We start from the raw sequence: 576716 nt of genomic DNA, 5'->3' as shown, positions 1-576716 counted from the left end.
ATGGGATCACTCCATTCTCTTAATAAACTGAAGCACTTCCTACCAATCAAAACGAAAATTGCATTAATTAACTCTCTCATACTGCCCATTATTGATTATGGTGATGTGTGTTATCCGGATTTAAATGGGGAACTTCTCGATAAGTTGGATCGCCTGCTTAACAACTGCATCCGCTTCATATTTTGCCTCCGCAAATATGATCACGTTTCCTCTTTTCGTTCTCAGCTTGGCTGGCTTCCCATTCGACAACGACGCAATAGTCGCTTGCTTTCCACTCTTTATTCTGTGCTCAACGACCCACATTCTCCGGTCTACCTCAAATCCTTTTTCCAATATTATGGAGTTTCTCGCGACCGTCAACTTCGCTCTACTGGCAACATGTCTCTGTCCATCCCTCCTCACCGTACTGGGTTCATGTCACATTCGTTCACCGTGCAAGCGGCTCGTCTCTGGAACGTACTTCCTTATAAAATTAAAAGCGCCCCAACTAAGTTCGCTTTCAAAAAATCCTTACGAGCTCTCTTTGCTAGCAGAATGAAAAACTCTTAGTTTCACACGTTTCGTATATATATATATATATATATATATATATATATATATATATATATATATATATATATATATATATATATATTTATTTATTTGGTATGTATAGTTATATGTATGTATATGTATTTGTAAATTATATGTGTACTTATGTTTAGTTTATTTAGTATGCTTTCTTTTATTTCCTTTGTTTTGATTCTACTGTTGAAATTGTAGCACCGCTCACAGTCTCTCTGCTTAGCCTTGAGGTTGACTGGTAGAGAATGCCTTAAAGCATTAAGTCCGCCTTTTGTACTACAAGATTTTCTTTTGTGCAATAAAGATTAAATAAATAAATAAATAAATATCACCTTAGTACAGTGCTACGCTCTGACCAACTCGGCGAGCTCGATTAAGAAGGAAGCATTCTTGTTAGGTTTAAGATATCGGGTAGATGAGATCTCCCGGCCAGCCGGCTGTGCCCGGCAACTGTCATCGAGTCGAAATATACCGATACGTGAACTGGCCGTGTCTCATTTCTCGGCACCCCTTTTCCCTCCAAAATAACAGTGGCGACGATTTAACGAACTGCGCGTGTGTGTGGTTGTAAAACAATATTCTCAATCATGGCAAAGGTGTCAGTCGGATTTTTGAGCGTGTTCAATCATGAAGAACAGGAGTGGTTATTATATAAGGGCCGCCTTGAACAATGGTTTATAGCAAATGACATTAATGAAAACACGGACAAATCGGGTGCAAAACGTCGTGCTATTTTGTTAAGTAGTCTAGCGGAGCCGACGTATCGACTCGTAAAAAATCTCGCGCTTCCAACCGAATTGGGATCGGTCGAGTTTGTTACGTTAACGGGCTTGCTCGACGGCCATTTTAAAACCGGGCAGTGCGGGTTCGCGGAACGTTATAAATTTTATAGTGCTGTGCAATCGTCGGGCGAGTCGTTAGCGGACTGGGCGGCGCGAGTGCGGGGGTTATCATTGCATTGCAATTTCGTGGCTGCGAGTTTAGAAGATTCGCTGCGAGATCGGTTCGTGCTGGGCATGTCTGGAGGCCCGGAGCGGGACCGGCTGTTTAGAGAACCTTTGGAGGATCTCACGTTAGCGAAGGCGTTGCAGTTAGCGAAAGCATCCGCTGCGCTAGAGAAGGAGCGCAGCAGGCGTCGGCGCGCGTCACAGCGGACGTGCACAAGGTGTCGGCGCGGGCGGCCGGCCCGCCGCAGCACGCCGCCGCCGCCGCGCACCGACATAACGGGGTTCCGCAGGCGAGCACCTCGCGGGACCATAAGGGAGTACAGTGTTCAGTGTGTGGATACTTTAACCATGATGGAAAAAAGTGTAGATTTAAGAATGCGTCTTGCAAGTTGTGCGGTATTAAAGGCCATTTGATGCGCGTTTGCAACGCGAAAAATGGGCCATCTAACCATCATTTCCTACAATGTTGCACGGATGAGGCCGATGAGGGTGAGCAATTAATATATAATATTCGTACTAACCAAGGTGAGCCAATGTTGGTGTCGGTAGTCGTGGATAATGTCCCTTTAACATGCGAATTAGATACGGGTTCTGCAGTGACGGCAATTAATGAATCCGTGTATTTTAATTATTTTTCAAAACATCCTTTACGCAAAAGTAATAAAATACTCCGTAGTTATAATAACGGTATTATCGGGTTGGCTGGAGTAATGACACTACCATTTGTTTACTTAAATCAGACCGAGCTTATAGAAGTACATGTGGTTACAGATGGAGGACCTCCATTGGTAGGGAGGGACTTCATTTTAAAATTCCATTTAGAGGTCACTTCAAAGATAAATGCGTGTAACTGGGATGAGTGCGGTAAAATGTTATCAAACTACTCGCATTTATTTTCAGACAAATTAGGTTGTTGCAAAAATGTGGAAGTAAAATTACATTTAAAACCAGATGCGATTCCGATATTCACAAAGGCTAGATCCGTGCCGTTTGCAATTCGACCAAAGCTTGAATTAGAATTGAACCGGTTATTAGAGTTAGGTATAATTGAGCCCGCAACCTCTTCTGATTTCGCGAGCCCCATTGTACCCGTATTGAAGCCGGACGGTAGTATTCGGTTATGCGCGGACTATTCGGCAACTCTTAACAAACAGCTGATTATAGAAAAGTATCCCTTGCCACGGATTGACGAGTTATTTTCTAAACTTCACGGTGGTCAGCAATTCACAAAGCTGGATTTATCGGGGGCCTATAACCAAATTAAATTGCACCCCGACTCGCAACCCATGACCTGTATCAATACACACAAAGGGTTATACATGTATAAGCGGCTAATTTTTGGACTGGCGAGTGCTCCGTCTATTTTTCAGCGCACTCTAGAGAAAATACTTTCAGGAATAGATGGCGTTCTCCAATTCCTTGATGACATTTTGATAACGGGCAAAACGAAGGAGGAGCACGTTACAAGATTACGAGAAGTATTTAGGCGCCTTGAAAATGCAGGTCTAGTCCTAAAAAAAGAAAAATGTAGTTTTTTTCAGGATTCCGTATCTTACTTAGGTTATATAATTGATAGGCACGGATTACATAAGTCCCCAGAAAAAGTAAAAGCAATCTTGAGTGCAAAACAACCGAGTAATGTCACTGAATTAAAATCGTTTTTAGGGTTGGTGAACTACTACAGGGGATTCATAAAAAACGCATCTGCTATTTTGCATCCATTACATGAGCTTTTACAAAAAAATGCTAGATGGCAGTGGCTCCAGCAGCAAGAGGACGCATTTGTCGCTATTAAAAATGCGTTGGCGGCAGATAACACGCTCGCGCATTTTAACCCTGATGCACGAATCATTCTGACAGTAGATGCGTCACCCTTCGGTCTTGGGGCGATTTTATCACAGATAGGGGATAATGGAGTTGAGCAACCCGTGTCCTTTATGTCTAGAAGTTTAAACGTCGCGGAAAAAAGGTATAGTCAAATTGAAAAAGAGGCTACTGCAATCGTTTTCGGTATCACAAAATACCACCAATATTTGTATGGCCGAGCAACACCCTTTATTTTGAGAACAGATCATAAGCCCCTTTTATCAATTTTTAATCCCCAAAAAGGGATACCAGAAGTAACTGCTAATAGACTTCAGCGGTATGCCCTGTTCTTGGCCGCGTACAATTACACTATCGAATACGTTAGTAGTGCGCATAACACGGCCGATTTTCTTAGCCGCTCCATGGCAGTGACGTCATCATTGCAACCCGAGCGAAGTGGCCAGGCGGTCGCGCCACCGCCACCAGCAGATCGTGCCTCCTATATGCATTTCGTAGCGGAAACCGGTTCGCCGCCCGTTTCTGTTTGTGATGTGCGCCGTGCTATAGAAACAGACACTGTTTTGTCTCGCGTAGTAGGTTATGTTTTAAACGGATGGCCAAGTAAGATAACAGATAAAGAGATTAAACCTTATTTTGACTGTAGGGTGGAACTTTCGGTAGAAAACGGCTGTTTAATGAGGGGCGCTAAATTAGTAGTTCCACAGTCCCTTATAAGCCAAGTTATAACGGATTTGCATCGAGGCCATTTAGGGGTAGCTAAAATGAAAGCGGCAGCGCGCGATCGATTCTGGTGGCCCGGGCAAAGCGCGTGCGTGGAGCGCGGCCGCCGCGTGCGCAGTGTGCACGCAGCTGCGCCCCGCGCCCCGCCGCGCGCCGCTCACGCCTTGGGAATTCCCACCTGATTTTTTTTATCGAGTTCATCTTGATTTTGCAGGTCCTATTAATAATAGTATGTTTTTAATAGCCGTCGATGCTTATTCCAAATGGGTTGAGGCCTTTGACGTTAGCAACGGCTTCGGCTCGGGAGTTGTCATAGGTTGTTTATGCGAGTTGATGTCTAGGTTTGGATTAATAAACACTATTTGCACGGATAATGGCACATCCTTCACGTCAACAGAATTCGCAGCATTTTGTAAAACTAATGGTATTTCTCATGTCACGATTCCTCCATACAATCCGGCGAGCAACGGCCAGGCTGAAAGCTACGTGAAGATTTTCAAGAAAGCTTTCAAAGCTATTCTTCTTAGTGGTGTCCAAAAAAGGATTTAAAAATGAAAATACACGAATTTTTATTTCAGTATCGAAATTCTAAACATTCATCCACGAACCGATCACCGGCGGAGGTTTTATTTGGTAGGAACCTGCGATGTAGATTAGACTTAATGAATCCATTACCTCGGGATTCATCCGATGCAGCATTGTATGAAACCGTTCGTAAAAATCAGTGTTCGCAGATGCAGCACTACCGTGGCAGTAGGAACATTGATTTCAAGCCAAATGACGTAGTTATAGTGAAAGTGTACCAGGGACAGAAAGCGTTTTGGTCTAAAGCGTCAGTGAAAAAACAATTAGGAAGATCGACATTTTTAGTTCATTGTGAGCAATCGGACCGTTTAATAAAAAGACATAAAAATCAAATCTACAAGTATAAGGGGGAAGAAGATGCGATAGGGCAACCGCAACCGGAAAACCCTGATGTTGCCCAACAAGGGAAAAAACCCATGGCCTCCGACCACGTGCCAGCTATAGTCATGGAAACTACCCCAACAAGTATTCCACAAGCGTCAGCGGTACCAGCCGTAGCTCCGGTCTCTGTAATACCGCAAGCACCTCTTGCTTCTCCAGTGCCAGCTGGACCTATTGTACCTCCTCTATCAGCGGCCGCGTCGGAACTCGGTAATCAACCCGCTCAGGCAACGATACCAGAGACAACTACTACGACAGATGTAGAGGAATGGCCCGATTGCCAAGAACCACAGGCCCCGGGCACGAGCGAATCTGTCGAGGTCCGCACACCGCCATCATCGACATCGGAGACGGTAATACCCTGCGAACCCGCGGCACAAAGCGCGGCCCCGGGAAAGACCAAACGCACACGGAACCTGGTGGATTATAGACAATTTTTCTAGTTTAAGTTCTTCTAGTTTTGTTTGAAACTATTGGTGGAGGGATGTTAGGTTTAAGATATCGGGTAGATGAGATCTCCCGGCCAGCCGGCTGTGCCCGGCAACTGTCATCGAGTCGAAATATACCGATACGTGAACTGGCCGTGTCTCATTTCTCGGCACCCCTTTTCCCTCCAAAATAACAATTCTATAGACAGCTGGGCACAGAAATGCAAAACATTCCAAAAGGCGAAATTGTGATCTGCATGGGTGACTATAATGCTCAGATAGGAAATAGCAACCGCAGCATAGAACCCTGGATAGGGAAACATGCTCTGGGGACAAGAACCGAAAACGGTAACATGCTAGTGGACTTCTGCTGTGAACATGATCTTGTGCTTGGAGCTTCGATTTTCCCGCATAAAAATTATCACAAGGTGTCTTGGATCTCCCCAGACAGAAGAACGGAGAACCAAATAGATCACGTGATGATTAGTCGAAAATGGAGATACTCCCTATTGGATGTACGCAACAGAAGAAGAGCAGATATAAACAGTGACCACCATCTGATTGTAGCCAAAATACGCTTGAAGATAGCAAAGGTTCGAAGTACAGCAACCACATCATCTCGGCGGTTCGATGTCTCAAAGCTGCAGGATGAAGTCACTAGACAGAATTTTAGCACGGAAGTTCACAACCACTATAACTCCCAGAAAGATGAAGAAATGTCAGTCGAAGACCATTGGCAACTGCTAAAAAATACCTTTCGCAAATGTTGTGATACTTTCCTAGGACACCAAAGCCTCACAAAAAAGGAATGGATATCTAAGGAGATCTGGGATAAAATAACACATCGCAAATCCATTAAAGATAGGCTTAACGCTGAAAGCGATCTAGGCACGAAAGAATCTTTAGCCTATGAGTACTTCGTTTGTGAGAGCGACATAAAACGCAGTGCTAGGAGGGACAAGCGTAAGAGAGCAGCATCTATTGCCAGGAAAGCCGAGTTGGCAGCACATACGGGGAATACGAAAGAACTTTACCAGGCCGGCAGAGAGCTTTGCAATAGAAACGCTGCGGGACGCCCCATAGTAGACAACGCTGGAAAGATACTCGTCACACTTGAAGAACAAATGTGTAGGTGGCACGAGCATTTTACGGAAGTCTTCCGTAGTCTGGATGACGAGCTTGACGAAGGAGAAGCATTTGAAACAGCGGAGGTACTGGACATAAAAGTTGACCCTCCAGATTTCGATGAAATCTCCTGTGCTATAAAAAGTTTGAAGGTGAGGGGATAATTATCAAGCTACCCAAGAAAGGAGACCTGTCCCAGTGCTCCAACTGGCGCGGAATAAACTTGCTGCCTGTCTGCTCCAAGGTGCTGTGTAAGGTTTTGCTGAACAGAATGTCGGCGGCTGTCGATTGCAGACTCAGGGATGAACAGAGTGGATTCAGAACGGGAAGGTCGTGTACGGATCAGATTAGCGTTCTGCGCATGATCTTAGAACAGTGTCATGAGATGAAAGGCGAGCTCCATCTCCTGTTCGTAGACTTTGAAAAGGCTTTTGACAGGGTAAAGTGGAGAAGTATATGGAGAATACTGAAGCAAAGAGGAATACCAGTCAAGGTCATAGAAATAATCAAATGCCTTTATGAGGGATCCACTTGTCGAATAATGCACAGGGGCCAATTATCATCCGATACCCGTCACCGCTGGAGTCAAACAGGGCTGTTCGCTATCACCATTGCTGTTCCTAATTGTCTTGGACGATATGATGCGCAGAGTTACCAGTCAAGAGGAAAGGGGGCTGCCCTGGGTCAATGGCAAAACCCTTGAAGATATTGATTTCGCTGATGACCTGTGCCTACTCGCTACATCACAAGACAATCTGCAGTCGAAAACCGATGACCTGGCCGCTGTCGCAAGAAGAGAGGGATTGCGTATCAACTGTGCGAAAACGAAAGCTATGCGCCTGCACGCCCCGAATGTAACGCCACTGCTAGTAAACGGGGAGCCAGTGGAAGAAGTACAAAAATTTACATATTTGGGAAGTGTCATGAACCCCCTGGGAGGTGCAGAAGCGGATGTTAAAGCTCGCATCAACAAAGCCCGCGCCACATATGCGCAGTTGAAACCAGTCTGGACTTCCACAGTCATCACTCGCCGCACTAAGCTAAGGGTTTTCAACTCTAACGTAAAGTCGGTCCTCCTGTATGGATGCGAGACATGGCCCGTCAAGCAAGAGATAACCAGTAGACTCCAGGTGTTTGTAAACAAGTGTTTGCGGCGAATCGTAGGAGTCTACTGGCCACGGACCATCTCCAATATCAAACTATGGGAACTGACTGGTCAAAACCCTTTAGACAAAGAAATTCTGCTGCGGAAATGGCGCTGGATAGGTCATGTTTTACGAAGGCCAAACAACCACCTATCCAAGCAAGGGTTGACCTGGAAAATTCTCGGAAAAAGAGGGCAAGGTCGCCCACGTACCACCTGGAGAAGCACAGTGGAAAAAGAGGCGGCATCAGTTGGCCTCGGCTGGGCGGAGCTGGAGGAGGCCGCGCTGGACCGCGAACAATGGAAATCCCTTCTGAGAGCCCTATGTCCCTGATGAGGGATAACAGGATATCATCATCATCATCAAACAAAAACCATCACAAGACAGTAAAGTATTACAAGTTCACATTCATTACTCAGCTACTATTCGAACCTTACATGAGTGTATTACGTGCAACTTGCATGCAATATGTATTTTTTGACACATTGCAATGGTGTACAAAGAGGCTGAAATTATATTTGACAGAACGAAAGGCAGCAAAAATATCTGGCACTATCTTATTTGTACAGCCATCAGAGCGGACCACATATTTTACAGCTTTCGAAGAGCATACGGCCGTTTTACTGGTAGTCATCATCATCCTCCTTGCGTTATCCCGGCATTCGCCGCGGCTCATGGGAGCCTTTTTTTTACGGAGTGGGAATGCAGTTACGCACGATGTGTGGGACTCGTCGTTTTTTTCCCCTCCCCTAGTGAGGGGAAAGAAACGGCGATTATATACCCATTAAACCCACTCCGGCGTTTCATCCTCTTTGCCGTTCGTGAGGGCGCGCTGGGATCGATGTAAGTTCAACATGTCATTCACCAGGCTCATGGGAGCCTGGAGTCCGCTTTGACAACTAATCCCAAGATTTGGCATAGGCACTAGTTTTACGAAAGCGACTGTCATCTAAGCTTCCAACCTGAAGAGTAACTAGGCCTTATTAGAATTATTCCGATTTCCTCACGATGTTTTCCTCCGCCGAAAAGCGACTGGAACTATCAAATGACATTTCGCACATAAGTTCTGAAAAACTCATAGGTACGAGCCGGGGTTTTATTTGCAGTTTTAAGGTTTTTACCAAATAAATATAATTCCTTCGTGTCTTTGGACTATAAGGGATCAATTGTATACCTAAGCCATGGGCTAGCAATCTGCCACGGTCACGGACTAGCAATTACTAAAGTGACAGTGTCAACAGTTTCATGTGCTCTCCCTAGACCCTTTTTGGAAATACAGGCAACATTTATCTTTGTAATGTATGTGTAAAAAGGACTTTAAGAGCGCTATGACAAAAAAAGGCGATATATTGTAAAATGCACAATATTTATCGACAAAATTGTACACTTTACTCATACTAAAAGACAGTGAAAGTACTTGTTTCAGTTAGAACATCTTATTAACTGTCGGTTAAATAAAAAACATATGAAAAAAAAAGCTTTTTCAATTAGTAATGATTGTTTTTCTGATGCTCGTTTAGGAAAAACCGCGTGAAGCACAGAATTCGGAGCTCTTATTATGTACAATTTGATAAGATCACTCTCATAAATGAGGTAAATTTAAGTTCCAAATATCTTGTACTTAAGGCCCATTAAACAATATTTATCATTTAATCCTTTGAAATTGAGAAATTGAAAGTAAAACGAACTCAATTTTGTCTTGAAAATACATCGAAACAAGTGATCATTTCTCCGAAAATCTACATGTTATCGAAGTTATTTTAGTATATAAATAATCTGCACAATGTGCTTAAACTGCTGTTATCCATTTGTCGTTATAATATTTTATCATGATTTTTTGCCAATTTTTTGAAAACTAGCCTTCCTGTCGCTATTTTACCGGCGACGGACGCCTGCGATTTCAGTGCCGCGCCGGAGCTCGAGCAGGTAAGACGTATGTCGCTTTGGTCTCCGAGTTTTCATCGCAAACGTCGAGAATATTTATTGTTGTGTGGGTCGGACGCCTTGTTTCTACACGGGCTATCCTCGCATTGTGTGTGTGTAAACAGCGACCAACGAATTTGATCCTAGATCCGTAAATATTTGCTTTTGTAATACTTTGTTATGTTTGAATGTTAAAGTATTACAACGTTGTGATGATAAAAATGTGAAAATTACAATACGGTCAAGATGATAAGACACATCAAGATGGTACTCGGGATCTGATGATGGAGCCAGAAGGTGGTCACCAGTACCAGTGAACCATGTAAGTAAACGACTTCGTGTTTAGGCTCGTTGGGTTCGTCTCAACAAGACCTTTGACAAGAGGTGGTACTCAGGGTCTGATGATGGAGCCAGATGGTGGTCACCAGTACCAATGAACCATATAACTAAACCCAGAGATGGGGAAATCGTAATCGATTCCGGATTACACGATTACTTGATTTTACTTTGTAATCTGACACTACTGGGTGTCAGATTACTTGTAATGTAATCAAGTGAAACGGTAAATTACCATTACATGTAAAGGAATCACTAATCATCTATACAATCATTACTATTACCAATAATTCGGAATCATAGTCGATTCAAAATAACTGAAATTATTGACTTGATTACTTTCAGATTACGAATATGTAGTACCTCAGATTGCTGACTGTCACTTTGACACAAAAGTCATCATGGGTGTCGTAAAATAGGTTTTAGGGGGTGCTGATTCCAAAATTAATGACCAATGTGGAATCTGACATTGCTGACTGTCACTTTGACACAAAAGTCGTCATGGGTGTCGTAAAATAGGTTTTAGGGGTGCTGATTCCAAAATTAATGACCAATGTTCAATCTGACATTGCTGACTGTCACTCTGACACAAAAGTCATCATGGGTGTCGTAAAATAGGTTTTAGGGGTGCTGATTCCAAAATTAATGACCAATGTGGAATCTGACATTGCTGACTGTCACTTTGACACAAAAGTCGTCATGGGTGTCGTAAAATAGGTTTTAGGGGGTGCTGATTCCAAAATTAATGACCAATGTTCAATCTGACATTGCTGACTGTCACTCTGACACAAAAGTCGTCATGGGTGTCGTAAAATAGGTTTTAGGGGTGCTGATTACAAAATGAATGACCAATTTGGAATCTGACAGTGCTGACTGTCACTTTGACACAAAAGTCGTCATGGGTGTCGTAAAATAGGTTTTAGGGGGTGCTGATTCCAAAATTAATGACCAATGTGGAATCTGACATTGCTGACTGTCACTTTGACACAAAAGTCGTCATGGGTGTCGTAAAATAGGTTTTAGGAGGTGCTGATTCCAAAATTAATGACCAATGTTCAATCTGACATTGCTGACTGTCACTCTGACACAAAAGTCGTCATGGGTGTCGTAAAATAGGTTTTAGGGGGTGCTGATTCCAAAATTAATGACCAATTTGGAATCTGACATTGCTGACTGTCACTTTGACACAAAAGTCGTCATGGGTGTCGTAAAATAGGTTTTAGGGGTGCTGATTCCAAAATTAATGACCAATGTGGAATCTGACATTGCTGACTGTCACTTTGACACAAAAGTCGTCATGGGTGTCGTCAAATAGGTTTTAGGAGGTGCTGATTCCAAAATTAATGACCAATGTTCAATCTGACATTGCTGACTGTCACTCTGACACAAAAGTCGTCATGGGTGTCGTAAAATAGGTTTTAGGGGTGCTGATTCCAAAATTAATGACCAATTTGGAATCTGACATTGCTGACTGTCACTTTGACACAAAAGTCGTCATGGGTGTCGTAAAATAGGTTTTAGGGGGTGCTGATTCCAAAATTAATGACCAATGTGGAATCTGACATTGCTGACTGTCACTTTGACACAAAAGTCGTCATGGGTGTCGTAAAATAGGTTTTAGGGGGTGCTGATTCCAAAATTAATGACCAATGTTCAATCTGACTCATTGCTGACTGTCACTCTGACACGAAAGTCGTCATGGGTGTCGTAAAATAGGTTTTAGGGGGTGCTGATTCCAAAATTAATGACCAATGTTCAATCTGACATTTCTGACTGTCACTTTGACACAAAAGTCGTCATGGGTGTCGTAAAATAGGTTTTAGGGGGTGCTGATTCCAAAATTAGTGACCAATTTGGAATCTGACATTGCTGACTGTCACTTTGACACAAAAGTCGTCATGGGTGTCGTCAAATAGGTATCCGGAGGTGTTTGAAAACTAATGACCAATTTGGAATCGGACACTGTTGACTGTCACTTTGACACAAAAGTGATCATGGGTGTCTTCAAATAGGTTTTCATGGGTACTGATCTCAATATTAATGATCAATTTGGAATCTGACATTGCTGACTGTCACTTTGACATAAAAGTCGTTATGGGTGTCGTCAAATAGGTTTCCAGGGGTACTGTGCAATGTCAGGTTCCAAATCGGTCATTACTTTTTAAATCATTTCATTAATTTTGGAATCAGTACTCCCTAAAAACTATTTGACTACACCCATGATTCCTTTTGTGTCAAAATGACAATTAGCACTGTGAGATTCCAAAATAGTCGTTAATTTTGGAATCAGCACCCCCGGAAACCTTTTTGACGACACCCATGACGACTTTTGTGTCAAAGTGACAGTCAGCAATGTCAAGATTCCAAATCGGTCATTAATTTTCAAATCAGCACCTCCGGAAACCTATTTGACGACACCCATGATGACTTTTGTGTCAAAGTGACAGTCAGCAATGTTAGATTCCACATTAGTCATTATTTTTGGAATCAGCACCCCTAAAACCTATTTTACGACACCCATGATGACTTTTGTGTCAAAGTGGCAGTCAGCAATGTTAGATTCCACATTGGTCATTATTTTTGGAATCAGCACCCCCTAAAACCAATTTTACGACACCCATGACGACTTATGTGTCAAAGTGACAGTCAGCAATGTCAGATTCCACATTGTTCATTAATTTTGGAATCAGCACCCCCGCAAACCTATTTGACGACACCCATGACGACTTTTGTGTCAAAGTGACAGTCAGCAATGTCAGATTCCACATTGTTCATTAATTTTGGAATCAGCACCCCCGCAAACCTATTTGACGACACCCATGACGACTTTTGTGTCAAAGTGACAGTCAGCAATGTTAGATTCCACATTGGTCATTATTTTTGGAATCAGCACCCCCTAAAACCAATTTTACGACACCCATGACGACTTTTGTGTCAAAGTGACAGTCAGCAATGTCAGATTCCACATTGTTCATTAATTTTGGAATCAGCACCCCCGCAAACCTATTTGACGACACCCATGACGACTTTTGTGTCAAAGTGACAGTCAGCAATGTCAGATTCCACATTGGTCATTAATTTTGGAATTAGCACCCCCTAAAATCAATTTTACGACACCCATGACGACTTTTGTGTCAAAGTGACAGTCAGCAATGTCAGATTCCACATTGTTCATTAATTTTGGAATCAGCACCCCCGCAAACCTATTTGACGACACCCATGACGACTTTTGTGTCAAAGTGACAGTCAGCAATGTCAGATTCCACATTGGTCATTAATTTTGGAATCAGCACCCCTAAAACCTATTTTACGACACCCATGACGACTTTTGTGTCAAAGTGACAGTCAGCAATGTCAGATTCCACATTGTTCATTAATTTTGGAATCAGCACCCCCGCAAACCTATTTGACGACACCCATGACGACTTTTGTGTCAAAGTGACAGTCAGCAATGTCAGATTCCACATTGGTCATTAATTTTGGAATCAGCACCCCCTAAAACCTATTTTACGACACCCATGACGACTTTTGTGTCAAAGTGACAGTCAGCAATGTCAGATTCCACATTGTTCATTAATTTTGGAATCAGCACCCCCGCAAACCTATTTGACGACACCCATGACGACTTTTGTGTCAAAGTGACAGTCAGCAATGTCAGATTCCACATTGGTCATTAATTTTGGAATCAGCACCCCTAAAACCTATTTTACGACACCCATGATGACTTTTGTGTCAAAGTGACAGTCAGCAATGTCAGATTCCAAATCGGTCATTAATTTTTAAATCAGCACACCCGAAAACCTATACTCGTGGTATATGCACTTGAAATGTGAAAGTGAAAATGCTAGAATGACATGTAAACCACGAAGTTGTATAGTCATATTGTTCATTGGTATTGGTGACCACCATCTGGCTCCATCATCAGACCCTGAGCACCACCTTGAAGTAATTAGAATTGTATATGTCTTATTTTATCATCATATTAATATATACTTTACTCTAATACTTATCATATAACAAAAGCAAATATTTGGGATGGGATCTACTTTTATAATTATTACTTTAATTTTTAAATAAATTTTAACATAATTGATATTATTTCGTGCTATATTCTCGTATTTTCGTACAAAATAATGTTTATTAGAAACCAAAAGTTTATATCGAGATAGTAGATTGTGGTTGTTATCAAAATTCCATAGAAAGGATCAAGATTGTTTTGTCCATTATTGTAGTGCGAGCGAGTGATAAGACGTGCTAGAAAGGGTCGGCATATTGGGCTCGCGCGGCGGGTAAAATACCTAATTTCGCCCGACGCCGAAATGTTATAACGCTCTTAATGGAAAGCAAAAAGATGCACAGCAGTGCTGTTTAACGACAAACATATTTTACTTTGACGTTCATATCGTTGAGGTCGTAAACCGTTTTCGCCAATAAAACCGATTTCGTGCATTTTATCGTCCACATGCAAGGAAGAGCCGGTTGTTAAAAGTAACTTATATCTATGTTCCCATATTAAGTTTTCTAGAAACATTGCTCTCCTACAGAACAGTACCATAATTTTAATATTATTATAAATGGGCTTATACTCTTGGCCACGGTTGTCTATTGTTTGCCCGACAGTCATTTAACATAATATTCATTTGCCCGAATCTAACTTGCCTGAATTTCATTTGCCCGAATGATTTGTTTACCATAAAAATCATATGACATACTCGTTGTTTATCCGAATATTACCTTCCATAATTATACAATGCCATACTATTTGTTAGCCATATTATTAAGTGCAATAATATGGTTTCATAGAATATTCAAACGCCATAAGCAATTATTGCCATATTAATTGTTGCCCATATCATTACCTAACCTAACCTACTTTCTGATAGTAGTTTCATTTTCCAGGGGTCACAGTTCTAACCTAACCTAACCTACTTTTCCAGCAGTTTCATTCTCCAGGGGGTCACAGTTCTAACCTAACCTAACCTACTTTCTGATAGCAGTTTCATTTTCCAGGGGTCGCAGTTCTAACCTAACCTAACCTACTGTCTGATAGTATTTTCATTTTCCGGGGGGTCACAGTTCTAACCTAACCTAACCTACTTTTCAAGCAGTTTCCTTTTCCAGAGGTTCACAGTTCTAACCTAACCTAACCTACTTTCTTATAGCAGTTTCATTTTCCAGGGGATCACAGTTCTAACCTAACCTAACCTACTTTCTGATAGCAGTTTCATTCTCTAGTCCTTCTAGTACCTATTATAATAGTTTTAGATTCTGCCAAAGCACATTATGGAAATTGACTTTTCTGGACGCTAATTTGTATGACAAATGATGGTATGGAATGTGGTAATTACGGATTTCGATGATTCTGACAAATGACATCATGGAAACTGACTTTATGGGAAACAAAGTTTCTGGCACTAGATTAATATAGTAAACAATGATTATGGCATAAGATGTTATGAGAAACAATATTATGATTGTTGAATAGGATGGCAAATAAAATTATGGCAAATGAAATTCTGGCAAATGGGGGTATCCCCTTGGCCACAGACTAGCCATTTACTATTATTATAAATAAATAAAAAATATCTTTATTTTAGACCAAAGTCCATAAAATGAGCAAATACATTTTTTAAAAACATTCTAATTATAATTCTAATTAAAGTGCCTTAGTAAAAATTATAGAAGCATTCTCAGAATTTGGGTCTCCCCAATTAGCAAAAGTTGTTAACAAAAATTAACTCGCTATCCGTTTTGTGCGTTTTGTGTTTTGTGCTAATAGGTATTATGGGATGTAGAAATAAATCTCTATTGTTCATGATAGGTACATATCATTTATTTTGACATGTGCCGTCAGATACCTACTTGACAATAACTTTTATGTTATCCTTACTGTTCTCTTACACATAATAATATTAATTTATTATTATATTATTCATTTATTATGTATGAACGAAAAGGAAACTTTTTCTGAATTTAACAAAAAGCGTTATACTAGGTCCGATACCTAATGAACCTAACGACGTGTTGAATTTAAAGGAAAACAAATTACAGTACATATTACTGGCAATCACTTAACAAAATATATCTATCTAGCCATAAATTATTCCTAAACATTTCAAGCTAATATTCATAAAGCTTAAACTTAAGTCAGTAATTACGCCACAGATTATTATATCAAAGCCTAATTTTATTGGCGAAGCTGGCTTTTGACGGGGCCCGGAGCTCGGCAATGTCTAATTATCTTTATTAATGAGCATTTAATGAGATATTACGTTTCAAACGTTTTATCATTATTCATTTTCTTGATTCAGTTTATTGATAATCAATTACAGGCGTAAAGGGAATGTAAATTATTTTATGATGAGATAATATTTTAAAGTTACCCATTTAATTGGAGGTCTGCGCAACATAGAACAATTATTTTTTTAATCGTAGATCAGCAGCAGTTCTCAAAAAGTTTGTAGGTACATAGCCACGTCAGAAAATTTTAATTGATCCTATTTTGTCACCAACATTTAGGCCCACTTGCACCGACCACTTAACTCAGGGTTAGTGGGCTGTCAACTGTCAAATTCCATATAAAATGGTGGGTTAACCCTCCATTTTCGTTGGTGCAAGTGGCCCTTAGTAATATAAGTCGACTTTCGTAAGATATATACAGGATAATTGTTACAATTAAGAAAATATTAGAGAACCTTAATGACGAAATAAAACTTACTCAAATCTAAATTCATCAAAAATAATCTTAATTCTTAATTAAAATAGGAGTAAAAAAACAAATTTAACTTTTTCCTTAATTTTTGTACAAACTTTTTGAGAACAGCTAAGATTATTTTTTCAATACAAAAATATTGATTTATGACTTAAGTTTGAGTGGGGTAGAAATAAAATAGGTAACAAATTAAAGAAAAAAATATACTAGGTTTTTTATTACATATTGTCTATTTGCGCACGTCGGGTGAAGTATTAAAAATTTGAAAAAAAAGTGGCCATCATTGGACGTTTCCGATGATAGAACCCACAGGTGGTCCATTGATAGCAACAAAGTATGATATCACAAATAAAAATAGTAATAAATAGAGAAAACAAATGGCAGGGAACTGTTGTTTTAAATTTGCTCATTAATAAGGGTATAAGCATTATACGTTAACACACAAATTCAATTGCAAATGTAATTATACTTTCGTGATTTTATTCCTTCGCATAGTTTAACTTCAACAGCACTCGAAACACACTTGGACGCTCACTCTTTTTCGGGAAGCGAGACGCGACTGAGGTTACGGGGTGGCCCAAGGTGCGGCCCAAGGTGACCTTGTACCTTAGTCGATTCTGTCTAGCACGTTTAGATTTTGAAATATTTAAGTGGCCCAATCAAGGCGCCAATTCTAGTGTTATACCTTAGGTATCTCTCGTAGTACATCTAAGCATGAGTCTTCCTAACGTGTACCACCCTTTAAATTAACCCGTATTCCATGTAAATTATCGACCGCCTCTTGAATGTTACGATTTTGCGAGAAATTGCAAATTAATTCTATTTTGTCCCGCGTCACTTGAATGTAGAGTGACAAGGCTTGAAGGCTTTCATGTAAAACGAATTATAAAGAGTATAAAGGCCCACCCACTTGACAAATGGGGGCCTAAACGAGACGTCCTGTGCGTATGCACAGGACGTCTCGTTCGAAAACATACTTTATTTCAGGCCTCAAATTGTAAAAGCTAACATTATGTTAGTATTAACATAATGTTAGCTTTTACAATTTGAGGCCTGTTAGTATTAACATGATGTTAGCTTTTACAATTTGAGGCCTGAAATTTACTAATTAGAACTTATTGTAAATAATTCGAATTTAACAAAATGCGATAGGTATACCTGGTGGTTCCTCTAAAATCTCTAAATGAACTCTAACGCCGTGTTGAGTTTAACGGAAAACAAAAAAAAACACGGTGTATAATCGTTGACACTCTGTGTCGTACGATACGCAACTGGCTCTGTCACGCAAATACAGATGTAGTGCGAAAAGGGTTTCCTTCGTATTTTTTCGGAAACGTTCGTATTTGTCATGCTAGTTGAGTCAATGTCAGTACATCTTGTACTGAGACTGACTGAAATAGCATGACACGTTCGTACGTTTCCGTGACAATACGAAGGCATATTTTTTCGCACTACATCTGGCCCCGTAGCCGAATGGCATTTCTCCGACGCCAAACGAAAGCGATACGCCGCTGGCTCTGTCGCGCCAATACGCAAGCGCGATAGACATAGATATCTACTAGCGCTTCGTTTCGTGAGCGATTGTGCCATTCGGCTAGCCACCCTGTACAGAAGAGCGATAGAGAAGACCTGCAGATTTTTTTTTTTTATAAGAGTGATTGGAGTTTAGAGCGATGCTCTACCATATCCATGAGAGGACGCCGGGATGTCCCGAAGGGGCAACCCGGGGAAAACCCGGGCAAGGGCAACCCGGGGAAACAACCCGAGGAAAAAGAAGATACCTATAGATGCAGACTGAATGCACAGATTTATTTATTTTGTAACTCCTTATACAAGCAAATAAATTCTTTGAATCTTTGATGGCTACGATACGAAGTGACAACAATTGCATTCTTGGTAAGACATGTAACATAACTCGTTTACCCTGACGGTTTAATGCCTCCCAGTGTAAACATGATTGCTGAGCAAAGGACAGTCGTACTCGTAAAATTCCGTCGGGAACGTGTTTTTATTTGCCCAGTGATTGCTTCTAATCCCTGGGTATCTACCCAACCGCACAAAAGCTTACCCTTCGTAAGCGCATCGTAGTGGCACACCATGACGATCAAATATATTTATTCTTTATTTATTTATTCCTTAAATTAACATTAACAGCCTAGCTAAACATGTCAATCGTACAGGAGGGTATAAACATGAATAATCCTGGTACACTTATATAAAATAGTGTGGCGGAACATAAAGTACATAATATAGTAGGTACTCACACGTGGATCGAACTTGGAGTAGTTATAGACTCCAAGTGACGGGCGCTGATCGCAAGGAATTGCGGCTCCGTGCTGTGAAACATATCCAGTTTGCTGTCACTGGCCAGTATGTCATTGAGAAGGGTTAAAGCGTGGTGCAGTGGTGAGTGCGACAGAGCATGGGTGCGTGCCACCGGGATGGCGAATAGAGTCTGTCGGCGGGGACGGAGTTCTAAACCGGTGACCGGACGCACTTTGAGTGAAATGAGCGACAACAAGGAAGGGTTAGATATTTGGCCGCGTATTAACCTAAAGAAGAATCTTACAAGGGACAAACTCCTTCTGCACTCTAGTGAAGTATAGTTTACCATTCCTAGTACATAGAGGGTGGGGTAAAGATGTGGATAATATCCATAGGTTTTAAGGAAAAGGAAGCGTACAAATGACTTTTGCATATTATGAAAGAGGCGCGTTCCTACGCACACAGTCTAAGCCCGTGTAGGTGAACACGTACCATGCTTGTATGAATGAGATAAGACGTCGACTGGTCGCGTTTTTAACAGGCGGTAAATGTGAGGTAGCCGAGAGCGGGTGGGCAGCACTTTCAGCGGGGAGCGGAAGCCATACTGTACGATGGTACTCTTTATTTTTATTTTATTTTTCTTTATTATACTGTGGTAGTGGCGCGACAGACCAGACTGCGTTTCGGTCGCTAGAATTGTCACTTCGGCTAGGCTGTCAGCTTAAGTTGTAATGCCTTAGGGACCACAAAAATTTGAGCCGCGAACCAAACATTATTAAACTCTATTCCACTAGCCATAGAGTCTTCGTAGCTAACGTTTTTATGGGTTCACTATACGTGACCTGAAATTGTAAATGACAACGTCGTTTGGACTAATTACATTGAGCTGATTGCTTCTCTTGTTTGGCTTTCTTCTAATTTTATGATGTAGTAAAAACTTATTTACTAAAATTTAAAAAATTTAAAAGTACTGATTCTCATATATGTTGTTAAGTAACACTTTTATGGCTATCGTATCGACGTCATCAAAGTCCAAAAAGAAAAATGGTCCATTAGAAAAATTATCATAAACATCGATAAGATGTCTTATAAGAAAAAATTACGGACACCACCAGTGGCGAAAGCCGGATTTTATTTAGATTTTTAATTTATATTTAGTAATGACTGACTACTTGAAAACACAAATCAAAATCTTTGTTAAAAATAATTTCATTTGGTCCCAGAGTTACATAAAAATTATCGTACGCAACCCGTGTCACACTAAGAACTATGTTGCGATGTGGCTAAGACGTATCGTTTGCCAAATCTAGCGATTATTTACGAATTGGTTGAATCGATTAGGCTCTATGTACAAGGAGGTGCTAACAAATATACGATTTCTATCAACTTACTGAAATGTTATTTGAATCGAAATGACAGACACTGCCACAGCACTAGTATAAAAATAAAAATGAATGATATATGACATAATAAGTAAATTCGAAGCCCAAAAAAATAAAGGTCTCTAGTAAATTCCTGCGTGATAAATTAATATCGTAAAATACTCACTAACGAAGATCCGCAAAAATGTTACATGTGTTAGATTATGTTTAAAGTAAGCGAAATATTGTTTTTAAGTATACTTGATTTTTGTAAATGGATGCTGATAAGCAATAATGTGTCAACCCACACGCCAACCATTTTGAGAAAATGGCGTCTAAAGATTTTTTCTCATTTTTTGTGTTTCTCTTAAAAAAAATTGTTTTTATATAGATTGTTGTGTTTTTCAGCTATAATACGTTCAGTAGTAGTGATTATTGTAGCTTAATTTCAAAACAAACTTCAATTTGACGAAATAATGCCCTTTTCTTTTATTGCGAATTGTTCGACGACGTCAAACTTTTTCAAGACTGTGTTATGATACTTAACCCACTTTTGCTAATTGTTTAAAAATATCGATGAGTCTTAAATAAACATGTTAAAGCACATAAATTGTTGTTGTAAAATACTCTACCTATGCATATTTTTAACTTTATAAGTGTTAAGTAACATATCAGTCATGGTCACTTATGTTATTAGGTATGTAGGAATCAATAGGTACATTATTTATTAATCAAACCTTTTAATGATTTTTCTACTCCCGAACTGTTATTCGTCATTTACAGGATTGTGCGTATCGAAAAAACTGAAAACGCATTGTTTGGTTCTGTAATCATGGCAACGCATTGCATTAACGATACTGCGTGCGTGCGCGGGAAGGCTTTGGGCAGCTGAGCTGACAGTGCAAACCTTTGCAATACAGGAAACAGTGTGAATTTCGCGAGAATTATTTAAAAAAAACTATTGAAAACTAAGTGCATGGTCGTTGTAAAAGTATTGTATGCAATGGTGTTTAACTGACTCCAAAATACTCGTGGAAAGTACGCCACTCATATTTCTTGACCTCCTTTAAACGCCTGTTGAATAAAATACTATAAATTAACTATTAGAGTAATGATCATTTCTAGACACATATTTAAAATTATCTGTGCTTATTCAACAAAAAATCGTTTCAAAAACCAAATCTTTAAAAAAAATAAACTACTTATCTAAAATATACAACAAAATATTTTTTTTACGCTAAGAAATAGACTAAGTCATTTAAATTATGAATAACTCATGACTTGTACAAGAACAAAACATAAAATATCTTTAACAAAATAATAAACTACCGTTCAGTAAGTATTCAAAAATCAAACAATATTTTTATGCATACATTAACACGTCTTAATGTAATTAGTAATTATAAAAAAATAGTAGCTTATATTAGATTTTTATATAAACACGTACTTGTAAAAAAATGTTTGCAAATTATAATAACGAATATGTATATTCATGACTTAAAATGTTCAATTTCGTACTGAATTTACCATTCATGTGCAAAAATATACTAATGGACTAAGTCATAACTTATTCAAACATAAATTAATATGAACAGTTATATTTTACAATATAGTGTCATGGTACTTACACCAAAAACGAACAATTTATGACCCGAATATAATTTAACAATAATGACTTATGTTTTATAACACGGGTCGTAGCATAAAACAACGAATAAAATATCATTTTGCAATAATCATTCAAGTCTCATAGTGGGTAACTATGTCATTTTTTGCGTTTTGCAAGAATGAGTCAAGTGTAAAAAAATCGTTGAGTCAACCCTCATAACACATTATTGTAATTTAAATATGTCTTCTGCCAATTACTATAATAAGTTAAGGTTCTTGACACATTAATGCAAAACAGGCAACACACGATAAAGGATTTGTGTTAACCTATTTTTTTACTTTTGGGATAGTGAAAATTTTCAAAATGAAAAGGTCATTTTTGCAAATAGAAGTTTAAAAATCCAGCTATAACATGGCATTAAAATCTCATTTTTTTAGTTTTTGTGGGTTGACACATTATTGCTTATCACCATCCAAATATGATTACAGGATTTTATTTAAAATTTCATTAGGTCGCGCGAGTTTACGTTTTGTGGACGTACATGTGTCAAACGGACGACATGTGTCAAAAATGTGAACTTACAGCTCCGGGACAATAAGTGAGGTCAAAAAAATACTCGTGGAGATTTTATTAACACGTTTTGGCTATGCCTCAAATTGTTATCAACGCCACTCTCTTTTTTTGACCCCCCCCCCCCTACCTCCTTCCCTAAACATAGGTTGCATAAAATACTATGACGTTACAAGCAAAAGTTCTTTTTAACCTTTAAATATTCAAGTTTTCGGTTGTTATGGAACAATGAGAAAAAGAAGCATTAGCAAAATGCGACTCAATAATTGAAATACAATGATTACAAAGAAGCACAAAACTTCTGTAACGTGTCTATTTGGAAAAGGAAAGACAAACCAACACACACACGACTAAAAAGGTAGAAAACTTTTATCAGGGCCCAATATTGACACGCAGCAGGGACGGTGGGTAAACGCCACAAAGATAAACCTTATTACTAGTAGGAACCTAATACTTACCAATAAAATGCGATATATCTGTTGGTTTCTCTAAATGAGCCTAAGTGCGTTTTCACATTATCCGATCCGATATTGGATGTCGGACCGATATCCCATACATTACAGGCGCCATCTTGGATTTTTTCCATTGAAATCCTTCCGACATCCGATATCGGATCGGATAATGTGAAAACGGACTAACGCGGGCCATGTCGAATTTAAGACGCTACAGGAGCGAAAATGCTAAAATGGAAAGGAGGCCCCCTTTCAATATAGGGAATTTTAGTTAAATATACTAGTGTTATTAACTAGATTTATCAAAAAAAACTTAAAGAACAACACAGTTAAAAGATATTGCGAAAAAATACTTAAAATCGAGGTTCCGCTCTCGACTGTTTCCTCCTTCAAAACTTAATAAATCGTAACGAAATTTGAGAATCTGAATAACAATAAAATAATTTGTGTCGGGCCGTTTAGTTTTTTTGGCTGATTGTTACCAGTTTTGAATACCACACCTTTTTTGCGCCATAATCAATAAGGCCGTTTTTGGAAAATTCTGATGGGCTCGAGCGTCTTTAAAAATAAGAATATCAAAAAAATCAAAACGATCCAACACAGATAAAAATAATAATAACCTGTGTTGAAAAAATCATTGCTCTATCTTCAAAAAGCTGGGAGGAAATAGTTGAGAGCATTTGTATGGAGAATTAACCCCTCCTGTATCGTCATAACAGAAAATACATATATTACCTATATAATACATACCAATATCCTGCGTTTCTCGGTCCTGCAGTACGGAAAAAAATATTGACGGAGAACGCTAATGGAAACTTAGATATTGCATGAAAATTTGGTCATAGGTACACTTTTTTTGGTATAGGTAAGTACTACCTACTGTCTTCATTCTGGCACCCAATGAATGATTTCAGTATGACAAAAAGAAACCCTATAACCACTTTGAATAAAAAGAACCCATATAACCATGGACTCTTTTCATAAAATTTACTGAAATTTGTTAAGCAAAGATAAGTAGGTAGGTACAGTCAACCAATTGGAACCCTAGGCCACTCTACAACCATGTCAAACTGACAAGCAGTAAGAAATTTATTACAATCTGATTCATAACGTCACTATGACTTAGTTCTACAGTGGCCTAGGGTTCCAATTGGTTGACTGTACCTACAATGTACATGTATACTCGTATTTGAGTCAGGGAAAATATTTTCCAAAGCTAAAACGGAGACGTTTCGTTCGCCCTTCGTGCAGTCAATAAACATATTTATATTCAATTTCTGTTGCAAAGTTGACCTTTATTTATTCGTTATGCACGTAGACTGGTACTGCCCTCATTTCGTATAGGTAGCATTTCCCATATTAAATTGCATGTTGTCAAATTAGTTCCTACGGCCACCGCTAGCATACATAATGTTGGATATGCCCATAAGGTGATGTGTATCTGTAGGTGGGAAGAAATAAAAGAAAAGATAAAAAAGTCCATCATTTCCATCAATTTAGAATAGAATAGAATAGAATTATTTTATTCGTAAACACACAAAAGAGAAAAATATTACAAATAGGGACACATAAAAACGAGAAGGTGCCACGAAATGGTTTAACCTCAGAATATTGCTGGTGACTTCCAGCGCTGATCTTCCGGTTAAACCATCCGGTGAAAAACAATCACGACAGGTAACATGAACAAAATTATGGAAAACAACATTAAACACACAAAAAAACAAAGATATTACATGCTTTTTTTTTAAACTATAACTACTACTGAACGAATGATTTACAATGTTTGGTTGTCTTCATCAATTTAACTACCTGCAACCAAATTTAAGGTCCTTTATTCATATCACTTGTGGAAGTCGCAAATTATAATATTGAATGCATAAAGAACATTCATGACTCTGGTATTACCTGTACCGCGTATTCTGTGCTCATTACGCAAAATAAGTGTTTTTACCGGGCAGGATTCAAACCCCTAGAGTGCCAAAACCATAAATTCCCTGTAAATTGTTAATAACCAAACAGCATTGTAGTGTTTTTCAAATTCATTGTATTTTTTCGGAGCCTTTATAACGCGTGGATGCTCGTGATTGACATTAAATGGAACATAAAACGCTTTAAATTAGAATACCGGCCTAGCCGAAATGACAATTCTAGACACTGATCGTAACGCCGCAGTCTGGTTTTGTCGCGCCAATACGGAAGAGCTAAGAGATAGCGACCTACGATAACTGTATTAAAGGGGTTCCCTCTATTTGGCATACTTTTAATTGTCCAAAATGGCATGGAAGATCAGCGCTGACCCCCGGGTCAGCATTTATGCTGAGGCGGGACCATTTCGTGGTAAACCAGAGTTACATTTTTTTTTTAAATCTCATCACTTACTAGAATTTTATATAATACTTATGTATATTAACTGTGTTTACCATTTGAATAAATTATTGAATCTGAATCTGAATCAAAATGATTATCGCATAACAGACTTCGACAAATGTTAATTTGGCAGAAAACTTATTTGGCATAATCTAAAATAATACGAATATTGTAACGAGAACAACACCGAACGACCACGGGCGCGCCATCTGTTGTAGCTGCGGTGCTTTACTCAGGCCACACGCTCACGCACAGCGCGCACCCCGCACAACCGCATCGAGCGCATCGATCAGCCGTCTAATTCCTACATGCGCCAATAGATGTCGCCCACACACAGAGCATCAGGAAGATAGAACACGCCAACGTTTGGTCAACGTAGAATCATGACCCCCCCGGCGGCGACCGAGTATCGTTGTACTCTCACAGTAGGAACTAGATTACTGCACGCTCTATGCCTTAACCTTTGCTTAAGCATATGAGTGTCTTCTAGCTAAGTAAACCTACCTAGCCATGCTTGCATCCACCTTTGCTGGGTCATGCAGGTTCAGTGAGGTATCACTAACTTGTAACCTTGTCAATAAAGTCCAGATTCGTACTCTCGGTTTTCTCTTCGCTTCGCTAAACGCCATCCCGCCATTCCCGCCTTACAATATTACTTTGTCCGGAAATAAGTTCGCATACTTACTGTTTACGCCGATTATGTTTATGAATAAAATTGATTCGCATAATTGCATTTGTCTTATTTCTTAAAATCAGAATAACCATCCCATACTAAATGCTGTTAGAAGAGTCGGTTAGGTTAGGTTATAACTGCGCCCCCCGCAGGTTGCTCACCTTGTCGTGGTGGAGGGGCTTAGTAACCGTGGCTTGGTCACCCACGGTGAAGCGAAGAGGCAACCAGGGCCGGCTTGTTGCTGGGCGAGCTGGCCCGAGGTGGATGCTCCAAGTGGGCTTGTAACGCCCACTTGAGATGCTTCTGGGAGGACTGCCGTGGGAGAGAAGATCCGGCAGTATGGGATGCCGCTCTGTGCCCTCCCTCGGTAGCCGAGGTGGGATCGCAGGGGGAGAGGCGTGATGGTATAGCGGTGTGCCACTCTCCCTACCCCCTGCGACCTTAGCGGGGCCGCTCCGCTGTAGCGGCATTGGTGGGGCCGCAAGGGAAGAGGAGTGCCGGTATTACGGTGCGCCGTTCTCCCTATCCTTTGCGGCCGACTTGGTTAGCGGTGGAACCAAAGACCATTTCCACCGCCGGGCACCAGAACTCTTCTGGCGCCCATGGCCTCTTTGTGGCGGACTCGAGGGGTCCGTCACTGTACTTATAAGCGGCCGAGGAGGAAGGTGCGCCCTGTCATCTGGCGCACTCATTGTGGAGGGCCGTTGGGCATCCGCGGAGAAGACGTGCAGCTTCTCCGCGGATGCCCAATGCCCAAAGGCAGTTGCATGCATCATGATCACATGTTTTCCGTGATCATGATGCATGCAACTGCGTCGAAATATCGGGAGCTCGACACAAATCAAAAAGGTAATCACGGTCTATATCCCGGTCAATATAAGTCTAATGATTATAACCGTGAATCATTCAAAACTTTTAATACAAAATTTTGTCAAGAATGTCGGCTGGGTTAGGCTAGAACTGCAACATCAGTATAGTAGTATTACCTATAATAAAAATTCCGCTCCAACGATTTCGCTGAAATTTGTTGTGTGGGGGTTTTCGGGGGTGAAAAATCGATCTAGCTTCGCCTTAGATCCAGTAGGCCTAGCACATGATTGCCGCGAGACTATGTCGCCGCGAGATAGATGACATGTCTTCTTCTAACTGTATTAATGACGTAAGGACGGGTAGTCTATCTCGCGGCGACATACTCTCGCGACAATCATGTGCTAGGCCTACTGGAAGACGCGAATTCTCGAGTTTTCATGTTAGTAAACGCAGGATATGGTCGTTAATTTCGCCGACCGCGCATCAGCTGGGCGTAGCTCAGTCGTAAGAGATCAGTCTAAATGTTCGCAAGCACATCGCAGGTGTCAGGGTTTCGAATCCCGGCCAGAAATAAAGTTTTTGTTTTTTTTTTGATCTAAAGATGTGATATAATATAACCACAAAATTTAAATTTTGAAAAAACCCCCCGACCGCGAGATAGTGGACCGATTTTCATAAACATGGCTAAGAACACTCCCGACTAACTCAGCTTTCAAACAAAAAATAACTAAATTTTCATCCGTTCCGATCCGAAATCAGTTCATCCGTTCGGGAGCTACGATGCCACAGACAGACACACACACACACACACACAAACAGACAGACAGCCAAACAGACAGACAGACAAACAGACAGACAGACACGTCAAACTTATAACACCCCGTCGTTTTTGCGTCGGGGGTCAAAAATAGAACCGAGCAAAGCTCGGTCGCCCAGATATTACAAATAATATAGAAAATTCCACACAATTTGACTTTAGAACAATGTGAAATGTTACCTAATTTACGCTCTGACAAAACTGTTTAACAAATCAAAAAATTGTGGATTGTTATCCAACACGTAAATAGGTAGGTAGTTTAAAAATAAAAAACACACTCCGTTCGTATTGAAAGTTGAAATTCGGCATAACTTGTAGACTGCAAGGTCAATTTAAACGGGTTATAGTGTTCTGAGCAATAAAATCCGACTTGTGAATGCAGCTGAGCAAAGAGACGCAGTGACATCTCATTAAACCCAATGCTCGAAACATGCATTTCTATTGTTTTTGTAAATGCGAATCCTAGTGAGATTGGAGCTTACGTTACATACCTTTACTTTTGCACCGAAAATCTGATAATAATGACGTAAGCACCATAGGCACTAAGGTCTTATTCTAAAGGGGCATATTCAATTTGTCAATAGTTACCTATTACAAAGGGTTTCACAAAGAGGATACTAACTCGGTATTGGTAAACAGAGACGTTTCATTGCGTCGAGCACTAATTAATGGATATTTCTCGTTCAGAGCCTCTACTGTACGTTTTTAAACTTTTATAATACGATACTCGGAAGCATAAGCCTCACGGCGAATATATTTAATTATTGGTTCTAGTACCTAAGTGACGTTCACTTTTTAATATACTTTCTCCCAACTGTATGCTATTTTTCCTAACGGTAAGCCATTTTTTCCTAACGGTTGTGCTATCGAGTAATTTATTTATTTATTTATTTAATCAAAAAAGTAACACAGCATTACAGTTTACACTAAGGCACTGTGAAACTACAAAATACAAAACAAAACACAAACGATAAATAATACAAAAAATAACACAAATTAAACATTAGATTTGGGCGACGACGTAACAGCGTGTAATGTAGAGGTAACTCGTGGTAGAGGCTCCAAACTAAAATGTTTTAATCTAGAGTTCTAGTTTTAAAGTATTTTGTTAGTTTAAGCCTTGTTGGTAGACTAAAGATAATTCTCGGTACTTAACTACAATGAGCCTTTTAAAACAAGGCACTTATATACTGCGAACTACTACTTCAGCTTAACAAATGTTATTTTAAAACATGGACTGTTAGATTATTTGTTTATTAAAGCGTATGGCGTATACTTTATAGACAGTAATTGAGTCGACATTCAGGTTCAGGTCAAGTTGGTATGTAGTATCAGCTGCCAAATTGCATGGCGAATTTATCAATGAATTCATGCATAATTTCTCCATGCACTTTTGCAGCTGATAGTACATCCCCTGGCCTGCCTTGAAAACGTCTCTTTCGGCATCGTTCGACTATATGCTGGATAGTTTGATCCTCAAGGACGCAGTCACACAACGGACTCTCGTTCCATCGCCACAGATCCGTACAGACCCCGTAGCCAAATGGCATTTCTGCGACGCGAAATGGACATATTTCAAAGTACCGAGACCTATTTTATGATAGTTAGTAGCCGATACCTGGAATCCATTACGACGCCGAGCTCAATTACAATAGGTTAACATTTTATGTTGTAATTAAGTAACTAACTTTGTAAACTGTCACTCCTTTAACATGTGTAGCTAGACTGTAAGTGTTAATATAAGAAATAAATAAATGAAAATGAAAATGAATTAATCTGAGTTGAGTTAAATGTGAGGCACAACTAGGGTTTCTGATTTCTCGACCTATTAGAAGTCTCGAGTATCGAGAAATCTCGAGCCCAAAGTCTCGAGCCTTCTCGAGTCTCGAGTCTTTATTTATACATGGTAAAATTTTGATAAATAATAAACAACAATATGATTAGTAGTTTTTATTGCACCACACTATTATAAAAAATGCGTAACAGCAATAAAAATCTTCGTTGAAATAAACATAAATCAAATTTTATCAAGAAAACTACAATTATAGTCTTTCTCCTTTAACTTCCACGCCTGTGCACGGGTTAAGTAAATTAAAATGTCATCTATTAAATCATAATGTCATTGAAATTAAACGTTTAAAATTTCTTCTTCTTCTTCCTCGTTTCCTCATTGCCGAGGATCGCGACCACAAGTAGCGTGTCTCCATTGAACGCGGTCATAAGCCATGTGGACTGCACAGTATACGCTGTCGCCACACGATTTCTTCACACAGTCAGACCATCTCTTACGAGCCCCACCCCAAGAATGTTTACCATTAATTCGCCATATTATGCATTGGTGCTCTCATAATGTGTCCGAAAAATCTAAGGGTCGCTCTTGGCATATTTTGGAGAGCCGTGTGGTGATATTCAGTTCTTGCAAAATAGAGATGTTTGTTAGTTCTTCTAGATTTTCAAGTTATACTCGTAGCAGTCTTCGCCAGCACCACATCTCAATAACGTCAATCTTAGCCACATCAAAACTTTTCAGGGTCCAAGTTTCGGCACCATACATAAATATCGAGATTATCGAGAAGACAAGCTTTATTTTGACGTCGGAATCCTCTGTTCTTCCAAATCTTGTCGAAGTTAGCCATAGCACTCTTCGCAGGTTATCAATGACCCAAGATACATAAACGCGCTGACTTTTTCGTAATGAATGATTTAAAAATCGCTTTATCTCGTTATAATTTATGGCCGCCGTTCGACACCGTCCCCACCGCCTCGCGATGAGACCGGGCAGAAGGTAAAAAGTTGCATTTCACTTCAGGTCGTACTTTACATTCGGGACTCCTGTCATTTTTTTCTCGTCTCGAATGAAGCCGAAAGTCTCGAGAAGTCTCGAGTTCGAGACTCTCGAGCAGAAACCCTAGGCACAACGGGACAAATCTCGACTGGGGGGCAATTGTTACTAATCAATTTTTTCCATTATTACACTATGATGTTGAGTTCTACATGTATCCACTGAACACGCCTACCATATAAAACCGATGGACACTCTATTTAATTTAATAATGCAAACATTGTAAAACATGGAAAAAATGAACCAGTTACATTTGTCCCCCAGCCGAGATTTGCCCCGCTGTACCTAAAGCTGAGTTTTGACGTGCAAGTTATTGCTGCAAGTTTTGAGAGAGAAGTATATATGCAAGACAGAGATGCAGATATGTGCCACTCACTCTTACCTATAGTTGCGTCTCAAAACTTGCAGCAATAACTTGCTGGTCTAAACTCAGCTTTATAGTGAACATGAAATTGCACTTCAATAATTCAATAAACAAAAATCAAATCACGACGATTGGTTGGTAGGACGCAGACACCCACAAAATCACGTCACGCTGTTATGTCAACTATGTCAAGATTATGAAAATATTGCAAGTATTAATTTGGGCTCTGAGCACATCGTAAAATTTAATTCGTTCTATTTCTCGGCTCTCTCCCCACGCTTAATCCTAGTAATTTTACTAGATTTGAGCTTTCCACTCTAAACGAAAAATAGCCTTCGAAATCCTACTGGAAATAACGATATAAGTAATTGTAAACTAAGTACCTCGGAATAAGAAAATAGGCTAGTTTCCTATACTTAAAATAAAATATTTTATGCAGTGCACGAAATAAAGCACCACATAATTAGAAGAAAAATATGGACAGTAGTTATATTTAAACAAAATTTATATTTAATAAGTCAAAGAGAAAGATATAAAGTAAATGAATTGACCGTGACGTCACTCCTCAGTATTTCATAGGAATTCCATATTAGAAAACCGTTTTGACAGTTCTTAAAAAGAAGCTGGTTTGACTAGTAGGAAACTAGCCTATTAGACTATAATAGTTAGTCAATACAGGGTGTTTGGCACATGACCCAACCAAATTTTTTAGGAGTTTGTGGTATCATTTCCTTCCTTTTCGCCCTTGGAACCTTAGGAGTCACGGTTCGTTTCTATACGATTTTTTTTTCTTATGGGTAGTTAGAAAATCGGGTCAACAGATTCTTATTTTTCTAGTTATATCCTGTCCCGGAGATATTGACTAACATACTTGAATAAATACTCGTGTTGACATGGCAACTAACTACTAGGATGAAGTTTTCCCACACTTAGCGGGTTATGAAAATATGATGAGTTTTCCTCCTTTTCCATTCTGATACGAGTAGTAGGTTATTGTCCCATAAAGAACACAAAGTATTCTGTATTACACTTTTACGCTCGATATCAAAATGCCTTATCTATTCATCATTAGAATTTGACTTTTAAAATTAATAGTTATTTGTTTTACAAGGGGACAAAGTTGTTGTTTAACCACACGTGCCAATATTGATACCCGAGCAAGCGAAAGATTCCAATATTGAAACGCGAGCGAGCGTAGCGAGGGGTTCAAAAAGTGGAATCTTGAGCGTTGCGAGGGTTTCAAGGCACGAAGGTTAAACAAACTTTGCCACCGAGTGAAACAAAAAATTTTTCACCACACCAACACGAACAAAATACTAACTATAAAACATTAAATTAAATAAAGTCCATCAATTTATTCAATATATTATTTGATTCAAAATCATCATTTATAGGTAAATTCTTAAGCCAGCTTAAGACATCAAGTTAAAACTTGTATGAAATTACTTTGCACTCTTGTAGATAAAATGTAATTTTGCTATCTGTTTTCGAATAGCAAAGTAAGCCTTTACCAGATGATGGTGTGGTGAAAACATAATTACCTATGCACCGGCGAAGCTGTCAAATACAATCGTTGCCAACTTGCCTTGGGCTGACTCTATCGTTATACTCGTACCTACCGAATATTTTTTTAACATCTAATAATAGAAATTACTTTCGTGAAACTAAGGCTTACACCAAATCTTGGGATTAGTTGTCAAAGCGGACCCCAGGCTCCCATGAGCTGTGGCGAATGTCGGGTTAAACGCAAGGATGATGATCCAATGTAAATTGAATTCCTCACAGGCGTAATTCAAATTTATTTTAAAAGATATCAATTCGATCTAATATTGAATCCAGCACGGGAAGCATGGTCGCGCGATAGACGATAAAATAGCAGGCCGTCCCTATCGCACTATTAGTAAGTGCGATAGGGACGGCCTGATATTTTATCGTCTATCGCGCGACCATGCTTCCCGTGCAGGTTGAATTCACGTCCTTCAAATAAAATTAGAATACGCTCGCGTCAGCCATTTTGCATGTTCCAAATCCACGATTGCGTGACACGTGCGGGCCCTGTTCCAACACATCGTGCAAATACACCGCAAAGCGGACACGAATCTTGTTAGTCGCCATATCAATCCAGTGTACTGTGCTAGTCCAAAGTATAATAAAGAGTACTATCGTACAGTATACCCACTCCCGCTTCCCGCTGAAAGTGCCGCTCACCCCCGCTCGGCTACCTCACAGTTACCACCTGTCAAAAACGCGAACAGTTGACCTGTCATCTCATTCATACAAGCATGGTGCGTACCATTCCATTCGTTCACCTACACTAGCTTAGAATATGTGCTAGGAACCCGCCTCATATTGGCAAACCACCCACCCCCCTACATCTAGCGTCTCGCGAGCGTATCATCAGGCCAACTGTATGGCAAAGCCTGACGCTACGTTCGCGAGACGCTAGATGTGGGGGGGGGGGGTCTAAGTTGGCCCATTCGTTTATTATTCTGTTTCGTTTGTCGGATGAAGTGGCAGACACGCGGGCCTATGAGATATCGAATAACAAACATAAAAAAACCATGCAGACGAATTCATAACGTCCAACTTTTGAGTTTTAGAAAACTTTAACTGCATGGCTATTTGGATGCATTCCATTCCATACCATAGAAATTGGAGTATACCTTACCATACTCTTGTATCGAAATGTATCGGGGATTGTAGTCATATTTTCCGATGTACCTCCCCTATAACCAAATCTGGCCACTAAAAAAAGCGCGAAATTCAAATTTTCAATGGGACGATAAACCTCCGCCGCTACATTTTTTTTAATTGCCGTATTTTTTGTGTCATGATTTGGTTGACCGTCTATATTTCTGGCAGCGCCTGTTAATTTGATGTACGCATTTTGCTCAAAAGAAAATATTGCCTTGTTGGTTCATCAGGCGCTATCAAAATTTATTCCTCACATACGAAGTCGCGGGGAAAAGTTTCAGTTTAATGAAGGAAATATAGGGAAAGCAATTAATGAATATTTTGTTCCGACAACGACAAGAAAGTTAAATGAATTTAGTTTGTCACAGGGGATTGTGAAGCGGTTTGCGGTCGGCGCGAGGAACCTGATTGTCTGCTTGTTTTACAAATGTGCAGTTTGTTCTTGCATTTGAATTGTTGAGTTTAAAATATATTGGATTAAAATATGGAGGACATAACATAAATATAATACAAAATTATAAAAAAATAGTTCCATTTCTACTATTTTTTGCCTACAGTGATCTAGAAAAAAAGTTGATAATTCAAGATAGTGTATGAGAAACGTTATGAAGTGTATGAAACGAAAGGGTTTGTCAGGATCGTAGTAAATGGAAATCCGTGATCTCTGCCTACCCCTTTGGGAAACAGGCGTGATTGTATGTATGTATGTATGTAAAAAATATCTCACTTCCACCTCGAATGTGAAATATTAAAGCAGCGGCTATGAAATGGCGTAAGCAATTTGAATTGAACCATTAATTTTGACACAGGCGCTATCCAAATTTATAATCCCATGCAGACAAATTCACGGGCAAAAGCTAGTATTTACTAATTTGAACCCTTCAGTCCGCTATCGTTGTTAAAAGAAAAACTTACTCTCAATGAGCTCGGATACTTAATTCAAACACCAATTAGAGCGGGGACAATGATTCGTATCTGGATTAATGGCGATTTTCAGTTAAATTGAAAAAGTTTATCGGTATTATGTCAACCTCAGCTTTGTGATTGAAATAATAGACTAAGGCTTTGTGATATGTACGTAAAATGAGAAGGACGTAAAATCAAAACGTTATAGATACTGTGTCTGCCTTTGACTCTTGTATGCCTGAAACTGGAATATGAACAGGAAAATTAAGGCCAGATCCGGGCTTCCGTAAACGAGTGGGATTGTGGATTATATGCCAGGTCGAAACTTCGGAGGCTCATCTGTACTGAAAAACGTCGTACGATACACGTGCGAATAGGAAATTCGTAACTCGCGTAATTCGTAACGCGGGCAAATGATGTGTGTGTTCTTTTTTTCTTTACTGTGTGTGTTCTTATCTTTGTACAATAAAGTGTATTACTACTACTACTACAATAAAGTAGACCAATTTGATCGCTTTCATAATATATAATATCGTTTTTCCCTCACTAGCTCGGAAACACGTGTTTTGTCCTTTAATACCAGCGGGTAAAAACGCATTTTATCCACTAGTGGGTCAATGTGGAATAATGTCAAATTAACTGCTTTAAAATTAATAAAAGTAGGTGAATCTAGTAATAAAGATGATTTACCACCTGTGGAAATACTGGAAGCAGTGATAAACGCATTTTTTGCGTTGTAGTTTCCTCGCTATAATAGTGAGGGGAAAAGTTTTGTGTTACACTCGGGTGCAAATGTATTTTACTTCTCGTGTGTTAAAAAACTTGCAAACTCGTTTTTCAATTCCACACTCGGCGTTAAAATACAACTTTGCCCCCTTGTATAACAAATAACTATTGTAAACGTATGTTTGTGGTTGTTTTTTAATGAAAAGAACAATGCCTGGGACTGTATCAAATTTGGAATTATTTACTCATCAGTGCCTTATTGAAGTGAAACTCTAATGCGACTACCAACTGACAGCGCGTAACACTCAGTCATTGTTACTTTGCGTGAAATACCGCTCACTCAGCACGTAACATTCTGTCAGCTCGTAACATTCTGGCTCACTCGACTCACTCATTCCATTCATTCACTTATTCACTCAGTCAGTGACAGAACAGAATGCCCAGAATGGTTTTTAACCCCCGACGCAAAAACGACGGGATGTTATAAGTTTGACGTGTCTGTTGTCTATCTGTCTGTCCGTCTGTGTCTGTCTGTCTGTCTGTCTATTTTTCTGTCTGTGTGTGTGTCTGTCTGTGGCATCGTAGCTCCCGAACGGATGAACCGATTTAGATTTAGTTTTTTTTTGTCTGAAAGCTGAGTTAGTCGGGACTTCGGGAGTGTTCTTAGCCATGTTTCATGAAAATCGGTCTAGTATGTCGCAGTCGGGGGTTTTTTCAAAATTTTAATTTTGTGGTTAGGTTATGAATGGTGGAATGGTTGGTTGGAATGTGTAAGTTTTATATTTAGATCGAGTGCAAAATGAGTTTGTTTGTTTTTTCAATCAATTGAGCAAATAGTATACGAAACGCATAAACGTGCTGGTCACTTGACAAAATGTTTTTGAGGTTATGTTATACAATTAGGAAGTTTCACTTCTTCCGCGCGGAGGGACTCAACGCACTGATTTTTTTTAACCTACATCAGTTTGCCACCCCTGTACATTTTGCGTAGGTTGCATACGTTGTATGGGTAGACACATAATGGACCCTTTAGGAATGGATTATGCGACGTTCTTGCCAATGTCACTTCTTCCTATTCGCAATTCTGGACAATTTGAATTCTACGCAATGAGTATTTCACCTCATTCGCTATTGTGCACAGTCATTACTTGTGAACAGTGGCGATTCTTCCTGTTGGCAATTCTGCACCTTCTGAATTACACACAATAGTTTTTGACCTCATACGCCATTGTGTGCAGTCATTATTTGTGTACAGTAGCGTACATATGGATGAAGATAAATCAATATATTATACACCTACCTCCATACATGCGGAGATGACCCCGGAGTGGCGTCGTAGCTTGAGGGAGGGTATGGTAAAGCATGACGAGCTTTGGCTGGACCAACTCCAGCAAAAGCGTCTCCGTAGAGCTGCTGGACCACCCCAGGAGTCAAGGCACATTTGTGATCGATGCGGCAGAAAATGCCGACCCGCCATTGGCTTGCAAAGCCATCATAACCGATGTAGGTTGTAGACTGCCTACTCAGAATACCTACTTAGTCACTGCAAGTGCACTATCATCTGAAAAGATGCTGTGGCCAATGATGATGACCTCCATACAATTTTTAATAAATAATACACTCTTCTTTTTATATTCTTTGGCCCACTCGCCCCGAACATTCTACAGGCGGCATCAATCCGTTGTCAGATGGACCCAAATATATCTCGCAGATTGAAATCGATTTAGATTCATTCTGTTTTACACCTGCGCGATACATATCAACAGAGACGTGGTTATTGAAGACTATCTTTCACACTGATTTGATTTAAATTTTATGATTTTTATGCAATGTGGATACGTATTATTACGCAAACGCATAGCTACATACCTATGTATAAAAAAATGGTTTGTACAGTGTGTATGTTAACCTACCCTTTTACGGGCGATAAACTGAACATATACATATAGGTAGAGTTATCATTAATTAAGAGTCGTTTTTAAGTTATTCTTGATTCTTACCAAGAACCAAACTAAATTATTTTTTTGGAAATTTTAGTTAATAACATTACATACTACATACGCAATATGAGCTTTTAAAAGTAACTGTCAATGAACGTTAAACGCGAGTGTGTTTGCATTACATTGCGGGCCGAATTTTACTTGCTTAGTATGGAAAAGTTCCAATTTCAATTCTAAATAAAACTTATCTAAAATTACATTTTCACCACACCAACTGGTAACGGCTTACTTTGCTATTCGAAAACAGATAGCAAAATTGCATTTTATTCACAAGAGTGCAAAGTAATTTCATACAAAGTTTAACTTGATGTCTTAAGCTGGCTGGTAGAATGTATCTATAAATGATGATTTTGAATCATGATGATGATGATGATATCCTGTTATCCCTCATCAGGGACATAGGGCTCTTAGAAGGGATTTCCATTCTTTGCGATCCAGCACGGCCTCCTCCAGCTCCGCCCAGCCGAGGCCAACTGATGCCGCCTCTTTTTCCACTGTGCTTCTCCAGGTGGTACGTGGGCGACCTTGCCCTCTTTTCCCGGGAATTTTCCAGATCAACCCTTGCTTGGATAGGTGGTTGTTTGGCATTCGTAAAACATGACCTATCCAGCGCCATTTCCGCAGCAGAATTTTTTTCAGATTTCAGATTTTGAATCATAAATATTGAATAAAGTGATGGATTTGATTTAGTTTAATGTTTTATAGTCAAAATTTGTTCGTGATGGTGTGTTGAAAAAAACTGTGTTTCACTCGGTGGCAAAGTTTGTTTAACCTTCGTGCCGTAAAACCCTCGCAACGCTCAAGATTCCACTTTTTGTTCGCTTCCTCGGGTATCAATATTGGCACGTGCGGTTAAACAACTACTTTGCCCCCTTGTAAAACAAATAACTATTCTTTTGTTCAGTGCCCTTCGGCCGTCTACAGAACCGGAGTTTCGGAACTGGTTCCGTACGAGGCTTTTAAATTACTTGTATGGAACTGGTTCCCTACGAGGCTTTTTTTTTTACCTGTATGGAACTGGTTCCGATCAAGTAATTATTATATTTCATCAGCCGTGTACGGAACTCTTGAGTAAAGACACAGCGAGCGGACGCAAAAGCGAAAGGAACTGACATTGACTGTACTATACAAATTAGTAGGACCCCATACATAATTATGATTTTCTTGTTACAGTTCTACCGGTAGAACCACGGACAAAAAGAATTGCCCGTGGTATTACCAGTAAGACTACGCGGTAGGACCACGGGCAACAAATGGTCGAAGACTAGTGCAACGGTGAGCACTAGTCATTTTACCTTACTAAGTCTACACGGAGCGGAAAAAACCGCGGGCAAACTCGCTTAGAAATAAGTTAACAACTTTAAATTCAACAAAACTTTATTTCTGTTAACTTTGGATACCTACTAAGAGTATATATACTCTAACAATCCATTATTCAATATCCAGAAAATCTAAATGAAAATAACCTTCTAACTTTGCTTATTAGCTTAAATATCCGCTTTATTTCTACAATCTTAAAATTTAAAAGCATAAGGGCAAATTAACTCAACGCAGTGGCCTGCTGTAATTAATCCATTATTTAAATCGTTTATTGCACTATTAATTTCCTGGTCTATTTCAAGATAGATTTTTGCCTTCTTTGTGTTTTTTTTGAAAATATTAGTAATTTTCGTTTCCTTGATCAGTATGTCTAGTAAATTTGCAACTGTTGGGTTGGTTTTCGCAATAAAACGATTGATCCGGCTGTGCCATCCTTCTAAATTGTTTGTTGTCCGTAGTTGCTCCTCACTACAGCAACAGGTTTTGTTGAAGTTAGAGTTCTGTAGCCATTGGAATTTGAAGTACGTGTTAAATTTTTGTATAGCTTCACCAGGCGGGGTTTTACGCATTACATACTGGATACCACTCTTTGTAAATTCCGGTGGCAAGCGTGCAATTCCAGCACATCGTGACACGTGCCGTTGCATCACAGGTGTGGTAATTTTTAATTTTTTGGCTTTTCGAATTAGGCATCGATTGAAATGAAAGTAGCAGCCTTTGATTTTAATGCCAGTAAATACTTTGGCTACTGCATTCATTGCAGCCTGTTCATAGTCCATTGTAATTTTTAATGGCTTCCAGTCAGGAAAGACTGATTGGATTAGTCGAAACAGATCTCATATGTTTCTTGTCTTTTATCAGGTAGCAAACAAAAAATTATCGGAGTCACGGATCTATTTTCCTCGTTATAACCATGGATCGAATATAGCTGCTTGAAAGGCTTTGGGCTGGATTTGAAAGTGCCATCAGACAATATATGTCTGAAGCTTATAACCTCGGATCTCACATTTTTACGACAGAATATAAGAATTCTTTTTCCATCAGTTGCACTATTGTAATCAGCTAGCAGGAAATCTTCAAACTTTTTTGGAACTACTACATCACTACATGATGGAAAACGCATCCTGGGTGCACCCAATATTTTGTTTCGGTTATTAAATAAACCTGTTTTTTTATTTTCGAAAGCCGGTATTTCCGCCATCAAATGCACGCCCTCATTTTCTAGATTGTATACCATCTCATCGTATTGTTTATGGATAGAATCAAAATTGGAGCCAGTGTTGTCTTTGAGCTTGTCAAGTTCTTTTAATATTTTATTTTGGGCTTGGTTTGGTAAACAGTCCGCATTGTGTGTTTTGGTTTTATCATGGATCACTTCGTTCTTCTTGTTTAAATTAATACTCCCTTTTATAACACCCCGCTTCCCCTTAATTACATACACCCTAAATTACCTAACTTAAGTCCAAATTGTTAGCCCTAATTAAAACAATACACTATTAAAAATTGGCCATTAAAACAAATACTGTGATCGTCTAGTAAGTGGTAGGACCCCGTAGTTGTGCGTAGCAATCCAGATTCTTTTTACCTTTAGGAACTTGCTATTAGGGGTAAATTTAAGTTGATAAAACTAAGGCAGTAATATATTCACTTGAGGTATAATAAGCTGAGAGAACGTCATTTGTGAAAGAATTTAGTGCGTTGAGATAAAAGTGTGTGAGAATGGTAAAATTGTGTAAGGAATATAAATACAGGAAATATATTAAAAATAAATACAAGACATTATTTAAAATGGGGTTAATTGTTTCCGACCCACGAGTCCCTTATACGTAGGAATAATAGGTGTATAATATAATATAGCCTATTATAAGGACCTCGCTCGAGCATATGTACAAACTAGGTTGCTGGTTCAATTTATGCTTTATCAAACATTGAACAAATGGGATCCTTAGAACAAAAGTAAACTGATGTAAAGTGTCTTTGCTCTACTTAAAAATGTACTACCATAATAGTAGATATCAAATATTTAATCAAGGATCCTTTAATCCCGGTATAATTTTATATGTTTTGGGATGTTTCTGCAACCAAGTCCTCTAACGTCAGGATAGAAACTGCTCTGCCTACCCCTGGTCTATCAAGGAAACAGAATATCTATTTTGATACCCTTTATTGGGCCTATTCATTGACCTTCTTTTGATACTAAGACAAATACTTCATTGATCTAGCCTTTCGAACGACAAAACCCCAGACTCACACTATAACACCCCGCTACCCCTTAATTAATTCACCCTTTATTAACCTAACACTACCTAACTTAAGTCCAAATTGTTAGCCCTAATTAAAACAATACACTATTAAAAATTGGCCATTAAAACAAATACTGTGATCGTCTAGTAAGTGGAAGGACCCCGTAGTTGTGCGTAGCAATCCAGATTCTTTTTACCTTTAGGAACTTGCTATTAGGGTTAAATTTAAGTTGATAAAACTAAGGCAGTAATATATTCACTTGAGGTATAATAAGCAGAGTGAACGACATTTGTGAAAGAATTTAGTGCGTTGAAATAAGAGTGTGAGAGATAGGTAAAATTGAGTAAGGAATATAAATACAGGAAATATATTAAAAATATATACAAGACATTATTTAAAATGGGGTTAATTGTTTCCGACCCACGAGTCCCTTATACGTAGGAATAATAGGTGTATAATATAATATAGCCTATTATAAGGACCTCGCTCGAGCATATGGACAAACCAGGTTGCTGGTTCAATTTATGTTTTATCAAACATTGAACAAATGGGATCCTTAGAACAAAAGTAAGCTGATGTAAAGTGTCTTTGCACTACTTAAAAATGTACTACCATAGTAGTAGATATCAAATAATTAGTCAAGGACCATTTAATCCCGGTATAATTTTATATGTTTTGGGATGTTTCTGCAACCAAGTCCTCTACCGTCAGGATGGAAACTGCTCTGCCTACCCCTGGTCTATCAAGGAAACAGAATATCTATTTTGATACCCATTATTGGGCCTATTCATTGACCTTCTTTTGATACTAAGACAAATACTTCATTGAACTAGCCTTTCGAACGACAAATCCCTAGACTCACACGCCATCCCATATATATATATTTTGGTTCGGCCATAGCCATCGAAGGTTGTCCAAGATCACAAAATATAAATTCTATATGCGTGCAATTTCCCACGTTCCAGTATAGTGGTCCATTGCTTGACATCGTGTTTCACTAGTCAATGCTAGAATTGTTTGATCTCCCAGACAACGATATCGTTAACCATATTATGAAAATGGAATGATGATTCCAAAGTCTGCCAATCTCGAGGCCAGTGTCAATGATTCAACTTTTGTGAACAATCTTATTTTTATATCAATGATTCTCCTTGATAGCGACAGGATCCTAACATCCATAGATGTCCTATGCCTCCCTAGTATTTAGTATTAGTATTAATTCCCACAAGTTATCCTTTAACTCTAATAAAGTTTACATGTTATGAACAATAAATAAAGTTATTAATCCTACTTTCATTGATATAGCAAAATTATCTTACTTAAGGATGAGACAATAGTATGAAAATCCTTCTAATCACCCAAAGAGATTCTAGCTAATAGAATGTGTATGTACATAAAGTAAATATGTGTAATATTTTATGTATCTATTTGTTATATATAGTAGTCATATTAGAGATACTCAGATCCGAATTTTAATTAATAATATTCCAAATTAACCGTTAGTGTTAATTGTATGTAATAAATAAATTGAAATTTGAACGACTTTAAATAATTACCACATAAATATAACATTCATGAATATCTTGTTCATATGAAATGAATAAGTACCACTATTTAAAATTATCACCTTCAAAAAATAGCACTAATCTAAAATTACAACTATAAACACATTCAAAATAAACAATTTGGACACTTACTTGTAGTCTTCTAGTCTACTTTACCAAGATACCTTCTCGCCAGTCTCCAACCTCTCAATCTTGTATCTCAAGTCCGCTTCCTACTTAAACTCCTGATGTGTTCCTTCAACGATTCCTAGTAACGATACTTGCCTACCTATCCCTCAGATGTGAACACCTCAACGTTCCCTCGCCGAATGATCCCTCTGACGCTGCGCTCTGAGTTTTATTGTCCCGATTTTAACGCATGCGCTGTGTTGTTTTATGGCAAATAGTGCCTGATTGTGCCAGTTGTGCCTAAAACGCCTATTGTGCCGGTTTTGCCTATTGTGCCTAAAACGCCTATTGTGCCGATTTTGCCTATTGTGCCTAAAACGCCTATTGTGCCGGTTTTAATTCCGAGAATTTCTATTTTTAATTTGTTGGAATTCCATTTCGTATGTAAGTTGTTTTCGTTTTATTTATTTGCAATTTTTAAGTTTTTATCTCTGTATGCATTTGTTTCTAAGCATAATTATTATAGTTATATCTTATGATTTGAACCGAGGACTGTGTGGTCCGTTACATCTGCCCCTTTTATTTTCGTTTGATTCAAAATAACATTTTGTGTTAAACGAAAATAACCAATAAAATAATTCAGTTATTGAAATTTTCAATTTCCCATTTTCATAGTTGTGGTGAATAAAAATGACCAATACTCAAAAGAACCTCACTGATCCAGCACGAATTATGAACTTAATAGTTACCCAGACACATGAGTCAAATTGCCATCAGCCAGAATTTTCATTCCAGTAAAAGCATTTGGTTGTGAATCAAATGTACCCTAATGGTAAAATCCTTGCATCCTCATATGGGTAGTTAGTCACATTGTCCGACAGGTAACCCGCTATCTCCATTGTCCAGATATTATGAACTTACAAAGATCTCTTCACTAGAAAGAAAAAGCCTTTCTATTCTCAGGTAGCCACTGACAACTGTTCTCCCCATAGTTCAAGGAACCAGTCCACAACTCAATACTAATCAATAATTTTCCTCCTTTCTCGGCATAATGTCCTATGTATAATTATAAGAGTAATCAGACAATCAATGTTTTAATCAAATCAACAATTTTATAAATATGATTCCATGTTAAGTCACATTTTTTTTTTTATATATGTCAGACAAAATTATCTGATTTATCCCATAAAGACACAGGGTGTGTGTTTAGTTCGTTTGTTAGCGGCATGTAGAGTATGTTGTTACCAAAAGAATGTACCTGTAAAAGGTATAAATTATTTATCCTAACACCTAACTCTCGTGGTAACAAGTTTGTGTAACCCTTTCCCCATTCTAAAATTCCAATAACTGTCGTCACTATTCTCAAACTTGCAAACATGAGGAAACCCTTCATATCTTCAAACGACTCTCCATCCATTCATCTAGCTAAACCTCTCTTCTTTCTATTATGCGAATTTCATTTATACTACTCGTTCAGATTTCATCCTTCCTCATACGCTCAATTTTACTGTTTCTGTCATACCTGCAAGTTCACTTAGATAATGACAGTAAAAATAATGTATGATATCATAATTAAAAAGCTCTCTCTTTTTCCTGTTGCTATTGCAATTTTTCAAATTGATCAGAAATTAAAAATCATAAACATACTTATATCGTAAGTACAGGTACTATGTTATTTTTTTACTTTATGAATCATCCTATACGCAATCACGTCTTATATTTAACTTTCGCATTAGCCCTATACAAACGTACGCAAAATTGTACGCAAAACTGCAAAATATTGTATGTGATGCCAATTACCGTTAAGTATTAATTACATCTTTGCAACCTTTTTATGGAAGATAATACGAAATATTGCTAAGAATTCTCCTTTCGTAAGTAGGAAAAATAATACAAGTACCTAACTTGTTACGCCTAGCTGCTTTGATAACATCTTCTAACTCTATGACATAACTATCTTCTAGTATTATCGTTACAAACATACACACATACCTACAATATACTGAACTATCATTAGCTTAATAAACCTATAGAACAATACTTTGGAAAATGTGTACTTAACGAGCATGTGACACTGTTTGAGTTGCAGGCGTCCATAGGTTACGGTAACCGTTTACATCAGGCGGGCCTTATGCTTGTTTGCCACCGACGTATTACATAAAAAAGATGGAAAGACACATAAGTGAAAGTTCCCAAACATGACGAAATATGAGACTTGGTTGCACATAATATTGTACGTACTATTTTTCTATATAAATGATTGCAACGATTGTTGCATTGTTACACAACGATGGTAGTATGGCTACCGTACCGTACATCGAAATCTACAGATCCAACTGAAATCTTACTTTGTTTTGTAAACGATTGAACAAGAATTACGTTTCGAACGGTATGCGAGCGAAACCGCGGGCAAAAGTTAGTAAATCCTGTACTACTACGCATTACCTATTTATCTCATTTTATAACTAATATGATTCTACGATCCGTTATTTAGCAAAACATAGAAAGTTTGAAATTTGGTGTTCTTCAACTGACCTTTTAATTTGTCATAGTATACTAGCAGTCTAAACAAAGTTTTACTATAATAATATTTTTCTCCTCAATGAAACTCCACAGAATATATTTATATGAATCATGGATGTTTCCCTTGTATACAAGCATGTTTTTATCCATTCCAATAGGCATATCGTCGCTTAGCACCCATAGCACAAAATTTGATAGGTTTGGGGCTAAGTTGAACTGTGTAAGATGTCCCCAACATTTATTTATTTATTTCATATTTATATAAAAAAGCATTAAGATTGAATGTAAACGTCAAATCACTGTCTCTATTTTATTATTCTACAATTCGTTCCACATAGCCTGCAGAGCCCCATTCATACTGGATAAATTTTAGTCGCATCCGGTCCGTCAAATGTCTTATGATCTATAGAGCCCTTTTGATTTTTCTATGGCAACATTTGCTATGCTGACGTCATTGCCAGTGACGTGTCACTACTGTCAGTCAGACAGAAATAAAAGGAAAATGGATGCCGTTCAGACGTACACGCATTATTTGGAACTGAAAATTACGTAATTTATCGACCTGCTGGCTTGTATTTGTTATAAATCATAAAAAAGTGAGTAATACATTAACTAAGTAATGATATATGTTGTTAGTAATGTGGTAAATACAACACAAAATGTGTATAACGAATGTAATAAATAAATGCTTGTTTGGTTTTAGATTATGGAAAACATCATGAACAATAATGAAACAAACCGAACCTTTAGCTACAATAATAAAATGACCCCATGACGCCAGTGGAACTACGTGGTTTTCTTTCGTGATGATTTGATGATGTCTCAATGGAATTGAGCCAAGTTTTCGCCGTAAGTAATAACCTATTTAACTATTCGAAATTTAACTTGTCCATCACAAAGCAGTTTATAGTTTAGTTTAACCCTTGACTTGCTAAAATAGTAAAATGTTTTCCAATAGAGAGATTGTCTAATTCCTATAGCGCACTACAATAACATCCTAATTCTGGTCTTAGAGATGGAGAGTATTAGTAAGCCTCCAACTCCCTATTTCTTATGTCCGCCTATTTACATGTTTCAGGTATTGGGTGCTAGATGCCCCTTGGAGTTAAGCCCCAATGCCACTATACTACCTTACCAGTAAAGTTATGTGTGGGTGTTGTAGTCCTAAGACACCCCGGAGGTACAAAGGGCCTTCACAAACTCACGCCACGCCTTCCTATCTTCAGCAACCCTCGTGACCTCGCTCCACCAGCTCAAACCTGCCAGTCGCAGCTCATTTTTCGACGGACCGCTTCCATGAGTAGACAAGGCACCGACGATCACGGCTTGCATCACCTGTACTGCTTCGTAATATGTAAGTTACACTTTTAATGTCTAATGATTCTGTAATCTGTTAACTAATCTCACCTAGTGTTAATAAAATTATTTGTATGCCTTGAATTATAAGGTACGGGTCGAACCGCGACCCATTGACCTTGAGAACTGTCATCTGATATTTGCCAGTTGCTTTTGAGTGAAGAAAATCATCGTGAGGAAACCAGACTAATTTCAATAAGACCTATTGAAAATTAGTGCCTACGCCAAATCCTGGAATTAGCTGTCAAGCAGACTCCATGCTTCCATGAGCCTTGGCAAATGCTGGAATAATACGGAATAGTACTGGAATAACCAAGCAATGTTGGTTTTAAGCAAAAATTGTATAAATGAAGAATGTAAGCATTACCGAATGTCAATAATAAGAATCATGCTTAGTTTGTAATCAAGTAGGCCTGTACAAAAATGCCCCTTCAATTTTTATTTATTTATTTACCTTTTATGTTGTTGTTAAGTCAATTATTTCAATTTGGTTTGACTAAACTTTATTTCGATAATAGTTTAGTATGATAAAATTTGAAATTCATCCCGTAATTAAAGTAGACCCTAATTAATAAAATGATCAAATACCTATTTAGTTATAAAATCTCTACCAATCTTATTCTTATAACTTATGCTTATAACTAGGACTTATTTCCTACTTAATTAATAAATATTTTCTTAAATTTTCCAGAGCATGCTGAACAATACTGCCATTATACTAGGATCAACGTCCTGCCCCTTCCCCGGCTGTGTACAAATTGGAACTCCATTTGCATGCCCCTTTGACTGAGCAATGTGTGTATGTGCTCGAAACACATTCACTTGCAACAGAATGACTCCCAGGCTGACCTGGCTCAGCTCCTGTATGTCTGTTCTACATAGACAATGGTAAAATGCTTTATTTATTTATTTATTATTCTTTGATTTACTCTAGGGTAAATAATATTATTTGCTCTTATTCCTGATTCTAGAGGTAATAATAGCAAGTCTACTACAGACTGACTCCATTTGTTCATCCAAACTATTATACTGTGCACTATATTTGGCACAAACACTACTACTAAGTCTAAAATCTTAAGTCTAGCTTATTTATCTACATTCATAAGTACTTAATCTATGCTAACCTGCTCCATCCACTGATATCTGGTTCAAAAAAATCAAAACACAGACAGACGGATAATCTGACAAATTAAGTCATAAATATAGGAAACCTATGATCAACTTCCTCACTCTATTTTATAGTATACTAGAATTAGTATAATCACAATCTACTGATAAATATTTTAAAAAGCTTGCTCTTGGCAATTATGCTTTCCTATTGTAACCTTGGGTTATATTGTAGACTACTTCAGAGATAATATTATGTTTACAAGCTACATGCTACCTAAAGAGCTGAAATTTTATGAACTCATTAAGTGGGATGACAATACAATATTATAATATCATCAAGCTGATTTTCATGAAGATGACTGACAAACAATGCAATTCATTATACGACTTGTTGACCTGTATGTACAATACAATATAACAATATCATTGAGCTGATTTGATGAAGATGTCTGACAAACAATGCAATTCATTATATGACTTGTTGACCTATATGTATAAGTAAGGAATGTACATCCAATAGTGGAATTGCATTCTAAATGTTTTAACTGAAATGTATTTACCCTTCATTTTTGTTCCAGGTTTCAATGAAAGAGTGAAAATTCTTCTCCATGTACAATCACTTCCAACGCCTACACTGACTACACCAAATATGATCATCACTCAACGTGTCTCACATCAAGATACTTTTCAAAAGTCATCGAGAAGAGGAACATAATATCTTTTCCCATGGTTTCCTGAATAATCCTAACTAAAAGTTACTTCTCTATTCTATTTTTCCTGCATGGAGTGGCGCTTATCCGTCTAATGGAAACGAAATGAACATATATGCTCTGGGTTTTTTTTGTTTTTGTGCACCTTTTCAATATTACTAATAAAGCATTTTGTGGATGTTTCATTTACCACCTTCCTTCATAATTTTGCTAGCGTGTGATTCACCGTATCCCTAATTATTAAATGCAATAGCTACTGCAATCTGTTCACTGATGGGAATCATTTCATGTTAACACAGCTCTGAATACTATCTTATATAATGACTCAGACTGACTGTCAATAAAAATATTCCTAGCTATAAGCTTGCCTGAGATTAATGAATGGTGTGCCTAACTCCTTACTTGAGTACTTAAGAACTATGCTTAAATTCTAGATTGTATGTTCTTGACATTCTTGTCAATAAGCTACTTGAATGTTTGTCTCTTTCAAGTAATTATAATTTGTTCACACTTCAGTGGAAGACAACTAATCCTTAGTTGTTAGTAAGTATGAAACGTGCTAATTGCTACTCGTTTCCCTATGATTATGAATACCATTACTTATTCTATTGTTAATTTTATTTAAAAATAAATCAAAATCAAATCAATGAGTCGCCCTGTTGACAACATAAGATTATTGTCAGTATAATCACAGCTAAAATAAATATTTCACAGCTTAACGCTTGTCTAGATCAATCATCATTTTATTTCCTAGTTCTTCTCTAGCTGATAACAGCTTATCACTAATCAGTTGATAACACGGAAAAGGGGCGAGAAGATAGTGAGGTAAGAGTGAACATGATATTGTCTTGCTGTCAAAGTGACATCTACCATGATATGCGACACTGTTGACACATGAAGAATAGATTTTGACAAAATGTACTTAATCAAGTCTGTGTATCGCATACTGTCATTAATTTAACTTATTCTGTTTCTTAAAAGAACTTGCCAATACTAGCAACTTGTACATGACATATATACATACTACATGCCAAATCTAGTTAGAAATCAATTCCTACAGAGGCCCATAGAGCAAAGTACCTAAAATACTAGCAATATTTCCTTGCTTATTTCTACTTAATTTAGTGATACTGGCAGATATATTATAACCAACAGAACGGAAAATCTTGATTCACTAAACAGTAAAAGTTTCCCTTAACATAAAACATGTACAGCGTTTTAATATTAAATTATTTTGATGTATCTAAGTATTTATAATCTTCCATGATATCGTTTTAAAGGACCCTCGACACAAAATTACCACAAGACAGTCGATCTGTGCGTAATTGCTTTCAGTAACGACTAGTTTGTTTTAGTACAAAACTTTCCCAGTAGATAAATATAACCGATACCATTGAGGTTTTATTTTTGCTATAATCTCTTCATTATCGCAACAGAATAAATATTAGCTAGAAAACGAATAACTTTTCTAAATTTGCCATTCCAATTGAATTGTTTCATTGACAGCTGGTTTGACATTTTTACAATAGCCTCAAATACTTTCTTCTATCCCCGGTGTCCCTAGTCGATGACAGTTTTCTGCACGTGTTATCTCTTATCAGTCTGTACGCACGTTGTTGATCGATAATTATGTTATTGTTTACATACAATACCATGTGCACACGCGATTCCAATTATCGTATAAAGCCGCGTCCTAAGTTCGTAACGGGTAACGTTTATAAGTTTATGCTAGAAGTACAAACTGTCATTAGTTCTTTCGAAAGTGAAATAAAAATCTAATTAGATAAGTGATAAGCCTACAATGGTTTTAAAATTACACAGCTATGTCTAAAGTGAGTGAACTGTGTGCTAAGTGCAAAGTTTCTGTTTCAATATCGGATTGTGACTTTGTTTAAAAATCCAGGTTAGTGACCTTAAACTTACAAAACATACTTCAAAATGAAACGTATCTTAGAAAACTATCAATAGCTTGATTGCCCCTTAGACTATTACGCAGTGGTTAATAAAGATAGACGAATGATACAAAAATAAAATAAAGTTTCAGCATGAAGGATAGCAAGTTCCTAACAAGGATATCTCATTCACAGCAACACTTTGTGACAACATGTCACTTGAATATGCTAACAATTGGACATATTTAGGGTCTATTACATCCTGCGTCACGGACTAACACTTTATAACACCCCGCTACCCCTTAATTAATTCACCCTTTATTAACCTAACACTACCTAACTTAAGTCCAAATTGTTAGCCCTAATTAAAACAATACACTATTAAAAATTGGCCATTAAAACAAATACTGTGATCGTCTAGTAAGTGGAAGGACCCCGTAGTTGTGCGTAGCAATCCAGATTCTTTTTACCTTTAGGAACTTGCTATTAGGGTTAAATTTAAGTTGATAAAACTAAGGCAGTAATATATTCACTTGAGGTATAATAAGCAGAGTGAACGACATTTGTGAAAGAATTTAGTGCGTTGAAATAAGAGTGTGAGAGATAGGTAAAATTGAGTAAGGAATATAAATACAGGAAATATATTAAAAATATATACAAGACATTATTTAAAATGGGGTTAATTGTTTCCGACCCACGAGTCCCTTATACGTAGGAATAATAGGTGTATAATATAATATAGCCTATTATAAGGACCTCGCTCGAGCATATGGACAAACCAGGTTGCTGGTTCAATTTATGTTTTATCAAACATTGAACAAATGGGATCCTTAGAACAAAAGTAAGCTGATGTAAAGTGTCTTTGCACTACTTAAAAATGTACTACCATAGTAGTAGATATCAAATAATTAGTCAAGGACCATTTAATCCCGGTATAATTTTATATGTTTTGGGATGTTTCTGCAACCAAGTCCTCTACCGTCAGGATGGAAACTGCTCTGCCTACCCCTGGTCTATCAAGGAAACAGAATATCTATTTTGATACCCATTATTGGGCCTATTCATTGACCTTCTTTTGATACTAAGACAAATACTTCATTGAACTAGCCTTTCGAACGACAAATCCCTAGACTCACACGCCATCCCATATATATATATTTTGGTTCGGCCATAGCCATCGAAGGTTGTCCAAGATCACAAAATATAAATTCTATATGCGTGCAATTTCCCACGTTCCGAGTATAGTGGTCCATTGCTTGACATCGTGTTTCACTAGTCAATGCTAGAATTGTTTGATCTCCCAGACAACGATATCGTTAACCATATTATGAAAATGGAATGATGATTCCAAAGTCTGCCAATCTCGAGGCCAGTGTCAATGATTCAACTTTTGTGAACAATCTTATTTTTATATCAATGATTCTCCTTGATAGCGACAGGATCCTAACATCCATAGATGTCCTATGCCTCCCTAGTATTTAGTATTAGTATTAATTCCCACAAGTTATCCTTTAACTCTAATAAAGTTTACATGTTATGAACAATAAATAAAGTTATTAATCCTACTTTCATTGATATAGCAAAATTATCTTACTTAAGGATGAGACAATAGTATGAAAATCCTTCTAATCACCCAAAGAGATTCTAGCTAATAGAATGTGTATGTACATAAAGTAAATATGTGTAATATTTTATGTATCTATTTGTTATATATAGTAGTCATATTAGAGATACTCAGATCCGAATTTTAATTAATAATATTCCAAATTAACCGTTAGTGTTAATTGTATGTAATAAATAAATTGAAATTTGAACGACTTTAAATAATTACCACATAAATATAACATTCATGAATATCTTGTTCATATGAAATGAATAAGTACCACTATTTAAAATTATCACCTTCAAAAAATAGCACTAATCTAAAATTACAACTATAAACACATTCAAAATAAACAATTTGGACACTTACTTGTAGTCTTCTAGTCTACTTTACCAAGATACCTTCTCGCCAGTCTCCAACCTCTCAATCTTGTATCTCAAGTCCGCTTCCTACTTAAACTCCTGATGTGTTCCTTCAACGATTCCTAGTAACGATACTTGCCTACCTATCCCTCAGATGTGAACACCTCAACGTTCCCTCGCCGAATGATCCCTCTGACGCTGCGCTCTGAGTTTTATTGTCCCGATTTTAACGCATGCGCTGTGTTGTTTTATGGCAAATAGTGCCTGATTGTGCCAGTTGTGCCTAAAACGCCTATTGTGCCGGTTTTGCCTATTGTGCCTAAAACGCCTATTGTGCCGATTTTGCCTATTGTGCCTAAAACGCCTATTGTGCCGGTTTTAATTCCGAGAATTTCTATTTTTAATTTGTTGGAATTCCATTTCGTATGTAAGTTGTTTTCGTTTTATTTATTTGCAATTTTTAAGTTTTTATCTCTGTATGCATTTGTTTCTAAGCATAATTATTATAGTTATATCTTATGATTTGAACCGAGGACTGTGTGGTCCGTTACAACACGCCATCCCATATATATATTTTGGTTCGGCCATAGCCATCGAAGGTTGTCCAAGATCACAAAATATAAATTCTATATGCGTGCAATTTCCCACGTTCCGAGTATAGTGGTCCATTGCTTGACATCGTGTTTCACTAGTCAATGCTAGAATTGTTTGGTCTCCCAGACAACGTTATCGTTAACCATATTATGAAAATGGAATGATGATTCCAAAGTCTGCCAATCTCGAGGCCAGTGTCAATGATTCAACTTTTGTGAACAATCTTATTTTTATATCAATGATTCTCCTTGATAGCGACAGGATCCTAACATCCATAGATGTCCTATGCCTCCCTAGTATTTAGTATTAGTATTAATTCCCACAAGTTATCCTTTAACTCTAATAAAGTTTACATGTTATGAACAATAAATAAAGTTATTAATCCTACTTTCATTGATATAGCAAAATTATCTTACTTAAGGATGAGACAATAGTATGAAAATCCTTCTAATCACCCAAAGAGATTCTAGCTAATAGAATGTGTATGTACATAAAGTAAATATGTGTAATATTTTATGTATCTATTTTGTTACATATAGTAGTCATATTAGAGATACTCAGATCCGAATTTTAATTAATAATATTCCAAATTAACCGTTAGTGTTAATTGTATGTAATAAATAAATTGAAATTTGAACGACTTTAAATAATTACCACATAAATATAACATTCATGAATATCTTGTTCATATGAAATGAATAAGTACCACTATTTAAAATTTCACCTTCAGAAAATAGCACTAATCTAAAATTACAAATATAAACACATTCAAAATAAACAATTTGGACACTTACTTGTAGTCTTCAAGTCTACTTTACCAAGATACCTTCTCGCCAGTCTCCAACCTCTCAATCTTGTATCTCAAATCCGCTTCCTACTTAAACTCCTGATGTGTTCCTTCAACGATTCCTAGTCGAATGCCTACCTAACCCTCAGATGTGAACACCTCAACGTTCCCTCGCCGAATGAATCCCTCTGACGCTGCGCTCTGAGTTTTATTGTCCCGATTTTAACGCATGCGCTGTGTTGTTTTATGGCAAATAGTGCCTGATTGTGCCAGTTGTGCCTAAAACGCCTATTGTGCCGGTTTTGCCTATTGTGCCTAAAACGCCTATTGTGCCGATTTTGCCTATTGTGCCTAAAACGCCTATTGTGCCGGTTTTAATTCCGAGAATTTCTATTTTTAATTTGTTGGAATTCCATTTCGTATGTAAGTTGTTTTCGTTTTATTTATTTGCAATTTTTAAGTTTTTATCTCTGTATGCATTTGTTTCTAAGCATAATTATTATAGTTATATCTTATGATTTGAACCGAGGACTGTGTGGTCCGTTACATCTGCCCCTTTTATTTTCGTTTGATTCAAAATAACATTTTGTGTTAAACGAAAATAACCAATAAAATAATTCAGTTATTGAAATTTTCAATTTCCCATTTTCATAGTTGTGGTGAATAAAAATGACCAATACTCAAAAGAACCTCACTGATCCAGCACGAATTATGAACTTAATAGTTACCCAGACACATGAGTCAAATTGCCATCAGCCAGAATTTTCATTCCAGTAAAAGCATTTGGTTGTGAATCAAATGTACCCTAATGGTAAAATCCTTGCATCCTCATATGGGTAGTTAGTCACATTGTCCGACAGGTAACCCGCTATCTCCATTGTCCAGATATTATGAACTTACAAAGATCTCTTCACTAGAAAGAAAAAGCCTTTCTATTCTCAGGTAGCCACTGACAACTGTTCTCCCCATAGTTCAAGGAACCAGTCCACAACTCAATACTAATCAATAATTTTCCTCCTTTCTCGGCATAATGTCCTATGTATAATTATAAGAGTAATCAGACAATCAATGTTTTAATCAAATCAACAATTTTATAAATATGATTCCATGTTAAGTCACATTTTTTTTTTATATATGCCAGACAAAATTATCTGATTTATCCCATAAAGACACAGGGTGTGTGTTTAGTTCGTTTGTTAGCGGCATGTAGAGTATGTTGTTACCAAAAGAATGTATCTGTAAAAGGTATAAATTATTTATCCTAACACCTAACTCTCGTGGTAACAAGTTTGTGTAACCCTTTCCCCATTCTAAAATTCCAATAACTGCCGTCACTATTACCAGACTTGCAAACATGAGGAAACCCTTCATATCTTCAAACGACTCTTCATCCATTCATCTAGCTATACCTCTCTTCTTTCTATTATGCGAATCTCATTTATACTACTCGTTCAGATTTCATCCTTCCTCATACGCTCAATTTTACTGTTTCTGACATACCTGCAAGTCCACTTAGATAATGACAGTAAAAATAATATATAATATCATAATTAAAAAGCTCTCCCTTTTTCTTGTTGCTATTTAAATTTTTCAAATTGATCAGAAATTAAAAATAATAAACATAGGTACTTATATCGTAAGTACAGGGACTATGTTATTTTTTACTTTATGAATCACCTTATGCAATCACGTCTTACATTTAACTTTCGCATTAACCCTATACAAACGGCACGCAAAACTGCAAAATATTGTATGTGATGCCAATTACCGTTAAGTATTAATTACTTACATTTTGTTAACCTATAGTTCAAGACGCAAAGTTAAATTATGGAAGATGATACTGCTAAGAATTATCCTTTTGTAAGTAGGAAAAATAATACAAGTACCTAACTTGTTACGCCTAGCTGCTCTGATAACATCTTCTAACTCTATGACATAACTATCTTCTAGTATTATCGTTACAAACATACACACATACCTACATACTGAACTATCATTAGCTTAATAAACCTATCGAACGCGCATGTGACACTGTTTGAGTTGCAGGCGTCCATAGGTTACGGTACCCGCTTTACATCAGACGGGCCGCACGCCTGTTTGCCACCGACGCAGTATATAAAAAAGATGAAAGACACATGAGTGAAAGTTTTCAAACATGACGAAATATGAGACTTGGTTGCACATAATATTGTACATGTACTATTTTTCTGAATAAACGATTGCAACGATTGTTGCATTGTTACACAACGATGGTAGTATAGCTACCGTACCGTACATCGAAATCTACAGATCCAACTGAAATCTTACTTTGTAAACGATTGAACAAGAATTACGTTTCGAACAGTATGCAAGCGAAACCGCGGGCAAAAGCTAGTAAATCCTGTACTACTACGCATTACCTATTTATCTCATTTTATAACTAATATGGTTCTACGATCCGTTATTTAGCAAAACATAGAAAGTTTGAAATTCGTTGTTCTTCAACTGACCTTTTAATTTGTCATAGTATACTAGCAGTCTAAACAAAGTTTTACTATAATAATATTTTTCTCCTCAATGAAACTCCACAGAATATATTTATATGAATCATGGATGTTTCCCTTGTATACAAGCATGCTTTTATCCATTCAAATAGGCATACCGTCGCTTAGCATCCATAGCACAAAATTTGATAGGTTTGGGGCTAAGTTGAACTGTGTAAGATGTCCCCAATATTTATTTATTTATTTCATATTTATATAAGAAAAAGCATTAAGATTGAATGTAAACGTCAAATTACTGTCTCTATTTTATTATTCTACAATTCGTTCCACATAGTCTGCAGAGCCCCATTCATACTGGATAAATTTTAGTCGCATCCGGTCCGTCAAATGTCTTATGATCTATAGAGCCCTTTTGATTTTTCTATGGCAACATTTGCTATGCTGACGTCATTGCCACGTCATTACTGTCAGTCAGACGGAGATAAAAAATGGCTGCCGTTCAGACGTGCACGCATCATTTGGAACCGAAAATTACGTAAATTATTGACCTGCTGGCTTGTATTTGTTATAAATCATAAAAAAGTGAGTAATACATTAACTAAGTAATGATATATGTTGTTAGTAATGTGATAAATACAACACAAAATGTGTATAACGAATGTAATAAATAAATGATTGTTTGCTTTTAGCCTGTGACGCCAGTGGAACTACGTGGTTTTCTTTCGTGATGATTTGATGATACCTCAATGGAATTGAGCCAAGTTTTCGCCGTAAGTAATAATGTATTTAACTATTCGAAATTTAACTTGTCCATCACAAAGCAGATTATAGTTTAGTTAACCTTGACTTGCTAAAATAATAAAATGTTTTCCAATAGAGAGATTGTCTAATTCCTATAGCGCACTACAATAACATCCTAATTCTGGTCTTAGAGATGGGGAATTTTTAGTAAGCCTACAACTTCCTATTTCTTATGTCCGCCTATTTACATGTTTCAGGTATTGGGTGCTGGATGCCCCTTGGAGTTAAGCCCCAGTGCCACTATACTACCTTACCAGTTATGTGTGGGTGTTGTAGTCCTAAGACACCCCAGAGATGCAAAGGACCTTCACAAACTCACGCCACGCCTTCCTATCTTCAGCAACCCTCGTGACCTCGCTCCACCAGCTCAAACCTGCCACTCACAGCTCCTTTTCGACGGACCGCTTCCATGAGTAGACAAGGCACCGACGATCACGGCTTGCATCACCTGTACTGCTATGTAATATGTAAGTTACACTTTTAATGTCTAATGATCCTGTAATCTGTTAACTAATCTCACCTAGTGTTAATAAAATTATTTGTATGCCTTGAATTATAAGGTACGGGTTCGAACCACGACCCATTGTCCTTGAGAACTGTCATCTGATATTTGCCCGTTGCTTTTGAGTGAAGGAAATCATCGTGAGGAAACCAGACTAATTTCAATAAGACCTATTGAAAATTAGTGCCTACGCCAAATCCTGGAATTGGCTGTCAAGCAGACTCCATGCTTCCATGAGTCGTGGCAAACACAAGTTAAATGAATTTTAAAGTATGACCAAGCAGTGTTGGTTTTAAGCAAAAATTGTATAAATGAAGAATGTAAGCATTACTGAATGTCAATAATAAGAATCATGCTTAGTTTGTAATCAAGTAGGCCTGTACAAAAATGCCCCTTCAATTTTTATTTATTTATTTACCTTTTATGTTGTTGTTAAGTCAATTATTTCTCTTTGGTTTGACTAAACTTTATTTCGATAATAGTTTAGTATGATAAAATTTGAAATTCATCCCGTAATTAAAGTAGACCCTAATTAATAAAATGATCAAATACCTATTTAGTTATAAAATCTCTGTCAATCTTATTCTTATAACTTATGCTTATAACTAGGCTTATTTCCTACTTAATTAATAAATATTTTCTTAAATTTTCCAGAGTATGCTAAGCATCGCTGCCATTATACTAGGATCAACGTCCTGCCCCTTCCCCGGCTATGTACAAATTGGAACTCCATGCCCCTGCATGCCCCTTTGACTGAGCAACATGTGTGTGCTCGAAACACATTCAATTGCAACAAAATGACTCCCAGGCTGACCTGGCTCAGCTCTTGTATGTCTGATCTACATAGACAATGGTAAAATATTTTATTTATTTATTTTTTATTCTTTGGTTTACTCTAAGGTAAATTAAATTATTTGCTCTTATTCCTGATTCTAGAGGTAATAATAGCAAGTCTACTACAGACTGACTCCATTCGTTCATTCAAACTATTATACTGTGCACTATATTTGACACAAACACTACTACTAAGTCTAAAATCTTAAGTCTAGCTTATCTACCTAACCAGTCAAATTGATCTATGCTAACTTACTGCATCCACTGATAACTGGTTCAAAAAAATCAAAACACAGACAGACGGATAATCTGACAAATTAAGTCATAAATATAGGAAACCTATGATCAACTTCCTCACTCTATTTTATAGTATACTAGAATTAGTGTAATCACAATCTACTGATAAATATTTTAAATAGCTTGCTCTTGGCAATTATGCTTTCCTATTGTAACCTTGGGTTATATTGTAGACTACTTCAGAGGTAATAACAGGCTACAAGTTACCTATTGAACTGAAATTTTATAAACTCATTAAATGGGATGACAGTACAATATTACAATATCATTAACAACCGAATTCATGAAGATGTCTGACAAACAATGCAATTCATTATATGACTTGTTGACCTGTATGTATAAAAAAAGGAATGCACATCCAATAGTGGAATTGCATTCTAAATGTTTTAACTGAAATGTATTTACCCTTCATTTTTGTTCCAGGTTTCAATGAAAGAGTGAAAATTCTTCTCCATGTACAATCAGTTCCAACGCCTACACTGACTACACCAAATATGATCATCACTCAACGTGTCTCACATCAAGATACTTTTCAAAAGTCATCGAGAAGAGGAACATAATATCTTTTCCCATGGTTTCCTGAATAATCCTAACTAAAAGTTACTTCTCTATTCTATTTTTCCTGCATGGAGTGGCGCTTATCCGTCTAATGGAAACGAAATGAACATATATGCTCTGGGTTTTTTTGTTTTTGTGCACCTTTTCAATATTACTAATAAAGCATTTTGTGGATGTTTCATTTACCACCTTCCTTCATAATTTTGCTAGTGTGTGATTCACCATATCCCTAATTATTAAATGCAATAGCTACTGCAATCTGTTCACTGGTGGGAATCATTTCATGTTAACACAGCTCTGAATACTATCTTATATAATGACTCAGACTGACTGTCAATAAAATATTCCTAGCTATAAGCTTGCCTGAGATTAATGAATGGTGTGCCTAACTCCTTACTTGAGTACTTAAGAACTATGCTTAAATTCTAGATTGTATGTTCTTGACATTCTTGTCAATAAGCTACTTGAATGTTTGTCTCTTTCAAGTAATTATAATTTGTTCACACTTCAGTGGAAGACAACTAATCCTTAGTTGTTAGTAAGTATGAGACGTGCTAATTGCTACTCGTTTCCCTATGATTATGAATACCATTACTTATTCTATTGTTAATTTTATTTAAAAATAAATCAAAATCAAATCAATGAGTCGCCCTGTTGACAACATAAGATTATTGTCAGTATAATCACAGCTAAAATAAATATTTCACAGCTTAACGCTTGTCTAGATCAATCATCATTTTATTTCCTAGTTTTTCTCTAGCTGATAACAGCTTATTACTAATCAGTTGATAACACGGAAAAGGGGCGAGAAGATAGTGAGGTAAGAGTGAACATGATATTGTCTTGCTGTCAAAGTGACATCTACCATGATATGCGACACTGTTGACACATTTTGACAAAATGTACTTAATCAAGTCTGTGTATCGCATACTGTCATTAATTTAGCTTATTCTGTTTCTTAAAAGAACATGCCAATACTAGCAACTTGTACATGACATACATACATACTACATGCCAAATCTAGTTAGAAATCAATTCCTACAGAGGCCCACAGAGCAAAGTACCTAAAATACTAGCAGTATTTCCTTGTTTATTTCTACTTAATTTAGTGAGACTGGCAGATATATTATAACCAACAGAACGGAAAATCTTGATTCACTAAACAGTAAAAAAGTTTCCTTTAACATACAACATGTTAGAACCTTTTAATTTTAAATTATTTATATGTATCTAAGTATTTATAATCTTCCATGATATTGTTTTAAATAACCCTCGACACAAAATTACCCCGAGATAGTCGATATGCGCGTAATTTTGCTTTCAGTAACGACTAATTTGTTTTAGTACAAAACTTTCCCAGTAGATAAATATACCCGATACCATTGAGGTTTTATTTATTTTTGCTATAATCTCTTGATTATCACAACAGAATAAATATTAGCTAGAAAACGAATAACTTTTCTAAAATTGCCATTCCGATTGATTTGTTTCACTGACAGCTGGTTTGACATTTTTACAATAGCCTCAAATACTTTCTTCTATCCCCGGTGTCCCTAGTCAACGTCAAAGTTTTCCGCACGTGTTATCACTGTTATCAGTTTGTACGCACGTTGTTGATCGATAATTATGTTATTGTTTATATACAATACCATGTGCACACATTCCAATTATCGTATAAAGCCGCGTCCTAAGTTCGTAACGGGTAACGTTAATAAGTTTTGGCTATAAGTACTAACTGTCATTAGTTCTTTCGATAGTGAATTAAACGTGAAATAAAAATCTAATTAGATAAGTGATAAGCCTACAACAGTTTTAAAATTACACAGCTATGTCTAAAGTGAGTGAAATGTGTTGTGCAAAGTGCAATGTTTCTGTTTCGGATTGCAACTTTGTTTAAAAATCCAGGTTAGTGACCTTAAACTTACAAAACTTACTTCAAGATGAAACGTATCTTAGAAAACTATCAATAGCTTGATTGCCCCTTAGACTATTACGCAGTGGTTAATAAGAATAGACGAATGATACAAAGTTAACATAAAGTTTCAGCATGAAGGATAGCAAGTTCCTAAAAAGGATATCTCATTCACAGCAACACTTTGTGACAAAATGTCACTTGAATATGCTAACAATTGGACATATTTAGGGTCTATTACATCCTACGGTCACGGTCTCCACTTTATAACACCCCGCTTCCCCTTAATTACATACACCCTAAATTACCTAACTTAAGTCCAAATTGTTAGCCCTAATTAAAACAATACACTATTAAAAATTGGCCATTAAAACAAATACTGTGATCGTCTAGTAAGTGGTAGGACCCCGTAGTTGTGCGTAGCAATCCAGATTCTTTTTACCTTTAGGAACTTGCTATTAGGGGTAAATTTAAGTTGATAAAACTAAGGCAGTAATATATTCACTTGAGGTATAATAAGCTGAGAGAACGTCATTTGTGAAAGAATTTAGTGCGTTGAGATAAAAGTGTGTGAGAATGGTAAAATTGTGTAAGGAATATAAATACAGGAAATATATTAAAAATAAATACAAGACATTATTTAAAATGGGGTTAATTGTTTCCGACCCACGAGTCCCTTATACGTAGGAATAATAGGTGTATAATATAATATAGCCTATTATAAGGACCTCGCTCGAGCATATGTACAAACTAGGTTGCTGGTTCAATTTATGCTTTATCAAACATTGAACAAATGGGATCCTTAGAACAAAAGTAAACTGATGTAAAGTGTCTTTGCTCTACTTAAAAATGTACTACCATAATAGTAGATATCAAATATTTAATCAAGGATCCTTTAATCCCGGTATAATTTTATATGTTTTGGGATGTTTCTGCAACCAAGTCCTCTAACGTCAGGATAGAAACTGCTCTGCCTACCCCTGGTCTATCAAGGAAACAGAATATCTATTTTGATACCCTTTATTGGGCCTATTCATTGACCTTCTTTTGATACTAAGACAAATACTTCATTGATCTAGCCTTTCGAACGACAAAACCCCAGACTCACACGCCATCCCATATATATATTTTGGTTCGGCCATAGCCATCGAAGGTTGTCCAAGATCACAAAATATAAATTCTATATGCGTGCAATTTCCCACGTTCCGAGTATAGTGGTCCATTGCTTGACATCGTGTTTCACTAGTCAATGCTAGAATTGTTTGGTCTCCCAGACAACGTTATCGTTAACCATATTATGAAAATGGAATGATGATTCCAAAGTCTGCCAATCTCGAGGCCAGTGTCAATGATTCAACTTTTGTGAACAATCTTATTTTTATATCAATGATTCTCCTTGATAGCGACAGGATCCTAACATCCATAGATGTCCTATGCCTCCCTAGTATTTAGTATTAGTATTAATTCCCACAAGTTATCCTTTAACTCTAATAAAGTTTACATGTTATGAACAATAAATAAAGTTATTAATCCTACTTTCATTGATATAGCAAAATTATCTTACTTAAGGATGAGACAATAGTATGAAAATCCTTCTAATCACCCAAAGAGATTCTAGCTAATAGAATGTGTATGTACATAAAGTAAATATGTGTAATATTTTATGTATCTATTTTGTTACATATAGTAGTCATATTAGAGATACTCAGATCCGAATTTTAATTAATAATATTCCAAATTAACCGTTAGTGTTAATTGTATGTAATAAATAAATTGAAATTTGAACGACTTTAAATAATTACCACATAAATATAACATTCATGAATATCTTGTTCATATGAAATGAATAAGTACCACTATTTAAAATTTCACCTTCAGAAAATAGCACTAATCTAAAATTACAAATATAAACACATTCAAAATAAACAATTTGGACACTTACTTGTAGTCTTCAAGTCTACTTTACCAAGATACCTTCTCGCCAGTCTCCAACCTCTCAATCTTGTATCTCAAATCCGCTTCCTACTTAAACTCCTGATGTGTTCCTTCAACGATTCCTAGTCGAATGCCTACCTAACCCTCAGATGTGAACACCTCAACGTTCCCTCGCCGAATGAATCCCTCTGACGCTGCGCTCTGAGTTTTATTGTCCCGATTTTAACGCATGCGCTGTGTTGTTTTATGGCAAATAGTGCCTGATTGTGCCAGTTGTGCCTAAAACGCCTATTGTGCCGGTTTTGCCTATTGTGCCTAAAACGCCTATTGTGCCGATTTTGCCTATTGTGCCTAAAACGCCTATTGTGCCGGTTTTAATTCCGAGAATTTCTATTTTTAATTTGTTGGAATTCCATTTCGTATGTAAGTTGTTTTCGTTTTATTTATTTGCAATTTTTAAGTTTTTATCTCTGTATGCATTTGTTTCTAAGCATAATTATTATAGTTATATCTTATGATTTGAACCGAGGACTGTGTGGTCCGTTACACTTTGCAGCCATCATTGTAATTTGAACATAGAAATATAGTGTTACCGTCTGTGTATGTCTTCTTCCGATGATATTTCCGACCTTCAAATAATAGAGCAATACCTCCTCTTCGCGTTGAAATAAATTCAATGTCTCTTAAAGACATTTCAATGACGAGTATAAACAGAAAACACTCCTATTATTTATGTTATAATATAAGCAATATAAATAAATACTTTTTCAAATAAACATGAATTGACCTATTGCACTACATATCAATATTATAGCTGTCATAAAATCATTTCACGTACCTATGACGTCTTATTTATTCATCTAACTGGCCAGTTACTTATCATGAAAGCGTTTTACGGAGAAAATACTGCATACCCAGTGACACGGCCTTCATGCCAAACCTTTTTTAACCGTCGCCTCATATCTCTCAAGAAGGACTAGTCTAGAGCCAATTTGGCCACAAGTCGTCTCCTTCACGATTTTCGTCGACATCTCTTCTAAATACCTAAAACAGGTATGGATATGTTCCTCGTTCTCTCCAGATTACGAATTGACCTGTTTTAGTTCAAGGAGGGGGGGACGGGTCGAGAAAAAGGGGGGGAAAGATGGCGACCGACCATCATAGATATTTATTCACATCTCGAGTCTTATGGCACCAATCTGTTCGTGCGAGGTGTCATTTGAAAGCTTATTAAACCTACTTTAATTGTTTTCAAATAACTATGCTCATAAAAGTAACCGTTTAGGAAATATTTGAAAATATGTGTTTTTTTATCGCGCATGAATTGCACAAGTACTAGTAAAAAATGCGTCTAACTCAATAAACAATAACTTTACCGCAATTGATGTTATTATAAAATTTTTGCATCTATTCATGCTCTTTCTAAAAATATAAGTTTCATTGGTATATGATAATATATAACCATGTAATTAAGAATTTTGTTTGGCAGGGGTTATCCTCCAGGTCGCATAAACGGGCGCTGACCGTAGTAAAGTATTCAATATTTTTGAGGTCTTATTTTACGGATCCATATGTGAGAGGTATCGTTTGAAAGATAATTAAACTTACTATAATTGTTTACACATAACTATAGTATTAAAGGTAGCTGTTTACATAATATTTGAAAATATGTGTTTTTTATCGAGCATGAATCGAGCAATTACTGGTAAAAAATGCTTCTAAGTCAATAAACAATAACGTTACCGCAATTGATGTTATTATAAAATTTACACGACTATTCATGAGCTTTCTAAAAATATAATTTTTATTGGTAAGTGATAATATAACCATTAAATTACGAATTTTGTTTCGTAGTGGTCACTCCGCCGGTCGCATAAAAATGAGCGCTGACGGTAGTAAAGTATTCAATATTTTTAAGTTCTTATTTTACGGATCCATATGTAAGAGGTGTCATTTGAAAGCAAATTAAACCTACTATAATTATTTTTGAATAACTATAGTTATAAAGGTAGCTGTTTACAAAATATTTAAAAACATGAGTCTTTTTTTCGAGCACCAGTTGCACATATACGGATAAAAAATGCTTCTAACTTAATAAACCATAACTTTACCGCAATTAATGTTATAATAAAATTTACGCGAAATTTCATGCGATTTCTAAAAATATAAGTTTTATTGGTGTATGATAATATATGACCAAGTAATTACGAATTTGGTTTAGCAGGGGTCACTGCGCCCTGTCACGATATTGGGTGCTGACTGACCGTCGCCAAATTTTCTACGTTACTCAGATCCTATTTTACTGATAAATTTGTGAGAGGTATCATTTAAAAGCATATTATGCGTACTATCTTTATTTCTAATATCTCAAGTCGAAACTGTAGAAGTTTACAAAATATTTTATTAGTAATATGTGTATTTTACTGTGCATGAATAGCATTGGCATTGATAAGACACGCTTCTAGCTCAATAAATTATAGTTTTCCGCAATTGAAATAATAACAAAATAAACGGAAAATGACTTACACAAAAAATAAGTTTGGTTTGTATTGCATAAACAATTAATTTGAATTTGTTCAGCTCACCTACTGCGCACCATCATATAAATGGATGTTCACCGTCGTTGCCTTTTTTCATGATTTTTCAGATTTTATTTCACTAATCGTATATTCATAATAAATATAATCTATCACGTATCGAATTTACTTATATACTTAATTGATCAGTAAAATAAAATCTGTAAAATGATGAAAAAATTAAGGCAACGGCGGTGGACATTCGTTTATATGACGATTGACCGTGCGCAGTGGGTATGGTGGACAAATTAAGATTAATTGTTTAAGTAAAACTAACAAAACTCATTTTTTGTAAAGGCCATACATTTTGCGGTTCATTTCGTTATTATATCAATTGCGGAAAAATATAATTTATTGAGCTAGAAGCATGTTTCACTCGTATCAGTGCGAATGCTATTCAATTCATATACAGTAAAAATACACATATTGTCAAATATTTTGTAAACTTCTACAATTACGACTAAAATTATTAAAAAGTAACGATAATACGATAATATGCTTTCAAATGATACTTCTCACAAATTGATCGCTAAAATAGGATCTGAGAAATACATAAAATTAGGCGACGGTTAGTAGCACCTATTTACGTCACGGGGGTGCAGTGACACCTGCTAAACCAAATTCGTAATTACTTGGTTGTATAATATCATACATCAATAAAACTTATATTTTTAGAAAGCATATGAAATGTCCTGTAAATCTTATCATACCATTATTTGCGGTAAAGTTATTGTTTATTGGTCATGCACCAAGATACAATTATGAAAACGGCAACGAAAATGGCCATCCATGTATATGACGGTGCGCAGTGAGTATGATGGATAAATTAACATTAATTGTTTATGCAATACTGACAAAACTTATTATTTGAAAAGGTCATACATTTCGCCGTTTATTTTGTTATTATATCAATTGCGGAAAAAATATAATTCATTGAGCTAGAAGCATGTTTTACTCACATCGGTTCCAATGCATATTTTCAAATATTTTGTTAGCTACTACAGTTACAACTAAAATTATTGAGAACTAATGATAGTACGCATAATATGGTTTCAAAAGATTCCTGTTAAATAAAATAGGATCTGAAAAATATAGAAAATTTGGCGACGGTCAGCATCCATACGTGGCCGGGCGCTGTGGCCCCTACTTAACCATATTTGTAATTACTTGGTTATATAATATCACACACCAATAAAACTTATGTTATTAGAAAGCGCACGAAATTCCGCGTGAATCTTATACTAACATCAATTCCGGAAAAGTTGTTGTTTATTGATTAAGAAGCATTTTTTACCAGTAGGTACTTGTGCGACTCATGGTCTATAAAACACATATTTTCAAATATTTTCTAAACAGCTACCTTTATGATTATAGTTATTTATAAAAAAATATAGTAGGTTTAATTAGCTTTGAAACGATACCTCTCGCATATGGATCCGTAAAATAGGACCTCAAAAATATTGAATAATACTACGGTCAGCGCCCATTTCTGCGACCGGGCAGAGTGACTCCTGCTAAACCAAATTCGTAATTACATGGTTATATATTATCATATACCAATGAAACTTATATTTTTAGAAAGAGCATGAATAGACGCAAAAATTTTATAATAACATCAATTGCGGTAAAGTTATTTTTTATTGAGTTAGACGCATTTTTTCTAGTATTTGTGCAAATCATGCGCGATAAAAAAACACATATTTTCAAATATTTCGTAAACGGTTACTTTTATGAGTATAGTTATTTAAAAACAATTAAAGTAGGTTTAATAAGCTTTCAAACGACACCTTGCACGAACAGATTGGTGCCATAGGACTCGAGATGTAAATAAATATCTATGATGGTCGGCCGCCATCTTTCTCCCCCCTTTTTCTCAACCCGTCCCCCCTCCTTAAACTAAAACAGGTCAATTCGTAATCTGGAGAGAACGAGGAACACATCCATACCTGTTTTAGGTATTTAGAAGAGATGTCGACGACTTTTTGTAAAAGAGGTCGTTTGGTCCCTGACTAGACGGTTATCAAGTAGTTTGTATGTTTTTATTTTTTATTTTTTTTAATGTTTGTTCCTCGATATCTCCGTCGTTTCTGGACCGATTTTGAAAAATTTTTTTTTGATTGAATGTATATACATACAGATTGGTCCCATTTTTCTCAGAACCCAGTTCTGATGATGGGATCCTGGAGAAATCGAGGGAACTCCTCGAATCTGAAAAGCATACATATAGTGATTTTTGTGTTTTTAAAGGAACAGCATGCATTTAGGTACGGAACAGTGACATTTGGTGCAGTGGAACTGCTGATGATGGCCAGAACGGAACTCTTCAAATCTGAACGGCACGCTTATAGTGACTTTGGTATTTTTATACGAACAGCATGCACTTTCGTCCAGAACAGTGACATTTGGTGCAGTGGAATTGCTGATGATGGTCAGAACCGAACTCCTCAAATCTGAACGGCACGCTTATAGTGACTTTGGTATTTTTATACGAACAGCATGCACTTTCGTCCAGAACAGTGACATTTGGTGCAGTGGAATTGCTGATGATAGTCAGAACCGAACTCCTCAAATCTGAACGGCACACTCATAGTGAATTTGGTATTTTTGGAAGAAAATCATGCATTTAAGTTCAGAACAGTGACATTTATTTAGTTATGTTTGTTAAGCATATTGAGTTTTCAAGTCAAAGTTTGTCAAGCTTCGATTTCTTATAATATAATATATCGGATTCATGAGGAATTGAGGAAACTCCTGAAACCTTAACGTTATACGTATATTCATTTGTGTTGCCATCTAATAATTAAAGCATTAAAAGCGGTAAAAAAAAAACTTACACATTTCTACATAATCCAACATTCGCAAGTAGCTTTCACCAGAACCCGAAAGGCGACGGTATTTTTTTCTTAAAAATTATCGGTGAATAAGGTCTCACAGTTATATACAAGTAAATTAAAAGCCATGTACAGAACCAGTTCCATACAGGAAAAAAAAAGCCTCGTAGGGAACCAGTTCCATACAAGTAATTTAAAAGCCTCGTACGGAACCAGTTCCGAAACTCCGGTTCTGTAGACGGCCGAAGGGGTTCAGTTCAGTGATTCGCCCGTATTGGATTTACACACTTTATAAAATTTAACTCGTCTTCTTCTCTGGAAAATATTGTGAATACCTACATTCCTACTGACTCAACGCCTAGTTTTACCATCTGCCTCCATCTGTTCCTATTCACTTAATCGCTTCCTCTGATTGGACAGCGACTGCGGCTTTGTCAACCCTTGATGTTTACAACATTACAATACCGCCCCATTTTCAAGCCTACGGGATTAAATCAAGTTTTAATAATGACAAAGTTCTTGTCAAACAAGCGAAGCGAAGGTTTTACATTCAACTTCGCACGGCTGGGTGGCTAGCCGAATGGCACAATCGCTCACGAAACGCTCACGAAACGAAGCGCTAGTAGATATCTATCTCTATCGCGCTTGCGTATTGGCGCGACAGAGCCAGCGGCGTATCGCTTTCGTTTGGCGTCGGAGAAATGCCATTCGGCTACGGGGCTGGGTGCGTAGCCGAATGGCACAAACGCTCACGAAACGAAACGCTAGTAGATATCTATCCCTATCGCTCTTGCGTATTGGCGCGACAGAGCCGGACTACGTTTCGTTTTCGTTTGGCGTCGGAGAAATGCCATTCGGCTACGGGGCCAGGTTAGAAGCACGTCCCGGCATTTCGATGTTTAAACTTGAACTCTGAGAGAAATTCTTGTAACGCTTAAGTAAATGAGTTTTCTTCTTCTTCTTCATGTACCATCTCCGTCCAGGAGGTCGGCGACCATATGTCCATATGTCTCTCTATTTTCAGTCATGCGAATTAGTTTGTCTATGCTCTTCACTTTTAACCAGTCTTTTATATTCCCACTCCATGATATGCGCCTTCTACCACGGCCACGCTTCCCTTCAATTTTTCCTTCAATTATCAATTTCAGTAGGTTATATTTATTGTTTCTATATATATGTCCGAAATATGCTGCCTTTCTTTTCTTTATTGTTGATACGATTTCTAGGTCTGTTTCCATTATTTCCAGAACTCTTAAATTTGTTACTCTGTCAGTCCATTTTTTGAGTTTTAATTTGAGTAAATGAATTCGGGTTAACGTATTGTTCTAATCACCTTTTCCTTGAATTTAAGTAGCAGGCAGCTCATCTCATCTCACAAGACTCTTGAGTGAGATGGCCAGCGCGCATTTAAATAACAGATTAGTATTGTACGAAATCCTAGATATAAATAAAGATGAAAATATATACTTCATTTCTATTGGCATTTTAAAAGGCTATGTGAGCATAATAATTAAGTAACTTATTACAAACACACGAAACAAAAACTTCATTGTTTTAATTCTGATATTACTATGCAACTTAAACAATCTTTTTCTCAACTTTGGCAATAATCAAGCACTGAACAAAAGTTTCAACTGCAAAGTGAATAAATCTACTTAATTAAATCTTTCCCGCTTCAAACTAGTTAAATAAACGAATACCACTTCATTAAGTGGTAATAATATTACAAGTGAATTTGCACCACTACAAAAGGAGCATAAAAATTCTGTCGGAAAATCATTTTGGTGAAGTGGCATTAAAGTATTGCCACTTACTTATCTCAAACGGTTGGTAAATATTTATTCAGCCCTTTCCTTGTAAAAAGTCTAAAATTATTTTGCGAAAAATTTCTCAAAAGCGTAATGTATAGATACTTACATGTCATTGAACTTCCAAAGCGTATAAGTCACCTATATTTACAATACATGAGCTCTACAACTTTTACCAATTATATTATATCCTAACATTATAAATTACTATGTTGTTTCTCATATTCAGGTACCTAATTACTAAACGAAAACCATAAAGAAGTAAATTTACTTCCCCTAGGGTATCATGAAAATCATTACACCAATTAATATAATAGAATATATAGTTTTACTAGTAAGCACTTAACAACGATAACAAAATAATAAATTATACCTTCACAAAAATTAACGACACACAACAAGTCATCATACATCCGTACAAAAGACTAACAGAAAAAATTAATACTTAAAATCATCCATCAGTTATTCAAGGAAACAATCCTAGAGAAAAGTGCTATATTTTAGAAGTTGCAGTTTCACGAGTCATTTCACTTGTAACGTGCATTCCGCCTTTTAGTATTCAGGGCGCGTTTTACTGTTGGCAAACGCAAAGTTATTTTATGTATGAATAATAATTAATTTTGCTGTCATTCAACTGGAGACGAAGTTTTATTTATGCAGGGTGAGCAAATTGTATGGCCATGCTCTGAGAAGTTTATATTGGCCACACCTTAAAACTTTAGTAGTGGGACCAATGCCAAGAGAGCAGAAAAATGAGTGGCATTTTACCATAAATAACCACAAAATTAAGATTTTGAAAAAACCCCCGAAACATATATTTGACCGATTTTCGTGAAACATGGCTAAGAACACTCTCGAATAACACCACACAAAAAGTAATGATTATCATAACAGTAATGATCTAATGATTCAACTAATTCGCTCGTATGATTTACGTATCAAAGCTCAACCAAAGTTGATAAAGTATCCGAGTAGCACGCTTTGAATATTTTTGCCTCACCAACTTATGTATAAGGTTGTACGCAAAAGTTACAAACATGCGATACACGCAAACACAAGCACCTGTGCCTCATTTCTTGTTGAGCGGTACCAAGTAAAACACCCTCAAGTTAAACAGCAATGGGATCGTCAGTAGAAATAATAAGTTGTCCGTCCAATCTTTAGAATTTCGTCAAATTCTTGTTTTGATTTCGGATGTTTTTTTAAATTACATACATACATGCATACATACAATCACGCCTGTGTCTCATAAAGGGGTAGACAGAGCACATGGAACGAATCAAGTATCACAGGGTGCCTTACTGTTAAATAAACTTAAAGCTCCGGCTGTACAAAATTAAGGACACAAGTGATAATAATAGAAAAAAAATACTAAAACTGAAAATAATAAAAAACGGTGTCGAAATAAGCTTGCTAGGGGAAGTATCTGGTGGAGATAAATAATTTAAGATTTTGTATATTTTATAACATTTATTTATAAAGAAAATTCTTGCCAAAATGTGTTTGTTCAGTTGGTTCTTAATTTAGTTACTTACTGCGCTAACCGTGTGAAAACTGACCTATAATTCTCTTGTTCGACACCAATGAAATGTACAGAGCTCAGCGGGAAGCTAGGTCGCTTAAAAGGGTTCTAAGTAAATTTTCACACAAGTTATCTTAATTTTTTAACTAGAAATTATACTATTAAAATACCTAGGTACCAGTTCTCAAAAATATTTGCTTGCTCTAAATTACTGACTCTATGAATTTAATCTAACTAAATTTCAGCTGACGCAGTTGCCCTGACCATTAGAAGGATAAATTGGACCGACCTCTAAGATGGTGAACCTTCGGGAAAGCTGTGGAAGGTGGCACGGGACCTCCCGGGGAATGTTGGCTGCACTGCGGAGACTTTTCAACCCGGAACGCGTGCCACGTGGACACCGAGACAAATGCGGCAGAGGCAGGCCGTCTTCCAGCAAACAGGACTCAGAACTTGCGCCGGTCACAAGGATTTCCAGAGTTAATAATATATATATCTATAAATCTATTTAATATCCCGGCTCCTGAAAGCGACATAAAAATACATTAGTCTAATGCTCTCAAGACCAGCATGACAAAATAGAAGACAATCTGATAAATTAGCTCACCGCTAAAGGTCAAAGAAATTTCCTAGCGGAGCGCTCCCAATCCCACAGCAGAAGACAGATCATCCCTGTGAATAACCAAGCACATGGTTAGGAACAAACCCACAACGTTTCACGCCATTATGGAGTTGATCAGAACAATTCAGATACTTACTCAATCCGAGGATTATTGCAGGCCTTCTGCTTCCACCGTTTTGACCACCATGCGGTATGGTCTTGTGGAGAAAGTGCGTGTGCACCCAAAAGGGTCAAAAAGGAAATGGACCACCCAAGATCATTAACCTATTTGCATATGGAGCAATCAAGGACATAGGGTGACAAACCCAGGAAGACATAATATATCGAATTAATATATTATATTTATTTGAGACTCCATCAGAGTCATGAAAGATTTACTATGATGTACATAGCAAGATTGTCACTCCAGACAGGCCTCTTATTTAGAGTATTAATATAATAGTATTTTGTTATGTATTTAAGATAAATTTCTGCATTATTTCTATATAATTATATTAATTTAATTTATCAAAATGTACTGGAGTAACAATTAAAAAATCTCATACTACGCGTTATTTTTAGCTATCTGGCAACCCGTGCACAGATTATGCAGAAAAGTGCATACATGCGTGGATGCAAGTATTTTTGCACTAAGACAGGATTTGAAACAAAATAAAATTAAAGAAATTTCGATTTTAGATTTATAAAAAAATATTAATTACGACCAAGAAAATATACTACGTTACAATACCTCCCTCCCCGATTTAAAGGTTCAACGTAGGTGAACCGCCCGCTGTCCCCAGCGGCTTTCATCACATTGAACTGTGAGGAACCAAGGCAACAAACAACCCTAAGGCAAGAAAACTGAACTATAATACTAAAAGAAATAGTATCCCAGAAGGACAATGAAAAAGGGAAAACAAAACGAGGCTTCGAGATTTTATTTAAAAAAAAAATGTCTACACAAAACCATCAAAGCTTCCTAACTTTTAAACAATTCTACCATTTTCATCAACTTGCCTGAAAGGCCATATCCACAAAACTCAAAACTAAAAAAAATCTCGAACCCACGTAACCAATAACGGCAGGTAAAAAAAACTATGAGGCCAACCGCGCAACACATAGAAAAAACCTCCGTAATACCTAACAACCAGTGAACGAACCGTTGGCGTTCTCAGCACAACGCGATGTAGCACCTTGTGCTAAGGAAGCCAATATCCAACGCCAGGACCGCTGATTAGCATTCCTCAAAATATACTCTTCTTGTCCGGGCAAAATGAAAATGTCTAGTCCATAAACTATGGGCCGACTCCGAAATTCAAAGAACCTGAAGTTCAAAACAAAACAAAATCGTCAAAATCTAAGTTTTAGTCCCTCTTAGTTAAAACTCCTAAATATTCCAAAACCGTGTCCCCGACTAACTTGTCGGAGGAAACGAAACATCCAAAATCATGCTGCACAACACCCACAAAACATGGTATACCGTAAACAAAAACAAGGCGTGGCAACATGCGAAATAGTACCTAAACTAAAACGTTAGGTATTTAGCCTAACGACGCGTTACCTAAAGGATACGCTAACAAAATACAAAAAAACGTACTATTTCGATGTTTGTCCGGTATGGTAGTACCTGACAAAATTTTTGCAACAAATGTTGCTATTTGGTCATATTAAAGACGGCTCTGACCTTGAGGTTGAGAGGCACAGTAGCTGGTGAGTGGTTTGTCGTCCTTGGCGGCACGACGACAGGTACAAGACGAGGGATCGTGCGTCCAAGGATAACTCTTCCAAACTCTTAACCAAACTATAAGTACCTACAGCCCAATTCGATTTAAGACGCACAGTATCGATCGCGCCTAACATACTTCACGCATTCATAATACCTACTATACATCACACAATGCAAACATAGTAACGAAGCAGCTTTTCTGTTCGCCACGTTCCGAACAAAATTCGTGAATTAAATATTTACCGAATATTTAACACTACTAACGATTTCAACCGCATATGTTATGTTACGAGAGCTAGGTGATAGCAGTTGTCAACCCTGGCGGCAAAGCGACAAGCCCTACAGGCTCGAGGCTTTGCGTCCAGAGATGACTTCCACCACAAAACCTGACTCCCGTTAATACCTACTTAAAGTCTTTAATATGCCACGACCCGATTTGTTGACCGTCCAACCTTTCGAGCTCATAAACTAATGGGGACAAAACCTTCTTAACTCTGCACGGTTCATACTTAGGTGCGAGCTTCGACATAAAAAACTTAGAAGCGTCACTTTGCGTGTACGTACGCTTCTGAACAATATCCCCAACCGAAAATCTCGCCTCTCGGCGTCTCATATTATAATACTTGGCATTTGTTTCATGTGCTTGCAACATACGTACCCTAACCTGTTCAAAAATATCTTTCAAACAACCAAATTCGCCCGCATACTCCTCTCTAGGTATACCTACACAATATTGTTTATCGGTATCTTTATAAAAGGAGCCGTTAATGACCGGTTCCCTGGCGTGAACTAAAAAGAAAGGAGAATACCCGGTGGTTTCGCTGACTGCACTGTTTATGGCAAACCTAATCTGGTGCAGTTTTTCGTCCCATGTACGGTGATTTTCCTTTACGTAAGACGCTACGGCGGTCATTACAATTTTGTTATAACGTTCCACTAAATTCACGTGCGGAGAATAGCGCGGACTGTAAAAAATGTTAGGTACGTTGTAGCGTTTCAATAACTGCTTAAACTCTGATCCCGTGAATTGCGCTCCGTTGTCCGAAATCACGGTTTCAGGTACGCCATGTTCCAAAATGACATGGTTTTCAAAATGCTTCGCCACCAAAGCGCTAGTAGCGCGGCGAAGTGGAAACAGCAGTGTATGTTTCGAAAAGCAACATGTAACAACCAACAAAAATGTATAACCTGCCCGAGAGCGCGGAAGCGGACCGACAAGATCGATACTAACTACCAACCATGGTCGATGACATACCTTTGGTTGTCCCATGAGGCCTGCAGTCGGTTTCTGCGAGTGCTTGTACGCTGCACAGACATCGCAAGCCTTTACGAACTCGACTACATCCTTGTACATACCGGGCCAAAAGTATGTCAACGCCAACCGGCGATGAGTTTTAAAAACACCTAAATGAGCTGCAGTTGCTTCGCAATGGCTGCAAAAGCAAAAGCTGCAAAACTCTCTTTCGATCACTCTTCTTTACCACTTCTTTCCAATCAAACTCTCGCAACAAATTATACTTGGCCTTCGAAAGTCTAAAAAGTTTCCCGTCCTTTAAACAAAAATTCGGAAAATTCGCGGGAAATGACCTACAGCCATTTGCAATCTTGTCATACCATTCGTCTGGCTCAGCGTCATCATTCGTAATATTTATAGCGTCAACTTTCATAAGTCTCGAAAGTGCGTCAGGCACAACGTTAAGCGATCCCTTTCTGTGCTCAATCTCAAAATCGAATTGAGACAGTCTGCAACCCCAACGAGCTAACCTCCCTGACGGGTTTTCAAGGTTCATGAACCATTTGAGTGACGCGTGATCAGTGATCACTTTAAATTTACGCGAGCCTAAATATGCCTGAAATTTCTCCACTGAAAATAAAACCGCGAGAGCCTCCTTTCTGTGGCGCTGTAATTGCGCTCACATTTATTTAAGGCGCGGCTAACGTATGCAACAGGATGCTCAACACCGTCGATGGTCTGAGAAAGCATTCCGCCAATCCCGTAGGACGACGCATCACAATGTACTGTAAATTGTTTATTAAAATCCGGTACCGCCAAAATGGGTGCCGTAACTAAAGCGTTTTTCAAAGTTTTGAATGCTTCCTCTGCTTCTACAGACCATTCGAAAGGTGGCGCTTTCTTGCCCTGTGACGTAAGTTTATTCAGAGGAGCGGCTATCGATGCAAAATTTCGGATTAACCGTCGATACCATGAGCACGTTCCTAAGAATGCCCTTACGTCACGCGCGCTCGTTGGTGTGGGGAAGTTGAGAACGGCAGAGATCTTGTCAGGATCAGTACGCAACCCGAACTCGTCTACGACGTAACCGAGGTATTTTATAGACTGCCTGAAGAACTTAGACTTCTCAAAATTGATGGTTAAGTTCGCCTTTTCCAACTTCGCCAACACACGATTTAGCAACCGTATGTGCGTCTGAAAATCTGATGAACAAATAACGATGTCATCGATGTAACAAAAAACTAAACCGTTTTCGATGTCGCTCGTTATATTATGGTCAATAAGGCTGTCCATTAGCCTCTGCTGACGCGCAGGCGCTCCACAGAGGCCAAAGGGCATGACCTTGAACATAAACATACCACGACCGGGAACGCAAAAACTGGTTTTCTCCTGTGAGGCCTTAGCTAACGGGATTTGCCAGAATGAGGAACTTAAATCGATCGTGGTCAGGTATTTCGCTTCCTTCAAACTGTCCAAAATCTGGGGAATGTACGGAATGGAATACGAATCTCCCTTTGTGATCGAATTTAACTTCCTGCAATCTAAACAAAATCGCCAATCACCGTTAGATTTTTTAACTAAAAGAGCCGGATTATTCCACTCTCACAGGGCGTAACTACGTCCAACTTCAACATACGGTCTAACTCGGAGGATAAAGCAGCGCGTTTTTCCGGAGACAAAGGATATTGTTTTGTTTTGATGGGCATGGCGTCGCCAGTGTCAATGGTGTGCTCCATTAAGCTGGTTCTGCCAAGCCCCTTCTCCTCGAACGAAATGTTTTTAAATTTGCCTACAACGGTATCCGCGAGTTCCCTCTCGGCCGCAGTTAAGTGTTCGTAAGACCGGATCGTGTTTACTTGTTCCGCACTTAAACCGTTACACATAAAATAATTTTCAGGTGGAGTCATACGTTTCGCATTTTTTAAAACGTCAGGCAATAAATCGAATGCTTTCCAAAAATCTACCCCCAAAACAACATGATTAACAATAGAGGGTACAACTACAAATTTAATAACCTTGGTAGCATTCAAAAAAGTAACCGGAACAAAAATATGCCCGATTGTCTCACAATCGACTCCATTCGCAACACTACACGACTTGGAGTGTGCCTCTTGAAGTACAAAACCGAATTTCAAAAAGTCCAAATGTGCATTGTTACCTAAAACCGACAATGCTGAGCCGCTATCGGCTAAACCGCAAACCTCAAAATTATTTACACCTATTTTTAAATATGGCCTGATATCATTTTTATTTGGTGTAAACAGAATCGTAGCAATCGAACTTAAATTATTATTTTGTGTAATCGATTCTAAATTTAATCGATTCACTTGGCCATTAAACTTGCTGCGATTCTGCCTTAGGCGTTTTTTGATTGTTGTGGTATCGGTTTCTGAACGTTACCCTTTTGACAACAAATGTCACACTTTGACCGCACAGTGTCAGGCTTGCCGCAGCCGTAACATTTAAACGAACCATTTTTAGGCCTTTGTTTACAAAGCCTGAAATTGTGATTAGTTTTGTTGCATTTGTAACACACCGGCCGCTGTGGCCTTGAAATATTAAAGTCATTAGTTTTAAAATGTTGCTTTCTCTGTTGCAAAGTGTTACACTGTGGCACCGAACCGTCAGACTTTCTCGCGAAGTTTGAGCTTTGTTTTTCAGCAATAGCATTAACTTGTTGATGTTTGGAACTGGAGGCCTTATACACATGATCGCGACAAAGTGTATGTTCACTAACCTTTGGCGGTTCTACAAATAACTTCGCCCTTTGCTGTGAAAACTCAACCTTTCGACAATAAGTCTTCAGTTCGGCGACAGAATGGATGTCTACCAATGCTAACTGCTGTGTAAAATGTGGTCGAATGTTGTGCAACAAGATGTCAAGCTTCGCTTCCTCCGGTAAGTCTGACTTTAATCTAGCAAACATTCCTGACATTACTGCAAAATACAAATGAATGGGCTCGTTTTCGCCCTGTGTCCTAGCCTGAATTTCCTGTTTCAACCTAAAATCATAATCACCAGGGACAAACTCATCTAACAAGAGTGACTTTAACTCTTGCCAGCTTGAAACCGAACTCTTAATACCACGGAACCATAATAAAGCACCATCAATGAACAAGTGAGGCGCGGCCTTAAATAATTTGGAATCTGACACACCATTTGCCTCCTTTAATTCTTCCACACGCTCCAAAAATGAGCGCGGGTCTGTCAATCCATTAAACTTGACTTGCCATTTAGAAATGTTCAAGTCACTCGAGCATTGTACACGCATTTCTCTAAAACTATCTATTGGCATTTCAGAACTACCGGCCGAAGCTGAAGCACTTGGGTTCGAACCCTCAGCGACACCAACTGGTGCTGTAGTTCCCGCAAGTGGACCTTCAATTTCCGCCAGCAGACTCTCCAGCCTGGACTGCAAACTGCACTTCGTAACCAACAATGCCTGGTCATCCTCTTCGGGCTGGATCCTAGCAAGACGATGATAAATATGGTACCCTAATGCCTTCGCTCGGCTCAAGGCATACCTCTCCTTGGACTCACTATACTTCGCGACAAGGGACGACAAATCATCAATCTTCCTAGCCACAATATCCAATTCCGTGTCTGCCGCTAGCGAAGTTTCTAAAATGTCTTCGCTTGGAGCCTCGACAACAAGAACCCGAAGCTGTTTCCTCAGAGCATCTACTGTACTGGCGGGAGTCTCTGAACGAATTTTTACCTCATAAGTGAGCTCGTCTTTCAACAATGCGTGAAACTGAATATTTCTCTCCATTTTGCTAAATGTAAAACTAATTCTTGAGAATACTGGTATTACAATGCTCTATTATGTAAAAGTGTGTACTTTAAACTATAAATTTTCTTTTAAAAATTCAAACCTTGTTTTATTTGAGTTACCTTTTAAAACAGTCAGCTGACTGACAAAATCCAATATTCTTTCTAAACTTGCCAAAGTCCAAACACAAAACAAAAAAAATATGTGTCCTAAACAGTCTTAGAGTTACAAGCCACAAAAAAAACAAAAACCAAATGCTTGCTGGCTCTAAGCTAAATATAAAATCTAGTAACACAATGATAAAGCTCTGGCAAATTTGAAAGTCAGTGCAACTACTTTTAATCAAAACTATAGTAAACGATTGCTTACAAGTGCAGGCAACTTTTAGTTTTCCAAAAAAATATTGTAAAACGTTCAAAACTTGAAAGCTTCAAGGCGACACAAATTATAGAAAATGCACACACAATTATTCAAATTTCCAACTATGGAAGTCAATGCACACTAACACGTGTTCAACTTTCTTTGACACTTGAATAACCTCAAAATGATTACGTAATCACTAAACTTTCTCCTTTCTAAATATATAAAAAAATGTGCAGGAAATCAACAGAAATGCACTTCAATAATAACACAAAAGGAATATTTCATAGTCTAAGAGCAAGCAGCAAAAACAAAAGGTGAGTCATACAAAAAAATTCTAAATATTTCTCTGGTACCAAAATTCCACAAAATTCCTTCAGCAAGCTTTTAAATTCAAAACTTTGGGCGCCAATTATCACAGGGTGCCTTACTGTTAAATAAACTTAAAGCTCCGGCTGTACAAAATTAAGGACACAAGTGATAATAATAGAAAAAAAATACTAAAACTGAAAATAATAAAAAACGGTGTCGAAATAAGCTTGCTAGGGGAAGTATCTGGTGGAGATAAATAATTTAAGATTTTGTATATTTTATAACATTTATTTATAAAGAAAATTCTTGCCAAAATGTGTTTGTTCAGTTGGTTCTTAATTTAGTTACTTACTGCGCTAACCGTGTGAAAACTGACCTATAATTCTCTTGTTCGACACCAATGAAATGTACAGAGCTCAGCGGGAAGCTAGGTCGCTTAAAAGGGTTCTAAGTAAATTTTCACACAAGTTATCTTAATTTTTTAACTAGAAATTATACTATTAAAATACCTAGGTACCAGTTCTCAAAAATATTTGCTTGCTCTAAATTACTGACTCTATGAATTTAATCTAACTAAATTTCAGCTGACGCAGTTGCCCTGACCATTAGAAGGATAAATTGGACCGACCTCTAAGATGGTGAACCTTCGGGAAAGCTGTGGAAGGTGGCACGGGACCTCCCGGGGAATGTTGGCTGCACTGCGGAGACTTTTCAACCCGGAACGCGTGCCACGTGGACACCGAGACAAATGCGGCAGAGGCAGGCCGTCTTCCAGCAAACAGGACTCAGAACTTGCGCCGGTCACAAGGATTTCCAGAGTTAATAATATATATATCTATAAATCTATTTAATATCCCGGCTCCTGAAAGCGACATAAAAATACATTAGTCTAATGCTCTCAAGACCAGCATGACAAAATAGAAGACAATCTGATAAATTAGCTCACCGCTAAAGGTCAAAGAAATTTCCTAGCGGAGCGCTCCCAATCCCACAGCAGAAGACAGATCATCCCTGTGAATAACCAAGCACATGGTTAGGAACAAACCCACAACGTTTCACGCCATTATGGAGTTGATCAGAACAATTCAGATACTTACTCAATCCGAGGATTATTGCAGGCCTTCTGCTTCCACCGTTTTGACCACCATGCGGTATGGTCTTGTGGAGAAAGTGCGTGTGCACCCAAAAGGGTCAAAAAAGGAAATGGACCACCCAAGATCATTAACCTATTTGCATATGGAGCAATCAAGGACATAGGGTGACAAACCCAGGAAGACATAATATATCGAATTAATATATTATATTTATTTGAGACTCCATCAGAGTCATGAAAGATTTACTATGATGTACATAGCAAGATTGTCACTCCAGACAGGCCTCTTATTTAGAGTATTAATATAATAGTATTTTGTTATGTATTTAAGATAAATTTCTGCATTATTTCTATATAATTATATTAATTTAATTTATCAAAATGTACTGGAGTAACAATTAAAAAATCTCATACTACGCGTTATTTTTAGCTATCTGGCAACCCGTGCACAGATTATGCAGAAAAGTGCATACATGCGTGGATGCAAGTATTTTTGCACTAAGACAGGATTTGAAACAAAATAAAATTAAAGAAATTTCGATTTTAGATTTATAAAAAAATATTAATTACGACCAAGAAAATATACTACGTTACACAAGTTCTAATGCCACTCTTGGCAAATAAGGGGTTGAATGAAATGGTTTTTTTTATTACTTCCCAAAATGTCATAGAACGAGACTTGAAACAGGGGCAAACTATTGTGGCACCAACAATGCAAACCTTTGGCAGTTGTCAACCCTATTTCCACAAATAAACGTAGACTGACCTTGAAATAAAAAAAAATAATCGTTATTTTCACGTTTGTCAAATTTACCAAGGATAAGAGTTCTGAATGATTCACGGTTATTTTCATTAGACTTATATTGACCGGGATATAGACCGTGATTACCTTTTTGATTTTTGTCGAGCTCCCGATATTTCGACGCAGTTGCATGCATCATGATCATGATCAAGGAGGGTAGATCGCGCGCTGTCTATACAACTTTAACATCCACCCGCCTTCGTCAGTTTTCCGTGATCATGATGCATGCAACTGCGTCGAAATATCGGGAGCTCGACAAAAATCAAATAGGTAATCACGGTCTATATCCCGGTCAATATAAGTCTTACCAAGGATAATCCATGATCCAACAATTCTCAAAGTGTGTTCGCAAAAATAACAACTCACGTCATTATAACAACTCGCGAAGAACTTGTGTGAACATTTCCAGGCCTTGTCTTTCTAACTCTCAAATTGTTAGAAACTTTTGAACGAGCGGGATTTCAATTCAATCCCAAAACGACGATTTTCTGATGAAATACAGGGGGATAATTAAATGTTGGGGATATGGTAACATCACGCTTAAACCATCTGCGACCAAAAATCAAGTTCCACTTTTATTAACACGCTTGATTTTGTATTTATTGCTGAAAAGCACCACATTTATTTTAAGGAATAATATAAAGTTTTTCTTTCTCATTAAGCCCCCGTTTCTTTTTTCGAGGAGTTATATGAGGAGTTTTCTGGCAGGTGTTACCAGCAGATGATGTTTGGTTTGAAACACTGAACAAAATCGACGATGTCCTTTGGTTATGAATGTTATGATAAACGACATATATTTCACTTGAAAGTCTTTAATAACTTAGCCCCGATTTTGTCGTGTTCGTGCTTTATTTTACTTTACTAGAATACTTTTTCATTAAAACGAAAGTTTAGGAGTCATGTCTCCTGTAATAACGATGAAACACAGGGGCCAAGTTGATTTATGAGCCCTGCTAAACCACCCTGTATATCAAGTACTCGATATTATCATTAGCGGCGCTGTAGGAAGTAAAATGGGATTAAACTGAAATTGCCAACTGCGAGGATTCCCGACTTTTCCCGAATGGGGATAATCTCCGTATGATTACAGATATAATGGAGCTGTGCATTCCAGGAATTAATTTATATAAAAGAAATCCTCTTGCACTCAAAAGTACAATAGCTTCTCGTAAAATAGAACTTCAATACATTCTAAAGGTTAGAAAATAATGTAAGTACAACCGTTTACGTGCGATAATAACACAAGTGTGAATCAAAATATTATGCATTTTTCAGTAAGGTACAGCGGGACAAATCTCGACTGGGGGGCAATTGTAACTGATCCATTTTTTCCATTATTACACTATGATGTTGAGTTCTACATGTATCCACTGAACACGCCTACCATGTATAACCAGTGGACACTCTATTTAATAATGCAGACATTGTAAAACATGGAAAAAAAATGGACCAGCTTTACATTTGCCCCCAGTCGAGATTTGCCCCGCTGTACCTTACCTACACGAGCACGAGGAGCGAACTAGTGCGAATAACTTTAAAGGGGCATTTATGTTCTGAACACCTTCCTACAATACACGTGCGAAAAGAAAATTCGTAACTCCCTTTGGTAGTGTTTTAACTTATCACCATTCGTTACGAACTTCCTCTTTTAATTTAAATAAAATTTTATTGATATGGGTGTACAACTGTACGTGTTGCCTGAAATAAAACTTTATTTATATTTTATTTTATTTATTTTAATAAATCTAGAATAAATATACATTAAGCTAAGATATAAGCATGTACTGATTAATTTTTAAAGAAATAAACAGTACAATTTTTTGAATTTTTATTCCGCACTTGTATCATAAATCATAATGTACGTAATGTTTGTCTCGGTTAACGATAACGCCAATAATTAGTTTAGTCACGCCGCGAGCCACAACCTCGAAAACAACTCCAATCAGAACTTTAATTTTAACGAAGTTTTCTAAATCAAATTGGTCTCGCTTTGTGTTAACTGGTTTGGAACTTAAATAGCGAAATGTCGGTGGAAACGAGTAGGATTCTTCGTGGTGGGCAATTAAAATAGTTTTCCCCTCACTAGCTCGGAAACACGTGTTTTGTTCTTTAATACCAGTGAGTAAAAACGCATTTTATCCACTAGTGAGTATAGTAATTTGACCTTGAATAAAGTCAAATTAACTGCTTTAAAATTGATAAAAGTAGTTGAATCTAGTAACAAAGATGATTTACCACCTGTGAAACTACTGGAAGCAGTGATAAACGCAGTTTTTGCGTTGTAGTTTCCTCGCTATAGTGAGGGGAAAAGTTTTGTGTTACACTCGGGTGCAAATGTATTTTACTTCTCGTGTGTTAAAAAACTCGCAAGTTCAGGATTCTATTCTCGAACCACTCGCTTCGCTCGTGGTTCAACTATAGAATCCTTTCACATGCTCGTTTTTCAATTCCACACTCGGCTTTAAAATACAACTTTGCCCCTTTGTATAACAAATAACTATTATAAGTCATCATCATCCTACTTGCGTTACCCCGGCATTCGCCATGGCTCATGGGAGCCTGGGGTCCGCTTTGACAACTAATCCCAAGATTTGGCGTAGGCACTAGTTTTTACGAAAGCGACTGCCATCTGACCTTCCAACCCAAGGGTAAACTAGACCTTATTGGAATTAGTCCGGTTTCCTCACGATGTTTTCCTTCACCGAAAAGCGACTGACAAATATCAAATGACATTTCGCACATAAATTAAAATGGTTAATAAGTAAAGAAAACATAAGTTCGTAAACTAAAACTTTTTAGAACTATTCTTTGTGCTCCAAAACAGGTATCTCAGATGTTTGTGTGAAGGCAGCCAAGTTCAAGTGGGATTGGGCAGGACACGTCTGTAGGATACATCAGGAGAGAATAATGATGGGCCTACCCGAAGCCGAGGTAGGCCAAAAATGAGGAAGACTTTGCCCAGCAGTGGGATACATTATAGGCAACTATTCTTTATATCATAAAGCTTTAGCATAGCATTAATCAACAGATAATTCAGGGAAAGTAGTTACTTATGTAGTAGGTACCTGCAAAAGAAAAAGGATTATAACAAAATTGCTCCGGAAAGAAATGTAATATAAAGCGAGAAAATAGAGCGCAATTTATAAAGCTGAGCACATAAACTTTCTAGCGAGTTCGTGAGACAATTCGCCAGTTTGTAGGGGCACTTTGATAATATAACTAAGTGTTTCGTACCCTAGTAGCATTTTAAAGAAAGTAAGAAGTGCCACTGTCAATCAAATTCAGATTTCTTATTGATTAGTTAAGTGTAGGTACAATCAAGTGTAAAAATATACACATACATACACAATACAATACAATATACACATACATATAATCACGCCTGTATCCCATAAAGGGGTAGGCAGAGCACATGAACTACTAAGTTTCAGTGCCACTCTCGGCAAAAAGGGGTTGAAAGAAATCCAAATTGTGACATTGCAGTGACAGGTTGCCAGCCTCTCGCCTACGCCACAATTTAACCCATATCCCACAGTCGACTTCTACGACACCCACGGGAAGAAAGGGGGTGGTGAAATTCTTAACCCGTCACCACACGGGGCAAATACAAAATATGGGTGTATAGAAGTTGCTTAAAAATATGTTCCATTCCATACTTCTTAATTAATACGCCTAATTATATAAAAGCTATGATCCAACTTGTATAACTTTCCCCCGCAGAACCAAACCAAACCGCAAAGCTTAAACAATTTTTTTTTCAAAACATCCATGACTCAGGAACACATATCTGTGCTCATCATAAATGTCCTTACTGGGATTCGAACCCTGCGGCGTAGAAGGCAGGGTCACTACACGCTAAGCCAGAACGGTCATCAAAAATGTTCCTCTCCTTGGCGAGTGCAGTACCCATTACAAAGGTAACTTGTATTTTATCCGTACCGACGCATTCTCTAACTTGTTAAAGGTTTCTAAATCAGATTTGTACGGAATACATGAGAAACTCGGAAACTTTGTGAACATCCGAAATCACTTACACTCAATTTCGAAGGGATCTTGGTATGTCTTGAATGTACTTTGTTCTAAATTGTTAGAAGATTCAGTTAGATCTTAAAACAGATGAGTTTAGTTTTAAGAGCTAACGGTATCTTACGAACTTATGAATATCTATTAATGGTTGGCATTATCTATGCTACTCCTTATAAAACAAAGTCCAGTCACCGACATAAAAAAATTTAAACATTATCTTGGTGTCATATAATAACACCAAGGACCATCATATAATACACAGACAGACAAAGTCCATATAATACCCCTGAAATGTATGGGCCTTTCAGGCTTAAGTATATGAAACTGTTTCGCAGGGAAGTGGTCAAAATCATATTTTCCCCAAATACTTTTGCGTGTTTTTATTTTTTATAAGAATAAATGACTTGCTTCTTTATTTTAATATCATGATATCACGTCAATACACATTTTGAAAAAAAAAATGTAGACATCATCAGGGTACGTAGCCGAATGGCACAAACGCTAACGAAACGCTCACGAAACGAAACGCTCGTAGATATCTATCTCTATCGCTCGTGCGTATTGGCGCGACAGAGCCAGACTACCTTTCGCGGCGTTTCGTTTTCGTTTCGCGTCGGAGAAATGCCATTCGGCTACGCACGCAGTGTAGTTATGATAGTAAGTAAGTAAGTAAGTAAATATTCTTTATTGCACCACAAGGATAACAGATTACAAATAGCAGACATTAAACATAGGTAGCAACAGGCGGTCTTATCGCTGTAAGCGATCTCTACCAGACAACCTTAGGGTAGCAGGAAATAAAGAATAGACATTTTGAAAATGGTAGTGCAAGAAATAATTAAAGGAATAGGAAAATTACACATACACTAAGTTAAATAATTATATACACCAATATTAAAAATAAAATATGAAAATAAATAAATAAAAATAAAATATCATGTACACAAACATACACATATAAGTATTAATACATACACAAATGCATACACACATACATACATACATAACATAACATACACAGCAGCAAATTAAGGCAGAGATAGGTAATGATTCTTTAGTTAAAGTTTTGAAGCTTTCAAGTGATTTAGCACACCTAATCTCTAACGGCAGGCAGTTCCACAGCCGAACCGCTCAAAACGTGAAGGAGTCATTGTAAAACTTTGTAGAGGAAGGAGGAGGAGCAAGTTGATATTTCCGTGAAGGTATTTAATACGTGGCGCTAAAAAAATGAGGTACGATTCTTAGTATGGAGACTGTAAATCCTTGATAACTGCACGTTGAACATGTGATTAATTTACTCCCGACTCCCGAGTGAATCAGGGGCGAGTCACTAAAATTATCTATTATTTTTTTTTATATATATTAAAGGAAGAAATGGAAAAATTTACGCTTCCGGCGGGACTTGAACCCGCATCATTTGCAATCCGTGCAAGGCTCTTAACCAATTGAGCTACGGAAGCCACGCCGGACACCGCAAATCTTTCCATGTCTTTCCTTATGTACACACGTCTTGGGGTGACGTCTAGCGCCATCTACCGACAGACTATTACATCTTGTAACGGCACTGGAGTCTCAAGTTATATTGAGAATTCACCAGTAACAATGTGCTAACCCATACTAAATTTATTTTTAACAAGCAGAAACGTCTGCTAACGATTCTAAACATTTTTATATTAAAGGAAAAAATGGAAAAATTTACGCTTCCGGCGGGACTTGAACCCGCATCATTTGCAATCCGTGCAAGGCTCTTAACCAATTGAGCTACGGAAGCCACGCCGGACACCGCAAATCTTTCCATGTCTTTCCTTATGTACACACGTCTTGGGGTGACGTCTAGCGCCATCTACCGACAGACTATTACATCTTGTAACGGCACTGGAGTCTCAAGTTATATTGAGAATTCACCAGTAACAATGTGCTAACCCATACTAAATTTATTTTTAACAAGCAGAAACGTCTGCTAACGATTCTAAACATTTTTATATTAAAGGAAAAAATGGAAAAATTTACGCTTCCGGCGGGACTTGAACCCGCATCATTTGCAATCCGTGCAAGGCTCTTAACCAATTGAGCTACGGAAGCCACGCCGGACACCGCAAATCTTTCCATGCCTTTCCTTATGTACACACGTCTTGGGGTGACGTCTAGCGCCATCTACCGACAGACTATTACATCTTGTAACGGCACTGGAGTCTCAAGTTATATTGAGAATTCACCAGTAACAATGTGCTAACCCATACTAAATTTATTTTTAACAAGCAGAAACGTCTGCTAACGATTCTTAACATTTTTATATTAAAGGAAAAAATGGAAAAATTTACGCTTCCGGCGGGACTTGAACCCGCATCATTTGCAATCCGTGCAAGGCTCTTAACCAATTGAGCTACGGAAGCCACGCCGGACATCGCAAATCTTTCCATGCCTTTCCTTATGTACACACGTCTTGGGGTGACGTCTAGCGCCATCTACCGACAGACTATTACATCTTGTAACGGCACTGGAGTCTCAAGTTATATTGAGAATTCACCAGTAACAGTGTGCTAACCCATACTAAATTTATTTTTAACAAGCAGAAACGTCTGCTAACGATTCTAAACATTTTTATATTAAAGGAAAAAATGGAAAAATTTACGCTTCCGGCGGGACTTGAACCCGCATCATTTGCAATCCGTGCAAGGCTCTTAACCAATTGAGCTACGGAAGCCACGCCGGACACCGCAAATCTTTCCAAGCCTTTCCTTATGTACACACGTCTTGGGGTGACGTCTAGCGCCATCTACCGACAGACTATTACATCTTGTAACGGCACTGGAGTCTCAAGTTATATTGAGAATTCACCAGTAACAATGTGCTAACCCATACTAAATTTATTTTTAACAAGCAGAAACGTCTGCTAACGATTCTAAACATTTTTATATTAAAGGAAAAAATGGAAAAATTTACGCTTCCGGCGGGACTTGAACCCGCATCATTTGCAATCCGTGCAAGGCTCTTAACCAATTGAGCTACGGAAGCCACGCCGGACATCGCAAATCTTTCCATGCCTTTCCTTATGTACACAAGTCTTGGGGTGATGTCTAGCGCCATCTACCGACAGACTATTACATCTTGTAACGGCACTGGAGTCTCAAGTTATATTGAGAATTCACCAGTAACAGTGTGCTAACCCATACTAAATTTATTTTTAACAAGCAGATACGTCTGCTAACGATTCTAAACATTTTTATATTAAAGGAAAAAATGGAAAAATTTACGCTTCCGGCGGGACTTGAGCCCGCATCATTTGCAATCCGTGCAAGGCTCTTAACCAATTGAGCTACGGAAGCCACGCCGGACATCGCAAATCTTTCCATGCCTTTCCTTATGTACACACGTCTTGGGGTGACGTCTAGCGCCATCTACCGACAGACTATTACATCTTGTAACGGCACTGGAGTCTCAAGTTATATTGAGAATTCACCAGTAACAATGTGCTAACCCATACTAAATTTATTTTTAAATTTATTGTTTATTCTCAATATAACTTGAGACTCCAGTGCCATTACAAGATGTAATAGTCTGTCGGTAGATGGCGCTAGACGTCACCCCAAGACGTGTGTATGTATGTATGTATGTATAAGCTTTATTGTACATAAAGGAAACAAAAGAGACACAGTTACAGAGTCAGTAATATACAATGTAGGCGGACTTATCCCTTAATGGGATCTCTTCCAGTCAACCTTACATAAGGAAAGGCATGGAGAGATTTGCGGTGTCCGGCGTGGCTTCCGTAGCTCAATTGGTTAAGAGCCTTGCACGGATTGCAAATGATGCGGGTTCAAGTCCCGCCGGAAGCGTAAATTTTTCCATTTCTTCCTTTAATATAAAAATGTTTAGAATCGTTAGCAGACGTTTCTGCTTGTTAAAAATAAATTTATCTATTAAAAGTCGAATACTCGTACATGCTATATTACCCACATGTAATTACCGAACAAACCTGTATAATTGGAACACCCAAACTCTAACTGTGAAACTTTATCTAGCCGAGATCCTAGCGGAATGGGAACATGACTAGATGGAAACAATTTTAATACAACTTTCCCAGTCCAGTGGGATAAACGAAATGAAAGTAGGTACTAAAGAACTCTAATGAACGTCGGATTTCATGTTAAGTCCAGTGTTACCTTGTTTGGCGTTTGACGAGCGTAAATGGTACACCTCTGGATGAGACTAGCCCAGTGTGCGTACCGGAATAACAAACGCTCACGATAATAAATAATAATATATATCTTTTAGGACATAAGCATAGAAGCAACATCAGGGGAGTCACTTATGCGTTGCCGACTTTTGAGAACCCTAAATACCTGCTTCTTGAAGAACCCCATGTCATAGCGCAAGGGGAACACCTCAGAAGGTAGCTGATTCCACAACTTACATGTTCTGGGCAAAAACGAGCGAGAGGCCCGTTTGTTCTTGGTTTGTTATTTGTTTTACAAGGGGACAAAGCTGCTGTTAAACTATAAACTCCTCGTCGTATGCTGAATAGTCGCAAGCAAGTGAAATAGTTATTTGTTATACAAGGGGGCAAAGTTGTATTTTAACGCCGAGTGTGGAATTGAAAAACGAGCAAGTGAAAGGATTCTATAGTTGAACCACGAGCGAAGCGAGTGGTTCGAGAATAGAATCCTGAACTTGCGAGTTTTTTAACACACGAGAAGTAAAATACATTTGCACCCGAGTGTAACACAAAACTTTTCACCTCACTATGGCGAGGAAACTACAACGCAAAAAATGCGTTTAATCAATGCTTCCAATAGTTCCACAGGTGGTAAATCATCTTTATTACTAGATTCACCTACTTTTATCAATTTTAAAGCAGTTAATTTGACTTTATTAAAGGTCAAATTACTTTACCCACTAGTGGATAAAATACGTTTTTACCCGCTGGTATTAAACGACAAAACACGTGTTTCCGAGCTAGTGAGGGGAAAATTGCTTTAACTCAATCGTTAACATAGCGTGTATCTAATTGGAAGAGTGTAACCTTGAGCGTGGCGGGGATTAATTTGCTAACAAGTGAAACTAATTTAAAACACAACGGATTTAATGCAAATGAGAGTTCTAGATGATTCGAGGTTAGTATTACACATGTAAAATCACGTAAAATTGTCTCACGGTAGTTTTATTATTAAAATTCGAGGTTAGTTTCATTAGACCGTATTGGACTTATATTGACTGGGACATAGACCGTGATTACTTTCACTTTTATTGAAGTCTCGATATTTTGACACGAATACGTGCATTCTGATCACGGGAAAGGATCGGGGGTTCCCCGTGATCATGATTCATGCAACTGCATCAAAATATCAGGACGTTATTATAAATCAAAAAGGTAATCACACGGTCTTTATCCTGGCAGGCAATTATGGTCGCGCGATAAGTGATAAAATAGCAGGCCGTCCCTATCGCACTATTTTTAAGTGCGATAGGGACGGCCTGATATTTTATCGTCTATCGCGCGACCATGCTTCCCGTGCTGGTCAATCTAAGTCAAATGCAAATGAACACCAATAAAATGTTAGAAATCAATGACAAGCATCATCAGCCATCAGACGACATAATGGAATAATATTTGCTACTAATTGCTTTGCCACTCTTTAACGTAAATTGTAAATAATCTGCTCTTATCTCATCATTAAACTGTTACAGACTGTTAAAAACGTTTTATTGTTGTTAATCTCCATCTTTTATGGCTACTTCATTTCAGCAGCAAATTGAAACTGTCCGAGCAGCCTTTTGTAAAGTTATGGCTATAAAACACAGCGCTGTACGTGACGTTCGCCGGTTAAGGCTTTTTAGTTTTACTTGTTTTCAGAGCTGTCGTCCATAAAAATATAGTACCGTAATATAAAATTATCTTGTTCTTTATTAGTAACGATTACTGCTACGAATAATAACTGCTTCATCATTCACTTTCCCTTATCCCAATTACTTGGGGTCGGCGCAGCAAGTCTTTTTTAACCCCCGACGCAAAAACGACGGGGTGTTATAAGTTTGACGTGTCTGTCTGTGTGTATGTCTGTCTGACTGTCTGTCTGTTTGTCTGTCTGTCTGTGTGCGTGTGTCTGTCTGTGGAATCGTAGCTCTCGAACGGATGAACCGATTTTGATTTAGGTTTTTTTGTCTGAAAGCTGAGTTAGTCGGAAGTGTTTAGCCATGTTTCATGAAAATCGGTCCACTATGTCGCGGTCGGGGGTTTTTTCAAAATTTTAATTTTGTGGTTAGATTATCTTCCATACATCTCTATCGGACGTCATCTCATAATCTCATCAGCCACTTGCATTCGTTCCATATCAAATCTCACGCAGTCCTTCCACCTTTTCTTCGGCTTTCCTCTCCCACTTCCTCCGTCCACATCAGTAATAGGTACTTGTTTCGTAACATGACTTTCATCCCTCAAATAATAACTGCTCATAAGTTTATATTAAACAGATAACTTAAACCTAATAAAATGTCATACAGGGTATTTATGTAAGGTACAGCGGGGCAAATCTCGACTGGGGGCAAATGTAACTGGTCCATTATTTCCATGTTTTACAATGTTTGTATTATTAAATAGAGTGTCCACCGGTTTTAGTATGGTAGGCGTGTTCAGTGGATACATGTAGAACTCAACATCATAGTGTAATAATGAAAAAAAATAGGTACCTAACTAGCCAATAGATGACACCAGCGTCAGACGCTTGTTTTATCTCAAAGCGACCGCTAATCCGACATAATATAATGCTGCTCCCAGACACTGGTTGTTATAACATTTATAGCAGCACAATGTGGGAGCACCATAAAAAGAACACAGAAGGCAATATTTAGGTACTTTATAGATACAGTTAGTAAATGTCAAAAAAATATGGTTATTTCTGTGACAAAATAAAATTATGTTATAAAAATCTTTATATCCATCTTGCAAATGGGCAAGACAAATATCAACGCGTCAGAAATATTTCGACGTTACTGCGGCTTAAGAACAGGCCATGTATGGAGTGGACCGTTATTTTCAACTTCATTATATTTTCTTTAAAAAAAAATTTTCTTTTTTAAAAAATATAATAATTTTAGATTTAGTTTTTGTGTTATTAGTAGTATGTATTTGTTGGAGCTGGCTGCAATATACGTACCTAGACAATGTTTGGTACTCCGTAATGGTTGTACATATTGGGTTGGCACAAAAGTAATGAGACACTTGGTTTACGTTTTATATTTTTTATTATTATTACATCTATGACTTCTTGCCAACGATCCGGCAAAGTTTGGATGCCTTTCGCCCAGAACTCTGATGGCTGTGCCTCGAAAAAGTTGTTCAACTCCACCTGTACATCATGGAAATCATTGAATTGTTTACCCCGCAAATGTCGTTTCAGGGCTCTAAACAAATGAAAGTCTGATGGTGCGAGGTCTGGAGAATAAGGTGGGTGGGGTATCGTCTCCCAGCCCAAGTTCTGCAGCTGTTGGCGAACGGTAGATGCGACATGAGGTCGAGCGTTATCATGTAGTAAAATTACAGTGGCTCGTCTTCGTCGTTTTTTCTTGATAGCAGAAGATAGTTCGGTGAGCTGTGTTGAATATTTGTTAGCGTTTACAGTTTTATTGTGTAATAGTTCATGAAACAGCATGCCTTGCGAGTCCCAGAAACAACAAAGCAAAACTTTTAAGCGGTTCTTTTGACTCAACTTCGGTTGAGTTGGTGGCGTTTCTTCTCGAGGCAGCCAAAAAGCACGACGTGTATCGTTCTCATAATAAATCCATGATTCATCTCCCGTAACCAGATCAGTCAAAAACTCTTTACGTCGGGGTCGCAGCAAAAGTGATTGACAGATGGCGACACGGACTGCACGACTGGCGTCGGTAAGGATGGGTACCATCGAGCCAAAACTTTTCGATACCCAAGCTCATGCAGATGGAATTCCACAGCGTGGTCACTGCAGTTAAGTGCTTCCGCTAATTCACGAGTAGTAGCATCAGGATTCGACTGTAGTTCGCGGCGTAAATTGTCATCATTGAATGCAGGTGGTCGCCCTGAGCGTGACTGACTTTCAAGGCTCCTGTCTCCTGATTTAAAACGGTCAAACCATCTGGACACCGTGGCATGGCTTGTACTTCCAGCGCCCAATGCAGTGTTGATATTGTCAGCCGGAGCCCGCGCACTGTGGCCTAACAAGTACTCGTATAAGTAAAGTGTTTATATTTGTTTGTTTTTCCATTTTATTTCAATCTAACTAAACCAATCACGAGGGCGGCTTTATATACCCTCACATTAGAAGTACCTAGAATGTTCTACAACATACTAGAATATTATCGAAAACAATTAACTTAAGAAAGGAAATGTATAGAGTTTTGTAGAGTGTGTCATTACTTTTGTGTCAACCCAATATATTATATCGGTTCTTAATACCTGTTAAACGTTTTGTTAAGTCATTTATAATAAATATGATGCGTGTATGTACTGTGACAGAATAAAAAAAGTGTTAATTAGGTATAATTTTTAGATAGGAATCAGACGAAGGTTTTAGTATCTCATAGTCTTCAACTCAGACATTAGTACTCGTAATAAAATTATATCTAATTAAGCATAGGTATTATTTCTTATTGGCAGTTGAGTTGCTGTATTGTTGTTTTTTTTTTAGATTTTTCATATTGTGCTTCTCCGTGCCACCCTTGCTCTTCGGTTCCACCCACCGCGATTCCATTTCACGGATCTTTTAACAATATGCCTAACAGGTTTTATGACGTCAGCAACACACGCCCCGTCTAATCCGAGGGCCTATATCCAAGTGACAATCGTTTATAGAAAATATTGACAAGCAATTTTTATCATTAATTTCAACATTTACACCCATGTGCGTTTTCACATTATCCGATCCGATATCGGATAATGTGAAAACGCACATCGGAAGGGTTAAATGGAAAAAATCCAAGATGGCACCTGGAATGTATGAGATATCGGTCCTACATCCGATATCGGATCGGATAATGTGAAAACACACTTACCACCTCATTCAGAAACGTTCACTAAAGTTATCAAGCCGATAATATTTGTTTGTCTCTTTCTATCACACCAATACGAGTACGTCGGAAAGGGACAAACGAACTTTATCGGGCTTGATAACTTAAGTGACAGTTTGTGAATAAGGGGGTTATATTTTAATTCTGCACCGATAGCATGCAATTTTCCTTTTTTGTTACCGAAAATGTATAGAAATCTGGTAACAAAAAAGTAAGGTTTCATACTAACTACCTGGGACCCTAGTGGATCTTGCTCAGCATCATGAACTCCATCAGCCTACCAATTTTTATCAAAATCGAAGACGTGATCCAAATGTACAAACTTTTCGGGAATTGCTCGGATATTCTATTGAATAAAATTCACGAAATCGAATGGTCGACATTAAAAAACCGCGGAAGTTATAAATTTTAACCATGCTCCATTCATTATTTTGCTCGAAGGTGGATTGTAAATCGTTGTGATCCACAAAAGCACTAGGACTCTTCAAAAACTCGATTGTCTGAATTCACTGTACCTTAAATGTAGTAAATGCATTCTAAAGCCTGCACTTGGCAAAGTCCGAAGTCCGGATATCCGGCGACGACAGAGAAAATTGAACGAGATCGGTAGGGACGTATTGAAGAAACTTGGCTTGTTCCTGACTTTCTAGCTTATTCTAGTTGTGGGAAATATGAGCTTGGATGACAATAGAGAGTACTCTCTGGGGCCGAAGCCCGTAGAGAGATTACGCAGAAGTTCTATATTTGTGACTGACTTTCGGAACTCCGTTAGGCCCACTTCCACCAACCACTTAACCTCATGGTTAGCGGTTTGTCAACTGTCAAATTTCATATATAATGGTGGGTAAACCCTCGGGTTAACCCTCCATTTTCGTTGGTAGCCCTTAGTGTGTTGTACAATTTTCCGCACTTGCAGACGCAGACAGCAGCAGAGTAGAGAGCAGACGTTAAGCGCCATCTGTTAGATTACTCTGGCACGACTTTAGCATTGACAGAGGAGACGCCACAGAGTTTAATTTTGCTAATATTGATGTCTTAACCTGTAATAAAAACCCGGAAAAGGTACAAACAATCAAGGGCGTCCGGTACCTCTACTATCAAAGGGTAACAATTAAGCAGTTACATTGCTTTGTCGGTATGTTTTCTGTGTGTGTCTGCCTGTGGCATTGTAGCTCCCGAATGTATGAACCGATTTAGCCTTAGTTTCTTTTGTCTGAAAGCTGAGTTAGTCGGGAGTGTTCTTAGCCACGTTTCATGAAAATCGGTCCACTATGTCGGGGCTTTTTTCAAAATTTTAATTTTGTGGTTAGGTTATTACGAGTAATAATAAATAATAATAATAAATAAATATTATAGGACATTCTTACACAGATTGACTGAGGCTCACGGTAAGCTCAAGAAGGCTTGTGTTGTGGGTACTCAGACAACGATATATATAATATATAAATACTTGTATACATAGAAAACATCCATGACTCAGGAACAAATATCTGTGCTCATCACACAAATAAATGCCCTTACCGGGATTCGAACCCGGGACCGCGGCGCAGCAGGCAGGGTCACTACCGACTGCGCCAGACCGGTCGTCAAAGTAAGTATTTTAACAGTAGATTCATCAACAATGGCACCATTAGTGTTAATAATTAAATTAGGCATTCAATTGATATCCAAACCATACACACCAGAATGCATTGTCAACACACAGTTGCCTATTTGCTAATAATTGGCTTAACAATTGACCTAATACTAATAGTGTTTAAAATGTCACCAAAGCACGCTGATTATTACATTTGGGCCCACTTGCACCAACCACGTAACTCATGGTTAGTGCGCTGTCAACTGTCAAATTCCATATAAATTGGTGAGTTAACCCTCCCTCGGGTTAACCCGCCAGATTCGTTGGTGCAAGTGGTAGTTACCTAATTAAGGGCCACTTGCACCAACGAAAATGGAGGGTTAACCCGAGAGTTAACCCACCATTTTATATGGAACTAGCTTTTACCCGCGGCTTCGCCCGCGTAATAAAAGTATTCTTATTGAAACGTTTACAAAAAATAAGATTTTCATTTGGATCCGTAGGTTTCTTTGTAAGTAGGTACATCTGTCCGCGATTATTTCGATTAAGGTAAAGCGGGGCAATTCTCGACTGCCATTGTAACTGATCTATTTGCTGTACGGTCAGCCAAGAAAGTGGTTTACCACTTTTCGACTCTATTGATCGAAAAGTGGTAAACCACTTTTTTGGCCGACTGTACCTTACACATATTACTATTGTTTTAAAAGAAATTCTTGCAATGATTGTAGAATTGTTACACAGCGACCACAGCGTAGGTAGTAGGTACGAATATGTATGTATTTTACCCAGTATATGAATATTTATACTGGGGAAACTTCATACAACCCACATAGCCAGTATCTCGACGCTATGGTCGGTAGGGTAAAAAGTACTATCTTGCATTATCGCTTACAATTTTTTCCATTTTGCTTATACTTATTGCAAACGTAAACATATAAAAGGCAAGCAAACAACGATCTTCTTACAGCACATTGAATGTAATAGTTATTACAGTCTACAGATGCAGGATACTCGCCGATGCCTACTTACTATAATCCCTTCCCACTGAGCCACCTGCATTTTACACTGCCTAGATATCGATTGCCGACCGATTATTCCGACCCCAATCCCTATTCTTATCCCTGTCCCTATCTCTATCCTTGTCCCCGTCCCCGTCCCCGTCCCCGTCCCATCCCCGTCCCCGTCCCCGTCCCCGTCCCCGTCCCCGTCCCCGTCCCCGTCCCCGTCCCCGTCCCCGTCCCCGTCCCCGTCCCCGTCCCCGTCCCCGTCCCCGTCCCCGTCCCCGTCCCCGTCCCCTATCCCTATCCCTATCCCTATCCCTATCCCTATCCCTATCCCTATCCCTATCCCTATCCCTATCCCTATCCCTATCCCTATCCCTATCCCTATCCCTATCCCTATCCCTATCCCTATCCCTATCCCTATCCCTATCCCTATCCCTATCCCTATCCCTATCCCTATCCCTATCCCTATCCCTATCCCTATCCCTATCCCTATCCCTATCCCTATCCCTATCCCTATCCCTATCCCTATCCTATCCTATCCCTATCCCTATCCCTATCCCTATCCCTATCCCTATCCCTATCCCTATCCCTATCCCTATCCCTATCCCTATCCCTATCCCTATCCCTATCCCTATCCCTATCCCTATCCCTATCCCTATCCCTATCCCTATCCCTATCCCTATCCCTATCCCTATCCCTATCCTATCCCTATCCCTATCCCTATCCCTATCCTATCCCTATCCCTATCCCTATCCCTATCCCTATCCCTATCCTATCCTATCCTATCCCTATCCCTATCCCTATCCCTATCCTATCCCTATCCCTATCCCTATCCCTATCCTATCCCTATCCCTATCCCTATCCCTATCCCTATCCCTATCCCTATCCCTATCCCTATCCCTATCCCTATCCCTATCCCTATCCCTATCCCTATCCCTATCCCTATCCCTATCCCTATCCCTATCCCTATCCCTATCCCTATCCCTATCCCTATCCCTATCCCTATCCCTATCCCTATCCCCATCCCCATCCCCATCCCCATCCCCATCCCCATCCCTATCCCTATCCCTATCCCTATCCCTATCCCTATCCCTATCCCTATCCCTATCCCTATCCCTATCCCTATCCCTATCCCTATCCCTATCCCTATCCCTATCCCTATCCCTATCCCTATCCCTATCCCTTAGCCCTATCCCTATCCCTATCCCTATCCCTATCCCTATCCCTATCCCTATCCCTATCCCTATCCCTATCCCTATCCCTATCCCTATCCCTATCCCTATCCCTATCCCTATCCCTATCCCTATCCCTATCCCTATCCCTATCCCTATCCCTATCCCTATCCCTTCCCTAACCCTATCCCTAACCCTATCCCGTCCCGTCCCGTCCCGTCCCGTCCCGTCCCTGTCCCTGTCCCTGTCCCTGTCCTTGCCCCTGTCAAATTATCATGCCAATAGGAGGTGAACTTTGAAAAATCCTTTCTTAGTTCTCCTGGAACTTCCGTGTCAATTTGAAATCTCTTGAACCAGAAGTAAAGATAAAAACTAAACCTATACTTATGGCTATTTTGGATATTTTAACCCCATTGCACAACAACAGGGGAGAAAATTTCTTTTCCACCTCATTAGATTTTAAAATCGTTGTATTTATCGTGATCAGCGACCCGATAAACCATAAAAACGATACCCATATTGTGTTTTTGACTTTACCCCCTTTGCACCCCTTTAGGGGTAAAATTTTCAAAAAAACCTGAAACATGTATTTAGTCATATGTCTTTAGAAATCCTCCTGTGAAGTTTCGAATAAAATAGTCAAACTAATCTTGTTTCCCCATACAAACTTTGAACCCCCATTTCACCCTTTTAAGAGGAGAATTTTGAAACATCCTTTCTTAGTGCTCCTCTACACTATATAAGGAACATATGTGCCAAATTTAAAATCTCTGAGACCAGCGGTTTTGGCTGTGCGTTGATATGTCAGTCAGTCAGTCAGTCAGTTTCTTCTCTTATATATTTTTTTTTGATATTTTAACCCCATTGCACCACAACAGGGAAGAAGGTATTTCATTTCCGCCTCGTTAGATTTTAAAAACGTTGTATTTATCGTGATCAGCGACCCAATAAACCGTAAAAACGATACCCATATTAGTTTTTTGACTTTATCACCCCCTTTTCACCCTTTTAGAGGTTAAATTTTCAAAAAACCTGAAACACGTCTTTAGTCATATTTTTTTAGGATCCCTCCTGTGAAGTTTCGAATAAAACAGTGAAACTAACATTGTTACCCCATACAAACTTTGAACCCCCATTTGACCCCCTTAGGAGGCGAATTTTGAAAAATCCATTCTTAGTGCTCCTCTACACTATATGAGGAACCTATGTGCCAAATTTGACATCTCTAGGACCAGCGGTTTCGGCTGTGCATTGATATGTCAGTCAGTCAGTCAATATCTTCTTTTATATATTTTTTTGATATTTAAACCCCATTGCACCACAGCAGGGGAGAAGGTATTTCACTTCCGCCTCGTTAGATTTTAAAAACGTTGTATTTATCGTGATCAGCGACCCGATAAACCATAAAAACGATACCCATATTGATTTTTTTACTTTATCACCCCTTTTTACCCTTTTAGGGGTTAAATTTTCAAAAAACCTGAAACACGTATTCAGTCATATGTCTTAAGGAATCTTTCTGTGAAGTTTCGTATAAAATAGTCAAACTAATCTTGTTTCCCCATACAAACTTTGAACCCCCATTTGACCCCCTTAGGAGGTGAATTTTGGAAAATCCTTTCTTAGTGCTCCTCTACACTATATAAGGAACCTACGTGCCAAATTTGAAATCTCTAGGACCAGCGGTTTCGGCTGTGCGTTGATATGTCAGTCAGTCAGTCAGCTTCTTCTTTTATATATTTAGATTTGACGGTTGACAGCCCACTAACCCTGAGTTAAGTAGGTGGTGCAAGGTGCTCAGGGTTAGTGGCCTGTCATCTGTCAAATTCCAATATAAAATGGTGGGTTAATCCTCGGGTTAACCCTCACTTTTCATTAGTGCAAGTGACCTTTAGTATATTACTTTTCATCATACTGGCACAGAAAGGGTCTTCCTAAACCTATACATATAGTATAAACAAAGAGAATCGAGTATTATAGAGAGTTACTGTCGAGGTAAAATGTGTAATCGCAGTGCATAGACTGCCATCTCTTGACACAGGCTTAAAACTTTTGAACCTCAGTTTTGACAATTTGCTCCATATGAGCAAACCCCTGAGCGTACCCCAGGTGTAATGCCATCTAGGCCACCGTACCTTTTTCTGTATGGTACTGAGGTACGTATTATTCTTAGACTTTATCTGTCTATACGGAGTTATATAATTGTACTGTATCATAGCGTAGCTTACTCTTAGTTGCATGATAGAAATAAATACTTAAGTAATTGTACCTTAAAATTATTTGCGACAATAAATGACTTTTTTTTTATATATAATTATGTCTTTGGTATCAAGGATTTTGAAGGAGGATTTACAGTCTCCATGTTACTAAGAATCGTACCTAATTTTTTAGCGCCACCTAGTAAATACTATCATAAATACACTGATGATGCCTACTAATAGTACATTGTGCAAGAAGGGGAGGAATTTGAACATTACTAACGAGAGTAAGTTAAATCGCGACGGCTTGCCGAAGCGATTTAAAGACTCGAGTTAGTAATATTCATACTCCCCGAGTTACACACAATGTTTTTCATCACATTTGAGAGAAAAATACAGAGGAAATAGTCATAAGGCAAAACCTTCAACCGGCGTCGTTGCGACCAGGGTGGCTAGCCGAATGGCACAATCGCTCACGAAACGCTCACGAAACGAAGCGCTAGTAGATATCTATCTCTATCGCGCTTGCGTATTGGCGCGACAGAGCCAGCGGCGTATCGCTTTCGTTTGGCGTCGGAGAAATGCCATTCGGCTACGGGGCCAGTAGTGTATCTTGATCTACATCAGATTATTCATATTAAGTCCATTGTTTTTGACAACAAACACTTTTTGAACGAAAACAAACACGAAAATACTGCAGATAAATTAAATGCATCGTCCAAAAAAGCATATAAATCATATAATTGAACTAAAATTGTACTTATTTCTCATTTATTTAAATATTTCGATCTGTTGTACTCTCCGTTACTAGGCAACGGTGGGTGCCTCGCGTACGCACGCGGTCAAGCGCGAGTAGAGAGCATATTGTCAGATTGTAAATTATAACAATTTATCTGAGTTAAATTTTACGAAATAAATGCAAAACACACTGAAATAATTGTAAAACATAAATAAAATGCATTAATCATACCGTATAATATATTTTATAGCTTAATAGTAAAATTTTGGTTGTGCAATAAAAATCCTTGGCAGATTGAAACATCCTTTGCCTGAAGTATTGTACGGATTGTATTAATTTTTAAAACTAAATCCATTATTCCCTTGGGAATAAAATAGTACATTATGCTTCAGTACACGTAAACGCAATGATACCTTTAAACAGCAAATGTGATGAAAATTTATTTTTTTCAAAATGTGTGATTATTGACGTGATGTTATGATATTAAAATGAAGAACCTTGTCAATTGTTCTTAAAAAAAATAAAAACACGCAAAACTATTTCACAAAAATATGATTTTGGCCACTTCCAGGCTGCGGACAGCGCCATCTAGTTTTAAGTCTAGAAGACCCATACATTTCAGGAGTAGCTCTTTTGTATGGGCTTTATCTGTCCCGTATTATAATGATCCTTGGTTAGTATGAACATGTATACACTATACAGCATGACGTCTCAACTCTAGACGCGGCGAACTCGCTGCGACCTCGCGGCGAACTCGCTGCTTCGCTTTCAACTTGCCCGCAAATCGCAAGTGTGATAAGACCCTAAGCGTCTTCATACTAGGGGCATTCCACGAGAAAGTCGCTTTCGACATGATTTTGCCTCGAATGGCAGCTATATCAATCAAATGCGTAAAGCTCGAGAAAATACTGCCAATTGGTTAACCAAGTCATGAGAGGTTGTCAGACACAACTTCGCTTTCTTAGCGTCATCAGAAGTACTAGAAGAATTGCATGTCGTAAGCGACATTCTTGTGGACTGCCCCACTCACGAGCGAGATTTGGTCGAGTAGAACTAGAACCGATTCCGCGTCGATAGATTTGGGGAGAGCCAAAATGTGCAACTGCAGGTGAGTTATAGAAAAACCGTTCGCCCGAGGGAGTTATGAATTTCAAGTACCACCATAATTAACTTCTTTATTGTTTTTCATATATTTTATGTTGCAAGTGTATTGAAAAACTCCTTGATGATGATGACGGGGCTGGTCGCAAAGTTGAGTTCCCAGTATCAACATTTCATCATCATCATATCAGCCCTTTATCGCCCACTGCCGAGCATACGCCTCTCTGCTAGTACGCCACTTGTCCCGGTCCTGAGCTAAGTCAGTCTTTTCATCATCGCACCACTCGCCATCGACAGGGCGCTCATCCACACACCTTGCAACCTAAATGGTCGCGTACCGTGCGGTTTCAAAGGAATTTCCTCCCGCGGACACTCCGGCTGTGGAATGAGCCGAATGAGCTCCCGCCGCGGTATTTCCGATGAACTACAGTATGGGGTTCTTAAAAAAAGGAGTGTACAAGTTTCTAATGGGTCGGCAACGCGCATGTGACACCCTTTGAGATGCAGGCGTCCATAGGTTGCGGTGACCGCTTTCAATCAGGTGGACCGTATACCTGTTTGCCACCGACGTGGTATATAAAAAAAAAGTCTCATCCAGTTGTATCAACGTTTAGGTTTGAGTGTTTCTCGTACATACTGCATTCCCTGTATAGTATAAACATATACCAACTACTAGAACTAATGACATGTAATTAACTGTATAGGCTCATTAGCATCTAATATATTAAGGAGCAATCTCATTACTCCCGTGACCCACTTGGCCTTAATTTGGTTAAGGTTCTTCATAGCGCAGTAAATTGTATCATGTGGTCGAAGAAGCAAGGAATATTACGCGAAATACTGCGTAGGGGGAGCCACTATCTATATTTGGTATATGTCCAACGAACGAAGTGAAGTTCTTACATTCAACTTCATACGACTCGCTAGGGGCACGTCCCGGCATTTTAATATTTTTGACCTGAACTCTAAGACAAATTTTATTCTTTTAACGCGATAACTTAAGTAAACGAGTTCTAATTTAAATGAAATTGGATAAAGGTAATATTGTCTTCGGTTACCGCGATAGTTACTCATGAAATTACAATGGAAACGAATTAAATCGCGTATAATGAATTTATAATTCATCCCGACGTTTCGAACACTTTGGTGACTGAGGAAAAATTACAATGTGCAAAAGCTACCCACATACAAGAAATATTAACGAACCACGTAACGAACCTTGACCATAAATAATATAGATTTTTAAGGCAGGTTCACATACTATTATTATTTTTGTTGGTATGGTTTTGGGTTTGGTTATGACTTTGACTTTTATTTTATTGTTTTTTTTTAACCCTGAATAAATTATTAGATTAATAAAGCTAGTTATACAATATTCAAAAATTAACCATTACTATGTTAAAAAACAATTAATCAATTAATCTACACAAAATTGACAAAAACAAACTGCAAATGTGGATAAAGGTACTTGTACTGTTACGGTACTTTACCTGGCATTTACTAAATATTTACTTGAGTCTCATCTCATACATCTTATCATTACAAGTAAGTATCTGTACTGTTCATTTCAATCTGATGATCTCTTTTCAACTACAAAATTAACAGTGAAACTTCGACTTTTTAGCAAAGAGCAAAGTAGGTATTTGTGGAATGCTGAAAATCATATTTAAATTGAAATTAGAACTGATACAAATTTTAATATATCTCGTATTATCCATTTTACTTCGAAAAAGAATGCCGAGATAACACCAAACTGTATAGGCTCATTAGCATCTAATATATTAAGGAGCAATCTCATTACTCCCGTGACCCACTTGGCCTTAATTTGGTTAAGGTTCTTCATAGCGCAGTAAATTGTATCATGTGGTCGAAGAAGCAAGGAATATTACGCGAAATACTGCGTAGGGGGAGCCACTATCTATATTTGGTATATGTCCAACGAACGAAGTGAAGTTCTTACATTCAACTTCATACGACTCGCTAGGGGCACGTCCCGGCATTTTAATATTTTTGACCTGAACTCTAAGACAAATTTTATTCTTTTAACGCGATAACTTAAGTAAACGAGTTCTAATTTAAATGAAATTGGATAAAGGTAATATTGTCTTCGGTTACCGCGATAGTTACTCATGAAATTACAATGGAAACGAATTAAATCGCGTATAATGAATTTATAATTCATCCCGACGTTTCGAACACTTTGGTGACTGAGGAAAAATTACAATGTGCAAAAGCTACCCACATACAAGAAATATTAACGAACCACGTAACGAACCTTGACCATAAATAATATAGATTTTTAAGGCAGGTTCACATACTATTATTATTTTTGTTGGTATGGTTTTGGGTTTGGTTATGACTTTGACTTTTATTTTATTGTTTTTTTTTAACCCTGAATAAATTATTAGATTAATAAAGCTAGTTATACAATATTCAAAAATTAACCATTACTATGTTAAAAAACAATTAATCAATTAATCTACACAAAATTGACAAAAACAAACTGCAAATGTGGATAAAGGTACTTGTACTGTTACGGTACTTTACCTGGCATTTACTAAATATTTACTTGAGTCTCATCTCATACATCTTATCATTACAAGTAAGTATCTGTACTGTTCATTTCAATCTGATGATCTCTTTTCAACTACAAAATTAACAGTGAAACTTCGACTTTTTAGCAAAGAGCAAAGTAGGTATTTGTGGAATGCTGAAAATCATATTTAAATTGAAATTAGAACTGATACAAATTTTAATATATCTCGTATTATCCATTTTACTTCGAAAAAGAATGCCGAGATAACACCAAAGCGTCTGAAATTGGCTGCGAGCGTTTCCTAGCAGTTGCAATGGGCGTGAAATTGGTATACGGCACCCGTATGTACGCCTTGAGGATAAACCATGTAGGACACGTTAAACCGACGTAAACAACATTATTTATTTACGTAAGGTGAGCTTTTTTAGGGTTCCGTAGTCAACTAGGAACCCTTATAGTTTCGCCATGTCTGTCTGTCCGTCCGTCCGTCCGTCCGTCCGCCCGTCCGTCCGTCCGTCCGTCCGTCCGTCCGCGGATAATCTCAGTAACCGTTAGCACTAGAAAGCTGAAATTTGGTACCAATATGTATTTCAATCTCGCCGACAAAGTGCAAAAATAAAAAATGGAAAAAAATGTTTTATTAGGGTACCCCCCCTACATGTAAAGTGGGGGCTGATTTTTTTTTTCATTCCAACCCCAACGTGTGATATATTGTTGGATAGGTATTTAAAAATGAATAAGGGTTTACTAAGATGGTTTTTTGATAATAATAATATTTTCGGAAATAATCGCTCCTAAAGGAAAAAAAAGTGCGTCCCCCCCCCTCTAACTTTTGAACCGTAAGTTTAAAAAATATGAAAAAAATCACAAAAGTAGAACTTTATAAAGACTTTCTAGGAAAATTGTTTTGAACTTGATAGGTTCAGTAGTTTTTGAGAAAAATACGGAAAACTACGGAACCCTACACTGAGCGTGGCCCGACACGCTCTTGGCCGGTTTTTTATTTTTAGTCCTCCGTGGGCTCCGTGGCTCAGATGGTTAGAGTAATAGGCTAATAGGCACGCCACAGACAGTCTTAAAAATTCATAGTCTGAGCATTTCTTTTTTTTTTTGCCACTTTTATGAAGTGTGATATTTTTTGAAAAAAAAAATGCTATTTCTACTCAGAATTACTAGCCTTTTCAATCCTAGTAGTTAAAAATATTGTCCCATACGATTTTTTCTTATTTTGTTACCATTTTCCGTACATTTTGTATGGGGTAACAAAAGAGGAAAGTAACAAAAATGTATGGAAATTCTGGGACACTTTTTGTCTCCCAGTGAGATTGAAAGTACTCGTAATTCTGATTACAATTGACCTAAAATTCCCTAAAACAATGAAAAAAAAATTATTGGCAAAAAAAAAGAAATGGTCATCTGTTATTTGTTTAATCTTTATTTGGTGTTTAAATAAAACTACTTACTTGAAGTCTTTTCTTGGTTTTTCAATCGAGGAATAACATAATCCCACAGATTTGTATGCAATCTGTCAGTTCAATCTGAAAATTCTGTCAGTTTGATCTGACAGGTTGCATACAAAACAAATCTTTTTTAAGATTATGAATTTTTAAGACTGTCTGTGGCGTGCCATAGACTCATATCGAATTTGGCACAATAAATGATTCTGATGTCTTCTGTAGTAGGTATTTGACATAAAAAAAATTGTAGATTTTGGGTATTATTAAGTGTATGATGATGACTACTTATTTTCGATCGAAGCTACGAAAATCTCGTCCCAAGACCTCCTATCCGGCTCGAAGGACCAAATAATGAAGACTATGTAAAAGGCGCATGGTTTTTTAAGTAGTTTATTTTTTGTATTGATTTAGTTACCAAAATCAGAAGCAGAATGAATATAAAAGCAAATGTCAAAAGTGAAAAAGAACATAGGTATAAAAAACAATAAAATTCAAATATATAAAATGTAAATCCTTCTAAAAAGGTGCGTCGTCGACAACTACATTTACAACTCTTCTGGTCAGCTCTACTGTGAATACTGTGATCCGTGCTATCGGACTTTCAAAACCAAATTCGGATTTGCAAGTCACGCTCGTGCTCTTCATAAATAATAGTAAATAATTTAAAATTTAAAGCTTTCCAGGATGACGCCGTCGACGGATACGTCTGGGATCATCATCATTTTCGATTAAAAAGGTGTGTAATTTTTAGGGTTCCGTACCAAAAAGGTACAAAAGGAACCCTTATGGCACCTCTCTGTCCGTCTGTCTGTCTGTCTGTCTGTCTGTCACATTATTAAATATCTCGAGAACTACTTATGCCATCGCTTTGAAATTTGGAATACTTATGAACATCGTTAACCTCTACAGATTGAAAGTATTTTTTTTTTTATTAATGAACCGACCTCATTATATCAGGAAAAACGCGATGTAGGAAATGAGCGTTCAACGTACAGCGACATCTACGACATCTTGGCATGGCAAATTGAGTAAATTAATGCGCGCGAGCTAGTATGGAAGATGGTTTTATGGGATAATTGTTTATTGCGTGAACCGATTGATACCATTTTGCCTCTATTTGAAAGCAGGTAATTTAGTTGTTATTTTGTTAAAAAATACAGGTACAATAAACACCCGCAAGGGTGTTGAAATTGAAAATCGAAATCTGAAAGGTTTTTTATAAATTAAAATAGTACATTACGATACTAGTGCGAAAAAAAGGAAGTTCGAAACGAGTGGCGATAAATTAAAACACGGCCGAAGGGAGTGTTTTAAATCGACACGAGTTACGAATTTCCTTTTCGCACGTGTATCGTACGACGTTTTTCAGTACAGATGAGCCTCCGAAGTTTCGACCTGGCATATAATGAACCACTTCTCGAACTAGTGCGTAAAAAACGACCATCTGTACTGAAAAAAATATTTCAATAGCCTACAACAGTTACTTCCTATTTCATAATAGGTCACTAACCTATAGGCTCACTTCTTTATCCACTCAGTTCAAAGAAGTTAAGTCGTTAAAGCAGCTCCAAGAACCAAATTTAAAGTTGTCGTCAAAACTTGAGAAAGTTAATTTTCACTCTAATGGCTACCTCACTGTGATAATAAACAAACTCGTTATCGTTGTCCTTGTAACATTTAATGTAGGTAAAACTAGTCACCAGCCCCGGCTTCGCACGGGGAGTAAAACATAAAAATGAGTATAAGTGAGCAATTCCCGTTGTTTGTACATTTGGATCACGTTTCCGATTTGGATAAAAATTGGTAGGCTGATAGAGTTCATGATGCTGAGCAAGATCCACTAGGTTTCCCAAAATGTCCTAGGTTGATTGTATGAAACTTTCCTTTTTTGTTACCGAAAATGTATAGAAATCTGGTAACAAAAAAGGAAGGTTTCATACAAACTACATAGGACATTTTGGGAAACCTAGTGGATTTTGCTCAGCATCATGGACTCTATCAGCCTACCAATTTTTATAAAAATCGGAAAAACCCAAATGTACAAACTTAACGGGAATTGCACAAGTATTAAGTTTTCCTTAAAGCCTCCGCTAAACACAGAGCGTATTGATAGCGTAGCGTTAGCGGAGGGGTATGCTCGCTGAATCGCTCGCAATCCTTTGTTAGTTCCCGCATGCGTCCGCTGGGCGCAACGCCAGCGTCCGCTATCATGCGCTCCGCTAACGCTACGCTCTCTAAACGCGCATGTGTGGCCGAGCTTTAAGAATAATTAACAGGTCCTTACCGTACGACGCGCGGCGAACTCATACCCGCTTATTCATAAACGCTCACTAAAGTTATCAAGCCGATAAAGTTCGTTTGTCCCTTTCCATCACACCAATACGTCGGAAAGGGACAAACGAACTTTATCGGCTTGATAACTTTAGTGAACGTTTATGAATAAGGGGGTAAGTCTGTGGATCCCTCTCAAATAGCATCGGAAGGCGTTTATGGCCCCATTCGAACTAAGAAAAAATTACATTATTTGTTTGAAAAAACTTTATTTCCTGGTATGGCAGTGACATATCAGATCCATATCGTATCTAGAGCTAATTTATGATGTCTCTTAAAATTCGAACCGGGCCAATCGTCACGGATGTAATCAAAAGCTACATTCAATAGTGACGTAATCCGCACGTCAAAGAGCACTCACAGCGATTCCTTCCTGTAGGTTACTATTATCCTGAATTCGACTTGTTATAGGTATCGACTCCTGATATGGCTCACTGCAGGTAGTAGGTACCAGTGGCGGAGCTTCGATACAACTCGATTCCCAACGGGTTCCCTAAAATTATCTAGTATCTGTAGAAGTCCATACAAAACAGATTCCGAAAACCCCTCCGGCTTTACCAACGAAAATTTTCACGCCCCGCCACTGGTAGGTACCAAATTGTTTTCCTTGAAAAACATTTTTTTTTCATACTACTTCATACTACGTCAGTGGCAAACAAGCATACGGTCCGCCTGATGGAAAGCGGTCACCGTAACCTATGGACGCCTGCAACTCAAGAAGTGTCACATGCGCGTTGCCAACCCATTAGAAACTTGTACACTCCCTTTTTTTTGCCAACTCATTTTCTGCCAACAAACTGCTGTGCAGTTTGGCAGATAAGTACAAAACTTTGTTGTAATTTTTCTTTGTTTATAACGAAAATAAAAAGTACTCAGCAAAAAGGTGTGTACAGGTTCCAAGGAGGGTTCGGGTTGCCGACGACTCAAAGGACAATAGACGGAACACATTTAGTTCCGTAGGTCCTTCCGTCACCAGCACACCGCACCCTCGTTGAGCTTTGGCAGCCTTACTCACCGGCAGGAACACAACACTATGAGGAGCGTCTAGTGCTATTTGGTTGCGGTTTTTTTACAGGTTTTTTTCACAAGATTACCAAAGCCAAAACATCATAAAGAATTATAAATCTAGTAAATAACTTTAGTAAATAGCCTTCAAGTTTATTTGAAGTATTCAAAGTCTCACTGAGGATTTGTGGAACAAATAACAACTAAACCTTAAAAACAAAGTCCCTGTGGCATCTGTACAAACGTTGTACGATTGAGTTCAGTTACAACCACACGTAACACGAATTAGAACATCTGAGCAGGCTTTTATAAATATGGGCTAAAGAAAAAAAAATCAGTTAGTTTTGTCCATGTAAGTGCGTTTTCACATTACGAGGGTCATGCCAAAAGAAATTAGATACTCAAAATTTACATTCTTAAATATATAAGCAGATAACCTACCTTTACATTGGTGACGTATAACTGGCCAGTATCAATCAAATGACCATGGAGTATCTAACTTCTTTTGGCATGACCCTCGTATCCGATTCGATATCGTATGTAGGGCCGATATCCCATACATTACAGGCGCCATCTTGGATTTTTTCTATTCGGATTGGATAATGTGAAAACGGACTAAAAGTATCGCCACTCGTTTCGGATTGTTTCTTTTCCGAACATTTATTTACCTAGACGATTTGGTGACGGGTTAAGAATTTCACCACCCCCTTTCTTCCCGTGGGTGTCGTAGAAGGCGACTATGGGATATGGGTTAAATTGTGGCGTAGGCGAGAGGCTGGCAACCTGTCACTGCAATGTCACAGTTTCGTTTTCTTTCAACCCCTTATTTGCCAGGAGTGGCACTGAAGCTTTGGTGGTTTCGTGTGCTCTGCCTACCCCTTTATGGGATACAGGCGTGACTGTATGTTTGTATGTTATTTACCTAGAGTAAATAACAATTTATGACTGAAAAGTACGCGCGGCGGCTGTAGGCTGCCTTGCAGGTTATCGAAATTACAATATTACAAATTGTCAAACAGAATTTTGGAATCGCATCACTGTGAGCGGCCATTAATTCATGTCATTTGCGCCGCGGAGTGACGTCCCGACGACTCAATTAAGGGGGAAACAGCATTTTACAGTGACTATCTTAATAATGTGCTCATTTTATTCAGAAACTACTGTTGCACGAGCTGGGACCTGATGGATCGGTCTAAATGGTTCCTTTTTTTCTTTTTCTATCTCTTTAAAACATTTTTCCCCTCACTAGCTCGGAAACACGTGTTTTGTCCTTTAATACCAGCGGGTAAAAACGCATTTTATCCACTAGTGGGTAAAGTAATTTGACCTTGAATAAAGTCAAATTAACTGCTTTAAAATTGATAAAAGTAGGTGAATCTACTAATAAAGATGATTTACCACCTGTGAAACTACTGGAAGCAGTGATAAACGCATTTTTTTGCGTTGTAGTTTCCTCGCTATAGTGAGGGGAAAAGTTTTGTGTTACACTCGGGTGCAAATGTATTTTACTTCTCGTGTTAAAAAACTCGCAAGTTCAGGATTCTATTCTCGAACCACTCGCTTCGCTCGTGGTTCAACTATAGAATCCTTTCACTTGCTCGTTTTTCAATTCAACACTCGGCGTTAAAATACAACTTTGCCCCCTTGTATAACAAATAACTATTGTTTGAAACGAATATACATATATTGGACCTTAAAATGGTCTCATTTATAAAGTTTAATGTCATAATCATACACTAAAGTTATCAAGCCGATAAAGTTCGTTTTCCCCTCACTAGCTCGGAAACACGTGTTTTGTCCTTCAATACCAGCGGGTAAAAACGCATTTTATCCACTAGTGGATAAAGTAATTTGACCTTGAATATAGTATTTTTTCTGCTTTAAAATTGATAAAAGTGAGTGAATCTAGTGATGAAGATGATTTACCACCTGTGGAACTACTGGAAGTAGTGATAAACGCGCTTTTTGCGTTGTACTTTCCTCGCTATAGTGAGGGGAAAAGTTTTGTGTTACACTAGGGTGCAAATATATTTTACTTCTCGTGTGTTAAAAAACTCGCAAGTTCAACTATAGAATCCTTTCACTTGCTCGTTTTTCAACTCCACACTCTGCGTTAAAATACAACTTTGCACCCTTGTATAACAAATAACTATTGTCCCTTTCCGACGTATTGGTGTGATAGAAAGGGAAAACGAACTTTATCGGATTGATAACATTAGTGAACTTTTATGAATAAGGGGGATAGTACATATCTCATTTTGGAATAGAATATTATTTACTTTTAGGTACCTAATTACCTACAGCCAGATGCAGAGATAAAAAATGTATGGTCGACGTACCTACCTAACTTTTTAGCTTTTAATAGCGCTGAATTTATTGTCTTCTCACTAGGTAAGTATTATATAAGATGTTTTTTGAACAACATACATACATACAGGCCTACATGCGTGATTATGTATGTATACATATAAATACCTACATAATAACGCCTGTATCCCATAAAGGAGTAGGCAGAGCACATGAACTACTAAGTTTTCGTGCCTCTCTTGGCAAAAAGGGGTTGAAAAAAATCCAAATTGTGACATTGCAGTTTTGAACAACATGACAATATTTCTTCTTTTTGTGACAGGCTTTCAAAGGATCGACAACGCGCATGTAACAGTTCTGGAGTAGCTTGTTTCCATGGGCTATGGTTTCTAGTCACCACCTGTTTGATTCTACAATTCATTTGAGAATAATCTTGCTTTACATACATAAATATTTAATCGTATAACTTCCCCAAACATTTAATGTACCTATCCTAAACTAATAATTTGTCCCAATTCATTTGATTAGAACGCGTGCTTAGAACTATATAATGCCTTAGGTACTCACAAATCCTATTTAGACTGGTTTGAATACAATTTTACACGTGGCGCCGAATACAACTGCCATAGCCAAAAGCTTTCGTAAACAAGAACAAATAAATAGACGTTTAATTATTTAAATCCAGTTTATCCAGTCCGCGACTCTCAATATTTAGCACGTTTAGCAAATTTAATAAAACTTGTCAATCCGAGTGTTTATCACGACAGCAAAACAAATCGCCCCGAAGTTTACTTTACACGGTATCTAGCCAACATCATAATCGCTTACGTTTTTGAAGCCTATCGTAGCCTCTTCCTATCGCTCTTATATAGTGGTACGACAGAGCCAGACTACGTTTCGGTCGCCATGTAGCGTCATTGATCGTCATTTCGTCTAGGCCGGCAGAGTTTTATTATCATTAGAAAATATACTTCATTTTCAACAACCTAAAGTCATATTTTAAGTTGAGTAAAACGTTTTATAAGCCGTTTTCTAAATGTCTACTTCTCTTAATCTTTGTGAAGCCCTAATAGTTGTTGTGGCCCTCAAAGTCTTATCAACGCATATTGTGCGAAAATTTAAATCAGGAGATAGATTCTGATTTGAATAATTTGTCATGGGGTTGGGCTGGTTTTGACGATCGTTTTTTTTATGAATGCTGTGCATTCTTTTACTTTTGATACAAATGAATAAAAGATTTGTATATTTATGTCAACTCGGTAAAAACAATTTATTTTAGTTAGGTACTGAAATAAATGTCAGCTATATGAATGTTACAATATTATGTCCAGACATCGGATTCCGTGGGGCGAAACTTATTGACAGCTAGGGACTTCCTATATCGATAAACTCATTTATTAGTTCTAAATACTAGTGATCACACAAAGGTTTGCTTATAAAATATTTTTTTATTAAAAGAGTATGCGCATGTGACACTGTTTGAGTTGCAGGCGTCCATAGGTTACGGTAACCGCTTTCCACCGCACCGGACCGTATGCTTGGTTGCCACCGACGTAGTGAGTTTATCGATATAGGAAGTCCCTAGCTGTCAAGAAGTTTCGCCCCACGGAATCCGATGTCTGAATTTATGTCAATTACCTACTTGAAAGATTTTTTTTTATAATTTGGTTTATTTCGACATTAGAAAATATTTCAAAAAAATACTATAAGTATTCTGACTTTGCATATTATTGTAGGTATTACCGACTGTTTTACGTAATATACCTACAGCGTAGTCTTAAGTCTGACACAATTCTAAAGACTTTTTTTACCTTTGTCACCCTTGATTTGAAGGTTGTTGGGTTATATGAGCTGGGAATCCATAGTAATATTATAAATGGGAAAGTGTGTGTGTCTGTTTGTTTGTCCGTCTTTCACGGCAAAACGTAGCGACGAATCGACGTGATTCTTTAGGTGAAGATAGTTGAAGGGATGGAGAGTGACGTGACGTAGGATAGGTACTTTTTGTCTCTTTCTAACGCGAGCGAAGCCGCGGGCAAAAGCTAGTACAGATATAAATCTAAACTTATTTAATTCTAACACAATTGGATCAAAAGGAGCAGCTTTCAAGCATAAAGTAGATTTGTGTTTATACGTGCATAAAGAAGCTTTTACTCCCCTCTATTTGCTTTTTCCGTGTAGGTAAATTTACCTACGCATAATATTCGACTATTAGTTTTGTGTGTGTGGGTCTATTTAGATAACGCGCGCATGAGTGATTTAGGAAACAGGCCCCGTAGCCAAATGGCATTTCTACGAAACGAAACGCCATCGAAACGGCGCAGAAATGTAGTCGGGCTCTGTCGCGCCTATTCGCAAGAGCGATAGAGATAGATAGCTATGAAAGTGATGTTATCGTGAGCGTTTCGTGAGCGTTTGTGCATTCGGCTACGCACATAGGGTCTTAAATTCCAAAATTTAAAAGAGCCTCGTTTTATTTCGATTTAGGAATTTCATTAAGTATACCCGTCGTACTCATTAAAAATAATGCGATAAGGATAAGGACAACTAAGGTGATGGACATTGCGATAAAAACTTTAAACAAGGTTCTTTCGTTCTAGACTGTTTTTGACCAATTGTAACGAAATGCTGAATGAAATGATTTGTGTCGGACAATTTAGTTTTTTCCCTAATGTGATTTTTAATATCATGTCTTCTTTTATAGCATAACTAATTAGGCTGAGACATACGGTATACCTTTATTGCGTGATGGGAAAGGTGTAAAAGTTTACCGATATGTAGATTAGACAGGTAATGCTGTACACAATTTTATTACAAGTCAAGTCTTTATATAAAGACACGTTTAAGTACACGAGATAGTTAGTTGAAAGTTTGCACAGAACTTTCGGTGTGTAATTAAACCGTAGCTACTCGCACTTAATCGGTTTTTATTCTTTCTTGGTCATTTTAAAAGCCTTCAGCAAGATAGTAAACGTAATGTTTTCTGTCAGGCAATCATGGTCGCGCGAAAAATGATATAACATCAGGCCGTACCTCTTGCACTATTTTTAAGTGCGATAGGGACGGCCTGATGTTTCGTCATTTATCGCACGACCATGCTATCGGTGCAGATGAGTAGTGTTTTATATAAACAATTCATAACAACAAAAAAGTTAAATGAAATTACGTTCATGTTCAAAATAAGACAAATGTCCGGCTTCATCATATTCCAAGATTAAGTTTATTTAATAAACTAGCTTTTTCCCGCGGCTTCTCCGCGTACTAAAAGTAATCTTATTCAAACGTTGTATTTTGGACCCCCATTTCACCCCCTTAGTATGTGAATTTTTAAAAATCCTTTCTTAGTGCCCCTCTACACCGTATAAGGAACTTACGTGCCCAATTTGGAATCTCTAGGACCAGCGGTTTCGGCTATGCGTTGATATGTCAGTCAGTCAGTCAGTTTCTACTTTTATATACTTACTAGCTTTTACCCGCGGCTTCGCCCGCGTAATAAAAGTATTCATTAAGATTTTCATTTGGAACCGTAGGTTTCTCTGTAGGTATATTTATCTGCGATTATTTCGATTGCACATAATACTTTTACTTGCAATGATTGTAGAAATATTACACATCGACCACAGCGTAGGTAATTCTATATACGCTGGGGAAACCTTTATAAACATCCCACATAGCCCGTATTTCGACACTATGATCGGTGGGTAAAAAGTACTTTTTTCTATTATCCCTTACAATTTTTTACATTTCGCTTATACTTATCGCAAACGTAATCTTCAAGCAAGCAAACAACGATCGTCTTAGAGCACATTGATTGTAAGAGACCGCCGACCGATTATCCGTATCCCTCTAACGATACCCATATTATCCGTATCCGTATCCGTATCCGTATCCGTATCCGTATCCGTATCCGTATCCGTATCTCTATCCCTATCCCTATCGCTATCGCTATCGCTATCGCTATCGCTATCGCTATCGCTATCGCTATCGCTATCGCTATCGCTATCGCTATCCCTATCGCTATCCCTATCCCTATCGCTGTCCCTATCGCTATCCCTATCCCTATCCCTATCCCTATCCCTATCCCTATCCCTATCCCTTATCAAGATAACACTTTAAGTTCTCGCGCTTTGTACACATATTTAAAGTCACATACAGGTCGAACGCGATTAATTAACATTATTTTTACCTTTTTCCCCAACGTTTCGGCCAGGTTGCACTGGCCGTGGTCGCGGAAGACTGACGTCCCAGCAAAATGTCACCGGAGATGTAAACAACACAAAACTACCCGATATTAATTTTTATAAATGTTCGGGGTAGACAAATAAATATAATCTACCCGCTTTTGGTTAATGTTTATTTCCCACCGCACGACACACAAAAAAAAAGGTAAAAATAATGTTAATTAATCGCGTTCGACCTTATCAAGATGTTTAATGATTTCTTATCAAGTGCTAAAATATAAAGTTTCATGGTTTTATCTTTTAAAATTAAGAAATCCCATACAAACTTTCAACCTCTTTTTCAACCCCTTCATCCCTTTTTTTCGAAATAAAAAGTAGCCTATGTTCTGTCTCAGGGTCTAAAGATTGTCTGTTCCAAATTTCATCAAAATCGGTTGCATGGTTTAAGCGGGAAAGCGTAACAGACAGACAGACAGACAGACAGACAGACAGACAGAGTTACTTTCGCATTTATAATATTAGTATGGAGTATGGATTTTAGATTCAGAACAAAAAAAGTTAAATGAAATTACGTTCATGTTCAACCATAATAAGACAAATATTAAGCATAAGCCATAAAAGTAAGTCTACACGCAGTCTTAGTAGCATATCATGGCTTTGTAGCTTCAAAGTTGCGGTATGGGACCATCTTTTGGGGTAATTCCACAAACAAAGAACTAGTTTTTAAGGTGCAAAAGAGATGTATTAGAGCTATGTGCGGTCTCAAAACAATTGACAGTTGCATAACATGTTTCAGAGACCTAAGAATTTTGACGATGCCTTCGCTTTTAATTTTTTAAGTAATTATGTTTGTTAAAAGTAATCCAAGTTTGTTTACAAAACATGTTGACGTTTCTCACAGAAATCTAAGACAGAGGCATGTTCACAATATATGCCCTATTCCAGCAAAAACATCACTGTTGAGAAAGAGTGTGTATTGCTTAGCCAGCAAAATATATAATAAATTACCGTCTTAGTCAAGAGTGGTCCGGCTTCAACATATTTCGAGAAGGGAAGGTAGGCGAATTTTATACATAAAGTTAGACTTTACGTGGATGGAATATAATTTATATTGCAATGTGGAACCAGGGTAATGAAATACGATATGATATGACCGAGGTCGGTGCTTCGAAACTTTTTTCAAAGTTCATAATAATTTGATTAGACGCTCGTTCTAGAAATGCCTTCAATTCCCAAGAGCCCTAAATTTGTTAAGAGCTGCTAGTTATTATATTATTTCAACCATGAGATTAGAAAATGAAATAAACACAAATATTTAATTATAACTCTTTTACTAGTCAGTTTGTATATTGACGTAACAAAATACATAGAAAGCAACATTTTATAAATGCATCAGCCAAAACGTTTATAGACTTAAAACAAATAATTACTACAAAATTATTTAAATATCACATTTGGAGATGTAAAAGATTTCCAATTGGCAGATACAATACGAACTACTTAGTGCCTTTTTTTTCATTTCATTTCAATTATAAGTGTCTACTTAATGCCTTTTTGACGTGATAACGTCTAATAACTCGTTACTACGGGCAGCATGCACGAAAAAGATGACGTCATTGTCCCGTTTCGCAATATAGCTTTAGCGCCATCTATTGGCGCGCGTTGGAACTAAGCGGCTGATCGATGCGCTCGGTATGGTTATAGCGTGTGGCCTGAGTAAAGCACCACAGCTGGGACAGATTGCGCGCCCGTGTGTTGTTCTCGTTAAGCTGAGTTTAGACCAGCAAGTTATTGCTGCAAGTTTTGAGACGCAACTATAGGTAAGAGTGAGTGGCAAATATCTGCATCTCTTTCTAGCATATACTTCTGTCTCAAAACTTGCAGCAATATCTTGCATGTCTAAACTCAGCTTTACAAAATTAATTATTTTAATTTATACGACTTTTTACAGAACATATCCCGTCTGAACTCATCATAGATTTAGAATTATTAAACTAGATTGTGTAGTTAGGTCAAAAAGTGTGTCCACATGAGAGGTCATTGTTTGGGCTGGTGTCCCTCTCGCACTTACTGACAATGTCAACATTATTCAGTGAACGTCGTTTTTAATTATACAAATCTTTGATTTATTGGCATCAAAATAATTACATTGTAATTACATTGTAATTATTTTCCAATTCTTTGAAATATATCGAAACCCTAGTTTGAATATAACACTAAAATAATATAAGAAGTTATAAAGTCAGATAATATATATATATATATAAAAATACTACTATTATGGCTCATTAACACTGGCCACACGTGCGAGAGGGACACCAGCCCAAACAATGCCCTCTCATGTGGACCGTTTTCGATAGTTCAGAATAGCGAAAACGGTCACCTTTTTGTCTCAGTAATAAGGTTCAATTTAGTATGGCAAAAAATGTGATTCCGCTGTCCCCTGTCTTTGGAACTCACTGACAATGACATTTGGGCCGCTAAACATGGTACAATAGAGACTGAGCTCACACTTTTTTGCCATGCTAAATTGAACTTTATCACCGGTGCAGAAAGGCGTTCTTGTCAGACTAGTAAAAGTTTTTGGCTTAACAACTCAATCTAGCTTAATATATATAAATCTATGGCATAGAACATGTCGGGTCCCTATATATAGGTCTAAGGTTTTATTTGAAAATTGAAATGGTCATACAATGCCAAAAATTGGTAGCCTTACCATGACTTTTTTGAGTTAAAAAATACGTTACGTTTTCAGTGAGACGTTACGGAAAATGTATGGAAAAACTGAACAGCGCTCCAAGCGGAAACGCTCACGTACTAAAATTTTCATCGGTACCATAAGTTATTAACGTGTTTACTCCGAGTTTTCAATACGTTCCTAACTTTACAGCTAAGGCGCTCTCTTTCTAACTGTATGAAGTCAATAGAACCAGAACTATTTGACAGTCTCTAGTGAAAACTCAATACTTTACGTGAGTAATCATTGACAGTCACTAGCGTAAAAGTAAACCACCAATTCACTGTGATGTGTCATTACTGTCAAATTATATAACAATCCCACAACATTTTCACGATTATATTTGCAATTTTAAATACAATTATGACTAATATGTATTAATTTATAATATTACGTGAAATTCAAGAACAGCTTAAATGTAGCAGTTAGTCAGTAGTTCGATAAAAAGATAAACCAGTGATGAAACCAGTGTTTGATACTTTTACAAAGGTAATGAGTTATATTTATTCATCATTTTGTACTGTTTAGCTACAGTTGAGATGATTATATTGCTTGCTTTCAGAAAAAGAAGTTATTATTGAAAACAATATTTCCATGCAAGCCGTATGGTATTCAGCAAACCCAACGTAGAAGATTGTTCAAATTGATAAGGAATGAGGCAGTTACGAATCAACTGATTACCTACAGCAGCAGGCAGTACCAATTCATAGGCATTTTTGTTCCTCAATGCACAATACGTGTGCCCATCCATAGTCACCATAACACCATATCTCGTGGGTATATATTAGAAGTGAACCAAAGGAAAAAACTTTAAAAAAATTATCCTATTACTGAAATAAAGTATATCATTCTGTGACTTTGTTTATTTTGTGATATTCTTGAGTAACAGGCTAAGTATTTAATAAATTGACGTGAAACGAAAACTTAAAACCTAAAATTCAGCGTTTCCGTACATATCAAACATCAATTACAACGACATCGACATAACGACAAAGTCTAAGGTAAGGTATGGAACTTTTGAAGGCCATTATGTGATGTATATGAAGATTATAATTTGATACAAAAGTGAGAGCATAGTGAAAAAAAAGAATTTTGAAACAAGTCAAAATTATATCCCATTTTTTGGCGGGGCACGTAGCCAAATGCACAAACGATTATGATAACATCGTTATCGTAGCTTAGCTATCTCTATCACTTTTCCGTATTGACGTGACAGAGCTAGACTGAATTTCGATCGGCGTCTAGCGTCAACGATTGACATTTCAGCTAAGTCCTTGTGTCAAAATTGTCAAAGCTAATTTTTTTTTATTTATTGGGAGCATTGGCAACTTGGCCATCAGCTCAAACATACAATATTTAATACAACATACAAATAACAGGAATAACAATTACCATGTTAAACATAAAAGTAATAATTGCATATATTGAAATGCTAAACTTATGACTATTTAGTAACTACACAAAACAATGTTTTATGAATGAAAAGAAGTATTTTTGAACAATTACTAAATTATTTACAAAGCGCCAATAGTGTGCATAATAAATTCATAAATTACAGGGTATAATTTTGGATATTTTAAAAGAGCCTTCAAGTTGATTTCCCGGTTCTTTGCTTGGCTGAAAATCCCGGGAATTCCCGGTATTTTCGGTAGGTACCGGTATTTCCCGGGAGCAAACTCTAATAGGGATAGGGATAGGGATAGGGTTAGGGATAGGGATAGGGATAGGGTTAGGGATAGGGATAGGGGTAATCGGTCGGCAAGCGGTAATTGTAAGCGATAATGCGAGAAAGTACTTTTTACCCACCGACAATAGTGTCGAGATACGGGCTATGTGAGTTCTGTTGTATGTAGTTTCCCCAGTGCATATAGAATACATATCTACTCGTACCTACTACCTACGCTGTGGTCGCTGTGTAACATTTCTACAATCATTGCAAGCATTTCTTTAAAGTAATATGAGTAATCGAAAAAAACGCAGACAAACGTCTGCATAGAAATTAGAAACCTACGGATCCAAATGAAAATTTTATTTTTTGTACATGTTTGAATAAGGATTCTTTTATTACGCGGGCGAAGCCGCCGGCAAAAGCTAATTCTATATATGATGCTATGTACCCTTTTTCTGCAAATAAAATATTTCTATTTCTTTACTACTCGAGAACATCACAAATAAACAAAGTCAATTAATGAAATACTTTATTTTAGTAACAGGATTATTTTTTTGGAGTTGAGGTTCCTTCTTTTATTGGAGCACTTCTATACATATACCTGTGATGATCATGGCCAATAATACCATTAAGTGCATCGCGGAACAAAAACACCTATAAATTGGTACTGCTTCCGAAGGTAATGAGTAGCGTATCTGCCACAGTGCCACAGTATTCATATTAATTGAACTATCTTCCATGTTGACTGAATACCATACGGGTTTGTTCGGAAATGTTGATTTCAATAATAGCCTCCATCATCTTTCTGAAACCAAAAACTGCTTTGAGCAATATAATCATCTCAACTGTAAATAGTACAAAATTATGGCCAAAAATAACTCATTACCTTATTTGATTTGTTTACTGGTTTATGATGAATTTCACGTAATATTATAAATTAATACAATATGTTAGTCATAATTTTATTTAAAACTGCAAAAATAATCGTGAAAATTCCGTGTGATTTTTGTATACTTAAGTTGACAGAAATGTCACGTCAGAATGACTTGGCCTATGGTTTGAGGCCTACTACCGAATACCGAAGTTATCGAAATGTGGACATGCGTCTCTTTTACTCTTATCAGTATGAAGTGAAAGAGGAAGAGTCCCTCAATGCGTATGTTTCGGAATTCGCAGTAGACCCTATATTGACAGATATCGATAGGTAAATTTATGGAGATTAGAGGTAAGGAGCGAAAGCTTTAAGTATCAGAAGTGCACATATAAAAGAAAAGATAGGTGGCACTGAAATAGCAGGTACATAAGGGTTTGACAATCTCTTAGCCTACTCGGTAGTGACCCCGCCTACGGAGCAAGAGGTCCCGGGTGCAAATCCTGATAAGAGCTTTTTAATTTTTTTCTACTACATTATATCTTTTCCTGGATTATTTTATATTTTTACATACATACATACATACAATCACGCCAGTATCCCATGAAGGGGTAGGCAGAGCACATGAAACTACTCAAGTTCCAGTGCCACTTTTGGCAAATAAGGGGTTGAATGAAAACGAAATTGTGACATTGCAGTGACAGGTTGCCAGCCTCTCGCCTACGCCACAATTTAACCCATATCCCACTGTCGCCTTCTACGACACCCACGGGAAGAAAGGGGGTGATGAAATTCTTAACCCGTCACCACACGGCATATTTTATAATTTTAATATCAAAAAATATTTTGTTTTGTTACAACTTTTCGAAATTTCATTCGCAAGACTTACAACATTACCTAAGAATCCTAAGATGGGGCAAACAATGTAAAAGGGCTTAAGTTGACATTTTTATTAATAAAACAATAATTAAACACAATTAAAATACACAAAATGAAAATTTAAAAAAAATCAAAAATCAAAAAGAACGCTGTCAGGATCGAACCTGAGAACATCTGCATACGAAGTCAGCGCACTACCACGGGACTACATCTTGACTTGTTCGGTATAACGAAATCAGCCTAGAGAATAGAACGTCTAATGTCATGTCACGTCGCTGATCATTGAGCAAGACATGAGAGATTTGTAACCTCAATTACAAGGCATCAGCCGGTCATTTTTGCGACTGTTCTACTTCGACAGATTTTCCTCCTTACCTCTATTCTCCCTGGGTAAATTACATTTACTTATGATTTTAGTTCCATCGCGTAAACACCAGAGGCGTAGCATGCGTCTATAGTTCTTTCTCCGTTTATTCATAAACTTAGAAAGGGACAGAAGAAGCAGCTTCTTTGGAGTGAAGTTAGGTAAACAATATAATGTAAACAAACGTAAACTCACTCACTTTCTAAGTAAAGTAATACGGCTCTCACTTGGGCAGCCCATGGTAACGGTACTTTTTAATAAATAAATAAAAAAACGTGAAAAAAGTCCCAGAATCGGGCCCCTTTTGCTATACTCTGACCGCCCCTGTCTATACTACTGTAATGTTTGACGTTATCACGTTAAACTACCGTCCGTAAATCGACTTTACAGACAACCAATTTTTTTTTTTCATTTCATTTCAAGTAGTAACTACTTAGTGCCTTATTTTTTTCATTTCATTTCAAGTATAAGTGCGTTTTGGAAGTATAAGTGCGTGTTCACATTATCTGGTCCAATATCGGCACCACCTTTGACACCTTTCCTACATCCGATATCGGATCGGATAAATGTGAACTACTATTAAACAAGACTGTGCAAGTATCATAATGAAATGATGATCATTTTTCTCAACTTACATTGACAATAATGAAATAACTTTACAATATTATTAAAATTTTAACCCGTTAATTATGCCAGTTTATAGGAATAATTTGGCACAGCAAAACTACTGCCATGCTTGGCTAACTTTGATAATGTTCATAATGTAATAAATGAACTGATTGCCTCAATGACATATCGGTAGGGTAGCGAACTATCTATCAATTAACAACTTCACAGCCAAATGTGACGTGTTCTATCAAATGGTACCAGATTTAAGCAAGGTACTTTGACTATCAAAAGGTACCAGATTTAAGCAAGGTACTTTGACTATTTGTTAACCGTCGCCTCATATCTCAAGAAGGACGGTTATCAAGTCGTCTGTATGTTTTTTTTATTTTTTATGTTTGTTCCTCGATATCTCCGTCGTTCCTGGACCGATTTTGAAAATTTTTTTTTTTGATTGAATGTATATACATACAGATTGGTCCCATTTTTCTCAGAACCCAGTTCTGATGATGGGATCCTGGAGAAATCGAGGGAACTCCTCAAATCTGAAAGGCATACATATGGTGATTTTTGTGTTAATAAAGGAACAGCATGCATTTAGGTACGGAACAGTGACATTTGGTGCAGTGGAACTGCTGATGATGGCCAGAACGGAACTCTTCAAATCTGAACGGCACGCTTATAGTGACTTGGGTATTTTTATACGAACAGCATGCACTTTCGTACAGAACAGTGACATTTGGTGCAGTGGAATTTCTGATGATGGTCAGAACCGAACTCCTCAAATCTGAACGGCACGCTTATAGTGACTTTGGTATTTTTATAAGAACAGCATGCACTTTCGTCCAGAACAGTGACATTTGGTGCAGTGGAACTGCTGATGATGGCCAGAACCAAACTCCTCAAATCTGAACGGCACGCTTATAGTGACTTTGCCATTTTTATAAGAACAGCATGCACTTTCGTCCAGAACAGTGACATTTGGTGCAGTGGAAATTCTGATGATGGTCAGAACCGAACTCCTCAAATCTGAACGGCACGCTTATAGTGACTTTGGTATTTTTATAAGAACATCATGCACTTTCGTTCAGAACAGTGACATTTGGTGCAGTGGAACTGCTGATGATGGCCAGAACCAAACTCCTCAAATCTGAACGGCACGCTTATAGTGACTTAGCCATTTTTATAAGAACAGCATGCACTTTCATCCAGAACAGTGACATTTGGTGCAGTGGAATTTCTGATGATGGTCAGAACCGAACTCCTCAAATCTGAACGGCATACTTATAGTGACTTTGGTATTTTTATAAGAACAGCATGCACTTTCGTCCAGAACAGTGACATTTGGTGCAGTGGAACTGCTGATGATGGCCAGAACCAAACTCTTCAAACCTGAACGGCACACTCATAGTGACTTTGGTATTTTTGTAAGAAAAGCATGCATTTAAGTTCAGAACAGTGACATTTATTTAGTTATGTTTGTTAAGCATATGTTTTGAAGTCAAAGTTTGTCAAGCTTCGATTTCTTATAATATAATCGGATTCATGAGGAATTGAGGAAACTCCTCAAACCTTAACGTTATACGTATATTCATTTGTGTTTCCATCTAATAATTAAAGCATTAAAAGCAGTTTTAAAAAATACTTACACATTTCTACATAATCCAACATTCGCAAGTAGCTTTCACCAGAACCCGAAAGGCGACGGTTTTTTTTTTCTTAAAAATTATTTTATTTAAAGTCGATGAAGACGATATCATATTAAAATGATTATGAAAGAAGCGCCTTATGACAAGCGACAATAAGAACCCTTTTGATGGAAAATGACACAAAATGTCATTGTAACCAAACTTAAGCCATAAATATATTCACAAAAGATGCAAAGCATTAATAATGCGATTACTAAGTAAATAAAACGTTGAATAGATGATGAATCAAATTACTAGCTTCGGCGTTTCAAAGGGCCTAAAATATAAGCTTCAACATTGAAGGGCGCTTAGAGTGGAAAATGCCTTCGAAATACATGCAAATACATGATACTCTGAAAATCAGATTTCTTTTAGAATGTTTATCTAATCCTGTGTGTAAGTGTTTTTTTTTTACATTTTATTTACTTGTTAACAAATATTTGCCTACGGGACTTAATCGCGTATTATTATGTTTTAAACACTGACCTCCGACGTTGCACTTACCACCAGGTGTGATCGTGGTCAAACGTCTACCTATTCATACTAAAAAAAAAGCAGAGTAAAGGTTAGTGTTAAAACAGAATAATAAAAAATCGTGAAAGTTTAAATCAGGGGGCCGATTTTTGAATCTCACGGCGTTCGAATCGAAATTCAGAAAATTGTCACGGTGAATTGCCTACTATTTTCGGTGACAATTTTCTGAATTCGAACGACGTGAGATTCAAAAATCGGCCCCCAGTACTTAGTATTTAGTCCATCACTTCCATCCTACATATAGCCCGGTGCTATCTGTTTCCTACATATATATATCCTAGGAAAAGATAGTTAATGTCTTTGTCCTAAGCACCATTCGGCGTTATAGTAGCGCGGAAAGTAGTGAAAATTAATAAATACTGTCAATAAATAGTGATTGATAGCTAGCGGGGTTGTGGACTGTTATTATTGACGTGAAATGATGAAAACATGTAATAAATGCACTAATTTTAATTATTGGTAAACAAACACAAGCTTAGTTTCGTGACAGAAGGCAGACTGACTGCCGATTGATTCTATTTCATAACATGAGGACAGTTTTTGAAAGTGACATAATTTTAAACTATGAAGGAGGTCGCGCACCAGCCAGTCGCCAACAGTGATGATAATTATGTTACTATAATATTAGCTAATAAACATTCGGAAATCATGTTTTGCTGTCTAAAATTTTGCTTATCTTGAGCTGTTAATTTGTAATAATTTATAGGTAAACTACGTTTCCATACAACATATGTTTGATTTTAGCTAAATTGTTACTGTCCTCTCATACTAATTAAATAATTCATTTATTATGAAAACGAAAATATCTTTTTTAGAATTTAACTTAAAGCGAGATACAAATTCAAGTTAATAAAGCAACTTTAATATTATTAGCTGTCTGAGCCTGTCTCATCTTTCTGGGAAAATACCTTTACAAGCGCATTACAAAGAGAATCACTGTACAATGGGACAAGCATACAAATGTAAATAATTATTACTTTGTTTCTTTCCAGACAGATTCCTTATAAATGCCAGTATAGGTAACTTGGTTGTTTTAAAATGACAGAAGATTGAGAACAATAATATAAGATTTAAGACATTTTCCAATATGTATGTACTTAAAAACCTGCAATTATACAGGATTACAGTGAAAACGCGTTTCCATCTTACAAATGATATTTTTTTTTTGTATCTTATCTTTTTCCGATCACATTATTACAAGCCTATTTCATATTTCCCTTGGTCAGAGACCAAATTAGTGTACTTACCTATAAATGTAAGTATTTACCCATTATTTACCTATATGTAAACTAGTATCACATAATTATTACAAATCGTAAATATTTAAGTGTTTAAGTGTTTTTAACAGGCGGTAACTGTGAGGTAACAGAGCAGGCCCCATAGCCGAATGGCATTTCTCCGACGCGAAACGAAAACGAAACGCCGCGAAAGGTAGTCTGGCTCTGTCGCGCCAATACGTAAGAGCACGTAAGAGCGACTAGCGTTTCGTTTCGTGAGCGTTTCGTGAGCGTTTATGCCATTCGGCTACGCACCCTGGAGTGGCCATACTGCACGATAGTACTCTTTATTATACTGTGACATAGGTATATAAGTAGTTACAGTTAGTAGTAGTAGTTACAGTGTGTGCCAACTTTATCAGAGATTGAAATTAAACAAATAAAGTTGAAACAGCTAAGCTTTATAATGAAAATAGATATAAAATATGATTATATTTTTGATTCTGAACAATAATAAGCGAATCCCCTTAGCGTCATCTTGTCTGTTCTAAGCCACTTATCATAATTAAAAGGCCACTTGCCTCAAATCTCTCAAGGAAGGTGGTTTTCAAGTCGCCTGTATGTTTTTTTTTTAATGTTTGTTCCACGATATCTCCGTCGTTACTAGACCGATATTGAATTGTTTTTTTTGAAAAATACCTACACATTTCTACATAATCCAACATTCGCAAGTAGCTTTCACCAGAACCCCAAAGGCGGCGGTTTTTTTTTCCTTAAAAATTATTAATTTACTATAGGTACTCTGGCACAAATAAGTTATCAGTAGAAAAAGATGGCAGATAAAAAAAGTTTCACAGGTTCACAATTTGCGAACTTGGATTTTCGCACGAATGAAACTTTAAACCGGATTAAGTATATTGCCCAAAAAGTGTGTTCACATGAGAGGGTAATCTTTGAGCTGGTGTCTCGCTCGCACATATAGTCCACATAATATATAGTGGTTCCTGGCCCCGTGGCCGAATGGCATTTCTGCGAAACGAAACGCCGCAGAAATGTAGTCTGGCTCTGTTGCGCCAATACGCAAGAGCGATAGAGATAGGTAGCTACGAAAGAGATATTAATATTATCGTGAGCGTTCGTGCATTCGGCTACGCACACTGGTTGGCTTTGCAGCCCCGATATATTATAATCGGTAAAGACCGGTAAAGGACATCTCTATTCTGACATTTATTTCCATAATGTTGGCTGACTTGGGCTATCTATTCCTACGTTTATTTAGTGTGGATAACGTTCCGTTCCACTTCCACATCATTAGTCAACGTCTTTCAACAATAAAATTATGAAACTTTACTCGGTCTAATTAAAATAAAAATTAACTCATAATGTTTAAATAATCTACCCATATTAAATACAAATGTCGAATGTGAAGTAATGTAATACAAAGCAATACGTTACGTAAGTGAATGTCAAATGGCAAATGTCAGAAATAATATAACTGGATTGACAGATCAATTTGACAAAACGGAGCGTGAAAGTTATCTGTGTCACAAAACGTAAAATTATACCAAATTAGACGAGAGAATGAGATGATTATGAACAATTTTTGATTGTAAATTGATTTCATTGTTATAAAAATATACAAAGAATCGTAGTTAAAATGTCTGCAGAAAATTCACCAGTAGAGCCTTCAAGATCGCCTAGTGTAATAGAAACGTTAGATGACTACGAGTCACAGGTCTGTCTGTTGTTTTTGTTGAAACGCCTCCTCGATGGATGGGAATTCACCATAACATAGTTTCATTATTGTTTTTCGCAGGACACGTTGATAAAACACGTTGATATATCAATAGTGGAGTCTGAGAAGCGAGCCAATGGAACTTTACACGTGAGGGACCATTACACTGTGTATCTAATAGATTTGAAGTAAGTCTTCACTGTTATTACGCTTATTAACACCTACAATAATTGTTAAGTGGTTCAATTAGCAGTTAATTGTTTGAGTTTCCTGTACAATACAACACGGGTTTCCTACTTACTTACTATCCTATTGAAAGTCTGTTGATTGCTTCTAATGAAAAGTTGTTTGAATAACATTGACCTCAATAACTTATGTGTCAAGAATATAAGACAATTTCACTTAAGTTTATGCAATTTCTAGCTAAATTAAAAAATACCATAAGCCACAAATTTTAATTACTTTAGCATAATTTTGAAATGGAGAAAGGTGACTGTGCTGGTTTGCATCCACATAATTATGCTTGTTTAGGGATCATCCACATATTACGTCACACCAAATTTCAGGTTTTTGGACCCCTCCCCCCCTCCTATGTCACGCTTTTTTGTATCCCTTTAACAGGGATTGTCACATTTAGTATGACCCCCCCTCCCCCTTACACTGTGACGTAATATATGGATGACGCCTTACCTCTAAATACGAAATAAAAGTTAATTGGTATTACATACATTGGCAAGTTGCATTTTTTTAATATATTGGTAGGTATATTATTTACCCTGTGTGGTGACGGGTTAAGAATTTCACCACCCCCTTTCTTCCCGTGGGTGTTGTAGAGGTGACTATGGGATATGGGTTAAATTGTGGTGTAGGCGAGAGGCTGGCAACATGTCACTGCAATGTCACAGTTTCGTTTTCTTTTAACCCCTTATTTGCCAAGAGTGGCACTGAAGCTTTAAGCTAGTTTCATGTGTTCTGCCTACCCCTTTATGGGATACAGGCGTGATTGTATGTATGTATGTATGTATGTATGTATGTATATTATTTAGACAATATGGAAAAAGGAAAAGTTCTGTAAAGGTTTATTTAAAATCTCTTCAAATGGATGCATACTAGCATTATACAGAAACTAACACACTAACCTTATGTCTCATCCTCAAGAAGAAATTAGATATCTTTATAATACTGCTCAGATTATGCAATGTATTCTTATCACACAACTAATTTGTTTTATTTGTTTGTAGAGTAACAGATCCCGACTACAAACTAGTACAATCTAAGATCAGTACCATCTGGCGGAGGTACACGGAGTTTGAACAGATACATGACTACCTGCTAGTGACATATCCCCACTGTGTGGTGCCTCCACTGCCTGAGAAAAGGGTAACTAATCATGAAACCTCCATAAGCCATCTAGCCAGCCTAGTCTTACTCTTTGCCAGTATAATTTGAACCTATACATAATACAAGTATACTGGTGTATTTTGATAGCGGGTATAAATTTTGTTCACTAATGACATGAGTAAGTTAACAACATTGACCTGGGTATACAATTTACACTTCAAACTAAAAAACAATACTAGGTATTATACATATTAGCATTGAAACATCTATTTATACTAAATAATGAATTGCGATGAATGTTGCCAAATCTTTCATGATATGAATATACAACTAATTTTGTACACAAGCATATATTATATTTCTTTATTTTCACCCAAGACATGAAGAGCACATCAACTGTTGACTGCTGCAACTCAAATTTGCAGCTATGTGAACAAAATTGTCAATTTTTTTAAACATATTTTGAATGAACTGCAACATTGACAACAAAGTCTTCTATTTATAATTAAGTCTCCTAAGATATTGCTTCTCAAATTCTAGGTTTTATATGCCTGGCGAAAATCTGACACCACAGACCCAGAGTTTGTAGAGCGGCGGCGGGCCGGGTTAGAAAACTTCCTGCTTCGTGTGGCTTCACATCCTCGACTCAGCTTTGATGATCAGTTTATCAGCTTTCTGCAGCAGGAGCACTGGCGGGAAACAATCACTGATAGTGGTATGTACCTGAATTTATAATTATGAATCCCACAATTAAAAAAAAACATCAGTTTTAGGTCATTAGGTGACTGACTCTGCGCCGGACTGTAGAATCATATCTTCTACTAGGCTGCACACAGGCTCAGGCAGGCTTGACTTATGACCACAAAAAATAGAGACAAATTACGTGAGATTGTGATTCTCAGCAGGACACGAGAAACAACAGAGACAGTATACACCACAGTGCATAGTTTATGAGTACCTAGGCTAACAGCCTCGTTTCATTCTTCCTTCCCTTTCCTTTGTTTGCCTTTGTCAAAAATTTTGTATTCTATTAAGAATTAGAATCTTAATTTCACTGTTTAGAGACGTGAATGAAGTTTTTACTCGTTTTCAGGATACCTACTACAAGCGGAGAATAAGCTGAAATCACTGTCAGTGTCAATCAGACTAAAGAAACCGGACCCGGAAATAGAAAGTGTCAAAAACTATGGGAAGCAACTGGAAACTAACTTAGGAAATTTCCTTTATACTAGGTTTGTAATGTAAAAGTTATTTTTTCCAGTAAATAGATTTTAATCTGATAAAAAACTGTTATATTAGAGGAAGATTACGCGTTGAATGAGGCATGATATTTTATTTCTAAAAGTAAACACTCACCTGCATAGGAAACGGTTATTCATCCTTACGCATTGATAGTCGCCAAACGGTCTCTTGCCTTAAATAAATTCTGCATATCTCTTTGAACCAACCCCATCGCAAACCTTATCGAAAATTCGGAATAATGTTAATGTTACATTACTTGATGCCCATGTTCATAGTTTTAACTAAGACTTACTCGTAGCAAAGAGGATCGAGTATTATAGAGAGTTATTGTCAAAGTAAAATGTGTAATCACAGTGCTTAGATTGCCATCTTTCGACACAAGCTTAAAACTTTTGACCCTCAGTTTTGACAATTTGGCCCATATTCTTAGCTTGATAATATATGTGTTAAAATGTCAAATATTAATATTAGCGCCATCTAGCCGAGCATCCCCCAAAGGCCATCTAGGTGACCATACCTTTTTCTGTATGATTTTGAGGTACGTTTTTTTCTTAAACTGAGTTTAAACGTGCAAGTTATTGCTGCAAGTTTTGAGACAGAAGTATATGCAAGAAAGAGATGCAGATATTTGCCACTCACTCTTACCTATAGTTGCGTCTCAAAACTTGCAGCAATAACTTGCTGGTCTAAACTCAGCTTTAGACTTTATCTGTCTATACGGAGTTACATAATATGTCTTTGCTCGTAGTAACTGGTCCCAGCAAACGAAAGAGAGTGAGCGATTAATTCATCGTTCGGCGACGAACTATAACTCGCTCGCGCTATCATCGTGTCTCTTATATGTACACGGGAGCGACTATATTTTATCCGATACCGAGCTCATCGCATACTCGTTTTTGGCAGGCCTGCGTCACTCGCTCGCGGTCGCGCGTGAAGTACCTACACGCTAGCCATTCATTCGAATGAACAAGTGGCCGACGGGCGCCGTGCACCCGCCTGTGTAGTCGCGTGGCACGTACCTACTATTCTTCTGAGTTTTACGTAGTAACTTATTAGTATTAGGCAAATAAAGCGTAGGTATTTGTCGTTTAGCGGGCAAGTGAAGGATCTGTTACGTTAGTAACTTATTAATAATTATGTGCTTTTGATGGGACCACTAGGACACTGGTCCTGGCCTGGCACTGGCCTTTAATAATATTATGAATACTTTTCAGGTCTAAAATAATCGAGAAGAACTATGCAGTGTGTAAGCTGCACGCGGCGTACGGCAAGCTGTTCAGCGAATGGAGTGTCGTCGAGAAAGACATGGGCGATGGCTTGCAGAAAGCTGGACACTATTTCGGTACACTAAAACTGCTTTTTATGATTTCTTTCTGAAAATTTACGACGACCGTTCTGGCCTAGCGCGTAGTATAGCTATCCAGCAGGGAAATGCGGCCACCTTACCCACTGGCGACGATTTGAGCCAATTTTTTTATTTGTAGATAAGTAGTATAAGTTTTTATTTGTAAGATTCTTAGTGTAAGTGTTTTTTTGTAAATTTTTGCTATGTTGTAAGAAATAAAAGGGATGTTTTTTCAGATTCAATAGCAGAAGGTATCGACGCGGTGGCCGAGGATGAGGAACAACTAGCGGACCAGCTAAAAGAGTACCTGTTTTATGCGTGCGCCCTCCAACAACTCGCACATAACCACGAAGCTTTACAGCGAGCGACGGAACTTGCTCACGACACGCTTGCTAATCGGTAACTATAACCTATCTACTCCCAGCTATCAGCTGGAAAACGGAAACAAGGTGGGCAGCGTTACAAGGACATGCTTAAACGCCACCTAACCGCTCAGCCACGACATTGGTTTAAGCGTGACAGCGGTGAGCGGCGGCCATACATTGAAGCGAGACACAGCGATGAGACTTTTTTTTATTTATTTATTTTATTGGTATTCAGCTAACAACAGACGTAAATATAACTAAGACATACTACTGCTTACGTATAAGAAAGCCAATAACAGTCATCCATTAAATTACATTTTGTAAGAGAATTGATTTTGTTTTTCATTCGCACCTATGGCTGCCGCTCACCGCTGTCGCGCTTAGACCGATGTCGTGGCTGGGCCGTAATTGCCTGCAGAACACCACCTGAAAAATGGGAGGAGTACGCTTCTCAGCGGCCAAAATGGCGCTCTGGTATTAAAAGCGTCAAAGACTTTGAAGACGCTCGTCTCATTGAGCTTGACACGAAGCGTCAGATACGGAAATCTCGGCCGAAACCCTCCTATAATCACCCCCACAATGGTTCTGGACAACTTTACTGCCCCACCTGCGACAGTTTTCAAGACCAAGTTCGGCTTTGCAAGCCATATCCGAGCACACGCTCGTAACGTAACTATTTAGCTAGGATTGCCGTTGCCTCACTACCTTGACATTGACTCACTAACTCGAAAGTCACAGAACGCATACACATTACACATATTGTCCCGGATTTGTAAGTTCACATTTTTGACACATTTGTTTTGAAGTATGTTGCGATGTGGCTAAGACGTAATGTTTGCCAAATCTAACGATTAATTTCGAATTGGTTGATCGAGGCCCTATGTACAAGGAGGCGCTTAAACAAATATACGATTTCTCTCCACTTACTGAAATGTTATTTGAATCTAAATGACAGACTCTGCCACAGCATTAGTTTAAAAATAAAAATGAATGATAAATGACATAATAAGTAAATCCTGCGTGATAAATTAATATCGTAAAATACTCACTAACGAAGATCCGCAAAAATGTAACATGTGCTAGATTATGTTTAAAGTAAGCGAAATATTGTTTTTAAGTACTTGAAATTTTTAAATATTATTACAGGATTTTATTTAAAATTTCATAAGGTTGCGCGAGTTTACGTATTGTGGACGCTGTCATGTGTCAAAAAGAGGTTCTTACAAATCTGGGACAATAATGCTGACTGCTATTAATTTAGTTTGAATAAAGACTGACTGTCGAACGTGTATGGTCGGAGCTTGCTATACGTTGCCAAGGTGTTATGAGGGTCTTTATTATCTCGGTCTGAGTCTTTTATTTATATTCACTATTATTTACAAACCAACTGCAATGGTCTTGTCATATTTTGATTCTAGTTATAGCAATGTTATTATTAATTATTCCTTTGTTTATCAGGATAGCAGAACGCAACCGCGCGGCAGCGGGCAAGTCAGGACTCATGTCTCGTCTGTTCGGTGGCACTGACCCGGACATTGTACGCGACCACGCCACGAGAGCACTCGATGCAAAGATACAGCAGGACAAGGAGAATATTGAGAAAGCCAAGCGAGACCTGGAGTGAGTATTCTAGTTTAGTATTAGCAAAGAGGATCGAGTATTATAGAGAGTTACTGTCAAAGTAAAATGTGTAATCACAGTGCATAGATTGCCATCTCTCGACACAGGCTTAAAACTTTTGAACCTCATTTTTGACAATTTGGCCCATATTCTTAGCTTGATATGTGTTATAACATCAAATATTAATATTAACGCCATCTAGCCGAGCCTTCCCCAAAGGTGTAACGCCATCTAGGCCACCGTACGTTTTTCTCTATGGCTTTGAGGTACGTTTTTTTCTTAGACTTTATCCGTCTATACGGAGTTACATATGTCTTTGGTATTAGTTTAGATAGTGTAGAGTTACACAGCCTCTTGTTTCTTAATAACTTGGGATGATGAAAGATTTGCGTAGTGGAAATTTCGCCTCATATCTCATATTCGGTGGTACTAACCCGGATATAGTATAGACAAGGAAAGGAGAACATTGAGAAAGCCAAACGAGACCTTGAGCAAGTACTAATTTAGATAGTGTAGGCTAGCAACTGTCTTAGTAACTTAGGATGAGAAAATTTAAATGACCTAGCGAGACCGGTCCTCTAATTTATATCAATATCTGGGCGACCGAGCTTCGCTCAGTTCTATTTTAATATATCACGCCTTTAGATAAAAAAAAAACTCTTATAAATACATAATTTTTAAGAAAAAAAACCGCCTTCCTTTGGGCTTCTGGTGATAAATACTTTCAAATGTTGGATTATGTTATCAATTCGTCTGTATATTTTTTAATGTTTGTTATTCGATATCTGCGTCATTTCTGAACCAATTTTGAAATTTGGATGATTCTGAAGTACTTAGAAGTACTTAGTCTACGAAGAACGGAACTCTAACCAGGGGCGGCTCACTCTCCATCAGCAGATCCACTGCATCAAATGTCACTGTTCTGGACGTAAGTGCATGCTGTTCTTATAAAAATACCAAAGTCACTATAAGTGTGCCGTTCAGATTTGACGAGTTCCATTCTGACCATCATCAGCAGTTCCACTGCACCAAATGTCACTGTTCTGGACGTAAGTGCATGCTGTTCTTATAAAAATACCAAAGTCAATATAAGTGTGCCGTTCAGATTTGAGGAGTTCCATTCTGACCATCATCAGGAGTTCCACTGCACCAAATGTTACTGTTCCGTACGTAAACGCATGCTGTTCCTTTAAAAACACAAAAATCACCATATGTATGCCTTTCAGATTTGAGGAGTTCCCTCGATTTCTCTAGGATCCCATCATCAGAACTGGGTTCTGAGAAAAATGGGACCAATCTGTATGCATATACATTCAATCAAAAAAAAATTTACAAAATCGGTTCAGTAACGACGGAGATATCGAGGAACAAACATTAAAAATAATAAAAAAAAAAAACAAAGAAAAATACAGACGAATTGAGAACCCCTTCCCTTGAGATTTGGAAGGCGGTTAAAAAACAAAAAAAAGACAAAAAACAAAAACTTGTTTTCTGGCCGGGATTCGAAAACCTGACACCTACGATCTATCTGCGTACATTAGACCGACCTCGTACGACTGAGCTAAGCGGAATCGATGCGCGCGCGGCGAAATTAACGACCATATTTTACGTTTACTAACGCGAAAGAAAAACACATGAAAACTCGAAAATTCGCGTTTTCCGGGATCTAAGGCTACGCTAGATCGATTTTTCACCCCCGAAAACCCCCACATAACAAATTTCAGCGAAATCGTTAGAGCGGTTTCCGAGATCGTCGGTATAAATAAATAAATATACAAGAATTGCTCGTTTAAAAGTATAAGATACTTTTAAACGAGAAATTTATTTATTTATTTATGAAACTGTGGTTTCATTATCACTTCGGATGAAAATTGTGAACGTAGCCTCACAAATCCTAGAAAATAGGTTTTTTAAGTAAGACAGTGTTGCATGATGTAGTAAACAAAATAATTGTTGTTTCAGAGAGTTTTCAAAAAAAGCTGCTATAGAAATAGAACATTTCCAAAAGCAAAAAGACAAAGACCTCCACGAGTCACTGGTCGGCTTCATATCATTACAAGTTAAAGCCGCGAAAAAGGTAAGACAATCTAATTTGTTAATAAAACCACGTTTAACACTTCTAACAAAATTAGTTTATTTCTAGTCACACAAGCACTTTCTGTGCAATTCCCGTTAAGTTCTTACATTTGGATCACGTCTGCGATTTGGATAATAATTGGTAGGCTGATAGAGTCCATGATGCTCAGCAAGATCCACTAGGTTTCCCAAAATGTCCTAGGTTGATTGTATGAAACTTTCCTTTTTTAACCCCCGACGCAAAAACGACGGGGTGTTATTGACGTGTCTGTCTGTCTGTCTGTCTTTCTGTCTGTCTGTCTGAACGGATGAACCAATTTCGATTTAGTTTTTTTTTTGTTTGAAAGCTGAGTTAGTCGGGAGTGTTCTTAGAGATGTTTCATGAAAATCGGTCTACTAAGTCGCGGTCGGGGGTTTTTTCAAAATTTTAATTTTGTGGTTAGGTTATTGTTACCGAAAATGTATAGAAATCTGGTAACAAAAAAGGAAGGTTTCATACAAACTACTTGCACTTCGGGAATTGCACTTCTAGTCATACAATACAACTCATAATATGACGGCTACATAAAAAAATGGCATTCTGTTTAGTCCGTCAGTTAGATCGTCCAAAAATGCTGAACACATATTTTTCGCTTTTTCTAATTAATGAAAAAATACAAAGATATAGAGCATCAAAGTTCCGGAGTGGGGGCTTGTGACGTCACTTCTAAGTAAAAATTGTACCTAGGTGTGACGTCACGCGAAACTTCAACGCACTGTACCGTCGTCATTTTTCGTTTACGAGAAAAAAGAAAAAATACGTGTCTAAAATTCTTTGATAATCTAACTGACGCTAATTAGTTTTCTTTTAGTCGCCTCGCCTATTATAAGATACAAACTGTTACAAAGTTTTGCATATTTTCTTTGATTCCAATTTTCATAAAGTTTACTACGAAAGAAATGTAGAAAAGCGCACAACTTTAGAAAGAAAACAAATTGTTATGAGGCGTATCTAATGCCTTAGGCGCTACTCTCACCAAAAACGAGTAAGCTATGAGCTACCGGCTATAGAAACCAGGGTTCGAGGATATATATCAATGGATATATATCAAGATATATATCCGATGTATATCGGATATATATCCAGCCGTGTTCGACGATATATATCAATGGGTATAAATATCCGATATAATATCATTTGTTTTATAATTATTGCCATACAAAAATGGTAAAAAAAAATTACATTGTTAAAAATATAGTTTTTATGTGTTTGTTACTCTTTTTCTACTAAATGTTATGTTTTTTAGTAGATTTTTCCTTATCTAAAGTAGTATTCATAAATAATGCAACAAAATAATAATATGCCTTCCATACAAAATGGATATATATATCAAAGTTGATATATATCCGATATATATCATAAATATCCGATATTTTGATATTTATTATAAATATCGGATATTTTCGAACGCTGATAGAAACAAACAAAAGATATTCGCTCCGTGTAAATAAAAGAGAAGCGATGATAGCGCTAGCGAGTTACAGTTCGCCGCTGGGCGATGAGCTATAAATCGCTCGCTCTCTCATTTATCACGGGAGCAACTATTTTTTGTTCGGTTTCTATCGCTGATAGCTCACTCACTCGCATGGTGGAACAGTGCCTAACCTCGTAAGGCCCAATGTACATTACAATGTACATATTGTTGCAATCTAATTTGAATCTTTCATGAACCAAATAAAGTAGAATTTCCATTGATACATTGATTTTTGAAACAAACGAAATTCGCACCAATTTACTTATAGAACAAGGTTCAAATTCAAAATGGGAAAACTAACTATGGTGGCCCTTACGAAGCTAAGGCATTAATTGCATAAACAAAATATACTTACTGCAATATTAGTTCATTTAAATATCCTTCGTTCTTTCTAGAATCTCCAAGCGTGGACCCAAATAAAGGAATGCCTCCAGAACATGCCCTGAACGTGACACACCAACTGTACAGGTTACCCCAAAGCGTAGTTCATTTGAGTTAAGGTGAGGCGGTACCAAAGATTCGGAATGAATGGTCACATTGGTAAAGTCATTATTTTAAGGTGCTTACCAAATATTTGAAGCAGTTCTGTTAGATCCTAATGATAAAGTACCCGATGGTGGATTTTTCAATGAATACGTATTTCAGTTAGATTCTTTTTTGATTTAATAAAATAAATCTAAAACTGTGTTGTTTCTAAGTTAAAAGGCCCTCTTCGTCGCTTGTCATAAAGGGGCTTTAACAGATATATCAAGATACAAGCAAATCTCGTCTTTATGGTAAGAGACAAAAAATAGACCTTTAACTATAATTCAACACAATTACTAACACATCATGAATATTATATTATATTAAACAGTCAAGAATAAAAATATCAATCTAAGCAATTTATCAGACAGACACCTATTCACAACCTTAATAATATGGCAATAAAGTCCTGTCTTGTTATAATATTTTTTACCCACAACTCATACTGAATTTTGATTTTAAGCATGTTATAAAATATTTACATACATACATATTTTTTTTAATTTACCTGGATTAATTTTAATGAAATGACACACATTGTTTTTAGACACTTGTAAAAACATAATTGTATCATTCTCAGTATGATATAGTCTTATTACTTATCCAAAAAGCCAGTGTAAATATATTTATATATAAATACATATCGTCACTACTTTTAAAAAAACTTGTATCTTCGTCTGTCAATGAAAAGAAAATTGTAGTAAGTATGTATGGAATGCATATAGACTTACTGCGTTTTAACTTTGAGGAACAGCGTGAGATATTATATACCGATATTAGATACGAGATTTTTTTAAAGTAGTGACGATATATGAAATAACCTTTTCCGCAGTTAGGTGAGTACATATCTGCCTTCGCATGACAATTTGCCTTGTTGGATGCAATAACTGTAGCCTTGGTAGTATAAAGAATAGATTATTGATTCTCCCCTCATACATGTTTAATATAGGCCATTCACGGCCAAAGTCATCAAAGTGCAAATATCTAAAGGTATAAACCAACAAGTCGCTTGAGCTATATACTACAAAATGTACTCTGGTCTGGCAAACGGTTTGTCAGTGTAAACTGGGGTTACTTTGATTTTTTAAACTAGGCAATTTTTTTTTCGAAACGTCTATTTATGAAAAGTCAACTACATCATAAAATGTGTAAAGTTTTAGTGAAACGTCCCAATTTGTCGCTAACGATTTTTGCTTGTATCTTTAGTAACTGATCATAATAAGTCCTTACATAAATCGACAGTGGGACGTTTTGTTGGAAAATGACACAAATATTTAGTGTTGCATTAAATCCGCTTTTTGCACCATAAGATTACCTTTTTGCACAGTTGCGAAAAGTTTAAATAAATAAAACTTATCTTATTTTTCAAAAATCGGTCATCAATGTTACCCCACGAATCAAAGCAACCCCATTTTACCGGTAGTTTAAAAAAATATACCCATTTTTCTTTCTTAAGGTACGTTAGCTCGGAGAAAAAGTAGACAGATTTTAGATGTGAACCGAAATCCTGAATGTACAGTAAACCAATTGGACAAGCAGTAAGAGATTTCTTACAATCTGATTTATAACGTCATTATGACATGGTTCTACAGTGGCCTAGGGTTCCAATTGGTTGACTGTACAGTCAAGGTATTACATATAGACAAAAATATGTATTCACGACTTTAATGCTTGCACGTTAAGGTTGTTGATACATATTTTTATCAAAATAGTATTTTGAAGTTGCAAAGTTAACTAGTGCTTGCAAAGATTGAAAACGAAATGTCCTAATTTGGAAATTATCAAAGGGAACAATTGTTCTAAGAGCTTGCTATATGCTTGCTTTTGTTATAGTTTTTTTTTTTAATATTATATATTAATATCCCTGCCATGCCTGTAAAAACATAGTTGCTATATAGTTTAGGCATGAAAAAAACTTGAAGATATTTAATTATTTTAACTTTCAAAAACTGAAAAGATTAGTGCTAAGTTTTTGTATGATTATGAGAAATCTCAGAAGTGAACGTTTAGTGAAATATGATATTAAATGCCGTTTTCTTAACTCGAATGAAAAGTAGTTTTTATATCTCACTTTGTAAGAAAAATTAGATGTCAATGCTAGTTTTATTGTAAATTGTCTCATTTATTTTTAAATCTAGTTCAATTTTGTTGTAAGGGAGTTGTATAATGTTCGAATCATTAACGAAGCGGACTCGCCAAATTTCAGTCCATTTTGTAAGGTCAATACGGGTAAGTGAGTCTTAGGGAGAAGTGGGCCTGGCCTTCACATTTGGCATGTTTAAACAATGATCAGTGTTTATTGAAAGTTCATATGTTTACCACTAATAGCAAGTATAAAAAGAACCAGCCACAATAATCCCCGCATTGCACACCTGTAGGTATTGACCACATTTCAATAGATTTTTATTCATTTTCATAAAATCATTCAAATATAATTAGTATTGTTTGGTTGCTACACATTTGCGAAGCAAATGATCATATTCCAGTAATATACCTCTTTACATGCTCATTGTCATTTGTATTTGTTTAATTGAAAAAGACTAGATATTTCGGTAATTATTCTTATTTTAATTAAGGAGAATCTTAGTATAGTTTCCGTAGATTGTTATATTTATAGATAATTAATTGAGAAATGTATTGAATTCCCGTGTTTGGTTAAAAAAGGCAGACTTTGAAGAGTTTCGAATCAAAACTTATATCTTGGTTTATTATTATGGTAATTTAAATGATTCCAGAATTCAATACTCAACTATTCTGGTTTAGACACAAACTCCAAATCAGTAAGTTTTTATTTTGTGTTCTGTTTTAATAAACAATTAATGTACATTACAAGAACAAACACGATACCTACGTAATATATCATGTTTATCTATACCCTATTATATTTAAACAGAGATTTTTATAAAATTGGCGCTACGCAATAGCCGAGTCCACACTAACCAAACAGTCTCGCGCGCAAAAGTCCGTGCTTATGCGCGCACGCCGATTTGCTATGCAAGATGGCGGCCCTCAGTCAGCTGTTCAAAAAAGATCACGGACGTTTAGCGCGCGAGGCATTGGCTTGAGAGGCTGCTCGGTCGGTGTGGACCCGGCTAATGACAATTTATGTAACTTAGCATATACAATAAATGCGCTAATATATTTTTGTTGATTACATTCGTTTTCTTTATTGCGAAAGTATTTATTTCTTATTGTAAATCTTTATTGCTAACGTGAAGAAGGTATAAAATAAACAAATTTTACATATACTTAAACAAGTTTTACTTACCTATGCATTGTATTTTTTTTTTCATTCAAGATCTATAAAAAGACAAACGATTGGTTTTTATAAATCTAATAATATCTACCGTAAACTCCGTGTTGACCTTTAATAATAAATATTGCCATCAATCCCAATACACGTGCTAAGTATACTCGTATCTATACTTCTATACTAATATTATAAATGGGAAAGTGTGTGTGTCTGTTTGTTTGTCCGCCTTTCAAGGCAAAACGGAGCGACGAATTGACGTGATTTTTTAAGTGGAGATAGTTGAAGGGATGGAGAGTGACATAGGCTACTTTTTGTCTCTTTCTAATGCGAGCGAAGCCGCGGGCAAAAGCTAGTATTGTATATTATTTACCTATATTTAGACGTCCGACTGTTTGTTTTTGTTGAAAAGCCAGCCGGGCCAGGATTCGAGTTACGAATTTTCTCTTTGCTCGTGTATCGTACGACGTTTTCAGTAGAATATGGCCCTTGAAGTTTCGACATAGGCACGTAAAGTACGAATCTTCGCACTAGTGCAATGACTTCATAGCACCATATATTTACATTATTTACTAAAATATCATTATTACTGACTCCAGTAATCATACTAATGGAAGAGTATGGTATGTCATCTACGCAGGTAATATCGCGGGCAGAACTTAGTTGCGATATAATTGATTGCAATTTAATTTTAATTTTTAATATACGCAGCCTGCAAATAATTCCCAGTCGTGTGAATACTTCGCAATGGATAAGGAAGTGTGGACCGCTCTGATTCTAGGTTTCATGAAGATTATTCAGTTTTTCACTGTGATATATTTCTTTTTAACACGCTTTTATTAGGTCGTCGTGTATGTAACTAACTATGTAATGGAATCTAAGGAGGCTAATTTAACCATCTTCCAAGGATCGTAGCGTAATGAAAATTGGAAGCTGTATGTAGTTCTGATGACAATACAATAATATGGTACTGTTGAACTGATCTGATGATGGAGCCGGAAGATATGAACTGGAACTACATGATGGAACATCGTATCATAGCTGTTTTTGGGTTTCTTAGAAAATTCTTGTAATGAACTTTGACTACGATTAGGTTTCAAGGTCTGATGATGGAGCCGGAAGATATGAACTGGAACTACATGATGGAACATCGTATCATAGCAGTTTTTGGGTTTCTTAGAAAAGTCTTGTAATGAACTTCGACTACGATAAGGTTTCAAGGTCTGATGATGAAGCCGGAAGATATGAACTGGAACTACATGATGGAACATCGTATCATAGCTGTTTTTGGGTTTCTTAGAAAAGTCTTATAATGAACTTTGACTACGATAAGGTTTCAAGGTCTGATGATGAAGCCGGAAGATATGAACTGGAACTACATGATGGAACATCGTATCATAGCTGTTTTTGGGTTTCTCAGAAAAGTCTTGTAATGAACTTTGACTACGATTAGGTTTCAAGGTCTGATGATGGAGCTGGAAGATATGAACTGGAACTACATGATGGAACATCGTATCATAGCTGTTTTTGGGTTTCTTAGAAAAGTCTTGTAATGAACTTTGACTACGATTAGGTTTCAAGGTCTGATGATGGAGCTGGAAGATATGAACTGGAACTACATGATGGAACATCGTATCATAGCTGTTTTTAGGTTTCTTAGAAAAGTCTTGTAATGAACTTTGACTACGATTAGGTTTCAAGGTCTGATGATGGAGCTGGAAGATATGAACTGGAACTACATGATGGAACATCGTATCATAGCTGTTTTTGGGTTTCTTAGAAAAGTCTTGTAATGAACTTTGACTACGATTAGGTTTCAAGGTCTGATGATGGAGCCGGAAGATATGAACTGGAACTACATGATGGAACATCGTATCATAGCTGTTTTTGGGTTTCTTAGAAAAGTCTTGTAATGAACTTTGACTACGATTAGGTTTCAAGGTCTGATGATGGAGCCGGAAGATATGAACTGGAACTACATGATGGAACATCGTATCATAGCAGTTTTTGGGTTTCTTAGAAAAGTCTTGTAATGAACTTCGACTACGATAAGGTTTCAAGGTCTGATGATGAAGCCGGAAGATATGAACTGGAACTACATGATGGAACATCGTATCATAGCTGTTTTTGGGATTCTTAGAAAAGTCTTATAATGAACTTTGACTACGATAAGGTTTCAAGGTCTGATGATGAAGCCGGAAGATATGAACTGGAACTACATGATGGAACATCGTATCATAGCTGTTTTTGGGTTTCTTAGAAAAGTCTTGTAATGAACTTTGACTACGATTAGGTTTCAAGGTCTGATGATGGAGCTGGAAGATATGAACTGGAACTACATGATGGAACATCGTATCATAGCTGTTTTTAGGTTTCTTAGAAAAGTCTTGTAATGAACTTTGACTAGTTACGATTAGGTTTCAAGGTCTGATGATGGAGTCGGAAGATATGAACTGGAACTACTAAAAAGATCAACGTAGTATTTAAAATAAGTTGGATTAGGGTTTTCTTGTGACCCTTCAGAGCAAATAAAGGGGGGCTCGGGGGGCAAAGCACCCCGCAAAAAAGAAGGATCAACGTAGTATTTAAAATAAGTTGGGATAGGGTTTTCTTGTGACCCTTCAGAGCAAATAAAGGGGGGCTCGGGGGGCGAAGCCCCCGCATAAAAGAAAGATCAACGTAATATTTAAAATAAGTTGGGTTTTCTTGAGACCCTTCAGAGCAAATAAAGGGGAGAAAGATCAACGTAATATTTAAAATAAGTTGGGATATGGTTTTCTTGAGACCCTTCAGAGCAAATAATGGGGGGCTCGGGGGGCGAAGCCCCCCGCAAAAAAGAAGGACCAACGTAGTATTTAAAATAAGTTGGGATAGGGTTTTTTTGTGACCCTTAAGAGCAAATAAAGGGGGGCTCGGGGGGCGAGGCCCCCCGCATAAAAGAAAGATCAATGTAATATTTAAAATAAGTTGGGATAGGGTTTTCTTGAGACCCTTCAGAGCAAATAAAGGGGGGCTCGGGGGGCGAAGCCCCCCGCAAAAAAGAAGGATCAACGTAGTATTTAAAATAAGTTGGGATAGGGTTTGCTTGTGACCCTTAAGAGCAAATAAAGGGAGGCTCGGGGGGCGAAGCCCCCCGCATAAAAGAAAGAGCAACGTAATATTTACAATAAGTTGGGATAGGATTTTCTTGTGACCCTGAAGAGTAAGAATAAGGGGGGCTCGGGGGCGAAGCCCCCCGCATAAAAGAAAGATCAACGTAATATTTAAAATAAGTTGGGATATGGTTTTCTTGAGACCCTTAAGAGCAAATAAAGGGGGGCTCGGGGGGCGAAGCCCCCGCAAAAAAGAAGGATCAACGTAGTATTTAAAATAAGTTGGGATAGGGTTTGCTTGTGACCCTTAAGAGCAAATAAAGGGGGGCTCGGGGGACGAAGCCCCCCGCATAAAAGAAAGATCAACGTTGTATTTAAAATAAGTTGGGTTAAGGTTTTCTTGTGATCCTTAAGAGTAAAGAAAAGGGGGGCTCGGGGGGTGAAGCCCCCCGCATAAAAGAAAGATTAACGTAGTATTTAAAATAAGTTGGGTTAAGGTGTTCTTGTGATCCTTAAGAGTAAAGAAAAGGGGGGCTCGGGGGGCGAAGCCCCCGCATGAAAGAAAGATCAACGTTGTATTTAAAATAAGTTGGGTGAGCGTTTTCTTGTGACCATTCAGAGTAAACAAAGGGGGGCTCGGGGGGCGAAGCCCCCCGCATAAAAGAAAGATCAACGTTGTATTTAAAATAAGTTGGGTTAAGGTGTTCTTGTGATCCTTAAGAGTAAAGAAAAGGGGGCTCGGGGGCGAAGCCCCCGCATGAAAGAAAGATCAACGTAGTATTTAGAATAAGTTGGGTTAGCGTTTTCTTGTGACCTTTAAGAGCAAACAAAGGGGGGCTCGGGGGTCAAGCCCCCCGCATAAAAGAAAGATAAACGTTGTATTTAAAATAAGTTGGGTTAGGGTTTTCTTCTTACCCTTAAGAGTAACGAAAAGGGGGCTCGGGGGCGAAGCCCCCGCATAAAAGAAAGATTAACGTAGTATTTAAAATAAGTTGGGTTAGCGTTTTCTTGTGACCTTTAAGAGCAAACAAAGGGGGGCTCGGGGGGCGAAGCCCCCCGCATAAAAGAAAGATCAACGTTGTATTTAAAATAAGTTGGGTTAGGGTTTTCTTGTTACCCTTAAGAGTAACGAAAAGGGGGCTCGGGGGCGAAGCCCCCCGCATAAAAGAAAGATTAACGTAGTATTTAAAATAAGTTGGGTTAGCGTTTTCTTGTGACCTTTAAGAGCAAACAAAGGGGGGCTAAAGAAAGATCAACGTTGTATTTAAAATAACGGGTTAGCGTTTTCTTGTGACCTTTAAGAGCAAACAAAGGGGGGCTCGGGGGGCGAAGCCCCCCGCATGAAAGAAAGATCAACGTTGTATTTAAAATAAGTTGGGTTAAGGTTTTCTTGTGATCCTTAAGAGTAAAGAAAAGGGGAGCTCGGGGGGCGAAGCCCCCCGCATGAAAGAAAGATCAACGTAGTATTTAGAATAAGTTGGGTTAGCGTTTTCTTGTGACCTTTAAGAGCAAACAAAGGGGGGCTCGAGGGGCGAAGCCCCCCGCATGAAAGAAAGATCAACGTAGTATTTAAGATAAGTTGGGTTAGCGTTTTCTTGTGACCTTTAAGAGCAAACAAAGGGGGGCTCGGGGGGCGAAGCCCCCCGCATAAAAGAAAGATAAACGTTGTATTTAAAATAAGTTGGGTTAGGGTTTTCTTGTTACTCTTAAGAGTAACGAAAAGGGGGGCTCGGGGGGCGAAGCTCCCCGCATAAAAGAAAGATTAACGTAGTATTTAAAATAAGTTGGGTTAGCGTTTTCTTGTGACCTTTACGAGCAAACAAAGGGGGGCTCGGGGGGCGAAGCCCCCGCATGAAAGAAAGATCAACGTTGTATTTAAAATAAGTTGGTTTAGGGTTTTCTTGTGACCCTTAAGAGTAACGAAAAGGGGGCTCGGGGGCGAAGCCCCCGCATAAAAGAAAGATCAACGTAGTATTTTAAATAAGTTGGGTTTGCGTTTTCTTGTGACCTTTAAGAGCAAACAAAGGGGGGCTCGGGGGCGAAGCCCCCGCATAAAAGAAAGATAAACGTTGTATTTAAAATAAGTTGGGTTAGGGTTTTCTTGTTACCCTTAAGAGTAACGAAAAGGGGGCTCGGGGGCGAAGCCCCCGCATAAAAGAAAGATTAACGTAGTATTTAAAATAAGTTGGGTTAGCGTTTTCTTGTGACCTTTAAGAGCAAACAAAGGGGGCTCGGGGGCGAAGCCCCCCGCATAAAAGAAAGATCAACGTTGTTTTTAAAATAAGTTGGGTAATGGTTTTCCTGTGACCCTTAAGATCAAATAAAGGGGGGCTCGGCAAAAAAGAAATACTTAAATTTTGTTTAAATTAGTTGAAATGTGACAATATTTTCTAATCGAGTCAAACAAAATCCCACTAGCTGAGAGCTTCAAAACAATGTATGGCGAAAGTATGTCTCTCTAATGTCTTCAAAAAGTCCGCGATGGCACATGTCTATATTGTCTATCTTTTACGGATAACTTACTAGGTATAAACATTTTTATGATAATACCGTAATAAGAAGGTAGCCGCTAGTTATTATTAAGTAGCAATTAGCAATAAGTACACGTTAAGCCACAAATGGCATGTAAAATCCGCCTACTTGAAATAAATTTATGTATAAATGTTAAAAGTATTTCATTATTAATGACTAAAAAGTATAAAATAAATTAATAGTTTAAAAAACACTATAAAACACGCTTTTATAAATGCACGTAAAAGCCAAAAATAAATTATGGATCGTTCAAGTTGTCTCTATTTGTGAGCTGAAGTTTAAAAACTATGTGCTTTTAATTATAATATTTGATTGTAAAAGCGTGGGGCGCTGGAACAGGAAAGACTTTCTTGTAAACAAATACTAATCCGAACTTCCTGGCGAATGAAGTTGCATAAGAACATAACGTTTACATATGCCGCCTAAGGGTTACCAAAGAGAACCAAAGATATCTCGTCCACGAACAAGAACTCTGCATCCTGTCACTGTAGACACTTTCCCCTTTTGTACTTTGATTACCGGAAAAAAGCGGCGTTCTAAGTGTCGGTGACTGTCGACTCTCCTCGCTACTAGCGCATATTTTGTCTGAGTTCGACAAACTGGTACCTACTTTGAACACTGACTTTTAATTGATTTGACTGTTTAATGTAGAACCTACTAGTCATACTGCAACTCCAGTTAGCGCGTCAATCTGTGTAACCTCCTTCTCGTAACATAGCATAATTTGATTTATCAGCAAGTTATACAAAAAGTCTTTCCTGTTCCAGCGCCCCACGCTTTTACAATCAAATATTATAATTAAAAGCACATAGTTTTTAAACTTCAGCTCACAAATAGAGACAACTTGAACGATCCATAATTTATTTTTGGCTTTTACGTGCATTTATAAAAGCGTGTTTTATAGTGTTTTTTAAACTATTAATTTATTTGAACAGTAAGTACCAACCTACTGGTACAACTAAAGGGAATCTAAATTTGCCAACCTTTAGCGGCAATCACTTCAGCTCTTCATCCCGGCATTTTGGCCCGGCTCTTGATAGCTTGGGGTCCGCATTGGCAACTGAGCGTTTTTTTGTCCACTTTTTAATGTGGTATTTTTGATAAATCTCATGTAATTTCTACTGAGAATCACTAACTTTTTCAATCTTGATAGGTAAAACAGCAGTTCTCAAAAGGTTTGTACCACAGAATTAGATTTAGATAGAAGAAACGAGTTCATTTATTTGTATGGCGGCCGAGCGTGTCAGATTTTGTACTGAAGTTGTTACTTGCCTGTGATTTTAAATATGTCTCAGGCCCTTGAGTGTTGATAAGTTTTATGTTGTTGCAATTAAATATCATGTAACGAGGCATTTTTAATGTTTTTGTTGACTTCAACTTACAAAAATTGACGCCCGAAAGCTGCAAGCTGCGATTAAAGACGGACAACTCAGTGGATTTCACTGAGTTCATTTGACACGCTAAGTAGATACGTTTGCTTGATCTATGGTTTATATGACATCTGTGGTTTGTACAAAAATTAAGGAAAAAGTTAAAGGGTATAGCCGGATAACCATAGTGAAACTGCCCTAAACGAATCACAGTAAAAGGAAATCAGTTTTTTCGCTTAGGGTAGTTTCACTACGGTTATCCGGCTATACCCTTTGTTTTTTTATTCCTGTTTTGTTACCAAGATTTTTTGATGAATTCAGATTTTAGTAAGTTTTATTTCATCATAAAGATTCTCTAGTACCTATCTATATTTTCTTAATTATAACAATTATCCTGTAAAGACTGTATCGTTAAGTATGAAGACAACTTTGAGTAGCCGTATTTATTTGCTATTATATTTTTTTCTTATAACAAGCCATGGGCTAAGGCACATAATAAGGTACACATTTTGTCCTAGAAACTCGACGTAAAGCATATGGTTTAGACAGTATTGACTTAATCCTCCCGAGTACCAATTACGATTCCGGACAAATGCTACTAGAAAATTCACAAAGTGCGTAAAAGACGATACGATTGCGAAAAAAAATTGTATGGTGCGAACCTCAACGACACATGATCCACAAAGCAGAATATCTGGACATAGTCTAGATCTGTGTATGGCGGCCATTTAGAGAATGTGGCATGGTGCTTACTCTAACTCCGACTTTGATGTCGAATTTGACTATCATACATTGTTTATATCGATCTGGTTTAAGCACTGTTCAAACACCATGAATGTCAATTAGACTTTGGCCTATGGCTAATTTTTTTACCTGTTTCTCTCATCCTGCTAGCATCAAAAATTTACGGCAATCCGGAACGTTGCTCAAAATTGCGTTTTTTTAAATTATATAAATTCGCCGCATTTATTCTACAAGTTCCCAATTGGAAAAACCATGAAGAGGACTCTTATAGAATATATTTTGGCAGCATATTCACCTTTGTTTGTTGAAATCGTACAAAGAGTCATTGAAATATTCTCAAATTAAGCCAGATAGGGGTTGTCCGAAATTTATTTGCTAGACCTTAATGAAAGTACCATAAAGTCCCTAAAATAAAAAAAATATCAGACCTTCTTATATCAAATAGTACTTACCAATACCTTAAGATCATACTCTCGGAACATAATAATACAAAATTATGCACATGTCAACATTTAGACGAGGTTTGTTTTGTCCTTATACTTAACGATACAGTCCTTATATATCTTACGAAATGTATCTTATGACTTATATTACTAAATGTTGGTAACAAAATAGGATCAATTAACATTTGTTGCATGGCTTTGTACAAACGTTTTGAGAACTGCTGGAGAAAGTTTTAGTAAAATGTAAAAAATTATTTTTCTTTCGATGAAAAAACTAATTAGTGGCGTCAAAATTATATCTCGCTCGATTATATTGAATGCTCTGGCCAGCACCGGCACAAGGACGTCCTGCCTGGCAATGCCACGAACGATCCTCAGCATTGAAGGAACGTCTTAGGATATGTCGGAGGCTCCGAATCGAAAATCTTTTTTAAAGGAATGCAGTGCATTTGACTGCGATACTTTTCAATAAAATTCAAATTTGACTGACGGTTTCTCTCAGGATGCCAACTCACCACGACTGTAGGTAATCAATATCATCTTAACCAGCCAGGAACTAATCCATTTAACAGCTGTTCGGGTCATATAAGTAAATAACAGGCTCTGTATCGCAGTCAAAGACACTCAAATATAGATCATTTCCATACTTGACATTCCATCATCAACCTTCATGCTGCGACTCGTATAATACATTGTTAGACCGTTTTTACACTAAGGGCCAGTTGCATCAACCACATTTGACAGACACTTCATCGTCACGCAGCAGACGTCTATGGAACTTCCCATACAATAAAATTTAACGAACGCTTTAACGATGACAGACGGTTTGGTGCAACCAGTGCTAAGACCGTTTAAAGCCGTTTTCACATTATCCGATCCGATATCGGATATCAGAAGGATTTCAATAGAAAAAATCCAAGATGGCGTCTGTAAAGTATGGGATATCGGTCCGATATCGGATCGAATAATGTGAAAACGCACTTACGCTCTACGAATATTGTCCTTTCTATTATTGCTACGACGTAGCACTATGTGCGTAGTGGCTGTCAATATGGGAACATGTTCAACGCACATTAGATATGGACAAATCAGACAAATGTTAATATGAAAGCCTAGTACAGGCCTAGTAGTGATCCAATTCCAAACACGTCGACAATTCACAATAGTCATTTTCATCACTCTTGATACATCAAATCGAATGATAAAGTTGCATTTTACCCACAAGAGTGAGAAGTATTTTAACTTGACGTAAAGCTGACTGGTAGAATTGTCGTTTAAATCAAAAATTAAAAAAAAAAAACAATGTTTGTGTTTTACTCGGTGACAAAATTTGTTAAACCTACGTACTTTGAAACCCTCGCAACGCTCAAGATTCCACATTATGATTCACTCGCTACACTCGCGGTTCAATATTGGAATCTTTCACTTGCTAGGGTAGTTAAATTGTCACTTGCGGATAAATAACAATTTTAGCCCCTTGTACCTATAACAAATAACTATTTGAGCCCTGTGTGTTATTTTCGCCAACGTAGTAACGAGTAATATTGCATTGTCGTGTCAAAACGCGCATACCATAAAATAAATACATTACTATTGGTTAAGCGGTCAACTGGACGACACGGTTGTAATTACTCTATATTGATTCGTCGATTCCATGGGTCCATAACATTCGTCTGTAATATTCGTAATAAACATGTAATTCGTAATAAATCGTATCGTATGATATCTTACATATGAAAGGTCATTAGAATTCGTGCGCGACGAGGAATGAGCAAGCGAAACATTCCAATATTAAAGTATTAGCTAGTGGTTCGAGAATTGGAATCTTGAGCGTTGCGAGGGTTTCAAGGCTCGAAGGTTTGTCACCAGTCACCAAACGAACACTTAATAAAATACTAACTGTAAACGTCAAACTAAATCAGATCCGCCGTTGTTTGTTAAATATTTCTGATTCAAATTTTGATTTATGATTTCGTTTTCTTATAACCCTTTAATTCCTAAGAGTGGCTCTGAAACTTGAGCAGTTCTTTGTGCTCTTCCTACCCCTTTATGGGATACAGGCGTGATTGTATGTAGATATTTATGATTCAAAATTATCATTTATAAGGTAAATTATACAAGCCAGCTTAAGACATCAAGTCTAAATTTGTATGAAATTACTTTGCACTCTTGTGGATAAAATACAAATTTGCTACCTATCGGCTTTCGAAGAATCAAGAGAGCCTTTACCAGTTGGTGTAGTGAAAATAACTACTTATTATCTCCGTCGAAGACAACCGCCAACTGTTGGCCGCCCCTGCGTCATCAATAATTCGTGCCCATCGGCATTGCCATGGGAAGTAGGTCATCACACTCGCCCGTACCAGACGAGACAGCTGACGTGATGACGTGGCTCATACGTAACTCTTGAGAAACATTGTAAAAAGGTTCGCGACTCCTGTTTTTAGTGTTTGCAGTTGAAGGAGCGAATCGGGTAAGATTTTATGTGGCTAAATCTAGGCTGCGCGACTTTTTTTCGGTAGTATTCACCAACGGAATAAAACGTATGGAATGCTCAGTGTTAAACTGATGCTCCTGCTAAAGATTATCTTCACCTCCCACCTCTGACAAAAAAACCATGGGCTGGGCATCCTTTCAAAGGCAAGAAACTGCCTTAAGCTTGGAGACCACTTGTAGTAAGTGTCAACGTCTGGTACGGAAAATGGCGCTCAAATGGTTCCGAAAGATTTCCTTTAAAATTGAAACTTGGTCACAGCAGTGATTTTACAAAAAAAAGCGTCAACTCTTGGGATTTGGAAGGCTTGCGCTCCCTTTTGCTATACTTACCTAAGCCACTAAAGCCAAAGAACTACACATTTAAGCGTGTGCCGATACTTTCATCATCTAAAATCATACTTCATTGAGGACTACCTATATTATAATAAGTATATGATCTTTGTAGAAAAAAACCTCGAGACACCGACTACCTATACGAAGTCACCAGCATGAAGACGCAGCAAGTCGGCGTGGACTTCTGGGCGATGGCCAAGTCCATGTTCACATACGGCGTGCTCACAGCGCTAGTGTGGATCATGCTGCGACTGTTCAGCGCTGTGTTCACGCTGCCACGGCGCATGAGGCAGCAGCAGCAGACTATACAGCAGTCTTTGCAGGAGCTACAGGTACTTGACTAGACGGTGTTCACATACGGCGTGCTCACAGCGCTAGTCTGGTCATGCTGCGGCTGTTCAGCGCTGTGTTCATGCTGCCACGGCGCATGAGGCAGCAGCAGCAGACTATACAGCAGTCTTTGCAGGAGCTACAGGTACTTGACTAGACGGTGTTCACATACGGCGTGCTCACAGCGCTAGTCTGGTCATGCTGCGGCTGTTCAGCGCTGTGTTCACGCTGCCACGGCGCATGAGGCAGCAGCAGCAGACTATACAGCAGTCTTTGCAGGAGCTACAGGTACTTGACTAGACAGTGTTCACATACGGCGTGCTCACAGCGCTAGTCTGGTCATGCTGCGGCTGTTCAGCGCTGTGTTCACGCTGCCACGGCGCATGAGGCAGCAGCAGCAGACTATACAGCAGTCTTTGCAGGAGCTACAGGTACTCGACTAGACGATTTTCACATACGGCGTGCTCACAGCGCCAGTCTGGATCATGCTGCGACTGTTCAGCGCTGTGTTCACGTTGCCACGGCGCATGAGGCAGCAGCAGCAGACTATACAGCAGTCTTTGCAGGAACTACAGGTACTCGACTAGACGGTGTTCACATACGGCGTGCTCACAGCACTAGTCTGGATCATGCTGCGGCTGTTCAGCGCTGTGTTCACGCTGCCACGGCGCATGAGGCAGCAGCAGCAGACTATACAGCAGTCTTTGCAGGAGCTACAGGTACTTGACTAGACGGTGTTCACATACGGCGTGCTCACAGCGCTAGAGTGGATCATGCTGCGACTGTTCAGCGCTGTGTTCACGCTGCCACGGCGCATGAGGCAGCAGCAGCTGACTATACAGCAGTCTTTGCAGGAGCTACAGGTACTTGACTAGACGATGTTCACATACGGCGTGCTCACAGCGCTAGTGTGGATCATGCTGCGACTGTTCAGCGCTGTGTTCACGCTGCCACGGCGCATGAGGCAGCAGCAGCAGACTATACAGCAGTCTTTGCAGGAGCTACAGGTACTTGACTAGACGGTGTTCACATACGGCGTGCTCACAGCGCTAGAGTGGATCATGCTGCGACTGTTCAGCGCTGTGTTCACGCTGCCACGGCGCATGAGGCAGCAGCAGCTGACTATACAGCAGTCTTTGCAGGAGCTACAGGTACTTGACTAGACGATGTTCACATACGGCGTGCTCACAGCGCTAGTGTGGATCATGCTGCGACTGTTCAGCGCTGTGTTCACGCTGCCACGGCGCATGAGGCAGCAGCAGCTGACTATACAGCAGTCTTTGCAGGAGCTACAGGTACTTGACTAGACGATGTTCACATACGGCGTGCTCACAGCGCTAGTGTGGATCATGCTGCGACTGTTCAGCGCTGTGTTCACGCTGCCACGGCGCATGAGGCAGCAGCAGCAGACTATACAGCAGTCTTTGCAGGAGCTACAGGTACTTGACTAGACGGTGTTCACATACGGCGTGCTCACAGCGCTAGAGTGGATCATGCTGCGACTGTTCAGCGCTGTGTTCACGCTGCCACGGCGCATGAGGCAGCAGCAGCTGACTATACAGCAGTCTTTGCAGGAGCTACAGGTACTTGACTAGACGATGTTCACATACGGCGTGCTCACAGCGCTAGTGTGGATCATGCTGCGACTGTTCAGCGCTGTGTTCACGCTGCCACGGCGCATGAGGCAGCAGCAGCAGACTATACAGCAGTCTTTGCAGGAGCTACAGGTACTTGACTAGACGGTGTTCACATACGGCGTGCTCACAGCGCTAGAGTGGATCATGCTGCGACTGTTCAGAGCTGTGTTCACGTTGCCGCGGCGCATGAGGCAGCAGCAGCAGGCTATACAGCAGTCTTTGCAGGAGCTACAGGTACTTGACTAGACGGTGTTCACATACGGCGTGCTCACAGCGCTAGTCTGGTCATGCTGCGGCTGTTCAGCGCTGTGTTCACGCTGCCACGGCGCATGAGGCAGCAGCAGCTGACTATACAGCAGTCTTTACAGGAGCTACAGGTACTTGACTAGACGGTGTTCACATACGGCGTGCTCACAGCGCTAGTCTGGATCATGCTGCGACTGTTCAGCGCTGTGTTCACGCTGCCACGGCGCATGAGGCAGCAGCAGCAGGCTATACTGCAGTCTTTGCAGGAGCTACAGGTACTTGACTAGACGGTGTTCACATACGGCGTGCTCACAGCGCTAGTGTGGATCATGCTGCGACTGTTCAGCGCTGTGTTCACGTTGCCACGGCGCATGAGGCAGCAGCAGCAGACTATACAGCAGTCTTTGCAGGAGCTACAGGTACTCGACTAGACGGTGTTCACATACGGCGTGCTCACAGCGCTAACGCTATTTTTATATTTTCCTTTAATGTAACAATTTATTCTTACCCTACTCAAGAACTTAAGAGGATAATTTTATTATTTGTTTCCATAGGTTCGTAATAGAAACATTTATTTTAGACACATTTTCTCTGTTTACCTAGTTATTATTACTTATTCCAATATTTAACCCTAAAAGTAAGAACATATCGAGATAGTCTAAACCTTGTAAAATATCGCGTGTTTACATATCGCAATACGCTTACAGAGACGTTTCCCGGACATGAATATTACAGAAGAGGACCTCTTAACTGCAGAAAAAGAGCTGGATGACTTGCTAAAGGAACACGACGAAAATAAAGAAAAAGGAAAGAACGAAACAGAAGAGAAAGCTATAGAAGACAAGGAAAAACCAGCCGAAGAAACATCGACTAATAAAATCGAAGATAAAAAGACAATATAATACTGAGATAATTATATTAATAAAAAATAGCACATATTTTTCTAATATCATTAGGCACATAATTAAATTTTCATAGACCGACATTCGTTTATTTTTAGAAATCTTCTAAGTTTTACTTTTGCACTAAATGTCAGGTTTTGTATGAAAAACCATATCACTTACGTCTTTATTTCCAGAGAGCTACGAGGAAAATCAATAAGTACGAGCTATCAGCGCCCCTCGCGAGAATACTAAAGTGGGTAAACATCGAGTGCGTTCGGTAAAATTTTAATGCGGCTATTAAACGGCAGATGGCGTTATAGTAAATATTGCAAAAGCTGTCAGAACCGGCCGGGAGGCGTGGTGGCTCCCAGCGAGCTTTCACCCTAACTTAATATTATTGATCGGTCCATTCAGAGCATCTGTACAAAATAGTTTTTTAGATTGTTAACGTGATGTTATTGTTTTGCGCGTAGTGCCTAGATTAAATATGTCCTCGATGTGTGATAGATAGTTGTTATCGGCCCGCTACTTGTGCGGCTTGACTAAACAATGTTAATCAGTACTTTGTCGTGTGGCAGGCGCTTCGTTTGCTCAAGTAACGTGTGATAATAGACGGTATGAGTGTTTGAGCCCTCGCTAGTGTTAACCAAAGCCATGACGCGGTCCAGCTACCGACCCCTGGTGCCCCGGTCTTCGAACAACTCCCTGGATAACCGCGAGACCGGGTGAGTTCTAAATTTAAATTTCGAACATGTGATCGACCGCTTAAACTTGTTTTGTTTATGTTGCATGCATAATAAAATAGCTAACGAGAACTTAAAACTTAGTGTTTCTGCTAAAATCAGGAATTAGGTACTTAATATTAAAATCCTTGCTTGTTATTGAATAATATTGCGTCGAAAATTATCGCGCCGTTGTTTACGTTCAGTCATATTTAGTTCAAATAAATAAAGACAAATAAATTGGTATTTATTTATGGGCATGTATTATAATTATCACTTCTCTGGAAATACATTTCGCATATTATTGAAGTTACAATTTCAAATGTTAGTAGTGGTTGACATTTGAAATTGTAACTTCAATAATATCTATAGGGTCTCTTATGTAGCTCATAGTCTACTTATGTAGCTGTACATACCTATCGTTATTATGTTACGAATATTTTGACTCTATTTTTTGTACTTTTTTACTTAGATTAACGTCTAAAAAAAGAATGATGAATGAAGGTGCGAAAACCAAGAATAATGATAGGTATTAAAACCTGTTCTTTACATGTGCATTGCGAGGATGATCTCACCAAACGTACATACGGCGTTCAAAGAGCTGCAATATTTTATATCGTAATTAAAGTATGTTACATATGCATATATGCAGGTAGGTAAATAAACAAAGCAGTAAACTCTTCCTGAATACTTTGAATTTTAAATCCCTACGACGTTAAATCGGAACTGCCTGCTGATGTTCTTATTATGAGCGGGGTATTTTGTACTTCAGCGGTGGCACACAAGCATATAACCGACCAAATGGTAAGCATTTTCCGTAACCTATGGACGCCTGCATCTCCAGAAGTGTTATAGATATGCGCGTTGCCGACCGTAAGTGCGTTTTCACAATATCCAATCCGATATGGGATGTAGGAAGGATTTCAAAGGCAAAAATCAATGATGGCGGCTTAAATTTATGGATAACAGTCCTACATCCGATATCGGATCGGATAATGTGAAAATACTCTAACGATACACACCGTTGGCACAATATTCTGAGTAGGTTCTAGTGTTCTTTGGCTGCCCTGTTTTCTGCAAGGTCTACCGTCTTCCACTGAGGGGGGACTCGAACAGAAAAAAAAACAGCGCAGTTCTGATTGATAGACAGGTACCTACTTTATTATCGCAATCAATAGATTTTTTGCGTTGCTTGGAATAGTACTTATGCACTATATATATATATATATATAAATATATATATATATATGTTTACTATAGTTATCTATATTTACAAAATTGATTCACAATTTTCTGGAACTCGGTAATAACAGTCAGAGACGCAGAAGGAAAAAACAGTGCAATTCTGAATGAGTAAGTACTTCATTATCTTAATCTTTCTTCGTTGTTTGGTTAAATAGGTCACCGAATTTGCGAAATATTTTCATTCGACTTAATCCAACAATTTTTTTATAAACGGAATGTTCATTCCCAGGAAAATATGTGACATAACATGCCTACACATAGTAAAATCAGACCTAGCCGTATAAATGTAAAAATATCACGATAAATATAAAAGTTTAATGAAAATATGTAATTTTTTATTAAGGTTTATAATAGGTCCGCACTCTTTTGTACATATTAAAATCTGCTACAAAGATTGCTCAATAGCTCCAGCTTATAAGGCTCTAAGCATTTTCTCATAAAATGGCGACACGACGATGGCCGAAATTTTAAATGTTGGTCTTGGGGTTGCATTTGTTGAACCTATACAGGTAATGCTATATAGATAATGTTGTTGTGAGTAATTATAACACAACATTTAGTAATATTACGACTATCTACAAACAAAGTACTTATATCTTCACCAACAGTCACGTGTAGGGACACCACACCTATCGGTCAGATTGCACCGATAAACACCCTGTAGTATACATACATATTATTAGATAGATGATATGATAAAACACAACCCTCAAAGATTAGATACAAAATCGCTATTGCAGTTTGATGATTAGATTTAGTAAGTAAACTTGATAGCTTTCTATTATTAATTTGTTTTTGATAGCTATTTATTACGACATAGACAATTTGAAACTACCAATTTTGGTCTGCACTATGCAGTTTCTAGAAGTAAGTATCCTACTATTCTTACTAATATTACTAAACTAACACAGAAGGACAACTTGGTTTCATAAAATAATCGTTGATGCTTCTACGAATATTTCCTAAGTCCGTTTTCACATTATCCGATCCTATTCGATCAGTAGTCAGAAGGATTTAAAGGCAAAAATCAAAGATGGCGGCTTCAATGTACCTATGGGATATCGGTCCTACATCCGATATCGGATCGGATAACATGAAAACGCACTAACACACTGAAGCCAAACCTAACAAGGTACATACCTTAGTAATTTTCAATAAACTATGCTATATAGGCTATATTTATTTTGTTAATTTTACTATGCTTTTTAAAGTACCTATTGTGGATGGCTAAATTTCGTTACAGAATAGAATACACCTATTTTGTTACGGCTCGTACGTTACGTTACGATACGTTGCCCAGTTGGCGGGCTGCCAACACGTTTTCTAGAGCCATACAGATTTAGTAAGGATGGCCAAACGTAGACGTCATTTTCTTAGTTATAAACTTTGACTACCGAGTATAGTATGAATTTTCTGAGATGCACTTTTCGCTTTTGCCCTAATCTGTTAAACAAAGGCTTTTGTTTCTATTGTTCGCTGTGGTTAGCTCCCGTTTAAACGGCACGTGCTATAGTCTCAGTGTAGTTAAAAAAGCAACTATCATGATAGCAATAAGGTTCAAATCCATAAAAAGCCCTTTCGGAGATAACACGTTTTGTCATCTTCAAAAAAAGTTACCTGCACACTGCAAACTGTTTAATAAATTTGAACCTTATTGCTATCATGATAGTTGCTTTTTAACTACACTGAGACTTTAGCACGTGCTGTGGAAACGGGAGCTAACCACCGCGAATAATAGAAACAAAGGCCTTTGTTTAACAGATTAGGGCAAAACCGAAAAGTTCATCTCAGAAAATTCATACTATATCTACACTCAGATACTGCTGGTACTCGTGGCATTTGAGCTAAAGCAGTCAAAATGCACGAAAAGCAAAAGATCACCTTACAGTTTCTAACAACAACATAAAGTGTGACTAGAAATAGCCTATTTATTTCAATTTTACTTTCTAGGACAAAACAGTTTCGCAGCAAGTCAAGCCTCCTAAAAGCGTATAACTGACCATAGGAACTTGCTATACGCAGACTCAAACGATGAATATTTTGAAATCTACATCTGCCGTAAAGCACATCCCTATGGATTCGTTTCGTAGCGATACCGGAAGGAAGTATCCATGAACGCTGTTATGGCATTTGAAAGCCAAATTCAGGAAACTAGTTGACTACCGTTTTGCATATGTCGCCTACACCATGCACCTACACGGAAAACGAGTCTGATCAAAAAATGTATTTGAGGAGACGCAATTCTTTTTTACGATCGAGTTTCAATACTGGGAAATACTTCGTAAAATTTGACACGTTATCCATAAATATTATGTTGAAAATCTTGAAATGGTGGTTTTCGTTTTTCATAATTAGCTTTTCGCCCGTTTTTTCAATGATTTAATAACTCGTATCCTGTATCTTTAATCCGTCCGTCCGTTATTTGTCGTGCCATCACCGAATGGGCCCTACACATCTATATACCGATAGTCTTTTAGAGATTGAGTCCATTTCGTGATGCACACTTAGGATCATCTTTGAAGGATTATCAACACAGCTAGAAAATCAGGTAAATATGACCTTAAGAAAAGCGCTAGTTGTTTCTTCTGCACGGCTGGACTGAGTGGAAGTAACGAGATGCAGAGTGCGATGCAATATGCAATGCAATAAACGTTGGCTTGCTAACTAGCATGTTTTATCGCTCTTGTTAGCAACTAGTGCAGTCAGGATAGTTATCTATTATTTCAAATTTTCTTAATTCTTCATTTTGATTAGGTTTGCCATGTGATAATGATTATGAAATAGTAAATACAGTAAATTAATCAAAATAAAATCATTAGGTTAAGTTAGATTAAAACTATTCTTTATTCAAATACACTTACAATAAGCACTTTCATTTTTAGATGTACAATTTTGACATTTAAAGACTATACCTACATCTCTCATTAATTATAGTAGCGTTGTACTTAAGTTGATATTAAGTATTTATTGTAATTGTTGAGGTGTAAAAGTGCCCCTGTGGCTTACCTGCTGATTTTTTATTTATTTTTTATTTTAAATCTACATCTTTTAAGTCTACATTGTAAAATTATCACCTTGTTCATTCTAAATATCGGAGCAATTTATTGGTGGCATAAGGCACTGGTCCCATCACATAACAATATTGTTATAAAATTTAATACATTGAATTAATAAAGGGTTTCCTAGCTAAGTACGGTCACAGGGTCGTGATTTTTTTTCTCTCCAGTTACACCTATTCAGGAATATTATTTAGGCATACCTAAGTTGTTAGTGTTGACCCATTTCAAGTTATCGATAGGCTACAAAGTTGGCAGAACGTTATTGGCTCCGGTCCACTAGTATACAGCCAAGCCATTATACAATCAAATAACCTCATATATAAAATACACTTCAATAAATTGGCATAGGTGTAGTGGGAATGAAAAGTGATAGATAATACTATTGTTGTATGATAATTACTTAAGGGCCACTTGCACCAACAACTTAACTCAAGGTTAGTGGGCTGTCAACTGTCAAATTCCATACAAAATGGTGGGTTAACCCTCGGGTTAATCCTCCATTTTCTTTGGTGCAAGTAGCCCGTGTAATAATTTATTAGTTTTATTACCCTACATAGCTTCGGCTATTTTTTATTTGATAGGATAATGTAACATAAAGAACATAATATATTAATAGAAACAGTTCAAACTTTCAAAGAGTACAACACGGAGTGCCACCAAACGTAAAAAAAGTATGTAACACTATTTTTCTCTATTCTCTATAAGTAGGTACCATTACAAAAAAAAAACAAATAGTACTCCTACATGTAAAATATAACTTCTTTTAGGCAATACTAGTATGTTTCTTCCTCCTTCTGACGCACGTATCGTGTGTTGCCTTGATCAATCTAGCCACTCCTAGGTTCCAAGGCCCTAGCCACATTCTACCGTATTCTAATGAACTTAATAAAATGAAAATGAAAATTGTTTATTTTGGTTACAACATGTTATACAATTTACAATAAGTTATGCTAAGAATCTCCTAATAAGGTATGATAAATACTTGTGACAGAAGACTCCGCTAGTAGATTTAAGTTCCACAGAATTCCATATTTCATTTCAACTAATAGAAATATCCTAATCTGATAGTTGTAGTTGTATGTTTAGGTATTAATGTTTCACGCTTATAAAATTTTCGATTAATCGCAAGGGTATTTTATAATATTTACCCCAAAATTAGTCAGATTTTACAAAACACGAGAGACGTAGCTATAATGAGTTGGATATGCAAATTTAGACGGGCTTTAGTGCTTTGTTAATGTAAATTACTGGCATACCTAATAAGGCCTTTTATATTAGGTAGTGTTTATGTTAAGCTTTTAGTACCTACAATAAATACTAAGTTGTAGCATGAAACAGCAAAATTCAAGTAGTAGAGAAAATCAAATCCAAACAAATAGATAATATAACTTTGTCAAAATCAAAACTTCATTATTGAAATTCAGAAAGTTTAAATAAAGTTTGGCAGTAAAGATTATGTTTTATGAGTTCGGAATATGGAAGCCAATACTCGTGTAAGAAAAGTAAAATTAGTTAGTAAAGTCGATTCGAAAAGTTATCACGACGCGTACCAACATCACACACATTGATTTATCTCAAAATTAAATTTTAAGTATTGTTGTTTCTGAATTTGTTTTATCGACATAAGTAAGTATGTACCTAAAGCCTCCATGACACTCAATGGTGATCCTACTTCCGACCTACGAACCTAATTCCAATCCAGGGCATTTATTTGAATATTTATCCTAAATATTTGATTGCACCTATTCAATACTATATTGTATTCATGAAGCAATATAGTTCAGCAATATATGGTCATCTATTACCTATAACATAGGCCTTCTTCTTCTTCTGCTTCTTCTCGTGTCGAAGGTTTCTTTTTCTTTTTTATATTAAGCGGGACCAGAAGGTCGCGACGCTTATTGCCCTGTCTGTCCTTAACATAGGCCTTATTAAAGTTACAGTGCCGAGATTAAATTGACCTTTGCAATTGTCCACTAATATTATTTATTTAATACGTACATTATTCGCCTGAGGGCCCATAACCTACTGACTCGCGCCAGTAACGGCTTCACGCCATACTCTTTAATGCCGGGGCTCACTGAGTTTTCCATTTCCCGCTACATTAGGGCGATACCAACTGGGACGGAAGTGCTACTTTATGGACGAGTTCATTATAGACTTCTTGTTTATTGCACTGCCCCAATAGGATATTTGGATACGAGACAAGATTCTAAGAAAAAGGATTTCCTACAACATAGAACTAGCATCTGAAGTCACGCACGGGCAACTCAATAAAAGTTGTGTCTACAAATACTTCTGGGTCCGTTTTCTTATTCAGTTTTTGTGCTTTATTTTGTGCTGCCTAATATTCTTAATAGCCTATATATATTTAAAGCTAATATTTAATTTGAAATATTTTTTTTACTATTTTATTCGTAGTAACACATGCACGTATATTTCTTTGTAAAGGGTAGGTATTTGTTAACTCCTAAAAAGGGATGATAATTTTGAAAATTTACTTACAAGTATACATTTTGTACTCTTTTATATCAATAGTGAAACAGACCCTCTAGCACAACTTGCCTTGTCGCGCGCGAGTCATCGCGAGTCATCACATCAAGCGCGACTTCAAGTATGGACTCGCGCGCGACAAGGCAAGTTGTGCTAGAGGGTCAGGTGCGCTTTGTAGGAACGTAAAAGTTATTACGAATATGATTCTGGTTCAATAGTACAGGTTAAGTTAATAGGTTCAGTAGGTACATACGTACTCATTTTGAAAATTACCTTTTTTCCTGAAACTATTTCTAAAATTGTATTGAAATACAAAAACTGTATTGAAATTTCTGTATTGAATTACAAACAAAATGAAGTAATTTCTGTTAGAAGTGAACTATATCCGGATGAATGGGAAATTAATGTCACCAACCCCATTATTAAGGGTCGTTAAGATAAAAATAATGGGACCACAAAATTGCGTATCTCTTCTCGAATTACCTTACATAATATAGATGTTATTTAGTAACATCAATGATATTCATCCAGCTTTCCGTCATAAAAGAAAATAAACAAGGATCTATTAGGCAAATGGTAAACAATGTCTAAATATAGACGTTATTTATTTTCCTAATAATTTTCTGCCTAGTTCGAGGAAAAATATGAAAGGAAACTCTTAAAATAACAAGCTTTCACTAAAACTGTCGGAAAATTCTGTAAGACAATTTCCCTTAATACATACATACATACATACAATCACGCCTGTATCCCATAAAGGGGTAGGCAGAGCACATGAAACTACTAAAGCTTCAGGGCCACTCTTGGCAAATAAGGGGTTAAAAGAAAACGAAACTGTGGCATTGCAGTGACAGGTTGCCAGCCTCTCGCCTACACCACAATTAATGCCTTAATGTAATGGAAATACCCACAAATCTAAATATATAAAAGAAGAAACTGACTGACTGACGGACATATAACGCACAGCCGAAACCGCTGGTCCTAGAGATTCCAAATTTGGCACGTAGGTTCGAAAGGATTTTTCAAAATTGACCTCCTAAGGGGGTGAAATGGGGGTCCAAAGTTTGTATGGAAAAACAAGATTAGATTAGTACCTAACGCGGGCGAAGCCGCGGGAAAAGCTAGTAAAATAATAAAAGGGGCCGAATGTGATTTTAGAATTTGTTAACTGTCTCACTTTGTTATGATACGACATTTACACGATTGCACCAGTGCCATGTAAGCAAGAAGCGAGTGCGTTTTCACATTATCCGATCCGATATCGGATGTCGGAAGGATTTCAAAGGCAGAAATCAAAGATGGCGGCTTAAAAGTATGGGATATCGGATCGGATAATGTGAAAACGCACTAAATGGCATGATTCTTCGTGAATTCCGAATCAAATAACAAAAGGCCCTCTCGCTCGTTTTTGCTCTGAACGTGCAAGTTGTGGAATGGCCTTCTGAAGCGCTTCTCTTGCGCTATGAAATTAGGTTCTTCAAGAAGCAGGTCTTTAGGGTTCTCACAGGTCGGTAACACTTAAGAGGGCTTTTATGTGAAAAATAGTGAAATCGAAACTGATCGCTTAATTCTACCGTGTGTGGTATTAAATTAAAGGGCTTTGCGAGTAGTTTACAAATATATAATTAACATATATTATTATAGGATGTTTTCTACTTGGTCTAACAAAATATGTGGAAATGTCCAGAATGAGGCTCCTCCGATGCGGCTCGTCTGTTCGTTTACTGCCTATGATAAAAAAAACATGTTTAAATAATGCTTTATTTGCATACCATATAATTTTTACAATAGGTACATACATAATATATGGACCTTGAAAAGGGTATAGCAAGAATTGGTACTTTACAATAGGTATCTTATATCACAAGTACTTAGCTTATATACTTATTATTTATGAATATGTGAGCAAAGTCGTAATTACCTATAATAATGAAAATTATAAGTATTATAACATTTAATATAATATAATAATGAAAATTATAAGTATTATATAACGAACAATTATGTAATCAAAATGAGCAACCAAGTCCGTCAAAACAATTTGTGTTTAAATCGTGATCGAAAGAAGGAAAACGGGTGTGTTAAAATCCAGTAAAGTTATTTTGGTGAAACTAAGTAATATTTGTGGCTGTTTAAACAGTTTTAGCGGTTCCATTTTATTAGGTATAAGGCACTGGTCCCACCGCGAGCTAGTAAGCTATGAGCTATCGGCTATAAAAACGAACAAAAGATAATCACTCCCGCGTAAATAAAAGAGACACGGCGATGTTTATAGTTAGGTAGGTACTCACCCAGCGGTGTGCTATCAATATAGCCGTGTCTCTTTTATTTGCACGGGAGTGCTTATCTTTTGTTCGTTTTTATAGCCGATAGCTCATAGCTTACTAGCTCGCGGTGGGACCAGTGTCTAAGCGAATAAAAACTTTTATCGGACTAAAGCTGCTTTTATGTCCGAGCTATTTTAGTTACTGGGTTAAAATATTGGAGTTATCAGCGGGGTCGGTTGATGATAAAATATTTCCGATGTTTATCGTTCTAATTAATATTGGATCAATACGAGTCGTAATATAAATAAGGTATTAAATAGCTATACTGACAAAGCTCCAATAATATGTATACACCACACTACCTACTAAATAAACCTTCTGTTGGAAAAGGAACTATACTCAGTAAAAGAATACATGCTAATAATAAAATAAATTATTGACGATTTTTCTTAGACATTAATTATTTCCTATTATACCCTCGCCCTCCCACCCTCAAAATATGGGAAAAGATACTACACAACCGCTTTTTGTCCCACGTTGTTATCTCTGAAAATCAGTACGGCTTCACATCAGCCAAATCTACTATTGATGCTATACAAGCAGTACGAATCGTCATGGAAAAGCATCGGTCCAGCCGGGAAGACTTGCACCTCGTTTTCATAGACCTTGAGAAGGCGTTTGACCGGGTACCACGAAATCTGGTATGGCAAGCGATGAGAGCGCAAGGAATACAAGAAGGATATGTTGCTCTAGTCCAAGATATGTACTATAAATGTAACGCAAATGTGAGAAGTTTAGCCGGAGAAAGCAAGACCTTTGAAGTGAACGTAGGTGTGCATCAAGGCTCAGCGTTAAGCCCGCTACTTTTCAACTTAGTAATGGATTACCTCACCAAAGACATCCAAACTTCCCTGCCTTGGTGTATTTTATACGCGGACGACATCGTACTCATTGATAAAAGCGCACAACAACTGCAAACGACTCTAGAACAATGGAGAGAGGCCCTGGAAAGAAATGGACTTCGCATAAGCAGGAGCAAGACTGAGCATCTGGAATGCAGGTTTAGCAATGATACCACCATCTCAACCAACATCTACATCGAAGGGGATCAACTCCCAAAAGTATCCCAATTCAAATATCTCGGAGCGATGCTGACGGCCGATGGTACCATTGAATCTGATGTCACTCACAGAGTTAACGCTGGCTGGCAAAGATGGAGAGCCCTCTCCGGTGTTCTTTGCGATACAAGAATGCCAATCAAAGTGAAAGGCAAAGTATACAAAACAGCCGTAAGACCGGCAATGATGTACGGTGCGGAATGCTGGCCAATTAAAAAGGCACACGAGCAAAAATTACATGTAGCCGAAATGAAGATGCTGAGGTGGGCGGCTGGAGTAACTAGACTTGATAGAGTGAGGAATGAATACATCAGAGGTAGTTACAAAGTCGCCCCCATCGCAGACAAAATCACCGAAAGTAGGCTTCGCTGGTATGGGCACGTGATGAGACGCCCTGAAGACCATGTAGTGCGGCAAGCCTTGGCATTACCGAACAGGGAAGCCAGCAGACAAGGAAGACCTAAAGCCACATGGTGGTCTACAGTGACCCGCGACTTGGAACGAACCCAACTAACTCCGAAGACAACTCAGGACAGACGGTCCTGGCGCTTAAGAACGAGGAGGGCCGACCCCAAATAATGGGATTAAGGCAAAGAGAAAGAAGAAGAAGAAGAGAATTATTTCCTATTATAATTTTAATATTAACATTGATATGTACTAATTATAGTATCTACTACAACTTTACTCTTACATTTCCGTAATTTATTTTTTATTATTTCTCATTATTCATTATTCATTATTCTATATTGTATTATTGACATTGGTTATTTTTGATTTGTACTATGTAGTACTAAATCTGTATTTATTTTATTTTTACCAATATGACATTTTAATATTTTTTTGTTCACACTGCTTTTTCCCATTTTTATTTGTAATTTTAATTTTATTATTTCTTTTGTAACGATCGTTATACGAACAGTAATATAAGCTGAAATGTAAATTTTAATTGTGTGAAATTTGTATAAACGAGAGAATTAAACTAAACTAAACTATTCAGGCGATAATCATTGTACAACCACGTCAAAATGACAAGCAGTAATAAATTTCTTACATGTTTCTTACAATCTGATCTATAACGTCACTATGACATAGTTCTACAGTGGCCTAAGGTTCCAATTGGTTGACTGTACCTACTCATATACTACTTAAAAGTATGTACACTTTTTTGACACTTTGCTCTTGTCAATATTTACGTAGATACGGACAAAATGTCAAAAGTATGTATACACTCCACTACCTTAGTACATGGGCGATAAGGTCGCGCATTCACATTTTTGACACTGCTCTTGTCAATATTCACCTCTATTAACAAGACATAATTTCCGAAACAGAAATTTAACTAAGAGAAATTAATTTCCAAATCGGAAGATTAACTATTATCGGTTTTAATAAATGCCCGCATGGTGGTAACACACTGTATACTTATATTAGTATAGAAATGTAAACAAAAAACCGGCCAAGAGCGTGTCGGGCCACACTCAGTGTAGGGTTCCGTAGTTTTCCGTATTTTTCTCGAAAACTACTGAACCTATCAAGTTCAAAACAATTTTCCTAGAAAGTCTTTATAAAGTTCTACTTTTTTGATTTCTTTCATATTTTTTAAACATAATATGGTTCATAAGTTACAGGGGGGGGGGACGCACTTCTTTTTCCTTTAGGAGCGATTATTTCCGAAAATATGAATATTATCAAAAAACGATCTTAGTAAACCCTTATTCATTTTTAAATACCTATCTAACATTATATCATACGTTGGGGTTGGAATGAAAAAAAATATCAGCCCCCACTTTACATATAGGGGCTGATATTTTACCCTAGGGTACCCTAATAAAACATTTTTTTCCATTTTTTATTTTTTCTAGGTACTAAATTTCAGCTTTCTAATGCTAACGGTTACTGAGATTATCCGCGGAATGACGGACGGACGGACGGACGGACAAACAGACATGGCGAAACTATAAGGGTTCCTAGTTGACTATGGAACCCTAAAAAGGAATACACGAGTTCGCCTATCTTTCCCCAGCTTATAAATTTAAACAGTCCGTATGCTTCTCCCAACCACTTCCATAATCGACTTCCCTTGAAAGTAAACCTTGTTGTCAACACTTAAAGTTCAAGTTCCTAGTTCAACTAAGGTAAAAGCCTTTGAGAAGGCACTTTAGAAGCCTATAGGCTCTGTAGCGACCTTCACCTGGAGGAGTAGCCAACATGCCAGTCGCTTACGCTCTGTAGCTAACGAAACGCATCATCATCCTCCTTGCGTTATCTCGGCATTTGCCACGGCTCAAGCTAACGAAACGCATATTACCATAATATTAATATATACTAAGTAGGGTGCATTGGGGTAACTTCGAAGTACAGATGCTCGGGTAATTTCGAAAGGGGAATCTTGATATGATAGATAGATATAATGGTAATTTTTATGTGACTTTCAAAATTAGACGACTTTTGAAATTACACCCTACTTCGTAAGTACACATTTTTAGACAAGCCAGAGATCAAATGATAGGGGAACCTAAAATTGTGAAAATGCGAGCCAAGCGTGCAAAGAGTAAACTAAGCATAATACTCGTAGGTAGTCTATGCGACCAATCGCGCTCAAGATGCGAGCTCATCAACCAATCACGTTTTAGCGTTCCAACAAGAATGTTCAGACAAAATTATACTATCTTACCTTTGGAAATCTTTGAAAACGCCAGTCAAATATGGAAGAGAGAAGATGCCATGTGCCCCCACATGCCAAACGACCTGTGGACCATGAAGAGTACCACATGGCCATCAAACATAGTGCGGCATGACGGCAGACTGCGGAAGAGATGGTGGCACGATCTTGACGTCTTTCGAAAAGATTGGCCATACATTCCTGTTACCTATCCCTCATCAGGGACATTTTAACTGACTGTTAACCTTAGAAGTATCCAAATCTTTACTCTTTATTTACATGAACATATTTACATAATTATATAAGAAACTAAAACTAATAGACTTAAAAGCTAGCTAATTTCTAAAATAGGCCCTTGAGGCATTGTACCAAGGATACTGGCGACATTTCCTCGCTGTATCGCAATGTCACGAGGCACATGTCGCAAGGTCACCACCCATAGTGGATACCCCCCTCCCAACTGAGGGGGGACTTAAATCTTCTCGAGGCTGAGGCGTAGGGTTAGAGCCGGCGTAGCTTTATTTGACGTTCATATGCGCATTGTAATATGCCTACTTGAAAAAAAAAAAATATTTCAAATAAATATTTCATTTCACCAGTTACCTCAACCAGACGCTTCGCGATTGGTTGAAGTATTAATTGATTTCTTGACTCCACAGTCAAACTTACCGTACTTTTGTGGAGTACTGTATATTTATACTATCTATGTCGTAGATGTACATGTAGTGTAGGGACGCCTGGTTCATTCAGCCCATTTCCCTAGAGTTGGAGCTGCAGGTTACTGTCCCGGCTGCCCTCCCACACTTCTCTCTTCAAATCTTCTTGTTTTCCTGCAGAACAGAAGGACATCTTTAAGTTCGACATCCTTGAGTTCATCTTCTCTCAAACTATCTATGTTACCTTTGAATGTGATAATTAATTAAATAAATAAATAATTGCTATAACCCGGGACGCGTGAAAGAAAGAGAGGGAGGTCTTTGCCCAGCAGTGAGGCACAGTAGGCTAACAAATAAATAATAACAATGAACAGAGAAACGAAACGTTTCGTTGTCGCAGCAAGCGGTTATCACCTTGGCTAAGCCGATCCCAAGACAGTCCTTTGTCCGCTCTCAAAAGGAGCTTTGGGAGCGATATCGGGTTCTGTATTTGACTCGAACTTGAACAACTTGCACTCGAATTCCTTGGAAACTTCCTTTGAGTGTAGTCTCTTCATAATAAAATAATAACACGATAGTTGTATAATAACACGAGTTACGTATTTCCTTTTCGCACGTGTACCGTAAGTTTTTCAGTACAGATGGGCCTCTGAAGTTTCGACCTGACATGAAATGAACCACTTTACTTTCACTTTGCTCACTAGTGGGGGCAAAAAAAGCACCATCTGTACTGAAAAAGTTTAACTTGTGTCGATTTAAAACACTCCCTTGGGTCACAGTATAGGGACAACTCAGTAGTTAATCTCCAGCAGGGGCGACGCGGTCGGTATCTACTGCAAAGGTCACGCAGGGTTGAACAAAATTAACCTTGAACCTCGATTTTAAAGATTTTTTCGCAATATCTTTTATCTAAGTTGTTTTGAATGGACAATTTTTTTTTGATAAATTTAGTTCAAAACACTTGTATATTTAACTAAAATTCCCAAATTGAAAGGAGGGCTCCTTTCCATTTTAGCATTTTCGCTCCTGTAGCGTCTTAATTTGCCGTCTCGGACTTCCTCTTTTCCGCACTTGTATCGAAATGTACTATTTCAAACATATTTTGCGTAAGTCGATATTTTTTCAAGTTTCACAGAACTCATCCCAGTTAAAAATACTATAGTGAAATTAGTGATCATTCTGTTTCGATACCTACCAAATGTGAACTAAATATTTACGGTTTCATTTTATTATTTTGCACTGTATCTGCGAGTAAAGTAATACCGGGCTTATATTGTTTATTCCATGCGCTGGCGGGCTTAGGGCGTATACCACTTAAGACCTAAATAAATTTCTAGAATGCTTCTGTGCTAACTCTATTTATAGTATAGTTTATTTTACGATAAGAAAACCAGTACATCTACCATAACTTTTTAACGTTTTAAAATTTCTTATTTCTTGTAATTAATTAATTTATTTTATTTTTTAAATACATTACTTGATAACATAAACGCCATGGAAAATATACAGGGCGGGCTGTGGTGAGTAGTGATGTAGGACATAAAAAAAGTAATTAGATAACTTTTACTTAAAATTGTTAAAATTTGAAATATTTTTTTTATCCATACAAATTAATTCGGCCCGCAACGTAATGCAAACACACTCGCGTTAAACGCTCGTTGACAGTTGTCATTGATTGTCATCTCAACCATGTTTACCTACAGTACATGGCCGCTGGGAACTTTAATTTTTTTTTATTATGGGGTGAAAATTAAGACTAACTCAAATACACCTCTAAATTAACGATAACACTAATGAATTATATGCCTGGTTTCATTTATCGCTCTTATTACATTTACGCGCTGTATGTATCGTTTATTCTAGTGCCTATATCTAATGTGCGAAGAAATTCAAAGGTGTATGTGAAGCCCCTAATCCTCATTGAGACAGTGTGGGGTCTATAAGGCCGAGCCCTCACGCGTGTGGAGGCCTGTACCTACCCAGCAATGCATCTTATAATTATATGCTCAATTATTGTTATTATTTTATTTAACCTATTAGGGGCGTTGTTCACTTTCTCCATACAATTAATGTCATTTTCCTTGACGTTTGCGCTATCTATAATAACGTATTCTAACATCCAAAACTCACGTCAGACGCTCTGTGCATTTTGATAATACTTGTTGAGACAAATGATGGACGTATCGCGTATAAATAAACCTTTATCACACTGCTAAATGGCATTGACTTTATTATTGTTTATATATCTTGCGTGTTTCGTGCGCAATGAACTTATTACGCATTTACATACATACATACAGTCACGCCTGTATCCCATTAGGGGTAGGCAGAGCACATGAAATTACTCAAGTTTCAGTGCCACTCTTGGCAAATAAGGGGTTGAAAGAAAACGAAACTGTGACATTGAAGTGACAGGTTGCCAGCCTCTCGCCTACGCCACAATTTAACCCATATCCCATAGTCGCCTTCTACGACACCCACGAGAAGAAAGGGGGTGGTGAAATTCTTAGCCTGTCACCACACGGGCACGCATTTATGTTATAAAAAGTCAATAACACGGGATATATGTAATAGTACTTATGTACTTGTTATCAGTGGTTCACGCGTGTAAACGTGTCAGGTTATCTACTCTTGGCATGTAACTTATAGGCACGATATACGATAGTAATTACTCTTTATTATACTGTGCTTATAGGTATAATACCTACTATAGGTACTTACACTTACTTTCCTACTCAATTTTACTACTTAGGCATGTAACTTATAGGCACGATATACGATAGTAATTACTCTTTATTATACTGTGCTTATAGGTATAATACCTACTATAGGTACTTACACTTACTTTCCTACTCAATTTTACTATATCTGGGCAACCGAGCTTCGCTCGGTTCTGTTTCGTATCCTTGACATGTGTCGCCATCTAGTTCAAAAATGAATAGTAACAACACAACTACTCCACACGAGATGGCGCGCATTTCGCCACAAAAACTCAAATAGTGTATTTTTTATTCGTTTTAGCCTTGACCTGTGTCGCCATCTAGTGTTTGCAATAAATAGTACTTACATCGACCGAAAGAATTCTGTCTTAACAGTACAACTACTGCACACGAGATGGCGCGCGAAGAAAAACGCATGAAAACTCGAAAATTCGCGTTTTCCGGGACCTAAGGATAAGTTAGACCGATTTTTCACCCCCAAAAACCCCCACATAACAAATTTCTGCGAAATCGTTAGAGCGGTTTCCGAGATCGTCAGTGTAAATAAATATATATATAAATAAATAAATATACAAGAATTGCTCGTTTAAAAGTATAAGATTTGCAAAGTGTCAATGCAATATTATTTAAAATTACCTATTATCTAACTAGAAATTTTTAGTTACTCGTGTCAGCTCTCTTTCTTAAATCGACTTTGCTGTATTGACCCTTGACCATACTGTTGTTAAAAAATAAGTCCTCCTGTCGGAAGTCCTCAAATTTCAAGCCGCTGCCAGGCCTACGTCAATCTCTCGCGGTCACGCGTTTCATTCGAATGAACAAGTGGCCGAGGGGCGCCGTGCACCCGCCTGTGTAGTCGCGTGGCACGTACCTACTATTCTTCGAGTTTTACGTAGTAATTAACTCGTTAGTATTAGTGAAATAAAGCGTAGGTATTTGTCGTTTTGCGGGCAAGTGAAGGATTTGTTACGTTAGTAACTAATTAATAATCTGTGCCGCTGCGTTAAACGAAGTTCGAAGAGAGAATTTGTACTTATAGGTACTTACACTGCTTGGCCAGTAATTAAGAAAACCTCATATAGGTCACATGTTTGTCGGCCGATAATTACCTATATGTAATCTGATCTGAGGCACTTTTTACTTTACTGGCCGAGGTATGTAATATACAATACAATATTCTTAGGTAGACTTTTTAAAACGTTACACGAGCGAATATGCTAAAATGGGAAGGAGCCCCTCTTTCAATTTGGAAACTTTAGTTAAATAATTATACTAGTGTTATTAGCTAGATTTATCAAAAAAAATGTGTCCATTCAGTACAACTCAGTTAATAACATATTGCGAAATCTTTAAAATCGAGGTTCCGCTCTCGACTGTTTCCTCCTTCAAAACTTATCAATCGTAACAAAATTTGAAAATCTGAGTAACAATGAAATAATCTGTGTCGAACCGTTTAGTTTTTTTGTCTAATTGTTACCAGTTTTGAATACCACACCTTTTCTTGTGGCATAATCAATAAGACCGATTTTGGAATTTTTTTATAGGTTCTCTAGTGTTTTTAAAAATAAGAATATCAAAAAAATCAAAACGGTCCGACACAGATAAAAATAATAATAATGTGTGTTGAAAAAAACATTGCTCTATCTTCAAAAACCAAGGAGGAAATAGTCAAGAGCGTTTATAAGGAGAATTTACCCCTCCTGAATGGTCTTAAACGTGATCAACTATTTAATCTTTGATTAGAGTGAACTAGTCCACACACAAGTTTAAACTACAACCTCTCGTCGTGCACTGCAATGGAAGTAGGTTGAGTCAACACGGGTGAAAAGAAGTAGGCTGCCGCCGCCCGCCTTTCAGCCATGTCAGGGGGTCAAGTGCGGATTGGGGCACCGATGACTTGAGAATGCTACTTTTCAAGACAATGCTTTTCTACTCGGGAGATGAAAGTAGAAGTTGGATAGTCTGAATGGTTCAGGAGTTCGCTTCCGCTTCGACAAAAACCGCTTTGTAACGTGTTTTACTATCCCTTTTTCATAGTAATGCAATAGTAACAGATGCGATTTTTTTAACATTAGTAAATTCTAACTATATATGTGTGTAAATTCTAACTATATAGAGAGCGTCTCGCTAGCTTCATGTTTCGAAGACAGTTTCTCTCGCTTTGAAGTTGATACGCGAGATATAAAGTACACTTACGCTGCGAATTGCGAGAGAATCCCGCGTGGAACTGTCAAGCGACAAAGATTTCTCGCTTTGACATTTGTCTGCGAGAGAGCGATTTTTCGGGCGAAACATGTGTTGTCGATCCGTGAGAGAGCTTTATTTGGCGGCGTTTTCTCCTCTATCGACTGTCGCGGCAATCATGTGCTAACTGTGCAGGCATATTTAACATGTCGAGCGTTATCGACTTAATACGTGAGTAACCCGCTTAAAATATTTGTCAATATTTCAAATTTGCAATTGGCATTTTAGCTACACAGCCGGGTCGGGTTCTTATGGGATGGAATTTTATTTGTTTTTTCGGTTCAATGCGAATCATGCGTTAGCTACTGGCCGTTAATAAAATAATCTTACATAGCCGAAATAGCAAACAATGCAAAAATATTAAATTTGTTGTATCCTAAAAAAATCAATTCAAAAATTCGATGAGTGACAAAATTCAGGGAAACACACATTTAAATATAAATTCGTGCGCATGAACGGTATTAGGTACTTTTTAACCGACTTCAAAAAAGGAGGAGGTTCTCAATTCGACTGAATGTTTTTTTTTTTATTTATTTTTTTATTTTTTTTTGTATGTATGTTATTTGATATCTCCGAGAATCGTGGACCGATTTTCAAAATTTTTTTTTTGATCGAACCGGTATAACCCCGAGATGGTCCCATTGGCACCAAGTCAGGGTCTGATGATGGGATCCTGGAGAAATCGAGGGAACTCTTCAAATGTTATAGGCACATGTAATGTTTTTAGTCTATTTTTCAAAGGTACACCAGTATTTACGTCTGATGGTAATAATTTTATGTGGCTGAGCTGATGATGGAAGGTCAACTCCTCAATGGTTAGGAGTTAAAGGATAATTCTTTCACTACTGTACATGTATTCGGACTGATACATATAATATCACTAGGAACCACTAAAAATCAACAAATAAATAAACTTTTTAACAAAAAATAAAACCGCCTTCAAAAATAAGCGCGTTACAAAACACGGAGAAACTAAAAAGCCAAAAATAATAAACCTTTCAATTCAGATTTCTTATCGTATTGCAATAAGCTAAACATCCAAATTATAAACAAATCAATTATTTTTGGAGTCGGTACCAGCCTGTGTATGGTTGGGTGGGGCAAACAGGCAATAGCAAGGCGACGAACAGGTCTGGTACCGACTACAAAAATAATTGATTTGTTTATAATTTGGATGTTTAGCTTATTGCAATACGATAAGAAATCTGAATTGAAAGGTTTATTATTTTTGGCTTTTTAGTTTCTCCGTGTTTTGTAACGCGCTTATTTTTGAAGGCGGTTTTATTTTTCTAAGCGTATTTTATTTATAATTTACAAAATTCAACGACCCGTGACAAATGAGCGTTTCCGACGGTTAAATATCATTTCATTTTAGCGAGAAACGAATTTGTGGAAATTTAATATAATCAGATTACCTACGTCGGCGGTAGTATAAAAGAGACAAAATACGCCATGAGACAAATCACGTAAATTAGAGAGCTTGGTGGATAAATGACGCGCATAAATTATGAAAGTTGACAAATTTTACTTTAAAATGAGCTATCATTTCACTACGTAAACATAGTAGGTAAGTAAATTTGCAAACTATTATATAATAATGATACTGCAAAGTTTTCTCTAAGTGGACCTAAAATCTTGTTATTTAATTTGATCCTCCCAATTGGTCTGCAAGTTTGGTCCGTCGTCGAATCTCCTTATTTTCTTTTTCTATCGCAAAAAGAGGTCTGTAGATACCTACTGTTTTACTCGCGTATTTTGTCGTAAGTACTTACACAATATAGGTACTTCATTACTTTAATTTCATTGAAACATAAATTTCAAACTACACGGAACAGAAGTAAATGTCTGCGCTGGTGATTATTTACTACGCCTCTTAGAATTTACGGTTTCCGTGCATTACGAAACACATCCTTAATTAACTTGCATCACCTCTGAAATCAACTGCATCTTAAAATGAATTCTACACAAGCTACCTTGTTTCTCTACAGTAAAGTTCCATTTCATTTAGTACGTCTTGAGTAGTTTGTTCTGTCAGTACAAAAGTAAATAAGTTATATACCTACACATTTGTAGGTACAACTCTCAGATGTAGAAATTGAATTTCTGTTAGTATTTACAAGACGGTGAGTCAGTGACTCCCTATAAATAGCAGCGGACGTATATTTACAAAACGTTCAGTATCTACTGTGAGCTTGTTTCTACTATAACCTGACCCCGTAGCCGAATGGCGACGCGAAACGAAAACGAAACGCCGCGAAAGGTAGTCTGGCTCTGTCGCGCCAATACGCAAGAGCGATAGAGGTAGATAGCTACGAAAGAGATATTATCATGAGCGTTTCGTGAGCGTTTGTGCATTCGGCTACGCACACAGATCTTGGAACTCAGCTATTCAAAATCACAATCGCTTACAACGTTCAACGGTCAACGATCGTCGCTTCGGCTAGGCCAGCTGTTAAAGAAACACTTATGCCAGACCAGACCGCTGCGCTGACGAGTCCTCGTTTTCTGTGACAGATGACGGCGATTACGAATTATTATCGTAGGCACAGTCACCGGCATAAATAAGTGATGACTTCTGTACCTTGTCACTTTAAAGTCGTGTTTGAAATTTCGTACGAAATTGTCAAACGATTAAAAGCGACAAGGTACAGAAATCATCACTTATTTATGCCGGTGACTGTACAAGGCGGTTTATTGTTTCGTTTGATGAGCTAATTACTGCCAAAACTTATAACTATATTTTCATTTAAATCTTGTACTTACCTACCAAATATATATTTATTTTTCGTATTTATTCAGTGTAGATACTGGTATGCATATTACTTAACGAGTGTTACTGCGAATTTCTGCCACTAAATAAACTTTGTTTATTTTATCAGACAATCTGTTAAAGTATGTATATTGTTCAACTACCACTCAGCCTAATAAAGTGCATAAATTAAGATATTATGATATTAGGGCTTATTGTATTAAACTGAGTTATTAAACTTGTCTAAGTAGATTCCAAGGCTTACCCAGATTTAAGATGTTAGCTTAAAGTACCTACTTACTTATTATCTGTTTTATTACCTACTCGTACTAAGTATTAATAACATACTTTTACAAACTTACAAAGAGTCTACATAATTACAATTAGGTAGGTATTTTGATTATACAAATAATGTAATTTCTAATTTCTCAATTTGACTTGAGCGTCCACTTCACGTCCATTTAAGTTTATAAACATACCTTGCTACATAAATAAAAAAATAAAATAATAATGTACGTAAATATTTATTTCAAATACTTAATTCAGGTTTTCTTTTCTCAAATTTAAAAATGTTTATTGGAACTTAAACTTGTTCAAAAAATGTTGCATGTTCTCAGTGTCCACTTTATTTTACGGTTCGAAAACGTCGGTATGAACAATTTTTCATTGCTTAATTGAACAGAAAAATTGCAAACATACCTAAATAGTAATTTGCATTTTTTATTTTATTTATTTGTTTGTAGTCATATAATATGGTGGTATAGGTGTGCAATAAAGAGTATTGTATTGTATTGTATTGTATGTCCCTTTAGAAATCGGGCGGATAATAACAATTGAGCTGGTTCCAATTTCGTCCTCCTCGTCTTTGATCAAATCCCTTTGGTTCAAGAACCTACATAGGACTTGCAACTTGTTTTTATACAAACAAAAAAATATATTTTGCGGCTTATCAGATTTGCCAGTCGATTAACTTTATAAATCGCATAACTTTTCTTGATCGGACAACACAATGCTCTACCAAAAAACAATGTTAAGTATTTAAATTGTAAATCGTGACTCAGTCAACAACCTTGTAAATTGAATCCAGAGATTTTCAATACTGTTTTGCACTTACATTTCATTTTATTCTTTTAAATTTAAGAATTAGAAGCAAGGGAAAATATAGAAAACAATCTTAGTAAAAAAAAAGTAAAAACCCGCTTTTTGCAGTTTTTGCACTATAAGATTTCTGTTGCGAAAAGTTTAAGCAAATGAAACTTACCTATCTTATTTCTCAAAAATAATAATCAATGACACACCACGAATCAAAGCAACCCCAGTTTACCGGTAGTTTAATAACCTAACCACAAAATTAAAATTTTTATTAAACCCCCGACCGTGAGAATATTCCCGACTATTTCAGCTTTCAAACAAAAAAACTAAATCTAAATCTTTTCATCCGTTCGGGAGCTACGATGCCACAGACTGACACACACACACAAACAGACAGACAGACATACAGACAGGACAGATAGACAGACACGTCAAACTTATAACACCCCATCGTTTTTGCGTCGGGCGGGGGTTAATAATTAAAATCACCGTTTATTGAACCATTGAACTTACAAAAATATGTCGCAGATTATAATAACGATATAAAACGAAAAAAAAAACAAATCGTTGGACAGGCCTAAAAAGTAGATGACACAACATGCTAACTGCCGCTATCACTAATCCTTACCGTGACAAATCAGTACTTAACATTGAAACAAGACTTCTAATAATAAAGAATCTTCACAGAAATATTATAAAAAGCGAATCATTCGAGAAAACTCCAGCCAATAGAATGTTAATGATTCATATTATTTAGTCACCATGCATCTTAGGAATCTGGATGAACCACCGGGAGACAGTCAGAATACAAACTGCCATTTGGCTTTTATTAAATGCAATTCAGATGACAATGAATGCATCTCATAGTTTTCAGGAAAATTATCTCAAACTTGCAAAACAAATTAACCAATCTTGAAAATTACTTTGCGTAGTTAGTAAGCCCTCTTCAAATAATCGTTTGTCCTTATTTGTCAATTAAAAAATCGTCTGTGTTACAAAGTTTCAAACATTTAACGGATTGGTATAAATAGTACGGTAACCTTTGGTATGGGAGCAGAATTTATTTTAAAAACTTAGGTACGTACCTACACATACATTCCATTTACACTAGGTGCCTTTGAAATAATCCGAGAATGACTGCCCACTTTATTTTTGATAAATCTCTTTTCCTACTTGCTAGCAACTATGTCAATACAGGTAGTAAATATGTAAGCAAATAGGTAGTAAACGCTGATGGTACTCCAACATTGATCTGACATTTTGGTCAGTCATTCCACGTCATTCTGACGCACACAAGTACTTACTTGGCTGGCGTGATAACCCAAAATGAGTTTTGGCCTCCTTCCGATTTACTCGTAATTTATTATATGACACAGTCGACACAGATATATTTAACCCCTTTTTATCATCACTACTTAATACAAATAGTCTCTTACCATAATTACCTTTTAACTAAACCGCTAAGAAACCGCTTCAAAAGCTTGAGTATATTAGCATCTAAATGGTTAATTTAAACGTGAATCAGATAGCAGTTCCGCGGTAAACTTGGTGAAGTGCCAGAGGCCCTGGTGATGCGCCCACAAAAAATATTTCATGAATTCTGAAATGTTTGCGTGAACTTTTTAATGTTCGACAATAATTCTATTCCGATAAGTCACTGAGTGACTGAGTTCACTGTGTGACTGGGTGTGTTTTCCTAGCGTATGAAAAGAACAAATCAAAGTAATATGTAAGTTAAAAGTCTTAATAAGTTGGATTAGTAATTTACCGAATTTTGAAACAAATCCGTTAAATACATATTTTACCTCTAATTTAATTGTAAAATTTGTGCGGAAAAAAGTCATAGAATGGAACTTCTACGTTTCATCCCTTTCCGCAAAATTGATCCTTTACAAATATTTAATACCTATCAAAATAGTATACATTTTCGGTGTTCTTAAAATCTGATTTATTTACTCGTAGGTACTTATCATATTTATATGTGGTATTGAATTTGGATACGACCTAAGTAGGTACATGGAAAAAAATCTTATCTCGTACCCGCCATAAAAATAAACGAAGGACGGACTTCACATTAATGAGTGGGTGTCAACTTAAACGTTATCTTTCGGCCATCAAGAAGGATCGGAGATCGGAGATCGAGTCGGGTCATGCCTCTAAGATGGGGTCTGAATTTTAAAAACCTCTCGGCATCTGCATAACGTTAAAACGGATTAGTCCACTTTGACACTTCAGCCTTAATTTTAACTGAACTCTTGACACGATTAAATGTTATAGTTAGTTAAGGCTTCAGCAGTGAAAATTATTTGGTACCTGCTTTAATAGTTTAATTGATGAGAGTGTCTGCTCCGCTTCGTGACAAGGTACTTTTAATCTTCCCATCATGAGAAACCTAAAAAAACAGTTTATTTATTCTATGGCTCGTGTAATAGGCAGGTTTTTTTTACCTAACGTTAGTTTTTTTTTTTAAGAGTTGTTTAGGTTTTTAGATTTAATTAGTTTTATTTTTAAGCTAACCTATTTGTTTGTACGTTTAATTAAATGCATTTCAATTAAATTAAATTAAATTAAAAAAATATATTTCAGGCAAATGACCCATAGATTACAATAAACATAAAAGCACAGAATTTAAACATTAAAAATCGTCAATAAAAACTAAAAATATTAAAAATAAAAATAAAGATAAAATTCAGACATTAAATAACATAATAAAAGTAAAAAAACATAAAAATTCAAATTAAAATCATTCAATCTATTTCGATATTTACATTAAATTATACACCACGCCTCTAGAACCCATATGTAAAGAGTTCCAGTGTCTCCAGAATGTACCGGCAGGATATCCAGAGATGAGCTGAAGCAAGCTGCTGGGACTATCACGTACCCGGTGCATGAGAGATGCAGTAATAATTTACTTTATTTATTTCTATAAAAAAATATATATTCACAAATCACACCACTATGTGTTGGAATCAAATTTAAGACCAGTATCAATGATGTTATCCGTCGGGCCCTTGTCAGCGCGAAAGTGCCAGCAGTCCTGGAGCCCACCGGCCTGGCTAGGGACGACGGCAAGAGGCCTGACGGTATGACACTGGTGCCTTGGAGCATGGGTCGGCCGCTAGTTTGGGACGCTACTTGCGTTGATACACTGGCGCCGTCCCATGTTCCGGTCACCAGCGTTGCTGCTGGCGCTGCGGCATCCTCAGCCGAAAGCATCAAACGCCGCAAATATGCCACCCTAGGAACCAGCTACATATTTGCGGCGTTTGGCGTTGAGACCTTGGGGCCATGGGGGCCATGGGGGCCCAGTGCCCGTCATTATTATAAGGATTTGTCGTCTCGCCTGATAGAGACCTCAGGCGACCAGAGGGCTGGCCAGTATTTCGCGCAACGTATAAGTATCGCTATACAGCGTGGACCGTTTAGGCCAATTTTTTTATTTATAAGTAGGTTAGGTATTTAGTTTTAAGTAGTTTAAATAAGTTTTTATTTGTTTTACTCATTTATGCAATAAATAATTTAGTACCTTTGCACCTTCAAAAAAAAAACATTAGATAAATAAGTTACTTATTGCGAACTAAAAACGATCAATTTAAACTTTCCGAGCACTCTGTCATCTAAAGTCTAAACCAATGTAAAGCTGTATTGGCTTAGGCTTATAGAAAAAAAAAATCTTGTATCAATTTAGAGATTTAAAAGCGAGCACTCAATCTTCATAAAGACACTGAAAGGTTCAATACCCTCAGATTTGCACTGGTCTGTTTATTAATTCTTAACCTTATGTATTTCATCCACTTCGTCTCGAAGATAGATTGATAAAACCCTAACCCGCCCGACATTCAGCACTCGTACCGTACAGTCAACAACACAGCTGTGAATATAAAGCGCCAAATATATGTATGCAGAACTTTATTCCCTGTACATTAAGGTGTGTATATATATTTTTGGCACTTTGTCTGTGTTCACAGCTGTGTTGTTGACTGTACAGTCTTCAAATACATCTGAGCGGGCAAGGCGCTCACTAATATCCGAACACGCCTCTATTTCCAACGTATTAAAGTGCGATACATCTGATGGCGTCTGCACGATGACGCAGCACATTCGAAATAGTTTACTCTGAACCGTCTCTCATACATCATACCATGAAGCAAACACTTAGCAGAAATCTGCGCGATGAAAATATATTTTCTTTATAAGTATTTCCTCGGAGCGCAATTAGGTTGAATTCCCCTTAGTAAAAATAAAGAAGCTTTAAGCGGTTTACGCGAAAATCCGGGAAATGCTTAATTTTCCTGAGCTTACGTCGAGAAGAGTCATGATTTTAAAATACGTGTATAAGGCTAGAGATTTTGAGCAGAAAGTTAAGTGGTCTCAGAAAGTTAATTTCTTCCAAAATAATATTAATTATAATTATAAACCGGGTTACTAATGACAGTCCTGAATAAAACTTCCGACGTAAGAATATTTAAAAAATAATCTGCCGTACAACTTATTTCAGAATGTAAGTTAACATAGTGGTCAACACCACTAGGTTCCTAATTTGTACCTACAGTATCTACTTATACAGCGCAGCTGTAACTGCTGTGCTACTTGTGTTTCCTAGCTTTATCCCAGCTAGTAATTCGTCATGGTTCATGACAGCATTCTACTAGTGCTAATAGGTTGTTATTCTAGAATTTCTAGAGTCGAGTTCCTCAATCCTTGAGAACATACCTTAATTTAGTTAGCACCCATAAATCTAAGTATCTAAAGTGTAACGACCTCACAGACTGTTCCTGTTATTAGGCAACAAGTATCATGTCTGCAACGTTGAATTTCAAATCCCTGGTGACCTAATTACAGAGTTTGGTCGCTTCTGTGTCATAACGGGGTGTTGGTGTACAGATGGTGGTCTTTCGGAATATGATGTTGATTTGATATTCAATCGTAGTACGTCTTAGTGTACTCGAACATTGCTTAATTTTAGTCTATCAGGTTTGCAGCATAGTGGAAATTGCGGTTGTCCATCAAAGAAAGTAACTAGTACACTTTAGAGTCTCCTATCAAAATTCCTGTTGGAATTATGGATAAAATGCGTCATTTTTGATATGAAATAAGAGGAAGGAAAGGCTCCTATGTAATGTTATTCCTCGTTTTATTATCGGACGGAAATATATAAATACCACATTCCCGTTGAGATTATGGGCTGCAGCCTTCGAATTATATAATATTTATGAGTTCTTTATTTTTTTGATATTTTATTTATATATAAAATAGTACATACCTAAACACTAGCAGCGAAAAAAAAGGATTTCGTACAACTCTTGTCAAGTCATTATCATATTTTCGCAATGTGAATGCCACCTTGCTAAGTTAGCGCTTCAGGCAACGTTGAACTTAATTAAGCACGTGCCCAAGGCAAGTATGCACGAGTTATCTAGATAAGGACAACGTGTTCACTTTTAATTGCTACTCGTGTTTACTTCACTTCACTGAAGCGTGCACATTAAGTGCGAGTAAATGTCGTTTAGAATACGGAGGGTGCCTTTTATTAGTGGTAAAAAAAAGAACCTAGTCAAATGATTTACCACTGATAGAACCTAGTCCTAGAAAGCGCTGGTGACCTAGCGGTTAGAGCGTGCGACTTTCAATCCGGAGGTTCGAACCATGGTTCGTACCTATGAGTTTTTCGGAACTTATGTGCGAAATGTCATTTAATATCTGCCAGTCGCTTTTCGGTGAAAGAAAACATCGTGAGGAAACCGGAATAATTCCAATAAGGCTTAATAGTTACCCTTTGGGTTGGAAGGTCAGATGACAGTCGCTTTCGTAAAACTACTGTCTACGCCTTATTTCAAGTTCCTCAACCGATTTAAGATCAAGAGGGACTCAGAGGATAATAATTGCGTGATACAGAAAGTTATGCCAGCTCGCACTGAAATTGTCTGAAATAGGTCCAAATTACAAAGTTTAATGAATTTAGACCCGACGCTGAAAAGCACGTCGGCATTTCGTTACATTGTCAAGTAATTTTCCGGGTCAGAGCGGCCCTTGCGGATATGTGAGCGTTTACGAAGTTATTCTTGAATATTATACCAAGTTTAATTTATTTTTATGTGCTTTTGCTGTATTTAATATGAGATAATATATTATATTGATTTTAACTAACACGATCTTCACTCATATTATTAAATTAAAACGGGACTTAATCGCGTAAAACTTACGTTTATATTTAACCCGACGTTTCGGACATGTTATTATGTCCGTGGTCACGGGTAGACTGGCTGGGATTTATATCAACATCTTCTAGCTCAACGAGTTTTTCGAACTACCCGCACTTGATTGTCATTAGTCACTTTTACGCTTGCCATTTTGCCTACATACAACGCTCACGACATCCGATGGTATGAGATCGGAAATTTTCTCACGTTTGCACTTGCTAATCACCGGATTCCACGAAGATGAAATCCCTTGCCCTTCATTTTGATTGAAATTACGATGTTTCCTGATTTAAATCGCTTCACGTACTTTCCTGCTATAGTAAAGACGTTCAGTTGAAAGGACTTTGGGATTGTGCAGTTCAATCCAGTGGTTTGGTCCTGACTCCAGCAAAACATAAGTTTTACGCGATTATGTCCCGTTTTAATTTATTAATATGAGATGTTCGACTGGGTAAGTGACTGCCTTTTGGTATTATGTCCGCTTGTACAATAGTTTTTCGCTATCTAGTACCTAATCTGGGGGCAACGGCAGGGCACTACTTACCTTTTCTCGAAGTGATTCGTCGTTTAAATAATTTATTCGTATTCTAAATCCCCAAAAACTTACCAAACGTACCAAGGCTCTGCTAGCCACGAATAGAGTAATTAAGCAATATGTCTTCCGTCTCCGAAATAAACGGCTCTCGCTAAGACAGCTTAAGATAAAGCCAGAAGACTAAGTGTCGGGCTAGGGTAACAAATTAACTTGATACTCCCCACTGCGAAGTATCATATGATAACCAAGATCATAAATAACTTTTCTTTTCGCGAAGTTGAACGACCTACTGAAATTCGAGGCTATGGGGATGACAGTTTCTATTTATAGAATCTCCTCGGAATCGGCTTATTCTGTGGTTGAATAAAGATTAAATTTGCTAAGTACTGGGAAATGGTTTGCGTTGCTGTGTTGGATTTACAATGTAAGTACGTCAATGCAAATCTTAGTAATGGAATCATGTACATCGTGTATTTTACACCCACGCGGCGGTGAATGAGTAAACTTCCCTGATCTTGGGTACTATTATAACGATTGAGGGGCGATGATGCCTCGGGACATTGGACATATTATTATTACCAGAGGGCGGAATTGCTCATGGCAAAAATCAAACGTCAATCGAGTTGGAACGTTAAATTTTATCGACTATCGATTGAACTGAAATTATCAGTATATTGAGTTGTTTTCGTCGTAAGTAAGACGAGGATACTTCTTTATCCATTTGTTGACTGTTTTTCGTTTTAGATTAACCATTTTTTTTTCAAACGTTTTTGCAAGAGGACTAGTGACAAAAATGGTAATCAAATGTTATACAATTTACTTTTAATCTAGTCAAAGAGGTCAAAATCAAATGGTCGAATAGCTAATCAGAGGTCAAATAAAAGCAGAAATTTAAAAGGTGACTGTTTTTATCGATAGCTGAAAATGTCGATAAAATTTAACGTTCCAACTCTATTGACGTTTGATTTTTGCCATGAGCAATTCCGCCCTCTGATTATTACGTAGTACATACTGTGTTACGTTTATAAAAAGAGGTGATTTACCCTAGGTCAGCGGTTCTCAAACTTATTTTCCCATGGAACCCTTTTAGAAAGTAACACATCTGACGGAACCCTTAATTTTTTTATTTATTGCAATCTTTATTTTAATAAGCAATCATGATAGTAAAATCTAATCACCAGATTCTCTAATGTGAGGTATTACATGAAGCAGTTTTTTATTTTTTTAACAATTGGTGAATATTTGGTTTTATGGAAGAGAGTTGAAGTTGCATATCAGGTACCCAAAATTCACACGGAGCCCCCAGAGAGGTCCCCTAGGGGTCCGCGGAGCACACTTTGAGAATGGCTGCCCTAGGTAATGTAAGTACCAGTGCTCAACAGTGTCCAGGTGCTGTTAGTTTGGTGTATGCAGTGACAGTTGAGTAAAGTATGAAGAAAATAGTTCTAATCAAATTCCGCATGGCGCGTAAGCCTATTAGGCCCACTTTGCACCAACCACTTAACTCAGGGTTAGTGGGCTGTCCACATTCAAATTCCATGTAACATGGTGGGTTAACCCTCCATTTTCCTTGGTGCAGTCACCGGCATAAATAAGTGATGATCTGATGATTTATGTACCTTGTCGCTTTAAATCGTTTGACAATTTCGTATGACATTTCAAACAAGACGTTAATGTGACAAGGTATAGAAATAATCACATATTTATACCGGTGACTGTGCCAGTGGCCCTTAGGGTCACGCTTTACTACTTTCAATCTTAAGTGATTGTCAATAAATATGAAGAAAGTTTGACACTCGTCTTTATAAAACAAAAGTGTCATATTCTTCTGCCGTCATCGATCTATACAGAGTGGGGCCTGTAACAAAGGCGAAGAATTGAACTCTAGGCTATTCTCCTTATACTGATCAACATTTGTTCGGCGACTTTTAAAAATAACTTGTATTTTGATTTTTATCACCCTTGAAAGTTTTTTCTAAGAGGTAATGTATTGCGAATTCTGTTAAGTCTAAAGTGTGACAGACAACGTCAATGACAACAATAATGGCGTACATTGAAGCTAATATTTATTTTGTATAAAAAATTTAAAATTTAAAGACTTCATAATTTTTAAAAGTCACTGAACAAATGTTGATCAGTATAAGGAGAATAGCCTATAGTTCAATTCTTCGCCTTTGTTACAGGCCCCACTCTGTATAATAACGATATCTCTAAAACGGCTAAAATGAAAAGCCTCTTTTACTCTTTTCTAATTATCTCTGTCCTTTTTCTAATTAAATCGCGTCCGCAAAAACCGTTTCCGAAACTAATTAATTATAGTTCATTTGGAGATGAAAACGTGGGCCTGCTTTAATTGCAGAAGAGTTTTGAGGACATTTAGATATATTTGGGACTGACGACAGGTTTTGGTGTTTAATGACTTTGTTTTTAAAGCTTGACCAGAAATCTAGGGACTTGACCTTGAAAATGCCCCCGATCCCATTATTGCAAGAAAACATACCGTTAGCTAGTTTACAATTTAAAAAGTGCCATCTAGCGATCAATTCAGTAACTATAACAAATTTACAATATGGACTACTATGCGGCAATTTTAAATCTCAACAAATTAAAATAATAGAAGTACAGGTAGTTGTATTATTTTAATTTGTACACAATCCAGCTTTGACAGTTATCAAATACTGTACGTTTGTGGTTTCTCAGTGTGGATATTATGGTTGCCAGCCTCTGCACAATGCAGTATTTACTCTCTGCACAATGCAATGTAGATGCAATGTTGCAGTTTGACGAGTATTATAATATTATGTACCGAATAAGTTATGTAATACATAATTTGGTAAGAGGAAAGTACACTGTTTTATTGGGTTTTCTTAAAATAACTTAATTACATATACACCGTGTTTTTTTTGTTCCGTTAAATTCGACACGTCGTTAGGTTCATTATCAAGAACCACCCTGTATATGTATTACTTTTAGTTATAGTATGAATTTTCTGAGATGAACTTTTCGGTTTTGCCCTAATCTGTTAAACAAAGGCCTTTGTTTCTATTATTCACCGCGGTTAGCTCCCGTTTCCACAGCACGTGCCAAAGTCTCAAGTGTAGTTAAAAAGCAACTATCATGATAGCAATAAGGTTTAAATTTATTAAACATTTTGCAGTGTGCAGGTAGATTTTTGAAGATGACAAAACGTGTTATCTCCGAAAGGGCTTTTTATGGATTTGAACCTTATTGCTATCATGATAGTTGCTTTTTAACTACACTGAGACTTTGGCACGTGCTGTGGAAACGGGAGCTAACCGCGGCGAATAATAGAAATAAAGGCCTTTGTTTAACAGATTAGGGCAAAAGCGAAAAGTGCATCTCAGAAAATTCATACTATACTTAAATTTGCAAAAAAAAATTCATCATTTTCATTCAAGTTAGTGTCAATTGATTGACGGCACACGTCAAAACAAATAACATTAGGAATTGCTAAAGGCTGTCACACACGTGTCCAGTCATTATCTTTATTTTTTTAATAACCCGATAACCGCAAGAGTTAAGACGCTAGTTTCTTAGAGACATTAATTGTATTTGATGTAAAGAATCTTCGCCTAAAGTTAACAGAATTCAATAAAAACAGGGTGTATACGAGTAGGCACTACAGTTACTATACGCTGCTATTTTAAACTAATAGTCTAAGGCAGTTACTCTAATATTGAGGTATTTATCGGTCGAGGAATGTTTTGGACTCCATACATTTCACAGACTCTACCACATAATTGATACCTAATATCCTCTTTGATAGACGGATAATCTACACAAGTACACATCTGCAATTGTGATGATATATTTTTTTTATACCACTTCGGTGGCAAACAGGTATACGGTCCACCTGATGGAAAGCGGTCACCGTAACTTATGGACGCCTGCAACTCAAGGGGTGTCACGTGCGCGTTGCCGACCCATTAGAAACTTGTACACTCCTTTTTTGAAGAACCCCATTGCATTTATTAAAGATATACGCACATAAATATAAATATCTCCCCATTGAAACGACATAAACCAAACTTTTAAGAACAAGGTTATTCCAGAGACCATAAAATACAGATAAAATGTATCTGTATTTTATACTTCACGGAAAATACGATTAGAACAGCTTTTCGTAGAAACGCTGATGCTTCAATAATATAAGCGGTGTCCGGGAAGATAATAATAATGATTACGCGTAAAGCTGCAACGTTGCCCACCCTGCCTAACATTGCCTGGCTCAAAAAATAGTGATTTATTGACGAAAAGCCGTTAATAATAAGCTATTTATAATGGCGGTCACTGTCCTATATCCCAAGACTTCGATTTGGACACCTATTTTGATTAGAACTACCATTTTAGACCCAGGTAATGAGAGAAAGAGCAGGCATTTGACTTATTTAGTTTAATAAAGAGATATTTTATTTCTTTATGAAAATAATCTTCCAGACTCCTATCATGAATACCCAAGTAACAATTTCTGGTCCTATAGTGGTCGAGAGCACCAAATTAAATCACATTAAATGGTCCTATAAATAGTCTATATTGGTACTGTAGAGCCGATTTGGCGCAATTATGCAGCCATTTAGTGATATAATAGGGCTATAGCAGTATCATCCGTGACGTTTAAGGTCTATAATGGTGATGTGATGATGTCTATTGTGCTAATTTGTTGACATAGAGGACACAGTAACGCTATTATAGTATCAATTTATGCTATAGTAGCATTTGAGATTCCGTTATACAGGTTTTTTGTTCTGTAATAGCAGTTGCCGTCCCTTTTAATGCGAATGAATGAAATTTCTAAAATAATTTAATGTGTGTAATATTTAACAAAAACTGTTCTAAACGAGGAACTTTATGAAAAGTGGCGTGTGAACTTGTGAAGTTTAGTGTCAATCAAAATAATTTGGATTTCGTATAATTCCATCATTACTGCAAAAAGGTATGCGATGGAAATTTTACCGTTAAAAGAATATTAGTTTAATGGAGTATTTTAACTGCGCCCTCGATTTATACCTGTTTTGAATAAAATAAATAAATATAATTTAATACAATAAAATTATTGGCACCATAGTTTCTACTATGGATCCAAGAAGTAAAACATACGCTTTTATAGTTCGACTATGTCACTTATCATACGCATTCACTGCCATAAGCCCGCCATTGTGGATTCAATTAGGGTTGCATGAGATTTTAACTATGATCCAGTTTAACTTATAAGTTCTTTATATAGAAAACAATACTTGTTTTCAATGTTATACTATAGAAAGATCTTCTAAACAGTTTTTTTTATTATAAAACATATAGTAAACTCAGCTATAACGCTATTGTGTTTTAAAAGAGATACCGAAACCATTATTCCACAGTTCTGTGATATAAAAGAGTCATTGTGACGTATACGGCGATGAGATATAAAAGGCATTAGAAAACGACTATTAACGCTTTTCAAAGCTATATAAACGTATCCTGAAAACTTCATTATACAGCAAAATAGCTCTATAATGGTATTCATATCACTACTACAGTGTTAAATACTGTAGCAGTGTTTTCCAAAGCCACTATATCCCAAAATAGTGGTATAGTTAGGTTTTAATTTCTGTTAAAATACGACTACTAAAAATACTATAAGCGGCTTGTTGGGAACCTTAATAGCGCAAATTGATAGCATAACAGTGATTCCTAACACTATTATACAATAATATTGTTCTTTAGTAGGTTATTTGATCCTGTTATAGACCAGGCCTATAGCGGCTCTATAAAATGGTGATATAAACGTTTACATCACTTCCTAATAACACCTTTTAGCTGTATAACACAACAACTATAGCGGCTTGTCGGGAACCTTAATAGCGCAAATTGATTGCATAACAGTGATTTCTAACACCATTATATAATAATATTGTTCTATAGTAGTCATATTTCATCCTGTTATACACCAGGCCTATAGCGGCTCTATAAAATGGTGATATAAACGTTTACATCACTTCCTAATAACACCTTTTAGCTGTATAACGCAACAACTATAGCGGCTTGTCGGGAACCTTAATAGCGCAAATTGATTGCATAACAGTGATTTCTAACACCATTATATAATAATATTGTTATATAGTAGTCATATTTGATCCTGTTATAGATCAGGCCTATAGCGGCTCTATAAAATGGTGATATAAACGTTTACATCACTTCCTAATAACACCTTTTAGCTGTATAACGCAACGACTATAGCGGCTTGTCGGGAACCTTAATAGCGCAAATTGATTGCATAACAGTGATTTCTAACACCATTATATAATAATATTGTTCTATAGTAGTCATATTTGATCCTGTTATAGACCAGGCCTATAGCGGCTCTATAAAATGGTGATATAAACGTTTACATCACTTCCTAATAACACCTTTTAGCTGTATAACGCAACAACTATAGCGGCTTGTCGGGAACCTTAATAGCGCAAATTGATTGCATAGCAGTGATTCCTAACACTATTATACAATAATATAGATCTATAGTAGTCATATTTGATCCTGTTATAGACCAGGCCTATAGCGGCTCTATAAAATGGTGATATAAACGTTTACATCACTTCCTAATAACACCTTTTAGTGGTATAAGCTTATAGAGCTAAAAGGTGTTACTGGAGGCTTTTATACGACAGGCGGTCACGCCGAAAACCTTTATACGACATCTATAGTACCTTTTGGCGTCGAAAACCAAAATTATAGCACTAAAATGTTACTTGGGTATAAATTGTCTACAGAGATTATGAAGATCTTTATGGTTGCTTGTAAATTATTTTAGGCGTTCAGTTCAATACGAGTCAATTACTTATTATAAACTCTACTTATTTGAAAGATTGTATAAACTTAAGAAAAGTTGGACGAGAGCCCGGAGAGCTCTTAAGGCCTCTCGTCAACTTCTCGTCTGTCGATAGTGTCGATATACTGGAGAAATGTATAAGCTGGTGATAGTGGTGATGATGACAATGAATTATGTCATGCATTTTTCTTGTGGAAATAGGTAATAAAAATAATTTTCTGTCCTCCGGCCGAAAAGCGTCTAATTTTAGGCTACTACACTAAACGTAGTTACCGCTGCCCGGTTCTGTCGACCAAAAAAATAGTAAGTATACACACCTTGGATAAGAAAGCCTCAGATCACATGTTTGTTGACCTCGGCTATGCTTCGGCCGACAATTACATGAGTTCTTAGACATTTCTTACTTTACTGGCAGGTTTAGTAGGTAATTTAATCTACTACACATAAGGTGAAAAGTTTTTACGTCGGGGCATATTATATGCGTCATACACATTAGACTAATTCATTGATATTTCAATCACGATACTATCTGATTGCTGGCCGTAGACACCACCTACGCTTTGTTGTTACACCAACGCAATGACACCGAAAATACATAGTGATACCTACTAGCCAGATGCAGAACTTAGCTAAACGGGCAATTGCTCGCATACTTAATAAATATTTGTTACGCAAGTTATATATATACATACTTATATCAAGAGGCCTGCGCAGGATCGGGACAGGTGAGGTGGCGATCTCTCGTTTTAGAGGCCAAGATTCACTTTGGATCACTGAGCCAAAATAGTTAGTTATACACATTACGTATATGTTTTTCACATCACGGAAACTATAGAGAATTCCAGACCTTTGGAAGGTGTTACACAATTTTATTGTGAAGACACTAAAATCGTGTAAAGATTTCATTCACAAAGTACATACACATATTCTGCACCGCATACCTACTTACCATAAGCTGCCAAGACTCCTTTATTATGTAATGTTCAAGAGTAATAAGTGGTAGGTATAAGTAAGAAGAGAACATAGACATTTAGACAGTGTACCTCTTTGTATTGTACATGGCATTTGGTAACAAAAAGTGTGGAAGATCCTAAATTTTATCATAAACGGTTTTTTGTTCAAGTATGAAAATATGTCGTTTACAATAATTCGTCCACATTTTGTTACGTTCAAGTTGGGATAAAGTTAGCTTACAAGTGTATTCGGATTTTATAAATTCTATCTGCATTAGCACTATTAGCAGGTATCAAAAGTACAATGACAGATCAGATAAATCTAATTCAATATAGAATTACGATCCGAATACAGCTCTTAATCTGACCCTACTTGACTTTGTCCTACTAAAGTATGAAGAGTAATAGATATTTAATATGAATGATGTGTAGTGTATAAATTATTGCTACTTACATACACAGTTAATAGGTTGTTAGTACAAACTACAGCTGTTATTATGACGTTTAGTCACGCAATTTTACATATTTCTTCACAATTTTTTATCACGTAACATACCTCAATAGTATTCAAAATAAAACGGTGTAGGTAGCTTGGAAAAATGGGCCACATATGTCCAAATCAAATAGCAAAATATAGGTACTATCTTAACTTAACATTGTAATGTACAGCGGGGCAAATCTTGACTGGGGGGCAAATGTAACCGGTCCATTTTTTCCATGTTTTACAATGTTTGCATTATTAAGTAGAGTGTAAACCGTTTATACCTCTAGGCGTGTTCAGTGGATACATGTAGTACTCAACATCATAGTGTAATAATGTAAAAAATGGATGAGTTACAATTGCCCCCCAGTCGAGATTTGCTCCGCTGTACCTTACAATAAAAAAATGACTACAAATAAAATTTCAAATCCTTTTCTGAGGACTTGAGGAGCCATTTAATGTAGGTATAACTTATAATATACTCGTCCCTAACACATAATACAAATAAAATTGAATTCAAGATAAAAAACTGGCCTTAACAAGACTTTAAATACCTTTTCCCCTCACTAGCTCGGAAACACGTGTTTTGTCTTTTAATGGGTAAAAACGCATTTTATCCAGTAGTGGGTAAAGTAATTTGACCTTGAATAAAGTCAAATTAACTGCTTTAAAATTGATAAAAGTAGGTGAATCTAGTAATAAAGATGATTTACCACCTGTGGAACTACTGGAAGCAGAGATAAACGCATTTTTTGCGTTGTAGTTTCCTCGCTATAGTGAGGGGAAAAGTTTTGTGTTAGTTACACTCGGGTGCAAATGTATTTTACTTCTCGTGTGTTAAAAAACTCGCAAGTTCAGGATTCTATTCTCGAACCACTCGCTTCGCTCGTGGTTCAACTATAGAATCCTTTCACTTGCTCGTTTTTCAATTCCACACTCGGCGTTAAAATACAACTTTGCCCCCTTGTATAACAAATAACTATTTCAGTACAGATGGTGTTTTTTTACGCACTAGTGCGAGAAGTGGTTCATTATATGCCAGTTCGAAACTTTGAAGGCTCATCTGTACTGAAAAACGTCGTACGATACACGTGCGAAAAGGAAATTCGTAACTCGTGTCGATATAAAACACTCCCTTCGGTCGTGTTTTAATTTATCGCCACTCGTTTCGAACTTCCTTTTTTACGCCCTTGTATCGTAATGTACTATTTCAGTACAGATGGTGTTTTTTTTACGCACTAGTGCGAGAAGTGGTTCATTATATGCCAGGTCGAAACTTGGAGGCTCATCTGTACTGAAAAACGTCGTACGATACACGTGCGAGAACTCGTGTCGATTTAAAACACTCCCTTCGGTCGTGTTTTAATCTATCGCCACTCGTTTCGAATTTCCTTTTTTACGCACTTGTATCGTAATGTACTATTCAAGGGGCACCCCTTATTGTCAAACAATAAGTTTTATACTAAACACGCGGGAGAGCTTAAGAGCCCGTCACGATGGGTAAAAAATCAATATCTGTCAAATTACCCCATTTACACACACTAACGCACGTCACACCCACCAACATACTTTTCGCACACTACCGCAATTTACTGGAAGAGGTCAGTGACCTAAGTGAGAGGAACTTAAGACAGGTCTATAGTTTCACTGAAGATCAGTTGTAACGTTAAAATCCCATCAAAACCAAAAAAGGGAAATATGAGCCAAGTTCAATATTATATATGCCTTGGTTGTTGGCGTCAACGACAAAAGCAGTGAGATCTAAACGGGTGCCAAGTTCAATGGCAGTCCTCAAAATGTTTTATGACAATTGATGACATAAAATATCATTTCTTATAACTTTTATAATAGAATAGAATATAATTAATTTATTCGTTAACACACACACAAAATAAACGTTACAAATAATAAGACATAAACAAGAAGGAGATCCAACGAAATGGTCTAATCTTCCGATCAGACCATCCGGTGGAACAAACACGACAGGCACATAATATGTATGTCACAAATATCAATGTAAGAGCCAAATTTAAGACGTTTATGTGAAATAGTTTTTGTTGTGAGGACGCCCATAGAGGCTCCAAATAGTTCGTGTAATATTACACACGATGTTGTCTGCCAGTTCGGTTACTTGAACTTGGCTTGACACGCTGCCGCGTGTTTAGATTGCGGACAGTGTCAATTTAGTGTTACCATCTCACACGAATTGACTCCGATTATTTTTCAAAATAAATTTGTGCAAACACCATATAAAATCAAAACAACTCTGGTGTAAAAAACAGTGCTTCGTAGGCTGGCTCAATAGAATCTGTTCGCAGTTTTGACGTTTGTATGGAAAATTTACGAAAGTTTATATTCAACATTGATTTTATTCGTTCTCTTTGTAAGGAAAAATATGAAAAGGTAATAATTCTGTAGTCCAGTTATCTAGCTTATAAAATAACATTATTTTAAAACTAAAACACGGTCGTACATATTCAAATTTATGAAGATGCCGACAGGGGCCGACCGCATTTTAGTTACAACTTTAAGTAAGTATGTATCTAAAATTGGAAGTGTTTCCTGATTTGTATTGCACACTATTTTGCATACACATACTTAAAGTTTATAATTATCAAGAAAGCCTTTTGTTTGTCTAAAAGGTTTTCGAAGTAATTGCCATTTGATTCGAAGTATTTTTAGACAAATATTGATGTCGTTTAACTTCCATTTACTGTATTTTAGTAGCATGATAACACACATGTAAACTACTGAATTTTTAGTTTAGGATATAAGTAATGCGACAACATCAATTTTAGCAGCCTAAAGTATACAAAATTGAGCTGAGCTCACTCAGACGTGAGCACTATTTGCGGGTTTTCTTAAACTAGCGTCAGAAAAAAAATCAAAATTAATTCAGGGAGTAACTTTTCCTTGATGTTAACTACTGATTTTGTAGATAAGAATACGCGCTGTTTAAAACAAGTGCTTTTCTTATCAATAAGTATATACTGAAACTAAAACCGGACGCAGAAAACTACCAATTTTACGATTTTCTACTTTTTGACATTGACGGCCTCTTAAACGGGTCACACGTGTTTGTTCTGTTTATCTTCGTATTGAAAATGGAGATGTGTTAGTTATGTTGGGAATGACCATCAGCTAAATCTGTATTTAACATCAAAAGAAGGATGGTTGCACCAAAAAGGTACAGGGGGTTTTCAAAATCTAACAGGCAGAATCTACTCCAAGAACTTTAAGAAGACGTGACGTCAAAATTCTGTAGGTCAATGGGCAATTGGGCATTTAGTTCGCAAAACACAATAACACAACATAACATGCGATTAGATGAGATTAATTAACATGAGATGCATAATATAATCTACATTATCGACTCTACCCTCTTTAATAAAAGATAGGCACACTTTACTGCATTTAACACTTTATTATATGTATTTTGCATAGTTGTAGTTTAGCATTTAACGTTAGTAATTAGTTACCCTAAGTTTAGTAAGTGTAGTAATAGTTCCATTATACTTAAATGTTTTTAGTGAGAGCTGTTTAGGAAATAAGCGAATGTTTTCAACGACCGGTCTGGCTCAGTCGGTAGTGACCCTGCCTGCTGAGCCGCGGTCCTGCGTTCGAATCCCGGTAAGGGCATTTATTTGTGTGATGAGCACAAATATTTGTTCCTGAGTCATGGATGTTTTATATGTATATAAGTATGTATTTATCTATTTAAGTATTGTATATCGTCGCTTAGCACCCATAGTACAAGCTTTGCTTAGTTTGGGGCTAAGTTGATCTGTGTAAGGTGTCCCCAATATTTATATTTATTTATATTTTACTGTGTGTTTGAAACATTGTCTCCTGCTCGTTTATTTCTGTTTGCTTTCCAAATAAATAAAATAAAATAAAACGGCTTATGCATGACGATAGGGAGGTACCATAGGTAATAAACAGACTTTAAACCCATTCCGTGATTTTTTTTAAAAATTTTTGTTAAAAATATTTAAAATATGAAAAATATTGAATGCATCATTGATTATCGTGAGGAAACCGGACTATTTCCTTTCCTGGCGTAAGCACTAGCTTTCCTAAAACTAGTGCTTACGCCAAATCATGGGATTAGTTTTCAAAGCGGACGCCAGGGTTCCATGAGCCGTGGCGAATAGCACGAGGATAATGATGATGGTGATGATGGACTTTAATAGGCTTAGGCAGTCTATTTCAACATTTAACATTTTTATTTTTTCTTACAAAGTACACACATGTCTCGTCACTCGTAACAATGTATTTATAGCCTCACGTGTGGCACGACAGTCTGTCTATTATTGGATCTCACATGTGATGTGACAATGGCAAGTGCTTGTTCCAGAGTCAATCAACCATTTTATAAGTAGTTAGAAAGAGACAAATGTAGCTTATGTCACTCTTCAACCCTTCAACTATCTCCACTTAAAAAATCACGTCAATTCATCACTCCGTTTTGCCGTGAAAGACGGACAAACAAACAGACACACACACTTTCCCATCTATAATATTAGTATGGATTTTGGATCGGCATCGGCAGTCGAGGTCGAAATCAGGAAGTTTTTAGTGTGATTTCGAGTTTATTTACAGGGGCAATTTTTTTTATGGGATAGGAGGCAAACGAGCAGACAGGACGCCTGATGGTAAGCGATCAGTGCTGCCCATGGACACCCGAAACACCAGAAGAATTATAAAAAAAATTATCGGTAATTCTTACCTATTTAATAGAAAAAAAACGTGTATTCTGAGCACCAATTGAACTTTCCAGTCCAGGCCCCGTAGCCGAATGGCATTTCTCCGACGCCAAACGAAAGCGATACGCCGCTGGCTCTGTCGCGCCAATACGCAAGCGCGATAGAGATAGATATCTACTAGCGCTTCGTTTCGTGAGCGTTTCGTGAGCGATTGTGCCATTCGGCTAGCCACCCAGTTGTTGATTTCCCTTTACAAAACTCGTTTTACATTCCAAAATTATATAAGTAGGTACCTAAGAAGTCTGAACATTTTGTAAAAGTAAAAAGGGTTGAGTGAAACGATTAGCGTCATAAACGTTGAAATTGTAAAGTCAATAAACTTGAACAGTGAACACAATACAGATTTTATAGTTCAGAAAACTCTACAATGTGTAGAAGTTACCTTTTATAACGTATAAATAAATCCTATTATTGCCGCAATAAATTTCAATAACAAGTTAATATGTAGGAATTCCCTTTGTATGGCGTTTATAAACTTCGAACAAAAGGCACAAATACCTTAGTAAAGTAGGAAGCTCATTATGTGCTTAGGCCAAACATGGTTAGTTGATTTTTCAGAAAACAAATTGTTTACGACATTTAATGCTTGTTCTTGAATAAATTCTAATTTTAATTTACATTTTCGTAACAAACATGTCAACCGCTAATACATGTTTAAAAATCTGGCTTTAGATATCGAGTTGAAAGTACATACACAGTTACATACGCCACAAAATAATCGCAAAATCAGGATTGAATTAATGCAGATGTGAATCTGAATACTACTTATATACTTACTAGCTTTTGCCCGCGGCTTCGCTCGGGTTAAAAAGAGACAAAAAGTAGCCTATGCTGTCACTCTCCATCCCTTCAACGATCTCCACTTAAAAAATAACGTCAATTCGTCGCTCCGTTTTGCCGTGAAAGACGGACAAACAAACAGACACACACACTTTCCCATTTATAATATTAGTATATATATGGATCGTATAATATTAAGCAAAACCTAAAAGAAATTTGGTCTAGGTAGGTACCTATTTATATTATATTTCATTTATCTTGTTGTTGAAGTGATAATAAAAATAATCATCATTCGCTTGCCCTTATCCCATTCATTTGGGGTCAGCATGCCTTCCTCTTCCATACTCTATCGCTGGTCTTGAACACAGTCCATCCACCTTTTCCTCGGTTTTCCTTTCGCGTTTATTCTTTCCACATACGACTTTGATCCTTCCGCATCACATGCTGAAAATCAATATAGGTATAAGACCATTAAGTGTTTATCTTCTAAAAATTGAAATAAACATTGACGTTGCTCTGAAATTAGAGATTTTATTTTAAGTATCACACAAAAAGCGATAATTACGCTTTTAAACTAAAACATATGTACTTCCTCACCTGAAATTAGGGAAACGACATTTTAAGTCTATATCTTACAATTCCTTTTTATATCATTTATTATATTATTTATTGTTATCTAATTTGCATTTCCATGACATACATGACATAACGAGTTTTATTCTATCACCTAGCAACTGTTCTACTTTAACGACTGCGCAGAACGCTGTTATGAATAGCGCCATCTATGCCATTCTGTATGCAACCTGTCACTGCTCACCGGCCTTCAGCACTGAGCAATAGATGAAAGAAATATATTTTTCACCACACCAACTGTTAAAGGCTTACTTTGCTATTCGAAAACAGATAGCAAAATTGCATTTTATCCACAAGAGTGAAAAGTAATTTCATACAAATTTTAACTTGATGTCTTAAGCTGGCTGGTACTCGCTACGCTCGCGGTTCAATATTGGAATCTTTCGCTTGCTCGGGTATCAATATTGGCACGTGCGGTTAAACAACTACTTTGCCCCCTTGTAAAACAAATAACTATTCTTTACATAGGTAATTCCAAAATTTTGCTGTCATTACATGATGTTGTTGCTCGTAACCATACGAGTATACACGGAGTAAAATGAGGAAACTGAATAATTTTAACAGCGTATTCCTCATTATATTAGAAGAGCAAAATGTCATATTAACTCTTCTGGATTTCGCCTTTCTTTCAGAGTTATAAGCATTTAAAAAATAACAATTACTTTATTATTTCTCAGAACATAACGCGTTTTGGTGGCGATGATGCCGTTATCGGACAGAGTCTAACTATCCTCGTTGATAATCAAAATGTAACTTATAATAACTCGTTGCAAAAAAGTACGTTTTTAGAAAAAAAAAATATTTTAGGTACCAGTTTTACGAATAACATTTACTTTTTATGTGAAACTACATAAAAAAAAATTGATTTGGCGAAATTTGCTTGACGTCATATAACATTTTATCTTTATCTTGCCCTCCGAAATGCGGAGTTAAAATCTTTCAATTTCCTTATGTTACACCGTGTATATCTTTGGCTATAAATTCATCTAAGTGTAGACCTATAAAATACATATTATGCACAAATGTGTTTTTAATGCAGACAGCGACCATAGACTCGATAGTTACAAGACAAACCGGAAGACCGGCCGTCAAGCAACTTTCCCTATCCACCAGACAGCCTAAGCTGTACAACCTTGTCGCTTTAAACCTATTATAAGTCTCTATTTAGCGACTCATAGGAATTGATGAAACTATATAGTTCTAATGAAACACTTGTTGATTTTTTTATATTTATTATACGCGACATTTATTGTAAAGGGTCTTGACAAAGATGGAAAGACAACTTTATGTTCCTATAAGTGTTACGTTTTATTCCTTTTTAATTGTACTGACATTTATATTAAACAACATATAAAATACTGACCTACTCATAACAGTTAAAATATATAATAAAACTAAAACGAATCTAACAAAAGGTAATAAAGATTCTAAAAATGTTTCGCAAGTATAGGTATTTATTAAATAATCAATACCTACAAATATTGATTGAATCCAAAAATAAGTTGTCCGTGTATTAAATGCTATTACTACCTATCTATGCTTTTACTAAATTATAATTGTTTTGTTCCAGGTAAGTGTTGTCAAATACAAATACCAAACACAACACCTGTATTGCTGATGTCAAATAAACCAACGAAATGAATATTTTATGCCTACCCTACCCAAGTATCCAACCGTGTAAGTAATAATGATAACTTTTTAGTATATTATGTATACATCATCCCACCAAAACATTTTCATGTATAAAATGTTGCCAAGATGATGCCTTTAGGCGTAGTAACGAAACGGCCAAGCCACTTATTTTACCTAATGTGTAGAGTTTGTGATGTTGGGGCTTGTAGAGTTAGAACAGAACCTTGGCTCTACATGAGACACGTACCTACATACGATGTAATTACATATCTAACTACTTATAGTCTAAGTTATAAGCCATCAATTCAAGAAACAATTGACTATTTACATATGCTACGTTGCTAAACTGTCAAATTCCTATCTAAAATATATTTTCTTGTTTCCAAAGTGATCCAAAGTTTCTAAATAGATAGATCGAGCCATGCAACTTTTTACAAAAATCGGTAAACCGACATACTTACATTACTTACTATGTATTTAAAAAAAAATATGTATGAGTCTCACGGGGGTTTTATAATTAAAATTACTTACTATGTAGGTAATTGCGATACTGGACAAAAACCAAACCAAACGTGTGGACAAAAACCAAATTTCTTAGCTAATGAAAAACCACTTTTTTTTACTAGGAAGGGAAATTTAATAAACAGAAACAACGCACCGTAATGTGTTCAATAACATACAAGACCGAGAACATATTATGTGCGCAAGCCGAAGTAAATTAAAAAAAAGTAGCTATTCTGAAACCTTACGGATTATTGTACAGTCGACGTTATATTTAGGTACACTTTTAAGACGCTACAGGAGCGAAAATGCTAAAATGGAAAGGAGCCGCCCTTTTAATTTGGGAATTTTAGTTAAATATACTAGTGTTATTAAGTAGATTTATCAAAAAAAAATATCCATTCAGAACAACTCAGTTAAAAGTCATTCAGAGAATTGACCCCTCCTGTATCGTCGTAATTCACAAATTGAAGGATTCAGTAGTAGTCAGTTTTTTTTAACAATAGGTTATAATATTCCTTCTCTCTCGAAAAATCTCGTTTTATTCGAAACATAATCAAGTTGAAACCGAGCTTATGTACTTCCCTACTGGTTAATTCAGCATACAGCACAGCTAAGCCATATTGTGGCCATTATGTTGTCGCGGGCCGCAATGCAGGCGCGCCGCCCGACCTTGCTGTGAAACGTAAAAATATGCTAACTGCCACTTCTACTATTTAGCTCGGAGAACGGTTTTTCTCGGCTGTGACCCGTTCCTAAAATAACTTGACGTGGGGAGCGCGAACTCCGAAATTAAAGTTTCTGCTCTACTCCAATTCAATGTGTAAAAAATTGTGTTTATCAATGAAATGAAGTTATAAATATGGTATGCCATTCCCTTGAGGGGGTAGAATTGTAGAATTAAACTTTTTTTGCGACCCTATGACGGCCCTATTATTTTGTCCCAGTCCCAGATCAAGTTTAACTTTAACTTAGCTTTGGTCTGGGACCTGGGATTTTGATTTGGGAGCGTGTGGAGATATCCAGTTGAAATTAAAATCGGTCTCTGGTCTACAGTCAATAAGTAACCAATATGAAATTATGAATTTCAACTGGGCGCCTCCACGCGGTCTTGACTTGACAGACAGACAAACGGAGAGACAACGAAGATATCCTATAAGGACTCTTTTTAACCCTTGCGGTGCGGAACCCTAAGTGGCAGAAATAATTCGAAACTTGTCAAAATAACAAGTCTCCTTTCTAGACTTCTTTTCGGGCGCACCCCAAGGGAGTCCGTTCTGTTTGTCTACCCAATACAAACATTGCTGTACTGTATGTGTATACGCTAGTTTCTACACAAACGATTGTACATATGAACTTATATACCTTGGAGGGAAAAAGACGTCGTCGAACGTACATAAAGAGAAGTTTCTTGGCAGTATTTTTCTATGCAAAAATAATATATTTAAAAAATAAACTCCAGACATTAATCACTTGCCTATACACTTTTACTAGCACTTTTAGTAGCTATTATTTAATAAAAAATAAATTCCTATAAACGCAATTTTGTTTCTTAAAACTCGTAAAATCAACCAATATCTACTCACGCACTATCAGTAACCGATCTGCGGCCGATTATGTAAATAGCTATGATAAACAAGAATTTCTTTTCCCGTTTCATTTAAAAAAAATCTCAGTAAGCATTCTTACGAACAGCCTTGTAGATCATAAACAAAAGACGGGAAGGGCTCTGGTTTTTGCTGAGGTTTTTCTTGAGCTTTTTACAATTTTCATAAAAGATGGAAAAATGAGGGTTCATGAAGGTTATATTTTTTCTGGCTAAGCACTTTCAGTGGCTTCATTGTCGGGTTGTTTGCCTTTTTGCTGAGGTTTTTTTTTAACATGATTAGGTACAATTACAATTCATATTTTGGAAAGGTAGCTAAACTCAGCAGTCAGTGCTCTGTTTCATTTTGTCTCTGCTTCTGCCAGGTCAATGTATGCTAATGCTGTCGTAGGTAGGTATTGAAGTCCTTCAATCACGTTTCTATACTTTAGTAACACTTACCTGTACTTATTGAACCAATCTGATTAGTTACAATTACACAAAAAGTTTGATAAAAATACTTATAAGTTAGTGGTTAAAATAATGGTGGTCGTTCCAAATTCAATAACGTGATTTTCTTTACAAAATTTTGAAAATATCCTGTGGTTATCATAACTGCACACACTTCTCACGTCGCAAAATTTTATCTATTGATACACATAAGTAAATTGCGATTTTATTTAACATAATGACTAGTTTCTAGGACAGAATAGCGTCTATTTACATCCCAATTCGGTGTATCCAATTATTTGGAGCTCCTAAAAGGTCAAAGCAGTCGCAGACAGCAATCCAATTCATGTATGCAGTTGGCATTCGAGCTGTGGTCCTGAATTCGCCAGTCAACAATTTAAATCGTTAGTTCGGCTTACAGTTCATTCAATTTGGCCTGTTTGAAGTTGCTATCATGCTAGAAAAGAAAGTCATTGTTGTTAGGGATTCTGGGTGGCTAGCCGAATGGCACAATCGCTCACGAAACGAAGCGCTAGTAGATATCTATCTCTATCGCGCTTGCGTATTGGCGCGACAGAGCCAGCGGCGTATCGCTTTCGTTTGGCGTCGGAGAAATGCCATTCGGCTACGGGGCCGGGTCTGCTACTTAACTAATGAAATCAATATTTCAGATCAGTGTATCATTAATTCTTGATAATTCTTGATACACAACTGATACTCCACTTGCCTACAGCTATACAGGTCGGTATAGCAGAAAAACATACCTATTTTAAGGTTCTTTCTTTCTACAGTGTCAGAACCAGAACGACTTAATTACGTATGAAGTCTTGCTATACGGGTATGACGTTCTCCGTGGAGAACCTAATCATTTTTGCATTCCATCTATCCACCCATCAAGTCCGAAATTGAGTCCACTTTGATGATGTCTATCTTAGTAATCAATAATTAGAAGCTAGAAATAACATAATATTGTCTATTATAGTTGCCTACACAGCAACCTCAATATGTCACCGTAATAAAGTGACAATGAGCTATAACGTCAATCGTAAGTCATAGACATGCTATTTTTAGACATTCAAAAACGGAACGATAAACTAAGTTGACAGGTATGAACTTGTGAAGCTCAAGTGATGATGAAGTAACACCAGATTAGAATTCTATAGATGACCTCGACCTTTCAATACATTGAGAGGTATCCGCCAATCCAGAGCATAAAGTTCAGGGTGTTGTGGAAATCAAAAATATCTGTTACAATCCAAGAGACATTTTTTTAACGCTTGGCAACGTATCTTTAAAGATACATGATTGATTGATTGTATACACTATAATACATACAATTTAATACCAAACACATTACAAATCAATTGCATAAACATTAAATTAAACAAAATATTGTATACAAATACAATATCACACTAACTATAAAAACTAAAATTACATAGGTATCAAAACAGATCCCCAAATCTGATCCTTGCGGAAGCCCATCATGTTAGCCACATGCCTCCACTGGATGACAATGCCAATTCTATCCCTCTATTTGTATTTTTTTTTCTGTGCATTTTTTTTTACTATATCAAGCATGTTATATTTTTTAAGAAAAGGGTTAACCGCATCTCAAACAAATGCACTTACCAAGATTGGAGCCCAGGACTATCGGGTTCACAAGAAAGGTCTAACCTATTAAGCCAGATTGGTCATCAAACAAAGAATGGTTATTTGGATTTCGGCATATGGAAGATACTTACAGTCATAACTGTTAAAATTACGTTCAACCCACGCGTCTCTTAGCCCCAATCGTTTAACTCAATCAATCCATATTCGAAAGACACTTTCACTAAACTCATTAATTATAGCCAGCGAGCCTTGAAGCCCACTGGACTCTGCCTATTCAACAGTGACGGAAAGTAATCTTAAAAACGTAACTTTGTTCAAACCCAGTAAAAGAATAATTTTCTAAGACAGCAATTCCTTTCTCAGGATGGATATTAAAAGAATACTTCCGAGAGAATGTTTAATTCAGGCTTTTGCAATGGGATCTTGCTACTCATTTCAAAGCCAGTCAACCGACTGACATTGACTATTTCCGTGGGTTTTTGTCTCGTGATTAGGGCTATACTAAAGTTGTTAAAGATGATGTTCCTAAATTAACATCGTAAATTGTTGCACGTGAATAAAAAACATTCTGTACATTTTTAAATATAATTTAAGGATGTAAAAAAAGGAGTTCTAATTAATTAAAAGAATGTTGACTAAATTAGAAACACAATCTAAGTGTCTATGCAGGTATTTGTTTATTTAATTATAGTACTTCATTGTCATAAAAACATCCTTACCTAATAACAACTGAACTAATAGCATTAAAATTGATACATTCTTTGCAGTTCCTGCCATATTATACCTATGTCACAAACATCCTTCCAGTTCTTCCATAGTTAAATATGTAGTTTGAGTTCCAAATTCGACTTGTTTTTCCAATTGGCCATGTCACGATACTCATCGTGATGCATATCGTGACATGGCCATATGTGGCCTAGTTTAAAGTGTAAAGATATGGTAAAATGTAAACATCGATGAATTATGTGTGTCACAATAGCCATGTTAAAAAATAATGTAGAGGGGTTACCGCTTCTACTAACAAAGTTATGTAACCTTAATTATGTAACCTACACCCTTAAACTACTCAAGTTAACCTCAACCACCGGCAACCTACATGACCTGCGGCCATCGACCGACTTCCATTAAATCACGTAGCCGCGTTTCAAACATATACGCCGCAAATCGCAGCATCCGCGCGGGGAAATGCTACTTTCTTCCCCGCATCTAGGCTTTGGCACCATTTGATATTTGATAACAGTCGTAAACACCACCGAACACACTCTAATTTGAACTTGGAATATCTGTTCTAGAGTTGATTTTCCGTTGGGTATAGCTTGTTTAGGCTGTCTCGAATCTCATTTATTTTCCTCGGTCGTCAGTAGCATTTGAGCCGGCGCGGCGCGCGGACGTGTGTGTCAGTGACGTGTTGGAACATGTGCAGTGCTTGACAAGATGACCGGTGAAGTTTGCTGTAATCAGATATGGTATGCGTTGTTCTGGCGTAGTTGAGGGATGTTGTGCCTCTGTCAGCGGAGCAGCATGAAGGGCCAACCGGTTTGGTGAGAATACCCTCGTGTAGAAAGCTCGTGTTTGCTTTTCGATTGCACTTTTATTAGTTACTTTTGCCTAGTTACAATATAAAATTACTCGTATTATATTGTTTACAAACGTAGAGCAAAACTATTTATTTAGATTGGTTAGATTTTTTGAGGGATCTTTTGAAATTCTACTCATATTGCAGTGGGAAGATATGAATTTTTCTTTCAGAATCGGCAGAATTTCAAAATCAGCTGAAAATATATTTGTAGACAGATTAAGGCCTAGCTAATTTAACGGTGAGCAGCAAGAATGGGTCATAATTAAATCAAATATTGACGTTTAAAATAACAATTGTAAAATTTATGCTATACAAATCGAACTAGAATTTTGTCCTGACTATACCTATGTATCAAAAAATGATTATTCAGTGTGCTTTCAGCACGTAACGTAAATCTTAAAATTTTCACCTACTCAGTAATGATTATTAATTCATACAAAGCTCGAAAAAAGTATTCCTATTTTTTTTTTCGATCCAAGAGTAGAATAGAGCTTAAAATAGAGAATGTCAATAGTTTCGGTGCAAAGCACTCCCGAGGCGTGTTTCATGCGCTTTGTGGAGCTTCTGAATATCTCATGAGCCGGCACGACCGGCAATTTTACGTGTGTAACCCGATAAACGCCAAAACTACCTTCATGCCGATCCCAGGCCATTTAGAACCTTTTCACTGAAACGTTAAAGTGCTTTGGCAAATAATACACGGTGACAATAAGCGCGTTTTCACATTATCCGATCCGATATCGGATGTCGGACCGATATCCCATACATTACAGGCGCCATCTTGGATTTTTTCCATTGAAATCCTTCCGACATCCGATATCGGATCGGATAATGTGAAAACGGCCTAAGGCCCACTTGCACCAATCACTTAACTCAGGGTTAGTGGGCTGTCATCTGTCAAATTCCATATAAAATGGTGGGTTAACCCTCGGGATAACCCTCCATTTTCGTTGGTGCAAGTGGCCCTAAGACATGGTTTTAGGGCGACCTAGGAAAGTTTACAACAATTCGGGTACATTTTTCTAAGAAATTTTGATAAGAATAAAGAAAGAGGATAAAGAAGGAGGCTTTTATTCTGACGTCGAGAAGGTCGAATTTACGCTTTTTTTTTATTATTATAAATGGGCTTACTCTTGACCACAAACTAGCCAAAGGCAAAGACGTTACCCATTAAATTACTTTACCTACTCTCAATGCGAACTACCGCACAAAGTAGGTACATATACCTATCTGAAATAAACTAACTGTATGTATGGTTTGTAACTATGATTTTGCTCTACTGTTCATAATACATATAGGCATTTATATATTAAATTATATTTGTAAATATGTAGCACAAATAGGTAATATAAGTTAAATGCCTACTTAGGTTTCAAACCGATGAGGAGGACTATATACGAGTATATATATATATATATATATATATACTCGTATATAGTCCTATATATATATATATACTTAGGTTTTCGCCCAGTGCGGCGTTATGCCATAATTTTTTTTCAATCTTTATTTCCGGGCTTTTGTTATGCCACAATTTAATTAGCTGTAAACACTGTTCTGACAACGAAACTGCAAACTGTACTCTTGAATAAATAAAATATAGATACATACTGCACCAGTGCGAAAATAGTGCTTAGTAGCTTAATAGCGTGCAAAACGTGATCAACGCAAAGTAGCGGTTAATCGACGCATCTGAGATTCAAGAACATCACGCCGGACGCAAAGATGCATAACCACTTCCTTTCCTGATGAAACTGAACATGAATTCATAATTAACCTACTATCAGATACACAATAACACATGTTTGAAGTTATGCGAATCTTTGGCAGCAATAATAAAACGAATAATTTTTTTACGTCCCGTATGGTGGCGGGTTAAGACCATCACCCTCTTTCCTACAGTGTGGAAGTAAACTGTGAGATATGGATTCAATTGTATTGTGGGCATTGGCCTAGCAACATGTCATTGCAATGTCCAGCCCTGGGGGCCGATTTTTGAATGTCGACCATTTGATTTCGTGAATTTCGTTCAATAATATCTCTACTAAAGTCGCCGTCAATAGAAATTGTGAACAATGTAAACAAACCTTGTAGTCAAAATGTCTTTAATTTCCATTATAACTCATCAGACACTGGCTAAATCCATGTGTTATTTAATCAATTCATATCACATTATGATCCTCAACCTTTAAAATAATAAAATTGTGCTAGAATATTGATATTTTATAGAATGGTTTGTTTACATTGTTGACAATTTCTATTGACGGCGATTTTACTAGCGATTTAAATTGTACTAACAGAAGCGAAAACGAGTGGTCATAGCCACTAGTTTTTAAATGACTGGCCGCATTTTTTCAAAAATTACGTTACGCCGTTTTCCACAGACTTCCGAACAGCGAATTCGTGCCATCGAAATTCAAAAATCGGTCCCCTGTCCCGAAACCTAAAATCATGACAAAATGTGCTGTTCCATAGAAAACGTAATCGACTAATGTAACATCAGATTTTTTGCGTTTTCGAACAGAAAAATAGAAAAAAAGTTTATTCAGGACGCTTAAACAAAATAAATTACAAAAACATGTCACTAAATTGCGTTTAAACGTCACTGAAAAGGTTGATGTCAAGTTACTCGGCTTGATGTCAAGTTACCTTTTGGATAATTTGATTTATTTGACGCTGGTTTTCCGTGGTAATCTTTAATATCACGCTGCGTGATAATGATGATTATACTTAATATTAGCTACCGTACATAATTCATAAAGTATTGTACCTACAACAACGGCAGTCAAAGAACTCGCGCATTGATTTAATATTCTAAAGACGAAACTTATGTAAATGCGTACTTATATCTAATTATTTATTCGTGGGTTGTCGACGCCATCGCTTGCCGGTATATAAATAACTTTAAAAGTAAAACAAAGCTGTCACAAAGCTGAAAATAAAATAAATCGATATGGAAGTGATTTCTATACGTTTATCGTTAATATCTTTATTAAATATGAATTTAGTTCATTATCTAGCATGGCATGGACATGTAATGCGAAGGAATGAAAGTCGTGTGACGAGAAAGGTGAAAAAATATAGGTACAATTTGGAAGGAAGTAACGGGGAGGAAAAACGGAGAAGAAGTGGACGGCCTGTGTGAAACGAAAGCAAGTTAATGATGAGATGACGGGTGATCTTATCTTATCTTAAATCTGAGGGGGCCCTTCCGGATACACTTCGACCCATCGGGATCTTTTGTGCAATTACCCCCTTCGATCCTAAGTTCCTTCAGCTATTCAGTAGCTTCTCGACCATCTCCATCACGTATTGGATGATGAGGCTCAAGGGTAGCTCTCTGAAGTCCGTAGATGACGGGTGATAGAGTTGTTATAAAAGAGGGACTTGCTGCGCCGACCCCAAGTGACCGGGAAGTGCAAGAGAATGATAGTGATAGTTCATTATCAGGCCCCGTAACCGAATGGCATTTCCGCGACGCGAAACGGAATCTTGGGATTAGTTGTCACAGCGTGTCCCAGGTTCCCATGAGCCGTGGCAAATGCCGGGATAACGGAAGGAGGATGATGAGTCAGGAAAGGACAGTCACGGAAAATGCATGTAATTTTTAACCGTTTGGGTCGCTTTTCACTTTCTCCATGCAATGAATATCATTTACGATTACGCTTTCGAGTAGTATTAACAAAAACTCTTATAAATAAAGGCTTTGTTGTAAATCGTAGTAATGAATAATTACGCATTACCCTTGCTTGCTATGCTAAATAATTAGTAGGAACGTTATCAGCTCTTATCTTTGCAACACGCTTATTAATTAGCTTTGTTTACATTATTAAGTAACTCTTTATTTTTATTTACCTCGCCTCCATTTCATCCACGTAAATTAAATTTGTCCGAAAATATTGTTAAAATATCATCAATAGTGAAGATCAAAGTAATATTCATTTTCTCAAACATGCAATGAAATATTGTCTTTACGTTCCTTAAAATGGGCTGGGAAGTACCGCTTTTTGGGCGCAACAACTCGAGAGGACTGTAAAGGGATTTCATATTATTTTTCAGGCCTAGGCCTGCAAAGTAACTTTTTTTTAGAAAATATTGTCCTTTAGAACATTTTTTTTTAATTTCATTGTATGTTTGAGAAAAGCACTATACATGCCTCGGCGTGAAAACGGATTCCCGGCCTCGTATCCCTATCCGGCCTCGCTCGCACGCTCGCTCGGCCGTATATACCCACTTGGCCGGAAATCTTCATTTTCCCGGCCTCTGATGTAATGTACTATTCCTGTCTTGTTTTCAAGGCAGCGATTTAGACAAAATCATAACATATCCCATAAATACATAGGTGAAGATTTTAGATTGATTTTGTTACGATGAAATTTCGATGCCTAAAGTCCATGGAGCCTGCCGGCGGCCAAAATTCATCTGAAGTTCTAACACGAGCGAGATAACCCGGGAAACTTGCGAAACATGTCAACACTGCCAAGGGTTATAGTACCTACAGTACCTAGATTAGATTACATAGGCCAGTAAAGTAACAAATGCCTTAGATCACATTAATTGACAACACGTGATCTGAAGCTTTCTTATTTACTGTGCATGGCCAAGATGTGTAGAGGGCAGAAATCGGTAACTTCGTATAACGCATTTGTGTTATAAATTTAACGCATTTGTTTTATTAATTGGACCCGTATACTATATAGCTCAAAATTTATGAAAAAAAACCGGCCAAGTGCGAGTCGGACTCGCCCACCGAGGGTTCCGTACAAACTTTCAATGGTTAAAATAATCATACTACTCATATTCATTTATTCATATTTGTAACGCCATTTTACACGTCAAGATTTGATTTAAAAAAAAATAATATTCATACAACAATAATACTTAGAGAATAAATAGACAGAAGATTGAAATTACAAAAAGTTAGGCAATATTCACATAAAAAATGCACAAAAATATTTTTCTAATTAGGTAATAAAAAAATTGTCATAACTAGTGTAGAACGGGTGCTCGACCAGCCAATTTTTTTAAGCGATAGGTACTTAAAGTTCGACACACTAGGCACTTCAACCACATATTGCGGCAATTTATTATAGACGGCAGGGTCCATCACATGTGTTAATTTGACCGTAAATTGGATTTCGCCAATTTACGGTCGATACCTACTAACTTTCCGGTATTTCGAATGTTGTACTTGGAACACATGTTGTTAGTTTTGTCACAGAATATATGTATAATAGTACAAGTACAGAAGGCTCACTCCTTTGATGTTCACAAAATGACGCCATTCTAAATTCTTACCTACATTAACAAACGGACCGCACCGCGCACGCGAGCAGCCAACATTGAATTTTTCCCCTCACTAGCTCGGTAACACGTGTTTTGTCCTTTAATACCAGCGGGTAAAAACGCATTTTATCCACTAGTGGGTAAAGTAATTTGACCTTGAATAAAGTCAAATTAATTGCTTTAAAATTGATAAAAGTAGGTGAATCTAGTAATAAAGATCATTTACCACCTGTGGAACTATTGGAAGCAGTGATAAACGCATTTTTTGCGTTATAGTTTCCTCGCTACAGTGAGGGGAAAAGTTTTGTGTTACACTCGGGTGCAAATAATATTTTACTTCTCGTGTGTTAAAAAACTCGCAAGTTCAGGATTCTATAAATAACTCGCAAGTTCATGATTCTATAAATAACTATTATACAAATAACTATTATTGCACCGCGCGAAGGTTGTCGCCAATGAATGGGCCGCGAACTCGCGGCCGCTGACATGTACTTGTAGCGCGGCGATAGAATCGCGGAGTGAGCCGCCCCTGGTATTTTATGCTGCCAAGTTCTCTCTTACATAAATGGCTACCTGCATGATAACTATTGCAGGCAGTGTAATGAGTGTAAGGATTCTTATTTTTTAAAGAGTTCTTTGGCCGGAGTGTCTACTGTCTACAGGTACCTGAGCAACGATCCTGACAGCTCGTTTCTGAAAGCGAAAGACCCTCTCCCATTCAGCACAACGTCCCCAAAGCTCCGCACCGTACTGTATTAATGAATGGACAGTGGCGAAATAGCATGTCCGGGCTACTTCTGGAGCCACAGACTTTGCAACTCGACCTAAGGCAAAGCACGCACTGCCCCGACTACCACACGGTTTGTCTACTTGCTGGTCCCATTTTAAGCCCTGATCAATCTTTAAACCTAGGAAAGTAGTCGTGGATGCCTGTTCAAGTATTTTCCCATTAATTATGAACTATCAACGGCGTGGTCATGCGGCCCGAAAGATTAAAATGCACAAAGTGAGTCTTTTTGAGATTTAAAGCTAAGCCATTCCATGCGAACCATTGAGACAGCTGAGTTGTCGTTTCATTCAAGGCTCGCTGAAGACTTTCAGACGTTGGTGCAGTAACTATGGCAGCAACATCATCGGCGTACATTAAAATGTTGGCAGTCTGTATCGCAACCGGTAGGTCGTTAAGGAGAAGTGAAAAAAGTATGTTAAATACTGACGATTCTTGCGCTACGCCCATATTAGTTGCCTCTGAGGGATCTGATCTTATTTTTTCACTATCCCCTACCACAATTGGTACTCATATAAGACTTGTCTAGAACTTCTAGAAGCACAGTATAATAAAGAGTACTATCGTACAGTATGGCCACCCCCACTCCCCGCTGAAAGTGCCGCCAACCCCCTCTCGGTTACCTCACAGTTACCGCCTGTCAATGGGTGATTCTCTGTAAGGATGTTCAACAAACAGTCCCCTGGCAATGATTTTTTGAAATATTTATTAATGAAATCCTAAATAGTTAGTATAATTTAATAAAACCCATTTGCCTTAATTAAATTATACAAACTATTTCTGATTTTATAAATAAATATTTTAAAAAATCATTGCCAGGGGACTGTTTGTTGAACATCCTTACAGAGAATCACCCCAATAACACGAACAGTCGACCTGTCATATTAAATTTCACGCATACAAGCATAGTACGTTCACCTACACGATTTAAGACTGTGTGCTAGGAATGCGCCTCTTTCAAATATGGGGTGTCCCAGAAGTAAAGAGACAATAATAAATTGATTTTTTAAATAAAATAACTGATCAAAGTAAATAAGTTACGTATAATAAAAATTAAAAATATAATAAAATTAAACATTTTATATCAAATTTGCACCAACGACGCCTTTGTACCCAATTTTTCTCAGATTAATTGCTGCTCGCCGCATGACAGCTTTTCCTGACTTAGCTGCCACATTTTTTGCCAATCTGGTCCACCGATGTTTGAAAGCTGTTATTGATTTGGGCTTATCTGTTCGTTTTTTATATTCTTTCTTACATAACGCCCAAAACATTTCAATTCCTCGAGCTTGGGGCACATTTGGAGCATTATTACGCTTGAGTATATACTCAATCCCTGTGGACTCCAAGTACTGGGTGACTTCAGACGCGTAGTGACAAGTCGCCATGTCCGGCCAAAACACAACATCTTCCGTGCGATGATATTTGTTTATAAACGGAATCAATCGTTTAATTATGCACTCCTTGAGATAAACCTTTGAGTTCATAGATCCAGTACAAATATAAGGTTCAGATATATTGCCGTTTTGGTCAATCGCTTGCCAAACGAGATATTTGTTAAAAAATTTAGCCTTTGGCAAGACTCTTTGCGTGTAATCCACAGCGTCTCGAGTGGTTGAGTGGAAATATTGCTTTCCAGGCACATCGCTCGGGTCCACCGGTACATATGTCTCATCATCAATAATAAGGATTTTTTTCAATGTTTTCGCGTAGACTTTACGACATCCTTTTTTAGCACGCACCTCCTGGTCTTTAATGTACTTGGGAGCAGATAGCTTTGCATAGGCTTTCATATTTAGGTCGTGCCTTTTAATTCTAGATACACTAGACTTGGATATTTTTAATTTATCCGCCACGGCTCTGACAGATATCGAGGGAGCCTGGTTAAACGCCTTTTTTACCTTATTTAAGTTTCGAGCCGTCGAAACTACACGTGGTCTTCCCGGTAGGCTTTTGAAATTTTGCTCTTCTGTTTCTTCAAAACGTTTAATTATTCGATATAAGCTCGTGCTTCTCGATCCCTCTTGTGTAAAATGGTGTATTGTGTCTATTTTACCATGACACTCGTAATATTGAATAACTCGCTTCGCGAATAGCTCATATACAGCTCGTTTCATTTTCGAAAATCTTATGAAACCAATACGCAAATGCCGAATAATTTGACGTATTTGCTCATGTCAGTCGCCATGACAGTTTTTTTTCTTTTTTTGAAAAATCTGTTTTCGGCCAGTACGACATTAAAAAGTTGTCTCTTTACTTCTGGGACACCCTATTTGATCCCCAGTGTCCGAGGTGTGCTAAGAAGCAAAGAAGATCGAGTATTATAGAGTTAGAATCAAAGTAAAATGTGTAATCACAGTGCATAGACTGCCATCTCTCGACGCAGGCTTAAGACTTTTGAACCTCAGTTTTGACAATTTGGCCCATATTCTTAGCTTAATATGTTTTAAAATTTCAAATAATAATATTAGCGTCATCTAGCTGAGCCCTTCTTCTGTGTGGTACTGAGGTAAGTAAGTTTTATTCTTAGACATTATCTGTCTATACGGAGTTATATATGTCTTTGACTAGAGGTATAGGTACTTTAATGAGTATTATTGTATTTAGCGCCGTCTCTCAGCAAAATTTACTAAGTAATTTACGCGACTTGAGACTTGTGCGAACCTTTAGGCATGGAAAGTCACATGAAAAGTTGTCGAAACTAATAATAGATGGCGCTGCATTTGAATTTCTTGACTGATAACTCTAATACTAAATTGAATATACTCTAAGGTAGAGCAGAGTCTAACTAGGGAATTAAGTACCTCCGCTTTACAAAAGACCGCAGTCAAGTAGCACTAGACTTTACTCATTGTTGTGTTCCTGCCGGTGAGTAAGGCAGCCAGAGCTCAACGAGGGTGCGGTATGCTGACGACTGGAGGACCTACGGAAGTAATTAGGACAATAGATCCTTCCTCCTTCCTCCTTCCTCCTTCCTTCCTTCCTTCCTCCTCCTTCCTTCGGTCCTTTGAGTCGTCAGCACCCAGGCCCCTTCTAAGTACAGGTTTGTACAAGTTTCTAATGAGTCGAGTCGGCAACGCACATGTGCCACTCCTTGAGTGGCAGGCGTCCATATGTAACAGTGACCGCTTTCCATCAGGCGGACCGTATGCATGTTTGCCACCTACGTGGTACAAAAAAAAACTCGACGAATTCACCTTAAACATTAAAAACTAAATCAAAATCGATTGATTCGTTCGGGAGAATGATGCCAGACAGACATGTCAAGCGTCAAAACCTATTATTATTATAACACTCCGTCGTTTTTGCGTTGGTAGTTAAAAACATGAAACCTCCTTCAAAACTATAATAAAACACAACTTTCTATGAAAATCGGTCAAGTGCGAGTCGGATTTCGACATTTCCATACAAAAAGGTCATGAGCGCCTGACGACATGTGATAGCAACGTACACTAGATTTGTACTTTCAAAAATTTGAGTACATTTTGGAAACTATAAGAGATAGAGCAAATAGACTTGAGATTTTGGTTGTCGGTGGCACAATTTTTTTGTTTTCGTATATATACACCATTTTTTGGACCTATTAGGGCAATATTATGGTCAGTGCAGTTCTAAACAGTCTTAAGCGCCTCTTTTTTAGTAGGAACTTAAGTCATTTTGGCAAATGATTAAAATTTTTAACAATTTCTAAACAGAAATGAATTTCTTTCTATCTGTCCATGGCGCTCACAAAATTTCAAAACATTTAGTAAGTACTTGCAGCGGCAGTGAGTGAAAACCTCAATTTGAGTTTTTTTCTCTTAAGTCCGACTTACGCTTGACTGTAGATTTCTAATAGGTTTTCCTGTAATTTACAGGTAGAGGGCTATCTCGTGTATTTTTTTTGAAAATTTTACGCTAAGTAGTTTCGGAGATAAGGGGGGGGGAATGGTCATTTTTTGCTTATTTTCTTAAATTACTTCTAAATTACCAAAATAAAAACTATAAAAAAAATATATTTGAGATGCTTACAAAATGCTCTTTCATTTGATATGTAACACAATATAGTTCTAATAACTTTGATTTTTAATTTTCAATTTTACGCCCCAAAAGTGGCCCCTATGATTAAATTTCGTTTAATTTCATTTAATTATATTACATGTCCGTCTTTGGGCCACAGGTTTACATACGTGTGCCAAATTTCAAGTAAATCGGTCTAGTAGTTTCGGAGAAATCGGCTGTGACAGAGGGACAGACAGACACGCGAGTGATCCTATAAGGGTTCCGTTTTTCCTCTTTGAGGTACGGAACCCTAAAAATCGTGATTCAACATCAACGAAATCATCGGCACGCAATAACTAAACTTATTCAGTGTTTGTTTTTTGGGATTCTTACTCATGTAACTACGAATTCTAAAATCGTATACCTATGTCAGAAACAAGTCATCGACGACATTAGTATTTATTATTTGCTACTGGATTCATCCAAAGGAATATTATTTTTTTCCACTCGTGTTAAATAAAATTAAAAACATTTGTTTGAATCGTAATATTATCACATATTCATATTACTAACCTACAATACCTACTAAAACAGTTAAAACATAAACATACCAAATACTCGCTACTTCATAAATTTAATCCGTCACATAACTTTCAAGGTATTTCGACCCAATCTTCTTTCGCATTCCATATCATAAAGGCGTTCTTACACAACATGCGAAGTATTTTGGAATTACATAATTTCTAACACGTGTGAAACTACCAACTATGATCGTTCTATTCTCTACTAGTATGCTGGCAAAGAGCTGTACTGTTATCGGATAGGTCGTTGAACTTTGTTTTTATATGAGTACCAACCTGTTTTAATTAGCGGTTTAAGAAATGGATTGAGAGATTTTTTATGCTTGCTTTTCAACAGGGCTAACACGAGATTGACGCGAGATACCCGTCTTTATGCCATTATCGTCTCATAGGTAAGCGTGCTCCACCTTAGACCGCATCATCACTTACCATCAGGTGTGATCGTGGTCAAACGTCTACCTATTCGAACTAAAAAAAATACAAATAACATATAACTCTACATTATGTTGGCAAATCTTAATCAAAACAACTTTGTTTTGAAGCACTTGCTTCGCACTTTGCAAATACAAGCAGATCTATTCCAAGTTTAGTTGACCTGATCCCCAGGAGGCGTTATCCGAGAGAGAGGAAATCAAAAAACGATCACAGCATCGGTATGATACATACTGCTCGTTACATGTAGCTAGTACCGTGTGGTGCTGGCATCAGAAAAGAATAGCACAACCCCATCTCGTCCCGCGGGTGTCGTATAAATAAGGCGACTAAGGGAAAACTGATGATGGGAGTGATGCACATGAGCCATGCGCGGATCCAGGGATTATGGGGTCATGACGCTGGAGCCCAGGTTGGCCATACAAATAGACCACGTGACCCCCCCCCCCCCCCCGGGCACGATGCTGGATCCGCGCTTGACATGAGCTAGACTCGCCCGTATCCTTCGCGATGTCTTTGCCCACGAGATTTGTGCACGTCACCACAATAAATAAATAAAAAATACATGTGACTTGAATATGAACATTTTTGACTATTCCGACGTCTTGGTAGTTTTGAATAGAAAACATCTCGTTACCTAACACTCATTGTGGCTTTATCAGAGGGCTCGTGCCGCTTTCTTGGACGAATTAAAAATGGCGGCGGGAAGCGGAATCCATTGTCCGCGGTGACTAATGTATTGTGATGAAAAGTAGGCTTCACGTAACGCAGGTCTGCCCTGGATTCCATAAATTCAATGTTTACTTACATACACATACTTACGTCTGTATAAAACCAAAAGGAGTAAGCAGAGCACATAATACTGTGCAAGTTACAGTGCCATTCTTAGCAATTAATGGGTTGAAAGTAAACAAAATGATGATATTGCAGTGACAGGTTGCTAGCCCAGCGCCCACGCCGCAATTGAACCCATATCCCACAATCGAGTACTACGAGACACCCACGGGTTGAAACGAGTTGGTGAAATTCTTAACCAGTCACCACCCGAATGTTTACTTAGTCAAAGTAAATGGCCACTTTTACTTGCCTTTGTCACGTACGTCATTTGTTTTTACTGTTTCGAATATTTATGAATGGAGAGCGTTGTCGTTCAGCGTCGGACAATAAACTACAATATGTGACGAAGTTTAGTCAAAGGTTGCTTCGTCGCTTACCATACAGGAAACATTTGCTTATAAGCAATATAAATAGCGATCTCTACACGAATAACATATCAGAAAATTAATTAGTGCGTCTGACTGGATGTCTGGAGTTTAATAAATGGTCCATACACGGATTGAGTATTCTCATTTATCATGTTAGTTGCCATAAGATAAAACAATAATGAGTTTGTTTAGTTACATATCAGCTCATACTTTCTTACCTTCGAAAATTAGGTCGAGTTCGGTTTTAAATGTAACAGGTAGCTCTATGCACATGTGATTCAGAATATATAACCGTTGGCTGGAGATCATCATAACCACCTATATTATCTATGACATCTGAAATATTTGCCACTTTTAAGATTGTAAGTGGCAAAAAGAATGAGAATGCTCTCATACCTACCTATTCATAACACTTGAGTAAATGTTATTGCTAGTATTAAATTACTTGGAATTTTAATTGCATCATTACTTTACAATGTGATATATGATATAAACAATGTGTAAACATTAACACTACCTAATCAATCTATTTAGGTATTTACCTATTTTCGCAAAACAGGTGACCTGGAAAGAGCTTTTTTCTTTTTTAAATAATTATTGACGTATTAAATAAAGAGGGGTTATCACCCACTCTGGTCCAAATGTTTTAATTATAAACGCCCTAGATCCGACGCCCAGACGATTCCGACCGAGACGCCATTCCATTTATATCAAGGCAAAGGTGACAAATCTTGGAAATAGAACTCGTTAGATAAATTCATCCATCCGAATTCTGATGAATTCTGTGGTGGCAAAGTCACGAATTACGCAGTACATAAGCAATATGTATTACCCTATTTACCCAGTATATGTGTAAAGTAACTAGGCCATGCTCAAAATTGCATAAGTTTCGGGACTTTTGGGTCACCGTAGAGACTATAGACATTCTTCTCTGCATGAGAGGTCCTCGATTACAGTTGAAACGTATACTAAATTGATACCAGGAATTCAAAGTAGTAAGAAGTAATACCACACCACAACGATTTCATTGATTTTTCCTTAAACTAACTAGTTACTAGGCACTAGTGCCTGCTGACACAAAAATCTTTTTTTTGTATTTTTGTTAAAAACATTTTTTCTAGAAAATAGGTACCCTACTTAGTTACCTATTTAGTATATTCGTCCGGGTAGTAACCAGCACAAATTGAAATAGCTTTTCACGCCGTAACGTGTTTTCCCTCTATAAATAATTAACGGATGTCGTTCACTTTCGTCGAGTAAACACTTGTCAATCTTGTCATTCACTTAGTATTGGAAACCCCGTATTTTATGTGATAAATTACGAACAAAGGTAAGTTCCAAAATGAACGAATTCATTTTTCTTTCTTTCATTGAAATAATTGACGAAACATCACCGCGAGAACCCTTTGTCAATCCTCGCTTCCGGAGAAACAATCAGTGGATTGTTTGCGAACAAGAAACAATCATTTATCTTCTCACTTAATGGAATATTTTCGTAACTAGATTCGAAACAAACAGAAAATTAATTTATGTTTAAAATTAATAATTAAAACATGTTGTTGGTAATATGAAGGTCGATTTACATGAAGCTGAACAAATGGCGCTATCCCACTCTCTTGGGTTTTGTTCAATACTATACGAATTAAGTAGATATGTATATTCAATGCTTATTATGTAGGTAATAGGTACTATACAACCCATTTCCGACTGCAGATCTAAAAACGCACGATTGTTGCAGCCCTTTCTTCTACTTTAAAATTTAAGAAGAATTTTGCTGAACGTCGCTGCTTATACTGAGTGCTGAGTGCTGGAGCATCTTCAGCCTGGTTGTCTATACGACTCGCGCAGTGGCACTACTAACAAAGCGTAGCATTTTGTTAAACATAACATGTATCAATGAAATATAATAGCCAATATATTTACCTAATATAATTACTCAAGACGGTATCTGCCTAATAGTTACGAAGCCAAATAAAACCAGGACGATATCATGGCTTCATATAACGGTACATAATAAGCACAACAATGAGTCATTAGATCGCGGTGTGTACTTACAGAAGAGTGTACCTACCTAGCCGGCTGCCGACACTACCGTTAAAATAAAACTGTGCGTAATTTGCAGTATATCGCGAATCAGGGAAGTGTTCCAGGTCACGATGTGATACAGTTTCTAATTCTTAATTGGGTATCTAGACTTTCTAGTTCTTAAAATATCTGCTAATATTTAAACAACGTGAACTATTAATAAACGAGTTAGTCAAATAGATATAGATACTTGGGTACCTATATAATATCTTTATTAAATGTAGGTATTGAATAGTGTCAGTTAGCTACTGAAGGTGCGTCGTGAAATATGATAGGCACCTAAAAAAAATATTTTACATCGATAAAATAGAAACATTACATTTCATTCAACATTTCAAGCCCAGTTATTTCAGGTCATTTTTGTAAAATTTACCTACCATCAAAATGGGAACAGTCGACTGATTCAATGCAATGTGATAATGTCAATGTCACCTATGGAATGTAATCTGGGTCCATCTCTTGGGTGCCGTGAATTAAGATGACCGAGAATTTAACTTGAGAAGTTCAAAGGTTATATTCATTGTGTGATCCACAATGTCCTTTAGTTTAATTCTTTGAACTGATCTGTACTCATGTTTAAAAAAAAAAAAAAAAAACAACATCCATTATAAAATGTTCAATTAATTGACAGCGTCTGGGAACTTAATTGCAACATTTTGGACCGCGTATGACGCATAACTGGTTTGTAGAGTTTTTGTTTTGTTTTCAGGTTTTTAATTTGAAATAAAAAAGACAAAATAAGTAACTTAAAATAGCTTGCTGCTCAAAAATGGGTTGAATATACTTTTATGAGAAAAAATGCTGCCAACTAACCTATAAAGGTGAAGCAGTTACATAAATGCAAATCCAATTTGCAATGAATAAGATAGAAAAGGGTTGCTCATTGGAAATACAGGGGCCACCTGCGGCCGTGACACGCAAGCATCTTGTACGAGTTATAACAAATACAATTTATTGGACATCTGCCGATGGCCAATGCCAACTAAAGCAGTTTTCTGCACTTGCTGCGAAAATATTTTTGATAATATTAGCATAATGGTGGGAGTTATGTAAGAAAGTTTAGAAAATGATTTCGATATTAGTTCGATCTTTATACCGATGCAATATAGTACATCTATTTAATTCTAGAGATGTAAATGCGCTACAAAATAGAATTGTAATACTAAAAGCACTAAAGCTTTTTTAAACAGGTACTATAATTTTTCATGCTTATAGGAGCTTATGAACACAATTTTTAAAATGAAATGTCTTGGTAGTTTTTTGTATTTTTTCTGAGAGGATTTTGTTTTATGTCATGCGCAATCCGTACTAGAGCTCGTTTTTTTTTCATGAAAAAGGTCCTATGAATATATTTAGACTAAATTTGTAGGAAGAAGTTGTGAATTGTCCCCTTAAGAATTCCTTGATCATAAAAATATTCCTATCAATCGTGTGCATCTCATGTCGTGCACCCACAAAACATCCAAAGACAACCAAGCAATAAAAGTTGTATAAACTTAAGGTTTACTATCTCTTGCCATCCAACCTGCCAGCCGGTCACTCACCTCCGTTTTTTGTGCACGTATTCTTGTTTTTTGTATCGAGACCTCTTAACCTGCCGCGCCTTTAACGATGGGTATAATAAATATTCCTTTCCGGGCTGCCCTCGTTCCTTTTTATTTACACTGGATCCTATCACTAATCACGGATGAGTCACGGTATTTAAAGTTCAATGCTTTTATACACCTTATAGTTATCTTATATAGCTAGGAGCTAAGCGTATACATTTATACAATATACCTACACAAGAAAGACTACAGTGCGCGAATGAATTAAGAATTGGATAACATTTATTTCGAATACTTTTCAAAATGCTATACGCGTGAATAGAACAGAAGATATTTAATCAGATTTTTATCGTTTGTTCTATAAGTATCTCTCTTATTTCATTTTCTCGTTTGAATGAATACCTAAATATAATGTTCGTTATTAAGTAATTTAGTTTTTTTAAACAATATAAAATACCGCGCGTTAATGCTAGTATTTTTTAAAAGCGCATTATACAATTTTATTTTTTAGAAATATCTCTATCTAAAGTTTAAATCAAATCAGATACCCTTGTCACTTTTATCAATAGCAAATAAAAGAATCTCTTAAACTCTTAAAGCATAGGTGCCTTGCACATCACATACCTACTTAGGATTTGTTTTTATCATAACATGATAATGTCAGCTAATAGCATGAGAAAAAGTAGGACTGCTAGGTTAATTTACACAATCGAACACATACCTTTAAACTAGTTTAAACCGGGATGCCATTGGCGTTTTTATACTTTAAGTATTACATTTTATCAGGCCATTGACAAGCCATTAATTCATCTACAGGAATCTCAATGGCTTGACAGCTACCGCATACGGGCACTTCAAAACCGGCAATCTAATATTAACAACTTAGTTACTAGTAGTCTTGTTACACTCATGAGCAGCAAAAACGGGTCTTTTTATTTATAATCTATACATATTGTGACCCGTTTTCATCGCTACTAGGTACGTGTATGTAATGGTGCTCTTACACAGGCAACACAATTCCAAGCAATTTACATACCATTCCCGCGTTTGCTCCGTAGTTAGTTGGTGCGTATGGAACAAACACAGCGATGGTATGTAGATTGCAATTGTATTGCCCGTGTAACCGCACCATAACGTCGGGTTATAACGTACTGCGTTCCTGTTTCTTTTAGCAAGTCTTTAATAGGAAAGAAGTTGTGAAATGAAATACTACCAGTGGTCCACCTACTGGGTATGGATATAAGTGGGCTTATTTCTTGTGACATGCGATGTCGATTTACCGACTGGTTTACCTTTTGCTCTAGAATTTCTAGATTATATGTTACTTAAACTACTAGTGGTTATACGTTTTGACATTTAAATCAAAACCTGCATTTTTTTACATGTCAACATAAGGAAGTCAAAACCACAGAATTATACTTAAGCCAGAATGAGGAGTTAGGTCAAAAAGTGTGTCCACATGAGAGGGCATTGTTTGGGCTGGTGTCCCTCTCGCACTTACTGACAATGTCAACATTATTCAATGACGTCATCACTGTCATACGTTGGGGATACCAGTCAATTTTCAAAGTTACTACCAAATCTACTAATACCCCTTTGAAGGTATTTTTTAATTATACAAATCTTTGATTTATTGGCATCAAAATAATTACAAATTATAATTATTTGCCAATTCTTTAAAATATATCGAAACCCTAGTTTGAATATAACACTAAAATAATATAAGAAGTTATAAAGTTAGGTAATATATACAGATAAAAATACTACTACTATGGTAACTTCATTAACACTGGCCACACGTGCGAGAGGGACACCAGCCCAAACAATGCCCTCTCATGTGGACCGTTTTCGCTAGTCTGATACGATTGCCTTTCTGTCTCAGTGATAAGGTTCAATTTAGTATAGCAAAAAAATTGATTGCGCTGTCCGCTGTCTTTGGTCAAAACAAGTAAGATCAAACAAAAACGACATTGAAATTATATTTATTCTTCGACGTTCTGCACCGCTGCTTCGAGCTCGAACACACTGGTTTTAGCGCAAAGTGTGATATTTCTTTGTTTTAGATGTTATTACCTCATTAGATTATTTCATTCAATCTGTAGAATATTTTTATGGCATTATAAAGTTATGACGTTTTTTCTGCTGATTGCACGAATGCAATATGTAGGTATAAACGAATTGTCACCAATTTTATGAGCGATAAACCCGCGATAAACTATTTTTAGGGTTCCGTAGTCAACTAGGAACCCTTATAGTTTCGCCATGTCTGTCTGTCCGTCCGTCCGTCCGTCCGTCCGTCCGTCCGTCCGTCCGTCCGTCCGTCCGTCCGTCCGTCCGCGGATAATCTCAGTAACCGTTAGCACTAGAAAGCTGAAATTTGGTACCAATATGTATATCAATCACGCCAACAAAGTGCAAAAATAAAAAATGGAAAAAAATGTTTTATTAGGGTACCCCCCCTACATGTAAAGTGGGGGCTGATATTTTTTTTTCATTCTAACCCCAACATGTGATATATTGTTGGATAGGTATTTAAAAATGAATAAGGGTTTACTAAGATCGTTTTTTAGGGTTCCGTAGCCAAAATGGCAAAAACGGAACCCTTATAGTTTCGTCATGTCCGTCTGTCCGTCTGTCCGTCTGTCCGTCTGTCCGTCTGTCACAGCCGATTTACTCGGAAACTATAAGTACTACAGTGATGAAATTTGATGGAAATATGTGTTGTATGAACCGCTACAAAATTATGACACTAAATAGTAAAAAAAAAGAATTGGGGTGGGGCCCCCATACATGTAACTGAGGGATGAAAATTTTTTTTTCGATGTACATACCCGTGTGGGGTATCAATGGAAAGGTCTTTTAAAATGATATAAAGTTTTCTAAAAAACATTTTTCTTAAAGTGAACGGTTTTTGAGATATCAGCTCTCAAAGTCGTAAAAAGTATGTCCCCCCCTCTATTTTTATAACTACGGGGTATAAAATTCTAAAAAAAATAGAGGTGATGCATGCTAATTAACTCTTTCAACGATTTTTGGTTTGATCAAAGTATCTCTTATAGTTTTTGAGATAGGTTGATTTAACTGTAATTTTGGCAGGTGTATAAATTGACATAATAAGTTTATTATATTTGCTGCTACGGAACCCTTTGTGCGCGAGCCCGACTCGCACTTGGCCGGTTTTGATAATATTCATATTTTCGGAAATAATCGCTCCTAAAGAAAAAAAAAGTGCGTCCCCCCCCCCCCTCTAACTTTTGAACCATATGTTTAAAAAATATGAAAAAAATCACAAAAGTAGAACTTTATAAAGACTTTCTAGGAAAATTGTTTTGAACTTGATAGGTTCAGTAGTTTTTGAGAAAAATACTGAAAACTACGGAACCCTACACTGAGCGTGGCCCGACACGCTCTTGGCCGGTTTTTTTAAGTACTAATCGCGCTTTTATCACCGCACCTCCCGCCAAAGAAACAAAGTTCATCCTCACTTTCTCGACACGTGGCAAACCAAGAACAAACGGGCCTCCCGCTCGTTTTTGCCCAGAACGTGTAAGTTGTGGAATGAGCTACCTTCTGAGGTGTTTCCCTTGCGCTATGACATGGGGTTCTTCAAGAAGCAGGTATTTAGGGTTCTCAAAGGTCGGCAACGCATAAGTGGCTCCCCTGATGTTGCTTATGTCCATGGGCGGCGATGACTGCTTACCATCAGGCGGCTCGTCTGCTCGTTTGCTGCCTATTTCATAAAAAAAAAAAAAAACTAATTTCTAATTTTTTCTCTGACCATGTATAATAGCCGTGAAATTACCAACAACAAACCTAGTAGTAGGAGGCAAAATTGCTTGAAAATGTACATACATAGATTGCATGCTGGATTTCATCCAAAGACGACTCATAGGTACGTACGTACATACCTCCATATACTTATAATTGTTTATTTTGGAATGTAAACACTTTCACACTAAAAATATTTGCGATAAGATGTAGCGCCCGATAAAAAATGTGCATATGCGTGTTACTTATACTTAAAAAGCGCTGGTGGCCTAGCGGTAAGAGCGTGCGACTTTCGATCCGGAGGTCGCGAGTTCGAATCCCGGCACGTACCAATGAGTTTTTCGGAACTTATGTGCGAAATTTCATTTGATACCTATTTGCCAGTCGCTTTTCGGTGAAGGAAAACATCGTAAGGAAACCGGACTAATTCCAATAAGGCCTAGTTACCTTTCGGGTTGGAAGGTCAGATGGCAGTCGCTTTCGTATAGTGTGAATTTTCTGAGATGAACTTTTCGCTTTAGCCGTAATCTGTTAAACAAAGGCCTTTGTTTCTATTATTCACGGCGGCTAGCTCCCGTTTAAACGGCACGTGCTTGACGTGCTATAGTCTCAGTGTAGTTAAAAAGCAACTATCATGATAGTAATAAGGTTCAAATCCATAAAAAGACCTTTCGGAGATAACACGTTTTGTCATCTTCAAAAAAAGTTACCTGCATACTGCAAACTGTTTAATAAATTTGAACCTTTTATACTTACTACATTTATAGTCGAGTAGATCACATTTAGGTAATAATATGATTTTAATAAACATACCTACTTATTCTTATACTTAAGTCACTTGAAGCAGCTTCCTTGAACTTGCTTCCATACATTTACCAGTCCCTTTAGAATCTTCTTATTATAATTAATACATGGCATAATTAGAGATAGATAAATTGTGTGTTCTTTTACAAGAACGGTCTCCCCCTCGCGAAGTTTAAAACAATATTCGTGGAATCCAATAATGGAAAATGTTCGCAAAACAGTATAATTAAAAGTTTTCTTGTTCTTTACGGTAAAACATGCAATTTCACATGGCCAGAGGGTTATAATGTTATAAATGGGGCGAATCACGAAAAGGTATACGAAGTTTACCCTTGAAAATTTGAATTAATAATGGTATAATGTGGCAAAATAGTAGCTAAACGGTTATGCGGTAAGATTACATTACGACTTTGTCGCATGTAAACACAGGTTAAGCCTACATAAACCTTACCTAATACTTAACCTTATCTACTGCAAAGACTCATTGATATCATACAAGTTGTTTTTAGGGTTCCGTAGTCAACTAGGAACCCTTATAGTTTCGCCATGTCTGTCTGTCCGTCCGTCCGTCCGTCCGTCCGTCCGTCCGTCCGTCCGTCCGTCCGTCCGTCCGTCCGTCCGCGGATAATCTCAGTAACCGTTAGCACTAGAAAGCTGAAATTTGGTACCAATATGTATATTAATCACGCCAACAAAGTGCAAAAATAAAAAATGGAAAAAAATGTTTTATTAGGGTACTCCCTCTACATGTAAAGTGGGGGCTGATTTTTTTTTTCATTCCAACACCAACTTATGATATATTTTTGGATAGGTATTTAAAAATAAATAAGGGTTTCCTAAGATCGTTTTTTGATAATATTAATATTTTTGGAAATAATCGCTCCTAAAGGAAAAAAAAGTGCGTCCCCCCCCTCTAACTTTTGAACCATATGTTTAAAAAATAGGAAAAAAATCACAAAAGTAGAACTTTATAAAGACTTTCTAGGAAAATTGTTTTGAACTTGATAGGTTCAGTAGTTTTTGAGAAAAATACGGAAAACTACGGAACCCTACACCGAGCGTGGCCTGACACGCTCTTGGCCGGTTTTTTAATTTACATTCATGTTGGACCAAAGAACAATCCCCAAAATACCTGGTGACCGAAGAGCCAGACTTCCTCGCACAACTTAGTATCAGCATTTCGATACAGCTAGAAAATGTCGCTAGCATCCTTGTTACAATATTTCAAGGGATTCGTACTTAAGACTAAAATCAACAAAACATGTTATTTATTTTATTTTTGTAGTGTTCGTGTTCCTTAGTGGTTCCTTATTTCTAAAATGACTTTCAATCTCTTTAGCGCTATTAGAATCCAACCAGAAATTAATGAAAATGTTTCCACAACCATACTGAAGCGTCGAAAGAGCCATAAATGCCATAATTCAAGTTGATTTGCAGTAAATCACGTTTACGGTTCGCGAGTGACAACGCAACGATGATTGGACGCGTGTGGGTGAGAATGAGAACTCGCTGGTCACCACGTGTTCTGTGGTTGTTATCTAATACTACGTTCATATCGAACGTGAATGATAAATTATTAGTTTACATATCAAATATAAATCTTCATTGTACAGACTAACTAAAAAAAATACAAAAAAGCTACTGCTTTAACTCAGCGCCACTGAAAATTAGGTAGGTACTTGTATACTTACTTATTTTTGCCATTTTATCTCAATTCTAGATTATTAGGGACTTGAGGATTTGTGAAACCACGACCGTCTGTGTCAGAGAATCTTAGTGAAATCATATAGTTTGGATTAAAATGCTTTCTCGTCCGTGTACATTTACTTGTTTCGCACAAACCTAGCCTCACGTACGAAATTACGAATACGAACTCATTCCAAAATAAACAGCATCATTTAACATGGCTGTCAAATAAACACAAATAGTCAGAAGTCTTAATTATGTTCACATCATACGCGAAATGATTTGGCATGCGGCCAGACGTTTGAGATTATATGAGGCCAGGTACTGCGGTCCGGGGTTATGGAATTATAATATGGGGTAATATGAGTCACTATTCGTGTTATAATTACTTACCTACACGAAACACCGGTTTAGTGAGCTCATTGAAGAACGTAATTGTTTTATCTTATACATCAATCAGTTTACTAGCAAAGACATAATTCATATTTTTTGTTAAATCTTGTATCAATGTGTTTTTTCTTCTTTTTACAGGTAAGTGGGGTCTTCTGTCATTCCAGATTGTTATGTAAGGTATTTAATACAACTTTTAACCAGGCTACAGAGTATGAATGTAAAACCTCATTGCGACTGCAACATCAGACTTCGTAATTAACTCAGATCAAATCAGATCTAATACATCTGATTTTATTACGAAGTCTTAGTACGAAGTTATAGGTAGCTATTAAAAATTATTCAAGCAAAAAGTTACAAAACAATGTTATGTGTGCTGATAGGCATTAATAAATGGGAAAGCATGACCGCCCACACCGTTAGTGTAAAGCTAAAGCCTAAACGCGACAAGAACCAGAGCGACCTAACTCCAATTAATCCACATACAAAAACATAAGTAATTCCTATTGACTTTAGACCTAGAAAGGCTTAACGGTTTTCATGCACTTAGATCATTATTTTTAGAACGTGGCTTACATAAAGTCTAGAAAGGCCTAGCTGACCTGATAAATGGCACGCTAGAGCTTAATCTGTAATCAAACGATTCAGTGCAGACCCACGTAGATATGAGGCTATTACGTCATTGTCTTACATAAACTTGAGATAGTTGCGTAGCTTAAGTATCTATTATGCCTGGAAGCTTATTCCTACTTTTGTATGATTGTCATTGTATGTAGTGTTCACATTTTTTAAAGATTTTGAAGACTTTGAAGTAAAACAGGCCTCCGTAAGCCCGTATATTATTATGAATAAAATAGTTACAGTACCAGTAGCATAAAGTTGCGTAATCTTAAAACTGGTTATTAGTTCATGGCACAGAAATTGGCTTAGGGATTTGTCTGTAGTTCATGTTCAGAATCCGTTCTTTAACTTCTTAACATGTCATTTTTAACCATTAAGCATCGTATTTCCGTTAGCACGCGAATAACGTTAAATGTTTAGGTACAATAAAAATCAAGCTTTGATCCCAAGTTTACATTATTTATTTCCACCATACACATCCTTAAGTTAAGGATCTTTTGTTTTATGTTTTCTGCGCATTCAAATCCAGCCTTGGATCACCAACCTATCGACTAATTTCCACCAGACAGCATTAAGAAGTTTACATATTGTTTCGGAAGGCCTTGCCGAGTGCCAGGGTCCCGACCATGGAGCTGATCAGGGCACGCGAATCTCCAATCTCATTCCATAACGACGTAACTACCTCACACATACTATTAATTTTTATACGTTTTTCTTTTACGCGCCGAATCAGAGCAGCGTAATACCAGAAGGACTTAACTACACCTATAAGTTAGTAGTTTTTGGGACATTTTGAAAGTAAATGATGAAGGTCTGTTGTATAAGAATCGTTCCTTGCACGCTATTGGAGCTATGCCGGCATGACACGAACTCTGCTATTGAAATGCGATGTTTATGGCAGAACTGATTGGCTTGACAAAATTAGAAGGCAGACGGATATCTAATTTCAAGGGCAGATAGGATAGGTATTTACATACAATTTTGCTTAATAAATATCTATAAACGTTGTGAAGTTTCATTAGTAAAATTATAACATGCTGTTTAATATTTTCTTGTCTGTTTTTAGTTACGGTTGATCATCTATGAAAAGTTCGGACATCTTAGTAAAACGACCTAATAATAACAAGTAAAATAGTATTTTATACAATCGTGATATAATACAAAGCTTTTCCGTCGGGTACCATGTTTAGGCCACGAAGCTTGCTGAGTGGCCTAATAGTACGGTACGAGAGTGAAAAGCTTAATTATATTACTATGGTATACAATACTTTTTCTATGAGTCATCATCTTCATCATCAATGGACGAAAAATATCATCATTCAAGTTAAAATTAATGTCGTTCACCGTTTTATCAACATCGAATTTCCTGGCAACCAATTGTTTTTAATAACCGTCTCTGATTGGTCGATAACACGATAGATAAAAAAAAATGTGTTTCAGATGCAGAAAAATTTGCCAGGCATCGCAAATTAGTATAGAACTTGTATGAAGTCCTATTTTTGAATTTTTTTCAGTTAACTGAAGTGAAGTGTAATGAAATATAGATAGATAGATAGATAGAATACTCTTTATTGGCACACCTCAGCAAGAGATACAGAAAACTGTACTCTATTGGTCCTACTTGACTTTTCCAGGGCTTTCGACTGTTTAAATATAGACCTACTACTGTCAAAGTTAAGTTTCTATGGTTTTCAAAACAAAACTGTAAAATGGTTTGAAAGTTACCTTAGTAAGCGCAACCAATTTGTAAAAATTAATCATGACGGTTCCACATTAACCTCTGACCCAATTAATTTAACCAGGGGCGTCCCCCAGGGCTCGATCCTCGGACCAATTCTATTTTCCTTGTACTCTGCCGACATTGGTTCATGCATCACTCACTGTAAGTACCACATTTATGCAGATGATGTCCAAGTATATATCTCATGCAAGCCATCTGATATTGATCATGCTATAGTCAAACTCAATACTGATCTCAGTAACATAGCTTCTTGGGCTTCAGATAACTGCCTGATATTAAATCCAAACAAGACCAAGTATCTAGTCTTCGGAAGCAAACACCAGTTGGCTCATATCACACCTTCTACAAATGTCACACTGTTGGGAGAGTCCATAGAACAAGTGTATGAAGCCAGAAATTTGGGCCTTCTAATGGATAGTTGTCTCCGTTACGAAAAGCATGTCGCTGATGTAGTCAGGAACTGTTTTTATAAACTAAAGGTTTTATATAAAATAAGGCCTTTCATCAATGAAACACTGCGTATTAGGTTGGTAGAGTCACTTGTATTGTCGAAATTAAATTATATGGATGTGGTATTTGGACCTCGAATTCTTCATAAAACCAAGCGACTTATACAACGTGTACAAAACGCCTGTGCTCGCTTTTGCTTTTCTATTCCACTGCGAGCCCACGTGTCACCTTTCCTTAATCAGCACAACTTGTTGAAAATGCACCACCGTCGTAAGCTTCACCTGGCCTCTTTACTCTTTGGAGTAATAAACTGTCAGTCTCCCATTTATCTTTACGAGAAGCTGGTCATACGCAGGTCACAAGGGGGCCGGCGGTCTGAGACTCGACTTCTTACTCCTAGGCACGCATCGGCAGCCTTCCGGGGCAGTTATTCCTATACTTCTTGCCGCTGCTGGAATAATATCCCTCCGCCGATCAGGAACCTGCAAACCATTAATAGTTTTAAGATAACTTTAAAAAATTCATGCTTCAACATCAACTGAATGAGGAATGCCTCAAACTCGAGACGAGCTGCATTTAAAACGCTGCTACTTACCATCGCTTTTTATCCCTTCCGCAAACGCCCTCTTATACTTATTGTAGTTATTCACGTAGATTTGACTGTTGTTTGTATGTAATATTCTTCGTTTTAAGGTTCGGAAAACGTGAACTGCGGCCATGTCTTGTTATTAATTACTGCTCCATCAGCTAAAAGCGTCAAATGTAATTCCCGCTATATTGTATAGATGGCGCTAATCGCTGACGTCAGATTTGGTTGCGTTCACGACTAAAAATTTTGTCAACGTTCCGATTTTATTATAGATTTTAATGTTTTAAAAATGTTTATTTATTTATACTGTTGCATTTTGTTAACGTATTCTAAATTTTATTTTCCTTTGTAATGTGTATACTTTCCGTGGTATCATTCGTTATGGCCCTGACGGAAGATCAGCGTTGGCCACCCAGGCTAACACCATGCTGAGTCGGGACCATATTCATGGCAACTATGTGTACTTACTTACCTTTTGTGATGTTATGTGTGTAAATAATTCTCTGTTGTTGATCTGTATTTGTGTGTGTCTTTTATGTATTATTTTGCCATGAATAAAAATATTTCTATTTCTATTTCTATTTCTAAAAAATATACAGCGGAGACAAAGCAAATGATAAAATAAATCTAATAATAATAATAATGATGAGCCCGCGGGGGCAGCTTGTGGCGAGCTGACGGTGAGTGGCGACACCGCGGACCCCTATTCCAGAGGGCCCTTTTTTATGGCCCTCGCCTCTGAGCTTGCCTTAATCGGCCGGCCAGAGTGGATTCGCAAGAGCGGGACCTATGCTCCAGGTTGGAAGTGTAAAATGTCATAACGCCGGCGGCCTGCTGAACGGATCACCGGGATCTGGCTACCGCAGTCTCACCTCTCGACAACCTCTTAGCCTCTCTTCAAGTGTTGCTCTGTTGTCGCACCGTGCGTGCGGCCGTTTTGCAGGGCCCACTCAATGAGTTGGCAAGTCACCGCCTGTCTTCTACAATTCCGAGACTAATTGTCACGGCAGGTGTCCGATAGTCTCCTCCCATAGCCCATTAACCAGTCCATCCAATTTGCAAAACAATAGCCTTATGACCTTAGTTCCCATCGCAACACAAAAGTGTTGCACTGCAATAGTCTTTGCACCTGGCGGGGACCATCTTCGGGTGTATCACATTGTGCGCTCGGGGATGGTATCCGCCACGTGTATCCCTTGCCTTTATATTAAAATGTCTTAAAGGGCCTCTGTGTTGTTGGCTTCGGCCCCACGCATGCCTCCCAAAGGTCCGGGACCCCATGGTCCCGAAATATAGAAAAGACAAATAATGATGAAAATGATAATGATAATGATGAAATATTATAGTTGACTAAGTGTCAAAGACTATTCCAACACTGAAAAGTCAGCACGTATAGTTTAGTCTGTGGTGTCCTAATTGACAAATTAAAGTCGACGAGTAGAAAAACTTTTTAACACCTTGGGACACTACGCCAGACACATTAGTAATGCGACATTACAAAGAACAATGGTATTTTGTAAGAGTTTAGTGTCCACTAAGGTGTTGAAAAGTACCTTGGATTTTACCCTCCCAGTTAATTAACCGTATTAAACACAAACAGTGAAACAATGGTCTACCCACACACCTCAACAACCTAATGCAATGTAGTTTACAAGCTGGCATTGGAAACTGATCAATATGCCCGGATCCTTATCGTATTTCACCAGTAATAGCTCTGATTTATGTCGCGGGTGAAATAAGACCTAATCACGGCAGCCGTGACCCTGGCAAGTAGATTACATCCTTTAGAACCTGCATAGTCGTAATCGGAAAACTAGCTGACAGTTTGCGGCGTACTGCATATGGTGTCAAACTTGGCGCTTATATTCCATCCTACAGGCCGAAAACTATCTAACAGCTCTCGGCTGTACAATTTGTACATGTACAGCGTATGGTGCCTGCACTGCCGGCTACCTGCAATAGGCGACCACAAATCCAAAAATCTAATATCCAAAAATCTGACCGACCAAAATGACTTAATATTTTTTGGCAATGAACGTAGACAACGAACTGGAGTAATGCTCTCATATTTTTTATTAGAAACGATGACTAATGGATTGGATTACTTTTGACCTTTATTGTACTCCTATAAGTTTGTCTATTTTACCTACTGGAACGATCCTCTCATCTACTCCAAGGTTAGCTGGAAGAGATCCCTTATAGGGATAAGCTCGCCTTTGTATCTCTGTACCTACAAATTGTATATTAACTGTTGTACACAATAAAGTGATTACTACTACTACTACTACTAATTATATAGGCGCAGTGTGAATCGTATGTGCTCGATCTAGGGGAATGACATCTGTTGTGGAATGAGTCAAGCTTTTAACACAGTGATGCTATACTTTCGCGATCACTACAAGGGCACGTAACGGCGTTCTCTAATTTATGAGTCTATGACTCATGTCGCCATTTTGAACTTTTATGTCTGTTTGACGAAAGATGACAGTCATTAGTGTTTTCACTTTCTATGCGCTAGTTTGTATCGAGTCTGAGTGTTTGTTTAAACCAATAAGAGCCAATTTAAAAGTGTTTATGTACCAATAAGCCTATTTTTCATGTAGATTATTTTTAATTTCATTTTTTTTATACTACGTCGGTGGCAATCAAGCATACGGTCCGCCTGGTGGAAAGCGGTCACCGTTACCTATGTACGCCTGCAACTCAAGGAGTGGCACATGCGCGTTGCCAACCCATTAGAAACTTGCTGTGTTAAGTACACAGCAAAAAAAGTTTTTTTGAATGGCTCCATTCTAGGATTTCCTATCCGGATTGTTTGACGAAAACTTACGTTATTTGAATATTCGTTAAGTATTCTTATTTTTGCTAAATTATTTTATATATGTTTTCATACTCAACGGTGATGTTGCTTTTGATCTAATGTTTACTAAATAAGGAAGTTATCGAAATTTTATGAATACATTATTATGAGCCTAAATAACAACGTAACTAAACACTTAACAGCGGTAACGTAACATTAGACGGGCACTAGGCTTCGAAAATACAATTCCGAAAAGTTTTGCCATTTTTTTCGAAAATAAACATCGTCTGACGCATGATATTTAATTTATACCAAAACCTGCCGAAACCGTAGCACATCGAAACCAATTTCGTTCGGACAATAATCCGTCGGTCATCAAATCAATGGCAGGAAGTATGAATGCAAACAAAAACCAATCTGCCCGACAATTGATACGCGACACGAGGGCTCGTCAGATGACAGAATAGCCACGTGATCACAGAGTGAACCCACGCTACAGAGTAACACAATAACGGCAAAAAATAATCTGCTAGCACGGCTTTGCTCGATCGACAATTGTCTGACGACACGAGGCTCGTCAAATAACAAAGCCACGTGAGGAAAGGGTAAACAGAACCACATGGAACCACAGAAACATATTCGAATCTTAAATTGGCTATGCAAACTTATTCGCAAAATCTTTTATCTTTCTTCAATACTTAACTGGTCTCCAGACTTAACGGATCTGTATCCGTAAATTTGCTTGTTTTGAGAATGTCGTATCCCTACTTAAACCGATCGTAGTGTCTCCTACTTACTAGTTTGGGAATATTGGGTTTAGTCTCTTTAATTATCACAAAATGGTGTGATCGTGTAAACATTTGGCCACTTTAATAAATCTTGTTCCTAATGCTCTTTCCGGGAGCGAGTTTTGCAGGTACTCGAGTAGCATTATTGTTAGTCTGCTGGTTACATTTCTTTACTCTGCGAGTGTATACCATGCGCTTCAGCACACAAGACTGTAACCAAATACTGTCAGTTCCGTGGATATTCTCTGGGGCACGATTCAGATTTATAATAACGTATTTGGTTCTGATGTCAATTTGATATTACCTCGAAGATCGCTAAGTCGTATCAAAACCAGTTTAACGTCGTAACAAGTTGATTAATTTGAATCGTGCTCCTGGATTCTTGTTTTACGTTCGCCGATAGGATGAATTGTAACTAGTAAATGGTTGGACGTAAAATGTAGCATTCCATTACAAAGGTATACAGTCTTTAAGTGCAAGTTATATCACTTTATATTTAAAATATCACCAACAGAAATTCTAGTAAAAAGGTCCTTATTGCCGGACTCTTCCCTGATGGAAAACCACAAATAAGTATATCATAATACATGGTAAAGTAGAATACATTACGATACAAGTGCAAAATATTTTTTCACTAGTGCGAGAGGAGGTTAATTTCTTGTCAGGTCGAAACTTTGGAGGACCATCTGTACTGAAAAACGTCGTACGATACTCGTGCGAAAAGGAAATTCGTAACTCGTGTCGATTTAAAACAGTACCTTCGGACTTGAATATGTCGCCACTCGGTTCGAACTTCCTTTTTTTTGCACTTGTATCGTAATGTACCTACTATTTTCTTTGAACCGCGAACCAATGTCACGCGGTGAACCTAGGTCGATGAAATTACTAGATATCCAATTTCAAGCCGATAGGTAAGTAGATGTCAACGCATTATCTAGCACGTAGCACGTGCCGCTAATGGCTTTGAAAATGACTTGGGTTGGGCTGCTATTTTCTCTGAATAAATAACATTAATAACATTACCTCCACTTCGAGGAAGTACCTATCAAAATAAAATACCTGATATTAATAGAAATAAGTATACTTATTGCTTACTAAAAGATAAAAGGTTACCATAATTATAAAGTCGTTTCACTGGCGATATTTTACAGATGAATGTCGTTATAGTGCCACTATACGAGCATTAACCGCACCGCTCAGGAACTTGGCAGGTTAACCTCTGTGGTTTGGCAAGGGAGGCGGTTACATAAACATATATACAAGTATATAGATGCCTGCATATTATACTGGGCTTGCAATTAATGTACATTTATCATATTCCGAGACAAATATCAAGTTAGATCCACTTAGGTATACATAATTGTAACTGAACCTGAATTGATCATCTCCGTGTGGTGACGGGTTAAGAATTTCACCACCCCCTTTTCTCTCGTGAGTATCATAGGAGTCGACTGTGGGATACGAGTTCAATTGTGGCGTAGGCGAGAGACTGGCAACCTGGCACTTTTTGAGACCCTTATTTGAGATTGGCTCTGAAATTTCAGCGGTTTCATGTGTTTGAAATTTCAAGTGTGAGTATAGGAAATGTTTCTTTCTATAAATGCTTTTTCAGTACAGATGGTGTTTTTTTTACGCACTAGTGCGAGAAGTGGTTCATTATATGCTAGGTCGAAACTTTGGAGGCTCACCTGTACTGAAAAACGTCGTACGATACACGTGCGAAAAGGAAGTTCGTAACTCGTGTCGATTTAAAACACTCCCTTCGGTCGTGTTTTAATTTATCGCCATTCGTTTCGAACTTCCTTTTTTACGCACTTGTATCGTAATGTACTATTATTTAAACCATGCTGCACCGAAATGGGTAGAAAATGAAGTCTGCAACTCTGCATATCATGTTTTGTATGGCAGCCCGTGGCCCGCACGTGAAACGCGTGAGCAACATGAACGGCCCTGAGGCGACCCCGGCACTTGCAGGGCTGCCGAAGTCTGATAATGACCACTTGGCGACTCTTTATCGCAGGCTTAACGCACTAAGAGTGTTTTAACGACAAATCTACGTTTATCTAATTAGTTGTGGCAAATATTTTATATTGAGGGGTTTCGATTTACGCCGTAATTCGTTAATTACGTATAGGTACATTGAATTCACGCAATCTATCTTTATAAGAATTATGATGATTTTTCGCATGAGCAAGGTCATCTCATTGGCACCAATATTTTTCAGAGGCTTGATTTGACTCGAGAAATAGGTATACGGTTAGGTGAAGCAGGCGATGTAACAATAAAATCTAGAAATGTGTTGTAGCCTCGTAGGCTCTATCGTTATTCTAAAGTTTAGTTACCAAGCCACCCGCTATCATTTTCTTAATTGGCCTCAGAAAAAAAAAACACATTGTAATCTGAATATTGCTCAACAGGCTTCCTTTGCAGCCATAAGTCACCAGCAAATAAAGGCATAAAGATAGTAGACATGATATTAGTCAAATACAGAGTGCGCATTATATTACCCTCTTTTATACTGGCTATAATAGTAATTGAAAAACCCAGTTTAGTTGCTATCGTAAACAAATGAATGTGTTTTCCATAGCGTCAGGTATAATTGTTCTACTTACACATGTACCTCAGTAAGGTTCCCATTTCGTATGAATTTGATACCTTTTCTACATGTGTCACTTGCGTGTTAATGCACTATGCCAGACTTTTAAAGATACACTCGACGTCATAGATCAATAATCAATACGGATAAGTGTGTCACATGGGGAAATGTGTCTGGCCTTCAAATTTGTCCTGTTTAAACAATGATCTGTGTTTACTGAGAGTTCATACGTTTGCCACTAATCGTGAGTAGCAAGTAGCAAAAACATGAACTCGCAAAAACACAGTATGTGACAATGAGTAAAAATTCCAGGCACACTTTACCCGTTTCGACCCTACATACTTTCATTTAAGTACAAAAGAGTATCAGGGAACAAGGAGTAAAAAATGCAAATACAAATATATCTGACGTGCTAGATCGATTTGTAGGCCCCCGTTAGCATGAAGTTTAGAACTATTCACCGCATTTCCAGGAGAAATGTAAGTAGTTCCAACATAATAATTGGATTGCACGTAAGTTCACGAATGTTATTCACGGTAAGTGTCGGATTGTTTGCTCTCTCCAATTAAGCAATTTTAGCTCGTTAAGGGCACAAAGGAATCGGCTCAGTTTTTAATTATTTAAATGGTGCATTGGCGTCTGTAATTCTGTTCAAGGATTTTTGCCAGAAGTAGTAATAGTAATGTACACAATCGAGTCATCTCGGTGAAACCATTAAAACTTTAAGAGATTTAGAACAATGCACAATATAGAGCTAACTGTATGACACGTATTTGTAAACGTAGGAATCTGAAAACTTTTTCTGACACAGATGACTGATGTGATGTATTGTATTTAATTGTATTGTAACGAATAACTATTATAGTTGATATTTCATTCGATCGGGTAAAATATAACACCATGGATGCGATAAATAAATATGAATATGCATATGAATATGAATATGTTTGACAAATTTACAGCCTTCATTAAAAGATGAATATTGTTTCATTATGTTATGGGCCCAATTTCAACATATTTGCTCTTCTCAAAATATAACAATAAAAAAAACCATTTTCACGACTTTTATCAGTTATCACAAAATAATTATATAATAGTACCTTTTATTCTCGCCAGAGAATACACTGAATATATTCAACCCGGAAATATTGCAAAAGCCATACTAGGCAAAACTAGTAACTTCTACCTATAACTAATATACTATAACAGACACAGTACCAGCAACTACGCCGCTCGTAGGTATTAATGAGGCGGAAGCTGCCATTAGGGCTGGATGAGCCATTCTGCCACTGCCATTCTCATAGCCTTACATACTACACCAGAGGTGGGCAAACTTTTCCATCGGGAGCCAACATATTAAGGAATTTTAGAGGAACGTTTTACAACAGTTTAACACCAAAAAGCATTCTTACTACTACTAGCCGTATCAGTCATATCACACACCTTTCTTGGGTCGTACTTTGCGCTACTATACCTACAATACTATCCACCGTAAAGATGGTGTCTAATACTGGTTATACAAGAACGCATGCTATGCTTTGTAAAATTCACTCACAAAAGAATAGGTACTAACTTGAAATATGAAATCAGATTTTATCAAAAGCCGAATGTAACCTTTTGATTGTCATATATGTCACCTCGAGATGACAACCACGCGCGTGAAGCTCTAACTACAGTGGTAAACCTAAAACGTAGACTCTGTAAGCAAAGTAACTAACGTGCTGAATTGACATGGTGCCAGAATGGAGGACAGTTCACTTAAATAACTATCAAAATGAATATCGGCCTTGTACGCATAGTTTACACATTGTGATGATTCTCCGTATTACAGTCATTGAACTTTAAAATAAACTGGTAAAACGTGTTTGGACATTGCATTAGTGGTATTGCCTAAAGATATTCTGAAAAACTGTCTGGCTGAGAACAAGTCTTTGTTAGGCAGATAATGTCCAGTATAACTGGTCAGTTTCAGTTTATATATGTCGCAGTAAGATAGATAAAGCCGTTATATAGTTATAACCCTAGGAATATAATTATACGTCGTAACATAGTTAAACGAAAGCGATTAATTGCTATCTTACTAGGAATATAACTATAATACGTTACTAGTTTAGTCATATACTTAGTTATATGACTGGATTCAGTTTAGTGAAATGATTGTAGGCAGGAGTGCAGCGTTGCGGCGGAGGTATAGTTATAACCCTAGGGATATAATTATATGCCGTAACATAGCTAAACAAAAACGATTACCATCTTACTAGGAATATAATTTTAAATATGTGTAAAAATCGTGAAAGTTTAAATCAGTGTTTTATAATACGTATAGCGGGACGATTTGGAATAACAACACCGTCACTGACGTTAGAAAAAAGTTTATTTTGTATCGAACATAGTACACAAGGTTTGGTTACTAAACAAACGAATCCAAGCTATGACAGACGTATTCTAATTATATCCCTGACTAAGTTTAATCCAGTGATATAATTATATAACTAAACTAGTAACGTATTATAATTATATTCCTAGTAAGATGGTAAGGAATCGCTTTCGTTTAGCTATGTTACGGCATATAATTATATCCCTAGGGTTATAACTATACTATACCTCTGCCGCACCGCCGCACTCCTGCCTACAATCATTTCACTAAACTGAATCCAGTCATATAACTATATGACTAAACTAGTAACGTATTATAGTTATATTCCTAGTAAGATAGCAATTGACAACATTTCATATTTTTGAGTACTAATTTTTATTGTTTGGTTTGAAAGAACTCAATACTAAAAGATACACGTATTTTTTTATTTTTCCAAAAACTGCTATTTTAATGAGAAATTCCCTTTTTATTACTACTTCGAGCAGAAAGAGCGTAAGTTACAAACGTCAAGACACAGCTTCGTGACGTCACATGTGTTGTTTCATACACCTAAGAAAACGACAAAATCATTCCTAAAAAAAAGTTTTAACAGTCAGCTTAAACAGTCCGGTATGTCTGACTGTCAAGTGTCACTGTCAACCACTAGTGAATGACTACGAATCATAGACTAAGCCATGATTTTTTTAATATCTTTGCTACGAACTGTGATAAGTTTCACTGTCAAACTCAAGTGACATCCCAACTGGAAGATTTTTTTGATATAGTGGCAGCTCTAAATCAGCTATTTGACGTCACTTCCCCTTTAAACTATTTTTAAGATTTTTTATACTAAAAATGCGGAAAAAAAATTAAAAAAATGATTTATGTGATCTACAAGCGTATATCTCGAAATGGTTTTCGATTTAGGGACATTGAAAATTTTGAAACGTTGTCAATTAATCGCTTTCGTTTAACGTTACGACATATAATTATATCCCTAGGGTTATAACTATATAACGGCTTTATCTATCTTACTACGACATATAGACGGTCTAGCAATCCCTGTCACTAAAAAGGCGTGAAATTCAAATTTTCTTTTGGACGATCAGCCTTCGCCTCTACATTTTTCAAATTTGGCGCCTTTATTTAGGATAATAATTGATTGACTGTATACCCACTATATTGATAAAACTCAATAACATTATATCAAGTTTGCTAACCTAATCTACCACTTGCAATCTCACTAAGCGCGGGGACGGGCCTGGGATGGTTATGTGGGACTCCCTAGGCTGATGAGACCCATGGTTTACCCACTAAAACCTCTCGGCGACTTTGGCGAGGCACTCTGAAGCACTCGTCCGCAACCTCGCCACTAAGACCCCTCACTTGCAATCTGCCTAATAGCCCTAGCCCCTGGGATTGATTGGAGGAATATTTCAAATCGATTAAGTTATCCAGAGTTCCAAAATAGACTTTCTACGAAACTTACCTAGTGTTAATTGCATAACGATACATATCAGAATAATATCAAATATTACATTATACCGAGTTCAATTATTAAATCAATTAAAGGTTACTTTGATTACTTCGCCAGGCGCACAAAGCCAATACCTGATCCCAAACAAATGTTACCAAAGTAAATTGAAATTTACGTAAAATATGCACCTAAAGGGTTTGAATGTGAACTCTAAATACTATACAATACACTAATAGCACAGTCGCCATCGAATATATCGGAGCTGCCAAAGCTCTCACAAATATCCGAACGCCTCTATTTTCCAGACGTTAGAGCGCGTGTTGTGATATTTCTGAAGGCTTTGCCAGCTGCTTTGACCTATGGCAGAAAAGACCTCAGAATTTACAGTAACCATCAACAGATTCGCGTTTCACCTGCGATCTCTGTGGCCGAAAGTGCCGTGCTGGTTTGGACTTTACAACCATAGGAAAAGATGCGCCGTACCTCCCATCTTTGTCGGCGCACATACTTACCTCGTGAAAGTCGCTGCAAAAGTCATCTGTTAAAGATGCTGTGGCCAATGATGATGTCAGCTCCGATATATCTGCTGGCGACTGTACCAAGCTGTGGTGGTAATTGGGAATGTAATTGCTAATCAATACTGCCACAATAGTGCTCGTTAACTGCTTCACCACCCAATTAATCACTACATTTCATCCTTAACGACTTCAGCCCGATGAGGTTTGTAAGTACTCCATCAATATAATATATTTAGCTATTGATTTAAACTCACGTTTTCTGGAAGCTAAAAATTAAAAAAAAAAAAGCTATGGGCAGGGTAACAGAGCCTTTACAATGAGGGTTTGACGTTTTAAAATAGCGTCACGGAAAATGACATTAATTGCTGGGAGAAGGTGAACCGCGCCCCCAAACGGTTATTTACTGGAACCAAAAACTACTTATATTTTCCATGTTTATTAAAGTAAAATCCATAATCCTACGGACCAAATTGACAAGTAAGTGTGAACGAATGTTGCCACAGTTTGGCCAGTGTCGTTCTTATCGATATTAAAATTATTATTACATCGTGGATTTAAGGTGCACCCAGACGGGACAATGAAATTGGCAATTTGATCGGCTAATCAATATACCAACTTTTTCTGTGATTTCGACAGATCAAAAGGCCTGTAGAACGCTAATTAGAGATATTTTTTTTATTTCGAAGCAGCAATAATATTATTCGAAAATTATATAGATATTTATGATTATGATATACTTGCCATAGCGTGACAGATAATTTATTATCGTCGAACATGGTATTTTATTTTTCCCTAACTAGCTCGGAAACACGTGTTTTGTCCTTTAATACCAGCGGGTAAAAACGCATTTTATCCACTAGTGGGTAAAGTAATTTGACCTTGAATAAAGTCAAATTAACTGCTTTAAAATTGATAAAAGTAGGTGAATCTAGTAATAAAGATGATTTACCACCTGTGGAACTACTGGAAGCAGTGATAAACGCATTTTTTGCGTTGTAGTTTCCTCGCTGTAGTGAGGGGAAAAGTTTTGTGTTACACTCGGGTGCAAATGTATTTTACTTCTCGTGTGTTAAGAAACTCGCAAGTTCAGGATTCTATTCTAGAACCACTCGCTTCGCTCGTGGTTCAACTATAGAATCCTTTCACTTGCTCGTTTTTCAATTTCACACTCGGCGTTAAAATACAACTTTGCCCCCTTGTATAACAAATAACTATTTTACCTACAGGCTCGGAAACCTTTTTATGTTTTAAAACTAGTGGGTAAAAATGCATTGGTATCCATCCACTACCTCGAAGATACATAGAACAAACCAAAATGTGTACCTCTTATTTGAAACTCATAATATACTTATTCTTTATTTAAACTTGTCTGTTGTATGTACTTTACAACTTGTCGATATATATTGTTATCGACATATACCTTTCCCTATTTTAATTTTGCTGTTCCTGGTATCATTTTACCTGTCAGTCATTTGTCAATTTAGTCCGTAGGATTATGAATTTTACTTTAGCACGTCACTCCGTGACGTCATGAAAGCTAAAATAGGCTTCGTTGCTATACAAGGCAAGTTTAACAGTGCCCAAGCTTTTATAGAACTTTGCCCTCTGAATTGCCTTACTAGCGCCTTAAAAAAAGTACGTTTGTGTCTTGGTGAACAGCCATCTTAAAAAAATATATCAGCGTTTGTTACCGCCACCCTCACTTTCATAGCTTTCATACATTTTATAATTATAGAGTCGAGACAATTCGAGTGTCGCCATTAATTTGTATTTGGCTGTGATAGGTGTAATTTATGCCACGTAAAAAAAGTAAAGTACCTATTACTTTGTAACATAATTATAATGTATTAATTAATTGTGTAGTGTATACAGTAGAATTAAGGTTAAATTACCAATAATTGTATATCAAGTGGCTAAACATAAAACAGAATAGTGAGACTCTTTCATTCCGTCGGTCGGCGCCTCTGCGCAACGCCTTGGGGTGATAAGATAAGATGCATAAACCAGTCTAAACTTACAAATTATTTTAAAATTACACTAAACATAGAATTTATTTATACGTAGACACTTGTCGGAAGTGCCTACGACGACTGACGTCTTAGAACAGGTTACTTTATAAGTTTATAGTGTAAAGTAAAATTCATAATCCTACGGACTAAATTGACAAATGACTGACAGGTAAAATGATACCAGGAACAGCAAAATTAAAATAGGGAAAGGTATATGTCGATAACAATATATCGACAAGTTGTAAAGTACATACAACAGACAAGTTTAAATAAAGAATAAGTATATTATGAGTTTCAAATAAGAGGTACACATTTTGGTTTGTTCTATGTATCTTCGAGGTAGTGGATGGATACCAATGCATTTTTACCCACTAGTTTTAAAACATAAAAAGGTTTCCGAGCCTGTAGGTAAAATAGTTATTTGTTATACAAGGGGGCAAAGTTGTATTTTAACGCCGAGTGTGAAATTGAAAAACGAGCAAGTGAAAGGATTCTATAGTTGAACCACGAGCGAAGCGAGTGGTTCTAGAATAGAATCCTGAACTTGCGAGTTTCTTAACACACGAGAAGTAAAATACATTTGCACCCGAGTGTAACACAAAACTTTTCCCCTCACTACAGCGAGGAAACTACAACGCAAAAAATGCGTTTATCACTGCTTCCAGTAGTTCCACAGGTGGTAAATCATCTTTATTACTAGATTCACCTACTTTTATCAATTTTAAAGCAGTTAATTTGACTTTATTCAAGGTCAAATTACTTTACCCACTAGTGGATAAAATGCGTTTTTACCCGCTGGTATTAAAGGACAAAACACGTGTTTCCGAGCTAGTTAGGGGAAAAATAAAATACCATGTTCGACGATAATAAATTATCTGTCACGCTATGGCAAGTATATCATAATCATAAATATCTATATAATTTTCGAATAATATTATTGCTGCTTCGAAATAAAAAAAATATCTCTAATTAGCGTTCTACAGGCCTTTTGATCTGTCGAAATCACAGAAAAAGTTGGTATATTGATTAGCCGATCAAATTGCCAATTTCATTGTCCCGTCTGGGTGCACCTTAAATCCACGATGTAATAATAATTTTAATATCGATAAGAACGACACTGGCCAAACTGTGGCAACATTCGTTCACACTTACTTGTCAATTTGGTCCGTAGGATTATGGATTTTACTTTACGTGTCAGTGACGTACATAATGGCTGTCTCGATTAAGCAGTCTGGGCGTTATTGTCATTTAACAGGTCTTACCCTCTGACACGATCATTTGGGTAATCAGGAGTTATACCGAACATTACGTGTACTTAAGGAAATTATATTGTTTGTAAAGTGGAGGTTTTATAACACTCCACTCGTGTAGGACTGTAGGCGACCAGCAAGATTCCACGTGCTTTTTAGAGCTCCGTACAAAACTTTGTTGACGTATGGATAATCTGTTCGGTCTTTTCAAGATTAAGTAAATCGTCATCGGATTAGTAAAAAAAAGTTATTTTTAAATTTTCATTAAATCTTCCATGCCCATTTCAGCTCGGCTGTTGAAGGCTTAGGCCAAAAATATATACAACGGAAATGTAAATAAATACATTCCTACTCATTTTATTTTACACACAATTATGTATTGTCTTTTATTATCTCTAATATGAACCGTACACAATTTAAGGTTACGAAGTCTTACTTTAGTTAAAAATATATTTTAATGAGAGAGGTAAACGTATAATTTAGATAAAGAAAATTATTTATACAGCTGTTACTCCAAACAATAATGTTCTCGGTAATCTGAACATTATTGTCTAGAAATTAGGCCAGCAAAATACCTACTGTGGACGCGGAGACAGAAAATTCTATTTTTGGACAATCAATATCTCACTGGGCTATCACCATTATTACTTAATTACACATGGAGACATGTCTTTTCAAACTTAACAGGTAGCTATTTTAAGTCAAGTTTTTTATAATTATAATTATTATAAATTCGTGGTGGATTTACACGGAGTTTACTGTTATCTCCATATATTTCGACGTATAGGTAAGAATACTGCCCTTAGGGCTACTTGCACCATCGAAAATGGAGGGTTAACCCACCATTTTATATGGAATTTGATAGATGACAGCCCACTAACCCTGAGTTAAGTAGTTGGTGCAAGTGGGCCTTAGATACATTTAATCTAATTAATCTGTAACAAAATATTTTTACCTTTTCTTTATTAGGATGGTAATTTAAACCAAACTAAAGGACCGGGCCAAATTAATTCTGTCATGTATTTTTTAAGCGAAACAACCTGGAAGTGCCGCTTAAATATTGAAATTGTGTAGCTTTTGCAATTTACTCTAGTTTTACAATTTATTTACGTTGCATACACACTTAGTTAGCTTATTAATAATTTTAGACTTTACATACTATACATAGCACATACTAATTTGTAGTCACATAACGAAATATTTTATTTCCATGCATATAGAACTAACAATTATCACATGCTCCGTCATACTTAGATAAATTGATAGCACATAAATTGTGACCAAATACACAATTTATGTGCTAACTCGCCTAACCTAGGTGCTACGATGATATTAGCATCTCTGACGAGAGCGATTCCGTGCTTTCTCATTTATGGTTTGATTGCGTCATCAATAGACAAACTAAATTAACTTCTCTAGATAGTTGGGTGACTTACGTCTACTACCATGAGAATAAAATATAAATAGTATGTATTCATTTATTCGAAAACACAAACACACACACAAAATAGGAAAATGTTAAAATAAGAAGACGTAAAAAGGACAAGGTGCCAAGAAATGGATATATCTAGCACCTTCCAGCGCTGATCTTCCGATTAAAATGGGACTTAGTGCGTTTTCACATTATCCGATCCGATATCGGATGTAGGACCTAAATCCCATATATTTAAGCCGCCATCTTTGATTTTTGTCTTTGAAATCCTTCCGACATCCGATATCGGATCGGATAATGTGAAAACTCACTTATGGCGATCGGCAGGTATATTTGGAATAGAAAAAGTATAAGTCTTAGTTCGAATGCTTTCTGTCATGGTAACTACCACGTTTTTCATTTCGAAACCATAGATGTACTTACTAAGATATATGTCTAGCAATTTTCCTCGAAAATATAAACGTGCAATATGGCTTTATAATATATGTATTGTGACTACACTGAGCTCGGGTAACAAAGAGCCTTTCTTCCTCAAATGCATTCTTTTCAGTCACTTTGTTTGCCAACGACATTTTTCTTTCACCTGACGACACTTGAGCAAACACACTTACATTATCTTTATAAGTAGCTGTTCTATATTGCATCACGTACGTTTTTTGGGTTATTTACTGCGTTTACTTCACGTGATAAAGAACAGAAGCTGTTGGCAAGTCAATAAACGAGTAATTTGATTTGGTTTTTCTTAGTACACTAGTACAGTCTTCATAAACACCTTTACAAGCCAACATGCCAAAAATATATTTACATGACATACAATGACAATAAGACCGTTTTCACATTATCGGAAGTATTTCAATCATTTCAATCAAGCAAGTCGGAAGGATTTCAATAGAAAAAATCCAGGATAGCGCCTGTAATGTATGGGATATCGGTCCGACATCCGATATCGGATCGGATAATGTGAAAACGCACTAAGGTCGAGTCTGTGTGTTTGTTTGTGAACTCGACTATACCGGGCAACGTTATAGTGGATGAAGCCCCGCATTGCAGGACTCCTTCTCAACAGTTTGCCGTCGGGCATGTTAAGTAACCTAAGTGCGTTTTCACATTATCCGATCTGATATCGGATGTAGGAAGGATTTCAAATGCAAAAATCAAAGATGGCGGCTTGAATATATGGGATATCGGTCCTACATCCGATGTCGGAAAACGCACTAGCAATTGTAACTAGTCCCCGAATATTTAGGAATAATCGTCTGATATTTAGTCCCTTTCATTAGTGGAGCCTTTGTAGACGCGGACGCGCATACCTATCCTAGTTACCTACTTGAACTTTTTAGCTCCCCAATGTAGGTACCTATCCACCGTTATTTGAAAAGAAAACTTGTTTTGTGTAATCATTACCATTAATGCATAAACCATTACCTTAGCGATTAGACATGATAATCCGCGGAAACAAAAGAATAATAGTTACACGTTCGATCCAAAAACATAATAAATAATATTTTATTATGTTTCTAGACGTGTCCGATTAGTTCAATAGCAATCTAAATTTAAATTCAACGAATTCGTGTTCGTGCTGATTTATAACGAATAATTCTATTATTGGTTTTAGTGATAGAACTAGCTGGAATTTTAATTCCCGATAGTTCCATTAAAAACGTTATTTAATTAGGTACGTCGAAATAGTGTGTACCTAAACTACTTAGAAAACAGTTCACTATTTAACCTAATCGTATCGTCGAATGCACTATAAAACTTAACTAGATTATCGTTTTATGAAATAAAACCAATGTCTGTGCTTTTCGGACATAATATCCGATTCGTCAAACGCTCTAAATGCGTAATGGATCGGATATGACAGTCTCAAAAGTTGTTCGAAGAAACGTCATTTTAATACACATCTATCCGATATAGAGCTATTTTTTACCGTATCTTAGTTTGAATTTCGCTGTTGCCTTTTGATGATATTAATTGCCTACATTATACGATTAGGTCGGTAATGTCGGTATGTAAATATTCAAAAGCACACTCGCATTTAAAGCCCGGTTGGGCGTTTCCGATCCAAACGCCTCCGGCGGAAATTCAAACGTCCAACCGGAATCTCGGACGACAGGCGGTGCATTTTCGATCGAATTTCAATAATTTATACAGCAAATAGGCCACAATCAGCCAATGGATAGTCGTAAAGGGTTCCAGCAGCTCTGTTTGGTATATTTCTGCATATACGTAATGGTAGTCCTCGTACGTAGCGGCAAATTACGAGTTACGAAGCTTAAGCTTTTAAGTCATCGTATACAAATCTTATACTTAACTAAGTATCGTACCTACATTTTCAAAACATTGTTTTTTTTTTGTTAAAATATAGCAATTATACAAAAAAAGCTCTTACAGTAGGTACCAAATAATAATCCCTTTGGGCGACTGTAATGATACGATAGTGCTCTCATTCTCAATTCATACTTATTTATGCATTCTTTTATGTTAAAACGAAGTGTAGTTGGGAAAAAATGGCTCTAAATTTGCTATCCCATCAAAAAACTCATTAGTTTTCGAACGTGCCCTGCCTACCTAGCCATAGCCAATGTTCTTAAAATTTGAAATTGGAACAAAATGGAATGTCAACGGGTCTCGTTGCGCTGCACGTCGCGAGGAGTCTGGTCTGGTCGGAGGACGTTGAACTCGTCCCGTTTCCGCGCCGTCGCTTCCGACCCCGCTACTGTCATAATTACTTTAATATACGTGTAAAATTTAAAAAACGTTAACAAAGAAATTACTTTTGCGAAAGCAAAAGGTTACCATGATGATTGATGACTCAGTGGCAGACAAAGTTCTGACCTAACACGATAGGTACAATATTTGTTTCAGTTAGGTCGGTTCCGTTCTATATAAAATTGCGATTTAGGTATACAAGATACCAATTTCAGTGTTTTCGTGTAAGTCTTATAGTGGTGGAAACAATATTTCTAATTATGTAGATATATTCAAATTACATTGACAAATTTGCCGGCATAATAAAGAATATTGTACAGAACACTGTCATGACTCATGGCCTAATAACACTAATGACAAAGGGTCACAGTCTCCAATCTCCATTATTAAGCACAGCGATAACATGGAGGCGAAAGGAATGTGTCTGCCTAATTAATAACAATATAAATGGAACTTTATATTTAAAGAACTCTTCAAAATACGGACCTAGTCTAATAAGAAAACAAGGCTGTCACATTAGAAAATTCTATTTAGCATAGGTGCTAAACCATGTGCTCTGGAAAGAAAAATAATTCGCCGATTGAGACTCAAACAAGAAGTTAACCCAACACTACTGCAGTATAAGAAAGCATATCTAAGACTAATTATGTGCTCAAAACCTGTTTCGCCTCAAGATACTCGGCACATAAGCGCACACTTCCTGTGTCAGTCAATTCAACAGTGGAGGCTTGTTAGTAAACAATACGGCATCATCGGACGACGGAAGGTTATGCTAATGCACAATTTACAACTACGTCCTGCGTTTACAGAACGTTTTCGAATGTTTTCATAACAGCTCGGGAGATGGCGACCGTGTAGCCAGAACTGTTACCAGAGCGACGATCAAATACATAAATATATTGATAATCCTATAAAAGTTGTCGCCGAAGAAAGTTGAGATGGACGAATAATTATGTGCGTCACAAATTCGCACCTCTTACCCACGACGTCAATGAAATGAAATGAAATGAAATATTTATTTTCCAAGTAGGCATATTACAATGCGCTTATGAACGTCAAATAAAACTACGCCGGCTCTAACCCTACGCCTCAGCCTCGAGAAGATTTCAGTCCCCCCTCAGTTGGAGGAGGGTATCCACTATGGGACCGGCAAGAAACTCGGCGGGCCACTTTTCAAGACATTACATCTTATATTTAACATGCATTAAAAAAAAACAAGATACAATTTAATAAGCAAAAGTATTCATAAAAAAAAATATTAACACAAGAAATTATACAAAGTACAAAGCTATTATGGTTATTAATAAGAGATGTTAGAGATGTATAGAGTCTCTAAGTGTCCAAAGTACATCTAAAAAAAAATTATACATGAAGAAAAAAACCGAATAACTAAAATAACTTTAGAGTTGTAAAAGACTCTTGTTGTCTTAAGCAAAGGAAAAAAAAAATATATGTATACTTAATCTACTTTTTTCCTTGGAGATGTATATGGTCTCCAAGAGTCAGAAAGAAAAATAAACAAACAAGGACCGAACAGAGTGCCTCAACGTAATCTCATTCAAAATTAATGTTACATAGAATAGCATAGCCCCTATTAGCTGAAACAGACCGGTCTTCACAAACAGCACCCGTTCACGAATATGGCGCGCATCTCAGCCATCGCCTCCCTCAACCTATAGTTACCAATAGTTAAATTCTGAATTTAACTGACCAATTGACCATAAAAATGTATAAAAGAAGAGAAGTTCTCGCGCTTTGTGCTGCTAGAACATGATTATGTTAATTCATCGCGTTCGACCTGTGTGTGACTTTAAATATAAGAATGGGTAATCCAAAAACATTAACATAGATAGGTAGATACTCTTCCGTAGATCTTGTCCCACATAAATAGATCATTGAAATCATCTTTCTTTTATTCAGATACTCATGAGTCATGTTTACAAATATCTTCTGAATGAAAATAGTTGCATTCTACTAGTCAGTAGATCTATTAAACCTGCATCCAACAATAGAGACACTCACAGAACACAATGAATGATTACCCGCTTCCTGGTGACGACTGCACGTCCGTGAGAAGTAGTATTATCTAATTATGGAGCACCTAGCTCTCAGACTGTCAATATACATACGTAAAGACATTCTTGGTCAAGGCTGAATTGTTGAACGTGTGGTGTGATAAACCGAAGTTTTAAAACTTCGTCATGCATACATTAATATATATAATTGTAGATTCAAGTTTAGTAGATATTTATTTGATTACCTAACTTCACTGTCAGACACTTTTACACTAACTTTTAACCCTGCATTGAGACTCGATGAGGTCAAACCTCCTTAGCCAGCTATCGTGATAAAATGTTAAAAATAATATGCTGCAGCTATACCTAGGATTTTTTCAAGTTATCTCATTTCTTTTACGAAGAAGCCTGGAAATCAATGGTCAACGCATTCAGCTCCGCTAACGCTATACGCTATCAAAACGCTTTATGTGTGGCCGAGGCTTTATTGTAGTAGTAGTAGTAGTAAAACACTTTATTGTACCAGAAAATAATACAACACACAGGAAAAAGAGCTTATTATAAGTACAAAGGCGAACTTATCCCTTTAAGGGATAAGTTCGCCTTTATTGTAATAGGTATAGTACATTGTTACACGAGTCATAATCGATTTAAAATAGAGTGACAATTTAACAAATTGTCTAAATTGAAAACACTTTCAATTAAATTCCCCCGCCTGTCTACATCGCTCCGCTTTCCAATCACCAAAAAAGGGACCATTAAAGTAAAGAGGTTGACTGTACTGACAGTTCAGTGGACGATAATAACTCTATCAAACGGTCTTTAATTTTTAATGGATATGTGGAATTAATACTCCATATCTTGACCTTGAAAGCATATCGTATTACTCGTATTGACCAAACTATAAATGGGATAGTAGAGAGGGGTCAATGGCATGTTACCAAGGTTGTAATAACTTAAAGCTCAGTTGTATCGATAAAGATAACAAATCTGAAAGCTTTGGACGCAATTTAGAATTTCCCATCTCTTTTTATGGGCACAACTTATCAAAAACACTATTGACTATTTTTACCCATACTAATAACAGTATTAACTACTTAGTATGATAACCATTAAGTTGTTGGCGGTTGTTTTCAATATGCGCATAATGATGACTTTCCAGCAATCGATGGTTTGTTGACCAACTCTGCTCTGTTTCCACTTGCCCTAACATGATTATACTGTTTCTTTATTTTCTTTTTAACTGTATAATAACTGTGGCAATAATTATAGCGATGTTTAACATTAAAGAACCAATCGACGTAGCCTAAGCGGCAGCATACGAGTCTAATTCGGGAACATTATTTTGTGTTTACCAAGGTGTTTACGTATGCGTCTCTCGATTATTATCTTAGTAGCCCTCAGAAACTATTCAACCCAGTAAAACCGTTAGCCCCTCGGTTAATTTTAGTGTGAACTAATAAGCCGGGAGCGCTTCTATTTCTATTTATATCCAGACACCGTCGGTTTATTGCAGCCGTCACTCACTTTAACGCAAATGGTGATGGTATACCATTCAACAAGCGTAATAAGGAAATCGTACCTCGTGTAATTCGTACCTACCTCTACGTACTAGTAATTTGAGTTAAGGCGAAGCGGTATGGGAAAAACTAGTTCATAGAATCATTTATTATATAACTAAGTTAGATTAATGCAGCTTTGTATGTATAGCCTGCAAGATAGCATGATCACTTTATGACCAAGACAACCTGGCAAGTCGCGGCAACCAACAACTATTTATTTTTTATTTTATTTATTTAAACTTTATTGCACAATTGGAAAAAAAAGTACAAATGGCGGACTTAATGCCTTGAGGCATTCTCTACCAGTCAACCATAGGGCCAAACAGAAATTCGCGAATGTGGGTGCAGTGAGAAAAATAAATTTAGAAAGCATGACAACTATTGACAAGTATAGCAATATTATTTACATACAATCAATATAATACATAAATAATACATTCATATCATTACACGTATACTTATACACAAATATAAATACAAATATACATACAAATAATATATTATAAACATTATGCATATGGGCGAAGGAGAACTAATTAACTTGTGCCGCACTCAGCAGATGCTGGTGCAGCATGCGTTTGAAAATTAACTTACTTGGGGCCTGTCTTATAGTCAGGGGAAGTGCATTCCAGAGTCGAATAGCTTGTGCAGTGAAAGAATTTGAGAGGAAACCACTGTGGTGAGGAAGTACTGCAAGAACAAGGGATCGGGAGGAACGTAGTTCACAGCCCGGACGGGGGGTCATGAAGTTAAATTTGGACTTAAGATAATTGGGAGCGGAAGGATCAAATAAAATAGAAAAAAGGCTGCACAGAACTCTAAAAGATCTGCGCTGACGAGACATGGTCAAATTTGCGCAAATTGAAAATGAAACGAATGCCATTATTGAGTGTACGCTCGAGCCTATTTAGAGAATCCTGGGTAACATTGGTAGTGCACACATCAGCATAATCGATCAATGGCAAAATCAAGGCTTGCACCAATAATTTCTTGGTACTCACCGGCCAGAAGTGCTTAAATCTATATAAAAAACGTAGTGTTGCAGTGACTTTACGCGTGACTTCTGTGAGGTGGCCATCCCATGAAAGATTTTTGTCAATTATAAGACCGAGGTCCTTTACTTGATTAGAGACTGGGATCACCTATCACAAGAGCTCACAATTTCCACGGCATGTTACGTAGGTACAGTAGTAAGGGTTGAAGAGAATGTTGCCTATTTTGGCATTTAAAGTGTATCAGAGTTGGAGAAATGCTATTATCACTTTTTGTGAAATACACAGTAGGTATTTAGGTAGGCAGTAGCAGTAGGTACCATTCATTCGTCACCCTTTTTTATTTTATTTGCTCCAGAAAAAGGTCGATTGCTTGATTTTACCGAGAAATAGAAACGGAACGATACCAACTCTAGTTTTGACACCTGTTTAAAATAATTCATTTATATACAAACACTTTGAAACGAGTCTCTTACGCAGAACGGGTTGCGCCAAATGCGTCATCGTGTAAAACTGATTTTTTTGCCAACGTTCTGTTTGGCCTTACACCCGACAGGATACCGCGAACGTTGTCATTCTATTCCCCCACACAGACTATTCTCAGCGGCTAATGACGGCAAATTGCCCCCCACAGCGACCAGAATAACCTATCAGAGGCAGGTAATCTCTGCGTGTGACAGTGATGGTTTAGTCGCGGCTAAACGTGGCAAAAATGGATTTATGAACAGAAAAGTTGAGAGGTCACACGTGCGGAAATAAAAGTATACGGCAATTATTTACATTGTGTTGGTATTAAATTTCTTTAATATCATCTGCTCGAGTTAAATATAGCGTCGGATTAAATGGGTTAACGCGTTAACACTTCCTTTGAAAGCCGATAACATCCATTTGAGTTTAACACTTAGTATTTCTCACAATAAATAATAATAAAAGATTCCTTTTTTCATATCCAACTATGTACTTATGTACATCTGTTGAATTTGTGTGTATAACAGAACAGCAATGGTGAGGATTACAGTAAATCTGATTTGTTTTACATTGCCACCGACGCGGTTGGCTGATCAGACTACCTATATTTTGTTAAGCAGGAAACTCATCGAGATAAAAACACAATCGATTCTTCCGGACTTACAACAATAGAGTTCCCTCAAATTCGCGCTCAGATCGAATTTGTCTATGGCCAGCGGATCGGAAACTGGCCCTCTAGCCAAACGTACAAATAGTTGACGCTCCGTAACGAGCGACAGGCAACTGGATCTGTCGCAACAATACGTAAGGCCGATACTGATAGAGAGAGATACTACGATACAGTCCGTCTGCACTCATGCTTAGAGAACCTGTACGGTACGGTAATGGCGCCGGCGGCCCGGAAACACCGTTAGCCTTAAACTGTTGATCTATAAGCGATTGTGTCATGCACTCTTTCAGCTTTACTGAGATTTAGATGACAGAGAAATGGGTTGACGTTTAGACTTATTCGTTTCCAAGTAGGTAAATACATACACGCAAAGGTTACAGAGGACGGTTTAAATCACATAAAACATGCTTAGAGCTTCTATGTTAGGTGCTTGTTTGTTGCTGTTTGAGCGACCTAGCTGTGCTGTTAAAACACTAACTTAACAATTACATCGATATATTTTGTATACTTAAGTAAAAAATACTTACCTACATAATTTAGTCATGTAGAGCAAGGTGTAGTGTATGTGGTGTGTACCTACATCGAAATCGTGAAAAGAATTTCAAAGAATACAATTTCAAATGTATATATTTTATATAACATTTTATAAGCTAACCGATCTACCTAATTAGATAGACTACTTAAACGGAAGTAGCTAAGTACCTACAATTATTTAAATAAGTCATACCTACACTCTTTGTCCGCCTTAAGCGGACTAGGTAGAGTTGTTATTGTATTTTAATCATTTTTACGTCTGAGAAAGGCGACGTTCCTTGTTATTAATTATACAGTTGATATTATGTGACCGGTCTCTTTGCATCTGCAACCTCTCCCAGTAGGATTTGACGTGGTAAACGAGTCTGCTCCATTCGATACACATGCCCGAGCCACCTAAGTCGCCTCTTCTTTAGTATGGCTGCGATACTAGGAAGCTGTGCCTCGGCTAGAACAGACTCGTTTGTCACGCGATCCTTCCATGTGATGCCCAGTATGCTCCGCACACAGCGCATGTGAAAGGAGTTCAGCCGGCGTTCTTGTTTTGCGTACGATGTCCAGGTTTCAGTACAGAAGTGTACTTAGGACACATAAAGAGACCGGTCGGACGGCCAATGCTGCGCTTTAAAGATTGCGTGAAGCGTGACATGGTCAAATTTGATATTCCATGCAACCAGTGGCAGCGGCTGGCCGAAGACCGACCCACGTGGCACCGTGTTGTCCATGACGGTCAATCCAAGCACGACAACGCCTGGTTCTCCTCCTTGAATGATAAACGCATGAGGCGTCACGAGCAGGCCTCTCTCGAATTGGGCTATACAGCCACGAACGTAAGTGTCGCAAGGATGCTGCTTGAATCATCTGTTATAGATGCAAAGGCCTATTATTATTATTATTATGTGACCTCTACCAGTCTACCCCATCCCAGACCACTTTCTTCGCATCAACGGAACGTCAAACGCTAAAAAACAAAGAAAATTTCGCTTATTCATTCGAAGTGACGACGTCCGTCGTTGTGACAACACTGACAACACGACAAGTCTGGTCTGGGAGCGAGAAATTTCAATATGTTTAATATTTTATAATTAAGATGATGGCGGGCAATATTAAATTAACTGCGTTATTATCAACCCACCTTGCCCTGCGAAATAACGACAGAAATTTAATGCACGTTTTCTGTTGCACATGCTATTCCATTCATTGGATCTTCATGCATGATCCTGCCTGCATTTATGAACTTTCGAATTCATCTCTTTAAAATATTTAGCATACGCGCTACAGACCTAAAGCATACCTAATAAGGTAAAAGCACCAGTGCCCGACAATGTCCCAATAGATGCCATCTTAAGTAATTGTCAATAAATGTAACAGAAGGGAGATGACACCATAAGGATAAGGCGATAGCGTGTCGAGCACTGGTACGTTTACCTTATTATATAAGCTGGCATAAGAAAAGTTATTTTGATACCAACGATGTTTTGTTGTGGTGAAATGTAAACATTAGTGTTCCAATGGAGACCATTATCGCCAATTTCAGCAGTAAACAGCCGACGATGTGGCACTTAAAAAGCTATTAGATTCTAGTTATAACGCGAAATCGAAATCGCAAATGTATATTTAGAGATTTTATAGGCAATCTGTGTTAAAATACCTACTTCAGAAGTTTCAGAACAGTTTCATTCCGGAAATGTTCAATATAGTTAGGTACCGAGCGGCTTTCCGCATATCTACGAGTATATACCTACCTAACTATAAATACCTACTAGTTACCACATATATAGGAAGGAAGCTAGTCACTCATATGTACACTCATTGGGCATCCAACCGATCCCATCCACCCTGAATATTGTGTAACGAAACCTACTGAAAAACTCAAAAGCAAACTGGTCATAGTATGGAAAAATACGCTAAAAGCGCAAACCATTGTTTTCAAAGCGTTACAGCATAGACAATAAATCTCCTCTAGATTAACTGTCGACCTTACAGGACCAGGAGCTTTCCATTGTTCTGTTTTATGTGGGCTTTTTACGTCTTCATCCCATCTGTTACATGTAGACGCACGATCTGCCACACTATAAAACACAGTAAACATTACGGTTTTGTGGTATTGCGATGCATGGCTGCTAAAAATAACCTCACGTTTCAGAACTAATAAAGAAACAAGCACCAGAAGTGAGCAAATCTAAGTAGCCGAATTATTTGATTAAGCTATTAAATTGTCTCGAGTGTCATGACATGACTGTCGAGAGCTGTTGAAGTGTAGAGACTACATATAGACAATAAATAATGTAATGTAGGTAAAACGTGACCGAACCTATTATTATGAGTTATGAGCAACTTTTGTTATGAGTTATGAGAACAACAACACTGAATATTTGATAGTTCAATTCGACACGTGGAACGTTAAATATTTCATTCATGAGTTTCATCAAGTTGCGTAAAGATATCTTCCGCCGCCTAAAAATGTCACCTAATACACTTTAATCATTTACCCAACCGACCTTTATGAAGAATAAAGCAGGAGAATGTATGTACGAGTATGTGTAGTCTACGCGTAAATATTACAAAAATCAATTGTAGGGAAAATTGGTAGATGTGATTTGATTTACTAATTAAGATACGAAAGTCTACGACAAATTAATGGACTCCTGTCTGAAGCAAATACAAGCGACTAATAAATTGTTACGTCAATAACACACTCGAGATTCAAGAATACACCCAGTGAGTGATGGTTTGTACTTACATATGTTATATGGTGTAGGTATCACATATCACATTGAATATGCGTACCCGTGCAAATAATCCGGACGACTAAACTGGGATGAATACTAAAAATAAATTCGGGAATTCACTACCCCTCACAAAGGACACTATTTGCAAACGTGCTGCGATATCTAATTCAATTTGTCCCTTTGAGAAAATACATAAAATGAAAGTTGTAAGAGATTCGTGGAATATTTTGGCGAGTCCCTTTTAGGTTTCAAGAGTTGTTGCCGTCATTCCAGGGATTTCTTCCCGGACACCGTAGTATCATTGAGAACCTTTATTATCTGTAGGTATTAGTTTCTATGTACATAGTTAATAGCAAGGATATACATATATGTATGAACATTGAAAGTCAGTTAGGTAATAGGGGGAGCACGACAATAGGGTTGTTTACCCTGCCTAAGTGTCGCCTAATTTATGACTGCCACTCTAGGATATGAATGGTAACTACTATATTAACAGAACATCTCTGAATCGCACAAATATTTGTTTTCGCGTACTGAATGCAAATGGTAAGATATATTTATACTGACTGTAAAAAAATCTGACCCATGTCAGTGAACCTACATCATTTTTCTTAGACTTAGAGACCACCATAAAGCGTACGTCGCCCTCACATGTTCGACGGTCTCCCCCAATGGGACGCCTTATAAAATGCAAAGTAAACTTACTAAAACATTTGAAAACAAGTATAAAGGGACATCGAAAGTGTCAGTTAACACTCATTAGAGAAAAATAATTAGACAATAGCAAAAATAAACTAGACTTAGTCCCCCGTACGAGAAACTCAAGGCTGAGCCAAAATTACATACAACAGACATTTGCTCGGAGCCAACAGTTGTGTCACTTAGCTTGACAATGTATTGCAACAGGAGAGGAGAGATAAATAGACGTAGTATAGCCGCCATCAGACATATGGAAGCAACACGGTGCTCAGAAATATCTGGACACGCACATAACGACAATAAAAGTAGATTTTGTACTAAAATTACTTGGTAGGTAAGTAATACCCACGTTTACCTAGGTAACCAAGTAGACTTAGCAATCTCCTACATAGATAAGTACTTTAATGTTCATCAATCTTCAATTATGATAAGATTCACCCACGTCTTCATAAAGTTAATATTATTTAGATACCTACTCAAGAGTTCGTTGCCTTTAGAAAATTTGCAACATTCAATATAAGTTTATGATAAATTTATACCATCGGCGGTTACTGGTAGGTAGAGATTTAAATTAGTATCTTTTTCTAATTTTTGCTAGTGGCTATCCGTTAAATTACATTTGTGCAGAATACCTGTTTCACCGCCAACGTGTTTGAAATTTATACATATTGTGATATTAATACCTACTCGTTAGCAGCTGCCCATGCCACCCGCTAAGCGGACAGTACTCATGATAAAATAAAATTAACCCTTAACCACAGAAAAAAATAATTCTTCACAAAAAAATGACAATATACCGAAATTATAATACAATATTGGAATATCACAACCTCAGAGCATAAAATCACAACACAATACACGTGTGACTCTACTTGTACAATTCCTATTCTAAGGCCGATAGTCCACTATCATATGTTTATCATAGAAATAATGATCATAGGCAACATGCCATCCTTTTTCTTCACGTTGGAGAAAAAGAGAGGCGTCTGTATAGTCTGTTAGGCCTGATTTAGACGGCGTGCGAACTCGCATGCGATTTTAGTTACATTGCGGGCTGTTGAGGTTACATACAATTTTGCAGAGCCATCAAATACCGCAATGTAATAAAACTCGTATGCGAGTTCTCGTACCGTCTAAATGGGCCTTTAGGTCTGTACCTATGATCATATTTCTATGATAAACATATGATAGTGGACTATCGGCCTAATAGACAGACACCAGGCTACTTTTTACTTCTGGGCGCTTCCAATGCTAATATCATTAATAAGAATTCTCGGCTATTTTCTTACATTTAAATTTCCCTTGTTTCAGGACAACGTCACCTCCAGGCGAGCCTCTAGTCCGAGCCCCAGCGGGCAAGCCAAGATGTCCGCCCGCCATCTCAAGGCTGCGCGTCGAGAAAGTTGAGGGCGGTCTGGCGGTTGCCGGCGTCGTAGTCGCCGCCAACTGCCAGATCGTCCTGCCCATATTCGGCTTCCTCTTCATGCTGGTTGGATGCGTGCTTACTGGTTAGTTTACATGATTTTCCACATTTCTCTACTCTACATTACATTACCTAAGTTTTAAAGCAGAAATAAATAACTTACTAGAGAAATGATTTGTGTTGCTTCTCCGTGATCTTAAAATGTTTTGATAATTCATAAATGGAATAACCTTTCATTGTTAATTTTCAACAGGAAACTAGCTTATTTGGTCAATTGACCGGAAGTAGAAAATTGCATTTTAAGAATAGCACGCAAATTATCTATGGCTGGGTGACCAGTGTATAATTCAAATTACCTTTCGATGAGTTTTAAATGAATAGTAGAGTTAAAACAGTAAAAAAATATAGATGGCGTACCTACTTACTTTCAATAAAGTAAGATGACAAAAGGCGTCTCTTTCAAAAGGGCGTCATAAAAGCAAAACGTTAATGGAGGTTAATTGTTATATTCTCAGAAATAAAAGACTTCGTAATGAAGAATGACTTTTCCATAATAATGGCTTTTGTATGATGGTACAATTAAATTTTATTTTTTCACAGCTACGTCGTACCGTGTCCGTGGGGAAAATGAAGAGCAGGAGCATTATCAAGAACGCATCGCATTTACGGGAAACTCTCGGGTGCTCGGCCCCGTTTGCATAGTAGCTGGTGCACTAATGACAATTGCAGGTTAATAATAATCAATTATTATTCTAGACTGTATAGTAGATGTATTTAATTTATGGTTTGTAAAATATGGCTATCAACACCCTTGACTATCAAAAGACACAAGTAACAAATTAATGACATGAGGCTCTAAAGACAAATATTATTCTTTACCTAGACGCTTCAATTTATGAAATGAACTTTCTTAAAATATTTGTCAATTTAGGTAAGTACCTAGGTATGACGTAATTATATGGCGCGTCAATTGTTTTAATAGTGTTCGCTTTATAACGTTTTTTTTTTTTAATTCTCTAAAATGTAATAATTGTAATTGCTGTAAACTTATAAGTATGTATGTATGTACTTATGATGTAAAATTAATTAGGTAGTTCAAAGCTGTAAGTACGTCCAAAATTATAATAATATTATGTCCACAGTAGCTAAATCTGATGTCTGTTGACGTAAATGATTGACTAGACATCTAATTAAAAATCAACAAATTACAAACCAATGCATGTTTATTGTCCAAAGCGCGTAGATGCTAACACGTACGCACTATGACGCCGTGTCCATTCTTTAACTTTGCTAAATACTCAAGCAATATCCGACACATAGAGGCCATTTAGATTAGAACCGTGGGCAGTGCTTCATAAGGTCTAACATAAAACAAATCACGTATTATTTAGTGTTATTTTGATATAACAAAGTTGTTGATTGTTTCAGGTATCGTCCTATGCATACTGATGCGTGCAGCCCAGCGACGCCAAAGGAGGCTGGCATTCCACTGTCCCATTCACGGAGACTTCTATCCCTTGAGCCCACAGAATACCAGAAAATATTCCCGTAAGTCATATAATCGTTATAATTAAGTTAATTGGAATGTTCCGTCATCGGGACTATGACATTGGTCATTTACCATTAATCATTTTACAGTAAGCCATATCATATCATATGTACGTCATATCTCAAATATGTTTTACTTGGGTTGGTCTGTGCTTCTAAAGCTAATGCGAGCTATGATTTGTTATTAATCCCACGACAAGTAGGTACATAGAAAATAGTAGGTACCAAACCTATACTTACCTATACAAACTTTTGTAACCAGTGTATCTATTTCCTACAAGATTGTCAAGGATCAACAGTTTCGAGTAAGAAAACAATTTACAAAAAATTCATATACTTTATAAGAATAGTTGTTGTCAAAATCAAGAAGATTATTTTATTACCATTTGATTTTTATGGTTTTCTTATCATCGATCTCCGCAAAGTAACGCCTTATTATGACATCGATGACTAATAGTTGTTTCTAATTTTCCAGGGAGTCCCAGCGGAATCTGGCTTGGTATCCGCAGCTGGCTCGGGCTGGTGGAGGAGGGCGAGTCCCCGCGCTGCCCGCGCTCCGCGGAGCCCGCGTCACCGGCCCGTGCTGACGCGCCTTGCCCGCCGCCTTTACCTTTCCTTGTGCCATCTGACTCCGTCGTGTAAGTGTCTTGATCAAAATACTCAGCTTTTTTTAATCGTGTAACCCTTTGCTGGGTAGTTAGCGCTCAAATCATATTCCTCCATTGACTCAGATCCTGGGCTGCTTGGGTACCTAATCCGCTTTTACCCCATTCATAACTGTATTTGCAAATCACTATGTCCGTCTACTCTCAATTAGGTATTAATCCATGAAATGTATTCTATGAAATTAACGCGTAAATGTTTAATATCAAGCTTCCTTAATTATACTGACATTTTGATCCGCCTACAAATAATTAATATCTTTACTTGTTACAGGGGTATGGCGTCAGTTTTAGGAGCTCCGTTAAGCCCTGAAGCAACGTTTGGATCTATTAAGTCTCTCGCTATATCCAGAGAAGTGGCAAGCTTCCCACTTTCACGCTCTCCAACTCCACCCCCTCTGAGGTAAATATATACAAGATACATAAATAAACAGCCCGTATTCCCAAAAGGGATAGACAGAGCACATAAAAATGCTCAAGTTTCAGTACCACTCTTAGCAAAAAAGTGGTTGAAAGGAAACGAAATGGTGATATTCGCTAGTCGATTAACCCACATCACAATTGGACCAATATCCCAAAGTCGACTTCAATGACACGCAACGCGCAAGGAAGGAATGGGAGTGGTAAAATTCATAACCCGTCACCACACGGGGTATATGCATAAAAATAAATAATTTGCAATGATTCCTATACTTTAAATCAATATACCGTGGTTTCTTTTTTCAGTTGTCCACCGTTCAAAGAAGAGCCAATGATCCAGAACGACATCCCGAATGCGGTGACTCGACCCGACTTCGACTGCGGGTCGCCGACGTGCAACTACAGAGTCGTCGAGTGCAAGCTCACGACCACCGACGAGATTTGCCGAGGCGTCCCCATGCATGCCAGCGTCCATAAGGCCTCAGACAGAACCAGACCAACCACAGTTTCCATCACGATACCTAACGAAGGAAAGGGCTAACCGATCTCAATGGACTGAAATCATTAGATAATTATTATATTTGATGAGAACAATGTGAACTTATTTTGATAATAAGGCGAGGTCATATTGAACCCGTCTATTCAAGGCATGTTGTTTAGACGGAACGGAGTACGATGTAATATTTTCCATTAAGCCATTACCTTTGCATATTGATTTTAATGTTAGCTCAAATAATCACATCTGTCTTCCGTTAGTAGCACCATCTGACGAATACTGAACGTCTCACTGAAACTAAAATTCACTCTATCTTCTATACGTGTTAATATCTAAAGTACTAAAGTATCCCACTTCTGATTATATTATGTAAGTAATATTTTTGGAACCTACTTAAATATAAGTTATAGCACAGACGCAAATTATAACGTAATCCATGTAAACCTATGCTCAGAATGATTACTCAATCAGTTTAACTAATTAAGTCTCAATTATTATCGTACTTTCTTTGCTCTATGTATAGCAATATGTCCCGCCAAATGTGGTATGTAAGTAAGAGGTGTAAATGAAAGATCAATTCAGGAATATGATTGACTGCTATATCACTAAAAGTTATTTAAAATTAGTTTATACTTTTGTCATAATTCATAAAATAGCTATTATAATTTAACTGACAAATTATTCCTAATTCAAAATTGTTTATTGCGACATCATAATTATGTATGTGAGTATTATGTGCGGTGTATATTGTATTGTGTGAAATGCTCATATGTATGTATATGTGTCCTAGTCGTAAAATAATTGATTGTTTTTCATATGACATTTATATTTGACGAAATGGTTGTCGAATCAATGTATAAAAGAGGCAGAACAAGAATTGTATAGCTACCTACTTAAATGATTCTCTTAGATAACACAACTCCCCAATAATACCGGATGACCGAAGCTGAAAGTTTAATTAATACTTGTAATATCAGAATGTTATCATACCTATGTCAGAAATTACAATAAAGAAGATGAATATTTAGTAATCCGTATTATGTATTTTCCTATATGTATAGTTTTGCTAATTAATCTAGTAGGTGTTTGTCTCTGAAACCAAAAAAACTAAAATTCATCATTCATTTTCGACTAAGGTACTACAGTAGGTAAATCGCTCAGTGACATTATAACCTGTATAGTAGATAATTTCGTTGATTACGTTGATCGTATCATAGTAGCTATTTAAGAAATTAAGTTAAGATAAGTACATTCATACTTCATACAAACACATATTACCCCTAGTCGTAGTTCCGAAATGTGATATTTTTATTTATTTAACATGGTCGATGATATTTTGGTACAACACTTCAATTTTATATTTATTTTAAAACTATTTATACCTATACATAAATTCTTCAATTTTAATTATTTTGGTGAAATTGCCAAAAGATGTTGCCAAAATTCATAATACATTGCATTATTTGAAACCGTTTAAGTCACCATTTAAATGTTTGGTGATGTGCAATATTATGTTCATATTTTTTTAGCATCACACTCAATCATGCTCACAAAAGACATAGTAGGATGCAAAAGGTGTAGATAGAATTGTAGTCCAAGTGTAAAATTAGCTATTACTCGTAGTCTAACAAGTAACAGATGATTTTTGTGATGAAGGCATTTATTGGCCAGGTTGTTCGAAATCGTAAGGAATGTCATTTTTATAATCCTTAGGTAAGTGCCACGCCTAAGTAACCTATTATTATTGTATACTTAATTAAGCTATTTAATTTTGTTATAATCGTAAGGACAACGTGAAAATACAATTTTGAAGTTAAACTATTCCTTTTTATTTGTTGTAACCCTCTATTAATACCAGCGAAACCAGCCTTGTTCTAAATAGGTTATGGGCCAGAAAAAAACTTGACCGAGTAACCGGTATCCACGGAACTATTGGTGATGGTGCAGTGAGCTTAGAAAACGGAGTTCTTGAAAAGCCGAAGCACTTTATTATCAATAAGTTTGTCATCAAACACTTAACAAGCAATGTTGAGTTTTTATTTCCGCTCTATGGAAAAACTACGACCTACGATGTACTCGTATCAATTACACTAAGTCACACTAAGTATAAGTTTCCACAGGCCCACACAATATGGCAAAGCACGTCGCGAGGCAATGTGCTCGCGCGGCAAATGTTCAATATAGACGTGACACTGCCTCGGCCGAGGGACGTCTTCACAGAACGTTTAGCGCGACGTGCCTCGCGCTGCGTGGCCCCGGTTCATCGTGAACCTTATGGGAATGCACGAAAGTCTATATAAGACGGCTACGGGCGTATTGACAATAATTACTCCTTACAAACGAACTGTCATACAAATCATCATTCGCCGTATGAGGTATAAAGACCAAATTTATTTAGGTAGTGACATCTACATTTAAAGAACTGAACTACAGCAAAGATACTATAAGCTAAACTTTTCAAATTACATTACAAATATTATGATATTATACTGAAACTGATACCAATACTGCGATAAGCAAAATACTTAATTACTATGAAAGTAATTGGCAAGATAACACATCCTTTTTAGTCTTTTTTCGCACTGGCAGTCTTTGTTCTCCCACTTTCCTTTGTTAATGCAGTGGTGGCAGCCATCTTGAATAAAATTTCACGGTGGCATAAAGTGTAATTCCAAATAAAAAAATAATGTCAATAATGGTGAATGAGATACAAAATAAAAATTGACATAAAAAATCACAATATTTTTAAAGACTAAACCATTTGAAAATACTCTAAAAGAGTGTGTGAAAATTATTAAAAGATCACCAATAAAACAAATCAGCTGTTATCCGTCAATCGATGTCAACAAAATTACATAATTTTGTTTAGAAAAACAGTGTAGCCTCCGATTTTGAGTGTCATTTTGATATTAGCAAACATGCAGATTCATATAAATGTTCTGCAGAACAAATTATTCAAGTAAATGTTTACCCTAAGGGTGCCAAAATTCTCGACTAATTTACGACTTTTTGTAGAATGTAGTCCACAATACATTTTTTAAACATGGATCACAACAATATAATTGAGTGTGGTGGATTTTATTTTATACACAATTTTGATTCGGGAAATCTTGGTCACGTGGAGCGAGTGCCTACGGAGCTTATTGGTATGTTTCCTATTGTTTTTGTTTGGTCAAACTACAAAGTCCAATGCCGTTACACAGATCCAATTTGCAGTGCCAATAAAGCAGGGTTGTCATTCATGGCTAAAGAATAATGTATACTGAACGTCGCCCGAGGTTAAGCAGTTTTTCAATGAATATTTTTCTTTGTAGGTCAACAATGAACTCATAAGAATATGCTCCTTATACAATGATTCTTATATGAATTTGTTTCTTTATAAAATCTTGTTTTTTTATAAAGGACTGGTCAGACATCCTAGGTCAGCTTACAATTAATTTCATTTGCAGCTCCAAGCCTTAACCTAAAAACAAATACAGCAGAAACCCCGGACTATGAGTTCAACATGTGGACTCGGCCAGATTGTGCCGGCACCGAGTTTGAGAATGGCAACCGCACCTGGTTTTACTTTGGCATCCAAGCCAGAGAGCCTCTTGTGACCGTAAGTATGAGGAATTGAGATAACATCACGTCAATACAATACTGCCCGCTGCTAATTTACTTTTTATGATCTTTAACACTTTCAAGCAAGGGTATGTCAATTAAAGTGTTGTTAAAACTTATATGGCAACATCTATAGAAATTGCTCACCTAAAAAGGTTAAGTAAAAAACTGGTCAAACCAACATCTTTATGCATTTGAATTATGTAATGAAGAAAGAATATTTCTCTCTGGCCTGCTATGTAATGTATGTTTTGTGTTGCAGGTGCGGCTGAATCTAATAAACCTGAACAAGCAGGGCAAGATGTATAACCAGGGTATGGCGCCAGTCACGCGGACACTGCCAGGGAAACCACAGTGGGAGAGGATAAAAGATCGGCCAGTACATTCTGTAAGCATTAACACCAACCAAACTAGGTATAAGTAGATTCGGAGGAGATGGAGGATACTCTGTTGCAAAATACTATAAAAACTTATGGCAAGAGTAAATAGGTATCTCATAGGTAAGCATGCTCCACCGTAGACCGCATCATCACTTACCATCAGGTGTGATTGTGGTCAAACGTCTACCTATTCATACTAAACAAAAAAAAAAAAAAAAACAAACTACTACTATAACATTCTTTGCAAAAAACTGCATGGTTATATCTAGTTTCTCATTCTGATCTGAATGTGAAATGTAGTTAAGGTTAGGGATATAACACAGAGGCCAGAAAACACATGCAATGGTCTATGGTTGGAGAGTGTACTATCAGCTGCAAAATTGCATGGAGAAATTATGAATGAATTCATTGATAAATTCGCCATGCACTTTTGCAGCTGATAGTACATGTATCATCTAAGAAATGTAATGTGAGAAAGAAGAATTGGCCTTTGTAGGTACACAATTATTATATTCTCTGTAGTTTATGTAATTTGTGTGCAATAAAGTGTTTTACTTGAGGTAGCCACCCAAGATCATGATAAATGGAAAGTCTTCTGGAGCCCACATCATCACTTAGAGATAGGCCTTCCCTTGAGTTATATATTGTTATATTTTGTACATGTAAATAAATCTCTGGAATGCCTTTTCAAAAATTTGCTATTGAATTTATAACAATAATAACCTTGAATTTGTTGGTTACAGTTTAAATTATTGGAGATAGATCTAGAAGGCGTTTGAGGGGTTAAATGACAATGACTCCTCATATTAATTAATCACATTGTTCTTTACAGATGGACGACAACACATTCACGCTAAGCTTCAAGTACCGAACGTCAGACAATCTGAAAGCGACGACGTTTTTCGCGTTCACCTACCCCTTCTCCTTCGCGGAACTACAAATAGCCCTCAACTCTATAGACTTAAAGATGCTGCCGGCACCAGCCCCGCAAGCTCCTGACGATATATACTACTGTAGAGAGTGCGTTGTATACTCGCTCGAAGGTACGTTATTAATGTTATTGTGCTGTCTGTGTTTGTCAGTACAGATGATGCTATCCTGCTCCGTCGCAGAACTACAAATAGCCCTCAAGTGGCGAAACTACAAAATATAGCCTCTGACTTATATGCCTGCCTGCCTGCACCACTCGCTCGAAGTATGTTATTATTGCCTTGTTTAATTGACAATAGAGTTGATTATTATCCTCTTTTTGTTTGCGGAGCTACAAATAGCCTCAGGTATAGAGTTCAGACTCTATTGTAGTTATTGAAAATAGCTTATCGTAGAATGTAAGTTGTAACCAATAAAATTATATTACAAGCTATTCCGGTATGCCAAACACGGGAACGGAGCGACAGTATTTCTCCTCCGAGTGTCTGTATTCTGTATTAATGAAAGAAGTACAGGTAGTCTACCTCGCGCAAATAGCATGACCCCGCTCCAATGCTATTGAGAGATAAAATACGAAGATGCGGTAGATAAAGATTCACGTCTTATATTTTATAATATTTTGAATAGTAATAGTTACTCTCATTAAAAAAACATTTTGTTTACAGGCAGACGAGTGGACTTGCTAACAATAACCTCTCATCACGGCATCACAGCAGAGCGTGAGGACAGACTCAAACACTTGTTCCCCGAGAACAAGCCTAGAGCATTCAAGTTTCAAAACAAGAAGGTTAGTAATTAGTTACTCGTACAAGTGCGCTCGCCACTGCAGCTTAAACGAAGCATGGCAACTAAACGGATTATGTCGTGTGACACTAATAACGGCTTATGGTAAATCGGTCACACTAGATTGACTGAAAGGACGACAAGTTTTCAAGTGCATATTTAATTAACCCCCGACGCAAAAACGAAGGGGTGTTATAAGTTTGACGTGTCTGTCTGTCTGTCGGTCTGTTTGTCTGTCTGTTTGTCTGTCTGTCTGTGTGTGTGTCTGTCTGTGGCATCGTAGCTCCCGAACGGATGAACCGATTTTGACTTAGTTTTTTTTTGTCTGAAAGCTGAGTTAGTCGGGAGTGTTTTTAGCCATGTTTCATGAAAATCGGTCCACTATGTCGCGGTCGGGGTTTTTTTCAAAATTTTAATTTTGTGGTTAGGTTATTTATCTATAGTTACATAAAAAAAATACTGTTATTTATCTATTACATTCGCATTTCGCGAAGTTACATATTAGGCACTGGTCACACCGCGAGCTAGTAAGCTATGAGCTATCGGCTATAAAAACGAACAAAAGATAAGCACTCCCGTGCAAATAAAAGAGACACGGCGATGTTTATAGTTACTCGCCCAGCGGTGAGCTATCAATATCGCCGTGTCTCTTTTATTTACAAGGGAGTGCTTATCTTTTGTTCGTTTTTATAGCCGATAGCTCATAGCTTACTAGCTCGCGGTGGGACCAGTGCCTAATGGAAACAATAATTATGAATATTTTACTTCCCACTGAACATTGTAGGCAGCCTTGTTTGGCTAATGTGGAGTAGGGATTCATACATACATGGTTTCAATTTCAATTTCAATTTATTTAATAAAATATAAAAATGTAACATTACAGGAGACCTAAATCATTACATTTCTTAAAGTAAAGTACATACAGCTTATTTGACAAAATAACATTAATGATAAATACATTTAAATAGAATTCAGTACGACGAACATGTAAAATAATAATAATAAAAATAAAATAAAAGCACAGTAAATTAATATATTAGGTCAGACTTTCGCATATCTTCAAACATTCACTCTCATTCACATGGTTATATTGCTTATAGCTAGTTCTAATACGGATTGAAAATTCATACATAAGTAAAGTCACGCGAAAACACTCAAAAGTGTATCTTACCAACGTTACAAATTTACAATCTAGATGGAAATATGTTACGCTCTCGTAAGCGATTACTTTAACTTTGTTGTAGTCCTAAGGCACCCCAGAGGTGCAAAGGGCCGTCACAAACTCGCGCCGCGCCTTCCTATCTTCAGCGACCCTCAAACCAGCCGCTCGTAACTCATATTCGACGGACCGCTTCCATGAGTGGACAAGGCACCTGGGCTCACTGCTTGCATTTTGCGGTGTCCAGCCGAAAGCAATGCTTGCGTTATTTCTTTCCCCTCTCCGAATAATGGTGTGACCAATTCATCTCCATTTTTATGTCGCAAATCGCAATTTCCTCGTCAATGGGTTTTTGCTGGCATAAACTCCACAGGTCTTGATTTCGGATAGTGTTTGGCTAGAAAACGCGAAGGATCGACCTCAGGGACTTGTTGACGAATACTTGAAACATGTCACATATTTACATTTTAATAAGTAATTTCGTGTTTCACATGTTTATCAGTTTATGAAACAAATTAAATTAAAGTTTCATTACTCCACCAGGTAATCTTCATATCAGCGCGCGTGCACCCCGGCGAAACTCCATCAAGCTTCGTCTTCAACGGCTTTCTCAACCTGCTCCTATCGCGCCACGACCCCATCGCCATACAACTGCGCAAGCTATACGTGTTCAAGATGATACCGTTCCTCAACCCCGACGGGGTTGCCCGCGGGCACTACCGGACGGACACGAGGGGGGTCAATCTGAACAGGGTCTATTTGAACCCCTCGCTGATTTACCATCCCACGGTTTACGCGTCTAGAGCGTTGATAAGGTTAGTAAAAATAGTATTTTAAAGGAAAAGACAACACTAAAAGTTACTAACGTCGTATTGTTAAAAAAACAAAGCCTCTTTCGTCTTATGGTTCTTATTAATTAGGTTCATATACATATGGCCTTAGTTTATGTGCTTTAATGGTCACAATAGTTTTCTCCACGTGAACTTATTGCAGGTACTATCATTTTGGCTGTGAAAAAGAAGACACGTTCGACGACGCTAAAAGCATAGCGTCTCGCAGCATACAGAACATCAGTGAAGTGAGTGTCGAGGTAAGAGACTGCTATATTCATTGTGACTGAATCGTAATAAAATAACCCATCTCTGTTTCCTGTCACGTTTACCAACTAACCGATATAAATTAGGGATAGCTCGAATCCAAGCATTTCCGAATTAGGGGTTAGTCATACGGGAAAAGATATTGGCAATCGAAACCACAAACGTAATCATTTACGCATACAATGTCAAATCTTTTTATCCATTATGTTATCTTCTTTCTTTGAGCCATAGGGTTAGAACTAGGGCTGTCAGGACTGACTTAGCCAAACCAAACATTGGTTTCTACAGTCAAATCCGGTTTTACTCTTTAACCAGTAAAAACCGGTTTAGAAGGCCATTCTAACTCTTTGAACGCCACGCCTATTATTACGGCACGTCATCGTAAACCTTGTCGGTAAGCACGAACATTGGCTTCAATCTGTACATCTATTGACTTTGGCGCTCAAAGGGAGTCATGCCAAGCTTAACGCTTGGCAACCCTAGTTTACATCGCCCCATCACATTCGCATGTCAGTCGTTCTCTTGAATCAGATGCTCGAATCGAAGAAGAAAAAGGGTCCCCCTTACAAGTCGAAGCCGCTCTCCAACAAGTCCTCGAGCACTCTGAAAGCGCGCCCCTCCACCGGCGACACCAAACAGAGGCAGGGCTCCAATGAGGGGTCCTTGATGATCGATCAGGTACCAATAGTGGAAACCGCTTAAGAATAAGACTAAGATTTTCTCAACGCGCGGTTAAAGATTGTAACAAAATCAATGGCGTTGTGTACAAGATCGCGCGTTGCTGCGCGTGATCGGTCATGTAAACAACACCATTAATTTTATTACACTCTTTAACCGCACGGCAAGAAAATTCATCTTAACTTAGCCTAACCGCTCCCGAATAGTAAAGGGTTTTAACCTATTATAATGTCTCTAGTACACTCACATATGTATTTGGTGATAGGTACCTATCGTCGTTATTAACTCAAAATGTATTTTATTGTCAATAGCTAATGGACTCGAAGAAGGGTCCCCCAATGAAAGGGAAACCTTCCTTGCCATCGAACAAGTCTTCCAACACGCTGAAGCGACCTTCCACGACCGAAGGCTCCAAGCAAAACAGCAAGGCGCCCAGCTCCGGGGAGGAAAACTTGAGCGACCAGGTCAGAATACTCAGTCTCACTTACTAGGGCAGTAGTAATAGGGAACTTGACTGTAGTAAACATAAAATATTTTATACCATGCACGAAATAAAGCATCAGATAATTAAAAGAAAAACATGGACAGAAGTTATTTTGAAATCCAAGTTCTATTTAATAAATCAGGTAGAAATATATAAGGTAACAAGTAACCGAGTTGACCGTGTGACGTCAGTCAATTCGATTTCATATAAATTCCTTATTAGCAAGTCATACGAATTCGTTTTGACAGTTCTTAAAAAGAAGCTGATTTGACTAGGAGGCAAGTAGCCTATAGGCATTAAATGAGATATGGTAGGCCCGGGTAACAATAGCGGATCGCCTCGAAAAAGGGCCGTTGAAATAGAAGACCGTACTGGCGAACAAGTCTTCTAATACGCTGAAGCGACCTTCTCAACACGGCAAGCGACACGGTCCAAGCAAAACAGCAAGGCGCACAGCTCCGGAGAGGAAAATTTGAACGACCAGTGGCCCATTTCTCAAAACCGAAAGTTACAAGTTACAAGCGGAAGTCTCTTTTCAACTTGTCATATTAGACATTGACAACCACTTGTAAATTGTAACTTGTAGCTTCGAGAAATGGGCCCCAGGTTAGAATACCCTTTACAGTCTCACATACTGGGGTGATAGCGATGGGCGAGCGATATCTGGTAGCGTAGAAATAGGGTTAAAAGGAAGCCAAACACATATTAAACATCGTGCATCGTTCTCATGCAGGCGTCTGCCATGTCTATATCTGTAGCTAACCATTATGCACGATATAAGAGGCGCATAACGAAGGGCAACTAACCCTTCGTTCAAAAAATAACGTATAGCATAATCAAATTCGTTTTTGTCTAAAACGATAATATATTTATTAGCACACTTCACTGCATATATTACACATTGATCAAAAATGAAGCTTTAGATAAAAGTCTAATTTGCAATGTTACGCTGGCTTAACTTACACTAGACAAAGACGCGATAAGAGCGTAATAACTACGTCATCGGAATTTGGAAAAACAGCTTGTCAACTTTTTTCGAGATCGAATATCTACATCATGGGCACAGTATAATAAAGAGTACTATCGTACAGTATGGCCACTCCCGCTCCCCGCTGAAATCGCCGCCCACCCCCTCTCGGTTACCCGCGAACAGTCGACCTGTCATATCTCACTCACACACGCACGGTACGCGTTCACCTACACGAGCTCAGACTGTGTGCTAGGAACGCGCCTCTTTCATATATTTGATCGCCAGTGTCCGAGGTGTGTCATGGGTGTAATATGACTTCAAATTCATTGGAAAGTCAGAAATTGAATATTTAGCTATGTTTTATAAAGAGCCTTGTTAGAATTTCGAAATTTAGAACATCCAGTAATTTCATGCTGAAAACTGCGTGAGAGTTTCCCAGATTTATGAAAACTTATGTGCTAAACGTTCTCACACATACACACACACACACACACACACACACACACACACACACACACACACACACACACACACACTTCTTGAAAGTAGAAAAAGGTTTATTCTATGAAATATTTTCTAAATTTTACGGGTTATTCCCACTACTCACCCCTACAATTTTTGCTCCCAGTAGTAACAGATTGGTGGTATGATGCATGATTGTTTCAAAAGCTTATGTTATTTTTGTGCAGGTGGTCGAACTAAAGCTCCGAGAGATGACGTCACAGACGATGGAGACGCACTCACCTCGGCCCTCCAACAACCCCTCACTGCTGAACGACGAGACGCTCAGGTAAGAACTAAGAACCATTTTATATTAGCTTTTGCCCGCGGCTTCCCTCGCGTTAGAAAGAGACAAAAGGTAGCCTATGTCACTTTCCATCCCTTAAACTATCTCCACTTAAAAAATCACAATTCGTCGCTCCGTTTTGCCGTGAAAGACGGACAAACAAACAGACACACACGCTTTCCCATTTATAATATTAGTATGGATGTCCAGTTGAAATTATTGTAGCGGCGAATATGGGTTGTTACAGTATGTAATGCCCTCGGATATAACTCATCGTTAATAGGCTAGTTTCCTACTAGTCAAATCAGCTTCTTTAAGAACTGTCAAAACGATTTGCTGATATGGAATTAATATGAAATACTGAGGAGTGACGTCACGGTCAATTCATTTATTTCATATCTTTCTCTTTGACTTATTAAATAGAAATTATGTTTAAACATAACTACTGTCCATATTTTTCTTCTAATTATGTGGTGCTTTATTTCGCGCACTGCATAAAATATTTTATTTTAAGTATAGGAAACTAGGCATTCTCGGAGAGAAGAAATAGCAATGTGTTTAATCTGTGGCGTGGCTAAATTCAGTGCCTTACTCCTTGTCTTCGACATAGCCCTTTGAACCCCACCTCCAACCCTTTTTTATATATACTACGTCGGTGGCAAACAAACATACGGTCCGCCTGATGGAAAGCAGTCACCGTAACCTATGGACGACTGCAACGCAAGGAGTGTCACATGCGCGTTACCAACCCATTAAAAACTTGTACACTCCTTTTGCTGTGTGAGTGTACAAGCTCTAAGGAGGGTTTGGGTTGCCGACGACTCAAAGGACAATAGACGGAACAAATTAGTTCCATAGGTCCTTCCGTCACCAGCAAAACGCACCCTCGTTGAGCTCTGGCAGCCTTACTTACCGGCAGGAACACAACACTATGAGTAGGGTGTAGTGCTATTTGGCTGCGGTCTTCTGTGAGGCGGAGGTACTTCCCCAGTTGGGCTCTGCAAGATTCGAGCGACATGATATCCGCTGTCGTCTTCTGATGATTCTGGTGGGTGTGGATCATAAAAACCCTAAGTGTAGCTTCTAGGAATGCACAAAGGTTGTGTCTCTGACTTTCAATCAAGTAGGTAGTAGGATAGGTTCCCCTTGTTTTGCCATAATTTTACAATCAAGAATTCTTATGGCATAAACTATATTGGTATAATTCACCTTTCGCATAATATTTTATGGCATAGTAACTATAAGTTACGCATAATTTGTCTAGGCATATTTGTGTTTGTCCGAATATATTTTGTGCATAAAGGTTATTACGCCGGATCGTTTTTATTAAGCATAAATTATTGGCGCATAACATTGTTTAGTCGAAATTTACCACGCAGAAGTTTTATTATACCTAACCGACTCTCCTGACAGCATTTTAGTATGGGTGGTTATTCTGATTTTAAGAAATATGCCAAATACAATTATGCGAATCAATGTTATTCATAAAAACAATCGGCGTAAACACTATTATGCGAACTTATTTTCGGACAAAGTAATATTCGTATTATTTTAGATTATGACAAATAAGTTTTCTGCCACATTAATAGTCGTCGAAAATCGATTATGCGAAGTTTGTTATGCGAAAATCGTTCCGGAAAATTAAAGGTATGCCAAATAGAGGGAACCCAGTAGGATAATATCGCTCGGTGGAACAGATCGTGCCTGGGGTCGGCGGTGCACCTGAGCTCGAGCGACGAGCTGAACATCCAGGGTCACAACCCGCTGCTCCCGCTGCGGGACACGCTCAAGAACAGCATCAGTCTACTCATGGGCACGGCCTCTGTCTCGTAAGGGCCGCTTTACTCTATGCATCGCAGGATTCCATTAGATATTTATTTATTTATTTATTTATTTATTTATTGATTCAAAAAAATTTACACAGCATTACAGCGGACTAATACACTGTGAAATTGATAACAGACAGTATTTATACAACTAGGTACATAATACAATCTAAAAAGGTAAAAAAAAAAGAAAAACACAGATAAACTAATACAAGACAGAAGATTCACGTTTATCCATCATCTCACAAAACCTCATACATTCTTTACACAGATCCGTGTGTGTGTGGATTGAGTGAGCACCTTCCGAAACTAAAAAAAAATATGCTGATCATTTAGTAAAAGTTCCAAAACAATTGTAAAACGAATCTCTGAATTTGTAAAAAGATAAATCAAAAGATACAGCCATTAACATGTGCTCACTCAGTTCTCACAAACTACCAACGAAAACAGTGAATATATTCATTTAACATATAATATTTATATACTAACATTTAGTAAAAAATAGGCCAACCTACCTCTATAAATATTAGATCACCTAGTGACGTATTTAATTTTTTACAAATAGTTTTTTATGCTCACTCAATCCTCACACTTTTGAAAAGCCGAATTTTGATGAAAAAAATAAGATTTAGACCGCTATTTTATGTGTATAGTTTAGTAAAAGTGAAATGGGAATTTGTAAAATACAAAACGAACCGCTAACGTGTCAGGTTTTTTTATAATAAATTTTTGTAAGTGCTCACCCAGTCCACACGTTTTGAGAAAGTTAAAAATGTAAATATCTTACGATTTGTAGCACCTAAGACACTCGAAAGTACTTCAACATTTAGTAAAAATTTTTACTAAATATCCACCATCTAATATTTTATATTCGTTGTCTGGTTTTAAAGATATTCAGACATAACTTTTCTCATACAAATGTATCAAGTAGGGTGACCACACTATGTCGGCTCCTGATTTTCCCCACCTTCCCATTGTCATATTGAGATTGGGGAGTTTCGTTCAATTTTGATAATAGTTTATATTAAACTAATACCATATTAATTCTCCATCTGCAAACTGTTTTTAGGTTATGTTCTTGGCCTAGTGATGATGTGTATTGTGTAATTTTTATCGACGTCTGGATAATAACCATATCGACATCTATATCGCTCGTGCGTATTGGCGCGACAGAGCCAGACTAACTGGCACGGCGTTTCGTTTTCGTTTGGCGTCGGAGTAATGCCATTCGGCTACGCACGCTGTAAAGCTGCTAACACATGACCGTACGAACACCGTACCGCACCAAGGTAATCCATATGGATGCTTGCTAGCTTGTAAATGGGAGCTAGAAATAGTTATTATTTTCTCGCTCCCACTTACAAATCCGGTACGCTCATCTGTTAGCACGATTAGATTACCAGGTTCTGGTTTCTTACTAGTGAAGTATTATATTCTTTGTTTCTTACCAATTATCATTCATGTCCTTTTTAATGCATGAATGTCGATATGGTTATTATCCTGACGTCGATAAAAATTACACAATACACATCATCACTAGGCCAAGAACATAACCTAAAAACAGTTTGCAGATGGAGAATTAATATGGTATTAGTTTAATATAAACTATTATCAAAATTGAACGAAACTCCCCAATCTCAATATGACAATGGGAAGGTGGGGAAAATCAGGAGCCGACATAGTGTGGTCACCGTACTTGATACATTTGTATGAGAAAAGTTATGTCTGAATATCTTTAAAACCAGACAACGAATATAAAATATTAGATGGTGGATATTTAGTAAAAATTTTTACTAAATGTTGAACTACTTTCGAGTGTCTTAGGTGCTACAAATCGTAAGATATTTACATTTTTAACTTTCTCAAAACGTGTGGACTGAGTGAGCACTTACAAAAATTTATTATAAAAAAACCTGACACGTTAGTGGTTCGTTTTGTATTTTACAAATTCCCATTTGACTTTTACTAAACTATACACATATAATAGTGGTCTAAATCTTATGTTTTTCATCAAAATTCGGCTTTTCAAAAGTGTGAGGATTGAGTGAGCATAAGAAACTATTTGTAAAAAATTAAATACGTCACTAGGTGATCTAATATTTATAGAGGTAGGTTGGCCTATTTTTTACTAAATGTTAGTATATAAATATTATATGTTAAATGAATATATTCACTGTTTTCGTTGGTAGTTTGTGAGAACTGAGTGAGCACATGTTAATGGCTGTATCTTTTGATTTATCTTTTTACAAATTCAGAGATTCGTTTTACAATTGTTTTAGAACTTTTACTAAATGATCAGCATATTTTTTTTTATTTTCGGAAGGTGCTCACTCAATCCACACATACACCACAGATCCAACCAACCACTTGCAAATACATCACATTCCGGTGCTGATGCGAGTAGCGCATTAATATACCGTAGAGCGCGGACAAGTGGTGATTGGCCATGGGATACAGTACGGGTTTTAGGCACAGCTAAAAGTTGACTATTTCGTGGTCTGAAATTAAATTGGGCCTTAGCTATAGATGGAACGAACAGGCGTACAACCTGTGCAACCAATTCCGGGCAGTCCGAGTTTCCTCGTAAGACATTACACGCAGTAGTCAAGAGTCCATAGTTGCGCCTTACCTCTAAGGAATTAAACCCTAATACTCCAAGTAGGAATTTTGATGGGTACAAATATGGGTAATAACCGTATTCCTTCTTGTATAAAAATCGCAGAAAGGCTTTCTGAATTTTTTCCAGCAAGAGTATGTACTTCTCCTCATGCGGGCTCCAGATAACCGATGCTGCCTCGAGTTTACTCCGGACTAACGCAGTGTACACTAATTTGATAATTCTAACCTGATCAAAATCTCGTGCATTTCGGACCACAAACCCTAACCTCCGGTAGACATTAGTTGCCAGCGTTTTCATATGTTCATGAAAGTTAAGCTGCATGTCAAGAATGACTCCTAAGTCCCGAACAGACTGGACTCGAGTAATGGGATCAGGACCTAGTAGGTATTGAGCGAAAATAGGGCTATTGGCACGGCTGAAAGTCATCACGGAGCACTTGGAGTTATTGAAAAGGAGCTTGTTCTTAATGCTCCACTGATGAACACGATCAATATCTTCCTGTAACGATGCGCAGTCGGACAATTGTTGCACTCCATAAATTAGCTTTAAGTCGTCTGCGTAAAGTAAACATCTCGCATGTTTAGGGATAGCAGCTAAGTCCGTTATCATCAAGCCGAAGAGAAACGGACCTAAAATCGAACCCTGACTGACTCCGGAACGCGTGTGGTAGGGTTTCGATACGAAGCATCCGTGCTGCACATACTGCTGTCGATCGCGCAGATAATTGGCAAATAACCGGAGCAGCTTCGGCGAGAAACCAATACTACACAGCTTGCTCAATAATATGTCGTTATCTACGCGATCGAAAGCCTTCCTGAAGTCAAAGTACAGCACGTCAACTTGAATTCCCATATCTAAATGCTCAGAGACGGAGTCAACCAGAGTTAATAGGTTCGTCTCTACAGATCGCTTGGACCTGAAACCGTGTTGAGAATCGCAAAGGTAAGGCTTAACTTGAGGAGCGACAAGTCTGTTTACAATTGACTCAAACACCTTTGCAATTGAACATAGGATGGCTATGGGGCGGTAATTCTCAACATTGGACGTCTCACTCGATTTAGGAATAGGGCGCACTCGTGCATATATAAGTCGGATCGTGGGCGTATCATACCATAACCATTGTCAGGACCTTCCGCAGTTACTGCACAAAACTGACTACACATCGATTCACATCATTGAATACATTCCGTCTGCTTTTTCGATTAAACCGCCGGATTAGGCTGATGAATCTCCAACAATGCCAGGACTTCTCAACCATTTCCCCTGCAGATCGATTGACAGCCTTCAACAATCTGTTTTTCGATTCTGTTCTTTTAGACGGTAGCGTCCTCTCTCACGTTTTGGCAGAACTCAGTCGAATACCAGCCAAGTTTTACGAAGTTGTAAAACCCTTGTTTGCTCTATTTGTCAAATATAGCGTGATAAAACGTATCTTAAGCCACATTTTACTTCTTCTCCGACACATCAATGCAGATTTCATTTTAATATATGCACTTAGTCGACGACTTAAGGAAATATTTGAAAGTCTACTATGGACAGATATCGGACAACTGAGCGTCATCCGCACAACATAAGGTTCATTAGGTATTCCGAAAACGTCATACAAATGACGCCCAACTGTCCGATCTCTGGGCCCAGGGTGGTGTTTCGAACCTGGGCGGCTGTGCGGTAATAATAAACAACCGATTACTTTTTTAATAATAAAAAATGGCAATTTATTTTAAATATCTGTGTCCTGCGATGTGTAGATGGTGAAGAAGGGCCTTAATGTTATATTTAGGATGCCATAGCAATCATAGTCTACATTTACTTATATAGAACTTTATCCGCTGTACATAATTACTACTAGCAAAAAAAATATATATTGTAAATAATTACCGCCTTAATCCTTATTCATCAACGTTCACTAAAGTTAACAAGCCGATAAAAATCGCTTGTCCCTTTCTATCACACCAATACGTAGGAAAGGCACACACGAAGTTTATCGGCTTGATAACTTTAGTAAGCGTTTTTGAATAAGAGGGGAAGTGTATATTTCTATGTACCTATAATATAAAATACTTTTAGTAAGTAAAATCTACAAAGTGTAAATATCAGTATCTTATAAGTATATAAGTATTTAGTTTAGTTGTAGCCTAGTTTAGGACCAGGGACCAGGGGCCCGTTTCTCGAAAGGTACAAGCCTTGTATTACAAGTGCGCGAACTATCAAATCGTATGGGTTGTCAGGGAAACACACTTGTAATACAAGGCTTGTACCTTTCGAGAAACGGGCCACAGGGTTCATAGTTTACTAGCTTTTGGTGGGCCAAAAGCTAGTAAACTATGAGCTATCGGCGATAGAAAGGAATAAATGATAGTCGCTCCCTTGTACATAAAAGAGAGAGCTATTTATTATAGTGCATAGCATGGCGACGACCTATAACTCGCTCGCGTTGTCATTCCGTCTCTTATTTACACGAGAGTCACTCTTTATGTTCCCTATCTTTTGTTTGTTTCTATCATCGATAGCTCATAGCTTACTAGCTTTTGATGGGACCAGTGTCTAAGACCCTGGTTTCTCTGACCACCTGCCGCCGGCGGCCAGCGACCGACGCGTGTCCCCGGCCGACGACGGTCGAATGTTTTGTTCGGGAATGTTCTCTGAAACGTTGCCGGCGGCGGGTGGGTTAACGGGCGAAGATCACACGCCGCACGAGTCGGTATTCGTTTTGTACAATAATGGCGGGTGGCGTCTTGATATTGAAAATGACTCATTTCATTAAAGATAATGTACTGTTGCGAACTGTAGGTCTAGCACATGATGGCCGCGGGAGTATGTCGCCGCGAGATAGACTACCCGTCCTTATGTCATTAATACAGTTAGAAGAAGACGTGTCATCTATCTCGCGGCGACATACTCCCGCGGCCATCATGTGCTAGGCCTACTGTTCTCGAGAAGGTCGAAAATAAAATGTAATTTCTTCTCACTGCACTGCAACCAGGTTTAAAATAGCACCTTATCTCTTAGGCCCTGCCTTAAAAACGGGCAAAAAGAAGGTGCTAGACGATCATTTTGCTGTGTGTTTCCAAAAATATCACCATTTGACACTTATCTACTTTATTCCTGTTTGACAGTGAGTCCGTTCGCAAAGAGAGCTCGAACGTGCGCATGGGCTGGTGCAACGACTGCCGGCGCGCCGTCAACAGGCTGCAGGAGACCATCCCCGGGCTCGCGGGCACCGTGGCCGGGTACAACACCGCCGTGGTGAGTGTGTCAACAATACGAGTACTGTGCCTTTTTTTTTCAAAGTTTTCCACCCCACTATTTTGTAACATGGGTATTTTTTACGCGATTCATACTCAGAATCGAGAGGTCTTTCGATTCTGATAGGAGAAAAAAAATGTCCCAAGACTTCCATGCATTTTTCAAGCCGTCCATTCCGTTACCACCATACAAAATGTATGAAAAAATGGTAACGGAATGGGAAAAAACCTTGGCCACTGTTTTCCTATTAGGATTAAAAGAACTCGCGATTCTGAGTGGAAACCACATAAAAAATTCCAAATCCAAAAAGGGGGGGGGGGGGGGCAACTTTGAAATAAATGCCCAACTGCCCCATGGGTCGGCCACGTCGGCGTGCTGGTAATAGATAATAGATAGCAAGAACCCATCGTATATTTCACTGCGCTTACTCTTCCACCTTTTACTATTCCAACTTAAAACACGATCAAAGGAAATTATAAATCCCGGACCTAAATCATATGAATCATATCCCCCAACTAAAATTCCAACCAGAAAATATGCTGTATAGATTGGTGGAGCCACCAGGGACTTACAAGGATGTCTAGATTGTCTAGCGAGGGTGTGTACTGTGTAGTGATCTGATGGGCCTTTTTTTAAATGAGCAAGCATAATTACTTGCAATACATCTCTCGCACACCTCATTTATTTAGTATGTAAAAAAACCTCGCTCAGCTACACAAACAGGTAGGTATTTAAAGGATGTGTTCAAGGGCGGATCTAGCTTCGTACCTAGGGGGGGGTCGGGTAAATGTGTGTGCCCAGCCCAGGGTGTCACGTGGGCAATTTGTATGGCCAACCTAGGCTCCAGGGGGGTCATGACCCCCATGATCTCCCCTGGATCCGCGCATGGAAGTGTTTCCATTGGTTCACAACAAACTAATCCCTCACTACGCAACTGTCTCTGGTGGAAACGTAGCCTGATAGTGACAAATATTATAATTGTCTTAGGTTACAACCTCTTTCTCCCTCCAATCTCGCGAGGGCAGCCCTTGCCGCTCCATCCAAGAGTACGCAGAAGTTCAGAAACAGCAGTATGACGAGCAGAAAGCGTTGGAAAGAAAGGTTCTATGCTAACCGTAGATAAAGGAGCCGTGAGCGTCAGAATGGCGGGTGTACATCAAGCAATCCTGGTGTGGTATACGTCAGGAGTTAGTGCTAGCAATGTGCCAAATGTGCGCCAAAATTCGAGCAATGTGCTCTTTGAACTCCAGAGATATTTAAGAAATTAATGACACCCGCCATTCTGATGTCAGGTTAGCGGGTGCACTTCCAGTTCTAGCTAATGGCTGCCTACTCAAGGGTGAAAGTAACTGCTCGAATTTTGGCGCACATTTGGCACATTGCTAGCAATAACTCCTGACATATACCACACCAGGATTGCTTGATGTACACCCGCCATTCTGACGCTCACAAGGAGCCTACTGACTATCTTCGCCGTCCTGTCAGATGCAAAAAAATACAGGCAGTTATCTTCTGGGAATAGTCAATGGGTTCCTTAAAATAATACTACAGAGAGAGTAATAAGAATTAATAACGTATCAATCTTCTTACCTCTTCTATTTAATTCACTTCTCATATCGGATTACCAGTGTCAACTTTTATAAAATGCGTCTCGTGCGTACATTTTTCTTCAATCTAACCAGAGTACATAGCCGAATGGCACAAACGCTTACGAGACGAAACGCTCGTAGATATCTATTTCTATCACTCTTGCATATTGGCGTGACAGAGCCAGACAACCTGTCGCGGCGTTTCGTTTTCGTTTCGCGTTGCAGAAATGCCATTCGGTTACGGCACCAGGGTGGAAACAGTGGCTAATAATCAGCTAAGCTATGGGTGATTTTACATTCAAATTCATTAATAATATTAGCCCGTATTTTATTGTGCAATAAAGGCTGATAAAAAGTAACCTAATCTAACCCTATAATAAAATTATCCCAGTTTCAAAATTTGAATGATAGTAATTTAAAATTAAAGTTAATTTAATTAAATATATCTGTCCTCCAAATTCAAGTGTTAGTCGTTAAATTTGTATTACTGATGGTGCATGCTAATAAATAGTTATAAGTACTTATACATATAAAGTGCATAACCTCGCCGTTAAACTTTGGTTTGGCGAAATTTTAGCATCTTTGTATTGTTATTCGAAAAAAAAGATACGGCCGCCAACCCTCTAATAAACCGAACAGATTTTATTCTGTCAATATTTTTTAATGTTTTTTTTTTTGCAGCTTCAAGACTTAGAGCAGGCGGCAACAGACGAGACCATTTACTTCTGTACAAACTGCTTCAAGCGGTACATCGTCACGCAGAATAACGAGGAAATTGTACGTTTTTGTTTTCATTTTTTATAATTGGTTCTGAAAGAACTATTACTTTCTAACTCGGACGATGTTTTATGCCTTCGTATGTCCAAATGTTCTCTACAAGACGGAATTGTCAAATTATTCTCGTAAAAATGTAAACCGATAAATACGATTGTTGGTCTACAATCTGAAATTCGGATAGAACTTAGCACCTTTGGCGCTTAAGACCATTGTGAGGTCTCTGTGAGACAATGAATCAACAAACTAAGAATTTTTACTTTTACATTTCCCAAGCTATTGGGAGTTCTATAGAGCTCATTCATTAGCAGAGCAGAGAATATTTCTTTATTAAAATAATGAAAGAAAAGGTGACCAAAAACAGAAAGCAAAAAAATATTTAATAATAGCATTTATTAATTAAAATAGCCTAGTTCATTTTAGATTCCATCAACTCTCAAATAGTCCTTACACCTTGGCGGGTGCTGCCTCTGCTTGCGTCCCACCACACGGGCAAGTCAAATAGTCAAATATTCTTTATTCAAATAGGCTTACAATAAGCACTTGTAAATTGTCAACAATGTACAGGGGCCGTCCATAAATTACGTCATTCTAAATTAGGGGGGGGTTTGGTCTGCGGATGACGGTAAATGATAGATGGGGGGGTGTTTCGAAATTGACGTCATTCTTATTTATTTATTTATAGTTTATTTTTCACGTACAAAAAGATTATTTCTAAAAAGAAATTTCTTCCAGCACACCTAGTAAGTGAGACTGCAAATGTGAGAGGCGGCTAAGGCGCATACAATACTAAAATAACTCATAATAAACATACATAAGTAATGCAACATAGATGTACACAAATACAGTAATAACTACAGATAAAATACTCTAACAATAATATTACATATAATACTAGCTGCCCGCCCCGGCTTCGCCCGTGGTACTTAAATGTATTATACATATAAACCTTCTTTAAGAATCAGTCTATCTATTTAAAAAAACCGCATCAAAATCCGTTGCGTAGTTTTAAAGATCTAAGCATACATAGGGACAGACAGCGAAAGCGACTTTGTTTTATACTATGTATTTATATTATATTATAAGTAGTTATATTATATCAATGATTATTGCCAAAGTAAAAATAATAAAAGATGATTCTATAACCAAGTGTTTTAATCATATAATACCCTATTTTTCTCAAATCTGCAATGTTTTATTTTGTCAAACTGGTAATGACGTCAATTTTGGGAGAAGGGGGGGGTCATTAAGATATGACGATAGGATGATTATAGGGGGGGTCTAAAATCTGAAAAAATCGATGACGTAATTTATGGACAGCCCCTATTTAAACTTTGATTTTAATACATTTTTGCTGGTGCTTTTTCTAATGCTTAATGGTACATACATACATACAATCACGCCTGTATCCCATAAAGGGGTAGGCAGAGCACATGAAACTACTAAAGCTTCAGTGCCACTCTTGGCAAGTAAGGGGTTGAAAGAAAATGAAACTGTGACATTGCAGTGACAGGTTGCCAGCCTCTCGCCTACGCCACAATTTAACCCATATCCCATAGTCGCCTTCTACGACACCCACGGGAAGAAAGGGGGTGGTGAAATTCTTAACCCGTCACCACACAGGCAGGCTTAATGGTATATTGTTATAAATCTTAGGTACAGTCAACCAATTGGAACCCTAGGCCACTGTAGAACTGTGTCATAGTGACGTTATAACTCAGATTGTAAGTAATCTCTTACTGCTTGTCATTTTGACATGGTTGTAGAGTGGCCTAGGGTTCCAATTGGTTGACTGTACATCTGGATCTTTTACAATAATAATGAACTTTCCCGGGTCTCAAGTCAGATATTGAACTTGTTGATACAGCTGCGGTTACTACCCCCGCCGCCGGCGCCCAAAGAGAGCCAGGAGAAGAAGCCGCCCGCGCCCGCCGCGCGCTCGCTGCGCAAGAAGCCCGCGCCGCCGCCCAGGCCCAGGGAGCCCGACTCCGGCCTCTTCCTGTACATAGACCTGCACGGACACGCCTCCAAGAAAGGTAAACTTGTACTCTCACCATATACAACTGCGATTACTATCACCACAAACGGCGGCACCTAAAGAGAGTCAGGAGTAGGGCTGCCATCCGTCCGGGTTTCCCCGGATTTGTCCTAGTTTGGAGGCCGTCCGGGGGCCGTCCGGGCGGGGTGTCAAGAAGTGTCCGGGGAAAACCCGGACACTTTTCATGTTAATACTTAAATCATTTTTTCGGACTCGTCCGGGGAAAAAATGGGATTTACGCCAAATGTCCGGGTTTTTTAAATCTTGGTCCGGATTTGGCGAAATTCGAGATGGCAGCCCTAGTCAGGAGTAGTAGAAATGCCCGCCGCGCGCACGCTATGCGAGAAGCCACCCGCGCCACAGCCCAAACCCAAGGAACCCGAGCTAGTCGGCCCTCTTCCTGTACATAGATCTGCACGGACACGCTTCTAAGAAAGGTAAACGTAATATTATCACGCCATATTAGTAACTAGATGACGAGAGGAGTTTTGAATGATTCACGGTTATTTTCATTAGACTTATATTGACCGGGATATAGACCGTGATTACCTTTTTGATTTTGGTCTATATCCCGGTCAATATAAGTCTAGATGACGAGAAGACAATGTTGCCCTCGGTAGAAGTCACAATTATACAACCCCGCCCGCGCCCATATCGAAGGAACCCGAATCTGGCCTCCTCCTGTATATAGATTTACATCAACATGCTTCCATGAAAGGTTATTTACATTAGTAACTAGATGAAGAGGGCGTTCTCTCCAGTCAACTTGGTCAAGTTGCCCCCTAGGTTGGAGCCACGAAAAGGCTGCGCCGCCCAAGCCCAATGAACCCAAAGTAGTCTGGCCTCTTCCTGTATAACGGCCCAGCCACGACATTGGTCTAAGCGCGGCAGCGGCGAGCGGCAGCCATACGTGCGAATGAAAAGTCCCATCGCTGTGTCTCGCTTCAATGTATGGCCGCCGCACGCCGAGGGGCGACAAAAAACGTAACATTTGTTTTACACGAAGCTTCATCAGTCTGCGGCGAAATTCGTTGCAAGGTTAACAATGAGTAGCAATCGAGCGTGCTACTCATTGTTACGCGTTACAACGCGACACAGGCGTGAACCTCATCCTATACCTACCTATCCATAAACCTAAGCTATTATCCGGGTCCACACAGAGCGAGGCAATAAGGAACTTGACTGTTCTCACAATAAAATATTTAATATCATGCACGAAATAAAGCATCAGATAATTATAAGAAAAACATGGACAGAAGTTATGCTGTGTAACTTATTTAACATACATACATATAATCACGCCTGTATCCCATAAAGGGGTAGGCAGAGCACATGAACTACTAAGGTTTTAGTGCCACTCTTGGCAAAGAGGGGTTGAAAGAAATCCAAATTGTGACATTGCAGTGACAGGTTGCCAGCCTCTCGCCTACGCCACAATTTAACCCATATCCCATAGTCGACTTCTACGACACCCACGGGAAGAAAGGGGGTGGTGAAATTCTTAGCCCGTCACCACACAGGATTTATTTATTTAAATAATAAATAAATAAATAAATTTTTAAATCCAATTTCTATTTAATAAGTCAGGTAGAAACATATAAAGTAACTGAATTGACCATGACGTCACTCAATTCGATTTCATATAAATTCCATAATAGCAAGTCGTTGAAATTCGTTTTGACAGTTCTTAAAAAGAAGCTGATTTGACTAGGAGGCAAGTAGCCTATTTAGTCTCATGGCAAACGTGCTATTTAGACGCGCCTCGGCCGAGGCTGCACGTGCGTTTTCCTTAGCCGAGGTACATCAACACGTTTGACATTGCCTCGCTCTGTGTCAACCTCACCATAGATTAAGTATAAGAAGATCATACCATCCCATACATTAAAATGCGACCGCCTAAGAACGCGCATACACTACACCACACGTAGACGGCGCCACAAAAAATGCCTTGTTGCCATCGATTATTTGTAGATTGGCGTTAAGTGTCACTTTCGAGCCATAAATCTATGTCAAAAGTGACACTTACATCTACAAGTATAATCGAAAGCTACAAGGCAATTTTTTTGTGGCGCCATCTATGTGTGGTGTAGTGTATGCGCGTTCTTAAGCGGTCGCATTTTAATGTATAGGAGGGTATGATCTTATATTTATACCCCCTTATTCATAAACGTTGTCTAAAGTTATCAAGCCGATAAAGTTCGTGTGTCTCTTTCTGTCACACCATAATACGACGGAAAGGGACAAACGAACTTTATCGGCTTGATAACTTTAGAGAACGTTTATGAATAAGGAGGATAATCTATGGCCTCGCCGGCTATATCAAAAAGTAGTTTCACTTCATGTGAACATTTGCAGGTATCTTCATGTACGGGAACCACTTCGAGGATTCTGAAGCGTCGGTGGAGTGCATGCTGCTGCCGCGGATCATGTCTCTCAACAACATGCACTTCCACTTCTCCTCCTGCAACTTCACCGAGCGGAACATGTATCTCAAGTGAGTCTTTATCTACCCTCGAAAAGTTTCAGACCAAACAGGAGATGCTAATAATCAACATTACTACGCAGGTTTATTGAAAAATAGTACATTACATCAGAGGCCGGGAAAATGAGGATTTCCGGCCGGATAGGGATACGAGGCCGGGAATCCGTTTTCACGCCGAGGCATGTATAGTGCTTTTCTCAAACATACAATGAAATAAAAAAAAATGCTCTAAAGGACAATATTTTATAAAGAAAAGTTACTTTGCAGGCCTAGGCCTAAAAAATAATATGAAATCCCTTTACAGTCCTCTCGAGTTGTTGCGCCCAAAAAGCGATACTTCCCAGCCCATTTTAAGGAACGTAAAGACAATATTTCTTTGCATGTTTGAGAAAAACTACTTTGTTGTAGAATATTAAACAGGATATTTTATTAAAAATGGATTAACAAATCTGAAGTACAAAAGCGTCAAGAAAGTCAGAATCCTCCTTCTCTCCAACGCTATTGTCACACACCTCGGGCACTGGCGATCAAATGTATGAAAGAGGCGCGTTCCTAGCACGCAGTCTACGTTCGTATAGGTGAACTCGTACTATGCTTGTATGAGTGAAATATAACAGGTCGACTATTCGCGACAGGGTAACTGTGAGGTAACCAAGAGGGGGTGGGCGGCACTTTGAAGCGGGGAGCGGGAGATGCCATACTGTACGATATTACTCTTTATTATACTGTGCTATTGTTATTTCTTTCTACAAGATTGTGTTTCTTGGCTAATATCCACTGTGTTGTACTACCTCCCATAGAACTTTAGCCGATATCGGACATTGTTTTCGGACCCGACGGCCGAGTTCATCCCATAAAAGTTCAATCTGGTGAAGGTTTAGTGATTATGGTGGCCAAATCATCTATTGAACACACCTTCCTTAATAATGCCAACGCGACAAGGTGAGACGGTCGCTGTATGCTGACACAAATCCATACTAATATTATAAATGGGAAAGTTTGTGTGTCTGTTTGTTTGTCCATCTTTCACGGCAAAACGGAGCGACGAATTGATTGATTAAGTGAAGATAGTTGAAGGGACGGAAAGTGACATAGGCTACTTTTTGTCTCTATCTAACGCGAGCGAAGCCGCGGCAAAAGCTAGTATTTTATATATTAGCCGTGCTGGAGCACAATGCTGACTTGAGCCTTCTAGCTGACACACAATAGGCTGTTTTTATTTATTGTTTGTTCTTATTGTTTATGATGACGTGTGTTTACAAATAAAATATTTACCTTTCTTTCTTTTTTTATTGTATAATTGTACCATTTGTACCGACATCTATTCAAACGGCATAATAAATCGTGAAAAAAGTATAAACGTGAAAACTTTTACATGCTTACATAAACACTGTTAACGAATGCTGACTTATTAGAAAAGCAACCTCATTGAAATCATAGTCATATCAGATTAATGAATCCAATGTGCATTAAGAAATATTATGCGCTACAGAGTATACCTATGTATACTTTACCTACTTATACATTTTACAATGCCCAACCTCACATATTTTGTTAATCATTTCATCACATATTATGGCACTGTCGCATAATAGTTCTGGCAGGCAAGCATGGTCGCGCGATAAGTGATAAAACATCAGGCCGTCCCTATCGCACTTACAAATATTTAGTGCGATAGGGACGGCTTGATGTTTTATCACTTATCGCGCGACCATAATTGCCTGGCTGGTTAGTTGTTTGTCCTATTTCAATAAATATATTCCTTAAATTGTCCACATAAGTTTATAGGTTTGGTTGCCAAATCCCTCGATCATTTTTCATAAAGTTAATTGTAATTACCAGAGACCGTCGCGACGGCATGTCCCGCGAAGGCTCCGGGCGCGTGGCCGTGCTCAAGGCCACCGGGCTCGTGCGCTCCTACACGCTGGAGTGCAACTACAACACGGGCCGACTGGTCAACATCCTGCCGCCCGCGGTCAAAGATGCCCCCGGCCCGCCCGTGGTGCAGCCAGTGCCACCCAAGTACACGCCGCATATATTCGAGGATGTGAGTAATGCCGAGTCGACACAGGATAGAACTCCGGCAAACAGCGAATGCAATGGCTAGTGTTCTGCCTCCTACACGCTGGACTGCAACTACAACACTGGCCGCCGTGTCAACCCGTTGTGCAGCCAATGCCGCCCAAATACACTCCGCGTATATTAGAGGATGTGAGTAATGCCGGGTCCACACAGGGTGTAACTCCACGAGGCCACGCACTCGCGCGGCAAACAGCGAATGCAATGGCTAGTGTTCTGCCTCCTACACGCTGGAGTGCAACTACAACACGGGCCGCCGTGTCAACCCGTTGTGCAGCCAATGCCGCCCAAATACACTCCGCGTATATTAGAGGGTGTGAGTAATGCCGAGTCGACACAGGGTGTAACTCCACGAGGCCACGCACTCGCGCGGCAAACAGCGAATGCAATGGCTAGTGTTCTGCCTCCTACACGCTGGAGTGCAACTACAACACGGGCCGCCGTGTCAACCCGTGGTGCAGCCAATACCGCCCAAATACACTCCGCGTATATTAGAGGATGTGAGTACTGCCGGGTCCACACAGAGTGCGTTTTCACATTATCCGATCCGATATCTGATGTAGGACCGATATCCCATACATTACAGGCGCCATCTTGGATTTTTTCCATTGAAATCCTTCCGTCATATATTGGACTGGATAGTGTGAACACACACAGACAGAGGGTATAGCTCCGAGAGACAACGCACGCGCGGCAAGCAGCGAATGCGGATTTGCTATGGCTAATGTTCTGCCTCCTGCACGCTGGGATACAACTACAAAGGGGCCGCCTCTCGTCAACATTTTTCCTCCCGTTGTGAAGAACGCGTTCATCCCACCTTTTATATTCGAGGAGGCAGAAAACAATTTGAGGGGGTGAGACATTGTTGATGTGATTGTAGTAACTGGTATAGATATATTATATTTATAGAATAGATATATTGGAATAATAGCCAATATATCTATTCTATCATTCTCTTTACTTTATAACCCAACCCTAACCCAGCTGATATCCATAAAAATATTGATATTCGATCACGTATCTGAGAAACAATTATATTGGATATTTAGACTTCTTAGCGTAAGAATTTGCAATTTAGACTTAGACAATTATTTCCCAAATACTTATAGAACCTGCAACTTTGCCATCAGGTATTGATATATCATATGTACGTTATATGATCACATTGGTTTGCATATCTCCGTGATATTCAAAGCAATGCGTTAAGCATAACAGTTTTTTTATTGCGGTAACTTATCATTATCTATGGGCAAAATTCCGTTGGCAAAGTTGCCACTTTTTTCACTAACATAGTTTGCACAAGCAAAGCAAGTTTTAGAATCGGTACCCACATTTCAGATAAGGGCCCGCAATAAGAATCTGGAGAATGCGGAAGATATAGATCCCTGGCAGGTTGGTCTCTTCGGAGCAGGCTTATTCCCAGTAGCACAGAAAAACCTGGCAACTTTACCAAGGGTTATGAATTTGTCTCATATCATTTGTACCCCGTAAATTCCTAATTTGGTAAACTTGTCACGTAAAAGTAATTATTATCGATAATGTACGAATATTGTAAGTATGATTTTCAGTAGGTAGCAATATAGTTCTATTAAATAATTGAATTATTTGTCAGCGACGACATTTTTGACATCAACTGCACCTAATTCACAAGTTAGATGAGAAAATAAGAGCTTCTATTAGCGTAATATTTAGTACACATAGCGCACAATATGCTTCAGTAGTCTAATTTCAGGAAAACTTTAATATTTAGGATAAGCATTATGAAAGAAAATAATGTCAGAATTCGTATAATACGTAACTTATAAAAAAAAATCTGTAGCTCTCAGTTTTGATGTAAAAACTATATAACTGAATTGATCAGTAGTGAATCTTAATATTATTAGCATTTAGCTGTTGAAAGTTAGAAATAGAGTTTTGTATAATGTCTTCCAAATTCTCCAGATTTTTTCATTGGTTGTTAACTTTACCACAGCCGCTTACAGCACAATAGCTTTCTACTGGAAACATGCGTATTCAATTGTTAAAATTTAAATTAAAAACATTGTAAATAAATCATAAATCATACCACACCGAGACGCTCGAGGTGTTCACTAAACATCTATTATTTTGTTTCCTAAAAAAGAGTTGCTTTAAAATTATTCAGAGTAACTTTGTCCACATTAAAATTGTATTTATATTATTACTTAAATTAAGATTAGCTGAAAATAGTCAATTTTGTTTATAGAGCAATTAGAAATTATATTTCAGAAAGGCAAAGTTGTTTTTCTTATTAACATATGGGCAAAGTTACCACATCTGAACCTATTTGTGTCCTACAGGACCCTAGATTTACCCTACATGTATATTTTTCGTGTGAACACAGGTGGGGCGTTCCCTCGGCGCGTCGATCTTGGACCTAACTGGGCATCATCCCAACTCGCGGGTCCCATGCTCCGAGCACCGCACGCTCGCCTCCGTGCGAGACTGGCTGCGCGCGCACACGAGAACTGTACGCCCCACGGTGCGTATATCACTAATATTTTCAGCAAGATCACAGGCCTGCACAAGGAGCGTAGTTGGGCCACTTTTTTTTTTTCAAAGTTTCCACCCAATTTTTTTTTGTAACATGGGTATTTTTTACGCGATTCATACTCAGAATCGCGAGGTCTTTCGATCCTGATATGAGAAAAAAAGTCCCAATATTTCCATATATTTTTCAAACCTTCCATTCCGTTACCGCCATACAAAATACATACATACATACATACATACATACAATCACGCCTGTTTCCCAGAGGGGTAGGCAGAGATCACGGATTTCCATTTACTACGATCCTGACAAACCACTTTCGCTTCACACACTTTCATAACGGTTCTCATACACGCTCGTCGGTTTCGAGTACTTCTGACCTGGCCTTTCTGCAATATTTCCCCGATTTGATCAAGAAAAGTTCGCCTAGGTCTTCCACTACCAACTGACCCTTCCACTCCTTTTTCATATACTTTCTTCGTTAATCTCCTCTCATCCATCCTCTCTACATGCCCAAACCACCTTAACATACCCATCTCAATCTTTGTCACCACATCTACATCCACTCCACACTTCTCTCTTATCACGCTATTTCTGATCCTATCACTCAACTTTACACCAGCCATGCTTCTTAACGCTCTCATTTCCACGGCATTCACTTGACTTTGAAGTCTTTTCTCCCACACCCAACTTTCACTACCATACATAAGTGTAGGCACCAAAACTCCTCTATGCACTGCCAGACGTGCTTTTTGCGACACTTTCTGGCTGCCCATAAAAGCGTTTAGTGCTCCATTCACTCTATTCCCAGCATTCACTCTCCTTTCAATATCTTTTCCATGTTTACCGTCCCTTGTAAACAACGTTCCCAAATACACAAACTCTTTCACTTGTTCCAAACTTTCATTATCGATCTCAATTTCGCAATCTGTCATAATCTCATCTCTTTCAAATACCATTACTTTCGTCTTACTGACATTCATTCTCATTCCTTTCCTCTCGAAGGATGCATGCACTCTTGTTACCATCAGTTGTAATGTATGAAAAAATGGTAACGGAATGGGAAAAAACCTTAACACACTTGTTTTCTCCTATTAGGATTGAACGATCTGGCAATACTGAGTGGAAACCACATAAAAAAATTCCAAATCCAAAAAAAAAGTGGGGGCAACAACTTTGAAAAAAATGGCCCAGTTACTCGTACCTCGGCGCGGCTCGAAACTTCACCCCAATGTGGATCCCGTGCTGCCGGACTATGCTTTGGTCGCATGTGAGACGATTGCATGGGAAATAGACTCGTCCCATCCCAAACCTTACTGATTAGGTAATAGGTGTATGATCGGACCTGAAGTTCACTATTGCAATTTCCTTGTGTCATATTCATATACTCGTATTATGGAATTGAGATCGGCTCGTAACTGGTAAGTACATATTTGTATAAACTATGGAAATGGTATAAAATAAATAAAAGAAGAATGTGAAGCGGAAACATATATGAACATATATGAACATGATCGTTAGGGTCGTGGTTGATTTGGTTCATTTTTTTGCTAATGGTTAGGTTACAGACTTTGACTGCACATTTGTAAATAAGTTTTGTATTTATATTATCTAACGTGACACGAGAGATCTTCAATTAGAGTTTTTCTTTTCCCTATTTCTAAAAACAATTTCCATCCTGAAGCTTTTTACTTTTCTTGTTTCTTTCTCTATCTCAATTTTTTTTTCTAACTGTACCTCTTTAATTTTTCAGTGCTTAAATACAACCCACCCAGTCCAACCAAACCACCTTAAAATACCACCAGCCTTTTGTTAAATTATTGGGGTAAGAAATTCGTCAAAATCCGAAGAAAATAATATCCATCCCTCACTAGTTACTAAACCGGGTGTGTTGTCTTTGCAATGTTACCATATGGATAAATCATGGTGGAATTGTGGGACTAAAACATTTTCATGAAAAACTTATACTTTGTGGGGTGAATATTTATAGGTCATACTGAGCAAGACATTTTACTATCAAGACAACGGAACTATTTGCCGTTCTATAAAACGATGTCATGTGACTCGTAGTGAAACTGTTCAGTTACATATTGTCTACTCCTCACCTTCAGGGTATGGTTAAACATAATAAAATCATTCTAATTTTGTAGTTTTATCTAAATGTGACATGTGTTTTTAACATATTCATGTATCGTCATATGTCATGATTCCGCCACAATTTGCCTTTTTTAACTAGCGAGACAAAGGCTTTCTTTCATTTTGATAAAAATAGAAAGACGAGTGCTATCTTTTCAGATAATTTATGTTAGCAGAATAGAAGCTTAGCAAAGCGATCTTAACCAATGTTACGTTCGCAGCTGACGATGTCCCGGCTGCGGCCGAAGACGTCGTCGCCGACGCGCGCGCCGCTGTACGCGCGCTCCAAGGCCAAGGTGACGGACCTGGACCGCAAGGAGAACACGTACCTCGGCGCCAAGGCCGACGAGCGCCGCACGCCGCCCGCGCGCTCCGTGCACGACCTCGCCGCCGCCGCCGCGCGCTCCGAGCGCGCGCGCTACCTCGACGCCGCCGCCGAGCCCAAGCCCAAGACGCTCGGCAAGCGCCGCAACGTGCTCGCCGTGCGCAAGCCCAACGCCAGCAAGACGCTCCTCGCCAAGCAGAAGCCCGCGCGCCGCTCCGCCGACGACGACAGCCCGCGGCCCTCGCTGCTGTCCGCCAAGGTCGGCTCCAAGCGCAGCCTGCACCGCGCCGCGCGCGCCGCCTCCCGCACCGACGCCAACCGCTGCCGCGCCATGGCCTCCTCCTCCTCCGAGGAGGTGGCCGCCTGGGAGGACGTGCCCGGCGGCACGCTGGCCGACTCGCTCTCCGCCGCCGGCAAGCGCCGCGTGCAGGCCTTCGCCGCGCCGCAGCTCAAGAAGATCCGCCTCAAGACCGCCTTGTAGCGCAAGCCGCGCGCGCGCCCCAAGCCCGCGCCCGCACCCGCACCCGCACCCGCGCCCCCGTCCGACTGACCCGCGGGCCGGCCGCCTTAACCGTTCGCCTGACCGTATGTCTCGACGTTTTAGAAATAATGTATTCCACGGTAACAGTTGGCAGACGGCCGGCCTAGTGCGGCCGAGGCGGTCCGCCCGTCGTTCCCCGGCATCTTATGTCGACGCTCCCCGTGAGTGTTGACGGCCGGCGTCCGCTCGCGACGCGAGTGTGCCGCATAAATCCCGAGTGCTCGCCCGTTTCCTGTAGCTAGCGTATTAGGTTTATTTAGATGTGATCGGTTTTCTTTGGATTTTATACTCGCCCCGACTCTCGGCAGTCTCCGACCGGAAGTCCCTCCTATAATATTAATCGAAATAAAATATCATACGCGCATAGAAAGTCTGATAGACCCGTTCGCTCATCTCCACCGAAAAAAAGTACCTTTGAAACGACAGGTATTATTATATGTGAAAGTTATTATTTTTTGTTGCAGTTTTACAGATTTATACATATAAGTTTTGTGTGCTGGGAATTTTATTGTTTTTAAATTTAAATGGATGTATATCGCAAACGCTATTCTCCGTACCGTGTGTGTATTTTTCGTTATTTTACGTTTCAGATTATGACATTTTTATACATATACACTACAATACTTTGCACTTAAAAGTATTTAAGGCTATATTGAAAGACATATTAGAAGACCTTTATAATATTGCTAAATTTGTAAAGTAGTGTTCCCCGTAGGGTAAATAGCTCCTGGAGCGGTTTGTAAAATAAAATTGATCTCATTGAAAATTTTATAAACCTGTGGTCGTAGACGAGGTGTATATCACAAAATATTTTACTTATTTCTGTTAACCAAATATGTATAGACTCCATCTTGGTGGCAAGTGGCGTATTTCCAATTTACAACTTTGTCGATTTTTGATGAATATTTTTTTACGATTTACAATGCGTCACGTGGTTGAATTCTAGCTTGGTTTTTGCGTGGTGGAATCGTAGGGCTCTCCCATCTGACCATATACCTACCTGACGAATCACCACAATAAATAATTCATAAAATATTATTGTACAATTGTTTAGTGCCACCAAGATAATGTCTAGTCTCTTTATGCGACCTTATAAGGCTGTCAGTACAGTATGTTAGCTTTTGTCCAAAATCTTTTATAATATTAATAATTAAGCTTCTATTTTAACCAGTAACTTTATAGTGTGTCCATTTTTTCATTTGTCTGAGTTTTACTGCTGACAGCCTAAAAAAACATAGAAATAAGACAGGATTCGCGAAGATTGCTATAACTATAGTCTGTATCATTGGGTATTTAAATAAATGTGAACAAAATCTACCCTCAAAAGGCTCCTTAAACCAGTTGAGGGTAAATGAGAACATTACACGACCAATAAGGAGATGAAAAACAGATCGCGCAGTGGCAGATCCGCTTAGTTGTATTTGGGTGCTTAGCCAACAAATGTTGTAACTACAAGAAAATGTACAAATTATTTGTTTACGTTTTTTTTTAATACCTAAAAATACAGAGTATTTAAATAGGACTACGTTTACTAATTATCACAATGTAGTATACTTAGGAAGCACAGATGTATACTCTTCTGGGCAATTCCTAAACCATAGCTGTGCAATATATTGTATAGAAAACGTTTATAAAGATTTTTTAAAGTCATGGAAATTTAATTCTGAACGTACTATTGAAAAATTTTAGTTGTGTGTAAAGAAGTGTTTATCATAGAAAGTATTGTATGTATATTTTAAAATAGTAACTATTTATTATGAAATGTAATAAACAATTATATTAACAGCAATGTTCTCTCAGAAAAGTTGTATTCTTTACCTCCCCTCTTCTTTTGAACCCTTTCAATTATGGATTTAATTATGTAGAAATATTTCTACACTACAAGAACGATTTAATACTGGACTAACAAAGCTCATACAAAAAAGCGTACCCCTGAAATGTATGGGCCTTTTAGGCTTAAGTGGACAAAATCACATTTTCTCCAAATATTTGCGTGTTTATATTTTTTATAAGAACAAATGACAGTTTCTTTATTTTAAAATCATGATAACATGTCAATACACATTTGTATGTTTTTGTAGGCATCATCAGTGTAGTTATGATAGTATTTAACCCTTAATTTGGCAGAGACTCTGGTGACATAAATTTTCTGATTTTACTTAATATATTGAATAACAGGTGTTTTTAAAGCGTCCGAAAAATATTTAAAAAAATCTAGATTTATTAGTTTTGGAAAAAAAATATGTCCGCCACAGCGGACTCTGCCAAATATTGGGATAAATTAATATGTCCGCTGAGGCGGACACTGCCAAACATACGGTAATTTAAAATAAACAAGTATTTCTTAACATATATTTATTTTAAAAATTAACAAATATAATAATTTTGTATGAAAATCAAACTGACACATATTTATAGTCAAATATCATTATTTCAACTTTTTTCCGACTTTTTGGCCAGGTTGCACAGGCCGTGATCACGACAGACTGATATGACAGTGATGTCCCAGCAAAATGTCGTCGAAGATGTAAACAACACAAAACTACCCGAAATTAATTATATCAATGTTCGGGGCAGACAAAGAAATTATAAATTTTGATCTACCCGGTTTTCTTTAATGTTTATTGCCCCTCGCGCGATATGTAACATTCACAATATCCGCGCACTACGTATACCTAAAAGCGCCAAAATTTTAACTGCTTGGTCCAGCACCACACGCTGTTGGATTAAATAAAAAATCTAAGCATAAAAGCAGGCCACCAAAACAAGAAAATCAAAATAATAAACAAAACAATATAATAATTTGTTACAACACGTGTCACCGCAACATTGGCATAGTCCGCCACGGCGGACAAATCGTATTTAGTATATATTTGGCACTGTCCGGTGCGGCGGACAACTTGTTTAGATGATGATTATGAGTATTAGAAATTGAGAAATAAATTGAAAACATAACCACTTGCAACTATTATGTAATATATTTTATTATTTATACAACAGAAATACCCTGTTCTTACAAAAACCAAAAGAAAAACGCATAAATATTTTGCTAAAAAAAGTTAACTTCTGATGCGGTGCCATCTTGACGATTAACTGTCAAACGAGTGTTGACAGTGGTCAAATAGTATTTTTATACAAAGCATGTATCATAAAAGAGTCTCTTTCCATATGTTAAATTAAATAAAATTCTACCTAAAAAGCGAAATATTTTTTTTTATCACCTGTCCGTCCCACCGGACTTTGCCAAATTAAGGGTTAATAGGTGGCGCTAAAAAATCGAGGTACGATTCTTAGTATGAACTTCGTACTAATAGTATCTTCTTAGTAGTTTGTGCTGTACTCTATCCTCTTTGATCCTATATAAATCATCCTTGCTACACTACTACTCCTATCTAACATAATTATTATACCACAGATTAGTGCATACGTTATTGCGGCTATAACAGAGGTCTTGAAACCAGTTACTATTATGTGAAAAAGTATGTGTCAACTGTCACGTGGTACGAGTAACATACTAAATTGGGCCTACATTGAATCATGAGCATAGTGATATAGCAGTGTGGAAAATATTGCTATCATGTGCTACTTGTACTGTATCCACCGGACTAGATCGAAGCTACCCCTTTTCAAAGTACCATCAAGCTACCAAAATCTAATTTTGAACCTCCGACGCAAAAACGACGGGTTGTTATAAGTTTAACGTGTCTGTGGCATCGTAGCTCCCGAACGGATGAACCGATTTAGATTTCGTTTTTTTTGTTTGAAAGCTGAATTAGTTGGGAGTGTCCTTAGCCATGGCATATTTCATGAAAATCGGTACACTATGTCGGGGGTTTTTTCAAAATTTCAATTTTGTGGTCATGTTATTATTATTATTTTGAAGATAAGTTACATTTCCTGAAACTGCAATCTAATTTGAACCTTAGCTTGGAATGATATAGGAAATAAAGTTGAAATTCATGGCATTTCGTGCAAGTTGACAACCTTTTGCATGATGAAAACTAGGTAGCTCTACTCAAGCCACCTCTTGTAACCTAACAGTGAGTTTACTATTTATGTTTGGAGTCCCTAGAATACTCTGGAAAAGGGTTTAGATTATGGTAAATCTATATAACATATTTAGAGATAAAAATGAAACACAAAATACTGCATACTTTATATTAAAAGTCCACAGTAAGCTTAACCTAACAGATTACAGCCTGCGGCCTCGTCGGCCTCCCTTCCTGCGGGTGGAGTCTGACGGAACTGGGGTGACATCCTCGATGCGGCCAATCTTCATGCTGGAGCGAGCCAACGCACGGAGAGCGGACTGGGCACCGGGTCCGGGAGTCTTGGTCTTGTTGCCACCGGTGGCACGGAGCTTGATGTGGAGGGCAGTGATGCCCAGTGTTTTGCACTTCTCGGCAACATCCTGGAAACATTGTTGGCTTTGAAATAGAGTTCTACAAATACAAAGTAATGATTTTCATGTTTTCAAGAGACAAAATATGTAGTGTGGAAAGGTTATTAAATCTTATGAAAGAGTGAAAAGTATTAAATCTGTACCAAAATAACCAGTTATTTATTTAATCTAGTGAAATAGTTACAAGATTACAACCAAAAACTAAAAATGAGAGTCAAAATGTTTTGACTCTTACGAAAGATTTAGTTTATCTTCAGCTTAAATTATATTTTAGGTCTATTTTTAATTTTACAACATAAAATAAGTACATTTTCTGCTTTTAGGGTTTTGGTAACTTGTATGAGAACTTTGACCTGGCAGTAATAAGATTAATTAAGATGGTTCTTCCGTAAAAAAAGCTTTACAGGGTATTGAATAGTAAAAGACATAATGAAAGTGGTATTTTTCATGTTTTTACACAGCTGGCCAATGCAGGTTACATATGATATAATCTGAGCTTATTAGTATTGAGATACGTTAAGATTGAAGCCGGGTTTGTACATGTTTACATGCTACCTGCCTTTCAGAGATATGATCATAACCTCAAATTATAAATGCAAATAGTTTTCATAGGACAACAAACAAAATACTGCATGAAACTCACCTGAGCAGCCAACATAGCGGCGTAGGGAGAAGCCTCATCACGATCGGCCTTCACCTTCATGCCACCAGTCACCCTGGCGATGGTTTCCCGGCCAGACAAGTCAGTAACGTGCACGAATGTGTCGTTGAAAGAGGCGAAGATGTGAGCAACGCCGAAAACGGTCTCACCCACCAAATGCTGAGGGCCCAGGGTAACCTGGACCTCCTCCTTCGCAACTTTGTTTTTCCTCGGGGCCATGGCTCAGCCTGAAAACGACACAACACTTAGCACTTTTTTAACCTATAATTATCACAAGAATCCACTCACTAACGAACTTGTGATGAACAAGGTAGTTGACATATTAATCGTTCTAAAGAAATTTAGTAATATTTTCGTTGTAATTACATATTTATTAAAGAATTTCTACAAAACTTGAAAATACCTTTTGCTTTGAAAGCTGTCAAACACTAGAAAGAATAGTGGATGCCAGTGTTTCCAGCATCAAACATGTAAAAATCCGTGGTACTAAAAATCTCTTTCAAATATTTCGTTTTAACTTAACATAAAATATACTCTTTCCTGAATAGTGTTACTAATTCATTTAACGAACATTAAAAAATAAGTACATGCAATGATCGGATATTTTAAATGTAAAATACAAAAAAAGAAAAAAAAAATTTTAAATGGCAGCACAATATGATCCGTCAAATTCAGTTGCGTTCACACTGTTCACAGTTTCCTTAAACGATTATATTTTGCATAAAGTAAAACCCGTTTCTAAAATATATCTATTCAGAAAAAATGCATGAATCAATCATTATTATCCTGCTGAGCCTTAAAAGTAAATTGTAACATTATTTTGCAATAAAAATACTTATTGTAAATTCCAAACGCGTTTATAACTCTAGACAACCGGAAGTAGCGTACGTCATTCATTGCCAACAGATTCATCGCATAATCAGAGCCAAGTTCCAACATACATTTACCATCAATTGGGAGATAAATCGTCGATTTTTGCGACGTAATTAATTGGAATTAAGTGTGAAACATTGTGATAAACTTCCTCTAGTTTTAGTTAATCTAGTTCAATTTTAATAAGTGAGTATTTTGTGGTATTGGTGATGGTAAATCTGTTCGAAGTTCTTACTACGCGAGTGACGTTCTGTCAGTCGTATTACTCAATTCGATATCGCATTCTTATAATAATTTTCGTGCGCCCCAAACGAGTCTAACAGCTCTAATGCTGTTTGCTAAGTTATCAGAGTGCTATCCATACGTCAGATGAAACTACGTAATTTATATCAATAGGTTTTGCAAGTCATAGTAATTTGTGTATTCTTTGTGAATAAAGGGAAGCTATAATCATCTTGATACCTTCCAGATTCACAATGTTCATCTTGGACTGGTTCACTGGTGTCCTGGGCTTTTTGGGTAAGCATTGAATTTCTTTTATTATCCCATTGTTTAGTCAGTAGTTCCAGCCTTATGCATTACTAGGTTACTTTACACTATTGTTCTAATCTATTACATTTTTTTGATACAAGACTCTATATTTATGTATTACCCTGGTGGCATATGCTCACATAACATACAATTATTTCATTATCAAAACTATATTGAAATACTACCAGGTGTTGCATCAATTAGTACAAGACAGTAGCTTGTACAACAATTGCTATGAATTTTTATGTACATCAGCATCACTGGCTGGTGAGTATCTCCGGTTGGCCTGCTGTATTTGTTGTACTGCAGGAAACAACCTTCTTGTAGAGAGGATTTTTCTTATCAATTATTTTAATTTCTTCTGAGGTTGTAAATGATATGCATGTTTCTTTATAATAGGGCAATAACTTTATTCTCATATTAGATTTGTCACACCACACATGTTTAATTTATTTTTTGTATTTTTGATTAATGTCAAATACCTATGATTACTGAGTGTAATCATCATTTATCATTTTGTTGTAACAATTCGACGACTAGAACGTATAGGGTACAATCTGCAATTTTTTTTTTTTCAGAAAATTGCACCTTCCCCACCAACGTACAAGGTGCTATCTGCTACAAGAAAAAATCGCAGATTGCGCTTTGTACGTTGTTGTCGTCGAATTTACTGAATTTACAATGTTTACTTCTCTCTATACTACTCTCGTGCTGTATTATTAGCAACCTTTTTATTAAAAGAGGCATGAATTACCAAATATCCAAACATGAATTGGTAGATTCACACATTAATTTAAATAAATTAGAATTCAATAGACAATACCTACAGATCCGCACTGTAATTCAAGTTATGTTTGAGTGAACCATACTAACAATTCCTTAATATTACTGACACCATTTGAAAACAGGTTTTTTGCTGTAACGGCTAAACTTACTGACAGATGGTATATTTTTCCTTGTTTGTTTCTTAAATTACAAAGCAATTTTAGTGTTTTATTTTACTTACACATGATTATCTCAATAGTATGGTTAAGTTTACTTTTCCACTTATCTGTTGATCGCAATATTCTAATGAACCCCAATTGAGATACAAAAAATTTTGTTTATTAAACATACTAAGTGTATATGTCCAAATAAAAGTGATTAGCACATGATTGGTTGCACTAGTAAGCTGCATTTAAAGAGTAGCATACAAATGAGGAATGTGTACCTCTAACCATCTAGTATGAGTATGGTGTAATCATTACTACATCAGTCAATCTTACATCACATTACTTGATAATTTGTATAGTCCTGATTTGTTAATCTTTTTACTGCTAAAAATGACTTCTTATATGCATAAGAGAACATATACAACAGCATAATGTGGTTTCAATGGTCCTATAATATATCATTTGTGATTCTTACCAACTGTCCTAATGTCCTGTGGGTGTCGTAGAAGGCGACTATGGGATATGGTTTAAATTGTGGTTTAAATTGTGGCGTAGGCGAGAGGCTGGCAACCTGTCACTGCAAAGTCACAGTTTCGTTTTCTTTCAACCCCTTATATGCCAAGAGTGGCACTGAAGCTTTAGTAGTTTCATGTGTTCTGCCTACCCCTTTCTGGGATACAGGCGTGATTGTATGTATGTATGTCCTAATGCATCTCTGATGTAAAAAATCATTGCTATTTCTAAGTTAGATCAAGTCTAACTCAAATTTTTTTAGTCATTATGTTTTTGTAGCATATTATATTGTATGTTATCATATATAAACAGATGTCAGCCATGATGGTCACAGGCCTTCACTCATGTTCCCAAAAATGTTAAATAGAGGTACTAGGCACTACTCACTTGTCATTCATGATTGCATAAATTTGTAATCATTGAAAGTAATGTATTGAATGAAATATTTGATAGAAAAAATGCCCTCTCATGCTTAGGTTCATTAACCATTCTGACTTGAATATCTTTAGCTAATCTTATGGTTGTGAATTTAAAGCCAGGTGAATGAGATAATTTAAATGCTTCAATATGAGAATTACAAATGAATTTCATTACCTTGTTTTATCAGTTGTATATGGAAACACACCATTAAGATTTTTTCCTAGCCTATTTTAGTGTCACCACTGCTGGGCAAAGGCCTCCAAAAATAATTTCGATACTTCTCATATTCTGTTGTTATAATGACAATGACATATATTTTTCTTTTACCACTATATCTACCTACAGCCTAGCGCTTACCCATGTTTTATGATCAGAAAGTGATAACTGTAATGTTTCCAGGGCTATGGAAGAAGTCCGGCAAGCTGTTGTTCCTCGGGCTGGACAACGCGGGCAAGACCACGCTCCTGCACATGTTGAAGGACGACAGACTTGCACAGCATGTTCCCACACTGCATCCCAGTAAGTTTTTTTTTTTTACATTATTTACAACTAAATAATGGAAAAAACCTGACTTAATGCCTGAGGTATCGTTCCATACCAGTAAGTTTTCCTTTGGTTTCTTAGGTTCCATGTAACAAAAAGTCTCTTCTTGATTGAGATCTTGTTTGGCTAAACTTAAAAATTTGCTGGTCTTGAAACTAAGACAATATGTTGCACTTGGAGAATAAATACCTTTCGTCTTGGGAATGGGGCCTGCCATGTGTTTAGCCAAGAGACCATTCTCAAATACCTATACATTTTGATGTAAAATATAGTACTGCTGAACAGTGAGGTGCAAAAGTGCATGGCGAATTTATCAATGAATTCGTTCATAATTTCTCCATGCAATTTCGCAGTTACAAGGCACTATACACGGACTATTGTTTCAAAACTTATATCCGTAGGAGAAGTGATATTAGTGTAACAAAGACAAAAACAATGTTATTAATATTCATTATCAAACCTGAATGTGCTTGACGTTATTCACCTGTTTGTCCACTTATGCGCCACTTATCCAAGGGCAGATAAGTGGCGCAATTGACAGCGTATTCGAACCACTTATTACTGTCTAAAAGTGGGCTAGGATGATAATTCTAGATTCAACATGAAGATTAAGATTTAAGATTAGTATTTTTAATGTTTTTTTACTGTCAAAATAGTGTCGCAACTGTATCAAAGTCTAAAGATATAGTGTATCGTTACCGTTCGCAGCGTCAGAGGAGCTGTCGATAGGTAGCATGCGCTTCACGACGTTCGACCTGGGCGGGCACGCGCAGGCGCGGCGCGTGTGGCGCGACTACTTCCCCGCCGTCGACGCCATCGTGTTCCTCGTCGACGCCTGCGACCGCGCTAGGCTGCCCGAGTCCAAGGTATGAGAAATGAAGATAGTGCAGTGTACTATCTCACCGTTCACACACACATAACTTATTTTGAAGGACAATAGGCTAGTTTCCTACTAGCCTAGACTGGCCATACAAATAGACCACGTCAACCCCCCCCCCCCTGCCGGGGGCCTGGGCCTTTACCACGTGACCGCCCCCCCTGGCCACGAAGCTGGATCCGCGCTTGATTACTATGAAATTCTGAGGAGTCGGAGACGTCACGGTCAATTCATTTACTTTATATCTTTCTCTTTGACTTATTAAATAAAAATTACGTTGAAACACTTTAAACATAACTACTGTTCATATTTTTCTTCTAATTATGTAGTGCTTTATTTCTTGCACTGCATAAAATATTTTATTCTTAGTATAGGAAACTAGCCTACCAATAGAATTTGTTAAAATTTGCTTATGTGTAACAAAATAAAACTGTTGCTACTCGTATATTCAAAGATCTCTGTTGAGATGGTAGATTACGTTTAGCACATCCTACTGCCCCACTCTGAATTGAAATGACTTGAAAAGACTTGCTGTGGCTTATATTTGGGGGACTGGATAGTGAATGTGTCAAGTATTGTTAAAAATTAATGAAAAATATAATGATTTCAGAATGAGCTGGACTCCCTGCTGACGGACGAGACGCTGAGCAACTGCCCGGTGCTGATCCTCGGCAACAAGATCGACAAGCCCGGCGCCGCCAGCGAGGACGAGCTGCGCCAGTTCTTCAACCTGTACCAGCAGACCACCGGCAAGGTATGTCGGGTAGCTGTAGTATCATTTACTATTAAATGATTTGAGGTGGTAAATTAAATCTGTTAGTAACCTGGATAGGAGGCATGAACCGTTAGTCCTTAATGACTGTGTTAGTAATTAAGCCACGTATTTGTGATATAGCGTACCTATAGAGTCTGGTCTATTTTGTACATGGATCATAAGAACTTTTTTTAGGCAATTTGGCTTGCTTAAAAAAAGTTACTGTCACAAATATTCAATTAATAAATGACTAACAATTTGAACAAATCTTTGGGCTGGTTTATTACAGGTTAATTGGGACAGTTTTATTATGACATTAGCTGCAAAAGCATACAATACCAGTTTAAATTCAGCCTTGGAAAGGTTATAGTTTTTTTCGAACAGACAGCCGTAATGTTGTGCCTACTGGGCGCTAGTACAAAATGTAACGTTGTTAAGACAGTAAAACTGACGTGTTTTATTATTTCCCAGGGCAAGGTGTCCCGGTCGGAGCTGCCGGGGCGGCCGCTGGAGCTGTTCATGTGCTCCGTGCTCAAGCGCCAGGGCTACGGCGAGGGCTTCCGCTGGCTCGCGCAGTACATCGACTGAACACACACACTCACACTCACTCATCACTCCCGTACTACCTACCACTGGCTGCTGACACTTGGACATACGAGTTGTTCGACAGGCATAAAGAATAAATTAAATAATTTATTTGTGTCGTTCCATTTGAGAAGGTCCTTGTGCACACTGAGTATACGGATCTTTTTAGTTGAACGCCACATTCTTAATTTAAAAAGACTTTTTGCTGACCACAAGCATGATGAAAAAAGAAAGTATCGTTTTATTTTATGTGTCTGATTTTTACGATAATTCTAACGATTTACAATTCTGTAATCTCTTAGCATTTTACTGGTACAGTCAGCAGCAGAAGTTGCGTAGCGGGCAAGGTGTTCAAAATGAACTTGACACGATCTTATATTTAAGACAATAAGAGCGTGTTAGGATCATTGTGAACACCTTGCCCGCTACGGAACTTCTGCTGCTGATTGTACAATTTAGCCAATTTGAATGAGAAAAAAAATCTACCAGCAATACTTTAAACTCTAGTTTTTACTAGTTAAAACTTGCTGCCGCTAAAATGCTACGTAATTACCGATTTATATTATAACCATTGTGGAATATTCACATACATACTTAAAACCAAATTCAACTGCTCAGCAACACTATTTGTTAAAATATAAAATGTTGCAGCGTATTTGAATTTGATCGGTGCAACTTTCGGCAGCCAGCGACCGCTCGCTTGCGCATTTACGTGTCCTATCTATTCTGTTAGTTAATTGATTTCAACATGAAATTAGAACATTTAAAAGTATTTGTACATATTCTTGGCGAATATATTGCATATTTGTCGTGAAACGCAAGCCGTATGGATGTTAGTGTCTGTGGTAGGCTTGCCTCTGCCACGAGATGTCGCGGTTTGGAAAATTCTCGGGGTGATTCGCCCTCTCACTGGCAATGCGTATACCTATACTTTTTTGTACGAGTTTACAGAGATACATAGTTTCACATTTCATTATTGTAAAGTATTTTAGATACCCACATTTTAGACATTCTAATTGACATTAATTTGATGAAGTAAAGCAGAATGTACAAAACTTGTTACTCATCTCGTAGCGCTCTGCTAGTGGGAGAGCTCTTAGCGTTATGTATTGTGGTTCTGAACTCTCCAAGCTCAGCTTATTGTATAAGTTATTTCATTTTGCTGAAGAACTTGGCAACTCTAAAAAATATGCTTAAATATTTTTTAGGATTGCAAGATGTATAATCTGTCTATTTAAATAAGGTAATGGTGCAACGCGTTATAAGTTGATATTATCGTTTTCGGTTTTCGATGAACCCATTGTGAGCGTGGGCAAATCTCTGCATAAATTATTATTTTCTTCTATTATAATTATAATCTACTAATGTATTTATTTCTTATTCTCATTCCAACATGGTGTCGAATTGCAATGTGGACTTGTATTTATCATATTTTCATTGTGTTGTACATTTCTAAAGTGAGGATTGTTATATTTTTGTATGTTACTTCAATCATTAGTGTGGCCCCGAGGGGCGGCGGAACGGCGAGTCCGCGGCGTGCGTCTTTTGATGAATTTAACTATTTCAATATTATAGTCAAGTATATTATGAATCTTCCATTTACAACTACCGATGGATTATCGAAACTTATTCCACCGGCGTGAGTAGCGAGCGTGGGACTAATCGCACCAGTTTCTATTTTAATCAAAAGCACAAAGCCGACTCAGTAGAAATAAAAACGTGCCCGCAACTGTTCATTGTGGAAGTACTTGTTTTGATTCGAGTGTACAGCACGGGAAGCATGGTCGTGCGATAGACGATAAAATATCAGGCCGTCCCTATCGCACTTACAAATAGTGCGATAGGGACGGCCTGCTATTTTATCGTCTATCGCGCGACCATGCTTCCCGTGCAGTTATTGAGCCAAGAAGCTTATCGTATTTTTATCTCACGTGACTTTTATAATTTGAAGAGTTCTGAAACCTCGTTATACTACAGTTTTATTGCTAAAGTCTGTTGATAAGTTTTATCCGTAGTGATACTATAAGCTTGTTGGTAGGGTAGCGCCACGGGACGAGCCGTTTCCAGAATAAGTTGTGATCAACGCGGCTGGTCTTCAGCTGTACTTAGACAATCTTTTCGGTATATTATTTGCAGTAAGTCCAAAAAAAAAAACAAAGTTTGTAATAAAATTTATACAAAATATATCCGTGTTTTACTTGCATCTTTAATTATGATTCAGTAACTCTATTTTCCCCTCGCTAGCTCGGATACACGTGTTTTGTCCTTTAATACCAGCGGGTAAAAACGCATTTTATCCACTAGTGGGTAAAGTAATTAGACCTTGAATAAAGTCAAATTAACTGCTTTAAAATTGATAAAAGTAGGTGAATCTAGTAATAAAGATGATTTTCCATCTGTGGAACTACTGGAAGCAGTGATAAACGCATTTTTTGCGTTGTAGTTTCCTCGCAAGTTCAGGATTCTATTCTCGAACCACTCGCTTCGCTCGTGGTTCAACTATAGATCCCTTTCACTTGCTCGTTTTTCAACAACTCGGCGTTAAAATACAACTTAGCCCCCTTGTATAACAAATAACTATTATGCATCCCAATAGTTAGCCTGATTTGTAATGTCACAAATAGTCACAATTCTTTATAATTCAGCAATTCCCGTCAACTTTGTACAATGCCACGTCAGCAAATTTTAATTGATCCTATTTTGTTACCAACATTTAGTGATATAATTCGACTTTCGTAAGATATATACAGGATAATTGTTATAATTAAGAAAATATAGATACTAGAGAACCTTAATGACGAAATAAAACTTAATAAAATCTCAATTCATCAACAAAATAGGAATTAATAAAAACAAATTTAACTTTTCCCTTAATTTTTGTACAAAGTTGACGGGAATTGCTGAATTAGACAAATCAGCTCAGACTAATTATAATCCATTCTGCTTTAAGGTTGGATATATAATATGATCTGAAAGATAATCAACCTTATAACAGAATGGATTACACATTTGCTCATCGTGATCCTGAACGATCTATTATAGATATATACAGGGCCGGATTAAGGGTAGAGCGAGTGGAGCGGCCGCTCTAGGCGCCACATGGTAAAGGGGCGCCAAAATCGAGAATGTGGAAAAATCCATACAAAAAAATTATACATGACGTGGGCGCGCACATATCACAAAATGGCGAGAGGAGTCGGGAATTAATCCAGCTATTGAAAATCTAGATTTATTATTCATTTGGAAAGTTGTACCACATTGCCAACATATACCAACATTCATTGGCGCTCACGGGCGCTGTTGCTAGGGCACCGTAAAAGGAGGATTCTAGCCCTTGTCGAACCACATTGTTGTGCGGCCCAACGACAAAGTTACGTCGTTATCCAAATGCAAAAATATGAGTCTAAAGCGGAGTTCATCCGATAGTCCAAAGCGGAGTTCCTCATAAAGCCAAAGGCGCAAAACGTCTCAGAGAGGCGCAATTTTGTGAGTCACAGGAGATGATGAGCGAACTCCAAAGGACTAAGATCCCGAAGGGCATTTAGTGGCAAAATACCGAAATGGGTGGGACGGTGACGATCGAGTTCGCAGTTAATTTCTTCTAATTCTTAGTATTATAAAAATTATAGTGATCACGAAATATAAGGCCTAAAGGTCGGGAAAATAGGCGCCCTGTGAAGTCAAAATAACCCAAAATATGCCAAAGACCGCAGTTCTGCAGTTTATCAAAGCTTGAACGCTCGCTGCTTCCCCGCTAGCGAGTTGAGAATTGCGTCAACAGGAAAAAAAATCGCGCTCGCTTCTTTCGCGCTTACTATTTATATAAGTCTTCTTTTAGTTACTTAGGGAAAATTCCGCGCTCGCTGCGCTCGCGTTTTCATTTCAAGTCTGCGACTGAGAAAGTTCAACTCTTGTCCCTTTCGTACTCCGTATGATGAAATCCATAAATTCTGTATTGCGTTAATCATCAAACTACGTCATTACTATGAAAAAAAATTTCGCTTGCTATGCTCGCGGTATTTTTATCTACATCGTAAAACTTCTTTCCAAGGGCGCCGAAACTCAAACTCGCTCTACCCTGATCGAGTGCACGGGCCGGCGCTGGATATATAGTATAGTATAATACAACACGACCAAGCGTGACAGGTTTTCTTCGCATACGCTTACGACGGTGCATACGCAAGCGGTGCAGCCAGGGCCGGCTCTAGTGTAGAGCGAGTGGGGCGGCCGCTCTAGGCGCCAAATGGCAACTGATAAAAAAACGGCTTCATTTGCGAGTTTGGTAAAAAAAGGTTACCAAAAGCCGCCATAACTCCATTTCGATCTACCGTGATTGAATGCTCGGGCCGGCGATGGGTGTAGGGTGTAGCTCTGCTTTTATAGAGTAAAACTGTCGATGTTATCAGGATTGAAAATGAAAGGCATGTATTTTACTAATTTAGGTTTAATGATAGGAAAATAATGCAATAAAAATAGTATTGTATAGAAATATTTCTACAGTATTCCATTTACAAACATTGTCATACATAACTCTGAAACAATAGATTGGATCGACTTTTAAATCAGTGCAATATTATGGGAATGCTTTAAATAAATAAGTCAATAGAAAAGCATGAGAACATAATAATTGAAACGATTATCGTAGTACAATTTTTAAAAAACTATTTCGCGATTACAATACAGGTAATAAAGATACTACCAGCGGATTATTTACAATGTGTATTCAAGATACGATATTGCACATTTAACACTTAAAATTACATTGCATGATTTTATAACATTGGTAGATGGCAACTTCGTGTTAAAATAAATTTCTATAAACTCGAACTAAGATATTATTGACACAGCGCTCAGCCGGGCGGCGTCGCGTTGTCTACTGCCGATAATATATCATATCACTTTGTTTACCGAGGAGAATTACCGCTGTCCTGGGAAAACGGCGCGAGCGCGTTGCGAACTTCATACATATTCGCAAACTGATCTAACATAGGACAAGTGACAGTCACAGCCGGCTTTGATATTTCCGTAACGCGTCGCTACTCCGTTCAGCTAGGACAGCTTCATGTTCCCTAAGATAACTATCTAACACTAGGTCTAAGTCGCCACTACAAAATGAACATGTGACGTCATGTGAGGTAATATCACATTTGGAAAAATAACCTATTCATATAAATTACACTACCTACAGCTCGCAGAAAATTCATTAACTATGTCTTATCAAAGTGCAGTCTGATGTCTGATAAAAATATGATCTGAGTCTTATATTAAATAGTTTTATTTCATAGTTCTAAGATTGTTATAAAGACGATTAAATATAAAATCGAGTGTATGTTTAAGTGACTACGTTGACCGGTATCGTAATAGCTCACTGGCATCACTACATCGTCTAGTACTCGTGTGGAAGTCTCGCGAGCGCTACGCTACATAAACACGTATACACTAGTTAGTATAGGGTGGGTCGGGCGACCAAGGCGTGCTGTGGTGTCCTATCCTACCGTAACGTTAACGTACTACGTCGTACAAAACAGGCACCACAAGGCATACGTAATGTGACTTCATAAAATATACTCGTGCCTAGTGTACTAAATGCATATTCTTCTATTTGGTTACCTAAAGTATTTTATCGCTGTGAGATTATCAAAACTATTATATTATTCCATATCGATTCATTATTTTATTTGTATAAGATTCAACAACAATTTAGAAAGTCATCCATGAAAAAATATATTTAAATTAAAATCATAAAATGTCAATAGAAAACAGCGGCCACACCGAACGTTCATAGAACATATCAAAATATTAAATTAAAAATACTCCAATCAGTACGCTACGAAATGTCACATTTAAAACATCAAAATTCAATAACAACGTTTCATATACCGATTTAATATTATGTACAAAAAAGTGTCCAAACGTCGCGACGTCTACATATAAAATTATAATAAACTATAGATTATCCTGTAAATCATTATTCTTACTGCTAAATCACACTTGCCAGCTCGAGAAAGTGAAATCGGTTACCTAAGACTTTTTACACTTAAAACTAGGGGTACTAAAATCACTTTGGTAAAAACTAGGTTTCATAGCCTTTTTACACTAAAACGAAACCAATACGACAAGGATAGAGGTTCGCTCACTATCTGCTGCGAGTCGGGTCCGGGTGTGTGGTCACCGTCAGGTATGTCGCGGTGTTCAGTTCATCCACTTGCGGCAGTTGGGCGCGCCGCACATGCACATGATCTTGTGCGCGTCGTCCTCGATGTCGAACTTGTAGTCGTACGCCAGCTGCAGAAAACAATAAAACCAGATTATTAGGTATTCATCACAGTTCACCACTATGTGGTCGATAAACAATATGCAAATGGAATGAGTGGTTATGAAATGTGTCGTGTCGACAAGTATCAGATGTTACCTCCTCCCCGCGAGCGATGCGGCGCTTGGCGAAGATGATGATGCGCAGGTGGCGGTCCACCTCCACGGCCTCGGCCACGCAGTTGGGCTGGCACGAGTGGTTGATGTAGCGCGCCAGCCCGCCCGACAGCGTGGCGTCCACCACGCGCCGCTCGTCCAGCCGGAACATGTAGATGCCGCGGTTCTGCAAATCAATTCATAAAAATCATAACAACGCACAATTTTGGCACCCGACACTCAATGGAACGGAGCACGTACATGAATGATCCCATTGCTTGAAAAGGCAAATGACGAACTTCTACCTTCGATGCCACCACTACCACCACCACCACCACCACCATACCACTTGTTACTTCTCGATGTGTTTCATCTCGCGTCAGTTTTTAACCCCCAACGCAAAAACGACGGAGTGTTATGCGTTTGACGTGTCTCTGCCTGTCTGTGTGTCTGTGACATCGTAGCTCCCGAACGGATGAACTGATTTAGTTTTTTTTTTGTTTGAAAGTTGAGTTAGTCGGGAGTGTTCTTAGCCATATTTTATGAAAATCGGTTCACTATGTCGGGGCTTTTTTTAAAATTTTAATTTTATGGTTATTACTTATTATAAATCAAAACTAACATGTATGACGGATACCGAAATGGCTAAAAGAAAATAGTGTAGTAGTTGAACAACTTTTAGCTAGGATCTTACGTTTCACCTTCGGCGAATTTTCCTTACCTTCGCCTCATATTGTTTCTCACGGATCTCGGAGAGCTCCGAGCGGATGATCTCGCCGATATATTCAATCACCATCGTGTGCTTCTCGATGTCTCTCGCCGCGTACAGACCGAGCCCTTGGATCTTCGACCTGTATACATTACATAAACATAAGTGGAGCGCGCAGTATGACGCAGAACAATGTAGTTCGAAGGATGTGAAACCACATTTTAGAAAATTATGAATGTGACACCGGAATCGAGTTTGTTAAGGTTTAGTAGCTTTGTGTTCTCTCTTTTTCACTAATTGTAAAAATTATGAGGTTTGTGATTTAATGTAAAATAACGCTACAACTTTTGTAGGATTCGTTCCCCGAATCGATCGCACCTCACTCGTAAATTATGGTCACGTCTGTAATATTCATTAAATACAAATGACGAGATTTCTATAATTGAAAAAGTGACCTCGACATTTAAAATAACACTTTAAAACAGTTTTTAAAATAACGGGAAGGAATCGGCCAAGCGAGCGGTCAAAAACAATCGGAAGGGAGGATTCGAGCCTCTAGAGTGAGGTACCTGGCGAGGTAGACGTTGTTGCGCCACTCGGACTTCATCTTCTTGTACTGGCTGCTCTTGGTGTGCACGAACTGCTTGGTGTAGGGGCAGGCTGGGTGGTCGGGCGCGGGCGCGGGCGCGGCGAGCGCGCGCGGCGTGGCGGCGGGCCCGCGCCGCCACGCCGCGCGCCCCCGCGCCTCGCGCGCGCGCAGCCCGACGGGTTCACCGCCAGCCCGCCCTCCAGCAGAGCCGAGCGCCCGAACTTGAAGCGGTAGTCGGTCAGGGTTTCTACGCCTGTGGGGAAAAAGGACCATTTAATACGATCGATAACAGGATAACTTAGTCTACCGCACAAACTACACATTTTGTCTTCTCTTGTTACCGGGTCTGATTCCTAAGGAAATTGCGACCGACTATATTTATTCTTACCGGGAAGACTCTCGAGCACTCGCACGACTGCCGGCTCGGTGAGCCCGAACAGGTCTTCTCCGGTCACGTAGTTGGGCCATAGCTTTAGAACTCCGGACTCGCCGCGGGCCTCGCGCAACGCTGCCACTGCGTCCAAAACCTGTTGAATAAAGTTTCAAATGGTTAAAATACCTATAAAATTATACGAATAGAGTCATAACTAAGATTCAAAGCGATGTACCTTACCTGACGCAATCACTCGGACCGATATAGCTCAAGAATAAAATAATTTAGGTCCAATAAATGTCCAATATTTGTGTGCTACTCTGCGGCGGCGCCACCTTAATGAAATTCAACTAATTATATGTTAAAATGATGTTCGTAAGACGTACAGTATGTACGTGTAATGTTATGATTGTACCTATAGCGGGAAATGAAATAATGGGATTTTATTGTGGCGCCGCTCAGTTCTCATAGATAGAAGTTACATCATCTACTTTTTTCTTATAGAAATTGATGTACCAATGCTGTTTATTATGTACGTATGGAAAAAATCACTATAACTTAGTAAATTTATGTACTTTCAGTAATTCCGCATTCCGCCTGAACGGTATGAGATAGTATGTAAGGAGGTGTACCTACGGGTAAGCGAGAGGGAGATATATTCCTTCCCGCGCTTCCGCGTTCGGCGCGATTTGCTCTGGGTTTCAATAATTATTATTAAATTTATGCCCCTGTTGTACACTCTGCTTTTCACTTCGATTGCGAGGAATTAATTATATTTTTCTCGGCAATTTACACCACGAAATTGTCGTAAAGCGAAAGAACATAATACATAATAACCAACTCCCGCCAACTTTTTTTTTTCAACATGTGATCAAGAGTGAAACTCTTTCAAATAAAATAGGATTCGATTACTTATCGTTAAAAAAATGTTTGACTTGGCAAAAAACCAAGCGTCTGAAACTCTAATTACATGTTGAAAAAAAAAGTTGGCGGGAGTTGGTTATGTATTATGTTTTTTCGCTTTCCGACAATTTCGTGGTGTAAATTGCCGAGAAAAATATAATTAATTCTTCGCAATCGAAGTGAAAAGCAGAGTGTACAACAGGGGCATAAATTTAATAATAGTTATTGAAACCCAGAGCAAATCGCGCCGAGCGCGGAAGCGCGGGAAGGAATATATCTCCCTCTCGCTTACCCGTAGGTACACCTCCTTACATACTATCTCATACCGTTCAGGCGGAATGCGGAATTACTGAAAGTACATAAATTTACTAAGTTATAGTGATTTTTTCCATACGTACATAATAAACAGGGGCCTATTGCATAACAATTTACAACTCATATTACAAGCGGTAGTCCCCCTCCAATTCATTTTATAAGAAAGAGAGTTCCGCTTGTAATACAAGTTGTAAATTGTTATGCAATAGGCCCCAGGATTGGTACATCAATTTCTATAAGAAAAAAGTAGATGATGTAACTTCTATCTATGAGAACTGAGTGGCGCCGCTGCAGAGCATGCTCTGCAGCGGCGCCACAATAAAAGCCCATTATTTCATTTTCCGCTATAGGTACAGTCATAACATTACACGTACATACTGTACGTCTTACGAACATCATTTTAACATATAATTAGTTGAATTTCATTATGGTGGCGCCGCCGCAGAGTAGCACACCAATATTTTATACTGATTAAAATCACACTCTGGTCCGTCGAGAGCGCGCTGATTGAAGAGCACCGGCTTATATCGCAGTGTTGGGCTTTGTTGCTAAGTCAATAAGGATCGGAATAAGTGACTTTAAGATAGGAGAATAATAGATGCGGCTATGTGCGGCATACACACGACTTAAATTTTACGAGTACGTGAAGTGAAAAGACTGATTCGTGTTAGACTTATATTGACCGGGATATAGACCGTGATTACCTTTTTGATTTTTGTCGAGCTCCCGATATTCGTGTTCGCTGATTCGTGTTGGTATAAAGCTGATTAGTACAAAGTCGGTAGTTATTGTCTGTACCTTGGCCCAGGCGGCGCGCGGCGTGGGCGCGCTCATGTCCTGCTCGGGCTCGGACTGCAGGCGCACGTGGAAGCGCGGCCGGCCCTGGTCTTCCGAGATCCAGCACACGTAGCGGCAGCGAGCGTTCGCGCGCGTCATCGACCAGTAGAATCTCACCTGACACAAAAAATATACATGAATTACGAATATTACAACTTGTGTGGCCCACAGAGTCAGTATCATCATCTGAGGAATTAAAGCCACGGGCTTTAGCCAGGTCAATAAAATCTTTCAAGTTTGGTTTATTGATGGTGGTTCTTCAATGACATCATTATCACCCCTAAAATCCTGACCCGGTACACGCCATTCGACTATCTGACCTTGGGCCTGCCTTTAGTTAGAGGCTTTACGGTAGACACAACTATCCTCTGGCATAAACGTGTCAGCAACATGAGAAGCGCTGTACTAGGACACAGTAACAAGAACTTACAATCTTGTATCCAATAGGGTAGATGTAGTTGGGCGTATGGAAAGCTGCCAGCTGGTGCGGCAGCAGATGCCCTGGGCTCAGGAAGATCATTCCGACCACTTGGATAATGCAACTAGCATCTGACCAGAGCTGTACTAGGATAGGAGATAGTAACAAGTACTCACAATCTTGTAGCCAATAGGGTAGATGTAGTTGGGCGTATGGTAACCTGCCAGTTGGCGCGGCAGCAGATGCCCTGGGCTCAGGAAGATCAGGCCGCCCACGCGGATGAGGTGGTTGGTGTCAGAGTGCAGCATGACGGACGCGACTTGTCGCTGCTCACGAATAACGCAACTAGCATCTGGCACTAACGTGTCAGCAATAGGAGGCAGTAAGCAGTACTCACAATCTTGTATCCAATAGGGTAGATATAGTTGGGCGTATGGAAAGCTGCGAGCTGGTGCGGCAGCAGATGCCCTGGGCTCAGGAAGATCAGGCCGCCCACGCGGATGAGGTGGTTGGTGTCAGAGTGCAGCATGACGGACGCGACTTGTCGCTGCTCGTCGCGCGACACGAACACGCGACGTTGCACGCTCAGGGTTGTCAGCTCGTTGTCTTTTTCGCTCTGAAATGTAAATCTTGTTTAGTAACAGTAACATTTATTCAACGCTTGTTCAATGCCCTGCAGGCCATAAAGCTTTGAGATTTAAGAATAAGAATACATGGATTTTAAGTATAGCTTCGCGTCAATTGTGATGTCGAAATTATGATTGTACGATAGCGCCAAAAGACAACAGTGGGTAATAACTGACAGGCTGGTATCGTCCGGCAACTGATCTGTGGGTTCACTTTTGGGTTGCACCCTTTTGCGGACCTAGCTTTTAGTACTATCTATGTATCTTGGGTCCCATTTTATACAGTAAAATCATGTTGAATGTTTTATAATTCTTGCCTTTTGGGGAGTGAAAATTAAAAATGTGTTCTTAGTTACCTTGGGTGCGTGTGACGCGCAGAAAGCAGTCTTGTTCTTGTAGAAGACGCAGTTGTCTTTGACGGCGCAGCCGAGGTGGTACACACTGCCGCACCGCACCTTTGAATAATTCTTGGCATTAGTCTCTTGCCTTCCGCCAGTCTTCCAGCAGTTCTTTATTAGAGTAACATTAACACATGACCATGATTAAAAATAATGTAAAAACTGGAAGCTTTTATTTCCCCATAGTATCCAGCCGTAAAATTGCACGACGACTCTATTAATACATTTAAGTTTGCTGTACATTGATTAAAATTACATGTAAATATTCTGAATTTAACCTCTTGCGCTGGGAAACACGGATGCCACGAAATGACAATCTATTTAATTCTAATCAAGTTAAATTATAATCTATTGAAAACCAACTCTGCAACTGTGACCTGGGTGGCCGAGCGGATAAACAGGCATCTGCCGCGATTGCAGAGTACGCTGGTTCAATTCCAGCCTCAGGCACCAGAGGCCTTGGTCACTTTTTCTTTCACATTATGTGTAATTTATTTCGGTTTCAATTTAATTTACTTAAAATTTTTAGTCCCTGGTTTTCAAAAGGATATTTTCCTGAAAAAGCACTTTGTAATAAACAATTTGAAGAACAAACTATGCGATATATTTACCTTGAAACAGCGCACGGTAGCTCCGAGGCGGCGGCACACGGCGCACGTGGCGTTAGAGCCGGCCGCCAGCGCCGTCTCCACGTTCATGAGTGCGCCGCTCACCGTCTCGTACACCCCTTCCGACCACAGCGCGCAGTTCAGGTGCACCCACCGGTCCACGTCACAGTTCAACAGTCGAGAGACACCGTCCGCTACTCCGTCTCCTTGGATCCCGCATAGCTCGCAACGTCTAGAATCTTCCGTCGTCACCGGCATTATAGCAACCCCAGTTCTAAATACGAGCTCGGTGAGCTCCCGATCCGTCGGTCGCTTGTATTTAACAGGTGGCCCGATGCAACCAGGTGACCAAGCTTTGTAACGAATGCCTCTATATTTTTCTTTCTCTACGCTCTGGTTGCTCTTTTCATCAGATTCATTCTTAAGGTCTTCATCTAAACCGCCTAATCCGACATCTTCGCCGACTTCCTTCATCAGCTCATCGTTGTCGAGTGAGTCCATAAAGGACAAATCCATTTTCTCGTCCTTGATGTCGGGTTTGATGTCCAAATCGTCAGTTTCCATACTCTCCGTGGACGCCGTGTCGAAGTCGTCGCGGTCTTTTGATAGGTTAGTCTCATTGTCAGACTTGACATCTTCTTTTACTGGTGCTTTCGACTTTCCGTCTAGAATAATGTTAGTGGGTCGCCAAGCGAATCTTTCGTAGCATTGCGTGCTACAGAAGTATAACTCCGAGTCGCTATCGCAAAGAATGTCTTCGGCGTTGCCTTTATTTGCCGATAGCAATGGAAATTCGGATGCCTTTGCTCTGACGACGGAATCTAAAATGACTACATCGCAGTGACGGCAGAACTTAGCCGCTCCGTTGAGTATACTTTGAATGTCAATAGGCGTGCCCTCCTTCCCATCTTTACCTTTTGATCTGTACAGCCCCAACTTATGTGACGGTGGCGTAGCCGTTCTTTCTACGATTTGGTAGGAAGTTGGTGGCGGTATATGTAAAATTCCAGCCAGTTCTTTCAATACCCCTAGTATATCTTCAGCGGCACCGGAAGTGAGTGTTAGCGTCACTGTTACGTTTTCGTTGCTCTCTGTGCTGCCTGGCGAGTCGACAGTCTTCATGGGCGAGTCTGAGTCAAGGCACTTCAGGGCCGTCGAGCCATCCTCGTCCTTCAAATGGAACAGGGAGACTGGTTTGACTCTGATAGGTACAGGCGCGATGAGAGGTATAATCGGGGACACTTTACCAGACATTGCGGAATCACTGTCCTCGTCTTCTTCGTCGTCATCGATGAGTTTCAAGCCAGGGAAGCGGTTCGCTGGCTCGATGTCAAGGCACTCGGGACTCGAACAGCTGACTATGCTATCCGGAGTGTCTGTGTCTCGCTCCTTACAAATGAAGTCCAGCTTCTTATCTTCAGGATCTTCGTCAAACACGATCGGCTGGAATTCTTGATCGTAGAAACCTCTTTGAGTAGACGTCTGAGGTTTCTCCGGGAGGGGCTCATCGTCTCCGAAAGGCTTTGTATTGTAGTAGTCGGCGACATTCGGAATCTTTGCGTTTCCGAATTCTCCTACCAGGTCGCCTTTCATAATATCGTAGTCCTTGTTCTTTAACTTCGTCAAGTCTCCGGAACCGAAAAGTGGGCAGACAGCAAAGTTCGTAGTTAGGGATGGTTCTTGAATTTGCATTGGCTGAAGAAGTCGAAGTTGAGCCATTAAATTGTCAATAAACGTGTCATAGTCTTCTTCATAGCGTGAGCCCTTTCGCGGTCTCTTCTTGGCGTTCGCCGCACTCACATTATTTTCCGCTGCCATTTTCATGTTCAGTTGCAGTTGTTTCCTCTTCTTCTGCTGATATTCTCGCCTCTTGCGTTTTTTAGCTTCGGAGGGCGTTTCTGGAGCGTTAGCTTCCGCCGACGGATCCATGCTGACGCTTTCAGGGAACTCCTCCTTCATCGGCTGGTCGAGTTTCCCTTGGTCTGAAGCCGTGGAGATTCCGGAAGTCGCGGATTGTTGGGAGCTCTCATCGAGCAGCTCTTTCTTGACGTCCATGGGCGTGAAGGGTCTCATGACGGGACTCTGTTGGGGCGGCGTGACTTCTTTCTTAATCGCTTGATGTAGTTGCTGAGCGTCCATGCCCATGGGGTACATTGGCATCGTCTTGATTGTAGGTGAACTCTCCGGCAACGGTGTAGTCTCTTCTTTGGTCATAATTTTCATATTTGGTTTTCGTACGTCCATAAGCGATTGGGTGGAGGAGTGCATCAAAGGTGACATTGAAGACGTTGGAATGGAAGTCTGCATGGGCATGCCCTGCATCGTCTGGATAGTCTGCATTCCCGGTCGACTAGAGTAGGGAGAACTAACTTGTGTATTATGCGTCATGATTTGCCGCGGTGAGTTTTTAGGTATTTCCACTTCTTGCGACAAGGCTAAAGTGGATGGTGGTATTGAAGGTCTCGCTAGCTGCGCTTCTAGCGAGGGTATTGTTCCTAGAGCAGGTGCGGTTCTTTGAATAGTCATCGTCCGCTGCGGAACAACAGTTGCAGCCGTCGTGGTCGTTTGCAGGAGTTGTTTTAACAACACATTTTGAGACTCATCGTTTCTCTGATTGGCTGAAGTTTGCTGTATGATTTTGTTACCAGCGTTGTCTGTGACTATCGTGGAAGTCGCCGTCGGCTCGTCGGTCTCCATCGGTTCCGATTTGACAATGACCGATTCCACGCTATGTCTCTTAGTAGGCTGTATGTGACCTACAATAACTTCAGTCTTAGGTTCGTCAGTGGATTTTGATCGTTTCAACGGTGAAGTTAGTTGCGTATGTAACAATTTGGAAGACGTGATAAAATTAATTGGTCCCTGGGCAGGTTTCTGCATTTGATTAATTTGGCTCATTCCTGGGCTAACTAGAGTGTGAGCGCGGACGGTCACGTTTGGCGGAGGCTCCTTGCCCATCACGGGTCGCGAAGTCATCACTAATGCCGGCGGTTGACTAGAGCTAATACTTTGAGGATTGAATGGGAGATTGCTTGTATTAATTTGTCTTGTGGGCTGAAGCAATGTGTGCCCCAATATGCTGGTAGGTAATGGTTGTCCTTTTTGGAATCCGCTGACGGTGGTAGTAATAGTGTTGTTGGAGTGCATTATGGACTGCGGCGCGGACGAGCTGTGTATTTTAGAGAGCGCTGGCATTTGAATAATTTGTGAAGCTACAGACGTAGGGTTCATATCTTCGTTGGAAGAGAAACCCTGGTTAGTAATCAGTGGCGATTGAGCTGGGGACTTCATTAATGTATTTTGCATGCCTACAGGAGAGCTTATGGGTGATACAGTAGGGGACTTTCTGTTTTGACCCATTGATGATAGCGTGTTGACTCGAGACCCGAGCATTTGTGCCGCGCTCATTGGTAAACTGTCTGAATTAGGAATGGATGTGGTTGGTTTCTCCATCCTCTGCACCGGAGATGGTCTCGAAGCCGCTACTTCGACTTTAGACGACGGCAGAAGGTTCTCAAAATTGACTTGGGTGGGCGCTGTAGCGTCACTATTCTTCCTCATTAACGAGGATACAGTTTGAGCATCTACTTTTGATGTGGCCGTATTTAAGGAAGACATGATGGTGCGCAGTTGCTGGGATACGTTGGCCATGTTAGATTGTAACTCTGATGGTTGGGACAGCGGCGAGAGCTGCGGCACTGTAGCAGACTGCAAGCTCAATCTGTCCGTGTCTCGTTTAGGGAAACTGTGTTGCTCCATTGGCTCCTTATTTTCCGGTTTCGTGGCCGGATTTATGTTAGGGTTCTGCGGCGCGTGTGTTTGCGGATTCAGTTTAGGATTAGGTTGCTTCATTCCAAACTGTTTAGCGTCATCTGTGATATTGTCTAGCATGCTTAGCATGTCTTCGAAGGTTTCGACGCGTTTCTGATTACCCTCCACAGTTTCCGCGTGTTCTTGCATAGTGATATCATTTAAATACCTCTCCTGTGACGGAGTAGGAGATGGTATAGAAATTTGTACAGATTCTTGAGTCATATCAGATGTGATTTGCATGTTGGAATCTATGACCATCTCTTTAGTTTGATTCGCGATGGCTTTAATAGTCTTTACCACGTTTTCTTGAGCTTGCTTGTCACCGGCTGACGTATTTTGTGACGAATCTGTAATCGATTTGTTGTAAGAGAGTAACAGGTTACTTTGGAGAGTGTCCTCCGGTTTATCCTCATCGTCGCCTTCCATGATGTTGTCTGGAATCTTTTCTGGTATAGGATCGGGGCTTTTGATGTCCGCTTTACCGAGAAGCAATGGCGTTCTATCAGTTATACATAACGAATGCGGTAGTTCAGTCTGCTGACTAATTTCAGTCTCAATGTCGATATCTTTGCTAGTTTCTTTAATAATTGGCGGCGGTTTGTGATCTAAATGAGCTAACCCTTGAGAGCTCATGCCACCCAAATGTTGGGCAGTTGTAGTAATCTGATGTATTTCTTTATCTGCGTGCGTGTCTGAGGCGACTGTGCTGTCAGGGGACGCCGCTTCGTCTTGGAATATCTTCGCTGGCAATGTCGCGTCATGCGTCACTGAGAGACTAGAGAGCTTAGTGTTAGATAGTGACAGAGCCATTGGCTTTTCAATCGTTTTGACGATTTTTTGTTTGACTTGGTGTTGCGTTAGTATTGACACTGGTACTCTGGAAGCGCCGGCCGCGGTATTGGACGTGGCGAGCGTGATCACGGGGTTCAGGGTTGCCGTTTTGGGAATATTTGAAGATATAACGCTAATGACTGAGCTGATGGGTTTCGATTGTGGATGCGTGGACATGTTGATGGTTAACGGTGGATTATTTAAATTAAGAGGCACTTTTTTGAGCTGAGGTTTCGCACCGGTTCCATGGCCGCCGATAGGAACGGAAAGGTTCTTTAATACTGGCACTGAAATGGTTTGGTTTGCAATAGAAACAGAAGCGACAGTCGCTTGCGAGTGTTCGTTTAGTATCTTATTGTTGGCATGCGGGGCGAGCACGGTGGCGCTCAAGACCGGCAGCCTCGACAAGGTGCTGCTTTGTGACGGGTTCACCAGCTTGTACTGCTGGACGTTAGGGGACGCTTTGTTAGCGGTGGACAAGCTGATAACGGCTACAGTTTTTGTTGTGGTCTCAGTTCTCGTGGTAGTTTTCTCAGGGATCGTTTCCTCCTCCATTTCGTCCTCAGGTTTCCCGCTGTCGATGAGCTCCTCGAAGTCCTCCTCGGTCGCGATTCGTTCCTCGGGAGATATCGCTCCGGGTTCAACTACCACTATGTCGGCGTCGTCCAGATGTTCCTCGACTATTTCTTCTATATCGTCGTCGTCGTCTTTCGCGAAGCCCATTCTCGCGGCGTCGTCGGACACGGCGGAGTACTCGACTCCGTCGGAGGAGTAGAGGACGAACTCCCTGGCGTCGGCGGGGCTGTGGCCGGCGGAGTCGTCGGAGGGGCGGTCGTCGGAGGCGCCGGGCGCGCTCTTGCCGGCGAACCTCGGCCGCGGCGGCGTGCGGCGCTTCAGGATGGACACTTTGTTGATGTGGGGAGGCCGGCGGCGGTCGTCCTCCTTGTTGGGCCACACGGGGGCGCCGCCGAACAGGCCAACCTGGACAAAAATATTATCCATTATTTCAGAAACATTTTATATCAGGTTAACTTTTTTAATCAAAGTTAGTCGGTAGAGGTATAATAGATTGTCTCAAAGGGGCAAACTGATGAATGTGTTTAAAGGGAAGGCGTACAGTACCTAAATCCTGAACGAAGAAGATAATGCAATCATTGAAGCCTGACCATAGCGAGGGAATCTAAAATAGAAACCGAAGCGTAGTGAGTTTCATTCGAAATATAATTGTTATGTATTCTATGCGGAAATATATAATTGTTTAGACAAACTATGTTGATTGTTAGGCTTAGGTCGTGGAATCTGGAAGTATCTATATCCAGGTGGTATAGCAGCCTGGCGGTGGTGAAGTCCGACACCGTGTTCCGCGTGAAGCACAAGCGAGGCGCCCGGGCTGGCAGGGTTAGCACGAGCGGGCCAGCGACAGCAGGCTGTCTTCTCAGAGTAGTGTTATGTAAGTATAGCAGTATGCTATGTTACCTTGAAGTATCTATATCCGGGCGGTATGGGCGCCATGTGGTGGTGGTGGCCGCCGCCGTGGTCGGCGTGCGGCGCGGGCGAGGCGGCGGGGGAGGCGGAGGGGGTGGGGGTGCGCACGAGCGGCGAGCGCGACAGCGACGGCGACGGCGGCGCGCCGCCCATCGGGCTGTACTGCTGCCGCTGGAGCATTTGCTGACGCTGGAATAAATATTACGATAAGGTTGACGATACGTGAAGTGAGCCGATGCTCGGACGAGTTTAAGCGAGATGGTAATGATACCGGTCGCTTTGCGCCACAGTTTACGAACTCCGTTAGGAAATACTACCTTCGTGTTGCTATGTCCGACAGACATGGACAGGTTCCGAAGAATGTAACCAGTAATTTTTTTACGGAACCTGCGCTGAAAATTGGTAATTTGTATTTATATTAAGCCAGACGACGCTAAGTATCCTAAACGGAGAAAGATGGGATTTTACGATAGCTTAATTTCTAATGCAATTAGTTTGTTTATATTTTTCAACCAATATATCGCAGTGACTTTCAAGCAAGCCATAATTAACCAAACTTCTGACTAGAAGTTACTATGTTCGAAGTTACTCGCCTAAATTATACATGAAATACTTACCGCCATCTCGTTAGCGGGGTTGCCGGGCGAAGGCAGAGGCTGCGGGCTGCCGAGCGGCGAAGTCTGCTGCCGGCTGCCGAACGGCACGCCTACTCTCATTCCTGACAAATATTAACATTACAATATTAAACCTTTGCGTCAAAATCCAGAAAACAGTGTGTATAACTTTCGTGAAGTGGTTCTATAAAACTATTAAAAAAGTAAGTTCGTAGTCATAGAAAAAGTATTATATGCAACAGTGTTTAACCGAGTGAAAAATACTCGTGGTGTCTTTATTGGCGTCTTTCGGTTTCCCCTCAAATTGCTACCCACGCCACTCGCCTTTTTTGACATTTTTTAACTACCAGTTGCATAAAATACCATAAAAGTAGTAGAATCCTTGAAAAAGCTCGGTGAGACCGTTCGTCAATACATTGATTATTAAATAGCATCGAAAATGAGATGCTAGTTTCTTACCTTGCTGGTGATGCGGTGGTCTAGCGAATCGGGTAGGTAATGGTGAACAACCGGGCGCTGGTCTTGAAAAACGACTTGTTGTATAGTCACCCTGCCAAAATACAAATACAATTTAATTAACATTTTCATATTTAAATAGTAACACTATTGTATTTTGTAAATAGTAAAGGTTCTCTTTTACTAAATTGAAATTAGGTCTTCTATTTAATGTGACAGATGAGCTTTTAAAAATAGACAGACAGCACAAATCGTACAATTGTGTAAAAAGAGTTACTTACAGTCTGCATTTGAGGTGAGTGTGACGAAACTGGGCTTTGTATTTGTGACTGTTGATATATCTAGAAAAAAAAAACATTTTGAAATGTATTACTTGCTACTCTTATTTTAGTAGACTATTTGACATTGATCGGCTACTATGTTAAAATGCTAGCTGATATCAGAGACTTTGCAATAAGGTACACTGTCGTTAACAGAAATCGCTATATGCGGAAATACATAATTACATGCCTTTAGCGCCACAGTATTGCATCGAAATTGCTAGAAAATTTACGATGTCTGGTCATTAAATAACGTAGACTTAAAAAAAAAAATAAAGCAACAATGACTTACTTGAGGACTCCGACTAGGCGTCGGCAACTGCGGACTCGTCCTCTGAGCCTGCAACTGCTGCAGGAAATGCTGCGGTGACATCGAGGACTGCATCGGGCTCTGCTGCGTGTGCATCGGCGATTGCTGCAGGTGCATAGGTGACTGCTGCGAATGCATCGGACTCTGCTGAGGATGCATCGGCGATTGCTGAGATATCTGACTTTGCTGATGTAACGGAGACTGATGCATCGGACTTTGCTGGTGCATCGGACTCTGCTGATGTATTGAGCCTTGTTGATGCATCGGGCTCTGTTGCGGATGCATGGGGCTCTGATGCATCGGGCTTTGGTGCATCGGCGATTGCTGCGGCACGTTAGACTGCTGCACGTGCATCGGGGACTGTTGAGAGTGGAGCGGAGACTGCTGGGTGTGGAGAGGGGATTGCGTCGAGGGATGTAAAGGAGACTGTGACGTGTGGTGTAAAGGGGACTGTTGGGAATGCAGCGGCGATTGCATGGGAGAGGTGAGGTGGTGTAAAGGCGACTGCGGCGCTAGGGAATGTAAAGGAGATTGCGAATGTGGAGATTGCACGTGTAGCGGCGACATGGCGGGTCTCGTTCCGGCTGGGCGAGGAGTCTGCGCGCCCGCGGGCATTGTATTCCGTACTCCTAGTTGTTGCTGACCGAACTGCACCATGCCGACGGATTGTGGCCTCTCTTGTACCCCGGAAAGCTGCCTGACTAGTTGCTGTTGGGGTGACCCCGTTTGCTCTATCACTAGCGTTCGTCCGCTTTGGAGTATTCGGCCTTGGGCGTTGAGTGGTGACGTCACTAGACCTATCCTCTGCTGTCCATCTGAGCTTAGGACAGTTTGCTGGTTCCTTATAATCTGTTGTTGCTGTACAGTTCCCTGCAAGCCTATTTGCATCGGCCGATTGATGGCGGTCTGCTGCATTTGCGGCGATTGGGGAATGCTCTGGTTCTGAGTGTACACAGTCTGGTTGGTCGTGATCTGTTGTTGACTTATAACAGATTGCTGTGCTAATTGAGGATTCTGCTGGCGTTGTTTCGTCTCGTATTCCTGGAACATAGTGATGTATTAGAGACAACTGTTCATAAGTGACAGAAACTTTGTCTCTAAATAATGAAATACTACAATGTAAGCGGTGAGGAGACACAAATTATGATGTTTTTGACATATTACGTTCTTCTATTTTGCAAGCATGGCTGCTGGGCATGCACTAATAGTAAAAGCAATGTGTTTTAGTTACTTTGATTTAAGTTAACTTTTACTTTAACGCTGAAATGTGTCGCTTAACTTCAAACTCGGGTAAATCCATTCTGCTTTAAGGTTGATTATGTATAAAAACCGGCCAAGTGCGAGTTGTACTCGCGTTGTAAGGGTTCCGTAAACTACAAGAAGGGCTTAAGCGCCTCCTTTTTCAGTAGGAACTTAAGTCATTTTTGCGAATAATCGATATTTTGAACAAAACGAAACAGAAATGAGTTTAAATGTAATGTTCAAATGCGCTCGCACAATTTCAAGAGATTTAGTAACTCCTTGCAGCGGCAGTAAGTGAAATTCGTAATTTGAGTTTTTTTCCTTTAATTCAGACTTACGCTTTACTGTAGATTTCTAATAGGTTTTCCTATAATCTATAGATTGAAAACTATCTCGTGTATTTTTATGAAAAATTTACGCTTAGTAGTTTCGGAGATAAGGGGGGAATGGTAATTTTTTGCCTATTTTCTTAAATAACTTGAAAATTACCTTGCCAAATTTCAAGTTAATCGGTTCAGAGGTTTCGGAGAAAATTGGCTGTGACAGCGGACAGACAGACGCACGAGTGATCCTATAAGGGTTCCGTTTTTCCTTTTTGAGGTACGGAACCTTAAAAATATATATAATCTGAATAAGAATCAAGCTTATAGCAGAATAGATTTACCCAAGTTTGAAGCTAAGCGACACAAATTTAGTATTTGAAAAGAGTATTTTTAGGCGTGGTTTGAAGTAGTATTGTTTGACTCACTTGTATGAGCATGCTGTGCTGGCGGGACTGCTTCCTGGCCGCCTCGAGGTGCTTCTGCAGCGCGGCCTGCTCGGCCGACACGCGCCGCAGCTCCGCCGCGTCGTTCGGCATCAGCTCGTTGCCCGACTTGCGCAGCTGCCGCTGCTTGCTGTTGAGCGACTATAAACAGACCACCGCATGAAACGCGAGAACACAGCGAGGCGTGAGGACAATCCCCGGTTAGTACATATCATTCGGTTACCACACAGTGCGACCCCCCGGGTTGTGACTAGTACCTGCGAATGAGTCGGAGCTCGGAGGAGGCTATCACGCTACTACCTTAAGCTCACGAACACGAAAGCGGTCTACTGCTCACCTTGCGGATCTTACGGAGCTTCTGCACCTCCTGTTCGTAGTAGCGCAGCTGGTCGGCGGCGAAGGCGTTGTAGGCCTTGAGCCACTGCTCGTAGAGCAGGCGCGCGTGGTGGTCGGCGTCGGAGGCGGGCGGCGGCGGCGCGGGCGGCGGCGCGCCGGCGTACAGCGGGATGCACGGCGCGGGCGGCGCGGCGGGCGGCGCGGGCGCGGGCGCCACCGCGGGCGGCGCCGCCGTCGCCCACTCGCCGTCCCGCTCCTGCTCGCGCTTCTCCTGCTCCAAGAGCTCCTCCAGAAGCAACGGTTGCTCCTGGTTTACGTTCTGACGGTTAAATGTTTGCCTTTCACGTTTCTGTTATTCGCTATGGTCCCGCTACCGGCGTCGGTGGCGTTCGAGTCCTCGTCGACATTGGGACGCTCTCTTTATTCTTTACTGATTGATACAATGCTTTTTTTTTCAAGGTACATCATTCTGAATTTAAACAATGCAAATTAAGATTATGATATACCCATCTCATCTTGGATGAGAGGTCGACTGAATCGATAGAGTTCATACTGACTTTCTGTGTTTAAAATTGTACTAATTAGGTATCATTTAAATCGGTCGACCTCGGTTGTCTACTGAGGAAGTTTACAGACAGCATGTGAGCTTACGTAGGAAGTTTGGTGTCACACACGGCTTACTGTTACAGTTTGGCGAGGAGTCAACTAATAGTGTGCAAAATACTAATAGCAGTTCTCTGATAGAGTGAATAGTACTACTACATAGTGCCAGAATATATAAATTATGTTTTCTATAACAAAACATTTATGCTAAATACTTTTAAGTGTTTTATGACAAAGAAATTGTATGTAATTCATTTCAAATATTACAGTCAAGGGTATATCCAATTCGGGAAATAACAGAAGTCTCATCTTCGTTGTATTTGTTACACAAAATGACATAAAATCATCGAAATGAGGTGGGCTCTACCAGTCAAATTTAAAGTAGATTGTGGGTATTGTGGAATTTTTAATTATTAACGAGACATTTTAAGTTTTTCGACCCATAACCCGACAAATGTCCCACCACCGTGACAGAACAAGATGAGACAGGGATATCCTCGCGTTACAATCATAATACAATAGTTTCATTACATTTTAGTATCGTTTAGTGCTGGTTTATGTACTTATCGTACGTTAGTGTATTAGAAAGGATGCTGAAAGGTAAAGGTTAGTTAGTACGCATGCATGCGGCGCAGGCAAGTTACAAGCAGAAACACGTAAAGGTTGCAAGGCCCTATCGACAGCTATGCTCAAAAGTAATAACGGGTACACCTCGTTGTAACTGATGTTCAAAATGTACCAGTTTATTACTCTTAGGGAGGAAAGAAAGGATAGTCGGAAAAAGGATTCGCTAGGAAGCATTCATTCATATTCCCAAATTGTAGATGTGTATTTGTTTTACTAGAGTAGGAATTGAAGACGTCGCGGATATAATGAAGAAACTCTGTTGAACTAAGATTGTAATATAGGAAATGGTGGTTGTGTGAATAGGAAGCTCTAAGGTCCAGGTGCATTGTGAATGTCAGGACTAGCCAGCTTACATATCAGTCACAGCAATGCGATACAACTGAACACGACGAAAGTTGGAAAGTATACTTTTATCAGACATTTTTCATAATAATTAGCGTTTATTGTTCACTGACACCCTTAATTATCTATCCCCTGTTGGAGCATCTACTCAAAAACTACAATATATAATTCTCTTAAAAAAAAACGACGATATATCTCCCGGCCGTGTCCGACCATGGTGACTGTTTTCAACTTTGTTGAGTACGTTGAAGTGCTCGCATGTGGCTCACGTAGCCGATTTTATTTGCGAAAACCCGTGCACACGACGGGCATGACAGCACACCGTTAATGTAATTATATGTAATGGCCGCAGGTGGGCGGGCCTTCAGCTCATCGCGCCGGATATCAAGTTCTAAAAGTCGACGGGACTCAAAAGTCATCCGTTTTCTTAGACAATAGATCTCCATACAGGGCGGTCGGTTAAATTATAATATATAAAAACAACCTTTAACTTCGATTCCTAGTTAGGTCAGGTTTAGTACAGTACAAGTCGAATTTCGTGAATCATTGCCCTTAGTCATACTATAAACTTTAGGACCCCTTTCCGCTTTCTGAATCGCGTCGAGTGACTAAAATTATCGAGGTAAATTGTATTATTTGTTGAAGATACAATAACATTAATAGATAGTTATACAAGAACATTTATAAATAAACTAGCTTTTACCCGCGGCTTCGCCCGCGTAATAAAAGTATTCATTAAGATTTTCATTTGGATCCGTAGGGACCGTAGGTTTCTCTGTAGGTATATTTATCTGCGATTATTTCGATTGCACATAATACTTTTGCTTGCAATGATTGTAGAAATATTACACATCGACCACAGCGTAGGTAATTCTATATACGCTGGGGAAACCTTTATAAACATCCCACATAGCCCGTATTTCGACACTATGATCGGTGGGTAAAAAGTACTTTTTTCTATTATCCCTTACAATTTTTTACATTTTGCTTATACTTATCGCAAACGTAATCTTCAAGCAAGCAAACAACGATCGTCTTAGAGCACATTGATTGTAAGAGACCGCCGACCGATTATCCGTATCCCGCTAACGATACCCATATTATCCGTATCCGTATCCGTATCGCTATCGCTATCGCTATCGCTATCGCTATCCCTATCGCTATCCCTATCGCTTTCCCTATCGCTATCCCTATCGCTATCCCTATCGCTATCCCTATCCCTATCCCTTATCAAGATGTTTAATGATATAACACTTTAAGTTCTCGCGCTTTGTACACATATTTAAAGTCACATACAGGTCGAACGCGATTAATTAACATTATTTTTACCTTTTTTCCCAACGTTTCGGCCAGGTTGCACTGGCCGTGGTCGCGGAAGACTGACGTCCCAGCAAAATGTCACCGGAGATGTAAACAACACAAAACTACCCGATATTAATTTATATAAATGTTCGGGGTAGACAAATAAATATAATCTACCCGCTTTTAGTTAATGTTTATTTCCCACCATGTTTATTTTAAAGGTAAAAATAATGTTAATTAATCGCGTTCGACCTGTATGTGACTTTAAATATATGTTTAATGATTTCTTATCAAGTGCTAAAATATAAAGTTTCATGGTTTTATCATTTAAAATTAAGAAATCCCATACAAACTTTCAACCTCTTTTTCAACCCCTTCATCCCTTTTTTTCGAAATAAAAAGTAGCCTATGTTCTGTCTCAGGGTCTAAAGATTGTCTGTTCCAAATTTCATCAAAATCGGTTGCGTGGTTTAAGCGGGAAAGCGTAACAGACAGACAGACAGACAGAGTTACTTTCGCATTTATAATATTAGTATGGATTGACAAGAGACGCCTTGTTTTGTTTGTAGGAAATACCCGATCTAAAATATTATAGAAAAATTGCACAGACAGATGGAGCAGAATGTCAGAAATGACAGAGAATAATAATCGAGTGCCAAATTCAATAAAAAAAAACGCAGCGTGAAAATAGTAGCTACACGATGCTTCAAGGTGACCGCACCGGGCCTTGCACATTTGTTAGGAGGACGGCCGACGCCCATAGAAACCGCATTTATCAGAATTAACATACTATTCTATTATTGTAACTGGGCTATTCTTTCAGCGTGATTTAGTATCATAGGCGTTTTTTCTGCGCGAATAAGGTGGTTATGGCATTGTCTATATTTATATTTGCCTTTTATCTACGCCCCACACGCGTTTCCAAAAACAAAAAACCGGCCAAGTGCGTGTCGGGCCACGCTCAGTGTAGGGTTCTGTAGTTTTCCGTATTTTTCTCAAAAACTACTGAACCTATCAAGTTCAAAACAATTTTCCTAGAAAGTCTTTATAAAGTTCTACTTTTGTGATTTTTTTCACATTTCAGCATATGGTTCAAAAGTTAGTGGGGGGGGGACGCACTTTTTTTTCCTTTAGGAGCGATTATTTCCAAAAATATTAATATTATCAAAAAACAATCTTAGTAAACCCTTATTCATTTTTAAATACCTATCCAACAATATATCACACGTTGGGATTGGAATGAAAAAAAATATCAGCCCCCACTGTACATGTAGGGGGGGTACCCTAATAAAACATTTTTTTCCATTGTTTATTTTTGCACTTTGTTGGCGTGATTGATGTACATATTGGTACCAAATTTCAGCTTTCTAGTGCTTACGGTTAGGCGTCATCCATATATTACGTCACAGTGTAAGGGGGGGGGGGTCATACTAAATGTGACAATCCCTGTTAAAGGGATACAAAAAAGCGTGACAGGGGGGGGAGGGGTCCAAAAACCTGAAATTTGGTGTGACGTAATATGTGGATGATCCCTTACTGAGATTATCCGCGGACGGACGGACGGACGGACGGACAGACAGACATGGCGAAACTATAAGGGTTCCTAGTTGACTACGGAACCCTAAAAAGGCGTATAAAACTATAGTACAAAACTTTTTATCGCGACTTGCAAGACTATGAGGCACTGGTCTCACGCGAAGCGAGTAAGTTATGAGCTATCATAAAAACGAACAAAAGAGTAGCTCCCGATTAAATATAACGAGATCGAGCGATTTGTAGTTCATAGCTCGGGCTATGATCTACAACTCGCCCGCGCTATCATCACGTCTCTTTTATTTACACGGGAGCGAATATCTTTTGTGCGTTTTTATAGCCGATAGCTCATAGCTTACTCGAGCCTGAGCAGCAATTTTCGATCATCTCGTATATAGTTGTTATTGTTATATCCTGCGCCTGCCCACAACTGTCAAAATCATGTCTTAAAATACTCGCGTTATATTATTATTACACTAATAAAACCGCACTCATATTTTGACCTCCCATTATGTGTCAATTGTACAATCAACAATCGTGTTCAGTTGTCCGCGCAGCGCTACCGTGTGGGTATGGGATCAGAGGAGGGTAGGTATAGGTACTGGGGCAGGCGGGACGTGACGGGGTCGGGTGGTCTGACCTGCAGCAGCAGCGGGCGTCGATGCAGCCAGTCGCCCCAGTCCGCCGCTTCATAGGGCACCTGCCCAACAACCATCGATCACCGACATGCAACCAACGTCATCGCCAACTACGCGGGATACGAGTTTTTTTAACCGCCGTCGTTTCCTATTCGTTAGTGATGTTCTGGTGTTTATCGATCAGGTTTCGATGTAACCATTCGACCTGTTATTTGTTTTTAAATCGCGCCTGTTCCCATTGTTGTCTAAATTTATTTGGGAATAATTTACTTTTTGACACACTTTTACACAAATACACCTTTTTTTCGCCCATCTGCTATGATTTTGTTAATAATGATGGCTGTCAATAGGCAATTCCATTTGTTTAACAGCTTTGTAATATAAGTTTTGACCCAATAAATACCTATGAAGATACCAGGCAATTATCTTGGCATGTTTCCTGTTTCAAAATTTGAAGTAGGAAATTAGGAATTTATCTTTTCCTGTTCTCCTTATTTGTTACTTCGTAAAATACATGATTAAAACTATTTAACTGCGCAATGTTTTTAAGTAATTTTTTTACAAATAAAACTAAGCGTATATGACAGCTAGTAAAAAAACTCGTATAAATTAATGGCGACATCAAAATACCCATGCAATATTAGTCTTCTAAGCTTGTCAACTGTACAAGCGCTTTTAAATTTTGAAGTGTATAATCACCGTACGAACCGCCACCAATATGTAGACATCTTAATATTGCTAGGGTCTCTCGATCCTCGCGTCTGCGATGAGATCGGACGGAAGCAGAATGAACATTGTCTTTATCGGTTCACATTTAGGGGCGATATCGTGTGACAGCCAACATAACATCAACAGTGACACGATGTGAACCCAAGCTGGTACGGCATACACTTAAAGCAATCAAACTTGATTCGACGTACAATACTCGGAAACTATTAGAAAGCGACTACGTCGAACAAATTCAATCAAAAACATGTAGATAAAAATATTACTGCATGCACGACAATGTATCAAAATCCTCCAAGATGAACTTATTAATGCTAGCGTTACTTCATTAGTAAGTTTACTGATTCGCAAGTATCATTCGGTTGTAAGTGGAAAATTATCATGTTTACGTTTAATTTCTATGTTATCTAGGGAATCGATTAAATATTTGAAAGTAAGAGTGATTTGACATGCCGACTGGTTACTATAAAAATTAACTAAAACTAAGTACCTATTTAAGTTTGAAACATACGGCGCGATGCAAGGTTGTACTGAGCGTAAAGAGGTAACGATTTACGTTTGGCCGCGAGACACGATTAGGAATACTCAATTAGTCATCATTCTAAAGCATTCTTTCGAAGTTACAAAACACTTCTATACAAAGCTTACAGTCCATTTTATTAAGGCAGTGAGTGCCGCTTGATGGATTGTAACTTAGTTTTTTGATACAATAATTATAATAACTAGGTGACGAACCATAAGTGTTTTTTCCGCGCAACGCGACCAAGCAGAGCTCCGAGTAGTATTAAATTATAGTTATTTTTATTAGCACCAGCCAGCAGCTCAAATTACTTTGATATATCAAGCTAATTGTTTACACACGCTCGGTCATAAGTTACAGTTTAGAGTAATTGTAGCAATTAAGGCTTCAGTAAGGCTCATTTCTTAAAAAGTATTACGTAGACTAAATACGCACGGGTTGCCATGACAACACAGTAATAATATTAGTCTAATCCTTTTCGAGAATTGGACCCCAGCCAGAATTGAGAACTGTAAGCTCACAACTAGCATCTCGCAAGCGTCAGGGTCTAGTCAACTCTATGGCTGCTGCTTGGCGCAACGTTGTCGCAACTGCGCAGTACCACTGTTTTCCATAAACACAACACACGACAACGTTTCCCATAGTGCTGAATATACGCTGGCGCTCAAGACGCTATTAGTGTGGGATCTGTAGCGGCTCCGTCACGACATTGGTCTAAGGTGGCAGCGGCGAGCGGCGGCCATAGACTGCAGCGAGACACAGCGATGGGACTTTTCATTCGAACCTATGGCCGCCACTGTCGCCTTAGACCAGAGTTGTAGCCAGCCCGTTAAAGTTGTATTTAGAGCGCGAGTCAACAACTAGCCACGGTTGTTGTTTGAGGTGACGTTAGGGCACGTACCTGCGGGTACGGCGGCGGCGGCGGTTGCGGCTGCCGGAGCGTGCCGGGGTACGGCGGCGGCGGCGGCGGCCGAGATACGCCGCCCACTGTCGCTGTATAAATAAACTCTAGTGTTAGTGAATAGAGATTTCACCCTTAAATCGACATTAAACACGGTTTGTGAGTTGAAACCTCCTGACGGTCTCTAAGTAATAATTCTGGTTGAAAACAAAAGACAAAAACATGGTCACAGTATAAACTTTACGAACCATTATTTCGGCAATGTCTAAAATACTGGATTTATATCTAAAGGTTCGTTTCGTATAGTCTACGATATAGCCTACATTGGCGATTATTCTATATAAACAATGCATCCGGATAAAATTAATACGACAGTCTAGTGAGGTGTTCGTGCAGACAGGAAGTCTCAGGGTCGATTACTCTTAACCGTTTGTCACTATTATTTTTATATGGATTTCCCCAGCTCAATGTTATACCTACAGATAAACACATAAACAGCTTCGAGTGTGTAACTGACCTCAGACAACACGTATCTGAGTGTGGCAGTGTGAGCTGCACGGTGTGGTCGTGCCGTCCGCGCCCGGCCTGCATATCTATGTACCTGACCTCAGATAACACGTGCCCGTGTGCGACATGGTCACGAGTCGTGTGCCAGGCGCTTTATAGGCCTGTATGTCTATGTACCTGACCTGAGACAACACATACCTGAGTGCGGCAGGGTGTGCAGCTGCACGGTGCGGTCGTGCCGGACGACGCCCACGGCTCCGTCCGCGCCCACAAGTCGTGTTCCTGGCGCTATATTACGTCCAGCTTGCATTGCCGCTTTCACCTAAACAACCATTATTCAAAATATTACGATTAGCAAGACCAGGCGGACTTGGCAAGTTTGATACCTTAACCCTGATGTGTGCGGTGTGGGATTCTAGAATACTACGACGAGATTTCTCTGACCATACTCAGCCTGTGATAGACAGTGATGGCAAAGTGTCGAAACATGTGTTCCGATATATTTGGCCGTCGGCCGCCGTTAGTACTTAAAAACAAACTTATAACGCGACTTAGCAACAAAAACATAGTTCAATGGACGCTGTTTCGACTCATTAAAATCCAGATATTCAAATTTAAATGTTAATAGACCATGTTCGTAAATAAATAAAGTATATTTATCGAATCAGGGCAGACTTATGAAGGTCAGACGAAGGCGTTAGTGGGCGGGATTAGAACAGTAATAAAATACGAACCTGGGCCTGCATGGCATTGACGATGCTCGCCGAATTCACGCTACTGGCGCCGCCCTGTGCAAAAATATTATTAATTAGATAATATATAAACACTGAACTATACGTACTGGTTCGATTTTTCTGTTTCCAATCATTTTAAACATTCATGTAATAAATGTAGGGTAAATTTATTTTGGATGTAGTTTTGGCCGAAAAATTAGTGTTCAGTACGTATTACTTATGTTAAAATTCTTGTGTTTACCCCGAAATATTGCATTTATCCTTGTTGTTTATTATTAAAATGTAGGGAATCAAATAGTAATAGTCAAATAGTCAAGATATCTGTATTATCTCAGCCGGCCTGAACTGACGTGACAATCGTTGACGATACGTGGAGATCGAATCGCAATTTGGCTCTGGTTCAGTCAGTCTGGCTCAGGGACAGAAGCTAGCTACAAAGCGTAAACGAATGTACCCTATAGGGCTAAGATTTGTCACCATGTGTCCCTTTCTAACAAGTACATAAGTGCGAAAGTGACACACGACCATGATACCACTGGTCAACAAGGCTTGGTTACCTGTGCGAATTGCATGTGGTGCTGGAACTGCAGCGGGCGCGCCAGCTGCTGGGCCATCTGCGGAGCGCCCGTGAACTGCCCGTGCTGCACCATGCCTTGTTGCTGTAAACGGACAAACGTTATACGAGGAATCATCATTAGCTGGGTTCACTCAGGGTGAGGTATGTCGACCAAAACCATATGCGATAAGTTCCGTTTATAAGGTTAGGCAGTTTCGTGTGCTCAAAGAGTAGGCTTTTTCGGGAATACAGGAGCGAGTTTATGTACAAATGTACGTGTATGTGTATAGAAAGAGCATCGCGATAAGGATAGCATGACAAATGTTACAAACCACTTTTTTTCAACCTTCGTTCGTTCGTTAAGGTGCCCTTTTTGGGCCACCTTCCCCTACATTTGTATATTCGTGGCACAAAAACCGGATAACGACAAGTTCAAATACAAAGTATAATATACAGAGCATAGGAACATGAAATGGTTATGACTCAGAATCATCTTGAAATACATTCCTAGAAAGTTTTTTTTTGCTAAACTGTAAGGGTTTATGGTTGAGTACGGAACCCTAAAAAAAAAAAGAGTCCTATGTGATAAGGTTTCATTCGCATAATCATTATTTGTGTTATCGTACATATCATAATGCATTAAAAAACCGCAATCTCGCTCTCTTATCAACGCTTAAGCAGACATGTGAATATTTTTTGTACGCTGTTTAAAAATACTTGAAGGTCAGTGTCTGTTTGGAACTCGTTTATTATTCCGGCGAGTGCGCTCCGATACACACGCGCGCGCGCCGCCATGGCGCCGGGCTTTAGATTATTTTGTTTGCTCCTCATTTGTTCGACCGTTATTATTATTGTGGAACCGTCTAAATCTTCGAAATTGACACATCATTCGACGAAACCAGTGTATAAACCGTCGAAAGAAGATCATACGTCAAAACCTGCACCGATTCATCATGAACCTATACCAAAACCAGTGAGATATACAGATGTGCACGCAACGCAGACAACAAACAAAAACACAGGAAACCAAGGCCATGGGTATCCGGGTGGACATGGTCTTTCAGGATCGGTAACTAGTGCGCCGCCAGACAAACATGGGTACAATCCATTTCCTTCAGCATCTTCAAAACCACCGGCCCAGAGGCCGTCGTATCCAGGCGGCAACGGACTGTCAGGCGATGGACCAACCCATATAAATAAGCAAACAATAACGCCATCAACGCTTTATCCCGGCGGCAGTGGGCTGTCGGGAGACGGATCCAAACATATAAATAAACAGACCGCACCGCCGTCAGTCCATTATCCCGGCAGCAATGGGCTCTCAGGAGGTAGCACCAAGAATATCACTAAACAAACAGCACCGCAAACACTTTATCCCGGAGGAAGCGGGCTCTCGGGAGACGGATCCAAACATATAAATAAGGAGACCGCACCGCCGTCCACACTTTATCCCGGAGGGAGCGGGCTCTCAGGAGGTGGGACCAAGAATATCACTAAACAAACTGCACCACAAACGCTTTATCCCGGTGGCAATGGACTCTCAGGAGGTGGGATTAACAATATAAACAAGCAAACTGCTCCGCCGTCAACGCTTTATCCTGGAGGCAGTGGACTCTCAGGAGATGGGGCCAACAATATAAATAAGCAAACTGCTCCGCCGTCAACGCTTTATCCTGGAGGCAGTGGACTCTCAGGAGGTGGTACCAACAATATAAATAAACAAACTTCTCCGCAGTCAACACTATACCCCGGCAGTAATGGGCTTTCTGGAGGTGGGACCAACAATATAAATAAACAAACTGCTCCGCAGGCAACAACTTACCCTGGCAGTAATGGGCTTTCAGGAGGTGGGACAAACAATATAAACAAGCAAACCGGCAACTACAACCCATTCCCTCAAACGACAAATGTGGTACATAAACCCTCGGTTAGCCATATTTACGTCAGAAATCCTCACACCACACATATTTACCATGACAACATTCATACAACAGTACATCATTACCATTACGAGCCGCCTAGACACGTCTATTACGTGCACAATGGTATGCAACAACACCATCCCGTGTATAGAGAGAAGCTACCCGAATACGTGTACGAATACAGGTCATCTAGAAGTCGATTTAACGTTCTACTGACTGGGCTGGCTTTGTACAATCTTGGACATGTATCAAAAAGTCGCGAATCACTTCATTATCACAATAACTACAGGCCGAGCCGGTACGACGTTTGCAAATTCGGTATACAGTACAATGTGAACTCGTACGACGAGATGGACATTGATTGCCGGTTGATTACAAATTTCATAAGGAGTGTAAAAAACACAAATTATGGACAATTTCTATTACCTGACGGGTCATTACTTGGTTCACAGCCGAATCAGGGGCAACCCAATGTGATCCAAGTTTTACTTTCTAACGGGACGTTGGCTCGATTAATTTGGAACCCGAGCTACGACATTGTCGTGGACGCCTTGGATCCTCGATTTAACGGCCAGCCACTGCATCTGAACGACAATATGCAATGCTACATGAAGTATTATGATGGTTACTCGTTCCCTACTCCACAAACTAAATATGTAAACTGCAAACTTCTGGAGACATATGTCAAGAAGTCTTTTAATTCATCGAGCAAAACAGCATCGTCTCTATTTGCGATCTTGATACCAATAGTTGTAGCAGCTTTAAATTTTTAACTATGAAATGTTTAAATATGAAAATGTTCAATTTATCAAGTGTTGAATTCAAAGTGCGAAATACGTGAATAATATCAGTGTTCCAAAGTTAGAATGCCAACCTTGGCTGTCAAGAGTATTCGCTGATAAACAAGATAAATATTACGTTAATTTAATGGAACTGATGCCATATCCGAATTTTCGTATAGCTGTATGGAGATATTATGAAGCGTAGTTAATAATTTTGTATGAGGAATAAATGAAAATGCCAGAGAAAACTAAAATCCATATAATATAGTTCTTTTTTTGTAATTTGACGTTGCTTCTGAATTAAGGCTAAGTTAAGGCACATTGAATTTAAAAAGTCATGTACACCTCTCTTACCTAGTAAAATAATCATAGTATTTTTCCCGTCTGTTGAAATTCGTTGAATTATATTATAAATATTATATTGGAAGCAGGTATCCACAACATATAAAATAATAATTAGTCATATATTTTTACTTGGTAACTCGACTGCATCTGTGTCCTTACGTTTTGACCTTATTTATTGTTAACATTGTAGATGTAGACCATTGTACTTAAATGTTTATTCAGGTGCTTGAAAACATTTTTTGTATGAAACATCCTACCTATGTTATATAAGTTTGTATAATGTATTTTTTGTGATAATGATTATATGTATGCTTTTGTTTGCTTCGTAAAATGCATTTATTTAAGCCCAAGATATTAAAATATAATTACATTTTAACAGATTGTATCTTTATTAAAATATGACAAATATTGACTCCTAATGCAGTTCTTTAATATTACACATTTTCCAATACACCAATATCGTTGTAATAATTTATTCTATTGATAGTTTCTAAAGAAGAAACTGCAAAGGTCAGTTCAGGTAGAGTATTTAGTAACTTTATTTTACTCGGGTCAAGATCAACAGTATGAGGCATCCCTACAAGTATGGGTCCCCCCACATCTAGCGTCTCGCGAGCGTCGCGTCGGGCCAACTGTATGGAAAAAGACGCCGCGTCGACGCGACGTCGACGCAGCGTCAGGCTTTGCCCATACAGTTGGCCCGACTCGACGCTCGCGAGACGCTAGATGTGGAGGGACCCTATTTGTCTCATCTAACTTGTTTTTTTTTGTACTACAACAAAATATGACCCAACTTTTATGATTCCTGCTTTCACGCGTATCTCTTATTGTTGAACCCGAGTCCACATTTACGGAATGACGTTGTGAAAGTCAGTAGGTAGATAAAACTGTACAACAATATTTCGTTTTTGTTCTTATCACTATAATGGAAGTTGTAACTATCGTGATGTATTCCTATAGAATAGTTATTTGGTATTTTACCGCATCATTTGTTTATTACTGATAATGCTATACACCGTGTTTCACTTAACACTAAAAACCTGAAAACAGTTTGTTCAGAATCGAGAGTAGAATCGATTGAGCTATATCTTGATGGGGGTAATATTTTTATTTAAATTAGTATTATTAGTTATTTTTTACGTGCCCATTCTATTGTACTCGTAATACAACATTGTGTATATCGCATTGCTAGAGGTTGTTTACCTTTTTTCAGTATTTAGGGGTATTAATACTGGCCGGTTACTTGGACGATTATTTTTTCCGCTACTAGTTTGACGTTGTTTGTCAGTTTAATCTTAATGTTTATCATAAGTCATAACAAATTGAACTCGTACCTAATTACAACCTTGTCATTTTGAATATTGAGTTTATTTGCTTACTGCGATTACCTGTCCAATTTGAAGTTTACTGTGACAAAGCTTTAAAGTGTTTTACAGTGACATCTTAGCTGTCTATTGGTAAACCTTATGTCGTTGCAGTAACGTACACAAATAAATAGTCTTATGGTTTATGATGGTAGTTAGCAATTATTTTATTGAGTGTAGAGCTAAAAGTCAAGTAGAGCTGTACAGAAAATTAAAAATTCAATTAAAAAAAAAGTAACGATCAGATTTAAAGATGAATACTCTAGATGAGTTTAAAAAAATAAAAATCAGTTGGGGTGTCTGAGGTTTTGAGTGATACCGGAAACACCGTGTATTATTGTTATTAGGGTCCAAAAAGAATTGTCAGAACAATTAGAATAAATTGAGTAATATTTCGAATCCAAAATAAGAATGTACAGTAAAACCTATAAAAATAAACGAACACTAAAAACAAGTCTACTACTACTAATACAAATAAAATTTAAAATAATATCTCCCAATAATCCTTAAAACAGTAAAACATAAAAACAATGAAATGGGAATTTCCCTATAATCTTGTGTTCGGTAAACAATGTCATTAAAAAACAATGCATTAAAACAATTACTGAATCAATGCCATTTCCACGAACTCATTGCGTACGTACGTGGGCTTTCCAACAAAATATTCTCAATTTACGTTAGCTGTTTTTTTAAATAAAATGAAAATGAATTATTTGGAGCAACATAATTTGCGTATTTGACTTGAATGTGTATTTGACGTCCATAAAGCGCATTGTAAAAGGCCTACTTTAAAAATATTTTTATCTTATCTTAATTACACCCTAAATATTTCGTCTCATTGCTTATTTCTTATCTTCGCAGGTGCTTAAAATAAATAGACCCGATGAATCGTAGTTTTCTTTTTGAAAGCACCAAGACGACATCCTGTGTTACGTAGAGTTTTTTCAACTGAGTTTTTTTTTTCAGGGTTATAAAACTCAACAGTTCAAAGCACAATCGTTATCTAACTTATATTTCTTAAACAAAATTTATACTAATGGCAGACTCAATGCCGCAAGTTTTTCTTTTATCGGAGTCGTTTCGATAGCGCATGGATTTTTTTGTTTGATAACTTTCTAAATCTCCCGTCAGTAGTCGAACGCTGTCCCTTTCGGGTGTTTACGACCACTTTCGGCTCACCAATGTTGCTGCGCACCAATTATTACGGTTGTAGCAACGCTACAAATGGACGTCCCTTTTGACAAGGCGGGCGCGGCAGAGTACAGCTACCTGCAGGCGGGCAGCTGGCCATTCCGGCTCCGCCTTCACTTCACCCTCTAGCTTCACCTCCTTGATGGCTCTGCAACGCCGTGCAGCTGTCATGAAGCGACCTGTGCTCTAGTGACAAGGCGGGCGCGGCAGAGTATAGCTACCTGCAGGCGGGCAGCTGGCCATTCCGGCTCCGCCTTCACTTCACCCTCTAGCTTCACCTCCTTGATGGCTCTGCAACGCCGTGCAGCTGTCATGAAGCGACCTGTGCTCTAGTGACAAGGCGGGCGCGGCAGAGTATAGCTACCTGCAGGCGGGCAGCTGGCCATTCCGGCTCCGCCTTCACTTCACCCTCTAGCTTCACCTCCTTGATGGCTCTGCAACGCCGTGCAGCTGTCATGAAGCGACCTGTGCTCTAGTGACAAGGCGGGCGCGGCAGAGTATAGCTACCTGCAGGCGGGCAGCTGGCGCGCCATTCCGGCTCCGCCTTCACTTCACCCTCTAGCTTCACCTCCTTGATGGCTCTGCAACGCCGTGCAGCTGTCATGAAGCGACCTGTGCTCTAGTGACAAGGCGGGCGCGGCAGAGTATAGCTACCTGCAGGCGGGCAGCTGGCCATTCCGGCTCCGCCTTCACTTCACCCTCTAGCTTCACCTCCTTGATGGCTCTGCAACGCCGTGCAGCTGTCATGAAGCGACCTGTGCTCTAGTGACAAGGCGGGCGCGGCAGAGTATAGCTACCTGCAGGCGGGCAGCTGGCGCGCCATTCCGGCTCCGCCTTCACTTCACCCTCTAGCTTCACCTCCTTGATGGCTCTGCAACGCCGTGCAGCTGTCATGAAGCGACCTGTGCTCTAGTGACAAGGCGGGCGCGGCAGAGTATAGCTACCTGCAGGCGGGCAGCTGGCGCGCCATTCCGGCTCCGCCTTCACTTCACCCTCTAGCTTCACCTCCTTGATGGCTCTGCAACGCCGTGCAGCTGTCATGAAGCGACCTGTGCTCTAGTGACAAGGCGGGCGCGGCAGAGTATAGCTACCTGCAGGCGGGCAGCTGGCGCGCCATTCCGGCTCCGCCTTCACTTCACCCTCTAGCTTCACCTCCTTGATGGCTCTGCAACGCCGTGCAGCTGTCATGAAGCGACCTGTGCTCTAGTGACAAGGCGGGCGCGGCAGAGTATAGCTACCTGCAGGCGGGCAGCTGGCCATTCCGGCTCCGCCTTCACTTCACCCTCTAGCTTCACCTCCTTGATGGCTCTGCAACGCCGTGCAGCTGTCATGAAGCGACCTGTGCTCTAGTGACAAGGCGGGCGCGGCAGAGTATAGCTACCTGCAGGCGGGCAGCTGGCCATTCCGGCTCCGCCTTCACTTCACCCTCTAGCTTCACCTCCTTGATGGCTCTGCAACGCCGTGCAGCTGTCATGAAGCGACCTGTGCTCTAGTGACAAGGCGGGCGCGGCAGAGTATAGCTACCTGCAGGCGGGCAGCTGGCCATTCCGGCTCCGCCTTCACTTCACCCTCTAGCTTCACCTCCTTGATGGCTCTGCAACGCCGTGCAGCTGTCATGAAGCGACCTGTGCTCTAGTGACAAGGCGGGCGCGGCAGAGTATAGCTACCTGCAGGCGGGCAGCTGGCGCGCCATTCCGGCTCCGCCTTCACTTCACCCTCTAGCTTCACCTCCTTGATGGCTCTGCAACGCCGTGCAGCTGTCATGAAGCGACCTGTGCTCTAGTGACAAGGCGGGCGCGGCAGAGTATAGCTACCTGCAGGCGGGCAGCTGGCCATTCCGGCTCCGCCTTCACTTCACCCTCTAGCTTCACCTCCTTGATGGCTCTGCAACGCCGTGCAGCTGTCATGAAGCGACCTGTGCTCTAGTGACAAGGCGGGCGCGGCAGAGTATAGCTACCTGCAGGCGGGCAGCTGGCCATTCCGGCTCCGCCTTCACTTCACCCTCTAGCTTCACCTCCTTGATGGCTCTGCAACGCCGTGCAGCTGTCATGAAGCGACCTGTGCTCTAGTGACAAGGCGGGCGCGGCAGAGTATAGCTACCTGCAGGCGGGCAGCTGGCCATTCCGGCTCCGCCTTCACTTCACCCTCTAGCTTCACCTCCTTGATGGCTCTGCAACGCCGTGCAGCTGTCATGAAGCGACCTGTGCTCTAGTGACAAGGCGGGCGCGGCAGAGTATAGCTACCTGCATGCGCGCGGGGAAGGCCTGCGGGAACAGCTGGCGCGGCGCGGTGGCGCGCCACTCTGGCTCCGCCTTCACCTCGCCCTCCAGTTTAACCTCCGCCTTGATGGCTTGCATCGCCGACTGCGACAAATGTTATGGTTAGGAAATTTCGGACTTGTGGACAACAATCGCGATGTCTAAACATGTTTTTTTTTTTAAATTTGACACATTAACAAACGCTACTTGGTAAATAGGAGTTCGTTAAATTAAAAAAAAATTATTAGCAAGAGTTGAAACATGTATGTAATTATAATTCATTAAAATTCAAACAACTTTTCAAGTCGATATAATACAGGTTGTAATTTTTGTAACTGGCAATACTTGAATCTGTTGCTGTGAGTCTGACAGCTATAGAGATCCCAAATCAATAAAAAATTTACCTTCATTTCACCCAAAAAAATCTATGCTTCCATAAATTTTGGACGCCGAGCGGCCCTTTTATGGCGGCATAGTGTTTTAGAGACAGAATGAAAGAGGTAACAGGCAGGTAAAATTGAACGGGATTTAATACTTGTTTTTTTATAGCTCATCATACCCAGAAAAAAAAATTACACCCAGTATAACGCTTAATTGTGAATTTGTAGAATACCTGTAGCATTTGCTGGTGCGGCAGCCGCGGCTTGTCGTCTTCAGGCTTGCACTGTGACGCCTCGATATTCTTAACCGCTTTCTGCAGCTCGCTGTCCATCTTGGTGTCCGGCTTCTGCTCCGATTCCTCACTGAAGGGACACAAAATATATGAATTACAGGATATAAGATATCAAGCTAATCCTCTAGAGGCCTAGAAGCAACTATTTTGTTTTTAAATTTAGAACTCTTTGTAACAACACAACACATTCTGGAATATGTACAAAAATTTGTCAAAGGCTTAGTAGGGTAAAAGGACTGTGAGATACAAGATGAACTTTTGAGGACCGTTTTTAACATGATAATTATCTGTAAGTCTTAATCAAGAATCTGAACTTCTAAATCATCAGCAGATATGCTTTCTATTAGTAACGTTAAAGTATCATTCAAAGCATTCAAACAAATAAGTGAGCATTTGTAGTAAATAATTTCTTGGTTAGGTTTTTTCCACATCAATTATTCGAAAATAAATAGTAATTTATTTAGTAACGCAATACTGTGAATGCTTGGTAATTTGTATATTCCTTGTTAGGCAATTTTGAATGACTACGCATTAGTCATCAAAAGTTGCAACGTCCTGTCCGCGGTCTTAACAAAATGGGTTCTAGTCACTGTGAAGACAGTGTAGGTCGGTGTAGCCGCGGATGTTAAACTGTCACTGACTGTGTACTGTACTATTGTTTGGTGTGACTAGGTGTCAGGTGTGTGTGACTCACATGGGGTGCTCCCTCTTGGCGTGCCGCTCGGGCACCTCCTCGAGCTCCAGCCCGTCGAGAATATGTTCTGTATCGTTGAGCGCGGCCAGCTCGGGGTCGGCGTACTCTAGGATGTTGAACTGCTCGCCGATTTCTGCTGTTAGGGACTCGAGGAGCTCCTCGTCGTCTTCGCCGCCTAGGCCGGTGAGGATGTCGCCCACCTATCAGTGAAATTAATATTTAGTATAAAAATAAAGAGCGGCGCCCATATTGGGGTTGCAAGATACATTGACGCCCGATTGGCCCGTTATCATCAAATAAATTGGACGCACAAGTAGCCGAGTCGTAAAATTTCAATCTATAGCTCTAGTAAACTGACGGACTTCGGGTTCTTCCTCCTTTTTAATGTTCGTTCTGTTCTAAGGCCTAAATTAAATTTACAAATGGCAGGCTAAAATTCGATTCAATTTAGGTACTTGTTTTTCTTCATTTAAAATCTGAAAATAACTGTTTTTAGTGTTTTTCATCAATTGATCTATTGACCCGTCGTCAGTACTTGAGAACAAATTAATGTGACAATACCATACAATTTTTCTGGTATGTCCTTAGGTTAACTGCAATTAAATAATTAATAGAAAGAGGTTCCATTAGAAATTTTTGTTATATATTTAGTCCAGAAAAAATGTCATGAATCATCAATCCATACCTCGCCAATGTTCCCAGCGTCCTGTTCCAGTTTGTCCATGTCACCCATGTCCATCTCATCGTTCCCGTGCTCTCCGGGCTCCTGCTTGTTCTCCCCGCCTTGAGCTGTATACAAAAATGAATTTTAATACGAGTAGACACTCATAAGAATCAATATTGCTAAGGTCGGGTTTAACAAAGGAGTCCGACAAGGGGATCCCCTTTCTCCAAAAATATTCTCCGCAGTGCTCGAAGAAATATTTCGGAATCTCAATTGGGATAGCAATCCCAAATATGGACTAAAAATAAATGGTACCACTCTAACACATCTACGTTTCGCAGACGACCTAGTGTTGATAGCAAGACGAGCCGAACACCTGCAAAGCATGCTCAAAGAACTAACTCATGAGAGTGAGGAAATGGGACTGACAATGAATGCAGAAAAAACTAAAACAATGACGAACTCTATCAAGATACCAATAAGAGTAAACCAAGAAACAATTGAATATGTAGACGAATACATATACTTGGGTCAAACAATATCCATGGAGAACCAGATGGACAAAGAGGTTGCTAGAAGAACTACAAATGCATGGAGACGGTACTGGTCTATGAGAGAAGTAATGAAGAACAAAGAAATCAGTTTAGCTTCAAAGAGGAAATTGTTCAACACATGCATTCTACCGGTCTTAACTTACGGATGCCAAACGTGGACTCTAACGAAAAGAAATTTAAATAAACTACAAGTTTGTCAACGGTCCATGGAAAGAAGCATGATTGGAGTCAAACTAAAAGACAGGATAAGAAATAAGCTTATCAGATCAAAAACACGCGTGGAAGATGTGACCATTAAAGTTAAAACATTAAAATGGAGGTGGACTGGACATATGATCAGGAGCAAAGAAAAGTGGAGCAAAAGAATCATATGGTGGTTCCTAAAAGGCCGAAAAAGAAAGCAAGGACCACCAAAAATGAGATGGGAAGATGAAATAGTAAAGTTCGCGGGGAGACTCTGGACCAGATTGGCGAGAGATAGGGAAAAATGGAAAGGGATGGAAGAGGCCTTTGCCAAACGGCAAACAGACCAAACCGATGTTGTCTGAAACCAAAGTATGAATATTAAATGTAAAACTAAAATTTTATAAACTGTAAAAGAAATGTAAGTAATTTGTACAAAACAATTTGTCTGAATAAAAGGCTTATATTATTATATTATTATAAGGTCGGGTTTAAACGCTAAGTTGAAAAAGACAACCACCAAGTGAGTTATACAATTAGGGCAGACCACGAATGACGAAGTGTATGTATAATATGACGACTCATATCTTATAGACTGGTGGGACACCGTCAAAAACCAAGATAACCAGAACATAGTGGGAGGGAGTTTCCTATCATCAGGAATGTTATGTTCATAAGCCTATCAACACCTAGAAGTGAGTGAATCTAGTCAAAATGTTGGCCAACGAAGCTTAAATAATAATAACTCCACGGCCGAATTCGGCCACGGCGACTGCTGTCAGCTCCGGTGCTGTCGCTGATGAGCTCGCAAGTGGCTGAAGAAGCCATCTTGGCGGTAAATGTTCGCAAACATTGCGGGCATGTGAGCACACCATTAACATAATTGTATGGTATTGCCGCTGGTGGTCTGGCTTTAATTGTGTCACGCTTGGCGTCAAGCTCTAAGCGCCGACGAGATTCAAAGTCGGTTATTTTGGCATTTATCGCAGATCGCCATTCCGTGCGCATGGCCGCCTGCTGTTCCCATCGCGATGGCTCTATATGCTGGACATCAAGAGACTTTTGTATCTGTCTTCCCAGTACACTTTACTTTTTTTGGTGTTTGTCGATTGTGGATTGCCACCTTGGGAGTTCGGCAGGCTGAGTAAGTCCTTTGTCTAAAGATTGCTGAAAGTGATATTGCTTACCGTTGGATTGTGGCATGACGTGAGGCTTCTGTTCAACAACTTGTTGGCCCTGGTTGCCGACGGTTTGCTGTATAGGCGTGCCATCGGGTGCTACTAGCCGTTGATGAATCAGAACTGAAAATCATACCAAATCGTTAACATATGCGTAAAAGTGGCTGGATTCTGCCTAACAGTTGTCAGGCAATGTGTTTTTAATAGTTCTCATTTGGAAGAGGTTAAAATGTTGACTTATTATGTAGTGGAAGGTCTATTACTGAACTGCTTTTTTTATTTATTTCTGGTTTCCATTCCATGTATGGATTGATTGAAACATTTGTTTATGTTTGGTTTTTTTTTTATGAAATAGGCAGCAAACGAGCAGACGAGCCGCCTGATGGTAAGCAGTCATCGCCGCCCATGGACATAAGCAACATCATGGGAGCCACTTATGCTTATGGTGTCATAATTATTCTATATAAATGCAATGTCTGCAAAGGTTTTCCATTCCAGTTTTTCAGGTGATGGACATAAGGAAACCGGTAAACAGACATATGAATCCAGGCGGCTAAATTTTATGAGAGATAGGGAATTATTATATCTATAAAGTCATTCAGTCGTTCATACGATCAGGCAAGCTGTACGTTAGTCTTCTAATCTGAAATAGATACCATACACTAAAGAAAAAGCGATCAAGGCCGCTGGTGGCGAAGCCGAGAATCGAACCCGGGTCTCCAGCTATCGCGGCTGAAGAGTTCGACCGCTACACCACTCCGACCGCTGTGGTACCCGTCGAAAATTATCTAGTGTACCTATATGTTATCTCTATGCCTAGCTAGCGCCTTTGATTTGTTTTCTACTTCATGTACACAAGAAAAACAATAAACTTACGCGGATGGTCAGGCCGCTGGCCGGGCGGGAGTGGCGCTCTAGGCCGGAGCCCGACCGGCAAAGGTTGGCGGAACTGCTGCCCTTCCAAACCAGTCGGGGCGCCGCCTTCTTCTGTACTCCCTTCTGTAAACATGTACGAGTTGTAGCTTATATGTACGATATAATTGAGCAAATTGGACCTTGTCACAACTGGCCCCCTAAAATTAAACAAACACTAGTGAAAATTTCGTGACTTTTTCACGAAATTTTCACAAGAAAGATACAGGAAAAATGGTATAGGACATTCTAACACAGATTGTCCAAATCTGACAGTAAGGTCACGAAAACTTGTGTTGTACGATGTTGAAACTCAAGTTTTATTCGTCGTGACAGTGCAAGTCTAGAACTGTTGGAAAAATAGTTTTCAATTTCTTTGCCGTTCTTGCATATTTAATCGATAGAGTTACTTAGATTGACACTTAATTTAGATCGGTTATGTTGGTAGTAATTTTCAATTAGTGTAGGTACACTTATTGAGACAAAAACACTGCTGCATATTTGAAAATGCAGCAAAGAAAATGTCGGTAGCTCACACAGAAATAACACGCAATAAAACAAAGAATTGTTGGGCGTGTTGTTTCGTTAAATATGAGCTATCAGTTACTATTCTCCACTCTAAAAACAAGTTGACCATGTCTTAAATCAACTTGTAGAACGATGTGGAGGTCACAAAAAATATACAGGTATATGCGACTGGACATCCACTGTAACTTGTTCTGTTAAAAAAAATATTCTGTCGTTATAACTACTATGGATGCCATGAAGAACACCGTCATTTGTCTGGTGTTAGGCACGCACCCGCCTAGCGCCGTGGGCGGTGGTTCGAACGACTGCGCGACGGCGTGCCAGTCCACAGGCAAAACTCTGATACTTACGTCCAGGCCACATTTTCTCCGGATGCCGCTGTAGCAGATCTCGCAGTTGCCGGTTGATATTATCATCGTTCGCGTATTGGAACCGTTGTGTCGGGAAGGCGCTGCGAGGAGCCTCGGGCGCCGGCGAGGGCGGTGGCTCGGAGTCCGGCGTTCGGAGCCGCTGCATCGCTGCTTTAGACAGAAAGGGTCAAGCGGGCGCGTCTAAGTCTCATATAGAAATTGATTAGTGAAAAAATAATTGTCTTAGGTAAGATTGAGATTTGAACTCACGACACTGGATCCATGTTCTGTCAAGGCAAGGCCGACTATCTTATGTTTATCATAGAAATATGATCATAGGTGTTTATGTTTATGCCTCCCTTTTCCTCCAACGTGAAGAAAAAGGACGGCATGTTGCCTATGATCATATTTATATGATAAAGATATATTGATAGTGGACTATCGGCCTAACTGAAGTAACCAAGGCCAGCGAAAAATTTTGAGAATATGGGCCCATATTCCACTCCAGTTGAACAACTGAATAATTTCAACTGACAATACGAACAAAAAGAGCAGCTACTATACCGCCTAATGGCTTATGAATTACGAATCCTTGTTGTATCCAATGGTCATAATAGTCATGTACCTATTGCTTTTGTTGTTTTCCAACAGCAGCCTCTAAAATCGAACTAAGTCAGGTTTAACATTAGAGTGCTACCTTGTATCCGCTGGTCATGAATGATCTGCTGTTGCTGCTGCGTCTGCTGCTGTCGCAACTGCTGCAGCTGCTTCCACTGCCGCTCCTGCTCGGCCTCGCGCGCGCTGCGCTGCTGCCCGCACGCCCGCTCCTGCTCCTATACCGTCACACTTATTAACTACAACCCTCATTTACCTTTCGCCATGACGTCAGCCTTCGCTGTCTGAACGATCCGTTCGCTAACCACGACCGCTTTCGGAGTTCCGTCAAAATTGGAAACCCTAATATTTTGTCCTTCGAGCTGAAATTTGGAATGTTTACGTGAATTAGTTCTAGTGTAGTGAGACTGATGCAAAATTAATAAATAGCTAGTTATACTCATGCATTCCAAATTTCTACGCGATTAAGTTATTGTAAATACTACGGACGGACAAACTGCGTTGACGGAACTCGCATACTCTGAATGAAATTTGCGTGTTCATTCAGACAGCCAAGTCGCTGTTATTGTACTACGAATTTGCTGGTCAGATAAATGGTTCATGAATGCAAGAAAAAAAAAATACATTTTGTATTTACAGAGTCTCTGCTACACTTTCAAAACTTTTATTTAAATCAACTATCCAAAAAAGAGGATATCTGAGACATTACTATCATTAGATTCGTTTCTAATAGAAGCCAACGGCACGTTTATCAAATCCGTCAGACTTTAGAAACTATACTAAGATACCATAAAATTAATTTAAAAATTCTGACCAGCAAATTAAGCAGTGTTTAGAATGGTTACGGCTTAAAATCATATGCTTAATCATGCGTTTTAAATCAACGAGTGCAAAAGCACGTAACCATCCCAAACGTTCATCTGTACATTACTCTGCACTTCATGTGTCTCATGAAGTTACTACCACCTACGTCCATGCGTTTCGAACTGTCGACCAAGCCAATCCATGTAATTATAACACCAAATTCTATATACAGATGTACTGTAAATTGTACAATTACTGATATGATATTATTTGATTGCGATTATTTAGTATAATATTACAACAATGTGTTAATAAAATGTATTTACAAACATAATCCAATATTTTAGTGTGAATTTTTAGCTTAAATAATTAACCTATTCGGAAGAAGGAATAAAACTATTCGTGCTTGTAGCTTTTAACGAAAAAAACTAATGTAGAAATGGAAACACGTCGTGAAGTCCTTTTTATTGTGTTTTCTTTTTAGTTAACGCAACAAAAAAGCCTTCTATTTGTTACTTACTCTACGAATTATGTGTAAATTATAGAAAACTTAATAAGGGATGTACTATCATTTGAAGTTCTGTTGTAGCAACTCGAAACGTTTTTTTTTTTAAGGTAAAAAGCTATGATGTGAGCTTGAGTCACTTAATTTTAAGATAACTTCATTCCCATGTTTACATGTAAAAGCTACCTGCATTTTCTTCCGAATAAGACATATTATAAGCTAAGAACTCATGCTATTATAACAAAATAGGAAACATAAAATCAACTTAAATTGATATTTAATTAAAAATGATCAATGACGGTTATAATATACTTAAAACTATGTTACACAATACCTGCCTTAAAGCTTTTTACAAGAGCGTAACAAGGCAAAATAAGATAACTACACCGACTGTTAGAATTGTTAGCACACCACATCCAGCCACCGCCCATGTTAAAGCCAAAATCTACCAAGGCAAAGCGGAAATAATAAAAAACAACATTACGGAAACTGAGGACACGCGTCCGGGAGGCGTTTAGGAGGGGGGGTCCTCAAAAAGAAGCTCAAAGAAAATAAAATGTCCACACAGCTTACAATGCTTCAGCCAAAAATGTTGTTGGGTGATGAGTAATTTGGACTGACTGAGAGGTGCTTGGGACCGCGAGGTGCAGCGCGGATCACCCAACAATACGAGCTCGCATACACACTGACTGACTGACTTGTGTATGTGTTACGGTTACGCTACAGTTTCAAATAAATTATGCTATTCTGAAGCGTTCACAGGGGAAATTCAATTATTTAAGTTGCAAACTACGAAACGCATTATAGAATAGCATAGTTTATTTACGAACGCAATATGTACCTAGAATATTTCGTCATTTACCAGTCAAAACAGATACATCTTTGTTGGATTTTTAATTAGATCCAAATTGTGATTCATCCATGAAAATAATTTGTAGTTAAAATGGAGATCATCAACCTATCAGTATTCTGTTTATGAGTCTCAATATGTGTAATGTATTTTGTTAGAGTTATAACTTGCATACTTTGACTTTTACTTGTGGTTTTGTCAGCAGTTTAGTAGATTCTCTAGGATAAAATATAAAATGTTACCGTTCAGGATCAAATTAACTTAATTCGTAGTCTGATATGTGTGATAAATGCTCGACTCATTGACGACACTAATACAAGCGTACATACAATCGAGTACTAAAAATTTGCAAACGTTTATAACAAATACCGATTTTTCATGAATTGTTTATTAGTTTAGTGTCCATATAAAATGGGAGCAAACGCGTGAATGACCTACCACAGTGCGGCAAGCTTTCAGAAGATATTGAAAGAAAAAAAAATCGTTTAGTATTGTAATGAAAGACCGTACGAGATTAAATGATGTCCTAACGGAGGGATTTCTGTTTTGGACGTGTCTTGTGTTGTGTATTGTGTAGGTAGTGTGTATGCGAGGAGCGCGCGCGCTTGTGTGTACCGTGGTCGGCACGGTGGCGAGGCGCGGCAAGGTGCGCATGATCTCGGAGGGCGTGAGCACGCGGATGTGTTGGTCCGCCTCCAGGAGCCCGCCCGCGGTGACCGTGACGTTGGGCGCGCGCACCGGCGGCGGCCGCTCGGCGGGCGGCGGCGTCGACGCGCGAGGCGCCTCCGGCTCCGCGCTGCCTCCGCTCTGTGGCGCCATCGGACAGCTTGGTTAGGGCGAGTTTACACGGTACCAGATCGCATAACAGTTTCATTACAATGCGGTATATCATCGGCCCGCTCCATTGGAGGTAACCTCAATATTCTCGATAGGAGATAGGATTCTCTCTTTTTCGAATACGCCCGCGCTCTCGACAAACATTGCCTCGATGATATTTGAATGCCCCATGGAATTCATTAAAAGTCAGTGTCTCCGCGAGCAATGTGTTCTAAGAGCGGTACACGTTAAATCAGGCAATCATTTTGTCGCACAGTATTCGAAATGACCCATTTTATCGACAATACTAAACAGAAAAAAATAATACTCTAAAAATTCTTTGAAAGTCGATGCCTCCGTAAATATTTTGACGAAAAGACATACACGAAATATCAGGAACCATTCTTACTAATTAATGAAGAGGTAAGGAGCGGTATAAACAGGTTTATAGGGAAAACAAAAGTGATAAATGTAGCTTCCCTGGTGCCTATAATTTGATGGCTACTCTAATCCTTTATGTGTAGATCCTATCACTTAAATCCTCTTTATCGTAATAACGCTTAAACATACATGTTTAATTAAACACAATATTGCGATATAAGCTGTGCAATTGCCCGATTCCCTTAACCAGAAATAATATTGTAACAGATGCTGTATTTAGGCAAAAATGCGACGTGAAAAAATCAGTTTAAACAGATAACATTCTTAAAACTCCTCCAGATATGCTAAAAGCGCCTCTATATAGCTTATTTTGCGCGTGTATCGTGATGAACGGTGTGGTACGGCGTTGTCCAAGTCAACGTCCTAATCGTTTGGCTCCGCAGCAATACGAAACACCAATCTCTCTATCGCCCATGGAATAGTGGAGAGACTATTTACCGCATCGTTGCAGAGCGTGAACGATCGACATGTTGGCTAAAAACCCTATTTAGGTGTATTACTCACCTAAACCACGATAGAATGTTCAAGCCGCGGATGTCTTCGTGTAATCCTCATGGAGTGTTTTAGAGATCGTCATCAGCCGGGTCTACACAGAGCGAGGCACGCCGCGAGGCAATGTGCTCACGCGGCAAACGTCTAATGTAGACGTGCCTTGGATGAGGCAGCTTGCTCGGCCGAGCACAACGCGCGCATACCACGACCGAGGCAGGTCTACATAGCACGCTTGCCGCGTGAGATCATTGCCTCGAGGCGTGCCTCGCTCTGTGTGGACCGGGCTATCTAGTAAGACTATTTCTTTCAAGGCACTCTCCGTAGTATCTGTTCTCGTATTAATAAATATTAAGGGAACCGTGCTACCGACGCAAGTGACGCTTGAGCATAAGCGAGAGAATCTACAGCTCCCGTTATAGCACATCTTAGCCGGTGATGCCGTGTTGTGGTTTTTGATAATATACCCAATTGTAGCATAGTGAAAATGAATGAAACAACCTAGTTTGTTATCCTAAAAATCAAACGTGTCTGTATATGTGGGTAAATAAATATGCATAAAATATTTTCAGTAAGATTTTTTAACTAGGTATTGAAACAAATGTTTTGAAGTTTCTTCAAGGTTTTATATGCCAGTCAACAATCAGTTATTAAAATAAATAAAAATAAGTCAAAAGTGCACATTTATTTATCCAATATCATAAACATCACATAGTACATCTTGAACTAGATTAAATCACTGAAAACTTGTAAATTGTATGAATGAAGTAACCCAAGTGAAGTATACGAAAAGTCAAAGCTCTCAATCAAGTATCGCTGCACTAAGTGAAAATAATAGGGTTGAAACATTTAAAAGCAGTTTTATAACAGACACGATCCAATACCCCTTTCGTGTGACGTATATCAACTAATTTGTAATTTACCGCTTATGTGGCGACGTTTATAAGTTGTTCGATTTAAATAGTGTAAACTTAGATTTTTCAAAGTTAAGACAAGTTAAAAGTTGTGACGACTTCATCCATACAAGTATCAAAAATCTCTCGCTAACAGACCCTATGTAGCGAGCTCCGAAGCTAAAAACACACGTCGCTTAAGACAAGTGGTAAGTGAGTCGGGTTAGCACACACCACACTGAGCACACCACACGTACGCACCTGCTGTGCCTTCTTCATGCGTATAGCGCTCCTGTTGTCCCGCGCCCGTTGTAGGTAAGGTGCCTTTTGTTCTACGGGGAGCGCGCGCCATTTCTTTAGGATTTGCTTGCAGCGGTCGGTCCAGTTGGGGAATTCGGTCTTCCATTCGGGGTGGTTGGTGTTCGCGTATAGGACTGCGGATATCGTCGCGGCGGGACCTAGGCCTGAACATGAGTAAGTTTTGTTTTATAACGTTCATTTACATGACGTAGAAAAAGGCTCAGTTATAGAGTGATTTGATTTTAGTGTCTCACAGACCGACCGCGCGGAGCGATCGGCACGACCAATTTATATGAAGTTGATGTCGTCCGCGCGCACCCGTCCGCTTTTCTCTAAAAGGCTCCTTGAACTTACTACATACTAGTCCGGTGCGTATAGTTCCGCGCGGTCGGTACGCATGACACTAAAACCAGCCATATGGTCATGTTGGAAGTTGGAATGATTTCAGTGTAGTACTCACTCTCATCAGCACGCATCTTTTCGGCGGAGCGCTGGTTGTACGACGGTGTGGGCGCTGCGGGCTGATCCCCGCCCCAGGCGCCGCTACCGCACTCCGAAAACAGCGGGCTTAGGGCACTGTTGCTACTACAAAATCAAACAAATAACACGTTTGAATATGTACAAACAAAAATAAGTGATACATAGGTATTTTTTACCACCACACAGATAATTGACGATTGGACCCTAGTCACACCTGATGAAAAGTGAAGAAAACATGAACTGATCTCATCGCCATTTATTCTTACCAGACATACACATTTTAATTTTAACCCCCGACGCAAAAACGACGGGGTGTTATAAGTTTGATGTGCCTGTCTGTGGCATCGTAGCTCCTAAACGGATGAACCGATTTAGGTTCAGGTTTTTATTTTGTTTGAAAGCTGAATTAGTAGGGACTGTTCTTAACCACGTTTGATGGAAATCGGTCCACTATGTAAGGTTTTTTTTTTAAATTTTGTTGTTAGGTTAGTGTTTGAAGATACATCACGCGCTATTAATCGGTGTAGGTGTACTGATATTATCGTATAGTTTTCTGTGGCTCAACCTTAATTATCTTCAGTATTTACCTGCTACCGCCAAAATCGGTGTGGTAAGGCGATGCGTACTCCATCGGACTTTGCAACTGCTGCCGCTGCTGCGAGTACGGAGTACCGGCCATGGAGTTCACGTATGATACGGATGATTCTTGAGATTCCTATAAGTAAAGAGTATTATCACAGGGTGCCTTACTGTTAAATAAACTTAAAGCTCCGGCTGTACAAATTAAGGACACAAGTGATAATAATAAAAAAAATACAGAAACTGAAAATAATAAAAAAACGGTGTCGAAATAAGCTTGCTAGGGGAAGTATATGTGGAGATAAATAATTTAAGATTGTTTATATTTTATAACATTTATTTATATAGAAAATTCTTGCCAAAATGTGTTTGTTCAGTTGGTTCTTAATTTAGTTACTTACTGCGCTAACCGTGTGAAAACTGACCTATAATTCTCTTGTTCGACACCAATGCAATGTACAGAGCTCAGCGGGAAGCTAGGTCGCTTAAAAGGGTTCTAAGTAAATTTTCACACAAGTTATCTTAATTTTTAACTAGAAATTATACTATTAAAATACCCTAGGTACCAGTTCTCAAAAATATTTGCTTGCTCTAAATTACTGACTCTATGAATTTAATCTACCTAAATTGCAGCTGACGCAGTTGCCCTGACCATTAGAAGGATAAATTGGACCGACCTCTAAGATGGTGAACCTTCGGGAAAGCTGTGGAAGGTGGCACGGGACCTCCCGGGAATGTTGGCTGCACTGCGGAGACTTTTCAACCCGGAACGCGTGCCACGTGGACACCGAGACAAATGCGGCAGAGGCAGGCCGTCCTCCAGCGAAACAGGACTCAGAACTTGCGCCGGTCACAAGGATTTCCAGAGTTAATAATATATATATCTATAAATATAATCCCGGCTCCGCTAAAGGTCAAAGAAATTTCCTAGCGGAGCGCTCCCAATCCCACAGCAGAAGACAGATCATCCTCAATCTGAGGATTATTGCAGGCCTTCTGCTTCCACCGTTTTGACCACCATGCGGTATGGTCTTGTGGAGAAAGTGCGTGTGCACCCAAAAGGGTCAAAAAGGAAATCGACCACCCAAGATCATTAACCTATTTGCATATGGAGCAATCAAGGACATAGGGTGACAAACCCAGGAAGACATAATATATCGAATTAATATATTATATTTATTTGAGACTCCATCAGAGTCATGAAAGATTTACTATGATGTACATAGCAAGATTATCACTCCAGACAGGCCTCTTATTTAGAGTACCAATATTACAGTATTTTGTTATGTATTCAAGATAAATTTCTGCATTATTTCTATATAATTATATTAATTTCATTTATAAAAATGTACTGGAGTAACAATTAAAAAATCTCATACAACGCGTTATTTTTAGCTATCTGGCAACCCGTGCACAGATTATGCAGAAAAGTGCATACATGTGTGGATGCAAGTATTTTTGCACCAGTTGAGGATTTGAAACAAAATAAAATTAAAGAAATTTCGATTTTAGATTTATAAAAAAATATTAATTACGACCAAGAAAATATACTACGTTACAATACCTCCCTCCCCGATTTAAAGGTTCAACGTAGGTGAACCGCCCGCTGTCCCCAGCGGCTTTCATCACATTGAACTGTGAGTAACCAAGGCAACAACAAACAACCCTAAGGCAAGAAAACTGAACTATAATACTAAAAGAAATAGTATCCCAGAAGGACAATGAAAAAGGGAAAACAAAACGAGGCTTCGAGATTTTATTTAAAAAAAAATGTCTACACAAAACCATCAAAGCTTCCTAACTTTTAAACAATTCTACTATTTTCATCAACTTGCCTGAAAGGCCATATCCACAAAACTCAAAACTAAAAAAATCTCGAACCCACGTAACCAATAACGGCAGGTAAAAAAACTATGAGGCCAACCGCGCAACACATAGAAAAAAACCTCCGTAATACCTAACAACCAGTGAACGAACCGTTGGCGATCTCAGCACAACGCGATGTAAAGCACCTTGTGCTAAGAAAGCCAATATCCAACGCCAGGACCGCTGATCAGCATTCCTTAAAATATACTCTGCTTGTCCGGGCAAAATGAAAATGTCTAGTCCATAAACTATGGGCCGACTCCGAAATCCAAAGAACCTGAAGTTCAAAAACAAAACAAAATCGTCAAGATCTAAGTTTTAGTCCCTCTTAGTTAAAACTCCAAAATAGTCCAAAACCGTGTCCCCGACTAACTTGTCGGAGGAAACGAAACATCCAAAATCATGTTGCACAACACCCACAAAACATGGTATACCGTAAACAAAAACAAGGCGTGGCAACATGCGAAATAGTACCTAAACTAAAACGTTAGGTATTTAGCCTAACGACGCGTTACCTACAAGATACGCTAACAAAATACAAAAAAAAACGTACTATTTCTGTGTTTGTCCGGTATGGTAGTACCTGACAAAATTTTTGCAACAAATGTTGCTATTTGGTCATATTAAAGACGGCTCTGACCTTGAGGTTGAGAGGCACAGTAGCTGGTGAGTGGTTTGTCGTCCTTGGCGGCACGACGACAGGTACAAGACGAGGGATCGTGCGTCCAAGGATAACTCTTCCAAACTCTTAACCAAACTGTAAGTACCTACAGCCCAATTCGATTTAAGACTGAGCACAGTATCGATCGCGCCTAACATACATCACGCATTTATATACCTAACATGCATCACACAATGCAAACATAGTAACGAAGCAGCTTTCCTGTTCGTCACGTTCCGAACAAAATTCGTGAATTAAATATTTACCGAATATTTAACACTACTAACGATTTCAACCGCATATGTTACATTACGAGAGCTAGGTGATAGCAGTTGTCAACCCTGGCGGCAAAGCGACAAGTCCTATAGACTCGAGGCTTTGCGTCCAGAGATGACTTCCACCTCAAAACCTGACTCCCGTTAATACCTACTTAAAGTCTTTAATATGCCACGACCCGATTGGTTGACCGTCCAACCTTTCGAGCTCATAAACTAATGGGGACAAAACCTTCTTAACTCTGCACGGTTCATACTTAGGTGCGAGCTTCGACATAAAAAACTTAGAAGCGTCACTTTGCGTGTACGTACGCTTCTGAACAATATCCCCAACCGAAAATCTCGCCTCTCGGCGTCTCATATTATAATACTTGGCATTTGTTTCATGTGCTTGCAACATACGTACCCTAACCTGTTCAAAAATATCTTTCAAACAACCAAATTCGCCCGCATACTCCTCTCTAGGTATACCTACACAATATTGTTTATCGGTATCTTTATAAAAGGAGCCGTTAATGACCGGTTCCCTCGCGTGCACTAAAAAGAAAGGAGAATACCCGGTGGTTTCGCTGACTGCACTGTTTATGGCAAACCTAATCTGGTGCAGTTTTTCGTCCCATGTACGGTGATTTTCCTTTACGTAAGACGCTACGGCGGTCATTACAATTTTGTTATAACGTTCCACCAAATTCACGTGCGGAGAATAGCGCGGACTGTAAAAAATGTTAGGTACGTTGTAGCGTTTCAATAACTGCTTAAACTCTGATCCCGTGAATTGCGCTCCGTTGTCCGAAATTACGGTTTCAGGTACGCCATGTTCCAAAATGACATGGTTTTCAAAATGCTTCGCCACCAAAACGCTAGTAGCGCGGCGAAGTGGAAACAGCAGTGTATGTTTCGAAAAGCAACATGTAACAACCAACAAAAATGTATAACCTGCCCGAGAGCGCGGAAGCGGACCGACAAGATCTATACTAACTACCAACCATGGTCGATGACATACCTTTGGTTGTCCCATGAGGCCTGCAGTCGGTTTCTGCGAGTGCTTGTACGCTGCACAGACATCGCAAGCCTTTACGAACTCGACTACATCCTTGTACATACCAGGCCAAAAGTATGTCAACGCCAACCGGCGATGAGTTTTAAAAACACCTAAATGAGCTGCAGTTGCTTCGCAATGGTTTTGCTGCAAAACTCTCTTTCGATCACTCTTCTTCACCACTTCTTTCCATTCAAACTCTCGCAACAAATTATACTTGGCCTTCGAAAGTCTAAAAAGTTTCCCGTCCTTTAAACAAAAATTCGGAAAATTCGCGGGAAATGACCTGCAGCCATTTACAATCTTGTCATACCATTCGTCTGGCTCAGCGTCATCATTCGTAATATTTATAACGTCAACTTTCATAAGTCTCGAAAGTGCGTCAGGCACAACGTTAAGCGATCCCTTTCTGTGCTCAATCTCAAAATCGAATTGAGACAGTCTGCAACCCCAACGAGCTAACCTCCCTGACGGGTTTTCAAGGTTCATGAACCATTTGAGTGACGCGTGATCAGTGATCACTTTAAATTTACGCGAGCCTAAATATGCCTGAAATTTCTCCACTGAAAATAAAACCGCGAGAGCCTCCCTTTCTGTGGCGCTGTAATTTCGCTCACATTTATTTAAGGCGCGGCTAACGTATGCAACAGGATGCTCAACACCGTCGATGGTCTGAGAAAGCATTCCGCCAATCCCGTAGGACGACGCATCACAATGTACTGTAAATTGTTTATTAAAATCCGGTACCGCCAAAATGGGTGCCGTAACTAAAGCGTTTTTTAAAGTTTTGAATGCTTCCTCTGCTTCTACAGACCATTCGAAAGGTGGCGCTTTCTTGCCCTGTGACGTAAGTTTATTCAGAGGAGCGGCTATCGATGCAAAATTTCGGATAAACCGTCGATACCATGAGCACGTTCCTAAGAATGCCCTTACGTCACGCGCGCTCGTTGGTGTGGGGAAGTTGAGAACGGCGGAGATCTTGTCAGGATCAGTACGCAACCCGAACTCGTCTACGACGTAACCAAGGTATTTTATAGACTGCCTGAAGAACTTAGACTTCTCATAATTGATGGTTAAGTTCGCCTTTTCCAACTTTGCCAACACACGATTTAGCAACCGTATGTGCGTCTGAAAATCTGATGAACAAATAACGATGTCATCGATGTAACAAAAAACTAAACCGTTTTCGATGTCGCTCGTTATATTATGGTCAATAAGGCTGTCCATTAGCCTCTGCTGACGCGCAGGCGCTCCGCAGAGGCCAAAGGGCATGACCTTGAACATAAACATACCACGACCGGGAACGCAAAAATTGGTTTTCTCCTGTGAGGCCTTAGCTAACGGGATTTGCCAGAATGAGGAACTTAAATCGATCGTGGTCAGGTATTTCGCTTCCTTCAAACTGTCCAAAATCTGGGGAATATACGGAATGGAATACGAATCTCCTTTCGTGATCGAATTTAACTTCCTGCAATCTAAACAGAATCGCCAATCACCGTTAGATTTTTTAACTAAAAGAGCCGGATTATTCCACGGACTCTCACAGGGCGTAACTACGTCCAACTTCAACATACGGTCTAACTCGGAGGATAAAGCAGCGCGTTTTTCCGGAGACAAAGGATATTGTTTCGTTTTGATGGGCATGGCGTCGCCAGTGTCAATGGTGTGCTCCATTAAGCTGGTTCTGCCAAGCCCCTTCTCCTCAAACGAAATGTTTTTAAATTTGCCTACAACGGTATCCGCGAGTTCCCTCTCGGCCGCAGTTAAGTGTTCGTAAGACCGGATCGTGTTTACTTGTTCCGCACTTAAACCGTTACACATAAAATAATTTTCAGGTGGAGTCATACGTTTCGCATTTTTTAAAACGTCAGGCAATAAATCGAATGCTTTCCAAAAATCTACCCCCAAAACAACATGATTAACAATAGAGGGTACAACTACAAATTTAATAACCTTGGTAGCATTCAAAAAAGTAACCGGAACAAAAATATGCCCGATTGTCTCACAATCGACTCCATTCGCAACACTACACGACTTGGAGTGTGCCTCTTGAAGTACAAAACCGAATTTCAAAAAGTCCAAATGTGCATTGTTACCTAAAACCGACAATGCTGAGCCGCTATCGGCTAAACCGTAAACCTCAAAATTATTTACACCTATTTTTAAATATGGCCTGATATCATTTTTATTTGGTGTAAACAGAATCGTAGCAATCGAACTTAAATTATTGTTTTGTGCAATCGATTCTAAATTTAATCGATTCACTTGGCCATTTAACTTGCTGCGATTCTGCCTTAGGCGTTTTTTGACTGTTGTGGTATCGGTTTCTGAACGTTACCCTTTTGACAACAAATGTCACACTTTGACCGCACAGTGTCAGGCTTGCCACAACCGTAACATTTAAACGAACCATTTTTAGGCCTTTGTTTACAAAGCCTGAAATTGTGATTAGTTTTGTTGCATTTATAACATACCGGCCGCTGTGGCTTTGAAATATTAAAGATTAGTTTTAAAATGTTGTTTCCTCTGTGGCAAAGTGTTACACTGTGGCACCGAACCGTCAGACTTTCTCGCGAAGCTTGAGTTTTGTTTTTCAGCAATAGCGTTTACTTGTTGATGTTTGGAACTGGAGGCCTTATACACATGATCGCGACAAAGTGTATGTTCACTAACCTTCGGCGGTTCTACAAATAACTTTGCCCTTTGCTGTGAAAACTCAACCTTTCGACAATAAGTCTTCAGTTCGGCGACGGAATGGATGTCTACCAATGCTAACTGCTGTGTAAAATGTGGTCGAATGTTGTGCAACAAGATGTCAAGCTTCGCTTCCTCCGGTAAGTCTGACTTTAATCTAGCAAACATTCCTGACATTACTGCAAAATACAAATGAATGGGCTCGTTCTCGCCCTGTGTCCTAGCCTGAATTTCCTGTTTCAACCTAAAATCATAATCACCAGGGACAAACTCATCTAACAAGAGTGACTTTAACTCTTGCCAGCTTGAAACCGAACTCTTAATACCACGGAACCATAATAAAGCACCATCAATAAACAAGTGAGGCGCGGCCTTAAATAATTTGGAATCTGACACACCATTTGCCTCCTTCAATTCTTCCACACGCTCCAAAAATGAGCGCGGGTCTGTCAATCCGTTAAACTTGACTTGCCATTTAGAAATGTTCAAGTCACTCGAGCATTGTACACGCATTTCTCTAAAACTATCTATTGGCATTTCAGAACTACCGGCCGAAGCTGAAGCACTTGGGTTCGAACCCTCAGCGACACCAACTGGTGCTGCAGTTCCCACAAGTGGACCTTCAATTTCCGCCAGCAGACTCTCCAACCTGGACTGCAAACTGCACTTCGTAACCAACAATGCCTGGTCATCCTCTTCAGGCTGGATCCTAGCAAGACGATGATAAATATGGTACCCTAATGCCTTCGCTCGGCTCAAGGCATACCTCTCCTTGGACTCACTATACTTCGCGACAAGGGACGACAAATCATCAATCTTCCTAGCCACAATATCCAATTCCGTGTCTGCCGCTAGCGAAGTTTCTAAAATGTCTTCGCTTGGAGCCTCGACAACAAGAACCCGAAGCTGTTTCCTCAGAGCATCTACTGTACTGGCGGGAGTCTCTGAACGAATTTTTACCTCATAAGTGAGCTCGTCTTTCAACAATGCGTGAAACTGAATATTTCTCTCCATTTTGCTAAATGTGAATCTAATTCTTGAGAATACTGGTATTACAATGCTCTATTATGTAAAAGTGTGTATTTTAAACTATAAATTTTCTTTTAAAAAATTCAAACCTTGTTTTATTTGAGTTACCTTTTAAAACAGTCAGCTGACTGACAAAATCTAATATTCTTTCTAAACTTGCCAAAGTCCAAACACAAAACAAAAAAAATATGTGTCCTAAACAGTCTTAGAGTTACAAGCCACAAAAAAAAACAAAAACCAAATGCTTGCTGGCTCTAAGCTAAATATAAAATCTAGTAACACAATGATAAAGCTCTGGCAAATTTGAAAGTCAGTGCAACTACTTTTAATCAAAACCCTGGTAAACTTTTGCTTACAAGTGCAGGCAACTTTTAGTTTTCCAAAAAAATATTGTAAAACGTTCAAAATAATAATAAAAGTTTCAAGGCGACACAAATTATCGAAAATGCACACAAAATTATTCAAATTTCCAACTATGGAAATCAATGCACACTAACACGTGTTCAACTTTCTTTGACACTTGAATAACCTCAAAATGATTACGTAATCACTAAACTTTCTCCTTTCTAAATATATAAAAAAAATGTGCAGGAAATCAACAGAAATGCATTTAAATAATGGCACAAAAGGAATATTTCATAGTCTAAGAGCAAGCAGCAAAAACAAAAGGTGAGTCATACAAAAAAATTCTAAATATTTCTCTGGTACCAAAATTCCACCAAATTCCTTCAGCAAGCTTTTAAATTCAAAACTTTTGGGCGCCAATTATCACAGGGTGCCTTACTGTTAAATAAACTTAAAGCTCCGGCTGTACAAATTAAGGACACAAGTGATAATAATAAAAAAAATACAGAAACTGAAAATAATAAAAAAACGGTGTCGAAATAAGCTTGCTAGGGGAAGTATATGTGGAGATAAATAATTTAAGATTGTTTATATTTTATAACATTTATTTATATAGAAAATTCTTGCCAAAATGTGTTTGTTCAGTTGGTTCTTAATTTAGTTACTTACTGCGCTAACCGTGTGAAAACTGACCTATAATTCTCTTGTTCGACACCAATGCAATGTACAGAGCTCAGCGGGAAGCTAGGTCGCTTAAAAGGGTTCTAAGTAAATTTTCACACAAGTTATCTTAATTTTTAACTAGAAATTATACTATTAAAATACCCTAGGTACCAGTTCTCAAAAATATTTGCTTGCTCTAAATTACTGACTCTATGAATTTAATCTACCTAAATTGCAGCTGACGCAGTTGCCCTGACCATTAGAAGGATAAATTGGACCGACCTCTAAGATGGTGAACCTTCGGGAAAGCTGTGGAAGGTGGCACGGGACCTCCCGGGGAATGTTGGCTGCACTGCGGAGACTTTTCAACCCGGAACGCGTGCCACGTGGACACCGAGACAAATGCGGCAGAGGCAGGCCGTCTTCCAGCAAACAGGACTCAGAACTTGCGCCGGTCACAAGGATTTCCAGAGTTAATAATATATATATCTATAAATATAATCCCGGCTCCGCTAAAGGTCAAAGAAATTTCCTAGCGGAGCGCTCCCAATCCCACAGCAGAAGACAGATCATCCTCAATCTGAGGATTATTGCAGGCCTTCTGCTTCCACCGTTTTGACCACCATGCGGTATGGTCTTGTGGAGAAAGTGCGTGTGCACCCAAAAGGGTCAAAAAAGGAAATCGACCACCCAAGATCATTAACCTATTTGCATATGGAGCAATCAAGGACATAGGGTGACAAACCCAGGAAGACATAATATATCGAATTAATATATTATATTTATTTGAGACTCCATCAGAGTCATGAAAGATTTACTATGATGTACATAGCAAGATTGTCACTCCAGACAGGCCTCTTATTTAGAGTACCAATATTACAGTATTTTGTTATGTATTCAAGATAAATTTCTGCATTATTTCTATATAATTATATTAATTTCATTTATAAAAATGTACTGGAGTAACAATTAAAAAATCTCATACAACGCGTTATTTTTAGCTATCTGGCAACCCGTGCACAGATTATGCAGAAAAGTGCATACATGTGTGGATGCAAGTATTTTTGCACCAGTTGAGGATTTGAAACAAAATAAAATTAAAGAAATTTCGATTTTAGATTTATAAAAAAATATTAATTACGACCAAGAAAATATACTACGTTACAGTATATTGAATATTTCACATCTTCAATTTGAATATCGAGTTAAAATAATATACAGGTCACATTCACAAAAGTTGGCACGAATGGAACGAAAATGAATGAAAATGCCTGTGTGTGACAGATTAACCAATAAAGTGGTGAATGGTGAATGACAGACAAATGTATTCAGTTCACTCTTACAATCAAAGTTTGTTCATTACACAATTGCTTTCATGAAGTGACCTTTAATATTCGTTACAGCCAAGTGAAGGCCATCCTCAGCCCTAAAATTATGTTCAGGGAATTTGACTCTTTGATTTGAACAATAAATAAATAAATAGAATAAATTTTATTCGTAAACACACAAAAGAGAAAAATATTACAAATAGGAACACATAAAAACGAGAAGGTGCCACGAAATGGTGCAATCAAACGAGTTAGGCCATAAATTTCACTCAGTGTAGGGGCGACAAAACTTTTCAGATTGATAGTCAAATAAAGCTTTATTAAATTAGGAAGGCTAGAGCTCTGAAATTGATAAAAATTAGCATACCTGTGAATCGTCAGTCAGCACGCCCTTGAAGATCTCATCAACATCATTGCTGTCCATATCTGGGAGAGTGTCTCGCACCATGGCGTCCAAATTGACACCCAATAGCGAAAGATCATCTTTTGGTGATATCGTCGACGCTTGGGACGAGCCGCCCGTTTCTGTGGAAAATGTATCTTTTTTATTGGTTATAGTGAAAAGCTTAGTCAGTAAACAGTACAGAAAATCATATTCTTAACAACTAATTTTGTAACTCTTAACGATATCTTGCTGCATCATTTCATATTAGTATGATAAAAAGTTACATTATTTTGGACCGTTGATCAACCAACGTTACCAACTAGGGTTGAAAAAATTTCCTGGCCGATAATCAGAAGCCATCTAATAGAATTCCATTACATACCACTACTGATAGTTTCAGTCTTAGTACTGTGCACTGTGGGTATTTCCGAAGGAGCAGTCTGCTCGCTCTCAGCGGGCTGCGGTCCTAAAATCGCATTCTTCAGAGCTGTTGAGTCCTCAGTATGCTTCAAGCTTTCTTCCGTGACTTCAGTCTTAATTTTTGAGTTGTCTGGGTCCTCTTTCTCCGTTTTGGGCTTTATAGTGTTTAGGAGTTCTACTTCCTCCTGTAAATTAAATTCAGTGTTAATGGATTTCCGTTGCAAGTACATTTCCGTTATTGTTTTTAACACAATTTAAGATACAAGAAACACTGCTTTGTTTCCGACTTGTCATTATTAAGGAGACTAGAAAGATACCAAACAGCTAAAATAGTATAAAGTCATCAAGCGAGAGAACTTTCTATAGGTTAAGTACGCGAATCCCGTACAATTTAGAAGGCACACACTAGTGGGAAAACGTATGCCACGCTACCCATCTACCCAGTAAACACACGGGAGGGATAAGCTGGCCTGTCTGGCGTTGGCCAGAATATAATTATTTGTTACACTTACAGAGTTAAAGAGTGATAATGTAGGAGCTGTCGTTATCGTTGAAAGTGGTGAGCGCGGCGAGCACCTCCTCATCATCACTGTCAGAGTTGTCGGGCTCCAGGCGAAATCCAGCACTAACCAAACTATAATATGTAGCGGGTCCTCATGGAGTTAAGAGTGATGGCTGTTGTTGTCCGCCAAATCTTAAATTGGATTCCCCTACTACTTCTCAGAACACTAGACTCTATTTATTCTATATGTTGCGGGTACTCACGGAGTTGAGAGTGATAATGTAGGAGCTGTCATTATCGTTGAAGGTGGTGAGCGCGGCGAGCACCTCCTCGTCATCACTGTCGGAGTTGTCGGGCTCCAGGCGGAAGTCTCTCAGCTCGCGGTAGCCCTCCGGCGTGCCGGGGCGCGCTAGACCGCTGGGGCTGGACGACGGGTTTCCTGCAAAAAGTGTTACATTCAAAGATTTGAAAGGTCTAACCGCGTGGCTTCTTCGCGCCGTTTCAAGCACATGCGAGTCACCAATTTTGCTGACGTTAGAGATGGACGCCTGCTCGCGAGCGATCAAACAGGGGTTTTGTTATACAGTAAGGCTTCTATACGTATTTACTCTACGCTCTAACGAAGCTTACAGACCTATTATCGCTAAGAAACAGTAATCTTTTACAACACACGTACGAAAAACGACTCAAAAACCAGGTTTACTATCAAGGACTCCAGTACGTATATTTTATTTAAAAACACAATTTTATTAACTTCTGAGTCTGTCCTAAACGTCAAAATTATTTTTGCAGTTTCTAACTTGGTAACTAGAGTTGTGCCTGCTCGTTCACTGAAAAGATCGCTCCCAACTAGTACGATCTCCGAAGCGTTCTTTTAGGACATTTAGGACAGTAGTACACCAAGAGAACGGGAGACAAATTGTGCATATGGCGTACAGTAACGCTCACTCGTACTAGCCGAGAGCTGATCGGCCGTTTTCGCGCGCTCTCGGTCGGTTTCGGTCGGATCACACGGATCGCTTTGCTGTCATTGTCACTCCTCGGCTCTTCGCTCCTTTCGCTCCCATTCTGTTGCGCGTGTGTGAGTGTACTAGAGAGCAGAATCATTTGGGAGTAGTTCGGTCTAGTACAGTGCAGGGAATCGTGTCTTTTGTTTCAATTAGTACATGTCCTACACAAGCCTATTGGTAACTTCTTATATTATTTTTAGAGTTCCAAATCAAATAAAATATAGACCATACCTGTAGAACTAACGGCCGGTTTCGCAGGTTCCAACAGTTCTTTCCCAAAAAACGCCTCCTGCATATAAGATGGGAACTGTTCCATCAACTTAGAGCGCGGTTTCCGACGCGGCTTACGCTTGTTTCCTGGTGATTCTGTCGAAAATAAAAAAGTAAAGCTTCTTTCGTATTTTAAGGGAAACGTACGAACGTGTCATGCTAGTTCTGTCTAGATAGTGTCAATACGTCTTGTACTGAGACTGACTGAAATAGCATGACACGTTCGTAATGATTGCTACTAGTAGACTAAGGTTTACAAGTCTACAGCGGTATTTTAGTGGTCAAGTTGTACCAATTGGGTCCCGATTGGTTCAAATGGTCAAAAATTATTGAATCTGGCCTGCCTGTAGTTCGAAGACGACTGTGCAAAGCAGTTGATATCCGATGTTTGTGCGCGGATTCGAGCTTGATTCTAATAGACAACATAATCGCTATTTGTAATATACTCACAAATTAGTAAATTAAGTAGCCGTTACCTCCAGACGCCTGCGTCCCATCACCATCCTTCTCATCATCAGCCTGCGCCTTAGTGTTCTGTCTCTGTCGCACCACGAACCCGCCAATCCCCAACTTGTTCAAGTTCCTTTGCCTCTTCCTCCGCAGAACAGTTAGGCCGGATTCCGTGGTGTAGACTGTGAAGCCTTCAGGTGGGGGACCTTCGTTTACTACGTTCCAGAGTATGCCTTCTTTGAGGTTCGCGTTTGAGATACCTGAAAGGATAGGTTTGCGTTGCAAAAAATATTGGTATGTAAATTAAGCTTCAAAGTAGTTATTTTTGGAGTAAAAAGAATACACAAAAAATACACAAAGCTATAGACAAAAAATTGAGAAGTGCCAGAAAAAATATGCAAATATCAAATATAAGTTAGAAAAGAATAATTAAAAATATTGAATAATTCAGTGTTATATTAGGTAAAACATTCAATTTAGGTACTCATTTAAATCGAAATTAAAGCATCTCAAATCGAAAACTACGCTATGACGAAGGAAACATGGTTCCAAATGACAAACCACGTTGTTTTTCCTTCATCTTGTTTCTTTTTTGGGTTCCGTACCAAAAAGGTTCAAAAGGAATCCTTATGGACATTATGGTGCGACTCTGTCCCTATATTTTTGATGGTAGGTCTCATGGAAAACGATCGAGAATGAACCTTAGACGCGCAACAAAACAATTAACACTTTCTAAACCGGGCTCTACGCGGCGCTACGACATTTTCGCTACATACGGGGAAACCCATGTAATCGGCTACGCTTCTACGAGCGGTGTGCCCGACAGTCGGGTTCTTGGTAGCGAAAGTGTTAAGGGCCAGTTGCATCAACCACATTTGACAGACACAACATCGTCACGCAGCAGACGACTATGGAACTTCCCATAATACAATAAAATTTAACGAACGTTTTTACGGTGACAGACGGTTTGATGCAACCGGCCCTAAGTCTGCACTAATTTTATATTAGTAATTCCTACGGTAAGCCATTTACGGTTGAATTAGTTAGAAAGTAAACATACCAGGTTCCTCCTTAACTTCGGCCGTGCTGTCTGGCTTGGAGTCGTCCGGCATCTCGACGTCAGCGTTCTGAACCACTGTTTCAATAGATGCCATTATTTCTATTCCAATCCACAATGCCAGCGTGGACACACAAAAATTTACGTTAGATCTTTTAAATAAGCTCTATCTGTATTTTACATTGTGTTATTTTTTGTATAAATATCCGCCAGTGAACGTAGGATCCGGCCGATCGTAAAATTCCTAGGCATTTCTAATAATATTACATATTTGTCGAAGGAGCCCCGCATCGAGGGGTTTCTATTTTGTAGTTTCTTATAAGCCCTTCAGGCACTTGAAGCAATGAAACGAACCAAGCTTGCGTATCTATTGGTTTAAATGTGATTAAAGTAAAAAATACCTAGGAATTTTATGATCTGTCAGAAGTTACGATTAACTGCGATTGCTGATATAGAAATTAAAAAGCATAGGGCGTACAGGGTCATTTAATTTAGCCGTTCAATAATAGATTGTGTCACAAGGGAGTAAAATAGATTATCGAAGACATGGACTAAGAGCCCAGAGTCGCCAGACCTTCTTCAGTTTTTCAAGGATGAAATTTTGGGATAATGTAGAGTTCGTATTGACGTTTAATGTTTGCATACTAACTAGTTCGGGCTCATCGGCAATTTTTTTTCTATAAGGTTTTTTTTAAACACTAACTTGCCTTAAATTCCCAAGGCTGATTTTTATACATATATGTGTTAGAAAAGACTGTCAGGAATTGATAATCATCATTTCCTAACAATTTGCGCCGGCCTTAGCTTGAGAAATTGGGGTAAGTTAGAGAGACTTTCAAGCGTCCGGTAAAAGTTACGGCCATCCATCCTATTCTGTATCCGTCCATCCTACTATTTGCTGAATGTGTAAAAAAAATGTTTGTCTTTTCCAATATGCCTTCCGCGTCAAATAGTATATCGAAGGCCATCCCGCTATATATGGCGTGACTCACCTTGGTCCTTCTCGGTGGTCTCGTTCTTGAAGCGCCTCTTGCGGCGCTGGTGCGTGATGCCCATCTCGGCCTCGAGCTGCTTCATGTGGTGCGCGCCGCGCTGCGAGAGGCACACGTCATCCACGTAGTACTCGCCGCCCAGCCCGAGCGCGGCGGCCGTCGGCGGGGGGACGCGCGGCGCGGGGGGCGCCTCGATGGCCTTGGCGAGGTGCGGCGGCGCCGAGTCGCGCCCGCGGCACACCACGCAGTTGTAGCTGACGAAGATGTTACAGTAAATACTCGTGGACGGGGCCGACGATGACACAGACGCCGTGCTGACACTACGGTACAGGCGACGCAGAAAATTTGTTTCTATCCGAAGTGTCGGTTCTGACATGGACATTATTTTGATTAAAAAATTTTGCTTCGACGAAATTTGCCTTTGCCTTTCAAAATTTCGGATATCTTGGCGCAGACAGACAAATATGGCGTCGTCGAAAGTGCGACTTCGATGAGAAACGGGATATGAAAATCAAAATAGGAAAAGAAAGCCTTTGTTCAAAATATGGCATTGTTACCCCCTTCACCAAACTAAGTTGTCACTGATTATTCAAAATTGAACATTATTACTTTTCATTAAAGCTCAAAATCCTATTAGCAAATATATTCCCCCACCATTAGAATACTTAAGAGTTAAAGAGTCGAAAATTTTCACTTACCCAGCTCTACAACAAGTCTCCGCATCCGTCTCGCTCCTTATCGAGTCGCAGCATGCGTGTAACCATCGCATGCACTTCTCACACTGGATAATCAGCTCGCCGTCCGAATACGGCTCCGAACACACGCAGCACATCACTAGCGACGCGCAGGGTCCGCATTCTGTACACAAAATAGTAAAATTAATAAATGAAAATCGTTCGATTTTATATGAATTTAAACTTTATTTCTATAAAATAAAACTATGGAAACGGATTAAATCGCGTATAATGAATTTAAAATAATATATATAGATAATAATATATATATATATTCTATATTTATTTAACAAAGCATCTCCCGAAGCCCTAACTACGCAGACAAGATGCTGTTAAAGCTCCATAGCGAACGAAATACAACTATCTCCTCTGTCACACTAGTCACACTAATAAGAAAAAATAACAATGATACAATTAGCATCTTGCCTTCAGACCCGATAAATAATATTGGAATTGAAAAGATTCCATAAGTTTTATTCGCAGGGTGATTAACGACCCATTTAGACAATAACTAGTAGGTAGTCCTTTACCTGTGTAGTTCTCGCACCAAGCAGTAGTCTCCCTGGTCCCGCAAGTAAGACACTTTCTACACCTCTCGCACCGCCAAGCTCCTCTCGGCACCTCAGCCAACTGAGGTCTTGCACAATAAGTATGCCAGGCAGTATCGCAGTCGTCACATAGCACTAGTAAACCGTCGTCGCCGCGGTTACCGCAACCCTCGCAGACGGTGCAGTCGATGCAGCGCCAGCCCATTGTTACTATTACTTGAGATACCTGCGAAGAGGTTTATAAGTGTGAAGTTGGGTAAGAAACAAGGGAGAAGCGAAACCATATATGTGCGATCACGGTTACACAAATACGCGCCTATCTCATTGTTGGGATATCGAATGGCTCTCCAATGTGAGATACCGCTTGTATAAGGGCATTTTCAGAATTTGGGACTACCCCCCCCCCCAATTAGCGTAAGTCTTTAACAAACATTAACTCACTGTCAGTTTTGTGACGATAATTAAGCATAAAATTTCAATAAAAATATTGTTTTTGTGTTAAATTACACTTTAAGCACAGAATATATAATAGTACAAGTACAGAAGGCCCACTGCTTTGATGTTCACGAAATGCCGCCTTTTTAAATACCTACAAAATTCTTACAAAGAAACAAGCCGCACGTGCGCGGCGTCCGGCGATAGGGTTGCCTATGGATTAAAACGAATTAACACTCACATAAAATGTTATTATTTGTGCCGTTTGTATATCCGAGGTCTTTATAGAGAGTACGTCGTAGACGTCGCATCGGACCGATAGATGGCGCCATCGTTCGTTGTAAGTCGCTCCGGCGTCTCACCGCCGCGATGTTGGTAGTCCCGTTTTTCCCCACCTGCAACACAAGGCCCCCCGCGCCCCGACTCGCCACCAGCCACCCTCATTGTTTCGTCGAACGCCGAAGTGACCGGTTGTCGCGTATTCCGTTCGAACATTTTTACAGCATGGTGTCTCGAAATTAATCTTTTAGTTTCTATTTCCTTGTTATTTCTGGTCAAACCAGAGTTATTCGTGTTTTTATTTAAAAAGTGGCTTATAACGTTTCGGAATTATGAAATTTTTCAATTTCATCCGTCAATTCTTTCTTCCCTTTTAATTTGCGCTCGTTCGTCTTGAATAATGAGATATATTATGCCTCGCTAGCGATCATTATTCGTCTTTCGGGGTTCTCACTATAGAAATGAACGAGCGGTGCTTTATGATTCTACCCACTTTTTTGTAAGAAAGTTCCATGCTGCAAAAATCGTTACCGTTAATCAGTTTTCTTTTTAAACTATTCGCATTTCCGAGACTAAAGTAGGAAGTGTTATCCGCGTATTAAAAGTTTCGCGCGAGAATATAAGCGGTAACGTAGGTAAGTTGCTCCGCCGGGGACCACGTGCTCCGGGGACCACGTGCTTCGCGACCGCGGGCTGCGCGACCTGCGGGCTGCGGCGGCGGCGGCGGCGGCGGCGGGCGCGGTGCAGGAATACCGCGCTCCAAGGAGGTTTGAATTTCTCCGACGAATGGGTGAGCAGATTCATATTATTTTAGAAAGAACATGTTCGGTTTCCGATTCGGTGCGGAGGCCCCAAGCCACGTGTCGGCGCCGAAACTTACTGTAGCGCTGCGATAGCGCCGCTGACCGCGGCAGTGTTGTCCGCCGCGTCGGCGCCGCCGAGGTTGCGTAGAAGTTGCCTCCTCGTTAACGATGGCCATCTCTGCGGTGCCGCCGAACAACGTTGTGGCCGCCGCATAGGCGTCGCATGCGACGCTGTAAGTATGTCTGCTGCTGCCCCGACGCGAGCGCCGTGCCGTTAGTGATCAGTCGTCAATACGCAGGCTACCAGCGCGGCCACCTTCTGCCCCCGCCACAACGCCGCGAGCCTGCTGAAGCTGTCCACCAATATCGCTGGCCGCCACGCTTATGCTGGCGCCTCGATGGTGATGCAGAGCGTGCGTCTGCCGTGACAACGCCGCGATCCTGCTGAAGCTGTCCACCAGTATCGCTGGCCGCCACGCTTATGCTGGCGCCTCGATGGTGATGCAGAGCGTGCGTCTGCCGTGACAACGCCGCGATCCTGCTGAAGCTGTCCACCAGTATCGCTGGCCGCCACGCTTATGCTGGCGCCTCGATGGTGATGCAGAGCGTTCGTCTGCCGTGACAACGCCGCGATCCTGCTGAAGCTGTCCACCAGTATCGCTGGCCGCCACGCTTATGCTGGCGCCTCGATGGTGATGCAGAGCGTTCGTCTGCCGTGACAACGCCGCGATCCTGCTGAAGCTGTCCACCAGTATCGCTGGCCGCCACGCTTATGCTGGCGCCTCGATGGTGATGCAGAGCGTGCGTCTGCCTTGACAACGCCGCGAGCCTGCTGAAGCTGTCCACCAATATCGCTGGCCGCCACGCTTATGCTGGCGCCTCGATGGTGATGCAGAGCGTTCGTCTGCCGTGACAACGCCGCGACCCTGCTGACTGTCCACCTGCTGTAGCTGTCCACCAGTATCGCTGGCCGCCACGCTTATGCTGGCGCCTCGATGGTGATGCAGCGAGCTCATCTGCCGTGACAACGCCGCGATCCTGCTGAAGCTGTCCACCAGTATCGCTGGCCGCCACGCTTATGCTGGCGCCTCGATGGTGATGTAGAGCGTTCATATGCCGTGACAACGACGCGAGACGCGACCCTGCCGAAGCTGTCCACCAGTATTGCTGGCCGCCACGCTTATGCTGGCGCCTCAGTAGTGATGCGGAGCGTAATACTGTTAACCGCTGCACAGGCGTCGCAATCCTTCTGCTGCGTCTGCCGTGACAACGCCGCAAGCTACTTGAAGTTTTCCACCGGTGTCGTCGGCCGACACGCTCATGCTGGCGCCTTGATGTCGCCTCGATCGCACGAGGTAAGATTGCAGACGCGGCGACCTTCATCGCGCCACCGAGCGCAATACTGCGGCTGCCGCGAAGGCGTCGCTAATTTTCCTGCCGCGTTTGCCGTGACGACGCCGCGAACTCTGTTGATGCTGTTCACCGATGTAGCTGACTGCCACGCTGGCGCCGGTGCCTCCCGCGCTGACGGCGGCGACCTCGAGAGGGCGACCGAGCACGATACTGCGCGACGCGACAGGGCATCGAGACGCCTTTCGAGCTGACGACGGCCGTCTCAATCTCACCGCCGAACATAACAGCGTCTGCTGCAGTGACAAGCTGGTAAGATTGCTGATGTGGGCCCTTGGTGCTGCTAGCCGCCACGCTGATAACGCCCGTCGCGCCTAAGATGTCACGCTCACCGCGAACACTGTCTTCCCCTACAATGGTGCCACGACCACGACTATCCAGGCTCCGTCTACTACGGTATCGTTGCAGACTCTGTTGCTGACCAGGCTGATACTACCCTCCAATCTGACGACGGGCGCCGCTATCAGCTGACATCCCGTACACTATGGTATCCACTCTTCTCTTTCCAGTTCCCGTGAAGTACGACTGTATTTACACACTATTTTGACCAAGGACTCCTCCGTCGCCGAAGTGAGAACAGATAAATTCTTAAGATGCTACGTCCTAACGTGGTTTGGAGACCCATAGTTGAACGAGGTAAGACGTCAATAACCGGACGAGGAGCCGCACTGCTGCGAGGGTGTCCTGACGATGTTCGCGAGCTATCTAATCGGAGAGGCGCCTCGCGAGAAGACCCTGTGATTCCTGTACATCGCTCATTGTGTAGGTCAAAGACATCGTAAAGGTTTGCGGAATTAAAAAAAAAAATCCCTTTCAGAATGTCCAGATCTGAATTCGAGCCAGCGTCCTGCATCCTGAGCGTGCGTCTGTTTACCGGGCGGACACCAAAACCGATCGGCAATCTGGCCGCGGGGGTTCCAAGTACACGACGATTTCCCGGAGGCTTGTGGCGCCCCCTGTCCATTCGAGAGATTAACTTATTCGCCGAGCCTCTAATAAACAAATTGGGAAAAATAAACCTGCTTCGCCTTAGTGAACTTCAGATTCCAGCTCAAAGCGAAAGGGGCCAGGAACTCAGGAGTACTTCAGTAGTTATCATCTGGCTCGACTATACTCAATTAATATAGTGCTTGATTCGATCGTAGAACCTGATTTCATAAATTTCACAACTTTCGTGGTCTACAGAGGAAGGTTGCACCGCTGCAGTTTCCAGCATTACCTCGTACAGCTGCCGATAGCTGTAGGCCAATCGCCCCTGTTTTGCTTGCATCTGCAGCCCGATAAGACCTTCAATAATCGGAACATTGTACGAAGTAAAGCTCTTCCGATGGAGAATAATCTTCAACAGGCGGTGGCGCTGGCGACTGAAGTGACATGCAGCCGGCTTAAGGTTCGCATAGCACTATATGCTATGCACAGTTCAGTTGTATGTTATGTTATGCTGTACGATGGCAGGACTACATCTCTTCTGTTACGAGTAACTACGACAGTAACTGCTGACTCCAACAGACTGTCGTACGAGGTCAGTATGCACCCCCTGGGAGCCAAGTAAGTGACCTTCGGTGACCTCGCCTTCTTCTGCTTCGCCCGTCATCGTACCTCTTCGTCTGCGAGAGCCCTGCATTACGCCGTACAACGGTACGTATTAAGCCTCCGCCACACATAAAGCGCATTCCGCTTCGCTATCAGCGCGCTGAATGCGCGTGCATTCCGCTCGCGTCCCGCGCGCGTTGCGCTCGCTATCAGCGCTCGTTCGTTCCCGCTAGCGCCCACTGGGCGCAACGCCAGCGTTAGTGCGGTGCACCGCCATTATTGCGCTCCGCCTACGCTCTTAAAGCGCGCATGTGTGGCGGTGTTAAATTCACCCCTTGACCTGCTACCACGACGTGTTCAGCAACCACCAGCGATGCGACACTGACGTCTCCACCTCTCAGTCTACTCTGTCGACCTTCATTGCACGAAGTAGAAATCCGTCGCATCGGGTTTTGGATTAGGTAATGGATTACCCTAAGAGTCAATGACTGACTTAAAGAAATCGACTGATACCTCCGTCCAGTGTAGTAGCAATCGACAGCGCTCGTACTTTTCATCTTCTAGGCTAGTCTTACCGAGCGATCGGTATCCTCAAATGCCCTCACTAAAAAGAGTTCAGAGTTCAGGAGTCTCGCTTGCAACCGCGCTCGCTTGACGCGAAATAGTCTGATCGAAAATACCAGTATTGTAACAAATAGCCCTTGGGCACGTGAGTGATGACCTTTTTCTGTGTTTGATATGGACGTAAGACGTTGGACTTTAAATAGTCATATCAAAGCTAATATCGATTTAGATAATTTTTACGAAGGGTTGACAAAAGCAGTATCAATTACGTTACCCTGCTACAGTACAGATAGTTACACTACTTTTACAGTTAATTTCCACACTTTGTGTCTGAAATTGGGTTTATAACCTGATAAAATAACGTGTCTGTTAATAATAATAGTGTATCTAAGGTTTTTGTATCTTGTTCAAGTCAGCCTCGCCTACATCTTTTTTCTTGGTTTTGATCTGCGATGTATAATAATGTCATTTCTCTAACTATTCGCTGACTAAAGCTAAACGTCATCACGAAAATCTCTTTATGCGTTTCTGGCACCGAGATATTCGCGGATCGAAGGCTATTTGTCGGTCGTCTCTTTCAAAGCCAAACTTAAAATTTTTCTGCTGGATAAACAAAAAGCGTAGCACTTAGGCAACCGTGCCAACGCACACACACGTCATACACACACACTCCTACACACACAAAATAATACACAGAGTACGTTCTACATAATTATATAAAGTTAAGTTTGCCATTATTTATATAAAGTACCAATACTTAGTTATTTATTACAAAAAGATTTAGCTATGTTATCTTGGATGTTAGTGTTGTCTAGCTTTAGATTTAGTTTTAGTTGTAGTTTTAGTTTTAGCAGGCCTCACTGAAAATCAGCGTCACGTTGTGTGTCCTAGGACTCACATCGGGACATCAAGCTGAGTGAGGACCTATTAGCTCAATTAACTGTTGTGTTGTAAATATTGATCGTCCTTACTATGTACTTACCTTTGCGCTAATAAATATTTCTTTATCTTTATCTTTATCTTTATCTTTATTTCGACTGATACATCTGTCAAATCGGTTCAACTGATTCACTTATTCTTCTATGCTATGCCAATAGGGCTACCAAAGGCTTGCGCGCCAGCTGACTCGCCACCAGGAGATAATAAACAGGTCTCTATAAAGACCTCGGATATACAAACGGCACAAATAATATAAAAATTTTACCTTCCAATAAAATTTGTATTATTTTGCCTGGTATATCCGAGGTCTGAGTGATGCCTTCCTGGTAGGCTTAATATACCGTCGGCACTTCTCCTCAACAATGAGGGTGGCTGGTGGCGAGTCGGGGCGCGGGGGGCCTTGTGTTGCAGGTGGGGAAAAACGGGACTACCAACATCGCGGCGGTGAGACGCCGGAGCGACTTACAACGAACGATGGCGCCATCTATCGGTCCGATGCGACGTCTACGACGTACTCTCTATAAAGACCTCGGATATACCAGGCAAAATAATACAAATTTTATTGGAAGGTAAAATTTTTATATACTATTATATTCAAGTCTTGGGTACTTTCTAGGTAACTGTATTTATATATTTTTGTTCAAGTTCCAACATTACAAACCTTATTGAACTTTTCCGTGGGACTTAGTCAGTAGCAGATATGTGTAAGAATGGTATTTATTTTATTAATGATGTCTATTTAACTAAGTATTTTTAGCAATTCGACACGCGGACATCGTATATGAACCTTAAAAAAACTCGCGACGTAAAGTAACAATAGAAAGTGCGAACGTGCATTCCGTGAGAACGCGCGCCACCCCTGAGTAGGCCGCGAACTCGCGGCCGCCAGGATGTACTTGTAGCGCGGCGATAGAATCGCAGAGTGAGCCGCCCCTGCTTTAAGCGAACTTTAAGCGATAATCTACATTTAGAATATGAAAAAAGTAAATTTTTAGACAGATTTTATGCTTAATTGTCGTCACAAATTGACAGCGAGTTAATTTTTGTTAACAACTTACGCTAATTGGAGGGAGCCAAATTCTGAAAATGCCCATAAAGCCTAGTACCAAAGTGCATACTCCAAAGAGTGAGAGTCTGCAATCTGCATGTAATGTCAAAATTGTTTTAGCGACAAAACTGCTAGGTATTATCAAAAATCACAATAAAACTGAATAACAGTTAATTGCACTATTAGCGGCCTCTGAACATAAGTTTGAAGATAATATTTACGTATGTCATTGCGTAGTTTGCGCTGCTGCTGCTATTGAATACGTTAAAATACAAAAATAAAATCATCAAGTTCCTCTTTAAATGACTAATAAAATCAGACTGTCTAAAAAGTTTTCGTGAAGAAAAGTGAAGTTGATGTGGAATATCGTACCTTAATATTAACACAGTAAGGATGAGAAGTTTGCCCGCACTGCGAGCAAGCGATAAGGCACCCTTCGGAATCTGTACCCACGGCACCGCACATGACGCACAAATCTTGAGTCAGCACAAACTTGTCTTTGCTGGAACATAGCACAAGCTTGTTTTCCACGCCTGTAACAAATGCATATTAAAAATTAAACTATTTTAAAGCAAAAAATTAACAAGTATAAACGAATGACGCAAGAACTGACCGCCACTGTACGCGCGCTATCCATACTAAGCTGTACCAAAAACGCGCGAGCAGTGAACAAGTGGCAATAGCTTATTGACAAACGTCAATCGAAAAAATCTCTCGATGTCTAACACTTTCTCTTAACAAGTTTCATCCTCAGTCATCTTATTGTCCGGGGCCCATGGCCTAAGCCCCATGACAGACACTCCAAACACTCCTCTCATTTTTGGTTTGGTTCTCCTCTTCCGACCAAAGTCTCACTACATTCTTGTATACCTGGGTTAAAACAGTTGAAGAACATCTTACCTGGATCATCTTCGGTCGTCTTATTGTCTGGGGCTTGTGGTCTCTGAAGCCCCAGTCCAGGTACTCCAAAAACCCCTCTCATCTTGGGTTTGGTTCCCCTCTTCCGGCCGAAGTCCAGCACCGATCTCGCTCTCTTCTGGAAGCCCAGTTTGGCAGGGTGCATCCCGCCTTTGAATTTGTAGCCGCCCATTTTCTTCTTCGCTACTTTGGAGGAAACCGTGTATGGTTTGCCTTTGCCCAGGCCGACGTCCGGCTGGAAGGAATTACAGATTATTACACGAACTTATTATAAAATACGAGGTGATTATATCTAACCGTTCTTAAGTATGAGCGTTTAATACGTAGGCCATATGGAACAAAAAAGACGTCAAAAACCAGCTAGTTCATTGTCATTCAGCTTAGAAGAGGTGCATTAATATTACTAAGAAATAAAGACCTATTGAGAAGTACTACTAAGAAATAAAGATGCTTTACGTTACGATCAATAAATATTAATTAAAATCTACCTGCTTATTATTTGTGAAACTTTTGTTTCGAATCGGATAGGATAATAAAAAAAACATTCAAATCCAAGCATACCCACTCGTGTGCCGGAAGGCCGGAACGCGACATACGAGGAAACCATAGGAAAAAAAATTGAAGATACAGATGTGAAGATACAGACCCAGGAATGTCTTTTTCCTAATAGAGATAATCATACTGTCTTAGTTACACTACCCCCCAAAACAAAGGAATACGTGTTTTTCTGGTTCTTACTGACTATTCTGACTAACAAGCATATTTATTTGTACTAAAGATACCTTAGGTTCAATAGCGAGAGGATCCTGTTCCTGCTGCGGAGTCTCGTCACCGAACGAGGAGTCCTGAGACGTGGAAGCCGCGTTGTCGTCCTCGAAAGCTGGAACAAACATTACAACTTATCATTATGAACGAAGGTTGATATTGGGCTGTAGCGCGCATCAGTTGGTAGGTATTCAACTTTGTTGTGTATTCCAATAAAATCGACAACCCAAGATCTCTTGTCGCAAATATGTGAGGAGGCCCGACCTCAAATAACGGGAACAAGGATGGAAGAAAATCTGATATATCTGTGTGGGCAATGTGTTGACAAATATTGGAACAGGCCTCTATCACAAAAGTGTTAAGAGCGTGTCGGATATTTGTGACGAATCTGTGTATATCTTATTTTAAGTCTACAATAAACAGTAGTAGTAGTAGTAGTAGTGAACACTTTATTGTACAGAACAAATTACATGTACAGAGAATAATTAGTAACAGTTATTGTATTGTAATGTAAAGTCAATAATTTTAAGATATTATTTGTTCATTGTTCGTTTTATGAACTATCGTTACAGCAGACTGATATCAATGTCAAACTTGCATTAAGGAAACTAGCCTAATTACGAGGATCATTTCAAAACATTTCCCGACTAGCTTCACATGAGTTGCGTTCTCGCGTCATAGTTCATACTTCAAGTCATCTAGCTCGGATGGAGCGAACGCATCTCATACTAGGCCTGGCGCACGCGATGTGACATTAGATAGATAGTTAGATAATGTTTTAGGGTCTCCGCTAGCTGGCGCGGATGCCCGACGCGTGCGAACGCTCGCGTCCCGCCAATGAGGAAAGTCCGTCGCACGCGTCCGCGCCATTTAGCGCTGTTCATACAATTTGTTATTAGACGGGCGTCCGTTCCGGGTAATCCGCGTCAACTAGCGGAGGCCTTTAAGCATTTATTCTTGTTATTCACTCACACATGTCACCGTCGAGTCGTAGGTATTTTAATGTCTTAAGTATATACTAGCTTTTACCCGCTGCTTCGCCCGCGTACTAAAAGTATTTTTATTCAAACGTATACAAAAATGAAGATTTTCATTTGGATCCGTAGGTTTCTCTGTAGGTACATTTGTCTGCGATTATTTCGATTACACATAATACTATTGTTTTTAAAGAAATGCTTGCAATGATTGTAGAAATGTTACCACATCGACCACAGCGTAGGTAGTAGGTATGAGTAGGTATGTATTCTATATACGCTGGGGAAACCTTTATAAACAACCCACATAGCCCGTATTTCGACACTAATGGTCGGTGGGTAAAAAGTACTTTCTTGCATTATCCCTTACAACAATGATCCCTTCCCACTGAGCCGCCTGCTTTTTGCACTGCGTTTTAGACTGCCTGCATATCCCTCTAACGATACCCATATTATCCCTATCCCTGTCCCTGTCGCTGTCCCTATCCTTATCCCTAACCTTGTTCCTGTCCTGGCCCGTCCCGTCTCGTCCCGTAGCGACTACATTATATAAGGAACCTACGTGCCAAATTTGGAATCTCTAGGACCAGCGGTTTCGGCTGTGCGTTGATATGTTGGTCAGCCAGTCAGTCAGTCAGTCAGTTTCTTCTTTTATATATTTAGATTTAGAATGTTCGGGAAAGTTCTTATATATTCTAGAATGTTCTAGAACGTTCCAAAACGTGTAAAACTTATTGTTGTTCATAAGAATGTTCTGGAATGTTCTAAAAATTTCTGAAATGATCTAGAAAAGTCCAGATTGTGTGTAAATGTTTCAATCGATATGGAATGTTCTAGAAAGTTCTGAAAACTTATGGAATAATGTAGAAATTTCATAAATATGTAAAACTTAATTCAGTTTAACACATTTTGGAACGTTCTAGAACATTCTAGAAAATATTAGAATTTTCCAGAGCATTCTATATCAACTGTATTCAGTTTTGCACATTTTGGAACGTTCTAGATCATTCTAGAAAATATCTGAACTTTCCAGAATATTCTATATCAATTACATTCAGTTTTGCACGTTTTGGAACGTTCTAGATCATTCTAGAAAATATTAGAACTTTCCAGAACATTCTATATCAACTACATTCAGTTTTGCAGATTTTGGAACGTTCTAGATTATTCTAGAAAATATTAGAACTTTCCAGAAGTATCTAGAACTTTCTAGAACATTCCAGATCGATTGAAACATTTACACAAATTCTGGACTTTTATAGATCATTCCAGAAATTTTTAGAACTTTCCAGAAGTACAGATATATAAGTGCAATGCACTTACCCACATTTTTTATATTGCGTGATACAGAAGTAGAGATGTACAGTACATAAGAAGGACAGATATATATTTTTTTAACATTTTCGCCACCCACAGCCACCCACTTCCACCCACCGCGACCAAACTCCCTTACTTTCATCTAGAGACCAAGGCGTATTTACCACCCCAACAGGGGGTTGATTGGAATTGATAGTGATAGAGAAAACCCCGGACATACGTACATTAGCGTTAGCATTTTATATATGTATATAGAATATATAGAATATAGATATATAGATATAGATGATGGAGCTAAAATATACTTACAGCCAAGTTTGGAACCAGTGATCTGCATTTGCGTCTTGCAGATGGGACAGTTGTAATCGTACTGCGGGTTTTGCTCTTTCTTCAGCCGGTACTGCTGCGGCTCGGCTTCGGGGTCACACATGCCGTGGACGTATCTAGAATAACAATACATTTTTAGTGATGTTAACAAATAAAATTAGTAAGGTTCAACGTTTGATTGAGATAAAATAAACCAAAAAACAATCAAGAATTTGGCCGTCCCTTTCACACTATTTGTAAGTGCGATAGGGACGGCCTGATGTTTTATCGTTTATCGCGCGACCATGCTATGGGTTCAGAACGTTAATTCAAGTAAAATGGTAATACTTGCCGATTTTAGAGTATGTCGGAGTTTTAAGGAGATGTAGACGAGAAACTCGGGTCAATCCATGTCTAACATTTATGGTGCAAGTGGTTTCCAATGTTAGATAGTCGTGTCGCTATACTCACTATTGATGCCTCTATTAAAACTAACATACCTCTTGCAAGTAATACACCGGATCATATCCCTGTAAGCAGCGGCGCGGTAAGCACGCCTGCACAATGGACAGCAACTGCCCTTGTTGCGTTGTTGGTAGCACGAGTCGCACACAGTGTAGTGCGCGTGCCATCGGGACGACGGGCCCGCGCCAGGGGAACGAGCGCCGCAGTCGGAGCAGATGCGGCAGCACTGAAACAAGACACGATTATGGAAGTGGCAAGATTTATTTCAAATATACACCACTACACAGTATAATAAAGAATACTATGGTACAGTATGGCCACTCCCGCTCCCCGCTGAAAGTGCCGCCCACCCGCACTCGATTACCTTACAGTTATCGCCTGTCAAGAACGCGACCAGTCGATCTGTCATATCGCACTCATACCAGCATGATACGCGTTCACCTATACGAGCTTAGACTGTGTGCGTATGAACGCGCCACTTTCATATATTTTATTGCCACTGTTCGAGGTCTGGTAACACAATGACAGGCTATCAATCGAGCATACAACTTCTAATCGGTTAATCGATGGAGGGCACGTCTGCCGCACTCTCTTCGCACACTTGGCACACCCGTCTACAACTAGTGGACTGGACACTCACCATACACTTCCAGCCGTATTTGGGCACGGTGGCCATGCGCGGCCGCAGGCACATGGCGTGGTACATCTTGTCGCAGTGCTCGCAGGTGACGGCGCGAGAGTCGGTGGTGGGCACGCCGGAAGCGCTCTCCCCGCGGCACACTTGGCACACTCGGCACGAGCGGCACGACCAGCCCGCTCGTACACCTGCAAGGGAAATAGATAAGTAAGGCTGTTAGAGAACTCAACGATAGGGGCGCGGCAAACGATCGAGGCACCTTTGTGCATGCCGAAAAACCGACACTGATCTCGGCCGCGCTCGCCCGAGGAAAACGGGCGCCTAGGCTATTCTACACTGGCTGTTCTACACGCGAGGAAATTACCTCGCGAGGCTGCTCGGCCAGTGTGGACCAGGCTATGTAGAAATTAAAAACAAAATAGAACTACTTTTTGATGTGTGGCGAGGCGCAAATTAAACCATTAAAGTACAGTTAACAATAAAAGCGTACATATTTTACATGTAAGTTCTATTGACAAAAAAACCTATATGGACTAGACTGCAAAAGACGAAGCAATAAGGAAGACGGAATACCTGGCAACTGTGCGAGGCCCACGCAAGTCCCGTGATAGTGCGCGCCGCAAGTGACGCATGTCATGAGGTTGAATATATCGCCGACGGCTCGGCACGTCCGGCAGTCGATGTCTGCTGTACCTGGGAAAGAAGACATTGGCTGATCACATGTTATATTAGAAGATTAACTAATCTCATCGTCGTGTTTACCGATGCATATTAAAAAATAAAAATAAAATAAATATTGGGGACACCTTACACAGATCAACTTAGCCCCAAACTAAGCAAAGCTATGTACTATGGGTGCTAAGCGACGATATACATACTTAGATAGATAAATACGTACTTATATACATAGAAAACATCCATGACTCAGAAATTTGTGCTCATCACACAAATGCCCTTACCGGGATTCGAACCCTGGACCGCGGCTTAGCAGGCAGGGTCACTACCGACTGAGCCAGACCTAAGCAGATATGAAAAATGTCTCACTACATGAGGTTCAATAAATCTAATTTTAGACCTTATACATATCGGCACAAATTGCTTAAACCTAATTTTAATTTGTGACTGTCTTAACATTTACTTTTAAAAAGTTTTAGGGCGTTACCAACTTACGGCTACGTCCGTTATCGACATGGACATGGCAGAATTTGACAAACTTTTGAATAAATTGCAGATGAAGCCAAGTTCTTATCATTTAAGACCTACAATTGATCACTACACACTTTATGTTGAAACCCGCGTGTCATCGGCCCTACTTACTACGAACATTTACCTGCCGATCTTAGGAATGAGCAATATGACGAAGCATTTAAGCGCAAATTGAGAAACCTTTTGTTAGATAACCCTCTGTACTCTGTAAATGAGTACATGGAATTGAATTTGTGATAGCATGCATTTGATTACACTGACTTCGGATTTTATTTCATTTCTTAATTTTATTGTGTTTTGTGTATTTCTATTTGTAAATGACGATCCTTATTGGGAGAAAATATTCATTTTATTATTTTCAATTTATAATGTAATTTTCGACGATCATGATGAGAAGATAAACATAACTTTGGCATGTAACAAATTTATAGTGTAATTTTTATCATGAAATAAAGAAATCTAAATCTATAGTGTACAGACAGCATTTTGTACCGATATGTACACTCTCGTCATTGAAACTATTATTACTATGTATTATAGCATAATTCTCAAGTAGTACTGTTCTGTTCATTACTGGTTAATGAGTGTAAACACTTACAAATAACAGCCACTTGATACAAGTGGTCCTTGCAAAACGAAGACTTGGTCTGGAAGTCCATGAAACCTCCGGAAGCGAGAACACAGGGCAGGTGAAAGTATTTACTGCAACTCATCTGGAAAATAAGAATAATGTAATATTTGAACTGAAATTAAATTACACATCATCATCATTCTCTTGTCCTTTTCCCATTATTTGGGGTCGGCGCAGCAGATTTTCCTCCTCCATTCCTCTCTATCAGCCGTCATTTCCATACTAACACCTTTCACTCTCATATCATTGTTCACACATTCCATCCATCTTTTCTTAGGCCTTCCACTACCGTTGCTCCCATCCACCTTCATATTTACCGCTCGTTTTATAACATCGCTTTCATCCCTCCGCATCACATGCCCATACCATGCTAATCTGCTTCCTCTCACCTTCTCTGTCACTGGCGCTACTCTCAGGCTTCCCCTTACACACTCATTCCGAATCCTATCCCGTCTTGTCACACCACACATCCATCGCAACATTCTCATTTCATTCACATGCAGATTTCTCTCATCCTTCTTCTTGACGGCCCAGCATTCACTTCCGTACAAGACGACAGGTCGGATAACACATATGAAAGAAAAAGTGACCAAGGCTGGAATCGAACCAGCCATGTCCCATGTCACAGCTGCTTAGCTCGAAAATGTCAAAATTCTCATTTGAATAATTATTTTATGGACTTGTGACACCTTCTAAAACATTTCCATTAGAAGATAATTTAAGTTGTGAACTTTGGAATGTAATATTTTTCTTTTTAATTCAAAAGATCAAAAAATTAAAAGATTCCACTGACAGGAGCAGAACTCTTCAGTTATCATCACAGATTTAGATATTCAGTAGATGAAGTAAATAGCACTATTTGTATGGGAACCAAGCGTGCCGACTTTTTAGCTGTCACTGAGACGTCACGGTCGGCATTTAGTGATGGGAAAACCTAAACGATTCAAAGACACCAATGCCCCTCCGCCCCGCAACAATGCAGCCGTCTCTCTCGTACACATAGATTTTATATCTGTGGGCTCGCTCGCTCACTCCCCGCTCCCCTGCAAACTATCTCAAAAATCGAGTAGTATGACAAAAAGATTCAAAGTGGGAGGGCACGCTCACGTCACGCTATTAAGCGGTTTCATTCTGTCCACGCTTTTGGATACCTTCGCGTAATATTAATATCAAGTAAGTATTTTAAATATATTTGTTGACATTTTATAGAAACAAGAAAGATTGTTACCATTGAAACGCATAGTAAGAGACATAATCAATTCAGATAACCTAAAAATCGCAAATCGATTAACATGAATGGTATCGATTTTCTGACAGACGAATGATTTTCAACGGAGTGATTGAATAATTTTTGAATTAAATTTCAGAAATACATTTATTTAGTCGAAAAGCGGTTTTATCTTATACTTTTCCTATATGTTTACAGTATAGGTTAGGTACCTATACAGTATCAGTTTTAACTTTGTAAGCAAGCAAGCAGAATGATAATTTTGAATCATACATATTGAATAAATTGATGGATTTTATTTAAGTAGTTTGATATTTCATAGTGAGTAATTCGATTCAATTCGTGTTGGTGTAGTGAAAAAAAATTGTGTTTTACTCGGTGGCAAAGTTTGTTCAACCTTCGTGCCTTGAAACCCTCACAACGCTCAAGATTCCACTTCTCGAACCACCACTTCGCGGTTTAATATTGGAATGTTTCGCTTGCTCGAGTATCAATATTGGCACGTGCGGTTAAACAACAACTTTGCTCCTTGTAAAACAAATACGTAACTATTTTATTAGAATTAGAACACGAGTATATTTTTATTACAATAATGTTTATCATTCGTCTGTTTGATTATCGATTACAAACGATTATTGATATTTATTGTAGAACGAACAACACTAGTCGCTAAATTTGACGGACGAATGAGAAATGGGCTGTACTACGAAGTCGAAGCGATACGCGAGAGTATCGCTAGTCTCATATTCATCATCTCTTTAACACACATGGTCGATCAAACGCTTAAAGCAAACGCAGCAATGCAATGTAAACGCCGGTTTGTAACGTAATTCTATAGTTACTTAGGTACATCCTTGGACGCATAAATAAAAATACGGAAAAAATGATTAAAAATGAATTCACGCACAATATTATTTAAAAATTACTTACGTGTGATGGGAAATATGTTTTTGTTTTTGTGCGCTGGAAATATTTGGGCTGGTGCAGTTAATTATCATGCAATGAGGCATTTTGTATTTTTTTTCTTACGTGCGGCTGCAACAGCTGACGTATGTGGACTGTCATTAGAAATGGCCATCTCAGTGGCTGCCACTGAGTTCGGGCACGCGAAGTAGATACATTTGCTTCTTCTAGTGTATATTCATTTCTGTGGTTATCATGATACGATGATAAACTAATTGTTACTTAGAATCAATGCTTTGTACTTAGTACTAGTAGTTATTCTCATGAAAACAAAAATAAAAAAGGAAAATATTGTTGGTCCTTACCTTACAAGGAATGCTTGCACCGTGTCTAGTGCAAAAGGCACATTTTCGCGTCAACGCGGTTGTCACAATGCCCCGCACGCGGGACTCTTCTAGAAGTTCCTTATCTTCTTCTGCCGAGGCAGCGACCTAGTCGAAAATAGTACATTACGATACAAGTGCAGTAAAGAGGAAGTGTCGAAACGAGTGTCGATCACAACCGAAGGGAGTGTTTTAAATCTACACGAGTTACGAATTTCCTCTTCGTATGTGTATTATATGACGTTTTTCAGTACATACGGCCCTTCGAAGTTACGACGTGACCAGAAATGCACTACTTTGCGAACTAGTGAGGGAAAAAAAAATCACCATATGTACTGAAAATACTTATACATTTTTTGTGTGGCGAAAAGTTGTCATTGTGGCTTTTTTGTTAATAAAGTGAATCTTTCGACTAGCCTCGTTAAATTTACGCTTCCGGCGGGACCTGAACCCGCAGCGCAGCAACCACAATTTGGAAATCTTTTCCTTAAATATAAAAACTTGAAGAATCTTTAGCAGACGTTTCCGCTTGTTCAAAAACTAGATGTTCTCACCTGATCGTGGAACGGCGGGCTGAACTCAAGGCAGCAGCGGTGAACGTAGAAGGCCCCAGAACTGACCAATGCAGGGAGCTCAATGGACTCCACATGTCCGATGATAGAGAGTTCATCTATGTGCTCCATGTTGTGTAAAGGTGTTCTGGAAGGGAATGAAGAATGAATAACAGGAAGTAACAGGTGGAAAGTCAGGCTCTGTCTATATATAGAGGTTTTGGATGCCGAATGTTTTACACTAGACAAGTTATATAAACATTTTTTATAGGTGAATAGGGATGACGACTACATAAAAAATGACATTCTGTTTAGTCCGTTAGTTAGATCGTCCAAAAATACTGAACACATATTTTTCGCTTTTTCTAATTAATGAAAAAATACAAAGATAAAGTGCATCAAAGTTCCGGAGTGGGGGCTTGTGACGTCACTTCTAAGTAAAAATTGTGCCTAGGCGTGACGTCACGCGAAACTTCAACGCACTGTATCGTCGCCATTTTTCGTTTACGAGAAAAAAGAAAAAATACGTGTCTAAAATTCATTGATAATCTAACTGGCGGACTAATTAGTTTTTTTAGTCGTCTCGCCTATTTACACAGAGCCATGCGCGGATCCAGGGGGGGGGTCATGACCCCCCCCCTGGAGCCTAAGTTGGCCATACAAATAGACCACGTGACTCCCCCTGGGGCCCCGGGCCTTTACCACGTGACCCCCCCCTGGGCACGAAGCTGGATCCGCGCTTGCGCGAGGCAATTTCCTCGTACGGCAAACGTGCTATGTAGATCCAATCATTGTGTTATTATTTTATTACTAACAGATATAGATGACTGTTTTATGAAACAAAGTTTTTTAATTTCAATTAAGGGGGGACAAGATATTTTACCTAGGGCACAAGAGGATTCCTTACAACTATTAGTCTTGTCCATTACCAAAATTCCCTGGCAATTTTTTAAAATTACAAGCTTTAAAGAAATATATCCTTATACAATTATACATTATTACATCAACTTACTTGCACTTGTTAAACGCTTTCTGCCTTCTACTAAGCGGCAACGCCAATGGATGTTGATTTGGGTCCACAAGCTCAGGGGGTGGGGAGGCTAAACCAGGGGTCAAGGGGGTGGTTGGAGTACTAATCGGAGTAGGGTTAGGAGTGGTCCCCCCACTAGGTACATTTGGTGTGGTGCTGCCATCTCCACCCTCGATGTTGCAGAGGAACTGACGCATCTCGCCCTGGCCTAGCTGGCTGCGCTCCGTCAAGTTGCAAAGAGCGCAAGCTTTGCCTGGCCTAAAAAGAAACGGGCATTTAGCTTTCCAGAAAAGTGAAATAGATATGATACAGGAAAGTGACCAAGTTAAAAGATCTTAGCTAAGTCAGGGAGAGAAAAGTTTAGTTTATATTTTTGTCTTTCACACAAAATTAATTAAAAATTGTAAGCTACATTTTAAAAAACATAAATGGATTTAGGGTTACTTTGTTTTTCAAGTAAAGAGCCAGGAATTTATTTAAAAAACTAAAATTTACCATGCTATTTTTGCACAATACTTGCAGTCTACCATACTGAGATTACTGAATTTTATGTGAAAATAATAGTTTAATATAATAATATTTCAGCATTGTACATGTCAATTCGAGTCTAATTGATTGTGGACACTTCATCCTCACCATTTCTCAGGCATAAAAGGTGGTTCTTCAGGAGCAGGCATAGTGAAGTCATCCTCATCTATCATGTCATCAAGGGCGTCATCTCGGCTGCCTCGGTGTCTTTTAGCCCCTCGGACTGAGCCAGCACCCCCGCCTCGGTACCTGATGTAATAGGCAAATTATATACATACCTTGACTATTGACTGTTTACAGTCACTTGACAACTGGGTATGGATCCGGTATTTACATTTATTTGTGAGTACCAATATACATACTTGCTTAGTTCCAAGTACAAGCTATGCTTAGTTTGCGAACTTTGTGGTTAGCAAAGACATATGTAACTCCGTATAGACAGATAAAGACTAAGAAAAAAACGTACTTCAAAGCCCTAGAGAAAAGCGTATTGTGGCCTAGATGGCGTTACACCTTTGGGGAACGCTCGGCTAGATGGCATTAATGCCATTGACATTTTGACACATAATTATGAAGCTAACAATATGGGCCAAATTGTCAAAACTGGGGTTCAAAAGTAAAAGCTTGTATCGAGAGATGGCAGTCTATGCACTGTGATTACAGATTTTACTTTGACAGTTTCTGTAATACTCAATCCTCTTTGGTGGTTAGATTGATTCATGTAAGATGTCCCCTTTAATGATTTCATTATCTTTTTAATATTTTTGCAAATATGTAAAGGTTATCAATTATCATACCATGCAGCTTGGAATTAATCAGATTTTTGTATTTGTATAGACAATATTTTAAGCATTGGAAATCCATTGATCATGCCATCAAGTTTGTTCTAAATATCTATTGGAAAAAATATATTGGAGAACTTAACATGTCCAGAAACTGAACATTTGTCTATAACCACCTGCTATGGTTATTTGGGTCATGCCAACTCCAAACCATCTTCTTCTTCTTCTTGATTAGGGGCTATGTAAGGCTTCAGGGTGCCTTATGTATCACTGCGACCATTTCTGATCTATTGTGATCGCCACCTACTACAACTCTCCATCAAGTCCTACAAATTCGAAGATTTGTAGTATCTTTTTGAGATCGAGATACCTCACATCCTCTGGGTGTATTTGATAGCTACCCAGAATCATGTTACGTGTACGCATTAGAGAGGAGCACTCTGCCAGGATGTGCAGGGGCGTTTCTTCAGACTCTAGGCAGAATCTGCACCGCCCGCTCGCACGTTTCCCGATGGTGTGCATGTGCTTGTTCAGGTGGCAGTGCCCTGTGAGCACTCTTAGTGACCGGCCACACCAGATCGTCGCGTGTCTCGGGGCGCGCAACGGGCGTCCGCGCCACGCCGCTTCAGTGTAATTCAAAAAACGTCTCCTCAGTACATTTTGTATAGGAAAGACGTAAGACGCGCCCCAGGTGGCGTGGCGGCGGCGGGGCGCGCGCCGCGCCGCTTGGCGGCGCGCCTTACGTCCTTCCTATACAAAATGTATTGAGGAGACGCTTTTTGAATTACACTCAGGTGGCGTGGCGCGGACGCCCCTTGCGCGCCCCGAGACACGCGACGCATAAGTGGGAACGCTGCCTTACTAAGTTGCGTAGTTGGTTCCTTGACAGCGCTAAGGCATTTGAGGACGCCTTTTTGCTGTAGGCTCTGATGAGAGCCTTGGAATGGTTCATGCCTGGCGTGTTCCTCCAGAGCTGAATGGTTTTGTATTGACAGTAGGTCTTTAGGGTTAGTTTCGTAAGGCTTTTCGGGATGCCACAGAATGGCTCTGGGCCGTGATGTGTACCCTTTGCCCCCGTTCGTGCAAGTTCGTCGGCTTTCTCATTGCCTTCGATGCCTGCGTGCCCTGGGACCCATCTTAAGACAACCTTGTTTTTGGATCCAAGGTTGTTTAATAGTTGCCTGCAGTTCTCAACCAGCTTGGCCGTTGTGACGTCCGAAGTTAGGGCTAAGAGTGCCGCCTGGCTATCCGAGTGGATGTATATAGTATGGTTGACGTAGTTGCATTGCAGATTGATTGACGCGCATTCTAGGATGGCGTATACCTCTGCCTGGAATATAGAGCAGTATCGTCCTAGATTTAGGCTTTTAGCCTTTCTAGGCGTTTCGCCGTATATTCCGCAGCCTACTTCAGATCCGGATTTGGAGCCGTCTGTGTACCACTTTAGGCTTCCTTCTTTCCAAGAGATTTGACTGTTGGACCAGTCCTCCCTTTCCGGGATTTCCACAGAGTAGAGTTTCTGCGGGCAGAACTGAGGGGGCATAGTGTCTGCCGGCATCCCCAGTACAGGGATATCGAGCACTGATTCAGTAAATAGTCTCAGTGTTTGTGATATCCACCCTCCTCTCTTTGTAGCCACTGTTCTCAGTATGCTGGATCTTGCTTCCAGTTCCAGCTGGAGATGTAGTGGCGACAGGTTCAGCAGGGCCTCTAGTGCCGCTGTTGGAGAGGATGACATTGCTCCAGTAACGATGCTACATGCAGTTCTTTGCAGACTGCTGAGCCTCGCCACTGCCACTTTCTGCAACGTCTTCTTGTACCATGCTACAGAGGCATAGGACACTATCGGTCTCACTATAGCAGTGTACAACCATAAGGCAATTTTCGGCTTGAGACCCCATCTGTTGCCTGCGAGACGGCAGCATATTGCCAGGGCCGATTTGGCCTTCAGTAGAGTTCCGTTCAGGTGCTGGTTCCACGGAAGGCGGTGGCCTCCTTCTGCGAAGCAGTCATGTCGCGGAAGGAGGAAGCAGAGAGAGAGCGAGAGGCAGCTGTTGACGCTCCTCCGCTACGACGAAAGCGGCAGGGTCGAAGGCGGAGAGCGTACGCTCGCCTCGAGCCCTAGAGGGGCCATGCCCCATATGTGATGCCGGGAAGGGGGATCAAGCGTTTCCGATCCTCCTTTACGATGCGGGTGCCCTGGTCAGGGCTACCGGAGAGCGCAGTGGTGAAGTGAAACGTTCCGAACCCAGTGCGCTCTCACAACGGAAAAGAGGGTGAAATGCCGGAGTGGGTTTAGTGGGTAGGGCCGTTTCTCCCCTTCTCGTCAGGAGAAGGGAAAGCAACGGCGAGTCCCACACAGCGTGCGCAACAGCATTCCCACTCCGTGAAAAAAAAAAAAAAAAAAAAAAGGTGCTGGTTCCATGTCAGTTTCTGGTCCAGTGTTACCCCCAGATACTTGACCTCAGAGGAAAACGGAATTGTTTTGCCATTCATGACCACTCCAAACCATACAAAATTAATGTAGAAATGAATCCTCTATTTGTGTATTAATTTATTCACTGTATCCTTAGCTAAGGGTAACAATATCTCATCATTTTGACAATTCAGTATGTGACCTAGATAATTTATCCATTGGTATTCATAATATAGAACATTCATCCCAAACTAAGTCTTATAGCAGATGCACTCTCCTGCTGCTAAGGACTATCCGCTTATGCTGGAAACATGTGCTCTGAGACATGCTTTGAAACAGGTCCATCCAAGCAACCCTTAAGTCTGTGACCTAGTTCAACTTACACAATACATCAGAATTCATTGAATTTGGATAATAGTAGAATAAATTAATGAAACATATCAGTAATTGACATGGTATACCTTCTGACAATCTTGCCCTCTCTAGCCAGTTTGGCGCCTTCCTTCCTCGGCCTGCCGGGCCGCGGCGGCCCGAGGTGAAGAAGGGCCGCGCATACGGCTGGTGGTGGAAGAACGCGGGCGCCGTCGCCGCGCCCCCGTGCGGCGACGCGGGCTCCTCGCCCCGCGGCGACGACGCGCAGGACGTTGGCGTCGACGCCGGACCCGCGTAGAAGTCTGACAACCAACGACGTCATATTACAAACTGACTTACTAGTGCTCACTTACTACAATAATAGAACATTGGTAGAAAAGAAAACTGTTGCGATACTTTAAGAAACAATTTAAATATTTCTAAGGCTATAGGACTCACCAGAACTCGGGGGCGCTCCTTCTCCCTCATCCTCGGAACCTTCGTCCCCTAACAAATCCACATCCAAAACACCTTCATCCGGCACATCCATCTAAAAAACGTAATTAACCACTTAATTCACAATATAACACTTCAAATGCGTCTTCGACGGCTTTCAACATTATTTACAACTTGCTTCGATGTATCAACCACCGCCATAGTGAACGACAAGTGGATCGCGAAGTAAACTTCGGAACTTACCGCGAACTCTCGCGATGGACTGTTATTAATTTATTGTTATGATAAAACGAACATATATGTTGGTGAATACATTTTCAATTATAATTTACATTAATACAAATACATAATAACTGAAAAAATAGCAGTACGACTTTCGCAAGCTAGGTAGCGAGCGAACGAACGAAACGAATGAAAATTATTAGGGAGGGAGTGAATGAGGCAATGAACTCGAAGTAAACGAATGGAAGATGCGACGCCTCAGTTCGAATTCGAACACTCCCGAGCATTTAAAAGCTTTTTTTTAATCAAAATAATTTCTCCTGGACCCAGCTCAATAATTGGAGACTAAAAAATCCCATTAATATTAAATCTATTTGTAACATATTTATCTGACGCAAATATTTATATACAAAAAAATGTAAAATATATTCAACTAGTGTTGTCCCATTAAAACTCGATGTAACTCATTCTCATTCATTGCATCGATTACTGTTTTATCGAACCTCACTATTTTGATTCAAAATTAAATGTGTTATATTGCATTGTTTTTTTAGGACTTTCAGCACTTTAATTTGTTCAGATTGTTTAATGTCTGGACTTGAAACTACTATAAAACTGTCGTCACAAATTCAATTACTTCAAACACATAATTCAAGGTTTTGTTATCTATGCTGTCACCAATCTTTCATTCATTTCACTACACTATCAAAATTATACTATACATGGTGTATATGTAGGTGTGCGTAAAGAGTACGTGTCAGATATCAGTTAGGACTTTGTTTCATTTTTGTTTATAAATATTAATACTTAATAGTTAACCATGAAGTATTACTTAGCAACACTGTTGATAGTTGTAAGTTTAACTATCCGAAGCGAGTCATCGCTATTCGAAAGCGATTCGTGTTACTCATTTGGAAGCGGTAATGTTTTTCCCGGCGGTGCCAGAAAAATAGATCATAAATTACAAGTTACAAAAGCCGTAAGTAAGTATATTGTGAATAAATTTTCGTACTCTACTTTAAATACGACATAATTAAAATATATATTACGTTATACTTTATTTGTAACGGTATCTAACCAATCTAACCACTGATAACATTTTAACCTAAGCTTGAAATTAGCTTCAATCAAAAGTAATCGAACACTACCTATTGATAACGTGCCATGACAAATTAGCTTAAATGTAAAATAATATTTTATACGTAACGCGAATCTGCTAACCTGAATTTTGCTAATAATTAAAGTACCTATAGTGCAGGGCATCCGTTTTTAGTATTATAATAAGCTACTTTTACTTTTACAGTCTCGAAACCAGCGCCCGAGTGGGAGGCGACGGCAGTCGTCAATGGAGAATTTACACAGCTATCTTTATCCAGTTTCAAAGGAAAATACCTTGTCTTCTTCTTCTACCCCCTAGACTTGTAAGTGGTAAACAAGTTTTTTTTTTTTTATTATTATTCCTCCTTTTTTGAAGAACCCCATACTGTAGTTCATCGGGAATACCTCGACAGGGAGCTCATTCCACAGCCGGAGCGTTCGTGGGAGGAAATTCCTGAAATATATTAGTTACTGAAATATAAAATAAGCTGACTTATTACAAAACTAAGCTTGTATGTACAACCACATACATACTCGAATTAGTCGAATTGCAGAAACACACTATCCCTTTTTCATCAGCTATGAAAAAACCGGCCAAGAGCGTGTCGGGCCACGATCAGTGTAGGGTTCCGTAGTTTTTCGTATTTTTCTCAAAAACTACTGAACCTATCAAGTTCAAAACAATTTTCCTAGAAAGTCTTTATAAAGTTCTACTTTTGTTTTTTTTTTTCATATTTTTTAAACATATTGTTCAAAAGTTAGAGGGGGGGGACGCACTTTTTTTTCCTTTAGGAGCGATTATTTCCGAAAATATTAATATTACCAAAAAGCGATCTTAGTAAACCCTTATTAATTTTTAAATACCTATCCAACAGTATATCACAAGTTGGGGTTGGAATGAAAAAAATATCAGCCCCCACTTTACATGTAGGGGGGGGGTACCCTAATAAAACATTTTTTCCATTTTTTATTTTCGCACTTTGTTGGCGTGATTGATATACATATTGGTACCAAATTTCAGGTTTCTAGTGCTTACGGTTACTGAGATTATCCGCGGACGGACGGACGGACGGACGGACAGACAGACATGGCGAAACTATAAGGGTTCCTAGTTGACTACGGAACCCTAAAAAACAATATGAAATCAACAGTAATCTAACATGTTTACATGTATGCATCTTTGCACTTAATACTGCACCTATTACTTCACCTTTGTATTTGTTTCAGCACTTTTGTTTGTCCCACGGAAATATTGGCATTTTCTGAACGGATTGATGAGTTTAAAAAATCAATACTGAAGTCGTAGCATGCTCAGTGGACTCTCATTTTACGCATTTGGCATGGATTAATACTCCCAGAAAAGAGGGAGGTCTAGGAAAGATCAACATTCCACTACTTAGTGATCTCAGTCATTCCATTGCTAAAGATTATGGTGTATATTTAGAAGATCTGGGTCATACTTTGAGAGGGTTGTTCATCATTGATGACAAGGGCATATTGAGGCAGATTACTATGAACGATTTACCAGTCGGCCGATCTGTTGATGAGACCTTAAGACTGGTTCAAGCATTCCAATATACAGACAACCATGGCGAGGTTTGTCCAGCTGGATGGAAACCAGGACAAGACACGGTAAATGAATCTATATAAATTCTATTGAAAATACAAAAAAAAAATTACGTTTTTAATTCAATAATCGTAAAATACCTATTTTATTTTTTCAGATCATTCCTAACCCAGCTGAGAAGAAGAAGTACTTCGAAAAAGTGGCAAGAAATTAAAGACTTTCGCCGATACTCATCACAATTATTGAAAACCACGTTAATAATGATTAATTAGCGTGGTATATTTTTTATATTTATCTTACTGTGAATTAACTAATTAATCGGTTTCTGTTTCTGATAAGACAGATAAAGAATCCTATCGGGCAAGAAAACCTACATAGGTAGTATGATATACCTAATCACAATTAGAATTAAATGATAGGTGAAATACTCGTAAAATATAACTGAACATGACAAAGTAAATTCAATGAAAAACATAAATTTAAATGTATTTGTCTTCAATTTCTTTTCTATGTTACTGTCAATTCCCAATATTTTACGTCACTTATTTCTCCAAAATTAAGTTTTATACATATATACTGAGTTTAAAGTTATATGACAGCCTGAAATTTTAGGTTTCTTTTCTTCCACTTTAATCATCACATAATAAATTTACGAGAAGACTGATCATTTTTATAATACAATAAATATATTTTAATAGAGTTGCTGTCTTTTTCTATAGTGATATTTTAAATTGTTAAGATATAACTATTTGTATGTATACGTCTAAGCATTGCTCACATTTTATTTCCATATACATTGTGAATTGTGAATATTGTGATAGTGTTTAGTAAAACGTCTCATTTCGTCGCTAACTATAAAGACGAGATTTGCTTGTATCTTTATATGAATAAACGGATACAGCATCTTGATGGCAATAGTGGAACCCCTTGACCAAGCGTGTAGAGGGCTAATTGGCCGTACGTTGGCAGTTGGCGCTAGCGCTGGCCGGCCAACCGACTGATGTCGGTTTTTAACCGACTTCAAAAAAGGAAGAGGTTCTCAATTCGACTAAATGTTTTTTTTTTTTTTGTATGTATGTTACTCGATATCCGAGAATTGTGGACCGATTTTCAAAATTTTTTTTTGATCGTTCGGGTATAACCCCGACATGGTTCCATTGGCACCAAGTCGGGGTCTGATGATGGGATCCTGGAGAAATCGAGGGAACTCTTCAAATGTTATAGGCACATGTAATGTTTTTAGTGTATTTTTCAAAGGTACACCGGTATTTACGCCTGATGGTAATAATTTTATGTGGCTGAGCTGATGATGGAAGGTCAACTCCTCAATGGTTAGGAGTTAAAGGATAATTCTTTCACTAGTGTGCATATATTCGGAATTCGGACTGATACATATCAGGGATGTAACGGATGTGTTTTTAACGGAACCGAAAGCGGAAGCAGAAGTTTTGAATTTAGTTTAACGGAAGCAGAAGCGGAACCGGAACCAGAAGCGGAACTTATGGATGTTAAAAACGAAAAGAAAAAATACCACATAGGTATAACATAAACCAAAACTAATTAAATTACCTAGAACTTTTAGGTGTTTACTGTTTACGAACTAATAATTTAAGAACTGGCTTGGCCTTTCGCCTTGGCGTTTAGTATCGCAGCACGTGGCAAGCGGAGAGATGAGCGAATCACAGGTATAGACCTGTTGGTCTTTGATGTACGCCGCTCATGTCCCACCGTCGCACTAGGTTCCGACATCCGTTATAACTTCCGTTTGAAAAATAACAGAACCGGAACAGAAGCGGATGTGCAAAACAAAACGGAAGTTCCGCAGAAACGGAAGCAGAAGCAGAGCTCCGTTACATCCCTGATACATATAATATCAATAGGAACTACTAAAAATCAACAAATAAATAAACTTTTTAACAAAAAATAAAACCGCCTTCAAAAATAAGCACGTTTAGTTTCTCCGTGTTTTGTACACGGAGAAACTAAAAAACAAAAAATAATAAACCTTTGAATTCAGATTTCTTATCGTATTGCAATAATCTAAACATCCAAATTATAAACAAATCAATTATTTTTGGAGTCGGTACCAGCCTGCGTATGGTTGGGTGGGGCAAACAGGCAATATCAAGGCGACGAACAGGTCTGGTACCGACTACAAAAATAATTGATTTGTTTATAATTTGGGTGTTTAGATTATTGCAATACGATATGAAATCTGAATTCAAAGGTTTATTATTTTTTGCTTTTTAGTTTCTCCGTGTTTTGTAACGCGCTTATTTTTGAAGGCGGTTTTATTTTTTGTTAAAAAGTTTATTTATTTGTAGAGGGCTACTTGGCCGTATGTTGGCAGTTGGCGATAGCGCTGGCCGGCCAACCGACTGGTGTCGGTTTTTGTCCACACATCAAAGCATCTTGGCGCCAATGGCCAACTGCGTTCACACGTTGGCGCATCATTCCGTGCGTGCTGGAGCCACCGGATCTTAGCCGATCGGACGGAAGAGGCCCAGCTTTTATACGGGAATTGGGCGGGAGGCTGTGCGAGCGTGGTCACGACCCTCGCTCCGGGTCGTTCCTGTTGCAAAGGTTCTCTATCGCGGTTCAACGTGGCAACGCGGCGAGCGTGTTGGGCTCCTTTGCTTCGGGAGGGACTCGGAGTGGATTTAGTTAGTAAGTAGTTTAGGTTATTCTTAGTATTATTTGTAATTTTTAATTTATTTAGTTGGTAGAATTATGTGTAATTGTTAGTAATTAAGGATTTATTGTATTAATTTTTATTGAATTGAATAAATGTATTTTTTTTTGTACTATATTATATATTTCAATATTTAATTAAAATAAATTTACAGCAACATGACCTAAATATTAAAAAAATAAGTAAGTACAACATGTTCAGTGAAATGAAAAAAAAAAGTCATGTATATAAAATTAGCTAGTCTTAAAATAATTAACACTGCAATTTATACCAGAGCTGGTGGATTATTTATTCAATTTAGAAATGTAAAGATCTCCAAGCGTCAAAATTTAATGAAAGAGGCGTTTCGCGCCAAAACACTAAAGCAAAATAGGTGAAAATAACGTAAAGTAAATATAATATTTTGTAGAATTAGGTAATTATCTAATATTAGCCAAACCAATCGAGAATCGACTAATCGATATTAATTCTATTAATGTACAGCACTAGTGAACAATACCCGGAAAAAATTGACATTTCACATTTGACACTGACAAGATTTTTAAGTTTTCTTTCTATTTTCCATTCCGTTCATTTTGTTTGAGTTTTAGATTACTATATCAAGTTTAAAGTGCCTGTAACTTTCATAAAATTTGGTAGACTATTATAAATTAGGCGACAAATAAGTAATTCCAATCGTATTGCCACCTATTATTTATCTTCACATTTTGTTCTAGTATTGTTTCTGATTTTTGTGGTGGTGGTTTTGAAGACGTCTATGATTGTATATTTATAATGATATCTCTTCGTGCCGTATCTATTGCAAGAAGCATGACCCGATCCGCTTTGATGTCGTCTGCATGCACCCAACAAGACACAAGTACAATGATTGTTTATTCTTACACGTTTTATTTATTTATGATGTGATAACAAAAACTATCTCTGGGCCATTATAAAATGCCCTTAATCTGTATGTGCTTAGTATGGTAGATATATCGCGGTCCCATTTAGTCAGGAAAAAACGCACAAGTTGTCTGTTTATTACTGGTTATTGGCCCCCAACACATTAAATTTATCAGTATATAAATTATTCATTAAATTGATAATAAACAAGTGCCTTTGGTGCCATTAGTATGCTAATAGCATGCTAATAAAGATTACCCATCTTTGCAGTCAGGTCTCCAAGGCAGCAGAAACGAGTATTTTCATTAAATTCAATTAACATGGTTGACCCAAGAAGAGTTGTGAGTTTTGATGATATATCAAAATATACACAGCAGTCGGACAAAGTAATCATTGATGTCCGTAATCCTGATGAGATAGCCAGCACTGGAAAAATACCATCAAGCATCAATATTCCATGTAAGAAATACTTATTATTAACTTATTAATATACATATAATGCCAATAATAAAACTAAATATGTTAATTATAGCAGTTTGCAGTAATATTGTGATAAAATTAATTTAGTATGCCTGATAATAATTTAAGTTAGGCTTTAGATTTATTGTTATTGAATTTTTTGTCAAGTAAATAGGTAAGTTTGTCCATGTGTAAGAGTACTTATTTTTGAATTTGTTTCAGTGGACAATGTTGAGCCTGTATTAAAATCAATGTCAGATGAACAGTTCAGACGGCATTATCAGCGCAATAAACCCCAGCCTTCCAGTGAATTGATATTTTACTGCAAGTCGGGCAGACGGGCTTGTCAAGCCCTAGATACAGCACTCCAGCTTGGATATTCAAAGTAAGTTCATTGTTAGGGCTTGCAATCCACACTAAAAAATAAAATTATATACATCGACAAGCAGAGAAAAAAATATAAGTATTAGTAGAAACTCTGCACAAAAATAATTCATCCACATAAGTATGTCTGTGTAGTGATCCAATAAAATATTCTATGAAATGTTCTTGAACATCTAAAATATGTAGTATAATAAATATTTAGTACGTATTTTTTCTTGCAGTTCAAAAACTTATGTTGGAAGCTGGGACGAGTGGTCAAGCAAATCATCGGGACAGAAATGAGTTATAAATTGCAAGATCTATGTTTTAAGTCACATAAGTTTTAATAAATCACATTTCAAATACATAGTTATGGCACCCTCCAGAAATATATTGTGCAATATTAGTATTACTAAATAAATGGTACTTTTATATCTCTTCTAGTCATTTATTAGTTTATCTTATTTTTTTCCTTGCAACATGTTATGGTTTAAGACATTTATTCTCATAAGAATTTTATATGGTTTAAGACATTTATTATCAGATAAGAGTCAATAAAAAACACAGATAAAGTTATATCAACAATTTATTCCAACATTTGAAACAACACGTTATGTAATTGACTCAACAAAACAAGACTAATAAATTATTTTGATCACAAGATGGTTACTACGCTGTCTATCCTGCCTGTTGATTGCTAGCCCAGTCATTCCAGCTGCCTTGATAATTCCTTGTACTGAAAAAAAAAACACTGCAGTAAATAATAAATCCATTGAGTTAGTCAGTTATGTAGTGTGATAAAATATAACAACTAATTCTTGGGGCAATCATAGCAGGAAATTAATTTGAACCTAAATTACCAATGGTTCCTATGAACCTTTCAAATTGTTTTAGTAATAACATAAATCCTAGACCTTAATTTAACCTCGTAGCGCCCACCATACAAATTTTTTGCTAGGGAATTTTGATTCTTATTGTACTTGAGATTGAATTCAATTTCATTTGTTCGAAAAATTTTAGAAACAAAAATTATATTTTATTTGTTTACATGAAAGTTAAAATTCCATTGAAACCATTGTGTACTTTTGAAAGTACATTGGGCCCCACGAGGATATCAAAGGTTAAAGTGGCCATTTGATGAGTGGTTATTTCGAAATGGTTAGCCATTGCCACATCAATCACCTGTAGAGTCATAGACCTAGGATTTATGTAACACTTTGTATCTTGCAATGTTGAATTCAAATAGCTATCAAATATATTAGAGTTGTGCCAGTTTTTAAAGGAGGCTCTATGTTGCTATGTATATAATATATCTTATGAAAAAAACTTACTTTTTATACCCTGCGCTAATAGCTTCCTGCTGAGCCTTGCCAGACCTCTTTCCAATCATGCAATAGAATATTATCTCCGTATTTGCAGATGGCTTCACTCTGTTGAAAGTCTGCTGGAACTGTTTGTCTGACATTTCACCAAGTACTGCAGGAACTGTACCCACTGGAACATGAAACATGCATAATGGTTAGTTTTTACATTATTTTCTATGAAATTCAATGCATGTTCTGAGGTTCCTCAGTTTCTCACAGGGCTGGGAGAGCTAAGCTGAAAATTATTTTGTCAGTGCAAATTTAGAATGAGCTAACCAAACTTAGTTTTGGTCTGATGTTATAATTTTTGCTCGATTATTGAACCTTTCTCTATAAAAATCATATGATATCAGTAAAAAAAATACTTACAGGGTATATTAATGCTATTTGGTATTTTTCCATGTTCCTTGACTTCATCAGGTTCCCTTACATCAACAATTAAAACAGAAGAATTGGTTGTAGCTTTTTTCACATACTTGTAATCAGCAGTCAATGTCGGTGGTTCAATTTTATCAGAATACAAACGCGAGAAATAACCATTTTGAGACCTAAGACCTCTGGGCCATATGTCTGAAAAAAATGTGTGCAGATTAGTTCCTTTCATATTAAATGAGCATTAGGTATATAAAGTAAGTTGATTAATTTTATTACAATAAGCAGCTAAATTGGAAAATTTCATTGAGCTTTGCACCGCAGCAGATTTCAAGCAGTTATAGGTGGGCAAAATAATAGCCCGGCATAATCCACGGGTAAACATTTGGCGAAACATATTGTTGATTATTGTTCCCTGTGTATGTGATTTTTTCTTAAAATTACGTTCTTTAAATATTTGGAGAAATATGTAAATTGTAAATTTAAATAAAGAAACAATAAGAAATTGAATTTTATATTTTATTACTTATTATATTATCTTTTTTTTCTTACTTTTGAAATATGACATTGACGTTTCAGTGTCAGAATTTGCCAGACTAAAAATAAAAGCTTCTATAGACCTCGCGACAAAGTGACTTATTTTTACAAACAGGAAACCGAATTTTAAACGTGGAAAATGACTGCCTCGGGTGAGTTTTGAACTCACGGCGTCTGGAGTTCTAAGCTAAATTTATAGCTAAAAAAGGCGGCAAATTTGAAAAAAAAATCCATGTTTCACATTAATAATTTTGGTCTTTCATGTCCACTCAATATATTTGGCATACCATATGGCCCCTTATGTGTCCATTGGACACATTCTAATTAATAAATAATAATATATAGGTAACACAAACGTTACAAAAATAGAAAAGTGGAAATAATACAATTTATGCATAAACGTGATGAAAGTGATGAATTTTATTGTTGGGATTGTGACATCATTATAATTATGAAATAAGTAGGTACAATATGTAATACCAAATAAATAAAGTAACTACATTACTTAACTATTTATATTATACTCTAGCAACCTATTTTTTATATACATATAAGTAAGTAAAAAATATTGGAACTGAAAAAACTTTTACAGGTGGCTAGAGGATATAGTATTTATTTTGTATTAATTTATTGCCCTGCTTTCAACATTTCCATTAATCGACGACGTATGATTTTCCCCGTCTGGTTTCTGGGTATTACTGGAACGAATATGACGCCGCCTCTCAGATGCATGTAAGGCGGTACCTGGAAAAAAATAGTCTAGTTAAATAAGCGTCTATTTGACGAAATTTGAAAGTAAATCTACTTTGGCGCATTTATTTTTAGGAGAAACTTGAAAATGAAATATAAATAAATGAATATTGGAGGACACCTTACACAGATCAACCTAGCCCCAAACTAAGCTTGTATTATGGGTGCTAGGCGACGATATATGTACTTATATAGAAAAATACATACTTATATACATAGAAAACATCCATGACTTAGGAACAATTATTAGTGCCCATCACACAAATAAATGCCGTTACCGGGATTCGAACCCGGGACCGCGGCTTAGCAGGCATGGTCACTAATAGTCACTACGCGCTAGACCTGACCGGTCGTCTGGTCGTGAATTATGTTTGAAATCACGCAGAGTGTTTTTATTTTAAGATCGTACGGCTCTCTTGCTCACTGACGAGACCACCGATAAGAGACAAACGCATACTTGTAAAAATTTTATTTATCTCCTCATTATGATGGCTAAATATTAAATTAATAGTCATTAAACTCCCAAAAAATATCGCCATCTACAAAGAAAAAAAAAATAAACACGTTAAATAAAAGCCGAAGTCAGTGTAATAATTGTAGGTAATCAATTTAGAATTATCATGAAAATGTCGAATTATTAAAAAAAAAGGGCTTACATGGCCACAGACTAGCCGAGGCGAAGACGTGGCCTACGATGGAGCCAGTTCGCCCAGAAGGTAAAATCTAGTAAATTATTTAGATGTCAACAAACCGCTGTAGCTATGTAGTCTATGAGCTCCTGCTCAGAGACGTTAGTGCCAGGCTGTCGGACAATGAAGGCTACCGGGTCTTCCCCGATGTCTCCTGCCGGCTTGCCCACGACACCCGCCTCGCGCACGCCCGGATGTTGCTCCAGGATAGTCTCAAGCTCCGATGGGGCCGTCTGCAAATTGACAAAATATATGTCCAACTAGATTAAATCCAATTGTTTCCAAGGAGATCATAATGCTTCAAAAAATGCCAACAAATCTACTGGATACCGTTTACAAAAGCAAGAAAGAAAACACGTACATTTTTATTTCTATAAAACTCGTTCAACTTTTTTTTTCTAAAACCAAATAATAATACACCTACCTTATATCCATCATAGAATATAATCTCTTTAAGTCTGCCGACGATATAAAAGTATTTGTCTTCATCGTAATATCCCAAGTCTCCAGTTGAAAAGAAGCCATCTTCGTCAATATACGTTGCCCGATCCATTCCAATGTAACCCTTCATGAAAAGAGGGCCAACGCGCACACGTATTTCTCCGCGCTGATTGGCTCCTAGGGTTTCGCCCGTTTTTGGATCCATTACCTGAAATTACACGAAACTGCTCATGCTCAAGTGCCACTACTGAACCAGTTAAAAGAATTCTCATTGGGATAATTCTTTAAACATATTTTTACATCAATGACCTAATCTTGCTTCAATGCTATCACTAGTACTATACTAGTAGTATAGGAGCCGGTAGCGAAAAATTAGCGGTAGCTTGCTGCTGTTAAACTAAACAATCTCACAGCGGTGGGCGCATTACATGTAGTTTTTGTATTGCAGCTGGTCACCTTCAAAGTTATTCCGGGATAAACCGCACCAACACTTCCACTTTTGGGTCCTTTGACACCAAATCTCTCTGATGTAAAGCAGCCAGACTCAGTCATGCCATATACTTGTATTACGTCCCTTAGTGTCGGCAATCTGTCAGCAATAAAAATAAACAGTGAATTTCCTTAAACTTTATCATGTAGTTCATGTACATATGTACTTCGTTAAGAGGTTGCAATTTTGCAATGTGCAGTGGGTAAGCCGACCGAATTTTTAGTTCATGGGAGCTCAAAAAGGGTCAAATGCCCCATAAAATATCCACCTCTCTTTTGACAACCTTAAGCGATGGTTGATATACAAACTTATAAACATGGATATTAGATACGTACTTTATAATAGTTATAATAATATTTACATATAATTACCTTTTTTTGAGAAAATCAATTGTTTGACTGCCTAGAGGAGCTGCACGACTAAATATGAACTTTAATGAACTCAGGTCATACTGTTCTATTGCTAGGTCTGATTTGACCATGTAGCCAACGAGAGACGGCACTAACATAGCCAGATCAACCTGGAAAGATAATGGGTTATTAGTACTTATTAGCATTATTTCACTTAGTATCCTCCCCCGCAATAATTAATTATAAGTAAGCGGAATTAAGCTAGAAATTCTTTATAATCCTTAATAAAACATAGTATAACACTACTTCAAATAAACAAGTTAGTGCCGCTGAATGTGTCAAGGTATTATTTGGCCTAAATTCTTATCTCTGGATCTAAATTTTTCCAACATTTACTTTAGCGTCTAATGATTACCTGTATCGTGCATAGTTCCAAACAAAACCACAAACATTTAAGTAAGTAGGTATAAAATATACATAGGTATTGTTACTCGGTGTCTATAAGTTAAGTAGGTGTAAGCATTATTCTGAAGTTGATTTCTCTTGTTCTCATTAAACAGGGCATTTTCATTATTTAAATTGTATACCTTGCATATCTGAATAGCCTTCATCATATTTTCAGAGGTAAAATCGTCTACAAACACAATTTTTCTCCCGAGAGTCAAATACATATATGTCAGCAATGTGTCGTAAACGTGAAACCATTCTCCTATTATAAACATAGTTTTCATAGACTCGTCCTCGAAACTGAAATAAAAAATATAAATATTAAAAATTAATTTAAGCCCTTGTATAGAGATTGTTAAAGCAATCATAGTGATGCTTTTCCTAAACATGCAGTGACTTCCTGCAAGGATATTGAAAATGAAAAAGTTTATTTGGTTAATACATATACCTACACACACACAACACACAACGAGGTTGGGATTTTCTTTTAAGCAAAATTTTGCTAGTGATAGAATACCCCGCTCTTCCAGAATGAGAGGTTATAAACCAATTTGTGTTTGTGTTTTTACATATAAATTTAAATTAAAACTAAACTTAAACTAATCCACACTAAACGACATTACAGAATAACCAAAAAAATAAGGCATCAGTGGCGGCTGGTGAAAATTTCTGCTAGGCAACACTGAGCATAAAGAAACCTACCTTAACATTAGGTACTTTACTAGTAATCAATTTTAGGCAAGCCGGTGGGAATCGGCTTGTATGGACCAGCCGCTGCTGATAGGCATACACCAAACAAAAATTTAATATAAGATTATCTAGTTGACCATATACCATCCAATCCACCATCCATCTCACCGCACAAAATCTCAAGCATCCAAGCTACATATTGCCGCCCATCGCACTCGGGTGACGAAATATAAATCTTATAAGAGTTTTGAATGTTTCACGATTATTTTCATTATATATATTGTTGATTGCATATTACAGCGTTAAAATATCGGGAGCTCGACAAAAAAAAAATTCCTGATCACGGTCTATATAAGTTTAATATAAATCCTATGATTTTATTGTGACGTTTAGCGTCATAAGACTCATAAGTAGTGGTCCTACCTACGTAGGAAAGGAATATTTACTTACCCATATGGCTGGCAGTTCAAAATAAAGTTTAAATGCGTGAGTTGGACTCCCTTTGGCATGCCGGTGGTGCCCGAGGAATACATAATGACTGCGGTATCTGTTTGACCCTGTACTGCAGGAGGATCAAAATTGGCCACATCTGCCACTTTCGGCAGCGTCTTTAACGATACTTTTATATCGTCATTTTCATCAAAACAGATCAAGTGTTGAATGAAATCACATTCTTTTAAAATATCCTGATATGTTTCCCAAAATATTTGAGAACATATGAAATATTTAGGCTTAGATAAATTCAGCTTATGCTCTAAGACCGCTGGAAAAAAGAAAGATAATGATTTTTTTTTAAATGTCTGATTAGCAGAAACGTCTGCAATCGATGCTGGAGTATCGATCCAGAGGCCGTGAGTTCCAGTCTCACCCAGGGCAGACATTTTCCACTTTTAAATTTATTTTAATGATATTGTCTTAGGTATCGGACAAACATCACACGGGGTAATAACACAAGCGAGGCATAATTATTATTAGCATTACAAATTCAACTCATATTGATAGCTTTACTAACGCATGTAGAATGGAACCCGTTCTACATGCGTTATGTGGCCTTATGCCTCTATGTGGCATAACTTTATTTGTCCGAAACGCTTTTGTCATAACAGATTTGGCATAATCGATTTTTGCCGAATGTCAATGTAGCATAAAACATTGTTTGGTATAATTCACGATATTTCGAATATTATTTTGTCCGAAAATATATTGGCCTACTATTATTGAGGCCGAGTGTCATTAGGAAGAAATTGGATGAGCATAAATATTTTTGGCATACATCCCATTATCCGAAACTTATTTCGCATACATTTTTCGTTAAGCAGAAATGCGCTTTTAGGGAAAAATAGAATTGCGAACTCCACAGATACTCACTGCTCCAGAAAAGTGGGTTAGGTTAGGTTAAAGCTGCGACTATTACAGAAAAGCACCGCTAGGGAAAAGTGGGTTAGGTTAGGTTAGAACTGCGACCACAACAAAGACGCACCGCTAGGGAAAAATGGGTTAGGTTAGGTTAGGTTAGAACTGCGACCTCAACAGAAAAGCACCGCTAGGGAAAAATGGGTTAGGTTAGGTTAGAACTGCGACCACAACAGAAAAGCACCACTAGGGAAAAGTGGGTTAGGTTAGGTTAGAACTGTGACCACAACAGAAAATTACCGCTAGAAAAAAGTGGAATGTGAAAAGGGGGACGTATAATGGTAAGATTCGACCTATACTGATGTTATGCCAAAATAAATTCGGCAAAACATTAAATCGGAACACTTAAGTTTATGCACATAAAATTTACGCGTAAAAATGATTCGGAGCACCAAATTTATGTACAAAGAATATTCGGACAAATCACAATCTGCCTAAACAGATTATGCTAAACTTGACTATGCTATAGCAGTTTATGCACAAAGCCAATTATGACTAAATCGATTATGCACAATAGAATTATTCATAAAAAAATTATGCCACAACAGGGTGAACCATGTAGAATAGACCGTATACTTGATGGCTTTTACTTAACACAGATATTTAGTTAAGCATTATTATCCTCGTGTTGGTGTGGCAAAAAATTGGGTATATTTGTGGTTAAATTTGTTTAGCCTTTAAAACGCTCGCAACGCTCAAGATTCCACATTCTGAATTCGATATTGTCACGTGCAGTTAAACAACAATTTTGCCCCCTTGTAAAACAAATGACTATTGAGGTCGTGGGTCGTGGCCTTGCCATGCCTTGTGGGCATATGTGTATAATCATAGAAATAGGAGTATTTACTTATCATACTGACCTCTCCCAGTGTCTAAATCAAGCGGAGTATAAGTTGCGCCAGTAAACACCACAGCCAAGGCGGTGGAAAAGAACTGTATTCGTTTTTCACTGCCGATACCGACAGTTTGTCCATTTTCCACTCCCAAATCTTTCAGGAAAACAGCAGCATTCACTGCATACTCAATCAAATCCTTGTATGAAATTTTCTCCCCGGAAAGAGAGTTTTCCTAAAAAAGTAAAGAGAATTAAAAAATAATCTACTTACTTTACAATTAATTTTTGCGTTGTGTAAACATATTAAATAATAGCTTAGTACATTACGATACAAGTGCGTAAAAAAGGAACTTCGAAACGAGTGGCGATAAATTAAAACACGACCGAAGGGAATGTTTTACATCGACACGAGTTTCGAATTTCCTTTTCGCACGTATATCCTACGACGTTTTTCAGTGCAGATGGCCCTCCGAAGTTTCGAACTGACATATAATGAACCACTTCTCGCACTAGTGCGTAAAAAAAGCACCATCTGTACTGAAAAAGTAAATGAACAGGTCAAAAACTTAAATTCATTATTAATTCATCATTATAATTTAGATTTCCTACATACGGTTGATTAAATTTTGAAGGAAAAATTGTTAAGTGCGAAACTTTGATATTAAGTAGATGGTTTTACGCAGCAATTTTCTTCTTTATCCTCATCGCACTATTTTTAATTTTACTTTTTCGCAGCTTCTTATTATACATTTTTTATACAAATGTATGGGAGTGTTTTAACTTAGTAATTTTAATATTACTTCTTCTATTTAAAAAAAGTTTTTAATGTAATTTTACTCATTGGGTAACGCACTTTCGATATCAAATGGAATATTTCTGATATCCGTTATATTTACGGAATTATGGCCTGGCCACACTTAACGATAATACCCTGTATATATCAATCTAATCAATATCAAAGTCATTATTTTATTTTAAATTACTTACCAATGCTACTTCATTACTTTTGCAATATTTTTTTATACAATCGAATATATATTTGCCGAAATTCAAATGTGAGGGAACTGGAATATTTTCATCGCCATATACGTAAAGATTATTCTTAAACATCGAAGACATTATATTTAAAAAAAAAAAAGTTTTTTTTGTGATCACGCTATCTAGGCAACAGATAAAAAGTAGCAGTAGGGTGGTGAGCACGATTGGTAACAGATAAAAAATGTAGTAACATTACCTAATATATATAATAATGACGTTACCTTATCAATAAGTAAATCATAATAACAGGATAAGTAATGATAAGTTAAATTAGGGGAGATAATAGCAATTTGGTGTGGGTAAACAAGGATGTGCTGTTTTAAACTACATCTGTGGCAAACAAGCTTACAACGGCCTTCTTGTCGGTAAACAGGCGCCGTAGCCGAATGGCATTTCTACGACGCGAAACTAAAACAAAACGCCGTTAAAGGTAGTCTGGCTCTGTCGCGCCAATAGGTACACAAGAGCGATAGAGATAGATATCTACGAGCGTTTCGTTTCGTGAGCGTTTGTGCCATTCGGCTACGTATCCTGCAGCGGCACAGACTATTAAGAAGATAAAGATACCAGTCACCGTTACACACGTTGTGATTGTTGTGAACGTACCTATGAACGTCTGCAATCTCTCCAGAGGTATTAGAATAAGCGCATTACCGACTCTAATACACGACAATAAACTAAAAACCACTGAACAGATTTTCATGCGGTTTTCACTTATGAATACAATGATTCCTGAGAATGGTTTACGTAGGTATATAGCCCAACAAACAAAATATCCTTATAAAATCAATCTATAAGGGCTAAACACTCATAGTAGTTTTAAAATAGCATTCATTATGCCAGAGTTCCTTATAGCGGCTCATTATAAGAGAATTTGGCCTAATAGTACATTTACTCTTATAATTTGGTCATGTACACGTTAATAAGTCAAATTTATATGACTGCAATAAGGGTTTTAAAATATTTACTCTTATAGTAGCTCATTATAAGAGGATTTGGCCAATAGTACATATACTCTTATAACTTGGCCATGTACACGTTAATAAGTCCAATTTATATGACTGCAATAAGGGTTTAAAAATATTTACTCTTATAGTAGCTCATTATAAGAGGATTTGGCCAATAGTACATTTACTCTTATAACTTGGCCATGTACACGTTAATAAGTCCAATTTATATGACTGCAATAAGGGTTTAAAAATATGTATTCTTATAGAAGCCATTTAAAATGCCTTTTCGCTGTATAATATTCAAAGCACTATAAAAGCTTTTGTTATGGCCAATTATTCTTATAAAAGTAATGCATAAGATAACTATGATGCTTTATGCCTCATAGGAGCATATTATAAAACGTCTATCCAGCAAATAAATTATAGCATTTTATAAAGTGTTTAAAAGAATTAAAGCAATACATTTTCTCTTATACAATAATTATAAAGGCATTATTCTTGAAAGTGTCGTATTAAAAGTTTTTATAAAACTTGATTCGTCATTTTGAAAATCCAGCGAATGTGAACAATCTGATCCCAACTTATCGATTAGTGGTTCCGTAGAGAATGCCATTATGGAATAATTATAAGAATATGCAGGCAAGCAGCAGTGACAGTAATACAGGTATATCGTTAAATGATGAACTGAGTTTGGATTTAGCTTAATAATTATATTTTTTGTTCTTATTTAAGGTGTCTGTGGTAGCTCTGCGGTGAAAAATGTTAAGGTATATACAGCGGGGCCGCGGGGCAGATCTCGACTGGAGGGCAAATGTAACTGGTCCATTGTTTCCATGTTTTACAATGTTTACATTATTAAATAGAGTGTCCACCGGTTATACCAGACTAGCATGCACTCGGAGGTGGCCAATTATACATAACTGAGCGTATAAGAGACTATTACCAAGGCACTCAGTTTTTTTATCCATCAGTACCTACTAATATTAATTTTTAAGATTAACTTTATTAGAATAAGTTCCAAAAGTGTATTCCTTACTTTATGGACTTTGGTCTGAAATAAAAAAAAAAAATCTTTTATTGCGGATTATCATTGTGAATTTTGGACGATCTGAATAAGTGAATACAATGTTCGGCTATTTTAAGAAGAAACCGATTTTATATGTAGTCCTTTTGGGACTAAGACAGATTAAAATTGAGGACAAATAAAGACAAACTCACTGTTTTTAAGATATTTATTTATGTGCAACGAAACCAAACCGATACAAGTAACTTTATAAGATTAATATTTTCAATTCTATTGCTCACGATGTTGCTGTTTCAATGAGTCTACATACTTCAAAATATTAATATATTCTTCAGAGCGCCTACACGGTGGTAGAAATTGTAATTAACCTATCAGTAAATTTCCAAAATAATAAGTAGTTTCTTTTATCGAGGTCTTCATCAAATTCACAAAAGATATATTGATTTTCGTTTTCTTGTTTAGAATTATCAGCGCCGTCTTTGCTTGGTGTGATTTTCTTACAACCTAAACTATTTCCTGCGTCCTCTTCCATTTTGCATGTTTTTTGATCCACCACTCCGGGCTTATTTTTGGGTGTAAGTAATGATTGTGACTGATTTTCTCCATCAGAATATGTGCCGTTTTGTAGTTCATCTGTAATTAAAAAAAAATATTTATTTGAAGTCTTAGGCTAGGCTGTTTATAGTTATCGACACAAAGTCCATTGTGATGGCGGTACTGAAATCGTCTGTGGTTTCCAATAGCACTTACTTACTAAGAGGAGGAGAAGAGTTGTCATCTTCACGTCACTAAAAACGGCTGACTATGTATCTCATCCACAGATTCTGTAACAATAACCATAATAATAAATATCAAATAGAGTATTTGACTCAGCATTTACAATAAATCAATAGGAAGTAATAAAATAAGGCACCAGAAGATTAAATATTCCGAAGCACAAGTTTGTTTTAAATTGAAAATTCTAGGTATAACTTCCTAATGAAATATTGAAAATATCAGTATTACCTGACATGCTGCGGACTACACGGTTTTATTTTGTTCTATGCCGGTTAATCGAACCAAACCTTTATCAAAGCGTTCCCCAAAATACCGGTTTAAAAAGAACGGTCTTTCGAACAAAAATGCAAATTCAAAGGTTTGCGCCAAGTACATGATAACTAGACAGCGGATTTCAGGTAGCGATTTAAATATTAATATGGATATGACTAGTGCAATTTTTTAAATACATGTCATGTGGTTTATAATCTATTATTATTACCTACATCGCACACCACAAACTTCACTGAATAATTAGATTAAATTAATGTTATTTTTTCAACAAACTACATTTAAAAAAAGTATTTTATTCTAAATAATGGACTTTCAATTTAAATATATATAAGAAGCGAATTATTTTAGTTTTTATATTCTTTGAGCCATAATAGAAGTTTTAACTGTGCAATGCGCAGAAGAAATATTAAAGAAATAAGTATAAATAAATATTTTTTTTTTATTTTTATTTATTATCATTATAATTTTTGCCCAATATTCACAAAAGCATCCAAAAAGAGTTTTACTTTTATGTTCCCATACATTTTTTCGTGTGTAGAAAAAATAATAAATATTGTATGCGAGTCATATTCATATTAATATTTAAATCGCTACCTGAAATCTGCTCTCTAACGATAACGTTATGAATTTTTAACTGGTATCCGTTACAAATATTTAACTAGATGGTAAGGTTCGGGATTTCACTAATTGTGAGAAGGAACCCTAAAGATATATAAAATGGCGAATCATAAGTAACACCGGTGGCTATTATAAAGTTTTTACTCTTATAGAGTATTTGTAAATGATGTGCTTACTGCTTTTACTCTTATAACAGCCTTGCTCAAGACATGTCAAAATTAATTAACCGCATTTTTAGTACAAAACCGTTGAAATACAAGGGCGCATTAATAATACAACACATTTTATATCACATTTCACCATGAAATTGGATTCCCACACAGTTTTCATAACAAAAAAGCAAATAATTGTAATATGTAAAAGTTAACTTACCGTTTACTAACTTGCAAAATGGATGACTTGGTGATGATGTACACATAAATCACTACGAAAAGCACAATAAACTTTTAAAACAGCATCCTGTTTCGCCGTTATGAGTTTTATTCCCTTATATCTGATGATCACAAAACGTGTACAAGAGCTATTGCCCTTATTAAAGCTTTGAATATGATTCTTACAAGTATAATTGCCTTTATTAAAGCTTTAAATATGATTCTTATTAGTACATTAGTCTTTTAAAAGCACTTTTCTTGCCATTATAAGGTTAACTTTCTTATTGCATGCCATAATAAAGCACGTACAAGATAAGAAAGCTAATAATATAGCAACTACAAGGGGGATATAAGGTTTTTGGCCTTATAAGGTGTGCCCAAATGCCCTCTTGTAAAGGGTTTACAAGGTTATTATAAGAGTACTATTTTTGGCATTATAAGCCACTATAAGACTAATTTTTGTTAGTTGGGAGTAGAGCGGCCAGAGGGTCTCGGAAAAAGGAAATCGACACCTCATTTTTCAAAATTGAATAAGGGGTTCTAGACAAATTGGCAAAAAATTTAAACCCGGGACCGCGGTTTTTGTGACGTCATAGTTAACCCCCCCACAGTCTGAGAATGCGACAAGTCATTTTTTCGTACTCAGTAAAGTCTACCGATCACAACGATACCACTTGTCAGCAGTATACCTACTCTCTAGTCACGTCAACTTCAAAACTAGACGACTTTTTTCAATTCCGCCGCCTTACTAATATTAATTTATTAAGTTATAAATTTTAAATAGATATCATACACGAAAGAAAAAACGACAAGGCCCACTGGTGGCCGAGCCGGAAATCGAACCCGGGTCTTCAGCTTACGCGGCTAACGTCTTCACCACTAGACCACCCGCCCGCCGCGGTACCCGACGAAATTTCTCTAGTGTATGTTATCTCTGATAAGGCTAGGCGCCTTTTGACCAACTCTAAGGGCGAGCAATTAGTGCTTGCACCTTACCTTTGCTTTGCTTGTATAGGAGGTGCAAGCACTAATTGCTCGCCCTTAGAGTTGGTCAAAAGGCGCCTAGCCTTATCAGAGATAACATACACTAGAGAAATTTCGTCGGGTACCGCGGCGGGCGGGTGGTCTAGTGGTGAAGACGTTAGCCGCGTAAGCTGAAGACCCGGGTTCGATTCCCGGCTCGGCCACCAGTGGGCCTTGTCGTTTTTTCTTTCGTGTATGATATCTATTTAAAATTTATAATTTATATATAGTAGTGTGATTACTTAAAAAAAAAAACAAATCAAAAAATATTCAATAAAATAATTTGATTTTCCCCTCACTAGCTCGGAAACACGTGTTTTGTCCTTTAATACCAGCGGGTAAAAACGCATTTTATCCACTAGTGGGTAAAGTAATTTGACCTTGAATAAAGTCAAATTAACTGCTTTAAAATTGATAAAAGTAGGTGAATCTAGTAATAAAGATGATTTACCACCTGTGGAACTACTGGAAGCACTGATAAACGCATTTTTTGCGTTGTAGTTTCCTCGCTATAGTGAGGGGAAAAGTTTTGTGTTACACTCGGGTGCAAATGTATTTTACTTCTCGTGTGTTAAAAAACTCGCAAGTTCAGGATTCTATTCTCGAACCACTCGCTTCGCTCGTGGTTCAACTATAGAATCCTTTCACTTGCTCGTTTTTCAATTCCACACTCGGCGTTAAAATACAACTTTGCCCCCTTGTATAACAAATAACTATTGTTCCCTAGTTGTCTAGTTGTATAATTTATTAAGGTTTTGTATTAATTAAATTTAAATTAATTGAAATATGACGATATATGTTAATCAAATGTATGAAGTACATAGCCAATTTTTTTCGGGTTTCAGCATTGGTCCCAAAGAAAAAATTGTTCATTGTGACCTCATGAGTCACTAAGAAACAGTTTGGCTAGTACAAAATCACCCTGTATGTCTATCTTTATCTTTACGGATAACATACTATCACCTAGACGTGTGCGCCGATTATAAAACGATCGGCGGCGGCGTTTGCCAAAAAATCGGCGGCGGCGGCGTATTTTCGGCGTGAAATCGGCGTGACCGTGATTATATGTTTCTTATATAAAAATCATTTATTTGTTATTATTCTTGAAATATTGATCAATACAGGTGTACTACGCATACTTTTATACAAACTATGAGTTAAATAACATATGGAAATGAACACGGAATAGGAAAAAATACTTTCGAGTAGGTATACGCTGATAATTATCCTTTGCTGGCACAAAACCTTTTTTGATCAATGTTGGCTTGCATTTAAGGATTCCTTCTTTAAATGTTCATGAGCTTAGTGATGATAATAATGGGAAACTTTAAACTGGGTCTCTCAATTAAGTTTTCCATTGGCGCTGTAAGAAGATTCATATCATCAACATAACAGCAACTATTTGATTTGCAGAATGTTACTACTACACTACTTCTACTGCTACTGAACGATATTATTATATATTATAACCCTATATACCCCTATAACCCTAAGGGCTACCAGTAATCCAGCATGAATGTAGTCTGAACCGAACATCTAATTTCAACCTTTATGCTTGTATTTGCGAGAAAGCTGCTGAAACATTCGAATAATCTCTTATGATGGAAGCTCCGAAACAAGAACTTTGTGCCAATCGCGATCGTAGGCTGGAGCTACGTATATCAAAGCCTAAGCTCATTTTTTATTATGAGGTTGGGTCTGCGCTGAAAAAGAGGTTTTCGATATTGATGACCTCTCAGAAGCATACAACTTCAGCACAATTACAAGAATTCCATCGTTATCACTGTCGAGGAAAAAAGAGCTTTACACGCTGAACTATGCTGGAAACGAACGTCCGGCATATATTATAGCTCTCGGCAATTTGAGTTGGACGCAGACAGTGGTTCTGTTTTTTTCTTCTTGGATCACTGAATAATTTTCCATGTGCTATACGATACGCGCAGGACATGTTTGCCGAATGCACCTGGATTGGTGGGCAAAAGTAGCCACTGAATGGTTACCGCAGCTTAGCCGGGGCAGAGGCAGACGAAAAAAAGAGATACCAGGACGACCTGGACGCATTTTATACTGACTGGCGGGAGCGGGCATCAAACCGTGATGAGTGGGGGAATGAAGAGGAGGCGTTTTCTCAGCAGTGAGACACATATTAGGCCACTTAAAACACGATACGATCAAAATGAAGTTTGGAACTTGAAACCACAGAGAATGGAATTAAAAGCTTCATTTCCTGCAGAACAAAATTAGGATCATGCGAAGTGAAGCAAACCTGGGTTACCTGGGTAGTATACTTCTAAGAGTAAGACCCAAAAAACAATCGCTTCTTATTTCAATCTGCCGATTTACAGTCTTACATACAGGGGCTATAAGCAATTTCCCGACGCGGTGGGCACGTGGGCATTTAGAACGGACAATATTTCAAGGAGCCATGCAACCTTGAATGGATTACAATATGGTAGTCATCCAGATGAAACGATAACAGAAGATCCAACAGGGAAAGTTCTTGGCTCTCCACGTGTGATTTTCTCGTAGACGCTGAAAACCATTGTGTCAAGCCGGATGCTACGTCAACGTTGTCACTACCACAGATCTCCCCGCATATCCGGTTTTCGCATGCCATTATAACTTTCACATTAAGGTTCCTAATCTTTCTTAGTGCTGAATATATAATATTTTAATAAAAGTAAAGTATATATATTGGAAATTGTAACAAATAAAAGCATAAAAAGTCCAAAAATTTAATCAAATACTAAGCTTGAGCAGTTTATTAACCACCAAGGTCACGCCGATTTCACGCCGATTAATAATCGGCGGCGGCGGCGTGGCAAAAATCGCCGGCGGCGGCGCACACGTCTACAGTATCACCATTGTTATCTTATACTTTTAAACGAGCAATTCTTGTATATTTATTTATTTATTTATATATATATTTATTTACACTGACGATCTCGGAAACCGCTCTAACGATTTCGCAGAAATTTGTTATGTGGGGGTTTTTGGGGGTGAAAAATCGGTCTAACTTATCCTTAGGTCCCGGAAAACGCGAATTTTCGAGTTTTCATGCGTTTTTCTTCGCGCGCCATCTCGTGTGCAGTAGTTGTACTGTTAAGACAGAATTCTTTCGGTCGATGTAAGTACTATTTATTGCAAACACTAGATGGCGACACAGGTCAAGGCTAAAACGAATAGAAAATACACTATTTGAGTTTTTGTGGCGAAATGCGCGCCATCTCGTGTGGAGTAGTTGTGTTGTTAAGGCTGAGAATTCTTTCGCTCGATGTAGGTACTATTCATTTTTGAACTAGATGGCGACACATGTCAAGGATACGAAACAGAACCGAGCGAAGCTCGGTTGCCCAGATATTGATAATTTAAGTGCGTAGCCGGGGCGGGTCGCTAGTTGACCTATAAATTATGATTTTGGATCATAAATGTTTGTTTATTAATGTATTTATTTATTTTGATGTTTTAAACATAGTATTTTCTAGGTATGCATATTTTACATGAATCCAAAAAATAAATGATTAAATGATGATTAAACTATTTTCGAATCATATTTTTTTATGAATTGTTTTGTGAATCTGTCACTTTATAAGTTTTTGTACATTTTATCTCGAATCTCGGTAAGGGCATTTATTTGTGTGATGAGCACAGATATTTGTTATTGAGTCATGGATGTTTTCTATGTATATTAGTATTTATATGTTATATCGTTGTCCGAGTACCCACAACACAAGCCTTCTTGAGCTTACCGTGGGCCTCAGTCAATCTGTGTAAGAATGTCCTATAATATTTTTTATTATCATCTTTTCGCTCTCACGTATGGGTACACGCTCTCACGTAGGGTGGCGCCATCTGTCATAACCGTGTGCCTCCTCATTGTAGCCTCCTGGGACCGGAGCTGTGGACCGGAGTGTCCGGTCCGGTCAGGTGTCCGGTATGTTCCTCTGTAAAGGATGCCACTCGGAAGAGTGCCATCTAGTAGTCAATTCGTAAATTAAACGAATACTGAAAACACAGAATTATAATTAAACCAGAATGAGTTGTTAGGCCAAAAAGTGTGTCCACATGAGAGGTTAAAGTTGGGGCTGGTGTCCCTCTCGCACTTATTACCACTATCAAAATCATTTGAATGACGTCATCACTGTCATCATTTGGGGATACCAGTCAATATTCAAAGTTACTACCAAATCTACTAATACCCAATTAAAGGTTTTTAATAATTGCGCAATTTTTTGGTTTTATGGCTTCATAATAATGACTTACCAATGCGTTACAAGGTATTAATACCCTTGCCTCGATATAATACGAAAATAATTTAAGAAGTTTATAAACTTAGTTATCATACAGGTAAAAATACTACTACTATAGTAATTTTTTAACACTGGTCACACGTGCGAGAGGGACACCAGCCCCAACTTTTACCCTCTCATGTGGACACACTTTTGCTAGTCTGTCAAGAACGCCTTTATGCGCAGGTGATAAGGTTCAATTTAGTATGGCAAAAAAAGTGTGAGCTCAGTCCCTATTAGGGCTTCCATTCCGTAATTACGTAATTACGCAATAACGTAATTCCGGATAGCTATTGAACTTTTTAGAATAACGTAATTGAAAGAATCAATTACGTAATTACGGAATTATGAACAATATAGTAATCGGATCAGATATGTGTGATATTTTAGCTCTAAATCATACAAAATTTTACTTTTTATATGAACGCATTTAGGTGTTTATAGCTGGTAACACATAAATAGAATAAACATCAAGAGTTTATGTAGTTTAAAATGTGTACGGTGTTGTTATTTAGCGTCATGATTAACTTTATTGAGAATTAGTACTCCTCGGTAAAATTAATTTCAATTGCCATGTAAGTATTATATTCTCTTATTAATATAGTACTACGGTTCTAAAAGTTGGTTTCGGTTAGCTCACGGTCAACCTAACACGCTTCCTCACTTCGCTCGTCGTCGCACCTAACTGGGCTCTGTCCCATATGAGATTTCTGTTGCTATACTTACCTGTTACAAAATTTTAGGCATTTTTATTTCCAACAAAAATATGTAGTTATGTATGTGTATGTTGCTTTTACTTATTTCGAACTTGCCTAATGTATGAAAAAGGAACTTTTGCATCAAAGAGAAGTTATTGGCCGAAGAGTTGTTTGACCAAGTGAAAGATATGACAAATGATAAGTCTCCCAAAAGATTAGAGGCGTTATAATAATCTGCTTTACAATAATTCTACCAATTGAAAAGTTATTAAACAAAAAGTTGTTAATTGTCAAAGTGAAACGTCGGCGAAATGTTGGTTGGCAAATGAAATTCGGCCTAAGATAGTTCTGCGAAAAGGCAGAAGACCAGTATCGAATACTACTCCATACTCATCTTTGTGCCTCTTAATGAAATCTGAATATTTATCCTATTATTATCTATACATATACATCAATAACTATGTCGTTAGGTTATAAATTTGATTGAAATTGTCGTTTTATTTTAAATACATGGTCGATTACGGAATTACGGAATTACGTAATTACGTAATAAAAAATGAAAATTCCGTAATCAATTACGTAATTGACATATCCGTAATTTTGGAAGCCCTAGTCCCTATTGTAGGTCGATGACTGAAAACTACTCAAAAGGCCGATCATAACCATTCATACAAATAATATATGTCACACTCAATCATACAAGAAATATACTAAGACTCAAAGTTAGATTTAACATTTATCGTTCTTGTTTATCTAAATTATAAGAATAATATATTTACAAGGTGTGCTTTTTTATATTCAATACAAGAATATTTAAAAAATAATCCACTTGTATACAACATTCAGAACAAGAAGAATTTGCTGTTCAATGACATTTAATTCAGTGTTGCCAAGTTGTACAATTCATACTATTTTAGTTTATATGTCTATAGCATAATGGCCAGCTAGCATATGAGTTAAAATGCACCGAAGCCATTAAATAAAAATATTAAGTATGCAGCGGACTCTAAGTCAATTAAATAATATACCTAAGTCAATATTTATAATTAATCAACGTGAAAAAATTTATTTAAAACGTGTTGCCGTATTGCATTTGGTTTAAGTAGAAAATTATAATATGGGATTGGTATCACTAATAATTGCACTGACCCCCATCCATCAAACTTTGTAATATAGTCAATGTGATACCAATTTTTAGCTTATTATTGCCTTTTAAAAACATTTTGACCAGTGAGTGTTTATTATAAATGTGACTTTTCCAAATCATTACAATATTACAGAGAACAGTGTAGAAATCCACTTGCAAACTATAAATAATCGCGATGTTATGTGACATCCTTGTCCAGACGTTTTGCTTCTTATTGTGTTCTATTTCTATGCTCTACAACGATGTTTATTATACTAGGGTACCTTGTTTCACTTTCAGATACGAAATGGATAACGTTTAAGAGGAGTGGTGTGCGTTAAGGATGAGTTTAGATGCAGTGCAACATGATTTTGAATTGAAATCAGTTGTTCACTGAAAAGAGGTATCATGGGGTCTATGCGACCAACCGGACGATTCCTTTCGTTTACGAAGAACATTCCGAGGGCACAGAAACCAACTGGTATGTGACTCTTATTTCGTAAGTGTGTTTAAACAAGACTATTGAGTTATAATTCGTGGAATGGAAATGATCTTGAATGTCCTTGCTCTCTAAATGAAAGGGTGTAATTCAGTGTGATTACCTACTGTGGATTTAGAGTTTATCATCTGCTTATTTGTGGAATTATCCTGATGATTAAGATAAAAGTAATATAAATTGCATCATGCACTCAAATATTTTTTGTTGACTTTCACTTTTATAAGTCAATGTGACATCTTTATCATATTGGCTTAGTTTTACTTTATAATTTTAGCATGTTTATTTTAACTCTTCACTTGGCATAGATATTTTTTTAGTAGTTAGTGTTTTGATTTTATTTCTATTATGATGGATGTAATTCGCTAATGTGTGATAATTTGGAAGATTACTATCTATTTTCTGCGACAGTCAAATGCTTCTAATAAATGTAATAGTCAGTGATAAAAGAATTAATTCAGAAATAATAACATTGAACATTAGTGATTTGATGTCGCATTTAAAACATTGACTCGTAACAGCAATATATTCACAATCAATATGTAATAAATAATAATATTATGATAAAAAACTGCCCTTTATCTGACCACATAAAGCCTGAAATCCCGCGGCATATCCATACTAGCATAATGACTGAGGTAATTCACCCCGTGTGGCATCCAAATCCCCAATCACTGGTAATAGTATCCCAAAAACATACAAATTTAAAAAATAATTGTGGTTGCAAGTGTTCATATAAAAAGTGTGTTGTGTTACTGAGTGATGTCACTCATTTAGTGCGCGTAGCGTTGCCATCCATCCAGGAATATGTCAAATTTGAGCTTCCAAAACTTTATAGTTTAGTAATTGAAAAAAATATAATATAATATTTCAGTGGCTGGTGGGTTTCCCCAAAGTCTGTCTGGAAGCGAGACGGATGTGTCAACGTCAAACGAAAATCTGTCCCGGGAGGAGCGCTATGTAGTGCGTCACACCGCACGTGTAGAGCCGCAGGGGCAGGAGACGCAGACCCAGAACAACAACAACAACAGGAATTCCTTAAAGGTAATCTACAACGAAATGAACTCCTTTACCTAGTGTTTCATTTATAATAGAATTAGTAACCAAAAACAATGGAGTAAGTACTAAAATCTAATGCTATTTTCTACAGGAAAGTGTGACAGGCAGCAACCGCAACTCATTGAAAGAGTCCGTGGGCGGCGGCAACAGTAACCGCAGCTCTCTCGACGTATCATCCTCCTCATACAACACGCTCATCATACACAACCAAGACGACCCGTGGCCACAGCGGCCGACGCCTATTCGGTAAGTTCTTGTTACTTTTGTCCATTTTGACTCCATTTGATCGTTGAATCATTTCATTAGAAATTGTTCATCCTAAAAATATACAAAAAAGGTAAAAATATACTCCTATGCACAAGCCACGTCAGCAGAGTACCGTCTTTCATAATAATCTCAATCTTTTAATAGACTTAATCTTGATATTTTAATAAAAATTGTGAAATCGTTTTCTGGATGCAGTTTCTAGGTTATTAGTTTCATGAATACTGACCAACGAAAACTAACAAAATTTAATTTCCCAGAGAACACGAACGAACCAGCAGCGAAGTAAAGCACACCACAACTCAGTCCTCGCCATACCACACGTTAAAGAAAGCGGAATCGAAGAAGCCAAGTGGCATCCCCCTGCCGAAGATCCACAAGGAACAAGCTGTCACTACCACGGCCAACTACATTGATATTGGTGGTCAGAGGATCTACACTAGTCCGCCCGATCACTCCGTTCAGGTTTGTGATAGTTTTAGACGTATGACTGCATTGATTACATTTATTATGCATTCCATGAGAATGTCTCTACGCCGCTACTTCAATAAAATCCGTAAAGCTCCAGAATATACTGCCAGTTTGTTAGCCAAGTCGTCAAATAATGTTAGACCAAAAAAAACTTTCTTTGCGTTTTCATCAGTATTAGAAAAATCGAATTTTGCAAGGGAATTGCATTGCAAGGGAGATTCTTGTGTGAGTTATTTCAATAGATGGTGCCTAAATTCTTAACTAAATACACTAGAATAGGTAGCGTGGAGCCGTTGTACCACAGTATAAAGCAGTAATAACTCTTCTAACAAACTTCACTCCGCGCGGTGTGTCGAAAACTACTCTCCATATGCACCGAATACATGCGAAACTGGTAAGTATTGGGCTGGACAGTCGGGGCCGCGTTCGCGCGCTGTGTTGACGTGTTGAGTTCGGGAGAAAATGACGTCAGCACCGAAGACATATTTTCGTTACTGTAGTGTTTATGGGTGTATGGAGAACAGTTCTCAAAATGCGGAAATGTCAGAATTTAGAATTCCTAGACACCCAGAAAAGTAAGTGGTTGTTATATTTTTTGCAGTGTTAGGTACATTATTGCTTACGTAAATGGCGTAAAAGTGAGATTTAAAGCTAGAATGACACATTAAAAATCAATAAGGATTTATCTGTAACGACATTTAGGTAGATGCTGCGATCTATCTAGCTCGAAAGTTTGGTACCTACTTTTTATATTTTTTTTTATACAACGTCGGTGGCAAACAAGTATACGGTCCGCCTGATGTAAAGCGGTCACCGTAACCTATGGACGCCTGCAACTCAAACAGTGTCACATGCGCGTTGCCACCCCATTAGAAACTTGTACACTCCCTTTTGCTGTGTGCCTACTTAAATATTGTGCAAACATCTATTCAAACATTTTATGTAAATACGATTTCGTCAGTATTTAAGAAACAAACACGTACTTGAATCTTTATTAGATAAAAAGGTAGAAAGAGCGTTGGTACTAGCATAGCGCCATACACAATTACTACGAGTAGGACAGTAGCACAGGTACAACCCTGCGTGACCTTGCGCAGTAGTAACGACCGCGTCGCCGCTGCCGGAGATTAACTACTGATTTATCCTTATACTGTGGTTGTACCCTTTACCACTACATTGAACTATAGTCAAATACATTCTAGCACTACTAACTAAAAACTAAATGCTTGGCAACATTAGATTTACACAACATCTCTACAGTTTACCAAACAAAAATTAAAAAAAAATCGAGCTAAATATTATCAATTTATCATGTTCAAGAGGGAAGGAAATGCATTCGGAATTTTTCTACGATTTTTTAGACCTCGTGTTTTTTTTATAGGAAATAACCGAGATCCCCGATGACTTCCTCAACCAATCATCAGTCCTCAAACACTTGGCTAAAGAGGTGGCCGGCACGCCGAATGCAGAGCGGGCGCCCACCGAAAGGAAACAGAAGGGCAAACCTAACAAGCTTAGCAAGGAGAAGCTTAGCTTGAGCCGGTCACAGCCGGATCTTACTGGGTAAGTTTAGTCTCCTTATACTTGGTTAAACAGGTGGCAGGCATGACGAATGCAGGGCGGGCGCCTGCCGAACGGCATCAGAAGGCAAATCCAAAAAACTTAGCAAGGAGAAGCTTACGAGTAGCTTGAACCGATCACAACCGGATCTTACTGGGTAGGTTCTCAAACAGTTAGGAAGGTGGCAGCCGCCGAAAGGAAACCGAAAGGCAAATTATTCCTTGCTCGGTATGTCTCCTAATACTTGGTCTGCTTGGTGCTTGCCACCTCTTGCAAGCATGACAAACGCAGAGCGGACGCCTACCGAACGGAAACCGAAGGGCAAACCAAACAAGCTTAGCTAGGAGAAGCTTAGATTAAGCTGTATTTTCGAAAAGTTTTCCAAGACTTCTTTTAGCAATGCACTTAAAAATAAGTAGCTTTCTTATTTGACATAGTCTTATGTTCACGACTGTTTTTTTTGGAAAATACCGATGTTTTCAAGATCCGAATAAAATAATCTTATTGTAACATAGAAAGCGAGCTCGGATGTTCTTTTAGAAAGTAACTAACATAGCCTAAATTTTTATTTTTTATTTTTAAAGTTTTAAAGTTTCTTTTTGTTGCACTTTTATGTATTTTTTTTATCTGTCATTTTTCCTCCAGTGTGGGCGCCACCGTCGGCGTGCGCGCCGTGCCCGGCGGCTCCGAGTCCTCGGGCTGGTGCAGCGGCGGCGAGGGCTCCGTGGAGGAGCCTGACGACGCCTTCGGGGCCGTCCTGGACGCTCTGGCCGCCGAGAATCAGCAGCTGAAGAGGCAGCTTGGTGACGCTCTAGAGAGAGTCTCTAAGACCAACAAGGTTGGTACCCGTCTAGCTTTCTCTCGGCAGGTATGGCTGTTGCAGTAGTGGTGAGGGCTCCGTGGAGGAGTCTGACGACGCCTTCGGGGCCGTCCTTGACGCTCTAGCCGCCGAGAACCAACAGCTGAAGAGGCAGCTCGGTGACGCTCGAGAGAGAGTCTCTAAGACCAACAAGGTTGGTACCCGTCTAGCTTTCTCTCGGCAGGTATCAGTGGCGGTACAGCCATATAAGCCCAAAAGCCGGGCTTGCCCTAACATTTTTAAAATCGCGCGCTAATATTAGATATTATTAAGTTCTCCATAAGTGAAGCTCACGGCCGACCGACCATACGGTACGGTACAGACCACAGCATGTTGCCATGTTTTGCCGTGGCGCTAGTGCAGCGCGGAAGAGCACGTTCACTACGTTCAGCTATATCTTGCTCGCTCGCACTCGTTGGCTTGCAATGGGGCTTGCTCTTGCATCCTTTTTTTCCTAGCTTTTAGCCTACATTCTGCCTAGCAACTTATATAACTATTTGTAGGTATATATAGAACATTTGTTCCACGATTTAAGCCGGGCTTTTGGTATGAAGTGAGGAACAAGATTGAGCGCGCGTTTGATTGACAACTTCAAGTGTATTATTATTTAGTCGAAAGTTTTATTTGCGTTAAGTGAATGTGCTCTTCTTCGTTTTCTTGTTATTAAGTGTTTAATTCGTTTAAAAATCCAATTGACAATGGATGAATTTGTTCCTTGTGACGGTGACAAATGCGTGGTACACATATTACTCGACGAAGGCAAGGTAAAGTAGTTAAATTTTGCCCAAAAACGAGACATTATTTCCGCGCGAAAACCAACGCCCGGCTTGTGTATTTCTCAGAAAAGTGCGGCGCGTAATAGAACATTTTGTAGGGCTGTGAGTTCGAAAATTGAAGATTAAGTAGTTAGATATTGCCAAAACGTACCTTTCGGCTTGCCTCACTTTGAAACCCTAGGCACGCCACTGGCAGGTATGGCTGTTGCAGTGGTGGTGAGAGCTCCGCGGAGGAGCCTGACGACGCCTTCGGGGCCGTCCTTGATGCTCTAGCCGCCGAGAACCAACAGCTGAAGAGGCAGCTCGGTGACGCTCTAGAGAGAGTCTCTAAGACCAACAAGGTTGGTACCCGTCTAGCTTTCTCTCGGCAGGTATGGCTGTTACAGTGGTGGTGAGGGCTCCGTGAAGGAGCCTGACGACGCCTTCGGGGCCGTCCTCGACGCTCTGGCCGCCGAGAACCAGCAGCTGAAGAGGCAGCTTGGTGACGCTCTAGAGAGAGTCTCTAAGACCAACAAGGTTCGTACCCGTCTAGCTTTCTCTCGGCAGGTATGGCTGTTACAGTGGTGGTGAGGGCTCCGTGTAGGAGCCTGGCGACGCCTTCGGGGCCGTCCTCGACGCTCTAGCCGCCGAGAACCAGCAGCTGAAGAGGCAGCTTGGTGACGCTCTAGAGAGTCTCTAAGACCAACAAGGTTCGTACCCGTCTAGCTTTCTCTCGGCAGGTATGGCTGTTACAGTGGTGGTGAGGGCTCCGTGGAGGAGCCTGACGACGCCTTCGGGGCCGTCCTTGACGCTCTGGCCGCCGAGAACCAGCAGCTGAAGAGGCAGCTTGGTGACGCTCTAGAGAGTCTCTAAGACCAACAAGGTTGGTACCCGTCTAGCTTTCTCTCGGCAGGTATGGCTGTTGCAGTGGTGGTGAAGGCTCCGTGGAGGAGCCCGACGACGCCTTCGGGGCCGTCCTCGATGCTCTAGCCGCGGTGAACCAGCAGCTGAAGAGGCAGCTTGGTGACGCTCTAGAGAGAGTCTCTAAGACCAACAAGGTTGGTAACCGTCTAGCTTTCTCTCGGCAGGTATGGCTGTTACAGTGGTGGTGAAGGCTCCGTGGAGGAGCCTGACGACGCCTTCGGGGCCGTTCTCGACGCTCTAGCCGCCGAGAACCAGCAGCTGAAGAGGCAGCTTGGTGACGCTCTAGAGAGAGTCTCTAAGACCAACAAGGTTGGTACCCGTCTAGCTATCTCTCGGCAGGTATGGCTGTTGCAGTAGTGGTGAGGGCTCCGTGGAGGAGCCTGACGACGCCTTCGGGGCCGTTCTCGACGCTCTAGCCGCCGAGAACCAGCAGCTGAAGAGGCAGCTTGGTGACGCTCTAGAGAGAGTCTCTAAGACCAACAAGGTTGGTACCCGTTTAGCTTTCTCTCGGCAGGTATGGCTGTTGCAGTGGTGGTGAGGGCTCCGTGGAGGAGCCTGGCGATGCCTTCGGGGCAGTCCTGGACGCTCTAGCCGCCGAGAACCAGCAGCTGAAGAGGCAGCTTGGTGACGCTCTAGAGCGAGTCTCCTAGACCAAAAAGGTTGGTACATCAACCTATAACTATGATTGGTAGAGTGAGGGCTCCGTGGAGAAGTTTGACGGCCTTCGGTGTGGTCCTGGACGTTTGCTGGCTGCAAGTTTATCACGTTTTTCAGGTTGCTCTGGATTAGCGCAGTGTGGAACTCTGTGGAGCAGAACTCCTTCGATTCCAGACACCCTCACTTAAACTGATTAAGCGAAATATAATAAAATACCAATTAATAAACAGCAACATTTTTGTTCCAGTTGGAAGAGGAGGTGGAGAAAGTCCGCTGCGCGCACGAGGAGCTAGTCAGCTCGTGTTCCCGCCGGGAGCAGCTGGAGCGAGCGGCTCGCACGCGGCTGCAGGCAGACTGCCGCCGGTTGCACGACCTCAATCGAGCTTTAAAGCAACAGGTAGCTAATTTTATGAATTTTCAGTACAGATGGTGTTTTTTTTACGCACTAGTGCGAGAAGTGGTTTATTATATGTCAGGTCGATACTTCGGAGGGCCATCTGTACTGAAAAATGTCGTACGATGCACGTGCGAACAGGAAATTCTTAACTCGTGTCGATTTAAAACACTCACTTCGGTCGTGTTTTATTTATCGCCACTCGATTCGTACTTCCTTTTTTACGCACTTGTATCGCAATGTACTTTTTTTATGACGCCATCTTTCCCGGTATCGTGATAGTCTCTTTATGCCTTTTAGGTTACACATTTTTTTAAATAATCAGCTACTTTATAATATCCTCTCTTGTCCATCTAACATATTTTATGGTGAATGAACATACTTGTACAAATCGTTTCACTAAAGCCGGCATGAATGGAATAAACAAAACTTTAATTGTACGAAAGACAGCTGTATCTCGAATACAGTCGTAACTGTCATGACCTACAATTTCATTGGTTAACCTGTGCACGCACATGCATATCTTCATTCAGTCATTCATTCCATTCGTGCCAGCCCTTGTGAATAGGCAACTTGACTGTACTTAAAATAAAATATGTTATACCATGCACGAAATAAAGCATCAGATAATTATAAGAAAAAGAGGGACAGTTATTTTTAACTCCAATTTATATTTTCTAAATCAAATAGAAATATATAAAGTAAATCAGTTGACCGTGACGTCACTCAATTCGATTTCATATTAATTCCATATCAGCAAGTCGTTCAAAATCGTTTTGACAGTTCTTAAAAAGAAGCTGATTTGACTAGGAGGAAAGTAGCCTATTGACCTGTACTAGTCATTTACTCTGTTCATTATGTGCAGGTGGAGTTACTGTCGGCGGGCGTGCGTGCCGACGGCGACAACCACGCGGAGGCGCTGCGGAAGGAACTGCAGAACCGGGAGATGCTCATCGCTCAGCTCATTGCACAGAGTAAGTTCTTTGGGTTAGGAGTAAGAGTGCAAAGAAAGCTGTCAGGAAAAACTCCAACGAGAAAAGAAAAGAAGTAGAGCTAGGCGAAGGCGCGCAGTGAAAGAGATACAAGTGGCTCTGTGAGCTTGACCTTCGTTCTTCAAGTCATTATCACTTTAAGTCTCGACGTATGGAATTTCCGGCTTTCGGAAAAAATCAAAAACAGAATTGACAAAAATCCGTAAAATTACATTTTACGCTATCGCTCCGGTCAAATATTTATAGTGGTATTACGATTTTGGTATGCAACCTCCCTTGGTCATAAGCGTTTAGTTACGCGTCATGGTTCAAGAATTTTTCAATTTTATTCATGTGATGTCTGTTTGAATACAGATTTATGTTTGTTTATAGACAAAGAGCTGGCTTGCAGTAAAGAGCGGCAAGAAATTGAGATGGCAGCCCAGCGAGCCACGTTACAAGAACAGCGAACACACATCGACATACTCGACACGGCGCTTACCAACGCACAGGCCAACGTCGTACGCCTTGAGGAAGAGGTACGTTTTATATTACGGTTTTTAAAAAAAGGCTAAAGCTATTTGGACGCAAACTCGATATGTCAATACCCAGTAAAGGTTAAGCTTAACTCAAAGAATCTCTAAATACGCGCACGGTTTTGAACGCTATTTTCACGATTAACAGTGATTGCACTTACGCAAGTTACTTTCATTTTGTCAACACTGTTTTTAAAATATGTGATGTGCTAATTAGAACTCATCTCAACGTTTGTTTTTATTATACAGTGCCGCCATGCAAGCGGCTACGTGGAGCGCGTTATGGGTCTTCAGCGTGCGTTGGCGTCGCTCCAACAGGCTTCAGACCGTCGCGAGCACACCGAGAGAAAACTCAGAGCACAGCTCGAGAAGGAACTACAGACATTGAGGTTAGTTCTGGCAGGGTCGCCATGTAAGGTGGATGTAACTATAGCGTAAGTTGTTTTTTCAACAAGCTTCGGACCGCCCTAACACCCAAAGAAAACTAAGAGCGCACCTCGAGAATTTACTTTAGACATTGAGGTTAGTTTCGGGCCTGTCATGTGACCCTCCATGTAAAATGGAATTATTGAAGTACGGCGTTACTTGTCTGTTCAACAACTTTTATCCACCGTGAACATATCGAGAAAAAACTCAGGGCAGAGCTCACAACCTCTATGATCAGTTTTGAAACCTTTACTACAATGAAATTGAACTGTAACAGACTTAACGGTCCCATATAATTTGAAACACAGTCTTAATAATTTTATATTGTTATTCAGAAAACGTGAGTGCAACTGTGGCGAGCGCGGCGCGAGCACCGCGGGCGGCGAGGCCGAGCTGCGCCGACAGCTGAGGGAGCGAGACGAACGACTGCTCGCGTTAGAGGGAGAGTGCGCCAAGTGGGAGCAGCGCTACCTCGAGGAGGCCGCGCTCAGGCAGGCCGCCGTCTCCGCCGCCTCCATACCCAAGTACGTTACTGCCGGAGCGAGACGGCTGCTCGTGTGAGCGGGACAGACTAGTGGGAGCAGCGCTACCTCGAGGAGGCCGCGCTCAGGCAGGCCGCCGTCTCCGCCGCCTCCATACCCAAGTACGTTACTGCCGGAGCGAGACGGCTGCTCGTGTGAGCGGGACAGACTAGTGGGAGCAGCGCTACCTCGAGGAGGCCGCGCTCAGGCAGGCCGCCGTCTCCGCCGCCTCCATACCCAAGTACGTTACTGCCGGAGCGAGACGGCTGCTCGTGTGAGCGGGACAGACTAGTGGGAGCAGCGCTACCTCGAGGAGGCCGCGCTCAGGCAGGCCGCCGTCTCCGCCGCCTCCATACCCAAGTACGTTACTGCCGGAGCGAGACGGCTGCTCGTGTGAGCGGGACAGACTAGTGGGAGCAGCGCTACCTCGAGGAGGCCGCGCTCAGGCAGGCCGCCGTCTCCGCCGCCTCCATACCCAAGTACGTTACTGCCGGAGCGAGACGGCTGCTCGTGTGAGCGGGACAGACTAGTGGGAGCAGCGCTACCTCGAGGAGGCCGCGCTCAGGCAGGCCGCCGTCTCCGCCGCCTCCATACCCAAGTACGTTACTGCCGGAGCGAGACGGCTGCTCGTGTGAGCGGGACAGACTAGTGGGAGCAGCGCTACCTCGAGGAGGCCGCGCTCAGGCAGGCCGCCGTCTCCGCCGCCTCCATACCCAAGTACGTTACTGCCGGAGCGAGACGGCTGCTCGTGTGAGCGGGACAGACTAGTGGGAGCAGCGCTACCTCGAGGAGGCCGCGCTCAGGCAGGCCGCCGTCTCCGCCGCCTCCATACCCAAGTACGTTACTGCCGGAGCGAGACGGCTGCTCGTGTGAGCGGGACAGACTAGTGGGAGCAGCGCTACCTCGAGGAGGCCGCGCTCAGGCAGGCCGCCGTCTCCGCCGCCTCCATACCCAAGTACGTTACTGCCGGAGCGAGACGGCTGCTCGTGTGAGCGGGACAGACTAGTGGGAGCAGCGCTACCTCGAGGAGGCCGCGCTCAGGCAGGCCGCCGTCTCCGCCGCCTCCATACCCAAGTACGTTACTGCCGGAGCGAGACGGCTGCTCGTGTGAGCGGGACAGACTAGTGGGAGCAGCGCTACCTCGAGGAGGCCGCGCTCAGGCAGGCCGCCGTCTCCGCCGCCTCCATACCCAAGTACGTTACTGCCGGAGCGAGACGGCTGCTCGTGTGAGCGGGACAGACTAGTGGGAGCAGCGCTACCTCGAGGAGGCCGCGCTCAGGCAGGCCGCCGTCTCCGCCGCCTCCATACCCAAGTACGTTACTGCCGGAGCGAGACGGCTGCTCGTGTGAGCGGGACAGACTAGTGGGAGCAGCGCTACCTCGAGGAGGCCGCGCTCAGGCAGGCCGCCGTCTCCGCCGCCTCCATACCCAAGTACGTTACTGCCGGAGCGAGACGGCTGCTCGTGTGAGCGGGACAGACTAGTGGGAGCAGCGCTACCTCGAGGAGGCCGCGCTCAGGCAGGCCGCCGTCTCCGCCGCCTCCATACCCAAGTACGTTACTGCCGGAGCGAGACGGCTGCTCGTGTGAGCGGGACAGACTAGTGGGAGCAGCGCTACCTCGAGGAGGCCGCGCTCAGGCAGGCCGCCGTCTCCGCCGCCTCCATACCCAAGTACGTTACTGCCGGAGCGAGACGGCTGCTCGTGTGAGCGGGACAGACTAGTGGGAGCAGCGCTACCTCGAGGAGGCCGCGCTCAGGCAGGCCGCCGTCTCCGCCGCCTCCATACCCAAGTACGTTACTGCCGGAGCGAGACGGCTGCTCGTGTGAGCGGGACAGACTAGTGGGAGCAGCGCTACCTCGAGGAGGCCGCGCTCAGGCAGGCCGCCGTCTCCGCCGCCTCCATACCCAAGTACGTTACTGCCGGAGCGAGACGGCTGCTCGTGTGAGCGGGACAGACTAGTGGGAGCAGCGCTACCTCGAGGAGGCCGCGCTCAGGCAGGCCGCCGTCTCCGCCGCCTCCATACCCAAGTACGTTACTGCCGGAGCGAGACGGCTGCTCGTGTGAGCGGGACAGACTAGTAGGAGCAGCGCTACCTCGAGGAGGCCGCGCTCAGGCAGGCCGCCGTCTCCGCCGCCTCCATACCCAAGTAATCAATTTTACCTCACATAAAACGAAATCATGGCAGAGTCGCCATGTATGACGGGTAAGAGAAATAACAGCTTCGGTGATACACCAAGAATTCAAACCGCCAGAACAACGATATCAGACATAAAACTTTACCCTTTGACCACCACACCAAAAATGTTGCTTAACAGAACCCGCCTGGTGGGTACTTGTGAACTTCGTTCAGATACCGGAGAACTCGCTGGGTGGTTTCTCGCTATATAAGCTGGCGGTCATAAATTACGACCGGTTTCTGACGTAGTGCGCCATCTTTGGTCTGGTAGTGAATGTGTTACGTTTACTCCTGTCTCTTTATCTCCTGTAAAATTATAATGACGTACTAGACAATACTAAATATGAATCTTAAATATTCAAGTACTGCTAAATTGAAATCGCATAGTGTAAGGCCGCCTTTACACTTGTAAGTTACTTACGTAAATTTTTCGTAAGCAACTTATGATTCCATTTACACTTATGAAAAACTTATCTTGTGATTTTTAATTTACTGGGAGTTTATATTGTTGCAAACAACCAAAGTTGAAAAGAAAAAAAAAACTACCGCCCTATTTACTTATTCGTAAGTCCAAAACTTTACAATAGGCTAGTTTCCTACTAATCAAATCAGCTTCTTTTTAAGAACTGTCTAAACGATTTGCTAATATGAAATTACTATGAAATACTGAGGAGTGACGTCACGGTCAATTCATTTACTTTATATCTTTCTCTTTGACTTATTAAATAGAAATTATGTTTAAACATAACTACTGTCCATATTTTTCTTCCAATTATATGGTGCTTTATTTCGTGCACTGCATAAAATATTTTATTTTAATTATAGGAAACTAGCCTATTTATTTCGATAAGCTGTGAGTCGCTTCCGTAAGCAAACTCGTACCCATTTACACTTGAAAGTTTTCAGCTTACGAAAGTAGTCAAAATTTATCGTAAGCTGCTTACAAAAACCATCTACATTTGAAAGTTTTGCAAGTAGCTTACGTAAGCGGTAAAACTCACAAGTGTAAAGGCGGCCTAAGGATTTAATTCAATTTAATAATAATAATAAATAAATATTGGGGACATCTTACACAGATCGACTTAGCCTCAAACTAAGCAAAGCTTGTACTATGAGTGCTAAGCGACGATATATATACTTAAATAGATAAATACATGCTTATATACATAGAAAACATCCATGACTCAGGAACAAATATCTGTGCTATCACACAAATAAATGCCCTTATCGGTATTTGTATGTGTACAGGGACGCGAAAATAGCTGCCCTCGAGAAGACATCAGCCGAATCGGAACGGCTCATGGCCGAAGCCCGCAGCGAGAAGATCCGACACATGGACGAGCTGCACTCGGCACAGAAGAAACTGGCGGACTTGGAGAGCAGGTACTTTTACCACCCACGCGAAACAAGTTCTTGGAAGAAACCTTGTGTGTGTTGTGTGTGTGACTATTAGAATCAAGTTTATTGATTGTGTACTGTGCAATGTGGAGGCACACTCAAAGATTATGACAGATGGCGCCACCTTATTAGTCCGTTGCACAGATGAAGAATTTCATACGTGAGAGCGAGAAGATATTTTTTCTCTCTCTCACATATGAATGACAGTGACATGCTAGACACTTGCACAGGCGCTGCCTGGCGGGATAAAATGTTAGTGTGCCTCCTCATTGTATCCACCTATATTAGGAGCGTTAAGTTACCAATTTTCTTACCATTACATGCTTTCTAAAACAAGTACGATTATTAACGTTATCAACTTATCATATAAAAGAATAATTTCTTAAAACCTCTACTAAACCAAAGTACCTCTGAAGATTTTATAGACGTTCTTTAAAAAAGATCTAAATTCGAAAATCTATGTTTTACATTATAGAGTTAAGGAATTGGAGTCCAAGGTGGCAGAACGCGACGCGATGATCAAAGTGCTGCAGAAGCACACTAGCGCCGCCTACGACAGCGGCGCGTCTCTGCGGAACAACTCCAGCCGCGAGGAGTTAGGTAATAAACAATACATGTTTTTAGGATTAACTTTTCTTTTTTCTCTCTTTCTGATGCATGTCACTAATCCATTTGAATATTAAGGGTTATCACAAAATGAAGTATTTATCTCATCTGTGGTAGCGTACATTTTTATCTGAACAGATTAGTCATTCAAAAATATGTAAACTAACGTTTTACAATTTTATGTAAACACGTCCGCTGCACCATTTGACACTGTTTGTCATTTACAACTAACATTTTGCGTTTCGATGCTGTTAAGTATCATTATTATTTTCTACTCTTTTTTGCCAGGTTGTACAACCTTGAAATGATAGCGACACGTGTTATTCTAATTACTATTCGATTTGTTACAGTGGGTCTGTCGTCGGGCGCGTCGTTCTCCAGCGCGGAGGGCGTGGGCGGCGTGCCGGCGCGCTACCGCCACCTGCGGCGCAACTACTCGCCGCAGGAGAACTGTAGCGGTACGCAATACCTTTTCTTCAATAACTATTCATCTAAGGCCCTCGTGCACGCTCATACTGGGCCCAGTTTTCTTCCTCCTGGCAGGGTCGCCATGAGATATGATTCATATGATGAAGTTGGAGGGTTGATGGAGGTTAAAACTGGTCATTATGGATGATGTGTTGTATTGTCGATAATCAATACAGAAGAGAGAGAGTGCTAGTAAAACTAAACATACCTTATATAATAAATTATTGCTCACATGCTATTTTATTCACATACGTGCGTCACATGTATGTTGCAGACTGTAACGTTAAGTTACTGTTAAAGTGTTAATTAGGGATATACTACAGTATTCAGGAGGGGGTTCACGTGGTTACATTTCGAGCTCAGAGGCGTGAAACCTCAGGGACCCATCTGTTCCTTTCTTGATTCGATTTCCGGAACCCTATTACTGCGCCAATTTATAATCTAAAATCCAAAACGTGAATTGCGCGTACCCGATTTGCATATATCGCCATTGTAGCGTGATTTATTTGAAATGTTGCGTATGACATGTGTTGTGCTACTTTTGCTATATTGTTTAGGCCTACTTGCATCAATCACTTAACTCAGGGTTAGTGGGCTGTCATCTGTCAAATCCATACTAATATTATAAATGGGAAGATGTGTGTCTGTTTGTTTGTCCGTCTTTCACGGCAAAACGGAGCGACGAATTGACGTGATTTTTTAAGTGGAGATAGTTGAAGGGATGGAGAGTGACATAGGCTATTTTTTGTCTCTTTCTAACGCAAGCGAAGCCTCGGGTAAAAGCTAGTTCCATATAAAATGGTGGGTTCTCCTCACGTGTGTATGTCAATATTTCGGTAACACCAAGCCAACACTGACATTGGCAAATTCACCCTGTGCAGATTGGCAGGGAGTAAATAAAAAGTAGGAAAAAAAGAACCCTCCATTTTTGTTGGTGCAAGTGGCCCTTAGAAGTCTAATGTCTTTTTTACATTACTTGATGGATGACCGGGATGGTACACCTTTTTGGATTTTTAATACAATCTTATAAGTTGGACCCGGAATAGGGTTACCTCTTCATCATATTAATCCATCGTTCTCTAAGTTGCGGGTCCTACAGCATGACCTTGTCTTATAAGTGATATATGAAAGACAAAGTTTTTGCTACCGTAGCGCAAGCGATTTTGACTTTTGCTAGAAAACCAGTCAGTAAAGCAGATTAGCAGTTAAGTTTTGACCTTCGTTCGTAGGTTGCGGGTTCGACAGCACGTCGCTGCGGCTGGACGAGCAGCTGGCGGCGCTGGAGTCGCGGCTGGAGCGGCCGCCCGTGCCCGCCGTGAGTTACCTGCCGCTGCCGCGCGAGCGCGACCGAGACCGCGCCGACGACCGCCCCGCATACTACTGACACACGCCCTGTCCCACCATCTTTACTAACACACGTGTGACGATCTATACCTGAAGGGGCCTTGTGCTTCATTTACTATAAAAGGGAATTTCCTTTTTACATACATAGTACGAGAACACACGCTCCGAAAGCGAAAGGCAGAGCACATGAAACTGTTCAAGTTTCAGTACCGCTCTTAGCAATCAGGTCTTCAAAGAAAACGAAAACGTAATATTGCTAGCATGGGCTATGACGTCACAATTCAACCCGTATCCCATAGTCGACTTTTGCGACACCGACAGAAGGGCTTGAAATTCATAACCCGGCAACGCACGGACATGCTTAAAAACGACCTTATTGCACTTGAAGCGTAAAGACCCTTTTGTTGTGGAAAGTCACATAAACCAGCCATACTCTAAACTGCAATCCACCGGCCTTAGGTAGCCCGCCGAGTGAACTTGGTATAACTCGCAAGTATGTAATATAGCTTAAGAAAGTCATCTATAAAATTCGAATATGTATTGGCTACGTGCACGACAATTACGCCCACTACCATGTGAAATTGAAGTGGAAAATATCAAAAAATGACATGTAAACAAACATTATATTTTAACGATTTTTCGTTAATTTTAAATAAATCAAATAACAAGAGCTACTATTTCAAGTGTAATTTAGGTAGATAGATTATAAAGACATGGATATAATACCAAAAATCAGTTTCCAAAGCCATTACTCACGGTATAAACTTCCAACCCCAGACTACAGAAAGAGTCAATAAATTGGTGCTGGCAGGGCATATAAGGAATCTTGAAGAACATAAGAGTAATGGTACAAGTTCTTCGAGCTAATGATATGGTATTCGCTAAACCTCCGTCCCGTTAATGCCATATAAAACAAATCTAAACGTAAGCACGTAGTCATGTCCGCGGCCGCAGAAATATCCGACACGGGCCTATTCCCAGGCTAGGCCTGAATCTTTAAGCATAATCTTTTACGGTAGGAAAAATACTAACAGCGTATTGAACAATATTAGGTAAACAAAGCTTAAATATAATTTATTATAATGGTTTGTTTTGACATGTCACTTACGTTTTCTTTTCACCGTAGCTATCCATTTAGTTCTTTGATCCAATTTCCAGTGTGCTCTAAGAAACGCATAGAACGTGCAACGACTATTTATGCCATTATTTTTACAATTAACAACGAAACAACATTGATGCCCCATATCAAACATTACGCATTGTATTATATTTTATGAGGTTTGATAGAATACAACCACAATCAGTGTCGATTTTGACCACCGCAAGCACTGCGATCGCTTTGCTTACCCCCTCCATGCACTTCGCACGAAGCCAATATCCGGCGGTCCCTGGAAAGCAAACATCGAGTATGGCTGTGTCAGATTTACCTTTTAATCTAACAGACTAAGAAATTTGAATAACACCGGCGCGATAGGCGATTTTTAATTTCCTCACCAGCTGAATGTTAAGTACTATCAGCTGCAAAAGTGCATGGTGAAGTTTTTTTTTTTTTTAGTTTATTCAGAAACCAAACAGTCACATAAACACATTACATATTGGCAATACAAAAATGTACTGCAAAAAGAGAAAAACAAAAACAAAAGACCTGGAGGTTCATAATTGTAAACCAAATAATGTTCACTAAATGAATATAAGAAAACAACATAACGTAACGTAATACAAGAATTTTTTTAAATTAAACTGCATACAACATAAACATAAACCTAAAGTAATTATGTTATTAAAACAACTTACGTTTAACAATAGTTTTTAGAATAGCCAACGAATTTTGGAAACAATCAACATCAAAAAGGTGTTTATTATAGTAGCTAGGAGCTCGTCTGAAAAAGGTATGTCTAGAATAGTTCTTGACACAAAAACTGATGTGAAACAGCGATCGAGGGCGCAAGGGCTGACGCGGACAACTAAAAGTAACTCGATTTAGCAGATTAGGGCAATTAATACTACCTTATACTACCTTTATGAATGTATTCATTGATAAATTCGTCAGGAACTTTTGCAGCTGATAGTACTTCTTCCTCTCCTATACCCTTTCCAATAACTTACCCTCGCAATGAAATAAGTACAATTGAGGATATACATTCTAAACCCAATGCAGCTATATTTGCCAAAAAAATTACATTTTTGGTATTTTTTTTATGTAGCTTTCCCATCTATAAGATAAGATAAGATAAGACTTTATAATTTAATCGTGGTTCTTATTTCTAAATTTTCTTTGTGTAATTCTAGTTCATTTGTGATTGGGATCTTCTTGGATCTTCAATATTTGAATGAATCTTCATGGACCGAATCAGTTGTAACATTCCTACGTACCTTGAGAACACATTCCTTCACTGTCACAGCTTTGTTTTGTGCTCAGTGTGTTAGAAGACTTGACGCTAGCGTCGCTTAACGCTTTTTTTAACACAATGCTTCAATCAGTCGTCGATATTTCTGGAGGTTAGGTCAATTCACAAGAGCTGGCACGAATAAGTGAATCAAAATGTATATGTGTGCGACGGAATAACCAATAAAATGGGGGCTCTGGACAGTGATGACTGTATACGTGTATCATACAGGTATCACTCATACAATCAAATTTTGTCCATTCCATTCGTGCCAGCTCTCAGGAAACGACATGTAACTTGTGTTTTCTCTTTTTTTATACTAAATTCGATGAATATTAGCCAGTTTATATTTTTTTTTTTTTTTTTTCCAAATTGATAGTTGCACTCTCGCAAAGTGATAAATAGAAATAAAATTTTCTATCTACCAAATGCCTTTATTAATGGCCTAATAACCATGCGTGATTTGAAGATATTTTTGTATAAATAGTATACTTACTATTACCCTTATTATGCCAGTTTTACTATTTTATTAGTAAAACTGGCTTGTTGCTAAGCACTTGTGAATTGAATCTTATAGTAGATATAGCAGATGGTCTGATCAAGTGCCAATATTGTTGTTAGAATCTCTAAAATGATAATGAGTAGTCTCCACTAATCTGCACCCTAGTCTCGACGTTGTGCGATGTGAGGTCTGCTGGGGTAGTACAGTTGACGTCAAAGATGTGATCAAAAAATTTGGCTCATTACAAAGCAGTTAAAATTACAAACAAGTAAACAGAAAGATATTGTTTGGTGTCAACTGTACCATTAAACAAAGCAGGTAAGTGTCAGAATTGCGATTATTATACCTACTAGTGCCGCAATCGGATGCAGTGACAGAGTGCAAGCGAGAAAGCGATATGGACATTTTCATGTCCGATTGCGACGCCCGTGGAAAGCCGCCAAATACACTTCAAATGGCTGTATTAAAAATATATTCGTGTTCCATCTCTTTCTTTTGACATACAAAACAAAATGAATACGACATGCATCATTTTCAAATACAGCCCTTGTTAAATGCCAACATAAGGGAACTAATACTCATGCTACGAGACCTATTTGTTTACCACACCTGTCTCGGTGGCAGCCCGTAGTCTATTCCAACATCCTCCGTATCCGTACCCCACAAATTTTTACAATGCAGTTATTTTACTTCCTCCCCCCTGGAAAGGTCACGTAGTATGGGTACATTCCCCAATGTATTTCCAGCATCAACGTGCATAGCTTGCATAAAGTATGTGCGTCTCGGTGGTAATATGTATCTCTAACCCTTGCCATCTCCTATTATAATATTTTTATAGACAAATAATTGTCAGAATGTCCCCAGCAGACCTTATGCTTAAGCCATGCTTTGTATTGGCAACTAAACTAAGTTATATAGCCGTTTGCCGGACCTGTACGCCATGGCAAACTTTATTTTTAGGTGTTTTTGAGTTGTCTGATCAAAAGCGTGTTGTCACAAAATTATGCCAAAGTTAGAATAACATTGTTGTATTTTGGACTCGTGTTTTTGTAAATTAAGTTAACACGCGTGGGTTTTTTTGATTTAAGATATCGTAGCTTTGGGTTACAGTTTATTATGAGGTGCTCCAAGGCCGACATAAATAAAAAAAAAACTACAGTTCTTTCCCCTTAATGGTGACATAATGTTCATAAAATTAAAGAGAAAAAATATCATGTCGTCCTCGGTTCATCTCATGATTTCTAAGTTTTCGTAAAACAATATTTATTTCTTTAGCCGTAAGATGTAACACCTATAGTTTTGTGTGAATTAATTTTTGTTTGATACCTTTTTTGCCTTTATAATTTTAAAGCTAAAATTATGGTATGTAAGCAAAACCGTGTGAGTCAATCAGATTGTAAAATAATTGGTACAATAAAAAACGCCTTATCTAAAAAGAAGCATCGCTTAAGAGGCTTAAAATAAGAATTATTTTAGAGACCTACTAATATTTTACTAATGCTAGATTGTACATAAAAAAATATTTTTATAAGATATTTTATAATCACTGTATTTTGTCGTATTTTTATAAAACGCATGTATTAGAATAAAAAAAACATGTTTTGTTTGTTGTGGTTTTCTTTATGGCTTCCTAACCTAGATTATACTAGAGTTGAAATATGTTTGAACCATTCCGAGGTCTTGAGAAAGCTCCATTATCCAGAATGACCCTTCCGCGCAATAATATGCAAATCCGAGTTTTTATTATACACCGTGTGAGCTTTATTAACATTAATTAATGTGTGCTTTTGTTCAGAGCTGACACAAACCTATTATATGCCAGTGACCCAGTTTGATATAACGCCACTACAGCAAAGTTATCACTTCGAGTGTTAGCCGAAGGTACGTTCAAAACGGAATGAAAATTAATTCAAATGTCTACAGCAGATTAGCAGAACAAATAAAATTTTGTCAATACTTGGCATAAAGCATACCCAATGTGTGCCGATGGATGGACTGGAAAAATACCTAAGCCTGGAAGTTGTTAAACCTGTAATCTTATAACCAGTAACCGCACTCGTGCCGCAAGGATGTCTATTTTAGTGAAATGTTGTAGGTACTTTAATTTGAATAATTAGGTATGTCGGCTCTTCCTTTTCAGTTGCAAAAATAGTGTGGTTCTGGTTCAGTATCACATACCTACTTAGCAAAAAACAAGTACTTAAATCTTCCCTTATTTTATTAAGTCGTATTAATATCACAAAACAAAGCCTAATTATGAAGGCAATCTAACTCGCGCCTAAATCAGAGTGACCGTGTTATAACTTTCTTCGTGCGCTTCCGTAATGAGGTAAGAATTACTAATTACTTTAATTGAGTTTGCTTGACTGCCCCCATTGTTCCATTGTGACAGATTAACACGATAACGTTTCCTAATCATTGTTTAGTTTGAGATGTTTAGTGGAACTGATTATTATGCGTTTTATCTAATGCAGTTTTATGTCACATTTTATTATGCATCTATACATTGAATGAGCACAATACAAGAAAATTACTTAGTTACCTAAACTTATAGTTAATTTAAATGCAAAATCTACTTCAGTAAATTCTGCCTTACTTTATTTAAATATTTGCCTTATTCTGCATTTACCTTTAAATTATTTGCTTACCTTACTGTCAATTTTAAGATCATTTGACGATGATTGAAGTGACATCTCACATAGTATGTACGTGAATACATCATCAATCTCGGAGGCAAACTACTAGGGGAAAACTTAGATGTCCAGGAAAAAGTATGAGTCCAGATAAGTAGCTCAAGTTACTTATAGTATATTCCTATGCTTACAGCGGGGCCTTTGCTGCTTCCCTGGCTTGGGCACGGTCGGAGCCCGAGGTACTAATGGCCGTGGCGAGGAAGCCCTACTACTTGAGAGACAGGGACGCGCCTCGCAGCAAACCCGTTCGTCCAGCCTTCCACCGCCGCCGTCCGCCCTGCCACGTCCACCAAGGAAGCCCTCAGCCAGAACTACGAGATACGACCGACTTGAACACAGGGACAATAGGAAGGTATGGCGCTTCAGAGACAGGGCAGCGCCTTGTGTAAGACCCGGTCATCTAGCCTTTCGCCGTCGTCCGCCCTGCCACGTCCACCAAGGAAGCCCTCAGCCAGAACTACGAGATACGACCGACTTGAACACAGGGACAATAGGAAGGTATGACGCTTCAAGGACAAGGCAGGGCCTCGCATAAGACCCGGTCATCTAGCCTTCCGTCGCCCCCGTCGGCGCTACCGCGTCCACCGAGGAAACCCTCAGACAGGACCACGAGATACGACTGAGTTGAACACAGGGACAATTAGGAAGGTATGGCGCTTCAGAGACAGGGTCAGTCCTTGTATAAGACCTGGTCGTCCAGCCTACTTTCGCTGCCGTTCACCCTGCCGCATCCACCAAGGAAATCCTTGGCTTGGACCACGAGATACGACTGACTTGAACACAAGGACAATAGGAAGGTATGGTATGTCGATTCAGAGTCATGGCAGGGTCACGTGTAAGACCCGGTCGTTCAGCCTTCCACCGTCATCGTCTGCGCTTCCACGACCACGACCGACTTGTTCACAGGGACACTATGAAGGTATGGCGCTTGAGATACAAGGCCGCGGGACTCGCAACAGGACCGTTTATCTACGGGAATTCTCGGCCAGGACCACGAAACACGCGGAAAACAGAAAGGTATGTTGCTTGAGAGGTAAGGCACACCTTGCAGCACATCCACTGTCCTCGCCTCCATGGTCTACCTTACATGTCTCACAACGCCCCATAACCTGCTACTTGATGAGAGACAGGCCAGGCCCACCCGATCGTTTAGTCTTGTCTCCACGGTCAGCGTTGTTGGTTTTATTCCGGGCGTAAAAGTATGCAGCAATGAAAGGGTACAACATTCCACAAACCTAAAACACGCCAATGTACGATACGAGTAGGTATACATATACAACGTACGTAACCAATGAACAATAAATAAAATCACGTGGCGCGGTCATTCACTGCCGCATTCCGTAGGCAAAACAGATTAAGATAAGATAAGGCCCACATGCCCGCTCGCTTCCATTTCGGAAGCAATCTCGGTGATTGAAACATCCGGTAAACAACATGCACAATACACAGTATACACCTAGTGACGTAAGTGTAAGTACCTACAGCTGACTAGACTTAGACTATAAGTATAGTACTTAGGTTCCTAGCCGTAGTAAATATATATTAATTAGGTATAAAAAGGTTAATTAGGTATTAATAGTAAAAAGCACCATAAAACAGGAATTTACTATTTAAACTAATAACAAAAGAAAAATTGCATGAGGCAATTTTTTCATCACTAAATAGCACAAAGCCTACAAAGTTCTACTACTAGACTACTTAGTAGTTAGTAGTTTGGTCGAAACCACTTTCGAAAGTTTCGAATCAGTGTTCGATAGTGTACCAGTACCTAGATGCCACTTTTAAAAATGAGTCATTGTCATAAACGTGACAAAAGGGTGTCATTGTCATCTATTGGGTATTGGGTGTAATTCAATATTTAAATGAATAAAATTACAGGCATTTCAAGCGTTCGTAACATAATTTAACAATACTTACCGGAAATTAGCTTTTTATCAAATAAAATACTCGAAAGCAATTTTATTGGCTTGTCTATATATTTTGCAGCGACTGGAATGATAACTAGACCATGGATTTTTATTAAGGAGTTGTGTGAAACTAGTACCTCGATAATAGGTACCCGAATAAACATTCAACCCGGGTCACTGACCCATGTCATTAGGTTGAATATAGTTTGACGTATCGATCCTTTCGATCCATTTAGAGAATTCGTTTACCTAGCTTCACCTGCGACCTGCGACCATGACCGAGCAAACACATTGTCATCGATATCTTCAAGATATTTTACTAAATAATGTTGTATCTACTCTTCCATATTAAATTTATATAAGGTACAGCGGGACAATTTCGACTGGGGGACAAATGCAACTGATCCATTTTTTTCCATATTTTACGTTGTTTGCATTATTAATTAGAGTGTCCCCTGGTTATATATGGCACGCGTGTTCAGTGGAAATATGTGGAACTCAACTTGATAGAGTGTAATAATGGAGGAAATTGATCAGTTATAATTGCCCCCCCAGTCGGGATTTGCCCCGCTGTACCTTATATCACACAAAGGATTACAACAGAGTGAAATAAGCACATCAATTAGGTGCAATAAAAAAGGGGCAACCCGATGTGTAGAAAAGTGGCAAATCGGCCACGCTCCGTCCCGGTAGTACCTATATCGTAGCACTCTATCGCTCTTCCGAGTCTTCCGTCACTAGCGTTTCGTCTGCCAAGGGACGTTAACGATTGTGACTTTGTCTTTACCACCAGGCTTTCAGTATCACTGTCATAAAACATTTGATTTCCAGGACTCCGACGGCTCCGGTTCCATCGCCTCGACAGCATCTCGCAGCTCGCCGCTGCCCTACGACACGGTGCGCAAGCTGCCCTCCGTGCCCACGTCGGCGTCCCTGCCCGCGGCCGAGTCCCGCGAGTCTCTCGTGCGGCCGCGAGACTCGAGTCTGCCGTCGCCGTCCAAGCTCGCGGTCTACGCGGCAGCGCGCCGCCGCTCCGCCGAGTCGGCCAAGGACAACAAACGGACGCATCATTATCGAATTCAGTTCTAGTCACTCTTTAATAGTAGTATCTCTTGTTTATGACGAAAGCACACTAATTTCTGGTTGTGAATGTTATCGGCATTTAGTGCTCCTGAAAATGACATAGTACCGTCCATAAAATACCATTAGGTATCACCTACCGCGTTCCTAAATGGAACTAGGCGCAAATGTTCTATGTACAGTCGATATATGGTTGAAATACTCTTACAAAAACTTGACATAGTTCAACTTTTTTGTGTAAGGAAAATTCCACAGGAATCAGGGAATATTTTAATTTTTTTCTGAACACGGATAATTTCGATTCCCATAAACATTTAAGGTTCTGAAAATGTTGTATGGTTCTGTTATTTAGATTTTTTCGAACGGCAATCTATTAGGCATAGTATATTTGCACGAAGCTTATAGTTTTTACGATACAGCTTAGCATATTTCATATAAAGGTTTAATGTCGTACTGAAAACTTGCATATTGCATAAGTTACGGGAAGATACTTGCTAGTTGGTTACGTTTACGAATAATTGTTTTTGAGATGAATTAAACAAAATATGGTTCAAGTTTAAATAGTCAAACGAAAACGCCACGAGAAATAAACGAGATAAAGATATAACTCATATATTATTATATATAATAATAATAGAAGTTGTTAAACAATTTAAAACTATTAAATAGATATAACAAAGTAGCAATTTTAATTATAACTTCGTGTGTAATTTTTAGTCACTGAGCCTTCGTATTTTACCTCTATCTACCACTTAACTCGGGCATTTGGTAGAGTACTTGTGGAGTAATTTTTAGTAAAAAGTGAATTAGGTCAACTTACCAAACACCGTATTTAAGTGGTAGAAAAATATTGTAGCGATATGAGTACAATATATTATAACATTGCATTTAGTGTGCCACGTATTGTCAATATGTATATCGCCCTAACGGTTCAAGATAGTACCTATGGAGTTATGGACCTACCTAGTTGAGAACTTAGTTTTTTTACTCATTTACATTAGTTATACCGATATTATTAATTAAGAACACAACCGTATAGAATATTTTATAATTAATTCAGTGTAAGGGTGCGCGCCCACGGGTGACAAAGTTGTTCGGCGACTTGCGTATTTGTATGAAAAGTTGCGTCGCTTCGTGAGCGCACTTTCATACTAGCCCATGGTCGCGACAAAAAAGTCGCTTCGAAAAGTCGCCCGTGGGCACACCCTCTAAGAAAGAAAAACAAAAAAATGATGTAGAAACTAGTGTGTTAAAAACTTTTCACCGAGTGCAACTTTGTTTGATACTATGTTGGATTTGCATTGGATTGGAATTTTAAATTCCAATTTTAGACTATCACGAAATCCACCAAATAATTTCCATAAACGATATCATTTTGTTTTCTGATGTTTTTGGCGCCAGATACCTAATAAACTCCTTTACAATTATTTAAAGTTTGACCCCCTTATGTATAAACGTTCAGTAAAATCGCTGTCAATAGAAATTGTCAACAATGTAAACAAAACATTATATAAAATATCAATATTTTAGCACAGTTTTATTATTTTAAAGGTTGAGGATCATAATGTGAGATGAATTGATTAAATAACACATGGATTTAGCCAGTATCTGATGAGTTAGAATGGAAATTATAGACATTTTGACTACAAGGTTTGCTTACATTGTTCACAAATTCTATTGACGGCGACTTTAAAGTTATCAAGCGGATAAAGTTTGTTTGTCCCTTTCCGACCGACGTATTGGTGTGATAGAAAGGGATAAACGAACTTTATCGTCTCGCTAATTTCAATGAACGTTAATGAATAAGGGGGTAAAACTTTCAGCTCCTGATCCTGATACTTGGAAAAAGTAGAAAAAGTCATTATCATTAAACCGGCTTCTGTTAAAAATGTCATAGATATAGCTGGTTCGTTTACATGTCTTTGTTAGTTCATAATACATATGTAAACTTATTCATGTATAACTATCTGCATGGCGACCCTGCATTTGATATGATATGTTCCGACAGACAACTAAACGAACTGTGGCCAAATTTGTGTATAAATAATGTAATAAGTACTCGATAAATAATCGTTGCAGCGATTTCGGTTGGAAATTGCTTGTATCACGGTAATATCGGGTTGGGAGAACAAGTCCTAGCTGAAAACGATTTGAAGAATCAACGGGGTTTACATCACAAACATGTAAATGTTATTTAATTATTATGCTCTTATGCTCTACCAACTACTTATTTTATTGCAGACAACGTGAAATGAGGAGGCACACTCAAAGGTTATGACAGATGGCGCCACCCTATTAGTCCACTGCACAGATATAGAATTTCATACGTGAGAGCGAGAAGATGATACGTTTTTCTCTCTCTCACATATGAATGACAGTGACATGCCTTGACACTTGCACAGGCGCTGCCTGGCGGGATAAAATGTCAGTGTGCCTCCTCATTGAAACGAAAGAATAATATAAGTTTCTTTTCCCCTCACTAGCTCGGAAACACGTGTTTTGTCCTTTAATACCAGCGGGTAAAAACGCATTTTATCCACTAGTGGGTAAAGTAATTTGAATGAATAAAGTCAAATTAATTGCTTTAAAATTGATAAAAGTAGGTAAATCTAGTAATAAAGATGAATTACCACCTGTGGAACTACTGGAAGCAGTGATAAACGCATTTTTTGCGTTGTAGTTTCCTCGCTATAGTGAGGGGAAAAGTTTTGTGTTACACTCGGGTGCAAATGTATTTTACTTCTCGTGTGTTAAAAAACTCGCAAGTTCAGGATTCTATTCTCAAACCACTCGCTTCGCTCGTGGTTCAACTATAGCATCCTTTCACTTGCTCGTTTTTCAATTCCACACTCGGCGTTAAAATACAACTTTGCCCCCTTGTATAACAAATAACTAATATTGTGGAGTTGATTTGCTATTTACGTACTCCCCACGCAAAATTTTAAAAATCTAGGTACTGTAGCTAAGGAGGACGCCTCAAGGCTCCTATACGAGTCAATAGGCTCATTACACCGTTACAAGAAACACAGCTCGGCGTATGTCTGTGGATTGCAACGATCGCAACCACGAGTTATTATAATAGTTATTTGTTATACAAGGGGGCAAAGTTGTATTTTAACGCCGAGTGTGGAATTGAAAAACGAGCAAGTGAAAGGATTCTATACTTGAACCACGAGCGAAGCGAGTGGTTCGAGAATAGAATCCTGAACTTGCGAGTTTTTTAACACACGAGAAGTAAAATAGTTATTTGTTATACAAGGGGGCAAAGTTGTATTTTAACGCCGAGTGTGGAATTGAAAAATGAGCAAGTGAAAGGATTCTATAATTGAACCACGAGCGAAGCGAGTGGTTCGAGAATAGAATCCTGAACTTGCGAGTTTTTTAACACACGAGAAGTAAAATACATTTGCACCCGAGTGTAACACAAAACTTTTCCCCTCACTATAGCGAGGAAACTACAACGCAAAAAATGCGTTTATTACTGTTTCCAGTAGTTCCACAGGTGGTAAAACATCTTTATTACTTGATTCACTTACTTTTATCAATTTTAAAGCAGTTAATGTGACTTTATTCAAGGTCAAATTACTTTACCCACTAGTGGATAAAATGCGTTTTTACCCGCTGGTATTAAAGGACAAAACACGTGTTTCCGAGCTAGTGAGGGGAAAATACATTTGCACCCGAGTGTAACAGAAAATTTTTCCCCTCACTATAGCCACAGAATATATAATAATATATGTACAAGTACAGAAGGCCCACTGCTTTGATGTTCACGAAATGCCGCCTTTTAAATGCCTACAAAATCCTAACAAAGAAACGAGCCGCACGTGCGCAGCGTCGGACGATAGGGTTGCCTATGGATTAAAACTAATTAATACTCAGATAAATGTTATACTATTATATTACAGTCTTGGGTACTTTCTGGGTATATATACAGAATTTATATATTTTTGTGTAAGTCCCAACATCACAAGCCTTATTGAACTTTTCCGTGGGACTTAATCAATAGTAAATTTGTGTAAGATTGTCCTATTTTATTCATGATGTCTATTTAACTAAGCATTATTAGCCATTCACACTTGGACATCGCATATAAAACTTAAAAAAAAAACTCGCGAAGTAAAGTAACAATAGAAAGTGCCAACGTGCGTTCTGTGAGAACGCGCGCCACCCTTGATTAGGCCGCGAATTCGCGGCCGCCAGCATGTACTTGTAGCACGGCGATAGAATCGCGGAGTGAGCCGCCCCTGCTATAGCGAGAAAACTAAAACGCAAAAAAATGCGTTTATCACTGCTTCCAGTAGTTCCACAGGTGATAAAACATCTTTATTACTAGATTCACTTACTTTTATCAATTTTAAAGCAGTTAATTTGACTTTATTCAAGGTCAAATTACTTTACCCACTAGTGGATAAAATGCGTTTTTACTCGCTGGTATTAAAGGACAAAACACGTGTTTCCGAGCTAGTGAGGGGAAAAATAGCTTATTGTATAATTACGAGTATTTAATTGTTAAGTTTGAACTTACGCTTGCATAAGTATTACAGATTCAACACTGTTAACATATTTATGGTGTAAACCTTCGTACGGGACGTAAACGTTTTAAAGCTCTGGGCAGCTGGTTTAATGTTTGGTTATTGGTTCATTCCACATCTTTTTCGCTGAAATACAATACTCATTTCATTATAATTCAGGCTTTTTATTTCTACTCTTAGTCCGTTTTCACATTATCCGATATCGGATGTCGGAAGGATTTCAATGGAAAAAATCCAATTCTATGGAAAAGATGGCGCCTGTCATGTATGGGATATTGGTCCGACATCTGATATCGGATCGGATACATAAATCTGCTAGACAGCGTGGGATGTTTAAAATCTCGATGGCTAAAATACTATCGATTCTTATGCATAGCTGGGCATTAACTCGTTAATCCGTTAATCGTTAATTAACGAAGTTAACATTTTGGTTAACGGATTAACTTTTAAGTTAACTTCAAAAAATGTTAACGGATTCGTTAACTTCCGTTAAATTTCTTCGAGTCCGTTAATCGTTAATCCAGTTCCGCACGCGCCGATTAAAACTTGCTCTGACCGCTACTGTAAAAGCCCGGAGTACCTACGGCGAAACCTAGGATTTTCCAGAAAATTCACAGTCTACACTCTACCACAGAACACCCCACTAGAAGCCAAATGCAAGCGATATTGTTCGAGACGCAAATCACCAATCCTTGCGGGGTGAGGCGGGCGCGCACGGTGCTGCCATTGGTCGTTTCAAATAATGGCGCGCCTTTATGATTAGCAGTAGGGATGGGAATGGGACATGTCTATTATAGACAATGGTACCGGTACCAGTACTGTGGTGAATTTGTTTTGCAACAAATTATAATATTATAATTAAATTATAATAAGGCCTAGTTACCCTTCGGGTTGGAAGGTCAGATGGCAGTCGCTTTCATAAAACTAGTGCCTACGCCAAATCTTGGTAGTAGTTTCCAAAGCGGACCCCAGGCTCCCATGAGCCGTGGCGAATGCGGATGCCGGGATAACGCAAGGAGGATGATAATTGTGATAGCATCTCAATAAAAATCATTCTAGTAACTAATAACTAAACTGTGCATTTTTACTTACGTTTACTAAGTTAAATAACCAACTAAATATTCTAAACTAATCAATGAACTAAATACCACTACAGACTCTACAGATTCTAGATAATTATTCACTATTACAAATCTGCTTTCTTTTATATTTCATAAAATGGTAGCACATGGTACGAACGGCAGTACGAAGTTCCCGCAACAGACATAAACTAACATGGCCCCATGCCTAGTCGTTTACGTGAAAGGGATAGCATATCACATTGTTAACTCGGTAAAGAGGATGGACGCGCCTCGGCGCCGCTCAGCACAACCATATTGACCAGTATAAATGAACTCCGCGGACAATAAACAATATTCAACAAAATAATTAATTTGACTTAACTGTGGAATGTTGTTCCATCTTTTTTACATGTAGAAGTGTTAGAAGACTTGCCACACCACTTTATGCTGTAAGAGACCATTGTTTGCAACCAAAATTGATTATTTAAGATTTTTTCCCGAGCGGACACGAACACTGTTAGCGGGTCGTATACTTGGGCGCTACTGATCGGTGTCGCACGCGTTCAAACTTTTATAAACCTGATTTGTCGTATGCTTGGTGACCGCGAGTCGCCCTGTAAGGGCCATCTTGTTGTATTGATCTGTGCACTCTACAGACCAATTGGTGCCTTTGAATCACTTGTTGGAGACCTGCTAAAGTTTAAGTTTAGTTAGTAAGTTTATTAGTACCCATCACTAACTGAGAAATAGCATGTAAATCGTCAGGCATGACACACAAATCGCGTAACCAACGCATCAAGCCAGAGTTCGGCGGGCCGCGCTTTTTACCAAGTTACCGTGGATCACAACTTCGATTAGAGGTGTCTAAATCCGAGGAACCTACGCACCATGACTACGACCGCATGAATGACCCAATACCTACAGGTCACAGGAGAACAATATTTATTAACATTTCGTTTTTACCCATTGGCAGCTGGGATTTCTTAAGAGATTTTGGTGAACTTCAGTATTTTACAGTGACATAAATAAACTTACGCAAGTACTTACAGTAAAATTATTTTTTATCAAGATTAACGGATTATCGATTAACTTTAACTTCCGTTAAATTTGTTAAACTGTATCGCTTTAACGATTAACGAAGTTAACTTTTATAGTAACGGATTAGCGATTATCGAAGTTAACTATTTGATTAACGGTGCCCAGCTATGTTCTTATGAGTCGTTTAGGTTAAGATTTAATAAGAATAAATAGTTTCCAGGACGCTATTATGGCTAGAATAGTGTTATCTCGTTTTTCACGCAAAATAGGCACAAAGGTTGTCGACTTCCGGAGAATGCCCAACTGCAAATGAATAAAAAGAAACTTCTAAAACGTCACGATATTATGCCTGCAGTAAATTTCGTAGCCAACGTTAGGAAAATGCGCAATCCGACCTTGATCCTGACATTCGCTTGCGAAATGAGGGCGAATTGACTCACGCAGGACCCGAAGCGCAACTGGCCCGATCGCTCAGCTTTATTCATTCATCGATGTTATCAACGGTGACGCAACTCATTAGTGGCTGTTTGATTTGGCATGACCGGTGGCGATTGGTTTATTGAAGTAATTGACTTTATTTGTATAATTAGGTTACTAAGGCGCTTTTAATAAGTCATGTAGAAGGAGTGAAAATGTTCAACTGGCCTAGCTGAAGTGACAGCCGTTCACACTTGACGATGCAACTGGCCCTGTCGCGCTTCCGCTAATAGTTACACGGAAGAGATATAGGCAGATAACTACGATTATGCTACGGAGCCTGAATGATTGTCATTTTGCCTAGGCGGTCTGATTACCTACGTACATTCATGGAATTTGAAAGTTGTTTTTGTTTTTAGCAAAAATGAGTAAAAATGAAAAAGTAGTAATACCTATTGCAGTAAGAGCATTGCACGGAATGCAAAAAGGATGTGGGTTCAAGTCCCGCCGGAAGCGTAAATTTTTCCATTTTTTCCTTTAATATAAAAATGTTTAGAATCGTTAGCAGACGTTTCTGCTTGTTAAAAATTAAATTTAATATTGCAGTGTCGTCCCGATTTCGATTTTAAAGGGACGAGTTTAGTATTTCCCATTTTCCACTCTTTAACATCTACACTTTTTGCCAGACTGTAACTACTGTAAGAAGTAATTATGGTACTTAAATCGCGTAACGAATAGTCAGTGTGCTGAAAACTTGTCTAAAAATGGCGTTCCTGTTATAATATAATAATAAATTCTTTATTTGCAAAAAATATGGTACAACAAGGTGACAATTCCTGTACAGTGACATATTTTGCTGGTTATTAGGCATGCAAAATGTGGTCTTAACCTAAAATATTGCATGTATAAGTGGCCAAGACATAGGTTGGGTACTTAAAACTGTAACTGTACTAACTAACATTATTACTATTATTAAATTTGTAGAAACTCATTAATAGAGTAAAACACTTGTTTGTTCAGCCATAGATATAAATGAAATTTAAATTGTTTTAGAGGCAGGGGTTTAAGATTTTCAGGAAGTGCATTAAATATTTGCATACATAAATAATAACTATTTTTTGTAAAAAGGGAACTGTTTGGAATGAAATCTAATACAAGTTTATCCGCAAATCGTGTTTTTCTGTGGTAATTACGTCCATGGCATTTTTGAATAAATCTGGGTTCTTTTTTACAAAAATGCCTGCCTCGTATATATACATGGATGGTAGTGTCAAAAATTCATGTTTTTCAAATAAGGGTTTACATGAATCCCACGGAAGTACCCCACACATTGTTCTTAAACATCTTTTTTGTGCTACAAAAGCGCTATTTACATCACTGCAATTTCCCCATAGAAAGAGGCCATACCTTAAACTTGACGCTATGTATCCGTGATATGCCATAGGGAGTGTGCTCCATGTTGAAATGATACGCAGTATTCTCAAAACAATGTTACTTACTGGAAAGTAGACTCTTTCAAAGTAACGGCAATTTAAAAAGTAACCAACGATGTATTTTCTTGTTTATTTTTAGATTGCAGGAGCTCGGTACGTTACAAAACTTAGTTACAAGTATTACAACGCCAGGTCAGCTAAATATATCTAGATCAATACTAAAGAAGGAGCAGTTTTGTACTTGGTGGAGTTGCCAGTTTAATAAAATAAAACGCCATCAGTAATTTCACCACTTGACTCAGGGAGTATAGAAGTATAAAGGAGGAACATCTGTCGAAGTACAACAATCGCAAAAATGACCGGCTGAGGCCTTGTAATTGCAGTTACAAATCTCTCCGCTTGGAGCGCATGTCTCGCTCAATGATCAGTGATGTGACATGATATTAGACGTTCTTTTCTCTAGGCTGATTTCGTCAGACTGAGCAAGTCTAGACGTAGTCCCGTGGTAGTGCGCTGGCTTCGTACGCAGATGTTCTCGGGTTCGATTCTGACAGCGATCTTTTTGCTTTTTGTTTTTTTTTATACATTAATTTTCTTTTTGTGTATTTTTATTTGTGTTTATTTATTGTTTTATTCAGACAAATGTTAATTTAAGCCCTTTAACATTGTTTGCCCCATGTTAGGATTCTTAGGTAATGTTGTAAGTCTTGCGAATGAAATTTCGAAAAGTAGTAACAAAACAAAATATTTTTGGACATTAAAAAAATAAAAAAAATTGAAGAAAAATATTAGTAGAAAAAATAAAAAAGATCTCATCAGGATTTGAACCCGGGACCTCTTGCTCCGTAGGCGGGGTCACTACCGATAAGGCTAAGAGATTGTCAAACCCTTATCTCCCTGCTATTGCAGCGCCACCTATCTTTTCTTTTATATGTGCACTTCTGATACTTAAAGCTTTCGCTCCTTATATTTCTAAACTCCATAACTTGACTGGTCGAGCCGTGTCAGTAGTCATAGTCAATGTCGAAAGTCGAAGTTCGAATCCCGGAATTTATTTATGAAATGAACACGTATATTTGTACCTGAGTAACGGTGGTTTTCTATGTATATTGTAAGTAAAGTAACCTTCCTCTTTCAGTAACTTCAGGTTACCTGTGACCATAAATAAATAAAATAAATAAATAAATAAATATAGGACATTCTCACACAGATTGACTGAGGCCCACGGTAAGCTCAAGAAGGCTTGTGTTGTGGGTACTCAGACAACGATATATATAATATATAAATACTTATATACATAGAAAACATCCATGACTCAGGAACAAATATCTGTGCTCATCACACAAATAAATGCCCTTACCGGGTTATGACGAATATGACCGTGAAATGAAAGTTCTTATCTAGTTAACTGTAACGACTCTAAGTTGTTCTTTTAATAAGGCTATTATAAACTTATTACGAGGAGTTTGAAGTGCGTTGCTGCCCTTAAATATGAGAGTAAGGTACAGCGGGGCAAATCTCGACTGGGGGGCAACACTCTATTTAATAATGCAAACATTTTTGTAAAACATGGAAAAAATGGAATAGTTACATTTGTCCCCCATTTGAGATTTGCCCCGCTGTACCTTTAAGTTCTTTTCATGAAAGGAAAGCTATCAATGATGTACTTATTCAGCACATATAGGATAAGATTTTACTAAAAACGTAGTGGTAGGTACCTATTTTAAAATTAACCTAAAGATTTTTAGCTTGAGGATGGAAATCCATTTTACAGGTGGATGACCAGTATGACCACGCAATTAAATTAAAACCGCAACATTTTAGCTTCGTAACAGGTAGGTACATAAACCGCAGATCATGTAATACTAGTACAAACGAACACGTAACTTTTTAAATCCACGTTGATGGCAAATAAGCATACGGCATTACGTTACTGTAGCTTATAGACGCCTGCACTCCATGCGAAGGTAAGGGTTTATGTGATACTGATATGCCTAATGTAAAACGTTTTTTTAAGTAGGTTCTTTATGACTAAGGTACAGCGGGGCAAATCTTGACTGGGGGCAAATGTAACTGGTCCATTTTTTCCATGTTTTACAATGTTTGCATTATTAAATAGGCTGTCCACCGCTTATATATGGTAGACGTGTTCAATGGATACATTTACAACTCAACATCATAGTGTAATAATGGAAAAAAATGGATCAGTTTCAATTGCCTCCCAGTCGAGATTTGCCCCGCTGTACCTTACCTGCTTAAATGTTATTGTAAATGATGGTACTAAGTTTTTTTTTCACCAGGGGAAAATAACAACTTTTTAGTTTGTAGCGTGAATTAAGGTCGGATGAGCGATCGGCGATCATCGATAAATCGAGCCGACGTGCAAATTAGGTGTTCGAAGCTCGATCCGTCGGTCGGTAATAATAAAGGAAGAGGTGCATGCAGAATTATTATACGTATGTACGAGTATTATAGATAGCGAGAAGGTAACGAGCATGCCGTGAAAAAGGGGAATGATCACAAGGAGGTTATGATGCACGAATTGAAAGGTGTTGTTTAAAAAGCAACAGGGATCTCGATGCTTAGCGTACATTGCAATATGCATTAAGCACGGGATGTCACAGAATTAAAGCTGATTTAAACGGCGTGACGTGAGCTCTCGTATTACGAGTTTGATTACAATGCGGTATTTGATTGATCGTCTGATGTAAGCTCAACAATCCCCAATGTCGCTAAAATCTAGACGGCACTTTTAAACATTGAAAATAGCGCCATCTGTAAATAACTCGAAAACTAAGAGGTACCAGCGACGATAACTCGCGTTAAGTAGGCCGTGTAGCGATGTACTGAGTTACATGTCTTCTTTTATTTAGTCTATGCTAAAATCGCATGCAAGTTTGCCGTAACCTCGGACTCGCATGGAGCCGATATTTAGGAAAATACATGTTCACATAATCACATAAAAACATTTTTTCCAGCTCAATAAAAACGTTTTGCGCTACGTATATTCCTTTTGCATATAATGTGATTTGTAACCAATTATAATACTCTTCGTGTAGGTAAACAGATAAAAATAAAAAGTATATCTGTCTTATTATCTACCATTCTATTCACTCCACATTCCTCATACCGTCATCAAGAAGCGTTTGAGAAACCTAAACTATCTGTTTATATAAATTCTTCAAGCGTTTCAAGGGCTCGTAGACAAGAGTCCAATCCTTCACACTCCGTTGCGTATTTTGGTTATCTCTCTCTATCGTTCTTTCGTATTAGGGCTACAGTGAGAGATGACCATGCAAAGAACATAATTCTCAGTAGGAGGAGATGACTGCGATTTTGACTCCATTCGGCACTCATTGCTACATAGCAATTATTAGGGTTGATAGTGCTAATTTGCCTACCTACCTACGTACACCTTGATGTCCGTTTGCGTGCGCTATTACAGATTAGACTATCACCTGATTTTTAGGGTTCCGTACCTCAAAGAGGAAAAACGGAACCCTTATAGGATCACTCGCGTGTCTGTCTGTCCCTCTGTCACAGCCGATTTCTCCGAAACTACTAGACCGATTTACTTGAAATTTGGCACACGTATGTAAACAAGTGGCCCAAAGACGGACATGTAATATAATTAAATGAAATTAAACGAAATTTAATCATAGGGGCCACTTTTGGGGGTAAAATTGAAAATTAAAAATCAAAGTTATTAGAACTATATTGTGCTACATATCAAATGAAAGAGCATTTTATAAGCATCTAAAATATATTTTTTTTATAGTTTTTATTTTGGTAATTTAGAAGTAATTTAAGAAAATAAGCAAAAAATGACCATTCCCCCCCCTTATCTCCGAAACTACTTAGCGTAAAATTTTCAAAAAAATACACGAGATAGCCCTCTACCTGTAGATCACAGGAAAACCTATTAGAAATCTACAGTCAAGCGTAAGTCGGACTTAGGAGAAAAAACTCAAATTGAGATTTTTCACTCACTGCCGCTGCAAGTACTTACTAAATGTTTTGAAATTTTGAGAGCGCCATGGACAGGTAGAAAGAAATTCATTTCTGTTTAGAAATTGTTAAAAATTTTAAGCATTTGCCAAAATGACTTAAGTTCCTACTAAAAAAGAGGCGCTTACGACTGTTTAGAACTGCACTAACCATAATATTGCCCTAATAGGTCCAAAAAATGGTGTATATATACGAAAACAAAAAAATTGTGCCACCGACAACCAAAATCTGAAGTCTATTTGCTCTATCTCTTATAGTTTCCAAAATATACGCAAAATCTTTAAAGTACAAATCTAGTGTACACGTTGCCATCACATACTCGTCAGGCGCTCATGACCTTTTTGTATGGAAATGTCGAAATCCGACTCGCACTTTACCGATTTTCATAGAAAGTTGTGTTTTATTATAGTTTTGAAGGAGGTTTCTTGTTTTTAACCACCAACGCAAAAATATTATAATAATAATAGGTTTGACGCTTGACATGTCTGTCTGGCATCATAGCTCCCGAACGAATCAATCGATTTTGATTTAGTTTTTAATGTTTAAGGTGAATTCGTCGAGAGTTTTTTTTTTGTACCACGTAGGTGGCAAACATGCATACGGTCCGCCTGATGGAAAGCGGTGACTGTTACATATGGACGCCTGCCACTCAAGGAGTGGCACATGTGCGTTGCCGACTCGACTCATTAGAAACTTGTACAAACCTGTACTTAGAAGGGGCCTGGGTGCCGACGACTCAAAGGACCGAAGGAAGGAGGGGGAAGGAAGGAAGGAGTACCGCACCCTCGTTGAGCTCTGGCTGCCTTACTCACCGGCAGGAACACAACAATGAGTAAAGTCTAGTGCTACTTGATTGCGGTCTTTTGTAAAGCGGAGGTATTAGACTCTGCCTCTACCTTAGAGTATATTCAATTTAGTATTAGAGTTATCAGTCAAGAAATTTAAATGCAGCGCCATCTATTATTAGTTTCGACAACTTTTCATGTGACTTTCCATGCCTAAAGGTTCGCACAAGTCTCAAGTCGCGTAAATTACTTAGTAAATTTTGCCGAGAGACGGCGCTAAATACAATAATACTCATTAGAGTACCTATACTTCTAGTCAAAGACATATATAACTCCGTATAGACAGATAAAGTCTAAGAATAAAACGTACTTACCTCAGTACCAGACAGAAGAAGGGCTCAGCTAGATGGCGCTAATATTAATATTAATACGCTTTTATTAGGTCGTCGTGTATGTAACTATGTAATGGAATTTACGGAGGCTAATTTAACCATCTTCCAAGGATCGTAGCATAATGATAATTGGCAGCTGTATGTAGTTCTGATGACAGTACAATAATATGGTACTGTTGAACTGATCTGATGATGGAGCCGGAAGATATTAACTGGAACTACATGATGGAACATCGTATCATAGCTGTTTTTGGGTTTCTTAGAAAAGTCTTGTAATGAACTTTGACTACGATTAGGTTTCAAGGTCTGATGATGGAGCCGGAAGATATGAACTGGAACTACATGATGGAACATCGTATCATAGCTGTTTTTGGGTTTCTTAGAAAAGTCTTGTAATGAACTTTGACTACGATTAAGTTTCAAGGTCTGATGATGGAGCCGGAAGATATGAACTGGAACTACATGATGGAACATCGTATCATAGCAGTTTTTGGGTTTCTTAGAAAAGTCTTGAAATGAACTTTGTCTACGATAAGGTTTCAAGGTCTGATGATGAAGCCGGAAGATATGAACTGGAACTACATGATGTAAAATCGTATCATAGCTGTTTTTGCGTTTCTTAGAAAAGTCTTGTAATGAACTTTGACTACGATTAGGTTTCAAGGTCTGATGATGGAGCCGGAAGATATGAACTGGAACTACATGATAGAACATCGTATCATAGTAGTTTTTGGGTTTCTTAGAAAAGTCTTGTAATGAACTTTGACTACGATTAGGTTTCAAGGTCTGATGATGGAGCCGGAAGATATGAACTGTAACTACTAAAAAGATCAACGTAGTATTTAAAATAAGTTGGGATAGGGTTTTCTTGAGCAAGTAAAGGGGGGCTCAGGGGCGATCGAAGCCCCCCACAAACAGACAGATCAACGTAGTATTTAAAATAAGTTGGGTTAAGGTTTTCTTGTGACCCTCCAGAGGAAATAAAGGGGGGCTCGGGGGCGAAGCCCCCGCAAAAAAGAAAGATCAACGTAGTATTTAAAATAAGTTGGGTTAGGGTTTTCTTGTGACCGTTCAGAGTAAAGGGGGGCTCGGGGGCGAAGCCCCCGCAAAAAAGAAAGATCAACGTAGTATTTAAAATAAGTTGGGATAGGGTTTTCTTGTGACCCTTAAGAGCAAGTAAAGAGGGGCTCGGGGGCGAAGCTCCCCACAAAAAAAAGATCAACATAGTATTTAAAATAAGTTGGGATAGGGTTTTCTTGAGACCCTTAAGAGGAAATAAAGGGGGCTCGGGGGCGAAGCCCTCCGCATAAAATAAACATCAACGTAGTATTTAAAGTAAGTTGGGATAGGGTTTTCTTGTGACCCTGAAGAGCATGAATAAGGGGGGCTCGGGGGCGAAGCCCCCCGCATAAAAGAAAGATCAACGTAGTATTTAAAATAAGTTGGGATAGGGTTTTCTTGAGACCCTTAAGAGCATATAAAGGAGGGCTCGGGGGGCGAAGCCCCCCGCATAAAAGAAAGATCAACATAGTAGAGAATACCTTAAAGCATGAGTCCGCCTTTTGTACTGCAAGATTTTCATTTATCACTGCTTCCAGTAGTTCCACAGGTGGTAAATGATCTTTATTACTAGATTCACCTACTTTTATCAATTTCAAAGCACTAGTGGATAAAATTCGTTTTTAGCCGCTGGTATTAAAGGACAAAACACGTGTTTCCGAGCTAGTGAGGGGAAAAATTCAATGTTGGCTGCTCGCGTGCGGTCCGTTTGTTAATGTAGGTAAGAATTTAGAATAGCGTCATTTTGTGAACATCAAAGGAGTGAGCCTTCTGTACTTGTACTATTATACATATATTCTGTGACAAAACTAACAACATGTGTTCCAAGTACAACATTCGAAATGCCGGAAAGTTAGTAGGTATCGACCGTAAATTGGCGAAATCCAATTTACGGTCAAATTAACACATGTGATGGACCCTGCCGTCTATAATAAATTGCCGCAATATGTGGTTGAAGCGCCTAGTGTGTCGAACTTTAAGTACCTATCGCTTAAAAAATTGGCTGGTCGAGCACCCGTTCTACACTTATGACAATTTTTTTATTACCTAATTAGAAAAATATTTTTGTGCATTTTTTATGTGAATATTGCCTAACTTTTTGTAATTTCAATCTTCTGTCTATTTATTCTCTAAGTATTATTGTTGTATGAATATTATTTTTTTAAATCAAATCTTGACGTGTAAAATGGCGTTGAATGAATAAATGAATATGAGTATGAGTAGTATGGTTATTTTAACCATTGAAAGTTTGTACGGAACCCTCGGTGGGCGAGTCCGACTCGCACTTGGCCGGTTTTTTATAAGTCTCAACAGTCGCATGTGCGGATCTATGGCGAGGACACCCTAGGTTGCCCCCCCCCCTGCCCCTGATTATTACGAAGCTGGATTCGATGAACAGTCAAAAAATACAGCACTAGAAAGGAACAGCACGATTCGACCTGAACTGCTGTCAAACTTCGGTTTTGGAGGAAGTATCCTTCTGTAAGTACTATTTGGCACTCTTATTTATTCCGTAACGCTATTATGGAGCGTGGAAGATCGGCCTCATGTATACGCAGCCAGATTGTAAACCGCATTATATGAGGCTGTGCTCCGTTGAACGGCCGGCCTCGGGGCACGGTACTACTCAAACCGGTCGCGCGCGATTTTTTGCCGCGCGCACGCAATCATGTAATCGTGGGTGATCGCGGAGCCTACTTTCGTTCGCGTTACCGTTTCCACGGTAAGTGCCGAGCTTCAGAAGATGGAAGTTTATATGAAGCATTTATTTAAATTAATAATGGGCCGATTATGATGAAGCAAAATTTCTTAGAACTCTAAAAAAAGCAACTTTTCATTCTGTACCTATAAAACATGGAAGGAGACATGTGAAACATTTAATAGAGCAGGCTCCAAGGGGATGTTCGTTTGCCAAAATAGCGCACCTCATTCTGACTTCAGATACATATTTTATAGATCCCGGACATCATATAAACACACGTTGCCAACCAGTTTTGTGGTCCCCTTCCCCGCACCCCGGCAATCAAAAATCGCATACAAAGAAAAAAAAAATTTTCATCAAACCATGCCGTGTGGGGTATCAAATGAAAGGGCTTACTGAGTAGTTCACAAATATATAGCATACTATAACATTTTTTATACTTCCTCTAAGAATTTTTTTGAAAGTTTACTAAATACTATGTATGTTTATGTATAATATTTTATTTTTTTTGCCTATATTGTGCGATAAGTTTATTTCTTCGAATTTGCTGACACCTACTGACATTATATAAATTTATCAATTTCCGCTACCTTAAGGTTGTCTGGAAGAAATCGCTCTTTAGCGATAAGACCGCCTGTTGTTTACCTTTGTTCGTGTTTCTTCCTTGTTTTGTATTGTTGTATTTTATCAAGGTGTGCAATAAAGAGTATTGTATTGTATTGTAAAATGCTCGATTTTCGAGTTAACTTTAAACCACTATTGCTTGAGAAGTTATGAATATATTTTAATCATTATTATTATAAAAAACTAACAATAGTCCATTGTTTATAAAAAGCAGGAGTAGAAAAAATAATAAAACAACAGTTATACACAACGTTTGGCCACGAGAGAAATATCGAAACTCGCCATCTTTGATTGCTCCCCTCGCTCCCCCATGCAACTTTTTGACTGTATTAACTATTATTTTGTATATAATGGACTATTGTTAGTTATTTAAAATAATAATGATTAAAATAGATTCATAACTTCTCAAGCAATAGTGGTTTAAAGTTAACTCGAAAATCGAGCATTTTAGTAAACTTTCAAAAAAGTTCTGAGAGGAAGTATAATAAATGTTATAGTATGCTATATATTCGTGAACTACTCAGTAAGCCCTTTTATTTGATACCCCACACGGCATGGTTTGATGAAAAATTTTTTTTTCTTTGTATGCGATTTTTGATTGCCGGGGTGCGGGGAAGGGGACCACAATACTGGTTGGCAACATGTGTTTATATGGTGTCCGGGATCTATAAAATATATATCTGAAGTCAGAATGAGGTGCGCTATTTTTGCAAACGAACATCCCCTTGGAGCCTGCTCTATAATGATCTATGGAATTAATTCAGTAGTAGCGACGTCGATAAGTTGGCAGTCTCCTATGTCTCCACTCCATGAACTGTGGTAGACACGATTCTGTATTTCTGTTCGAAGTAGTAGATGTCATGTAATTCCCAAGTAAGAATACCTAGAGAGAATGTAATTTATCTGTATATTTTTTCTTCACTATCTAAAATTAGCGAAAAAAGTATAAAAAGACATATTTTAGAATATTATCCCATGATTATCTAGCTTAAGATATGTTCTTTTAGGAACATTGTCAGTTTTTAATAATCATTTATTTATAATTTCTTTATAATTTTGAATGAAAAAGGTTACATTTTGCAAAAAACGCTCGTCTTTAAGAATAAGGCCTCTTAAGCTTATAAAAAAGGTGCAGAATTCACGGAATGGAAGATGAAGCATGGTCGGAAATGCCGAGCTTTATAAGTTCGAGTCGCATTCTGCCGTGAGTCATAGTCCCGGCGTTGAATCGGGCAAGTCTTTCGTGACTTATTTAGATCAGACTTCCTTAAATTCTCCTTAATGCTCGTGTTCACCTTCTAAGACCTTTACCTTGAAAGAAGATTATACCAGTATTTGCCTCAACTTTATAGTTATGCTCGTAAGCATCTGAAGCATCTCTCACGTGTATATATTAACGAATGTAACAGCGGTAGCGCTATCTTAACCACCTTATTCATAAACGTTCACTAAAGTTATCAAGCAGATAAACTTTGTTTGTCTCTTTCTATCACACCTACACGTGGGAAAGGGACAAACGAACTTTATCGGCTTGATAACTTTAGTGAACATTTATGAATAAGGGGGTAAGAAGGAAAATGCTTATTAAGGTACCTACTTCTTTTTATCGTGAGACGTCTTTACTGTTTATCTAAAATATGTAATAAGAAAAGCTTGAAATGGAAAAAAATATCAGAGAAGGTTAAGCTTTAAGCTTGAACCTAAAAGTTGTAGTTTTAAATCCGTGGAGTTAGGTCCTAGTACTTATGAAGTGACAAGGCAATGGAGTGTGATAGAGGTGGGTTAGTTAAACAAAGAAGGGCGACTTATTTAATCTTTTAGGGAATATCTTATAGCAGATTTGTCAATGCGATTACATATATTACAATTAATATAATAATGTAGAGGCAAGAAACAGGCAGTGGCAAAACTTTCTTTCTTGGCTTTCATACCAAACTACAATAAAAATGGAGGTTCCTACTCATCCCTGAACAAGTTATCCATCAATCCATTTCACAACTCCATAGGTGTCCATAGGCAAGCACGTATGGTCACGCGTCTCGACAGGAGCAACTTTCACTGCCGGAGCTGCGCGTCAGTTCCTTGGCAGTAAACTTGTGACTTTCAATATTGTGCAATTGTGTTAATTATGCGCATTCAGCCTTCCGGCATTTGGTTGGAAAACTTGTCCCAGTGGTTAGATGTACAGTCAACCAATCTGAATCGTAGGCCACTGTAGAACCTTTTCACAGTAAAAGTCAAACTTCTATAGCAAATATAGCACGGTGTCAATACGACAACCTGACTGTACATAGGGTAAATTGCCAGTAATGCCAGTTAAGTGACTATCTTGTACTATACATGAATTCTGTACTATATTGGTATATAAATAAAATTCATTTTTTTTAACCACCGCCCTTAAATCTCAAGAAAGGTGGTTCTCAATTCGTCTGTATTTTTTTTATTTTTTATGTTTGTTCCACGATATCTCCGCCGTTACTGGACCGACTTAAAAATAGTTATTTGTTTTACAAGGGGGCAAAGAAGTTGTTTAACCGCACGTGCCAATATTGATACCTGAGCAAGCGAAAGATTCCAATATTGAACCGCGACCGTAGCGAGTGGTTCAAAAAGTGGAATCTTGAGCGTTGCGAGGGTATCAAGGCACGAAGGTTAAACAAACTTTGCCACCGAGTGAAACACAAAATTTTTCATCACACCAACACGAACAAAATACTGACTATAAAACGTCAAAATAAATCAAATTCATCAATTTATTCAATATTTTTGATTCAAAATCATCATTTATAGGGTAAAATCTAGCAGACATATTAAGACATCGGGTTAAAATTTGCATGAAATTACTTTGCCCCCTTGTGGATAAAATGCAATTTTGCTATCTGTTTTCGAATAGCAAAGAATGCCTTTACCAGTTGGAGTGGTGAAAAAAAATTTGATTGAATGTATATGCATACAGATTGGTCCCATTTTTATCAGAACCCAGTTCTGATGATGAGATCCTGGAGGAATCGAGGGAACTTCTCAAATCTGAAAGGCATACACATGGTGATTTTTGTGTTTTTAAAGGAACAGCATGCATTTACGTCCAGAACAGTGACATTTGGTGCAGTGGAACTGCTGATGAAGATCAGAACGGTACTCCTTAAATCTGAACGGCACGCTTAAAATGACTTTGGTATTTTTATAAGAACAGTTTGCGTTTACGTTCAAAACAGTGACATTTGGTGCAGTGGAACTTCTGATGATGATCAGAACGGAACTCCTCAAATCTGAACGGCACACTTATACCTAGTGACTTTCGTATTTTTATAGGAACAGCATGCATTTAAGTTCAGAACAGTCACATTTATTTGTTAGGAGATTTCTTCTCTTTGTTACTATGCTTACATATTGAGTTTTCAAATTTTGTCAAGCTCGATTTCTTATATTCGGATATCGGATTCATGAGGAATTGAGGAAACTCTTCAAATCTTAACGGTATACGTACGTATATTCATTTGTGTTTCCATCAAATAATCAAAGATTTATATTAAAAGTAGTTTTAAAATATACGTCCACATTTCTACATAATCCAACATTCGCAAGTACCTTTCGGTTTTTTTTCTTAAAAATTATTTAAATTATTATTGGGCTTACTCTTGGCCACAGACTAGCCAAAGGCAAAGACGTGGCCTACGATGGAGTTAGCTCGCCTTTTAGCATAACGTGGCCATTTATTGAGAGGTGACCAGATATGAGATACCTAACAAAAACATTACATATATGTATTATAAAAAACCGGCCAAGAGCGTGTCGGGCCACGCTCAGTGTAGGGTTTCGTAGTTTTCAGTATTTTTCTCAAAAACTACTGAACCTATCAAGTTTAAAACAATTTTCCTAGAAAGTCTTTATAAAGTTCTACTTTTGTGATTTTTTTCATATTTTTTAAACATATGGTTCAAAAGTTAGAGGGGGGGGACGCACTTTTTTTTCCTTTAGGAGCGATTATTTCCGAAAATATTAATAATATCAAAAAACAATCTTAGTAAACCCTTATTCATTTTTAAATACCTATCTAACAATATATCACATGTTGGGGTTGGAATGAAAAAAAATATCAGCCCCCACTTTACATGTAGGGGGGGTACCCTAATAAAACATTTTTTTCCATTTTTTATTTTTGCACTTTGTTGGCGTGATTGATATACATATTGGTACCAAATTTCAGCTTTCTAGTGCTAACGGTTACTGAGATTATCCGCGGACGGACGGACGGACGGACGGACGGACGGACAGACAGACATGGCGAAACTATAAGGGTTCCTAGTTGACTACGGAACCCTAAAAACAGTTAACTGGGTTTATTGGTATATTTTTAATATACGGTGTGGCCATTTATTGGACACTGACAAGTTACTGGGAAATTATCTTACACACTTATTTATTTTAGTTTGTATATTTGTTATTTGCATTGGAGGGCATGAGAATTTTCTATTTACTCGGACCAAATTTTCCGCCTGACAGAGGTTTGGCGGTTTCTGTATTTGTTAACACTGATGCCCTACTAACATCGTTGGAAAATGGAATTCTAACTGTAAAAATAAACAAATAGGCAGAAATTATTAGAAGCTAAAGCTGTGCTAAAAAGGAAAATATCAGAATTGCTAAAAGAATAAACTTGACCTATTTTCATAAGATAGCAAAGCCTTCAACATTCTAATATCTGCTTGAGCCACTTTTGTTATTTTTCTCGGCATTAAGAAAATAATGAGGATAATATTAGCAACTGATCGTTTCATTCTTGAGACAATATTCTGGGAATAACTTTAAACGCCCGTCCGTGAAAAATAGTCTCAAGCTCCTCCTACACATTGTATGTACCCACTTCTTATTAAAACAAAGTTAACTTTTGAAAAGTCTTAAGTCTTGAAAAGGTATAACTATGTAGTCTGAACAGCATATAAAACAACTTCTTAAACTTCTTTATTCTCTTAAGTTTGCAATGTACACAGGACAGAGACGAACGAAACGCCAAGCATACAATAAAATGTATTTTGACCCTCTTGTCTTTTTCCTTATTCACCTCTGCTGAATAAGTACCAACAATGTACGCTTAAACGCCAAAGTGACCTTGCCTCTTTTATTTAGTGTAAGCACCGGTTATCATGACACTAAAACAGTTCGGAGGTTGAGAGAGAGACGGATCTATGTCAGTTATTATGTCTCCGTCCCTGTCTCTCAACTTAAACTTTAGTGCGGTATGCTAACCCTCTGGATGCATTATATAACTCTGCACGTGGACCGGCATAATCGATTCCTCTTGACCCAAATCCGGTGGGTCAAAGCCGTGCCGCGGGCCGCCAGCCATCACAATTCACAATAGACCTAGCATATGTGCGAACTATTAGTGCGGTGACTTATGGATATCCCGACGAAAATGCAACAGTGCTAGTGATCAATTCAATGGCGACTTAATTAAGTGTAAGTGTGTCGATGCGAAAGAATTTCTAAATTACTCAAATACTAATTACTTAATACAAAACTTTTGGCACAGGCTTTTATCGCCGACTATACCTTTCTTTCAACAGTCATCTACTGCTCTATTTTAGGTGCACATCAACTCTCTAAAGCTGCTCCTTAGACAAACAGTGAGGGCCATAAGCGCGTTCCAAGTTCCAAGTAATTATAGCCAACTAACTCGGTCTATACCGTTTACGAGTATGCAGGATTAAACTGTACCTAAAGTATACAATAAACGGTAACCTCCGATCGATGAACATCATCCTATTCATCCTCCTTGCGTTATCCTGGCATTTGCCACGGCTCATGAGAACCTGGGGTCCGCTTTGACAACTAATCCCAAGACTTGGCGTAGGCACTAGTTTTACGAAAGCGACTGCCATCTGACCTTCCAACCCAAAGGGTAACTAGGCCGTATTGGAATTAGTCCGGTTTCCTCACGATGTTTGCCTTCACCGAAAAGCGACTGGCAAATATAAAATGACATTTCGCACATAAGTTCAGAAAAACTCATCGGTACGAGCCGGGGTTCGAACCCGCGACCTCCAGATCGAAAGTCGCACGCTCTTACCGCTAGGCCACCAGCGCTTTTTTTTTCCTCCTCTTTCGATCGATGAATGTCGGGATGAATTGTAAATTCATTATTGGCTTCGTGCGAAGTGCATGGAGGGGGTAAGCAAAGCGATCGCAGTGCTTGCGGTGGTCAAAATCGACACTGATTGTGGTTGTCATCTATCAAAACTCATAAAATATAATACAATGTGTAATGTTTGATATGGGGCATCAATGTTGTTTCGTTGTTAATTGTACAAATAATGGCATAAATAGTCGTTGCACGTTCTATGCGTTTCTTAGAGCACACTGGAAATTGGATCAAAGAACTAAATGGATAGCTACGGTGAAAAGAAAACGTAAGTGACATGTCAAAACAAAACATTATAATAAATTATATTTAAGCTTTGTTTACCTAATATTGTTCAATACGCTGTTAGTATTTTTTCTACCGTAAAAGATTATGCTTAAAGATTCAGGCCTAGCCTGGGAATAGGCCCGTGTCGGATATTTCTGTGGCCGCGGACATGACTTACGTTTACGCGGTACTTACGTTTAGATTTGTTTTATATGGCATTAACGGGACGGAGGTTTAGCGAATACCATATCACTAGCTCGAAGAACTTGTACCATTACTCCTATGTTCTTCAAGATTCCTTATATGCCCTGCCAGCACCAATTTATTGACTCTTTCTGTAGTTTGGGGTTGGAAGTTTATACCTTGAGTAATGCTTTGGAAACTGATTTTTGGTATTATATCCATGTCTTTATAATCTATCTACCTAAATTACACTTGAAATAGTAGCTCTTGTTATTCGATTTATTTAAAATTAACGAAAAATCGTTAAAATATAATGTTTGTTTACATGTCATTTTTTGACATTTTCCACTTCAAGTTCACATGGTAGTGGGCGTAATTGTCGTGCACGTAGCCAATACGCGATATACTTAAATGCGACTTACGATCCGGAGGTCGCGGGTTCGAAGTTCGAACCCCGGCTCGTAACAATGAGTTTTTCGGAACTTATGTATGTGCGAAATGTCTTTTGATATTTGCCAGTCGCTTTTCGGTGAAGGAAAACATCGTGAGGAAACCGGACTAATTCCAATAAGGCGTAGTTACCGTTCGGGTTGGAAGGTCAGATGGCAGTCGCTTTCGTAAAACTAGTGCCTACGCCAAATCTTGGAATTAGTTGTCAGAGCGGACCCCAGGCTCCCATGAGCCGTGGCAAATTCCGGGATAACGCGGAGGATGATGACTTAAATCCGTTTCCATAGTTTTATTTCATGGGTATACTCGTATAACCTCCGTTAGCTGGCTAACCCTCGAATGAGCACTCAAGTGGCCTTAATAAAAACTGGAGAGGAGAAGAGCAGCCTTTTTGTACTTTGTTAGTTTTGGAGATGTAAGTAATTCGACATTATTTTTTGACAACTCGAGACGGTAAGTTTAATCACATAAATAAGAAACGTTAATTGGTTAGGTACCAAATAACGTAAAAGTTTCCTTTCTCCTTTTAACCATTCGGTAACAAGAGCGCAATATGCGCGTAATTAACGCAATTAATTCGTAATTGAGGAAAAAAGAATATCGTCGGTAGGTAAAATACATTTACATTTATAAAATGTCCGCCTGATGGAAAGCGGTCACCGTAACCTATGGACGCCTGCAACTCAAGGGTGTCACATGCGTGTGGTAGACCCATTAGAAACTTGTACACTCCTTTATTGAAGAACCCGATACGGTAGTTTATCGGAAATACCTCGGCAGGGAGAGGGAGCCTACTGTTCGTGCATACATTTCGAACTTTTTTGCATTGCAGTGTTAGGTACATTTGTTACCTAGACTTTTTTATACTTAATTTGAACTATGATAGCTATCATAAACATTGATCTCAATATTTTTTTATTTGATTCTGCTATGCAATGTAACTGAAAACGTAATCAAAATGTACCTTTCGGTACTTACCTACTTCTAAAAAAGCACGAAAAATGGGTAAAATGCTTGAATTCGTCTAGGAGTCAACCCCAACTAGGGAATTAAATGTGCCGCACTCTTTTTACTCTAATTATTTCCAATAAACACATTGTCTTATTCTTAATCTAATTTATAGATCCGTCGTACTAATTATAAGCATAATGGTTAATATACCTACGTTCTATGTCACAATCCTGAGCGGAGAACCTTCACACGTTTAGTAGGTCAAGAGCAATGTCGCGAGCCACACGAAAGCGAATTACTCGTACTTACGCTGAGCATTTTGACAAATATACCAGGCCCCGTAGCCGAATGGCATTTCTCCGACGCCAAACGAAAACGAAACGTAGTCCGACTCTGTCGCGCCAATACCCAAGAGCGATAGGGATAGCTAGCGTTTCGTTTCGTGAGCGTTTGTGCCATTCGGCTACGCACCCTGGTTTTGCATATTTTTATTAACCGTCGCCTCATATCTCTCAAGAAGGACGGTTATCAAGTCGTCTGTATGTTTTTTTTTGTTTTTTTATTTTTTATGTTTGTTCCTCGATATCTCCGTCGTTACTGGACCGATTTTGAAAATTTTTTTTTTGATGGAATGTATATGCATACAGATTGGTCCCATTTTTCTCAGAACCCAGTTCTGATGATGGGATCCTGGAGAAATCGAGGGAACTCCTCGAATCTGAAAGGCATACATATGGTGATTTTTGTGTTTTTAAAGGAACAGCATGCATTTAGGTACGGAACAGTGACATTTGGTGCAGTGGAACTGCTGATGGTGGCCAGAACGGAACTCCTCAAATCTGAACGGCACGCTTATAGTGACTTTGGTATTTTTATAAGAACAGCATGCACTTTCGTCCAGAACAGTGACATTTGGTGCAGTGGAACTGCTGATGATGGCCAGAACCAAACTCCTCAAATCTGAACGGCACGCTTATAGTGATTTGGACATTTTTATAAGAACAGCATGCGCTTACGTCTAGAACAGTGACATTTAGTACAGTGGAACTGCTGATGATGGTCAGAACCGAACTCCTCAAATCTGAACGGCACGCTTATAGTGACTTTGGTATTTTTATAAGAACAGCATGCACTTACGTTCAGAACAGTGACATTTGGTGCAGTGGAACTGCTGATGATAGTCAGAACCAAACTCCTCAAATATGAACGGCACACTCATAGTGACTTTGGTATTTTTGTAAGAAAAGCATGCATTTAAGTTCAGAACAGTGACATTTATTTAGTTATGTTTGTTTAGCATATTGAGTTTTCATGTCAAAGTTTGTCAAGCTTCGATTTCTTATACTTAATATAATCGGATTCATGAGGAACTGAGGAAACTCCTCAAACCTTAACGTTATACGTATATTCATTTGTGTTGCCATCTAATAATAATTAAAGCATTAAAAGCAGTTTTAATAAAAAATACTTACACATTTCTACATAATCCAACATTCGCAAGTAGCTTTCACCAGAACCCGAAAGGCGACGGTTTTTTTTTCTTAAAAATAATTTTTAGGATAATTCGATTTTCATTTCTCGCGGCAAAGAAATGCTTCGAGTTTGTGGTTAGATCTAATGCCGCGATTTTTTCTATCTCTCAAGCTAAGGTTTGTAATTGCGTTTTCGGAGCCCATATGTTATTTATTTAGCATGTCCACGACTATATCAAAATCTGTATGTCTAAGGACTTCTTCTTGTCCTAAGCCTTCCTGGTTATCTGGGGTCGGCTCTCCGTGACAGTCGTTTCAAATGTTCCCGGTTCTAGGGGTTCTAAGGGTAAAAAATATGAAACAATAATACAGGTACTTATACAGCACCTTAAACCTTAACCCTGCCGAAGTGGCGACGCAGCAGTCGTAGCGGAGTCGCACGCGCAGCGTAACCTAATTGCCAACTTTCACAACGTTGCGTCACTAGGTCCCTTCCATATCACAATGCTATAGCAGTACCGAAAGGTGCTCGCAGTTGCCAGGCGGATTTATCGACAAGTTTTAAGTTTATGGCTACATTATATTAATTAATAGTCAAGCCTGTGCTAGTTAGGGGTGAACCCATAAGTCCCATAACCCTACTTATACCGGGTTTCCATGTGATATTTTTTTTGTTCGTAACATCTATTATTGTAGCATGGTTTGTAAACGATATTGACTGGTTGATTAGATTAAAGGTTATAATTTCAAAGAAGTTACTCTCTACTGGGCGTCAACTTAGCTGGGATGACTCTACATCTAAAAGCATGTTGTACCTACCTACTTATCAAATCAATCTTAAATGCGGTGTACTATTAATTGAGGTCATTTTGTCATCATTTACAGCTGGACCGCCGATTTGGATTAAACGGGACAAATATTTGAACACACTGATTGTAAAACACCACTCTTTCCTCTTCGTCGGCGAAAGAGTAAAAACTTATTCGTGTGAACTTGTTCATATCCGGCTTACACGATGACATCGCGGTTCTGCACGAAAGTAGGCCGCTCGCGACCAGTTTTTTAACGAGTAATAATGTGATACAGAACGAGTACCTACTGTAAACAGGCGTATCAGTCCTATTAGGTGTCTATAGCGACTCAGGAGAGATTTAATGCCAGCCGAGAGTGGATTCAACAGACATTAAACAAAACTAGGTCGGTCGTTACAATATATCCCCATTGAGGAGGCACACTGACCCCGCCACCGCCTGCCTGCGCCGCGGCGCCTGTGCAAGTGCCTAGGCATGTCACTGCCATTCATAAGTGAGAGAGAGAGAAAACACATATCATCTTCTCGCTCTCACGTATGAAATTCTTTATCTGTGCAATGGACTAATAAGGTGGCGCAATCTGTCATAACCTTTGAGTGTGCCTCCTCATTGTAATTTTTATGGTCTGACATGCAGTATGCAGTGCAATAGTCGCATTTTCGTATGGGAAGAACTAATATTTATTGATCTTTTAGACTGAGTGATCAAAACCCTCTCAATACAGTCAATCGTCTATCGTAACATTCGTGACGATCCTTACGTGACGATTGACGGACTAAAAAGATTTTTTCACCACACTAACTGGTAAAGATCAACTTTGCTATTCGAAAACGGATAGAAAAATTGCATTTTATCCACAAGTGCAAAGTAATTTCATATAAAATTCAACTGATGTCTTTAGATTGCTGGTAGAATTTACTTATAACGATTTTGATCCATTGATTCAATTTGATGATTTACAGTTCGTATTTTGTTCGTGTTCGTGTAGTGAAAAATTTTGTGTTTCACTCGGTGGCAAAGATTATTTTCCCCTCACTAGCTCGGAAACACGTGTTTTGTGCTTCAATACCAGCGGGTAAAAACGCATTTTATCCACTAGTGGGTAAAGTAATTTGACCTTAAATAAAGTCAAATTAACTGCTTTAAAATTTATAAAAGTAGGTGAATCTAGTAATAAAGATGATTTACCACCTGTTGAACTACTGGAAGTAGTAATAAACGCATTTTTTGCGATGTAGTTTCCTCGCTATAGTGAGGGGAAAAGTTTTGTGTTACACTCGGGTGCAAATGTATTTTACTTCTCGTGTGTTAAAAAACTCGTAAGTTCAGTTCTATTCTCGAACCACTCGCTTCGCTCGTGGTTCAACTATAGAATCCTTTCACTTGCTCGTTTTTCAATTCCACACTCGGCGTTAAAATACAACTTTGCCCCCTTGTATAACAAATAACTATTAACCTTCTTGCCTTGAAACCCTCGCAACGTTCAAGATTCCACATTTTGAACCACTCGCTACGTTCAATATCGGAATCTTTCACTTGCTCGGGTATCAATATTGGCACGTGCGGTTAAACAACGACTTTGCCCCCAAGTACAGTCGACCAAAAATGTGGTTTACCACCCTACGGGTGAGGTTCGTTTAAACGTCATGAGACAACAAGGTCGATTTTCGCTTGCAATAATATTATGTCAGTGACAATCGCTCTGTCTATACATATATGATATTTACGTCATGCCATGTGTCAAGTCAACCTTAGCGATCGTTAGAGCTCACAGAAACTTTTGTAAAAACTGGTAGACCACTTTCTTGGCCGACTGTACCTAGGTACATCTTTAGTGACTGCACGACAGCTTTAAAGCATATTCGAGAAATTATCGGATGCTGGCTGGAAATTGTCGAAAATATGGTGCAAACTGACTGGAATAAATAACTTGCAAACGTACTATGTGCAACCTCGATGTTGTACTTCCTAGTACGTCAGTATCGACATAATAGTTTTATTGGATTCTCATCAAGGATGCTTGCTCCACTTCTCATTAATCCATTAACATTGCCGATAAGTTGCGCTAGCGATTTTATTCACATCATTCTAACAAAGATAACGTAAACTTTTAACTATGGTGATTGGTGACGTACGAGGTGCGGTCCAAATGTCTCCGGCCCGACAAATATGGCGGAAGAGTTTAAAAAAAGTATGGATATCATTGTGTTCGTCATTTATTCCACTTTTTGGTGTATAGTTTCTTTAGGTGTCTGTTGGCTGTAGGTTTTTTTACGGTGTTTAGTGCTAGGTTAGTGCCCAAACTTTTATCGTGCTTACAGCGAGATGAGTGAAAAACCGTGAGTTCATGAAACTTGAGACCAGCATAGACACCGCGTAGCGAGTTTTTTGAATGCAATTGCTACTGTAGATGAAACCATGGTTATGTAAGACGATACTCTGTACAAAAGAAAATTAATGGAGTGACAACGTCATGGTGAAAAGGCGCCTAGAACAACCTCTGTCACAAAATGCACGAAAAAAGATAAAGGCTACGGTATTCTAGGGTTGTCACGAAATTCTAACGATTTACATAAAAGAAGGGTAGACTACGGTAAATAGCAGATGCTACGCAATATTTTTTGGCCAATTACGATAGCAGATTATGCAGAATAGTCTTTAAAAACTTAACAGAGGCACAAGGGCATCTCCGCGACAATTTCCCCGTTCACGCTGCTTCATTTTACAAGGTTGCTATGACGAAATGTGTCTTCAAAAATATTCGGCACCTACCTTATATTCGAGACGTGACCCCAAGTGATTATTATTTGTTCTAAAAACTTAAGGTAGACTGAAGTAGAAAAAAAAAATCTTCGTTTGACGAAGTGACCCGTGCGGTTTAGGGCGATTTTGAGGACAAAAATCTTTATTATTTTTATTAGGTGATGGAGAAGCTTATAAAGAGATTTGAAAAGTGCGTTGTGACAGAGGAAGACTATATTAAAAAATAAAAATAAAATTGTAAAGATATGTAAGCCCTTTCTTTGTTAGGCCGGAAACTTTTGGACCGCACCTCGTACCTACAGGTACATAGTATGCGCTCGCGCAGCTTTTATTTGTATAAATTAAATGTTACTAAGTGCCATCCTGCCATCGATTTGAGGTTTCTAGGGCGATCCAAAAGCGGCAGCTATGAACTTGTTCTTTAAAGGCTTCAAAGACATTGGTTTTAACATTTAAGGTGAAGGATATGACATGGATGTGATTAAAACTGGCAGATGACCGAGAACGCGAGCAGTCAGGTCAAAACATATTTTGACGCGCTACACCAGAGAACTATAAATGTTTTGAAGATACTATGATATTACTATGATTTATCTTATCTTATATTTTTATATATCTTATAGTTTTAAACGAGCAATTCTTGTATATTTATTTATTTATATACAGAGTGGGGCCTGTAACAAAGGCGAAAAATTGAACTGTAGGCTATTCTCCTTATACTGATCAACATTTTGTTCAGTGACTTTTAAAAATTATGAAGTCTTTAGGTTTTTAATTTTTCATACAAAATAAATATTGGCTTCAATGTACGCCATTATTGTTGTCATTGACGTTGTCTGTTACACTTTAGACTTAACAGAATTCGCAATAAATTGTAAACCTCTTAGAAAAAACTTTCAATGGTGATAAAAATCAAAATACAAGTTATTTTTAAAAGTCACCGAACAAATGTTGATCAGTAGGTATAAGGAGAATAGCCTAGAGTTCAATTCTTCGCCTTTGTTACAGGCCCCACTCTGTATATACAACCTGTTTTTATTGAATTCCGTTAACTTTAAGGGAAGGTTCTTTAGATCAAATACAATTAATTTCTCTAAGAAACTAGTGTCTTAACTGTTACGGTTATCGAGTTATTAAAAAAATAAATATAATTACTGAACACGTGTGTGACAGCCTTTACCAATTCCTAATATTATTTGTTTTGACATGTGCCGTCAATCACTTGACAGTAACTTGAATGTTATTCGTAAGGGTCTCTCACACTAATAAATTCATTTGTTATGTATGAAAATGATATTTTTTTTTGCGAATTTAACTAAAAGGTATACAGGATGATATACAGGATGGTTCCTAAAAAACCGCTTTAACGATTTCGCTGAAATTTGTTTTGTGAGGGTTTTCGGGGGTGAAAAATCGATCTAGCTTAGTCTTATACTCATACTCATACTCATATTTATTAATAATATCAATTACAGGTCAATCTTACATATTATATTACAATCACAGAACAATTCGTAAATTTACATAGGTATACATTTATTTATTTTGTTAATTATATTTCATATTATACATTCATATTTCGAGTTAAGTATTCCTCGACATTATAAAACGGCCGCTCAATGAGCCAATTTTTGAGTTTCACTTTGAAACTGACAAGAGAAGGCGCATCAGTTATAGATGCTGGTAAATTGTTGTATATAGCGGGGCCCATGACATGTATAGATTTGGCTGCCTTGGCCAGAGTACGTGGTACCGCCGCTAATTTATGTCCGTAGCGTGTAACGCGATCGCTTTTATCACCGCGCTTGGGATATTTATCCAAGTTCTCCCTCACGTAAACTGCTGTCTGCAGTATTAGGAGACCCGGCAATGTGATGACTCCTAGGGCGGTGAAATGCGGCTTCGCCGACTCATGCCATGGTACTCGAGCCATGGATCTTACAGCTCGTTTCTGAAGCCTGAAAACACGCTGCCAATCAGCTGCGCGTCCCCATAGTTCAAGTCCATATTGTAAGATGGACTGTACACTGGCGTAATAGCAGCTGCGAACTGCCTGACGCGTCAGGATTGTCGTTAGTCTGCCCAAGGCGAAACAAGCACTGCCCAGTTTTCCGCATATGGACTCAATGTGATTCTCCCACGTTAGGCTTTGGTCAATTTGAAAGCCTAAGAACGAGGTGCTTTTGACTTGTTCGACGACACCGCTTAGGTCCCAATAAACGTGAATTGTCGAGTTTTCTAACTCCGAGCGAAGCTCGGTCGGCGATCACCCAGGTAGGTACTTATGATGATGAGTGGATCGTGAAAATTGCAGAAATCATTAGCAATTATTTAATTCCTAAATGCGTTTTCACATTATCCGTTCCGATATCGTATGTCGGAAGGATTTCAAAGGCAAAAATCAAAGATGGCGGCTTAAATGTATGGGATATCGGATCAGATAATGTAAAACGCACTAAGAAGGATATATAAATAAGTAGGTAATATATAAGTACTGCCTATGCAATTTTTTGCAAGGGTAAGGTCAATGCCACCTTGACTGCACTTCCTGGTAAGGCAATACAGTCGTTTCTAGGATACTCATCAATGCTTGCTCCACTTCTCATAGCCAATAGTGGCGCGGACGGTGCATAATAGGCATACAATGTGCACATTGCACAGGTTTATTTATACTATAATTACTAGCAACTGTCCTAGGACTTAGTTAGCTCTATGGAACGTGAAATTACTGCTCTATCCGTATAGGATGCCATAATCAAGAACTTAAGAAATGACAAGCCTTATTATATATTACTAGCTTTTGCCCGCTCGCGATAAATTCGAAAATCGCGAAATGTTCCATACAAACTTCCACCCCCCATTTCAGAAAAGTGGGGGGTTAGAAAGAGCCTATGTCACTCTCCATCCCTTCAACTATCTCCACTTAAAAAATCACGTCAATTCGTCGCTCCGTTTTGCCGTGAAGGACACACACACTTTCCCATTTATAATATAAGACATATCATTATAAGACTAGCCAAACAAAGTTATCAAACATATATGAGAGGAAGAAGGGGGGACCCCTAATAGGCCACTAAAGGAATATTTACATTATTTAAGTACATACTTACTTGAAGTTTGACATTGATATATTAAACATGTAAAATCGGGTCACTTACGTAAAATTGTTGAAGATCTCTCGACATGTTTCGCTCCGTAACGAGGAGCTTTTTCGTTGAGCTCGCGCGATGCAAACATGTCGAGCGATCTTCGAGAATTTTAGGTAGGTTGACATTGATATATTAAACATGTAACATCGGGTCACTCACGTAAAATTGTTGAAGATCTCTCGACATGTTTTGCTCCGTAACGAGGAGCATTTTCGTTGAGCTCGCGCGATGCAAACATGTTGAGCGATCTTCGAGAATTTTAGGTAGGTTGACATTGATATATTATATTAAACATGTAAAATCGGGTCACTCACGTAAAATTGTTGAAGATTTCTCGACATGTTTCGCTCCGTAACGAGGAGCATTTTCATTGAGCTCGCGCGATGTAAACATGTCGAGCGATCTTCGAGAATTTTAGGTAGTTTTGTTTGACATTATTATTGTCAATGAAAACTAATGTGAACGTACTTTTCCTCAGGCGAAAACATCGTGTATTTGTTTAGTTGTTCGAACCCAGTTCGCTCGTTGACTCACTTGACTGAATAATGCTGGGTCATTAGGAGAAATGCTAATTAAGTCACAACAATTCCGACACAATAAGAAGGTTATTTTATTTGGTGTTAGTATTACTTTTTTTTCTCAAACATGGTATGAAAATGTTATGTGCCTTATAATTGGCAGCGAAGTATGACGTTGCAGGTGCGGCTAGGACGATTGATAGATAATGGAATTTCATACAAACCTTGCAGGCCAAGGCCGGCAGTCTTCTTTTTTAATTTCCAAACACAGATAATTGTGACATAACATCCAGGTATTTAGCCAATTAAAAAAAAACTATAAGGGGCTTTATAGACGTGCCGACTGCAACTGGTACGGGCCCTAGACAATATTTGATTTTGGGTGCGTTTTCATACAAAAAAAATTTTTTTCGTTTTTTTTTAATTTTTTGTTTTTTTATAGGCGTATACGGGGCATCAAAGGGGAACGAAAATTCGATTATTTTTGCGCTACGACGCACCGTTTAGGAGATACAGCCATCCAAAGTTACTAGTAGTAGACTTTATTTATTTCATACCATGTTTGAGAAAAGCACTATACATACCTCGGCGGGAAATGGGGTTGCCGGCCGAAGACATATACATATAGACGGCCGAGCGAAGCGAGGCCGGATAGGTCTGAGGTCATTTGTCCCGGCCTCTGTAGTAATGTACTATTACTCTTAAAGTTGCCAGAGTCTTCTTCTTATTCATATATGCATTTTTCGCTAAATAGAGATGACTGTGAAGTCTAAGCTAAGTTGGCAGCGTTTTGGCCGCCTTACCGGTATCCATAATAAAATTATAAATGGGAAAGTGTGTTTGTTTGTCCGTCTTTCACGGCGCAACGGAGCGACGAATTGACGTGATTTTTTAAGTGGAGGTAGTTGAAGGGATAGAGAGTGACATATGCTACTTTTTGTCTCTTTCTAACGCGAGCGAAGCCGCGGGCAAAAGCTAGTAAAAGCTCGGCCACACATGCGCGTTTTGAGAGCGTAGGCGGAGCGTTAGCGGAGCGCAATGATAGCGGTGCGCCGGACGAACGCTGGCATTGCGCCCAGCGGACGCCGGCGGGAACTAATGAGCCGGATTGCGACCGGAACGCCAGCGTTCGTCCAGCGCACCGCTATCATTGCGCTCCGCTGACGCTCCGCTAACGCTACGCTATCAAAATGCTTTATGTGTGGCGGAGGCTTAAATGCTATTTTAAAGGTTGAACTTCGATTAAATTATGACCATTACTGAACCCTTTCATAAGAGGGGTTATCAAATTGACTTGTTCTGCCTGTAGCAGTTTGTAATTTCATCCCATGCTAACTTAATTTTGGAAATGCCCGTCTGCGTCTGATACCTATGTGCCGATATTGAGAATTTTCCGCATGCAGATAATTTCGTTATGGAGTAGTTAAGACGATACAGGAGCGAAAATGCTAACGCCGTGGCTTGCGTGGGCGACGGTCGCGCGACGGCGATGCGACGCATACGAAATCGAACCTTATCGATATGGAAGTATGAGACGCGACGGCGACGGTCGCGCGACCGTCGCCCACGCAAGACACGGCGTAAAATGGAAAGGAGCCTCCCTTTCAATTTGGGAACTATAGTTTTAAATATACTAGTGTTATTAACTAGATTTATCGAAAAAAAATTGTCCATTAAGTACAACTCAGTTAAAAGATATTGAGAAAAAATCTTTAAAATCGAGGCTACGCTCTCGACTGTTTCCTCCTTCAAAACTTAATCTATCGTATCGAAATTTGAGAATCAATAGCAATGAAATAATCTGTGTCGGACAGTTTAGTTTTTTTTCCTAATTGTTACCAATTTTGAATACCACACCTTTTTTTTGCGCCATAATCAATAAGGCCGTTTTTGGAAATTTTTGATGGGTACTAGCGTCTTTAAAAATGATCTATGATATATAAAATAATAATAATCTGTGTTGAAAAAATCATTGCTCTGTCTTCAAAAACCTGGCCCCGTAGCCGAATGGCATTTCTCCGACGCCAAACGAAAGCGATACGCCGCTGGCTCTGTCGCGCCAATACGCAAGCGCGATAGAGATAGATATCTACTAGCGCTTCGTTTCGTGAGCGTTTCGTGAGCGATTGTGCCATTCGGCTAGCCACCCAGGGAGGAAATAGTCGAGAGCGTTTGTATGGAGAATTGACCCCTCCTGTATCGTCTTAATGTTTCCGGAGGGGGCCATAGTCCAACGGCACACCTTTATGTAGGTACTTTAGGTATATACGAGCCTAATTGGTCCTTGCCTAGGGGTCTACGGAAAACGTTGAAAATCGAATTTCCGATACCTGAAGCAGGACACGCTACACGCCACAAACATTTTACCCTTCTGAGAAATTAGAAGCCTTCTCACATCTAGTTTTACATTACACGGTATGCGGTCATGTGTTTATATGTATACTAGCTTTTGCCCGCGGCTTCGCTCGCTTTAGAAAGAGACAAAAAGTAGCCTATGTCACTCTCCATCCCTTCAACTATCTCCACTTAAAAAATCATGTAAATTTGTCGCTCCGTTTTGCCGTGAAAGACGGACAAACAAACAGACACACACACATTCCCATTTATAATATTAGTATGGATATGTAAATATCAGGGTCTGCTTGGTAACTAATCCCAGGAATTGACGTAGGTCAGGTATATTTTTACGAAAGCGCCTACAATCAGATCTTATTCCAGCCCAGACGTCCAGATTATTCATTATGTTTTCCTTCAGTCAAAAGCCTAGACCGACTGGTAAATATGAAAGGATATATCGTACATAACATAAATTCCTGTGGGGTTTTCAATCTGCGACATCCGAAGGTTCACACGGTCCAGCGCTTTTTCGTATTATATATTTATTTTATTATGATCAAACCATCCACATAAATAAATAAATATTATAGGACATTCTTACACAGATTGGCTGAGGTCCACGGTAAGCTCAAGAAGGCTTGTGCTGTGGGTACTCAGACAACGATATATATAATATATAAATACTTATATACATAGAAAACATCCATGACTCAGGAACAAATATCTGTGCTCATCACACTAATAAATGCCCTTACCGGGATTCGAACCCGGGACCGCGGCGCAGCAGGCAGGGTCACTACCGACTGCGCCAGACCGGTCGTCACACACGGAGCCACATCACAGCATTAACTGTATCCACTGACATAATTATAACGTACGTCAAGACGAATGTAAATATCTAAATACCTGTAAGCAACCTTGTATCTTGGCCTTGCCCATTCCACATTATACAAATATCTACAACCAGTGATAATAGATTATCAGTACCGGTAGTAACAGCGCCTCGTTTTATTGCACGGTCAATAAGCAAAGATGTAAAGTTACATAAATAATAACTAAATAAGTTACATAAATAATAACTAACTCACGCCTGTTTAGGCTACTTGCCTCAGTTGCCTCCTAGTCAAAGCTTCTTTTTAAGAACTGTCAAAACGAATTTGAACGACTTGTTAATATGGAATTTATATGTAATCGAATTGAGTCACGGTCAACGATTACTTTATATATTTCTACCTGACTTATTAAATAGAAATTGGATTTAAAAATAACTTCAGGCCATGTTTTTCTTATAATTACCTGATGCTATATTTCGTGCATGATTTAAAATATTTTATCTTTACTACAGTCAAGTTCCCTATTCCCAAACTGGGTAGACAGAGCACGTGAAGCTGCTCAAGTGTCAGTGCCACTTTTGGCAATTTAAGAGGTTAAAAACAATGAAACTGTTGTGTTTATAACATAAAACACTTCCACAAACACACGTTGACAATGACAATAAGGCTTTCAGCGACAACCGCAAGGTTCTAGAGGAAAAAACTAGCTACGTACGGGTAAAGCCGTGGGAATATGTTAATCTAATCAAGCAGGTATTCGTCAGTCTCAGGGTCAGTTCTTGCCTCTGTTCATTAAATATTAATTTAACTTATGCTTAGTCTATTCACTACGTAATTAAAATAAAATGAGAAATATATATTTACTGGTGCTTAGTTACTTCTACACAGTTACGAAAACAAAAATATCAGAACACGACTAAAAGTGTGTTTAAAAATGTAATTATGTTTGTATAAGCGTGTAAAATTTAACTGAACACCGCTGGTAACTTTATGATAAAACACAAATTCTTAAATATTAAATATGCATATTAATAATGTTATCACATATTGTCGGTCATGTTGTCAAGTAGGTTAGTTTGGGTTAATTTGGAATCGGGATATTACTGAAACAAGGAAAATGTTTGTACATAAATAATGAATATTTCCTTTTGTTGCTATGTGACGGAGAACATTAATTTCAGCAAATGAAAATAATCAGTAGGTAGTGTAGGTACATAACAAGCACAGAACAGACCAATCGCAAAAGGGGGGTTTATGGTTACAAGCGAACGAATAGAAAATAATATTGAGAAATTTACCCTTCTTTTATTTTATTATAGTTGGAATATTATACTTAACTACTAACATAATATGTACATATAATATATTGATTTTAAGTATTTTAACGAGTCTACCCGTGACCACGAACATAATGTGATGTTTGAAACGTCGCGTCGGGCCAAATATAAACGTACCTAACTGTTTACGCGATTAAGTTCCCTTTAGTTCTAAAATTATTAACTACTAATACTAACATTAAACCTAGCCTAGAATTTGTGTAGCAATAGAAGAATTGTAAAATGTATGGATTGGATTGGATCACATCAGACTGTAGTTCCGTCTTCATCTAGGTGTATTGAGATAAACATACTAGGAACTTGTCAAGCAAAAAAAGATCTTTAATTTTGTATCATTACCAGAACAGGTTAGGTGGTGGAACCGTTAGGCCGATGACGTCCGTACCCACGTCAAATTAAACTAGGTAAGGTACACAAGGTATAAGGAACACGAAGTCTAAATAAACTCGTTCGTCAAACGCAAACGGGCGGGGTGTACGACCGATTACGCTTGTTTAGGTGCAAACGTATTTATAGCTCCGAGATCCGCCAGTCGAAATCGAGCGAGCACTTTGTAAATGAACACTGCCAAGAGTGCATCACTCACGAGAATGGAGGGATCGGCCTCAGCGGAGCTTGTCGCGGCTTTTACTTCTGGAGATAAATGAAAAATATCTTTACAATGCCTTTTCAGGAGATATTCTTAGAGACTTAAGACAAGGCAAGCTATGTTGGTAGTGGTGTTGATAGCACGGATAGTCACAGTCAGGTCAGGCTGAGTAAATTACATTTTAAACGTCGAACTTTTATGAAGTTATGACTACCTACTTGGAGTACTTAGAATGATATGATTATATGATCTGATCTGACTGATCTTTTGAAACTTGGAACACAAAACTGACTTCATGACAAGCCGATTTCACACGCACACAAAATCACAGACTCGCGAGTTGTGAATATGCGTGTGACGCTAGTGAACACGAGGAAATCGATAATAAAATATCATCGTTTTAGCGACTCTACCTCAGGTTTTCACTGAACTCTGTGGTATTGGTAAAAAACCGGTTTCATTCTAGAGTCTAAATCACTATTATTATTAAACTAGGTGCATCTACACAGTAGGTAGCCTACGCGTCTTACAACCCTGATGACACATGGTTTCAAGGAGTTTACCAGGACCTATAGCATGAAAGTGATTTTCATGCTATAGGTGCTGTAGTTTTTATTTACCTTCCATAATTTACGGTGCGAGTTGAGTACGGTAATTTAAACGCAACTGGCTCTAGAAAAACCATAGAGAAATATGTAATTAGAATTAGGTACGATACGTCGACTGAGGGAGTCAGGGAATTCGTTCGTAAATATTTCTGTTCGGGTATCGTCATAATTATTCATCCGTGGATAGTGTTACTTACATTGCGAGCTCTAGTGACTTAAATTGGATGTTGTTGTTCTATTGTACTATTTGTAGTTGACGTGAAGTGGCATTGTGTAGGGAATGTTTGCAAAACAACCTCCACGTATTGACAACATAGCAATCACTTGTCATAGCATTGAGCATAAATAATACGGTGATAGTGATATCTGATATGTTGCAATGTTTTTAGCGTAAAAACGAGCTTTTCTAGAGAAAATCCTTACCTAAAATGCATACTATGACCAGTTCAGAATGCCAGCCCATCGCCCTCACTGCGATGGAACCTATATCCCATTGTCGACTTCGACGACACCCACGGAAGAAAGAGTTGGTGAAAATCTTAACTCGTCGCCACATGGGACAAATGCACGTTAAATTATTAGCAGTTTACTTCGTCTTATCGTAACAAGGTAGATCGGATGCCAAATGCACAGGAATGTGTAAGCATATTGATTGTTTATTTTCGTACGTGCGACCACGTGCCGCGCAAATTGTTAGCTCCTACACGCGTGTCGCTCTCGAATAAATTGTCACGTTTATGACAAATACAGTTGGAGATCAAGGAATCATTTTATAGCGAGGTTTATCATAAAATATATATTTCTGTATTTTTTTTACCCAAACGGTGGCACAAGCTTAAAGACTGCCTGATGGTGAAATGAAATGAAAATGAAAAAATGACGGTAACGCCACTGTAGCCTATGCACCACAGAGAACCTCCTATGCACTCCATAGACGTTGCAGACCTTTCAAAAATCTGGACACTCTTCATGCTGTAGACTTCTGGATAAACTTCGGGAATCTCTCATCAAAAAGCCAGAGCGTCCGCCCGCGGGATGAATTTCTCAAACCGCACAGCGCGGTTTCAAATTTTTAATTTTATTGATTGTATTGTAATTATAATGATTTTCAGTCTCTACCTCTTAGAGCTTATAATTTCGAATGGATTGGAGAAGATTATAAACCAAAATTGTTAAGAATATCACTTGTTTTTCTTCTTAATCCATAATATTATAAATATTTAACCTAACAAATAATCGTAGGAAACAAGGAAATAAGGTAATCAGTAGATAAATACATGTTTGCAGTGAACATGAACACGGTGCTAATACTAGTGATACTTATGGTAATTTTGTATAATAAAATATGGTAATAAAGTAAGAACGTTATTAATGCAGATAATGCCATGGGGGCGACAATTAACCCCACACCAAAGAATTAATTGCAGCAAAAACTCCGGGAAACATCCCAAGGCAAAACGCCGCACAATCATAAACAAGTTAGGCTCGCATGGAACACGGAACAAAAACACTTACACGGCTTCTACATAAAGGCATAACACCTAAAGGTTTCGTACTCGCTTACACCGCTCCGAGGAAAGCCGGAGTTTCCCAGCGGTACAATGCATCGGAAAGTTAGCGAAAATTACTCGCGCCAAGTATCTGAAGAAAGTAGCTCGAAATGCCAGTGTTGCACGCGTGAATGCATCAGAGCTAATTAAGACGTAATAAAATCAAATACTGGTTTTATAATACTATTTTAGTGATTTTTCTTGCACTGTTGTTTAGTTACTTTTGTTAAGATTATCCAGAGTGAAGCCGATATGTCTGTTTCGATTATATATTGTAGGTAATCAAATATACCTACTTAAGTAATTTGCGATAGTTATCTATAACGCGATAATATCATCATATTAGGCAATAAGGCGGTCAAATGACTCTGCCAAAATTTCTCAACTGGATTTATACAAGTCATAAAGTGGCAGTCAGAATCAGAAAGTCACTTTGCAACTACCTTTCCTTTATTATGTATTATTTACTTTGTAGGTATGTAGAGCCAGAGGCTTTAAACAGGTAAACCGTACATTTCATTCGTCAGTTAAAAAAATATCTGACAAACCATCCAGCTTTTACCAAGTACCAACACAGCGTGTTGTCATGTTCATCCTACATTTGTTTACACGTTCACGAGCGCCGTACTCAATCAATATAGCTGGGTCGTTGTGATTATCACGCATGGCAGCGAGCTATCCGCGGCGGTGCATATGCGTTGCACGGTGCACCGCAACTTGTAGGAGGCCAATGCCGGAGGACCGCGGCGTCGGCGTCGTGTCCGCGGTCCGCGCCCGCACGTGCACGCCCTCCCCGCAGCTCCCGATACCGTACCGACATAGCGGGTGCTTCTCGGCCGGCTTCGGAGCCCCTCGGCCTTCTTCGCGCCCCTACTCGGACGTGATTGCGAGAGCGGAGCGCACAAACCAGACCGCCCCCCTTCACCACCCGCCCGGGCCAGTCTACTTACGACAAGAGCCGTAAGCGGACGCCCTGTCGGTTCTCCGTGCGCTCTTATCCGTCTTCAATTTCGTGGATTCTTTGCGGAGAAGCATAAACTATTGGAACTTTTGTGCTGACATTAGACATTTCGCCCGCCCAGGACTGTTGTGAAGTGACTAGAGTGATTATTGTGACAAATTGGTGACAGTGAAGCAAGGCTGATCGCGCTACGTCGCCGTGCCTGAGTTGGCGTCCTCCCTCCGATTCTCGCGAGGTAAATGAGACTCCTACGACACCAATCGCATACGTGGACGGAACCGGATTACGTTGTGCTTTTTATTAAATTCGCTCATTGAACTATCAGAATTTAATAGGAATAGTTTTTGTTCGGTTGCGCTCCAGTGGATCCGAGATGAATGTGGTTCAAGTCAAGACTGTACCGTTAGTCAGTTAGCTGCGTTGCGGTCGGCGCTCGCTTTAAAATGTGTTCAAAACTAGTTAAGAATTTATTCTAACATTGTCTCAATAATAATACTAGGTATTTCCTGATCAACAGCTAATAAAATTCGAAGTTGTTGGGACATCAGTGCTAATAGCAGGCGGCGAAGTTGATATAGAAGTTACGTATGCGGAAACGTTCAGGTCTTATTGTTTCTCAATAATGCGGCTGGTACAACCTGGCTTTTGTTCCAAGTGTAAACAAAACATTGTATCACTTAGAAGAGTTGTGAATGGGGCAATTGATTGCTTGGATTACAGTTACTACTGAACTTTAATTGTACATTGATAATGAGGTCCTTCTATTTAATAGAGCATAGTTATATACGATCAAGTTTGATGGGCGTGGCAAGTACCAAATGCTTCAAGGCTGCTACGACTGGTTTTTAAACCACGCGAGACCACTTGAGAAATTTCGACATCACCCGCGCTTGGAACTCGCAAGAACCTCTTTAATATCGGCTGGGTACGATTGCCGGATGGCAAACTTACCTTCTCTATCAACTCAAAGCATGAAAATCTCACCAATCTCCGATTAGAAAGTTATGCGATTGAAGAGAATTTGACTAAGGTGCCATCTGAATGTTTTATTGCTTTCTAAACGCCTCTTTTCTTTTAGTTACATTGCTGGGAGATTCAGTGGTTTTTCTTTGTCACGAAGAGGTCACTTTGATTTTTGGATGCAGGTGTTTGTTGGTGAACCTTTGCTTTATTTCTTGTTTATTTGATCCTTGTTTCTCCCAAGTTGTCGTTGACAAATATAATAAATTTGGATGGCCAATTAACGTGCTAGCACTGCTCAACTGATGAAAAATCAGAAAAATAAATATAAAACCTACACGCTTGTGTTTTTGTGTCGAAGACGATACGATTGTGTCATTTATCTCACGGCACCGGTTCCGTTAGACGAAGATTTACTAATGCGCCTTAAAGAATACCTTTTTCTGCTGTCTTATTATTAACGATCTGTCGAGAATGATTTAGTAACCTCTTAATAATGAGATCCCTGTGTGAATGTGTAGGTAGTCGTTGGCTGAGGTCGAAATTACAATGGTCCTTTAATATGATTTAAAGACAATGATGGTTGAAATTACAATGGTCTTATAATTTTATGTAAAGACAATAATGAATGTACATTTTTATCGTATTGGATTTAAACTATTTGCGCGATCAATTTGCAAATGAAATCAAATGCCAAATTATAAATTGTAGCAGTCTGTCTCATAATTTCGAAATTCATTCACAGGCAAACGGTAGCTGCAGTACGGTGGCATCATGAGATTCATGAGCTTGAGCTGAACAACTTTATGGCCTTCTATTTGCCAGAGTGAAACACGAGCATTGTTTAACTTCCTAGAGGAAGGAGTACGAAAGCGTCAAAACTATGGGCGATGCTGTCTGCCTAGTGCTTTCTCAACTCAGCTATTTATAGAGCGCTATGCGCGATGCGCGCGGCGGGCGCAAGTAAGTAGGTCGCGATATTTGCTCTACCTGACTACACGCCACTCAATGCCACTAAACGAATACGAAGGACAACATATGTCATACTGTTTTTTTTGCTTCAATAGAATTTAGTGTATTGACTTCAAAAGAAATCCATTATGCTCTACTTTCAAAATGCGAAGGGGTTAGCTGGTTGGAGACATGGGAGCATGGGGCCAAGGACCCACATGTAATTACCAGTAACATTTTTATTATTTAAGGCTGATCTTAGAAGTTTTTTTTTTCATTTGTATTCCTATCGGATATAATATCTATAATTTCAAAGGTAAGATTTTATGTCAAAATAAAACTAGTTTGATAAGTTTTAATTCTTGACACGTATTTATGAATTATCTTATTCACAATAAATTTCAATTCAATTTCAATTTATTTCTTCATAACGAATGTTACATGTCAATATATATTTACAAAAATTACAATTACGTCCATCTTAGTAGCTATAGGTATAACAATTTTATAATAATCATATACAATTATTCTTATTCAAAAATTCTTCTATTGAATAGAAAGCTTCATTTAATAAATATTCCTTGAGATTATTGATAAAAATATTATATGCAAGTTCAGTAGATTTAAGATTATTGGGCAAACGATTATATACCTAGTCTCGGACCAATGTACCACACACATTGTTCGGACTTTTTAAGTCTGTGTCTAAAAAAAGTATAATAAATTTAGAGAAAAATCGTGAAAAGTTTTTCATAGGCTGTTGCCTTTTTAACCGCCTTCCAAATCTCAAAGGAAGGGGTTATCAAGTCGTCTGTATGTTTTTTTTTTTTTATTTTTTTTAATGTTTGTTCCTCGATATCTCCGTCGTTACTGGACCGATTTTGAAATATTTTTTTTTGATTGAATGTATATGCATACAGATTGGTCCCATTTTTCTCAGAACCCAGTTCTGATGATGGGATCCTGGAGAAATCGAGGGAACTCCTCAAATCTGAAAGACATACATATGGTGATTTTTGTGTTTTTAAAGGAACAGCATGCATTTACGTACGGAACAGTGACATTTGGTGCAGTGGAACTCCTGATGATGGTCAGCATGGAACTCCTCAAATCTGAACGGCACACTTATAGTGACTTTGGTATTTTTATAAGAACAGCATGCACTTACGTCCAGAACAGTGATATTTGGTGCAGTGGAATTGCTGATGATGGTCAGAACGGAACTCCTCAAATCTGAACGGCACACTTATAGTGACTTTGGTATTTTTATAAGAACAGCATGCACTTACGTCCAGAACAGTGACATTTGGTGCAGTGGAACTGCTGATGAAGAGTGAGCCGCCCCTGAGAGTTAGAGTTAGAGTTCCGTTCTGATAATCATTCTCATCTGTAAGTACTTCAGAATCATCCAGATTTCAAAATTGGTTCAGAAATGACGGAGATATCGAATAACAAACATTAAAAAATATACAGACGAATTGATAACATAATCCAACATTTGAAAGTATTTATCACCAGAACCCCAAAGGAAGGCGGTTTTTTTTTCTTAAAAATTATTTGGACCAGAGTCGCCTTCATTGGACCACAAAGTCGCCAATGTCGCCATCAATGGAATTAAGAAATGTAGACCAATGGCCCAACCAAGGAAACTTATGGAAATCGACAAAACATACATTTTTAATGAAATATTTTTTATTCAAATTTTACAATGAAATTAATTTTTTTTCATATGTAGGTACTAGTTTTTTCTTGCATTTTGTTTATTTGCGCGAATTAACAAAAAAATATTGGACCGGTCCGAAAATAGAACCCACAGCCCCCACAGGTGGTCCATTGATAATTTGATATGTAGCATTAGCAACTAGGTATCATATCACAAATAAAAATATTAAAAAATAGAGAAAACAAATGGGTGGAAACTGTTGTCATAAATTTGCTCATTAATAAATGTTTAAGCGTTAATACCTACGTCAACATCAACACACAAATTCAATTGCAAATGTAATTATTATACTTAAGTGATTCTATTCCTTCGCGTAATTTAACTTCAACAGCACTCGAAACACACTTGGACGCGTCACTCCGGGAATCGAGGCACGACTGAGGCTACGGGGTGGCCCAAGGTGAGGCCCAAGGTCACCTTGTGCATTAGTGGATCCCGTCTAGCACGATTAGATTTTGAAAGATTTAATCCAATCCAAATTTGAAATCTTATACTATTAAACGAGCAATTCTTGTATATTTATTTATTTATTTATTTATTTATTTATATATTTATTTATATATACCGACGATCTCGGAAACCGCTCTAACGATTTCGCTGAAATTTGTTTTGTGGGGGTTTTCGGGGTGAAAAATCGATCTAGCGTAGCCTTAGATCCCGGAAAACGCGAATTTTCGAGTTTTCATGAGTTTTTCTTTCGCATTTGTAAACGTAAAATATGGTCCTTAATTTCGCCGCGCGCGCATCGATTCCGCTTAGCTCAGTCGCACGAGGTCGGTCTAATGTACGCAGATAGATCGTAGGTGTCAGGGTTTCGAATCCCGGCCAGAAATTAAGTTTTTGTTTTTTGTCTTTTTTTTTTGTTTTTGTATTTATAAGAGTTTTTTTTTATCTAAAGACGTGATATATTAAAATAGAACCGAGCGAAGCTCGGTCGCCCAGATATTATTTAATTAAGTCTAATAATCGCAACCTTCCCGTACCTAAACAACGCTGTTTCAATTTACTCTCCGAAAGGTTTGGGTGTCAATATCGAGTTATTTTATTGTCAATGAAAGTAAGGTTTCTTTATTTACTTAATACGATTAAATAACTGTACTACTGTTATGAAAGTTAAACGTCCTTGTTACTTAAGTAGAAAAAGTGCCGACGAAGTTTGCGCGAGACTTGTTCCTGAATTAGGTATTTCTTTTTCCACTAGGATATTGTATTGTTCTTCATTCTGTTTGCCTATTATTGGGTTATATTGTTAAATAGGAATTATTTACGTTTTATTTTCATTCATCTACTGTTATTAGGTATGACTTATTGTTAACATGTTAAATGTTACATGTTAAACTCGTTCAAAATAATGTTTCTGCAGCTGTGGTTTTTGGGCAGAACATGAACAATACAGTATAAAACAACTACATATTTATACCTAATTTATATAAGAAGTATAAAAAACGGCAAAGCCTATTCAAATGATGACTTAATAAAATCTACTGGCTCTACTGACTCATATAGAAAAAAAAAACTAGCCGAACTAAATCCGACACCACAAATCACAATGCGAGTTTCAGTGTAGCCGAGATGGACGATTTTTGGCCAAATCATGATTTTTATGCAGGTGTCGTAAGTTCAGACTGTGGTTCAGCCGAACACTAGTTTTACGTTTTTAATCTTCGTTAAAAAGAGTCTACTTCCGGTAAGTTAAGAGCTGTAGGTACCTACTAGTATTATTATCGAATAGACGATTCAATAAAGAACTAAATCATTTGAAGATGATTGATGACTGCGCAGTAAACATTGAATGTTTTACAACCAGAGGTTTATGCTCCTTTGATTAATCGGCGGAGATACGAAGAACCAAATAAAAACGGGTCAGAGCACCAGAATAACGAAGCTCCGGATGCTACTGATTCACGCTGATCGTTGATTTCGTTTATTGGCTTTGATAAATATTTGAACAGTTTGCCAAAAACACGTCCGGTATAATGTTAGCATCAACGAGGAATTTGAAATGTGCACGTGATATTGAAATATTGCGTAGATATTTATAAAGAAATAAGATTTTTCATTATACAGAGTTCAAGACAAAGGATAATACACAAAACACTACTGTTTTATGCATTAAATATTATACAGTAGATAACAAAGGAATTAAAATGACTTACCGAGTCACCGACACGCAGAAAATTCACAGAAAAGTTTTTCCACGGTTTTGTAATCGTTCCGAGCAGTGCCCCCCAAAATATAATTTCTCGAAATGCCAGTGAACGCCATGGAAGATAATGTCCCCACGGCTGGCCCGGTGTCGTCAGCTGATAGCCGGGGCCATTGGCCTCGACTTTGTCTCGTCCGCACTTATCGTACGCCGATGTCGATGGGTTATCGGACTATTTTTTCGGCTTGATTTGCGATTAAAAACGTCAATAAATTCTGTGTATTGTTATTACGAGTAGATTCAGCGAGTTTCTTTGTGTGCGCGTGGTTAAATTAACAGAATGTTCAGTGAAATTATGGTCAGTTTAAATTGAATAGAATAACGTTGATCACATTATAGAATGTATCATGCAGCATTATCTGTAATCTGTACCTTACTATCCTTATTTTTACCTTCATTATGCTATTTTTTTTAATCCAGCAGAATTCCATTAGCTAGAATATACATACGTGTCATCAGGTCGTAATATGATGGTGCAGTACTTCGCTAAGTAGATACATATATGTAACATCATACAAGGCAGATGGTAAATAAGGTTTGCCGCAATAAAGAGCACAGTCTGTTTTTCACAGACAGTCTGATATCGTATGCCCTTTATCCACGAACTAACAAAGTTAAAGGCTATAATATCAAGGTCTGTGCAAAGTAATAAGATATCGAAAGCAACCTACGCAGACCTATTAATAACACATCTTATTTGGACGTAATCCCATTGCTCTGGAAAATGGAGGCAATCAAAGCCAATAAATTGATAAATTGCTATTCGCGGGTCTCAGGATATTATTGGGTCAAAAAGATTTAGTAAAAACGTCACTTCTGTGGACAATATTATAAAAGTTAACGACTCTGGTACATTCGTATCCCGTTTTTCGTATTTGAGTGTCAAGAACTAAAAAAATGTTTCCCGTCATTAGAATGTCGTCTAAAAATTAGCACTAGATTTTCTTAACTTTTGTAATGTCCACAGGAGAGATATAACCAATTACCCATACATTAAAATCTGTTTGACCCTATTGCGAGACACGTTGTAGCATTATACTGCAAGCCACGATTCTATATCGACACCTACGAGTAGAAGTCTCTGTACTTATGTCATTAGTCATTACTAGAGTAGGCTACTTTTGCTATTATTATAAACCTGTTTCACAATGTCAATGACTGCTTTACTTTGTTGCTCTTCGGCTTCCTTTCTATGGCGCGAACATTTTAGGTAAATGTAATTACCTATTACTATCTGAAATCTTTTGAAATATCTACCAAGGGTTGAGTTGTGTTGGACTTCCTTTTTCAGTATCAAAATATAAATAGTTAAAAATATTGCAATAGCATCGTAAACTTAAGTAAATCCTTCAACAAACAGACATCGATGACATCACAACAGTACGAATTCGCAAGGTTAGTTTGTAATTGGCTAAGATTGCCCACACTCGGCCGTGACGTGACTCATGGTTTTGAGCTAAGTCGGCACTTTAGACGGTTTATATCATCGAGTAATAAGTTAGCAAGTGGTAAGTACGTAAGACTTGCCTTTCACATCCTTCCCACACAATCGTAATTCACAGCAGAGCACACATCAGACCAAAGTTAACTTTAAGACATATTTCAACGCTCCGCCAAAAGTTTTAAGCGAATAACTTTTCCACAAATCTTCAAACAAAATTGCTATATAGCTATGCATATACTTAATATTATAATTCTTTAGAAGAAGAGAATTGTCAGAGAGTGAGGTTTGTTTATCTTTTCTTTATCGCCGCGATAAACAAGAGATCATATAGGTACGTCCGTAGGTCGTAATAAGAGCTACACCACTATGTTACATAAAGAGGCATAAATACATTGTATAGGTATCCCCGGCGATTCCCGGCTTCGCCACCAGTGAGCTTGATCGCTTTTTCTTTAGTGTATGGTATCTATTTCAGTTTATAGGTACAAGTACTTACAATCTTCCGGTCAATCCGGCCTTCACCACTGGTGGTGCTCGTCATTTTTTCTTTAATATATGACATCTTATTTCGTTTTTTAATTTACTTACAATCTTGTTTAACGGGTAATAAAAGATAAATGTCCCCATTTCAAAAGCGCGAATGGGTACTCTGGATCTCAGGAAGAGATAAGAGACAGATAGATAAAGTTGATAAGAAAAATGCATATATGATACTAGATAGATTCGACACAGATTATTTAAAATGTGAACACGTTTAAATAATCTGTGTCGATGTACATTACAAAAAGTAATAAGTACTTACCTACTCCTATTTCAATCGCGTGTAAAAAAATAAAATGTTGACTTGGTATAAAAAATGAATAAGTTCTTAATCGTGATACAATCTTGTATTGTTAAATAAAAACAAAATGCACGCAGTGTTGTAACAACGGGCCAGACTTTAAAAAAGTATAGTTACTTTAAAAGTTTTTAAAATATCTGTGCATTGCACCTATTGAAAGCAAAAATTAATGTAATTATGTACACGGGTGACTACTTCTCGAATAAAAATTGACGCATTACATTAGATACAAATCTAATCACCTGGTGGGAGCCGAAGCCTACTCCGCCGAAAACGTAAACTATACGAGCAGAACGCGTTGATCAGATTGACTTGACATTAAAGTAAGGTAATGTCAGAATGAAGGCCCTGGCTGCTCCCAACTTATAATTGTGTTGTCGGCATACATTGCAACGTTGTGCCGTCGTAATTCCATTTAGGTCCCCTTTGATATCGAGACCAGTCTGCGGGGACTGGAATTGATTACTTTCTTGAAAAGCGTTTTTACCTACACATAGGTAATTAAATTTCGCTCAGAATGTTATTAAAGAACATCAATAACCAGCCTAAAGTCGCAACTTGGAAAACTTTGTATGTATCCCCGATGTAATTTATTTAGCAAGTCGGAATAGTCGAATGAGTCAGTTTTATGTTGTGTTTACAGTTATGGAGTTCTAACTCTTTTCTGCGAAACTTTTGAGCCATAGCAATTATTATACATATTTTCTCCCTCAGTAAGTCTACTATATGTGACTACTGACTAGTCATCAAAACCTTTTACTTCTCATTCTCATATTACAATTACATTACATATTGGTAAGTTTGTCTGACATGATAAATCAACAAAATGACCGTGAAATTGTGATATCGATGACCTTTTAGAACTAACTGACCTTTATATGGTACCTATGTACCATCATAACCTACCTGTCTATTTAACCTATTCTTGCGGAGCGCTCACAGAGGCTTATCCAAGCCTTTTAGGGTCCCGTGGAACCCTTTTAGAATGGCCGAACCAAACCTCCCCGGATTTGGCTGTCATTTCAATTGTTACAACTTTCAAAGAAGAAGGAGCATAAACGCAAATCCATATTTCCTAGATATCAATGAATTATTTCTCTCCCATTTGTCTCAATTACCTTCGCTCGAGGAAGCGGACGTTACGTCATGAGTTCAATCCTCGTTTACGGCTTCCGGCGCAGCCAGCCACGGAAGAGTGGCCTCGTTGCTCGGACAGGGTCACCAGATTGAAGCTCGCGTGTCCCTATTGTGGGCCTGAATTTCCTGAACCTGAATGCGCGGGTACTGATACCAGCTCGCCTTTGGGACTCTGGTGTCGTGATTAACATCAAGCGATCCGTCCGCTCGTTTGGGACTTGCTTCATTAAAAAACGTCTAATTTATTTCAAAAACCAGTAATTGAAGAAGTTGGTACCATGAGATTCTGAATTCTACAAATAACCTTTTTGATTATATACCTTTTTCTACTCCCGTGTTGTTATTCGTCATTTACCGTGTCGTGCATAGATCGTTAAAACCCTACATAAAAGATGCCCGCCCCCGGCCGGCGCCCCGCGCACCCACGCATACGATATAGCTCTTACAGCATTGTTAGGTAGCCGTTAAGGGATATAGCGGGCCGCGGGGCGCCGGCCGGGGGCGGGCGGCGGCGCGGGGGAGTGCGAGCGACAGGGTAAGTGCAGAAACATTGCAGAGGACAAGTCAAAATACTTATAGGAAACAGTGCGAATTTCACGAAAGTTATTCTAGAAAACTATTCAAAAGTAAGTGCATGGTCGTAGAAAAAGTATTGTATGCAACGGTGTTTAACTGAGTCAAAAAATACTCGTGTCGTCTTAATAACAATTTTCGGCTTCGCCTCAAATTGTTACCCACGCCACTCGTCTTTTTTGACCTCCTTTAAACGCCTGTTGCATAAAATACTATTCTCGATTCTTCATCTTATTACGTAATTAAACGATTTGGTCGCATTAATTACAAGTCACTCAAATACCTAAGTCATTGCTTTAGTTAGGTCTCTAGCTTCTAGCGTCAAGGTTAAATCATTAAACTTCAATTTAAACTAATTTGTGTACGATATAAAATTAGGAGTTTTGTCAAGGGACCTATCTTGTAGATACCCAATCATCTATTTTTAAGTAAGTAGTTGGGTCGTTGAGTGCCTAATAATAATGCCTAGGTAATACCTATTTGTAATTAATCAATGATTAAAGTACAGACTTATTTTATTTAAAAATTGCGTTGCGTTGATACAAGATATTTTCCTTAAGCATAAGTGTGGGTATAATGTAAAATACCATATAATGGACGGTGATGCCATTATGGACAAAAATACAAATCCTTAAAAAAAAGGATCTAAAATTAGTTTCTAAAAACTGACGGCAATGTACCATAAACTAGAGTCATAGTCATAGAGCAGTTTAATTTTGAAGTTTCATTTAAATCGGTTATTTCTGAAAGATTTGGCGGTATATATATAAAAGTCATCAGTTTACTGAAAAAAATATCATGACGTATGCTCAATTTCTCAGTAATGTTGCTAAGAGAGTTGAGTTCATGTATAAAATAATAAAAAAATAATACTCGGTGTAAACTTGTATGAGTTTTACTTACTGCATTAACCATGAGAAAGGGTATAAAACATACTAGTTTGATGCTCCAAAGATATAAAGAAATAGTGCTATTTTGCGAGTGTCCATTACTGGAACCGGAAAACTGCGTACCTCCTATGATGGACAAGGAACAATTTACGAAACCAAAATTTACAAGAAACAATCCTATGTTAAAATAACCCAAACTAATTTTATTTCGCGTATATAAAATTGACTCATTGAGTATCAGTTTGCTTTAAAAGTAAAATTTTAAACTTATTTCACTGTCCATAATGGGGGATCCATTACTGGAGAACTGCCGTCCATGATTGGAGAAAAAACACCTAGTTTTAATTTGTTAACTATGAAGAAACCAATAGGAGTATCTATTCTGCAATACGCTTGAAATGTAAAAGAAGGATAAGACATTCAAGTTATAATACGCTTAGCGGTAGAATTTTTACACGTATCAGTGAAATATCAAAAATAGGCAAAATTTTATCTTAAACTGTCCATGATCGGGTCCGTTACCATAGTATAGGTACTAGAGGGTAACAAAACTAATCAAATCATTGTAATGATTTGATTAGTTTGTTGCAAAGTACATTACAACTACAGATATTGATGCATATTCTTCTCGTCTTCCACCAACTTGTTTTGAACTGTCGCCAGAACTCAGTTGTCTCTTTGCATATGCATGCAAAACCTTAATTACAAACTCATTAAGAAATTCGTCTATTAATTAAGGACGTCTATGTACCGAGCTCGTTATCGCTGGACGTCCGTTAGCCAGAGAGCGGCCAGCGGCAGCACTGGCCACTTTCACCGCCCGCCATCTTGTGAGCGGCTGCCATGCCATGTCAGGCGTCTGCCGGCCACCAATCATTGAGTAATTGGCACGTCTATTGTTATGCCTTGCCTCGTGATATGACGTCATGTACTAGTAAAATACAGGTATATTTGTTATAAATAATAGTTCAAGAATTTCAAGATATTTGTGATCAAATAGGCCAATGTCGCGTTAAACCTTGCCCTTGATCGTCAGTTAGATATCTAGTTACATCATCAATCAAGGCAATCGTTTGTTTATTGAAGACGAGATCAGTAGTGAATAATCGATCTGGCCTTTAGCCTATAGTCCACAATCCACAAAGACTCTTGATGTAAATAATGTTTCCAATAAAGTGGTTTTGTTTATGTTTCCTCTGGAAGAAACATAAATCCCTTTCAGAGTTACAAATCGCCATAAAACAGCTTCAATGAAGCAGTGAGGAAGGACAAAGGTAAAAATGTCCTACTCGTCTACTCGTCACTCGTCATTTGTCGTCATTACAAATTTTGGTTAACCGTAGACCGGTATTAAAACGTACAACGAATAGGTAGTAGGGTGGGCAGAAATTACGTCAATGGATTTCGTTGGTGTCTTTTTAATATAATATCTAAGTATAATCTGTAACCTTGTATTCCTAGGTTAGCTTCAGATTTAGTTTAGGCCGTTTTATTTATAAAATGTATATAACATTTTAAAACTTATCAATATAAATATAACAATTATACGATATTTATGCGAATTGTAAAGATATGGATGCGAAAGTCTAAAGATTAATGATTAAATGGACGCCGTGTTTTCCGGCTTTCACAAGTTTGTGGCGAGCAATCTTCGAGGTTATATACTTCCTCAAGTTTGCTACGACGTTGTATTGTGCAACTTGTGCATCAGTATTTTGTGGAGCTACTTTTTTAAATTTCCATAAATATAATAAGTTTCTAATCGTTTGTAGGTCGTATGTGGAAGCCGTCTAACAAGAGAAGACTGTTTCATGTTTTCTTTATTGTATCTCTATAATTAAATGTAATTTGATCTAATTTTTTAGCTAATGGATTTCTTGTCAGCCTTAAAACACATACCAACTTGGGCAGCATGTTGCCGGTACAAAATATGTAATAAGTAAATATGTAAGGTCAGTGTCAGGAAGACCGTCTACTCTACCCAGAAAGACCGTCTACTGAATATAACTTTTGTATTTATAAATATATCTATCACTTCTTACACCTCCGAAGGTATACCAGTTTTTCATCCTTAATCCATTGGTCTTCAATAGATATCTCTAGGACGAACACTAGTTAACAAAAAACTTGATTCGTGTTTCAAACTCGACCATCGAGTTCAACATGGTTACGCAAAAAATTCAAATAAAATAGAAGCAGTTGTAATATTTGTGCATTATGTATGTAACGTGTTAATTTAATAATCGTTCTTCCTGTCTAGTACAATTAATGCTCTTAAAACGCGTTCAATTTATTGTTTTATGTCCTGAAATATGTAACTTAGAAATTGTGTCTAGTCGAAAAGACCGGCATATAAGAGTAATCAAATAAAGTATGCCGGTCTTGCCCGCACTGACCTTACTCTGTTTCCGTAATAGGGTAGCATGGTTGGCAGCGTAGCACATCTCGCTACGACAAGCGTGTTTTCGTATTTTGTGTCCTCCTTCTCTCCTTCTTCAAATAAAATTCAATCCACCTTCACATTTGGCGTATTTAGTCTTTATAAAAGTTCATAAGTACTTATATTTTTCTTCGTTTGTTTCAGAAAACATTTGGCATCTTTCGAAACATAAAAACGGTAAGTACCGTTTATGCTTTGGGTTTTACTTCTGTCAACTTGCCGCCGGCAGCAGGTTCGTCTTTTGGCCGTAGACATACGTTACGTAGGTAAGGTATCACGTTATCAGACCTACGAACTACGAATAAGCAGCGCTGTGATGGATTTCCGCATCATACATTAATGTTTATTGATTTAATCTTAATAGGTTTATTGATTTTCTCTATTAATAAATAACTGTCCAGTCTATATTTTGGAAATTCTACCAGCATTGTTGAACTTCTGTCTATGTATCGATGATTACTTACTAATACGTGCATCATATTGTATCATATCCCATTTTGATATTACAAGCTATCCTACACTCATGTTGTGTGTCTATACTATATACCTAATTATTTTCGACTTACTGTGACCCCGAGGAGGTCGCCGTCCAGAAATAGGCTGACATTTAGAGGCCAAAGCGTTATCAGACGCCTTTATATAATTGGAGATTGCAGCCTTGAATTTTGATACATTTAATTACTTGCAAATGATTATGTATGTACGTATTGTACGTACCGAAAATATTTGATTATTCTAAACCTTCCTTTAGTGTTCTAAGACCAAGATCATGCTACCATTTAGTTAGTGAAAGAATATGTAAAGGAACAATTATTAAAATACTTCGGTAAGCCTGCAACATTAGAAGTATTAGAACCATTGACCGGACTCGCGAGATGGTGTATGTAACGCGATACAAACGCGCCGTGGAGTCGTGACGAGGACAACGTCCGGCCTTCGGCGGTCTTAAATATAATGACGCGTACCGGTGAAGGCTTATTCAGCGTACAATTAGCGACGGGCCAAATGCTGGAATATGCTGATTTTTAAAATTAGGTACTTTAAAACTTAAGAACAGCATCTTGTAGCGGTCATTTATCTTTGAAGAAAAAAGAATTATAAGATGCATCAGTCGCATGAGCTTGATGCCATGTGTGATCGGGAACCATTTTGTTCTTTCGTTAGTATGCCTCATTATTAAACATGAATGCGTTTGAGATGCCGATATCTAAATTGAAATGTTGATGTCAACATTTGTGGTAGGTCCTAATGTCACGTTGTATTTCGAAGTTGGAATAAAACAAAAAAAAAGATGACGATAGAGCAAGAAGTTTCGTAGTAATTATTTGGACTTGACCTATTTTATTCTGATAGTATTTTTTTTACTAGTGGGTAAATAACATCTATTTCACTATAGCACAAGTAACATCGCAGTAAAAAGTACCCTTGACCTACGATCTTTACAACCTATTTCTGGGAGGTGAATGTGACATAAAATTACGAAGTTTGACAATGACAGAAAAATAAATAATAAAATCGTCCAAATGGTCGATGACGACTGCTCACCGCCCACATATGTAAGGCAGTGACACGTCGTCACCTTGGGGTTATTTCTGTATCTATTATTCCTACCTGCCTCTATACGTTTCTACGATACGATAAAATATATCGCTTTATTAGTAAATTGACTACAATTTTATTTTCAGTCAGCATGTGCTTATAAATGGCAAAAAAAGGGTAGAGATTAAATTGGCAACACTGTATTATGTATTATCAATTTACGTGAGTAGCGGCGACTATGGGATATGGGTTAAATTGTGGCGTAGGCGAGAGGCTGGCAACCTGTCACTGCAATGTCACAGTTTCGTTTTCTTTCAACCCCTTATTTGCCAAGAGTGGCACTGAAGCTTTAGTAGTTTCATGTGTTCTGCCTACCCCTTTATGGGATACAGGCGTGATTGTATGATTGTATGTGAGTAACCGGGATGACACCAATCTTGCCACCTTTTAATTTATACTTTTTTTTGCCAGACTGTAGGTAAGGGGAAGAACATGACATAACTATTTACATAGACATTATTATTAGTCATTGTTAAGAAGACTTCCTCATCCATACATAGAAATGTATAAATAATATTATTCGTAAATTTGCAAATATTATGGGAAATATGAATAATATGATTCAATCGTATTAGTCGTCGAGTTGTGTTTACACAGCTTGGAAACTTGGAAACCATTCACCTAGATATTGCACTGAAACTTAAGATAAATATTAACGAATATTTAGCGGATTCTCAGTTCCCACAACAATAATTCGTATTCATTTATGAATAACTTCAATAATAAACCATGATAAACAGTTATATTAAAATGATCGATGTAACTTGAATAAAAATTTATTAAAATAATAATCAACATAAAGTTAAATAAGACAAATGACAATATGCAAAATGAATAGGTACAACACGATTTTGCAAAAATATTAATAGCTCCAAAAATAAAAGATGGGCTACTTAGCTAGCAAATCATAATCTAATTTACATTGTCTCTTGTGTATTGCAGTGTACAGTTTGGATTCGCAGAGTACACGTTAAATGAAGATAAATCTAACCTGTATCTGAGCTAAAATGGAAATTTCTTGTAAACTCGCCTCCCTAGCTGGTAACAGGGGCCGCAAGGCAAGCCAGCGACTTACGATTATTCCGCTTTATATTTTCCTGCAACAGCAAAGCCTCCTCGGGTTTACTAGAAAGTTTCGTGGTAAATCTAGAAAGTTCAAGCACTTGGGAATTGATTAGTTTTCAGTTTCCTTATTATATTGTCGATTTTATGGTCTTAACTTTATGGGTTTTTTTAAATTTAAAAACATGATTTTTACAATAGTCTATGGAAGTAATAGGGAACAATTGTAAAATTAGTAAAATTACCATGTTTCTTTCCAGCGGTATTTAAAATTTTTCATCACATTTACTGTTTAAAGGTCTCATTGCGTCTACGTGTACTGAAGAATAATGTACTATTTTATTCCCAAGGGAGTAATGGATTTAGTTTTAAAAATTAATACAATCCGTACAATCATCATATCAGCCCTTTATCGCCCACTGCTGAGCATAGGCCTCCATAGGAATCCGTACAATACTTCAGGCAAAGGATGTTTCAATCAGCCAAGGATTTTTTTGCACAGCTAAAATTTGACCATTTAGCTATAAAAAAATATTATACGGTATGAAAAATGCATTTTATTGAAGTTTTACAATTATTTCAGTGTGTTTTACAATTAAATTGTAAATTTCACGTAGATAAATCGTTATAATTTTCAATCTGGCAGGAAATTGTGACGGCCATCTCGATTTGCAGTTGACCGCGTTGCCATAGCAACGGGCAGTACAACACCGCCATTCATTGAAGGTTTTTGCCTTATGATTTTTTTTCTCCGTGTTTTCCTCTCAAATGTGATGAAAAATATTGTATGTAACTCAGGAGGTAAGGATTTTGTAAACTCGTGTCTATAACTCTCTCCAGCCTGCGGCTGTCGCGAGTTATCAACACTCGTTGACAAAGTCCCCCTTGCCTCCCTTGTTGCACAATATACTATTAAACCCACCACAACCGGGATATCCTCAATTCCTCATCCGTAACACCAATGTCAAAAAAAAATTAGTTTAAATAATAAATTCATAACATTTCATTAAAATATCGAAACTGATTTATTTCTAAAATTTACGTAACATGTAACTTAACTTTTTCAACAAACAAAAATGTCAAAATGGCGGCCAAACTATTATCAAGACCAACGCTATAATTTATGTAGGTATCATCTCCTAACGTCATCCCTATTTCACTTCAAAACGTCTCACTATAAACTAACCACCACCGAACCACATCCCGTGGTAGGCCGGGGTAAAAACGACCCCGACTAGTCATCTTTAAATAATGAACTTGACCTAGTTGGGCCGGACAGGGCTGCCAGTCTCCGACCTTCGCTGAACTCCAGACGTACCCTATTTCAGGTTGGAGAACGTTGACGTTTGAAGGAGATCTCATTTAATAGGTAGGCGAACTTCAATATCAATTATTATATAATTTACTTTAAGCAATGAATGTAAGTGCAAAATTAAACATCAGATACCTATATAATTTGCTTTACGAAACAAAAAGTATGTATTAGAAGACTCGAAAAGTTTGAATTAGAAGATGCATAAAAAACAGGTCTTTTACGAGTGAAAAATGTTCGACAACGAGACATGAAACTTAAAAAAATAATATTATTGAAATATGATTTAAAAATAATAATACGTGTGTACCTATCTAACTGCACACGAATAAGTTTGAGTTTAACATTTTGCAGGTTGTTGTACTTAATTACCTTATAATATAAATAGTAAGCAAAAATAGCCTAAAAACGTTTAACGTATAGGCGATTAATCGTTCTAAACTGCCAGGCCAGGTATGATGACCTGGTTGATTTTAGGTTAATGATTGCGCCGTTTGTTGATCGAGCAACACGTCATGAGGTTATTGGAATGTTCAGGTGTATTTAACTTCATTTCATACATATTCAGCGGTTTTCGTGCGCCTATTGTTATCGTAACTTACGTTCGCGCGTATTTATTTAAACTTTGATGGACAAAATGTACAATGGATTACGAATAGGACTTAAAACTTAATTAGGTCAACATTTTATCGGACTTTTTAGAAATTGGAGCCTCCGGACAGAGTCAATAATAGGTAAAAATCTAATAGGTATAACATTTCATAGAAGTATCATTCAAATAAAAACACTACAATATTTAAATGATACTTATAACATGCGTCTTACATTGTAGAAGATTACATAAACGTGTAGCTAGTGACTAAAGGTTAAACACATAACCCACTACATCCACATTATGCAACGCTTAATACCACTTTAAAGTTACAATTTAGTTTTCTTCCAACGAGTTCCCGTCAAACTTTCGCAAAAACATCTAACAACAAATTTGATTCTCAGTGCGCGATACAATGAAGTTACGGTTCGCGCGGGTGTCGCGAGAGGGGGTGGAGGTCTGGAGGGGGGCCGACAGGTCAATGACGTCCCTCCGTCTGGGCTCCCCGCTCGCCCCTTGTGAACCAGTTCCCGGCTCACCTAGGGTTACCATTTATCAGGATTTAGATTTGACAGCGAGAGACAATAACTCTTGAAGGGTACGGCGTTAATACGATCGAAATTTGCTCACTTTGTGACATTACCTAGAGTAGGCTTTGTATGTCCTGTGAGACTTTAGAGCGTCTTCATAAATAAAGCTAATAAAGATAAAAAGACTATAACGCGCCTATGAAATGGATCTTACAATGTATAACCTTAAAACGCAAAGTATTGACAATTTGTGATGGCGCCGTTTACCGAAGCAAATTAAAACATATTCTAGAACAGGTAAAAGTACATAATAAGATTTAAGCTGGGGACTGAAATCAATACGAAAATTAATTGGCATCATCATTTCAAATGCGACATTCGATACTTGCAAATTCCTAATGCTTCTCAACTCAAATGTATTAATTAATTAATCTTTAATAACTTGGAGCATTTTTGTGGTTTCAATTTAATTAGGTAACGCTAATATTAATGTATGTATGTAAAGGCAGAACTTGCTAACAATGCTAACCCTAACGCAGCCAGTCTATCTAGTTTACCCGGGTACAGTACTCTTACTTGCTTACCTGCTAAACATTCCTGTTAGGTCACATTCTGCATGGATCGCATCAATAAAAAAAAAGAAATCTATTTCCAACAAACCTAAGAATAAAACTAACGAAGAACTTCTTGTACCTAGTATATGTATAGCGATTTGATGTGCTAGTTAATAATGTAAGTAAATGTGAAGAAGTAGTGTCTAGAAAGTATACAAATAGTAGGTACAAAATACCTAACAGGCTTAGCGTAGGAAATTAAACACAAACAACTTAAGGAAATTCTTGCGAATAAGAGGGCACGCAACTGAGAAAATGAAAAATAAACATTATAAACAACTACGCCACGCCAACCGAAGCTGTATGAGTACATCGATCGAATCGGCATCTAAAACACAATATGTTTTTCGATTTCCGAAAGGGGAGAGTGGGGTAACGTCTCCCCAGCTCGGTTCGTCGAATTCGCGCAGATAATACGATGTTATCGCACGAGCTGTCAGTGTCAACAGCGCGATCATGGCGCAATGCACCGCTTTCGCAACTCTGTCGCAACCGATTACTGCCGAAAATAGTCGAAAGTTTCGTTGTAATATTTTTTGTGGAGGCTTTTCACGCTTTAGAAAGCGCGACGATGTTTCCAATAATATCGTATCAATAATTTCGTTCTAAATCATCAGAGCTAACTCTTTTTGTGTACATTAGTGAAGATTAAGGTTACTTATGTATTAAAAGTAATGGATACGAATTAATTCGAGGTTCCGCAAAATACTAAATTGATCTTTGATATCTCATGTCCTGATTCCTGATCAAGTTAGCCGGTGGTCTAGCCCGGCAAGGCAATACGGCGACAACAAAGTCTCGACAAGTCACGTTTGTTGCGAAAGTAACCTAGCTCCCGGCCCGTCTCCTGCGACCTTCGCGTCGCTAAAACCGTGAGATTAGCTGTTTATGTAACTCCTCATATTCCACTTGATCGCGATGAAGGCAAAGAAAAGCTCGTAAAGCGATTTAGGTCGGCCTTATGTAACAGCATTTTACGTTTAAGCCTAAGCCTACGTTTTGACAGATAACGATAGGAGAAAATTAAGGACAGAAGATTAGATAGATAAACGGTGATTCATTCACGGCAGAAATCATTTATATTGCTGGCATCTCCGCAATCAATAAAATAACAAGGAACTAATTAATTCCACAGTTACTAAGTCTGTTTCTGTTATCAATCCTGATTCCACGTAACGTTTCCTTCTCGAGTAAATGTACACCGCATATTATGTCATTTTGTAGCGGGAACCACAACGGTATCCTGTTTCTGGTGGCTGCTCCTCTTAATGACGTATTATGTTTATATATAGTTAAGTCGGTTTAATAACACCTATATTTTGCCAACTTGCTTTAGGAAGTATCTGATACGAGTAGATAATACTAACACCACTTAATCGTGTATTAAACAGTTATTAAGTCATAGTCATGTACTCACATGTGCGAAATATTAGTACCTAGATCTTTATTTCATATTCAATTTTGGAACAATTCTCAATCTTTACTTATCTACAACTAATACAATCTGGGTGAATTCAAGTCAAGAGTGAATAGGCTGTTACTGAACCAGTGAGCTACAACCTCGGCCTTGTCGTCACTTTCCATCAGGTGCGACTAAGGTCAATCACTGGCCAGTTTATAATAAAAAAAAAAAAAAAAAAAAAAATTTAAGCAAAAAAAACCGCCGCCTTTGGGGTTCTGATGAAAGCTACTTGCGAATGTTGGATTATGTAGAAATGTGTAGGTATTTTTTAAAGCTGCTTTTAATACTTTAATTATGTGATGGCAACACATTTGTCATTTGATATTTGCCAGCAGCTTTTCGGTGAAGGAAAACATCGTGAGAAAACCGGACTATCCTAATAATGTCTAGTTACCCTCCGGGTTGAAAGGTCAGATGGCAGTCGCTTTCGTAAAACTAGTGCCTACACCAAATCTTGGGATTAGTTGTCAAAGCGGACCCCAGACTCCCATGAGCCGTAGCAAATGCCGGGATAACGCAAGGAGGATGGAGGGGAGGATTGAGGAGTTCCCTCAATTCCTCATAAATCCGATTATAAGAAATCGAAGCTTGACAAAATTTGACTTGAAAACTCAATATTCTTAACAAACATAACTAAATAAATGTCACTGTTCTGAACTTAAATGCATGCTATTCTTATAAAAATACCAAAGTCACTATAAGTGTGCCTTTCAGATTTAAGGAGTTCCGTTCTGATCTTCATCAGCAGTTCCACTGCACCAAATGTCATTGTTCTGGACGTAAGTGCATGCTGTTCTTATAAAAATACCAAAGTCACTATAAGTGTGCCGTTAAGATTTGAGGAGTTCGGTTCTGACCATCATCAGCATTTCCACTGCACCAAATGTCACTGCTTTGGACGCAAGTGCATGCTGTTCTTATAAAAATGCCAAGGTCACTATAAGCGTGCCGTTCAGATTTGAGGAGTTCCGTTCTGACCATCATCAGCAGTTTCACTGCACCAAATATCACTGTTCCGTACGTAAATGCATGCTGTTCCTTAAAAAACACAAAAATCACCATATGTGTGCCTTTCAGATTTGAGGAGTTCGCTCAATTTCTCCAGGATCCCATCATCAGAACTGGGTTCTGAGAAAAATGGGACCAATCTGTATGCATATACATTCAATAAAAAAAATCCAGTAACGACGGAGATATCGTGGAACAAACATAAAAAAAACATATAGACGAATTGAGAACCTTCCTTCCTTGAGAGATTTGAGGCGGCGGTTAAAAATAATAATTCATGAAGCACGCACTGAACATCTAATCATTGACTTGGTATCACGTGCATGAGGCTACGAAACGAATATGTGGCAAAAATAATCAAACAAACATTGGGAGTGAATAGCATCCAAAAAAAATACAAATAGATAAGCAATTATGCTCAATAAGTTATATTATCTTAATAGATCAAGAGCCCAGGCCCGCCAGACCTTCCTCAAATTCTCAAGGATGAAACTTTGGGACAATGTAGAGTTCACATCGGCGTTTAATGTGTGCATATTTTCCAGTTCGGCCCATCGGCCAATTTTTTGCTATCAAGTGATGAAGGTGAAAAAAAAAAGTGCTTACTTTCCTTAAATTCTCAAGGCTGATTTTTATATATGTGTTAGAGCACGTTGTTAGAAATTGGTTATCATCAATGCCAGACCGTTTCCGCCGGCCATAACTTTTACCAGACGCGACAAAGTTGGCAAAAAACGACTCTAACTTACCTCATTTTCTCAAGCCTGATTTTGATATATGATACGCAGGGACCTATAACTAGACCGTTTGTAAACAGCCAGACCAATCGGATGGACCCAACCATCCGCCAGACCGACTTAAAGTTTCGATATGAGCATTAGTAGAATTGAAATATTCCGGGTCTATAAAAGCTAAAAACTTGAATTTTCTACATTAAGCTACGTGTATATTGTATACTTGACGTAATAAGCGACTTTCAAAAATTTTACTTCTAAGGAAATAAAAAAATGAAAGTTTATATGTGGTGCAAGATTAATTTTAAGCTATGAATAATAATAATACTTGTAAACTTGTATATTCATATTTTCATTTTCATTTTATATTATAAATAACGTAAACAAGGAAAAAACAAATTGGTACAGTGCATTATAAATTAAATATTCAATTCAAAGAAGTAAACAATCAATGTTACAACGGTATATAACTAAACGAATTTTCTTTCTCCTACAAAACATGGTAACATACCTAAGTGACGAACTTTAGAATTACAAGTTTAGGAAGTTTAAACATTTTGTACTCAATACGAACATCATGAACCCCGTTATAACCCATGTCGGAGATGCTGAATTTTCAGACACGAATACATTTTTGGCATTCTTCAAATACATGTATGCCGTTATAAAAAGTTTAGAATACTTTACGTGTGTACACAACATATACACTTATACTTTCCACCTCATTTTAACTGAACTTATATAAATGCTTAAATAACTTTTGTAGTATGCGAGGGATTTGACATTATATGCAACATACACATAGTGTGAGGTCCCTCGCCCACAAATTAAAAAGGATCGATCTTAAAACTAATTTTAAACCACCTTGTTCGACGACCGAAAAAAAAGTTTAATTTACTTTTCTTCTTTAAATTTATAATAAAATACACATGTACTTACGCAGTGTAAATAAAATTCATAGCTTAAAATTAATCTTGCACCACATATAAACTTTCATTTTTTTATTTCCTTAGAAGTAAAATTTTTGAAAGTCGCTTATTACGTCAAGTATACAATATACACGTAGCTTAATGTAGAAAATTCAAGTTTTTAGCTTTTATAGACCCGGAATATTTCAATTCTACTAATGCTCATATCGAAACTTTAAGTCGGTCTGGCGGATGGTTGGGTCCATCCGATTGGTCTGGCTGCTTACAAACGGTCTAGTTATAGGTCCCTGCGTATCATATATCAAAATCAGGCTTGAGAAAATGAGGTAAGTTAGAGTCGTTTTTTGCCAACTTTGTCGCGTCTGGTAAAAGTTATGGCCGGCGGAAACGGTCTGGCATTGATGATAACCAATTTCTAACAACGTGCTCTAACACATATATAAAAATCAGCCTTGAGAATTTAAGGAAAGTAAGCACTTTTTTTTTTCACCTTCATCACTTGATAGCAAAAAATTGGCCGATGGGCCGAACTAGAAAATATGCACACATTAACCGCCGATATGAACTCTACATTGTCCCAAAGTTTCATCCTTGAGAATTTGAGGAAGGTCTGGCGGGCCTGGGCTCTGGGTCTATAAATAACCAACGGATAATTTTAGATACTCGTACACGTAGCTAAGGCTAAAGAAACGAAACATTCAATAGATAACCTAAACCACAAAATTAAAATTTTGAAAAACCCCGACAGCGACATAGTAGACCGATTTTCATGAAACATGGCTATTTGGCTAAGAACACTCCCGACTAACTCAGCTTTCAGACAAAAAAACTAAATCTAAATCAGTTCATCCGCTCGGGAGCTACGATGCCACAGACAGACAGACACACACACAGACAGACAAACAGACAGACATGTCAAACTTATAACACCCCGTCATTTTTGCGTCGGGGGTTAAAAAAGTTGTCTTATCATGATTAAGTTGTGTTTCAAGGTGAAATCATATTCCAGTGTATCTTTATGTAGGTCACCTGCCTAATAGACAAAATGAACATAACGTCCACGAATAATAACAGCATTGACCCGCGTGACTTCATTTGTTAGTAACACTAAATTTAATGTCAATTTTATCATTAAATAACTATTACTGCCGATGATTTTCTGATGTGCTTTTTATAAGTACCTCCCACATACGAATCTCCTTAAAAGGTGACGTACATAACGAGCAAAAAAACAGTGTTAGCAACTTAGCACAACATCTCCGACCCTAGAGCGTCTCTGCGTGGTGATCGAGGGTCAATGATTCGCTATGCTGGGGTGTTCACCTCTGTTCACATTTTACATACGACCGCGATTATCACCCAGATATTTAAATGATAATTAATATGACATTAACGTTCGTCGCAAAGTCACATTGTGAACAATAGATTTACCACTGTCAAGGTCATCTAGGCGCCTATTTTCTAAGTGTAATAAAGTTCTCGTTGGCAACGATGATTTTGTGCGCCAAAACACGAGATATAAGGAAACGGACCTCATAAGTTTATTCTGTAAATTATTGTCAGTAGGTACATCAGTCATGTTATATCTCGCATTTGTGACAAGACTTGATTGTTCCGCTAGATTCTCCTAAAAACCACGTCGTGTAAAGACAGTGTTACTAATAATATCAAATAACATGCTGCGACTTCGTGGTAGATAGGTACAACTTTTCACGCTCCGAGAATCCACGTAATTTACCCAGATAAATTACCCGGTTTGTCATGGCACTGTTTTTACTCCTAATTACAGTAAATAACACATCTGAACACACAAATCAATTCACAAAACAATTGTCTGACCACTCGCGTGATTAATTTATAGTAATTTATATAAGCTTGCTAAAAATAAACTCATTTTTATACTTAATCAATAACCTTAACTCTCGACATTTTCGACGCCAATTTCATGCACAGAATCAAGTTTTTGCGAATAACGTTGATCACCTTGCCGAGTGCCTATTCTAGCAATAAAGGTTATTGCAAGTCACAAAAACGGGCTAAGTTGAAGTGTCTCGCTTAATATCGACAATAATAAAATCACACGGCAACGTACTTTCAGGGGCAAATGGACGATAAGATTTCAGGGTGTATGTCCTGGGTGCGTAGCCGAATGGCACAAACGCTCACGAAACGAAACGCTAGTAGATATCTATCTCTATCGCTCTTGCGTATTGGCGCCACAGAGTCAGACTATCTTTCGCGGCGTTCCGTTTTCGTTTCGCGTCAGAGAAATGCCATTCGGCTACGGCACCTGGTACCTACTAAGATTTTTACCAAGAAAAAAGTTGTCAGAGTTGAATATAATTTCAAGATTTATAGTTACTATTGTTATTCTTAATTGTAATAATTTTTTTATTTAAAAAATTAAATGAATTGTGGGAGGAGTTTTAAAGTCAGTCGCGTTGGCAAGGCAACCTTGCGGCGGGTGCGGCGCGGGCGCACGCAGCGCAGGTCAGATTTTTCGAAGGTCGATGACTCGCCGCCTGTTATTGCTACGAGTTATTATTATTAGCACATCCCGAATAGTACGGACGAACAAAGCCAGAACGATTCAGAATCACGCACGATTGGGTACGATCTTTTTTCTTTTTGACATTTTCTTGCGTTCCTTTTATCACCGCTCTTCTCGAAGTTACCTGCTGAAGTTACCTTGTAAAAGTTGTAAATCGCCTACGGGTTGAATTTAAATGGTTAACTTACTTTTACTGCGAGCAATACTTTTTTATTTCCTGTTGTATGTATACTAAAATTAATAAAGTTTGTAATATCGTTAAATAAATAGTTGTACAGTAGACGGCTGTGAATTTTCTTTTGTTTAACTTTTTTTGAACACTGCACAACCAATTGGAAACCAATAAGCTCCAGCTGCAGTACATGGAAATAACACGTATATCGATATCCTTTAAAAAGTGATACAAGTCGCGAATGCTAACAAGGTCATAAAATTTGATTCAAAGTATAAAGTTCGATATTTATTGATGGAATGTATCGGTTATTTTTTGCATGGTGTTGTAAAGAGAGCGAATAATGAAGCCATTGTTGCACGGCACCGCGTGGCCCCATCCTCCCCGCACATGTTGCGCAAGAGACAAGTGTCAAATAATTTACGTCCGCACAATGCAATTGTCTGTCATTGTAATGTTGCTAGGGTTGCTTCACTGGCTTAGATTGGCATTTTAAATAGTTTATAATACTGTTATTAGACAACTTATTATCTCTAGAAATATTAAAGTGCACGACGTCATTTTCTCTGTAAAATCTACCTTACGTACGATACGGTACGTAACGTACCATCTAATGTACGTGGCATGGATATTTTATCTACCTAAATGATACTTTGGTACCTATGTTTGCAAGTTGGATATTACGGAAATCAACTAGGTGTATGCGTCGGACTCGATAATCGCATAATGCGTGGCCGCATTTATGACATACGATTGCATAACCAATCTCTAGTAGTCTAGATTCGCATTAAACATAATTATGGTCACGTCGGTCACGACATTTTCCTACTGTCACACATTAAACGTGATCTCTAATCTAAGAACAAGTTTGTGCTAGGTCAGCTAGACTTTCATTTGGGTGGTAGCCCTATGTCGAGCACGTATGACACTAATGCACCTGAATAAGTTTTTATTACTTCAAATTAGAGGCTAATTTCGAATAATCCTGCAGTGTAGGTTTGTTTGGGAGCCGTCTCAACATCTGGCTATCCGGTCCAGACGTACAAAAAATTAAGATAAATGGCCCACTGACGTTTACAATTGGTATTCGGAATATTGTGGACGTAGCCTATTTAGAATGTTACCAATCCCGATTTTATGTGGCTTTACGAACATGTTCGAAAATAATGTTTACGTTTTACGAAAGAAATTAATTTTGCATTTTGTGATAAAGTAGAAAGTATTTTTAGAGACGCTACATAACTTCCGCATTTTTTACGAAGAATGTTATTCCAGTATTTTTATTAGAAAATTATTATGAACACAACGTTGGTCAATTAAACTTCGTAGGTATTTAGTTTTCTGTTCCTTAAAACAATTTAAACCAAATAACTGAAAACCGAAGTAGATAAAACAAACGTAAGCAATAAATATGACTAAAAAAAAGTATTTTAAAATATGTAATTTATATACGAGACATTCTTCTTACTTCTACATTATACATAATACTTGTTATAATTATTTTATTTACCAAAAAACCAAAAGCTAAAACAATTCAAAATCAGCAAATACATGCAAGCACTTAAAAACTAGATCTAACCTAATTACACACACACACACAAAAACATACACAGATACATAATTAAACCTAACCTACCAAGCCCCCCGATGCAAAGGTACCCATAACGCTTGCCGCATTACCATAATACTCATAATGCCCATAATACTTGTTTACATTCCTATGAATTAAACTGTCTACTGTCTAATCTACTGCTAATAGTGCTAATACTGCTACGAAGGATTTTTTTTATTATTTTTATTTTAAAGACTCAACACTATGAACAACGAAACATAATACGAAATTGAAAATGTTATCCGATTCGATTCTTATTAAAAAAAAACGTATACTTATAAGTTAAAGTTATTCGGGTGCATAAAAACCACCCCCTCAAATAAAGAGTCATCTACCTGCGAGAATTGATAATAGAACGCTCAAGGGTAGGGGACCGAATTTATGCTTCCCTTGTAAAAAAGGGGCATGGGTCCTAGATAATCGTATGTAACCAAAAGATTGGAAAGCGAAACCAATAGATAATTTGTACGTTTCGGAATTTAAACTTTGGAAAGTTTGCTGAAACCGGAATTATAATAGACGCGGTTATATGGTAAGGTAACTCATGTTTTAATGTATTGTTTAAAATAGCAAGAAGGTTTAGCTCACATGTTTGATTAAACGGTAACTCTACGTACAGTTGCAGCTTATTACGATTCTTTTATTAAAAATATACGTATCACACTCTTCAAATTTGATCTTTTTGAATCGAATTAATTTCTAGACATTGATTTTATGATGCGTAATCAATGGAATATGTAAGTATAAAATTTTTGATGTCAGCTATACTTTATGACCTTTTTGTACAAATGTCAAATTCATAAAAAATCGCAAGGTTTGGCAACGATGAACAATGTTGAGGTAAAACTGCAATGGCACCTGAGCGCGCAAAAAGCGCAAAATGGCCGCCCCACTGACCCAAATGCGGCGTCCGTGGTCGAGGCAAGGTCATGCTAACTCCGTCAACGTATATCAAAATGCTATTAGATTGGGTAAAATGGTCTTAGGAAATAATGTAGGTACTTGCGAAAAACTATCGTGTATAAATGTCGATTAATAACAGCTTGTGCTTTAACGTATTACCAAATGCAGCTGCAAGATATAGGTAACTCCGAAAAATATTGAATCTCATTTTGTCTCTAAGGATGTACTCAGAAAGATTGGATGGGCCTGGTTTATATTGAAACAACGTGCTTTCATTATAATTATTTAGAGAATTGCCACATTCGTTCTGGAATCTTATTCGAATCATCTTTATTAGATTTGAGCTTACGTGTATATTACATTATCTCTAATTTTCTAAAGGATTAGCTGTACATGTACGCAATACGACAGTCGAAACGACCTTCGATGTTTTATTACACTTTTACTGTGTATCCGGTTTGAAGGACTGTTCATGAATAGATGAACATTGTAACGTTGCATTGCGCAACTAGTCATCATTGCTTTACTTGCTTTGCACAATTACAGCTGAAATTTTACGATATAATATGATGACATTGTATATATACTTACCGCATGCCTATACGTTAGAGGAAATAAACATAATTACTCAACGTTCGGCATAAGAAGCGATAGGTATCGCGCGCAAAACCTACTTGTGCCCCCGCGCCGACGATTGGCTAAGGCCCGAGCGTCTCTCAGCGTCTTCGGGCCAAAACTATATAATAAAATTCCACTCGAGATGAGAAATGAAGACAGTGATACAATTTTTAAAAATAAATTAAAAGCCTTACTTATAAAAATGGCTTGTTATGATATTAATGAATTTGATAACCTAAATGATAACTTAAATAATAAGATGTAAATTGTATATTTTCGACACAAATAATGAAAAATTAATTTAACGTAATTTTGAACAATTATTAATTTGAAATGTATACTTACCTAACTGAATTTATGATTATCGCGCAATTGTAATAATATATTATACTAATCGCATAATTTAAGTTTAGTCTTAAATGCATGTTGCTGTTTTAATATGACTTGTAAAAATGTATAACTTTTTACCAATAAAGATCTGAAATCTGAAATCTGAAATCATTTATAAAGATACGTTACGCGTACTTCATATAGTTCGTCGAAAGTATTGGATCTGGTACGAGTATCTTCTACGAAGTGTATTAAATTTCAAACTAAAATAGGTAATATTACAGAATGTGTCAGGGGATAGTAACTTATTACAGTGTCTGCAAAGTTTTCTCGGTTTCATGCAAGATATACCAACTAAAGCTTCGTTCTTATCTTTATGTAGTTAAAAAAACATTATTTTATAAATTTACTATCTTTGAATTTTTTGACGTAAATCGCATGAAAGTCACAAATCAGAATTCATGCCTTATTCATACAAAAATGGTAATCGGTTTCGTCCCGGAGGCATTATCATTGAACATGGTGATCATATTAATTTCACAAATGATATTTATGTTGTTATTGGCACTCAATGTCCATGACTCATATATGACTAATGCTCAAGCTGCAAAACATAGGCAATTAATTAAGCTCCATTAGATTCAGTACGTAGGCGAAATTCTCGGGTTACGTTGCCCCAGACTGTCTGGCTCGAACAATTAGTCGGTGACTAGCCGGGTCGTGTCGTGTGATATAACACGGGTACACTTGGATAAATAAATGTAGTAATGATATATGAGACGCGAACTAACGAAAGTGGAAAGTCGACAGCGTCGGGCGTTCACGGTGCATCGTTCGTTAGACTGAAAGTACGTATAATAATGCTTATGCAAATGAGGCAGCATAAGGAGCGAATAAATGATGCATAAATATTGATAACGTAGATACATCGTAAGTCAAGTCATACGATATTGGTGATGATTAAAATTTATAACAAACTATGTGTACCTACACCTACGTTATGTACTACGTTGTATATATTTACTGAAAAAAGCAGCTAACAGCTTTTGGGCCCCGATCCCCAGCCAACCCTCGTAAAGGTCTGACGCCTTTATATGAGTTATAGCAATTAACAACGGCCATTTGGGATTTTGGTGACATCTTTTCTTCCAGTAGTTATCAACGAATGTAATTTATTATGAGGCAGACGCTGCGTATTCTTTCCAACCCTTATGGTTTCTCCTTTTATTCTTCAACACGGTGACTCAGATAATTTAGCATGTTTATCATATTCATCTTCATACTATGCTACTAATAGTATACTTACTTGAAATTTGAATTGGGACTTCAATCAGCAAACTGAATGATATGAGTATGATATAGATACTGTGATCTAATTAATCAACAATTACTGTATCTATTAAACCGTTGACAGCATTCTTCATCATGCTATTGCTCACTTTTTCCTTACTTTCCTCTAAAATATTACTTCACGCTTGGCAACTGAAATCCGCATTTACAAATTGCCCCCGCTTTATGAAGACACATGTGACAGTAATGCAATGTTTAAATCGGAGCGGACGCACCACTGCTTACGTACCCTGTTTCTGTAACACACTCATATTTAGGTCGGCGCGTTTAGATACGCACAATACAATGTCCTAAAGATAAGGAAGTCGCTGGACGTTGGTTATTTACTTGATAGATAACTTTATTTACCGTTTGCGATATTGTTATGATAGGTAATGACGTAAACAGATAAGCTGGGTTAAATAATTCTGTTTATGGAGAGATGGAGACAACAACGTATTTAATAGTATTTATAATTGACTGCTTAGTAATTATTAATGATTTACATAAGTGTGGAAAAGAGGAAATATTTAACCAGTGGGGAACGGGAAAAATAAAATCATGATTAAATTTTGTGTTTTAAATCGGCAGCAATTACCTGTTCGCTCGTGGTATATTTATGTATAGTACTTATGTACAACGTTTTACAGTACGTGTGGCCTTTCAATATTTCGGCATACGCCGGAAAGTACTCTTTAAATAGTACATACCATATTATGTAATGTAAATGAGATTTTACGAGCATTAGAATACCAGCCCAAATAATTTATTGTAAAATCAGACCATCTGGCAATTACAATTAGCCACCTAAAATATTTACTCATATCTTCCTCTCAAATCTCTATCTCTTAAAACTAATAGATGATTTAAGTGTTTCCAGAGCTATTCTGACATTGAATAAACTACATGAAATCTGATTCAATGAGTTTGCTTGATTCTTTATGCTGACTTTTGAACCTATGAGTATACCGCCAATTTAGCAAATCTCACGTATTGTAAAGTTTAAAATTGTAATTCATGTCGTTAGCATGCGCAAACCCGAGTAGCGGCGCCGACGCTGACCGTTTGGGTAACGGCAAACGTTCTTATTATTCTTTTATTACATTCCACTGATTCGGCAGCTCGGGCAAGTGGCTTCAAATGCTTAGTGCTTCCTAAAGTTATTTGACCTGCGACGGTTTTGCAAGCTTTTGTACCACGATTCGACTCCGAAAGAATGTTAATAAAGCACAACACAAGTAACACAACATATGTATAAAATAAGCATAATTAAAACGGCATGTTCATATATGTCATTGATATCCGATTTAGATATTCTGAGAGACCCACTAAGATATTTTATTCCTCGATAGATAGAATAGGAAAGGTTATCATATATTATTACCGCAAAGATAAACTCTTATCAGCAAATACCAAAACTGTAACCGGAACTCGCCGGTTCTAAACCAACATGCAACAATTCAGTGCGCATTCCAAACATTCGTAAACGCATTCTAGGGAGCCTCCGCACGGCGAACATTAAATTCGAATCTTGAAAGGATGTTATAGGGTTGGATTTGGAGTTTTATAGTTGGAAGAGATACGAGGTTTTGAGCATTGAGGGTCAGGCTCGTCGGGCGCGCGGCCGTTGCCGTGACTAGTGAACCCCTGTAGGACATTGACTCCCCCCTGAACCCCTGACCGGTTACCCCCCACGCCCTCTACATCAAACCGACTAACCGCGCCAAACTATGTCTTGGTAATAAAACACCCAATTTAGTCGCAAAATCAAATAAAAACGTGTTAATACAACGGGCTTCATTGAAGTTTATTGTTCGGCAGTCTTATTGTTATTTGTAATTTACATATCTACAGCGAAATCTTAAAATCAAACAATTCATTGTATCGATCGCTGAAAGAATTTGTATTTAAATACGATTACACGCTAGTGATTCATTAGTCGTAGGTATATTTAGAAAATATTTTTGCACGTGATCTCATTATTTTTACGCGTATTAACGCTAACGATATCTAAATGCGAGTGACTTCCTTCGTCTTCATTTCGATATCCGCCCGTCATTTATTACCGTTTCTTCCGACCATGATTATCTGCTTATTATCGATAATGCCGATGTCATTATAGCACTACCAATTAGTAATATGAGTGTTTACGACCCGATTACATAACGAGACGGTTTCCCGCCTCAGCAGTAAATACTGCTTATTTGGTTCCGTAATTCTTTACAAATCGCTGCGTTAATATCGTTCTGCACTGTTGATGATATCCGATTACTTGGTTGACATGAATACTGTGGCTCAAAACGTGGGTGTACGGAATGCCGAACTTATGGTCGACCTGGTTGCGCAAAGCGCACGTAACGGTAGTCCCGCGAGCGCGCAGACGGAGACCCCTTGGAAAGTAATCGCAGCGGTCACTTTCTCTAGAACAGGTCCCAGTCTCCAACCAATCGACGGCCGTGTATCGTGTGCGCTTGAGAGTCCTATGCGTTTAAAAAAGTATCTGCATCCTACAATTCAGAGAAAAACTATCTGATGATCTAGAGTTGACAGCTGACACTGCAGGCCGTTCAGCCTTAGATTGTTTAATGCTGACAAAACTAAACTTTAAGTACCTGTGGCTAGAGAAGCAACGTACTAAAATCAGAAAATACTTGCCGAACGTGATAAACGCTAAATGTCCAAGTGGCAACCATGCCAGCGTGTTAATGTATGCGCCTGCCTTACGTGCGGTGCAGATAACCTTGCGACTGTCGATGTTGCAACAATATATTGCTGACGATTTCGCTCGCCGAACGAAATGAACTTCCATTTGCGAACTTCAAATCTAGCAAACGTTTTTCTTTTATTAAATTCACAAATGGAACCTTGGCAATCGAGTTAACTTTGCAAACACTGTGGCAGCATTTCGTAATTGGCAAATTTAATGATAACAGATCCTTGGCGGCGGTAAGAAAAATTTAAAGGTTAATCCAGTACGGATAGCAATGGATGTGGGTTTAATTTGTATATCCTTCACGTGAATTAATGACATCTACAAAAACTAATTCATTCCTTTAACAATATTCTGTAAAAGGTTTGCTAGAGGCAACACGACACTCAACTGCGTAAAAAAAAAGAAATGGCAGGCAAGCCGATGACTCGGCGTAGGGAACAAAAAACCAACAAGTGCGTTACCCCCTCGAAGTTATCGTAAGTATACATAGTTATCTCGCAACTTACACGCTCGAATAGTGAACGGGCAAAGATGTTTATAACAACGACTTGGATTTATGTTGATGATTTTCCTTAGCGAGGTTAGTTTATTTTATCGAATTCTTCGTTTGTTTTAGTTTTCTACTAGTGTCTTTTATAAACTTGTCTAATTTCGAGGTTAACAGTTCATTAAACTGCAGATTGTTGCCTGTCGGACTGTAAAACGTAAATTTAAATTACAGACACGAAGTAATTAGTATTCTTGAATACTTTGTTTCGATACTGAGGTAGTTATTGAAATGACTTTGTCGTTATCGGTCTCTAGTATCTAAATTAGAAAACCTGCTTGTGCCTTTTCTCTAAGATACATACTTTCTGAACTACCTTACTCCTTACCTTATACTAGCATTAATAACTCTAATTTAAAAAGGTATGTTATAAACATACATATACATTTCAAGTGATTACTTATATTTGAAATTATTACTGTAAATAATATTTATTTCATATCAGAGCATATGAAAAAGAAATAAGCTATTTGTGTATGTAGTTAACATAGTTAAGGACACTCGTAATACGTCAAGGTTAATATGCTCATGATATAATAGCTATATCTAAGTAGGAAGTTGGACCGAGCATTATATCTTATACTTTTAAACGAGCAATTCTTGTATATTTATTTATTTATTTATATATATATATATATTTATTTACACTGACGATCTCGGAAACCGCTCTAACGATTTCGCAGAAATTTGTTATGTGGGGGTTTTTGGGGGTGAAAAATCGGTCTAACTTATCCTTAGGTCCCGGAAAACGCGAATTTTCGAGTTTTCATGCGTTTTCTTCGCGCGCCATCTCGTGTGCAGTAGTTGTACTGTTAAGACAGAATTCTTTCGGTCGATGTAAGTACTATTTATTGCAAACACTAGATGGCGACACAGGTCAAGGCTAAAACGAATAGAAAATACACTATTTGAGTTTTTGTGGCGAAATACGCGCCATCTCGTGTGGAGTAGTTGTGTTGTTAAGGCTGAGAATTCTTTCGCTCGATGTAGGTACTATTCATTTTTGAACTAGATGGCGACACATGTCAAGGATACGACAGAACCGAGCGAAGCTCGGTTGCCCAGATATTGATGAATAAATTGTGAGATGAGAGGACAATAACGATTTAAACTATTAACGCCAGCGAAAAGGGTGACAAAAACAAGGATTACAAATATACATACATACATAGGAAATAATGGAAACTAAAGCAAAAACATTTAACGGAATATATTACATATAAGTGAAAGATCATTTATAAAACCACGAACGATCACGCTTAAAAATACATTTTATCTCTTATTTCGCGTTACTGCACTTCCTCAAGTTGTTCTAGATCGGTTTTTGCTAGAATCTGTAGATTGCCTAGCCCGGCAACAGCGAGATGACCTTTACGGACGAGCGCGTGGCCATGAGAATCTCCTGAAGGTTGCGTGTTTCTCGGATGACCGCTCAGCGCCGTACCCTACCGGGTACGGCGCTGAGCGGTCATCCGAGAAACACGCAACCTCCTGAATGTGCTAATAGCGTTCTAACGTCCTGAATGTGCTAATAGCGTTCCTTTAAGGCCTTACTTCCTTCAAGTTATCCATGTATGCGAATCATTTGTCTGGGGCTCGGGAAGACTTCTTGCTTGTGCGGCATTGTCACGCAATTATTTCCTGCTGTAAACGCGCCTTTACCGTGTTGGTGGATGCCAATAGGTCGACCAACCAGTCGGTCAGAGGCCCTCCCTCCCTCTATCTGTCCTCCCCCGTCCGTCTGCCTCTCAGCCTGCTCTCTCCCTCCCCCGAGCCTCCCCACTGCGCTAGCGACAGCCGTCCAATCCAGTCAGTCAGTGTTTGGCCGCGCGACCGTCTGCACGTCTCTAAAATCGACCACGGACTTTTTACGTCACAGTTTATTTTGTCCTCAATTTAAACTAGCGTCAGCCAAGTACGTACGTTTATCATTCCGTTAACAGTATTCGTTAGCATAATCGTGAATTTAAAGATGTATTTAAAAAAATCATATAACTCAACTACCGCTTTGTCTTGTTACAGGTACCTGCCTACTTGGAACTGGGTTGGGTGTGAACTCAGATACGGTGTGTGAAGTTTTATGTAATCGTTTTCTTCTATTATTGAAGAAACCTAAGTGGAATTTGTGTGTGGAACATCAGACAACATTTGGTTTTGCAGTGGATTTGTGTTTAGTAAATAAAGTGAAGTGTGCGGAGCAATTAATGCCCGATTGTTATGCTCTTTAAACAAGTGATTAGTGTTATTACTCGTACTATTGGATTGTTATCTGTTTGCTTGGACTTCTAGCAGCTCAATGGCCGCTGTAAGTATTTTAATATTTATTAATCAGCTTCTCTACCATATGAGTTCAAAGTTTGAAGTTTGGGACACGTTTAGAAGAATTTAATACCAATCTTAAGAAAATATTTAACTGTGTTTCCCTCCCGTAGCATATAGAGCATTATTTCAAAAATAATATACTTCCGACGGTTCGAAATTAGCCTCGTTTATTACCTTGTCTCTTACGATAACAGGGACGAAATGTTTAAATTACTTTTTAATTAAAAAAAAAGAATATTACCTTCTTGAAAAGGTTTAGTTGAGATAACACTTGTGATAAAAATATAAGTACCTACACTAAATGCTCAATTCTGGCAGTATCAAGCTACAAAAACTTTATGTGAATCCAGAATCACATTCACATATCAATTATCATGTGCAGTTGCGTGAATATTCCGCGGATTCCCACGCACGCAGGCAAAAATGCTCTGTTATTGGAGGCTATTCACTAAACTAAATCGCTCATTGTGAACCAGCAAGGTTGTAAAGCTAACTAGAGTAATGAGACAATTGCAAAGGTGCTGTTGGTATACGGGCGCCATCTTCTCGCGATCGGCTGACGCGCGCGACGACCTCGTGTACAAGTTCACTAAATTTAGATCGCTAGTGACAATGTTGACAACTTGTGTGCGTTTTTAAATATCGAAACATCGATTGTCGGGCAATCTTAAGTAGATGATAATAAAAAAAAAAACTATTGCCACGAAAAGTTTAAATAACTGAATGAAACAGAATCACATAACACTCCCGAGATGACATGGAGCATGAATATTGAAGATCAATTCTTAACAACCGACGATATATTTACTCACAATAAAGTACCTATTATATAGTTCTGCGTTTCTCCGATCAAATAATATACAGTAATTTTTTACACGGTTTTGCTAGCAGATAGTTACGAGATGATCGCAGTCTAGCCTTTCGAGAGTTAAGTATGCTTGTAAGAACATAGGCAAAGTGGGTCAAGGCGCGAACGGCTACGTTTCCTACTAGCTCAGTCCGCGGCAGTGCTATGAGGAAGACACTCGTTACGCGCCTTTATCATACCTTTATTGAAATAAAGTGCCTGTTCAAATTAGTAGCTGGGAATAACGGATGCCGAGATTTGTGATGCGTCTCAATATTTCTGAATGATTTGAAGTAATAAATAAAACAGCGGCATACCTATAACACTTGGTATAATCATATAACATAACATGCAAGTCAGGCAACGAATGCAAATAACTCTTCAGACTACCAGAGAATGTAATGAGCTGGTTATTCAAGTTACGAAGAATTAGTCGTTTTCTCACGAGAACGTGCAAGTGTTGCTGCAATAAATTCTCTTCTTACAATGTGCACTTTCATCAATTGAAAGACATTAAAAGCAGTTTTTGTACTAAATGGAAATAAAGATTAGGGAAAATATTATCAATCAAGAGCTTGAATATTTATGAATACGCCTTAGATTTGGCTGTAATACCGAAATAATAACGTTACTAATCGTAGATAATATGAGGCTTGAGCAAGTTGAGCAAAGGTTTTGAAATTAATTGTGGCACCAACGCATTTCTATTCTACAATTGCTGATACAAGTTCTTCTGAATGTAGGTCATGCGATTATCTATTTCTATTTTAGGTCAAGGATTTTATTGATAAACGTCATCATTATTGTCATTCGAATACAATTTGGACTGTGTTGTGTCACATGAACGAAATTAACGAGCTTCTTGATTTATTGACTCTTGCTAGAAGTTATGAAACTGAGTCACTGGAGTGTGTGTGGTAAACAAAGAAAGCAAACGCACAAGATAGCAGTTTGCACTAGATGTTGCCGGTTTGTATGCCTGCACCGACCCACTTAGATACTGGTGGTATCTCTATTAACAGTTACGATAAAGACGTACCACTTTCTCTAACACGCTCTAATTTCACAATTATAAGATTTATAAGTACCTACTTAAAATCATGAGAATTAAGTCTTATAAATGTTCAGTGACTTTTGCAACTTTCTAATTCTAGTCAAGTTATTTATAAACAACCTCTTTGCTCTGACCTTTTAGTGGGTTACATTAACGTATTTGTTATTGGCAACGGCTTCAGTGGCGTCAGTACCGGCTCGCAGTCTTCCTGGATTTTATTGTGCCACTAACGAAACTTCGCAGTTCGCGAAATGTAAAGCCGGTCATGATGTTCAGAGTGGGATCATCGAATGTAACATTGACTTTCACATTAGCGTGGTGGGTCTGATGTAACGCCGAGGCCGCGCGCGCGCCGGGGAGCGATTAGGTAAACGTTGCGCGCGCCGCTTTCACCCCACTTTCACCTCTATTTCCGTATTACTCTGCTCATTGGTGCAAATTTATCTATCCATAATATCTATTAAATCGACTCTCTGCTCTGTAAATGCACTTTGCGATTATTTACAAAAATGCGTATGCGTATGGTGTATGTATGAATTGTATGATTTTACGTGCGTACATAATTCTGCTCGGTTGCAGTTATTGTCGAACCAGTGAAGATGAATTACGACGTATACATAGTTATGATGTATCTTTGAAGTCATATAAAATGAGTTATTTTACGACAGTTTGAGATCCACTAACGATCAATTCTCAGAACCAGGAATCGGGCCCGTTTTGTTGACGAAGCCATTAATCACTTATTTTTGGTCGTCAGAACTGATTTGATGTCGAAAGACACGTAGTAGATATCGATAAGATTACGTTTCAGCAGGGGCGGCTCACTCTGTGATTCTATCGCCGCGCTACAAGTACATGCTGGCGGCCGCGAGTTCGCGGCCTAATCAGGGGTTGCGCGCGTTCTCGCGGAACGCACGTTCGCACTTTCTATTGTTACTTTACGTTGCGAATTTTTTTTAAGGTTCATATGCGTTGTCCTGTGTGTGTGGATTGAGTGAGCACCTTCCGAAAATAAAAAAAAATATGCTGATCATTTAGTAAAAGTTCTAAAACAATTGTAAAACGAATCTCTGAATTTGTAAAATGATAAATAAAAAGATACAGCCATTAACATGTGCTCACTCAGTTCTCACAAACTACCAACGAAAACAGTGAATATATTCATTTAACATATAATATTTATATACTAACATTTAGTAAAAAATAGGCCAACCTACCTCTATAAATACCTAGTGACGTATTAAATTTTTTACAAATAGTTTCTTATGCTCACTCAATCCACACACTTTTGAAAAGCCGAATTTTGATGAAAAACATAAGATTTAGACCGCTATTATATGTGTATAGTTTAGTAAAAGTGAAATGGGAATTTGTAAAATACAAAACGAACCACTAACGTGTCAGTTTTTTTTATAATAAATTTTTGTAAGTGCTCACTCAGTCCACACGTTTTGAGAAAGTTAAAAATGTAAATATCTTACGATTTGTAGCACCTAAGACACTCGAAAGTACTTCAACATTTAGTAAAAATTTTTACTAAATATCCACCATCTAATATTTTATATTCGTTGTCTGGTTTTAAAGATATTCAGACATAACTTTTCTTATACAAATGTATCAAGTAGGGTGACCACACTATGTCGGCTCCTGATTTTCCCCACCTTCCCATTGTCATATTGAGATTGGGGAGTTTCGTTCAATTTTGATAATAGTTTACCGGATTTGTAAGTGGGAGCGAGAAAAGAATAACTATTTCTCGCTCCCACTTACAAATCCGGTACGCTCATCTGTTAGCGCGATTAGATTACCAGGTTCTGGTTTCTTACTAGTGAAGTATTATATTCTTTGTTTCTTACCAATTATCATTCATGTCCTTTTTAATGCATGCATGTCGATATGGTTATTATCCTGACGTCGATAAAAATTACACAATACACATCATCACTAGGCCAAGAACATAACCTAAAAACAGTTTGCAGATGGATAATTAATATGGTATTAGTTTAATATTATCAAAATTGAACGAACGATACTCCCCAATCTCAATATGACAATGGGAAGGTGGGGAAAATCAGGAGCCGACATAGTGTGGTCACCCTACTTGATACATTTGTATGAGAAAAGTTATGTCTGAATATCTTTAAAACCAGACAACGAATATAAAATATTAGATGGTGGATATTTAGTAAAAATTTTTACTAAATGTTGAAGTACTTTCGAGTGTCTTAGGTGCTACAAATCGTAAGATATTTACATTTTTAACTTTCTCAAAACGTGTGGACTGAGTGAGCACTTACAAAAATTTATTATAAAAAAACCTGACACGTTAGTGGTTCGTTTTGTATTTTACAAATTCCCATTTCACTTTTGCTAAACTATACACATATAATAGCGGTCTAAATCTTATGTTTTTCATCAAAATTCGGCTTTTCAAAAGTGTGTGAATTGAGTGAGCATAAGAAACTATTTGTAAAAAATTTAATACGTCACTAGGTGATCTAATATTTATAGAGGTAGGTTGGCCTATTTTTTACTAAATGTTAGTATATAAATATTATATGTTAAATGAATATATTCACTGTTTTCGTTGGTAGTTTGTGAGAACTGAGTGAGCACATGTTAATGGCTGTATCTTTTGATTTATCTTTTTACAAATTCAGAGATTCGTTTTACAATTGTTTTAGAACTTTTACTAAATGATCAGCATATTTTTTTTCATTTTCGGAAGGTGCTCACTCAATCCACACACACACACGTTGTCCTCGTGTGGAATGGCTAATAATGTTTACTTAAATAAATATCTTGAATAAAATAAATACCATAGAACATTTTTACACATATCTACTATTGATTAAGTCCCCCGGAAAGGTTCAATAAGGCTTGTGATGATGGAACTTAAACAAAAATATATAAATACTATATATATACCTAGAAAGTACCCAAGACCTGAATATAACAGTATAACATTTTATTGAGTATTAATTTGTTTTAATCCATAGGCAACCCTATCGCCGAACGCCGCGCACGTGCGGCTCATTTCTTTGTTAGAATTTTGTAGGCATTTAAAAAGGCGGCATGTCGCGAACATCAAAGTAGTGGGCCTTCTGTACTTGTACTATTATATATTCTGTGGTTTCAGGTAAGATTTCTTATAGTCTTATATATTTGAAATATGTAGATAATCAAATTGAAAATTCTGAGAAGAATTGTAACGGTCTATTGGTCGATAGGTTAGTTTTAAATGTGAGTTATCGTATCGATTCGTAAATATCGGTCGAGAGAGCGGCCGGGCTGTGACACTGGCCTGGTGACCTACAAACTCAGTGTTTTGCCGGTTCACCCACTTCGCATGCACAAATTCGTCTGTATCTTGAGTTACGCGTTGCATGTGATCATCAGCCTAGTTACACTTGCAGTTACGTCTTCAATTTAAGTAATAAAGGCACTCTATTAGTGGAGTTGTGTCTGTGATGTTACATCATCACTTACAGACTTCCGAAGTAGTATAATTACGATTTTACTGATGCTTATAATTCTTGTATTTATTACTTAAGTTGGTATGTATTATCAAAGACATATGTAACTCCGTATAGACGGATAAAGTCTAAGAAAAAAACGTACCTCAAAGCCATAGAGAAAAAGATACCGTGGCCTAGATAGCGTTACACCTTTGGGGGACGCTCGGCTAGATGGCGCTAATATTCATATTTGACATATTAACACAGACATGTCAAATCTGACGTTCAAAAGTTTTAAGCCTGTGTCGAGGTAGAAATGGGTAAGGGTGAGTAAATACTGAGTATTTACCCGTAATTTACTCAAAGCACCGAGTAAATACTCGTATTTACTCATTTGGGTGAGTATAAACTGTTACCTAAAAATAATTTAAAAAATGAGATTTAAGTACTTAGTCGTGTTTATTTTAACTGTGTGGACATGTTTAAATGAGATTTTTTTTTTTTTTTTTTTATGGGATAGGAGGCAAACGAGCAGACAGGTCGCCTGATGGTAAGCGATCACCGCCGCCCATGGACACCCGAAACACCAGAGGTGTTGGAGGTGCGTTGCCGGCCTTTAAGATGGGTGTACGCTCTTTTCTTGAAGATTTGAAGGTCGTATCGGTCCGGAAATACCGCAGGCGACAATTCATTCCACAGTTTAGCTGTGCGGGGCAGGAAGTTTCTGGAGAAACGCACAGTTGAGGACTGCCAGCCATCTAGATGATGACGATGGAAATGTTGTCGCGTAGGGCGATGGCGGAAAGAAGCGATTTATATTATTAGAAGCTTATGGGAGTCTTATTTGTCGAAAAAAAGGTAATCTTTGTGAGAAAAAAATAGTGATAATGTTTAGTTAGCAGTTTTGTTTTAAGAAAGCAGGTATTTACAGTAAAAGTATGAGACTTCAATGAAATTGATGTTCTAGATAACGGCATGACGTTCGGAAGTGATTGTTAATGTGGCACTTACGACCTTTTATTAAGGGTTTTCTAAATAAAACTCAAAAATGGCTCAGCTGGTGACGTTTAAAGTACTAGTTTTGTGTTTTGTATTATATGGCCAATAATTTGACGGTTTCTGGATATTTTTCCAACAACGAATTCGAAAGTTATAAAGGTATAAACATTATTTCGGCCTTAATTATCGTTTTATTCTAAAACTGTTCATATTATTAAAAAACTTTTTTAGAAACATTCAATTAATTTTTAAAGACCTATCAGATGATGTATAACACACTGGTAATTTCTGAATTTTATTTTTGTGAAAAATAGTTACATGTATGGAGAGCACGTCTTTAAAATAAAATTAATATAAATTTGATTACTTAACTTAGTAGTCGATAACAAAATACACCAATATTTCTAATTTGTATTTCCATTTCAGCACGCGAAATAGTTTATACCCATCAATTTGAGTAAAAACGAGTAAATACGGGTATTTTGAGTAAATACTGAGTATTTACTCGATATTTACTCTTGAGTATTTACTCACTACCCATCTCTAGTCGAGAGTCAGTCTATGCACTGTGATTACACATTTTACATTGACAGTAACTCTCTATAATACTCGATCCTCTTTGGTATTATGTTTACAGTATTTTTTTTTTGTGTTAATTTTTCGTAATTGTTTTGATAAATCTAATCATTTCACTGTGAAGTTGTCAAACCCCAGATGAACTTTCTGGTTTTGTAAAGTAACTCTCGACGAAGTCATTTAACGAAGTAATTTCCCTCTGTAACTGTGTTATAAAACGTATTTCTGCTGTAACCGTTAACTTTTGTCAAACAAACCGGCTCCTAAACAATGACCTTAAAAACCTTTAAAAATTAACGGGCGAAAGTTTCCGCAACAAAAACATTTAACGAAGGTTTTTCCTTCACCATTTTCCTTCCTGCATCCGTAATGGTTGTTATGATGGAAAATATGTTGGATGTGTACAAAACACGGCCGGCACCGGCGCCGCGATTTGCACAACGCCTGCAGCTATTGACCCACTGACACAGAAACTGCTGGCGAAGGATAACGGGCCGGTTGCATGCGACACGAATTTCAACTCTTCGCGCAACTCAACTATAGTTTTGGAGAAAAGCGGTAACAATAATAAGTACATTACATAGAAAAGTTTCCAATAAGACAGATTCCACTAAATCTCAAGTGACTATTTCTCCACATCACATATAATATCAATTGGGGTTTCTATCAGCGATTGCCATCTTGGTTGGTCACTGAATACTTTTTTGTATTTTATAAACTTACTTCCCACCTTACCGGGCTCTAAAGTAAACTTTTTGTTATAATTATAACCACTGACATTTTATTTTAGACAGGAAAGTTATTTCCTTATCCTTCCTGTTAGACAAATGAGTCGTTTTTGTGTTGAGAGTATTTCATGTCATCATTAATTGGATTTTAGAACCTACTTATGAGCAAAATTATATTTTCGTTCATGGCTTATATGTTACTCTCTATTAAATCGTAATATTCGTAAGTCATAACTCCAACGATCATTTGAAATGCTCAGACGTATAATTGCATCCACTCATGTTTATACTCGTAACATAACAAAAGAGGTTCTCAAGTAAATGTTGGAATGATTCCAAATGGATATACTCTAGTTGTCACAAGTCTTTAAATAGATCGGGGAGGTATTTCATCGCATTCTATTTGCATACTAACAGCTACTGTAACCTGCATTGGTACAGCGGGATGTCATTAGTAAAATGGGAAAAACGACAGAGACAGACGACGGAGGGGATTCCGATATTGTCGATTAATGCTGTAGAGAATATATACAATGATGAATTGATAAGGCTGTGAATGTGATATGTGCCTTAGAGTTAAAAAGGACCAAAGTTGGGCTCTGATGTCTTACCTGAATCTTGATTGGTATTCATGAGCATTCAGAAGTATTCAACTAAGATTAAACCAATAATTAATTGTGTGAACTCTTGGAGCGAATTATGTGAACGAGCATTGTGAAAACAAAGGCTCAACGTGGAATCGGATTGAGATAATTGCAAATGATATTTATTGCCTATGGTGGTTGGTAACGAGGTCATTATAAAAAACTGTTCTGATAAAGCACTTCCGTTTGATTTGATCAAGTGCCCCGAACAAACATCAAAAGTAAATAGGGGAATGCGTATGATTGCCCTAATAGCAATTTAGCAATGATTGAATCTCTCAAAGTCCTTCCATTACTAAAATTTAGTTTAATTCAATTGCGACATTTCACATTCTACTTCTATATTGAAACTGAGTGCTGAAAAAAAACAAGGAAGCCCTAAAAGGGTTGTTTTGAAACGAGTTTATGACAAGTAACTTTGATGTCTGTTTTTGTCAGTATCACTGTCATCGTGTAAGTAGAGTTAGGTTAGGACTAGGTCAAAAGAAAACTTAAAACTGCGATGTCGAGCATATGCAGGCCAAGTATTATTAGACAGGCCTAGTGTAGTGTTAATAGCCCGATTAAGGCTTCAAGATTAAGGAAATCCTGCGCTTGAACAAATACGGAACCACGGAATTTGGCAACAAAACAGTTCCGGTCGTCGGCTTTTGGTCGGATTAAACAAAATCTTATAAACTTCCGGGAATTCAGTGGATTTCGTGATGAAACTTCGTGATTTGCTTTGTAAATATGTACGTGAGAAGACATTTTGCTATATTCTTGTTAAATCTGATATAAATTTGACAAACAAAAAAGGCTTCTGAGGCATTTTTCTGTATACTTAACCCGTTGGTTGCATTGAAAATTATTTTAAACTTTGAGATTCGACAAATATTGTGGTTACAGTGAATAAACTTCCTTTAGCATGACTCGGGTAAAAACAGCACTGATGCCCTTGATACGACTCTGAATAGTTTTCTAAGAGATTGTAGAGAATTTACCGATTATATATTTTGTGCTAGCGATAAAAAGGAAGTAAACTTACTGAAACAACAGTTTGGCGATAACTCGGTCGCGAACAACAAACACAACTAATAATAGATGGCGTTGGCAATATGGAACGCGAAATGTGGGCCACAGCCGCTCCGGCGCATCACACCTACGAACTTTTAAAACATCGTAACTTCTCACCATGTTCTACGCAGAAATTCTCTTTAATTTATTAATTCATGACAGTCAAAAAATGCTTCTATTTGTATGTTTTTCTTGATTTATCTCAACTGTCTTGTCTGTCAATGACAGGAATAAAGATATCATGACCCATTTACTGAATTATTTATGGCCGCTATCTACGAATAGAATAACATAGCGGGAGTCCGTTCACTATGTCTACCTACGATTCAATACTGAGGAAAAGCATTATATCTTCCAGAAAGTCGTTGAAATAGTATGTATGGAGATGTATTATTAAATCAGAACACCGCCCTTATCTTATCTTTTCTTAAATCTGCGGGGGCCCTTATGGATACACTTCGACCCATCGGGATCTTTTGTGCAATTACCCCCTACGATCCTAAGATCCTTCAGCTATTCAGGAGCTTCTCGACCATTTCCAGTATTTCCACGTATCGGATGATGAGGCTCATGGGTAGCTCTCTGAAGTCCTTCGGTGCCAGGTAGCCTGCTCCGAAGTTCTTCATTCTTTGTCTGGCGAGGGCGTGACATTCACACATTAAATGTCTGACGGTCTCTTCCTCTTCGCCACACATGCGACAATCAGTGTTGTCGGCGTGTCCCATCTTGGCCAAAATTCCTTTGACCCCGTAATGGCCTGTGAACACCCCCGTTATAATTTGGAGGTGTCTTTTGCCTAGCTTCCCTAGCTTTTTGCTCCATCCAGAGTCTACCCTCTGCATAAAGAGCTTTGAGTGCTTCAGACCAACCAGGGCATCCCACTCTTTTTGGTGACTAGCCTTTGTTTGGTCTTTCATAGCCGTTCTAATGGTTCCTTGTGAAAGGCCCACATAAGGTTCCGGACCTATGAAGTTGTCTTCAGATCCGGCCTTGGCAAGTTCATCAGCGTTTTCATTGCCAATGAAGCCTTCGTGCCCCGGTATCCATACCAGTTGCACCTTGTTTTGCCTTCCAAGCTTGTTAAGAGCTTGGATGCCGTTTAATACCAGTCTAGAGGTAACTCTGGGCGATGTGAAGGCTTTGAGTGCCGCTTGACTGGAAAGTTCCAGTACCCTTCCATAGAGCCTTAGTTGCTCCATGCCATTAAGGGCCCTTTTCCTGGTAAACGGTACTACACAGACCAATACAACAAGACGGCCCTTACAGGGCGACTCGCGGTCACCAAGCATACGACAAATCAGGTTTATAAAAGTTTGAACGCGTGCGACACCGATCAGTAGCGCCCAAGTATACGACCCGTTAACAGTGTTCGTGTCCGCTCGGGAAAAAATCTTAAATAATCAAATCTGGTTGCAAACAATGGTCTCTTGCAGCATAAAGTGGTGTGGCAAGTCTTCTAACACTTCTACATATAAAAAAGATGAAATAACATTCCACAGTTAAGTCAAATTAATTATTTTGTTGAATATTGTTTATTATCCGCGGAGTTCATTTATACTGGTCAATATGGTTGTACTGAGCGGCGCCGAGGCGCGTCCATCCCTTTTTGCCTAGTTAACAATGCGATATGCTATCCCTTTCACGTATACGACTAGGGATGGGGCCATGTTAGTTTATGTCTGTTGCGGGAACTTCGTACTACCGTTCGTACCATGTGCTACCATTTTATGAAATATAAAAGAAAGCAGATTTGTAATTGTGAATAATTATCTAGAATCTGTAGAGTCTGTAGTGTTATTTAGTTGATTGATTAGTTTATAATATTTAGTTGGTAATTTTCAAATTAAATTTTTAAAAATGCACAGTTTAGTTATTAGTTACTAGAATGATTTTTATTGAGGTGCTATCACAATCATCATCCTCCTTGCGTTATCCCGGCATCGGTATTCGCCACGGCTCATGGGAGCCTGGGGTCCGCTTTGGAAACTAATCCCAAAATTTGGCGTAGGCACTAGTTTTATGACAGCGACTGCCATCTGACCTTCCAACCCGAAGGGTAACTAGGCCTTATTATATTATAATTTAATTATAATATTATAATTTGTTGCAAAACATATTCACCACAGTACTGGTACCGGTACCATTGTCTATAATAGACATGTCCCATTCCCATCCCTACTGCTAATCGTAAAGGCGCGCCAATATTTGAAACGACCAATGGCAGCACCGTGCGCGCCCGCCTCACCCCGCAAGGATTGGTGATTTGCGTCTCGAATAATATCGCTTGCAATAGGCTTCTAGTGGGGTGTTCTGTGCGGTACTACCATTGTTTTGCCTGGGTTGATGGAGAGTTGTTGGTGGTTACACCACCTCTCCACTTGCCTCAGTGCTGTATTCATGATTTCTGACACCGTTCCCGGGAATTTCCCGTTTATGAGTATCACTAAATCATCTGCATAACCCACTGTATACTGTATATACTGGGCCCTTATTTAGTTCTTCCAAAAGTGAGTTCACCGCCCTGATCCATTCCCTAAATTTATTACTTGTGTTGACCAATTGCTCGGAAGATTTGCCTAATCTAATAGGTTTGTTTTAGTTATTATTGTAACTTTCTCTTATTTTAGCGCCAATTTAGAAGGAAAACAATGAATGTACCCTCTTTTATGGTAATGGTCGTCTGAGCGAGGGTATTGTTATTCGTGTTCCCCCAAACTTGTGACGGCTTGAATTTAGGGTTGGCAAACTGTCAGTCTTGTCCTGTTTTCACCTGTGTTTCGCCATTAATGGTATCTAGCCTAGACTACGGGTAAAATTTGAAATCTTAAGACAATAATGAACACAAATACAAAACATAAAATCTAAGAACGTCATATAAGGACAGATCCTTATATGACCTTCGTAGATTTACGGATACAACGACCTTTATTGAGCTCTTCTAAACAACTAACTGCGACCTTGACTAAGATACTTGGATGACGTTTTTGGGGGCCTTCTTCTGTCACGCGGGTGTCATATTAACTGGATGTTGACCCATCAAACGTAACATTGGGCTTCCTTCTTTTAATCTTTTCGCATCGTCCGATAGGACTACCGAGGATCGATTGAACAGATTTGTTAACTTTTTTGGACTGAATTAGAGGCCAAATTTTTTTGCCTTATTCGGCTTCTCTCTAACATATAAAATTCCGCGTTGTATTCAGCAGCGGCTGGTGCATACAAGCCGATTCCCACCGGCTTGCCTAAAATTGATTACTAGTAAAGTACCTAATGTTAAGGTAGGTTTATTTTTGCTTCGGTGTTGCCTAGCAGAAATTTTCACCAGCCGCCACTGCGTTGTATAACGATTATTATAAACGTTGTGTTGTGGTTCGCCGCTACGACTACACAACCCTAGTGGAAGTGCACTAGATAGTTACATATTTTTTTTGTATTAGCATGATTCCAGTGGCTTTTACGTGATTCATGGATCAACGGGAAGATTTAATATTGAATGGTTTTCGATGTGCGATATACTAATTAAGAATTGACTATTTCATTCATGTCTTATCCTTACAGAATATTGGCATTGTAATTTACTGACATTCGAAAAAATCATATTTTCCTTTTACTTATAAAGCGCTTGGTGTTAACTGTAAGCTTATCTGTGAATAAATAAATTGAAATTGAAATTGAAATTGAAATTGAATAAACATAGAAGGCACGTAAACTATATGAACACGACTTGAAATTATCTTGTAATCTCTGCTGTGTGTACCTACGTAACCTTTTTTTATTTAAATTGTTTCATCTGAATGGATTTGTCGCCTATTATTCCGTTAAAAAATCCTTTTTAGGAGCAACCAGAAAATAAACAAATATTTTAATTGTTATGTTGATACCAAACCCTGATTTTATAGCTTTTAACTTTTTAGCAGGTATCGTGTAGATACCTAATTTTAATTAAAATAATTAGCTTAAATGTAATGATAAGAGTTACCTGTCTTATTATTTTGTTCGTAAACAAAGCAATTACGTATACCAAATCGTAATATAAATTCCGTAACAGTAACAGCCTAATAAAATTGTTGACGTAGGTATTCATATTCATGAATTAGTTCGTTAACACGTATCATAAGGTAGTGAAATGACAATAATGTAATATCGTACAAGCGGATATTACCCGAAAAAGATTAAAAACATTTGCCAAAGTATCATTACTTTGGTCAATGTAATGAAGAATTGTAATGAAGAGAAACACTCAAATTAAAATTAACACGTATCGTTCGAATTTATGATAATTACGATAAATTCGCGAACACCGTCGTAAAAGACGATCAATCGAAGGAAAAATAAAAACCAGGGTGGCTAGCCGAATGGCACAATCGCTCACGAAACGCTCACGAAACGAAGCGCTAGTAGATATCTATCTCTATCGCGCTTGCGTATTGGCGCGACAGAGCCAGCGGCGTATCGCTTTCGTTTGGCGTCGGGGAAATGCCATTCGGCTACGGGGCCAGACGCGCGAGTCACCTTGTTTCGCGGCGCGGGGCAATGACCCCGCACAGCTGTGGGCACGGCAACACACACTAGCGCAATTAGGAACTATGTGTGCGTGGAAAAATATTTTCGTGACGTGAGTGAATAGTGTAAGATCGATACTCTTTTTCATTTATGGCACTTTTTGGAAATTGGGTAATTGCCTTGCCTTATCTTATCATTGTTATTGAAATTACTAATGACGTAACCTAACTACCAACGAATGCTACGACAATAATGTGATTGTTGAGGTATGAATAAATATTCATATATTTTAAATAAAAACAAACGGTAGGTCTTGAATATCTACCTACGAATAAAAACAATATTTACAGTTATTGTTGTTACATCGATGTTAATTAATAATAATATTATGATGTACATCATATTAATGTTACAACCTTACAACACGTAAAACTGTTTCTGTATTATTTAATGCAAATAAGTGTTACGGTGCGGTGTATGTATTATAACATTTATAAACTTATGTTGTAAATAAGCAAATCAACTACATATTTAATTGCCACCAGCCCGCCACTTGTTTATCGGTGTTTGAAACCTTACAAGAGTCAAATTTTGCGTAGGTGACATCATCACCGTCTATCAACAAATAATCGAACTGAGCTCCATTTCGTGTTTCGAGTAAAGTGACATCGCAAATATAGTAAAGTGACAGTAATTCCAACACTGCCGTTAGCATAATTCATGCGCGGATCCAGGGGGGGGGTCATGGGGGTCATGACCCCCCCTGGAGCCTAAATTGGCCATACAAATAGACCACGTGACCCCCCCTGGGCCCCGGGCCTTTACCACGTGACCCTCCCCTGGGCACGAAGCTGGATCCGCGCTTGGCATAATTGTGTATTATTTGACGGTTAAAAGTCATAAAACAAAACGTGGTAGATCAGACTTGTGTATATCCCAATGCACTTTAAGATGCGAGTAAATCGGATAAACAATGTTATTTTAAGAACGATTCAAATAATGTCGTCACACAGTCGGGCCTCCATGTTGGAATTATTCAGCCAACCCGTTGCCTGCTTTCTTATTCATCAAAATACATTTCCATTTGAACGAGCCATTTGTTTGCATGGTCTCGCGTTGAATTGGGTCAATGTCTAAATAATATAAATCGAAAATTTGCATTAACAGATGTTAGGTTAGGTCTACAAGAAAGTTTCTGTCTAGTTTTAAGTAGGTCTGACCTCAGTTTACATCGAATCATGAAAATGCATATTGCAAACACGAGATTAATATCATTTGATTGCTTTGTTTAGCGAGTGAAAGATAATTCAAGTAGGTTGTTGAACTTTTTTAAAGTGCAACTCGGAAAACCGGCCTTTTATTTTACCATTTTTTTTTGGAAACTTTTATAACACTAAACATTTTATAGGTGGGCTACACTCGTCACAGCACAGCAGTTCATTATACTAAGTATGACTTATAGTTGAAGATTAGAATTTAGCAAATACTTTCTAACTTGTTTCAGATCGCATGGGAAGCAAATACATAGTCATGAACGCGAAAAAGGAGCACTCGCATCAAGCAGGGTAGCTGTTGAAAAACGTGAGTATTTATTCAATTCAATACTGATCATCCTTAAAGTAGTATAATTTGCGCTGCAGTCGCAAGACTCGCAAGTAACTAAGTAGACTGATTTTGTCCTCTAATCTTGGATGGATTAAATACGTAGGTACGCAGATAAAACTAAAATAGTTTTGGACTTGGTAGATTTGTGTAAAGAGATCCTTCTATCCTTTAAATTTGTGAATTCAATATTTCAATTCAGATAGAACGTGTTTAGAATATCCCCTGCAGAAAGTACAGTAAGCAAACGAAACAATGTTATCTGCGCGATGCGTGTATATTGTATACATGAGCTCTCCATAAGTAAATATTTATAAGACTGACGTATAACTGAATGCAAAGTGACTGGACATCTAAATTTAAACCTGTTTCCTTCTCGCTTCCCGCTTGACCGACTTTTCCGATAGGTACACGTATTAATGAAAGCTTATTTTTAGTGTTTAATATTATTCCGTAAGCAACATCGTAATTATCGCACATTTATTTTTTGCCCCCGTGTGGTGACGGGTTAAGAGGGCTTTCGTGTTAAAAATAGTGAAATCGCAACCGAGCGCTCGATCATACCGTGTGTGGTATCAAATTAAAGGGCTTTGCGAGTAGTTTATAAATATATATCACATTATAGGACTTTTTCTACTTGGTCTAACAAAATATGAGAAAATGTCCAAAAGTGGTAATAATTGTACCGGTGAAGGCTCGTTTTAAAAAAATTGGCAAAAATCAATAATAGCAATTTATAATCACTAAGGCATAACAGCAATTTAAGTAAACGTTGCAGATTAATTTAGTACAAAACTTACTTCGATGTGATGTAGATTTTCAAAGAAATTGTCACTTAATTTTAGGTAATTTCTGAAAAAAATTGAATTCGCCTTAGGCTAGTTTACTCTTTTTCAAAAACTTAAAATAAAAATCTAGTCTGAAATGATTGTGGTACAGGATATACGAATTATAAATTTACCCGTTTTAATATTCAAAATTGTCTAAATTTTACAAATAAGATCGACTGATTGAGCTCTATACGTGCGTTTTTCTAAACGTGCATTAGAGAAAAATTCATAATTAATTTAGTGAGTTAGTTTTCAAAAATCCAGTCTTATAAAAATCAAGATAATAAGATGCTCTAACTGGAACTTGAATTAAATAAATCTATTGGATAACGGAAAGTGTAGTATTTCACCGACTAAAACTATAAATTTTACATTCTTTTGACGTTTTTTTTGAAAGCAGCCTTAAGAATTTCACCACCCCCTTTCTTCCCGTGGGTGTCGTAGAAGGCGACTGTGGGATATGGGTTAAATAGTGACGTAGGCGAGAGGCTGGCAACCTGTCACTGCAATGTCACATTTTCGATTTCTTTCAACCCCTTTTTGCCAAGAGTGGCACTGAAACTTGAGTAGTTTCATGTGCTCTGCTTACCCCTTCATGGGATACAGGTGTGATAGTATGTATGTATGTATGTTATTTTTTGCACTATATGGCATGTATTCATCTGTTACACGTATGTCCTAACACCTTATAGTAGATATCACACGGACCTTGAATAGAGTATAGAACATAGTAAATACGAGTACAATATTTAGAAGTACATATTATGCAAATAGGCAGCTTACTGAATCACTGGGGTTACCTCATTTTCACTCGCAGAAGTTTTTCTCCAAAGTCAGGTTCAACTGACAGGTTTTTGAACTTTTAGCCTCTTTTGGATTTGTCTTTCAAATAATGTGACAGTGTAAATTATTCAGTTCACCTTATACGACCTGTCTAGACTTCTAAGTCGATTGCCGAACGACAAAGACTTTGCGGACGGGTTCACCGTCTAGGCAAACAAACCAGACGAATGCCGTTATGCTGACAACTTAATAGAATTATATTTTGAATTATTGTCGATAGGATGGATGAAAGAGTACCCAAGCTACGGTTGACCGTTTGTACGAGCAAATACGCAAAGTAAATTCACAGACTGCTAATATCATTAACCTTTTGCCTTGGATTTCCCGTAGTTTTCCGTTAACTACTCTTATTTATACATATCTCGTAGCTATTAATAACAGTTTTTACTCCTGTGGAGTGGTTAAGTGCTTGGTAAAAGTATGTTTTCCAATGGTTAAGCCTCATAACGGAAGCCGTGCAAGTGCATGCATAATTGCATCTTGCATACATGCAACCGTCTGGTGTTCGCGTGCGAGACGTGTTGATGTTGTTATTGATCGGAGCAAATACGAACAATGATGAGAATGTGAAGCTTTCTTTTAATTAATTATTCTAGTAACAAAGAATTAATAGCCAGTACAAGATTCTCTTACTTTTTAGATCGAATGTACCACAATACACTATGCGTATATGGTAAATATTTTTTCTACTCTCGAACTGTTATTCGTCATTTACAGGGTCGTTCAGGGTGGATCTTTAAAACCCTATTCTTCTATATAAAAGTCTATTCCTCAAAGCCAGCATTCTCCGGCTTTCCGCGCATGCGCGCAGTATCGAAAAAACTGAAAACGCATTGTTTGGCTCTGTAACCACAGCAACGCTTTGTTATAAGTGTTATAACGATAATGCGCGCGTGCGCGGGAAGGGGTCAAAATACAGGAAACAATGTGAATTAGACGAAAGTTATTCAAGAAAACTATTAAAAACTAAGTGCATGGTCGTAGAAAAAGTATTGTATGCAAAACGGTGTTTAACTGAATCAAAAAATACTCGTGGCGTCTTAATAACAATTTTCGGCTTCGCCACTCGTCTTTTTTGACCTCCTTTAAACGTCTGTTGCATAAAATACTATAATAAAGCCTTTATAATTCTCTCTTGTTTCTCGTCTTCTTGTTTTTATAGCAACTGGAAGTAACGCAAAATTAAGCGAAACTTCGACGAGTTCCAACAACCGGAAAAAAACAAGTTCAAAACTCGTTAATCTCGTTATTTAATTGAGTTATTCATTTAAACGAATTATTAGGATAATCACTAATTAGTGAACAAATTCTCTGTGCCTAAGTAAGTAAATATTCTTTATTGCACCATTTCAGCATTACCCATTTTAGCATTTACCTAATAAGTGACTTTCAACGAAATCGATTTAAAAGGACTTTTGATTCAAGTAAACAAAAATCTCTCGTGAGGGAGTTAGCGGAATTAAGTAGAACTTTGCTATAAAATCTTTAATTTTTTAGGATTAATGGGGTTAATGTAGAAGTAGTTTGCTTTAACTACACTCGGATCTGTATAAGTCATCAGAAACATGCAAATGATAAGTTAAGCCTTTGTTGTCCGGGGCGGGAGCCGTTCCGGTGCCCTATCGATTCGTTCAGCACAACGCGGCTCCATGACAACGCGGCGGTTCCGCCCGCTTGCAGAACGCGGGTGGGTTACGGCAAAGCGTGTAGGTTTTCTTTGTTGAAAGGAATAAACTGTATACACCCTGTTTTTATTGAATTCCGTTAACTTTAAGGGAAGATTCTTTACATAAAAATACAATTAATGTCTATAAGAAACTAGCGTCTTAACTCTTGCGGTTATCGAGTTATTAAAAAAATAAAGATAATTACTGAACACTTTACCAATTCCTAATGTTATTTGTTTTGACATGTGCCGTCAATCACTTGACATTAACTTGAATGTTATTCTTAAGGGTCTCTCACACTAATAAATTCATTTATTATGTATGAAATTGATGAAAATTTTTTTTTGCGAATTTAACTAAAAATGATATACAGGGTGGTTCCTGATAAGGAAACGACGACGACGACCTAACGACGCCGACGTGTCGAATTTAACGGAAAACAATAAAACACGGTGTATGTATATTGCCAAGATAAACGAAACACATATTTTTGAACGGTCTAAGCTGACAGCACAAACTATAAAAAATAGTAGCCTCACTACAAAACAAACATAAACGTATTGTTAGTAACTCGTTAATAGAACTAGCAAAGGTACCTACTACAACAACATTATCCTACTTATTAACTAGGTCACAGTTCAAAACAATGACATGGTTCTTTCCCCCAGAGAACCTGTACTACCTGTAGACATTTTTGTTATCAAAACGGAACTTTTTTCCTGTTCCGTGAAATAGGTACTAAACGTTGAAACTCTGCGACCGCAAAAATAAATTATAGCCACGTATCAAAAAAGACTCTGTAATTTATTAACACTAACATTTGGAGGTCAGTAAACTTTTTCACAACTGTATCGAGTCATACGGAAGTTTCTGTGCGATACAAGTGTGCGTATCATACATATATATACACGATAATTATATACGCGTGAGGGCGAAGTACGCTCAAGGGCAGCCTGCGGGTAACGACCCCATCGCACCGTCCACAACTTGTCTTCGACATTCACGACTAAATGATTAATGATTTCCTCGCCATTTACAATCACTTCCCTTTTATGGATGTTTTCAATCTACTTTTAAAACATTTTTTGTTGTTTATTAAAAGTTGCTGTTTCGTTTCAGGTGGTGATCCAGCCGGAGTATGGACATCAATAATGTACTGGAAGGGACTCGCCAGTACTTCATGGGTCTCCCTAAGCAAGCACAGGCGGAAGGCAGCGGACAACCCGTGTGGCCCGCGGGCGCGCCGCCTCACGAGGAGGGCGCTCCGGCCCAGTCCGGCGCCCCCGCACCGACCTCGCGCCCGCCGTCCGCCGCGGCCGCACCGCCTTCTACACCTGCGCCTGTCGCCACCGCGGCACCACCGCGGCCACCTTCTGAGCCCCTGGAGCCGGAGCCCCACATAATACATAAGGCCACAGTGATGAGGGAGGCGGCTGAGAAGAGGCGCGAGCTGCCGGAGCCAGAGGACGAAGAGGAGCCGATGGACGCGCTCTCACCTCCGACACACATTATTCGTAAGCCGCCGCAGCGCACCCTGCCGTCTCCCGCGCCTGCACCGGCGGCGCCGTGTCCGTCTCCCGCGCGGCCTCCATCGGCCGCCCCGCTGCAGCCTCAGTCGACGCCCGAGCCACATCCCGAGCCCAGCACGGGGCAGTATCGTTCGCCTTTACACCGCGTCCAGACACCGACGGCACGACCCGTAGAACATTTAGCCCCCGGCCGCCCACCGGATCATTATACGGCGTCTCGTCCACCTGAAGGTTACGCACGGTACCACTATGATTCAAACATGACAGATCCTAGTAGAGGTTCCCACGGGCCGTTGGTAGCGTCGCCTCAACCATCTGCGCCGCCGCGTCATAGCAGTCCTCAGCAAACCTATGCGAGGTTGTCCAATGCGGTGCCGCAACATGCGGCTACACGGCTGCGGGAGACTGCCACGCATAGTCCACCGGCTACGCGCTACACGCTGCCGGCCGCGCAGCCCCCGGCACCGCATCCTCACAACGACCGGGTACCGCCCATACACCACCCGCAAACGCTGGCAACCGGTGACAGACGGTCGCCACAAGTTTACGCAACGCTGTCGCGTCATGAGTCTTCACATTTTGCTCGAACGCCAACGCATTACGAGCGGCAGCATGCTATTCCTCCAAGAAAATACGATCCCCAACAATCTTATCCTGGGTATCGACAAACACAGACCTCAGCACAAACCGTGCCGAGTCAGCGAGCAGAAGTGTTTAAAGAACATTATCAAGTTCAATATAAGCCTCCCCCAATGGATGCTATGAGTGCGCACTACGCCCCGAGGCCGCCAGCACCGCACCTTCATGACTCGGCGCGTCTACCAACACAACGGCCTGTAGATTATCCTAGCAGCAACCGAACGGTTGACTCAAGAAGTAGTTACCTGTACCAGACTCCATCAACTTCTTCAGTGCGGTATCAACCGGCGGTGCCGGTGCCCGTAGCTCAAAATCACCAACAGACAAGAACTGGTCACCGACATTCAGCGGCACCTAAACCTTCATATGAATATCCGACGTCGAATCATGTCCAATCAAGTACTCGACCAGCAACAAAGCCTGGATTCACGAACCAACAGGCGCGTATGACTGTATCAGTGACGTCGCTAGTCAACCAAATGAATCAAACAAAACAGAAAAAAGAGTCTCCTTTAGATTTATCCGTAAAAACTGTAAAGAATTCAGCAGATTCTTCCACTACCGTTGAGGATACCATCGACTCAGCGTCGCTTGAGAATAAGAACTTGCCTTTGCAGCCGCGGCAATTGTCTAATAGTAGACATGTTCCTCCCCAACACGTGCCACCTTTTGGTGCGTCGCACAAAGTCGACTTTGCGCCTGACTTTACTCAATACAGAGAAACTAACAACAACCACAGCCCCGCCGTAGCTCCTGGTCATCCACCGGTACGGTACAATGGTGCACACGAAGCACCTCGGCCCATCGTAGAAGCTTATCCGCCAGATCCCCGTCACAATAGGTATCACGATCGCACTAAATATAGTATTCCGATGGCTGCTCGACCTGAATACGCAATACCTCGCATAGATCTCACCACAACAATTCCTGAAGAACGTCATCTTGAGAGTAGAATCCGTGATGACCGGCACTTTGTTATTGAGGAAAGGAAGCGGCCAGCTGGACCCATTGTTAGCAACATTCCGGAGAAGATTGTTAGGTATGAGACTTGGACGGCCGACAGTCGGATATCAGACAGGTCTAGTCGCTCGGCGCGGGAACAACATGAGCTAGCTAGCCAACCTGTCTATAGTTACAGTGCTCATAAACGTTACGAGGCTTATCCGGGTGATCACAAACGACCAGTCACGTCAAGTGTTTATCATGAACAACGTCATGTAAGCCACAGGTATCCCTATCCACCTGAGATTCTCAGCAGAGATGTAAGAGACTATCATCCACAGTATGCTCCAGACAGAAATACGTCAAGCCGCCAGGTTATACAAAAAATTCCGAACCATAGAGATATGCACGTCCATCCATTAGATCCTCATAGCGGCGTACCAGCGGACAAGAGAGTTTTAAGTATTTTAAGAAATAGTCTGGAAACGAAACATCCGGAAGTCACAAGACCGAGACCAATACCAGAACTTATAGTCATAGACGATGTTGATGACTCTGAGGTTGAAATAACAGATTTAACAAAAGAAAACGATATAGACATGGTAGGCAAAAATGTTACTTTAGGCAAACCTAACCCTAACAAAATAAATACACCTATGGGACATCAAATACAAATGCCTAAAGCCGTAGACTCTATGTTAAAAGAATCGGAATATCAAAAAGTGGATCCAAATATTTTAGACCCAATGAGTAAATCTCCAGAAAATGATGTAGCTTCAAGGATAAGAACGAAGGCAGAATTAAAAGTTATGCCTCCATCTCAAGATGGTCTTATGAAACCGGAATTAAAACTTGGTGTACCAATAGGAAATCATGAAAATCTAAAGCCCACTCCAAAATCACAAAAACAACATCTTTTCAATCAAATACGAGAAGATCTCAGGCTGGAATCTGTTATAAAGAGTGAAAACCCAATCACATCGTTAATACCAGATATAAAATCCGAGCCGATGAATATAGAGGAGATAGAAAAAGATGCAGTGATATCAATTAAAACTGAAAAATTTTTAGACACCGACTCTATTTCTGAAAGTAATATCCCAGAAGATTTAGACTGGGCAAGCGCTTGTGATAACTTTATGGAACAATTGAAAACAGGGTGTCACAAAAAGAAGCCGCGTAGGAAACGCACTGAAACGATGGAACAAGAAACTCCAGCTATCGGGGAGAAACCCACAACTGCAAATACTACACCTGAAATAACTACTAGCGAACCCACTCCCAATATTATAATTAAACAAGAGCCCATAGACGCGGATGAAATGGAAAACCAAATAATAGCTGATACTACAAATGATCTAACACACCCTATCCATAGTACATCTACACCCAAACCTCTATCCCAAAACAAAGTAGACACAAACAAAGTGCCAGCTATTCGAGAATCTATTGTAAACAAACAGGAGAGTGAAGATAGTAACGGAGTCCAAAAACCTAGTAGTTTAAAAGAACCAATCGAAAAACAAAATTCAAGAAAGGATAATTTATCAAAATCGTCAGTTATAAAAGATATTAATAAGAGTGATAAAACTAAGAACAACAAAAAACATAAAGATGGTGATAAACTGACAAGGTCGCCCTTAAAGCGTAAATCAATGTCAGATAAAAGTGAATCGTCGACATCTACAAGCACTACACCTATGAAGAACGTAACAAAACAAAAAGAACCAATAAAAACCGTCATAAAAGAAGAATCTGAGTCTACTGACGATGACGAACCACTAATTAAAAGCAAGATAATAAAAGAAAAAGAACGTAATGAGCGCCTTAAATATGCTATGCTTAAAGATATGTCAGTATATGTTAAATTAGAATGCTGTGATGTAGATGTTAGTAAATTTACAAAAAAGAACACTGACACAACCGTAAACGATAAAGAAGAAAAGCCGACTAAAGGAAAATTAGTTCGGAAAAATTCAAGATTAAAAGGGAAATCGTTATCTACAGATAACACCAAAAATGATAAAAGTAAAGATGATACAAGCTCTGAAAGTGACGATGAAGACCTAACCGTCGCTAGTAGGCTGAGAGTACGTAAAACTATTAAGACAGAAGATTCGAAAACCACGCCTGTTAACAATAAGACTCCACTGAAATCGTCTCCCACCAAAAAACAAGATAATAATGTGAGCAGCAGCGCTAGTTCTACTCCAGCTCGAAAGGCAGGTTTTGGAGATGGCTCCGATTTTCATCCCGGATGGGAAGAAGAGTTGTATAGATACAAGCGCTCACTTCGCATGCCAAGCAGACTTATTGCTATACCTCGAGGACGCTCGGGTGGACCTTTTGTTAAAGGCACGAATACGTTATTTTCAAGGGGATCTACCTCCTTGCCTGACTTAGACCCAGCTCCGCTTTCCCCAGCTCCGTCTTCAGCCCCCTCTGCAGCAACAGATGATTTGTACGCCAGACGTCCTGATAAATCAACCCTAGACAGTGATCTCGATTCTAATTCTAGTTGCTCAGTTGTTCACAACAATAGACTGCATTCTGATTCTGAAGCTTCCACATCTACTGGGTTCTCAACGAAAATAAAGAAGAAGGGAAGTTCTATAGTAGACGTTCTCATGGAAAAGTATGGCAGAAAAGATGACAAGAAAAAATCGAAAGATAAAGAAGATAAACTTAATAATACACCTAAAATCATTCCGAAAAGTACCAACCCCACTGAATTACTACCGACACCTAGCTTAGGTCTCATGAAAAGCGGTACAAGAGGAATATTGAGTGCTAAGAAAGAGAAATTGATGGAAGACATATATTATTTGGGTGCATTTAGGAAAGAAACTGTATCACAATTTAGAAATGCTTTTATTAATAACACAGATGGTCTTATGGGTGCTACAGAAGAATTCGCTCCTGTTGTATTAAAGTCTAGAACAAGAACAGAAAGTAGAGTTATTAAGCAACGAGCAACGATCAAAGAAGTGTTTGGAGACGAAAGGCCAGCATCGGCGCCACCGTCTTCCTGTAGAGACGAGGAAGACGATGAAATTGAAATGGAAAAACCAGTTGAAATTAAGAAAGAACCTGAAACTAAGGCTAAGATGAAGCCTAAGAAGATCATGAAGGACAAAATGAACCGCAGATCTAGTTCCATACGAGATGGACTTAGGAGTACAAAGTCACTGAAAAGAAACGACGCTAAAGGGCGCCTCATGCGCTTGAAGAAAAGAAACAATTTGATTAAATCTTTAGCAAATAAGAGGGTCAAAGATATTTCTACTCCAAAGATCAAAAAAGAAAAAAGTCCATCTCCAGACGAAAAAGATGAAAAGGATACCTCAAAAGAAGAGGCCACTTCTCCGGGCACAACAGAAGGAAGTAGTAAACGGCGGTTGAAACGTTTGTTTGGAAGGAGAAAGTTCAGTTCTGGGTTTGATTACATCCGCAAAAAGAAGAAAATCATTCGAAGAGACGATACGATCAAACAAGCGCGCCGGCCAGCGGCGAAGCCTAGTCCTGAGTCAGTCCACGACATCCAGAAAGAGATTAAAGGCTGGTTCATTAACAAGAGCATCGGAGAATCACATCTTCACCGCGCAGCCAGATTGGGATATACGGTAAGTTTCTGTTATAAGATATATTTTATTAATTATGGACTAGGTATTTAGGTAACTATCAAAGATTTTAGATTGATATTAGAGAAAGTGATTTTATTAGCTTACCCTAGAATTGATTAAAAAAAGAGTAAACGTAAATTCAAGAAACAGTTTAATAAACTTAATATGTTAAATCATAAAGAACCTAAATCCAACTCCATTAAAAAAATGAAATGTTCAATCAATTAATCTTTATCTTTTTATTTCAGGACTGCGTGGCGTACTGTCTCGAGAAGCTTGGGGCGGAGCCGACCGCTAAAGACAACGCGGGCTTCACGCCTTTACATGTGGCTGCGGCGAAGGGTCATGTACGGATCGCCAGGCTGCTGTTGCAATACGGGGCTAACGTCTCCGCTGCTGCGCAGGGAGGTATAAGGTAAGTTAGGTATACGATTATTTTTCTCACTGATGCCACGGACGTAGTGGATCTATAACGGATGTCTATCTTGGATCCGCGGCAGTTTAACAATTAATGTTTTTTATATCATCAGAATATATTTTAAGTTAATATTTTTATTTCCAGACCTTTACACGAGGCATGCGAGAACAGCCGCATAGAAGTAATCCGCCTACTACTTTCTTACGGAGCGGACCCCTTGCTCGGCACTTATGCTGGGCAAACACCTGAAGAGCTCGCGGAGGGACCGGCGGCCAAGCTCCTGCGACTGCATATCGCGGACGTGCAGGGCACGGCCACGGAGCCGTGGGTGTTTCCGCCCCCGACGGCTATTATAGGTTAGTTATCAGGACATTAATCAGCACCTAGCTCTGCGGGGGGACCAGCAGCCAAGCTTTTGAGACTGCAAATCGTGGATGTGCTGCGTAACACCTAATCAATCATCACAAACGAACGAGAAAGCAAAACGACTGCGGTTGAAATAGAGGAGTTTATGAACTCACAATTATTAGTTCATAGAGAGCCACGTAAGCCACGTTGTACCTGCAAAGAGTCACAAAATATTGACGACCCCTGAGCTAGCATTGAGCATTGATTGATATCCATTATTATTATTTATTACAGACAAGGAAGAACTCGGATGTGACGCGCTTGCCTCCCCGCCGCCTTCGTCGCCTCCGCCGCCCCCGGACGCCACCATCGAGATACAATGCACGGAGGCGCCGCTACCCCCGTTCTACAGTCTGCGGCCCGCGCCCGGCCAGCAGTCGGACGGGCTGTGGTGCCTGCTGCAGGACATCACCAACTTATTACAGGTGTGTATCATTGGTTGTCATAATACCCAAGCTTGTCAGACTTGCAAAACTATGACAATACATTAATTGTAAAATCATAACAGTATTTTGTGCTGCGGTGTATCTGCAGTATCTGCATATTTAATAAGAGTTCTTAAAATCCAAGCGCCAAAGTTACCAATGACACGTGATCGAGTTTTGTAAAGACAGGGCAAAGAATTTTGGTATCTTATTATGTACCGTTGTACACAATATATATGATAAATAAAATCAAACTATGTATAGGTAATAAGCTATACATAATTTGTAAATGCTTTGTTATCAAATGCTTATTTGTAACTTCTTATTTACAGATAAAATCAAAAGACAGCCTGCTGAAGCAGATCCACTGCGGCTCAGGATCGCCAAAGGAACTGCTTCGCGAGATCAGAACCCAGGAGTTCCTCGAACGGGCACAGTGCCACCAGCTGCTTTGCGCGGGCGAGAAGGTCAACGTGCGGGCCAGCAAGGTGGCCCTCATCCGGGTCACCGACAAGCTGCGACAGCTGCTCAAGGTCGAGACTGTCCTGGTTAGCTGACACCATCAATGCTCGCAGAAGTGCAAGTGTGTAACATGAGCATAGATCTATGATATGTAGAAAAGACGAGTTCAAAAGGCTAGGTTCTGGTAATGATACGCGTAGCGGAAGCGTCTCACAAGGAGAAAAAATGAGACTTATTACGCGGGGAAAACCAGCACTATAACGGCCTAGCCACGACAATGGTCTAAGCGCGGCAGCGGCGAGCGGCAGCCATACGTGCGAATGAAAAGTCCCATCGCTGTGTCTCGCTTCAATGTATGGCCGCCGCTCGCCGCTGTCGCGCTTAGACCAATGTCGTGGCTGAGCCGTAAGATAAATAAGCAGGAAGCAAAGTTCGCTATTCGGCAGTCACTCACACGGCGGGCGCGCCAAGAACGCTCATAACGCAAGGTGCAAGACATTTGCGTGGTTTTGTCTAAAGAACTTAAGCCGATCACGTCTGGTTACAGGACCGAACGGCGAAACGAGATCTTAATACTTCGACTGATTATTTTAATCTTAACAAAAGCTGTATCTCATTTAAGAACAAATAATTTCTTTAAATTAAAGTGTAGGCAGCCAACAAATTGATAGTAAGTTTTAGTGGTTGTCTGTGTTTACTCTAATGAACAATGTGTATATAGTGTAAATAGTTGTAGTAATTTGTAAAAAATTGGTGCTACCTACTCATAAAACATACATGGTGAATGGTGTATATTGGACTAGATAGATAGGTAAATGAAGTGATTGAAGTGGAAGGTTGATAATAGTTAGAATAATATAATTTTAAAATAATATAATAATTGAAATAACGAAATAAAGTTACCACAGTCTAGGATCAGACTTTAGCATATACCTATCTTAAATGTGTGTGCAATAATAATGCTTGGTATATTATTAATAATCTGTAGGCTCGAAGAGGAGTTGGTGCAGAGGTATCAGTCACAGGGTTGGAAGAAGCCTTAGCACAAGATTGCTGTACTTAAATAAAAAGGACATTAGCAAGTGCAATTCATAGGTATTGTATGCGACTAGATAGGTTGTGAGCAGCTCCCGCCCTGCAGTGTTCACTGCTCGGGGCTTCCAACACTTTACCCTTGATATTATTTGACTAATACATCACTGACACTGTTATATTTTTAAAATGTTAAAATTATAAATTCATCATTTATTATTATGAGATTATTCTATTAATTTCCTTTCAATAGTGAATACATTGTTATGTTTGCTATTATTATAATAATATGCCCAATATGTTAATTATTGTACAATTAATTTACAATTATGTGTAACAGTTATGTTTTTATTTATACAGTTCTGTAAGATATTAGGAAAATTTATTAAAGCATATCGCTGTAAATAAGATGGATTGTAAACAGAAAACCTATTTTTAACTTATTTTGGAGCTCTATCGTGTCTGAATAGAACCCATGAGAGACTATTTGGTATTTATTTAGCCTGGAAATAGTATTTTGGAACATTGTATGGATGGTAGCAGTTTTTACTCTGTATTTTAAGACCATGTTCCGCCCTATCTACTTATTGCTTGGAAATAGTCAAAACGAAGAAGTACATGAATAATCTGTGATGAAACTTAGAGGGACTATGGGAGGGATTTGGTATGAAAACTAAGTGTAATTATTGTAACTGACAGTTTCTACAGTGTGTATACTTTTCTGAATGGATACATTAATACCTGTCTGTACCTACATTTAAGTATTATTGTAATTATTGACACCGTCTGGTTGATAACATAAAAAATAAAATGTGAACAATTCAGAATAAAAGGTTTTTCATTTTATAAGTAGCTATTTTTAACACTTTCGAAACCGGGCTCTACGCGGCGCTACGACATTTTCGCTACATACGGGGAAACCCATGTAATCGGCTACGCTTCTACGAGCGGTGTACCCGACAGTCGGGTTCTTGGTAGCGAAAGTGTTAAAACAACTTCAAAGAGTTCGTAAACCAAATTAAATTTAGTAAACATGCGCAAACATCCGAACTTCACAAGATATTTTTTAAATAAGCAATATACATACATACATACAATCACGCCTGTATCCCAAAAAGGGGTAGGCAGAACACATGAAACTACTAAAGCTTCAGTGCCACTCTTGGCAAATAAGGGGTTGAAAGAAAACGAAACTGTGACATTGCAGCAAATAATCAATATATATTATAAATATAGCATTCAAACTACCAACTATTCAACCTCAGCTGTTATGTAGGTGTCTGAGCAACAAATAAAGAAAAATTCCACTTACTGTTTGCTTGCGTGCAACAGGACTTTTATTTTATACTTTCGAAGTTGAGTGGCGTGTCTTGCCGTTAATTACGCTCTGCACTTAATTGGAGGTGGTGGACTTGCATTCACACTTCATGGCGGAATAAAATTATTATATAAGTAATGAGAGGTAAATAATGTTTCTCCTTTTCCAGAAAATTTTTATTTACCAAGGATCCAAGGAATGCAACGACTGAAAAAACTATTTTAAACGTCTGCCCGTCTGGTATAGTATTTTTTTTTTTTTTGTTAGGATTGGCTTTTGCTGCCAGGGCACTTTGCCAATGTCAAGTGAGTAGGGGTGATTTCAGGAGTGCACCTAAAAATTTAACCCCAAATTTTGAATCAAAAGTAATAAGTTGCATACTTGGTACATAATATTATGAACATAATAAATATATACAACTAGGTATATACGCAATATTTACAAACTGATATTATTTTTTTCAAGAAAATGTGCTATCATTTTTAATACTTTGGGATCTGAGCTAGCTAAAAGAGATTTTATATTACAAGGAAGAGGGACTTTCAATTTAAGTAAGAGATCGTATAAGCAAAAACGGTTCGATGGGCATTCAAAAAATATATGTTCGATTGTGCCCACGCCATAACCACATTGGCATTCTGGGCTAGCTTTTTCTTTATCTTGTATAGGAATTCTGGAGAACAGACATGACCCAGTCTAAGGCGAATCAGGCAGCTCGTTACCTTCTTATTAAATTTAAATTTAAAGAACCAAGGTTTGGGGTAAATTTTTTGCTGAATTTGAAAGAACTGTAATTTATTATTAGTAATCCAAAGATCTGACCAATCAGAGTTCAGCTTTGTCGAGGAAATCACATCCAAGTCCTTACTAAAACATTGATAGAAACACCTACTACCAGTTACAGTTGCCTCTTTTGCAGCTTTATCAGCCAATTCATTACCATGAATGCCTTTGTGGCTTGGGATCCATGATAACTGTTTAATGATGAACTAATTGAGCGGACTGTAATTTAATAAAATATCTTTAAGACGAAATTGACAAAGATAACTCGAAATTTTAGAGATTTAAACAAACACTTACTGGGGAAAAAACAGTGCATATGTCACATACCTTTTAGCATGAGGTTCCAGTGGGTTGGTTTCAGCTCGCTTACCATCAGCCTTGGTATGCAAGGCGCACGTGCGGGCCCGGCTTACCGTCTCCTCGAGCCCAGAACTGTTCTTGGAGCAGAGCTTTCTTCCTGTCCACTTTGATAATGTGACTAGCACTGAGTTTAAACTTAATTTAACGATAATTGTTGGGAAAATGTGACTTTAACTATTTAATTAGCAATAAATGGCAATTTTAATGCAGCGACGCGTTCGCAAGTTAGATCGAGAGCGAAAAGAATGTGAGGTAATGGCTACCGGAAATGATTAGTGCCGGGCTAAACACACCGGAAGCTAAAGACAAAATAGTGTTGTTTCTTTAAAAAACCGATATTCATACGAAAGTTGAACATACCGCTCACCTAAATATGCAATATTTACTCTACAAATAGTGCTAGAGTTCGACAAACTACTTAAAAACTATAATGTTAAACTAAGTGATAATACTAGAACGACGAAAGTTAATTTGAAAGTGGTAAAGGACACAGCTTCACAACTGGTCTTCTGTACTGACCAGTAGCAGTTTGAATTGTGACCACTCTACAGACACCGTCAACTCCGGGATGTAGAGCAACGATGCGCCCAAGAGGCCATTTTAAAGGGCTTGTCTGTTCGTTAATCAACAAGACCAAGGAACCCACGACAATGTTTGTATTTACTTTATTCCATTTAGTCCTCTGTTGTAGAGTATGGACGTACTCAGCGTGCCATCTACGCCAGAAGTCTTGATGCATTTTCTGTATCATTTTCCAACGATTACAGACACTTACTTTTTTATCTACAAGATTTTCCTCTGGGACAATCGACAACGGTTCCAGAGTTAAAAAATGGCCTGGAGTTAAGGCTGAGAGATCACTAGGATCCGAGCTAAGAGGTGTCAATGGACGAGAGTTGAGCATAGACTCAATCTGAGTCAGAATTGTATAAAATTCCTCGAAGGTTAACCTTTGATTACCTACAACCCGTGCGAGGTGAGTCTTAACCGAGCGTATCCCGGCTTCAGCTAATCCGTTAAAATGAGGCGTACCCGGAGGGTTAAACGAGAATTTAATTTCTTGGGCATCAGCAGCACCTTTCATGAGTGAACCAAGATAGTTACTAGCGCCCACAAAATTCCTACCCTGGTCAGAGACAATGTTACTGCATCGACCACGACGAGCGACAAACCGTTTAAGAACACAGAGGAAAGCTTCTGTCGACAACTCTGAAGCAAGCTCTATGTGAATGGCTTTGGTACTAGTACATACAAAAACACAGATGTAACCTTTGTACGTTTTCGCACCACGGCCACGACCGAAAGCGATATCAAATGGTCCTCCATAATCAATGGCGACACTCGAAAAAGGTTTAATTTGCGAGACGCGAAAAGTAGGCAAATTTCCCATAAGCGGCGGAGATGCCGCAGAGGGATTGGCACGAAAGCATTTCACGCAGCCTCCAATCACTGCCTGAATTGCTCGCTTTGGCGACAAAATCCAAAACGTTTGCGCAAGTAAATTTTGTAAAGTTTGGGCACCTGGATGTAAAAATCTTTTATGATATTCGTCAATTATTAAAATAGTGAGTCGGTGGGAGCGAGGCAATAAAATGGGATGTTTGACAGAAAATTTAATAGGAGAATTTGCCAAGCGACCGCCCACCCTGACAATACCCTGACTGTCAATGAATAATGAAAGCTTGCGCAAACCCTTTGGCAATGCGTTCAAACGATCCTCCCTTAATTGATTGATCTCTACACTGAAAGAAGTGAGCTGCACATGTTTTACTAAAAACATGAGAGCTGCAGTGGTTTCAGCTGACTGTAGAGATCCGACAACTTTTCCATCCTTAGCTGACCGTAAAAAACGGAAACAGTAGGCTAACACACGCTTTAATGTGAAAAGCGAGGAGAACCTGCTAAGGACTTCATCAATTAAGTTAGGATCGGCCGTCACGAGTAAGCTACAAATACGTTGTTCCTCTACAATACAGTCATTGCTTGGATCGTGCAAAGGTGAGCAAGGCCAATCCTTCTCTTCCTTTACCAACCACGACGGACCCTTCCACCAAATATCACACTCTACCAAATCTTCAGGCAGTAACCCCCTGGATCCTGCATCAGCAGGATTGTGGTGTGTACTGACGTGACGCCAGCGATCAGGAGCAACAAGATCCTGGATATGGCTCACACGATTTGCAACAAATGTTTTCCAGCGTGAAGGGCACGACTTGATCCAAGCTAACGTTACGGTCGAGTCTGACCATGCAAATATTTCCTGAACAACATAGAGAGGTTTTAATGCCTCTTGTGTTGACTGCATCAGGTCTGCCAACAACACGGCAGCCTGCAGTTCCAATCGAGGAATTGATAATTTACGCAGAGGCGCAACCTTACTTTTGGCACAGCAAAGCTCTACAAAAGTAGAGCCTTGTGTGTCATCGACACGACAGAAGACGACAGCAGCGTAACCACGCTCCGACGCATCACAAAATCCATGCAATTGTAATGAAACAAACGAATGGATGATGCGACGGGGAATAACGACAGATTTCAACGACGGAAGTTGATCGGTAAATTTCATCCATTCTGATGTGATTGCTTCTGGAACATCATCGTCCCATTGCACCCCAGATGACCACAAGACCTGCATTAAATATTTAGCGTGAAACGTGACAGGACATAAGAATCCTAGCGGGTCATATATGCGCGCTATATTCGATAAAATAGTACGTTTAGTACATTTCTGATCACGTGGTGTTGCAACCTCAAATTGGAACGAATCTGTTTGTGGACGCCATAACAATCCCAATATTTTAAGGGACAAATCCGAAAGTTCATCAAAATGTTTAAAATCACTCGAATACAACTCAGAAGATGGAAGGTCAACGATAAAACCTTTATGGTTGGAGGTCCATTTTCTCAAATGGAACCCACCCGACGACAAAATTTCAGATAAATCTGATCTAATTTTTAAAGCTTGCTCAATAGAGTCAGCGCCTGTCACGACATCATCAACATAAATGTCTCTCCCAAGCACTTGTGACCCTTCAGGATAGGAGTCAGCAGTCTCCTCCGCTATCTGTGCTATTGTGCGCAAAGCTTGATACGGAGCCGATTTCACACCATAAGTTACCGTCCGCAAACGATAGTCTTTAACTGGGCCGTCAGTCGAAGGTCGCCACAATATCCGCTGATACTCAGCGTCCTCGTTTGGCACGAGGATTTGACGATACATGGCCTTTATGTCACCCGTAAAGACTATTTTATGCCATCGAAACCTAGTAAGGACATCAAAAATATTAGTTTGTAACTTAGGTCCAGCTAGTAGTGTATCATTAAGCGAAATCCCATTGCTGTCACGACAACTTGCGTCAAAAACGGCTCTCAGAGGTGTACTGACAGATTCGGGGCGCAAAATACCATGATGTGGGATGTAATTAAAATTCCCGACACTAGAGACAGGCGGCGCAACCTGCTCCATATGACCACTGACCTCATACTCTTCCATAAAGGAGGCATAAGCTTTACGAAAATCCGCATGCTTTGTAAGCTTGCGTTCCAACGAAAAAATCTCCGCATTGCAATTTCACGAGTGTGCGAAAAGGTAGGCTTGTTCGAAGGATCGACGAAAGGTAGAGGTACCTCGAACCGGCCTTCACTCGTGCGACAATAATTTGCACGGAAGTTATCTTCACATAGTTGATCCTCTTTCGACAAGATAGGTTTACTCGGACCACAAATATTTTCTAGTTCCCAGAACCTTTTAAGAGAATCATCCAACGACAGCGACAAGTTTGATTGTGAAGCATTCGACACGAAAAAACAATCTTTCCGACAATTAGTGAAAGATTGTGTACGAGAGGCATAACAGTCACCCATCAGAACCCATCCGAAAACAGTCTCCAAAGCCTTTGACTGCCCCTTCCGGCCCTCCTTCTTACCACTTAAAATGGAAGATGCAAAGATCTCTGCATTTAAGAGTAAATCTATTGGGCCCGGCTTCGCAAAGTCAGGGTCAGCGAGAGGTAGACCTTGAATGTGATGCCATTCCGATGTATTGACTCTATAGTATGGTTGCTCCGGACAGATAACTGGAAGCACTGACGCTTGGAAGTCAAAATTAACCATTTCTGATCCAATAGGTTTAACAGAGCATGATAACATACCCTTAGGTGCAACTTCAGATAGTCCAATTCCAGTAATTGGCTCGCTAGTATCATCTACCTGTAAACCTAATCTTCGAGCACAGTCATGGGAAATAAAATTGACACCACTAGCACCGTCCAAAAGAGCACGAGCTATTTGATAATTACCTGAACTATCCCGAACAGCTACCCGAGCAGTAGCAAATAAAACTAATCCATTACTTTGGACCGACGTCAAAGTCACTTTGCTATTTAAACCGCTCACCGTTGGCTGAGGTGCTGGTTCAGCCTCTGGCGAAGCCGGTTCCTTTGTTTCAAAGTGTAATAGAGTGTTGTGGGAACAACCGCATATACTGCACCGACAATCCGATCGACATTGTTTAACTTTATGAGTTTTGGAGAAACAACAAACACACAAGCCCTTGTTTTTCACCACCTTGAACCGCTCCGAAGTGTCTAAAACTTTAAATTTTTTACAATTTTCTAAGTTATGCAGTTCAGTACAGAAAACACATATATTTTGTTGTGTGGCAACTAGTGTTACCTTGCCTTTACCTTTAATGGCACTTGTTACGGGCTTAACCTCCGTTACTTCCAGAGCGCGGACTTGTTTTTCAACAAACTCTTGTAGCAATTCAAACTTTGGAATTTCATTGGAATTGAACTCGAGGAGGAAGGCCTCCCGAGTCGCCTTGTCCAATTTTCCCCACAACAGATGAAATAACATAAAGTTTTTATCGGGTAAGTCGAATCTTTCTAACACTTGTAATGTTTCTCTAAAAACACGATGAACTTTTTCTAATTCAGTTGAAGACTTGGTCTTCACCTGTTCACAAAGTAAAATCTTTTCATAGTACCCAAAGGCAATTTGCCGTTTTCTATTGTAAAAATTGTTTAAAGCATTGTAAGCATCCATGTAACTGTTGTCCGAAATTGGGTAATTCTTAATCAAATCTAAAGCCTTACCTTGACACGATGTCATAAGATAATGCAGCTTTTCAATGTTCGAAATATTCCTTTTATGAATTAAGGAATCAAAGAGTTCCTTAAATGACAACCAATTGTGCAAGGAGCCATCAAATGGTTTCACAACAATTTTAGGTAACTTCGCTGAATTATTATCACTACTATCTTGTTTGTCAACAGTTTCATGTTTGCTTGTAATGACAGGCTCAGCTTTCCTTAACCTTGTCAAGATTGACTTTACTTTTTGTTCAAAATCGACAGTAACCGAGAACTCCGTATTTACATCCTTTGTTTTCTTCATTATAGCCTTTTGGGCACGATGAAAGTCTTCAACTATTGGGTTTAAGTCGGCCGCGACATAACCCTCTAAATCTATACAATCAAAGATTAACTCTAACCGCATAACCGCGTAATTGCGTTCAACCCTATCCATGTCAACGTCTCTATTGCTCACATCAATGTCCGACATTTTTCACGTAATAATCACTGTTGATTTATCGAAAAACGAGAACGAAAATATAAATAAACAGTTTACGTTACTCAATAAAATTAACTTGTTGACTTTGACAATGACAGATGAGATGACAACCGAATTGTTGCCATACACCAAAGCATAGACTAAGACCGAACGAGATGAGCGGATTGAACGAACTGTCACACTGCTACCAACCTAACTAAATTCTACTATAAAAGTCACACTTCCGGTCAGCCATTAACCGAATCGAGAATTAAAAGTTTTACCCACCAATTTATTAGAAAAATATTACGACACGACAAATTTGATATTTTACTAAAAATAGGTAACTTTTCAACGGATCCGGCCGAAGGAACAAATGTTTAATGATGAACTAATTGAGCGGACTGTAATTTAATAAAATATCTTTAAGACGAAATTGACAAAGATAACTCGAAATTTTAGAGATTTAAACAAACACTTACTGGGGAAAAAACAGTGCATATGTCACATACCTTTTAGCATGAGGTTCCAGTGGGTTGGTTTCAGCTCGCTTACCATCAGCCTTGGTATGCAAGGCGCACGTGCGGGCCCGGCTTACCGTCTCCTCGAGCCCAGAACTGTTCTTGGAGCAGAGCTTTCTTCCTGTCCACTTTGATAATGTGACTAGCACTGAGTTTAAACTTAATTTAACGATAATTGTTGGGAAAATGTGACTTTAACTATTTAATTAGCAATAAATGGCAATTTTAATGCAGCGACGCGTTCGCAAGTTAGATCGAGAGCGAAAAGAATGTGAGGTAATGGCTACCGGAAATGATTAGTGCCGGGCTAAACACACCGGAAGCTAAAGACAAAATAGTGTTGTTTCTTTAAAAAACCGATATTCATACGAAAGTTGAACAATGGCTAATTTTTTAAGATCTTTTTGCGACATGGTTCTATTATTATGGAACCAAAGTCCATGAGTGATCTTATTAAGGCATTATAAAGCAATTTTTGGGTGTAAGGATGAGCTCCCCACCAACAGCCAGAGAGAGCACGAATGATATTTAGGTTTTTTTCACACTTCCCAATTGTATTATCGACATGTTGTGTAAACGTTAATTTTGAATCAAATGATACACCTAGAAATTTTACAATGTTATGGACTGGGATGTTTTGAGAACGAAATGAAACATTGACTGGTGGATGATTCTTGCTTCTTGAGAAAACTAGAGCAGAACTCTTAGATGGGGATAGGTCAAGACCATGAGTATCTAGCCATAAACCTAGAGATTCCAGAGAATGATTTACATAACGGGTCGCATCTACGATGTTCTTATGGACCGAATAGATTGCAATATCATCCGCATATTGTAGGATATTGCAATGGTTATTAATGGATTGTTCCAAGTCCGACGTATATATACTGTATAGCAATGGACTTAAAACCGAGCCCTGTGGTAGGCCCCTCCAGAGAAACTTTGGATTGTTCTGCATGTTAGGTACTCTTAAAGAAATCTTTCTGCCCGATAAGAGATTATTAATAAAAAGCACAACTTTCTCTGGAATTTTCATAGAACGCAGTTTCCTGCAGAGAACCGGGAGTAAAACATTGTCATATGCTGCTGCTACGTCGAGAAAGGCAGCAACGACGGATTGTTTTTGAGAAAATGCTATTCTGACATCTGTTGATAATAGAGCATGGCTGTCAGTAACACTTCTACCTTTTCTAAATCCGAATTGGGTCTCAGCGAGAAACCCCGAATTCTCAACAAACCACTCTAACCTATTTTTAAGCATATGCTCAACTATCTTGCACAGAACTGACGACAGAGCAATTGGGCGGTAAGAATTGTAATGCTCGGGATCTTTACCCGGTTTTAAAATAGGAAGAATGATTTGATGCTTCCACGATTCAGGGATATTACCAGACTCGAAGATTCTATTAATGAGATTTAAATAAAAATCATGACAAAATGGGCCCGCTTTTTTCAAAAAAGAGTACATGATCCCATCGGCACCAGGAGACGAGTCCGTTACTGCAGCAAGCGTCGTTTTGAGTTCATCTAAACTAAAATCTTTCTCTAATAAATTATCAGATTTGTTAAAAGAGTAAGATACTGGGATATCGGACTCGTTAGGAACAGCAGGAGGGGCTAGTTTATCTAAAAAATCGTTTACCCAGTTGAAAGACGACCCAGAGGCGGACACAGGAGCAACGCCTCTACGAAACCTTCGTATATTCCTCCATACAAATGTAGAGGGAGTGGAGGGCGAAATAGATTCACAGAAAGTGTTCCATCCATCAGTTTTCTTAGTTGAAAGGATTTTACGACATTTTGCTCTAATTTTTTTAAACTTTATGTAATTTTCTATAGTTATATTTTTATTATATTCCAATTCGGCCTCGTTTCGTTCTTTAACTGCTGCAGAACACTCAGAGTCCCACCATGGTTGCGAGGGCTTGTTATTACGGCGAATAAAGGGTTTTTTCAGAGGGAATGTTTCCTCTGCTGACTGGTGGATAGCAGAGACGAATGACTCGTGGGCAGAGTTTATGTTTAGGTGAGCAACAGAGAAAAGGGTTTGAATTTTTTCATCTAAAGTGGATGAGTATTTATCCCAGTCTGCTTTGCCTAATCTATATTTTAATAGCGGGGGTAGAGGCGCTGGAAAATTAAGGTTTCCGGGTAAGGAAATAAATATTGGAAAATGGTCACTATTATGAGATAGGGATGAGATATTCCATGATAGCTGAGGGACTAAATTTGAGGAACAAAGAGTCAGATCTACTGCTGAGGAAAACTGATTAGGGGCAGTACGTCTAGTTGGTCTGCCGTCGTTTAAGTAACAAAGGTTCAATTTATCTAATAAACTGAGTAAATACCTGCCATTGTTATCAGAGGTGCCCGAACCCCACGATGTATGGTGGCAGTTCAGATCGCCCATAATAACAATCGGATTGGGAATATTTTTTACTATAGAGAAGAATTCGTTCAGATTGGCTATGGAGGGATGTGGGATATAAACTGAAACATAAGAAATATTATTTATGCTAGCTGCAACGATATATATGTTATTAGAGTGTAAAGGGAGGTGTATTTGGTAAAAGGGAATTTTGTTATTAATTAAAAGGGCGGAACCATCCCACCCATCGACTCTGTCATCTCTTAACACAAAAAATCCCGGCAATTTGAAAAATTGCTGGGGTTTGAGCCAAGATTCGCTAATGGCAAAAAGCATCGGATTATGTTTATTGTGAAGATATTTTAATTCAGATTTTTTGTTTAAAATACTACGAGTATTCCATTGTACAGCCGTACACATCCTGGAGTCGTTTATTAAGCATTACACATAAGGATTCAATTTTAGAAGCAGCGTGGTACGGTAAATTGTCTAAACTGAGAAGCATCAACAGAGAAGATAAAAGGGAATCAAGAACTTTGTCATTTAGTTGGGCTTTCCCACGGGAAGAATCCTGGGGTTGACGATTAGACGCAGACGAGTACATATTGTCATTGATGGAGATATTTCCTAAGTTAGTGTTCTCCTTTTCACGGAGGGCACAACCGTTTCGAGGATCAGGGATTCTGTAACTATTTATTATTTCCTGGTGGGCTACTTTGTCATATCCCGTTTGAAGGGGGGCTCTAGGTTTCCTTGATACTGTAACTGTTTTCTTGTAGGAGTTTGTAGGGGAATCAGCAATATCAGCGTAGGAGCGTTTTGTGGATGGGAAAAGGAGCGAAGCTTCATTGAAAGAAATGGCCTCCTCTGACATGGCAGCTTTAATTTTGTGTTGGCGGTTATACTCAGGGCACTTTTTATCATTTGCTGAGTGTGCACCGGAGCAGAAAAGACAGACTAAATCATTATGTGAGTTACATTGGGAGCTTAGGTGTGGTTGACTGCATTTTGCACACCGTGGCTGTGACCTGCAGTGTGCCATAATATGCCCATAACGGCAGCATTGCCTGCACTGAATGACAGGGAAGTTGTATTGTTCAGTGAGGAAAGAGTTATGAAATAGGTATACTCTCTGGGGTATTTTTTGGCCGTCGATAGTTAGGGCCATTGTCTCCGTAGGGACCCATTCAAACCCGTCACCTACCTTCTTTTTTGCATTGAGACGCCTCGCTTTTATAATCTTACCAAATCCTTCTGGAGTCACCATAGACGCAGCTACTTCCTCATTGGTCAGGTCTTTAGGAACTTGGCGAATAATAAATATTCTTGCCACGTGAAAACTTGGGATAAACGCCAGGTATTGAGAGTCCTCCTTGTTGACCGTGTCTAAAAATCTGTTTGCAAACACACCATTAGTAAAATCGAGGCTTATACGATTTCTACCTATCTTGCGAATTCCCCCTTCGTGTAGACCTTTAATATTATTTGAGCACAAATATTGACCGAATTTCACCGGGTGTAGCTGTAGGGAAACGTTATCGGAGGAACCGACTGGTTTTAGTTGTACGTGAATTACATACGGTCCAATGTCTGAGTTGGTGTAACATTGTCTCCCGATGGGAGGCGATGCTGATGCGTGATTATTTGACTGTGTGATTTTTGTTTTTTTTGGAATGTCAGACGGCATTTCTTTTAATTTTTTTGCAGCTCGTTTAAGGGTTGGTCTAGCTAGAACAAACTCTTCGTCTATATCAGGAGAGATCGTTGACTGACGGTCCATCTCCGGGGGACTTTGCGGCGAGTCCATCACAGGATTAAGGGCCGGCTCGGGCGATGGGTTAGAAGAACCCATCACTCTGCCGGCCGTATGGGAACGTAATGTCCCTAACAAGCTGAAATATATATATATAGATTAAATAAATAAACAAATAAAGTAATATTTTCAGATAAAAATCACTACAATAAATTAAATAAGAATTTGGGCCGAGAAAATTTTAAACTGACAGCTCCCGTCCCGCACTCCGAATCCTCCAAAAAAAAAAAAAAAAAAAAAAAAAAAAAAAAAAAAAAAAAAAAAAAAAAACAAAAGTTAAGGTATAGTATATGGACTAATATGGAAATGTCATTGTCATTTGTCAATATTATTGATACGTCAGTGACGTAACGTCACAGGGTGGCTAGCCGAATGGGGCCTGGCCCCGTAGCCGAATGGCATTTCTCCGACGCCAAACGAAAGCGATACGCCGCTGGCTCTGTCGCGCCAATACGCAAGCGCGATAGAGATAGATATCTACTAGCGCTTCGTTTCGTGAGCGTTTCGTGAGCGATTGTGCCATTCGGCTAGCCACCCTGGTAAATGAATAATCGTTAAACTTAAGCATGGTTTATTTCTTGCTCCCTCTAACTTGTGACTGCTTCCTTGAGTATAATAATATATAGACGGTGAGCCAAATTTCAACCAAAACGGAAGTTTTGATTTGTCAACAAGACTTACACTTTACTTACTTCACTTTCACTTAGACTTGTACTTTGTCTTTTTAGCAATAAATAAAAAAAATCTTGGCACTAAAAGTAGGCGCAAAATTGAAATTTTCTATGGCAACCAATCGGAACCTTCTCCCTAACATTTTCAATAAATTTATAAGTGGTAAGGCTCTTTGATGATTCCAGCAACGTCAAGGTAACCGAGAACCTTCATAAAGCTTCCTAAACCTTGACACTGCCGGAATCGTCGACGAGCTAAATTCCCATAGAATTCATCGAGAGATTATTTCCCATTGAAAATTTAAATTTCGCGCCTTTTGATATGCCAATATTTGGTTGACCCACAGAATTATAATTAAACCAGAATGAGTTGTTAGGCCAAAAAGTGTGTCCACATGAGAGGTTAAAGTTGGGGCTGGTGTCCCTCTCGCACTTACTACCACTATCAAAATCATTTGAATGACGTCATCACTGTCATCATTTGGGGATACCAGTCAATATTCAAAGTTACTACCAAATCTACTAATACCCAATTAAAGGTTTTTAATAATTGCGCATTTTTTTGGTTTTATGGCTTCATAATAATGACTTACCAATTCGTTACAAGGTATTAATACCCTTGCCTCGATATAATACGAAAATAAGTTAAGAAGTTTATAAACTTAGTTATCATACAGGTAAAAATACTACTACTATAGTAATTTTTTAACACTGGTCACACGTGCGAGAGGGACACCAGCCCCAACTTTGACCCTCTCATGTGGACACACTTTTGCTAGTCTGTCAAGAACGCCTTTATGCGCAGGTGATAAGGTTCAATTTAGTATGGCAAAAAAAGTGTGAGCTCAGTCCCTATTGTAAGTCGATGGGTTGACTGTCTATGTAACTGAAACTTTGCAATCGTAACGAATTACGATTGAACGATTCGTTTCAAATTTTCGATTTCTGTTAAAATCGATACCTATGCCAAGTGAATGATTTGGCTCATCACTAGTGAAACTACTGTCATAACAAAGTATGTAATGTCATGCGTGTGTCTATAGGGAGGATATCCGATTTCAACGTTTAGTAAATTATAAAATAAAAAATTAAGTTAAAAGAAATCATGAAAAAGCGCTTATTATTTAATTACTGGAAACAGTTACTTATATCAAACTATGTGTGATAACGCATTAAAGAGTATATAACAGACCGGATGTGTTATTTTCCCCATGACAAATAATATTGCCAGCAAAAGGACACGTGAATAAAAGGAGGGTAAAAACTGATAAGAATATAATTTGAATAAAATGATCGAATTTAAGTCTCAACCAATTTATAGTAAAAAAAACACCTTAGGCTACAGTGCGTGTGAGTATTAGTCATAAATTATGATTTCTAAAAAAAACTTTATAATCATGTGGAGTTGAACAAATACTTTGGCAACACTGCTTGTTACCGTTGATGACGGAATGGGCGAGGCTTGAGTTTACCTTGTTATGTTATTGTGAATTCTTTTAATTTTAAATGGTCTTCTATAAAAAATATGTATAAATGAATAGGGAATATTTGACTTTTGTTACAGGTTTTGAGGTTTCTGTTAACAGTTTTTGTAAGGTGAGTAAAACTCGTTATTTGCGATGAGTTTATGTTGCGTGTCTTATTTATTAAAACGTTGTTTTTGTTCCAGCAGAAAATGAAAAATATATTGTTACTGTTAGCAGTGACGAATTGCGGTTACGGACAACTGGATACTTTTAATCAGAACTTCCCGCAACAACAATTTCCTCCTGACAATACGCAGAACAGCACATACCGTTCTAATGCTCAAATACCGTACGGCAGTTTCCCAGTTAATCAAGACTACCAGCAGTCACAAAGTACGTTTTATAACGAAGGTTTTGACTCGGACCCATATCGCGATGGTGACAATGAGCTAGACCCCCAGAACACTGCTAGTTACTATGCAGGTTTAGACTACGAGGAGAGGTATAAGTGCCCTCCCAATTGGATTCGGTTTAGAGAATCGTGTTACCGCTTTACGAAGTCTCCCAACCGGCCACGGAATGACGCCCGGAAGATTTGCCAAGCTTACGAATCAGACTTAGTGGCTGTGAATTCACCAGAAGAACATGGATTTGTCATTACAACTCTAATGAAATTAGACCCTCAAAAGGGTTCTTGGTATATTGGAGCTCATCAACAGTCACCAGGTTACTGGTCTAACGATTTAGATGGTTCTCAGCTGTCAGGTCTTGAAAATGCTTTTTTTGAAGATGTCACTTCCATTTATAATAGTTACAATTTGCTGCCCCGAGACTACTTAGTTTATAAGTTCTCTCAACATGATGGTCGCTGGGGTCTATCTGCTGTAGAAGGTACGCAATATTATCATTTTATTTGTGAAGGCCAGCCTCAAAGGTTAAAGTTTTTGATGGAGGAAACTAGATCCTTTACCTACGGCTTAGATGTTTATGATCCTGAGAGAATTCCGAGGGGGCCTTATTTTACAAAAGAGCCGGTAGATACTATATATGACCCTCTCCGCAGCCATTTTGTGCAGCTGACTTGTGTTGCCGGAGGATATCCTGCACCTGTATACAAGTGGTTCCGGGAGGACTACCAAGTTGACAGCCCTGTATTTACTGAAATCAACCCATTAGATGATACTAGATTTATTGTAAGTGGTGGAACTTTGATGATCTATTATCCTGATGCAGATAAAGATAATGCTAAATATCATTGCACTGCTTCAAACAAATATGGTATTATCCGCTCCGAATCCGTCCGACTCTCATTTGGCTTTATTAGAGAGTTTAATCAGAAAAGACCTGTGGAGAGTGGCAAACAATATTGGGGTAAGGTAATGTACTGTGATCCTCCATCTTACTATCCATCTGTGAATTTCTTGTGGGCTCGCAATTATTTCCCAAATCTTGTAGAGGAGGACAAGAGAGTATTTGTATCAAGTGATGGTGGAGTATACTTTTCTGCCCTGGAAACTATTGATAGAGGCAATTACAGTTGTAATGTCATGAGCAAAGTTTCAGACATGGGACGCAATGGACCATTTTTCTCTCTGTCAGTTTTTCCACATTCTGATTATCAGCAGCTTAAATTCCCCAACAATTTTCCCAAGCTGTTTCCGGAAGCTCCAGTTGTTGGTCAAGAAGTTAGATTAGAGTGTGTGTCATTTGGATACCCAGTGCCTTCATACAACTGGACCAGGAAGAATAGTCGTATGCCAAGGCGTGCAAGACTAAGTAATTATGATCGTGTTTTAACTATTTTCAATGTCGGTGTTGAGGATGAAGGAGAGTACATTTGTGACGTCAACAATGACCGGGCGCGAATATCAAACAGTGTGTTTTTAAAAGTACAAGCAGAACCTAATTTCACAATACCATTAGCTGACAAGCATGTTGACAACAAGGGTGAGCTGCATTGGAATTGTGAGGCCTTTGGTATCCCAGATGTCAATTATACCTGGTGGAAAAATGGCAATAAGCTTTCTATGGAAGCTTTAGAATTAGAAGACAGGGACAGATATATAATTCAGGATAATGTGTTAACTATAAAGCATCTGGATCCCGCAAGAGACCCTGGCATGTACCAGTGTGAAGCCAAGAATCAGTTACGAGCTAGATATTCCACAGGGCAGCTGAGAGTATTATCATTGAAACCTTCATTTAAAAAGAAACCCCTTGAATTAGAAACATATGGCTCAGAAGGTGGAAATGTGACATTAAGATGTAATCCAGAAGCGGCACCTAAACCATCATTTACATGGAAAAAAGATGGAAATGTTATAGGTGCCGGTGGAAAACGGTTCATCACAGAGAATGGGAACCTTATCATCAGACAGATCTCCAGAGATGACGAAGGAATCTACACCTGTGTTGCTAAGAACCAGTATGGATCTGATGAGAGTAGAGGGAGACTGATAGTTTTACGCGCTCCTCGATTCCTCGTGCGTTTACCTCCACGCGTAACAACGCAAGTTGGCCAAGTGATCTTTTTACATTGCAGTGCTGAAGTTGATCCACTCTTAGACACAGCTTACCTATGGAACCACAACGGCATACGCATGAAGGAAGCGGCCGATCTTTATGCTGACAAAAGAATTAAAATTGATGGAGGAGAACTGACCATTTATAATGTCAGTCTTTCCGATGTCGGCGATTACGAGTGCATTGTTAAGGCAGCTATCGGCCGCATATCCAGCCACACGCAACTGCGAATTGAGGGCCCGCCAGGACCTCCGGGCGGCCTGCAAATTTTGAACGTTTTAAGAAACACCATTACCCTCGAATGGACGGATAGTAATTCCAACGGGCGCCCGATCACTGGCTACGCCATCACCGGTCGAACCAATTGGAACTCTACATGGGCGACC

At 38.7% G+C, this 576716-nt stretch overlaps 14 protein-coding genes and 2 long non-coding RNA genes across 24 annotated transcripts in view; 11 read left to right on the top strand and 5 right to left on the bottom strand.

The window, feature by feature from the left end:
• Positions 1-1714: 1714 nt before the first annotated feature.
• Positions 1715-5539, top strand: LOC125224688 (microtubule-associated protein 4-like). Its single transcript, XM_048128118.1, has 2 exons — positions 1715-2000; positions 4784-5539. Exons 1-2 carry the CDS (start codon positions 1947-1949, stop codon positions 5465-5467), a joined length of 738 nt encoding a protein of 245 aa, XP_047984075.1. The 5' UTR covers positions 1715-1946; the 3' UTR covers positions 5468-5539.
• Positions 5540-45376: 39837 nt separating this feature from the next.
• Positions 45377-58965, top strand: LOC125224723. 2 transcript variants are annotated; one of them, XR_007176909.1, is made up of 5 exons: positions 45377-45505; positions 45613-45758; positions 45988-46263; positions 46957-47153; positions 47954-49035. It is a non-coding gene; the product is annotated as an uncharacterized LOC125224723 (long non-coding RNA). The 2 variants fall into 2 exon arrangements; XR_007176908.1 differs by lacking the exons at positions 45613-45758; positions 45988-46263; positions 46957-47153; positions 47954-49035 and adding exons at positions 56496-56576; positions 56805-57074; positions 57764-57962; positions 58664-58965 and having other exon boundaries at positions 45415-45505.
• Positions 58966-128089: 69124 nt separating this feature from the next.
• Positions 128090-138923, top strand: LOC125224782 (sorting nexin-4-like). The gene is made up of 10 exons (XM_048128233.1): positions 128090-128257; positions 128339-128445; positions 129499-129637; positions 130139-130313; positions 130692-130830; positions 132055-132182; positions 132422-132584; positions 134009-134170; positions 136133-136247; positions 138156-138923. The coding sequence occupies exons 1-10, from the start codon at positions 128180-128182 to the stop codon at positions 138204-138206; spliced, it is 1257 nt and encodes a 418-aa protein (XP_047984190.1). The 5' UTR covers positions 128090-128179; the 3' UTR covers positions 138207-138923.
• Positions 138924-156031: 17108 nt separating this feature from the next.
• On the top strand, positions 156032-267137 carry LOC125242688. Of its 3 annotated transcripts, none has more exons than XM_048151556.1 (7): positions 156032-156367; positions 262082-262278; positions 262794-262922; positions 263622-263741; positions 264217-264379; positions 264678-264806; positions 265130-267137. In XM_048151556.1, the coding sequence occupies exons 1-7, from the start codon at positions 156297-156299 to the stop codon at positions 265362-265364; spliced, it is 1044 nt and encodes a 347-aa protein (XP_048007513.1). In that variant the 5' UTR covers positions 156032-156296; the 3' UTR covers positions 265365-267137. The 3 variants fall into 3 exon arrangements, with proteins under 3 accessions (XP_048007513.1, XP_048007516.1, XP_048007515.1); XM_048151559.1 differs by lacking the exon at positions 156032-156367 and adding an exon at positions 206988-207094; XM_048151558.1 differs by lacking the exon at positions 156032-156367 and adding an exon at positions 207037-207169.
• Positions 232644-233741, bottom strand: LOC125242689. Its single transcript, XR_007178906.1, has 2 exons — positions 233167-233741; positions 232644-233053 (listed from the first exon to the last, which is right to left on the bottom strand). It is a non-coding gene; the product is annotated as an uncharacterized LOC125242689 (long non-coding RNA).
• An 812-nt stretch (positions 267138-267949) lies between the features above and the next one.
• On the top strand, positions 267950-298434 carry LOC125224606 (cytosolic carboxypeptidase-like protein 5). The gene is made up of 21 exons (XM_048128023.1): positions 267950-268465; positions 268769-268920; positions 269185-269310; positions 270135-270345; positions 270898-271019; positions 272718-272989; positions 273168-273264; positions 273803-273949; positions 274261-274413; positions 276093-276193; positions 277888-278019; positions 283753-283882; positions 284870-284983; positions 286153-286258; positions 286454-286470; positions 288113-288281; positions 290639-290777; positions 292608-292812; positions 294183-294236; positions 295207-295344; positions 297711-298434. Exons 1-21 carry the CDS (start codon positions 268363-268365, stop codon positions 298293-298295), a joined length of 3273 nt encoding a protein of 1090 aa, XP_047983980.1. The 5' UTR covers positions 267950-268362; the 3' UTR covers positions 298296-298434.
• Positions 298435-302499: 4065 nt separating this feature from the next.
• Positions 302500-303959, bottom strand: LOC125224643 (40S ribosomal protein S14). The gene is made up of 3 exons (XM_048128070.1): positions 303822-303959; positions 303401-303645; positions 302500-302766 (listed from the first exon to the last, which is right to left on the bottom strand). Exons 2-3 carry the CDS (start codon positions 303635-303637, stop codon positions 302548-302550), a joined length of 456 nt encoding a protein of 151 aa, XP_047984027.1. The 5' UTR covers positions 303638-303645; positions 303822-303959; the 3' UTR covers positions 302500-302547.
• A 357-nt stretch (positions 303960-304316) lies between these two features.
• On the top strand, positions 304317-311158 carry LOC125224709 (GTP-binding protein SAR1b). The gene is made up of 6 exons (XM_048128142.1): positions 304317-304477; positions 304761-304810; positions 307087-307206; positions 307939-308096; positions 308718-308861; positions 309333-311158. The coding sequence occupies exons 2-6, from the start codon at positions 304768-304770 to the stop codon at positions 309447-309449; spliced, it is 582 nt and encodes a 193-aa protein (XP_047984099.1). The 5' UTR covers positions 304317-304477; positions 304761-304767; the 3' UTR covers positions 309450-311158.
• Positions 311159-313874: 2716 nt separating this feature from the next.
• On the bottom strand, positions 313875-400670 carry LOC125242698. Its single transcript, XM_048151592.1, is given in 59 exon segments — positions 313875-315731; positions 315859-316041; positions 316576-316705; positions 317133-317313; positions 317316-317405; positions 317541-317679; positions 319542-319697; positions 320396-320614; positions 320981-321133; positions 321634-327255; positions 327751-327948; positions 328377-328477; positions 328833-328923; positions 329111-329170; positions 329442-330500; positions 331450-331608; positions 331805-332122; positions 336851-336910; positions 338996-339087; positions 339701-339824; positions 340237-340290; positions 340794-340895; positions 348640-348759; positions 349268-349397; positions 350022-350221; positions 350707-350810; positions 352610-352723; positions 353477-353599; positions 354391-354561; positions 355262-355367; positions 357780-357971; positions 360065-360267; positions 360564-360688; positions 361171-361298; positions 371430-371587; positions 371830-372052; positions 372633-372808; positions 373611-373745; positions 374126-374359; positions 375160-375234; positions 376149-376402; positions 376847-377006; positions 377413-377656; positions 384814-384974; positions 385342-385594; positions 386142-386239; positions 388725-388858; positions 389222-389412; positions 389827-390011; positions 390397-390516; positions 391628-391742; positions 394157-394282; positions 394729-394873; positions 395738-396013; positions 396392-396532; positions 399943-400003; positions 400006-400155; positions 400292-400382; positions 400532-400670. Coding segments are annotated over 58 exon segments (15006 nt in total). The 5' UTR covers positions 400532-400670; the 3' UTR covers positions 313875-315638.
• Positions 400671-401235: 565 nt separating this feature from the next.
• On the top strand, positions 401236-403874 carry LOC125242699 (peroxiredoxin-4-like). Its single transcript, XM_048151594.1, is given in 5 exon segments — positions 401236-401493; positions 401814-401931; positions 402836-402894; positions 402897-403240; positions 403333-403874. Coding segments are annotated over 5 exon segments (741 nt in total). The 5' UTR covers positions 401236-401330; the 3' UTR covers positions 403390-403874.
• A 2567-nt stretch (positions 403875-406441) lies between these two features.
• Positions 406442-408018, top strand: LOC125224678 (rhodanese domain-containing protein CG4456-like). Of its 2 annotated transcripts, none has more exons than XM_048128107.1 (4): positions 406442-406532; positions 407020-407208; positions 407431-407593; positions 407814-408018. In XM_048128107.1, exons 2-4 carry the CDS (start codon positions 407070-407072, stop codon positions 407872-407874), a joined length of 363 nt encoding a protein of 120 aa, XP_047984064.1. In that variant the 5' UTR covers positions 406442-406532; positions 407020-407069; the 3' UTR covers positions 407875-408018. The 2 variants fall into 2 exon arrangements, with proteins under 2 accessions (XP_047984064.1, XP_047984063.1); XM_048128106.1 differs by having other exon boundaries at positions 406458-406726.
• Positions 408019-408139: 121 nt separating this feature from the next.
• LOC125224677 (putative thiosulfate sulfurtransferase, mitochondrial) lies at positions 408140-410096 on the bottom strand. 2 transcript variants are annotated; one of them, XM_048128105.1, is made up of 4 exons: positions 409860-410096; positions 409305-409505; positions 408903-409065; positions 408140-408307 (listed from the first exon to the last, which is right to left on the bottom strand). In XM_048128105.1, the coding sequence occupies exons 1-4, from the start codon at positions 409873-409875 to the stop codon at positions 408250-408252; spliced, it is 438 nt and encodes a 145-aa protein (XP_047984062.1). In that variant the 5' UTR covers positions 409876-410096; the 3' UTR covers positions 408140-408249. The 2 variants fall into 2 exon arrangements, with proteins under 2 accessions (XP_047984062.1, XP_047984061.1); XM_048128104.1 differs by lacking the exon at positions 409860-410096 and adding an exon at positions 409587-409846.
• Positions 410097-410240: 144 nt separating this feature from the next.
• On the bottom strand, positions 410241-417165 carry LOC125224676 (4-coumarate--CoA ligase 1-like). Its single transcript, XM_048128103.1, has 9 exons — positions 416937-417165; positions 415975-416182; positions 414152-414464; positions 413152-413311; positions 412586-412734; positions 412181-412313; positions 411708-411932; positions 411346-411516; positions 410241-410588 (listed from the first exon to the last, which is right to left on the bottom strand). Exons 1-9 carry the CDS (start codon positions 417066-417068, stop codon positions 410472-410474), a joined length of 1608 nt encoding a protein of 535 aa, XP_047984060.1. The 5' UTR covers positions 417069-417165; the 3' UTR covers positions 410241-410471.
• Positions 417166-427987: 10822 nt separating this feature from the next.
• Positions 427988-454162, top strand: LOC125242670 (angiomotin-like protein 2). 2 transcript variants are annotated; one of them, XM_048151522.1, is made up of 19 exons: positions 428114-428240; positions 428437-428617; positions 429507-429676; positions 429783-429937; positions 430216-430420; positions 431808-431989; positions 432632-432824; positions 435429-435578; positions 436441-436549; positions 436940-437085; positions 437332-437471; positions 437844-438032; positions 441453-441587; positions 442078-442202; positions 442559-442666; positions 443906-443991; positions 449736-449920; positions 450067-450100; positions 452341-454162. In XM_048151522.1, the coding sequence occupies exons 2-19, from the start codon at positions 428545-428547 to the stop codon at positions 452596-452598; spliced, it is 2643 nt and encodes an 880-aa protein (XP_048007479.1). In that variant the 5' UTR covers positions 428114-428240; positions 428437-428544; the 3' UTR covers positions 452599-454162. The 2 variants fall into 2 exon arrangements, with proteins under 2 accessions (XP_048007480.1, XP_048007479.1); XM_048151523.1 differs by lacking the exons at positions 428114-428240; positions 450067-450100 and adding an exon at positions 427988-428002 and having other exon boundaries at positions 449736-449954.
• A 40378-nt stretch (positions 454163-494540) lies between these two features.
• Positions 494541-559786, top strand: LOC125242625. 3 transcript variants are annotated; one of them, XM_048151434.1, is made up of 9 exons: positions 494541-494800; positions 507875-507907; positions 530370-530652; positions 546039-546115; positions 550596-556209; positions 556458-556624; positions 556772-556983; positions 557270-557460; positions 557793-559786. In XM_048151434.1, the coding sequence occupies exons 5-9, from the start codon at positions 550615-550617 to the stop codon at positions 558015-558017; spliced, it is 6390 nt and encodes a 2129-aa protein (XP_048007391.1). In that variant the 5' UTR covers positions 494541-494800; positions 507875-507907; positions 530370-530652; positions 546039-546115; positions 550596-550614; the 3' UTR covers positions 558018-559786. The 3 variants fall into 3 exon arrangements, with proteins under 3 accessions (XP_048007391.1, XP_048007392.1, XP_048007393.1); XM_048151435.1 differs by lacking the exons at positions 494541-494800; positions 507875-507907 and adding an exon at positions 530147-530262; XM_048151436.1 differs by lacking the exons at positions 494541-494800; positions 507875-507907 and adding an exon at positions 530172-530266.
• Positions 559787-573795: 14009 nt separating this feature from the next.
• LOC125224728 (contactin) overlaps positions 573796-576716 on the top strand; it is a 6022-nt gene continuing 3101 nt past the window's right edge. The window contains exons 1-2 of the mRNA XM_048128167.1: positions 573796-573937; positions 574014-576716. The exon at positions 574014-576716 is cut by the window's right edge and continues 729 nt beyond it. Coding sequence (XP_047984124.1) covers positions 573875-573937; positions 574014-576716 — 2766 coding nt within the window. The 5' untranslated portion in view covers positions 573796-573874. The remainder of the gene's footprint in view (positions 573938-574013) is intronic.

The sequence above is a fragment of the Leguminivora glycinivorella genome, chromosome 3 (genome assembly GCF_023078275.1).
Source record: "Leguminivora glycinivorella isolate SPB_JAAS2020 chromosome 3, LegGlyc_1.1, whole genome shotgun sequence".
Taxonomy (NCBI): Eukaryota; Metazoa; Arthropoda; class Insecta; order Lepidoptera; family Tortricidae; genus Leguminivora; species Leguminivora glycinivorella.
This window is presented reverse-complemented; position numbering and strand designations above follow the sequence as displayed.

What these genes read in the sequence shown, in the direction of transcription:
- LOC125242688 (XM_048151556.1), top strand. Translation starts at nt 156,297, where the DNA reads ATGACGCGGTCCAGCTACCGACCCCTGGTGCCCCGGTCTTCGAACAAC. An exon ending in CTGGATAACCGCGAGACCGG is followed by an intron (nt 156,368 to 262,081) that starts GTGAGTTCTAAA and finishes CCCTTGTTTCAG; the next exon opens with GACAACGTCACCTCCAGGCG. An exon ending in GAATACCAGAAAATATTCCC is followed by an intron (nt 263,742 to 264,216) that starts GTAAGTCATATA and finishes CTAATTTTCCAG; the next exon opens with GGAGTCCCAGCGGAATCTGG.
- LOC125242625 (XM_048151434.1), top strand. Translation starts at nt 550,615, where the DNA reads ATGGACATCAATAATGTACTGGAAGGGACTCGCCAGTACTTCATGGGT. An exon ending in GCCCCCGACGGCTATTATAG is followed by an intron (nt 556,984 to 557,269) that starts GTTAGTTATCAG and finishes TATTTATTACAG; the next exon opens with ACAAGGAAGAACTCGGATGT. An exon ending in ACATCACCAACTTATTACAG is followed by an intron (nt 557,461 to 557,792) that starts GTGTGTATCATT and finishes TCTTATTTACAG; the next exon opens with ATAAAATCAAAAGACAGCCT.
- LOC125224606 (XM_048128023.1), top strand. Translation starts at nt 268,363, where the DNA reads ATGGATCACAACAATATAATTGAGTGTGGTGGATTTTATTTTATACAC. An exon ending in CCAGAGAGCCTCTTGTGACC is followed by an intron (nt 268,921 to 269,184) that starts GTAAGTATGAGG and finishes TTTGTGTTGCAG; the next exon opens with GTGCGGCTGAATCTAATAAA. An exon ending in CGAGAACTGTACGCCCCACG is followed by an intron (nt 295,345 to 297,710) that starts GTGCGTATATCA and finishes TTACGTTCGCAG; the next exon opens with CTGACGATGTCCCGGCTGCG.
- LOC125242670 (XM_048151523.1), top strand. Translation starts at nt 428,545, where the DNA reads ATGGGGTCTATGCGACCAACCGGACGATTCCTTTCGTTTACGAAGAAC. An exon ending in ACAACAGGAATTCCTTAAAG is followed by an intron (nt 429,677 to 429,782) that starts GTAATCTACAAC and finishes TATTTTCTACAG; the next exon opens with GAAAGTGTGACAGGCAGCAA. An exon ending in CTCCAGCCGCGAGGAGTTAG is followed by an intron (nt 442,203 to 442,558) that starts GTAATAAACAAT and finishes GATTTGTTACAG; the next exon opens with TGGGTCTGTCGTCGGGCGCG.
- LOC125224643 (XM_048128070.1), bottom strand. Translation starts at nt 303,637, where the DNA reads ATGGCCCCGAGGAAAAACAAAGTTGCGAAGGAGGAGGTCCAGGTTACC. An exon ending in CCGCTATGTTGGCTGCTCAG is followed by an intron (nt 302,767 to 303,400) that starts GTGAGTTTCATG and finishes CAATGTTTCCAG; the next exon opens with GATGTTGCCGAGAAGTGCAA.
- LOC125224688 (XM_048128118.1), top strand. Translation starts at nt 1,947, where the DNA reads ATGGGCCATCTAACCATCATTTCCTACAATGTTGCACGGATGAGGCCG. An exon ending in CACGGATGAGGCCGATGAGG is followed by an intron (nt 2,001 to 4,783) that starts GTGAGCAATTAA and finishes CGTAAAAATCAG; the next exon opens with TGTTCGCAGATGCAGCACTA.
- LOC125224677 (XM_048128104.1), bottom strand. Translation starts at nt 409,704, where the DNA reads ATGTTTCGCCAAATGTTTACCCGTGGATTATGCCGGGCTATTATTTTG. An exon ending in AAATAGCATTAATATACCCT is followed by an intron (nt 409,066 to 409,304) that starts GTAAGTATTTTT and finishes TTCATGTTCCAG; the next exon opens with TGGGTACAGTTCCTGCAGTA. An exon ending in ATTAGCGCAGGGTATAAAAA is followed by an intron (nt 408,308 to 408,902) that starts GTAAGTTTTTTT and finishes TTTTTTTTTCAG; the next exon opens with TACAAGGAATTATCAAGGCA.
- LOC125224709 (XM_048128142.1), top strand. Translation starts at nt 304,768, where the DNA reads ATGTTCATCTTGGACTGGTTCACTGGTGTCCTGGGCTTTTTGG. An exon ending in TGGTGTCCTGGGCTTTTTGG is followed by an intron (nt 304,811 to 307,086) that starts GTAAGCATTGAA and finishes TAATGTTTCCAG; the next exon opens with GGCTATGGAAGAAGTCCGGC. An exon ending in TGTTCCCACACTGCATCCCA is followed by an intron (nt 307,207 to 307,938) that starts GTAAGTTTTTTT and finishes TACCGTTCGCAG; the next exon opens with CGTCAGAGGAGCTGTCGATA.
- LOC125224676 (XM_048128103.1), bottom strand. Translation starts at nt 417,068, where the DNA reads ATGTCTTCGATGTTTAAGAATAATCTTTACGTATATGGCGATGAAAAT. An exon ending in AGGCTATTCAGATATGCAAG is followed by an intron (nt 412,735 to 413,151) that starts GTATACAATTTA and finishes TTATCTTTCCAG; the next exon opens with GTTGATCTGGCTATGTTAGT. An exon ending in ATTGATTTTCTCAAAAAAAG is followed by an intron (nt 412,314 to 412,585) that starts GTAATTATATGT and finishes TATTGCTGACAG; the next exon opens with ATTGCCGACACTAAGGGACG.
- LOC125224678 (XM_048128106.1), top strand. Translation starts at nt 406,642, where the DNA reads ATGATATCTCTTCGTGCCGTATCTATTGCAAGAAGCATGACCCGATCC. An exon ending in ATGCACCCAACAAGACACAA is followed by an intron (nt 406,727 to 407,019) that starts GTACAATGATTG and finishes CCATCTTTGCAG; the next exon opens with TCAGGTCTCCAAGGCAGCAG. An exon ending in ATCAAGCATCAATATTCCAT is followed by an intron (nt 407,209 to 407,430) that starts GTAAGAAATACT and finishes AATTTGTTTCAG; the next exon opens with TGGACAATGTTGAGCCTGTA.
- LOC125224782 (XM_048128233.1), top strand. Translation starts at nt 128,180, where the DNA reads ATGTCTGCAGAAAATTCACCAGTAGAGCCTTCAAGATCGCCTAGTGTA. An exon ending in GTGTATCTAATAGATTTGAA is followed by an intron (nt 128,446 to 129,498) that starts GTAAGTCTTCAC and finishes ATTTGTTTGTAG; the next exon opens with AGTAACAGATCCCGACTACA. An exon ending in CTCCACTGCCTGAGAAAAGG is followed by an intron (nt 129,638 to 130,138) that starts GTAACTAATCAT and finishes CTCAAATTCTAG; the next exon opens with GTTTTATATGCCTGGCGAAA.